Source organism: Homo sapiens, chromosome X (genome assembly GCF_000001405.40).
Source record: "Homo sapiens chromosome X, GRCh38.p14 Primary Assembly".
Lineage (NCBI taxonomy): Eukaryota > Metazoa > Chordata > Mammalia > Primates > Hominidae > Homo > Homo sapiens.
In genome coordinates, this window is record NC_000023.11 from 150,517,349 (window position 1) to 151,094,064 (window position 576,716).

Below are 576,716 nucleotides of genomic sequence, written 5' to 3' on the forward strand. Positions count from 1 at the left end.
AAGAGCTGAAGGTGGAGGCCTGTAGGCCTCCCTATGAGAGGCGCAGAAAAAACCATGATTGCTAGTGGGGAGGTGCTCCCTCTACAACCCACTCCATAATCTGCCCCCGCCCAGCTCTGAGGCCAGCCCCAGGGGAAAATGCCAGATCCCCAGGGAGGTGTGTGAGACCTCAGGGGCTCCCTCCTCCCTTACAGCAGGCTCAGGCCCCTGGGGGCCTCAGGGCCAAGGTCTGTGGGTAAGCTACTATCTCTCACTTGTCCTCTAGCCACAAAAGCCAGGGGGATCTGGCAATGGACATGAGGTTCTGAAGAAGCACATATGACTGGCTTCCTAATGCGTGGTTGTTCAGTGATTCAATAAACACGCATGGGCCAGGCATGGGGAAATAGACAAACATGATCCCCAACCTCTCCCAGAGTGAACTGGGAGGGAGGAGTGTTCATCCCTCAGGATTACACCAGAGAAACAAACCAGCAGGAGATATATATGGTTTTGGGGGGTCAACAAAGAGGAAAAACCTGGCAAGGCAAGTCCAAAATCATAGGACAGGCTGTCAGGAAGGGCAGCCTGGAACCTCTCAAGCAGGAGCTGATGCTGCAGTCCACAGGCAGAATTTCTTCTTCCTCGGGGAAATCTCAGCTTTGTTCTTAAGGCCTTTCAACTGATTGGCTGAGGTCTGCCCCTTCCCCCACATTCTCCAGGATAATCTTCCTTACTTAAAGTCAACTATTAATCACAGCTACAAAATCCCTTCACAGCTACACATAGATCAGTGTTTGATTGACGAACAGCCCCTACAGCCTAGCCAAGTTGACACATAAAACTAACCATCACAGGGGGACAAATGATGTAAACACATCAACAAATAAAACAGTAACAAGTTAAGGTCTATGGAAAAAACACAGAAGGGGCAGAGAGAAAGAAAGCAAGAAGGAGAGTCCCAGTTTGCTAGGGCTTGTGGGAAGTGGGGAGCAGTTCTCTTTAGCTAGGATATTTGGGAAAGGCATATCTGAAGGAGTGATATTTGAGCTTAGATTAAAAGATGGGAAGGAGCAAGCCATGCAAAGAGCTAGGATGTTCCAAGCAGAGACGGAACAGCAAGTGCAAATGTCAGGAGGAATAGAAGGAGGCTGGTGGGTGGGGTCCAGTGAGCAAGAGGAGGGCAGGCAGGAGAGGGGATGGGGAGGTGGGCAGGCCCAGACCACCCAGGGCCCTGGAGACTATCCTGATCCAACAAGGGAAGCCTTGAGTCACTTCAGTGTCCATGTGGAGAATGGACCTCAGACTGAATGAGGGAGGCAGTAAGGAGGGCCTCTACCTCCAGGGCTTCGCCCTGTGGACTGCGCATAGACATCTCCAACTCAGAAAGTCTGAACCAAACTTTCCATAGTTCCCCCAAGTCTGGGCATCCTCCTACTCAGTGAAAGGCAGCCATCACACCTCCCTGCCCTGCTCCCGGATGCCCCAAATCCTCTTGGTCTCCAAGTCCAGAACCTGAGACTTGTCCTTGATGTTTGTCTTTCCCTCACCCTTTCTGTATTCTGGGAAGATGGGGTTTTTTCCCCCAGATGAATCTGTAAAACTTCTGTGATCACAATAAAAATTCTGGCAGTATTATTTTCTGGAACATGACAAAGTGATTCAAAATTATTTATCTGGAAGACTACAAAACAAGAATAGCCAGGAAATTTCTAAAAAGAAAGAAGAAGGAGGAGGAGAAAGAAGGAGGAGGAAAAGGAGGAGAAGAAGAAAAGAAAAAGAACCAAGAAAGGGTTCTAGCTCTACCAAATATTAAAACATATCATGAAGCTATTTAAAACAATATGGTTGTGGATACTGAAAAAGATGTGAATAAAGTGGAAGGAAAATAAATAGAAATGCACATGGGGATTGAGACTGTGAAAAAGGCAGCATCTCACATCAGTGAGGGATGTTCAACACCTGGTGTTGGGAAAACTGGCTAGTCATTTAAACCAAACAACTGGGTCCTCTACCTCACTCCTGACATTAAGATACATTTAGATGATTCAAAGAGTAAGACAGAAAAAATAACACGTGAAAACACTATCAGAAAACAACGTGGGCCAGGTGTGGTGGGTCACGCCTGTAATCCCAGCACTTTGGGAGGCCGAGGCAGACAGATCACCTGAGGTGGGGAGTTCAAGACCAGCCTGACCAACATGGTGAAATCCTGTCTCTACTAAAAATACAAAATTAGCTGAGCGTGGTGGCGCATGCCTGTAATCCCAGCTACTCAGGAGGCCGAGGCAGGAGAATCACTTGAACCTGGGAGGCAGAGGTTGTGGTGAGCCGAGATCACGCCATTGCACTCCAGCCTGGGCAACAAGAGTGAAAATCCATCTAAAAAAAAAAAAAAAGCCAAGGTGGATATTTTTATAGTATCAGGGTAGATCAAGCTTCTCCAATCATGACATGAAACCCAGAAACCATAAAAGAAAAGAATGATAAAATTGCCCACGTAAAGTAAAAAGCTTGCACACAGAAAAACACCATACAGGTTACAAGATGAGCAGCAAAATCAGAGAAAAAACATTGCAATTCAGGACACACAGAGGCTATTGTTCCTAATATTTAAAAATAAAAGTAGTGGATTGTCTACAAAAAGATGAAGACAAGAATTTCAGAAAACCAAATACTGCATGTTTTCACTTACAAGTGGAAGCTAAACACTGAGTACACGTGTACACAAAGAATGGAACCATAGGCCAGGCACCGTGGCTCACGCCTGTAATCCCAGTACTTTGCGAGGCCGAAGCGGGCGGATCACCTGAGGTGAGGAGTTCGAGACCATCCTGGCCAACATGGTGAAACCCAGTCTCTACTAAAAATACAAAAATTAGCCGGGCGTGGTGGTGGGTGCCTGTAATCCCAGCTACTCGGGAGGCTGCGGCAGTAGAATCGCTTGAACCCTGGAGGTGGACCTTGCAGTGAGCCGAGATCGCACCACTGCACTCCAGCCTGGGCAACAGAGTGAGACTCCATCTCAAAAAAAAAAAAAAGGAATAGAACAATAGACACTGGGGCCTACTTGAGGGAGGAGGGTGAGGATCAAAAACCTGCCTATCAGGTACTATGCTTATTACCTGGGTGGTGAAATAATCTGTACACCAAACCCCAGTGACATGCAATTTACCGATGTAACAAACCTGCCCATGTACCCGCTGAACCTAAAATAAAAGTTGGAAAAAAATATAGAAATTTTCTTTGTAATAGCCAAAAACTGCAAACAGCCCAGGTGTCTATTAGTAGAATGCATAAACAAACTCGGGCATGTTCATACAATGTAAAACTACTCATCAATAAAAAGTGATACTTCTCAGCAATGAAAAGAAACTAGCTACTGATACCAGCTACAACATGGATGGATTTCAAGTGCTTTATGATGAGAGCAAGAAGCCAGACACAAAAGTGTCTATATATATATACATATATACAGTATATATATACAGTGTATATACTGTATATATACACATATACAGTATATATATACAGTGTATATACTGTATATATACACATATATACAGTATATATTGTATATATATACACAGTATATATACACATATATACAGTATATATATATACAAGTATATACTGTATATATACATATATACAGTATATATGTAAATATACATATATACATGTATATATATACACTATATATATACATATATACATGTATATATTTACTATATGATTCCATTTATATAAAGTGCCAAAACAGTCAAAAATAATCTATGTGGAAAAAATCAACAAAGGGATCCTCTGGGTGACAATGGGGTTGACCGGAAAGGGGCTAAAGGGAAGTTTCTGGGGTAATAGTAGGGTCTATATCTTGATAGGGTTATGGGCTACCCAGGTGCATGTATGTGTTTGCCAAAACTCAGAGAATGGTTTCCTTAAGAGCTGAGCATCTGCTTGTAAGTAAATTTTACCTACAATAGAAAAATCTGAAATGAATATTGAACTCTAGTTAATGATCTGCTGGAGTGCTTAGGGATGAAGTGTACTGATGCCTGCAACTTACTTTCATTAAATAAACAAAGATGGTTGATGAATGGATAGAGGGATAGGTAGAGAAATAGGTGATAAAGCAAGTAGAGTAACATCTTAATTGTAGACTCTAGGAGCAGGGTCTATGGGGATCCACTGTACCTTTCTTCACACTGTTCTAAATATTTGGAGATTTTCATAATAAAATATTGGGGGAAGATAATTTTTAAATACAGAGGTACTTTTCAAGTACAAATCCAGCAATTTGAGGTGGAAGAAAACAGCCAGAGACCAAGTTTGTATTTGGGAGAAGAAAGAGGGATGGCATTTAATTTTCCTACAACCGCTTTTCTGAAGCCAGTATAACTTAGCATGAAACCAGGGGAAGAATTCAACAGCTACTTGTGAATGGATAGAGGGATAGGTAGATAAATAGATGAAATGAAACAACCAAACAGAATAGTTCACCTATTCTGACAACATTTTACAGAAACTGACTCAACCCGTTGTTCAGCTGTTTTGCTCACCTGAATTAACCCTGTATTTTTCATATTTTCAAAATTGTTCTGTTTAAAATTGTTTCCATTTTTATCTTCTTAGTTAAATTACCTCAATAAACATTTATTCATTTGTATGTACTACATAAGAAACGGAGGCAGAGCTCTTTCAAAACAATAAGAAAAAGATGAATCACCCAATAAGGAGGAAATGAACAAATGACATGAACCATCACTTAATAGGAGAAATACAAATTGCCAACGAATCATAGAGGACCTTAAACCTCCCTCATAATGAAAAGAATGCCAGTAAGACCAATGATGCCCTGTCATGTCATTTCTATCAGATTAGTCCCCAAAGTAACAACTGATAATAGCCAATGTAGATGAAGCATGAGAACACAGGCCCTCCCTCTCCTTCACTGTTGATTGGAGGGCAAACACATGTAACTGTTGTAGGGGCAGTCTGGTAATTCTTGGGACACCTACAACTTTGGTGGTTGTGCCTCAGAGTCACCTGTGGAGCTTTTGATAATACACCTGCCCTGGGTCCTAACCTCGAAGAGAATCTATTTTTCCCTACTGCCTGTATAATTGCAGTATAATTTTAAGCTCCAGGATAGAGGTAAACTGATTTGGCTTTTGACATGATAAAAATGTGTTATAGAGAAAACTTGCATGGGCATTCGAAGATGCATGCACAAAGTTGTGGATTACAGCATCGTTTGACCTAGCCAAAAATTAGAAAATTCCCATGTCCAAAACAGGGACTGGTTAATGCCATTCAGTGGAGTATTATGCAGCTGTTAAAAAGCATGCAGGACTTACCATGTGTTGGAAGTCTGGTTTCCACTCCCCAAACTAGGCTGGAATTCTTTCCAGGCCAACCTGTACCAATTTGAGAGCCTCAAGCATCACCTTTGTATGAGTCTGTTCTCACATTGCTATAAAGAACTACCTGAGACTGGGTAATTTATGAATAAAAGAGGTTTAATTGACTCACAGTATTCCACAGGCTGTACAGGAAGCATGGCTGGGAGGCCTCAGAAAACTTACAATCACGGTGGAAGGTGAAGGGGAAGCAAGCACGTCTTATGATGGTGGAGTAGGAGAGAGAGAGCAAAGGGGGAAATGCTACACACTTTCTTTCTTTCTTTCTTTCTTTCTTTTTTTTGAGATGGAGTCTCGCTCTTGCTGCTCAGGCTGGAGTGCAATGGCCCCCGATCTCGGCTCACTGCAACCTCCGCCTCCCGGGTTCAAGCGATTCTCCTGCCTCAGCCTCCCAAGTAGCTGGGATTATGGTGGTGTGCGCCACCATGCCCGGCTAATTTTGTATTTTTAGTAGAGACGGGGTTTTGCCATGTTGGCCAGGCTGGTTTCAAACCCCTGACCTCATGTGATCTGCCTGCCTCGGCCTCCCAAAGTGCTGGGATTATAGGCATGAGCCACCACGCCTGGCCCAGTGCCACACACTTTCAAACAACCAGATATCATGAGAACTCACTATCTCGAGAACAGCAAGGGAGAAATCTGCGCCCATATTCCAATCACTTCCCACCAGGTCCCTCCTACAATATCAGGAATTACAATTCAACATGACATTTGGGTGGGGACACAAAGCCAAACCATATCAACCTTCCTGTTCACATCTAAAGGTCCAAAAGGAGTCTCAGGCTGTGACTGGATCTCCACTGATTCACCACGGAAGCTTAACCCAATCTTGGCTCCTGAATATTCCCAGATACCCTCAAAAGAAAACTCTCAGGAAAACACCACACCTCCTCATTCATCCTCCTCAGAAATGCTGAGAGAGGGCCTCAGTAACTTGACCCTCCAACAGAAAGTCTGTCCCCAGAGCAGGACAGTGAAGATAAAATCCAACAAAAGAGGCCATTAGATGAAACATTGTTACTTTGAATCCTTACTCAGCATTTATATTATCAGAATCAATTGATATTTAATTTTGAATATCATCATTTTATGAATTGTTCTTTGAACCTTAGAGTGAGGAAACCACCCTCTCATCCTTCCTCCTCAGGAATGCCAGTTAAGGGCTTCAGTAACTTGACCATCAGCCCTACTACTAACTAACTACAGTTTCCCTGTACTAGAAGAGCTATTTCAACAGCAGGACTTAGAAAAGATCCAACGAAAAAGGCAGCAGAAATGGGACTTGCTGTTTCTCCCCAAAAGAGAACTCTGAGGGGGCCTGAGATTTGGAGTTAAAGATTTGTCTTGCTCATAAGATGGAGATCAGACTGTATACAGGTATGGGTGTCCATATCCCATTGCAAAAATAACTTCCCAGGTACTGAAAATGATGAAGAATCCGCAAGGAGCAACAAGATGCAGAATTATGCCAAGGAATCTTACTGGCAGCAGGTTTGAGTCAACATCAGTGCCAGTACCAAAACTTTCCACTAGCAATCTTAGGATCACTATGGGGAAAGCTGCTAGGTTTCTGAAATTGAAGCTTTTTCTCTCCTCAGATGTCTTTCTCCCTTCCATGTTATCTACAATTTAAAGTTATCTACAGAGCTCGGATGCCTCTTGGATTGTAATGTGCTTTTTTCCATTTCATGGATTGACCATCCTTTGGCACATCACATGTGTATATTCAGATCGTAAACTCAATAATGAGATGAAACCGAGCATTATGAGTATGAAGCAGAAGATTGTTGGGGCAAAGGGATGTGGAAATCGATGTTAGTGATTTTACACTGTATCGTTAGGTGACACACAATTGCAATAAGGTAAATCTTCTGCTCCATACCAGTCATCTTTCCATTTTCAGCACCAAATGGATGTGTTTAAAGGAACGTGTCATTAAAGTTCAGTTTTGCTAAAAAAGAAAGTGGCGGGAGCCCTGCACACATACCTGAGACCCACCAAAGTGCAAGCCCCCTCCTCCTTGTTGCTTCTCCCTGCCCAGGGTTCCTGCCTTGCCCACCCCAGCACTCATTGCATTGCTTCAATGTGCTTTTCCAGTGATAAGAAGGAAAGTGGCACTATTGCTTGTTCTCCAAATCATCCCTGAGGCAAGGGTGCCTGAAGAAGCCAGGCTAGGCTCCTTGCTTGAAGAAATTGGAGGTGAAGATAACGTGGCAAGACACAAGCACACACACACACACACACACACACACAGAATGATATCTTTATAAGAGTTCTTGCCACCTGTGGTAACACAGTCTGCCCATCAGGAAGAGGGTACCCAAGGCTGTTACCAGAGGTTGTCCCTGGGTGGGGGAAGTGGGGTCCCAATTTACTGGCGTGCGTTCCTGAAATTGGGGCACTCTGCCCTTCCCCGCCCCGGCCCTGCACCCAGAAGGTTTTATTTGTCCCAGAGTTAGCTGACCTGGCCCATATCTGAAAGGAGCCCAGGCTGGGCCTTCATGGGGTTATTGATTTCGGCACAAGGCTTTCCAAATCCCAGACTGCAGGAGGCTTTTACCTACCCTGACCCCATATGCCTGGCTTCAGCTCCAGCCCACAGGCCACCTCCACAAGGACAGGCCAGGTCCGTTTCTTTCCTTCTAAAGTGGATTTTTCTCCTCTCTCCACCTCTCTTCCTCTGTAGGGCCACAGGTGGAGGCTTTCCCATTAGAAGATCTGGGAGCCTTGCCATGACTGCTGAAGCATCTGCTGGTTTTCTGTAAATTGAAATCTTCTGGCCACTGAAGATGTGAGGCACGTGGCACAAAGCCTTCTGTGGAAATGCAGCACCACACTCAATAATGTGGCCCATGGTCAGCAACAAATGAGGAAATGTGTGGCCCTTTCAAAGTGTCATGCAGAGCGCTGGCCTGCCCTGCATGCTGCCTGCCCAGAGCCCTGCCTCCTTCTGAGTGGCTGTGGCTGCAAAGCTCCTTTGGGGACAAAGGGAACAGACTTGGCACACTGGCCACTCTGGCCTGCAGACAGCAATGGGAAGACTCGGCAGAGACCCAGCTGCCCCAGGGCCTCATGGGACTTGGATGCAGTCTGTGAGTCAAGGGACAGCACAGGGCAGCTGTTAAGCACTGGAGCTCTGGCACCAGAGCCCCCGGGGTTCACATTATGGAGCCACCACTTGTTAGCTGTGGGACCTTGGGCAGGTCAGCAAACCACTTAGCCTCTCTGTGCCTCGGTTTCTCCATCTGCCAAATGGAAATAAAAATAGTATTATCTCATAGGGCTGTCGTGAGGAGTAAAAGAATACCTACATTCTTCAAAGGATTAAGCATAGAATTACCACAGGAGGTTCCGGAGTATATAGCCCAGAGAAATCAAAATAAATGTCTGCAGAGACATGTGCAGGAATGTTCACAGCAGAATGTTCATAAGAGCCAAAAGGTGGAACCCACCCAAATGTCCATCGACCGGTGGCTAAATGAACAAAATGTGGTCTATGCATATAATGGAATATTATTCAGCCATTAAAAGGAAGGAAAATCTGACACATGCTACAACTTTGATGAACCTCGAAAACGTTATGTTAATTGAAAGAAGCCAGACGTGAAAGTCCACACATTTTCAATTTAATTCATTTGAAAGTCCAGAATAGGCAAATCCATAGAGACAGAAAGGAGATAAGTGGTTACCAGCGGCTGTGGGGCTTGGAGGTACAGGGAGTGATAGCTAAAGTGTACGGGGTTTCTTTTAAAGATGACAAATATGTTCTAAGATTGTGGCGGTGGTTGCACAACTCTGTGAATAGACTAAAGACCATTCAATTGTACACTTCAAATGGGTGAATTGTATGTTATGTGACTTCTATCTCAACAAAACTGTTTCTAAAAAATGGAAAATGTTATGTTGCTTTAAATAAGCTGATCATCAAAAAAATAAAATGAAAGTCCTTTCCCATCGAATTACATTTTAAATAGAGGAATCAGTACGTGTAAAGCCTGAAGAACAGTGCTCAATAACACTAGCTGTTCTCCTCCCCTGTAACACTCACCATTATGTGTTGGGCATGTCGTGCAAGTTCACCCACGAGAGGATGTGAATGCAGAGCCCAGGCACCTGGTTCCCCAGCTCTGGGCATGGCCTGGCGCTGGCTGGGCTGCAAGGAACAAGGTATCAGATGGGAATCTTGGCTCAGAGGGAGCCCCTGGTTTGAGGGGCAGAGGCCCACAAGAGAAGGGAGGGAAATGTGGGTCAAGGGAGGTTCACCCGAGCACCTGGTTTAGAAACCTTCTCCACATTGGCTAGCATCGAAACCAACTTTTCTGTGCATAGATGACCACATTGACCTCTTTTCCCCTTGCTTCCTTCTCCAGCTTTCCAGGACCACACCGAGGTTTGTCTGACCCTGGAAGCAGAACTCCCCAAGAGAAGCTGGAGGCCAATGCCAACCCCTCTCTGCCTCACCATTTTGTTTCCCAGTGACCATGTCCACCTGGTGATGCAAGCGGGACCCTTTGCAGCGTGAGATCATCTCTTGGATAAGAAGCAAAACAGGAATTGAGTAGTTCCTCCCAACTCTGGCTGTCAGTCATATGAAACCTGCCTCCTTAAGCAACAGGTCCATTCCTTCTGGGGTCACCAAGTGCCAAGCAGGGCTGACAGCATGGCCCTTGCTCTTCATCTTCCACTCCCCTTATCTGTTTCTCAGCTTTTGCCTTCCAGACATGGCCTTCCTGGCACCTTTCCAATAGTCTGTCCCCACCATGCCCAGGGACAAGCCCCACCACCCTCATGCTGTTTTCAGCATGCTGTTTTCAAATATGAGTTCAATGCTTTCATTAGTTGCCTCTTCTTTTTCTTCTTCACTGGAATAATTTGTAATTGTAAAAACAAAATGTCCTTCCTTGGGCAAAACGTCCCTCTAAAAATTTATTAATGTGTTTTTCTCATTTGCATTTCCTTGTGGGTGATATTCTATCCACAACATTCCAGAGGCAATATCCCCTGAAATCTTCCAAAAATAACTAGAAGACTAATAACAGTTACAGGAAGAACATAACAACAAAGATAGAATCAGCTTTTGATACCTAAAATAGGATTTGTGTCCACAACCAGAAAAGAGTCTTGAAAGCTAGGCTTTATCTACAGATAAAAGATAAAAGGTTTTTCTTCTAAATTCCACTGGTTCCTGCAATGGTCAGGTTTATGTGTCACCTGGGCCAGGCTCTAGTCCCTGGTGATTTCATCAAACACCTGTCTAGGTGTTGCTGTGGAGGCATTTCATAGCTGTGGACTTGAAGTGAAGTAGAGACTCATCCTCGATGATGTGGGTGGGCCTCACACAATCAACTGAGAGGCCTAAAGAGCAAAGACTGAGGTTTCCCAGAGAAGAGGCAATTCTATCCCAAGACTGCAGTGTCAGCTCCTGCCTGAGTCTTGGGCCTGCTCGCCTGCCCTCCAGATTTCAGACTTGCCAGCCCCACAGTCACATAAACCAGTTTCTTAAAATCTGTCTATCTACCCATCTATCTCTATATTAATATCTATCTATCTAATCTCCAGTTGATTCTATTCTTTTCTTCTGGGGAACTCTGACTGATGAGATAGGATTTATTTAATGCTTCGATCTTGAGGCTGAGTTTCCAGCCTGCCTGCCTGCAAATATTGAACTTGCCTAGCTAGCAATCACATAAGCCACATCACCCAAAACCAGATAAGCTCTTTCTTGTTTTTATATATATTTAACACATATATACACACACATATATGCATACACATACACATGTGTGTATATGTGTGTGTAATATGTGTGCATGTGTGTATATATATATGTCTGTGTGTGTGTGCGTGTGTGCTTTTCTCTGGTAGAATCCTGACTGGTACATTTCCCATTATCACATCAAGAACCAAGCCTACTTATTTATATGTTAGGGTAGCAGAAACTCAGAATATGATGAAAAAGAGGTGGAAAGCACTCCCTTTCTCCCCGTCCCTCCCATGCCACTTCAGGCCAAAGGAATAGTAGCAAAAGGGAAAAGTCCCCTGAAGGCTATATGTGGATGAGGTGCACATCAGGAAAGTGGTTTCTTCCATCTGAAAACCTAGGAAGAGCCCTGCTTTTGGCTCGGTGCCATGTCCAGGACTGTGAGGATGTTAAGGCCCAGTGTATTGGTCCATTCTCACACTGCTACAAAGAAATACCTGAGACTGGGTAATTTATCAAGAAAACGGGTCTAATAGGCTCATCGTTCCGCAGGCCGTACAGGAAGCAGAAGCAGCTCCTGCTTCTGAGGAGACCTCAGGAAACTTACAATCATGACGGAAGGTGAAGGGGAAGCAGGCACATCTTACATGACTCGAGCAGGAGCAAGAGAGAGGTAGGGAGGTGCCATACACTTTTAAACAACCAGGTCTTGTGAGAACTCACTTACTATACAGTACCAAGGTGTGGGGAGGTGACAAAACACTCATGAGAACTCCACCCCCATGATCCAATCACCTGCCACCAGGCCCCACCTCCAACACTGGGTATTACAATTCAACGTGAGACTTGGATGAGGACACAGAGCCAAACCATATCACCCAGCAATGGCTGGGGAGGGGCTGCAGAACTAGGTGTGCAGAGAAGCCCCCTGGGGAAGCAGTGCAGGGAAGGGGCACAATGACATCCAGGTATGACTTTTTTAAAAAATTTTATTTATTTTCTTTTTTTTAACTTTTATTTTAAGTTCAGGGGTACATGGGCAAGTTTGTAACATAGGTAAACTTGTGTCGTGGGGGTTTGTTGTACAGATAATTTCATCACCCAGGTATTAAGCCTAGTACCCATTAGTTATTTTTCCTGATCCTCTCCCTCCTCCCACCCTCCACCCTCTGAAACACCCCAGTGTCTGTGGTTCCCCTCTATGTGTCCATGTGTTCTCATCGTTTAGCTCCCATTTATAAGTGAGAACACGCGATATTTGGTTTTCTGTTCCTGTGTTAGTTTGCTGAGGATAATGGCCTCCAGCTCCATCCATGTCCCTGCAGAGGACACAATCTCATTCTTTTTTATGGCTGCATAGTATTCCAAGGTGAGACTTTTAAAAGGATACCATGGAATTGTCAGTCAGCTTGATTCCTCCAGCAGAGTAGAGACTCCTGAGCAAGAAGAGAGCCATCATGGGACATACTGAAGCAAATTTTTTCTTTGTACAGGTGAAGAGTTTCATGGGTGAAAATGTACAATCCCACTTAGATACTTGATATATCACAGCTACCAAACTCAGAGCCTCATGAGTATATGGTCTTCTTTACTTCTCTTGCTAACACTCAAGGGGCAGTACTATGGTGTCTTTTTCACACAGGAGGAAGTTGGCACTCAGGGATGCAGATCGGCTTGCCCAAGGTCATGTCACTGATAAAGGTGGAGTAGGCTCCCATCCCCCAACTCTTAACTGCTGGGCAGTTTAGCTGTGGAATAGCCAAAGACGACACCCAGATCCTCTGCTCCCTGAGGCGTAGGCGCTACCACTCAGGATGTCTACCTCCGGGTGTTGCTCAAGAGGCAGAAGAGATACAGCTACAATGGTGACCACCACTCCCTCATTTAACGATAAAGAAACTGCAAAATGAAGATGCAGGGCCTCAGCAAGAGGACCTTTACATGATCCATGACAGGCAGAGACTGCCCCTCCAAGGGAGGGCAACTTCTCTGCCAGGATGTGCTAGATGGGGAGTCGGCAGAAGCACTGCCAAGTGGTCCACCAAACACGCTGAGCTGCTGCCAGCCCTTGGCCAGGTCAGTCTCTGCCTTGCTCCACCCTGAGATGAATGAGTAGCATCACTAGGCCTGGACCTTCAGAGGCCAGTGCAGATCCCACCACAGCCTGCCAGGCCTACTGTAGGGACAGCGTTTCCGGGATCATTAGCGTGGGGCCACCAGCTCAATTGGAAGGGGGCTATACAGAAGGCCCTCAGTAACTTTGACCTATCAGTGGGACAGCCCCAGTTGTCTGCATTCCCGTAGGAGGCTCCACAGATAGAACACACGATAAAGTGCAGCAGGGACTTTACCAAGCCCCAGCAGGCCTACTGGCTCCTTACTGTTAAATGCCCTTGCTCAAGGACATCCCAGTTGGACAGAAACTAAGCTGGTATGCACGACCAGTGTGGGTGGCTCTTTGACTCCTGTTCTAACCCTAACAGGCAATTCTGATGGTGCCTGGCACGCACCCACACAATCACAGTGCAGTGTGGGGAGCGTGCTCGTAAATGACAGTAGAGCAGAATGCTGTCAATCAAAAGGGTCGGCTGCAAACCCAGATAGTAGGCAGCACTAGAACATCAGAAACACTCCAGAAAGTCTCCAAAAATGCTTCTTTAAGAAGCAGATGTCTGATTTGCCCACAGAGTGGACTGGACCCCTCTGCGATTCTTCCAGGTCCCATTCCTGAATGCCTGGAAGATATGGTGGCCACACGCTCCAAACCACCAAAGAGATTTGTGTTCTGCTGGGATGAAGCTATGATGAGGACAAAGGCCTCAAACACTTGATGTTGTATTTTTCATTTTAATCATTGCCAACATTTTTAAGCATGTAAAATATCACCTGGAAATTCTGAGTGATTTGCCTTTGGACTAAAGTATGTTTTCCCCTGAATTTTCTCTTGATGCCAGTCCTAGTGCTTGCTGTTTTCTGTGTGCACACCAGGCACTGGGCCACGCATTTTTAATAAGTGCCTGGTAAGGGGGAGGGGGAACTTAGAATACCTTGCCCCTCTGCCAGCCTCTTGAAGATCCTCAGAGCAGTTTTTTGATCATGGAGGAGTCCCAGGCTTGGCCTTTCTTAGTTCTGGGAAAGCGAGGGGAGAATCCCACAGAGTCTGACAAAGGCTGCCTGTCTTCAAAACTCCTGATGCACAAAGCTGAGCTGGGCTAGGCTGGGCTCCAGGTCCCAAGAGAGAGGCTCATAGGTGCCAGGGACAAGCCACTCAAGGCTTGGGGAGAGGAGAGAAGTAGAGCCTGGGAACCCAGCAGGGGCAGCCCAGGGAGCATTCCGTAATCTCTCTGGAATAACCAGAAACAAGCGTGCAGCCAACTGCGGGGCCCCAAAGTCACATTTTCCAAAACAACATCTTCAAGACAGAAGTGTTTTGGCTACTTCTTGATATTTTACATCTTCTCTGGTGAACAGAGGCCCTGTGGTCCAGTAGAAAGGCTAGAGACTGGGTTTCAATCACAGTTCAGTCCCTTTCTGGCTACGTGATCCTGGGCAACTTAAGTGACTCGATCAAGGCTTTCCAACTAGGAAGGATCAATCCAACAAGGAAATGTTTGAAACCAGTGCTCTTAATCATGATCCTACATTGCCAAGCAGTGACACCAGGCTGCTGTGAATGTCCAGTATCCAACTGTGGAGAAGGAACCACTTCTTACACTACATGCCCAGGTCTGGGCTCCTCATCTGGCCAGTATTATCTCATTTAATCCCTCAACAGATCTCATTTTACAGAGGAGACACTGGAGCACAGAGATATTAGGCGAATTGGCAAGGTCACACAGCTGAGAAGGAGCAGAGCCTGGACTCAAAACTGGATCTATCTGGCTCCAGAGCCTATAAGGCAATAACGATAGAGGAGGTGAAGATACATGCTGTAGGTTTCAGCAAACATTTGTTCATTTGTTTATTCATTCACTCATCAGCAAAATGAGATTATGGAATCAAAAAAGTGTGAGTGCCTACTCTGTTCCAGGAGCAGAGAACAGGCCCCTGGAGGTCTCAAAACAGAAGAGGAAAGAAAAAAGAAGGTGATCCCACCAATATCTTGGCAGAAACAGGGAGATGGGGTTCAGAGATTTCTGTAAGACAAGAAATTGCTGGCCAGACGTCTCTCTATGGGAGCAACGCAGAGGCCTAGAGAGAAGCTGGTGATATTGGGGCACTGTTATCTTCCTGATCTCAAGTCTTCAAGAATAAGCAATAGCAGTGACAGCAAGGCCATCCTCAAACCCCTTGGAAAATAGAAACCCAATATCCCTCATAAATCTACCATTAAGGCACTCAAAAATGAAGTCTGTGGTGCTAGGATGAGGCCCCGGGGGTAGGACTTGTCTGAAATGCTCTGTGAACCAGGCTTTGCACGGAGAGCAGGATAATCAGACCTTCCTGGCCTTCTTTCCTGGCCTCATTATCCAGAGTTAACAGTTCTAACAGAGAGGGGAGCAACCCAGAGAGCTGACCCAGGTCAAAAGTAACAAGAGAAATGGAGGAAAAACAGGTAGAATCTTCTCAAGGGTAGAGTATAGCCCATTTCTTTAGGCTGAGTTGTCTAAGGTGCTCTTCTTTACCTTTCTTTTCTTTCAGTTTGATGGTAATTGACTCAGATGTTTAAAATATAGGTATTAGGGGGCCAGGTGTGGTGGTTCATGCCTGTAATCCTAGCACTTTGGGAGGCTGAGGCGGGCAGATCACCTGAGGTCAGGAGATCGAGACCAGCCTGGCCAACATGATGAAACTCTGTCTCTACTAAAAATACACACACACACACACACACACACACACACACACACACACACACACACAAAATTAGCTGGGTGTGGTGGCAGGTACCTGTAATCCCAGCTACTCGGGAGGCTGAGGCAGGAGAATGGCGTGAACCCAGGAGGCGGAGGTTGCAGTGAGCTGAGATCACACCATTGCACTCCAGCCTGGGCAACAGGGCGAGACTCCGTTTCAAAAAAAAAAAAAAATATATATATATATATATATATATATATATATATATATATATATTAGGTAGTGTGTGTGCACATATACATCTGTGTCTGTACTTGGGTCTGTGTGATTATGTGTACATGTAAAATTCTGTACTTGGGTCTGTGTGATTATGTGCACATGTAAAATTCCAGGACTTCGTATAAAACCACACACAATAGTGAGTGCCTATTTTGGACCAGGTCAGCACCAAAATGTAGTAGGTGTTGGAGTAACATTGTAGGCAAGCAAACACGGCCTCAGCCCTCATGGAGGTGATAGTCTGCTGGGGAGATAGGCATTAAACTAAACACTCCCCAGAATGAGTTTGACAGTACAAGTTTGAACAGTGCTGCAAAGTTGAAATGAGGATACTCTGATGGCATACGACAGAGGTACCTGGCCAGAAGGCAGGGGGAGGTCCGAGAAGATTTTCCTGGGGAGATGGCCATCTGAGATATAATCTAAAGGATAAGGAGGAATAATCTAGGAGATGAGAGGGACAAGTGTTTCATAACTCTTTCTGGAACAGCATGTGCAAAGGCCCTGTGGTGGGAAGGACTATGGAAAGTGTAGGTGAGTGAAAAAGGAGAAGTGTGGCTGGAGCAGATAAAGTGAGGTTAAATACGGTGCAAGGTGAGTCAGCATTAGGTCATGCATGGCCTTGAAGACCATGGTAGGAAGTTGTTTGGGTTTTATCATAAGAGCAACTGGAAGCCTCTGAAGGATTTTAAGCAAGAAGGGATTATATAATCAGATTTGCTTATAAAAAACAGCATTATCTCTATAGTATGAAAAAAACAGAGGGAGGGGGCCAAAGTTGAAGAAGAGTTCAGTTAAAGAGCTCTGGTATAGTCCTAGATAAAGACACTGGTGTCTTGGATTTGAAGGGTGGAGATGAAGAGAAGTGGATAGATTTGACAGAAATCGATGAGTGAAATGAACAATGTAGTCAAGAGTTGTGTAAGTGGATGACGAAGAAAATATATAATGGCTCCATTTGTAAAAGTGGCTAGGTGTTTGTGCCCGTTCACCCAGACAGAACCAGGTATGAGGGAGAAGATCATGAGTTTGGTTTTGGCCCTATTGCGTTTGAGGTGCCTGTGAAAAAATCACAGATAAGTTATCAGAGAAGCAGTTTGATTCATGGGCCTTGTTCCTGGAAGCATGGTTCAGACTGGAGATAGGAATATGGGAGTCATCAGCATATAGGTGGTAGTTAAATCCCAGTGATGGTGAGATTACCTAGAGAGGAAGTAAGAAGAAAATGGAGTCTAGGAAGGAGCCTTGAACTTCCAAAATCTAATGGCCCACTAGAGAAGAAAGCAGCAGAGGAGAGGGAGAAACGCGGCTGGAGAGGAAAGGAGGAAATAAGGAGAGTGCTATATTATGGAAACAAAGGGAAGGGGACATTGGATTCAAATGCTCTCCAGAGGTTAAGTAAGATGAGGACTGCAAATGTCCACTGGACTTTATGACACAAATGTAATATGAGCTATTTGAGTACTAGATTGGAGATGATTCCACACAGGATCTTGGAGCCTGTTGGTCTCTCTGCCTGGAATGCTTTTCTGTATTCTCACGTTGTTGAATTCTTGGCATTAAGACAGTTTGCCTGGCACCTCGTTGAGGCCTTTCCTGACTCCCCAATCTACGTGTTCTCCACCACATGACACCGTGTTCATCTTCATTTGGGACATTTTCCCCCAGCTCCTGGTTGTCTCCCCACTAGCATCTAAACCCCATAAGGGTGATGCTTTATGTCTGTCTTGATCCCTGATACTTCCCCAGCATGTACAACAGCTCCTGGCATATATTAGATTCGCAAACATCATGTTAGGGGTGAACCAATGCATAGGTGTAAAGATTGGGCATGACCTCCATTCCTGAGTAAGCACATGATTAATTTTCTGGGGTTCCTCCCTTGCAAAGAAACCAAAACATTCAAGAAATGATTTAAAAGACTTACAAATGCTTAAAGTAGAGATGATTATGAAAGCAAACGGCCTCTCCTTTAACTCTCTGAGGGGCTTTCATGGGGCAGAAAGTACAGACTTTGTGTGGCTCTAACATGCAGAAGTAGGACCAGCGGAGAACATTTTCCCAGGAGGACTTCCTAACGATAAGAGATTCCTGAAAATGGCAATCCCTGCTTCTGCTCCCAGACAAGTTTCAAAAGAGAAGAGAGAGCACCACAACAAAAAACAACCAGCCCACTTAGCAATTGGACAAAGGATTTGATTAAACATTGCTCCAAAGAGGATATACAAATGGCCAACAAGCACATGAAAAGATGTATAACGCTATTAGTCATTAGGGAAATGCAATTCAAAACCACAATGAGATACCATTTCACACCCATTTGGATGACTTATTTAAAAAAAAAAAAAGAAAAAGAAAAAGAAAAGCAAGTGTTGGCAAGGATGTACATGAATTAGAATGCTTGTACATTCCTGGCAGGAATGCAAAATGGTGCAGCCATTGTAGGAAAACCGTTTGGTGATTCCTCAATAAGTTTAACAGAATTAACTTATGACCTAATATTTCCACTCTTAGGTATATACCCAATAGAATCACAAACAAGTATATCAACAAAAACTTGTATATGAATGTTCATAGCAGCATTATTCACAACAGCCAAAAGGTAGAAACAACCCAAATGTTCAACAGATGAATGCATGAACAAAATGTGCTATATCCACACATAAAAAGGAATGAAGTACTAGTATGTGCTACAACGTGTATGAACCACGCAAACATTTTGCTAAGTGAAGGAAGCCAGTCACAAAAGGCCACATTTATTTGATTCCATTTATAAGAAATATCCAGAACAGACAAAGCCACAGAGAGAGTTGCCAGGGGATTAGGGGCTAAGATATAGGAAGTGACTGCTAATGGGTATGGGGTCTTCTCTTTTGGTAACAAAAATGTTCTGGGACTAGATAATGGTGATGGTTGCCCAATGTTGTGAATGTCCTAAATGCTGCTGAATTGTACACCTTAAAATGGTTATGATGGTAGATTTCGGTTATGTACACTTTACCACAATAAAACGGAGATTAAGGAGAGATGGCCTCTTGGCAGAGGAGCTGAAGAGGGGCTTCCTAGGGGCAGGGGCAGCATGAATCCTCTGTGAAGTCTTTTTCAAAGCCTGTGTTCTGTAAGAGCAGAGGCTCACCACATGTACCCTTTCTGATGGCTCCCGGTATGAAAACTTCAGGAGGCTCCCTCATCTTTCCCTTGTCCCAGTCCAGGCTTCCCAGGGTGTGAAGAGAAGGCCCAGTGTCTTGTCGTTGAGTTAGAGCCCCAGGATGTTGAGAACTCCTGCTGTGACCATAAGGAAATCAGGCTTCAGTTGGAAATGAGACCCGAGAGGACTTGAGAAAGATGATAATTTGCCCATGGCTGGAAGGAGACAGATGGTCCCCTGCTGGTGGTGAGGAGAAGGTACAGTTAGCCAAGGCTGGCCAGAAGCTGACTTCTGCCACAGGCCACGTTCTTGCTGTCCCCCCCCACCCCCACTCTGATGCCACCATATCTGACTGTGGTGTCACTGCAGGCGTCTTTGGAGGGGCAGTAGCAAGGACCTCCCTCACTGCCACAGGCCCGAGAAGCCAATTGGCAGGATGGACCTCCACCAAAGAGGTAGAGTCCCTGACCATACTAGCCACAAAGACCCTTCACTGCTCCCACCCCTAAGCCCTGGCCATGGTAACTTGTGAAATTGTGCTAGCCTATATGACCAGCTTGCTTTATGAACTTGGGCAGGTTCCTTCCTCCTCCACGCCCCCATGCATCAGTTTCCCCACTTAGAGATGAAGAGGTTTGATTAAACTCTCAAGATCTTAGTGGCAACACTTAGTTCGAGAGAATGGTTCTGTTTTGGAGTTCTGGAGCCAGACTCTATGGATTCAAATCCTTCTGCTGCCACTTACCAACTACATGATCTCAAAGCGATTTACTTCCACTGAGCCCCAATCTACTCATTGGTAAACTGGGCGTAATAATAAGATCTGCCCCAGAGGGTGGCTGCAAGGAACAAGTGAAATACTCCACTATAGGGAAAGCAGCTGGCCCAGTGCCTGCCACGTGGTCAGTTCTCAATGAGTGTTAGGTATTAGCATCTTATTAGCACACAGTCTCTCTTGGTCCTGAAATGCACCTAATGCCTACAGATCATTACAAGTGCTGCCAAACTTAAATCCTGAAGCTGTTGTAAAGGAGGGGCATCCCCCTTTCCATAAATCCTTTGAGAATAATCCAATCAAGATTGATTTCATTTTTCATGATGGCAGGACCTGGGGATTGGAGAACCCACCACACACAGCTCTCCTGAGGTCTAGGAGGGTGTAGCTGGAAAGAGAGGGCTGTTTCCTCGGCATCTGGGCACTTGGCTGGATTCTACATTCCTGGGGAGGCTGTTTCTGATACAGAACTGATTATTCTAATCAAGGCACTGCAGTGCTCAAACTGTTAAATATAAATAGGTTAGAACAGTGTGAAAGTGTGGCTGAAAGGAATTAAATGCGAGCAGACTTTCCAGAGAGGAGTCTAAAATAAGCACGTGGGTAGCATGCAGAAATAGCAATAAAAGAAACCCCAGGCTCTGAGTGATGTGGCCGCTGCAAATGAGGCTCCACATGGTCCCAAAGCAATCACTCTTCGAGACGCAATCTGGAGGCTGCCAACAAACCCAGAATGAGATCTTCTTCAGTCTAGGGAAAACCACAAATGGGTGGGACAATGAAGTGCAGTAAGGATGCCCATAAGAAGGGAACCTGTGTGCCACTAAAGGCACTCTAGGGCTCTTGGTAGTAGACAAATGAAGGTCCTTTCTGCATGGGGGCTCCAAGGATTCCTGCTGCAAGAAAGCCCGGAATAACAAGATCAGGACTCTAGAACAAATCTGGAAGTTCGAAGTTACCTTGGACTTGGCCACAGGATAGGGGCAGGAAGCTTACAGGAAACAGGGGACCAAGGCATGTGAAACAGCCGTAGGTGGCCTTGAGCAAACATGTCCTGGGGAAGTAATACTGGAGACAGTCACTCAAAATCCCTCTCCCCATCACCTCTAGTGGATGCAAGTAGGAGACTGTATCTCGTTCTCTTCTGTTATTAGGCAGGCTCTGGCAAAATTTGAGAAGCCCCAGCATGTTGGAATAGAAAGTGGCCTTTGGCATCAGATGAACTTGAATTTCCATTCTACCTCTGTTATGGGTTGAATTATGTCCCCACAAAGTTCATATGCTGAAGTCCTCATTGTCAGTACCTCAGAGGGTGACGTTATTTGGAGATGGGGTTGTTGCAGATGGAATGAGTTCTGTTAGAATAAGGTCATACTAGAATGGGTAGGTCCTACTCCAATCTGACTAGGGTCCTAACAAGAAGGGAACATTTGGGCCGGGCACGGTGGCTCACACCTGTATCCCAGCACTTTGGGAGGCCGAGGCGGGCAGATCAGCTGAGGTCAGAAGTTCAAGACCAGCCTGGCCAACATGGTGAAACCCCATCTCTACTAAAAATACAAAAATTAGCCTGGTGTGGTGGTGGGCATCTGTAGTCCCAGCTACTCAGGAGGCTGAGGCAGGAGAATCGCTTGAACCCAGGAGGCAGAGGTTGTAGTGAGCCAAGATCATGCCACTACACTCTAGCCTGGGTGACAGACTGAGACTCCATCTCAAAAAAAGAAAAAAAAGAAGGGGACATTTGGACACAGAGACGGAGACACAGGGAGAACACCATGTGAAGATGAAGGCAGAGATTAGGGTGATGCTTCTATAAGCCAAGGAACAATGCCAAAGATTGTTAGCAAACTCCCAGAAACTAAATGAGGGGCCCGGAACAGATTCTGCCTCACAACACTCAGAAGGAACCTACCCTGCTGACACCTTAATCTCAGACTTCCAGCTTCCAGAACTGTGTGTGAAACAGTCCATTTCTGTTGTTTGAGTCCCTCTTTGTGGTACTTTGTGAGGCAACTGGAGCAAACTAAGACACCCTTCCTCCATAGCTTGGCCAATTGCACAGAGTGGGCAGAGAGGCTAAGCCACTCTATCTCTTGAGGTCATGGAGAGGCCAGACCAGGGAAGGCTGATCTAGAAGCTGAGCTGGCCATGGAGGAGAGGAGGAAGGTGCTTCTCCAAGGGCACTCAGTGGCCAAGTTAGAGCCTTCCTGGGTTCTCAACTCCTTGCCTTTTCTCCTCCCCAATACCCCAGAGGACCCCAGACTTCTCTGGGAAGGAAAATGAAAGGAAATTATGGTGGTAAAGTGCTCAGCCCAGTGCCTGGTAGAGCAGACAGAGTGTAGGAGTTGGTCTCCCTTTCCTGAGTGGTGGGAAAGGCTAATGATTCCACTTAGGGGTCCACAAGGCTTGGGAATGCCCACACCCCCACTAGCCTACAAAGGAAGAAGCCAGGGCAAGGCACTCAAAGTGGCAGGTCCAGAACAGCAGGCACTTCCACTCCACACCCATGTCGGGGGTGGGGTCACACCAACTCCCCCGTCTCCATTTGGCGAGGTTGTCAGGTTTGTAACCCCAGGCAGGGGGCTGTACAGGGCCTACTTTCCTTCATTAGTCCTCATGCCTATCTCTAAGGCAGGCGTCATCATCCGTGATATAGTTTTGATATTTTTCTCCTCCAAATCTCATGTTGAAATGTAATCAATCCCCAGTGTTGAAGGTGGGACCTAGTGGAAGGTGTTTGGATCATGGAGGCGGATTCCTCATGAATGGCTAGCGCCATCCCCTTGGTGATGAATGAGTTCAGGGGAGATCTGGTTGTTTAAGTGTATGTGGCACTTCCCTGCTCTCTCTGTTGCTCCTGCTATCATCATATGATGTGCCTGCTCCCTTTTTGCCTTCTGCCATGATTGTAGGCTTCCTGAGGTCTTCACCAGAGGCAGATGCTGGCGCTGTGCTTCCTGTAAGCCTGCAGAACCTCTAGCCAATTAAACCTCTTTTCTTTATAAATTACCCAGCCTCAGGTATTTCTTTATAGCAATGCAAGAACGGACTCACACAATCCCTAAGAATTAGAATCACCCATTCAAGGGCCCAACGATCTCATCAGTGGTGAAGTCAAGCTGCAGGGGGAGGTGGGATGGGAATCTGAGTCCATCTGATGATAAAGGCCACCTTTTCCCACCCCCAACATGCTGGGTCTCCCTAACAACTGAAGAGAATGAAATGCAGGCCCTGGGGGCAGTCTGGGGGCACAGCCCAAAGTTGCCGTTTTGACACCTTATGCTATAGCTCCAAGATTCAGTGAAGTTTGCATTCTAAAACATAATACATCCATGTTTGTTTAAATATAAGAAAGTAATATTTATGTTACCTACCAGTTAAATTAACCCTCCCTGCCCTGCCGCATTTTAGAGCAAAATTGACCCTCCAGGGGAATGGGTCATAGGCTGTAAGGCTCCCAGCTGGAGACCCCTGGCATTCTACCATGCTGCCATTGAACACTGACAAGTCCTGTCACTTCCCTATTCGAAGGGAGCAGGAATTGCTTCCAGCATACTGCCCTTAGGACTTAAGCCAAGAGCATCACTGCTCACTGCCCCCCTCCCCCAGCCCTACATCTGGCACCTGTTCATCCAGCAGGCCCTACGCCTCCCTTACCAGGCCCTGTGTGTGCTCCCTACCCCTGTGAGGGCTCGGGGCCTTGCAAACCTCTGCCAGGCAGTGGTCCAGCTCCGCCACATGTTTCCAATGCCTGGCAATGAGCCCTGCCTACCTGCCTACCACCACTTGGGATGCCAGAGCCGTGCCTGGGGACCAGAGGCACTCGGTGGGATTGGCATGACTTATCTCTCCTGGCCTTATCTCTTGATAGAGGATCATCACTAACTTGCTCATTCTCAAGAGTATTTACTGTATGCCAGGTACTTGTAAGTGACAACAAGAAGTGGTCACAGGGTCGTGGGAGGAAAAGATGTTATAGTACAGGATGGTAAGTGCTGTGGCCCAGGCAAACTCAGGGGGCTATGACCACAAGGAAGGAAGCCAAGCCTAGCCAGAGGAGAGGGCACAGAGGAGGTGTCACTCCTGGAGGAAGTGATATCTATGATAAGCCTGGAAGACCCCCATGAGTCTGGGGAAGGAAGAGCATTCCAACCTAAGCCTGTGGCAGCACACACTCCTAGCATGGGCTGCCCTTTCAACGATCCAAGAAGCCACTAGCCTTTTTAGCTAAGGATCCCCAAGCACCGCCACAAGGCTGGCAGGCCTAGTATACTAGGGTTAGCACCCAAGAGCACATCAGCCCCGTTTGTCAAGGCAGGGCCCCCTTGGCCCAGGCTGAGTGATCCATGGTTGTCTCATTGGTGGGGCATTCTCCTCACCTCCATGCACATGCACATGCCCATGGCAGAGGAGGGTGGCAAATTACAGAGTGCCCAGAAAATCACTTGAGGCCACAGGCTGTGTCCCTAGAAAGTAGCTTGTGTATACGTGGGATCCTATAAAGCAAATGTTCTCTTCCCCTCGGCCACAGTGATTGTGATTTCAGAGGAATTTTAGGTTTATGGTAGAGGGAAGTGTTCTCCAGCTGGCTCAGTCAAGCCCCAAAGAGTTTACCCACAGTGGCCCCAAGAGGGCCTCCTGGGCTCCGGACTGTCTGACGTATGTGCCCATTTCATGACCGAATGGCTGAGGGTTCCAGCAGAACCCTGGGAAAAGTTTGGCAAAGGCTGGGGGCTGGATGCTGGTATCACATCATTTGCCTTCTCCAAGCTGCACCAGGAAACCCCCCAGGTCCTCCCCTGCAGAAATGTAGTGGCCTTGGGCGCTGGGTTCCAGTCCTCTGTTTAATGGGCCACTGGGGACATGTGAATGGATTTATCCTGTACTACTGGAGGTGAGGGTTGTGGGTGTGATGGGGGGATACGTTTCCCTAGGTTAGCTCTCCTGACACTGAGAGATCATAGCTGCACTGAGGGCAGAGACCTTGGCCTTTGTCTCCAGTACCCAGCTAGCTTAGCGCCTGGCACATAGTAGGTGCCCAAAAGATATTTGTCACACAAATAAATGAATGAGTATGTGGATGGATGGATGGATGGATGGATGGATGGATGGATGGATGGATGGAAGGACAGATGGATGGATGGATGGGGAGGAAATCTGGGTGATAAAGGGCAGGTTGGGAGATGACAGGAAGACTTATAGAAAGAGTGGGCTCGCATTCTGGAGGGGTCCTTGGGAGGTAGGAAGTTGTATCTGGGCAGCCCAGTGAATGATAACTGGTGCCAGGTAACTGCCAAGCGCTTCATATGCATGGGCCCATCTACCCCTCAGCATCCCACGAAATGCTCAGTAGAATCCTTTGAGGTGAGGACTCTCACTCCTCCCCAGCCACCACTATAGATGAGATAACTGAGGCTTAGAAAGCTAAGGTAACTTGTCCGGGCCCCAAGCTACTAAGTAGCAGAGCTGGAATTCAAACCTAGGCTGAGCCTCAGAGTCCCCTGAGCAGATGGGGAAGTGAGGAGGCAGGGATCCTGTCCCCAACACCTAACCAGAGCAAGTTCATTGTGATCCATTTTTCTACAGGGACTTCACCTAAAATTTCCCCTGAAAGACAGATCCGCTGCTTTTGCACTGCACTGCGCCCTGACTTGGGCCGTAACTAAGATCCTGCCTCTCCTGACACAACAAGGGACTCATAACCCCTAGGCAAGTCCCCTCTGTTTGAACCCCCAACCAGTGCCCCTCTGGGACCTGGGGAGATTCCTATGTCACTGTGTGGTTGAGAGGAGATCCAGTGCCTGGTGCAGCCCTAGCCCAGGCCTGGTGCTGAGAAAGTGCTCTGGAAACAGGCTGTATTAGGATGACCCACAAGCATTATTAATAACCAGACAGAGGGCACCGGTGTGTGTCAAACCCAGAAGGTGAGACAAGGACAGGCAGGCAAAGGAGGAGTGAAGTCAGTGGCTAAGAAAGGCCAGTGTGAGGGAGGGAGGATGGGTCAGACCTGAGCGGGCCCAGCTACTTAAAGAAGCCACAAAGGCCTGCCTCTGGTCAGCCCAGGCTCCCTGTGGCTGCTGGCCCGGGCTTTCCCCTGGGGGGAAACAGCTCAGGCTTTGTGCTACTTCGATGCTCACACACAGGCACACCCACTTCCATGGGCCCCTGCACATGGGAACCCATGCGTATTGATGGCCTTCCTCATCCACACCCCATGTCATTCTCATCCCCATGCGTACACCATTCAGACGTTGCGCCAACCAACCACTCCTCCACTCCCCTTCATTTAACAAATACCACAAAGCAGCCCTTCTGGGACAATCCCTGGGGCTACAGAAGACCCAAGACAACCCCTGTCCTCTCAGAACTGACAGTAAAAACCTCAATGACCACACAGTGGCTACACAGTGCTGTGACAGAGTGAAGCACGGAGGTTGAGGGAGCCTTGAGAAGGAGCTACCTGACTCAGCCTGGAGGCGTGGGCAGGGATGGAGCCTGGCGACACACAGCTCCGGATGAAACTTGGGAACCTAGCTTTAAGCCAAACAGCATGTGGTGTTTCCTTCCATGACAGTCACTGATCCAGGGGTGAGCAGGTGAACTAGGCAGACCCATCAAGATCTTTACTGACTCTCTCACCCAGTGAATTCCAACAAGGAGTTGTACAGCCAGAATCGCTATAGACAGTCATGTTAGGGACACAAGGGGAATCAGCCTTCAGATGAATGCCATGGATGGCAACAAAGAGAAGCAGAAAGAATCTGGGCGCTTGGAGATAGAGTTGGGCCAGCCCTATCTTTGGACTTCCTGTCTCATGAGCTAATAACTTTCCTAATTGTTTAAAATTTTGAAAGCAGGCATAGGTGCATTGCAAGCTGAGACAATGGGCCAAGAGAGGCTCCCGGGACTGGATTGTCAGACATCTTACAGGGCCTAGGTGGCGACTTTGAGATGCTGTAAAGCCAAAACCAGGAGGCTTCCACCCAGCCCATCGAGAGCAGCTCAGGGCAGACCTGGAGCACAGCTGCTGTGGCTTCAGGAACTTGGTCTGTTGTCCTGGGACTTGGGCCATGTCTCAGAGTGACTGATAGTGTCGCACAGCAGGCTCATGTCTCCCTGGCCCCTCTGGACTCCAGGGCCTGGCTCACCGAGGCCCACTCCCTTCTCCACTCCAGAATGCAGGCCCTGGCTGGTGAGGTGACGGGAGAGAGGTGTGGAGGGGGAGCGAGCGTTGGGCAAGTGGCGGAAGATGAGGCTAGAGACGGTGGAAGAGACGTGGGATCTGCAAATGTTCTGAAATGCAAGCTAGGGAGCTTGAATTTCATCCAGAAGGCAATGGGGAGGCCCAGGAAAGTTTTAAGCAGGGGCAGGACATGTTCAGATCTGCGCTTCAGAAACATCTCTCTGGCATCAGGAGATGTGATTGAAGGTTACGTTAATTAATGTATGGATTCTTCCCTATGTGCTTTCAAACTGGATTTGAGGCCAACTTCTAGGCACTAAGTTCAGAGAATAGAGAGAATGGAGTTTGAACCATGGCCTCTCCGCTCACTTGCTGTATGACCTTGCACAAAGCTTTTCCTTGTCTGGGCCTCAGTTTTCCCATCTGTAAAATGGGAATAATAACATGCCTTGTCAGAATCGTTGTGAGAATTAGAGGTTGTATAGCATGGAAAAATGAAATTGAGAAATAGAACTCTTCTTCTTTATTTATATATATCTGTTCCCTAGTTCACAGCTAAGGCCACTTTGTACTTGGAGCATCTGAATAGCCCAGCAGAACAGCACCCTCTGGAGAGGCAAATGGCCACCCTGCATCCTATCCCAAGTGTATTCCAAATGGGACACAGGGTAGTGGGCACCAACCACTAGAAGGAGAGTTGCCGAGAAAATGAAAGAGCCACTTGTCTAACAGTCAATATCCCTTTCAGAATCAAGGCATGTTCTGGGTCAACATCAATGGAGCAAGGCAGAGAGCTGAAATTCACCGTTCTATTTTCTTTTGAGTGACATGGAATGCTCTTTTTCTAAGCAAAGAAAAACAAAACAGCCCATGCCATTGTTCTGATATCAATTCAAAGTACTTTTGGTGGGAGCAGTTCCCTCCCACTCCACCCTCCAAGGTTGATTCCCTTACAATCCACAGCAGCTGGACAAGCTCCAGCTACGCTTGCCAGAGAAAATGCAGGGAGCCCTGTTACATTTGTTTTTCAGACAAACAACGAATAATTTCATAGTATAAGTATGTTCCAAAGATCGCATGGAACATACTTCTACTACAAAAGATTTGTTGTTTATCTGACATTCAAATTTAACTGGGCATCCTGTATCTTTATTGACTAAAACTGGGAAACCCTAGCTCCAGCCAAACCCTGCAGGAGTTAGACCAGCGCCTGGCCACAAATCTGGGTTACTAGGCAAATTGCAGGGGGCATAAAGCCTGCCTGAGCTCCAACCCCAGCTCTGCCCACGCCTCCAGAGGCAGCCATCTTGTGGATGGCACAGAAATTGGGAGGCAGCCAAGTACACTGCATCCTACCTGTGCTGGGCTATGGAGGCAGGTGAAGGGAGTTGATCCCTCTGCACACCCAATTCTAAAAGCATCCGGTCACGGGGGTGGGTACTTTTTGAACCACTACCCCAGACTGTCAGCCTCTGCTTCCCTCCCCCAGCCCCAGAAGCTGCCTGCAAGCTCAGCTGTGCCCAGTTTGGGAACCACTCCTGGCCAAGCAAGACAGTGCAGCAATAGCTCACACAACACTTTTGTGTGTGTGTGTGTGACCAAGTCCTGCTCTGTCGCTCAGGCTGGAGTGCAGGGGCATGATCTCGGATCACTGCAACTTCGGCCTCCCAGGTTCAAGCCATTCTCCTGCCTCAGCATCCTGAGTAGCTGGGACTACAGGCGGGAGCCACTGTGCCCTGCTACTTTTTGTATTTTTGGTAGAGATGGTGTTTTGCCATGTTGGCCAGGCTGGTCTCAAAGTCCTGGCTTCAAGCGGTCTGCACCCAACACATTTTTGTGGAGCACCTACTGCACACCAGGCTGTCTGCTTGGTGTGAGAGAGAGAGAGAGAGAGAGAGAGGGAGAGAGAGAGAGAGATGGTGGTAAGCAAAGAAGGCACTGCCCCTATCCTCCAGGAGCTCAAAAACTGCTATTTGCCAAGGACTGCTTCTGTGCCAGACACTTTACAGGAGTCCTTGTGTTCAGGCCTCATAATAATCCTAGTGCTATTATGATCATCCTGTTTTATAAATGCAGATAAAGAGGCTCAGAAACAAGCTAGGAAAAGGGAGGTAGATTTCAACTGAGGTTTCTCAGACTCAAGGAGACAGGAAGTGCTCAGAGGGTGGAACCACAACACAGTGAATGTGCTGGGGATAACCCTGGGGAAGGAGGGGTCCCTCGTGTTTGGTGGAAGGGGGCGGGAGGCTTCTTAAAGGCGGAGGCATGCACAGCTGGCTCTGCAGAGCTGGAGGCCCTCTAAGGCAGCGAGGTGTGAAGGAGTGGACTTTGGGACAAAAAGGAGGTTTGTTTTACTACGTTGTTCAAACTTATGACATCCTCCCAAAGTGGGCACTGTCGTTATTTGGCTTGAGCCCCAGCTACGCTTGGCAGCGGAAGACAACAGCTTCCTCTCGCATGGCCCTGCCCTGGAGAATTGTCACAGCTCCTCAGATGGAGACATCACAGTTAGGAAGTGTCACCCAAGAAGCAAGTCTTCACCCCCAGCCACAACTGCCAGATTTCATTCATTCATCCATTTGTTTCTTCAGCAACAAGCACTTCCTAAGCACCTGCTAGCTGCCAGGTCCTATGCTGGGCATGGGGTGAGTGTGGGGTTGATGAACCCTGTATTGATAGCGAACGGTATTGGGGCCCCCTCACTAACCATCCCTACCCCTCCCGCCACTCTTTCGGGCTCTAGGGATGCGGAACAGGGCAGACGCGGTTCTCAGAAGCTGCCCCTCCCCCAGCACAACGCGAGGGTGGGCTTTGGAGCTTATGGCTTGTCAGCAAAAGAGAGCGCATGCAGGGCCTTGGCCGGTGGCAACCTGAGGGTAGCAGGTTCCCATCCCAGAATTCCCCTGGGCAGGCCAGCTTCTGAGGGAGTGTCCTGTTCCCTCCGGACTTGGCTCGATGGGGAGCCCCAGCCGAGTTACTGGCAGTCACCACCCTCCCGGGTCCCACCCACGCAGCGGCCAACGGAAAGCTCTGGCCCTCCCAGGCTGGAGTTTGTGCCAGGCAGGCTCCAGTAGCGGGGCAGGGCCCGGGTGCTTCGCTCGGCAGCCCCCACGCCCCTTCCTCCACACCCGAGGGTTGGCAGAGGTCCCCTAAGCCCTCGGCCTGTTCCGACCGCGCGCGAGTCTCCGCACCACTCGGTGCCCTTGACCGCGGACCTCGCTGCCTCTCCATTGGCCCGGCCGGTCACGTGCGCGGCCGCCGGTCCCAGCCGGCTACAGAGCCGCTGCTGTGCCCGGTCTTGCAAATCGCCGCCGTCCAGCCGCCTGCTCTGGTGCGAGTCTTCTCCGCTTTACGACTCGGACTCAGAAAAGCCGGCCTGGGCTTCGGCCACTTCCCCAGCACCCGTGTCTGCCCTTCCAATTGCCCCTTTCCTGCCTGGCACGACCTGGCCTTGCTCACTGCACGCTTCCCTTCTAAGTGAGCCTTCTTTTTCCTTTCCCTCAGCCAGCCTTGAAGTCTCCTTCGACAGAGAGTGAGACCTGCTGTCCTCCCTGCCCTTAGTCACTGTCCACTCAGCCTAATGCCTCTGTGGAAGAGGAGGAGCCGCCATCTCTGAACTGTTAATGGAGGTGGGGAAAGAGAGCCAAGCTAGGAAACAGGTTGATAGACGGATCGGCCCAGTCAACTGTGAACACAGCTGCTGATTCATGCAATATGTGTTTACTGAGCACCTACTGGGTATCAGCAAGGTGTTAGGTGCTAGAGACGGAGCAGGGAACAAAACAGGTAAGATCCCTGCCCTTAGAGACCCACCATTCTAGAGGATAAAGCCAGACATCCCAGGTGTGGCCTTTCACAAGACCGCCCCTTAGATGCAATCAGGGGCATTCATTCATTCATTCATTCATGCAAGTGTTCTCTCACCAAGTCATTTCTGAGCTCTCCCCACCCTGGGTCCTGAATTCTGCTGGGCACTGTAAGGAGAGGAGAGAGGAGATCCATCAGCACCAGTCCTAGCCCTCAAGAAGCTCAAAGCCCAGTAGATGTGAAACCCTATAATTATACTGGAAGCTAGTAAGGGCTGTGCCTAAGGTATTACTCTGGGCACAGAGGACAATGCAGTCTGAGCATGGCTGGGTGTTCTGCAGAGAGCAAGAGCAGAGCCACTTACTGAGAAGGGTAGGAAAGCTCAAACTTGTTTTCTGACACCACGGTTGGTATCATGTCTCCAGCCTAGGCTGGTGGCTTGACTTGCTGTCCTGTGAAAACACCAGTGTGGTTGTGACTCATTAGGCTGGGCGGGTGGCAGGAGGATTGCCAATTACATTTGAATTTCAGACACACACACTCACCACACACACATCATTTTTAATGTAAGTATATTTCAAATATTACATGGGACATACTTATACAACAAAATTCATTGTTTACATGACATTCAAATGTAAGTGAGTGACCTGTATTTTTATTTTCCAATTCTGGCAACTTTTGAAGGTGAGGTGTGGGAATGGGCCGAGGTGAACTTGTCTAGGAAGAGCAGGGGCCCCAATGACTACAGTGCCCAGTCTGGTGCTCCCCTCAAATGAAAAGGTGTCCTGGAGCCCTGCAGCCTTGAACTGGAGTCCAGGCTATTGCTCGCTGACCCTGCTGCAGGGGTGGGCCTGCATGATAGAGGAGGGGAGCCTACAGCAGAGGAGGGGAGGAAGAGAGGAAGTAGGATGTGTCCTACCCAAGGAATAAAGGCGGGAGGCCCAGAGGCTTCTTGAAGTTGACTTCTAAAAGGGGCTTAGGACCTACCCACCAAGGACAATTCCCTGAGAGCTCAGGGAGGTTGGGGAGTTTGTCCCTCTCACCCAGCTTGGGAAGGTGGTGCCCGCCTGTCTGCTTCCCCATGGGGGTGGGCAGTGAAGTCCTTGAGTGCAAAGGGAGAGAGCCAGGAAGGGCGGAGTTCAAGCCTGGTTTGAGGTCAAGTAGGGGAGGGGAGCCTGAACTGGTACAGTCCTGAGAGCAACTTGGGGGCTCCCTGGGATCACGTGTGGCCCCAGGAACTGCTGTCAGAGGAGGCCAAGTTTCCTCTGGGTAGCACTCTTAGGATTTGTGCCTCATTACACATTCCTTTCTGTCTGAGGATACCTGGGGAAACCTAGCAGGCTTTCCCTACAAGCTCTGCCCTCGTGGGATTGTAGTGCAAACTGGGAAGCCAAGTCTGAAAGACAGTTGCCTGCACTTTTCCCATACTCAGCTTGACGGTATGCCAGGCGCAACAGCTGTCTAAACTCCCAAAATCACCAAAAGTGGAGAGAAGGGGTCATCGGGGCTCATCATTGGATGATATATGGTGGATGCGGGTTATATGTAAAATCAGAGCTTAATTTGGCCTAAAATAAATATGCTAACCACTGTAAATAGGAAGTAAACTTCAAACTAGCAATGCTTTTGTTTGCTTTTTTATAAGTTAGAGGTATTTGGGGAAATTATTTAAAAGGTCGAGATCTCTCCTGAAACAGGCACCCCCAAGGGTGGTTGAGCCAGTGCCTTCTTTTTAGCTCCATAAACTGACTATAGGAAGAAGAGAGCTTAGGAGGCAGCCCATGGGCAGGTCCTGGCAATGAATGAAAAAAAAAAAAAAACAAAAAAAAAAAGAGGCAGCTGCTGAATATGGTTAGGGGTGATGTGGCTGTGGCTGAAGCTCACCCTCTGCAAAGCACATCTGCAAACAAGGGGTGCAGCAGGGCAAGGAGCAAACGCAGAGGGGCTGGAGTCCAGCAACCTCGGGTTGAAATCTCTGGGTCACTTAAGAGACATGTGACTTTGGGAAGATCCCTAAACATCTGTGAACTTCTGTGTCCTCCTCTCTGAAGTGGGCATCATAATCATCCTTCCCTCGAAGGGCAGTTGTGAGGATTCATCATGATATGGGAAAATAAGATAAGTTCCATGCTCGAGAAACAGGCACTCTTGGTAGGATGGGAGTAAGTAGATGGCCCTGAGACAGCCAGGTGTGGGAGTCAAGCTTGGGGTGTTTTGTTCACACAATTGCCACTCTTCACCCTTCACTGAGGCAGATTTCTCAAAAGGAGTTTCCCGATAACAGCTCCCAGAGTTGAAACAACCAAGACCCAGCCGGCATGGGCTTAACTGTGCCCCACTTCCTATCAGCCTGTGGGAGGCCGTAGATAGAGGGTACAGGATGGATGGCATGTCGGGGAGGGTAGCAGGGTTTTCTTCGGTTAATGTTTGTCCACAGAGGTTGTGCTGGCCAGCCTGTGCTGGTTAGGCTGGGCCATGCAGAAGGGCCAGGGCTGCTACTGCAATCACTGTGCGTGGGATATGTTGACCTTGAGAAAAGAAGTGAGGGGAGCAGAAGTGGTCCAGACTTGGCCCTCCCTTGTCTAGACTTCTCCCAATAGCATTCTGGAGCTCACAGCCAGCCCTTGCTGAGCTGGTGAGAAAGAGGACGAGGATGAGGACGCAGGAAAGCAGCAAGTGTCCCAGCTCCAGCAAGACTGTGAGGAAGCATGTGGAAATGGATGTGGTCTGTCCCTCCCCTTCTGCCAGAACAAAGTATTGTACCACAAACTCCATGGCTTAAAACATCAGAAATGTTTTGTCTCATAAGTCTAGAGGCTTGGAAGTCCAAAATCATGGTGATGGCAGGGCCATGCTCTCTGAGGGCCCTAGGGGAGGATCCTTCCTTGCTGCTTCCAGCTTCTGGTAGCCCCAGGTGTTCCTTGGTCTGTGGCCACATCACTTCAACCTCTGCCTCCATCTTCACATGGCTCTCTGCTCTCTTTGTGTCTCTGTGTCCTCTCCCCTTCTTATAAGAACACACCAGGCTGGGCACAGTGGCTCACACCTGTAATCCCAGCACTTTGGGAAGCCGAGGTGGATGGATCACGAGGTCAGGAGATCGAGACCATCCTGGCTAACACAGTGAAACTCCGTGTTAAAATTAAAATGCAAAAAAATTAGCCGGGCATGGTGGCAAGCGCTTGTAGTCCCAGCTACTTGGAAGGCTGAGGCAGGAGAATTGCTTGAACCTGCGAGGCAGAGGTTGCAGTCCGCCGAGATCGTGCCACTGCACTCTGGCCTGGGCAACAGAGAGAGACTCTGTCTCAAAAACAAAACACAAACACACACACACACACACGCACATGTCTTTGGATGCAGGGCCCACCCTAAATCCAGGATGATTTCACCTCGAGATCCTTAACTCATTTCATCTGCAAAGACCCTATTTCCAAATAAGGCCACATCCTGAGGTTCTCTATGGACGTTAATTTGGGTCAGAGGGGGGTGGGGGTGGGCGTTATTCAACCCACTACACGCTCCTAACTAAATTCTGTGCCTATGCAGGCATTCCAGAAATGGCCTTTCTTAGATCCTATTAGGATATCATTGGTTGAGAAAAATGTGCTCCATAATGGCTTCCACTGTCACCAAATTCCCCTCCAAAGAGGTAACCACAGAAACACATGCCTGTACACTGTCATCTCTCTTGAACAGTGTCAGGTATGCAGTAGGTGCTCAATAGTTTCTGGATGAAGGAATACCGTGGACTCCATTTAATGATCAAACGGGTTTGCCCTTAGGCCGAGAGAAGCTGGCTGTGGGGACAAAGTCCCAGGTTTTCCCAACTTTTTACAAAAAGAGTGCAAGGCAGTTTTCAGACAAATCTGACAAGTGTAAAAGCAGCCCAAGCTCAGCTTCTCTGGTCTGCCCTCTCCACCCCCCAGGCAGTTCTAGGGCACTTCTGGAAGCACCATTGGACCCTAGAGTTCCATGAAGCCATGTGGAAACCCCTGTTGGAGGTCAGGAATCAAAGGCAAATGAGATTTTTGTGTGCTGATGATACATCACACACAACAGCAAAGCATTGACAACCATACCTAAAGTTAACCCATAAGATTAAACAACTTTGTATTCCACCCCACAAGCATGTACTGAAAGTCATCCTACACTGTGTATTCTAATAGAGAAAGCAATTGTTATCTTGCAAGCTAGGGTAGTAAAAATGATTTGAGAGTGAGAAAATAACCTTTCGATTAAAACGATTCCATTGTTTTCAGGATTCATATTTTGCCTTCCTTGATTCCCAAAAGGAAGTGCAATACTAAAGAAGGTATTTTTATAACTGGGGGGAGAATTTTAAAAGCCAAAAAAGCATTGTCTATCTCCAATTGGACCAAATTAAAGGACTGGGCTGCCAGGGTTACTGTTTTGAAACAGACTAAACTGTACTCCAGCTCACAAACTGGTCACAGTTCCCCATGATTTTCAGGACAGACTAGACTAGCGTGGCATTCTTTCACAGCTATAATCGTCTTCTGCCTCATTATTAAGGGTTGAATTTTGTTCCCCCAAAAGATGTTGAAGTCCTAACCCCAGTGTTTGTGAATGTGACCTTATTTGGAAAAAGGGTCTTTTCAGATGATCAAGTTCAGATGAAGTCACTGGGGTGAACCCTAATCCAATATGAATGGTTTCCTCATAGAAAGAGGAAATTTGAACCCAGAGATAGACACCCACATAAGGAGACCACCATGTTAGGATAGGAGTTATACTGACACAAGCCAGGGAACTACCAGAAACTAGGAGAGAGGCCGGGAACACATCTTAGCCTAGTGCCTTCCAAGGGAGCGTGGCCTTGCCAACATCGTGATTTCCAACTTCTAGTCTCCAGAAGAGGGCCAATTTCTGTGGCTTAAGCCACTCAGTGTGTGGTTCTTGTTATGGCAGCTCTAGCAAACTCATGTACTCACTTTCCAACCCAGTCCCTCCCACTCCCAATTCTACATTCTAACAGCTTGGGTGTCATTACGCTCACCATTTTGTGCTTTTGCTAGGGACGTCACATGTCCAGGTTTACAGGGACAGCCCCAGCTTATGCCTGTTGTTTCTGCATCATAGTGAATAGTGCCAGCTTTCAAAGGTCTCCTGGTTTGGACCATGTGTTCTGTGGTCACCCTAGCTTGTGTCTGTGCTAACTCCAGCTCAGGGTGATCCTCCTTTCGTATTCTACCTGGTCATTGATCAAAGCCCGTTCCAAACATCACTGTTGCTATGAAACATACCCTACCTCACCCAAGATTTCATCAGTTCATCTCCTGAACTACCGTGGCAATTTGCACATCTCCAGCCTATAGCACGTATCACTATATGCCATGTGAACTCCAATGTACCTTCTTCAGGGATGTTCCCTGGTCACTGCTCTCATAACACCCTTCATGGTCTGTAGCCCAGGCTGTGATTAGCTATTTGTGGGAGTTGGTATCCATTATGGTAATCCATTAATTGCTCCTAACTAGTGGTAGTGGGGACCATGTTTGTGTCCTGGCACACAATAAAAACTTGCCAAATTTGAATGAAGAAACATCTTCCCTGTAAAGCTGTCATTGCCTGCCTATCTTGGCTGTGTCTTAATCCTCTCTGTGTCCCCTCTAGTGCATAATCCTGTGCCTAGAACATCAGAGGTACTCAATCCTGGTTTATTGAGGTAATGTTTAGTTTAATTTAATTCAAGCATGTAACACACTAGCTGAACAATACTATGAGTCAAAAAAAGATACTATATTTACCTCCATCCCTGAAGGGATATCATGTGATATTGGGGGCTTCCTGAACAATAAATACAACTGGGACAATAGTGGGTCTCATAGTGACTCTTCCACCTGGATGGCAAAGTGATAATAGTCACTGTAGTTTGCTGTCCAATGATAGCTGCAGTATGGGTGGAGGTATAGGAAATGGGCCACTTCCACCTCTGATCCAGATGATTTCAAGGAAGAGTTGTTATAGAAATGCACAACTAATAACTCCTCACGTGTATTTAATCCTTGACAGTCTATGAAAGATTTACACTTATGTGAGCTACATTAAGTCTCACAATGCCTTTATGAACTAGCTAGGGTACAGGAAAAAAGCCCTGGGAGCTACTTTTATTTAAAAAGTCAGAGAGCATGTCTTCAAAGTCATACCTTTTTAAAAACTTTTGGTTTGTGACTTTTTTTGACCAACATCTCCCCAGCCCTCTACACCCAGTCCCTGGTAACCACCATTCTACTCTCTGCTTCTCTGAGTTCAACTTTTTTAGATTCTACATACGAGTGAGATCATGCAGTATATGGCTCTCTGTGCCTGGCTTATTTCACGTAACATGATGTTCTGCAGGTTCATGCATGTTGTTGCAAATGACAGAATTTCCTTCCTTTTTAAGGCTGAATAGTATCCCATTGTGTATGTATGTAGTTGTACCTTTTAAAGAGCAAAGTGTGCTGTCCAGGAAGGAGCTTAGTTTTACAGGTGAAAGCTGGGATTCTGGTCTCAATTCCACCACCTACCAGCACAATTACCTTGAGATACTCACAGCCTCCCTGAGACTCAGTTTCCTCATCTGCAAAAGAGGGATGGTCACCTATGTATTTGTCTTCTAAGGCTGTTTTGTGGGCCAGATAAGAAGAGGAATTTAGAGTGCTTGAAGACCTTGAAAGCACTAGATGTATTAGGAGTCACCCAAGGTGGCCTTCCCAATGAACCTGGAGAGAAAAGACAGAGAGAGAGAAGTGTGGTACTGGCATTAGCATAGACAGATCAATGGAATAGAATTGAGGGTCTGGAAATAAGCCCTCACATTTATGGTCAGATTTTGACAAAGGTGCCAAGACAATTCAATGGGAGAAAAAATAGTTTTTTCAAAAACTAGTGCTGAAACAATTGGGTATCCATGTACAGAATTATGAAGTTGGACCCCTACCTCACATCATATTAAAACATTAATTCAAAGTGGATTATAGACCTATAGGTAAGAGCTAACTAAAACTATAAAACTCCCAGAAGAAAACATAGTGGTAAATCTTCATGACTTTGGATTTAATGATGGTTTCTTAAGATATGGCACCAAAAACACAACCGATGAAATAAGAAAACAGATAAATTGGCTGGGTGCGGTGGCTCATGCCTGTAATCCCAGCACTTTGGGAGGCCGAGGTGGGAGGATCAAGAGGTCAGGAGATCGAGACCATCCTGGCTAACAAGTCAAACCCCCATCTCTACTAAAAATACAAAAAAAAAAAAAAAAGAAGCTGGGCATGGTGGCGGGCAGCTGTAGTCCCAGCTACTCAGGAGGCTGGTGTGAACCCAGGAGGCGGAGCTTGCATTGAGCCGAGATCACGCCACTGCACTCCAGCCTGGGCAACACAGCAAAACTCCGTCTCAAAAAAAGAAAGAAAGAAAGAAAGAAAGAAAACAGATAAATTGGACTTCCTCAAAATGAGAAACTTATATGTTTCAACAGACCCTAACTAAAAAGTGAAAATAGAATGCACAGAATGGGAGAAAATTTTTGCAAATTGTATATAGTTGATAATGGAGTTGTATTCAAAATAGATAAAGAATTCTCGCCGGGCACGGTGGCTCACGCCTGTAATCCCAGCACTTTGGGAGGCCAAGGTGGGTGGATCAAGAGGTCAGCAGTTCAAGACCAGCCTGACCAACATGGTGAAACCCCGTCTCTACTAAAAATACAAAAAAATTAGCTGGGTGTGGTGGTGGGCATCTGTAATCCCAGCTACTTGGGAGGCTGAGGCAGGAGAATCTCTTGAAACTGGAAGGTGGAGGTTGCAGTGAGCCGAGATTGCACCACTACACTCTAGCCTGGGCAACGAAACGAGAGCAAAACTCCGTCTCAAAAAAAAAAAAGAATTATTACAACTTAATAATAGAAAAACTAATTACCCAGTTTAAAAAAAAAAAACAGGCAAAATAGTTGAGTAGACATTTCTTCAAAGATGATATACACATAAATGACCAGTAAGCAAATAAAAATATGTTCAACTTTATTACTTATTGGGATATGCAAATCAAAACTATAATGAGGTACCATGTCACACTATAATACAAATGATGGTCAATAACAAGTGTTGGTGAGGACATGTAGACAGTGGAACCTTCATACGTTGCTGGTGGAAATGTAAAATTGTGCAGCCTCTGTGGAAAACAGTCTGGCAGTTCCTCCAAATGTTAAACATGAAGCTACGCTATGACTTAGTAATTCCACTCCTTATGATGTACCCAAGAGAAATGAAAACATATGTCTGCACAAAAAGTTATACAGAAATGTTCATAACTGCATTATTCATAAGAGCCAAAAGGTGGAAACTACCCAAATGTCCATCAACAGATGAATGAATAAACAAAAGATGGTAGGAAATATTCCAATGAAATATTATTCCACCATACTTGCTAGTTTGGAACCTATGTAACCCTACCCTGTATGTATGGAAATGGATGGAGGAGGAACCACCTACTAGACTAGTATCGCTACCAGCAATCTGGACCAGCACAGTGGCCAAACTTAGTGTCCCTTCCAAAGGTGGAAAAGTTTGGGTAAAAATAAATGACAAATGGAGAAAAGAAGGAATAATAGCCAAGGGTAAATAAATGAGTAAGCGGGTTATAAATTGTGGGAAATCCAGTATTGCACTAACAACTCAAAGGAATATCAGAGCAAGAGACGACATCGTCTCTTAGCTCAATTATTCCAGGTGCCTGAAAGGCTAAAGCTGTATGTTTGCTAAGACCAGTTTTGGAACCTGACAAGACTGAAAGAAATTCTACTAACCTGAGTGCCCTCACCCTGGGAGATATTCATACAATATGATGGACTGGACTACTTATTAATAATTGTGCATATTCGTTTTTTGTAAGGGATCCGTGGTCAAAAACCAGGGTATGGCTTGTAGTGTTATGATATCTATTGGTTTTCATCCAGGATTCCTGGCTCATGACTCCCATAGCCCTTGTAATGGTCATTGATTAAAATGTTGGGTTTGTTAGGCCTCAGGAGCAGGCCTCAGGAAACAGAATCTCTGGGACCTTCTCCTGCCCCCCTCTCACCTGCTCCAAGGCAAGACTCTAATCTTCCCTAGCCTTTCCAATTGTGTGTCTTAAGATCCTCTCCAGAGAGGGTCCTGGGGGAAGGAATGCTGACATCATGAAGCTTCCATAAAAACCAAAGGACTGGGTTCAGGGGGCTTCCAGATAGCTGAACATGTGGAGGTTCCTGAAGGGTGGTGTTCCCAGGGAGGGCATAGAAGCTCCATGTCCTTTCCCCCATACCTCACCCTATGTATCTCTTCATCTGTATCCTTTGTAATATCCTTTATAATAAACTGGTAAACATAAAAAAGAAATATTATTCAGCCATAAAAAGGAATGAAGCAGTTATTCATGCTACAAAATGGATGAACCTCAAAAACATGATGCTAAGTGAAAGAAGCCAGACATAAAAGGCCACATATTCTATGATTTCATTTATATGAAATTTTCAGAGTATGCAAATTCATAGAGAAAGTGATTGCCAAGGGATAGTGGAGAAGGAGAAATGGCGAACGACTGCTAATGGTTCTCGGTTTTCCTTGGGGATGATGCGATATTCTGGACATAGATAGCAGTGATGGTTGTAGAGCTCTGAATATACTAAAAACCATTTAATTGTACACTTTATGTGGGTGAATTTTATAGTGAGTAAATCATATCTCAAGCCATTAAACAAGAACATGCACAATGTTCTATGTTGGGGGGCAGGTGTTGGGGGATGAGGGCTTGGGGGTTTGAGGGACGGTTAGCCTAAACAGGTAGGTTTCCATGTGCAGCGCTGAGAACCCAGGCTCTTAGTCTGGGCAGTTGCCAATGCTCTCACTCCCTAGCGCTTCGGCTTCGTTCCCATGAGCCCTCATGGTATGAGGAAGGGCAGGTGGGTGGTCTCCAGCTGTCACTAGAAATACTCCTGCTGGAAATGCTACATTTTTACTTCCTAGGGGCCTGACAGGGGTAGGGGTAGGGGATTGGGGAGGTGGCTGAGACTCCATTCTGTTCACAAATAGCTACCCCCGGAGGCCCTCACCTGAAGATTAATAGGGTTAACAGGCTTCCTGGGGAGTGGGGGAGTGCACTTCCCCCATCCATTGGTCAATGACCTTTTTGAAGTGATCCCTGGAGGCTCTAACTGGAGAGGGCGTGCCTTTGTTAGACTCCATCTGAAGCATTCTGTCAAAGAACTGCACCTCAGCTGCCTACCTCCTGACGAGTGGGATCCTTAGAAGGCAGTTTCTAAGGCGATTCCATCGCGTCCTGCTCCCCTACACAGCCCCGCCTGCCTTCTCTCTGGTGTTTGCTCTCCTGAGTGGAGAGGAGGGGTCTGGGAAGATATTCTGGGAAAAGATCCCCCTCCCACCGCCTTCACAACTCTCATGGGTTTTTGGCAGTGAAACAAAGAGGGGTAGTATTTATTTTGGAAAGGACACATATTCTGGCTTCCTCATCCTTCTAGTCGCCTGGGACTTGGGCTCTTAGTTACTTCTGGCTCCCTGTGGGAGGCTTTGTTTCTGAAGCAGGACATGAGACCTCCTGTCCTGGGTGGAAGCTGACCTTGAAAGGTACAATCACGTCTGAGATGAACCACAGAGAATGTTATCAATGAGTCTGAGTTTTTGGTCCCCTAAGCTCAAGCTACTTGTGAGGGCTTAATTAATTTTTTTCAATGGTGGTAAAATAAATATGACATAAAATTTTATGATAAAATTATGATAACATGATAAAATTACCATCTTAATCATTTTTGAGCATACAGTTCAATAGTGTTAGGTACATTCACATTGTTGTGAAACCAATCTCCAGAACTCTCTTCATCCTGCAAAACTGAAACGCTATACCCACTAAACAATAACTCCTTTTTTCTCCCTTCCCCCAGCCCCTGGCCCCCATCATTCTACTGTCTGCCTCTATGAATTTGACTACTCTAGGGACCTCATATCTTACAGTATTTGCCTTTTTTTTTTTTTTTAATTTTGAGACGGAGTCACGCTCTGTCACCCAGGCTGGAGGGCAGTGGCGCAATCTTGGTGCGCTGCAACCTCCACCTCCCGGGTTCAAGCAATTCTCCGGCCTCGGCCTCCCGAGTAGCTGGGATTACAGGCGTGCGCCACCATGCCCAGCTAATTTTGTTGTTGTTATTTTAGTAGAGATGGGGTTTCATCACATTGGTCAGGCTGGTCTTGGACTCCTGACCTCAGGTGATCTGCCCTCCTCAGCTTCCCAAAGTGCTGGGATTACAGGTGTGAGCTACTGTTCCCAGCCTGTATTTGCCTTTTTGACTGGCTTATTTCATTTAACATGATGTCCCCAAGGTTTATCTATGTTGTAGCATGTGTCAGAATTTTCCTCCTTTTTAAGACTAATATTCCATTGTATGTATATGCCAAATTTTGTTTATCTATCTCTCTCCTTTGATCATCAATGAACACTTGCATTGCCTCCAGCTTTTGGCTATCCTGAATGATGCTGCTATGAACATGGGTGTACAAACATCTCTTTATGACCCTGCTTTCTATTCTGGTGGGTATATACCCAAAAGGGGAATTGCTGGATCCTATGGTAATTCTGTATTTAATATTTTGAGGAGCCATCATACTGTGTTCCACAGCAGATGCACCACTTTACATTACCACCAGCAATGCACGAGGCTTCCAATTTCTCCACATGCTCATAAATATTTGCTATTTTCTGTGGGGTTTTACTTGTATTTTTTTTTTTTTTTGACAAAGTCATGCTTTGTTGTCTAGGCTGGAGTGCAGTGGTGCCATCATGGCTCACTGCAGCCTTGACCTCTCAGTTTCAAACAGTCCTCTAGCCTCAACCTCCTGTGTAGCTAGGACTACAGGCATGTACCACCACACCTGGCTAATTTTTTGAATATTTTGTAGAGACAGGGGTTTCTTTATGTTGCCCAGGCTGGTCTTGAACTCCTGGGCCCAAGCAATTCTCCCGGCTTGGCCTCCCAAAATGCTGGGTTTACAGGTATGAGCCATCACACCTGGCTTGTGTTTTTTAAAAATAGTAGCTATCCTAATGGGTGTGAGCTGATATCTCATTGCGGTTTTGATTTGCATTTCCCTATTTTAATGGAGTTTTTTGTTGTTGACTTGTAGGGGTTCTTTTTTTTTTTTTTTTGAGACTGAGTCTCGATCTGTCGCCCAGGCTGGAGGACAGTGGCGTGATCTCAGCTCATGGCAAGCTCCGCCTCCCGGGTTCACGCCATTCTCCTGCCTCACCCTCCCGAGTAGCTGGGACTACAGGCACCCGCCACCACACCCGGCTAATTTTTTGTATTTTTAGTAGAGACGGAGTTTCACCGTGTTAGCCAGGATGGTCTCGATCTCCTGGCCTCGTGATCCGCCCGCCTCGGTCTCCCAAAGTGCTGGGATTACAGGCGTGAGCCACCACACCCAGCCGGGGTTCTTTATATATTCTGGATATTAATCCTTCATCAGATATGTGATTTGCAAATATTTTCTTACATTCTTTAGGTTGCATTTTCACTCTTTTGTTTCTTTTGACGCACAGAAGTTTTAAATTTTGATGTACTTCATTTATCTACTTTACATTTGTTGCTGTGCTTTTGGTGTCATAGCTAAAAAATGATTGCCAAATCCTGTCAAGAAGCTTTCCCCTGTGTTTTCTGCTGAAAGTTTTATAGTTTTAGCTCTTACATTTGGATCTTTCATCCATTTCCAGTTAATTTTTGTATATGGTGTATGGTTAGGGTCTAACTTCATTCTTTTGCATGTGGATATCTGGTTTTCCCAACAGCATTTGTTGAAAAGATGCCCTCTCCCCATTGAATGGTCTTGGCACCTTTGTCTGAAAATCATTTGACCATATATTTTAAGGTTTCTGTCTGGTCTCTTTATTCTATCCCATTGGTATAAATGTCTGTCTTTATGCCAGTATCACACTATTTTGATTACTATAGGTTTGTAAGGTTTTGAAATCAGGAAATGTGAGATCTCCAACTTCATTCTTCTTTTTCAAGATTGTTTTGGCTATTTGGGGCCCCTTGATTTTCATGTGAATTTTATGATGTATTTTTCTAGTCTAAAAATAAAATATCTCTGCTGTTGAGATTTTGATAGCGACTACATTGAATTTGTGGATCACTTTGGAATGTATTTACATGTTAACAATATTGAGTCTTCTAATCCCTGAACACAGCTGTCTTTCCATTTATTTGTGTCTAATTTATTTTAGCAATATTTTGCAGTTTTCATTGTAAAAGTCTTTTGCCTCCTTGATTAAGTTTATTCCTATTTTATTCATTTTAATTAATCTTAAATAACACAATTTCGTTCAGGTTCAGCAAATATTTGCTGACATTCAGTTTTGTTTTTGTTTTTGTTTTTTGAGGCAGTCTCACTCTGTCACCCAGGCTGGAGTGCGGTGGTGCAATCTCGGCTCACGGCAGCCTCTACCTCCTGGGTTCAAGCGATTCTCCTGCCTCAGCCTCCCAAGTAGCTGGGATTACAGGCACCTGCCACCACACCTGGCTAATTTTTGTATTTTTAGTGGAGACGAGGTTTCACCATGTTGGCCAGACTGGTCTCAAACCTCAAGTGGGACCTCAACTGATCCACCTGCCTTGGTCTCCTAAAGTGTTGGGATTACAGGCATGAGCCGCTGAACCCGACCTCAGGTTTTTTTAATCTTTTATTTTTTCCCTTCTCATATATTCTCTCTTGGTTTTAATCTTGGGTCTACAAATCTGTGTTTGAGAAGTAGCATACTACACACCTCAACATGAATCAGGCCCTTCAAATAAAAGATAAAGCTCTTTTTAAAAAGCCTGTTTTGAGTAAAACACACTTGACTGTATCGTGAAACATTTCCTCATAGGGCTTACTTTCTTAAAAGTTATTTAGTGTAACAACTGAGGTTTCTTTTATTTTTATCTTATTTAAGTCTTTGTAATTGGGGGTAGAAGGAGAGGATCTTGTGAGTTGGGTTTAGTTTTATTTGTGATCTGACTGGGGCAATTTTGTCATGGTGTTGCCTGTGGACTAGACTTCAAAGTCCTCGGTGAATACCCTATATGTGCCTAGTGATGAAGGAAGCAAACAGGACTGGCACTTGGAAACATTGTGATGTCATGACCATAAGCCCTTTGTGCTGGCCCCGGTGTCCAAGAAGCCCTGAGACAAAGAACCTGGGTTTCTCTCTGTATGTGTTTTCATGTCCCATTACTTGGCTCAAACTTCCATCTAGCACCTGGCAAAATAGAACCTGCTGACCAGCGGGGCCTCCTCAAGGAGGCTCCAACTTAACATTGAGCTCTGTGAGAAAGTGGAAGCAAAATACCAGTGAGAAGCAATAGCAGTCTCGTCTGCCCAGGAGCAGAGTGTACAGGTTGGCTTTCACGGTCTCCTGGAGCCCCACTGCACATGTGCCTGCAGATCACTGGCAGCTCCCAGAGAGAAGCTGGGGGAAGCTTCTGATCCCTGGGGCCCACAAGGGTAATGCTCTCTCTGTCTGGGATGTAGATCCCAGGTCTCCTGCATCCAGGTAAGCTCTCTCTGTCCTGCCCCCATTAGGCTGGGCTCTGTCTTCTCCTGCTTCGGGAATGATAGAAATGTTCTATTTCTTGATTGTGATGGTGAACAGACTGGGTAGCACATCCTTGTTATTTTCACGGCAAGCATCACCACTCTCTCCCCTTCAAGACCCCAGTCCTCTTAGAAAACAACCAACCCACCAACCAACCAAAAAGAGATAGACAATTCTGGGCAGCCTTAGGAATCTTAACTGAGGCTATGTCTTCTTGTCTTCTTCCCATGCTTAAATCTCAGCTTTTTTTTTTTTTTTTTTTTTTTTTTTGAGACAGAGTCTTGCTTTGTCACCCAGGCTGGAGTGCAGTGCAGTGATCTTGGCTCACTGCAACCTCTGCCTTCCGGGTTCAAGCGATTCTCCTGACTCAGTCTCCTGAGTAGCTGGGACTACAGGCACGTGCCACCACACCTGGCTAATTTTTGTATTTTTAGTAGAGACGGGGTTTCACCACGTTGGTTAGGCTGGTCTTGAACTCCTGACCTCGTGATCTGCTTGCCTCGGCCTCCCAAAGTGCTGGGATTAAATCTCAGCTTTATTGGGCCGGGCACGATGGCTCACGCCTGTAATCCCAGCACTTTGGGAAGCTGTGGCAGGTGGATCACCTGAGGTCAGGAGTTCAAGACCAGCCTGGCCAACATGGTGAAACCCCGTCTCTACTAAAAATACAAAAATTAGCTGGGCGTGATGGTGCACACCTGTAATCCCAGCTACTTGGGAAGCTGAGGCAGGAGACTCACTTGAACCTGGAAGGCAAAGGTTGCAGTGAGCCAAGATTGTGCCACTGCACTCCAACCTGGAAGGCAGAGTAAAACTCTGTCTCAAAACAAACAAACAAAAAAAACAAACTCAGCTTTACCGAAGTATAACTTATCTGCAGTGAAATTCGCCCATCTCATGTTTATAGTATAATGATTTGGGGGCAATTGTATATGGTTTCATGATCGTGTCAACAATCAAGACACAGAACATTTCTATCAATCACCCCCAAAACTTTCCTCTTGCCTCTTTGGAGTCAATCCCCCACCCACCTCTAGGCTGACCTCTGGCCCCAGTCAACCATAAATCTGCTTTCTATCATTATTGTTTTGCCTTTTCCAAAATGTAATATAAATGGCATCATGCAGTATATAATATTTTGTGTACAGTTTATTTCATTTAGCATGATATTTTTGAGATTCATTCAAGTTGTAGCATATATCAATAGTTCTTCCTTTTTATTGCTGAGTAATATTCCATTGGGTGCATATATCACCATTGGCTTAGCTATGGGTTTAATCAGTGGGGATTTGAGATGCTTACATTCTTTTACTATTTTTTATTATTATTATTATTATTTTGAGAGGAGTCTCACTCTGTCGCCAGGCTGGAGTGCAGTGGCACGATCTCGGCTCAGTGCAACCTCCGCCTCCCGGGTTCAAGCGATTCTCCTGCCTCAGCTTCCTGAGTAGCTGGGATTACAGGTGCACGCCACCAAGGCTGGCTATTTTTTGTATTTTTAGTAGAGACGGGGTTTCACCATGTTGGCCAGGATGGTCTCGATCTCTTGACCTTGTGATCCACCCACCTCGGCCTCCCAAAGTGCTGGGATTACAGGCGTGAACCACCGCGCCCAGCTTTTGACTATTATTTTTGAAAGGCTGCTGTGAATATTTGAATACACGTCTTTTTGTGAACGTATGTTTCCATATATCTTGGATAAATACCTAGGAATAGTATTGCTCGGCCATATGTACATTTACCTTTGTAATTCACTGCCAAACCATTTTCCAAAGGGGCTGCACTATCCTGCTGAGGCTGCTTTTTAAATACAGACTGGGGTTGGGGAGGAGGAGGTAGGCAGAGCTGCTTTGCAGTTCTCCTAGATTCAGAAGTTAGACCTGGCATTCATGTGCTTCACAACAAGCTTATGAAGGAGTTAATGAATAAAACCCATTTCACAGATGAGGAAGTAGAGGTTTGGAGAGGTGTACTTGCCCGAAGTCACACACCTAACAAATGGAAGAGCTAGGATTTAAACCCTGGAACCTTTGTGTCAGTGCACAGGGGCTTACCCCCTATCCTCTCCCATCTCTCTCCCCAGTGATCACCGTGGCAACTTGGGAATTCTGCTGCCTTGACACTCTATACATCACATTTACATCTATCCTCAAGGGGACACAACGACCCTGGGAGGTGGCATTCAACCCCTTTTTTTCAGAGGAAGCAGTTAATGATCAGAGAGGTGAAGTGACTTTCCCAAGGCCAACAGCTTGCCTATAGAATTTCTGGGACCTGAATCAGGTTTCCTAGTTCCAAGTGCTTTCTGCTAGAGCATGGTAACCCACAGCTACATTTAAAATTTTTCATTCCTAATTTTCTTTTTCTTCAGCCTTCTCTTTCCTCAGTAAGAATGCCCCTCCCTTTCCTCCACCTTCCCCTGCCTCAGGCCCAATACATTGAACCTGGTAGGATTAAGTTGAGGCAGGAGTGGGGACTGGGGAGATCAGAGCATAGAGGCCAAGGGAGAAGTAGCAGGAAACAGGCCATTTCCTCGCTCGGGCCTGCTTCTTATCTAGGAGGTGAGAGGCCAGAGGTGGAGGTAAGGGATGAAGCCAACCAAATCCAGAGTGCAGGCTCCTCCTGGTGCTGCCTAGCCTGCCTCCCCCAACTGCAGAGAACAGGATGAAGCCTCTGAAGGTAGGAGGTGCCTCCAGCCCTCCAGCCTGTGCCTTAGCAAAAGCGGGAGGACTCTGGGGGAGAGGGGCGGAAACAGGTGTAGGCTGTGCTACTCAGAAGGGTTGTGGAAGAAGCAGCCTGAGGTCGCATCTATTGCCCCCTCCTCTCTATTGTCCTGGAGCCCTGGAGAGGGAGGCCAGCCATCTTCTCACAGGCCTCCTGCATGATGGGGGGGTGTATGTGTGCAAAATGCAGGGAAGCCTGAAGATTCCTACACACACACACACACACACACACACACACACACACACACTGAAATGTGAGTGCAGCCCCAGCCTGGAAGAGGGCAGGCTCAGTCAAGAATACAGCGATGTCACCAAGGGCAAGGCGGTAACCCCTCCATAGTGTACAACCTTGTTTGTTTGTTTGTTTTGAGATGGAATCTCACTCTGTCACCCAGGCTGAAGTGTAGTGGTGCAATCTCAGCTCACTGCAACCTTCACCACCCGGGTTCAAGTAATTCTCCTGCCTCAGCCTCCCGATTAGCTGGGATTACAGGCGCCCACCACCACGCCTGGCTAATTTTTTTGTATTTTTAGTAGAGACGGGGTTTCACCATGTTGGCCAGGTTGGTTTCGAACTCCTGACCTCAAGTGATCCGCCCGCCTCGGCCTCCCAAGGTGCTGGGATCACAGGCCTGAGCCACCGCGCCCAGCCCATAGTGTACAACCTTTACAGTTTTCAAAGTGCTTCCTCATCTGTTGCCTCATTCGATCTCTGCACCTACACCGTGAGACAGGCACGGCAGGGGTTACTCTCTCCATTTCACAGGCCAAAGGCTAATCTTCTCTACTGGCCCTTTCTGGTTGAATTGCATCTTTCTAGAGGTGGGGCTGGGCTGGGGCTGGACCCTGGAAAAATCTTCAGGAATTACCTCCTTAGGATGAGACCATCCCTGCTCTGCACCTTCCCCACCTCCTAACCCCCAGCTCCTCCCAGCTCCATCGAAAAGCTTTGGCCTCATCTTGGGACACTTAACCAGGCCTATTATATGCAAGGTATCCCAGGCAGCTGCTGCCCTCCCTCCACCCATCCCCATTTTCCTCTATCCCTCTGCCCTAAGATTCACAGATACCAGGAATCCAGAGTTATTCAGCAGCCCACCAGGGAGCCTCTCTAGCATGCAAATTTACTGAGCGTGCTTTGAAATTCAGCACAAAAGTGAATGAGATTCAAAGGAGTTCATAGTCTGGGGAGGGGAGTTGGCAGAGCAGACGTGTAAGCAAATGATGACATCAGTACAACAAGAAGGGCTGGGTGGGGGAGACTTCTAATTGTGCGGGGGCCCAGGAGCAGCTGCTATTCTGCTGTCTTTCCAGGAGTTTGGCAAATCCAGGAGAGAGGACCAAGTGGAAAGGGCTGGAGGAAAGAAAAAACCCAGTGCATCAAGTTCCCTGGAACTAGGCCAGAGCTTGGGGTGAAGAGCAAAAAGAGGCACACTGGGAGAAGTGGCTAAAGAGTGGGTTGGGTTGGATTCTGGATGGCTTTGTTACTCTTCTAAGAAGTCTAGACTCTTCAATAAAGCATATATATATGCATATATAAATGATATATGAATATATGTGTATATGTGTGTGACTATGTAGAAACACACGTACACATATACACTGGTATCAGGTAAAATGCTGTTTTTAGATGCTGGAGAACTAACACATACAAGAGAAAAAAAACAGGTCATGATAAAGTCATCCTATTTACTCGAACTGCTCGCGTATAAGTATTATGCAGTACAAAGAATATTATGCTCATTTTTCTATGTGCCAGGTTGTCTTTTCTTTTTTTAATTTTTTTGACACGCAGTCTCGCTTTGTCACACAGGCTGGAGTGCAGTGGTGCCATCTCAGCTCACTGCAACCTCTCCCTCCCGGGTTCAAGCGATTCTCTTGCCTCAGCTTCCCGAGCAGCTGGTATTACAGACACCTGCCACCACGCCTGGATAATTTTTGTATTTTTAGTAGAGACGAGGTTTCACCATGTCGTCCAGGCTGGTCTCGAACTCCTGACCTCAGGTGATCCGCCTGCGTTGGCCTCCCAAAGTGCTAGGATTACAGGCGTGAGCCACCGCGCCCGGCCCAGATTGTTTGTTTTATTTGATTACACAATGAATTCTCTTCTTGAAGTTTGCCTTTCTTCTCTTTTTCCTGTCCCTTTCTTTTTACTGTATCAATAGTTGTCTGACCCAAACCTCAACAAGTAGAAGGAATTTTGGACTGAAATGTTTCCGTTCACTAAGTCTCAATTGCGTTCTTGGAAAGGTGCTGGCACAGCTGAGGGACACCCCAGCTGTTAGTTGAGTTTGTGAATTGCAGATCCTGCCCCAGAGTCAGTGAAATTTCTTTTTCCCTTATACTATCTCAACTTTACGCAGCCAACCCTGTGTACCCAATAATAGCTCAATTTAGTGGCATCCGCTAAAGTCTTGTATAGAGAAGTTTTCCCTCTGGATTTCCCCTTTACTGAAGAAAAATGGGGAGACCCAGACAAGGGTCCCGGGACTACGCTTCCCAGCCGCCTCCGCCCGGCGCCCAGTCCAACTTCCCTTACAGGGATGGCCCCTGGCATCTTGGCCCCGCCCATCCCCAGCACCATATTGCGAACTACAATTCCCAGCTGCCTCCATGCGTCGGACCCTTCAAAATGGGCTTCCCAGCAGCCTCTCGGGCGAAGAGCCCCGCCCTTCGGAGCTGCTCCCCAGGTCGACCCGGCGCACTCTTCCTGCCCCCTGCCCCGTCACGTGATGCAGTCCCGCCAACCGGCACGGGGAGGCGGGCAGCGGGCGGTGGCCGGGGGCGGGCAGGCCGTGGGGGGCGGACCCCAGAGGGGGCGGAGCAGGGCCCGGCAGCCGAGCAGCCTGGCAACGGCGGTGGCGCCCGGAGCCCGAGGTGGGTGCGCGCTCACGGCTGGCCTGGCTCGGAGCCGGGCACTGCGGGGACCCGTGGTGAGGGGATCGGGAGGAGGAAGTTGGGACTCCTTGGGCCAGCGGGTCGCGCGGGGCCTTGCCGCACCGTCAGGGTTGGGTGGGGGTTTCGTCCAAGCGCCGTCGCTGTCCCCGCGGGGCAGGGCTGAGGCCAGGGAGCAGCAGGCAGGTACCTCCGGCTTCCTCCCGTTCTCCCCGCCCAAGGTGGCCGGCCGGCGGCGGGCGAAGGTCGGGACGGGGGTAGGGGTTGGCTGGCCGTGGAGCTGGGGGCGGACGTCTCAGCCACTGCCTGGACTTTGCTTCCCCGTCCCGGGGCGGTGAGTGGGCCGGGCGTCCGCCCTGCCTCCCCGGCGACGCTCCGCGGCTGGTCCTCGCCTTGGCCCTCCGCACGGAGCGGGCGTCCGTCGCATCCCCGGTGGGCCCTGCGGAGCGGCCGCAGCCCGGCACTGGCCGCGAAGCCTCGATGGCCGCTCTCGGCCAGTGTTTCTGTGTCATACACGAGAGGTTTATCTGCTTTTGCAACAGTTGAGGGAAGATCTTAGAGGGAACGGTTAGTTCCCTGATACGCAGTCGGAAGTATGTACAGGCACGAGCAAGCGCCCGTGGCCGGGTTGCCTCCCTTAACTGTCTTTTGCTGCGCTCAGGAAGTGAAAACTAATTTTAGTATTTGCCTAAGCAAGTAAGAAGTGAATCTGCTGCAAAAATTATATTAGAGCTTTATAGACGCACGCATCGTTTGAGGCGAAGTGGGTTGCGACTGGTTTTGAAACAGATACACCAGATCTTCACAAGAATAAAATTATAGCATTTTAGAATTGACTGGCATCCTGAAGTTTACATTGTTCATTTGTTTCCTGGATGGGGGAACTGAGGCCCAGAGAGGGTAACTAATATGTCCCGGGCTTCAGGGCAACTTAATGGCAAAGCTAATATCACAAGCCAGCTCTTTGGGGGTATCTTGGTGTCTGTCTAGTCTGGATTCTTTTTACCACAGCTCAGTATTATTCCTTGTGAAATAAGCACCTTAGAGTCTTGAGACTGAGCCAGCAATTTTGCTAGACTGCAAACCATTTTGAATTTCCTTCAAAATCGGTTTACCAACCAAATAAGACAATCAGGCCTGTTACTTTGCAGACACGTTTGCCTTCATCCAACATATATATTGGGCACGATCATGTATTCACCAGATTTGATTCTGAATGGCTTTTGGCTGCTTCACAAAATCAAATCTACTTTTCAGAGATTCCACACCATGGGGGAGATTTGAACCAGTGGTGCTGCCTGCAGCACCAGTGTATAGTACCCTCCCGGGTGCTTGAGGGTGGATAACATTCACGGGGGGCTTGTAGATTCTAGTGTAGTTAGTAAATGATTGGTCTCTTTAACTTAAAGTTCTAACTACATTTATTAAGTTGTCGATGGTTTCATTCATTCATCAAACACAAGAATGCCAACGGTGGGCACTGGGAAGACAGCAAAGAGCCCCACTGCTGAGGTCCCTGCCTTATAGAGTTTATATGTGGGGAGGCACACAATAAAAAAATAAACAATGATATATTTTCTGGCAGAGATGAGCGCTATGAGAAAAAATAGAGCTCTGAAACCTTACAATGACAGTGAAACAGGCTGGCATGATTGAGAATGACTTGGGCATTACTTTGAATTTCTAGTTTTAGATTGCCAGCTGCTGCTCCAGTAAAGGAAATAAATCCAAAAGTAAATCTCTGAATCAAAGAGATTTTTTGGAGTCATCATTTCTCCAATGAGTGTCTTTTAGATGGTAAGCTCATCCCAGCCTCATTTTTACTCACATTTCCCCCCACCCCGACATGCAAACAGTAAGTGATTTCAAATACCTAGAGAGGTATTTTTCAAATCCTTTGCTGTTTTCATAGTTAGATAGCTGACTGTAGCTACAGAAAGCTCTGCTGAGGTCAATATTGGTTGTTGATTTCATGCCGGTGTCTGCTGGACTCTCAGGCTACCTTGCACAAGGGTTTCTCTTCCTGTGCAATGGTTTGTACTGTGAACCTCTTATCTGAAATGATCATCAGTCCTTGTGTGGTTTGTAAAGAAACTAGTTCATTTTGAAATAGCTCAAGAGAAAAGAAGCACTCATTCTTAGGAACAAGAGTGCTCGCTAATAAAATGGCATTAATGAGAGTTGACTGTAAAAGTTCATCTGTTTAATACCTTCTAAGTTCTCTCATATTCTGTATGTTCAATGGCTTCAAAGCAAAATTTTAAACTTTTACAGGTCTGAAAAATAATTAAAGTTACAAAAAATACTTTAATATTTTTTGTTCCAAAATGAGAGGCAGATTAACAAAATGTAGTTACTTAGAAACCACTGAAAACACATGGTTCTTGCTCTTATTGAGGGCTCCAAAATAAAGAGAAAAGTGGAGACTCTCAACGATTAATAGGTGACATTTTAAAGGGGTAACCAGAGGATTTCAAAGGCTGGAGTTTCTCATTTCTAAAGTTTATTCGATTTTGTAACAGAATAATAGATTGTTTTCATTATTCTTTAGTAATTTTCCTTTCCTGTTTTCGACCTCTTTGAAGTTCTGCTTTCATTATTTTCTAGTTTTCTAGTTCTTTATTTCCTTTTTGGCAGATGTGGGGGATAGGGACCGTCATTTGCCTAGAAGATTTTGACTCTGGATTGGGCAGCCTGCCCCAATTTGAATCCTGGACCTAATATTATCTGTGTGACTTTAGGCAAGGTACTTAACTCTGTGCTTTAGTTTCCTTATCTGTCAAATGAGAATAATAATAGTACCTTTCTCAAAGGGTTGCTGGAGGGACTGAGTGAATAATCTATGCTAAGTGCTTAGAAAAGTGTCTTGCATGTAGTAGACACTAAAGAAAAGCTGTTATTGACTTGAACGATATGGAACTCTTTTGTTTTTAAGAAAATACATTATTCTAGCTATGTCTTAATAAACTTTTGGAATCCAGTAGCTTGCTTTTCTCGACATTTCTCTGCATTTCCTTGTTGGCACGAGCTTTTGGTTCCAGGCGACGCTGGCAGCAGTGTCCTCCGTTCTTGCAGTGCTATATTCCCTTTACCATTTGGACTTAGAAATTTCTTGAGGCCAAATTTTGTTGCTACAAACAATAATAGAGCAAGAGAGGCCTTCTTCTAGTTTATCTGCCTTGAAAGTGAGAGTGTATCAGGAGACCCAGTAGGAGTTACTGAGTTAGGTCCCGTTGTCATCCTGTAGTTGGGGGAAGATTTTTCATTGGAAATCTTTGCAGTGTATTTTTCCACTGTGAGTACCACGACAGTCTCATCTTTTTCTTTTTAAGAATGTGGAGGCATCTCTTTAGATAATTGGCATTGTGTACTACTAGTGCTTTCTATTTCTACCAGAGGAACTATGGTAAATGAGCCTTTTGTTTGTGTGAGGTGGTAGAAAGCTTCCTGCATTTGGATTCCAGAAGCTGAGTTCAGGTCCCAGTTCTCTTCCTTAACTCTGTGTCACTGGACAAGTCATTTAACCTTGCTGCTAGTGGCTCTTCCATCTGTAAGATAGAGCTAATAAAACCTGCCCTGCCAAGTTTCCAGAGTTCGTCAGAGAATCAAATGTGCCTCAGAGCCCTTTGTAAAGTGTGCAGCATTATTATTATTGCATGAATGTGTTGTATAAGCAGTTGCTATTTGGAGAACTGGTATAAGAGGGCAGTTGTCCTTCCTGTTCTTGGACTGTCTTCCCTGTGGCTGTAGGTGTGGCCTCTCTGCCTCAATCTCCCTCTTCTGTCATCATTAAAATATGCAGGTATTTATATTGCCTCTTTCATAGGGGCCTGATGTCACTGGTATACCATAACAAGTTTTTGTTTTATGTATTCCTAAAATGGTAGTAGTGTATAACCAACAATCACAGGGTGACAGCAAGGCAAGCTCAGCCTCAGGGAATGTTGCCTGCCTCTCCCAAGTGTCTCAGAATGGAAGACTTTCTCTTTTCCAATCGAGACCTGACCGCAGCTCCTGAGTCCATACTAGACTGGATGCTTGTGCTTCTGGGGTTAGAATAAAAAGCGATCCAGGCTCTGGGGAAGAGATGGTTGATAGCTCCCCAGGTCTGTACCATCCTCCTTGCTGGAACAGGGCAGGCTCCTGAGTGATAGGGCAGGCGCCTGAGCGGCCTTTTCTCGTTAAAGTTGTTTCTCAGTATCTTGAAATGTCTCTGTAAGTTGCACTTTGCAATGAATTTCATGTACTTGTATTAGTTTAGTATTGCTGTTCCTTGACTGTTTGTCTTAATAGGTAACTCCTACATATTTCAGTATGTTTTTCATTTTCTATGATTGTAATAAAAAGGGCGAGGTTGGAGATATTTTTTCTGATTGTCTGAAACCTAAGATGGTCCTATACACACAGTAGACATTTAGTAAACATTATTTAACTTGAACTAGACAAAGGAGGCCAGCTTAGAATTGTTCACACATGATCATTGTAACCAATTCTGTTGCATGTCTAGAGATCATGCTCCCTGTCTGCCAGATGAAATGGAGCTCATGCTTAACCTTTCTTGCCGTGGTCAAACAGCAAATGAGAAAGTTCTTTGAATCAGTCATTGTCTTGCCACCCTTTTCTTCTCAGCTTCTTGATTTTTGAACTCTTGGCATGAGCAGTTTGAGTACAGATTAGTTTTTGCTTTGCTTGCTAGTATGTTTGGGGTGGGAAGTTGAAGGGGGAATAATTGAAAGTAAAAATAAAAGTTGTTTGTAACTCATTCATCTCTTATCCCCTTGCCTCCAAACCCTGACAGCACACAGCAATGCCCTTTCTTTAGCATGTGATAATTGTTATATTTTGATAGCATGTCCTTGAACTTTTTTGTGAGAAGGAAGCATTGTTTATTTCCCAGAGCCTTTTGCTTGGAATGTAATGGATTGCTACATCAGTTATCCTTTCCCCTTCTTGGGAGATGTAGAGGCAGAGGTGGGTTATAAGGTAGATTCTTAGCATCAGGTGGTGGTGCTTTAAATTCCCTTATATGACTTTTAAATTGCTTTATGGCCCTGAGACAACTTAGGTGGGGATTTAGGAGAATAGGTACTATGCTGGAATCCAGCAGGCCTGGAATTGGCCCAAGCTCTTTTACTGAAATAAGAAATGTACCTGCCTGCACAGCAGTGACCCTTGGCCATGACATGAAATATACCTGCGTGTCAGTACTGTTTGTGGATAACAGTAAGAAGGAAAGTTTGCACTTGGTTTCAGTGAGACCCCAGGAGGGCGCTGCGGTTAACACGGGTTATGTGACTAGGAGGATATGAGAAACCCCAGCCAGTATTCCATTTTGAGTTTCCTGGTTCTGAGGTGTTCCTTGCCCATGTCAGTGGTTCTGGATCTGGGAGAGAAAGCACAGGTCCCTACTGCCCTAACAAAGGGAGGACTGACCGTTGGTGCTGGCCCCCACCTCTTTGAATCCCTTGCTTGGAGAGAGAACTGATTTTTTCAAAGTTGAAGCTGAGTCTAACTCTGCTGGACATGTCCTTCCTTCACTATATCAACTCTAATAATCTCCCCAGAGATTCCCATTACGCCTATGGCATGAAACAGGTTTTTCTTATTGATGGGGATTGCCCTTGCTCCCCGGGAGCTGGTGAAACAGGCAGAATTTCAAGCCCCATCCTCACCCACTGAGACCCACCACCGACTCCTTAAGCTGAATGTGAATTTTAATGAGGCCCCCGGGTGATTTTGCAGTAAATTAAAGTTCGGAAATAGTCTAATAGTACCAGCTCATATCCTGGCTTCCCAGTCCTTTAAGATAGCGCTAGCCAATAGAGAATGTGTAATTTAAAATTTTCTAGTAGCCACATTGAACAAGTAAAGAAACAGGTGAAATCAATTTTAATATATTTAACACAGCATGTGCGAAATATTTCAATGTGTCATCGACATAATAATGACACGTTTTTCCTTTTTTGGTACTAAATTGTCAATCAGGTGTATATTTTACATTATAGCCCATCTCAGTTTGGATTAGCCACAGTTCAAGTGTTCAGGAGCTACAGCTGTGGAGAGATACATTTGGTCTTGATTTGCTGAGGATTTCATCAGATTCACTGTCAATGCTTAAATAGCCGCCTCAGTCATAATTTACATTAATATTAGGTGTAATCTTTGCCAAGTCCTTAGCCCAGTGCTTTTACATCAGGTCTCATATGAATCCTCACAGCATCGCTTTGAGGTAAAAACTGTTAAGATCCCCACTGAGTTTCAGAGAGGTTAGGTCTAAGCTGAAGCGTTTAGGAAGCAGTAATATCAGGATTTGAACCCAGGCAAGTCTGACTTCTGGGTTTGCAGCCTCCGCTGCAACTTCCTGCAGCTCTCATGACTACAGGGTTTTTTCTCGGTTTCAGTTTTTAGTTTTGTAAGCCATATTAAAAAGGCACCATTGGTATATGTATGAAATGCAATCTTCTTTCTTGAGGGGAACTTCAAAGAACTCGAGGAATGCCTCTTTCTTCTCTGGCTTTTCAGAGCTGGTGCAGAGTCCCTAAACAGAAGTTTCCTCATAGAGGGAATACCACGGACCAGGAGATTGCCTTTCCTGCTGCTCATTAGAATCACTTGGGGAGTTTTACATACTTGCTGCCCTGGGCATCGCCCACAGATATTCGAACTTAATTGATCTGGGCTGAGACTCTTGACATCTGCATTTTTAAAAAGTGGTCCCAGCGTGCAGCACTACCAGGAGCGCTTCTCCAACTTCATTGCCTTATGAATCACCTGGACTTCGAGTTGAAACACAGATTCTGACTCAGTGGTTCCGGGATGGGCCCGGAGAGCTTTTTCTTCTCATTTCCATCAAGCTCCCAGGTGATGCCAACAGTGTTGCTCTGTGGCTCCCACTCAGAGCAGCAAGCCACATCATAATCACCTGAGGGGTTTTTGCAAAACTACAAATTCCTGGCATCATGCCTGGAGTTTCTGATTCAGTAGGTCTGGGGTGGGGCCCAAGATCTTTACTTGAGAAGGCTCTTGCTTTCAATGTTTCACCATAAAGTATTGTGTTTACTCTAGGTTTTGTGTAGGGGCACTTCTAGTGTACATTTTTTTCGGTCATAAGTGGATGTTGAGTTTTATCAAGCCCCTTTTCTTCCTTTATGGAGATAGGTTTTTGGTTTGTGTTTTTGTAGAGAGGGCTTCTTACTGTGTTACCCAGGCTGGTCTCAAACTCCTGTCCTCAAGCAATTCTCCTGCCTCAGTCTCCCAAAGTGCTTAGGATTACAGGCGTGAGGGAGAACCTGTGTTTTCCCTCCTTGAACTTGTTAATGTGGTAGGCTATTTTAAGGGATTTTCTAGTATAACTTTGTAGCATTAACTAAGTTTGTATTGCTGGGATAAACTCAACAGGGTCATGTTCTTTCTTACTGCTGGGTTTGATTGCTAATACTTTCTTTAGGATTTTTACATCTTATATACATAAGATTTGGTATTAGTTTTCCTGTGCTGTCTTGGTCTAGTTTAGTATCATGCTTATGCTAGCCTTATAAAGTGAGTTGAGATATTCCCTTTTTCTGTTCTCTGGAAGTTTGTATAAGATTGGAGTTACTGGTTCCTTGAATGTTGCTAGAACTTGCACATGGAGCTGCCTGGGGCCTGGAAGATTATAAACTACCAGCAAATGTCTGCCAAATCTATAGCTGTGTCTGTCTTTTCATTCCTGCATCCTACTATTGTTTGTTTGTGCCCTCCTTTTTTCTTTATTAGTCTAACCAGAGGTTTGTCAGTTGTGGTTATGGCACCAACTTGATAATATAATTATGTTCATTTGTTTCCCTTTTAGGGCTTTTCCCCTGCTTTTTTGATTAATTTTTAACGAGTAAAAACTTTATATGATTTTGAAGTCACATTTATTTCAAGGTATATTCAGAAAAGTCTTGCTTTCACCCCATCTCTGACCAGGTATTCTGTTTCTTTCCCCCCCGTAGATGATCAATCTTATTAGTTTGTTCTTCTAAGTATCTTTTGCAAATTTGAGCAAGCACGTACATGTATTTTCCCCTTTTCTTGCACAAAAACATATTTCATACACTATTCAGCCTCTTGCCCTTTTCACTTAAAGAATATACCAGGAATCATTCTTCATTTTCTCCTCCTTTCTTTAGATTTATTCTGCTGTTTGGATGTTTCAAAACATAGTATTTTCATGATTATTTAGTTGTGATATTTTCTATTATGATTATTTCATTCACCTGCGAGCTGTTTAGAAGTATATTTTTACTTACAAATGTATTTTCTGGGTATTTTCAAAACTGATTTACAACTTAACTGCATTATGGTGAAAGAATATGATGTGAACACTCGTAGTTCTTTGAAATTTGTCAAGGATAGGCTTATGTGGTATTTTTGTGGCTGGCTTCTTTCACTTAGCATACTGCTTTTTATATTCATTTTTGTGTTGTTGCATGTATCAGCAGTTCCTGACTTTCTGTTGCTGAGTAGTATTCCATAGTATGGTTATAATGTAATTTATTCATTCAGTAGTTGATCATTTGAGTTGATTCAGTTTTTGGCCATTTTGAAAAAAAGCTGCCATGAACATTCACATACAAGTCTTTGTGTGGACTCATGCTTTTATTTGCTTCGTGTAAATACTTAGGTGTGGCATTGCTGGGCCATATGTTTAGTGTATGTTTAACTTTACAAGGAACTGTCAAACTGTTTTCCAAAGTGGCCATGCCATTGTGCCATTTTGCATTCCTACTGGCTTTAATTGTCTGCCTTTAAAATGTTAGCCATTTGACTGGGTGTATAATGGTATCTCATTGTATTTTTAACTTACAAATTCCTAGTGACTAGTAATAGTGAGCATGTCTTTATGTGCTTGTTGGCCATTAAGTTTATCTTCTTTGGTGAAGGATTTGCTGAAATCTTTTGCCCATTTCTTATTAAATTGGATTGTCTGTCTGAAGTTGTGAGGGTTCTTTTTATATTCTGGATACAAGTACTTCATCAGATATGTGATTTGCAAGCATGTTCTCTCAAACTGTGGTTTGTCTTTCATTTTCTTAACTGTGCCTGTGCAAGAGCAAGGAGTTTTGATTTTGATGAAGTCCTATTTACTTTTTCCCCTGTTATGGTTTGAGTTTTTGTGTTTTAAGAAATCTTTACTTAACCTAAGTTCACAAAAATTTTCCCCTGTGTTCCTTCCAGAACTTTTTTAGTCCTGCTCTTATGTTTAGATCTGTTTTGGCAGACAGATCTTTCCAACCCCTGGTGTTTATACCTGTGTGATCCCCTTCCCTTGAGTGTGAGCAGGACCTGTGACTTGCTTCTAGAATATAGACTAGAATATGGAAAAAGTGTAGGGATTCTACAGATATAATTAAGGTCACAACCAGTAGATTTTGAATTAATCAAAAGAGAAGTTATCCTGGGTAGGCCTGAATTAATCAGCACAAAACCCTTAAAAGAAGGTCTGGGTCCTCCCCGAGGTGAGATTCTCTTTGCTGACTTGTTGATGTGAGCAGCCACATTGAGGAAGGCCACATAGAAAGGAACTGCAGGTGGTCTCTAGGAACTAAAAGCTGCTTAGCAAAAAGCCAGGGCCTTCAACCATGCAGCCTAAAGGAAATGAGTTCTGCCAACACTCTGAATGAGCTTGGAAGCAGATTTTCCCCAGTTGAGCCTCCAGATGAGAATGCAGCCTGGCCATTACCTTGATTGCAACTTTGTGAGACCCTGAGCAGAGGACCCAGCTAAGCTGTGCCTGGACACCTGACCCACAGAAACTGTGAGATGATAAATGTGTGCTGTTTATGGCTGCTAAGTTTGTTATTCAGCAATATAAAACTAGTATGTCTATGTTCCATTTCAAGTTAATTTTGTATATTTTGTGAAGTAAGGGTAAAGATTCATTTATTTTTCCATATGGACATCAAACTGTTCCAGCATCATTTGTGGGAAAAGGCCCACACATTTTGGTAATTTTGTTGAAAATCAATTGACCATTGCTAGGACCTCAAAAAGAAGGGCCTAATTATAGTCTCTGTTCTGTTCCATTGATCTGTATGTCTATCCTTATACCAGTACTGCAGTGTCTTGATTACTGAGGCATTATAATAAGTCTGGGGATCAGGTAGTGGAAGTACTGCAACTTTTTTTTTTTTTTCTTTTCAAGATTGTTTTGAATATTCTTGGTCGCTTGCCTTTCCATACAAATTTTGGAATCATCTTGTCCAAGCCTGTTGGGATTTTGATAGGGATTTCATTGACTTTGTAGATCAATATTGACATCATGACAATTAGGAGTCTTTGATCCGTGAGCATGCGATATGTATCTATATATCTCTATCTATCTATCTATCTATCTATCTATCTATCTATCTGTATATTTTTGTTTTGAGATGGAGTTTCGCTTTTGTTGCCCAGGCTGGAGTGCAATGGTGTAATCTCAGCTCACTGCAACCTCCGCCTCCTGGGTTCAAGCGATTCTCCCGCCTCAACCTCCTGAGTAGCTGGGATTACAGGCACCCGCCACCACACCCAGCTAATTTTGTATTTTTAGTAGAGACGGGGTTTCTCCATGTTGGTCAGGCTGGTCTTGAACTCCTGACCTCAGGTAATCTGCCCGCCTCGTCCTCCCAAAGTGCTGGGATTACAGGCATGAGCCACCACGCCTGGCCCAAGCATGCAATATTTCTCCATGTATTTAGGTCTTTAATTTCTCTCAGCAATGTTTTGTAGCTTTCAGTGTGTGATTCTTGGACGTATTTTGTTCAGTGTTTCCCTAAGTATTTCATTTTTTTTGGTATTGCAAATGACATTTTTAAAATAAAGTTTTTTGAGACAGGGTCTTGTTCTGTTACCTAAGCTGGAGTGCAGTGGCATGATGGTGGCTCACTGTAGCCTCAACCTCCTGGGCTAAAGTGATCCTCCCTCCTCAGCCTCTCAAGTAGCTGAAGACTACAGGTGCATGCCCCCATGCCCAGCTAATTTTTTTTTTTTATGTTTTGTAGAGATAGGGTCTTGCTGTATTGCCCAGGCTGGTCTCAACTTCCTGGGCTCAAGTAGTCCTCCTGCCTCAGCCTCCCAAAGTGCTGAGATTTCAGGCATGAACTATAGCACTGGGCCAGTATTTTTATATTTCAGTGTTCATATGTTCATTGCTAACAATACAAATATAATTAATTTTTATATTGGCTTTGTGTTTTATGCAGCCTTACTAAATTTACTTATTCTAGTAGTTTTTTTGTAGTATTCTTAGGATTTTTTTTGCATACATGATTATGTTGTCTGTAAATACAGTTTTACTTCTTTTTTCCAATATGTTATGTGTTTTGAACTTGCTAGAAGCTCTAAAAGATGTTAAATACAAGTGATAAGAGTGACCGTCCTTGCCTTGTTCCCACTCTTATTGGTGAAAGAAGAAATGCTTTCTAAGTGTGATGTCAGCTGAAGGTTTTTCATAGGTGCCCTTGACAATTCCTGATTTCCTGAGGGTGTTTTTAAAAATCATGGATAGATGTTGAATTACGTTAATAGAAGCCACGTCTCAGATACAATCTTCAGGAAGATAGCACACCTCATGAATAGTCTTACTGACTATACATATCACCACATTTATACCCATTCTTAACCACCACTACCCAGCTTTTCCTCCTAGTGTCGATAACAGAATTTCCATCTGGATCTTGGGAATTCTTTGTGGAGCAGCATATACTGCTCCTTCAAAAGACATAGATCTTCTCTGCGAGATTCACATGTATCATTATTTTAGAACTGGAATTTCTTCATCCTCTCTTTCCTTGCCATTCTTTTAACACTGGTTTTGGTTCTTCTTCATCTTGCCTTTTTTATTTCTGCCTTTTTTTTTTTCAGGTTATTTCTGCCCCATCTGTGAAACCTTGTCTGCCAATAGTGCCAAGTTATAAAAATATGTACGTTCAGTCCTTTCACCTTCTTCTGTAACAAGGATACGTGGTTGTTTGTATTTGTGACTGGAAGAAGTAACTGCTCCAAGTATGAAGATAACTATTGTCCATACTCTCTAGGTCATGGCAAGTCTTTCTCCTTCTGATTCTCCCAGGATCCTAATTAAGCCATCTTTGGGGATTCCCTTTGCATACTCCTTCTCTACTATGGCAAACTGCCTGTTGGGCAAGCTGCTACTCCTACTGCTTATCTCTGCTAACCTTCAAGGTCAACCTGCTCTTGCAAGTTAGGACTAATTAAGATGTATCAAGCCCAACATTCTCAACAATCAAAAGACCCTAGGCAGCGTTCCAAAAGCCCCATGTAGAGGAAGGTCAGGAAGTTCCAAATCCAAATTATTCAATGTATTTTGGAACTCTTCTTTGGATTGACTTCAGAGACCAGGCACCTTTAAAAAAATATCCTCGCACCTTTAAAAAAAATATCCTCAAAGGCTCTAGGCCAAAATCATTTTGTATCACCTCTATTAATACATAGAATGGGCACCGGTGCTGTATGGAGCATTGGTTTTGGTTTAAAAATTAAGATATGGTTAAAGTTCATGAGATGGTACCTTATGTAGCTTTAAATTCCAAAGGCAGTTTCAAAAGAATAATTCAAAGAATACTTTGAACAGTGGCCACATTGCTGGAATTTGTGTACACCATCAAAGGGGACTACTTTGAAGAATAACTCAGCTATATATGATCTGACAGGCTTTTTAACAAATGCCTCATTACATGATAGTTGCACCTCATGGGGTGTTTTGTGCACTAGTAATAAAAACTTTCTCCTTTTAAAAGATAGTTTTAATAAAGACTAAGTGGATACAAATAAATAGTAGACAATCAAGGGTTGTGCTGTTTCAGTGACTCACAGACATGGATTTCAGGGGAAAAAGCCTATTTGTTGACTCATCTTTAAAGTGAAGTCTAGGGTTCTTCTTTGTGACCATCAGATTTTATCACGTGGATGAAATTCCGAAAAGATTTTTTTTATCCAGCTGTGCAAGCAGGAGGCATGATGTCCTCATTTTAATATGATCATCTATGAGAGAATGAGAATGACAGATATCTATCTGTTAGTGGATGAGAGGGCCGGTCAGATTGCCTAGATTTCAGTTCCACCTTTGACAGTTATTAGCAGACAAATTGTTTAACCTTCCTGTTCCTTGTGTTTGTCAGTTGTCATATGATGATAGTAATACCTAGTTGCCTTTTAAGGTTTTGGTGGGGATTAAATGACTTAATCTGTGATTAGAACAATGTCTGACAGGTAGTAGATGATCTGTAAATGAAAGCCGTGATCATTAGCATAAGCAGATACTCTGTTTTGCTTTAATTGTATCACCTCTGTTATTGTCTTTATTACTATTTAACCTTTTTTATACATATTAATTATCTTTATTGTTATCTAAACATTTGTTTGTCATCTTCCCAACTCAGTTTTTAGCTCCTTGAAGACATATCTCAAATTTTTTTGGTTGAGGGGAGGGGGAACTCTCCATTGTGGTCCAGAGTAGCTGCCCACTATATAGTTACTGATTGTGAACTCTTTGGAAACAAGATTTAAATAATGATATATGCTGAGTTAGGAGTATCTCAGAATGACTGGCTTGTTGTCATTTCATTATTTCTTCTAAAAAACCATATTATTATTTCAGTACTAGTTAATTTCATAGGTATTCATTGAATGCTTATGGATAGATTGACAAATGAAATTGTTCTGAATGTAACCATATGTTGACATGACCATTTTATAGATTGTTAATTTCTGTAGCCAACCTCCTGCCTATTATGGGTTGAATTGTGTCCCCTAAAAAGATATACTGAAGCCCTAGTCCCTATTTCCTCAGACTGGGGTCTTGTTTGTTACTGCAGTTGTAGTTAGTTAAGATGAGGTCATGCAGCACTGGAGTAGGGTGGACTCCTCATCCAGCATGACTGGGGTCCTTATGAAAGAGGAAAGCACCATGTGAAAACACAGACACACAGGGAGAAAGCCATGTGACAACAGGCAGAGAGATTGGAGTGGTGAAGCTGCAAGCCAAGGAATGCCAAGGATTGCAGCCACCACCAGAAGCTAGGGAGAGGCAAGGAAGCATTCTCCCCTAGAGGCTCCAGATGGCACATGGCCTAGCTGACACCTTGATTTTGGACTTTGGGCCTCCAGAACTGTGAGAGAATTTATTTCTGTTCTTTTAGGCCATCCAGTTTGTGGGACTTCTTTACAGCAGCCCCAGGACACCAATAGACTGCCCATCTGCTTGAATTAGAGTGTTGACAAGCTTGGGATTTCATTTCAAACGGTGGATTTGCCTATGTTTTCATCTATTATCCATCTTCTCCAGATACTTTGATTTAAATATATAAATATAAATACATATTTATATATTTAAATATAATTTATATAATTTATAATTTATATATTTAAATATATATTAAATTATATATATTTATATATAAATTATAAATTATGTAAATTATATATTATATAAATTATAAATATATATAAATTATATATATTATATAAATTATAAATATATATAAATTATATATAAATTATAAATATATAAAAATTATATAAATTATATATAAATTATAAATTTATATAATTTATATAAATTATATATAAATTATAAATATATATAAATTATATATATTATATATAATTATAAATATATATAAATTATATATATTATATATAATTATAAATATATATAAATTATATATATTATATATAATATAATATATATAAATTATATATATTATATTATATATAATTATAAATATATAAAAATTATATATATTATATATAATTATAAATATATATAAATTATATATATTATATATAAATTATAAATATATATAATTTATATATATTATATATAAATTATATATATTATACATAATTTATATATAATATATAATTTATATATAATATATATAATTTATATATAATATATAATTTATATATATTATATATAATTTATATATAATATATAATTTATATATATTATATATAATTTATATATAAATAATTTGTATATATTATTTATAAATATATAAATTATATATATTATATAAATTATATATTATATATAAATTAATATATATTAAATTAATATATATTTAATATATAAAATATATATAAAATATATATTAAATATATATATTAAATATACAAAATATATATAAATATATATCAAATATATAAAATATATATTAAATATATATTAAATATATATATATATTTGATATATATATATATAATATAAAATATATATTAAATTAAAATATATATATTAAATATATGTTAAATATATAAAAATATTTTAAAAATATATTAAATATATATATTAAATATATATTTCCCATACCTGATCTGGCAGCAAATATATTTTTATATATGGCAGCAAATATATATTTTCATATATATATATGAAAATCTGGCACAAAAATACGGTTCTTATATGCATGCTAGGAATGGGAGACGTTTCCAAAGATGCTTATAAAAGCACTGTTTATAATTGAAACCTGGAAACAGCTCAAATGATCACTGGGAGGAGAATGGAAAAACCAAGTGCAAAGCAGTGGACTGCTATGCAGCTGTGAAAATGAGTGGAACACAACTATATGCATCAACATTTATGACTCTCTCAACACTATGTGAGAAAAGCAAGTGGCAGAAGAATATATAATGATTCCATTTACATAAGACTTCAGAAACATGGAAAATCATATTATTTAGGGATGTATACATGTGGAAAATTTTAAAGATATGCAAGGGAATTATAAACCTAAAAATCAGCCCTAGGGAGGTAGGTTGGAGTACCTTTAATGACTGATGACTAACTTCTCCAAAGTCATGAAAGTTTATGAGGGTGATGCTACATTTGTTTCTTCACGGAATACTGAGTACCCAAACTGTGCTTTGTGCTGGTGCCAGAATGGAAAACATGGTCCTTGGCCTTAGGAAGTTCTAGAAATCTAAGAGACGGGACACAAAATATCAAGGCATAAGTACAGGGTAAGAAATGAAATACAATCGTCCCTTGGTATTTGCGGGAAACTGGTTCCAGGACTCCCGAGGATACCAAAATCCTTGGAGGCCCAAGTCCTTGATATAAAATGGCATAGTATTTGCATATAACCTTGCATATCCTCCTGTGTACTTTCAGTCCTCTATAGATTACTTATAATACCTAATACAATGGAAATGCTATGTAAATACAAATAAAAATTAGTATTTGAAGTATTTTTCTATTTGTATTATTTGTATTTGTATTATTTTTTGTCATACTGTTTTTTGTGTTTCTTCCCAAATATTTTTGATCCGCAGTTGGTTGAATCCCTAGATGTGGAACTCCTGGATGTGGAGGGCTGACTATATTAGAAATATGTATGGTGTACAGAGAAGTGGAGAGAGAGAGAGAGAGAGAGAGAAAGAGTGTGTGTGTGTGTATGTGTGTGTGGGGGGAGGTCAGGAAAAGCTTTCCATGTTTTGAAGTAGGTAAATGCCAACAAAGCATATGCCAACGAAGCCCCTGCTTCTGCCTTCAAATGAGAGTACCTAGAGGAATTGTTTCAAATGGCAGGTTATCTCCAACCTTTTCTCCTCTCTTCAGTTTTCTAGATACTGTGCACATCCACTCTAGAGTTCCTTTTTTCCTCCCTCCTCCACTACTGATTCTGCTCAGAAGAATCTTCATCAGTAATGCCCAATGCCTGGGCTTTTCTTTGGGGTCCTTTAGCCCAGACCTGAGAAGGTTCTTGGAAAGTAAGGAGATGTTTTGATCTGGCACCTTTGTTACTATCATAGTTATAACTATTTATACGTTTCTATTCTTCAACAATTACTGTTTTAACTTTTGCTAAATAAGTTACTGTTTACTTATAAATTTAAAATGTACTTTTTGTGAATAGTTCTCACAGGGGAAAATAGTTCAATAAAATGCAGTTTTTTTCATTGAGCAGATCAGCTGGGTTCATGAGTTTTGGAATTGGCAGATGCACGGGAACTTGATCTTGTTCCTATTTTAAAACTTTGTTTACTGGCAGGTATTTGACTGTTAAAAAATCCATTGGTGAGTTTAATGATCTGTTTAAATGTGTGCAGTATTGCTAGGTAGCCTTTGTACATTAAAAACAGATAACCTGATAGTAGTTGACTTTTCTAATAGTTTACTTACCATATCACTTTCAATTTATGAATAATTTCTAAAGTTACCCTGTTCCATGGCCACAGCTCATGCCACTAAAGCCAATCAGCTGTCTTGAAGATGTGCCATTTGTCGTGAGGGGACCAAGAAATAGGGTGAAGAGATCAGCCCAAATCCATCACTAGCCACTGGAAAAAATGATTCAAAATGCATTCTCCACTGAGTCTGAATTACATTATTTTTAGCCAAAGGTCTTTGCAACATTTAAAGAAATAGGGGTAGGTATATCATCATGTTTAAAATGAATTGTAAATATCAAAATTATACAGAGAGTGAGATTTTAAATGAAATACTATATAGCATCATATAATTTTCAAAGAGGAATCATCAAACCAAATACACTGTAGCCCTAAGATTTGAAGTGACCAAGACAAATCAAGAAGCTCTAATGCTTCTGTTACATGTGTCTATGTGGACAGTAAACCGCTTACTTGGGGGATCCTTTTTTGGAGTAAATATAGTTAGATTTGTAGCCTATTTTTAGATATCTGAGCCTGAATAGAAAGTAATGAGATGAGATCTGTATGTTAAGTATTTCACAGAAAGATTCCCTGGGCTAGGAGTCAAGTGTTTTCTTTTTTTAATGGAAGGAGGCATATTTGAAGGTAAACTACTGTAAGGCTGATTGGAGTCTTGGCAAGGTTAGATTGATCATCTTAGAAAACCTGTGTGCAGAATGGTTAGGCAATCAAGGATATGGTATATTTTGTGGACAACCAACCTAACATATTAGCACCAGTTTGGGGAATGACTTAAGAGTTCACTGGGCTGGGTGTGGTGGCTCATGCCTGTAATCCTAGCACCACAGGAGGAGGCCGATGTGGGCGGATCACTTGAGGTCAGGGGTTCAAGACCAGCCTGGCCAACGTGGCGAAATCCTGTCGCTACTAAAAATACAAAAATTATCTGGGCATGGTGGCGCACATCTGTAATCCCAGCTACTCAGGAGGCTGAGGCAGGAGAATCACTCAAACCCAGGAGGCAGAGGTTACGGTGAGCTGAGGTGGTACCACTGCACTCCAGCCTGAGCGACAGAGTGACACTCTGTCTCAAAAAAAAAAAAAAAAGCATAAAGCATCTCTGGTAGGAGGAAGGGAACTGGTATTTGAGCATCTTTGTTATGCCATCTGCTGTGCTATAATTTTACCTGTTCCTCATGACAGCACTGTGAGGGCTGGCGTCACACCCATTTTACAGACTGGAAACTGCAGTAATTAAGTGAGAGAATTGGGATCTGAGACACAAATTGGTCTGAATACAGAATCCCTTCCTTTTTTTCAACTGTATCACACTGTTTTGTAGGTGGGCGCATAGTGGCATTTTGACAAGCTCTCAATGGTGGGGTTAATAGCTTGTTTTTTAGTTTAAGAGAATATGATTATTATGTACTTCGGCTGAAGACGGTTCACATGGGAATTATTTTAACAGCTTAATGCAGGGCGTGACAGCCTGTTTTTGTAAATAAAATTTTATTGGAATATAGCCCATCATTTATTTACATATTGCTGCTTCAGTGCTACAACGCAGTACTGAGTAGTTGCAACAGAAATGTCTGGGTATCTGGCCCTTTACACGGAAAATTTGTCAGTCCCTTGTTCAAAGGAAAATGTATAAAAATGAACCAAACTTCTGCTTTTGCAGATCATAGTTTATTTTCATGTGAGTTGAGCACTTCTTCCCCCCAAATAAACAAATATATGTGTTAAATTGATGGTGTACCTGGTCTCAAAATGGCTGGAATATGAACATTTATCTTGGTTCACAGTGATTTGGTTGAGGACGTCTCAAGGTATGTTTCATTTTTTTGCATCCTAGGTGGCCTACAATCCAAGCTACTTTAATGCAAAAAATCAGAATAAATTTATAGTAAATCCTGTGTTTACTGGCACTCCAGGTACAGAACTCTGTGAATGGTTCTCATTGGGGGTGACGCTCCCCCTAGAGGCCAAATTGGAAATGGGGGCATGTTTTGGTTATGGTGTAATTCATTGAAAAATACATTATTTTATTATAAATCACTGTCCTTTTATTTCTCCTTTATATTGGAGTTAGTACAGTATATTGATTTTGTATCATGTTTAGATTGAGGATATCCATGGTTTTCATTTCAGCCTAGCAAAGGGGACTTTACAGAAATTTGTTTTATAAAAAGGGAGTTTCGGGTCTGATGGTATTGAGCACCACTGCCAAAGAGATTTGGCATCTTTTTGAAAACAGACTTCTAAGTAAGGACAACTACCTTAGAAAGACCTGGAATTCTGAACGGAGAGGCTGCTTGTTCTCTGACAAACTTTAGAAGTCAAGTTTTAAGTCTCAGTATGTTTCCATAAGCAGCATCTTTCCAGAGAAAGAGCATGATTGAACTTAACGTAAATGCCAACACAGAGTCATAAACCACATTAAAGGCTCATCAAAAGACAAAAGCTGCATACCTTTGTCACTGTTTTGTTTGTATACAGAAAAGTTCAGAAAAACCACTCAGGGCCATTGATCTCAACTCAGGTGACGATGGGAAATAGAGCTCTCCGTGGTGTTTACAGTTTGCTTGCAAAGGCCCTATGAGGCAGAGATCAAAATTATTTTCTAGTTCTGCTGCTTTTAGATTCTTAACATAAGCGTTAAAATGGCATGCATTTTTTAATGTTTTTAGTTAATGTGTGCTTCAGGTTTGTGTATTGTTGTTTTTCATATTCAACAGAAAAGGAAAAACAGTTCCTTAGTCTGGAAAAAGGGCGCGGTGAAAGAGGTTTTTGTATCTGCCTCCACAGATTCAACTGACCAATCCCAGCCCCCTGTACTGGGACGGCTGTACCTTAATTTGAAATGTTCATGGAAAAGTCTATAAGGGAAGATAGCATTACTCAAATTATTTTCAGTGCAAATCGTTTCAAAGGGGTACAAGTTAACCCTGCAGTTAACTACATAACAGTATATACACTTAAATTTGCTGCCCAGAACCACCCTGCCTGGACCATCCTGATCAGCCAAGGCCTTGTCGTACCATTTCAAACATGAGTTTGTATGAACTTGTGGCTTAAGTGAAATATTACACTGCCAACAACTGTTATGTTCCTTGGCCAATCCTTAATTGCCCAGTTCATTCACTCATTTAACAAATACCTGTTAAGTATCTTTTGGGTGCCAGGCACTGTTACAGGTGCTGTAAATAAATAAAACATAAAATTCTTGGGGCTTAGAGGCCCCAAAGGTTGGTTGGCTAGGTGAGTTGAGTTCTCTTAACTATGTTTCTTAGTCTCAAGCTGTTCTACTGAGATTGGGACCAGTCACGTGCAACCTGGTTTCCTTCCAGAGACCACTTAGAAGCACTTTTCTGTAGGTAGAAGGGACTCTGCAATGCAGGGAGACCTAGGCTAGAGTTGTCCCTGCCAGTAAGTCACTCCAGGACCTTGTCACACACCCTCTAGGCCCCCCGCATCTCCTCTGTAATAGGAGAGGGTTGGGCTTAAATCATCTCAAAGGTTATTTTGGGGGATCAAAAGTGATAGAAGTCTACCTCTGGTTAGAATGCTGTAGTTAACATATATATACGGAATCAACTTTTAATTTTTGCTTTAAAGCCAAGGTAGCCAAAAATCAACATTTTTTTGTTTGTTTTTTAAATAAAAAGGATAAAAAAACTTGATTGTTAGGGCTTTGGGATGAAATACTCTGTAACCAAAAGGGTAGCTGATTTTTGTAGACTTCACTATAGCTTCTAATTATCATCCAACTGCCTTTACACTAACATAGTCATTTTATACACGAAGATATGGATGAGCTTTCTTTGCTTGGTAAGTTAGAGACAGCCCAGGGCTTGTACACACCTGTCTAGTACATTTTCCAAAGTACTACACTGCTTTCCATTTTCCTATTAGAGTCATTATTGTCTTTTTTTTTTTTTTTTTAAGCAAAAAGCACTTTATAACTGAGTGGCTGCTAGCCATGCGCTATCCCTGTATTAGTTAACTTTTCTCCTAGTATTTCCAAGGTCAGGACTAATTTGTAGAATTGGCTAAGACATTGGCATTCACTAGCTATCCTTTTGTGCTCATAAAAATTAAAAATTTTAAAAATACTAGTAATTTGTTAACAGATACACTGTGTGGTTCCAAGCCCTGCATGAATGTATTAATTCATTTGTTTCACCTAATAATGTTGATGTAAAATGGGGGTAATAGCAACCAAAGCCCAGAGAAGTTAAATAACCTACTCAAGGTCAAATGGTGAGTTGCAGAGTTGGAATTTGAATGTAGTCAGCTGCAACATTTGTGCACACCAGCATGATGCTGTTCCAGCTTCTATAATCTTCAGGGATCAATCAAAACCATTCAACAAAGAGAGGCTCACTGATGAGATTTTAAAGTAAGCCTCATTGTGGAACTGGCACATGTTATCTGGACCTTTGGATTTCTCGGATGTATACTTGATCCAACTATTAACAGTAGTAGTAGTGTCTGGTGTTCCTCTAAAAATTAGAGCTTTAGACATAAAGACTGCATATTGTTCGGTTTCATTTATATGAAATTCCCAAAGTGGGCAAATTTATAGGGATAGCAAATTCGTGGTTGCTGGAGGATTGGGAGTGGTGGGTGACTGCTAATGGGTATGGGGTGGGGTTTCTCTTTGGGATGATAAAAGTGTTCTAAAATTGATTGTGGTGATGGGTGGCACAACTTTGGATATACTAAAAACCTTTAAATTGTACACTTGAAAAGGGTGAACTGTATGGTATGTGAGTTGTAGTAAAACAGTTAAATGAAGGGAAAATGAGGGATTTCGTCCTTTATATTCATTTTAAATTGAAATTTTTTCATGAAAATCAGAAATAGCAGGAAGACTCATCATTCTTTTATGGCCCATGAATAAACAGGGTGGTGACGTTGACTGAGTTGACTGTACAACCAGGATTTTAGATTTTTTCTACTGACTTGATAGTAAGAATTTAACTTTTTGTTTTAAAATGTTGACTTACATTAGTGAAGCATTTTAAATATTAAAGTATCTATACTAAAAGGTAGTTTTATATCTGTTACTGAAGAAAATCTGCCCCTAATATATAGTCTTGTTTTGTCAATAGAAAAATTTCAGAGCAGATACATCTGACTTGCTCCATAGTTCATCTCATCCATTCTGCTATCTCTGAGAATAATGGGTTATTTTGCTTGGACATGAACTTAAGGTTAGAAAGGTTTTTCAAAGCATATTTTACGATTTTGTCTGAATTTAATTCATTTTAGTGTTATTCATTAATCTTTTTAAAAAGTTACTTTTAATTTTGCATTGTGCTACCTGTAGGTAGTTTCAGCTCTTCTAAGTTGAGTATCTCTTTCTATAAAGACGTATTTTGCTCTAATTGTTAATTTTCAAGCATCAGTGGTAGTTGCCTAGTTCCAGTGTTCTGGGATTTGGTGAACTAGTATACATGTTTGCCCCATCATGACATTTCACAGTATTGTATATTTGCCGCATAATCATTCACCAGATAGTTGTGAGTTCCAGTGTGCGCCAGGATACAGCCACGAACCAGACAGACACAAGCCTTGGCCTTGTAGTGTTGAACTCTCACGGGGGAATCCTGACAGTCCTAACCTTGTAAGATGGCCCCTATCTGGCCATCTCCCCACCTCTTCATCCTGGTGGCTGTCTTTTTCTGTGACTTCGTCACCTTTCTTGACTATTTCTTAAGGACAGTAGCCAGTACTGTGAAGCTGTTAAATCCCACTAGATTTTGTGCCAAGGTGTGTTAACCCATTTATGCCTAGTGTTCCACTATTGGAACGCTAAGCTTGTGGGAGTTATTTACATCCTGCTGCTCAAGGTCATCACCAAGGTCTGATTTTTCACAAAAATAATTTGCAACCTCCGGCATAAATGGGTTAATGTTCTCCATTGCTGGATTTTGTTAGTGTGTCTGGTTGCTCTTAATACAGCCTGGCAAAAAGATATTTATAAATATCCACAGTCACCTTGTTGAATTGGATGTGGTTTACCTCCCGCTGACTTTATATGTATCTATCTGTGTCCTAAACTTTGATAAAATAACCAAAGCATTACTTAGTGTTCTGTTGTTGCTGTAATCTTCTTAAGTCTAAATAAATCCTTGCGTTAAAATGGTATTTGTGTATGTTCTGAATAGAATGCTTTCATTTATGCCTGAATTGTGATGAATATGCATTATTTAAATGAAGTATATACTTTCCCTAGAAAATACTGATTAAATCAAATCTTACCAATTTGATTTCAGTCAAATCCATGCCACTCTAAACTGCCATCATTTGGAGAAAACAAAATTCTTAATAGAGAAAATAGTGTGAGTTAAATTGTCCATTCTTTTTTCATTCTGCTCGGCTGCCTCTAAATTATCTTTAAAAAATAAGGAGTATGGAAATTTGAGGCCTGTTGCACAATTAATAAACATTAAGTTTTTTTAGATGGCAATTAGAGCACTACGAATTAAAATTCCTGGAATGTGTATGGCGTCTTCTGCTGAGCTCCCCCTTGTGCATTTAGCTCCCCTTGTCTGTTCTCCCCTAGTCCCCTGCACCTTTATTGGAGCTCTCACATACTGCCTGTGCTCTGGTTCATCGTTTGTATGTCTTATTACCACTGGGGCCTAGTATGGAAATAGAACCTGTAAAGTAGTACCGTTTGCTCTCAGTTGCCATATTTAAGTCTCAGATGTCACATATGTTTGAAATTGCATACAAATTCAGTTGATATTGAATGTTGTGTTTCTTGGTAGAGTTTCCAGGATGGCTTCTGCATCAACTTCTAAATATAATTCACACTCCTTGGAGAATGAGTCTATTAAGAGGGTAAGTTGAATTTTCAGATTTATCTGTCTCTTTCCTTGCATTTATTTTGATATTTGAATATTAGGTCATTTTGGGCTGGCCTATTGAATTATGAATTTTATTATTCATTCACATATAAATACATTTATACATGTGGTTTCTTTATTGTCTCACCTTGTTCTAGAAAAGCTTTTTTTTTTTTTTGGAGACAGAGTCTCGCTCCGTAGCCCAGGTTGGAGTGCAGTGGCAAGATCTCAGCTCACTGCAACCTCCGCCTCCCAGATTCAAGTGATTCTCCTGCCTCAGCCTCCCTAGTAGCTGGGATTACAGGCGTGTGCTACCACACCCGGCTAATTTTTGTATTTTTAGTAGAGACGGGGTTTCGCCATGTTGGCCAGGCTTGTCTTGAACTCCTGACCTCAGGTGATCCACTTGCCTCGGCCTCCCAAAGTGCTGGGATTTACAGGAGTGAGCTACCACGCCGGCCCAGAAAAGCTTTTAGATACAATACCTTATATGTGTTAAGTGAGTTTTACATTTGTAAATCCTTTCACATAACTTCATTTTTGAAAACCTCTGTCTCGTGAAATTACTGCTAGACCTCATGTTTAAGGTACTAGGCAATCCTCCACCTGGAAAGGTTGCTGAAGGACATACTGGAAGGCTAAGGCCTGCTGAGCAGGCTGCTACGCCTTCCTAATTATTGGCATTATTTTCTAATTATGATAAAATTGTTGCATAACCAAAACAAATACAACTTTAACAGAAAATGGTTCAAGGTATCCAGGGGGAGATTGTGTAATTAGAGGGAGATTTTGGAATGTGCATTCAAAGGAAGGGATTAATTTAAAATAAGCTTTATTCATGGCCCTTTAAGGCCCTAAGATTATCCACCAGAAAGGCTAATTTATACTCCCACCAGGTGGATAGAGATGCCTAAGCAATCAGAAGGGAGCAAAAGGTGATCTTTTCATTGGTATTTCTTGATTACTAATGAGGTTAACCTTTTTTAAAAAAGTGTGTTTATGGTCAGGTGAGGTGGCTCATGCTTGTAATCCTAGCACTTTAGGAGGCCAAGGTGGGAGGATCACTTGAGCTCAAGAGTTCGAGACTGGCCTAGGCAACATAGTGAAACCCTGTCTCTACCAAAGATACAAAAAATTAGCCGAGTGTGATGGCGTGCGCCCATAGTTCCAACTACTCAGGAGGCTGAGGTGGGAGATTGTTTGAGCCTGGGAGGCAGAGGTTGCAGTGAGCCGAGATCTCACCACTGCACTCCAGCCTGGGCGACAGAGTGAGATCCTGTCTCAAATAAGTAAATAAAAGTGTGTTTGTTATTAGTTTGCATTTCTCTTGTGAAGTGATTGTTCATGTCCTTTATTTGGCTTTTGGGGATTTTGAGGGGAGTTCTTATTGATTATGTGTTCCGTGTGTGTGTGTATATGTGTATGTGTGTGTATAATTTTTTTTTGAGACAGAGTCTAACTCTGTCCCTCAGGCTGGAGTGCAGTGGTGCAATCCTGGCTCACTGCAACCTCTGCCTCTTGGGTTCAAGTGATTCTCGTGCCTCAGCCTCCCGAGTAGCTGGGATTACAGGTGTGCACCATCACACCTGGCTAATTTTTGTATTTTTAGTAGAGTTGGGGTTTCACCATGTTGGCCATGCTGGTCTTGAACTCCTGGCCTCAAGCTATCCACCTGCCTTAGCCTCCCAAATTGCTGGGATTACAGGCATGGACCACCACACCTGGCTTGTTCCTTATATTTTGATAATCAGCTCTATAATATGTTACAAGTCTTCTTCCTGATTTATTGTTGGCCTTTTAATTGTATTTATGGTATTTTGATTTTGAAATACTGAAGTTTAAAGTTTTTATGTGATCACATATATCAATCTATATTTTCTGTTTTGGGTGCCTACAAGGACCATCCTCATCTCCAAGATTATATGTTTTTATTGTATTTAAGTATTTTTATGTTACCAGAATCAGTTCTAAACACAGGAGTAATTTCAAGAATGTAACTATAAATCCTTTGTGTAATGCTGCTCTGGTATAATGTATAGCCTATGTTAATCCCATGTTATCCTGTTTTAATCAGACATTCACTTCCCTTATTTTGTGGTTGACCTAGAACTGTGGTATTTAAAAGGTATACTGAGTATTGCATTTGCTCGTTATGCCTGTTTTTAGTTAGTGAGAGGGAGTGTTAAAGGGTGATAATTTCTTTCCTCTCTTACAATTTATATAAGGTGTGTGGTTTTGCTTCTCATTGAGGAAGGCATTCCTGGCTGAGAACAGTTTGTCTTGCCCAGCTGGTTAAAATGTTTAGCTTGCAAGTACTAGAAAATTTTTTAAATTGGCTAGGAATTTTCATTCTTGCCTCTGAATGAAAAAAAAAAACATTAAAGATTCAGCATAACACCCCTCTTTGACAGCTTATATCTCACCTGAATATACAATTCACATTTCTCTTGTTTCATAATAATTCTCTCCATTTGCATAGCCTCTGATAATTTACAGAAGTGTGCACAGTAGCTCACACCTGTAATCCCAGCACTTTGGAAGGTCAAGGCAGGCAGATCACTTGAGGCCAGGAGTTCAAGACCAGCCTGGCCAACATGGTGAAACCCCGTCTCTACTCAAAATGCAAAAATTAGCTGGGCGTGGTGGCACACACCTGTAGTCCCAGCTACTCAGGAGACCGAGGCATGAGAATCTCTTGAACCTGGGAGCTGGGAGGCAGACGTTGCAGTAAGCCAAGATTGCACCACTGTTGCCTGGCAACAGAGCAAGACTGTCTCAAAAAATAAAAGTGTGCTTGTATATATATTTTTTCACTTAATACTCACAAAACTGCTCTAACGGAAGCATGAGTAACTTCACTTATGAAATGATTGCAGTGTGATTTTGGACAACAAATAGAAAAAAATGAAATACTGCTGAAAAAAACTTTTTGCCCAAACAGATGTTAGTGATGTGCCTCAAATGTCATCAGACTAGCACCTGCAACACATCTTCGTATTAATCCACTAGGGCAGCTGAATAACCTGAAAGACAATGGGTAGCTATGGCAAATTAGGCTCTGCGAACTCGCCTGCAGGTTGTAGTGGTTAATATTACTGTGCCCACCTAGCAGAGCTGTGGAAGTGATTGAATGAGGCACATGCTTGGGAATACCTCTAAAGCCAGGAAGCCTAGAGAAATAGTAAAGTGATGTGAAGAATTTGTACAAATGGCTCCTAAGACTTTTGCCAGCTCAAAAGTTCTCTGACAGACCACTCTTACCTCTTATTAGGACAGGGATCTTAGTAAATGTGAGGAAGTAAAAAGAGAGGAAGGGTCTTAGTGAAATAGGAAACGCAATAGGTAATCAATGATTTTCGGGCATTGTAATAGGATTCTGGCTAATGGCTGTGCTGTTATTCAGTTAAGCCTCTGTGGAATTGAAGTTTTCCTTCCTACTCTTCCCAAAAGATGGCTGAATATGAAAAAAAGAAAGCTGCTACAGTGTATGTGTATCTATAGAACACACTTAATGTTTACTTTTTATCACTTTCCCGAAAGCTGTTAACTTTAAAGTGCTTGGAAATGTAGTTTAAAAATTAATATTATTGAAAAGCATGCTAGCATTATTTAATACTAGAAGTTGACACATCTAATTAATGTTGGTGCCAGATTGTAACTTTTTTGTTTGAATTTTTGTGCCAGTTTTCCCAAATGCTAAATCTCTAATGCTTTTTCTTTAAAAAACATATTTCTAGTGGCTTGTATTCCTAGTTGCTTAAAAACAGTGTGTAAATGTAACGTCATTACTTCTGATGCATCTGTTTTGTTTCTAGACGTCTCGAGATGGAGTCAATCGAGATCTCACTGAGGCTGTTCCTCGACTTCCAGGAGAAACACTAATCACTGGTAAGGACCTGCTGACATAAGATTTGCATAACTTGAGGAGAAGTCTGGCAGGATCAGGTGGCTTCAGTCCCGCTTACTCTTTAGCAGTCAGGCTTAGACAAATAGGCTACCTTTGTTTAGAAGCGTTAACACAGAACTCTCTGCATCCCTTTCTTGATTAAAGAGTTCTTTTGAGAGCTTCATGCTCACAAGGGTAGTGATATTCTTGTGTCTGTACCAAAGACTGAGAATGATTTAGGGGAAAAAAATGTGGATTATCTCTTGAAAGTCTCTCATTGGAGCCATAAGCTCTCATGGTTTAAGGTTTTAAGAGCAAAATGATTTCCAGTCAATGATGCATGCTTTAAAATGATAAACTTAAAGGCTTGAAGGCTTAATCATTCTCCTCTTTGAAATATAGGAGAACATATTGCTTTAAAATATCTTTCATTCGTCAGAAAATGGAAGTTAGTATTTAGGTAATATTTTGATGTTATTTTTCATGATAAACGTATACTAAAAGGAAGGGATCAACTTTGGAAGGGCTAGATCACTACGGCTTAAGAATATAGAAGCATCTGACAGCTTCTAAGCCAAGTGCTAATGTTCTGGGCAAATTTTATATGTGGATTAACACCCTCCTTTCAGACTTCAATGTATTTGAAGCAGATGTGATGACCATTGTTCCAGGGAACCTTTTGATTAATTCAGATCTGGGTTGTTTAGCTTAAATGGCTAAAACCTCGTGCTAATTAGATGGCGGGCCTAAGCGAGGTACCTTTGGGAATTAGCCATACACCATGAGAAATTCTCTTCTGAGTCCACAAACTTGCACACATTCTAGTCTTGAAATGGAGACCAGTGGGATGTGTTCATCCCAATTTCTGGATAAGAGCAAAGAAGATATTTTACTTTTGATCGTCTTCATATATGAAGTTTTGGTGGTAGGTATCAGCGCCTGAACCTTAACCCAGGTGGTAACTAATGGAACTAGCATAAAGTAGCTTTATTAAGTATTTTTTATTTAGAACTTGAAGAGAAAGGGATTTCAAAATCATTACGAGTCATTAACACATTCAAGGACATCCCTGAAAGATGAGAGGCATATTTCTATTATAATTAATTATTCTGATTTAGCTTCTCCTTATGTTTATTCTACCAAAGATGTACTATTCTTTCGGCCACCTGTTTTATATCACTTCAGTGTTTGAAATGAACCTAGCCAAACTCTATTCTAGACTATTAAAAAGAAAAAGGTTTGGTGCGGTGGCTCACACCTGTAATCCCAGCACTTTGAGAGGCCAAAGTAGGAGGATCACTTGAGGCCAGGAATTGGAGACCAGCCTGGGCAACACAGCAAAACTTCATCTTTACTAAAAATTAAAAAACGAGCTGGGTGCAGTGGCGCATACCCATAGTCCCAGCTACTCAGGAGGCTGAGGTGGGAGGATTGCTTGAGCCTGAGAGGTTGAGGCTGCAGTGAGCCATGATTGTGCCACTGAACTCCAGCTTGGGCAATAGAGCAAGACCCTATCTCAAAAACAAAAAAAGACAGAATAAACTGGAAAGATTTCTACTGCTGACATTTATTTATTAAAAACATGATTATGTTTCTGTGGTTAGAGATTGGTAGCCTCATCTCTCAGTCTAGTGGTTAGTCCGTGAGACTGTCCCAGGTGAGTTGCCGTCCTCTGGCTGAAGTAGCTCAAATAGTTACCTTTACAACCACCTTAGGGTAGCAGCAGCAGTATTCTCATTCACTTCTATTGTCACCTTGCCCCAGGTAGTGACAGCATTGTGGGAAAGCTCAGGGAAGCACTGTTAGTGCCTGGAGGTGGTGTGGCCCCACTAGTTCTCCCACTACCCCAACTCAACCCAGCACGGTAATGTAGAAACATTGCCAGTGCTTGCTTTCAGCCTTTTCAGTAATTTTTAAAATTGTAGTTATTCTTAGCTGAATAGTTTATATTAAATTAGTGCCATTTGTTGTGTATCTTGGTATCTATTTCCATTATTTTAGGGTACTTTTTTTATCTTAATAGACAAAGAAGTTATTTACATATGTCCTTTCAATGGCCCCATTAAGGGAAGAGTTTACATCACAAATTATCGTCTTTATTTAAGAAGTTTGGAAACGGTAAGTAGAATATAAGACCATAAAGATGACCCTAACTGTTAAAGATAATGCTAAATTGTTTCTCTTCTACTTTGCAAGATTGACTGTGGGTCAAATTAACATGGGGTATATTTGCTTCTCAACTCTTAATTTTTTGCTTATGCAAAACTCATTTAACACTAACACTTGTATATGTAAGGAACAGGGTCAATTAAAAAAAGTCTTATCCCTCATAATGGTGGGGGAGGGGTTAGTAATTGTAACCATTTGCTAGTTTGGAGAAGTTAGGTGTAGAACAGTGGTTCTTTGCCAGAAGCACATATGAAACCCACTTATGGAGCTTAACAACACAGTATCCATAAAAGTTAAAAATAAAAAAATACAGATGTCCTGGATAGACTGCATCAGAATATCCAGACCTGTGGTCCTGGCACAGTTATATTTTCTAAAATATCACAGAGGAAGATAGTGATGTGAATTTCTGGGTGAAGCCCAGCATTCTAGAACTTTTCCAGGTGTTCAATGATAAAGCACCAGGTAGCAGTGTAGAACTAGGATGACTATGGTATGGCTTACTGCCACTCTACCTTTTCAATCCCTGACCATGAAAGGTTTGTCACAGCATTTTGAGGAATGTTCCATCACTAGGACAATAACATGGAAAAGAGATGCCCCAGAAAGGGAAGAGAGAGTGAGTAGCTGCTGTGGCTGTCACTGAAGGACTTCCAGTGGATGTGGTGGGTTGTCATTGCCCAGGTCAGCCTGAAGGGGAGGTATATTTTGATAGGATGTGAATGGGGAAAGAGGTCCAGGGTTCACAGAGAGTAGCCCATCAGCAGCTTCTACACAGGTGACCTTGAGGCTGTCGGGGAAATGTAGCTTTTTTATTGCTTTTACCCCACCATTTTTTAGGACAGTTCTAATCTAGATTAGTTTGTATCTTTTAATCTTTTTTTCTTTTATGGTGTTCATTATTATGTCTGAATTCTGAAAAAATGCTGTTTATTATCCCCATTGCCTTAGCTGTGGGAGCCCACTTTTATAGCTGCCCCAACTTCTGGAATCTCCTCTGGCACAGTGCTTGTAGGGACATGTACATGGATCAGGCCACAGGGCATTTTATTTATGTGACTCTGTTCAAACTTTTAAGTAAGAGTGGAGATGAGTGAATGTTCTAGATTTCCAGAATGGGAAAGAAGATTCTGAAAATTAACAACAGCGAGCTGCATGTTCACCCTTGGCAACAATTGGCAAAAATTCTACAAATAATCATTTTAAACATGATTTTTAAGTCCTTAGAAAAGAAACCAACCATTGGGAGTGTTATTGACACATTGTCTTGATGGAACCAAGGCCATATGACAGACTCCGGTAAAGACACCTGGGCCAAATGGTGGCAGTACACTTAGGTGGAGTTACAGCCTATGGATTTCAGGCTTAATGCTAGGAAGGGTGGTCGCTAACATCTTGCTGTGTAGGGCCCTTCCTTTCCAGCATTTCTGATGCAATGCAGAGGAGCACATAGAAGACATGCATTTCCAATGTATGAAAAACCCCATACTAGCCAATGTGTGCTAGGTGATGGGATCAGGGTTTGAAATGATCTTAACTTGGTAGGATATTGGAGCAAAACTAATAATATAAAATTGATATAGATAACAATTACTCAGTTGTTATCAGTAAAGGATAGGAGGTCTGTCTTAACGGATCCAAGCTTATTTGAACCAGTAATTGGATATGACTGATTAAAAAGTTAATATTCCCCTAGGCTGAGTTAACAGAAGTATAACATAATTGCCAGACAAAATGTAACAATAGCCCCATCTGAAGTGTTGTATTCCAAGCCAGATGCCAAGTTTTAAGAGGGACATTAACAAACTGAAGAGAGTTCAGACACAGATAACCAGGTTAGTGAAGGGACTGCAGTTGGAGCAGTGATCAAAATAAATGCTGATCTTGTCTGAAGAAAAGATGACTAAAAAGGGACATGATGGACCCATCTTTGAATATTTGAAGTGCCTTTCTGTGGAGCAGGGATTCGATTTATTCTGTATAGCTCCCAAGGGTCAAATTAGGATAGATTGAAAGATTTTATGCTAATATATGTGAGAATTATCAAAAGTTGCAATTAAACATTATGGTCCCTTTTGCTGCTTGTACTCTTGGCTTTTTGACTCACCCTGTGTAGCCAGTTCCACCTTATGCTGTCACTGATGATGAACTGGGGAAGTTATTCAAACTGATGATATGACAAGGTTGTGTATGTAGTGTGACCTCAACTACGAAAAACAAAAATTATCTGTAGAAAAGAGGCTGGAAAGAAGTACACCAAAGGTTTCAGTATTTGGGCTATCTGAAGAAAGGGATTATGCATGTCTTGTCTTCTTCCTTTCACTTGTCAATATTTTTCAAAAACCCAGAATGAACATGTATTACTTTTACAATTGGAAGAATTCTCAGCAAGTTTTATTTTTGTTTGTATATGATGCCCTAGAGGATGGAGTTAGTGCTGAGTGGGTGAATAAAATGCCTGTCTGACACTGACTACTAACTTATTTCTTCTTCCACTAAGTTTTACATAAACATTTTGAGCAATTGGCCACAACATTTAGTCCAAGTATAAAAGCAAGCAGCTGACAGCAGAAAACATCATATAAAGAATGCCATTTAAATGGTTATACAGGAGTCTAAAAACATAGTCATCATAGTGTTTCTTCAATTAAAGTCCTAAGCAAGAACATTAACTGTGGATTCTGCTGCAAACTGAAAAAAATTTTGTTGCATGTTTGACAAAAAGCTGTCATCTCACTGGCGTTTTGAAGTGGACACCTGTTTGTTTCAGGTATGTAAACACTGCAGTAGGAGTGATGAGTCCAGATGTGTGTGGTCTGATTCTGGAGTCAGCTCTGCTATTTTGTAAGGAGTCAAGGGCAGATTCCCTGCCTCCTGTTGCCCAGAGAAGTAGAGAAACAGTGTCCATGTCCTGAGATTGCCACAGTGGCCTGCTTCTACCTAGCCCTCCTTGCCTGGTCTGCCCCTGCATTCTGGCCCACGCCCCGTCTCCAGCGTGTTCGTCCTTAGAGTGAGGCCGACCAGCTTATTTCTCAGTTCCAAAACTATCATCGGTTCCCTGTTGCCCACAGAGTGAAATCCATTCTCTTGGTATGGCCTAAAAGTCCTTCTGACTCCTCCAACCTTGACTCACATCACTTCTTCCCAAGTGCATTGTTCTCAAACTACGCAGAGCCTTTCCTTCTCCCATCATGCATGTGCCATTCTCACGGAACCTGGATGCCCTTTCTCCACCCCTTTCAGAAGCTGCTAGTCATCCTTCAGAACCTACCTCAAGAGCCACACCCTCTCTGGAGTCTTCCCCAGCTTCTCTTGAAGGAATCATTCCTTCTTTGTGTCCCTGCAGCCTTTTCTTCATGCCTCTGTGTTATTAACACATTGCTATGAAACCTTCCCTGGCCCTTTAGCTAAACTTTTAATATGTCTTTTCTGTGTTTAATTTTTCTCTTGAGTGCTTGTCACTGTGTCCTATGTTATATATTTCACTGATTCATCTTGTTTGTTGTCTCTCTAAGGACAAGGATGCTTGTCTGTCTATTCACTGATGTTCTTTCAGTTCTTGGGAAGGAGTCTGGCACATTGAAGATGCTAAGTCAGTGTGTGTTGAATGAATGGATTCTGTCATATTTATTTGCTGCTATGTCTGTGGTCTTATCAAATGCTGAGTCCATTTGGTCCTTCATGCCTAGCTAGTACAGTGTCCTGGTAGACAGTAATACACAGTAAAAGTGTATTGAGTGAACTTGGGAGGAAATGGGCTCCTAAGTTGTTAGTGCTGCTCAGAGGGCAAAGGCCTAGTCACTGTGGTTTGACCACAGTATGGCTCCTGCTACATTGTGGCATCTTGAATACTAACATTGCTTCTGGATTTGAGAAATCCCATAGCTACCTTTTGGCCTTGAGGGTACTAAGGAATTTGGCTTTGGGTTAATGTTGTGACTATAGTAGGGCCTACTGTAGGTAGGTGATACCCTGTAATCTGGTAGACTACCATGAGTAAGACTGCTTTCAGGATTCCTTCCAGGAGCACTTTGTGTTTAGGTGCTCTAGTGCATGAGAAAGATACCTTAACCCTCGTTCATTCAGGCATTCATGTCTTCATTCCAGAAACATTCACTGAGCACCATGGTGAATTTAATACTGTGCAAGGTGCATAATACTATACCCTGAGGCCTGCATAACCTCATAGGATATAGAGTTGAGTAATTGTGGTATAATATGACAAAGCCTACAGTGGTATGCATAGTGCTGTGAGAAGGAAGAAGACGTACAAGGGAAAAGACGATTATGCCAGTGTAGCAAGTCATAGAATGCTTTATAGAGGAGATGATACTTGAACCAACTCTTGAAGAATGGTAACAATTTTCTGGACAGGAAGGAAAAAGGAGCATATCAGGTAGAGAGTTACCGTGTCTATATGGTACTTTTCTGTATCGCATGTATAACAATATGGAAAAGCACCATTTGTTATGAAGATGGTTGAATGATCGGTTGGAGCTGGAACATTGGGGGTTGATGGAGGAGTGGGGAACAGAAGAGGATGAGGCTGGAAGAAGAGCCAGCAGCCTTAAGAGTCTCATAAGTCACAGTTAAGCAGTATGCAAGTTACACAGACAATGACATATCCAATGTGATTTCAGGAAGAGAACTCCAGCTGCAGTGTGTGTGTGATGGGTTAGGGGCGGGAGAGACTGAAGTCAGGAAGCCCAACTAGGAAGTTATTTTAGTTTCCTAGGTAAGTGATAAGGGCCTTAATACAGTCATAGTGGAGATAGAAAAGAGGGGACAGCCATGAGAGATTTGGAGGGCTTGAGTGGCCATTTGGAAGATGGAGTTGAACAAACTTTCACTTGAAAGATAGGAGCTGCTCCCATTCATCTGAATAGACATATTACAGGAGAAGGAATATGTTGTAGATAAGCCCAATGGGGAAATTAGTCTGAAGGCATGGACTTACAGCTCTACAACTACCACGTGGAAATGGCTCAGAAGCAGTTGGAAACCTGACTCTGAAGCTTCTGAAGTCATTAGCATATTGGTAGCACTAAAGACCACAGACATTCATGAGCTGGGAAGAGTATGTAACATAAAAAGATATGGGCTAAGGAGAGGACCCCGGGGGACATGGACACTTTTCCATGGTGCGGAGAGCGAGAAGAGCCAGTGGAGACAACCAAGTGGCAGCAGCCAAAGCAGTAGAAAATCTTTGGATAAAGGGCTGTGATGGAAGTCAGTAGGAGAGAGAATCTCAAGAAGGAAGGGAGCAGACCATGGTGTGAAATGTTGCAAGTTTCAGTAAGATAAAGAATGAAAAGAGGCCATGGAGTGTGTGGCCAGGAGGAGGCTCACAGGAGCCCCAGCGAGAACAGATTCCATGGAGATGTGAGTCCTTGGGTCTTTCTCGCAGTCCTCTTCCACCTTGGTCTTTCTGTAAAGATTCTGCAGCTTCCAGGCCTCAGCAAGCTGCTCTGCATTTATTCTTCTCCCCGTGGCTTTAAGCTACCCCCTTGGCTTTAGTCACTTCCATGCACATGAAATTGTATAGTAACAAAGCTCCTTAGAGTTTACCCAGCCTTTTTCCATTGACTCTTTCATCTGAGCATGACAACAGCTGACAGATAGGCAAAGCAGACGCTACCCTAGCCATGTTTTTTCCCCTAGTGCTACCTCTCTTTTGAGCCCCAGTTTCTCTTTCCTTACTGCCTGCTGGAGATCCCTTGAGTTTTCACCTGGCATCCCAGACTCATGGTCAAGCTGAAATTGTTCAACTCAATTGTCTCCCTCCCCCGAGTTCCTTCTTTTGGTGTTCTTGTTTCTCTTAATGGTGCCATTTTCTTCTCATCACCCTGGAGTCTCCTCTGTCTACCCATCCCCACTTCTCTGTAGACTTCATCACATTTGCCTCATCCTTTCTAGTCACGTTGCCCTACCCTCATCCTCGGTGTCTGTCTCCTAGGCCCTGGCAGTCTCCTTCAGCTAGGCCTCCCTGACTTCTGCATCTCTCCCTTCTATTCTATCTGCTCCCTAAGACATACCTGCAATCTTCTCATTCCCTTACTCAGAAACTCTCCTTTCCTACCTTATCGCACATTCCCTAGCCAGGTGTTCACGGTCCTCACCACTCTGCTGCCATCTTATCTTCCCAGCATTGCTCTTTCTCCCCTCCCTTGTGTATACACCCCGTGCTTTGGCTCCCATAAGCAACTTGGTCTTCCTAAACAAGCCCTCTGCCTCCTCACCTGTGGACTTCTCGTGCAGCCATTTTGTCCCCCTAGAGCATACATTCATCCCCACCCCATCTCTGCCATTTGCCCCCGACTCCTCTTAAAAATCGTTCCGAAGTATTTGCTATAGAAAGCTTATGAAAAATAACATAAATGTCTGTGGGTCCACCACCCAGCTGAAGGAATTCCATCCTTTCCTCCCTCTTCACAGCAGAGGTAATCACCATCCAAAAGTTGGTATTTCTCACTCGTGGTCATTTCACACATCCCTTTTTAAAATAGAATGGAATATAGGAAATGTGGAGGAAGCTAAAGGAATGGGGGCTTTTAAGGCTTCCAGTGGAGCAGATCCTAACCCTTGGTCAGTATAATTTGGCTCTAGGTTCAGGACTGCTGGCAGGGTGAGAAACATGTTGGATATAGAGTTTTCATTTTCTGAAGACAAGTCAGAAACAGCACATTCTTCCTGGATTAAATTCAAGGACAAATTTGTTGTTTGGCTTTTCTCTAAAAGATAGTGACACAGTGATTCAATTCTTCAGGCAGTGTATTACCCAAAGATTCTTGAATCCTTTTCAATTTGATGGCTCTTTTGTTGATTCTCTATAAAGATGGAGCATACAGTGTTAACTTTTAGTTGGTAAAAGTGCTTCTGTGAAGAACTATATAATGTGGCCTACTTTGTTTTTCTGATGAGTTGCCAGTGCAAAGGTAATATTTGGAGAATCAAGACGAGTAGGCAGTTTACATGTCTGTCAAACTCTGTCTCAAATACCTGGTTATGAAATGGCTTTCAGATGGGTGCTGGGTGTTGTGCCATCTAAGAGCTGGGTGTGGAACAAGTGCAGCAGTACTCGGGTTTCCTCATCTCTATTGGTGGCTGTCATTGGATCTGTAAGCCTTGGATACTACCAGGAAGGGAGGCAGAGTTTACCTTTCAGTGTGAGCATTTCAAAGCCAGACCTATATTCTTTTTCAGAGGGAAGGCCAGTCCACTTAATTACAAGCACAGCCAAAAAGGATTCCTGTAGTATTTTTTCCTTGAAGAAAAAAAAAAAAAAGCATTGGAAACTTTTCAAGACTGTCCTTTTCAGGTCCTTCTCTCTAGTGGATTTGGCACCTCTTTTCATTTTATGGTAGGTGAAATAATGCTAAATAGACTATAATAAAACACCCTAGTCTGTCCATAAATCGGAACATCAGTGGGAGCATAGGATCTATGCTATAGGTATTATTTTAAACTTCCAGTCTTAAATCATCTTCTTATATTGCTGCTGCAAAATGAATGCCTTCTTCACATTAAAAAACAAAACAAAACAAAACAAAACAAAAACCTAATTCCTGCCAGTACCCTTGGTTCCTTTGTCCCTTGTCCCCATGCTAATCCCCAAACTTTAGGGTCTGTAAGCTACTAAGCTCTGATGTTGAAAGTCACATAACAGGTTTAATTAATTAGTTCCACTACAAGTTCAGGCTTTCAGAAAGGGTCTCATCGCTGCTTTGGCAATTCCTTCGGTCTCAGATTGACTTCTCACTACACCTTCCACCACTACAGTGACAAACCTTTCATGCTCTTTGGCTAACCTCATCTCTTGTTCTGTTGAAAAGTCCCCTTGTCACCACCTAAGGAGGTCTACCTTCACCCATTTTTTCCTCCTTCCCTCGCATCTGAGAGGAAGGAATCAGACATCTTATTTTCCAAAGTGAATCCCATTCTTTACACCTTTCTCCTCTGGAGTCTTAGTTCCCCATTGGTTATTCTGTGTCTTACATTTTTGGTTTTCATCATTTTTGATTCTCCTTCCCCCCGCTCTGTGAATCTGCTCAACTTCCTTCCCTTCCTTCCTTCCCTCCCTTCCCTCTCTTCCCTTTCTTCCCTTCCTTCCCTCCCTTCCCTCTCTTCCCTTCCTTCCCTCCCTTCCCTGGGTTCCCTCCCTTCCCTGGGTTCCCTCCCTTCCCTCGGTTCCCTCCCTTCCCTTCCCTCCCCTCCCCCTCCCCTCCCCCTCCCCTCCCCTCCCAAAATGGACAGAGCTGTCCATTTTGAGACAGCTCTGTTGCCCAGGTTGGAGTGCAGTGGCGTGATCTCGGCTCACCGCAACCTCCACCTCTTGGGTTCCTTGGGTTCAAGAGATTCTCCCGCCTCAGCTTCCCGAGTAGCTGGGATTACAGACATGTACCACCACAGCCAGTTAATTTTTGTATTTTTAGTAGAGACATTGTTTCATTATGTTGGCCAGGCTGGTCTCGGACTCCTGACCTCAAGTAATCTGCCCACCTCCGCCTCCCAAAGTGCTGGGATTACAGGCGCGAGCCACTGCACCCAGCCTTGCCCAAGTATCTTTATTTGAAAACACCTTCTTGTATTCCTGCTACCACTGATACTATCATCCTCTTTCTTCCCCTTATTGCACAAACTTCTTTAAAAATTAGTCCACACATGCTGCTTCCACTTCCGTACTATTGACTCCTTACTTCTTGTGGTCTGGCTTCTGTTCCCTATTGAAACTACTTTACTGCTCAATTCCAGTGGCCTTGGTTGAGTTCTTGACTTTTAAATTTCTATGCAGGGATTGATTCTGTTGACTGCTCCTTCCTTTATCCTTTTCCCTATACATTCCTGGCTCTCCTCTCATTTCTGCCTCTTGCCTTCTATGCGGCTCATTTTTTCTTTCCTACCTCCTAAATATTATTTTCCCCAGAGTTCTGTCCTCACCCTCTTTTTTCTCCATTGTCAGTTGCTTTCCAATTCTCTAGCTCCAGTTCCAATCTTTCATTCTGTATTCATTGAGTATCTGAGAGTCCAGTATGTGTTAAGCACTATGCCAGGTGCTAGGATATGATGGTGAGCACCGCAAACAGTTTCTCCCTCACGAAGCTTATAGTTCTCATGGGATTGATAAACATTCTTCTGATAGTCACGCCAATATATAATAACAAGCTGTGATCAGTGTTGCGTGGGAGTAGTACAGGGGCACAACAGTTTGAGGAGCCTGGGAAATTGTCCTGAGAAAATGCTTGACCTGGGGTCTGAAGAATACATATAAGTTCCCTAGATGTGAGTCAGGGGCTGGGGAGGTGAGAAGAAGCTGAGAGAACAGCATATGAGAGGACCTGAGACCAAAGGAAGCATGAAAAATGACAGTATGGCTGAGTTGGGGGAGAATGGCAAGAGATGAGGTGAGAGAGGTAGATGGTGGCCAGATGTCCTCGGCCTTGCCCACCCTGTTCAGGATTTGGGGTTTTTATTTTTTCATTTATTCATTGGATTGATTGATTTGAGACAGGGTCTCGCTGTTGCCCAGGCTGGAGTGCAGTGGTGCAATCATAGCTCACTGCAGCCATGACCTCCTGAGCTCAAGCAGTCCTCCCACCTCAACTTCCTGAGTAGCTAGGACTATAGCTGCACACTACCATGGCCAGCTAATTTTTGTATTTTTTGTAGAGATAGGGTCTTGCTGTGTTGCCCAGGCTGGTCTCAAACTCCTTGGCTCAAGCGATCCGCCTGCCTCCGCCTCCCAAAGTGCTGGGATTGCAGGCATAAGCCACCATGCCCAGCCCTTTAATTTATTTTTTAATTGACAAAAATTGTATATATCGTGTGCAACGTGTTTTGAAATACATACACATTGTAGAATGAGTCAATCAAGCTACTTAACATAAGCATGGCCTCACATACATATTTTGTGTGGTCAGAACATTTAGAATTTACTCTCAGCAATTTTCTAGTACACAATAGTTGTTAGTTGTAGTCACTTTGTTGTACAGTAGATCTCTGGAACTTACTCCTCCTATTAACTGAAATTTTGTCTCCTTTGACCAACATCTCCCCATTGCCTTCCCCAGGATGATGATGATGATGATGATGATGATTATTATTATTATTTTTGAGATGAAGTCTCGCTCTTGTCCCCCGGCTAGAGGGCAATGGTGTGATCTCGGCTCACTGCAACCTCCGCCTCCCGTGTTCAAGCAATTCTCTTGCCTCAGCCTCCCGAGTAGCTGGGATTACAGGCACCTGCCACCACGCCCAGCTGATTTTTGTATTTTTAGTAGAGACGGGGTTTCACCATGTTGGCCAGGCTGGTCTTGAACTGACCTCAGGTGATCCACCAACCTCGGCCTCCCAAAGTGCTGGTATTACAGGCGTGAGCCACCATGCCTGGTCAGGATTTGGGTTTTTAGAGTTCAGCAATGAGAAGCTTTTGAAGCTTTTCACACCACTTTCAAAGTGGTGTGAGCCAAGGAATGATAACATCAGATGTGCTCTTCTAAAAGATCACCCTGGCTACTCTAGGGGGAATGATCGTAGATTTTGAGACCACTGCAACCACGGCAGTGGCCCAGAGAAGTTGCTGGTAGAATTGGAGTGGTTAGCAGAGTTGAGACTGATTTAAGAGGTAGACATAGGAGACTGGCTTAAGGATAGCAGAGAAGGGGATGCCAGGGGTGACTTCTAGGTTTCTAGCTTTCGTAACCAGCCACTGAGATAGGGAACTTTGGAGAATAATGTAGTTTGGAGAGAGAACTGCATTTAGTTCTGGACATTTTTAGTTCGAGGTACCCTTGAGATCTTGTCAGTTCTGTATATCCAGCCATCTCCTGGGTATCTGTACTTGGTTCATTTATCATAATCTCAAACCAAGAGTTTCTAAAATCGGCCGTGTTCATCTTTCTCTAAAACCCCCTCCTGTGTTCTTCACATCTTTTGGTGGTACCACCACTATTTATCCCAGAGATCTGGGCCCAAAGCTGATTCATCTTTGAGTCTTCCCCAGTGGCTAGTCTCTTTTGCTTTCTACCTCGGTCCTTCTCTACTTCTAGATCCTCATAGCCTCTCACTTGTACTGAAGTATCAGCTTTCATGGTTTTGAGGAGTGGTTGTAGCCCACTTCTTGCTAGTCCAGAATGCTCAGTGCTGCCAGATGAATCTTCATAAAGCACCAGTTAATCATGGCATTCCTGTTCTCCAGAAGCATCCTTTAGATCTCAGTCTCCCTGATCCTAGCCGTGTAGTACTCCCCAGGAAATTCCCATCACCGTTGCTGAAACCTGGCCTATATTTTTTTAAAATAAACTCTCCATGCTTTTCCCACATGTGCAGCTGATGTGACTCTTACTTGCTTCTCAAATGCCAATCTCCAGTTGCTCTTGATCCATCCTTTAAGGATCATTTTTAATGCAGTCATTGCCACAGAACCTTCATGCTATCTAATCATCAGATATGGTTTGCCCTCCTTTGACCTCCCCTTTCACTTTGTGTGGACTTTGCCTATGGCTCTTGGCACTAGCAACCTGGCATTGTAGTTACTTGAGTCCATGTGTCTTATCTCCCAGATAGAGCTAGGCCCTGAACTCCATGTGGGCAACTCTGCTTCTTAACTTCATGAACCCTAGGGCCCAGTAGAGTTTCTGTTACTTAGTGTATGAGACAGACAGACAGACAGAGACAGAGAGAGAGAGAGAGAAAGAAAGAATGCATTATTTTAGGTTATTTAACTCCCCTATTTTCATGTCAATTACTTTAGGTAGTTAGAAGTACAAGGCATAGACTTTTGAGTTAGAATGGGCCTTTGAAAATCCTTAAATATTTAATGATATTTAGATACTGATGACTCAGGTATCCAGAAAGTTCAGCTAATTTGCCTATTCCTGGATCTTGCAGTTTGGCCTGCTGGGTTATCTGATCTTGAATGTGTCATTCAGGGAGAATGTAGCAAGTAACCTTATTAGACGGTGGGTGCCTTTGGTCAGAAGCTGGCTGGTTCTCCTCAGCGACCTGTTTTCTTTTTTTCTGTGTAGGGCCAGGGCTCTTTGAGCTATACAGTTTCCTCTGTACAGAGACAAAGAGTAGCAAGGTGTTAGCTCACTTTTAATTCTTCCACTTTTTTCAAACATCCTTGCTTCCATGTTGATGCTAGAGTATCAGACTTATTTAGTGTCTATTCTGTGTATTTTATGTATAAATTTGACATTTAAGAATACAGTTCACAGACACTCAAATGTCAATATGGTATATCTAAGCATAATAACAGACTGATACTGTGTTTTAAATAACTGCACTGTATCGATAAGTAAATACATGAAAATATGCTGCTTATATACGTACACTGTTACTGAGTAGTATTTTTCTCTTTGGGCATTTAGGTTTCAGTCATGTCATGAGGTGTCTTACCCCGTGACATTCCTCCTTATAGGTACAAACAGTAAGATCTGTTAGATGCTTGCTAGAGCATACTGATCCACTATATTTGAAGAGCACAATTACATCTTCCAAATACTAAGATATTCTTTGCCATAATAATAATAACTTCCATTGTTTTCTAGCTACTGGCATCAGGCACGACGCCAGGTACTTTAAACTCATTTTCTGTAATCATCTCTACTTTCAGATAAATGTGACTGAGTGATAGTAACTCACCACTGTTATCAGCTAGTAAATGTCAGGATTCAGATTGAGCCAGTTTTGTCCGCCTTAAGAGCTTGTACTATTTTCTCTACATTATGATAATTATACTCGTACACTTTTTTGCTTTTTTATTTTGAAATAATTATGAGCTCATAGAACTTGCAAAAATAGAAGAGGTCCTTTGTACCTATTACTGAGTTCCCCACAATAACTATATCCCTTTATCAAAACCAGGAAGTGGATTGGCACAACTAGACTGACCATACTTGAATTTTAGCAGTATTTTTCCCGCACTCACTTTTTGTGTGCTTTTGTGCACAGTTCTGTAGCATTTGATCCCAGGTAACCACCATCAATAATCAAGACATGGAACTGTTCTGTCACCACAAAAGAACTCGCTCGTGCTGCCCGTTTAGAGTCGCGCTATCCCTCCCCTCAACCTCTGCAACCACTTCTCTGGGTTCCCTCTCTACAATTTTGTCATTTCAAGCACATTATATAAAAGGAATCATATAATACCTTACCTTTTAAGATTGGCATTTCTCAGCCAAGTGTGGTGGCCCACGCCTGTAATCCCAGCACTCTGGGAGGCTGAGGCAGGTGGATGGCTTGAGCCTCAGAAGTTCGAGACCAGCCTGGGCCACATGGTGAAACCCCATCTCTACAAAAGTACAAAAATTAGCCAGGTGCGATGGCATGTACCTGTAGTCCCAGCTACTTGGGAGGCTGAGGTGAGAGGGCTACCTGAGCCCAGGGAGGTTGAGGCTGTGTTGAGATCACACCACTGCACTTCAGCCTGGGTGATGGAGTGAGGTCCTGTCTCAAAAAAAAAAAAAAAGATTGGCGATTTTCATTCCACGTGATGCCCTTAAGATTCTTCCAGGTTCCATGTATCCATAGTTCATTCATTTTTCTTGCTGAGTGGTATTCCATGGTATGGATGCTCGCAGCCTTACACTTTTTGAATTTCTAGATAACCCATGAGCTGCATTTATATTTTATGAATAACTGCTTATTTTCTGTATTGTATTTTAATATAAAAGGCCAGGAGCAGTGGCTCACACATGTAATCCCAATACTTTGAGAGGCCAAGGCAGGAGGATTGCTTGAGCCCAGGAGTTTGAGACCAGCCTGGACAACATAGTGAGACCCCCCCACCATCTCTACAAAAAATACAAAATAATTAGTTGGGCGTGGTGGCATGCATCTGTGGTCTCAGCTACTCCCAGCTACTCAGGAGGCTGATGTGGGAGGATCACTCGAGCCCAGGAGTTTGCGACCAGCCTGGACAACATAGTAAGACTCTGTCTCTACAAAAAACTTTTAAAAAATTTGGCTGGGCATGGTGGCTCATGCTTATAATCCTAGAACTTTGGGAGGCCGAGGCAGGTGTATTACCTGAGGTCAGGGGTTTGAGACCAGCCTGGCCAACATGGCAAAACCCCGTCTCTACTAAAAATACAAAAATTAGCCAGGCATGGTGGCACATGCCTGTAATCCCAGCTACTTGGGAGGCTGAGGCAGGAGAATTGCTTGAACCCAGGAGGTGGAGGTTGCAGTGAGCTGAGATCGTGCCACTGCACTCCAGCCTGGGTGACAGAGTGAGACTCATCTAAAAAAAAAAAAAAATTAAGTGTGGCTGGTGGTGTGTGCCTGTGGTCTCAGCTACTTGGAAGGCTGAGGTGGGAGGATCCCTTGAGCCTGGGACGTCAAGGCTGCAGTGAGCCACTGTACTCCAGCCTGAGCAACAGAGCAAGAACTTATCTCTTAAAAAAAAAAAAAAAGGGGGGAAAGAAAAGAAAAACTTTGTAGCCCCAAAAGGTTTTTAAAGAACAAAAAACCAAATAACCCTTAAAAATTTTTTTTCTTTATTTTTCAAACTTATCTATCACAATATGAAAGAAAAGTTTGGATTAAAAATGGTGTAGCCCTTCATGTCTTTGTCCCTGTAAATAGATATTTCATGTTATTGTAGTCACCGTGTGTGTTGTATGCTGCTGTTTCCCACTTAAACTTACTTTTCCATGTACCATAATTATTTTAAAAACTGTATACTTGTTCCAGCGAGTTGAGTATAATTTTTTCTACCCTGTTATCTACCTCTAGCTCCATTGAACATCTTCCTTCTGTTAAGTGATAGCCATAAGTTCTTAGTAGCGAAATTATTGGATCAAAGAGTAGGACAATTTTTATGGCACTTTTAATGTGTGTTTTCAGGCATTGCCTCGAGTCTCAACCCTGCCCTATACTTACTAAACAAGTTATTGAAGCTTTGAAAAACTTAGGAAATGGGGATACTTCACCTATATCCTGGAACGGTTGTGAGGATAAAATGAGATGATGCGTGCAAAGCCCCTAATGTAGTACCTGGCACAGAAGAGAGGTATTTCCTACATGGCAGCTGCTGTGATGATCTCCTGGTGATGATTGTGCTATTACTTGACTAACATGATTCCATCATGCCAGCAGTCTTCTAGACCACTTGCACCCAGCGTTGGATAGCAAATGATGGAGAAGCCTTGCTGTGCATTAAGGCCCTTCTGCTTTGGGAAATGCACGCATGCCAGAGACAAGCACCATTTCCAGATGCTTGGTCTCTAGTGGGGGAATACATATGTGTAAATTCGTGGTAACAAGGCAGAGTGAAGCAAGTGGTTAACAGCAGTCGGAATCAAGTGCTATGGAACTTCTGAGGAAAAAGTGATGAATTCTGCCTGATCTAATTGGGAAGCAAGGCCTCATTAGAGGTGATGCTTGCTGAGCCAAGGCGAAAGTCATGGGGACAATTTTGGTAGCTGGGAAAGACAGATCATTCTAGGCAAAGGGAACACCCTGAGCAAAGCAGGTGGCTTGATCGTAGATGAAGCATCTGAAGAATGAAGAAGTTTACTTAGTTGGAGTGCAGAATATCGTGGGAGAGAATCCCACAGAAACAGGCTGGAAGTGATATCACGGACGTCCTGGAAATGTGTACCTAGGAGTTTAGTCTTTACTCCAGAGGCAGTGCACAATGGCAAATGTTTGGGGATGCATTTTGATTGCATAATTGACTGTTTTAATGCTTGCTCTGTCATGTGTGATCTGTATCATATTTTTGTTCATAAAGTGCTAAAAGGGCCAAGGTAAAATCACTCTGAAAGCATATGGTTGTTTTTATATGTTTTTTGATGTTTTAATTATACTGACAGAAATACTGACTACTGTATTTTTGTCCATTACAGGATTCTTCTCTAATACTTGATGTTCCTCTGGGTGTGATCTCGAGAATTGAAAAAATGGGAGGCGCGACAAGTAGAGGAGAAAATTCCTATGGTCTAGATATTACTTGTAAAGTAAGAGATTCGATACTTTCTTATGCAAAGAACAAGGCACGTTAGTGTTGAATGATAGTAGACAATTAATGTGGATTTGAAAAAAAAAAATCAAAATCTCATGTTCATCTAAGGCCCTGGAAATGGTTCTTCCCTTAAGAACAAGCTTTTCAAAAGTGCCTGGGAAATAGTGCCCACGTGAGGGACCCACTGCAATCACCAAATACAAGGACTCGAGGAACTGGTCAGTTTGTTAGCTTGACTGAGTGGGAAGAGAACTTTATAGATAAAATTTCTTAAACCACTTTAGTTTTTGCTCCAGCTTGCTCCTGGCGCCCCTTCATGTCATATGTTAACATGAAGGAAGGAGGAATAGAAGAGATTTTGCCCTCTGTTAACGGGATGTGTCCTTACCTCTAATAACCTTCGTAACTTTTGCTTAGGTCATTTTCAGAGGTACACTTTGCTGTGATAGTAACCATGTATTGAACATTTGTGTCCATCCAAACACATGCTAGGTGCTTTGCATTTGATCCTCAAGTGCAACCCTCTGAGATGGCGTGATGGGAGCCCGAGGCTCCAAAGAGTTGGGTAACTTTGCTAAGATAATTTCTGAAGGCTGGGACCCAAAAGGTGGGGATGTGTTCAAGCGTCTCGTGTGACTATGAACCACCAGTCCAGTGCAGGGCTTTGCAGACTTTTTCTGTGAAGGGCTCAGTAGCAAATATTTTAGGCTTTGTGGGCCACATCAGATTTCTGTTGTGTATTCTTCTCTGTGTGTTGTTTTTTCAACCCTTTTGAAGTGTTAAAAAAAAAAAAAAACAGTCTTAATTTGAAGACCTGGGCTGAAGTTTGCTGGCCCCTGGCCAATCCAAGTCGTTCATTGTATTGATAGAGAAGTGAGGCCTTTGCTGTGTGAGATTACTTGCCTTGTGTTGCCTAGGGAGCCAGCGGAAGAGCCAGAACCAAAAACTAAGTCTCCTTTTTCTAGTCTCATACACTGCGATTTCTCAAAACCAACATTGTGTGCTTATATTTGGATTATGCTGCAATATGGTGTTTTTCTTTCCGTTTATAAAAGATCAAGACTCGTTTTTTCTATCAGAAACTAAAGGATAATGCCATTATTAAATCTTAACTGAAATTCACCACTACCATCCACCTCAGCTTTTTTTTGGTGGTGTTTTAATTCGAGCTACCTTAATGCTTTATCTATTATCCCAGCTACTGTCTACCCTTTGGGGCCTAGAAACATGGGAATTTACTTTGAAGGAAGACTTTTGTATTTTGCATAAAAGGATTTATGGGAGTAGAGTGTTTAATATTAGAGTGCTCAAGGGAAAATGGGGTTGCTATATTGACAGTTTTGAGGTGACTTTCATTCTTACAGGGTTTAAAAAAACCTATTTTCTGCCTTATAATAGGAAAAACTTGTACTTAAATATCAATCCCCCCAAAATTAATGAGACAAAGCACATTTTCACCCTTGACTATTTACGAACAAAAGGCGTAGGAACAACTCACCAAGCATAATTCTGAAATGTTACATATGTATATTTTTTGGAGTTAGCATGAGCCCAAAGGTGATGGCTTAGAACAATGTTGTAGCACAACCTTTTAACTAAATTGTCTCCCCAGAAACACTGACGTCACAGAGTCATATTCCATTTTCTCAGTAACAAACCTGACATTGATATAAAGGAAATCTGCTTCGGTGAGATAAAAGACTCACTGTCCTGTCTCTCATAGGTCAACTTTCGCCTGCAGTCAATAACCATGATACAACCGCATTTCTCTCTTGAAACAAGTAGTTACAACTCCTATAAATTTGGCTATGCCAGCAATGCACATAGAGATTTCTGCTTGCCAGTAGCAACTTTCCCATGGTAGATACAAGTCCCAGAGGATGTTGTCCAGCAGCAGGAGAAAGGTAGTTCTGAATATGCAAATTCTTACCCTGCAGGCCCCATACCAACCCCTGGTGCCTGTGTGGAGTCTTTCAAACAAAAAAAAGTGAAGTAAAACCATACCACCACAAAGCCTTCTCTTTCCTTCCCCACCTCACTCCCATGTACTCGCCTTAAAGACATAGTGTGGCATTTTGAAGTCAGCAGTCATGTGTGTTGTTTCTTTAGAAATGATGCCTCAATAAATCAACTCTTCAGAGTCGTTGCAGCAGGGATATGTATTCTTCAACTCTTACTGTAGTGAGGCTTGGAACATCACCATATGACCCGGCTGTTAAAAAGGCTGAGGGTCTGACTAGGAGACTCTTAGCCCATGTGGATCTTTCCCTGATGAGTCAAACTCTGAGGAGACCAGGTGGAACTTACCAGTTAGTCTGTGCTCCTATTTCTGTTACAGATTTGGTGATCTGCCGCCTGTGAGTCATTTGCCTTTTCTACTTCAGTTTTGTTGGCAAGAAATAATATTCTGTCTTTAATTGCATCTTAATCAGATGGCAAAAAGAAGTTACTTGAATCACTTGTGCTTTGGCACATTAAAAGTAGCTGTTTGAATCACTGATAGATCAGAATAAATATTCATGTAGAGATGGTCTAATTTCTGGCCAAGCAGTGAAGAGAACGATGTTACAGAGTTACCATCTGACTTGCGGCTGTTAGGAAGAAAGTTCCTCACAGGGCCTGAGCCCTGAGAATGCTCAGCTCTCCAGTATTGCACTTGTGGCTGGTCGTAAACCCTTGTAATGCATATCATCCCATTGAAATGATTATTCCCCTTATTTAACTGTTCATTTCATCACAAACCAATAACCAATAGCCCAATTTTCTTGGGAGGTGATATGAATGGGTTGTTGGACTTTATTCTGTGACATGCTTTTTAAAAAAGCATGGAATCGTGGAGCTGGCAAGGCCTAGTAGATGTCATCTGTATACAGAGTGCTCAATCTCAAGTTCTTTATTAGTGGTCTCAGACTTTAGTTCTTCATACTTCATTTGCTGCTATTTGTGTTTGAGATGTCTTGTGAAGGCCATAGCCTGTGCTGGTCCTTCAGACTGAAGACTTGGGAAGCGTTAAGAGTGCTCTTGAGATAAGGAAGGAAAAAGCACCTTGAAAAAAAATGAAGACTGTGATATCCAAGAGGGCAACAACTAGGTCTGTACCGCTCCTGAAGTGGCTCCATGGTCCAGCACAGCACTCCTTTATCTGAAATGAAAGTTTAAAGTGCACTGCAGAGCATAGGGTTCCAATGCAGAGCCATCACTCAGTCACAGCACTGTAATTGACTTTTTTTTTTAAGATACAACCTTAAAAAACTCCAGTCTTGAAAATAAGATAGAATGTTACATCTGTATATATAATACAAATTGACATTTAAAGGAGCTTATTTGGTTTGGATTTGGTTTAAGACAAAGTTTTCCTGCTTATTGAACAGATATGTATTGGAAGCTACCTTTAAAATCTGGTTTTGACTGTTTATTTTTAGTTCCCAAAAGTGTAGTTACTACTAATATGGGCTACTTTAATGTGGCTTATATGGAACTCTGTGAAGGTAAAATTGTAGAATAAAAATATATGACTTGCATGAGGGCTTAAAATGTCAGTCATTTAGGAAGAGAGCTTCTGTATTTTAATGACATGTTTGACAATGTTGAGATTATATTTGATAGCAGGTACTCTTTAGAAAAGTTGTTTGAATAAAATAGTTTTATAATTAAAAAAAATATCAGGGCCGGATGTGGTGGCTTGACACCTGTAATCCTGGCACTTTGGGAGGCCGAGGCAGGCAGATCACCTGAGGTCAGGAGTTCGAGACCAGCCTGGCCAACATGGAGAAACCCCATCTCTACTAAAAATACAAAAAATTAGCTGGGCGTGGTGGTGCGTTCTGTAGTCCCAGCCACTCAGGAGGCTGAGGCACGAGAATCCCTTGAACCCAGGAGGTGGAGGTTGCAGTGAGCCGAGATCATGCCACTACACTCCAGCCTGGGCCACAGAGTGAGACTATGTCTCAAAAACTAAATTAAATAAAATAAATTTTAAAAAATTTAAAAATACCTCAGAACCCAGTGAAAGTAGATGGATCATCGTAGATGTTGTGCAAGGCAAGGTTTGATTTTTTTTTCCTTTTTATAAAATGAATTTTAGCTCTGTCTTCTCCTTAGTGCTAGTTGCTTTATCTTGTCTTCACATTCATGGCTATGACGGAAATATTTTCAGGTGTTCTTAAGCCAGATATACCAAATTACCATATAAAACAAAGCAATTTTGTAATAATTTAGATTAATTGCCCTTTTAGGTAAGTGAATCTTCTCCCTTAATTGAATGGAAGATTTCTTGCTAATTAACATGACTTTCTTTGAAGACTGAACTGTCATACTTCTCCTTTGCCCCCAGGACATGAGAAACCTGAGGTTCGCTTTGAAACAGGAAGGCCACAGCAGAAGAGATATGTTTGAGATCCTCACGAGATACGCGTTTCCCCTGGCTCACAGTCTGGTAAATTCCAGTGCTCTCCTCAGCGTGGGAAGGTTCTCAGTGCCTCCTCTGTGAAAACTGCCTGCAAACTGGGATCCTCTTTCTTTTAATGTCTGTGTTGTGTTTCCCAGTGTGATGTGTCTGCAGAGGTGTTTATTAAATAATTTCATCATTTCCAGAGGGAACAGGTCTCTCCCCTGTCAGTCAACTTTGGAGCTAATGAGCAATGAGTGTCAGGCTTTTGTGGCTCCAATTGTAAATGGGAACAAACTCTCTGAGCCTAAATGCCATTTGAACAAATACAGATGTGTGGTGTAGGTACTGCACCAATAGCTGAATAGGGGCAGTTTTATTTTTGAAAAGAATAACCTTTCAAATGTCATTTGATAGCATTTATTATGTAATTGTCAGGACCAATTTATTATGCATTTAATTAGTTGTAATCTATGACTTAGTCCAAAGGTGATTCAGTATATGTACCTAAAACTTTTCCTTCCTCTTCACCAAACTACTGGAGTAACCTTACTCTTACTGCATGACTGAAATAAGGCTTTCTATGAGTTTTGCTTGTAGAACAATCTTTCTTTATATCCTGCCTCGGCCTTGCCTCCTTTTTTACTGCCGTGCCTTGCTTGAATCTTCTAACCCCAGTCCTCCTCCTCAGTTTGACTTGAACTTAGATGCAAATACCTGCTAAGGGGAGAGTGAAAAAATAATTATTTACAACATATACTGTATAAATGCCTTTATCTTAAGTATAGGATGATCATATTGCAGACTAAACCGAAGGTGATGGAAGGGACCCTTAAGTAGAAGAGGCATGTGTTGAACGCAGATGAAAATGTAATGCTTGGGAACAAATGTGCTGATCTCATAATTGAATCTATTTTCAGCCTTTTCTAAGTTTCTGATTAAATATGTGATTTTTAAAAATATGTCTATATTAGAGTTTTTAATTCTATTAGGATAAAAAGAGAGTCTGATGGGAACACATCTTCTTAATTATTATGAAAGTGAGAATGTGAGTCTAATTGATGAAAGTTCAATTAGGAAATGTGTTCTGTCTTGATTTATGCATATCTGGCCCTAAATTATCAGAAATTGACAGAATGGCAGGTTTGAAGGAGCTGAAGCCCCAGTCTGTCTCCTGCAAGATCTTGCTTCATCAGACATCCCCTTTCTCTGGTATCTTCTGTTTCTTCTAGGGTATACTCCCCTAAAAAAGTCAAGTGCTGGACCAGCTTTCCCCTTATACTACTGTCCCATCTTTCACTTCATTGCCAAACTTCTGGAAAGAATATTCTAGCCTATCCTCGTCTCCAGTGCATTCATTCCTCCAACCCATTCCAGTATGGAGCTCATTACTGGCCAAATCTAGTGGCTCATTTCCATCTCATTCTGTTTGATCTCTTCCCCAGCATTCAACAATTTTGACCATCGTCTTCTTGAAAGTCTTGGTTTCTGTATTCCTGCACCATCTTGATTGTTCCTTTCCAGTCTCCACTACCTCTGTCTTTTCCTTAAATGTAAATATGTCTTCACTCTCATCCCTCTTCTCTTCTCATCTTATTAACTTTGCCTTGATGGTTTCGTTTAGTTTAAAGTCGTCACTGCTATGTAGATGACTTCTAAATCTAACCCTGATATTGTCCTTGAGTGAGTCCAATGAGTCTAACCCTCAAATTCCTTCCTCTGGGAGTCTGAGAATCATGAGCTCATCTGGCGCAGTGGCTCACGCCTGTAATCCCAGCACTTTGGGAGGCCGAGGAGGATGGATCACTTGAGGTCAGGAGTTCGAGACCATCCTGGCCAACATGGTGAAACCCTGTCCTACTAAAAATATAAAAATATTAGCTGGGTGTAGTGCTGGGCACCTGTAATCCCAGCTACTCAGGAGTCTGAGGCAGGACAATCGCTTGAACCCGGGAGGCAGAGGTTGCAGTGAGCTGAGATCGTGCCATTGTACTCCAGCCTGGGTGACAAAAGCAAAGCTCCATCTCAAAAAAAAAAAAAAAAAAAAAAAGTAGAATCACAAACTTCTTGTTGCCCTGACCTCTTTGCAGTTCATGAAACCTACCTTTCATCCTATATGTCCTGCAAGTTTGAGGATCCCCAGTTGTTTAGGTTTGATAACTTGAAGTCAGCTTTTCAGTTCCCCCCCTGCTATTCCTCCCATAGGCACATCAATTCTGAATCCTGTAAGTTCTACTTAGTAGCAACACCCAGCTATTTCCTCTCTTTTCTACTTATGCTTCCTACCTTAATCCATGCTTCCAAACTGGCTTCCTTTCTTTCAGTTTCTTCCCCTTCCAGCTAATCCTACACAATGCTGCCAGTTGTTGTTTGTTTTGTTTTTAAATATGATCATGTTACTGTATCATCCTCTACCCCCCAAAAAACAAACCCCCAGTTACTTTTCATAGCTTGTGCCCTACACTGCAGCTGCACAGGGCTGCCCTATGCTCTTCTAGCACACACAGTACTTTCTTGGTTCAGATTTTGCTGTCCCCTTTACCTGCAGTCCCCTCGTCTCTTGCTTACCCATCTTCCACACACTTAGCCTTCAACATCTTAATCTGTCCTGTGTCCTTTTCCAGGCCATATGTGTGTGCCCCCAGTGAGAGTTCATCTTACCGCTCAATTGTTAGTCTTTGCAAGTTCCTCTATCAGAGCACTTATCTCAGTGTGCCTTATGGAATAATTTTGTCATAACTACCTCCTACCTCCCCCTACCACTGCCTGATAAATTATGAGCTTATCAAGGCAGGGATCAGCCTTTATTTCTCTCTCTACTGTCAGCACAGTGACATCTGCATGGGAGTTTTGTAATGATGGCTTTCTTCTTGAACTCGGGTTAGTAGAAAGGAAGGAAAAATCACTATATGGAAACAAATGAGATGGATGTTTCTGAGTATTACAAATCTAACACCAAAACCTAGAAATCTCTGTTGCTGTTATTGGAGTCATCCACAGAGGGCTTGATTTCTCAAGTCTGTGGTACTTGGCCATATTTTTCATACCTGTGCTGAGAATCCCTGCTTCTTGTTTTAGGAAGTCAATAAAGTAAGAAACTGCCAAAAAAAAAAAAAAAAAAGTCAACTGAATTGCTCATATGAAGTTTTGGAAGGTGACATTATCTTAGGTTTTAATCACTGAAAGTCATCCTTAAAAAAAGTTTGCCAGTCACCAATACAATGCAAGATACAGATTGAAACAGATCAGCCCTTGACCCTGCTTTTGGAATAGCAGTCCCTGATATTCAAGTCCACATGTGCAACTGTTTCATCAGTCAAGTTCATTTCATGTCTTGTGTTGGGTGGTGTCAGGATGCAGTGGGGGCAGTCAAGGATTTAGTAGTGTGTAGGATGAGTGATACCTAGTCCCATTGAGGGATGTGACAGTCAAACAGTAGTGATGTGACAAATATGTTTAGCCCCAACATAAGATAGTATACATTCATTTGTGCAAGAGAAACGCAAAGGAAATCCACGGGGGACTCACAGGAAGAAGAGACCACATCTAACCAAAATTGGAAAGGCCTACATGGAATTGATAGTTGTTAGTATAGGGCCTTGAAGAATGGATTTAATTTCCAGTGAAGGACTTCTGAGGTCTGGGGCTTGAGTGATGAGGGTGGGGCACTGTCCACAGAGTAGGGAAGTCAGAAAAAGATTTTATTTGCAGAAACAGGTGGAAGAAAGGGGAAGGGGGAGGAACAATGAGTTCTGTTTTGGACACATAGCATTTCATGTATTTTGACAGAATTGACAGCAAGCCACTGAAGGCCTGCCCCTCAGTAAAGAGTCTAGAGATATAGATTTGGAATAGTGGTTCTTAAGTCATTTGAAGTTATGGGCTCCTTTGAGAATACGATGTAAATTATAGTTTCTTTTCCCCTCAAACATGCAGTCATGTACAAAACCTTACCTAAAATTTTAGAGGACTTCTGGCCCCTCTGAAGCCCCTTTGTAGGGCCCTGGTAAAGTAATCCTGGTATGTAATAGAGAAGTCCTGAACCAGAATCTTGGGAGAGGCCATCTTTTAGGGAGTGAAGATAGGAAAGGAGCCAGAAAACGGAATGGTTACAGAGGCGAGGGAAGAGCCTGGAAAGGATTAACAGGATGTCATGGGTGTCAGTGCTGGGAGAGCTGGGGAGATGGATCACAAGCTCCCTAGGGACCTGACCCTAACTGACCTGCTTAAAGTCGGGACCTCCTTTTATTATCTTTGCAACTCTAGTGCCTAGTCCAGTGCCTGGCATACGTTTTTGTTTTTTGGGGTTTTTTTTCTTTTTGAGCCTTTATAAATCTCAGAAAATGATCTCGGGGTGACGGGGACAAACACCAGTTTGCAGGTGTTTAAAGGAAGCATAGTTGGTTTAAAAAAGAGTGGCAGGCATGTTGAGGGAAGAAAGTTTTTACCTTAGAATTTGAAAAAGGAAAATGAATATATTTGTGGAAAGAAATCTTGCCTCTTTTCAAGGCAAGAGAGAGAAGGGATCTTTTCTTGAGCAGGATCCTGAAGAAGGCAGAGGGGGATGGGATCCAGCCCAGTTTGTGGGGCAGTTTGGGAAAGGAGAAGGGACCATTATTTCTGTGAGACAGGAGGGGAAGAAAAGTTTCCAAACTGTCACAGTGGGGAATGTGGGAGTGTGCCAAAAAGGGCTTTCCTAGGAGGTAACATAAGCCTGATTGCCTTGAACAATACAAAGGGCCCCTGCTTGAAAAAGATCACTTTGTTAATATTATTGGAACTGTTCAGCCAGCTGCAGATTATCTTAGTGATTTTTATTGGCATTTGAAGTCAGAAGTGAACTTGCTGTTGCATCTATGAAATGGTGTCTGGAGGCCAAGCAAGCTGGGTCCTGACTCCGGCCAGGTCATGAATACACCATGAGTGGGCTTTTTCATTTCAGACCACCCCTTTGGCTCTCTCTGGCCTCCTGTCCCATTAGTATTTTCACCACTCAGTGTTTTCAAGTCACGACTTAACACTTTGAATTGAACTTGAGCTGTTCAGCAACAGAGTTCACCCCAAACCATTAACTTCATTGTTTCTGTGTTATGTCAATCTGGTAAGATGCGCACTTTTTTTAGTAACATTTCTATTTTGGCCAAAAATAGAAATTTATTCATTTATTTTCTTTTTAAAAATCTATTTGCTTTGCTTTTCAAACACTAGAAATTGTACTGAATTCTCATAAATTGCATGAAGCTCAATACTAGTTCTAGGTAAATGATATATTTTAATAAATGTCAGTGTTTCTGATAGTATGGCGATTTTTTTAAGGCAGAAATTAAAATCATGTATAACTGAACAGAGCCTGATAGTGCTACAGAAAGATAAAGAGTTTGATTGTTGGGGTGATAAGTTCAATGGCAAAGTTGTTCTTTTGTTGATTTTCTTTATTGTTTGCTCATTTTTTACTCAGATGGGATAATCAGAGATAATACACATATTAGATGAGAGTTTTTTAAACTGTCAATCCTAACCTATTAATGAGTCATAAAATCAATTCACTAGGTTGCAGCCAGCATTTTAAAATAGAATAGAATAGAATAAGAGCATAACATAATATGGATAAGTGTGGCTACGTGAAACATTTCTCTCCGGTGTATGTGTGTATTGGGTCATGGTGTTGAAGTGCATTGCTTACCGTTAATCGTGGTCCAAAAAGTTTGAAAAACACCATTTTAGGTAATGGTAGAATATGTAGAATAAACTGCACTTTAAGTTATTGTAGGCGTGAATATAGTCACTTAAATCTGCCTTTATAGCAGTAGGCGCACATGGATTTTCTTGAATTTTAAGTGAAGGTTTAGAGTTTATGAATAAACTTGTGGGATATAGACTCACACAAAGGAAGGCTAGGGCTAGAAGAAATGAAGCCTGAGACCTGGGTGCCAGGCTCATAGCAGCCACTGATGGGGAGACCCTGTGAGGGGACACGTTTGCAGAGCCTTTCTGGTGTGTGGTAACAAGCATGTGCCATTGGAGTCCAGTGGTCTATGTCTGAATCCAGCTCAGTCACTTACCTGCTTGGTGACCTTGGAAGTCACATAATGTTTATGTGCTTCTGTGTTCTCATCTGTAATGGAGATAATAACAGTCTCTACCCCGTTGGGGTTTTGTGAGGATTAAATGTAAAGTGCTTACGACGCTGCCTGGCACGCAGTAAGTACCCAATAAATGTCAGTTCTGTTCTTAGTGTGCCGTTTTCCCAGCAGGTGTAGAGAATAAGGATGACTACCCAGCACACTTTTGCCCAAGACTATTAATAAAGTAATCGTGATAACATGTGGGGCACTTTAAGCTCTTTCAAAGAAAGATGCTATATATAGATTAGTATTCTTATTAACAAACCATTGGTTGTACCTTGAGAAAAGACTCTTTGAAAGTCAGAGCATAATATCCAGAAAGCATGTGACCTAGAAGGGTGAGATACGGGGGGCAGTGATATGTATGAAAAGAATTCTTTAGAAATGGTTTTCCATGTTTTTCTTTCCATCTTTTGACCCTGCTCAGGCTTACTGCTTTTAGGGAAACATGGCTCATTCAGGTTTTTGTTTTTGCACTTGCCGCTTTCCTTTCACATTCTGCATGAAGCTCTTTCGCATCAAAATATTTCTGTTATTCTGTGAACTGATTAGCAGTCATATAGTTGCGAAATTTTTGTTTTCGTGTGTGTGGTGGGAGATATTTGACCTTCTTATGTCAGTCAGAAAAGACACAGGTGAGGTAACTTGCTCTTGGTAACTCTAATTTCAGGAGAGAAGCAGCTGGGTTGCACAGCCTTTGCTGTGGAGACCAGCAGCCTTCTGAGGACTGCTGGTGTAGTACATTAGATTGCATGCAAAGGATGGAAGCAAGGTCTTCCAGACAGCAGCACCTTTGTGAGCAGGGCTCATCAGCATTTGCAGGTGTTTGTTACAGCCGCCTTTGGTTTTCATAGTCTTTGCTGCTTATTTCTTTTTGCCTAGCTTTGGTGAACCACATCAAGCCCTGCCGTGTGGCTTAAACACTACCATATCTACCCCATGTCCTCTCTTGCTCTACTCCAGTTGTGCTTACTTGTAAAAAGATTTTCATAAAAGTTAGTAGAGTGCGTTATGGAGGTATATATCTTTTATGATCATTTGAATGACAGGTATAAATGATCCTATGAATGGAGAATTAACATAGGATTTTTTTGTTATTGTTGTTTTTGTTTTTTGAGACGGAGTCTTGCTCTGTCACCCAGGCTGGAGTGCAGTGGCATGATCTCGGCTCACTGCAACCTTCGCCTCCCCAGTTGAAGCGCTTCTCCTGCCTCAGCCTCCTGAGTAGCTGGGACTACAGGTGCTCACCACCACGCCCGACTAATTTTTGTATTTTTAGTAGAGACGGGGTTTCACCATGTTAAGATGGTCTCAATCTCTTGACCTTGTGATCCGCCCGCCTCAGCCTCCCAAAGTGCTGGGATTACAGGTGTGAGCCACTGCGTCCAGCCAACATAGGATGTTTTATTTTGTGCCTCAGAAATGTGGAAATTTTTATAAATTGCTTTGCAATTTTAAACGAGGCTTAAATTTAGTGGACCCTTACTTTCTGGGCTGATTATGGAATTAATAGATAAAAAGAAACAACTCATTTTCAGAGGGACACTGAAATGAAGTACACACACACATGCTTTTAGCCTAGATGTGGCCTAATGACTAAAAGTTATGTCTTAGTTATCTGTTTCCTTTTTGGGCAGGACTGTTTTTTCTTGAATCAACAGTAAACTTGGCAAATTGACACACTAGTTATGCTTTTAAGTCTCCTTCCTTCCTGCCTCCTCTAAGACTTGGTCCTCTATTCTCGTTGATCTCTCTGTCTCCACCACCTTCTCCCTCTCAGCCTTGAAATGTGCTTGGTTCTTCTCCCTATTGCCTGTCCTCTGGAACTGACATTTCACCTGGTCTCCTGTAGCATTGTTGTCTATGGTCAGAAGCGTAGAATTCCCCGCTCGCATCCATTCACTCCATAACTCATTGCAATCAGTCGTCTAGCCCGCTCACTGGAGTGGAATGATTCTTCTGAAAATGACCGAAGACCCTACAAGTTAGAAAACTTGGTAGTCTGTTAGACCATATGCCTTTCAACTGCACCATCGTTTGACTGTCAACTATCCCACCCCTTCCTTGCAAAGTGGTGCTTTTAAAATATTGAGTAGATACAAGAGGATATTTATAAAATATGTATAAAATCTAAAGAATGCTGATTGATGGAACTTTCCTTTGTCTCTCCTGAGATGTAAGCTGGGTAATTTCTTCAGTTTTATCTTCTACTTCGGCTGTGCCTGATCTGAGTTTTTGTTTGCTAAAATTTCCATTGTTATGTTTTTTTAATTATAAAAGTTCTATTTGATTGTTTTTCAGATCTGTTTGGCCATTATTTATAATCTCTTCTTCTGTGCTCAGATTTCTCATCCTCTTTTTGACTTCCGAAAGCACATTAAATGTAATTTATAATATGCATCTGATGATTACAATACCCGAAGTCTTTGTGGACTTTTCTACCACAGGTGTGTGTGTTTGCTGGCTCATGGCACTTTGTTTCTGATGTGGGTGTGTCTTGTGATTATTGCCTGCAAATTCCTCTTCCTTGGAAGTTTATCTGTGGGAATACTCTGAGCATATGACTGAAGGCAATTTTACCAAGAGAGGATTTGTGTTTCTTTCTGCCAGGCATCTTGAAGCATGACTGGTTTGGGACGCTTATGAATTAAATTCTCAGGTTGGATGTTTTTGGGACCATCCAAGTTTTGTGAGTTTCGTCCACATACTACTTAAGGGCTGACTTGTGACTACAAATTTCTAGTGGGGGATGGTGGCAGGGATTTGTTTCCTCCCTTGCTTAGCACCAATAATCTAGACAGGAAGGTTCTCTTGAAGTCCCCAGGTGGTCCTTTCCCATGCATCCTTCCCCTGAGTGTAGCACTTGGGAGGTTTCCTCATTTTGGTTTGGCCAGGTCTTCAGGCCCTATCTCCTGTGCCCCAAGAGGCCATGAAAACCAGTTCTGGAAGTGGCCTGAAAGTGAAAGCCAGTGTGTTCCTCTTGCTGTCTGCATTCCTGTTTGCAGTTAGTTTTTGGCTTCTGAGTAAAAAAGTCTCTGTTATATCCAGCATTTTTAGGTGTTTTCAGCAGAAGTCCCATTATGGTATAAAGACCATCACATTTGCAGACACCTCTCCCTCTTTTTTTTGAAACCTAACTTTCCCCATAGCTTCTGAGATCTAAGTCCTCTGCCTCTCACTTCTTTTCTGGCTCCTCTGCATCCTTCTACCATCTAGACATGGGTTTTCTACAAAAGTCTGTCCTTGCTCTGAATTATGCCCTGGGCAAACTCATGTCCACGAACAGTGCCTTTCTAAGCATGGCTTCCAAATATAAAGCATGGCTTTATATTTCCCTGTAGCTGTTATAGAACTTCAAGCAACACCAAAAGATCTGTTTAAAATGACTCTCATATGCCCCAGAAACCCACTCCTCTGTGTTCCCAGTTACTCTTAATGATATCATTGTCCTCTTGTTCATTCAAATTTGAACATTCGAAATCAAGGCCATCAGAGGTTTTCATTTCTTCCTTTTCTTGTTTTCTTTTTTTTTTTTTGAGACAGGGTCTTGCTCTGTCACCCAGGGTGGAGTGCAGTGGTGTGATCACAGCTCACCGCAGCCCGCAGGTGCATGACTCTACACCTGGCTAATTTATTTTTCTTTTCTTTTAGATGGTGTCTCACTGTGTTGCCCAGGCTGACCTCAAACTCTTGACTTCAAGAAATCCTACTGCCTCTGCCCCCTAAAGTGCTGGGATTACAGGCATGAGCCACCATACCTGGCCCCTGTTTCGTAGCATGTACTAAATCCAGGGGATTCTGCCTCCCCAGCCTGACTTAATTCATATCTTCATCTCCTCTCTTCTAAACTGTTGGAACATTGTTAGGAGGTCTTTCTACCTCCATTCTGTCTCCTATCCCTTGCCCGCAAACTTCAACCAGTTCCTCCCTCTCTGTCAGTGTGAAGGCAGACCTCTGTCTCTTTCACAGTGTGGCCCACCTCTCTCCGTTGTTTGTTATCCGTCTTCACTCAGTGGAGTTGAGTGTAGACTGAGATGTTCGCCAGTGGCCATATATTCTCTGAGTTTGGCTGCCATTTGTGCCTTTTTGTTGTCGTCTTGTCCAGAGTTGTCTTATCCTTCCAGGGTAGTTCAGATACCAACAACGTCCCTCCAAGCCCCATCTGTCAAGAAGTTATCTGGGCATTCTCTGGGCCTCATAGTACTTTCTCTCTCCCACCTGTGGCACTTGCTGCTATCCTCTCTATATGCCCTCCTCATCTCTCTCCTTTGGATGACTTCCAACTCCTTAAAAACAGAGGCTGTGTCTTCCTTGCCTTTTTCTCCACTTCATACCTTGTTCATAGTAGAGCCTCAGTAAATGTTTATCGAGTGAATATACTAATGTAAACAGAGCGAATTAATCGGAATCAGTAGCAACCAAGACATCAATGAGAATATTCTGCTTTTTAGAAATAGCATTTATTCAATAAATATTTACTTTTTAATTTAAGTTGTAAATAGGTAATATATGTTCATGATTGACAATTCAGGAACTGTAAAAGGGTATACAGGAAAAAATCTCCCTCCCGGCACACTTCAGCTACCTCATTGCCCTCCTCATAGACAACCCAGGTTTCAGTTTATTGTGTCTCCACCCAGTGATAGTTTAGGCCTATACACTTAACTGATTCACATGCCTTCCCCCTTAACCCTAATGGTAGAGAGCTATATACACTGTCATGTACCTATTTCCATCCACCAATAGACATTGCCCAGTGAATGTGCTTCTCCACCCTATGATCTTCATTCCATGTACTACCTTAATTCCTCATTGCCATATATGGTAACGTAACACAGGTTTGAGGGATTAGGACATGGACATCTTTGGGAAGACATTCTTCTTCTTATTTTTTTAAACAGAGTCTTGCTCTGTTGCCCAGGCTGGAGTGCAGTGGCACAATCTCAGCTCACTGCAACCTCCGCCTCCCGGGTTCAAGCGATTTTCGTGCCTCAGCCTCCCAAGTAGCTGAGATTATAGCGTGGGCCACCACACCCGGCTAATTTTTATATTTTTAGTAGAGATGGGGTTTCGCCATGTTGGCCAGGCTGATCTTGAACCCCTGACCTCAGAGGTGATCTGCCCTCCTCAGCCTCCCAACATGCTGGGATTACAGGCATGAGGCCCAGCCCTGGCTGGGAGGTCTTTATTCTGCTTACCATAGCAACCCAGTATGTTTTCTGATCTTTTAATCTTTTTCAATCTAATAGGTGAAAATGTAGCTTCCAGTTTTATTTTGCATTTATCTTGTATGAGTAAAATTGAATATCTTTAGGTTTGAGCTATTTGTATTTGCATTTCTCCATTCTCTGTATCTTCTACCTATTTTTTGTTTGGATGTTTGGTCTTTTTCTTGTTAGTTGTACGTACTTTTTGTGTAATAGCTATAGTGATGTTTAATATGAGTGACTAATATTTTTCCTGTATGTTTTTTGACTTTATGATGGATTTTGCTATGGAGACTTGTTTTCTATTTATTTGGTAGCATTTGAGAGTCTGTGTTGAGGGGCTCTAAAACCACCCCCACGTGTGGTGATTCGATAACAGGACTCACTGGACTCATATTGTACTCACAGGTATGGCTTATTACAGCACAAGGATACAAAACAAAACCAGCAAAGAGAAAAGGCACATAGGTTGAAATTCGGGGGAAACCAGGCACAGGCTTCCAGAGTTCTTGTCCAGTGGAATCAAACAGGATGCACTTAATTCCTCCAGCAATGAGTTGTGCAGCACATATGAGATGTTGCCCACCTGGGAAGTTCATTGGAGACTTTGTGTCCACAGTGTTTATTGGGGCTGGCCATGTAAGCACCCACTGCCTAGCACAAGCAAAATTCCAGGCTTCCAGAAGAAAAGCAGGAGTTCAGTGTAAACCACATTGTTTATACAAACAGTTTGGGCACAGTGAACCAATCTTACCAGTGAGGGAATGGTGAGAACTCTGCTGAAATCCAGATTACCAAGTGTCTGGCAAGGGCCAACCATGTATGCAGGCCTTTCTAAGGAGGGCAGCCTCAGGCCTGCCATGTTAATTCTTCTGCACACTTTTCTTTTATAGCTTCTGAGCTTTCTATCCCAATTAGGAAGATCTTCCCTACTCAGACTTCTAAGGAATTATCTCAGCCAGGCGTGGTGAGTCACGCCTTGCAATCCCAGCACTTTGGGAAGTCGAGGCAGGCAGATCACCTGAGGTCAGGGATTCGAGACCAGCCTGGCCAACATGGTGAAACCCTGTCTCTACTAAAAATACAAAAATTAGCTGGGTGTGGTGGCACATGCCTATAATTCCAGCTACTCACGAGGCTGAGGCACGAGAATTGCTTGAACCTGGGAGGCAGAATTTGTAGTGAGCCGAGATTGCTCCACTGCACTCCAGCCGGGGCGACAGAATGAGTGAGACTCCATCTCCAAAAAAAAAAAAAAAAAAAAAAAAACAAATAAAATAAATTATCTCATATTCCTCTAGTAATTTGGTTTCTTCCTTAAGATTTAAGTATTTCATCTATTTGGAATTTATTTGGAGTTAAAGTATAAGATATGAATCCAACTCTTTCTTCCCCTCTTGTTGCAATATCATTTGTTGACTAGTTTGCTGATTTGAAGTACTGTCCTTATCTCACACTAAATTCCTCTGCATGTTTGATTTTATTTCTAAGAGGTTCTCGTTGCATTAATTATTCTATTCATGCACCAGGTGTGCTCTTTTAACTATTGAAGCTGTATAAGATGTTGCACTGTATGGTAGAACGAGCCTCCCCTTGTTCCTCTTCTTTTTCTTTTCCTTTCTATTGTTGCTTAAGCAATTACAGAATGCTACATTATGGCTGTGCTCAGGGATCTAGAGCTGATACCCACTTCCTGTTCCCAAGGAGTGCTGTTTTCCTGGGTAATGCAAACAAACAGATGCATATGATACAGTGGTGCACAGGATGTCACAGGAGCACAAAGGAGGGCTTCCTAGAGGATTCAGATTCTGCAAGATGAGTAGGAGCATTTGTCAGGCAGAAATTGACATGTCATACTGAAGGAACAGTCTGTGGGCATGCAAAGAGGCCGCACAGATGCAGGCTGAACTCACATGCAGTTTGGTGTCCGGGAGCACAGCGTGCATGTGGGGGTACCAACAGGAGATAGTGCTGGGGGCAGAGGAGGCTGGGTCAAAGATTGCAGAGCCTAACATTCCCCACTCAGAATGTCTGCTTTTTATCTGAAGGTGAAGGGAGCCATTTAATGGTTTTAAGCAGGAACGTGGCATGATTAAATTTCCATTTCAAAAAGATTGCTGGGCTGCAGTGTGTGCAGAGTAGGTGGAGGGGACGGGAGTGGAGGAGAGAGGAAGACCATTTCTGGGGATTTTTGCTAGTCACCCCAGTCCTTGATGATGAGGGCTTGAAGTGGGGCAATGGACAGGGACTCCAGATGATGCTTTTGAGAAAGATTCAGATGGTAAAATCAGTAGAATTTGGTGGTTGACTGAATGTAGTTATGAGGGAGGATGGGATGATAGGGAAGAATCCACCCTGGATAACCAGACCGATGGTGGGGCCAGTGGTTGAGATGGGGAACATAGGAGGGGAGTGAGGAAGAGGTGGCAAGTTCCATTTTGGTTATGTTGAGTTGAGAGTGTCTGTGAGACAGCCAGGCAGAGATACCTAGGAGACAGATGACCACATAGATCCAGAGCTCTGGCCTGGGGAGAGCTTTATTTGGTACTCCTGGATCACATCCACATCACATCACTAGCATTTTCATAGATGTGGCCAAAATTGCCAGGAGAGAGAACTACAGTGAGAAGAGGGACAATGTATGAACCCTCAGAAATCTCAGCCTTAAATGATTATGATAGTGGACAAGTTGTAAAGAATATTCTTTTTTCCAAAATAGTTTCAAATGACATTTCAAATGTACATTTGTGGTCCTTTCGTGAACAAATAAATAGGTACGTTTATATATGAAGACAATGATGACACAGGAATATCAAGCCATTTCCCCCAGAGGTACTGATTTAGTCAGTAGTAGAAATAGGATTAGGAGAACTGTTTATGCAAACAGAAGTATAATTGGTAATCTATGTGCTAGCTGCTTTTGACCTGTTATCTTTTGTCAGGTTTTTGGAATAACTGCGTCAAAACTGATATAAATGAACTTACTGTGTCAAGTCGTGTGAAATATACAGAAAGCATTATCTAGCATTAGGGCATTAGAATTATAAACTTTACCACATATCAGTACGTCCTATGGTTCTTTAAAATTTTAGGCTTTCCCCTCCAATTTTAATGAAAGCATTTTTTTCTTACATGATCAAGTCTTGTTTCTAAAGTTTAAAAGATGAAAATGAGGTAATTTTACATTACTGTACCCTTAAATGGTAGATGGAAGCTTTTTAAAAAGATGAGTGTCTTTAATTTCAGAAATCAAATTCAAAAAAAAAAAAAGCTAGCTTCAATTCCTGTTCAAACGTTGCAAAATTTAATCCAGAAAGAAGCAGTTGGGCCAGATGCCGTGGCTCACGCCTGTAAGCCAAGCACTTTGAAAGGCCAAGGTGGGTAGATTGCCTGAGCTCAGGAGTTCAAGGCCAGCCTGGGCAACATGGTGAAACCCTGTGTCTACTAAAATACAAAAAAAAATTAGCTGGGCGTGGTGATGTGTGCCTGTAGTCCCAGCTACTCTGGAGGCTGAGGCACGAGAATTGCTTGAACCCAGGAGGCGGAGGTTGCAGTGAGCCAAGATGGCACCACTGCACTCCAGCGTGGGCGATAGAGCCAGGACTCTGTCTCAAAAACAAAAAGAAGCAGTTAGTAAGTGGTTCCCTGAAGTTTTAAGTTTAGGTATTTGGAGACATAGGTCATTAAGAGTCATCTTCCTGAAAAATCACATTCATCAGTTGTGCCATTGGGTGCTGTTAACATCATTTGAAAACACTTTTAAATGTTCATAGTTTATCAATTTATTCCCCTGATTATGAGCTGGAGAGAGCCTATGACAGTGACAGACAGCTGTCCGTCCTCAAAGGAAACTCAAGAATTAACATTTATAGATTCTGTTTAAATAAACAAAAAATCCAATCTAGATGTTTTAAGGAAATCAGTGCATCTTTATATAGGTGCCATTTAAAAATAATGGCTAATTAAGTGAAAGCTAAAATCTGTTGTCATTTCAGAGACTTTACCCCCACAAGTTACAATGATAAATGTAGCTAAATTAAAATGACAAGTTATATTCCCTATGTCAGAGCTGTTTTTATCCCTGGTGTGAAATCAGAGAGTTTCATCTCAAGTTTGTCCTTTAACATTTTTCAAATGTTACATTGTGCTATTTTTAATCCGGAAACAATGCACATGATTGCTTTAAAAAAAAAAAGTCTCCATGTACAGTATCTCTTGACTAGTACGGATCTAGTGAATTGTGAATTGATGAAATGCCCAAATACTAATATAGAGCAAAATTAAGGAAGACATGACTTGCTCACTTGAGGAAGGTGAGGGTGGCCATTTGAGAGTATCTTCTGTCAGTTTCCTGATTTTGATATTGTGCTAAAAGTTATACAAGATGTTAACACCTGGAGAGGCTGGCTGAAGATTTACTTCTTGTGAATCTATAATTATTTCAAAATAATCTAAAACAAACTAAAGTAGCTCCCCAACAGCTTGACCACACAGAATCCTTAGGCTACATTCCTGAGAGTTCTGGTACATCCCACATGGCCCTTCTAGGACCAAGGAGGTAGAAAGTCACCCCCTAGAGATTCTGATTCAGTAGGGGTGAGGCAGGGCACAGGGCATGGTTTAGCCTCTGGAAAAAGCAGCCCACTTCACCCCCAATTCTGAGGCAGAGCCGTAGATAAGGACCACACCCTAGAAGAAAGCCACGTAGGACTTGCTGAAGCATCTACTGAAAGGTGATGCTCAGCAAAACATCTTCTCTGTCCTAAGACTTTGCTCAATTGGGACTGAATCGTTCTTGAATTTTCCATAGTCGATGAAATCAGTACTTGGACGTGTTCATTGAGTAAGCTTTATCATTACCCATTTAGCAAACAAGACGCGCTTGATGGTTATAGTGGAAAATACTTGAGAGCCAGCTCTCTCCATGTGATTTAGAGTTCCCAAATTAAGGGTCAAAATTGACCCAAGGTTATATTTAAGAATAATAGTTGAAAGTGTCAACACATTAATAAAGTGTTAAAGAATACATTGTCTGGAAGAGAAAGTAAATGACAGCTAAAAACCTCAAGACGTATAACCTATTCACTTCAGGTTTTAACAATTTTGAAATAGGAGCTTTAATTAGGCTTGTAACAAGTTACCACTTGTAGGGGATTTTATGCTTTTTGATAATGAGGTACAGATGAATGTGTTTTGTTATTGCTTTATTTTTGTTTTTGTAATAATCCAACTTTATGTTACTCTGAGAGCCTATATTCTCTTAATCTTTAAGAAAAAAAGAAAATATATCTGAAAAGTAGGTCCTCGTACTTTCAAGTTCAGAAAATGGTGGTATTGGCTCTTTCAGACTGCTCACTTCAATTGAGCCAAGTAGCTTATGGAAAACTTAGTTTTTAAATAAAAACACCACATAAACACTACCTAGTAATGCTTTTTGAAAAATGTTTTTCTGTGTTTGTAAGCTAATTTATTTGAATGGTGAAAATATTGGTTTAAGCACCCAGTCTTTTCTACCCTAAGCTCCAATTTAATATTAGATGTGTTGCTATGTGCTTCACGAGGAGAAATATTTGGCTGTTGTGCGATTCATAATTCTTCCTGAAATATCTGGGGTCCAAGCCTGGCTCTTAGCATCAAGAGTAAACTGGGAGTTGTTTTTGTCACCAATTCTAATAGACATGTTTCGGGTTAAAGGATACCAGTTAGTTGACTCATTCTGGATATTAGTCAGAATGTGAAGTATCATCATAGAAGTGATCTCATCAGAGAGTCCATCTGATGTGTGGTTACCATGGGGACATTGTCTCAGTCTCATACTAATGACAAAAAAAAATTGATGTTGCTTCTGTTCAGGTTCTTTTATAAAACATATTAAGGAAGTTAGGTAGATAATTTTTGTTTAGGCCATATAGCTTTGATTTTCTGATAACAATTTTATAAACTTAGAAATTTTCATGTAAGATACAGGAATACTGGAAGCAAAAAAAAGAAGGTGCTTTAACCTTAGGGATTGAAAAAATAGTAATTTAGGTTGAAAATGCTGCTTGAAAGTTAATGCTGATAGCATTACTACACATGATGATTTTTTCTGGAAGGAAAGCTTTATCTGGGCCTTCAATTTAGGAATTTTTCTCTTTGGTTTTTAAAAGCTGCCATATTCACTTGAGCTTCATGGGAAAGATGCAAATAACTAAAACAAATGAACAAAAACCATGTTGAGGTCAGGAACTTATTTCAAGAAAGCAAGTTCTAGGTTTTCTTTTAAAGTGACAGTAGAGCCTTAGGCCTCAAACCATCTACAACCATGTTAACAGTACATCACTCAAATCATTCAACATTCCTGAATGTTTACCTGTGCCAAGTACTGACCAGCGCAGTATCAGATGTTCACAGTAATGATATATTGCCAAGAGAATGCTTAGGCATGTCCCATATATTCTGTTTATGGATAAAGGAGTGCACCAAACATTTTAGTGCTATTTTCGCCCAAAGTCCCTCTGTCTTTAATTTAAACTTAACAGAAATCACTTATTTTTCCCAGTGGTACTGAATAATTATGCATTGCTGTGGATTCAGTGTCAGGTTAAAGCCTCAGTGCATCGCTTAGCTAGGTCAGCATCATTACCAGTGTGTGCTTATCATGCCAGCCATCCAGAATAAACAGCACTTGGGCCTAGCGCTGCCAGAGTTGAGACCTGCAGAGTGTGCTGCATGCCTGGGAAAGTTTGAGAAGACATTGTGGAGAGCATGTTCTTGGGCAGTTTTCACCTTAAACCTCTTGCCATTCACATGCAGAAAACTGTTGCTGCTGAAAGATGCTTTTCCAGAAATACACTGTGTTGTAGGGGAGGGAACACTGGTGTTCAAAGTGATTAGTCTGATGACAGAGGAAAATGGTTGGGGAGGGAGCTACATAGAGGAAAAGTGCCCAGACGCAGCGCCTCCAGAGAAGATGGTTGTACAGGGGCTGTGTGGGCCTTCATGTCTTCATTCGGTCAGCGAGCCTGTGTTCTGCCTCCCTCTGACCAGGCGCCATTGTAGTTACTGGGGATAAAGGATGGGAATGAAGCAAGTGTGTACTTTCATGGAGCCCATGTCCTAGGGGAGGGGATAGTACATATGTACAGTGAACAAGTACATATGTAATATGTCAAATGGTCATAAGTGATAGGGAAAATCAGATGGGAATAGGGAGTGCTGTTGTGAGGGTAACATGTTTTTTTGTAGGGTGTCGGAGAAGGTCTTACTGATTAAGATTATTGGATCAGAGATGTGAGAGAAGACAAGAAGCCATGAGGTAAACGAATTCCAGGCAGATGGAATAGTAGCCGCAAAGGCCCTGAGAGTGGCATGTGCTTGGTGCCTTTAGGGAGTGGCACAGGAGGCAGGTGTGACTTACGTGGAGCGAGTGAGTCTGAGAGCAGAGATGTGGCGGGGGAGATGGCCAGATGGCAGACAGCTGCATAAGCCATTGGAAGGACTTCCACCTTTACTCCTCGCAAAGTGGAAAGCTACGGGAGGATTTGGGGCAAGGAAAGGACTTGATCTGACCTATGACACTGTCACTCTGACTTGAGAAGTACAAAGATGAAAGCAGGGGAGCAGTTAGGTTTTTATAATCAACCAAGTAAGAGATGATGGTGGCTTGGACCTGGGTGGTAGCCACGTGGTGACAAAGATGAATCCAAGGTTTTCAGCTCAATCAGCTGGAAGTCATGTACTGAAATGGGGAGACTGTGGGAAGAGCAGGACTGGGTAGGGGGAGCCAAGAGTGTTTGGCTTTGGTTGTGTTAACTTGAGAGTTCTTCAGATGCCTCTTAGGCAGTCTGGTGGGGTGGTAGAGTGGACACTTGGATAGCCAAGTCTGGAATTCAGAGGGGATGCTGGAGAATGATAGGTCCTTACTAGTCACTAGAGTATGGATGGTATTTGAAGCTATCAAATGTATCAACAGCACGTTGAGGGTGAGTATATATAGAGAAGAGGTGAGAGGTCTGAGTCCTGCCATTTCACAGAAACCAGGGCATTGATTCAGAATTCACAGAGAACAGTTAGCTCAGAGTTTTCTTAATATCCTATCTTTTTAAAAAATAAACATGTCATTGTTCCCTTTTGAGACAGTTGCACCGTTTAACAATAATTCCTGAATTTTATTTTTCTTCCTTTCCTTCTTTCTTTTTAGTGGCTTGTACCTGATCAATTGCTAATACTGTTTAAAATTGATAGGCACTTTTTGGTCTGGTAATCTGATTTTTTTGTGGAACATCATTAAAAGAACAATTGAGAGATTTATAGCCATAGAAAATTGAGGCTTCTATTACTCAAGATAGAAGTTAGCGTAAGTCTGATCTGAGTTTTCCACTGTTTTTTTTTGTTGTTGTTGTTATAAGCCTTGGTGTGGGTTGTAATTTCATGGTCGGCAAATCTGGTGAAATTTATTTTGCGAGAAATCAAAAGATGTACTATAATAGTAGACTGTTCCTTCACGCTGAACTTTATTTATTTTTTGCCTTTTCTAGCCATTATTTGCATTTTTAAATGAAGAAAAGTTTAACGTGGATGGATGGACAGTTTACAATCCAGTGGAAGAATACAGGAGGCAGGTAAGATGTTAGATGCTATTGTCTGGTATGTGATGAACCTGAAACATGCATTATGACAGTATGTCATCAGCCATGCTTTCTGAAAATCAGCGACATCCTTGCTAAATATCTTTTCAATGGTGGTGATATTATCCACATTTTGTACAATATATCTCATTCTATCTATTACTGTATAACTTATAAGCTCATTCCATTGCCATATGCAAGCTGCATCGAAGACTGGGTCACTAAATCCTATTTCCTTCCCTATATGAAGAGCATCAATTCTGTGTTGTTTATGAAATGAATTAAATACTTAGGATTTAGAAAAGTCAAACATTTTAGAAGTTACACTTTAGGACTTGATATTGCTATGTATATGCATGTTTGGGAGCTTAACTATTACCTGCAGTTAGATTTAAATTATATTCATTTCAGTTTGCAGATTCAAATGAATTAGAACTGTTTTCCTGTAGTGATGTCTTTTTCAAGGAAGCTTTGATAAGTGTACATTATAATTGTCTTTACTGTTCTCTTATATGAATGTCACCTACATGCATGTTTATTTGCTATAATAAAGGCAAGAGGCTTGGTCTCATATTGCTGTTCAGGAACAAAAGTCTCTTGCAGTATTTTTGTTAAGGGAATTCTGTGCATAATATGTAACAAGAGCCACAGTTTGACCTCTGGTATAACCAAATCTGTAGGCAGCTAGGAGTTGTGTGATGGGATTATTCACAATTCTTGTTCTACAAAGCTCTTAAGATAATTGAAAAGTTTTGTTGAATGAGATTTGAGAATCAGATCAAACCCATTTGCTTTATATGAAAAGGTAGTGAATATAAAGTAAAATCGTAGAACCCTAGACTTGAGAAGAACCATCTAGTCACCACCTTCACCATGAAAAACCTGGATTGGTTTCCTTTTTTAGTCTTAATCAACGGTTTGCATATTCATGAACAGATTTGACGCTCTGGAATTTGGGTGCAGGAGTTTAGCTTTAGAACATATGTGACATAGTATATCCTGTTGCTTCCATAAGTCACGTTTAGACTGTTGAGTTTTCTAAGGCTTTGCACTACTCCCATTTTAATGGCCTCAGTTCTGGACTAGCTACTGAGGCGGAAGAAGGACCATGAAAACATTTTGCATGTTTTGGAGACCTCTGTAAATGATGTATTAAAATATTTTTACCTTCTTTTTGAAGTATTACTGATAACATTAAGACTTTTTTTTAGTTCAAAGCTTCTAGCTTGAAACAAAACAGTTCCTGTTTTTAAGATTGCATGCATATATGAACTGTTGAAGGTATTTTGTTCTAGACTGCCATTATATTCAATCTTTTTTTCTTATAACTTTCTGATGGGACTTATAACTGTCTAATTGGACTCAGCATCAGACTCAACATCTGTTTGGTCCGTGGTCTCTAGGGCCAGACCTAAAGAAAAGGTACAATGTCTGTCCCCAAAGCAAACACCCACATAGCTCACTTTTGTGTGTGTATCTGTGCATTTGTGAGAATGGGGAGAGAATATTCCACCACCTCTGGATCTTTTCCATACTAAATACAATTTTGTGGGGGAGATGATAGGATGGGAGGTGTCTTCTGTGTCTCCCTGTCACATTAGCAGTCTGCTTAAAATGCAAATGACTGTATTTCTCACACAAACTATAGGGCAATCATCGATTCCGAACAACTTGATTGAAAAAAAACTCATCGGAGGTGGCGAAATGAGCCTCCCCAGAGGGATCTTCCTTTACTTCCCCTCATGATTTTCTTCATGAGCTCAGCCTCTTTCCACTTTGGAGCAGACTGAAGCATTCACTCTATTTTGAGCAGGGAGAGGAAGTTGCCTGATCTCTTTTCTACCCTCAGTTAGAGCCAGATTAAGATGAAGCAGGGTATTTTTTTAGGGGATGGGAGGGGTGCATGGGCGGGGGATGAACTTGGGTTTATCTGTGTGGTACAGGTAGTAAAGAATATGTGGACACAAAATAAAGGAAGACGAATTCCTTTGAATTCAAGAGAATCTGTATTTACAAAGTATAGTTTAGAACTGTAAAAACCACCAGTGTTTTGTCTTGTGTTCTTACGTTGTCTGGATTATTGATTTGGCACCCTTATTATAAATAGGTAGACCGTCATCACCCTGTGGTCAAAGAGGCATGTGCACATATTGCTAGAAGGAAGAAAAGAGGCCCAAGGCCAAATCCAGAGATGAGGTCAAGCAATACTGACTTGAATTTCTTTTTTTCCTCACAGGGCTTGCCCAATCACCATTGGAGAATAACTTTTATTAATAAGTGCTATGAGCTCTGTGACACTTACCCTGCTCTTTTGGTGGTTCCGTATCGTGCCTCAGATGATGACCTCCGGAGAGTTGCAACTTTTAGGTCCCGAAATCGAATTCCAGTGAGTACTGCAATTAACGTTTCTCTTGAAGAGCACCTTTTAGTCCATAAGAATGGTAGTCATATAACTTAGAGAAACGGTCCTTTTGGAATTCTATCCCAAAAAATACTTACTAAGTGCTTTGTGAGTACAAAGTACCATACCAGACTGGAGAAGAAGTGTGCCGTCACCTGCCTTCTAGGAGCTTGCAACTAAGGATCAAGAATGAACGCAAGTAAAGAGCTCTCTACGAGAGAGGGGCTGCAAGTAATGGGAACCAAGTGCTGTGTGGAAGGAAGCAAGGAAAGACAGGCTCTTTGTGGCTTTTGTCTTTGTGGCACAGTACATGATACTATATGATAGGCTCTTGATAAATGTCAGATAAATCATGCTGGAAAGAACACACTGTCTTGTTATAAAATGTGTCAGCACAGACTTTGACATACACTCACCACGAGCTCACCCCCATCACCTTTGCAGGCTGCCCCAATACCATTGTCTAACTGGAGTCAAGTATAGATTATTCCAGACACTATCCATACGGTATCACTGCACCTAGTTCACAAAGCTCTCTTTTGGTCCTTAAATATTAATGGACATGTGATACTATCTAACATTGACAAAAATTGACTAAAAATTTAGGTATTCTCCCCTGCTAATTTTCAGGGTCTGTCATAAGTACCTTGGGGTTTTTTTTTTCCCCTAATAAGTAAATGTTTAAAAACAAAGGTTGAAGAAATTAAGACTTAATGTCACCTTGCCTTTTTCAAGTCTAGACATTTTTTTTCCTTAAAAGGATATTTGTGCAAAACTTTTGTATTGTCAGCCTAATATGAATTGTAATTTTTTTTAATTCACTTGTTATACACTTCTAGCCATAAAACCGCAGAAGTGATGCTGTGTTCTCAGTGCACCACCTTAGGAGACATGCTGTTGATTTGTCCCGTTATTAGTGATGTTAACTGTGATTATTCTGCTAAGGCAGTGTCTGTCATGTTTTTCCACTATAGCACTACTATTTTACCCATTAAAATTAATAAATGCTTTATGTAATGATTTTTTTAATTCACTTGCTTCTCCAGTTAGTAGTGTCTGTTCATATCTTCGCGATATAAATTGTACTTGAAAGTATGTTCTTTAGCTCATGTTGTTAGAACATGATGCTAATGAAGCTAGGGTTACAAGTTCAGTCTTCCTGTGCTCTGTTTGGACATGCTCTTCTGTACCATAGCCACAGACTACACCCCTACCCTGGCTGGCTGTCTGTCTTGCTAATGCATGCCTTGCTCACAAGGACAACTGGGCTAGGGTAGCCTGGCTCAGTTTTGTTCATGTATTCATTCAGTTCATATTTATTGAGCATCTACCGTGTCATTTGTGTATGTGGGTGAATTCTATGGGATTTGAAACAGAGAAAATTGAACAACTGTGCCCTTTCTACCATGCTTGGTTGCCATCTTGATCCAGTAGTCCCCATTATTCTGAATGAATGAGTGTCTACTGTAGAGCAGATAGAATTTCTTAACTTTTTATTTAGTCATGTTATTGATCCTTCTTACTTTATCATGGCCACCAATTTGTATTTATTTTTTCTAAAATGGCTTTTATAGGGAAGACTAAGTTCCCCATCACCTCTACATATTTATAGATTTACTATTAGGTACTATTAAGCGTGGTAATATGTTCTTTGCAGTATGCTTTCTAACCACCCGGCTGTTGGCTAAGTCTCAGAGCTTTGCTTCCACCCAGAAAACATATGTGCCTTTAATGTGAAATCATTAATATCTGATAGTTGGTTCTTTTTATAAAACCTCATGTAAAAATACAAAAGGAAGTGACATGAAAGAGATCTTATTTTGCATGTAAATAAGATATAAACTATAATAAAATATTGCTGGGTAGAGAAATAATCAATGTGCATTAAATGTTTCCATTAATGGATATGTATTCTCTTATTCTCAAACAGATTTCTCTTAATTTTATGAGTCTTTAATGTATGAGTAATGCACGTTCATTTTAAGCATTATAAAAAATACTGATAAGCAAAAAGGAGTCTGCCACCTAGTGAGAACCAGTGTTAACACTGTTGGTATATATCCTTTCAGACTTCCTTCTAAGCATATATCTACACACACACACACATATGTATATATATTTGAAAAAAGTGAAATTATTCTATAATTTGTGTCTCAGTCTATAGAAATTATTCTATAATTTGTGTCTTTATCTAGCAATATCTTGTAAACAACTTCCCATGTTGCTAAATATGATCCGCTCATATGCCAGTGTGTAGATGTACCATGATTTAATCAGTTTTCCATTGTGAGACATTCAGCTTCTGCTTAATCTTTTGCTATTGTAAGTAATGCTGTAATAAACATCTTTCAGTGGTTAGATATTTGTGTACTTAATTATCTATGGCTTCTAGATATGAATTTTAATAAGAATAATACAGTGCCATATACTGTAAAAGCACTCATGGTAGTTGACACTGTGAAATGAACATTATTTGTACCTGTTTAGCTCTGTAATAAGCATCCTTTTCAAAAAGTAGTAAGAATCCCCCCTCCTGCAAAGAAATTAAGAGGAGAAACAACTCAGAGGAGTAGCATTTCCTAACATGGCACCACAAAGAGAATAGGGGTCGGGAGGCCATTGCCTATGGCCCGACTGAAATTTACAACTTGATGAGGGTCTTTCTCAATAATAAATAATTTTTATTTTTAATAATTTCTCAAATTATTAAAATAATAAAAAATATTAAAAAATATTTTAATAATTTCTCAAATAATAAATCTTTTAAATGTGTAGCAAATTGCTCCTTTAAAGTGGTCTCATGTCTCTTGTCTCTCTTGATACCAGGGCCATAGAGGGAAAGGAAGGCAGATCTCATATGTGCTGTGCATTATAGATTGGAAGGTGGAGGTTTAGGTCCCACTGGTACCTTCTCCAAGGCTCCCAGTTCTGAGCCTTTGGACTCTTATTAGGCAGGGGCTACAATGGTGTTTTTAATTGATCTCTAGCATGGTGCAAGGACCATATTTGTTCTGAGAATGAATAAATATTACTGTATAATCTTTTCTCAATAACCTGTTGTCATTATAAACACTCATTTTTATAAACATCAATGTTTGTCATTTGCCATCATGGGGTAGGTAACTTCAGAGACATCAGGGAATTTGGTGTTATGTTGAGTGAGCCCACATGATTAAGCTTCTTTCGTTCTTTGTATCTGCATTTTGTAGTTTTTGCTAACTGACTTTCCTGGCTGCTGGGCCTGCCTCTATAAGCTAACACGAGCCAGTGTTTATTGCAGACTTTCTGGGCATTCTTCTTCAGGCCACCGAGCAACCCTATGAGATTATATTATTCTCCCCATTTTATGGAAGAGGAAAGGGAAGCCAGAGAAGCTGCGAGTGAAATGCCTGAGGTTAGAACCACGGCAGAGATGGCACTAGACCCCAAAGTCCACATTGTCGCCCACTGTGCTGCAGTTCTCCAGCTTCCCATTTTTAATAGCTTTATTGAGATCTACTTCACATACCAAACAATTTCCCATCTCAAGTGTACAATTCTGTCGTTTTTGGTATATTACATTATTAGCTACCTTTTACGTGTATTACTTTTCACATGCTATGAGCTTGGCAACCAGGGAGCAAATGTGCTAGACTTGTGTATAAAGTTAGAGAAGATAGGTTCTGAATCAGGGCTTGATGAGGTCTCCTAGGCATTGGATGTCCACACTGCACTGTGGAGACGAGCAGATCTATGCTCTTTGGGCTGTCCTGAGATCAGTTTTGCTCTGCTCAGGTTTTCTTCCTTCCTGTGTTAGATTCTAGAATTGAGACTGTTGGGAAAATGATCTGTAGACAGAGTTGGTATTATGAGAAACATATTGTACCAGAGACAATTTCCTTTACCTCTCACTTTTTGCCAAAGCTGCTTCTATATGATAACAAATCCAGTGCAAGCTACATAATTAAAATAGGATCAAGCTTTCAATTTCCTTTAAGTGATATAACTATTTTTAGGTAAGCAATTAATTTATATTGGATGTGGTGCTAATTAAGAAAAGACTGGTAATTGTACTTGTTTCTGAGTTATATTATTAAATGCATGTCTCTGGGCACACACACGCAGTGAGATTGCAAGTGAACAAGTATTCTATTTTAGCACAATCAGATTCACTTCTTGATAACCGTCAGTGCTTTACTGTTTTACAGTTTTAATTGTTTGCTTGGAGATTTGCTTTCTTGATAGCTTAAACTTTCTGACTTAACCATAGGTGCTGTCATGGATTCATCCAGAAAATAAGACGGTCATTGTGCGTTGCAGTCAGCCTCTTGTCGGTATGAGTGGGAAACGAAATAAAGATGATGAGAAATATCTCGATGTTATCAGGGAGACTAATAAACAAATTTCTAAACTCACCATTTATGATGCAAGACCCAGCGTAAATGCAGTGGCCAACAAGGTGAGTGGACTTAATGATGTGCTGGACACTTAGCTTACATATGGAGTGCAGTGTTTTCTGTGAATGTTTTTGCCATGATATAGAAACACGTGGGTTTAAATTAATAGTTAAGAAAACCAGTTCTCTTAGACAGAAAGTAGTTTTAATCACAAAACTTAAACAAAATTGAATATATCAAAATCAAATGCAAATAAACTTTAGGTAAATAGGCATGTCTAGACTGTAATGAAATTGGGTTTTGGCCAGGACCTTGGCAGGAAAAAGTTAGATTCTCTTTAAAGCCCTTTCAGCTGTGGATGATCACTCATTGTGTACACTATTGGGGCATCTGTAAGAAGCTATGGGAAGCTGTAATTATTAAAATACTAAATTTGCATGCTTACTCAAACACTCCCTCCCCCATACCCGTATATACTCACATATGTGTATTCTCATTTACATAAGATAATTCAAGAAATGAGTAGGTCCACGTATGTGAGTTTTCCAGGCACAAACATATACACAAAGTTGACCGTTTTCAAAGAAGTCTGTCTCAATTGACTTTTTGCTGTAAGCAGAATATGCTGAATGCACTTAAAATTGATTAGGGTCATCATGAACATCAGTGACTGCATAGTGTTGCCTTCAGAAGCTGCTGCAAGGTGTATGGCTGTTTGCTTGCTCTACTAAATGGCCCCAGATTGATGTGCATTTTACGTTCTATTTCTCCTTTTTGTTGTTTTTCTTTTCCTTCTCCTCCCATCATTGCTGTCACTTTCAAATGCTCACGAGGGGCCTGCCCCAAATTGCTCACTCCCATTCCAGCTTTCAGATTTATTGTTTCTCCTCTGCTGTAAGCTTAAATTTCATCATATTTAATACATTGCTTATCCTGAGGTTATTTGTCTAGCATCTTCAATTATTCAGAACATAAGACAAGAACCAGAAAGCAAAACAAGTTCTTGAGCAGCTCAGATAGGTGCAGCAGCTTCCTAATAGAATCTGTGATATCTGTCTGGACTAGGATGTGTCAGACTGCATGCATGCAGAGCTCAACTCTTCATTATTTGTGCACAGATCTTCTGTCCTACACATTTAATCCTGGGCCACCTCCCCATCCCCATGCATGCTTTTAAACCAGCTATTTGTTACTACGGTTGTTTTTTGGTCCAGAGATGATTTTGAAATTATATGTGAAGCAGTCAGTAAGTTAAATTGACAAGTAAATTAGGAATCGTAAGTGAAACACTCAGGAAATTAAATCTAACTCTAAATATCTTCTTGGATTGTCCTTAATTTTATATATCTGTGTACCTATTATCTTTCATATATATTTCAGGGTGAATATATATATATATATATATATATATAGCAATATTTTCATGTACATATTTAGCCTGAAATAGATATGATATAGCATTACAATGAAGTATTTACAAAGAATATTTTAGAATATTAAAATGCATGAAATGGATACACTAATTAAAGCTCATTCCAGCAACAGAATTCCTGAAGGCCTTTTTAACACTCAGGAAACAAGCTTCTATTTCTAGTCCTCTTAGGAGTCGAGGGAAGGAAAATATCAGGGAAAAAGCCTAAGCTTTACAGATCTCTGTCATTCTTTTAAAAAGCTCACTTGTTTCTCCCTTCCTCTGCTGTGTCTCTCCGCTAGTCGCTAATATCCATAGCAACAGGCCCGTAGACCTTTACATCATCGTCCTAGGTAATCTACATTGTTCTTTTTTGTTGAAGAAAGGAAAACCAAAAAGAATACTTCAAAAGTAACCAGAGATGTAGAATTTGAACTTTCAGGAACTCAGTGTGTGCTTGACTAATTGATTGTTGCCCTTTCTGACCTTCTGTTCTCCTTGGACCTAATTGTTCCTCCCTTACGGATATTTAGAAATTTACATCCCCAGATGCAACAAGCAACGGCACATCATTTTAAATTAAACAAAATCCAAGGATTGGTAAGATCTAGCAGCAAGCCGCTTCTATTTTTGTGGCGGTACATCGTGATGAATTAATGTGGAACTGTGCTAATGTCTGTTTTTACCAGAAACATTAGCGATGAGTAATAAAGTATATTTTTCCTTTTATTTTTTCACTTATTTTCAGTTATTTATGAAGAGAACTCTAGTTTCAAGAATCTCTTTGAAAATCACCATAACTATTTAAAAACCACATGTGTAGAGAAGCAGGAAGAGGAGAAAGTGGCCCACTTAAATAATAAATTGCTTATTTATTAGCTAATAACTTTTTTAAAACAACACTGTGAATGTTTACTGTCTACTTACCAGTGATACTATTTAGAGCACGCTCTAAAGAAATATTTCTGCCTAACTATATTTTCTTGCCTAGAGTCTTTAGAGACCAAGATCTCTGGCTTTTAACATAGGTCTCCAAGTTTGAAACCTAAATGGATGGTAGCCTTACTTCTGCAGGAAACCTTTTTCTGTGACTACCTCCAGGAAAAAACAAAAACAAAAAACAAAAAAAAACCTAAGTTTCTTTGGCCCTTCTATCCATGGCTACAAGCTTATATTCCTTCCATTGTTGTTAATAAAGAGAAAATAGGCATATTGTAGCTATGGCACATTTGTCTGGTGACTTCTCCTTTCCTCTTCAGCCCCAGGCAGATGTTTCCCTGTTCTGTTCCTACAGGCACTCTGGAGTTAGTATAATATTGTTTTCTTTGCAAGTCTCAGAACTGTTTAACTTTTTCTTAAAGGGCCAAAGGCCACGTGTTCTATGCCATTTCAAAACGTTTAAGCAGAATGCAGCCAGATTCCTAAATGAAACCATAGCATCTCTTTTTGTCAGTGTGGAAAATGGGCACTCTTCACCATGCTGTGAAGATGAACCAAAGCCTGCCCTGGCAAGTTAATACTTGTAGTTGCTGCAGTAGGCGGTAGCCATCTTGTCTCCTCTTGAAATCTTCTATTCTTTCAGAGCTCACTATGTGCAGTGCTCTCTCATTGGTGTTTGCATAGCAGAGAAATAGTCATGGTTTAGTAGAAAAAGTTCGAGCTTTGAAGCCAGACTTAGACTTAAATTCCACTTATTACCTATGTGACTTAGGGGATAGTTAACTAGCGTCTCTGAGTTTCTGTTTTCTCATTGGCAAAATGGGGACAGTAATACCTATCTTGCAGCACTGCTGAAGAGAGAAAATTATGTAAAGCAAGAGTCACAGTACCTGGGATGTCATAGGAGTTCATTAAACAGTGGCTGGCATTAGCTATTATAATAGAGTGTGGTTCCTTTAATAGTATGAGACCTAGGTAATATTATCCCCTATTTTACAGGAGAGGATGTTGAGGCTCAGAAATGTTAAGTGCCTTGTCCCAGATCACATGGCAAGGAGAAGCTGAAGCTGAGCTATCTCAGCCTGGGTCTGTCTCCAAAGCCTGTTGTTTTCCTCTAATGCATCACGTCCTACGTGAGTGCTGTTACAGTGCCAGAGGTGCCTGCTGCTGCCTCAGTCTGGCTGCCTCCCGCCTTCCCCCTGAAGAGTACTATTAGAGATACAAAACTAATGGAGAACGAGGACCTTTCACAACCTGCTTTTGCCTTTCCAGATCCGGAAGAAGAGCTATTAATTATAGAGCATTTTGAGGATGATTTTTTTCCTTAGGAATACAGATTCCCCAGGAAATTGCCAGCCTTCTGTCTTTTTTTCAACTCAAAGTATGACTAATGTTTTTGAGACTTGTTGTTGGCTAGGAAGTCAAGTCACATCAATTATTCATTTAAATTGGAGGGTTTGGGGTTATTTGGAGGACAAATAACTAGAAATATTTGTGTAAGTTTCTGATGAAATAGAAAACTCAACTGATTGTTTGTATTTCATGTTGTTTCTTAGGCAACAGGAGGAGGATATGAAAGTGATGATGCATATCATAACGCCGAACTTTTCTTCTTAGACATTCATAATATTCATGTTATGCGGGAATCTTTAAAAAAAGTGAAGGACATTGTTTATCCTAATGTAGAAGAATCTCATTGGTTGTCCAGTTTGGAGTCTACTCATTGGTTAGAACATATCAAGGCAAGTATATTTTGTGAAAATATTTGTGTATATAAAAAAGAATGTAATTGTTTAGTGGAATGGACATATTTTTAAATTCCTTAAAAAAATGGACATTGAGAGATAAACTTTGTAGTAGAGGACCACATTTAACAGTTTTATGTTGCTTTATAATTTGCTTACCTAAATTAAAGATTTCACATCATCACTCCAGAATATATTTAGAGTTTGCAAAGACATCTCTTTCCATCTTTCAGTATTAAGTCGTTCAGTCTTTCATGCAGGTTTATTTAGGAATAGCCAATTTATTATCTAACCATTACTGGATATGACCTCTTTGGACCTAGATAAGAGGTGGTTAGTTTTGTTTTTTTTGTTGTTTTTTGTTTTTTTTTGTTTTTTGAAACTAATCTCAAATGACTTATTTTAAAGAATTGGTTTTGTGTTTTATTATGTTCAATCCTTTATCCTGATAAAGGCAGCAATAATCCTCCACTTTTTAAAAAGTACTTGAAGTGATCTGAGGGAACTAACACTTTTAGAAACCATTTAGTTCTGTACACAAACAAAAAGTCAGCTTTAATGTATAGGTGAATTATTAAGATATATTCTCTAGTCAAATTTTGTTTTCCAACTTACCCTTCATCTGCAAGTGGTGGCATGCTCTTCTCAGCTAGCGAGGCTCACCCTCTTGGTGTCATCCTACATTTCTTTAGCTCCTGCACTGAGCTAATCATCAAGTACCACAGGCCCTTCCTTGGAAACATGTCTGTCACTCTCATAGTCCCCTCACCCCCACACTGGCAGCATTCAAACTAGGCCATTACTACCCCTATCTTTGCACTCTTAAAATGGTTCTGTTTTCTCTTCCTTCCCTCTCGTATCTATTCTATAAGCAGCTGACAGAACATTTTCCTAAAATATCCTGCTATTCCAAAACCTCTGGGGGCTCCCAACAGCCTAACCTGACAGCCACACCCCTGTTCATCTGGCTTCTGCAGGTTTGTAGATTAACCTGCAACTACAGAAATCCTTACTCTTCCTAATTCCATCTCACTTATGCCTGTTTCTGGGCCTTTGTCTAGGTTGTCCTCTTTCTCTAGAATGGATTCCCCCATCCTTCCACTTTCTTCAAGGACCAGATCAAATCCCACCGAATCTCAAAGGGAATGTTCCTTCCACTGACTTTGCTATACATTATGTCTCTTTTTACACATACCTATCATCTCTTCAATCATATGTGAACCTCCTTAAAGTCTTATACCATTTTCCCATTCACAAGGTCTAACATAAAAACCAAAATAAAACTTTTTATTTTACAATAGTTTTCAATTTACAGAAAAATTGTAAAAGTGCTATAGAAAGTTCCCATATACCCAACCGAGTTTTTCTTCTTATTGACGTCTTACACTGCTCATAACTATGGCATGTCACATTGTACAGTATACTAGTCACAACTAATGAGCCAATATTTATACATTATTAACTTATTATTAATAAAGTTCATACTTTATTTGGATTTCCTTAGCTTTTACCTAATGTCCTTTTTCTGTTTAAGGATCCCATCCAGGTATCACATTATATTTAGTTGTCACAATTAGGTTGTTTTTTTTTTTTTTTTTTTTAACAATTCATTGGTGAGGATGACAAATTCATAAAAAAATGAAAGGCAAAATAAAAATAAGATTTGATTGGGACCTTGGTCAAGAGAAACACCATGCATTTGGGGTAGTGATGGGCCGTCCACCTGGTGGTGTCTAGCAGGCAGGCTTTCTGCAAAGTAGAACCCAAAATAGAGACTTAACACAGAGATGTTGGTTTGGCAGTCAGCTATTGGGCAACAAACGCAAGCAAAGCCCTTTAATGTAGATTCTGAGAGAGGATGTGTGGGGAAAAGATCAGAGGACTTTGAGTGGAGCTTTGGGCCTGTTTGTATTCAGGGCAGGAGGTGAGAAGTGGAGCTCAGTGAAGGAGGCATACCAGAGAAATGGACATCAAAGGAGGATATTGGAAGGTAAAGAAAGGGTCTTAAGAAGAAAGGGTCAGTGGTACTTGAAGGAGGTTTATTAGCGAGGTCCTTTATGACCTTGGGGGTGTCTAGTGATGTGGTGGGTGTGAGTGAGAAAATAGAGGTAATGAATATCAACTGTTCTTTTAATAAGAGAGAGAGTTAAGGAAGGGGGAAGTGTTGAGGATCATATGACTATGAGAAGGGCTTTTCAAGTCATGGGAAGCTTCAGCCTGTTTTGTAGACAAAGAGAAAAGATTTACTTCAGGAATTTTTTTAAGGGAAATAATCACACAGGTCTGAAAATATGAATATACTAGAATGCTTATGATAGTGGAAAAACAGAGCCAGCATGGTGGCTCATGCCTGTAGTCCCAGTGCTTTGGGAGGTCAAAGTGGGAGGATCGCTTGAGCCCAGGAGTTTGAGACCACCCTGGGCAACGTAGTGAGACCCTGCTTCTTACAAAAAACTCAGACAAACAAACAAAAAGACAAAAAATAGTTGTAGTTGTGCACAACTGTAGTCCCAGCTACTCAGGAGGCAGAGGCAGGAAGATTGTTTGAGCCCAGGAATTTTCAGGCTGCAGTGACCTATTAATATGATTGTACCACTGCATTCCAGCCTGGGTGACAGAACAAGGCCCCATCTCTTTAAAAAAAAAGTGGAAAAGCATTGGAAAGAACCTAAATGTACAAGAAAAGTTATATATATATACATATATATATACATATATATACATATATATACGTGTGTGTGTGTATATATATATACACACACACACACACACACACACACACACACACACATACATACAGAATTTAGAAAGGTATCCACCAATATGTGAATAATTATTATTTCTGAGTAATAGGGCTATGTTTTCTCCATTTTTTTCCAGGGAATATATATTTTCTAAATAAGAAGAAAAGCTTTTTTTTAAAAGAGAGAGCACAGGTACAGGAGTTATTGGCAAGGTGGCTCAGCTGCTACTCTGAGCTAGATAGAAGGAAGAGAGACTGGGTGAGAGTAGGTCTTGTTCAATGGCTCAGATGTCTGAGGAAGTTAGGAGGTAAGGCCATCTGCAAAAGATGAAGTATGGAAGTTAGCACTTAAGGAATGTGGGAAATGTTTTAAGAGACCTCTCTAAGGTTTTATAGTTTTGTCTATAGCAAAGGGGATATGAAAGAAATGAAAGAAACTGTCATTGTTCTGTACAGAAGCCAAAGGAGTTACCAGGAGACTGGGGAGTCTAGGTGGACACTTGTAATGATATCTGACTCAGGGCTTCTCAGGCATCAGTCACATCATAGCAATTCAGACAGTGAAGCAGAGTTGTGGATAGCCTTGAGTTGGACCTTGAATACTGGTTGGAACGAGGGGAAATCCATTCCCCGCCTCTTCCAGCTTCTTGTAGGCATATCATTCCATCCTCTGCCTCTGTGGTCACATTGCCTTCCCCTCTTCTGTCTGTATGAAATCTCCCTCTGCCTCTCTCTTATCAGGATTTGTGTGATGTAATTTAGGGCCCACCTGGATAATCCGGAATAATCTGTCTTCTCAAAATCACTAAGTTGATCACATCTGCAAAGTCCCTATTACCATGTGAGGTAGTATACACAGGTTCCAGGGATTAGGACGTGGACATCTTTGGTGACCATTATTCAGCCTTCTATACTATCTTATAGCCCTGGGTCTGCTGACAGGTGGCATGGCCATCACTAACCTGTAATCTGGTGAAATGGTGTCACCATTCAATGTATGAAAGCGGGGCAAGCCTTTTGCAATGAGAAAATCACCATCCTTAGCATGCCTCTCAAATCATCATTCCAGTTCACTGACAGCCCCAGCAGGGTGGAAGAAGGACTCTGTAGTGTCTGGAGCTTGTATTTCCTCTTTGTCCTTTTCAATACAATACTCTTCCCCTATAGTCCTGCTTCTTTTAAAGTATCATATTGTTTTGGCCTTCTTGGATGGCAGCTAGCCCTCATTGAGCCTATGCTCAATGTGAGCACTTTATGGGGAGCATCTTTTAGTCCAAGACAAGCTAGTGGGGACATGGCTCATTTCTTCACAGTAGAGAGAGAGAAACCATGGTTACTCAATTGGCCCAAAGCACGAGATATCAAAAGTGGAATGAGGTTTCAGGCCCAGGTCTTCTGCCATAGAGCCAGTGCTCTTAACTACCGTGATGTATACTGCTTGATGGCTGTCATTTCTTTCATCAGTCACAAGTCCATCAGATTATTTAAGTGTTTTTAAAACTCTGGTATAGTTTTATTAGATAATTATAGCTGTTTCTGTCAGAAGTGATCGTGGGAATTAATACTTAATTGGAACACAGCTAACATTTTTGAAAATAATTGGCTGAGATTGAGTCCTTTTTATATTATAAGTGAGGGAAGTATCTCGAGTGAGAGTTGCCCTCTGTAAAAATGCATTAGAACCCCAACTTCATTAAATTGGACTCAAGTGATCTAGTATATTACCATTGCTTCTCAACAGCCCTTTCTTCAGAAGTACTTCAAATGAAAATTGTAAACAGGATTTCAAGGAGAATACTTAAAATGCTTGAAGAAATAAACGGCTCTAGTCATTTTAGGAGTAATGGATTTTGTACAACTAATTGATGTACATCCTTAGGTCCCTTAACCTTTCCTTCTTGGCACTACTTTATCCACTTATCTTTAGTTACATTGTATATGTAAAACTAATGAAGTTACATTTCTTTATTTTTATTTTTGTAGATTCAAGGGGTAAATGTACAGGTATGTCACATAGATATTGCATAGTAAGGTTTGGGCTTCTAGTTTACCCATCACCCGAATAGTGAGCATGGTATCCAGTAGGTAATTTTTCAACCCTAATACATCAGATCTTTCACTTGGTCTGCCTTTTCTGTGAATTAGTTAAAATAAGCGAATTTCCATTTCCTTGAATTGGGTAAAATGACTATAATACATGTCTGTTGCATGGCTGTTAGAATTTGGAAGCTCCGTGGAAGAAATCTTTTAAAAACCAACCCAAAATTACATAATATATACAAATTGTTGATACGCATGTGAAAAGATGGAACTCTCATACATTGTTTCTGGGAATGTGAAATGGTACAACCACTTTTGAAAATAGTTTGGCAGTTTCTTTAAAAAATTAAACATATGGCCAGGCACAGTGGCTCACACGTGTAATCCCAGCACTTTGGGAGGCCGAGGCGGGAGGATCACGAGGTCAGGAGATCGAGACCATCCTGGCTAACACGATGAAACCCCATCTCTACTAAAAAATACAAAAATTAGCTGGGCGTGGTGGCGGGTGCCTGTAGTCCCAGCTACTCGGGAGGCTGAGGCAGGAGAATGGTGTGAACCCAGGAGGCGGAGCTTGTAGTGAGCTGAGATCCCGCCACTGCACTCCAGCCTGGGCGAAAGAGCGAGACTCTGTCTCAAAAAAAAAAAAAAAAAAATTAAACATATATTCACCATTTGATCCAACCGTTTCACTCCAAGATATTTTACCCGAGAGAAATAAAAACACTGTGTCCCTTCAAAAAATGTGTATGCAAAAGTTCATGCCAGCACTATTCATAGTAACCAAATGCTAGAAACAACCAAATGTCTATCAGTTGATGAATGGATAAATAACGTGGTCTATCTATATACAATGGAAGGTTATGTGACCATGAGAAGGAATGAAGTACTGATTCGTGCTACAACACAAATGAACCTTGAAAACATGATGCTAAGTGAAAGAAGCCAATCACAAAAGGCCACCTATTGCATTATCCTATTTATGTAAAATTTCTAGTAAAGGCAAACTATAGAGACAGGAAGCAAATCAGTAGTTGCCTGGGGCTCAAGGTGGGAGAAAGATTGACCTTAGATGGCACAAGTAAACTTTTTGGGTGATGCAGGTGTTCTACAACTACATTATGGTGATAATTGCACAACTGTATAAATTTGCTAAATCTTATTGCACTCACACTCAGGATGGGTATATTCCATTGTTTATAAAGTATGTTTCTGTAAATGCATGAATCATCAAAAAATGACATCATAGCAATAACTTGTTATATACATAAATTTATTGATACTTCTAAGTCTCAAATTTTTACTAGAATACTTTCACTTTAAGTACCCTACTGATTATGAGCCAGATAAGAGTTGATATATTGCCAATTTAAAGGTCAAAAGGTGGATTTCACTGTATCAGACTTTTACAGTCTAGACGCGACCTGTTGGGTCAGTGATTTTTTTTTTAATCTGATCACAGTTATGGATTGAATTTTTGTCCTGCAAAAATTTATATGTTGAAGTCCTGACCCCCTGTACCTCAGAGCGTGACCCTATTTGAAAAGAAGGTCTTTGCAGACATGTTTAGTTGAAATGAAACTGTACTGGAGTAGTGTGGGCTCTTACTTTGTTATGACTAGTGCCCTTATAAAAAGAAATTTGGACACAGACACACACACACAGTGAGACTGCCATGTGAAGATTGGCTGCCCCAAGCCAAGGAACGACCAGAGGCTAGAAGAGTGACCTGGAAAAGATCTTTAGTGGTGAGCATGGCACTGCCAGCACTGTGATCTCAAACTTCTAGCCTCCAGAACTGTGAGACAATATATTTTTGTTGTTTAAGCCTCATAGTTTCTGGTACTTTATGACAGCCCTAGCACACTATCGCAATCACATCCATGAAAATAAGTTTGAGATGCAGTTTGGCTTTTGGTTTGTTTCAGTTTGTTTTTTAACACCTGGGCACATTCAAATGCAGTGTCTGCAGCAAAAGTAACTATCATCAGAGTGAACAGGCAACCTACAGAATGGGAGAAAATTTTTGCAATCTACCCATCTGACAAAGGGCTATATCCAGAATCTACAAAGAACTCAAACAAATTTACAAGAAAAAAACAACCCCATCAACATGTGGGCGAAGGATATGAAGAGACACTTCTCAAAAGAAGACATTTACGCAGCCAGCAGACACATGAAAAACTGCTCATCATCACTGGCCATCAGAGAAATGCAAATCAAAACCACAATGAGATACCATCTCACACCAGTTAGAATGGCGATCATTAAAAAGTCAGGAAACAACAGGTGCTGGAGAGGATGTGGAGAAATAAGAACACTTTTACACTGTTGGTGGGACTGTAAACTAGTTCAACCATTGTGGAAGACAGTGTGGCGATTCCTCAGGGATCTAGAACTAGAAATACCATTTGACCCAGCCATCCCATTACTGGGTATATACCCAAAGGATTATAAATCATGCTGCTATAAAGACACATGCACACGTATGTTTATTGCGGCACTATTCACAATAGCAAAGACTTGAAACCAACCCAAATGTCCATCAATGATAGACTGGATTAAGGAAATGTGGCACATATACACCATGGAATACTATGCAGCCATAAAACAGGATGAGTTCATGTCCTTTGTAGGGACATGGATGAAGCTGGAAACCATCATTCTCAGCAAACTGTCGCAAGGACAAAAAACCCAAACACCGCATGTTCTCACTCATAGGTGGGAATTGAACAATGAGAACATTTGGACACAGGAAGGGGAACATCACACACCAGGGCCTGTTGTGGGGTGGGGGGAGGGATAGCATTAGGAGATATACCTAATGCTAAATGACGAGTTAATGGGTGCAGCACACCAACATGGCACATGTATACATATGTAACAAACCTGCACGTTGTGTACATGCACCCTAGAACTTAAAGTATAATTTAAAAAAAAAAGAAGAAAAGAAAACAAATGCAGCGTCTGTAGAGGACGATCAACAGATCCTGCAGCTCTTAGTGTTTCCTTTTGATAAATCTTTGTTCTGGACGTTAATATTTTAAAGCATGGCTTTTTCTAAGTTTAAAAACTATCAAATGTAAGCAGTATCTTATAACTCCCTACTGACTCACGTATTTTTCTTTGTCAGCTCGTTTTGACAGGAGCCATTCAAGTAGCAGACAAAGTTTCTTCAGGGAAGAGTTCAGTGCTTGTGCATTGCAGTGACGGATGGGACAGGACTGCTCAGCTGACATCCTTGGCCATGCTGATGTTGGATAGCTTCTATAGGAGCATTGAAGGGTTCGAAATACTGGTACAAAAAGAATGGATAAGTTTTGGACATAAATTTGCATCTGTGAGTAAACAAAGCTAATTTCTAAAAATAGATCACTACCATTCAGGATTTTAAAACTAGTTGTTAAATTACATATTCAGTATTACAATGAAAATCTGAGGAGTGTAATAAAAACTTTACGCGTTTGAAAATGCATGATGCCTTGGGTAGTGAAAGTCTTTTTAAGAGATATGTTTATCCATCTGCACTGTTTGCAGTTTCACTTGAAAGCAATACAAAGAATCTTCATAGAAATGTTTACATTGAAATTTCATAAGAGAAGGAAGACAGACAATTCTTTCTCAAATAATATAGCTATTAGAGTCAAATATATTTTATAGACTTTTAGTTGAGGCTTTTTATTTCTGATATGCATTTTAAAAATCATCGAGAGATGAATAAGTTCAAAAGAGCTATTGTATAACATGATGACTGTAGTTAATATATTTTTGAACAATGTTAAAAGAATGGATGTAAAGTTTTCTTACCACAAAAATGGTAACTATGAGGTAATGTGTATGCTACACATTAAACAGACAGTCAATATATATAAATTTCTCTCTCAATTAAAAATAAATAAAAATTTTTTAAAATAACCCCCCCAAGAAAATTTTTTTAATGAAATCATCAAAAGAACATACTAAAATTCATATTCCTAGGTCTTATTTCCAGATGCCCTCTGAATATACATTTTGACCCAGCTCCCCAGTGATTCTCATGAAGGGGATCTGTAGGCTACCCTTTCAGAAACACTGCTATGTATCCTTTTAGCCTTCACCCAGGTTTCATAGTGTGAATAACATTTTCAAGTAGAAAGAATCATTGTGTTTTTTTGCTTGTTTGTTTGTTTGTTTGTTTGTTTTTGAGATGGAGTTTCGCCCTTATTGCCCAAGCTGGAGCGCAATGGCGTGATCTCGGCTCACTACAACCTCCACCTCTTGGGTTCAAGCGATTCTTCTGCCTCAGCCTCCCAAGTAGCTGGGATTACAGGCATGCACCACCATGCCCAGCTAATTTTTTGTATTTTTAGTAGAAATGGCGTTTCACCATGTTAGCCAGGCTGGTCTCAAACTCTTGACCTCGTGATCCGCCCACCTCAGCCTCCCAAAATGCTGGGATTACAGGCATGAGCCACCACACCCAGCCATAGAAAGAATCATTGTTTAGTAAATGAATACATTGTGAGATTTTTTGGTTTTGTCTTGTTTTTAAGAGAGAAAGAACATTTAATTCTAATCATCATACCTTTTGGACATGATTTTAAGTCTTGAAACTTTAGGATTGTTTTCTTCGCGACTGAAAGAACTAGGTTGAGTGTATTGCTAACATACTATGTAGGATAATCATGCCCATTCTATCCATAGCTGTTCAGGACTTGTACAAAATTCTGATTATATGAAATAATTGTAATAATCACCTAGGATGATGATTCTTTGGCAATTTTTATTGGTATTTTACAGACATTTATATACTTAATTTCCATTATTTTGAAACCTTACATTGCCTATATTGCCATGGAAGTATATATTATTTCCTCTCTGAGAAACTTGGCATTTAGAAGGCACATTGCTGAATTGTATTGTCACATTTTGTGTTATATGCTTTCTCAGTTTTGTACCCATTAATTAAAACAAATTATCTTCATCAATTTATTCAGCGAATAGGTCATGGTGATAAAAACCACACCGATGCTGACCGTTCTCCTATTTTTCTCCAGTTTATTGATTGTGTGTGGCAAATGTCAAAACAGGTAAGGAATATGAGGGATGAAAATACATTCAACTCATTGTTTAAATTAAACATTTTAATATAATGATTGGGATTTGACCCCAAAATAATACAGGGTAGAGCTAGAGATGAAGCAAGACTGGGCATGTGTGAATACTTGCAGAAGCCAGGTACATGAGCGTTCACCTTTTTATTCCTGCTACTATTGATATATCTGGGATTTTCCCTAATAAAGTTTTAAAAATTAAGTATTTAACTCTGATGTCTCTACTAGTGGAATTGACAATACCAAGTCGTCGTTTATATACATTTTACACTGACCCTTATATATAGCTGTGTCTGCTATCTCATAATAGCTTAAATAACTAAACTACACTGTACCTGCAGGAGAACCCAGAAAATCAGCCTGTTTATCTCATTTTCCTCTTTATTGCTTTATTTAACACTTAAAGTGCTCAGACCTATATAAACTGCTAAAAAAAGAACAACTGTAGTGTGTGTGCAGATTACAGCCTCTGCTGTCCTTCCTAGAGCCCTACAATGTGGCAGCATTTGTTTACTTCTACAGTGTATCTTTCTAATTTTATAAAGTTTCAGTCCCAGTTTTTCATGCTTTGTTTGCTTGTTTTTGTTTAGTTCCCTACAGCTTTTGAATTCAATGAACAATTTTTGATTATAATTTTGGATCATCTGTATAGTTGCCGATTTGGTACTTTCTTATTCAACTGTGAATCTGCTCGAGAAAGACAGGTGAGTTAAAATGCTATTTTTTTTGATACATTAGGCTTGCCAAAATGTATGTAGTCTACCATGAAATATAAAAAATATGATAGCTTGTAAGACACTGTCTTTGACCTCAAAGAGTAGGAATTACATTAAAGGTATGCATTTTGTGTTATATAAAGGAATACCTGAGGCTGGGTAACTTACAAAGAAAAGAGGTTTAATTAGCTCACAGTTCTGCAGGCTGTACAAGGAGCATAGTGCCGGCATCTGCTTAGTTTCTGGTGAGAGCCTCAGGCTGCTTCCACTCATGGCAGAAGGTGAAGGGGAGCCAGTGTGTAGAGATCATATGGTGGAAGAGGAAGCAAGAGAGAGGGGAGAGGGTGCCAGGCTCTTTGTAACAACTCAGCTGTCTTGGTAACTAATATAGAGTGACAACAAACACCTAAGAGAGAGCATTAATCTGTTCATGAGGGACCTGTCCTCATGACCCAAACACCTCCCACTAGGTCCCACCTCCAAAATTGGGGATCAGATTTCTTTTTCTTTATTTTTTTGTTTGTTTGTTGTTGTTGTTGTTGTTTGAGACAGGGTTTCACTGTCGCCCAGGCTGGAGTACAGTGGCACAATCTTGGCTCACTGCAACCTCTGCCTTCCTGGCTTAAGCAAGATTCTCCCACCTCAGCCTCCTGAGTAGGTGGGACCACAGGTGCACACCACCACAGCTAGCTAATTTTTGTAGTTTTAGTAGTGATGGGGTTTTGCCATGTTACCTGGGCTGGTCTCGAACTCCTGAGCTCAAGTGATCCACCCGCCTCACCCTCCCAAAGTGCTGGGATTGCAGGTGTGAACCACTGCGCCCAGCCTGGCGATCAGATTTCAACATGAGGTTTGGAGAGAACAAATATTCAAACTATGACAGAGGTTCCCCCAAAAGTAAAAATATAGCTACCATACGATCCAGCACTCCCACTATTGGGTACATATCTAAAGGAAATGAAATCATCATGTCAAAGAGGTTATCTGCAATCTCATGTATATTGCAGCAGTATTCACAGTAGCCAAGATATGGACTCAACCTGTGTCCATCAACAGATGAATAAAGAAAACGTAGTACCTATATACAGTAGACTACTACTCAGCCATAAAAAATGAAATCCTACCATTTGCAACAACATAAGTAAATCTGGAGGACATTATGCTAAGCGAAATAAACCAGGCACAGAAAGACAAATACCACATGATTTCCCTTATGTGTGGAATCTAAGAAAACTTGAACCTATAGTAACAGAGAGTAGAAGGGTAGTTACCAGGGGCTGGGGAAGGGGTAAGGGAAAGAGGAACATAGTGGTCAAAAGATACAAACCTTCAGTTATAAGTACTAAAGACCTAATGTGCAGTATGGTAATTATAGTTAATAATAATGTATATTTGAAATTTGCTAAAATAATAGATCTCAAGTGTTCTCACTGCAAAAAAAATTGGTAACTATATGAGGTGACAGATGTTAATTAGCTTGATTGAGGTGATTATTTCATAATGTATACATATATCAAAATATCACATCGTATACCTTAAATATATACAGTTTTTATTTGTCAGTTGTAAATAATACTGGGGGAAAAACACAATTGTTTCTGGGAAAAGAGGTGAGAGAGAGCACTTTTTTTCATAACCTTGTCAAACTATTTGACTTTTTAAACTATGTGCATATATAAAAATAAAAAGAGTAACATGCAAATAAATACAATGTGGTATATAGATTTTGGCATCAAAAAGGTACAACTGAGGTTTTAGGTGGATTCAGAGAAAGGCAAAATTATGCTGTCGTTATTCATGAAATGAAATACATATGTTTAAGACATTTCTTTTATTTTTCTTTTGAGATGGAGTTTCGCTCTTGTCACCCAGGCTGGAGTGCTGTGGCGCGATCACGGCTCACTGCAACCTCTGCCCCCCAGGTTCAAGCAATTCTCCTGCCTCAGCCTCCCAAGTAGCTGGGACTACAGGCGCCTGCCACCACTCCCAGCTAATTTTTGTATTTTTGGTAGAGACGGGGCTTCACCATGTTGGCCAGGCTGGTCTCAAACTCCTGACCTCAGGTGATCCGCCTGCCTCAGCCTCCCAAAGTGCTGCAATTACAGGCGTGAGCCACCACACCCGGCCACGAAATTTCTTTAGTCACTTATTTTGGGATGTTCTTTTTGGTTTCCAGTTTTAGCTTATTGCTCTTTTCTTATTAAAGTCATTACTAGGAAAAGTTTCAGATTCTACCTTTGGTAATTTTAATTCTTGTATTTTTATTTCCCTAGCTTTGATGTTTTTTTTTTTTCTTCCTCTCTCTAGTTTATGGTCAAAATTTTGTAAACGCCTGCAATAAAAAGCAATGAAAATGTGAATATCTTTATGAGATGGCAACACTAGGCTGAAAAGCTTAGACTTCGTGTAGTCAGTTATCCAGATGTTTTCAAAGATATGGATGTTGACATGATGTAGATTAAACATCTGGATGGTTGATTAAAATAACTGTGTCCAGATGCCTACTGTCAAGTAGACACAGATTAAGATTTCATAGTTCCAACAAATGGAAAAGTTTTAAAAGTCATTGGGATCTTAGGATAATTTTTCTTTTCACTGAATTAAAAAGAGTATACCACCCATCTGTTCATAAATGTTTTACCTAGCTGGGAATACTCTTCTTTGGTCAGTGAATTGCATTTAATGGTACAGTATCCTGCGCCCCTGTCTTCAGGCAGAAATAGTGGCTCTCAAGCTAGGCCATTACCTATGCAAATATCGATAAGTGGCTGCCAAGCACTCACTGGCCCATGAGGCTTTTTGAGCTATTATGAGGATAATGTAAATGTGTGATTCAATTTGATGCTGAACTGTATTGCTACAGGCTGCAAAATGGTTTGTGGATTTATGTGTGTTTTTACTTAGGCTCTCCACTTTCTCTCTCTGTCTCTCTGTAGAAGGTTACAGAAAGGACTGTTTCTTTATGGTCACTGATAAACAGTAATAAAGAAAAATTCAAAAACCCCTTCTATACTAAAGAAATCAATCGAGTTTTATATCCAGTTGCCAGTATGCGTCACTTGGAACTCTGGGTGAATTACTACATTAGATGGAACCCCAGGATCAAGCAACAAGTAAGTGAAGTAGCACTGTTAAAAGATAGCAATGTCAACTGCTTGCCTTAGATAATGTTATTTGGTATGGATTTTTTTTAACAGCATGAAGAAAAATATCAGACTCTAAAAACACACTTATTGTTAAACTCAACCTTAATTTAAATTTTTTTTAATTACTAAACCATGTGTTTTGATGTTAAGCTGCAATTCTTCTGCCAATGTGATATAATTGTTTACTATAATGCAAGCTGATTTAAAGCTCTAGAAAATTTGAGTTTTCATAGCCAGAGATTTCCTTTGATCACTTGAAGTAGTTATTCATTATATAGACATTGTTTGAAAATTCTTTACATTGACTAGACTTAGATGATCCTGTTAAGAAAATGTTTGCTACTCTCATTCAGGTGTATGCACTAGATCAGCTAACATCAGATTGCTTTTCACTGAGGGTATTTACTTCTAAAATAAAGATAATTACTCTGTCAATGGTAGTAAATTCAGTTGGCCATTTATCAAACAAAAATGGAAACAATGAGTTTGAAGTGAAAGACTCTACATTTTGTTAAAGACACACTTGGGCTTTCCATTCTCCCACCTCCACTCCATCCATAATCAGAAGGAAAAACAGCCTGCAGTACTTCAGTTTATTGATTTGTTCTAAGCATTATAAATATTCAGTATTTGTGATGGTTCTTTGTAAAGGTTTGCACATTTTCCTGCAGTGTGGGTGGTCGACTACCTGTTCTCACAGTTCAGTCTTGCATAAGCACCAGCTTTAATGCCAGAAATAGGCTGGCCACAGCAGGGTCCCATAGCTGTGGCCTCTCTCTCAGATTGTTCATTCCTCTCAGGCAGTTGGCTGCATGCCAGTCTGTGCCCTACCTCCTCACTGGAGAAGTGCCCATTTCAAGCTGGCACCCTCATTTCAAGGTCTGTGCTACTCACGTGAAAGGCTTTTGCAATTTGGTAATGGTTGAAATGTGTATTCTTTTGGAAAGTGACAGATTCCAGGGCTTGAGAACATTCACTTGTTTAGTTTGGAATTTGAGAAGCACATGGGAGGAATTTATTTAACAGTAGTTCTAGCATTTTGGAATATCAAGTAAAGAATAAATAATAATCCTTACAGAATTCTAACTGCTTTTACAAGAGATGTGTTCCTTATTAAAAAATGTTTTTATAGATGAGCACTGTGTTTGTCCTATAAAATAAGCCTTTTCCATATTTGTCATGGCTTGTTTTTAAAATATTGGCAATGAGAAAGTACGGACAGTTTTTGTGTAAGTCCTGTAATCTCTTCTCACCCATTTGTACTTGGAGAAATTCTTGAAATTCAAGGAATTTGGAGCAGTTCATTTCTGAATTCCTAAAGGTAATAATGATAATTGTGTGACAGGTCAAGTTTGAGGGTACATCATTAGAAGAACTTCTTAGAATGTATTTATCCCCCTTAGTCTCACAGATCTTGGCAAAATGGAACTGGCCTGGAGAGGAGTGCTCATTCTCTGGTAGGGGTTTTTACTTCGAGACAGGAATTGGCCTATATTATGATCTATTGGCATGAATTCAGAAAAGAAATAACTTATCCTTTCTATGTGGATTTTCTGAATATGAAGGATCCTACACACATCTTTATCTCCCTAGGCACTTTGTGTTTTCATCTACCAAATATTGAATGTTCTCATGCGTCAGGCACTAGGGGGATGCAGAGATTAAGAAGAAATGGTCTCCGCCCATGAGTAGCTCCCAAGCTGGTAGGGGCGGCCAGAAACATAAGCCAATGGTTATAATGCACAGGGATAAGTGTAAGAATAAAAGTATGAATTAAGTACATTAGGTTTGCTTAAAGATCTGCTTATGTAGAACATTATTTCATACAGAAATAGATTAAATCGCATAGGACTTTTAAAAGTACATAATATAAACCTAAAAGAATGTACTTAACCACTTAAAAGTTAAATTGTTATTCAGTTGTGTGAGCCAGAAGGTATTCAAACAATTACTGGCCACCTGTAGTATTCACAGCACTATGGTGGTATACTATCAATGTTGAAAGATACAAAAGAATATACAGCCTCATAATGAGCTGTTAGCCTCAAAGAAGGCAGGATTAGTGTGCTTTTAAAAGCAAAAGCCACCAACCCTTGCTGACATAAAATCTCAGCAGAGTTTATGGAAAGACCAATGCTTACATTTGAAAAGCTATCAATAAGCAGATCTGGTACTTTTATTTAATACAAGGAAATTACTCATGTCAAAAGCATAGTCATATTACAAACCTGAGTAGGAATTTTGGCTGCCAGTGACCATCATACGGTACTCTAGGAACCACTGCATTCCATGTAGCTGTTAATCAGGGTTACACTGGATGTACTGAAATTTTATATAGTGGTAACTGAAGGATGAGATTCAGGACAAATATTAGCAGGTTGACCTGTGTGGCATTTGTTTCAGTCATTTTTGATAGAAAAATTTAAAGGGATATGAATATGAAAATTGTTTGAAGCCTACAATACTTCCATAATGAGCTGATTGCCTATCTTCTTTTCCATGCCAAGCTGAGACATACTTTATAATTCATTTCCCAAGTGAGAAGTTGAGGTATAATATTTTGTCACTTGGCTTGAAGTTTTCATTTCTTGTTGTCTTTGTATTCTATCACAAATGGACTCTTCTCTTCTTTTACCTGCTCTAAGTGGTTTGTGTTTGTCTGTAGCCCAATAACTTCTATATATTTTATACCCATTACTTGACTGAATTATCTTTTTATTTCTAACAGTTTTTCTGTTTACTCTTTTCAGTTTTCTGATGATACAGTCATGCCATCTGCAAAAATTACTGTTACCCGATTTCTTTTTCTTATCTAATTGCACATGCTCATTGTAATATTCAAGCTGATTCTAAATTCTAATACTCATATTTCAAAGGGAGGTTTTAAAAATAGCCACAGTTTTGGAGGAGAATATCAAGGAAGAACCTGCCCTGCTATATAGCAAGACTTATTTGGAACAGAGTAGAGCCCAGAAACAGACCTGCGTCAATGTGGAGACTTGGAATAGTAAGAAGGTGGCAATGTAACACATCCCTATGAGTGGAATGTTCAGTAAATGGTGCTGGGACTGGAAATGAAAGTTAACATGTCAAAACAGAACTCCTCATGTTTCCCCCAAAACCTCCTCCTCCTGCCATCTTCCCCATTTCAGTTCGTGGTAGCGCCAGCCTAGTCGCCCTGGTCAGGAACCTTAGAGTCATCCTTGACACCTTTCTCTCCCACACCCCATGTCCAATCAATCTGTCAGGAGAGCTTCTTGGGCTCTGCCTTCAAAACACAGCTAGAGTCCAAGCACTTCTCACTGAGCTCCCACCACCATGCTGGTGTGTGCTGCCTGCCATCTCCCGTGTGTGGCAGCGATAACCTTCTAGCTGGACCCCCTGATGCTACCTTTACTTCTTTCTACTCTTCTCAGCATGGCAGCCAAAGCAGATCATGCCACTCGCCTGCTAGAAACTGGCCAGGTAGCTGCTCACCTCACCCAGAGTCAAGGCGCAAGTCCTTACAATGGTCTCTGAAACCTCGTGTGACTGCCACCCCACCCCTTACCTCTGTGACCTCCTGGCATCCTCACCAACAACCTTTCTCACATGCTCAGCTTCAGCCAGACTGGCCTCTGCTCTTCTTCAGGCACTCAGGTATCCACTTGACGCCCTCCTTCATCTCCCTTAAGTCTTTCCCCAAAAGTCACCTCTTCAGTGCAGCTCACTCTGACCATCCAGTTTAGAGTGGAATCCTGTTACCCTGCTCTAGTCTTCTGTAGAATTGATCACCTTCAAACATTCTGTGAAACTCCCAGGATCGTTATGTTCGTTGTTTGTCCGTCTCCCCCTGCTAGAAGATAAAGGCCATAAAAATAGGTATTTGGGCCTCCTTTGTTCACTGCTGGATCCTGAGCACCTAGAACAGTGTCTGGCCCTCAGTTGAATTTTAAGAGAAAAATGGGCAAAGGATATTAGCAAGCATCCCACAGCACTTACTGGGTGTTAGGCATTCTACCAAGCGTAATGCTATATATGCATTTTTGAAAAGCTTCCACTGCCAGGCCACACACTAAAAGTCACAGTGATCATAGGGAGAATGGGATTAAGAGGCTTCTGCAATCCTATGGGCCTTTGTAACCAGAGCACTAATGAAAGCAGCAATCGCAGTAGAAATGTGGGCACGGTTCCATGTCTGCTGCATTTGTACCTGGCTTTAGCTGATTCACGCCTTGGCTGCCTGTAGTGGGTAGAATGGTGTGTCCCCCAAAGGACAGCGACCCACAGCCTGTGAATGTGACCATATTTGGGAAAAGGATCTTTGCAGTTGTGATTAAGTTTAGGATCTCAAGATGAGATCATTCTAGATTTAGGGTGGGTGGGCCCTAAATCCAATGACAGATGTCCTCCTAAGAGAAAGGAGGGGAAGATTTGAGACCCAGACATAGAGGAGAGAAGGCCATGTGAAAACAGGCAGAGATTGCAGCGATGCTGCCATAAGCCAAGGAACACCTGGAGCCACTAGAAGCTGGAAGAGGTGAAAAAGAATTCTCCCCTAAAGCCTCCAGAGGGTGTATGGCCCTGCTGACACCCTAATTTGGGGCATCTGCCCTGCAGAACCATCAGAGAGTAAATTTCTGTTGTTTTAAAAGCCACGCAAGTTTGTGTTAAATTTTTTAGGGCAACCTCATGGCTCATGCTCCCTTCTCTAGGATACAGGTTCTAGAAAGTGTCTGCTTCTAATAGAGACCATTCTCCTGAACATTAAAAATTGGATCCAGGCCAGATACAGTGGCTCACATCTGCAATCTCTGCACTTTGGTAGGCTAAGGCAGGAGGATCACCTGAGCCCAGAAATTCGAGACCAGCCTAGGCAACATAGTGAGACCCCCTCCTCCATCTCTACAAAAAAAAAAAAAAAAATGTTTTAAGTAGCCAGGCATGGCAGTGCATGCTTGCAGTCCTAGCTACTTGGCCAGCTGAGGCAGGAGGATCGCCTGAGCCCAGGAGTTCGAGGTTACAGTGTTCAAGATTTTGCTGAGCTACGATTGCACTGCACTCCAGCCTGGCAACAAAGTGAGACCCTGTCTCTTTAAAAAAAAAACAGAAACGTAATACTAAACCGCAGCATTCTTCATCAGTGCATTGTCTTCACAGCTTCCTTGTTGGTGTGCACAGCTTCAGCAAATAGTTCAACACAGTAGAAAGCAGGATGGTTCTGGAAACCACTACATGTGGAAGGCACTTCTGTAGACGTTTGGCTTTTTTCTTTTTTTTTCTTTTCTTTCTTCTAAAAAAAAGGGTGGGGGGATACATGTGCAGAACGTGCAGGTTTGTTACATAGGTATACGTGTGCCATAGTGGTTTGCTGCACCTATTGATCCATCCTCTAAGTTCCCTCCCCTCACCCCCCACTCCCCAACAGGCCCTGGTGTGTGTGTTCCCCTCTCTGTGTCCATGTGTTCTCAATGTTCACCTCCCACTTATGAGTGAGAACATGCAGTGTTTGGTTTTCTGTTGCTGTGTTAGTTTGATGAGGATGATGGCTTCCAGCTGCATCCATGTCCCTGCAAAGGACATGATCTCATTCCTTTTTATGGCTGCATAGTATTCCATGGTGTATATGTACTGCATTTTCTTTATCCAGTCTATCACTGATGGGCATTTGGGTTGGTTCTATGTCTTTGCTATTGTAAATAGTGCTGCAGTAAACATGTGTGCATGTGTCTTTATAGTAGAATGATTTATATTCCTTTGAGTATAATGGGATTGCTGGGTCTAACGGTATGTCTGGTTCTAGATCCTTGAGGAATCGCCACACTGTCTTCCACAATGGTTGAACTAATTTACACTCCCACCAACAGTGTAAAAGTGTTCCTGTTTCTCCACAGCCTCGCCAGCATCTATCATTTCCTGACTTTTTAATAATCGCCATTCTGACTGGCATGAGATGGTATCTCACTGCGGTTTTGATTTGCATTTCTCTGATGATCAGTGATGATGAGCTTTTTTTCATATCTTTGTTGGCCGCATTGTGTGTCTTCTTTTGAGAAGTGTCTGTTCATATCCTTTGCCTACTTTCTGATGGGGTTGTTTATCTTTTATTTTTATAAATATGTTTAAGTTCCTTGTAAATTCTGAATATTAGACCTTTGTCAGATGAGTAGATTGCAAAAATTTTCTCTTATTCTATAGATTGCCTGTTCACTCTGATGCTAGTTTCTTTTGCTGTGCAGAAGCTCTTTAGTTTAATTAGATCCCATTTGTCAATTTTGGCTTTTGTTGCAATTGTTTTTGGTGTTTTTGTCATGAAGTCTTTCCCCATGCCTATGTCCTGAATGGTATTGCCTAGGTTTTCTTCTAGGGTTTTCATGGTTTTGGGTTTTACATTAAGGTCTTCATATATTGCTTAAGCTTTCTAGAAAGTGCTTGCCCCTGATCCCTTCAAAACATTAACTTTCTGGAGTACTGTTCTGTTGTATATCTTGACCTGGGTGTGATTACCTAAATGTATACGTATGTCAAGATTCACTGAGCTGAACATCTGAAGATTTTGCACTGTGTGTGGTTTATATCTCAGTACAAAACTTTTAAAACTTAACATGCTGGGAGAGTCACGTTATGCTCCAGCCTGACTTCTGCCTTTGTATCAACATCAATCCCTTGTTTACTCATCAAAGTAGTCACCATTGTAGCAAAACAGATGCTATTAACTCACTTCACTCACACAATGCCATGTGAGGGCTATGCTGTTTTGATTCCCATTTTACAGATAGGGAAATGGAGGCACACAGAAGGTGAGGGGGCAAACCCAGCATTCATACCCAAGGCGGAGCATTGCAGAGCCGCTATGGCTGTCAGCCATGTATTCAGATGGGCAATAAGCACATGAAAAGATGTTCTAGCAGAGCAATACAAACGAAAACTACCGTGACATACCATGTCACAGCCCTCAAATTGGAAAAAAGAATAATAATCGTATGCTCCCAAGTTCTAGTGAGAATGCAGAACAATGGGAACTGCCAGGTATCACCAGCAGGAGCCTCTCTGCAGGCAATTTGGCAGCATCTGGTGAGGTTGAAAAGACCATATTCTACTTCTCAGCAGTTCCACCCCTAGGAAAATTCCTTAGAGAAACACTCGCATATGTGCTTGAGGAGATGTGTACAAGGATACTCAGTACAGCATTGAACACACTACCGAGGAGCCCTGGAAATCACTGATTACCCATCAGCCTGGGAAGGGGTGGAGAAACTGGTTTATTCCTTCAATGCAACTTAACAAGGATGAAATTCAGAAAACATGTTGGGTCAAAATGTCAATTGATAAATACCAGATGGTACCAGTGATGTAAACTTTGATAAAACACAAAGTAATACTGTATTTTGTTGCTGGATACTCACAGGAAAAGTGTCACAAATCTGCACAAAAAGGAAGGTCACATGGCAACTTGAGAAGAGTTGTCCCTCAGAGTGAAAGAGGACAGTGGGTCTGGGACGGGCAACACGGGAGACTGGAGCTGTGTCTCGGCTGACACATTTTCAAAGATAGTGACACGTGTGAGGAAATGTGTACATTAGGTATTTCTTGGTGAACAAATACTTAGTACTTGGGTGTTTAGTACTCTGTGTTGTACTTTCCTGTATGTGTCAATGAGGCAGTAGTTAAGGAAAGTATGTATTATGGTAAACTTTGAGTAAAGGGCTTATTTACAAATCAGCAGTCACAGCAGATGGGTGGAACACGTGAGTTCTCATGACGTGCGTGGCATAAAGTGTAACTCAAGTCTCTGGTTCTCTCCAGCAGCCGAATCCAGTGGAGCAGCGTTACATGGAGCTCTTAGCCTTACGCGACGAATACATAAAGCGGCTTGAGGAACTGCAGCTCGCCAACTCTGCCAAGCTTTCTGATCCCCCAACTTCACCTTCCAGTCCTTCGCAAATGATGCCCCATGTGCAAACTCACTTCTGAGGGGGGACCCTGGCACCGCATTAGAGCTCGAAATAAAGGCGATAGCTGACTTTCATTTGGGGCATTTGTAAAAAGTAGATTAAAATATTTGCCTCCATGTAGAACTTGAACTAACATAATCTTAAACTCTTGAATATGTGCCTTCTAGAATACATATTACAAGAAAACTACAGGGTCCACACGGCAATCAGAAGAAAGGAGCTGAGATGAGGTTTTGGAAAACCCTGACACCTTTAAAAAGCAGTTTTTGAAAGACAAAATTTAGATTTAATTTACGTCTTGAGAAATACTATATATACAATATATATTTTGTGGGCTTAATTGAAACAACATTATTTTAAAATCAAAGGGGATATATGTTTGTGGAATGGATTTTCCTGAAGCTGCTTAACAGTTGCTTTGGATTCTCTAAGATGAATCCAAATGTGAAAGATGCATGTTACTGCCAAAACCAAATTGAGCTCAGCTTCCTAGGCATTACCCAAAAGCAAGGTGTTTAAGTAATTGCCAGCTTTTATACCATCATGAGTGGTGACTTAAGGAGAAATAGCTGTATAGATGAGTTTTTCATTATTTGGAAATTTAGGGGTAGAAAATGTTTTCCCCTAATTTTCCAGAGAAGCCTATTTTTATATTTTTAAAAAACTGACAGGGCCCAGTTAAATATGATTTGCATTTTTTAAATTTGCCAGTTTTATTTTCTAAATTCTTTCATGAGCTTGCCTAAAATTCGGAATGGTTTTCGGGTTGTGGCAAACCCCAAAGAGAGCACTGTCCAAGGATGTCGGGAGCATCCTGCTGCTTAGGGGAATGTTTTCGCAAATGTTGCTCTAGTCAGTCCAGCTCATCTGCCAAAATGTAGGGCTACCGTCTTGGATGCATGAGCTATTGCTAGAGCATCATCCTTAGAAATCAGTGCCCCAGATGTACATGTGTTGAGCGTATTCTTGAAAGTATTGTGTTTATGCATTTCAATTTCAATGGTGTTGGCTTCCCCTCCCCACCCCACGCGTGCATAAAAACTGGTTCTACAAATTTTTACTTGAAGTACCAGGCCGTTTGCTTTTTCAGGTTGTTTTGTTTTATAGTATTAAGTGAAATTTTAAATGCACAGTTCTATTTGCTATCTGAACTAATTCATTTATTAAGTATATTTGTAAAAGCTAAGGCTCGAGTTAAAACAATGAAGTGTTTTACAATGATTTGTAAAGGACTATTTATAACTAATATGGTTTTGTTTTCAATGAATTAAGAAAGATTAAATATATCTTTGTAAATTATTTTATGTCATAGTTTAATTGGTCTACCAAGTAAGACATCTCAAATACAGTAGTATAATGTATGAATTTTGTAAGTATAAGAAATTTTATTAGACATTCTCTTACTTTTTGTAAATGCTGTAAATATTTCATAAATTAACAAAGTGTCACTCCATAAAAAGAAAGCTAATACTAATAGCCTAAAAGATTTTGTGAAATTTCATGAAAACTTTTTAATGGCAATAATGACTAAAGACCTGCTGTAATAAATGTATTAACTGAAACCTAACACTGTTTTCAGGGCTGTGAGTGTGCATGTGTTGGAAATGTGCATGGTGGCCATCTGATTTCTTTGCCCGGGTCTGCTTCATGTACTTTTTATCTCACCGGCAACCTTGCAGGGCTCTCCCAAAATTTCAGCAAGATTGGGCATTTAAGTGTATTAAACAGTGCAGATTTTAAGAGTCACGACTGTCTATGAGGATGGCTTTTGCAAAAGTGAACGCGCAAAACTCCAGGCTCTGAATAGGGAACACAGCAGTTGATAGTAAGGGATGCGAAGATACTGGTTAAATAAGCCATAGTTGACGTCTCATTAGGTAAGAATTTTTAAAATTCTTCAAACAATATTGCCAGTTGGAGATTATGTCGTTTACATATGTACGTTCTAAGAATGCTGAATAGTTGTAGCAGTAAACTAAAATTGACCATTTTTTGGCAATCAGAATAGATCACGTGGAACAGAGCTTAAAGAAAAAAAATCAGAATAGGACTCTTAAATGACTAAGTGTATCTTTCATAACGATGAGTATTTGAAGTGCTTTGTGAAGTCCTTCCTCAGACATTGCCTCATTGAACCCTCACTAGGACCTTATGAGCTAGGGGGCATTCTGTTACCCCTATTTTTCGACTGAGGAGAATGCTGTTGTTGCAGGCGTTCACTGACATGCCCCACGTCCTACAGCACCACCACAAGTTTCATACTGGTGTTAGCCTGAAGTCTACATTTGAGTTCCCACTGAATGGCCTGAGCTCTGCCTTCTTCATTGAAATTGAAAGAACCTCTCTTCCTGGGACAACTCTTCAAATAATTCGGAATCATATACTTTTTAGTATAGGTTTTGTTTCTAAATATAGTCATAGCACTTTCTGACCTGTTTTTGATAATGCAGCAAAGCTTATCCTTTTGCTTTCTTGGAGGGAATAATATTCAAAAAGTCTCAGAATAAGCTGAGTAGTATCTTGTCACTTGCATAATGCAGCTCTATGGTGTCATTCAGACAACTCTTGTGGCATTTGGGTACATTAGGCAAAAGCAGGACTGTCTAAAAGGAAATTCTTAATGTGGGAATGTATTAAAGAGTGTATACAGCTGTTACTGGAGGATGCACCCACTGGTGGCCATTAAAGCAAAAGGGGACACCCGAGAGAAATGGGAAATGTATGCAGTGCGCACCCCACAAACAAGAATAATGGCATATTTGCAGAAAAGCGTTACATGGTTGAACTACATTTCAGTTGAATTTTTTAGGTTTACAGAACCACTACCAGTATGAAGCTAGAATACCAATATTTGAAGTAGTCTGACATGCCAAACTTCATTGGTAGATTTAAAGTTAAGGGGTTGTTATCAAGGTCTTCCTTCCATATTGAACATACTTGGAAGAGGAAAGGGTAGTAAAATGCAGTATTCTCACTTTCTTATGAGGCTTAGATTCAGACATGGATTAGTTCTTATTTGCAATTTCTCCTTTAAAATCGAAGGTGATAACATATTTTAAACACATAAAGTGGTTCAATGCTTAGACACGACCATTAAGCCTTAGCAGTTTGTTTCTCCGGCTTTTGAGAGCGCTGCTTATTCATTTACAGTGGTTCTGAAATTGTTTCACAGTGGCTTCCATGCAAATTATAAAAGTTGCTTACATTTTATGAACTCTGTATCACAAAGCTATATTAGAATCCTGGATGGGATGTGTGGAAACCAGGGTTCTCATCGGCACCAGCACTGACTTGTGGCCCTATTTCCTGAAGGAAAGATGTGAGTGAAGTCCTCCTAGCTCCCAGATGCTACAGATATGGAGAAGGCCTCAGCCTCCATCTGCTCAGTGAGGGTGTGGGCTGCACGTTCTCAAAGTTTCCTTACAACTGAAACACAGCCCTTCTCAGAAATGCATTTTTAATGACATTTCATGCAGAGATTCACCTTTTTAATTTTTTTAAAATTTATAACTGACACATTGTAATTGTACGTACTTATGAGGTAAAATGTGATGTTTCAATGTATGCATATAAGCCAGGCGCAGAAAAACAAACACTGTATGGCCTCACTTACATGTGGAATCTTAAAAAGTTGATCTCATAGTAATAGAGAATAGAATAGTTACCAGAGACTGAGGAGGGTAGTGGGAAAGAAGGTACCAGGAGAAGTTGGTCAATGGGTGCAAAGTTACAGTTGGAGAAGAGTAAGTTTTGGTGTTCTCAAAAATGCATTTTAATCACATGTGCATGTGAAATATTTATCACACAAGATGGCATTTGCCTCATGAGTTTCCTGTTTCTTCTGTAAGAAATCCTCACGAACTTAGTGACTTCTTAAGACACAAATGCATTATCTTAAAATTCTAGAGGCCAAAAGTCTGAAATGGGTCTCACGGTTAAAATCAAGATGTTGGCAAGGCTGTGTTCCTTCTGGTAGCTCAAGGGAAGAATTCTTCTCCTTGCTTTTTCCAGCTTCTCGTGGCCACCTGCATTCCTTGATGCCATGGCCTCTTCCTCCATCTCCAAAGCCAGCAGCAGAACATCTTCAAGTCTCTGACTCTCTTTTTGCCTCCCTCTTTGACTTTTAAGGACCTTTGTGATACATTGGGCCCATCTGTATAGCCTAGAATAATCTACCCGTCTCAGGGTCAGCTAATTGGCAACCTTAATTCCTTCTTGTCTTGTAACATATTCACGGGTTCTGGGGATTGGGCTGTGGGCAACTTGTGTGTGGGGGTGCATTATGGTGCCTACCACACCTCAGTTCCTTTAGCTTTGGATGGTCAGAGAGTATGCAAGGTGAGAAATCAGACACTGCTAGGCTTTCCTATTACAAGCTATGCAATTATAATTAGGTAAATGACTAGTTCATTTCCTTATATCTCAGACAAAATTTACACTTACAGTTGCCTTCAGTTTTATTCTCTATTTCTATTGTTGCTTCTATCCAAAGCCCCAGACCATGTACTTCAACTCCCTTGGTCTCTAAATGGAAGAAAGGGAGCTATTAATTTGGGCCATATGTGCCAAACACTGTACTATTTAGCCTCCCCATAACCTTATAAAATTGATCATAATTTTTTGGTCATTTTACAAATGAGAGAGGCTCAGAGCCAGAAGTATTTTTTATTTAAAGTAAGATCACTTCAACAAATATTTTCTATTATAACACAGACCCGTGCCAGCTGTCGAAATACAAATAAATAAAACAGTAGGCTCCTTCAAGGAGCATCTGGCTTAGTGGGAAGACAATCCAGTTAACCAGTAATTTCCAAGCAGGGTGCTGCCTGCAAGGATAGAGACAGATGGTGGACTTCTGGGCCAGTATAGGGAACTAGGGAGGAACTTCTTGGCAATATTGTCAGAACTGAGCCTTGGAAGCTAAGTAGACATGCAAGGCTGGTTTAACATATAAATCAATGTAATATACCACATTAACACAATGAAAGATAAAAACCATAAAATCATCTCAATTGATGTGGAAAACCATTTCACAAAGTTTAGCATCCTTTCTTTTATGATAAAAACTCTTGATAGTTTATATTTAAAAAGTTTATCAACATAATAAAAGCCATTTATGAAAAACCCACAGCTAACGTAGTCAATGGGGAACAATTAAAGGCTTTTCCCCTAAGATCCAGTACAAGGCAAAGAAGCTCACTCTTGCCACTTCTATTCAACGTAGTACACAGTGCCAGGTGCAGTGGCTCATGCCTGTAATCCCAACACTTTGGGAGACCGAGGCAAGGAGATCACTTGAGGCTAGGAGTTGGAGACCAACCTGGGCAATATAGCAAGATCCTGTCTCTACTTAAAAAAAAGCCAGGTATGGTGGTGTGTACCTGTAGCTCCAGCTACTCAGGAGGCTGAGGCAGGAATTTGAGGCTGAGCCCAGGAATTTGCTTGAGCCCAGGAATTTGAGGCTGCAGTGAGCTATGATTGCACCACTGCATTACAGCTTGAATGACAGAGCAATTTCAGAGACTGCACCCTGTCTCTGAAAACAAAAACAAAACATAGTATTGGAAGAACTGGCAAGAGCAATCAGACAAGAAAACTAAAAGGCATACAAATCAGAAAGTAAGTAAAATTATCTCTGTTTTTATTTTTCTTTGAGGCAGGGTCTCACTTTGTCACCTAGACTGGAGTGCAGCAGCGTAATCATAGCACACTGCAGCCTTGGCCTCCTGGGCACAAACAATCCTCCTGCCTCAGCCCCTCAAGTAGCTGGGACTACAGGCATGCACTACCAAGCCCAGCTATTTTTTTTTTGTATTTTTTGTAGAGACGGGGTTTCACTATGTTACCCATGCTGGTCTCAAACTCCTGAAGTGATCTGCCCACCTCAGCCTCACAAAGTGCTGGGATTACAGGCGTGAGCCACTGTGCCTGGCCCAAAATTATCTCTATTTGGAGATGACATGATCCTATATGTAGGAAACCCAAAAGACTCCACACACAAAAAAGCTGTTAGAACTAGTAGATGAATTCAGTGAAGTTTCAGGATAGAAAAATCAATGTACAAAAACCGGTTGCATTTCTGTACACAAATAACAACCTATCCAAAAAAGAGATCAAGGGAACAATCCCATTTACAATGGCATCAAAAAGAATAGAATGCTTAGGAATAGAATGCTTAGAAATTTTGCCAGGAGGGTGAAAGCTCTGAACACTGAAAACTGTAAAACTCTAATAATAAGAAATTGAAGAAGACACAAATAAATGGAAAGATATCCCATGCTAATGGATTGAAAGAATTAATATTATTAAAAAGGGTCATACTACCCAAGGCAATATACAGATTCAACACCATCCCTAGCATAATGGAATACTACACGCCCAGGATAAATGATCAAACCACAGCTACATGCAACACAGTTGAATCTCATAAGCATGTTAACTAAAAGATGCCAGGTACAAAAGAATATAAAGTAGCTCCCCCTTATCCATGGGGGATATGTTCCAACACCCCGAATGGATGCTTGAAACCACAGATAGTACCAAACCCTATATATACTATGTTTCTTTCCTATATACACATAACTATGATAAAGTTTAATTTATAAATTAGACACAGTAAGAAATTAACAGTAGTTAATAACAAAATAGAACAATTATAACAATATGCTGTGATAAAAATTACATAACTGTGTTCTCTCCCTTTCTCTCCCACTCTTCCCCTCTTGAAATACTGTAATATTTTCAGACCATTGTTTATCATGGGTAACTGAAACCATGGAAAGAGAAACCTCAGGTAAGGGGGGAACCACTGTATACAATATTATTCCATTCATATAAGTTCAAAAACAAACTAAATTCATGTTTTGGGATGTATGTGTGGTAAAACAGCAAAGAAAAGCAAAGAAACCATCACCATAGAAGGGAACACTATGAGCAGAAGCAAATGGTGCATTAAGTAGGATGCAGCATTTGTGGAACTCAAAGCAAGCAGGTATTCCTGAGTCGTAATGTGAACGGGCCTGGCAAAAGATGACTGAGACGCAGGCAGGGGCAAGTCATGGAGTGCCTTGGGGGTCATGGGTGGGAGATGGATTTTAGGGTGGCAAGGCTGGGGACAGAAAGGCAAGTTTGAGGCTGATGTAGTTGACCAGATGGGGAGAACTGAGCCTGGAATAGAGACAAGTAGAGATGGAGATTGAAAAAAAAATTTTTTTTTAAGTTTGTGACTGAAAAAAAGAGACAAGAAAGAAGTCAAAGATGGTACTGAAGTTGCTGGTGGCTGCAATTGGTTGGCAAGTGGTATAATTTTCAGAAATAGAGGATATCAGGAGAGGATCGAGTCTAGAGCAATGCTGAGGCCAGTTTGGGATATGCTGAATGTGAGGAGAACAGGTGTCCAAGATGTGGTTAAGTTTAGCTCTGAAGCTCACAAAAGAAGTCGGAAACACAGATTTGGGGATAAAACTATGGAAGTAGATGACATTGCCCATGCAAGTAAATGGAGAAAAGTGGCACGCCCCAACTCCAGATTGTACGGGACAGACAGAGGAAGAGGAGACTTGGGATGAGATGGAGAAGGAAGGTCAGATAAGTGCAGAAGCAAACAGTTGCATCATGGAAGGTAAAAGAAGGATAATTTCAAGGAGTGAGTGCTTAGCATGGGAGATCTGGTGAATCAAGGATAAAAAAAAATGTCCAGTCAATTTGGAAAGTAAGACGTCCCTGGAGGACATTCGCAAGAGCTCTTTCATTGAGGCAGAAGTCAAAGAACAGCGAGTTAAAAGTCACCAGCCAGGATTCTAGCTCAAGCAGCTAAGGGGTGCAAAAGGCCGGAAGCGCACCCAGTTTGAGAAACTATTATTTTGGCACCAGGGTCTGCTTTAGCACCACTAAGCTGCAAAAAGATGCGATGGCCTGTGTTCTAGGTCCTAGGGCAAGGGCCGTGTAACAGTGAAGAGAAAAGAGAAACTGAAGAGGAATAGCCCCACCTCCTGCAGTCATTTATTCAACAAGTACCTGTGAGCCCTATCAGTTTAAATGCGACTTGATTATGGCACTCTTCCCCAGTGCCCCTCCCTTCAATACTATCTTAGGTCCCAGCGCTCTATGCTCCCTCAGGGCCTTATACCTCTCCTACTATTGCACTTGCCATACTTTGTTGAAATGAATGTCTTTCTTTTTCACTGCACTCTAAGCTGCCTTGTTTTTAGCTACAATGCCCAATAGGCTGCCTGGCACATGGTAGGTGCAAAATATATATATTTATTTGAATGCATGAATTAGTGAGTGAATGCACGAAGGGTACACAAGAGTGGGATTCTCTTTCTAGAGGGTTTGCTATAATGAAAGGTGAGAGTGGGGGGAGGGGGAGGATAGCATTAGGAGATATACCTAATGCTAAATGACGAGTTAATGGGTGCAGCACACCAACATGGCATATGTATACATACGTAACAAACCTGAACGTTGTGCACATGTACCCTAAAACTTAAAGTATAATAATAATAAAATTTAAAAATAAATAAATAATAAAAAAGATTGACAGTAAAAAAAAAAAAGAAAGAAAGGCGAGAGATTGGATAATAACTGTTGAGAAATGAGACAGACAGAATGGGCTTTTGAAAGGAAGAGACTTTCTTGGGATCATACATCGGGAAGAAGCCAGTGGCGAATGAGAGATTGCATAGAGAAGAGGGAGCTGTTACCTGATTGAACAAGGCCTCAGAGTGGGGAAGAGCCCAAGGACACAGAGGGGGATTTGCTTTGCACAACAGAAAGGACTCCTCTTCCTCAGCAACTAGAGAAGAGGAGGGTGGGTGCAGATGAAGAAACACTGATGGAGGGAATAATGGTTCCTCAAAGATGTCCATGTCCTAATCTCCAGAACCTGTGAATATGTGAGGTTACATAGCAAAGGGGAATTAAGGTAGCAGATAGAATTAAGGTTGTGATACTAGCTGACCCTTATATGAGGAGATCATCTGGATTATTGAGGTGAACCCAATGTCATTACAAGGCTCTTTAAAAGTGGAAGCTGGAGGTGGAAGAGACTTCAGAGTCATAGCCATGCCATGAGAGAAAGACGACTGGCCATGCTGGCTTTGAAGATGGAGCAAGGGGCCAGGAGCCAAGGACCGCGCAGCCTCTAGAAGCTGGAAAAGACAGGGAACAGATTTTTCTCTAAAGCCTCCAGAAGGAACACAGCCCTGCCCACACCTTGAGTTTAGCCCAGTGAGACCTGGGTTGGACTTTCATCCCCAGAAATAATAAATGATTAATATAATATTAATAATAATTAGTGAGATAATAAATGTATGTTGTTGAAGCCACTAAGCTTGGGTAATCTGTTACAGCAACCATAGGGTATGAACACAAGGGGGAATTTGAGGGAGTTCATGCCTGATTACCTCGACGTTCTTACACACTCCCACTATACCCACGATAGCAGAGGCCTGTAAGGAAAACTGTTTGGCCCAGAGCAGAGGAGAGGGAAGAAGATTCAAATGTCCCTGAGAAGTGGTGCTCACTAGCAGGCTTTCCAGTATAGTTCAAATTCACTTCACCTCAGTAGTTCAAAAATCCTCAGGCACCAGTCTTGTGGTGCCCCCAGGTGCCTGGTGGAAGCAAATGCTCTATGGAGGAACACACCTTTATCGCAGCCTCTAAGAATTCTCGCAAATCATTTTTCAAAGAAATTGAACATCTCTCAGTGAAAAATAGCAGACAGAAAGCCTTCAGCGAACATCAATAGAAACAAAAAAGCAGAAAACGACTTGTAAGACTTCAGATTATTCAAATTATCAGACACAAGCAGTCATTCTGCTGCAGTTGGCTTATATAGGTTGGTCAGAGACAACTGTGAGCATCTCTTCCTAATTCTGTATTCAGTGATGTCAAGGTGGTACTTTGAAATCGGCCAAGCTGGGAAGAGTTACACCACAGAAATGAGCAAATGCTACAAATAAAGGCTTTGTCTTTCTTCAGAGAGCTGATAATTAAAAATGTACTAGAACATTGCTGGAGGCAGATTATAAAAATGAATATGAAAATTATCTTTAAAGAAATAAAATCTAGGTGATCTTGACTTTGACAATGAGTGTTTAGATATAAAGCTCAAACACAATCTTTGAAAGAAAAAATTAACAAAATGGGCCACATTAAAATTTAAAACTTCTGTGAAAAATACTTAAGAGAATGACAAGACAAGTTGCAGATTGGGAAGAAATCTTTGCAAAACACATATTCGATAAGGACTGTTATCCAAAATATAAAAAGAACCCTTCAAACTCAACAATAAACACAACACAATTTAAAAATGGCCAAAAGACTAACAGACACCTCACCAAGGAAGATCTACAGATGGCAAATAAGCATATGACAACATGCTTCACATCGTATGTCATCAGGGAAATGCAAATTAAGACAGCAATGAGATACCACTACACACCTATTAGAATGGCCAAATCCAAAGCACCAACGACATGAAATACTGGTGAGAATGTGGAGCAACAGGGCCGGGCGCGGTGGCTCACGCCTGTAATCCCAGCACTTTGGGAGGCCGAGGCGGGCGGATCACGAGGTCAGGAGATCGAGACCATCCTGGCCAACACGGTGAAACCCCGTCTCTACTAAAAATACAAAAAAATTAGCCGGGCATGCTGGCGGGTGCCTGTGGTCCCAGCTACTCGGGAGGCTGAGGCAGGAGAATGGCGTGAACCCGGGAGGTGGAGCTTGCAGTGAGCCGAGATCGCACCACTGCACTCCAGCCTGGGCGACAGAGCAAGACTCCGTCTCAAAAAAAAAAAAAAAAAAAAAAAAAAAAAGAGAATGTGGAGCAACAGAAACTCCCATTCATTGCTGGTGGGAATGCAAAATGGCACGGACACTTTGGAAGACAGTTTAGTTTCTTACAAAGCTAGACATAGCCTTACCATATGACCCAGCAACCATGCTCCTTGGCATTTATCCAAATGAATTGAAAACTTATGTCTAGGCAAATCCTTCACACAAACGTTTCCAGCAGATGCCCCATGTTTGTCACTTAGTTGCCACAAGTTGGTAGCAGTGAAAATCTTCTTCAATAGGTGAATGGGTAAACAAAACTATGGTACATTCAGACAATGAAATGTTATTCAGCACTAAAAGGAAATGAGCCTATCAAGCCATTAAAACACATGGAGGAAACTTAAGTGCATATTGCTAAGTGAAAGAAGCCAATGTGAAAAGGCTATATACTGTATGATTCCAACTATGTGACATTCTGGAAAAGGCAAAACTGTAGAGACAGTAAAAAGGCCAGTGGTTGCCAGGGGTTCAGGGAGAGGGAGGGAGGAAAAGAGGGAGGGATGAGTATGTGGAGCACCGGGGATTTTTAGAGCACTGAAACCAGAAACCATTGTTTATGATACTATAATGGTGGATACATGCCATTACCATGTATTTGTCAAAACCCATAGAATGTACAACACAAAGAATGAACCCTAATGTAAACGGTGGACTTGAGTTAATAATAATGTGTCAATATTGGGTCATCAATTGTAACTTGTGTACCACACTAATGCAAGATGTTGATAATAAGGAAACTGGGACGGGGGGTGGGGCGTACTGTGAGAGGGTATATGGGAATTCTCTATAATTTCCACTCAATTTTTCCGAAACCTAAAACTACACAAAGAAAGGTCTATTAATTTTTTTAAAGGCACCCCAGGTAATTTTGTGCAGCTGGCCCAGTGCCAAGTGTTTAGAAATGACTATTTCAGGCAATACCTACATATTGGTCAAATTGCATCCTTAAATAGATGTCATTGAAAGAATTAATCACTGATTACAGAGTTAGCTCCTTTTGGAAAGGTGTGTTGTATTGATTGATACTCTGGACATAAATAGGCTTTAAATGTAGAGATTTCTTTCTTTGGCCCTACACCTGTAGAAGCACTGCCTGGTAGGATTTCGTAGGAGGAATTCAATCATCAAGTGGGATGTGGATTGGAAATAGGAAGACATTAGATTAGCGTTTCTTTCAACCCAGTAAGTCTGTGAGTGTCCACGCCACTTATCAATGCATTCTCAGCTCCAAAGGCATCCTCCTTTAACTGCTCTGTGATAATGGAGATGGGCTTTGTAAATATTTCTTACCAGCTGGCATAATGTAAATCCTTGTCAGTAGAGGGCGCTAGAGAGAGAGAGACCAGAGGAGAAAAAAGTTTTATCTTCCAGATTCTGGGGTGCCTCATCTTTTTGCCTCCTCCAGAGCACAGCTTGCTTTCTCTGTTGCTGGGCTCCTATGCACATGCTTTCTTTTGAGCTAGGCCCATGCATGTATCATCCCAAAGAAAACCACGTCAAAGCATTTAATAATCAAACGCCCAAAGATCAAACATTAAGAAAGAATCCTAAAAGCAGTAAGAGAATAGAAACAAATAACATACAGTGGAGCCCAAATAAGTCCAGCAGCAGACTCTTCAGTGCAAACCTTACAGGCCAGGAGAGTGTGGCATAGCGTATTTAAAGTGCTAAAGGAATACAACTTTAATGCTAGAATAGAATATCCAGCGAAAATATCCTTTAAGCATGAAGGAGAAATAAAGATCTTCCCAGACAAACAAAAGCTGAGCGATTTCATGAACACCAGACCTGTCCTATAAGAAATGCTAAAGGGAGTTCTTCAATCTGAGAGAAAAGGATATTAATGAGCAATAAGGGATTATCTAAAGGTACAAAACTCACTGGTAATAGCACAAAGAAAAACACAGAATATTATAAGACTGTGTGGTGTGTAAAACACTCAAGTAGAAAGACTAAACAATGAATAAATCAAAAATAATAACTGTAACTTTTCAAGACATAGGCAATACAATAAGGCAAAGGGAAACAATAGAAAGTTTAAAAACAGGCAGATAAAGTTAAAATGTAGAGTTTTTATTAGTTCTCTTTTTGCTTGTTTGTTTATTTGTTTATGCAATCAGTGCTAAGTTCTCATCAGCTTAAAATAATGGATTATCACATAGTATTTGCAAGCCTCATGGTAACCTCAAATGTAAAAATATACAACAAATACGCAAAATGTAAAAAAAGCAAGAAATTAAATCATACCACCAGAGAAAATCACCTTCACTTAAAGGAAAGAAGGAAGGAAGACAGGAAAGAAGGAAGAAAACACCACAAAACAAACAGCAAACAAATTACAAAATGACAAGAGTAGTCCTCACTTATCGATAATAACATTGAATGCAAATGGACTAAACTCTGTAATCAAAAGACATAGAGTGACTGAATGGATGAAAAAACAAGACCCTACAAGAAACTATTGCTTACAAGAAACACACTTCACCTATAAAGATACACAAAGATTGAAAATAAAGAATGGAAAATATAGTCCATGCTCCTGCTTCTCCAATGGACTCAAAATCTCATCCAAGAAAAGCATTTATCTTTCTCATCCCTAAACACATCTGCACACCTCTCCTAAGACCTGATGGTTACTGTCTATAAATTTCAGCCTCTAATTACATCAAGTCAATTACTATGCTATTTCAGACTTAGAGAAATGGATAATCCATATATAATATCTGATGTTTTAACTTATATTTGAATGTGAATATCTCTAGCGTTTGAAAAATCTCTAACATTCAAACAAGAGTGTTAAAACTCTGCGCTGAAGGCCTTACAAAGCAGTCCAGCTTTGGAGTCCAGGTCTCCTGCTGCCCAGTCCACCCTAGGGCTGCAAAGCATCACTGCCCAAGCCCAGACTGAGTTGACGGCTGTCTGCATAGGTGGCAAAGAGACTGTGTGTTTTTCTCCCCACTTTTGGTGAGCCCCATGTGGTGGTGCTCAGGATGAAAAGGATCCCCCTAACTCCAGCTGACATCTACTTGGCAAGCAGGGCAATGGAAGGCTTCAACATTGGTTCTCAAAGATGGAGCCTCATGTACACAGTCCTTACTTGGCAGTCATATGTTATGGTCCTGGCACACAACAATGGCAACAAGAACAATGGCAACAACAACAACAACAGTGGGTCTCGGTTTTGTTTTCATTTTATTGGTCCATGCAACTCAAAACCTGTGACTAGGTGGTCTGAACTCACTGTCTCTCTTTTTGCCCTCCCAGACATTTCTGTCCCTTGGGAGTGCTCTCAGCAGAGTCCACACCACCTCCTTGCAGTCAAATCCAGGGAACACTTCTTTGTCTTACCAGATGTCCCAGCAACACTTGACACTCTGGATCACTCTTTCCATCTTAGAACTCTTGACTTTCTTGGCTCCCATGCCCCCTCTGCCCTGACTCTTTGCTTGTCTCTGCCAACCCCCCGAGCTCTTCCCGGGCCGCTCTTCTTTCACCTGCCCTGTCAGTGCCAATGATCTAGTATGTCTCCTTGGCTCACTTGTCTTCTCATTTTACATGTTTTCCCCAGGCAAATTTACACATTCTCATCAGGGCCAACTTCATGGGTGTTTGGCCTGTGCACTCACACAGGGCCCCATGCTTAGAAAGGCCCCATTCCTGATTCAATGCTTTCCTATCACCATCTGGAAATTTGTAATACTTTTGAACAAGGTACCCTGCATTTTTCATTTTGCCCTGGGCCCTACACATTACACAGCTAGCCAGTTCTGCCTCTCGAGGTTTTACACCTTTAGGCTGAAATCTGTAGCCCGGCCTTTCTCCTGGGCACCAGACCCATCTACCCCGTCACTCCTGGACATGTTACAGGCTCTTCCACTTCAAATAGCTTCTCTTTCTTTTTTTATTCTTTATTTTTATTTTTTAATCTCAGGGACTGGCATCACTTTCCACCCAGGCACCCAAGGTCAAGATTGATTCTGAAGACAATGTTCTTCCTTTGACTTCATTGACAACCTCATCTCCTGGACCTCCTCCTATTTTGGACTCTTCTCCCTCCTTTGCAGACCACTATATCTCAGCTGCTTGCTTAAATGTGGCTGCCTTAAGGGAATTTATCTGGGAGAAATTTATGTGTTTACTGAGTGGGGCAAAAAGTGTGTCTCTGAAATATGCTTGCCAGGTTGAGGCAAGTGGAGTCTCTGGAGCTTTGAGAGTATGAGGTCTCTGGACCGCAGTCTCTGTGTGAAGGTGAGCTTGACACTGCATTGTAGAGCACCTGTCATAAGACTGAGGATACAGGAATCTCAACATCAAAGAATGGTGGAGATGATGGGGGTGGTGAAGGCAAAAGCCTCCCGAGGCATCCTTTAGCCTTGCCAATAATTGAACTTGTGGCTGAGAACCTTCCAGATAACTTCTAAAGGCAAAGTTAAGTCATCTGTGGTGCTTTTTCTGTAGTTTATTGTTTTAGTCCATTTTCTGTTGCTTACAACAGAAGACCTGAAACTAGATAATTTATAAAGAAAATAAATTTTTTCTTACAATTCTGGAGGCTGAGAAGTCATAGGTCAGGGGGCCGTATCTGGTGAGAGCCTTCTTCCTGGTGGGAACGCTGTTGCATCCCAAGGCAGTGCAGGGCCTCATATGGTGAGGAAGCTAGGCGTACTTGCTCAGGCCTCTCTTCCTCTTCTTGTAAAGCCACCAATTCCACTCCCATGATAATCCACTAACCCATTCATAAGGGCAGAAGCCCTGCTCTTTTGAGCTGACACTACAAACCCTCCAAATGATGGGAACATTTCTCTGCAGTGCAGTCACATGTAATTCCATTGAGGATTAGCTTTGCTCAGTCCTAGCAAAATTATGTTTTTGAGAAATTTATTTTACAAGGGACGATCAGGTCCACTTTCATTTGCTTAATTTGTTTTCAAGAAATGAAAGTGATGATCCCAACCGTAGTTTCCAAATCGTGAAGCTGAAGGTTAAATTACAAAGAGTTCCTCTGTCCTCAAATTTTACGAAAATTAGCCAACTTTTTATTACCTCTCTTTCCTGAGTTCCTTTCCAACTGTCTACTGGACATCTCCACTTGGATACCCATAGGTACCCCCCAAGACTGCTATGCATTGTTGCACAGGTTGTGAAGTGCACAAGGGGGCCACATCTAAGGGGGACTGCTATGGTCTGAATGTCCCCAGTATTCACTTGTTGAAATTTGATCCCCATGGTGGTGGTGTTAAGAGTTGGGGCCTGCTGGGAAGTGATTAAGTCATGAGGGCTTGTCCTCATGAATGAGATTCAGTGCCCTTATAAAAGGGCTTAACAGAAGGTGTTCACCCTTTTACCTTCTGCCATGTGAGGACACAGCGTTTCTCCTCTCTGAAGAATGTAGCAACAAAGGCATCATTTTGGAAGCAGAGAGACCAGGCCCAGACCAGCGAGAGGTTTGATGTTTCACATCCCAGCCTCCAGAACTTGTGAGAAATAAATATCTATTGTTATCTATTGTTTCTAAATTACCCAGTCTGTGGTATTTTGTTGTAGCAGCACAAACAGACTAAGACAGGGATCCTTCAGAATGAGGTCCACATAGATTTCTAGGTCTATTATGGCAGTCTCTTGGCATATGGCAGCCAAAGGTTGAGCTTTAACAAAATTGGTTATACTATGACAATTTTATGACTAACAGAAGTCCAGTGTTGTTAGGAAGGGTTTTCTTTTTTCTAATATACACAAAGGCAACTTATGGGCTTGGACTTAGGGTGGGTCAAGCTCAACATGTCTAGAATGAATTCATCCTGGTCACTGACCTCTCCCACCTGCTTGTCATCTTGGATTCCTTTTATCAGTGGCTAATATCTCCTTTACCCAGTTTTCCAAGTCTGAAACCTCAGTGCCAGGCTTGGCCCACGTTGGCATCTCCTTCCCTCCTCACTTCATGTCCAACATTCCATCAGTCACTGAGTCCTGTCCAATGTTAGGGTTCATGCATCAGGTCTTCCTTGATTATGACAACAACTTCTTAACTGACCTTCTCACGGCCACTCTTGCCCCTCCAGTCCATCCTCCATCATGCAATCCTAGTGATCTTTCTGGAGTGGAAATATGATCAGTTCACCCCTTTCCAAGATCTTGCTGTGGCTCCTTGTCACCTCTAACAGGGTTTCTCAAAGTGTGGTCCTCAAACCATGTATATCAGAATCACTTGAGGTGCTTTATCAAATGTGGATTCTTAGCACCCACCCTAGCTAACTACTAAATTTTCAGATTCTCTGTGGTGAAGCTCATGAATCTGCACATTAATTGATGTCCCAAGTCATTTTCATGCGTGTAATTTTGAAAACTACTACTTTCTACATAAACATGGCATAAACATGCATAAACATGTCACAAACATGCAGCATACTCATATACATTTCCCACTTCCCCAGCAGGAACTGCAGAGTGCAGCTGGGCATTCAAAGGAGGCCTTTCCTGTTTCCTGGTGAGCATCACCACGGGCCTGAGAAGTCACTCTTCACCTTGCCTCCCACCACACAACTCCAGCTCCAGGTGGCATACAAAAACCATGTGCCTGTCCTCTTAGAGTGATTTCTAGGAATGCAGTATAGTCAGCCCAGCAACTATGACTAGACCCCCATGTGGGCAGAAGGGGGTGGTAGGGCCTGTGTGTGTTTGGAGACAATTCACCATGACTATCTCCGGTTTCAGCATGGTCAGGGTTCTCTGAGGAAATACATTTACAGCCACGTTAGTAAAGTTGGTATGAGGAGACATTCCAATCCAGGGTAGTAAATGTAAATCTCCACAAAGGACATTTGTTTACATCTGATCATTCATTCCAAGGTAACGAGTAATCTCTCTCCCTGCAGGGGAGAATGGGTAGGTCACTAGTAGCCAGAGTTTCCTGCGTTGGGGTTTTCTCTCCTGTGGTGTATCCCATTACATGTGCAGATACTATCTAGCCTCCTATTGGTCAAAGGCAGTTACAGGCCAGCCCCCATTCAAAAGGAGGGGAAATAGGTACCACCTGTTTTTGTTTTGTTTTGTTTCGTTTTGTTTGAGACGGAGTCTCGCACTGTCGCCCAGGCTGGAGTGCAGTGGCAGGATCTCAGCTCACTGCAACCTCTGCCTCCTGGGTTCAAGCGATTCTCCTACCTCAGCCTCCCAAGTAGCTGGGATTATAGGCATGTGCCACCACGCCCGGCTAATTTTTGTATTTTTAGTAGAGATGGGCTTTCGCCACGTTGGCCAGGCTGGTCTTGAACTCCTGACCTCAGGTGATCTGCCCACCTCGGCCTCCCAAAGTGCTAGGATTACAGGCGTGAGCCACCACGCCCAGCCGATACCACCTCTTAATGTAAGAGTGGCAAGGTTGCACTGCAGAACAGCATGCCACCCTGTAGAGACTGGGGTTCAGGATGCAGATCCAAGATATTGCTGTGGCTGCTGATTTTGCTGTGAATAATAAACTGTCTTTGTTTCGGATCCAGAGGCTTTATATTTTCTCTCAGAGTGTTAGAGTGTGGTGATCAACTAAATTTTCAGCTTGCTAGTAGGGTAAAATCTTAGATTATAACAGCTTCTGACCTACTACTGTGGAGTACCCTCCTTGGAGTGTGGCTGTGATTTGTGCATGGATTCCTATAGCTGAATGGGGAAGGGAGCTGAGCAGGTAGGGGATTACTTCTCTGGATCATTCATCAAGAGCAATGCTTGGGTGCTCTATTGCTGCACAAAAAATCACCCCAAAACCTAGTGGCTTAAAACCATAATTCATTAGTTTTCAAAAATCTGTGAGTCAATTGTATGATTCATCAGCTTCATGTGGTGTTGGCTAGGCCACCAGAATGACTGAAAGGCTTGAAATGGCCTCACTCACATAGCTGGCAGTTAGTGCTGGCTTCTGGCCATGCTGCCTGGGGAACTCAGCTAGGGCTATTGGCTGAGAGCTTTGGTTCTCTTCCATATGGGCCTCTCCCTGTGGCTGCTTGGGCTTCCTCAGAGTATGGCAGCTGACTTCCAAGAAGGAGTATGCACAGAAAGCAAACTGGAAGTTGCAAATCCCTTAAGGGTTAGCCTTGGAAATTATACAGCATCACCTCTGCTACATTCTATTGGTCAAAGGGGTTACAGGGCCAGTCCACATTCAAGGAGAAGGTAAACAGAATCCACCTCTTGATGTATGAGTGGTAAGATCACCTTGCAAAAGAGTGTGTGGGATGGGGGATATTATTGCAGCAGTCTTTGGAAGCACAATCTATCAAATGGACGTAGATGGGGGACTATACAATAGTATTTCTCCAAGTGCAGCAAGCCCCGCATCAGAATCATGGGAGCATTTGCTGAAAATGCAGACTGGGGCTGATTCTTGCACACTAACATTTGAGATCTGGTGAGCTGCAGAACAAAGCCCAAACTTCTTGGCCTACCACCAGTCCAGATCCTCACTTATCTTGTCTGACTTTATGCTCCAGTAACACTCGATTTCTTGGCATTCTCTTGCACATAATAAGCTATTTAACCTACAGATAGAGTTTGGATGTTTGTGCCGTCCAAATCTCATGTTGAAATGTGAGCCCTAATGTTGGAGTTGGGGCTGAGTAAGGGGTGTCTGGGTTGCAAACTGGATTGTGAACATCCTGAAGGTGGACCCCTCAGGAAAGGCTTTGTGCCCTCCCCGTGGTAATGAGTGAATCCTCGTTCTATGAGTTCATGCAAGAGCTGGTCGTTTGAAAGAGTCTGGTGCCTCCCTCACCTTTCACTTGCTCCTTCTCTCACCATTTGACATGCCTGTTTCCTCTTCGCCTTCCACCATGATTGTAAGCTTGCTGAGGCCCTTACCAGAAGCAGATGCCAGCACAATGCTTCTTGTACGGTCTGCAGAACTGTGAGCCAAAATAAACTTCTTTTCTTTATAAATTACCAGGTCTCTGGTATTCCTTTACAGCAAAGCAAAACAGATTAATATACCTACTAATCCACACCTTTGCCCATAACTGTGCCTTCTGCCTGGAATAACTTGACTCCTTTGCCTCATCAAGGATTTACTCATCTTTAAAGATTCAGTTTTATGTCACCTTTTTGGGGAAGTTTTCCTGACCTCCTCTTCTCCTATGGATTGGGGTAGGTGTTCCACATCCTGTGCAATTGTCCCCATTATAGCACTTGCCAACTTGTAATGTCATTGTTAATTTGTCTGTCCCCTTCACTGGATTGTGAACATCTTAGGCAGGGATATGTCAGATTCATCTCTGTCCTCTAAATCCTAAGTGTACTTAACTGAATTGGAAGTATGACAGTGTCACAGTGAATTCCTCTTTGGCCTAATGTTTCTTAAAGAATATGGTACTTAAAATATGCTTAAAGTTGCACTGTTTTCTTTCTGACAATTCTCAGCACAGCTAAGATGCTTGCAGCTACTTGTAACAAAATACCCAACTAAAAGTGGGTGTCTTAGTGTGCTTAGGCTGCCAAAACAAAATACCATAGACTGGGTGGCTTAAACAACAGAAATTTTCTCACAACTCTGGAGGCTGGAAAGTCCAAGATTAAGTGTCCAGCAGGGACCTAGTAAGGGCTCTGTTCCTGGCTTGCAGATGGCCACCTTCTTGCTGTGTACTCACACGGCCTTTTCTCAGTGTGTGCATGTGAGTGCATGAGATCAAGCTCTCTGGTGACCCTTCTTAAAAAGCACCAGTTCCATCAGACTAGAGCTTGGCCCTCATGACCTAATTGCCTCTCAAAGACCCCATCTCCAAATACCATCACACAGGGAATTAGGGCTTCAACATATGGACTTCAGGGGGATGAAAACATTCAGTCCATAACAGTGGGTTAACCATTTGATTTAATAATTTTAGAAAGCCAGCAACCTGCAGTCGGTGATTCTCCAGTGTGAGATAGGAGCTATTATTGTCTGGGGATCTTCCTTTCCTTCCTCCTAGCCCTCCTCACTCTGTCATCTTCTTACCCCAGGCTCACCTCCTCTTGTGCGTAAGATGGCTGTCGGGGCTTCAGGCATCATATCCTCAAAGTTCAGTTTGAAGTTATTAAGCTGGTGGGGCAGGATGGGTCTGGGATGGGCATGAGTAACTCCCTGTCTGCAGATCTGCCTTTTAACAGTGAGCAAATTGTTCCCTTTATATCTTCTTTTCCAGACCTGGGTCGCAGGCCTCCTGTCTACACCCAGAGCAATCACAGGCAAAGAGGCTTAATCACGAGCCACACACCCACTCCCAACTTAATCAGGGGTGAGGTGAGAGGGGATGAGCTGTTGGATATTCGAACCCAAACAAAATGAGCAAGGAAATAAATCTAGCCCAGAAAGCAAATGTCCTAAATGCCTCACCAAGATATTGGCTTGATGTTCATAGCAGTGATTTTTTAATCAACAGAAGTTAAATGTTACTCTTAACATAAACCATGGGCGGAAGCTCCGAGGGCGGCATCAGAACACTTGGTTGCCCTACAGATGGCAAGGGGGTGGGTTTGTGGCGGGGCGGCGGGGTGCGTATGGAGGGGGAGAGTGGAGGGAAGAATGGGGTGGGGAGGAATTGCTAAAATGCACGGAATTGCTCCTGCTTCAAGATGTCAAGACCGAGGGAGCTTGAGCTGTTCTATACCTTTTCCGGGAAGGACAACTGAGGTGGGAAATCATTTTTGATACTTGAATGTCTTCAAACTTCTTTTTACACCCCACGTCTCTGCAGTCAACCCGGTGTGACTATAGAGTGAAGCACGCTACGCATAATCCGTTTGGGGATTCCGAACCCCAGTGGCTCTGTACGCACCCAGGTCGCTGGAGCAGGAGGTCCCAGATCCCCGCTGTAAGGCTCCGTGGGCGAGCGCCCAGGTGGGGCTGGGCGAGGTGGGGGTTCCCGGCGCCGGCCCCGCGCGCCGCCCTCCCCGCCCCCGCTCCCGCCCCCCGACCCCCGCGCGCGCGGCCTTGTGGGTAACGCGGGGCCGCCAGGTGACAGCTAATGGCGGCGGCCGCCTGAGGCGGGCGGGCGGTATAGAGCGGGCGGCAGGAGGCAAGCAGCGAAACCTTCCCGGCCGCCGCTCCCGTCCCGACGGCGGCTTCCCCAAGGCGGCAGGACTCGGCGCGCCATGGACAGGCCGGCGGCGGCGGCGGCGGCGGGCTGCGAGGGCGGCGGGGGCCCGAACCCGGGGCCGGCGGGCGGCAGGAGGCCTCCTCGGGCCGCGGGGGGCGCCACCGCCGGCTCCCGGCAGCCCAGCGTGGAGACCCTGGACAGGTAAGCGGGGCCCGGGCTGCCCCGGCCTCCCGCGCCCCGACTCCCGAGGGCCCCGCGCGAGGCCAGCCCGCCCCCTCCCCGCGCGCTGCGCAGGGCCTGGCGGTGGCGGGGTGGGCGGCCCCTCTTCATCCCCTCTGGGCCCTCCTCCCCCCCACCCCCGGAAACCTCAGCGCCCCATCCGGGGACTGCTGCCCTCGGACCTGCTGCGGGCCGCGCACCTGGCTCACTTCCGCCCCGAGAGCCCCAGCTCCTGGAACCCCGGGAGGGGCTTCGCAGCTGTCAAACCACTTCCGGCGCCGCCACCTGCTGCCCTTGGCGATCGCTTGGCTGTCCCTGCCCAGGCCACCAATCCTCTTGGGAGGGAGATCCCACCCGGGCTCTCCTCTTCTAGCATCACCTTGCCTCGTGTGGTTTTAAGACCCCAATTCTGCTGTGGCTGCTTAGGGTCTTTGATGGGGGGTTGGGAGTGAGGACGGGGAGATGGGACCCCGCGGGCGTGGGAGCTGGTGCAGATCGAGGCAAAAATCTGAGATGGAAAACGTCCAAACTGCTCAGGAGGCAAGAAAACAGAACCATTTACTTTCAGTTCTTCACACTTTGAGGGAACCAGTTTATTGTTTTCATGAACACACAAGCAAGCCTACTGCTTCTGAGGCAGCTGCAGAACTAAGAGAAATCAGTTAGAAACATAAAGTGACCGTGTCGAACTGGGAGGGGCCACCGCCTCCTCCGACGACAAGAGATGGCCTATCGTGTAACCCGGAACATCCAGTTTTCCCACAACTTGGCCATTTCCCTGACACCAGAGTGCACTCAGGCAGCATGCACTGTTGGAATGTAGCTCAGTCAGTTTTACATGCCCATTCCTGCCTGTCTTGGTCATCCCATTGTGCCAAACTTTTGGGAGTTTCCAAAAGCACAGAAACAAGAAACATTCCCTTCACTTTTGTTTCTACCTCAGTGTAATTACAATATATTTTAATAAATTAATCACCCAAGTGGTTAGTGTCACTGAAAACCAGTCACAGCTAAGACAGCACTTGAAATGGTGAGGACTTCACTCATCTGCAAATATTCAACCACACACGAGGTCTGGGCGATTCAGAGAATAGCACAACACGGCTTTTGCTGCCTTACCATTTTGCTAGACTTACCATCTAGTGGAGAATACAAACCAACCAACAGTGGAAATCGAATGTGATAAATGAGATAGGTGGTAGAGGCGAACACAGAAGTACTCAGGATGGGCATGCATCAGAATCATTTAAGAAGCCAAAGGAGACCAGAATGTGTCACCCCCAAATATGCCTCATCTTCTGGTTTCCTTCAGAGATTTTGATGATCAGGGAAAGCCTGAGAAAGCTGACATTTGAGTAATGCCCCCAAAGAGGCGAGGGATCCAGCCATACAGATACCTGGGGGTGATAGTATTCTAGTCAGAGGCCTGTGCAAAGCCCCTGAGGTGAATGTGAGCCAAGTGTTCCTAGATCAGCGAGGAGACTAGGTGTCACTAGCAGGGAGGGAGCTAGGGAGAGACAAGTAAGGGATGACGTTAGAGAAGTCACAGAGCCAGATGGTGGAGAGCCTCAGAGGCCATGGGGAGCCACTGGGGACTTTGTGCAGAGGAGTGACATCATCTGTTGTAGATTTCAGTAGGCTCTCCATGGTGCTATGTGGACAATAGAGTGAAAGGGGAAGGAGCTGAAGCAGAGACTGTCAGTAGGAGGCTATTGTAGTAAGCCAAGTGAGATGGTGGTCCAGAGTGGAGCGGAGGAGGGGAGAAGTGGTCAGATACTACATGTAATTTGAAGACCTGCAGGGTAGAGCCAATGGGGTTTGCTGAAGATTGGTTGGTTGGTATGAGAGAAGAATCTGGGAGAATTCCAAAATTTTAGCTTGTGGGAAAATTGTGTTGCTGAGATGGAGAAGTCTTTCTAAGGTGGAGCAGGGTTAGAAAATAGCAGGCTCTTCGCTCTGGACATATCAATTTTGAGATGCCAATTATATGTCCCAGAATAGATGTCAAAGATATAGTTGATCTATCTGAGCCTGGAGTTCAGGGTTGTCTGGGCTGGAGATTCAAACTGGGGAGTCATGGGCTTATAGATGAGGCTTAAATTCATGAGGCAGGTGGAGTTCACAGAAGAATGATGGAGGTCTGGAAAAGGGAATTGGGCTAGGAATAGGGCTGGGTGGATTTTCAAGATGCTTACCAGGTAAGAGTGACCCGACATGGTGAGCATTCAGATGTGAGGGGGGAGTGCCGGGTGGACTCCAAGGCAAACCTCAGCTTTCTAGCGTGTGGGGGCCGGATAACTGGCTGTGCTGCGCCCTGAGTTAGGAAACACAGGAGCAGAGTAGGTTGCGGGGCTGAGCGGCTGATGCTGGTTTAGACAGGTTGAATTGGCAGGGTCTCTGGGCCAGACTAGTGGACAGGTCTTGTAGGAACATCAGCATTGAGATCAGGAGAGTCCAGGTTGGAGAAACAGAGCTGGGAGCCTCCAGCCTGTAAGTAGTTATTGACACCAGGAGTATAGAGGGCAATTGCACAGACTACAGAGAAGGGATGGGGGAGGAATCATGGCCTCCTTTCTCAGTTCTGTCAGCTCAACAAGCTCAGATTCACACTTTTCTTTGAAGAGTGACCTCTAGAATGGAACCTGGCTCTATGGGTGGGACTTGGCCATGTCCCTGGGACTATGGGGCCTTCACTTCTCTTCTGAATACTGTAATTAATAATGAGGAAGCTGTGGTCCTGTAAGAGGATGTGTCTTGCCAAAGATCATGGAGTTAGCTGGTGACAGAAGCAGGACTCATGTCCAGGCCTCCTGTCTGCTAACCCACTGTGCTTCACTGTGTGTAACTACATTGGCCAGGATGCTTCTGGTTGCAGGTGACAGAAACCACAGTTCAATCTAGCTTAAGGCAAATGAGATGCCCTGGCTCACAGAACTGCTCCAGACAGGAGGAGAGATGGCCACAGGCACAGTTGAGGTCAGGATTGCAAACAGTGTTGTCGGGACTCCCCATCTCTCTCTCCCTCTCTCTTTTATTTTCCCTCACTTTTTAATCGCTGTGAGTTCCTTAAGATGGTAGGGGTGGGGTGGGGTGGGGAGTGGCCTCCAGCAGCTCTGGATACAGATCCATGTATTTCAGGATCCAAGGGGAAAAGTCTGGGATTGGCTGGTCCTAGGTAACTCACCTACAAGTGGGAGCAGGTGGAGGAAGGGGTCAACCTTCTTCTCCGCTTTCCCCCACAGAAGCCTGTGTTGTGGGGAAGGGCAGTTCCCAAAGTAAAGAGGAAGGTCTTTATCAGAAGAAGGGGGAAGGCATGCCGGGCAGGCAGGTGGTAATAGCAGGTCACACTCATGCTCAGCAGTTGGGTTTCTGCAGTTTCTTCCTGTATTTGCAACTGGTGGGTGCTGACAGAAAAAGGCATTATGACAAGAAAAGTATGATATACGTGGGAATGAAAGTGACTTAACCTTTAAAAAGGAAACAAATCTCTCCCTTTTCTCTCCTTCTCCCCCTCAGGTCGAAATTGTGGTATATAGATTCCTGGCATGTGATAGGAATTTCTGCTCATTCAGTATTTTCAACCATACAGATAACCTCTGGTCTGTTTTGATCAGAGACTGCAATTTGGATCACTAGCACAGAACTTCAGTTTTCTTTCTTTTACTATTTGGGTCATTTTCCATATTGCCTGGGGATTCCAGGTGTTTCTGTCCTTCAGATATGTGAGTGTGGGTTTAATTAGTGATATGATTTTTTTTTTAAAGGCCTGAAACATTCTTTACAGTGAAAGCTACCTGCAAGGTAAACTTTTGTCGGTGTTTTTAGCCCTCTAGCTTGATTTCTTAGTGTTTTGCCAAATTGTGAGAGGAACCCGGCCTCTGGGGGCAATTGTTAAATCTCTTACTGCGCTAGTTGGCTTATGTGGTCTTTCAGGTCAGGTGAGTACAGCCTGACCACTTGCCAGTCGTGTGACCTTGGGCAAAACTGGACCTTAATTTTTTCATCTGTAAAATGGGTCACTGTGAGGCTGGGCAAGGCTACGTGTGTGAAAATGCTTTGATGCCTCAGAGCTCTGTGGGAGTGAAAGATGACATTTTCTTTGCATTGCTGTGTTTTCATGTAAAGCGGTTGGCTCGCATCTGTGCTGCTGGCTTCAGTGCAGTGAGTCAGTCGCTATTGGTTGTTCCATGTCCTGTTGAGGACAGCCACTTTCTCACAGGGCATGTCACCTCTGTGCCTCGATTTTCTCTCCTCAAAGACAAGTCGGCTAGTCCCTGTTCTGCCTTCTCATCACACCATGGTTGTGAGGCTCTGATATAATAAAAACCATTTGTGCTTGTAATCCCAGCACTTTGGGAGGCCAAGGCGGGTGGATCACCTGAGGTCAGGAGTTCAAGACCAGCCTGGCCAACATGGTGAAAACCCGTCTCTACTAAAAATACAAAAATTAGCCAGGCATGGTGGCATGCGCCTAAATAATCCTAGCTACTAGGGAGGCTGAGGCAGGAGAATTGCTTGAACCCAGAAGGGCAAAGTTTGCAGTGAGCCGAGATCGCGCCACTGCACTCCAGCCTGGGTGACAGAGCAAGACTCTGTCTCAAAAAAAAAAATAAATAAAAAATAAAAACCATTTGTAAGTTGTCAAAGCACTTATAGAAGTGTAAGGTATTGTTAGTACTACACAGAGAACATCATTTTTCTAGGCTGTAATTTATAAATCTCATGTTCAGCTTTACTTTTCTGAGTCACTTTGCTTCACTCAAAAGTACACTATTTTCTAGATTTAAAACTACCAACATGAAATTGATTGAATGTTTGAAAAGCCTATGCTGTAAGATAAATATTTCACATATTTCTCCCGGCTGGGTGTGGTGGCTCATGCCTGTAATCCTAGCACTTTGGGAGGCTAAGGCGGGTGGGTCACTCGAGCCCAGGAATTCGAGACTAGCCTGGGAAACATGGCAAAACCCTGTCTACACGCGCGCGCACACACACACACACACACACACACACACACACACACACACACACAAAAGCCGGGCCTGGTGGCATGTGCCTGTAGTCCCAGCTACATAGGAGGCTGAGGTGGGAGGATCACTTGAACCTGGGAGGTTGCAGTGAGCTGAGATTGCACCACTGCACTCCAGCCTGGGTGACAGAGTGAGACCCCATCTCACAAAAAAAAAAAGAAGTATTTCTTCCATATAATTTTAATAGAGTAAAATTCCATTAAATGGTAGAGAATAGTAAGCTTAACTAACACCTAGAATCTTCAACTTTGTTTGAGAAAATTGGGTGATTCATTTAAAATTAACCTGGAATCTAATCTTATTTCCTAGTTGTCAGTCGCTATTTCAGTTCTTACATAAAATGTGAAGGTAACCAAAGAGTCTAGTTAGTTCATCTAAAAAAAGAAGTGTTATCATATTCCTATTCAGTGCTAATTTTTTCACTGAGATCCTATGATATAACGTTTTGTAATCCATGCTATTTTTTTTAGTCCCACAGGATCACATGTTGAATGGTGTAAACAGCTTATAGCTGCTACAATTTCTAGTCAGATTTCAGGTTCAGTGACATCAGAAAATGTGTCCAGAGATTACAAGGTAAGCAACATTGAGTGTTTAATTCATTTTCAGTATGCTAAGTAGCCAAGAAGCTTTGCAGTTTTAATTCAAGTGAGCTGTTGGCCTTTTGATGCAACATGGCCATTTGCTCGAGAATAAGGATGAAAGGTTCTCTGTTGTTAGATCTGAAATGTAGAAGAGAAATTTTACCAGTATCCAGTACATGTAGTCATAGTTTTGTAATTGAAAGGAGAAGCTGTCTTTAGATGACAATGATTCTTTTAAAAATCAAGTTCCATTTTATAATAATAAATGCATATAGCTTCTTTGTTAGTATTGTGAGTTTCAGGAAATATCTTGATGTACAATACTTCCCTAACTTCACAATTTTTTAATTTATGTATTATCTGTGAGTATTCAGCATTAACATGTGATACTAGAATGTATAAAAACCCTTCCAGAATCTCAAAAGAGTATTGTATGGGCAGCCTCATTTTTCAGTCCTTACTGAAGTGAAAATCTCTTTTTGTTCATTTTAAAAGTTAGATTCCCTGCTTATTCTAAATTTAAGTGATAAGCTCCTTGTCAGCAGAGACTAGGGCAGTTTTACCACTGGCTTCCCAGGCACAATCCTGGAGCATAACAGTTGCTCAATAAATATTGAATCAATTAACAAATCAAAAAAATCGCTTGTTCCATCTTTGTTAAGGCTAAAGACTAACTTTGTTTTAATGTCAATAAACTATTAATAGGTATATTAAATGAAATCACATTTATATTTCAGTACTGATGTTTGCCTAAGTTGAGGTTTCTGTTTATTAGTGGTCATTTTTCCTGCTAGTAAGAGATGATTGATTTTTCACAAGTGTGTGTAAAATGCATTTGGTATCCCAGACTACCATTAGTTAATAGTCTCTCAATATCATGGTCCTTGCCAGACATCAAATCTTACAAATATCAAGAATTACAGTAAAGATCCTAATTAATTCTTAATAGGTACTCCTTGTTTAGGAGCTTTATCTTCAGTTCCTCTTTAGAGCTCATAGGGTAATAACAAGTGCAGAAACAGGCTCAGGAGGCCAATTAATTGAGATTTGGCTATGGTGCTGTCTCTTGCCTCATCCAAACTGGCAGATGCTGTTGATTATGCCTACCAAAGGAAGGCATAGCTGTGGATTAGCAGAAATTGGATAATCTGCCCAGCTAGAAGAGTGACAGTGTATTTCTTAATCATTTTTCCTGCTATGTGGTGTTCATGTTTGCCCATAAAAGAGCAGCTGGGGCTCCTGGACCTTAAAACCTGGTCGGGCAAACACACTGTCTCCAGGTGGGAGAAGCATTTGCTGCATCACTGATGCGTGAATGGCTGGTCACTGAGCAGCTGCGGATCGCATCAGTTCCAGTTGCCCTATTGCCTGCACCTTAGCTGAGAAACTGCCCGCTGAGTAGAGAGACTTAAGAACCCATTTTAGCAGAGAATAGCTCTCACACTTCGGGGTGATTTTCTTTATGGACAATTATGAGTTAACTGTAATGTTTTCATTAAGGTTGAATAGTTGTTAGTGTTGTGTGTGTCCTATAAAAGATTGAATGTCGACTGTGTGCATAGCTTTCTAACATTGCATGAATAGATCAGACTGAATCTGTACTTTAACATGAAGCAACTAAGTTTTTTCAATCTCAGTCTATTTACAAATTTTGTGTAGCTGAATTAGCTCATGTTGGAATGGTTGAACAGATGGTATTCAGAAAAAATAAGGCTTTCTTTCTTTTGGAAATTAAATTTTAAGTTCCTACATCAGATCATAGCTAAAGTCTTTGATGAATTATTGTAAGGGGGCATGTTTTATAATTGTCTTTGTTATATTTGCCCTGCAGCCAAATCTGAAAAGTTGGTGTTAAATTTATAACTCAGGGGTTGTTACACTTTCTTCAAGGAGAGTTTTTTTTTTTACATAATAAATACATAAAATATTTCTAAACCACAAGGATAATTGTACATGTTCCCTATAAAGTAGTTCTTAAAATCAGGGTAACCAAAATGGGCCTTTGGGACCCCTCTGGCATGGGAGCTATTGCATGGGGTTGACCCTGAAGAGCCAGATAAAGTTCCTTGAGGATTTAAGTTGCAGTCATCAGCTGATATTTGAAATTATCTGTTGTGTAAATGTCTTATTTGAAATACACACTTAATTTGGGGGCTAATTTATTATAGATTAAACTCAACATCAGTAATTAAATGGGAGCAGATGTTTATGTGGAGCAGAATGCTTGGCATCTTATTTGAAATGCTGATTGTCTTCTGAGTTGTAACAGGCTGTCGAGAATGGTTCTATGTCATCATCATCATCATCATCATCAACCCTCTAACACATACAGGCTCTGGGGTTTTGTAATGCTTTTTGACATGTCATCCATTTAAGCCTTAAAACAACCTAGTGAATCTGGGTGTGGTGGTCTGTAGTCTCAGCTACTTGGAAGGCTAAGATGGGAGGATCACTTGAGTCCAGGAGTTCAAGGCTGCAGTGTGCTGTGGTCACACTTGTGAAAAGCCAATGCACTCTAGCCTAGACAACATAGAGAGATCTTGCTTCTTTAAAAAAGTCCATTGAGGTAGCTATTACTACAATCATCATTTAATGGATGAGGAAACCGAGGCCTAGAGAGATGAAATGACTTGCTTAGGGTCATACAGTTAGACTTGGGATTTGAACTCAAGTCATCCTATTGAAAAGCTAGAGTGATTTTAAGATTTTGTCCCACCCCCATTCCCATCCACTGCTTTTCGATCTTTTTTTTTCTTCTTTTTCTTCTTCTTCTTTCTTTCTTTTTTTTTTTTTTATAGAGATGGGGTCTTACTACGTTTCCCAGGCTGGTCTTGAACTCCTGGGCTCGAGCGATCCTCCCATCTCGGCCTCCCAAAATGCTGGGATTAGAGGTGTGAGCCACCATACCCAGCCTCATCCACTGTTTTTCAAAATGTGACCCTTGGGTCTTCCCAAGACAGCATTCTCTGGAGCACCTGTAAAAATGCAGCTTCCCGGGCTCCATCCCAGATTTACTGAATCAGAGTGTCTGAGGGAGGGAAACAAGTGTCTCATATATTTCTTATGCATGATAAAATCTGAAAACCTAGGCTTCCTGAGTTTCTGTCTGTTGAAATTGGTGATGGGACCCTGCATTTCTGGTATATTACTAAGAATCTGAATAATTAGCAACTCAGATATTGGAGAATAATTATTTTATTATTTACTCATATCATAAATTGTCAGTCAGCCCAGGGTCAGCTCATCTAAAGTACAGTAAGAATATCGCTGGTATCACGTGACATGAGTTTAGATGGTATGTCCATGGACGTATTTTAGTAGCTATGTAATTATTTTCTTGTGTATTAGAAAAATCAGCACATCAGGCTTGTGATTTAGTAGATGTTATGGCTTAGAGCAGGCAAAGTATTAAAAAGGAATGGATTTTAAATCAATATAAAGATAAATACAAAATTAGTATGGGCAGTTGGCAGATACAGCAAGCCAAACTTGTTGAGGTGGTATGTGAAATGGCAAGTTTGGCAAGCATTGTCCCAGCTGAAAGAGTAGATAGCTATTATACTGAATTGTGTGGCAGCTAAATTAATAAATGCCTGATTTAATACCGAGTCATCCTGAAGATTGGCCTGTTAATTAAGACTATTACACAAAATGTAATAAAATATTTGTTTTGCTTGTCCCCCCTCCACTACCAACTCAATTGCTTTCATTTTTACTAGGCTAACAAATGGTAAAAAATTTCTCTTGAATTTGCCAGAAATTTTAAGAACAAAATTTGAATGTAATCTTCTGTAGATTAGATGAAATAATACAGTTACAAATGGAAACATTTTTAGGAACTATTAGTAGAAGTGACATCATTGATCACAGCTTCCATTGTTTGGAAAGTAGGACTAGGTTATGAAAAGAGAACATGATGGAGTAGTACAAACAATATTGGTTAGCTTGTGACCTTGTATAGTCTCTGAGGCTCAGTTTCCTTTTCTGGAAGGATAAAGGGGCTTGGATTAGATTATTCACCTCTAAATGCCTTTCTTGCTAGAACATTATTCAATTGTGTTCAAAAGAATTTGATCTGGGCCAGCTTTATGAAAATTAGGACACTATAGTTTTAATGTGATCATCTTCCTTCCTCTTGCTTCATCATTATCATCAGCTCTTCTCTGTTCTCCTTCCCTCACCCACACACACACAGTAGCTATATCTCTTCTCTAAACATTCTGAAGAAAAATGAGAAAATGGAGATGGCCTTATACTAAGTTTAATCATTGGATGGGATAGTACAGTAATTACATTTGGAGGGAAGTCGAAGGCAGAGTATAGGAAAGACTTCATTATGCTTGAGCTGGGTCTTGGTTAACATTTCTTAAATTGGGCCCTAGTCTATGAAAAGGGAAGCTTTAGCATGAACCTTCAAAATCTACTTCTGTAATCTATAGCCTGGCCTTGTGACTTATAAATCAGAGCTTGCAAACTCAGATGCCTTCATGGAACAGTTCACAAATCTAGGCAGACATGGAAGAGTGCTGTAGAGAACTGGAGAGTACAGAATGCCCACCTAACAGCAATTAAATTTTTTTAAAAACCATAGGCCTCCAGTTTTGTAACCACTGTAATAGATAGAAGAGTGCTATCCTATCATGGTTTTTGTGGGAAATAATTATTTCTTAAAAATGTTAAGATTTAGACTTCTGTTTCTGGAAAAAATGGAGCAAATGTATTTTCTCTTATTCTTTGTACTAAGTACAACTAAAAACCTTGGACATTATCTGCAAAATAAACATAAGAATACTCTGAAAGGTAGAAAAGGCAGACTAGCTAGGGACCTCAAGACCCAAGGAATGACATGGTTGTGAGTTTCCTGGGTTTGTTTTTGCCACGTATGTCCCAGACTCATTGCTGAAGAAACCAGTGAGTCAGAAATGCCAACAGGCGCAGATAAGAAAAGCCTACTCTGTCTAGCCAGAGGACCAGGAAAGGGGCACCTAGCAAAAAGAAAACACACTAACTACTCTACTCCAGCCAAACACCACAGAAAAAAATTATGACCCCACACCCACCCCACCAACAAAGCCAGTTGGGAGAGCCTGGTTTCCACCCTTGCCAGGCTATAATGAGGCATACCAACTCCCTGCAGTGGTGGTGGTGTCAGGGGAGACTGAGTGAAGAGTCATGACTTTCACTGTCATCTATTGGTAGGCAGGTTGCCCCTTCTACTGTGGTGTCAGTAGAGGCCGTATCAAGGGCAACAATGAGGCACCCCTTTTTCTCTCAGCCAGGGAGGTTTCTGTGGAAGCCTAGCTGGGAGCTAGAACTCTCACCCTTGCTCAGCAGTAACGAGGAGCCCTCCACTCTGCAGTGTCAGTGGAGGCTGAGTACGGAACCTGGACTCCTACCCCTACCTAGAAGTAATGAAGTAGTGCTCCTCTTCTGTTGGAGCAGTGTCAGAGAAAGCCAGCTTAAACAAAGGGTTTGAATAAGATCCAGGGTCTTAAAACATAATGCCCCAAATGTGCAGATTTTAATGAAAAATCACTTGTTATACTAAGAATGAGGAAGATCTCAAACTGAATGAAAAAAGAGAATCAAATCAACAGATGTCAAAACTGAGATGATAGAGATGTTAGATTTTAAAGAAGTCCTCATAAAATTGCTTCAATAAGCAATTGCAGGTATGCTTGAAACAAACAATGAAAAAAAAAATAGAGAAGTTTCCACAAAGAAATGTAAGAGACAAAGAAGAACCAGATGGAAATTTTAAAACTAGAAAATACAATAAATGAAATAAACTCAAAGGATAGGTTCAACACCATAATAGAGAGGACAGACAAAAAGAATCTGTGAACTTGAAAATTGAACAATAGGAATGACCCAATTTGAATAACAGAGATAAATGAACAGAGCCTCAGGGAATTGTGGGAGTATAACAAAAGATCTAACACTGATGTCGTCAAAGTCCCAAAGGAGAGAGAGGGGATGGGGCTGAAAAAGCACCTGAAGAAGTAATGGCTGGAAGCTCCCCAAATTTGGCAAAACACATAAGCCTACAGATTCAAGAAGCTGAGTGAATCCCAAATGAGAGAAATCCCTTCAAATTCACACAAAGACACATTATAGTCAAATTTCTGAAAACTGAAAACAAAGAAAAAAATATTGAAAGTAGGAAGAGAAATAACACTTTACCTATAAGGAAAATTAATTCTAATGACAGTGGATTTCTCATCAGAAACCATGAAGGTCAGAAGGAAGTGGCACAACATTTTCCAAGTGCTGAAAGAAAAAAATCAACCATGTAAAAATATGCTACAGGAATGAAGAGGAAATCAAGACATTTTCAGATGAAGGAAAACTGGAAGAGAAGTTGTCACTAGCATACCTATCCTAAAAGAATGGCTAAAGAAAGTTCTCTGAACAGAAAGGAAGCAATAAAAGGAGGAATCCTGAGACCCCAGGAAGGAAGAAAGAACACAGTAAGCAAAAAAACCTCCTAAATCTAATAAGTGAGTTTAGTGAGGTCACAGGATACAAGACAATATAGATATAAGATTAATATACAAAAGTGAGTTGCATTTCTATGTACTAGCAACACGTGGGGACCAAAATTAAAAACACAGTGCCATTGACATTAGTATTGTAACAATGAAATACTTAGGTATTGTCTTAGTCCGTTTGCTGCTGCTGTGACAGAATGCCACAGACTGGGTAATTTATAAAGAAAATAAATTTTTTACTTTCAGTTCTAGAGGCTGGGAAGTCCAAGTTTGAGGGGTGAGCATCTGGTCAGGGCCTTCCTGCTGCATCATGACATGGCAGGAGACATCACATGGCAAGATAGAGCAAACCTGCTAGCTCAGATCCGTCTTCCTATAAAGTCACCAGTCCCATCATGGAAGCCCTACCCTGATGACCATATCTAATCCCAATTACGTTCCAAAGGCCTTACCTTCAGGCAACATGAATCTGGGGATTCAGTTTCCAATACATGAAATTTAGGGGACATGTTCAAACCCCTACAGTGGCTGTACCATTTTACATTCCCTCCAACAGTACACAGAGGTTCTGATTTCTTGATGTTCTTGCCAACAGTTGTTATTTGTGATGTTTGTGGTTTTTGTTGTTGCTGTTGAGACGTAGGAGTTTTTTAATATGTTCTGGGTATTAATACCTTGCCAGAGATGTGATTTGCAAATATTTTCTTATGAAATTTTGGGGATGTATTCCAACCATAGCAAGTATAAATCTAATAAGACATGAACAGGACTCATAAGCTGAAAACTATCAAATATTGATTAAAGAAATCAAAGAAGATCTAAATTAATGGAGACACACAGTGTTGTTCATGTATTTGGATGATTCAATATAGGGAAGATGTCACTTCTCCCCTAATTGATATACACATTTAGCACAATTCCTATCAAAATCCCAGAAAGATTTTTTGTAGATACAGATTTAAAACTTATATGGAAAGGCAAAGGAACTGAAGTAGCTGAAACAATTTTGAAGAATAAAGTGGGAAGAATCAGTCTAAATGACTTCAAGACATGCTGCATAGCTACAGTAATCAAGACTATGGCAGAGGTACAGACACATAGATCAGTGGAACAGAGCAGAGAACCTAGAAGTCATCCCACAGAAATATGCTCAGCCGATTTTTTTTTTCCACCAAGACATGAAAACAATTTAATGGTTGAAAGATAGGCTTTTCAACAAATACTGCTGGAGTAATTGGACATCTATAGACAAAAAAACAAAACAAAACAAAACAAAACCTTGATCTAAGTCTCACATCTTATACAAAAATTAACTCAAAATGAATCACAAACTTAAAAATATAAAACTTTTACAGAAAAAAGAAAATCTTAAGGATCTGGGGCTAGGTAAATCATTCTTCTTAAACTTTACACCAAAAGCACAATCCATAAAAGGAAAAAATTGATCAAAATTTAAAATCTTTTGCTCTGTGAAAGACTCTGAGAAGATGAAAAGACAAGCTACAAAGTGGAAGAAAATATTTGCACACCTCATATCTGACAGATGACTAGTATTTAGAATATATAAGGAATATTTGAAACTCGACAGTAAAAACATCAAACCATCCAATTAGAAAATGAGCAAAAAACATGAGGCATCTCAACAAAGAAGATATACACATGGCAGGTAAGCACGTGAAAAGACGTTCAACATCATTTCTCAATAGGGGAATATAAATTAAAGTCACAGTGAGATATCGCTATATCCTATTGGAATGGTTAGAAATTTTTAAAAAGTGACAACACCAAATGTGGAGAACCAGATTATTCACTGATTGCTGATGGGAATATAAAATGGTACAGCCACTCTGGAAACACAGTCTGGCAGTTTCTTAAAAATGAAATGTGCACCTGCCATATGACCAAACAATTGTACTCCTGGGCATTTGTCCAAGAGAAATTAAATCTTATGTTTGCATAAAAACCTGTACCTGAATGTTTTTAACAGTTTTATTCATAATCACCGAAAACTGGAACCCACCCAGATGTTCTTCATCAGGTATATTGTTAAACAAATTGTAGTATATCCATGCTATGGACTATATTACTCAACAATAAAAAGAAATAATGATACACACAGGCAACTTGGATGAATCTTAAAGGAATTACGTGAGTAAAAAAATGGCAGTACCAAAAGGTTACATACTGTATGACTTCATTTATATGACATTCTTCAAATGGCAAAATGATAGAAATAAAGACAGATGAGTGGTTGCCAGGGGCCAAGAAGAGAGGAAAGCAGGGAGGGAGTAAGATGTGGCTATAAAAGGTCAACAGTAGAGTTCATTGTAGTGATGAAATTTTTCTGCATCTTGATTGTAATCAATGCCAATATCCTGGTTCTGATATTGTACTATAGTTTTGTAATATGCTACGACTGAGGGAATTGGGTGACTGGTACATGGAATCTGTATTATTTCTCACAACTGCATGTGGTTCTACAATGATCCCAAAATTTAAAGTTTAATTTTAAATAAGTCAAGATTTTTAGACTGCTGAATGATTCTATATTACATGTAAAAATTTGTATCATTGTATTTATAACAACTGAAAAATATAGTTATACTAAAAAAGATGTTAGAAGTTAACTATTGTGTTTCTTATGTTAGATTTATGTAACAACTGAAATATATAGTTATATTTCAGTTATATATATATAACTATTTAACAACTGAAAAATATACTAAAAAAGATGTTAGAAGTTAACTATTATGTTTCTTATAATAAATTTAGTTAACGACAAGATGATGCAGTATGCTTGCTTTCTTAAATAGATTAAGATCACTATCAACTTTTTTTGCACCTTCTCATAGGTTCTTGACATGTTTAGGAGTTGAGGGAGGGGATGTGGGGCATGTGAAAATAGTTGTGGCACAAGTTGGGGCAGCTGAGACTCATCAACTGAAAAAGGTTACTTATCCACCCCAGGTACAATTATCTTAACTGATTTAACCCTGCCAACAATCTGCAAGGGAGGTGCTCTCGACATCTCCCATTTAGAGAAGAGGAGACTAAGATTCCAAGGTGGGTGTGTGGTTCGCCTGAGGTCCTGTGGCCAGTAAGTAGGTGCTGGAGCTGGGATTTCACTCTGGAGTGTGTTCTTTTAACCACTATGCCGACTTACCTCCCTCAGCCTCAGTTTGGCAGATGTTTTCTTAAGTCTTCTAATGAGGCCTAGATACCCCGAATCCTTCGGAGTTGGGAACTGGTAGGGTCCTGGCAGTCATCCCATAGACTCCCCTCATTTTATGTGTCGAAACTGAGGCCCAGAATGCAGGCATTAGGAAGCTCTGTATCATCAGCAAGAGCTGGCTTCCAGGCCTCCTGGCTTACAACCTATTCTCCTACGGCTTCCATCAGAATCACATTTAAGAAGAAAATGAAGCTCTGTGCATGTGTCTGAAATGGCTTATTTCAGGAGAGGGACATGGTGAACCAGAGAAAACACAATAGGTATCAACTTAGAGACTTTTGGGTAAGCCTCCATTGACCTTCTCCCCTCCACCCCCATACCAGGAACACTGAGGATTTCATGGCAGTAAGTAAAGAATTATGTGAGTTTAAAAGCAGATTATCATCTCACCCCTTTGCACCCTTTTTCAAGTTAGTTTCTCGTTTTAGTGGCAAAGGCCTATTGACAAGGAGTTATAACTCCCATATATGAGGTTTGTGTTAGGCTGTTCTCACGTTGCTATAAAGAAATACCTGAGACTGGGTAATTTGTCAAGAAAAGAGGTTTACTGGGCTCACAGTTCTGCAGGTTTAACAGGAAGCATGGTGCTGGGATCTGTGTGGCTTCTGGGGAGGCCTCAGGAAGCTAACAGTCATGGTGGAAAGCAAAGGAGATGCTGACGTCTCACATGGCCAGAGTGGGAGCAAGGCAGCGGGAGGTGCCATACCCTCTTAAATAACCAGATCTCAAAAGAATTAATTCACTAGCTCAAAGACAGCGCCCAGCCATGAAAGATCCACCCCCATGACGCAAACACCTCCTACCAAGCCCCACCTCCAACACTGGGGATTAGAATCCAACATGAGATTTAGAGGGGACAACGTCCAAACTATATCAGGGTTCAATTGCACAATTTGGTTCTGCAGTGGACAATATTTTCATAAAGATTTTGTTGTGAATGTTTTTAGTTTTCAGTTTTTACTATCAATTTATAGACAAAGCATCCAAACATTAATTGTAGTTACAGAATGGAGGTTGGGAGGTAGAGAGGTGGAGGAAGGGTTAGTGGTATTGATTTCTTCAAAAAACCTGAAGGGAGTTAAGAGATATTTAACATTTGAGGGGTCAAAATAGGTTTAGGGCTGTAGTTCAAATGGTTTAATGATAGAGGCGCCATGCTGAGGCAGTATAGCAGAGTTGTTATGGGCACAAATCCAGAGCCGGACTTCCAGGGTTTAACTGCTTGCTCTGCCACCTTGAACTCAGCCAGATTACTTAAACTGTGCCTTGGTTTTCTCATCAAAACATGGGGCCAGTTATAGGTGTTTTTTTCTGTTTTTGTTGTTTTGTTTTGTTTTGTTCTGTTTTTTTGAGACAGAGTCTGGCTCTCACCCAGGCTGGAGTGCAGTGTGTGATCTCGGCTCACTGCAACCTCTGCCTCCCAAGTTCAAGTGATTTTCCTGCCTCAGCCTCCCAAGTAGGTGGGATTACAGGCTCCTGCCACCAAGCCCGGCTAATGTTTTGTATTTTTAGTAGAGACGGGTTTCACCATGTTGGTCAGGCTGGTTTCGAAATCCTGACCTCAAGTGATCCACTTGCCTCGGCCTCCCAAAGTGCTGGGATTACAGGCGTGAGCCACTGCGCCCGGCCATAATAGTTTTTATCTTATAAGGTTGTTCTGAGAATAAAATGAGTTAATACAGTGCTTAGAAGAGTATCTGAAACATAAAAATCATGAGTGTTTTTTATGATGCAGCAGCTGCTGAAGGAAAACAAAAGAACTCAAAATTAGCATTTCAATCAGCAGAGATTGGGAAGAGGGAGATAGTAGTTTGAGAGTTAATTTTCTCATCTTTTAAAATGGGAGGTTAATAGACACTTTAAAGTTGACAAATCAAGAAATGGAAGCATAACTATCACAATGGAAGCAATTCTCAGAATTAAAAATAGATCTAGTTAAGTGTGGTTATTACTGGGGAATGAAGCTCTGGGAGACTTACTGTTTTGAGTTATTACCATAAACATATACTACTTTTATTTATTATCAAATTTCTTGATGTGTAGTTAACAAATGATAAACCTCAAATATTTAAAATGTGCAATTTGATAAGCTTTGACAGAAATACACACATTTAAAGCCATCACCACAGTTGAGGTAAACATATCCATCCTCCCAAAAAAAGACACATTTAAGCTTCTCAGTCTGAATAGTCTGTGTTTAGTAACTTATGTATAGACTTTGTCTTTTAGCTATATCATCACTTAATTCAGATACCTTTTAATGACTTCAAAGATTATTTTAATGATAATACAGTGATTTTTTTGAATCTGTATCATGCGATCTTATGCATTCTGAGTGAAACCATAAAACTAGTAAGAACCTCCAGTGATTCTTTTCTGATTATTTGTTTTCATAGGACATTCAGTGGTCAGAAGATAGGATTTCAGACTTTGAAATGGGGAACAGAGATGGTTAAAATCTTCCCAGGCTATTACAACTATTTGCTTTTTAAAAATTCTGGCCATTCCCTCTGACCAGGGCTTTCTGAGTGTGTATGCTGCATGTTCAATTAGGATTCACAGGCCTCAGGCACAACAAGAATATTGTTGCTAAAATCAGTGTGCCTGCTGAATAAAGCTGGGCTTTCCCTCCTCTCCGGGAACAGCCACTTACCTCTTCCCGCGTGGAGCCCCCCTTTGGCCATGCAGCTGGTGCTGGGGCGGGGAGCGGGCACCCTCCTCTCAGTAGTGGCCACATTGGAGTCCCCAGTATGAATTGGAAATGTAATTTCAATAGAAAGCAGGTTAAGCTTTGCAGGTAACTCAGCTTTATGATACCATCAATGCAATATAGCTGAGCTGTGCTTGCTCTGGGTCCAAGGTGGGGATTTCTGTGGTTTTTTGGTTTTGTTTTCCTGGGCTGGTTTGGGCATATAACTGCCTTTTTTTTTTTTATCATTGGTTTTTGGGGAAAATGCATTCAGTATTCCAAATGGAAACTAATGAACTTTTTGAACACAGCCTGTTCACAATAACTTGTAATAGCACTTGACAGAAGGGGTTTGCGTTTAAGGTAATGTAGTTAGTCTTAGCCTAAGGGCAACATGTTTCTCCAAATCATAGACTTCCCTGAAAATTATAGGACAAATGTGTTAGGATTGATCTGATATTGAATGAAACTTAGAGGGCAAATGTGTTATGATTGATCTTGTTGGTTTTACTTAGAGGATTATGATGTTTCTTAGGGAATAGGCTGTTGAACTTAATGGCATCTTTCACAGGTCAATAGTAACATGTCCATGATGATGATATTCTGTATTTTAACTAACAGGTTTTCAGGAGGCCTGATCTAAGGGTAAGGATATTTGGCTTTCAGCGGATGGGCCTCCTACTTGTGTGTGTCTGTGCTTTATCGAACACTTAGTCTATTTAGTGTTCTTTACCTTCTCACTGGTTTTTATGAATCACTCAGATCAATTTGCTCTGCTGTGTTATAGCTTTCAGTGTTCACTAGAAACGCTTTATTTGTTACAATGTTTTCATGTGCAATAAAAGCCAATGTGTGTGAGGGCGGGATGCTAAAATTGTTACCAGTGTGCAATACTGACTTTTGTTGTACTACATGAATTATGACCAAATGGATATTCATGACTGGGGTTATAAGGCTGGGGCTACTGAGGTCTCTTTTAATCTTGTTTATTGTGTAATTCATGCTACAGAATTTAGCAACTAAAAAAAAAAAGGTTAGTTGGCTGTCCTATCTAAGTAAGATTTCAAGTCATGTTTGTGTTTGCATGTTGAATCCAAAAAAGCAGAAGTGCTAATCTTGAAGCTAAATTTAGCAAAATCAATCCCAGTTACTATTTTTTAAAATACAGATATAGTGGGTTACAGCTTATATTTTCCTCATGATTTTCCTTCCCTTTATTTCAGAACATTCATAAAGCAAGACAAAGATTGGTAATGTGCATGCATTTAACAGACATTGAAAATTAACCTATTTCTATTCAAGGAAAACAATGTGGATTTTGATAGTATAATAACTTCAGTTTAAAAGTTTTAATCTTATTGAAGCCAATGAAGTAGTACAAAAATAAGCAAGCTAAGTCTTGTTATTCTAGCTGGTTTTCCTTTGTTTAGTCTTGTTTTCATCATGTTTTCTTTTGCTTGTGGGAATCATTTTCTTTCATTGATTCACACTGTTAAATATTAGTGCTTGGCTTTACACTTGCATGAACTTTGAAATGTTGTATTTTTTGTTCATTGAGTTTTCTGTTTCTAAAAACTTAATTACTCGATTTTCTTTATATTTAAAAAATGGAAATTTCAAAAAACTGGCTGCACTGAAAAATTACACTGCCTTGAAGTATGCTAAACTATACCAACTGTGTACTAAATTCAATCTGATGATAAAATATAAAAGTACATTAAGGAGTTATTGTACTTTATTGACAAAAATGGAAGGTGGGAAATAGTAAATTCTTTTAAAGCTTTACTAGTTCTTCACTGGTTGCCTTTGTAAAAACGATAATCATTGCAACCAAAGTTTCATGAAGCAAAAATATATATAGGCTAAATTTTAATATTTTTAGCCTCGGAGACTTGATAGAATTTTAAAAAGAGATTACAATCTTGTCATCTTCAGTATTCATATTCTTTTTTACCAGCTGCTGAATAAAAAGCCCAATTTTTAAAGTTTCAAAAAATAATAGATTCTATAAAGAAATTAAGAACAGTATACCTTTAAAGGGATTGGAAAAAATTAAAGATGTGTGGCCTTTTAGCTGTTTCTTGGAAGTGCGTTGATAGAGTAATTAGAAATATTTAATATGATATTGAGTTATAAATCACAGAATTTAATTAGCAATAAGCAATAAGAAACAGACATGTATATATATGTGTGTATACACACACACACACACACACACACACATACACATATATATATAATCTCCAGCATGTGATATATGCATGTGTGCAGTGGAATTGATCCCTGAGCAATGTAATATGAATACTTACTGTGTTTAAAATACATGTCTATAAACTGCCTTTGTATTTTGGCTTGACTTTGCCCTTTACCAGTTTTCTGTGGTATGCTTTATTTTCTGTGAGCACATTATGTGCCTGTTATTTTGTTTCTTTGCTATATGCTGTCTATTGCTTGGTTTTGAAAAGACAGTACATTCTTTGAAATCCATGATGTTTGTTTGCTTTTCATTTTTCTACCCCAACACAAACACAGAATAGATACTCCATTTTAGGCTGTGGATGCTATAGATGGCCTACATGTTATTTCCTTAACTCCAAGGGGGAAAATGTTGTGATTTGCAAAGTCATGAAAGGTGTGTCGACTTTTACATGCTTACTGTCTCCTTAAAAAAGAAATTCTGTCCTTTCACCTGTCTGTTTGCACGTGTTTCTCTTTCTCCTCTTTGCCTTTTCTTGTCCATGCACCTGGTGCTGTGCAGGAGATTCAGGAAGAACACAATGGCTACCCTTCTGAAGCTGAAGCTGATCAGGTGGCAAGTTCTACGTGTTCATCTGTTTGTAGCTACAGATCGTGTATTTAGAAGCCATTTCATTCTAGACTTCTAGATAATAAGCAAAGCTTTCCAGATGCCTCTACCACAATAGTAGTGCCCTCCTGTCCAAATTTGGTAGATTCCATATGACATTATTTGCAAAAATTGGTTTATCCAACATTTTGTCAACTAGAAATTTGTTTGTCTGTGTTTCTTGGTTTGCCCAGATAGGGTTATTGATGGGGTTAATGACCCTCCATCACGGTAGGATTCTGCAGTGCCTTTACATAGACATAGAGGGGACAGATACATATGCTAAGGGTGCTCCTTGAGGGTGCACACTTTGCTTTCTTCAAATATGCATGATCTATGCCCAACACAGTACCTGGTACCATGTAGATATTTGTGGAATTGGTACATATATTAATCAGAATACAAAATTATTCATAGAGTATTCTTGAGTGCTTACTCTGCTCAGTACCTCTAGACCCTCTCTGGAGTCTTTTAAAGCTGCAGTACTTTCCCCAATGCTTATGTGAAACAAAGAGAAGAGCAGCTCCAGGGATGTGTGGCATGCCCCAGGTGCTCAGCTGCACCATTGTCCACCATCATCCAGCCCCACTCTCCTTTGGTGACCCTGGAAGCAACTTGAAGAGCCCAGTTTGAAAGCCACTGCTTTTGGCATGCAACCATTATATAAACTATCCACCTGGCGGCTTGGATTCAGGCTGAGGAGAAAAGTAGCGGAGAGGCCAGGGTTGTTGGGTGGGCTGGAGCCCTCAGGAACAAATTCAGGGAGCTGGCAGACTTCGGCTAGACCTTCAGGGTCACTGGAACAAAGTTGGGATGAGGTCATCAGAGGGAATTCCCCAGCTGGGCAACACTTTGAGCCATGGCACCAAGAGGAATGGGTGTGTTTATGAAATCAAATTTAGTTCATAAGAATATTCCATCCTTTGATTGTGCTGAACATGGGTTGGATAAATCAAGGGTCAAATCATGTCCTGTGCAACCTTGTAGTTGCAGTAAAAGCTTAATGTAGCACAAGTGTGAGTCCCTTCTCCTAACAGCAGCTTCATAAAGGGAATCTACTATACTCACCAAAGCAAACAAAAAAACCTCCAAGCTTTTAAAACTCTTCTCTTGAGTTTCTATGCTAAAGCTAAATGTGTTTCTTTTACAAAAGGAATCTCCTACGGGGAAATCTGAAGCAATTGGGTCACTTCTTTGTTTTATTCCAGTAGTTGTTCTTTTTTGCCATTTAAAAGGCATGTCCCAGATTTATCAATTAGAGGTTTGCCTTACTATGTCTCACTGACATATAAATGCACAGAAGTTTCAAGCCAAACTTGACATGACTATGGGAAGAGAAGAGAAATGCTTGATTTTCAACTTCTATCTTGAGAGCATTGTGTATTCTTAAAATGGTCCTAATCACCTCTGTCTCCTATATGCAACATTTTATTAGCTAGTCCTGGATTGAGGACTTTAAAATGTTTGATGTGGCTTGCTCTAAATAGAGAGAGTCATACCTTTCCTAAGCTCCTCCAGATTCAGTTGATTAAAGCAGCTTGCTTTAGTAATTATATTTCAAAATAATCTATTTTCACTTATTTTTAACATATAAGAAACTTAAGTCTGTATAATACATGATAATATTTAGCCATTAAAATAGGCTTTAACAACGTAACATTTGAAGTAATTTAAAACTCTGATATTGATTAAAATAGCTTTCTCACTTCATGAGATGCTATACAGTTAGTCACTAGTTCAGGCAATAAAGCAGAGTTTCAAATTAAGGCTTCTAAGATTGGAGATCTTTTAGTGTTTCTAAAACCAGACATTTATAAGTATACCTGTTAGTTTATGCTTTATTGCATAAAATATATTTCCAAAACAGATGTGAGTATAAAAATGAATCCATTAATCGTTCTCCACACCTACCCTTAATGTGTTTACTTCCAAAAAATTTTGGCAGAAAATGTCTTTAAAAACCAGTCTGGGCTAAAAATTTGAATTGAATTAACTGTTTGGAGGTAACGATGATTCCTAATCTATATTATTTTAACCATGCATCTTTGGATAAGGAGGAGGATGGACCATGTCATTTTGTGGTCTCCCAGTAGAACTAACATAGCCCTGACCAACATTTAACATTGAATTTGTTATTTATAGTTTGGCTTTCTTCCCTGTATAAAATGTGATGAAACTACTATGTGTAGTATTTCTAAATTGACCTTTAGGTCCTTTAATAAAACATAGTGAAATATTCTTGTAACTATGAAAATAATTACTATTTTGAATTTTCAATAATTTAGAATTATAAAAGACATCCATTTAAAAATATTTTGCTTTACAAAATTATGCTGAAAGCGTAGTATTATTCGACCTATTTTCCACTGAACACTAGTGGCCTCCGATGTTAACAGGTGGAAAAAGCAGTCCCGATCAAATAGGTATGAGGAATGCATTATACTGTGGCGCCCTCTTGCGGATTCGGTGTGCATTGACACACTAAAGATGTCTCACTAAAAAAAGCAAATGAGGCCGGGCGCGGTGGCTCACGCCTGTAATCCCAGCACTTTGGGAGGCTGAGGTGGGCGGATCACCAGGTCAAGAGATGGAGACCATCCTGGCCAACAATGTGAAACCCCTGTCTCTACTAAAAGTACAAAAATTAGCCGGGCGTGGTGGTGTGCGCCTGTAGTCCCAGCTACTCGGGAGGCTGAGGCAGGAGAATTGCTTGAACCCGGGAGGCAGAGGTTGCAGAGAGCTGAGATTGTGCCACTGCACTCTAGCCTGGCGACAGAGCGAGACTCCATCTCAAAAAAAAAAAAAAAAAAAAAAAAAGGAGAAGAAAAAAAGCAGCTGAACTTGTTTTGCTTAACCCAGCATTTCCCAAACTTTTATTTATTTATTTATTTTTTAAGACCTATTCACATCTCTTGGGAAAGTAATGCTCTATGAAATACAGCTTTGGAATTGCTGGGGGTTCTGATCACCTTATTCTTATTCATGACACATTATGTCAGAGATGCCAAGGAGAAAGTGACTGGTTTCCTTGGCAGCGTCTCACAGGGTGGCGGTACCTTGGAATAGACCCCGAGTTCAGGCTTTGGTCCCTAGCTTTGTAGTTCAAGAACACCATTTTCTCACCTCCCCTCAATTATCTGGCACTATCCAACCAAGCTCACAAGGGAGTGGCTACTGGGCTGCAGTGCCAATCTGCTAATTTAAAAACGTGGGCGTGTATTTTTCTGGCCATCTAAGGTATCCTTTTCCTAGCATCATTGTAGCCAGGAAACCTAGTAAATCATTAGCAATTTGCTTGGTGAGTATGAAATTACTGCAAAGTAAATTGTCTTGAGACATGCCTGACGAAAACACCCTGCTCCGCAGCAGGGATTGGAATACTGTTGCCTGCCAGATGAGAGCACACTCTCTCATGGCCTGGATTGGGTGAACACTGACAACTTCACTCTTCATGTCCCTGGTCATACGCTTTGTGCATGCATGTCCGTGTGCACGAGCACACACAGACACACACACACACACATAGCTGGGCTGCAGTAGCAAAGCCTAGGCCTTTCCTTAGTTGTGTACTGTACCGAGACTGTTCTCCGGTTATTTTCATTAGACTTCTGGCCTTCCCAAACTTTCTCTTAGGCTGGGTCATTTCTCCAGTTAGCTAAGCACCTATAGCTCATGTTGGTTTCATTTGTATTAGTTTCATGCTCAGAAGGTAACCTTTTTCTGGCCTTATTTGCAAATTCTAGAGACACCTTTTAATAGCTATCTGTGTAGTGATTACAGTATCTTTCTGTCATGTCAAGCCATTTCTGTATTAATGCTTCCTAACTGTGAAATTTAAATATGTTGTAACAATTTGCTAGAATATGCAGCATGGTGTCTTGTGATGCTAAGCTTTTAAGTTGTCTTTGAAGGGGTTGGGTGCTTATTTTGCACGCTTCTGTAGCCTTATAGTGACATCACAGAACACCGAAATTCTTCACAGGTATACGGAAAGTGAGATTTACTCCCGTTTGGTGTCCTTTTTTTTTTTTTTTTTTTTTTTTTTTTTTTTTTTGCCAGGCTCTAAGGGATGGAAATAAGCTGGCACAGATGGAAGAGGCTCCACTTTTCCCAGGAGAATCAATTAAAGCCATTGGTAAGTTTAGTGTGTACACTTCGCTTTTTGAGATCCATAAAATGAAATGGCACTTAATTTGCAAGTGGAGGTGATGTATGTGCTGGAGATCCGCCAGACCAACTTAATTAGGGGACAAATGGACTAGATCTATTCATCCTCATTAGTGTCATCATGACCTAAGAGATAGAAGACTGCAGAGGATCCCGTTAAGTTCCAATTGAGTATTTGATGGCGTTCCCAACAGAAGAGGGGCCTGACTTTTCCTGGTGAACTGAAAGCTGATTAGACACTCAGTGTAATGTCAGTTCACTGCTTTGTTGGAATCCTTCAGTATAAGGAAAATATAGGAGACCTATATCATGTTTTAATAACAGTTTTGAGAACTCAGCAAAGAAATTTTAGTGGTTTATCAGATCCCAAAAAGTACAATTTTGGTGCATGGCAAGGGCTTGTGTTGCCATCCTGGCTTTTAAAGGTGATGGCATGAGGCCTCCCATATCCCTCCATGGTGTACTGCCAGGCCTTTCAGGGAGTAGTTGATTGTGCCATGGGTGGATGGGAGGGGCAGCTGGATGCGATCCGTTCATCTCATCACTTGGTTGGGTTGGACAGTCTGGTTTTCTAGACTGTTTCCTTCTTCCATCATGGCTTTCTCCCAAAGAGGCGCACTCAGTCTCAGAGTATAGTCATCTTGTGCCAAGAATATTTGAGTAGCGGGGCTCTCCCACCAGATCCTCCAATCAATTATTGCTGCTGAATATCCTAGTCTGTGTCTGTGGACCATGCTTATCTTGTCCTTGGTTTTGAAATTCTTTATTTCCTTGGGTTCTAGGACTTCATTCTATCCTGGCAGTCCTCTGGACTCTTTGTTCCTTCTCTGGGCGTTCTTCTAGCTCTGCCCTCATACTGTTTTCTTAATGATCTGTTTAAAATGCAGAGGTAATTATGTCATGCCCCTGCTTCTTCTTCAGACAGTAAACAACACAGGCGTAAAATGTAAAATGTGAAGAGGTTGTTTTTCACTTTAGTTTTATAATTTGTCAGTGAGTCAAAGTGAGCTCAGAAAAGATTAGAGCTCATGTAGGTGATTGACAACTTTGCACATCAGATACATATTTTGAATGAGCAGGGAGCGTTATAAAAGCTTGGATTGCAAGCTCACAGTTGTTGTAGTAAGAAGAGAAGGCTTCAGTGGATTTAGCTGCGGTCCTGGTGCTCTTTCTCTCCCATTTTCTTTTCCTTTCACTCTGGAAACAGAGCTCAGAGAGAGAGAAACTCCTGCCTGGCCCCACTCCAATACGAATTATTGGAAATATCTTAGAGTTAGATCTTAAGGACATCTGCAAATCCTTAAGTGATGTAAATATGCTTTATGCTCCTCTGGTGGCTTGCAAAGGGTAAGTAAATTGACCCTCTACTTTTTAATAAAATATATTCCTGGAGGCAAACTATTTAAATAGGTCATTGTGAAGTAAAATACTCCGTCTAAAGTATTACTTCAGTTTGTCATTGTCAGAATGTGAAGAGTTTTGACACGGTGTACACCTGAGAAACCATCATTCACAGTCAAGGTAACAAACATATCCATCACCTCCCAGTTTTCGTTTCCTTATTCCCCTTTATAATCCCTACTTCCTCTGCCTTCTCCGCCATCCCCAAGCACTATAGGCTAGCTTATGTTTTATGGAAATATAATCATAGAGTATGTTCTTTTTTTGTCTAGCTTCTTCAAATCAAATAATTATTTTGATATCCATATTGTGGCATGAGTTAACAGTCATTCTTTTTTATTGCTGGATAGAATTCCATTATATGGCTACATGACAGTTTGCTTATCCATTCATCTGTTGGTGGATATTTGGGTTGTTTCTACTGTTCGGCTGTTACAAATAAAGCTGCTGTGAACACTAATGTACAAGTCTGTATGAGCATACCTTTTCTTTTCTCCTGAGTAAATACCTAATAGATAAGTGGCTAGATCATATGATAGCTATACAGTTTCTTTAAAAAACTGCTAATGTGTTTTCTAAGTGGTCGTACCAGTATACATTTCTAGTAGCCGTATATGAGCATTCCAGTTTTTCCCTTCCAATTTGAATGCCTTTTATTTCTTTTTCTTACCCTATTACTCTTGATTGAACCTCCAGTATAATGTTAAAGAGAAGAAGTGAGAGTGGACATTCTTGTCTTCTTTCTGATCTTGGGAAAGCTTTCAGTCTTTCACCATGAAATATAATGTTAGCTGCAGGTTTTTACTATAGGTGCCCTTTATCATGTTGAGGGAGTTCCTTTCTATTCCTAGTTTGCTGTGAGTTTTCATCAGGAATTGATGTTAGATTTTCTCAAATGCTCTTTCTGCATTGATTGATGTAACCATGATTTTTCTTCTTTAACCTATAGTATCCTGGGTTACGTCAATTAATTTTTGATTGTTAAATCAACCTTGCATTCCCAGGATAAACTCAGCTTGCTTATTATGTAGTATCCATTTTATAAATTTTTGGATTTGGTTTATTAAAAGTTTGTTTAGAAGTTTTACGTCAATATTCATTTATGAAAGATATTGGTCTGTAATTTTCTTGTAATTGCTTTGTCAGGTTTTGGTATCAGAGTAAAGCTGGCTTCATAGAATGAATTGAGAATTATTCTCTTCCTTAGTTTTCCGGGATAGCTTATTTCTTACTTAAATATCTGGTAGAGTTTACCAGTGAAGCTGCTTGGACTTTGCGTTTCTTTTGTGCGAAGGTTTTTAACTACAAATTTAATTTATTTAGTAGTTATATGACTGTTTAGACTGTGGTTTTCTTTTGGGTAAGCTTTGGTAGTTTATGTCTTTCCAGGATTTTGTCCATTTAATCCAAGTTGTCAAATGATTGTCATAAAGTCATTTGTCATATTTCCTTACTCTTTAATATCTGTAGAATTTGCAGTGACATCTTTCTCATTTCTGATATTATTAATGTGCATGTCTTCTCTTTTTTGTTTTTCTCATCTGGCTAGAGGTTTATTGATTTTATTGATCTTCTCCAAGAGTCAGCTTTTGGTTTTATTATTTTCTTTGTTTTCTGTTTCATTGATTTCCACTCTGATCTTTATTATTTCCTTTCTTCTGCTTACTTTGGGTTTAATTCACTCTTTTTGTAGCTTTTGAGGTGGAAACTGTGGTCATTTATTTGAGATTTTTGTTATTTTCTAGTATAGGCATTTAGATTTTCCTCCCACTGCTACTTTAGCAGCATTTCATCAATTATGACCTTGTGTTTTTATTTGCATTCAGATCAAAATGCTTTTGAATTCCCCTTTTGATTTCTTCTTTGACCCTTGAGTTATTTAGGAGTGTGTCGTTTAATTTCCATATATTTGTGAATTTCCCAAATTTTCTTCGATTATTGAGTTCTACCTTCATTCCTTTGTGTTAAGAAAACATGCTTTTTATAACTTGAATATTTTTATGTTCATCAAGGCTCATATTATGTCCCAGAATATGCCCTGTCTTGGTAAATGTTCTACATGCAGTTGAAAAGAATGTGTTTTCTGCTGTTGTTGAGTAGACTGTTCTATAAATGTCAATTAGATTTTGTCGATCTGTATTCTTAGCCATTTTCTGTCTATTTCTACCAATTGTAGAGAGAGAGGTTTTGAAATCTCTGACCATAATGGTGGATGTGTCAGTTTCTCCTTGCAGTTCTATTAGTTTTGCTTTATGTATTTTGAAGCTGTTATTAGATACATACATGTTTAGGATTCTTACATCCTCCTGACGAATTGACCTCGTTATTATCATGAAATGACCTTCTTTATTCTTGGTAATATTCTTTGCTCTGAAATCTACTTTGTCTGATATTATTATAGACATTATAGCTTTTAAAAAATTTTACTAACATGATATACCTATTTTCATCCTTTGAATTTCAAACTATTTGTGTCTTTATATTTAAGGTGAGTTTCTTTTAGGCCACATATAGTTGGTTCTTTCTTTTGTCTCCAAACTGACAATCTCTGCCTTCTAATTGGGGTGTTTAGATCATTTACATTTTATATAATCAGTAATATAATTAGGTTTAAATCCACTATCTTGATAATTGGTTTTTATTAGTCTCATTTATTCTTTGTTCTTTTTTCCCTCTTTTTATGGTTGAATTGAGTACTTTTGTTTTAAACTTTTTTTATTTTATTATTATTATTATACTTTAAGTTTTAGGGTACATGTGCACAATGTGCAGGTTAGTTACATATGTATACATGTGCCATGCTGGTGTGCTGCACCCATTAACTCGTCATTTAGCATTAGGTATATCTCCTAATGCTATCCCTCCCCCTTCCCCCCACCCCACAACAGTCCCCAGAGTGTGATGTTCCCCTTCCTGTGTCCATGTGTTCTCATTGTTCAATTCCCATCTATGAGTGAGAACATACGGTGTTTGGTTTTTTGTCCTTGTGATAGTTTACTGAGAATGATGATTTCCAATTTCATCCATGTCCCTACAAAGGACATGAACTCATCCTTTTTTTATGGCTGCATAGTATTCCATGGTGTATATGTGCCACATTTTCTTGATCCAGTCTATCATTGTTGGACATTTGGGTTGGTTCCAAATCTTTGCTATTGTGAATAGTGCCGCAATAAACATAACGTGTGCATGTGTCTTTATAGCAGCATGATTTATAGTCCTTTGGGTATGTACCCAGTAATGGGATGGCTGGGTCAAATGGTATTTCTAGTTCTAGATCCCTGAGGAATCGCCACACTGACTTCCACAATGGTTGAACTAGTTTACAGTCCCACCAACAGTGTAAAAGTGTTCCTATTTCTCCACATCCTCTCCAGCACCTGTTGTTTCCTGACTTTTTAATGATTGCCATTCTAACTGGTGTGAGATGGTATCTCATTGTGGTTTTGATTTGCATTTCTCTGATGGCCCTATTTTAGGTACATGTGCATATAGGTAAACTTGTGTCATGGTAATTTGTTGTACAGATTATTTTATTACCCAGATACTAGGCCTAGAACCTAGTAGATATTTTTTCTGATCCTCTCCCTCCTCCCAACCTTCACCTTCAAGTAGGCCCCAATGTCTGTTGTTCCCTTCTTTGCGTCTGTGTCTGTGTTCTCATCATTTAGCTCCCACTTATAAGTGAGAACCTACAGTATTTGGTTTTCTGTTCCTGTGTTAGTTTGCTAAGGATGATGGCCTCCAGCTCTATCCATGTTCCTGCAGAGGACATGATCTCGTCCTTTTTTATGGCTGCAAAATTCCGTGGTGTATATATACCATATTTTATTTATCCAATCTGGCATTGATGGGCATTTAGATTGATTCCATGACTTTGCTATTGTGAATAGTGCTGCAGCAGACATACACGTGAGTGTGTCTTTATGGTAGAATAATTTATATTCCTTTGGGCATATACCTAGTAATGGGATTGCTGGGTCAAATGGTAGTTCTATTTTTAGCTCCTTGAGGAATCACCACACTGCTTTCCACAACGGTTGAACTAATTTACACTCCTACCAACAGTGTGTAAGCATTCCCTTTTCTCTGCAACCTCATCATCTCTTATTTTTTTTTTTTACTTTTTAATATGATAATAGCCATTCTGATTGGTGTGAGATGGTATCTCATTGTGGTTTTGATTTTCATTTCTCTAATGTTCAGTGATACTGAGCTTTTTTTTCATATGCTTATTGGCTGCATGTATGTCTTCTTTTGAAAAGTATCTATTCTTGTCCTTTGCCCACTTTTTAATGGGGTTGTTTGTGTTTTTTCTTGTAAATTTGTTAAATTCCTTATAGATGCTGGATATTAGACCTTTGTCAGATGCATAGTTTGCAAATATTTTCTCCCATTCTGTAGGCTGTTTACTTTGTTGATAGTTTCTTTTGCTGTGCGGAAGCTCTTTAGTTTCATTAGATTCCATTTGTCAACTTTTGCTTTTATTGTGATTGCTTTTGGCATCTTTATCATGAAATCTTTGCCAGTTCCTATGTCCAGAATGGTACTGCCTAGGTTGTCTTCCAGGGTTTTTACAGATTTGGGTTATACATTTAGGTCTCTAATCCATCTTGAATTGATTTTTGTATATGGTGTAAGGAAGGGATCCAGTTTCAGTCATCTGCATATAGCTAGCTAATTATCCCAGCACCATTTGTTGAATAAGGAATTCTTTCCCTATTGCTTGCTTTTGTTGAAGATCAGAGGGTTGTAGGTGTGCACCCTTATTTCTGGGCGCTCTATTCTGTTCCACTTGTCTATGTGTGTCTGTTTTTGTACCAGTACCATGCTGTTTTGGTTACTGTGGGCCTGTAGTATAGTTTGAAGTCTGGTAACATGATGCCTCCAGCTTTGTTCTTTTTGCTTAGGATTGCCTTGGCTATTCTTTTTGGTTCCATATGAATTTTTAAATAGTTTTTTTCTAGTTCTGGGAATGTCATTGGTAGTTTGATAGGAATGGCATTGAATCTATAAATTGCTTTGGGCAGTATGGCCATTTTCACGATATTGATTGTTCCTATCCATGAGCATGGAATGTGTTTCCATTTGTTTATGTCATCTCTAATTTCTTCGAGCAGTATTTTGTAATTCTCATTGTACAGATCTTTCACCTCCCTGGGTAGCCATATTCCTAGGTATTTTATTCTTTTTGTGGCTATTGTGAATGGGATTGCATTCCTGATTTGGCTGTTGGCCTGGCTGTTGTTAGTGTATAGGAATGCTAGTGATTTTTGTATGCTGATTTTGTATCCTGAAACTTTATCAAAGTTGTTTATCAGCTGAAGGAGCTTTTGGGTCGAGACTATGGGGTTTTTACTTTTTAGAATTCTATTTTATGTCCTGTGATTGCATATTAGCTATAATTGTTTGTTTTGTTATGTAACTAGTTATTTTACATCTTTATGTCTACCTTCAAATGATTGTATGCTGCTTCATGTACAGGATAAGAACCTTATAGTAGTATACTCCCATTTGTCCCCTCCTACCCTTTATGCTGTTGTTGTCATCCATTTTACTTTTACATATGTTATAAACCCCACAATATATTGTTTTTGTTTTTGTTTAAACAGTTATCTTTTAAGGATAATGATAATAATGCCTTAGTCTCCTACAGAAGCACTTGCCAATCCACTCCCTGCCAACTTCTCTGGCCTCATATTCGACTGTCCTCACTGCACCCATTGATCCAGGCATACTAACCTCTAACAACTTATCACTGTGCCCTTCCTCCCTTCCTTCTCTTACTCCCCCTACCCACTTTCCTATTGAGTTAAGTTGATCCTTTTCTGAACTTCCATTGTAATACTTTGTGTCCACATTGTTATTTTAGCTTTTGTCAACCTCTAGTGCAGGGATCCCCAACCCATGGGCCGTGGATCAGCACTGGTCCATGGCCTGTTAGGAACGGGGCTGCACAGCAGGAGGTGAGCAGCGGGCTAGTGAGCATTATCGCCTGAGCTCCGTCTCCTGTCGGATCAGCGGTGGCATTAGATTCTCACAGGAGCGTGAACCCTGTTGTGAATTGCGCATGTGAGGAATCTAGGTTGTATGTTCCTTATGAGGGTCTAATGCCTGATAATCTGAGGTGAAACAGTTTCATCCTGAAACCATCCCCCTACCTCTGCCCTGGTCCATGGAACAGTTGTCTTCCATGAAACCAGTCCCTGGTGCCGAAAAGGTTGGGGACCTCTGCTCTAGTATAATGGCGATTTTTCTGTGTGGTATCTCTCACAGGTCATGGGCTGCTCATGGACAGGAACTTCTTCCAATTATACCCAGAATCCCAGCAATAGAAGGCTCTCAGTACATAAGGAGTATAGAAAAGTTCAATGGAAGTATTCTGAGAATTTGGTTCAATGACGTTAATGCCTTTTGTTGTCTCACTTGGACTCATATATAGCTATGTATATTCTTGTCATTCCAGTGGAATGGCACTTTGGGAAAACATGAAGATGTGGTATCTTTGTGATAGAAGTGAGCTTCTTAACACTAATGGGAATTAAATATGTCACGCACTTAATAGATATTGACAAAAAATTAAAACTGATAAGGGGATAAGGAATTTGAAATAAGTCTTTTTCCATTTCATTGATGTGGTTCTAGGTTTTGTCTTCTGTAAAAAGAGTTTCCTTTGGAGATGCATTAGGAGACAATCTTTAGTTTTCATTAGTTTTAAGTAGCAGTAATTCATGAAACAGTAGCCCAGGGTTTTCAGAGTTTAATTAATGTTTTGAATATGATTAATTTATCACCCAGGGAAAATGTTAACTACCTAGGAAAAATGACAGAATATAACTTCTTATGAGGCCCTTTACTTAAAACCTCATTAAGTAGCAAATCAGAATTTTGTTTTAAAAAATTGAAATTTATTAGAAGACTATGCATCTCTCTATATTGAAAGTCATAATTGATATAATCCTATAAAATACAAAATTCCTGGAAAACTGGAATCACAAATATATATTTGGAAAACTCGTGTTAAGTTTTATGGAAGCACAAGTCTATGGCAGTAGTTGCTACTTTGGCCTTTTTCTTTCAGTGAAAGATGTCATGTATATCTGCCCATTTATGGGAGCAGTGAGTGGAACCCTGACAGTGACGGACTTTAAGCTGTACTTCAAAAATGTCGAGAGGGTGAGTTTTTTAAAGTGTGTTTTATTTTAAAAGAAACACTTTTAAAAGAACACTAAAAGAAGAAAGTAAAAAGTCCCCTGAAATCCCATTACCCTGAGATAACCACAGGTTGGATTTTGAGATGCACACATTTGCAAACAGATGTTTGTATCTTGAAAACAAAGGCTGTTAAAGTACCGCTTAAACCTGGAGGGGAAATTCCATTGTTGTCTCAATATATATTTCACAAGGAATGCTGTCAATCAGACTTCAATTTAGCTGGGACAAAGAGGAAATGCGAAGTAAACAAACATGTTTTGTAACCCAGCAAAGACTTAAAATATGAAAACTGTTGACTGACACTAATAGGCATTGATCTTAATTTTTGAACCTAGGACCCGCATTTTATCCTTGATGTTCCCCTTGGAGTGATCAGCAGAGTGGAGAAGATTGGAGCACAGAGCCATGGAGACAATTCCTGTGGTATAGAGATAGTGTGCAAGGTATAATAGAAACGCCAAGTGAAAACTAAAAGAGGGCAATCAGCTCTGAACTTTTTCTCCCTCAGTCTCTTCATGGTCTTTGGACAGTAGAATAATTTGTACTGCTAGTAACTCAAATGTTTTCGGGATAGCAACCTCTTCAAATCTCATATCGAATTTAAACTATTATGTAACCCTTTGAAGTAAACCTTTTCCATCGAAGTCCAATTGTCCCTTGGTATCGGTGGGGGATTGATTCCAGGACCTCTGCCTCAGATACCCAAATCCATGGATGTCCAAGTCCTTTATGTCAAATGATGTAGTATTTGCATATAACCTAAGAACATTCTCCCATATACTTTAAATCATCTGTATATTGCTTATAATAACTAATACAGTGTAAACACTATGTAAATAGTTGTTATACTGTATTGTTTAGGGAATAATGACAAGAAAAAATGTCTGTGCATGTTCAGCACAAATGCAACCATCCTTTTAAAAAATATTTTCCATCTGCAGTTGTTCGAATCCTCCAATGTGGAACCCATGGATAGGAAGGGCTGACTGTATTTCTAATTAACGTGGACCTATAACCTAAGTGATTGTTTGTCACATCTCAGAGAAGTCAAGTGAAAAGCAGAGACCAATACATTTCCCCAGTTTGTTGTTTTAAGACTACGTTCAGAACAATGTGGATGGTCAGAGACTTCCTAAAGGGACAGCAGTGGCCCATAAATTCTGTGATTAAAAATGAGATTAAGTTTCTTGGCTATCTTGGAATTTTTATGTTGAGCTGGGCTTATTTGTTTATTTTGTACCCTTCTTCTAATAATTTAAGTAGAAATGTGTGTGATAACTTTAATCACGAAGTCATGTAGGACCCACTCCTAATTGATGTATTTTATTCCCAGTGACTTGACTTTGGTAATGTTTACCAAAAACCCTACCTGAAGTACCAGAAAAGAGATCCTGCCTGCAGGATCATCAGCGCCCCTTCCAAATTTTGGGTTAGGATTCCTTACAATCTATTTATTTTGATTCAATCTCTGAAGATAGCTCCCTCTGGTTGGTCCTAGACTGCGTTCAAAACCATTTTTTTTTTTTCCAAAGAACCCTTTACTCTTCCAGATCATGAATCTGTTGGCTTACTAAACTCACTTTAGTCACTCCCTGACAACTGTCCTTCTCAGGCAGGGTTCCCCATATGGAACAATGGCAAGCAGAGGGGTGACTTGATCGGTTCTGCAATTTTGAAACATGTCGTCCCCTTTCTCATGACGCTTGAGTATCTTCCCATTATCCTTAGACTAAAAGAAAAACTCTCCTTACAAGACTGCTCTGCCTGACCCACTTTCCTCTGCAGCTTGGTCTCGAACTGCCCTCCTCTCATTCTGGCCATCCCAGTCACATGGGCTTTCCTTTGGTGGTTCATACTTGACACACCCACCCACACACACACACACACACACACACACATCCCAGAATCTTTGCATGTGCTCTTTCCTTAGCTTGTAAGCAATCTTAAATAGCAAGTCAGCTCAGTCAGCCACCAAGGTGTATGTGTGTAGCCATGTAGCTTAGAGGGAGGGCATGTCAGGAAATTATGTTGCTTAGGCAGGCATCCTGGGGCTCTTTTACTAAGATATTTTTATGGCTGGGGTGAGCATTTGCTAACAACTGCTTTAAATGTTCTCTAACCTAGATTACTAAGGTAATGCTCCCAGCCTTCTCAGATCATGCCTAAGAGCTTTACAAGGTGTGGGGTTTATTTTTTAACAGGTGATATACAATTCAAAAGATACAAAAGCTGTGTATAGTAAAAAATCAGTCTCCTTCCACCCACCACCCTGCCACCCTGTTCCACTCATTTCAGGCACCCACTGTGGCCGATTTCTAATGTAACCCTCCACAGATAGCCTATGCACATGAGAATGTATGTATAGTCCTTCTTTGAAAACATAAGTGGGGCCAGGCGCAGTGGCTCATGCCTGTAATCCCAGCACTTTGGAAGGCCGAGGCAGTTGGATTACGTGAGGTCAGGAGTTTGAGACCAGCCTGACCAACATAGTGAAACCTTGTCTCTACTAAAAATGCAAAAATTAGCCGGTAGTGGTGGTGGGTGCCTGTAATCCCAGCTACTCGGGAGGCTGAGGCAGGAGAATTGCTTGAACCAGGGAGGCGGAGGTTGCAATGAGTGGAGACTGTGCCGTTGGAGCAGGATAAAGTATAAAAGGAGAAATGAATTAAAAAAAAATAATTTCCTTATTTATGGCACGGTATCTGGCTTATAGGTGCCTGATGTATGTTGAATAACCGAGTTTTGCTAATTGTTTAACAGGATATGAGGAACTTGCGGCTTGCTTATAAACAGGAAGAACAGAGTAAACTAGGGATATTTGAAAACCTCAACAAACATGCATTTCCTCTTTCTAACGGACAGGTAAATACACCAGAGTAAACCTTTTCTGCATGCATTTGTGGGGGTCCAAATATCCTATGTTTAATTATTCCTTTTTCCAGAGGTTTTTTTTTTTCCTCTCTTTTTTCCTCTGTTGGTGACTAATATTAGAATATTTGAAATTTGTCAGTTCTGGGTAATGCTTAAGAAAAGCTGCTACTTTGTTGCTGTAAAATTTACAGACTAAAATAGGAATCTTAATACACTCAGCTCATATTAGAATGAAAAGCTTTAATATTGGGTATATGATATAAAAAGAAATAGTAACATATGTGTTTTGTGGTTTTTGTGTCCAGGCACTATTTGCATTCAGCTATAAAGAAAAATTTCCAATTAATGGCTGGAAAGTTTATGATCCAGTATCTGAATATAAGAGACAGGTAAAGTATATTGCTTATCAAACTGAAAATAATAGGTTGAGCATCTTTTTCTCTTCTAAAAGGTTAGAAATGATGTGGTGGAGAAGAAACTTTTTCGAACAAGTTATGCACAGGTTTAACTGCTAGCTTATAGGTTCTCCATCTTTCCTTGATTCTCTCTTCTCCCTGTGCCAAACCTTAGACTTTGTCATGTTTGTTCATCCTGTTTCCAGAGGGTGAGTGGGACTCAAGGACAAGGACGGGTTTAAAAACCAAATTTGCCAGATGGTTTTTATTAGATGTTCTGGTAAAGAATTGATGAGTAAGGATCCAAACCACTGACTACAGTTAGATTCGAAGCATGTGGTGTGACTACATCTGTCTGATCCAGTGTTCCCGGGTCTGGGAACTCTTCAGTGCATTGTCAGCTTCAAATTATTCCACTAAGATCTTATTTTCATGACGTTTGTTTCATGACGTTGTCTCTACCTTATATTTGGTATAATGTTTTACGTTACTTATTTTAGACATTCGTAAGAGGTATCTGTGTTTCTAAAGGACTTTTGAGTATATTCTCAAAAATAACAGAGCTCATTATTTATAGAAAATAGGACAAGAAATATATAGAAATGTGATTCTAGCGTATAATTTTCATGTTTTAGTATGGTTTGGATATTCTTATGCTTCTTTAGATTTTTAGAAATGTCTAGGAAATGGGTTTTACCGAATAAATATATATATTGACTTTTAAGTTACAATAAACAATAAATTATAAACGGATTTTAGTTGCAAATAAGAAATGGATGTACTTCATGCTTAGTACTTTTTCAAAGTGTAAAGTCATGCATTTCACCCTCTTCTTCTTTCTCCAACACCTTACAGGGCTTGCCAAATGAGAGTTGGAAAATATCCAAAATAAACAGTAATTATGAGTTCTGTGACACCTACCCTGCCATCATTGTTGTGCCAACTAGTGTAAAAGATGATGACCTTTCAAAAGTGGCAGCTTTTCGAGCAAAAGGCAGAGTCCCTGTAAGTAATAAACATTGTCATTTATATAGGAATATATATTGCGTTAGATCTAATATGGAGAGATTTAAGACAAAAAAGAAACTAGTGAACAAAAATGGAAAGCAGAAAAATAAGCTTATAAACCTGAACATACCTTTGATTCTCAACAAATACCTAATTATATAAACAATCTGTTTGCTATGACTCCCTCTTTTACGATTTCCTATAACTAAGTATAAGGGGAACTTCAGTCATACCCTCAAAAAGTAGTAGAGAATGACAAAGGAGTAGCAACAACAAGTTATCATGCTATTGTATTACCAGTTGGCATTGCTGGTTTCACTGAATCATCCTAGAGAAAATGCTTCTTTCTTAGATACTGAGCATGATGCCATAGCTGCGTGGGAGGGACATCATTACAGAAGTAGTAGCAGACAGCTGGGAGTAATGGTTTGAGCCCAGAGTTTGCATCTGTTGTAATCCTGAGTCACTTGGCCACTGGAGGAAAATGAGAGGTGGGGTGGCAGAGTGTCAGATTTTATAAGAGACTGTATATTCACTTTGTCCTTACCCTGCCACGTATATTATTGTTGAGATACAAAGATGTTTTTAAAATTAGGAGACAAGGTAAAATTAGTCAATCAAATTGGAATGGGGCTAGATTTTAGTAATAGTTTGATTTAGGATTTGTTTTTCTTAGAATCATAGAATATTGGGGATGGAAGGGGATTTTTAGAGCTCATGTAGTCAGAATTGTTTCATCCTGACCAAAACATTGAGTCTGATGGCCACTACAATGCTGTGATTGGCCTGCCCACTCTCACTTTTGAAGAAAATATGTATAAGAGACCGTGCTTGAGAAGGGAACTTGTTTTTCCTACCAGGTAATTAGAGCATACATTCTTTAGGAACTGTACTAATATTTATTGCTTAAAAACACTAGGTGTTGTCATGGATTCATCCGGAAAGTCAAGCAACGATTACCCGTTGCAGCCAGCCACTTGTGGGTCCCAATGATAAGCGCTGCAAAGAGGATGAAAAATACTTGCAAACAATAATGGATGCTAACGCACAGTCACACAAGCTTATCATCTTTGATGCTCGACAAAACAGTGTCGCTGATACCAACAAGGTATATTCTTAATAGCACTGCAGAAACACTGGATATTTTCATGTCCTGTCTGTAAATCATTATGCAGTTGGAATAACTCATTGATTTCCTCACCACCTGAAGTTAGAATCATTTGGAGTCCCATAGCTATTCCTCCCTGGTGTATGCTCCTTGGGCTGTGTTTGGTGTCTCACATGGGTTGGGATCTTGTCTGTTTCATTGCTTCTCTACAATATCCTGTCTGCTAAATCAATTAAGTAAAGACCTAGAAAGACAATTATCATCTAAAGGATTTAGCATTTTAATGAAATGATCGTGAGGTCCTTGGAAGTCCGTTTAAGGAATATAGTGGTTAGTTGATTAATTCATGTCTGGTCTGAATTTCTTTTAGAATGGAATCAGCCATGTGAAATGTGTAAATGTACAAAGTTTCCATAAATCTCATGGAGCACCTGTGTAGTGTACCTCGGGTGGCAGTGAGACATGGTTAAAAACACCTCCGTTCCCATGACTTTCATGATATCACACCCTGAGTTTCTCTCGCTCTTCAGCCTGGCCTTCTCCATCTCCTTCACTGATTTCTCTTCCCAGTCTTCAAATGGCATTGCTCCTCGAACTTGGTCTGGGGTCCTCTTTGCTCTACACAGACTCCTGGGGCCATCTCTGATGACACGGCTTTAAACACTGTCTGTATGCTGAGTTCAACTTGAGCTTGACACTGCAGTTTCTCTCCTGTCCTGATCCCTCCTAAGGTTGAGACTGGATTTCTATCCCATTGTATGGTTGACATCTCTGCTTGGCTGTTTCCCAGACCACAAACCCTCCGTATATTCCAACTGGCCTGAGAGGCACGATGGCAAGTTGGTGAGACCCCTTGGCTTTGGAATCAGTTACACCTGGGTTTTCCTCCAGGTTCTGCCACTTGGTGCTCTAGAATCCTGAGCCGGTTACTTAACCTCTCTCTGTGCCTCAGGTTCCTCTTCTGTAAAACAGGAGATAATATCAGTGTCTCATGTCATGGGTTGTGTGAGGATTAAAATTCAGTGAGAAGAATGCATGTAAATGACTTAGCACAGTGGTGAGTGCATCCTCAGGGCACAGTACATGATGCTGATAAGCTCGCCACCCCTGTGGTCAAGGGTGTTGCCCAGGTGTCTGACTTGAGGGTGAATAGTGGTGTCTGTTACTGAGATGGGGAAGACTGGGAGAGGAACAGGGCAGGGAGGAAGATGGGGAAGTATTAGTTTTCTGAGGCTGTCATACAAATTACTACCAATTTGTTGGCTTACAGCACCAGAAATGTATTGATCACAATTCTGGAGGCCAATTCTGCTCCCTCTAAAGGTTCAAGGGGAGAATCTGTTCCTTGCCTCTTCCAGCATGGGGTGGCTGCCCCAGCCTTCCTGGGCTTGCAGCCACATCACTCCAATCTCTTCTTCCGTCATCACATGACCCTCTCTTGCTCTGGGTTTCTGCGTCTCCTCCTTTCTCTTCTAATGACACTTGTGATGACATTTAGGTTCCACCTGAAATAATCCTGGATCCTTAAACACATCTGCAAAGACCCTCTTTTCAATTAATCTTGGAATCCTTAAACACATCTGCAAATCTCAGGATCCTTAAACATCTGCAAAGACCTTCTCTTCAAATAAGGTCACATTCACCATTGCCAGGGATTCGATGTGGATGTCTTTGGCGGGGCCACTTTTCAGCCTACCATAGGGAGGCATCCCTCAGTGAGGCCCCCTTGCTCCCCACATCTGGATCATTAGCTGTGTCAGTCTTTCTACATCTCTGCCTCCCACCTGTCACCACCATATCCCAAGGAATTACAAAATGTGAGAAAAGCCATATTGGTGGAGGCCATCTTCAGACTAGCCAACAGGGTGAGGGCAGTTCATTGTGTTTTATCCCATGCAGGAGAGATAGAGACAGGACACTAAATTGTATATCTAGAATAATTTTAACTATGGCAGTATATGTGTCTAGGAAACAGTATTTTCTAGGTCTCCACTGGTTCTTTATATATAAGATTATGTCATATGCAAGTCGAGATAATGTGACTTCTTCCTTTACAATCTGGCTGCCTTTCATATCTTCTTCTTGCATTGGTATTGCATTGGTTGATTTTTATATGTTGAACCACTGTCGTGGATTGAAAAATGTCTCCCAAAAGTTTGTCCAACTGGAACCTCAGAATGTGACCTTATTTAGAAATAGGATCTTTGCAGATGTATTAATTATGATGAAGCCATCTTGGAGTAGGGTTGGCCCTAAATCCAGTGCCTAGTGTCCGTATAAGAAAGCCATGTAGAGACACAGGCACACACAGAAGGAAGATGGCGATGTGGCAATAGAGGCAGAGATTTAAATGATGCAGCTAGAAGCTGAGGAGTGCCAAGGACTTCCAGCAACCACCAGAAGCTAAGAGAGAGACATGGAACAGATTCTTCCCTATACCCTCCTAAAGGAACCAACTCTGCCAGCACCCTGATCTCGGACTTTCAGCCTCCAGAACTGTGAGAGAATAAATTTTATGTTGTTTTAAGTCCCCCAGTTTGTGATAGCACCCTTAGGAAGCTAATAAAACCTCCTTACATTCCTGGGATAAATCCCACCCGTTCATGGTATGTGATCAGTCCCCTTCATATACTCTTGGATTGGGTTTGCTAGTATTTTGTTGAGGATATTTGCATGTATTTTCATAAGGGATGTTAATCTGTGGTTTTCTCTTCTTGTGATGTCTTTGTCTAGCTTTGGTATCAGGATACAGCTAGCCTCATGGAATGAACTAGGAAGTATGCCCTCCTCTTCTAGTTTTTGGATGACCCATCATCTCTTACCTCACCTACAGCAGGAACCTTGAAATTGGACTTCTGCCTCACACCCTGCAATCTCATCTCCACATTATGACCAGAGTGATCTTCTTTTTTAAAAAAAACTTATTGTTACTATTTCAATTGATAAATGAATTGTATATATTTATGGTGTACAACGTGGTATTTTGATTGTGTACACATTGTGGAATGGCTAAATCAAGCTAATTAACACACCATTTTTTGTGGTGAGAACACTTAAAATCTACTCTCAGCAGTTTTCAGATACAGACTACATTGTTATTGACTGTAGTCACCATGTTGTACAGAGTGATCTTCTCAGTGGACAACTCTGTGCACATCCCTCAGAGCCGCAAGGCAGTGATATCCAGGTTCCTGAACAGGGTCTCCAAAGCCCTCCACCCACGGGTCCTTTCCTTCCTGTCTCGCCACATCTTCCAGGTCCATGTCTCAGCTATGTGAGGTTCTTTTCAGTTCCTTAAGCACATCCCACTGTTAGCTCAGAGATATGTTGCAGTCCTAACTCCAAGTACCTATAAATGTGGCCTTATTTCACAATAGGGTCTTTGTAAATGTAATTAAGTTAGGATGTGGTCATATTGAATTGGGGGGTGGGGGTTAAGCCAAATGACTGTGTCCTTAGAAGAAGAGGAGAAGAGACAGACACAGACAAAGGAAAGAAGGTCAGGTGGAAATGGAGGCAGAGATCAGAATGATGTGTGTATAAGCCAAGAACACCTGGGACTATCGGAACCTGGGGCAGCCAAGGAAGGATCCTCCCCTAGAGTGTTCGGAGGAAGCATGGCACTGCCGATACCTTGAATTCAGACTTCCAGCCTCCAGAACTAGGAGAGAATAAACTTCTGTTGTTTTAAGCCACTGAGTTTGTGGTTCTTTTTCCAGCAGCCCTAGGAAACTCATACAAGGATATAGGAGGTTTATTTGCAGATGAGTTTGTTGCTTCTTTAGTGGTCTGTATCTCATAGCACTAGAAAGAATAGAAAAGTTAATTCCAGATAATGTGATGTATTTGTTTTGTTTTTCGTAGACAAAGGGTGGAGGATATGAAAGTGAAAGTGCTTACCCAAATGCAGAACTTGTGTTCTTGGAGATCCACAACATTCATGTCATGCGAGAGTCACTACGCAAATTAAAAGAGATTGTGTACCCTTCGATCGATGAGGCGCGGTGGCTCTCCAATGTGGATGGGACGCATTGGCTGGAATATATAAGGGTAAAGAGATCCAGCACTTTATATGCTTTCCAGTTAAGACTTCTTTGTGCCTGTGCCATAAATACGTATATCTCCAAGTGCCTCTTGGCTGTGTGCATGAACTTTCTTATTCAATAGTTTCCATGGACAGCATCAGACTGGGGTCTTTGTGGAGGGCTTTTGTGACATAGTGAAAAGGGAAAAATGCTTGCCTTAGGTCAGGCTTTTAAAGAACTTCGTGGCCCTTTAATAAGGAACCATATTTACTCCTGTAGTTTTTCTCCAGTATAAGATTTTTTCTTTTCTTTTTATTTTTTTAATGTGATGCTAATATTTCCTAGTGATTCTCAGCTGATTGCCTGCCATTCTTGCTTGGTTTATTGACCAGAACTTCCAAAGCTCTCCCCAGAATTATTTTACATTGTTTTACATTTAATTGAAATTCAATGTAGCCTGGTCTAATGTGCCTTTTTTTTCTGAAGATGCTGCTTGCTGGGGCAGTAAGAATTGCTGATAAAATAGAATCTGGGAAAACATCTGTGGTGGTGCATTGCAGCGACGGTTGGGACCGAACAGCCCAGCTCACATCTCTGGCTATGCTAATGTTGGACAGTTACTACAGGACCATTAAAGGATTTGAAACTCTCGTAGAAAAGGAGTGGATAAGCTTTGGACACAGGTTTGCACTGGTAAGTTCAGACAGTGAGGTTTATGCTGGACTGTTTTGCGGTATCATATGGATGTAAACGTCATGTGTGACACACGTAAGCGCATATATACACACACACGTGCAGGCTTTCTCTTCTGTATCATATCAGACCTGAATTGCCATAATAAAATACATGGACCTCAGGCATTGTATGTTCCTCATAGGGCGTTTTTATTTTAGTGTATTTATGCCTTTTTAAAAAATTGAGGTAAAATTCATATAACATAGAATTAACCATTTAAAATGCTCAATTCGGTGTCCTTTAGTAAATTCACAGTATTATGTAACCATCACCTCTAGTTTGAAAACATACTCTGGCCAGGCGCGGTGGCTCAGGCCTGTAATCCCAGCTCTTTGGGAGGCCCAGACAGGCAGATCACCTGAGGTCAGGAGTTCGAGACCAGCCTGGCCAACATGGTGAAACCCCGTCTCTACTAAAAATACAAAAATTAGCCAGATGTGTTAGCGGGCGCCTGTAGTCCCAGCTACTGAGTAGGCTGAGGCAGGATAATTGCTTGAACCTGGGAGGCAGAGGTTGCAGTGAGCCGAGGTCATGCCACTGCACTCCAGCCTGGGCAACAGAGCAAAACTCCGTCTCAAAAAACAAAACAAAACAAAAACCGTACTCTTCACCTCAAAAGGAAATGCTGTACACATTAAACAGTCATTCCTCACTTCCCCCAGCCCCTGACAACCACTAATATTTCTGTCTTCATATACATTTGCCTTTTCTAGGTACTTCATATAAGTGGAATCCTACAGTATTTGTCCTCCCATGACTGAGTTACTTCACTAAGCATAATATTTTCAAGGTTCATCCATGTTGTGACAAATATCAAATTTTCATGATTTTTTATAGCTGAATAGTATTCCCTTGTGTGTATATACCACATGTTGTTTATCTGCTCATCTGCTGATGGATGCTTGGATTGTTCCCACCTTTGCTATTGTGAAGAATACTGCGTGAATGTTAGTATATAAGTTTTTGCCATAACAAGGTACCACAGACTGCATGGTTGAAACAACAGAAATTAATTTTCTCATAATTCTGGAGGCTGGAAGTCCAAAATCAGGGTCCCAGCAGGATTGATTTCTCTTGAGGTCTCCCTTCTTTCCTTGCATATGGCCACCCTCTGGCTACCTCTTCACAAGGTCTTTCTTCCCTTTGGGAGCTACTGGACACCCCTGCTGTCTCTCTGGGTGGCCAAATGTCCTCATCTCATAAGGATACCAGTGAGATTGGCTTAGGGCTGACTTCAATGCCCTCATTTGAACTTCATCACCTCTTTAAAGGCCCCATCTCCAAATATGGACACATTGCTGAGCTACCGAATGTTCAGGCCTCAATTTTGGGGATCACAAGTCACCCTATAACAACTTGCTTACAATCTAGGGGGTTATATACCTAGGAGTGAAATTGTGAGGTCATCTGATGGGGCATTCTTGGGCTGCCATTTGTGTTTTAGTCCAACTGGCAGCTACTTCTGGTCTGTCTAGGCCATTGAGCTGTTAGGGATCTTTCTGAACTGTGCATTGAATGGGAATACTCCTGAAGTCCCCATTAGACTTGCTATGGAAAGCAGGAAGATGGGTAGTGCAAGGATTTCATTGGCTTTGGTGTGAGTGTGCCAAGCTTCCAGCTGTCCCTGCACTCCTGGGGTGGAGCGCCTGCAAGAGGACCTCCCAGAGAGAAGGGACAAGTCCGCAGTCTCTGAGCTGCATGCCCTTTGGGAGCTACTGGCAGATCCCTGGGCATGTGCCTTCCCCTCTCTTGCCTTGATTCCCTCCTCTCTGAAATGGGGGCATTGTGTGGGAGAAATGAGTTTATATGTGTCAAATGTTTAGGGCAGTGTTTGGCCCATGCTAAGTGCCAGGGAAGTTTTAAACAACATCACCAATTCCTTTGTTTCTTACCCCCTCAGCAAAGGCTGGTCTCGGTAAGGAAGAGAGAGTGTGTGGAATCTTTCCAGATGTTTGGGCCACCTCAGAAGACTCAGAGGCCACTGCCTTCTACCTTCCTCCCCAAACTGTATGTCCTAGGGGAGAGAAAGCTTGAATGGGTGCTTTGCCAGAGGGGTAGTGGTGAAGGCTGTCTAGCGAGGTGCCAGCGATGGCAGCATGTACTGGGACTGAGCAGAGGTACATGCATCAGGGTGTGCCTACAGCGCCCTGCTCCCATCCCTACTTGCTAATCCTGGGGCTCACTGCACCATGGCCACAGTGAAGCCAATAGGACTATCAGATTCCTAATGGCCTCAATTTACTAAGCCACCACTATGTGTTTGGCACTGTTAATGTGCAGCATCTTGTTTAATCCTGATAGTACTCTCATTCACAGATGGGGAAATTGAGGTTTCAAGAGTGTGTGTTATCTGCCTAAAGTCACACAGCTAGTTAGGGTGGAGCCAGCCTTTAAACAGTGATTTCAAGCCTGCAACCACCCACCCTCTGGATCTGTGTACTCTACTTTACCTGGAGTTCTGTGATTGAGCCATCAGGGCTTCCAGCTGAGGCTGATCCTGCCCTTGCCTGCTTGCCTCCATCATGGAACTTTCCAATTGTTCTTCCCTTTATCCTGCCTCCATTCCCCCCTCTTCCCTAGATCATTCCCATTGGTGTGGAGACATTCTGTTATATCCTAAAACAAAAACCCTCTTGACCCCACAGCCCTCCTCAGCTGTCACCCTGATTCTCTGCTCTTCTTTACAACAATGTCCTCAAAACTGTTGTCTGTACTCACTATCACTATTTCTCTCCTTCCAGACTGTCTTGAAAGCACTTCAGCCAGGGTTCCTTCTCACAATGCCCGCCCCCCCACAATCTGGTCGTGTCACCGTCATCACTTGTTTTATTTGGCCTGAGCATTCGATGCTGTTGATTCTTCCTTTCTTCCAAACACTTTCTTCATTCGGCTTCTAGGTTTCTTTGACCTTTTGAATTTCCTCCAACTTTCAGGTCTTCCCTCATCTTCCCAACCTCTTAATGTTGGGGTGTTCCAGGGATGAGTCCTTGGATCATTTTTCTTCTCTTTGTGGTTAACCTGTTAGTGATCTCAGCCAGTCCCATAACTTTGAATATATGGATAGCGAATCTGTGATCTCATCTCCATTGCCCCTGATGCTCCTGTAACTCAGGCCTTATCAACCCCCTTAGGCAGTCTCCTAGGTGGCTGTCCTAGTCTGTTTGTGTTTTTACAATGGAATACCTGAGGCTGGGTAATTTAGAAAGAAAAGAAATTTATTTGGCTCACGATTCTGCAGGCTGTACAAGAAGCATGGTGCCGGCATCTGCTTCTGGTGAGGGCCTCAGGCTGCTTCCACTCATGGTGGAAGGTAAAGGGGAGCCAGTGTGTAGAGATCACATGGTGAGAGAGGAAGCAAGAGAGAGGGGAGAGGGTGCCAGGCCCTTTGTAACAACCAGCTGTCTCGGGAACTAATAGAGAACTCACTCACACACTCCCCCATCCAAGGAGGGATTAATTTATTTATGAGGGATCCACCCCCATGACCCAACACCTCCCATTAGGCTCCACCTCCAACATTGGGGATCAAATTTCAACACGAGGTTTAGGAGGACAAACATCCCAACAATAGCAGTAGCCTTTCTGCAACCTAGCTCTGTCTAATCCATCGTCCCCATTGGAGCCAGATGGAGCATTCCAAACAACAGATTGGATGCTGCCACTCCACAGTGTGAGTCCCTCAGCACCTTCCTGTAGCACACAGGTTTATGAACAAACTCCTCAGTGTGCACTCAAAGCCCTTGGTGATCTGGCCCTAGCTACATCTCCAGCCTCACCTCTCATCTTCTTTCCCTTGCCCCGTCTAAGCCTCAGCTGTGCCCAGCTACTTGTGGCTTCCTTAGTGTTCCCCACCACATTGCCACTGGTTATCAATTCCTGGCTACCTGGGAAGCAGGCATCTCCCTGTCCTTCAAGGTTTATCTCAAATGAAATGTCCTTTATGACTATGACTCACATGACTGTCCCTCCCTGTTCCTTCCCCTACCCCATCCTAGGATGGTTCACTCATTCCCTTGTGCTCCCACCATACCCACTGCATACTTGGAAGCCCTTGGAACACTTTATTGCCCTTGTGATTTATACATCTTTGTCCCTTGACTAGACCACAAATGAATTATTCATCAAGCACAAGTACAGTGTCTCATTTGCTCTGGTCTCCTAGGGGCCTAGCCAAGGACCGGGCCTCTACCAGACACCATGACAATGTCTGACATTCCGAGGGCCAGGCATGATGCCTTGCACACGCCATAGGAGTTCCATGGCTATCTGTTGAAAGAATGATCCTAAATTGTGAACTGTCAGTGTAAAACAGTTCCCTAGGTGCCTTAAATACTGAACAGCAGGTCCTACAAGAGATTTTATAGTGGGGCAATGCATGGAGCTACTATGGAGAACAGAATGGCGGATACTCAGAAAATTAAACGTGGAACTACCACATGATCTGACAATTCCGCTGATGGGTATATACCCCAAAGAAGGGAAAGCAGGGGCCCAAACAGATATTTGTACATTGGTGTCCATAGTAGCTTTATTCACAATAGCCCAAAGGTGGAAGCAACCCCAGTGTCCATCAGCAGACGAATGGAAAAACAAAATGTGGTCTATATATACAGTCATGTGGTGTGTGATGATGAGGATACATTCTGAGAAATGCATCATTAGGTGATTTTGTAATTGTGTGGACATCATAGAATGTACCTTACAGAAACCTAGATGGATAACCTGCTAACATCTAGGCTATATGGTACAGCCTATTACTCCTAGGCTACAAACCTGTGTGGCATGTGACTATACTGAATACCGTAGGCAACTGTAATACCATGGTAAGTATTTCTGTATCTAAACGTAGAAAAGGTACAGTAAAAATATGGTATTATAGCCTTATGGGACCACCATTGGATATGCAGTCATCATTGACTGAAACGTCGTTATGTGGCACAGTTAAGTGGCACTGTAAGACTAACATACAGTGCAATGTTAGTCTTAAAAAGGGAAATTCTGGCATGTGCTATAACATGGATGAACCTTGAAAACATGCTCAGCAGGCCAGGCGCGGTGGCTCACGCCTGTAATCCCAGCACTTTGGGAGGCCGAGGCGGGCGGATCACGAGGTCAGGAGATCGAGACCATCTTGGCTAACACGGTGAAACCCCGTCTCTACTAAAAATACAAAAAAATTAGCCAGGCGTGGTGGCGGGCACCTGTAGTCCCAGCTACTCGGGAGGCTGAGGCAGGAGAATGGTGTGAACCTGGGAGGCAGAGCTTGCAGTGAGCCGAGATTGCGTCACTGCACTCCAGCCTGGGCGACAGAGTGAGACTCCATCTCAAAAAAAAAAAAAAAAAAAAAGAAAGAAAGAAAGAAATCATGCTCAGCAAAATAAGCTAGCCACAAAAGGACAAATATTTATGTTTCCACTTATATGAAGAAACTAGAATAATCAAATTCATAGGGACAAAAAGTGAAATGGTCATTGCCAGGGGCTAGGAGGTGGGGAATGGGGAGTTAGTGATTAATGGGTATAGAGTTTCTGTTTGGAAAGATTAACAAGTTCTAGAAATGGTGATGGTTGCATAATAACATGAGTGTGCTTGATGCCACTGAACTGGACACTTAAAAATGGTTAAGATGAGATTGGATGTAGTGGTTCATGCTTGTAATTCCCAGCACTTTGGGAGGCTGAGGTGGGAGGATCTCTTGAGGTCAGGGGTTCAAGACCAGCCTGGGCAGTATAGTGAGACCCCATCTCTACAAAATAAAGAATTAGCTGAGCATGATGGCTCACACCTATAGTCCCAGCCACTCTGGAGTTTGAGGTGGGAGAATCACTTGAGCCCAGGAGTTAGAGGCTGCAGCAGGCTATGCTCGTGTCACTGCACTCCAGCCTGGGTGACAGAGCGAGGCCCTGTCTCTAAAAAATAAAAATAAAAATAATGGTTCAAGTGATAAATTATATGTCATGTGTATTTCACCACAATTAAAATTTTTTTTATAAAGAAGGTAATACACTGTTACTCTGAGATGTTAATATTGATTTTGTCATTTATTTGTTTTCATGTCTTTCCAGGTGGCAATTTCATAGAGTATTTTTGCTCTTTCTAAGTGATTGCTTTGTATTTTCTTAATGAGTTTTTTTCCCCACATCCTTTTGCTCATAGCAAATTATTTGAAGCTTCTCTTAGAATCCTCACCCTTCAGCTATCTTTTTACTTGTGGCATTTTCAGTGTTTTGGCAATCCTATTTGTGTATTTGAGAATACTATCTTTTACCTTTTGGTATGAATCTATTGATATCTTACAAAGTATCAAAAGATATGAAATACAATACTGGACTGCCTTAAGCAAGGACCCCACCTTTACCATTTCAAGATTGAGTTGTTGGGGTTCTCTGAGTCATGAAGAATTGGTTAAAAGTTGTAGATTGCTAATCATTATTTTGATTCTCAGACTTCCTGACATTTCTGAAAAATGGAAAAAATGTTTTTATACTTGTAGAGAAAATGGCATTCATAATGTGCTTTATGAACTGCTAATTGGCATCCTACGTTGACACTGTACACTTAGTGTGGTGGCTGGTCTTGACCCTACCATTTTAACTGAAAAGTTTGCTAGCTAGTTGCTTGTACTTTCTTGATATCAGCTATATTAAAGAGAAATTATAAAACAACATGTAAAAATACTGTAAACTGAAATTTTGTTTTCTAAAAGTAATGGAAGTCATTTCGATTTGATAGACATTTTTGAGTGCCTGTTATGTGCCAGGAATTCTATTAGGCCTGATGAGATGTGATTCTTACCACTGGACAACTTACAGTGACTTTCAAGAGGACTATAACATACGTTAAAACGTTTAACCTTCTGTTTCTGTTCAGCGAGTGGGCCATGGTAATGACAACCATGCGGATGCTGACCGATCTCCCATATTTCTGCAGTTTGTTGATTGTGTTTGGCAAATGACAAGGCAGGTGAGAGATTTCAAGTATATTTCTATATAGTCTTTGCTTTAAATATATCTTAAAGATTAAACTATTATTGCTGTTTCATTCAAGATGAATTTGTGTAAAATATGACCCCATTATTTAACACAATTTGATTCTAATTCGCTTAGAAATATAAGCAGAACATTAGAAACAACCAATTTCACACCAAAAGTTACTTGTCTTTGCAAATGGTTTTTATCAATCATCTTGTCCACTAGGTCCAAACCAAGGCCCTACTCCTCTATAGATTCTGCTGCTTTTGCTCCCCTTCAAAAGGTTAAGGAAGTACAGTCTCCTGCTGAGCAGTTCATCTAAGATTTGGCCAGATGTTAGAAATGAGGATGGGAATGAACTGCTAGTACATGGGATTAGACCAGGCAATCCAGGAATCTCCACACTCTGCCCCAGTCCAGAGCCTCTCCCACCCAAGGTCACTGAGGGAAATGAGTGTCCAAGAACCAATGGCATAGAGGAAGCTGCATAGCATTTTGCTATTAGCTGGTGCATCGTTCCCAAACCCCAATGCACAGGGCCCTGGTAAAGAAGGGAGCCATCTAGGGATCCCCTTCCCTTGAGCTGGTCAGGCCCTTTGGCTTCAGTTCAAAGTAGGCCATAAGGCCATAGTTCCTGCACTGTTTTGTTGTCGTTGTTTTCCCCCTCATCTCCAACATCTAAACCTGAGTTTGGTCTCCTATCCTTGTGATAAGAGACAGTGCCAGGGCAATGGACCTGGAACCAGAGAGAGAGGCAAAAGAGAGTAGTTTCCCCAGTGCCTGCTGCGCAACCTGGCTGAGGGTGGGGCTATGGGGTACAGAACAAGTTAGGGGGCTGAGATCCAGGGTCTGAGCCTTCTCTTGCTAGTCATTCACCAGGAGCTCTGGCCTTGGCTGCTTCAGTCACGGGGAAGGGAAGCAGCCAGGACACTGCCGGTGATCTGCGGGGATGCTACCAATAGCCCTGCTGCTCTTGATTGATCCTCCCGCAGCCTTATCACCATCAGCCCAGGGCCTTTTCAGAGGACATCTGCCTCCCTACTGCAGAAAGTCTGTGAAATACTAGGCCTGTTTCCCCACTGAGAGCTACTGTTACTGATGGCAGTGTGTGTTGGGGCAGAAGGAAGGTTGATAGTCATGATGCTGCCTGTGCTGTCCGGCTCCCCAGCAGCTCTGCCCTGAGGAGGACCTGGAGAACTCAGAAGATGGCTCTCCACCTTGAGTGCACACAGCCAGCCCCTGGGAACCTTCTTCCTGTGAGCCTGGAGACAGGCTTAGGTGTGTGTAAAAGTTCCCCAGGTGATTCAGATGTGCAAATGAGTTTGACAACCAGTGATCTAGCTTAGTGCTCCAAATGTGGTCCTGAGAACTTGTTAGAGACACCAAACTTCAGCCTCACTGATGACCTTCCAGTGCTCTGGGTGTGGGGCCCAGCCCTCTGGTTCCACAAGCCCTTCTGGGGGCTGATGGATGCTCAACTTGGAGACCATTGCTGTAGACTAACATTGCTCAAACCTTAATGAGCACACAAGTCCCCTGGGACTCTTATTGAAATGCAGATTCTGATTCAGTGGGGCTGAGGCAGAGCCTGAGATGCCACATTTCTGATAAGCTCTCAGGTGATGCCATCGGGTCACAGATCACATTTTCAGTGGCAAGGGAGCACAGAGACATACCTCTAGAAATAAGGAACAAAGGGGAGGGAGTCTGAATAGCCAAAGTAGATTTCATGGAGTCCTCAGGCCCTCACTTAGAAATTAACACTGACTTTTACACCCAGCTTCAACAAACTGATTGGGGTCTCACATGATCTGATGGCCAGGTCACAGGTGATTAAAGATAGCCTGTTAGAGAGCTGGCCTGGGTAAGAGGGGCTGGTCCCAGAGGTAGGTGTGCTGATGGTGCATGTGAAAGGTAGCAGCAAACACACTCCAGAAGCATGAAGACTGGCCTGAAGCCTTACTGTTTTATAGAGCCAGGCACTGTTGCTATTTGTGTTGATGCTGAGCCAATAAGAAAGTTAAATGATTGTCATGTTCAGGTTAGGACAAGAAAGTATGAAACACATTTTAGAAAAATTGCATAAAAAGGTTGAACACAAAAAATAATTGCAGTGCTTCTAAAGGGATGAGCACCATTTCGGTGGATGTGAAATAGCTTATTCCTCCCAAATGTGGATTTTTAAACATCTTCAAACTGACCTCCATTCTTTATACTGCTTAGTGCCTGTTTTCATGTCTAAGCCATGTCATTTTTGTGCTTTTATTGGATTTTAAGAAAAGGGGTTTGAATTAGAAGATTTCAGATGCTTCTCACAGCTCTAAGATTCTGTCTGTGAAATGTGTGTATAATTAATTTCTTTTAAAATTACATTGTTAATGCATTAGCACAGACATCCATGACTAGTCTTTATCAGTTCATTAAGAAATGAATGAGATATATAGCAGGTATAAGATGCAGTCATAGGAAAGATTATTTTTAGGTTGCCTACTGTTAAGTAAGCTATGCAGTGTAAAATTGTCAGAAATATCAGAATAAAATGAACTAGTCTGTATGTGAACAAAGAAACTAAGGGAAAAATAATTGAGGGACTCTTTAGAGTCCCAAAGACACTCAATAATATCCATAGTTTAATACAATCCTTACTCCTCTGGGTAGGTTTAATAGTCATTGATATTTTTGTTCCTCAAGAGGTGCAGAATTGGGGCCAGGTGTGGTGGCTCACACCTATAATCTCAGCGACTCAGGAGGCTGAGGTAGAAGGATCGCTTGAGGCCAGGAATTCAAGACCAGCCTGGGCAACATAGTGAGACACCCCATCTCTTCAAAAAAAAAATTAAAAAATTAGCCAGGCATGGTGGTGTGCACCTGTAGTCCCAGTTACTCGGGCGGCTGAGGCAGGAGGATTGCTTGAGTCCAGGAGTTCAAGGTTACAGTGAACTATGATTGTACCAGTGCACTCCAGCCTGGGTGACAGAGTGAGACCCTGTCTCTAAAACAATAAAAAAGGAGGTGCAGAATTTTATTATAGATTACTGTGCTATGTATTTTCGGAAATCGTACTTTTAGGTAAAAGGTACAGTTTCCAGGAGAAGAGGCCAAAACAAACTATGAATTGCAGCGACCTAATCTTTCGTTTATATTACTCCACCTGCTACTGTTTCCTCCAATGAGCTGTTTTTTGAGTTGAGCTTAATGCCATGACACCCCCTGAGTATAAATGGCAGTCTTGACCCAACATGAGTAGGTGGAGCCTTTGTTTTCCAGTTTTCATGGGTGCCAATGGGCTTGGACTGAGCCCTGCCCACTTTGACCTCCCATATCTGGTACCCAGTGACCAGAATAAGGCTTGTTGTCACTGACTCTAGAACACACCTTTCCAAGCTCCCAAATCTACAATGCAGGCTCAGGGGCTAGGAATGAAGACTCATTGTCATAGTCTGTTTGGGCTGCTGTAACAAAATATCATAAATGAGGTGGTTTATAAACAACAGAAATTCTTTCTCACAGTTCTGGAGGTTGGGAAATCCAACATCAAGGCCCCAGCAGATTCAGTGTCTGGTGAGGGCTTGCTTCCTGGTTCATAGATTAGCTGTCTTTTCATTGTAACCTGACATCATGGAAGCAACAAGAGAGCTCTCTTGGGCTTCTTTGAGAAGAGCACTAATCCCATTCACTAGAGCTCTACCCTCATGACCTGATCACTTCCCAAAGGCCCCACTTCCTCATACTACACCTTGGGGATTAGAATTTCAACATAGAAATTTTGGGGGGATACAGATATTCAGTTCATAGCACTTATATGGCTTGAAAATATGTCAATAATTTGCTATCTTTTAGTAAACATTTGTTTTTAAAAGTTTGAGAATTATAAAATATAGGACAAAACCCTGGATCTTTCATTCCTATCCTTGATTTAATAAAGCTTTAGTACACAAAAATGTCATATATTTGCTTACAATTCACAAATTCTGTGGTGCCAATAATTTATGAATAGGGCATAACTAAGCAGCATAGAGAAGTCCTGGGAAAATTGGACATAGTGTGCCTGGCCTGTTAAAAGATAGCTATTTGAGCCGGGCACGGTAGCTCATGCCTGTAATCCCAGCACTTTAGGAGGCCGAGATGGGAGGATCACTTGAGATCAGGAGCTCAAGACCAGCCTAGGTAACATAGGGAGACCTTGTCTTTACAAAAAAAAAACAAAAAACAAAAAACAAAAAAAAACTAGCTGGGTTGTGGCAGTAGTCCCAGCTACTTGGCAGGCTGAAGTGGGAGGGATCACTTGAGCCTGGGACGTTGAGGCTGCAGTGAACCACAGTCGCACCACTGCACTCCAGCCTGGGCAACAAAGTGGGACCCTATCTAAATAAATAAATGCATGAATGAGAGAGAGAGAAATAGAGAAAGATAGCCGTTTGAAATGTGAGGCCACTGTCAGAGTTGCGAGGGGCAATCTTAAAGGCTCCAAGAAAGGATGAACCAGTAGATATTGTTAGCATTTCAGCCAGAGACATCACATCATTGATTTAGTTCATCTAAGAACAAGGGTGCCAGTAAGAACCACCAGAATTAGTTTCCAGAGGTTTCTGAAGCAGTAATATTCTGATGGGATTCCTTAGAGGAGAGTTGTGTGTTTCTGAGAGCAATCCTTAAGATGGAGAGAGAAGCAAATCTTAATCCACGGTATCTGAGCATAATTCCTTAAGTCAGCTAATATAATAGCCTGGTGAAGAAAACAGTTTCAGGTGGAGTTTGGACAGTCCTGGATTGACCATTGTTCTAATTGAAAAGCCTGGTGCTAGTCTAGTAGTAAAGCTAAACTAAAAAATAAACTTCTCTACCAGTGATCCTGATGTGATCATTCTGGAGATGTGAAGATTTGTCATGATAGTGTGCACACAGCACTCTGATTGAAGAATAGGTTTTTAAGTAAACCAACTTAAATACAAGCATGCTGGGTAGTACTATTTGGCTTTGCTTCATTGAGTAGGTGATGAATATTTTACTGTGTTTTTACATTAGAGTTCTGGCGCATGGTAGGCACTCAGCACATGCCTGCTGTTAGGGTAATTATTATCACTTCCAGATCATCTCATGGCCACAACACACCAGCTACTGGCTAGAACCTGCTGGCAATAGTAATAGTCTTCACTGGAATTCTGCAAAATCCCATCAAGAATTACCTAAAACAATCAAGACGATCTGTGGTTTTGCTCCCTCACTCTGCCAATATGGTGAATTACAGTAATTGATTTGTTTTGTAACATAGATTTTCATATGTTAAGCCAGGCTTACATTCGTAAAGTAAACCCCACTTGGTCATGTTGTGTTACCTTTTTAAAATGTATTGCCAGGTTCAGCTTGCTCATTTACACTGGTAAGAAGTCAGGCGTGCTGTAATCCCAGCACTTTGGGAGGCTGAGGCGAGTGGATCACGAGGTCAGGAGTTGGAGACCAGCCTGGCCAACATGGTGAAACCCCGTCTCTACTAAAAATACAAAAATTAGTCGGGCGTGGTGGTGCGCACCTGTAATCCCAGCTACTCAGGAGGCTGAGGCAGGAGAATCACTTGAACCCTGGTGGTGGAGGTTGCAGTGAGCCGAGATGGCGCCATGGTGCTATTGCACTCCAGCCTGGGGGACAGAGAGAGACTCCGTCTCAAAAAAAAAAAATTCAGGGGTGTATGGTCATGGAGTTGTCTTTGTAGGAAGGTTCTTAACTAGGAGTTGTTTATTTAATAGATGCAGAGCTATTCGGATTTTCTATTCTTCTTGAGTCACTTTGGGTACATGTTATGACTGGATGTACTGCTCCCCTTACCCCCGACCTGGGATGTGGCTGCAGCGGGGAAGCTGGCACAATAGAGGGCTCCCCTCATTTGTTTCCCTTCTCTCAGGGTCACAGTCCAGTACTGCCTGTTGCCAGTGTCTGAAAACAGTCATTTCTTATATTGTATCCAGCTTGCTAGATGTTTCTGACAGAAGGGTGAGTCTGGGCTCTGTCCTGCCGCCATGGTGAGAAGTGGAAGCTACATAAGCTTTTCTGGGCATTGAGTACAACAAATTTAGTTGCTGCTGGTTGTTTCTCAGCCAGATCTATAAGTTTGGACCTAAAACTGTAGGTAGTTGAACTTTACATGGGCTCAGTCTTCCTTTAAATCTTTGACTATATTCCAAGTTGTAGTTTCGCTGTCTTTCATAAAAAAGTAATATTACTTTTAGAAATTGGACTCTATGACTAAACCTTATTTTTCTCTTCATTTAAGTTTCCTTCAGCATTCGAGTTTAATGAGCTATTCTTGATTACAATTTTGGATCACCTTTATAGCTGTCTTTTTGGGACCTTTTTGTGCAACTGTGAACAGCAGCGATTCAAAGAGGTGAGTATGCTGCATCCTTGTCTGTTGCTTTCCCTGTGGCTCAGGCACCTCTCCTCGGAAGTGCTACTGTAGGAGGGCTGAGGGGAGGGAGGACTGCGCTCTGGTGCTATTGCTGACTGTAAATGCCCTCCCAGGGTTCTGGCCAGCCCCACCGCATGTGTCTAACACAAGCCCCTTCCTTTCTAGGCATGGGGGGCTGGGACCCAGCGAGCCCGTGGCTCTCTCAGGAGTAGATGAGTGCTAGACCCTGGACCTCCTGACTCCGAGTTCATGTAGTCTCCGCTGCACCAACTCCAAAACCGTGGGATTCTGCTTTTCATCCTCTGTGGTGTTGGCCAGATCATACTTGAAGGCCTTGGAAATGGAGTCTGCTGATTAGCCAAAAAGCCCACTTTAGGTAGCAAGCTAACACTTTTTTACATCAAAGTAGTAAAGAAGCAGTTACCAAACTTCTCAGAGTTACATCTCATTTCTTTCTTTTTCCCTCAGTGTGGGATAAAAGAGAAACGTGGTCAAAAGTGAGAAGGCATTGGAAAAAGGCAGCTTAAGGAGTATATGATCCTGTTAATAGACAAGGACCAATGCCTGTGAGCCAAGTATGTTAGGACAGTATAGAATTCAGGAGAAAGCAGTCTGTCAGTAACGCCCGCCTCCCCCTCTCTCAGCAGCCTCCCCACAGTTGACAGTGCCCTCATTCTGTGACCCCACCTGGTCCTGCCTCTTTCCTGCCTCCTCGGCCTCCCCTGCTCAGTCTCCTCTGACTGGCTGCCATTTTAACCAGTCTCTAAAGTTGGAGTCACCTGGGCCCAGTCCCAGGTCCTCTTCTCCCCTCAACTCTTGTTCCGTCTTTCTAAGTGACTTTGTCTCGCCTCAGGGACCTAAATGCCTTTTCCTGCTCCTCCCCTGCTCTTTTGCATCTCAGTACACAGCACCACTGGCCATCCAGATGCCGAGGCCAAATACACGGGAGCCACCTTCCACTCCTCCCTCACCCTCACCCTAGCTACCACATCCAGTCCCCTGGTGAATGCTGCTGGCCTTGTCCCAAAGTATATTCTTTTTCTTTCTTTTTTTTTTTTTTTTTTTTTTTTTGACGGCGTTTTGTTCTTGTTGCCCAGGATGTAGTGCAGTGGCGCCATCTCAGCTCACTGCAAGCTCCGCCTACCACATTCAAGTGATTCTCCTGCCGCAGCCTCCCGAGTAGCTGGGATTATAGGCACCCGCCACCACGCCCGGCTAATTTTTTGTATGTTTAGTAGAGACAGGGTTTCGCCATGTTGGGCAGGCTGGTCTCAAACTCCTGACCTCAGGTGATCTGCCCGTCTCAGCCTCCCAAAGTGCTAGGATTATTGGCCCAAAGTATATTCTTAATCTGCCAGTTCTTAACTGCCTTACAGCTATAAGCCTAGCTCAAGCCCCTACTGTCTCACACTCCTACTGTCTCACATCTGGACTAAGGCAGAAACCCAGGAATGGGCTTCCCTGATTCTCTTTCTGACCTTCAGTAGTCCATTCTAAACATAGCAACCACAGCGAGCATTCAGTAACTGAAATGTGATCATGTGCCTCTCCCCTGCTTCCCACTGCAGTTAGAGTAAAATCCACACTCCTGCGGGCCCAGTGTGATGGGGACTTGCTAACCTCCTAATAAAAAGAAAAACATTTTTAAAAGAGTGAGTTTTGTGTTACGTGAATTATATCTCAAAGCTATTTAAAACAAATAAAATCAGAAGCAGAAGAATGAAGTTCATATATAGAATTTTAACCATGGCTTTATCTTGTTTTTTTTTTTTTTTTTTTTTTTTGAGAGGGGGAGTGCAAAATTCATTCTTAAAAAAATGAGCTCTCTTGACACATAATTTACATACCATAAAATTCACCCATCTAAAATGTACAATTTCATGGTTCTAGCATATTCACATATTGTGCAGCCATCATCAATATTTAATTTCATAAAATCTCTTTATTTCTATTTTTTGTAGCGATTGGGGTCTTGCTGTGTTGCCCAGGCTGGTCTCAAACTCCTGGCCTCAAGTGATGTTCCCGCCTCGGCCTCCCAAAGTGCTGGGATTATAGGTGTAAGCCACTGTGCCTGGCCTAAGTTTATAAAATTTCTGTCACCCCCAAAAGAAATGGCATACTTGGTAGCAATCACTTCCCATTTCCCCCACCCCTATCCCCTAGCAACCATCAATCTGCTTTCTGTCTCTACGGATTTGCCAATTCTGGACATTTCATAGAAATGGAATTATACAATAGGTGAACTTATATGACTGTCTTCCTTTGCTTAGCGTAATGTTTTCAAGGTTCATCTATGCACCAATACATCCTTTTTATGGCTGAGCAATATTCCGTTATATGGATAGACCACATTTTGTTTATCCATTCATTGGTTGATAGAAATTTGGATTGTTTCCACATTTTGGTTTTTAGGAATAATGCTACTATAACTATTCATGTACAGGTTTTTATGTGGACATACGCCTTCATTCATTTATACCTACGAGTGGAATTGCCGGGTCATGTGGCAATTATGTTTAACCTATTGAGGAACTGCCAGATTGTTTTCCAAAGCAGTTGCACACACGAGCAATGTCTGAGGCTTCCAATTTCTCCACATTTCACCAACGCTTACTATTTTCCTTTTTAAAAAAATTATAGCCATCCTAGTGAGTGGGAAGTGGTATGTTGTGGTTTTAGATTTGCATTTCCCCAACGACTAATGATGTTGAGCATATTTCCATGTGCTTATTGGCCATTTGCATATCTTCTGTGGAGAATGTGTATTCAGCTCCTTAGTTCATTTTAAAATTGTGGTGTTTGTCCTTTTTATTATGGAGTTGTAAGAGTTCCTTATACATTCTTTATATATTCAAGTCCCTTATAAGATACATGATTTGCAAAAATTTTCTCCCACTCTAGGGGTTGTTTTTTTTTACTTTCTTCATGGTGTTCTTTGAAGCACAAAAGTTTTTAATTTTGATGAACTGCAATTTATCTATTTTTTCTCTTGCTGCTTACACTTTTGGTATCATATCTAAGAAACCATTGCTTAACCCAAAGTCATGAAGATTTGCTCCTGTTTTCTTCTAAGAGCTTTATACTTTTAGGTCTTACATTTAGGTCTGTGATCTGTTCTGAGGTAACGTTTGTATACGGTGTGAATTAAGGATCCAACTTCATTCTTTTGTGTGTTGGCTATCTAGCTGTCCCAGCACCATTTGTTGGAAAGATTTTCTTTCCCTCATTCAATTTTCTTGCCAACCTTGTTGAAGATCAGTTGACCGTAAATGTCAGAGAGTTCATTTCTGTGCTTTCTATTCTGTTCCATTGATCTGCATGTCTGTCCTTACGCCAGCACTGCTGGCATTGATTACTGTAGCTTTGTGGTAAGTTTTGAAAATGGGAAGTATGAGTCCTCCTACTTTGTTCTTTTTCAGGATTATTTTAGCTATTCCAGATCCTTTGAATTTTTGTTGGTGTTTCTCTTATAAATAAATAAATGTATACAAATTGAAATGGTCCTAATTGAATGTTCCTGTATTTAGATAGCTCATGGGAAGTCAGCAGCAGAGTGGGAGAAAATGCTGTTGGCCTTGCCGTTTTCTCATTTGACTTTGTCATTGTGCTTGATCCATTGTTTAACGTTTACCTGCCTCACCATGCCTGCACATTTGGGTGTTTTTGTTCAGATGAGCAATGCAAGTAGGTACAGTGTTTCTGAATAGTGTACTACAAAATTAGGGGAAGAAGAGATAACTTAGTGATATATTTACTTGTCTTTATAGAGCTTCTCCAGCCTGCACCACAGCACATTGTCCTCCAGATAGCTATGATTTTCCAGCACAAGGAACCTTAACTGTAAAATCTATTCTCATTTCTCAATATTAAGAGTCACAGCCAGGTGAGGTGGCTCATGCCTGTAATCCCAGCACTCTGGGAGGCCGAGGTGGGAGGATCACTTGAGGTCAAGAGTTCGAAACCAGCCTGGGCAACACAGTGAATCCCCATCTCCGCCAAAAAATACAAAAATTAGCCGGGCATGGTGGCGTGCGCCTGTAGTCCCCAGCTACTCGGGAGGCTGAGGCAGGAAAATTGCTTGAACCCGGGAGGCAGACATTGCAGTGAGCTGAGATCATGCCACTGCACTCCAGCCTGGGTGACAGAGTGAGACTCCATCTCAAAAAAAAAAAAAAAAAAAGGAGTCACAAAAGCTCTATTTTCTTTTAGAGGCAGGGTCTTGCTCTATTGCCCAGGCTGGAGTACAGCGGCACAATCATAGCTCACTACAGCCTCAAACTCCTGGCCTCAAGCAATTCTGCCACCTCAGCCTCCTGAGGAGCTGGGACTATACTTGGCTAATCTTTAAATTTATTTTTTTTGTAGAGACAAAGTCTCACTGTGTTGCCCAGGCTAGTCTCAAACTCCTGCCTCAAGCAGTCCTCGCAATGTGGCCTCCCAAAGTGCTGGCCTTATAGGCTTGAGCTACTGTGCCCAGCCTACAAAAGCAAACCTTACACCAGAATTCAAAATTATATTTGTTATTGGTGGGTCCTATCATCCTGTGGTTGTTAGAAAGTTCTCACTCTGCCTTTCCATAGACACAGTTGTCGGATGCTACCTAACTTCAGCAATATGTTTTTCCAGGACAGCAAGCAGTGTGTTTTCATTTCATCCCACCATGAGGCCATGAGTGGGAAGAAGGTGGGGCTGGGACCTAGTAGACATTCATGAATTTTTCAGCGTTTGAATTCACTTCATTATTCAAGTCCTTTTCTCGGTGTAATACTAATTCTTGATGATATGAAGAAAAGTTTATTTCCAATGTTCTTTTTTGTTTTTCAGGATGTATATACAAAGACGATATCTTTATGGTCGTATATCAATAGCCAGCTAGACGAGTTTTCTAATCCCTTCTTTGTGAATTATGAAAACCACGTGTTATATCCTGTTGCTAGTCTGAGTCATTTGGAATTGTGGGTAAATTATTATGTACGATGGAATCCACGGATGAGACCTCAGGTATCTTTTTGTTTTTCTTTTCATGAATGAGAGAGTTTGCCTTTTTTTCCAAGTAAAGATGGTGGTATGAAAATGTGTTAATGGTAGATATTAACATACCATACTGACCGTCTTCTGCCCTCTCCTGTCAGGGTTCAATCCTTTGCATTCATGTTCCAGGAGGTTCCACCCATACGCCAACTCTGATGATGTTTGCTGGGTTACAGTTAAAAAGTCTTAGCACTTCTGTCTCGTACTGATGAGGTACATAAAATGCTATGTGCTCCAGTGCTTGGCCCTTCTTCTTATAAACTACTTTACCTGCAGATATGGGGGTTGGGGTGGCAGCCCTTTTCCCTGTTTCCACGTAGAGGTGGTAGAAAGGCGTGTGGAAGATGCATCAGGGCTACAGTGTATAGACCCTGTTAGTCCAGCAGTAGGAGGGCAGGTGCTTGAATCACAGAACAGGTGCCCCTTTGAAGAAGGGGGAGAGTTTGCCCCTCCCCACCACACTTTTTCACTGTAATATTTTCTGAGATTGAACAAAATTAGAGAATGGTGCACTACAGGGGCCAGTCCGCCAAGCCTGTGTCCTCTCTTTGTGTTCAGTGGCTGAGCTCTGGCTGCGGGTTCCTGAAGGGCTCCCCACATCCTCCACTGTGTCGTGGTTTGGATTCAGTCCTGCCCCGCACCCCCAGTCTCCACATGGGTGGCCAGGGCATGGTTGGTTCTGGGTGGTGAAGAAGACAGATAGAGGCAGCCTGTACCTCCATGGACAGATAACTGTCTGCTGAGACTTTTTTCTTTTTTATTTATTTATTTTTTGAGACGGAGTCTTGCTCGTCACCCAGGCTGGAGTGCAGTGGCATGAGCTTGGCTCACTGCAACCCCTGCCTCCCAGGCTCAAGTGATTCTCCTGCTCTGGCCTCCCAAGTAGCTGGGATTACAGGTGTACAGCACCATGCCTGGCTAATTTTTGTATTTTTAGTAGAGACGGGATTTCACCATGTTGGCCTGGCTGGTCTCAAACTCCTGACCTCAAGTGATCCGCCCGCCTCGGCCTCCCAAAGTGCTGGGATTATGGGTGTGCACCACTGCGCCAGGCCTGAGATTTTTCTTTTGACTTGAATACTCTCAGAGTTTAACTGCAGTCCATCAGGAGCGTGTACCCAGGGCATTGTTTAATAGCATTGCTCTGTCAGCCAATGATACAGAAATCTGCCTTCCTCTCCATCCTCCTGCTCCCTCATCCCTCTCACCTAGGGTCTTCATGATCTCTAGATCGTCTCCACACTCCACTAGCCATGGGGCAGTCTGAACTGCTCATGTTCCTTTTCAGCTGCCTGGCCCTGGAACCTCAAGGATACGTCACTATAGTACCCCGGCCTGCCAGCTGGAAAGCTCCCTCACTGGTGGCCTTAGCTCCATGCTCCATCTGCTGGGTGCGCCCCGCTGCCCCAGGCCGCTGCTTGGCCACTCCTCACTGGATCCTTTGCCCTCTACCACAGACCAGGCTAGTCATCACTTGCCTCTTCTTTCCTAGATGGCTTTCTATTTTGTTCCACAAAGCTTCCACTGCAAATGCTTTTCTCCTCTGGACCCTCTGAGTTGGCCCTGCCACCCTTACGACCTCAGGAGTGTTTTCCAGAACACTGTGATGGGTGCTCATTCAGCCTAGTACTTGTACGCTGGGCCTGGGGAGTTGGGAAGGAGTCCTGGCTGCAGGGGTGCTCCTGCATCCTAGGGTGCCCTTAGCCACATCTCCCCTGTACACGCCCTGCCCCTGCTTGAAGCAGATCCCCCGTGTGAATGAGCCGCCCTTTGTGTCTTCACATGTATGAAAACAACTAGTGTTTGATCACCTCTTTCAGCTCTTCCCAGAGTCTTCCTTGGATAGGAGAGACTTGCATCTGTGTCCCTCTCCCACTAGCCAGGGAGCTGCTGGGACTTGTGCTGCCCTGGAGCCTTTCCCGTTGAGCGCCCTCTTCCCTGCTCACCTAGTGCTCTGGCGGCCCTATGTTGATTGCCCAAACTAGCGTACTTTGAGAAAGAGAGTGGAGGCGCTGCTAATAATCAGTCTGTAGAATTCCCCAAGACACTCGATACTGCACCGGCCTGTTTGCCTGCCTGCTGCCCCTACACACCACAGGCTTTGAAACCACAGGGCCCTCAGGATCTAGCATGGTGTTTGGCAACTAACGGAGACTCGACAGATGTGACTGAATGAACGCATGAGTGAATGAAGAGGTGCGCCCCTCTGCTGCAGGCCAGTTCCCCCTGCACATCTGCTCTCTCCAGCCCCTTGAACCTGCATTTATTCCTTCTCCCTGTGGTGGCTCTTGCCCCTCAGCCTACAGAGGACTCACACCTGCCCACCCTAAACCTGTCCTGTCCCCACTGGCCTCTCCCTCAGGTCTCCCCTCCACACCCAGTCCTCTGGGATATTGGGACAGCTTTCTACCTACTCTCCCCGCCTCAGTCTGCCTTGTGTCCACGCTCCACCTTCCTCCAGAGAGGCCTTTTGCTCCTGCCTAACAGCCCAGACATCACCTTCTGTGGCTGCCCGATGGCTCCAGCTCCCCACGCCCTCTGCCACTTGGCCACCACCTGAGCTCCTGGCATCAACTTAGCTTCCTTCTTCCTCTTTTTAAAAAAATTTACATTTCTGGCCGGGCACAGTAACTTACGCCTGTAATCCTAGCACTTTGGGAGGCCGAGGTGGGCAGATCACGAGGCAGAAGTTTGAGACCAGCCTGACCAACATGGCAAAACCCTGTCTCTACTAAAAATACAAAAATTAGCCAGGTGTGGTGGTGCACGCCTATAATCCCAGCTACTCAGGAGGCCGAGGCAGAAGAATCGCTTGAACCTGGGAGGCGGAGGTTGTAGTGAGCTGAGATGAGATTGCACCACTGCATTCCAGCCTGGGCGACAGAGTGAGACTCCGTCTCAAAAAAAAAAAAAAAAATTACATTTATCTCTCCCTTTAGACTTTGTGCTCTGCAAGACATGTCCCTGCTTGTTATTAATTGATCTTTAAGTTATTAATCTAATAACTGCTTGTCACTAGATTGAATCCTTCCCCAGATGAGAACTGAGTTTGAAGGCGAGCTGTCTTTGAAATGGTCCATGTGCCCAGGAACTATGAGTGAGCGTGAGAGGTTGCTGGTCCCATTAGCATCTTCTTTCCTGGCTTTCAGCCCAAGAAGTCTATGTGCAGGGTGACCTGCTGCCCTGTCACTGGAGTCCAGGTCCAGCACTGTCCTCCTTTCTGACTTCAGGTGCATTATTTGAGATGCTAAACACAGGGGCCCATCAAGCACTTCTTTCCAGTCAGTGGTCAACTTGGGAACCAAAGCCTACATCCCCCTTCCAGCACCTTCCTCTTCACTGATGTGTATTTCTACTTAGGCATCTTGCTGAGTTATTCTGTCCTGGGTGGCTTCTATTTCATCTATTTTGGCAACAGGGAAGATGGGCTACAGAGTGTCAGAAGTCACTATGTTACTGAAATCACATAGGGTTACCAGGTGATATTCTTGGTGACTCAAAGGCCCGGGTGGTTGGTGGAGTGTCATGAACATTAGCAGAAAATCCAACAGAACCATGCCTGATCTGGAGTGCCTTTGGCTAAACAGAGCCTCTCGATTACTGCAGGAGACCCCCGTACCCCTGCCACGCTCCCCCTTGTGCAGCAGGTTGCAGAGGTGAAGAAATGCTGAACCAGCAGAGAGGGTTAGAGTGGTGTCCCACAGGGGTGCACCCAGGCTCAGATTCTTGCCCGCCGCGTGAGGCAGGTAACAGACCTTTCCTAAAACCTACAAACTGCGCGACAGATCTGTTCCCAGATGTGGTCAGGTTCTCACTCATGTAGGCGAAGCCACCTGCAACATCATGATGATGATGGAAACCACAGCGACAGCGCCTATAACCTGCAGTCCTCTTGTGTGCCAGTGGGTTCTGTACACACATGATCCCAGTTAACGCTCCCAGCAATTCCACGACGTAGAGAATGAGGGAAGGGTCAGAGAAGCAGTGACTTGGTTGAAATCTTGCTGCCCAGTGCGTGTAGTTGTGGAAGGATGCCCCCGACAGGGCCAGATCCCGTCTCTGGCAGTGACTCACCGCCTGATCTGCAGCAGGGTCCTGAGCCTCACGGGGACCTCACAGGGGGTTGCTGAGCAGGAAGTGAATCCATTCCAAGTGCACTGTGCTCGGAGGGTAGTAGGTGTGTGGTCCTGCTTTTTGCATTCTCCCTCCATTGTGCTACACAGAAGAGAGAACCAAAAAAGAGTACATGGGCCGCAGCTTGTTATCCTGTATGCAACAGGCATGTGTCGGACACCTCCTAGGTGTGGGAATGGGGGTGGGGGAGTGCATTGAAGACAGGCAGAGATCAGTGGCTGGTGTGGGTGTCCAGTGACAGGGCCTGAGGAGCCAGGTGAGGCAGAGAGAAGGAGGAAGAGAGGGGAGGGGAGGGAGTGCAGGGGGGTAAACGACAGGGCAGATGCAAGCCTGTTGGGCCTCTTTTCTCTGAGAAGGCAGTGGCTCGATTGGCTGCCGAGAAAGGGGTTCTTTGGGCATCCATCAGAGGATGGCTGGGTGTGGAAGGCCCAGGGGCGTCCTATTTCCTTTGGGACTGTCTTGCCTTATGTCTTGTGATGCTAGTACCCATGCGGCAAACATGACTGGCCCTTAGATGGGAATTTTCTCTAACACAATCCTCTGTTTAAGCCTCCGAGTTTTCTATTCCTTCAGGCATGCCCTTGATTTGTTGCAAATGAAAATATGTGAGTAGGCCAGGCGCGGTGGCTCACGCCTGTAATCCCAGCAGTTTGGGAGGCCAAGGCGGGCAGATCACTTGAGATCAGGAGTTCGAGACTAGCCTGGCCAACATAGTGAAACCTCATCTCTATTAAAAATACAAAAATTAGCCAGACACAGTGGTGGCGGGCGCCTGTAATCCCAGCTGCTCAGGAGGCTGAGGCAGGAGAATCGCTTGAATTCGGGAGGCGGAGGTTGCAGTGAGCTGAGATCGTGCCGCTGCACTCCAGCCTGGGGGAGAGAGTGAGACTGCATTCCGCCTCAAAAAAAAAAAAAAAAAGAAAAAGAAAAGAAATAGGTGAGAAAAGATGCAAACAGCTGGTGAAGAGATGATAGTGGTGCGTTTGAGCAGTGCTGGGTCTGCCCTGGGTGTGTGTCAGTGGTGTATTTCCCTGCGTGTCTTGCTTCTTGCTGAGGTCACATGCCTGTAGATGGATAATGGGAACTTGATTGCAAGGCGTCCCTTGTCTGATCAGAATTAAATGATCCTACAGACAGGAAAACGCATGCCAGATGGGTCCTAAGGGTAAGAGAGGAGCTGGTGCCACCTCCCAGAGGCCTGTGGGATCTGCCTTTGCCATCACACTCCACTCCTGTCCCCTCTGTTCTTCCTGTGGCCTGCCCAAGGGGGTCATTTCTTCTCAGCCCACTGGGTGCTGGTTACTGAGCACCTTGTTATTAGAGGGACCTGGCTGCCCCCTTGCGGTCTCGCTCTCATCCTCCTTCCGTCTCCCCCTTCCCTCCAGGAGGGCTGATCACCATTGGCACACACGGTGGAACAGCTCAGTCTTTGAGGGAGTGGGGGAAGGACCTGGTGAAAGATGAGCCAGAGGGCCAGGCTGGGGCCAGACTGCAGAGGGCCTCGAGGCCCCTCTCAGGGCAGGGGGAAGAAGTCCCTGGAAGGTGTTAAGTGGCCAGTCACATGGCCTGGCTGAGGCTTAGGAGCCAGCCCTGTGGCTGCTGTTTACACATGGGATCAGAGACAAGGGAAGGCTAGGGAGCTCCCCAGACCCCACCCTGTTTCTCCCTCAGCCCAGTCGGTGACCCCTCACTCTGGTCAGCCTTGCCCCCAGCCAAAGAGCTCCAGGTGAGAAAAGCTGGGTCTCGGATGTCTGGCCTCCTAGTAGCTGCTGGGGACAGCTTGTTAGGCGAGTGGGTTGGGTGCTATGACTATAAAATAGCAGGACTGGATGTCCCATATGCCCCGGGAAAACCTTTCTTGTTTATATTCACCCCTGCCCCACAGTTGATGGGTTTAAAAGAGAAAAGCTAATTAAAGGTGAGGCCTTGCGGTGATGCTGAGCAAGGAGGGAGGGGTTGGTCCTTGGGGAGGCTCCCCACCCCCCTGCCGGCACTGCCCGCTCCGGGGGGCTTCTGGCAGATCCTGCTCCGGTTGATGAAAACACAGCTTCAAGTTGTAAAAAGTGCTGATTTAACAGAAGGATTTTCAGTCAGCAGAGCTATTTATAAAAATGCAAAAATACAGAGATAATGGAGATGCTGGAAAGGGGTCTGCGTGGAAACATTTCTGACGCACAGTCTTTAGGACACTGCTCGTGCCGAGTCTGCACACGGCGCCCTCGGTTGATCCATGGTGCGCAGTGTCCCCGTGCCTGCTTGTCTTCTGAGAAACTGTGGGAGCCTCCCCATGGTGCCTTTTCATCCCGGCTCAGCGGCTCGGCCCCCGGAGCTGCAGGGCGGCCTCAGTGGCAGCCAAAGCTCATGGGATGGGGTCCCATTGTCCACCTGACGCGAGATCGGTCAACGCCTCAGGAGACTTTGGCCGCTCCAGGAGTCTGGATGGTGAAAAGCTCCTGAAGCCAACAGCATCTCCATGTGGAAACGCTGTGGTAGGAGGATGGCCTGATAATGCAGCTTTGTCTCTGCTCCCTCCAGATGCCCATTCACCAGAATCTCAAGGAGCTGCTGGCCGTCAGGGCGGAGCTGCAGAAGCGTGTGGAGGGCCTACAGCGGGAGGTGGCCACGCGCGCCGTCTCATCCTCATCTGAGCGGGGCTCCTCGCCCTCCCACTCCGCCACCTCCGTCCACACCTCGGTCTGATGGGCGAGGTCAGCCTGCTGCTCCACTGTCTCCCGGTGGCTCAGGAAAGGGACCTGGCGATCACTGTTATGGCTGTAGCTTGTGATCTTGTCTTTTAGGATTAGGCCCAGGGACCATTTGTGTGGCTAGGTGACAGCTCCCACTGTTGGCAACCGTTACCCTCCTGTCAGCGGTTTCACAGGGGAGCCGTCTGTCACGCCCACCCTGTGAAGCAACTTCTGGCATTCAGGCAGCTTGGGAGAAACTAAGTGAACGGAATGCAGTACTGAGGTTCAAGAAAGCTGTACGCCATTTCTTTCCAACTTAAATCCTTCAGTAACAACAAACACCACTCACTTCAAGATGCATTGCCAGCCCCGTGGCTTCCCTCAGCTCTTGGCCACAACTTGAAAACTGTCTTGAATGAAGTACTTGGGGAGAAGACAGGCCACTGCCCTCTGTTCCACAGTTTTCTTCATGCACGGGGTCCTCCTGTTAACAATTACTGTTGTGTACATATAAGGTATTTTTAGAGAAGAGAAACAGGCCTTTATTTTCCTATGTCCTTTTTTACGTTTAGAATAGTCACCCGAGGGGGGATCAGCTCAACTGTACTGTGGGAGAAATTCTTTTCCAACAAACCTCATGCTCGTTTTTCTGTGGTGCAATTTCAAGGGCAACGTGTTCTGTCCTCACCTCACTCTGGTACTCGCCTCTTGGGGCGGCTCAGCCCATTCATGGGGATGGCACCAAGCGGCCATGCTCAGTCTTCCAGCCCCGCTGAGGGTAAACCGAGGCCTCTGGCAGCTGTGCACAGGTGCTGGCCTCTGGCTCCTTCAAGGAGCACTGCCTGTCACTCGCTCCTGGGCTGTCTAGCCATGTCTCCCACCCCCACTTTACCGCAGCCAGCTGCTGGGATCAAAGCAAGTCTGTTCTTATGTTATTTGCCTGTATGAAATCATTTCTCATTTTATCACAATTCCTTCAACTCAGCTTACTCGCGTGGCTGCCTGTTCATATTTGAAAGCAGCCACCGTGCTGTGGCTTTGGTTTGGAAAAGCATAGCACGCACTTCCCTTGGTTTTCCCTTCCCAGAGCCGACCGCAGCTGGTCAGCCCTCTCTTCCCGCTCCTGAACCTTTACTTACTGACTTTGAGCTCTGTGACTCCGTCGGTTCTCGCAGGAATTAACTAACTTACCAATTGGTTCAATCCACTTGAGCGCCATAGCTCTGAGCTCCTCTGTGTGACATGCCACAGATGACTATTGCACACCTGGGTCCTGCCCCAGCAGGCCATGCCCCTCCCATGTGCCGTGCCTGTTGCTGCAGCTGCCCCCCCACCCCGCCACTGGCTGCAGGAATTCAGCCTTTAGAGGCAGAGGCAGCTGCAGCGGCCCCTGAGGTCAAACCCCAGTGTGACTGCATAGCAGTGTTAGCTGGTTGGTTTCAAACTACTGGATTCCAGGCAAAGGCCTACAGATTGACCTTATTATTTTTGAAAATATGTTAAGGGTTTTTTCGTAGAGAGAGAAAGAATGGATTTTTTTTTAACTGGGAACCTCCTGATTCTTACGGAAAATTATCCTTCTATAAGAAGATACCAGAGAGATTTATTCAAGGTAATTTGATAACCTAAAATCAATTCTCCATTTTTTATCATATGTGGGATTTGTTGCTAAGTCGTGTTCAACAATAGCTTTTATGTTCCTAACATATCTGAAAGCTTATTTATGAATGGATATACTGGATTATTGATATACTGATTTTTTTTTTAATGGGGACATTTGCCATTTTCTTCCCAGAAATATGTAATCCCCTGGCTGACTAGGACTGTTAAACATAGTGTGGACTGGATGATGCCTTCGACAAACCAGAGAAGCCAAGTTGGGGGGAGCTGGTGCCTGGAGTGGGCCCTGTGCACCTCACCTGGCGGAGGCTGGGGGGGGCTCTGTCAGCAGGACCCTAGAGGAGACTCTCATTCGATTTTAAAGAAGCACAACGGGTCATTTTCCTTTGTATGTTCCTAGCGCAGAACTGTTTCTAAAACAACTTGAAGTATAGTTTTGTTATCTAAGCAATTTTTGTTTTAAGTAAGTAAGTGTACTAGAATGCGAAGCCGTTATGGTTCAGGTTTTTAAAAACTGGTACAGTATTGTATTTGTCTCATCTGTTGCACTGTATTTCAATCATCTGTAATTAAAATGATCATATGTTTGCTCCCTGGTCTTTTTTAAGTAAGTAAGTAAGTATCTTAGTAGATTTTTCCTTTGAGGAAAATCGGTAATAAAATAACATGGATTGAATGTTTACTGTGCGTCAAGCACAGTTAATATATGATGATGTAAAGTAACTAACTTTATGTGATTTAATTCATTCAGTAAATTGTAAATGTATCATGAGTCTTAAGTAAGTAAGTAAGTAAGTAAGTAAGTATTTTGGCTGAAACAGGAAATACTGATTGATTGATTGATTGATTGATTGATGATTGTAAAGTCAGAAACGCCCTCAGCTCTAACCTTGAGAAAACGTGGACGACTTGGGGAAAGGTCTGGAGACACCTGAGAGGAGCCAGTCAGGGTGATGAGTCCTTCGCATGCAAGTGCAGTGCTCTCTAAGGCCTCAGACTGCCCCCACCCCAAAGGAAGGGGCGTTCACCTTTTCAGGGCCACGAAGGCCTGGATGAAATCACACCACCCCCTGTGCCCTCTGTGTGTTGTCGGTCTTCTTGTTAAGGGTGTGGGGTCCCTGTCCCTCTCCACACACGTTACTACTGAGTGAGCCAGAGAGCCCGGTATTCACTGGGCACAGAGGATGCCCAGGGGACTGCTTGCCAGCCAGCCTTCCCCAGCAGTGAGACCATAGCAGCTAGCCATGCAGAACTCCTGCACGAGACAGGCATATGGTGGTCTCGGGTTTGAGAGGACCTGATGCTATTATTTCACTAGAAGCCGAGGTTGGCAAAACAAAATGAAAAAACAAACAACCGACCTCCATGTTAAAACCCAGGGTCCACTGCATCTTGTTTGTTTTCATGCTGAAATGCCCTGAACTGAACTGTCGTCTTCTCAATTTGAAGCCAACATGCGAGCTGATGAGAAGGACATACTTCATCCCAAACGGGCCACTCTCCATGAGGCTGCAACAAGTGACGAGGTGCAGGGCTCCTTTCTCACCCAGCTTTCTGGTTGAAAAACAACTGCGCGTTAACTGGAACCTCCACTGGTTACCAGCCTGCTTGGAAGGCGGCAGAGCAGTCGACTTGGGATTTGTGAGCCTGGGACTTTTTGCTGCTTCCAGGCCCCGGACTGCGCAACCCATGTAGCCCGGGAGCGGCCCCGCAGCACTCTGCTCCTGCCTCTGCCCTCTCTAACCCCAGGACATTGGTCGCTCCACATCCCCTGGCCTTAGCTGCTTGTACGGTGAGGAGTCACCCTTGGAAGTCCTGACACTGAGCCAGTCACTGAGGGGTAAATGCAAGAATTCTAAGCTTCTCGAGAAATACCTTCAGCTGGGGGCGGGGCGGGGGGAGGGGGAGGAGGGCAGCTCTGCATCATAAATTACTTACTTTAGGGAAAAGTGGCAACACTTGACCAAGGGCGTGCCTTAACACCATCAGAAGACAAGAATCTGCTCGGTGCCATTTTATTTAATGCAAACACTAGACAGTTTACAAGTCACACCTGGACACAAGCACGTGAACAGATGTACAGGGAATTCTGGAATTTTGAGATCAGTCCCCATTTCTTCCTCAGGGCCCTGGCACTGAACCCCAGCCCCTGTCCCAGAGCCTCCCCTCTGGGTCCCACCCCAGAAGCCACGCACACCTCCTTCCGCCCAGCTTTATCTTTCCTTGAGCTGTGACTTCACCCAGCATGTGCTCAGAGTTGTTACAAATTTTCTCTGCCAAATTAAGCTGATAGAGATTGGCCACTTTCAACCAGTCCTTTCAGTCCACTGTGTCTCCCCTCTCGCTTGGGACAGGCCCATGCTGGCCAGTGCAACCTTCAGATAGACACATGGTGACCAGAGCCCGCCAGGCTTCTGCAGGTGGCAGTGTCGAGCAAGTGTAAGATGTCTGTGGGAAGGAGAAGCTCCTGAAATGAACGTTCTGCAAACAGAAGGCTGAGGGGTCTTCCAGGCATGTCCAGTCACTAGGAGCTGCCACCGGTGGGCTTGAGTGCCAGGCTCTAGGCTTTGTGCAGAAAGCACCCGGGGCGGGGGGCGGTAAGGGAGAGCAAAATGGGTCTCTCTCAACTGCAGTCAGTGCTCCTGGGAACACGGTCTCACAGACAGCACATATTCTACGTCACAGCTCTAGGGTTTCAAGGACTTAGCCATCCGACAGGCCTCACCATAAAGGTAAAGTGGACAACCCCTGAGGTCACGCTGTCCAGGTGGCGACAGGCCACGCATGCCAAAATCCTCCATAGCCACCTCCGGCCCAGCACCAGCCAGAGGGTGGGGCCATCGGTTCTCGACATACTTGGTATCAGGGAGGGACAAGCCTGACAAAGTTCACAATCTGGCCAATGAGTGTGGGAGGCCCTGGAAACAGGCCAATCCTGCAAGCCACCCCACCCTTACTAACTTCCTGAAGCATGGGAAGCTTCTCGAGACCAGGCCAAGGTTTCTTTCCTTCATGGCACCACGCAGAGGCATTTCTGCAGTGCTGCAGGTCCCCCTTCAGCCACACAGTCCAGGTCTGTCAGGGATTAAAGGGCCGAGCAGGAAAAGGGGTGGTAAGGAGCTCAAGGGCACGCACTGGGAATGGCCTCACAAGGCAGCCTTGAGACGCACAGGGCTACAACTGACCACCCTCCACCACAGGCATGTTTGCAAAACGAACACGAGGCATGCGTTAGACAGATGCATGTGGGGGCTGCAGATTCCAGTGGTTTCCTTAAGAAACTGGAGTTGGCTCATCCCACTCAGCAGACAATCCCGCTCAGTGGACAGCCTATGAAACGCATGGGGCCATCATGCAGACCAAAGAGGCCCGTGAGTTTTGTAAGATCCTGCCTGTCTGGTGACTCATATCTGCTTTCAGAAGTGCTTTCTGACACAGCAAACTGACTATCAGTAGACAGGGGCCCTAGACCCTAGCATGTGGTTCTGTCCCGTGAGCCTCTGACAACAGAGCTCACCGGGACAGAACCATATGTGGGCCAAAGGAACATTCCAGGAAACCAGCTCTGCTCCAGCCCAAACCAGGCAGCTCCACGCCAGGTGAGGGGCGAGTCATGGGGTTCCTGTGTTTGCCACGGTGAGCATGGCTCCCCACGCACTCTCCCTCAGAGCAGACAAGTAGGCTGACCACAGAGCTACAAAGTCACCTGCGTTTCACTAAACCAAGCGAATGTCTCTTTCCCCTCTCCTCCCCCGCCGCCCCCAATTACATTTTTAAGCAAACAAGCAGGATTCTGGCTTTGATGCTCGTTCTTGACATCGGTCACTCTTGCTACCAAAACAGGGACACAGGGTGGAGGGTGAGCACCTCTCCCCAACACAGGATAAAACTCATCTCCGGTGCAGAAATGATTGCTAAAGACCTTTCTCATGTCAACCCGAAGGCCACACCCAGCCCCCTATGGAATCAGATGGGAAACAGGCCTACGAATTGCTTCATACTTATCCGGAAGATTCCTAAGCTCTCAAGGCAGGACTATCACGAGATGCATGTTTGTACTTAAATCACTGAAAGCCTCCGCTTGGACCGGCTCTCCGGAAGCCCAGCAACATAAAACCTGGGATGGGGAAGACTGAAGTGAAACCATCATCCTGGGTGCTGCGTGTGTGTGGTGTTACTTGGTGCTGACCGGTTCGCTCCTTGCAGGGGCTCCAAGTGGGTGCAGGCTGAGCCCCCCACCTGCAGCTCCTTGAGGCCACTGTCAGGGGCTGTCTATTGGCAGAAACCTGCCACAATGAGCCACTCCAGTGTGCAGGGGTCACAGTCCCTTGAGTTCAAACTCTTGTCCCCTAAGCATAAATGTCATCAGGCCTCAGCATCATCTTGGCCCCCGCATCCTGTGCTCAGTAAAGCTGGAGGCAGGCTGGCTTTGGGAGTTGGTGGCTCAGCAGCTCCCGAGGCTGGTGCTGGCTTTCTATCAGAGCTGGCTCTTGAATTTCGGCACCAAGTCTCAGCACGCTTGGGGCAGGGCAGAGAAACCAAACTCACAAACACCCAGAGCTCATCCGGGAAACTCAGACCAACAAGGAGCCGATGGCACAGAGCAGCACAGCAGCTGCGGGTCCAAATGAAGGGGTGGGGGGAGCCGGGTGACAAGCGGTGGCACCATTGTGCATGCCTGCAGCTGGACAGGGCCCTCAGATCCGGGCTGGTTCGGGCGGCGGCGGCGGCTCTGCAGACTGCGTGTGCAACGTGGAGTATTTCACTAGGGGAAAAAGAGGCCGTCAGAAGGAATTCTGCTCTGTCTTGCACAGAAGAAGCAAATACAGCAGCAAGCCCGTGCTGGGAACAGAACTGGGTTTCCCTTTGTATCCCCTGGGGGGCCGCTTAGCAACCTTCCCTCCTGAGCCTGGGAGCAGTTTTGGGCCGGTCAAGGGGAGAGAAAGAGAAAGCTGGACAGGCTCTGGAAACAGCTCAGCCTCCATCTCCTCACCTAAAAAATGAGCGTGTTCCTGCCAGCGCTGCTGGAAGGGTTATTTTAAACAAAGGGCTCAACCTAGCACCTGCCCACACAGATGCTGGCCTCGTGGTGGCTAACCGTGGCAAAGCTCATGACAGTGGATGCGACAGCGGAATCCATTTTTCCACATCTGAACCCAGGCCTATTTTAGTTCATTTGGTGCAGCACTGCCACCCGTCTTCAGCAGCATTGTAGGGCACCTGGCTCCCAGTACACACCACACAGGCTGAGCCCCTCCTGGTCTCCCAGGCCCAGTCCCCACGGCTGCTGCACTGTAGTTCCACTGGCAACACTCGCCTGAGCTGTCCTAGTCTCCCTGCCTGCGCCACCAGGCCTCGGCTGCTCCCCGACCCCAGCAAGCCTTTCCGGACCTCCTCATTGGCATCCCGTGGGCACAGGTCATATCTGCCTCGAGCAGTTGGGCACTCTAGGCCTGTGGCCTGAACTTATGCGACCTCAAATTGCCAACAGCTCCTGAATCCAGAAAGTGCTTGATGACCACAGAAGGGGGAGGGAGGGGCACAGGTGTTGACAATAGGGTCTGGGTTTTACCCAAGTTCCCTCTTGCCTGTGGCAATTTGCAAAGGGAAAAGTTCTAGGTCTAGGTGAAAAGCTTCCCCATGGCTCTGTTCAGGATGTAATTGTATTCGCTGATGGGGAGCAGAGGTGCCTGGGGCTCTGGCTCGGACGGACGAATCAAGGGCAGGGGCCGAGCAGCCGCAATGCCCAGAAGTCACAGGCATGGCAGCAGATGGCCCTGGCTGTCACCCCAGCATCTTTGGGCTCCTGAAACTGGGAGGCAGGCTCATCAGGGCAGGCTTTTGCTCTGGCCGGACATTCTAGAAGCAGACGCCTCTGTGCTTCCCTGCTTCTCTAGCACAGTTCTGCTCAGTGCTGGGACCAACTAGGAAAGCGTCAGCAAGGGACAGTGAGTACAAAGTTCTCACCTTGGGGTTCCTCACATACCACGGCTTCCAGGTTCTCTCCCTTCACGTAGTCTGCGTTGAGACCCTCTGCAAAGGGAAAAGGGCAGAGTTAGTGATGCGCACAGGACCTAAGGGTCCCCAATCGTGACTGAGAACTCCTGACCAAGTCCTCTGCAGCTAAAAAAGCAGCACAGCTCCCCTGGGGAACTCAAAACCCTGCACCCTGAGCCACCTGAACATCCTTATCCGGATGAAGACTGTTCGTCCCAGAATTCACTGCCCAGGAGTTCTCATCATCGTCCTCAGAAATAACAACGACATGCAGCGAAGGCTTCCGGCACTCCATCCTCATAGGGCAGCTGCCACCGCGTCAAGACGGCAGCTCCGCCCAGTGGAGGGGGCGCCCGATGGCAGGGCTCAGCACCATCCACAGGTCCGTGTGCGTGTGCGGCCCGGGGGCCAGGGAGCCAATCGCTATGAGTGATTGATGGATGCAGGGCAGGGAGGGGCGGATGGCTGAGTGGGGCTCAGCATGTAGATGCAGCAAAGCCTCCTGCCAACATGCAGCCTCCCAGCAACACCCGCGCGGAGGCCAACTGCTCCTCCCAGCAGCAGGAATAACCGCTGTGTCCACCTGAGCTTGGAGGGGCCAGCCCACCAGCAGCTGCTTCAGTCTAGTTAGTTATCTAGGCTTTCTCTACACCTGTTACAAGAGGGATTCGGGGACTGTACCAAGCATTCCCTCCCGCCAGCAAGGGCCAGTGTTCAAGTTCTTAGAGTGGACCCCACCCCTGCTGCTGCTTGCAGAGAGTCAAGAGTCTGTGTCTCATCCCTGCGTAGCACAGGGACTGGAACCCTTCAGCCCCGGGTCTGTGGGAAAACTGGGGCATGGTTCCAACCGACCGACCGACCGACCAGGCACCAGTGCAAGTCAAGCCATCGTCCTGGGCTACAGGCTCCTTGCCTAAACAAGAATGCCCACCACCTGCCTGCCCCGGTGGCTGCTGGGCTTGAGGTGGGAGCCAAATGGGCCTGTGGCAAATGCGGGCGTTGCTCTTTGGCAGGTGTGGCCGGCCCCACGCAGAGCGGGGCAGGTGATGAGTGCAGTGGAAGCTGCCCCAGGTGCACCTTCCCAGCTGACAGGTGGGGGCCAGGAGACACACCCTGAGCCTCGTGATCACTGCTAGCTGCCAACCCAGTGGGCGCTGGATCGTCTCCTTCCTGTGGGTGGCCCTCTATGTGCTCCCCAGGCATGACCACCAGTGGGCACCTGAGTCCTCACCATGGCACCTCAACTCTCCCCCCACCCCTGCCACATCCAGCCTGGGGACAGAGTGTCTGGCAGGTGGCATCCTCTCACACGCATCAGGGTAAGCTAAAGATGGTCCTGGTTACAGCCACGTCGGTGAGTGCCAGGGAAGCAGGAGGGAGAAGAGCGGCAAGGAAGCGCCAGAGCAGGGGGCGAATGAGGAAGCATCAAGGCTGAAGCAAAAGGAAAGTGAGGAAGGCAAAGCAGCGTTACCTTGACCTGCTGCTGCATCTGAAGGCAAGACACAAAGCTTAGAATCCCTGGAGTAAGAGCGCTCCTGACAGCAAACATGCGGGCTTTCCACACTGAGGGCAAAGGCAAGGGAAGCCAAGGGTCCCCAGCATGGGCCTTTTGGCAGCAGCAGAGGCCGAGAGCACCTGAGGGCCACAGTGGTGGGGGCAGGCCTTCCTCGCAGCCACCTCCTGCTGTCTCCCCAGAGCTTGGTGTTCTGCACCCCGGTCCCCTCTACCGCCATCTCCATGTGGCAGTGGCTGAGACTCAGGGGAAAGAGTGGGGACAGGAGGCCCAACCCCCAGCTTCTCAGTGTTTTCAGCCACCCCACAAACGTCTGCGGGACTCCTCCTGATTCTGGCCCGGGCCAGGTGCCAGGGACATGATGTACACGCAGCCCCGCCACGGAATGGACGGTCCAGAGACTCCTGATCACGGAGGGGGCAAGGCGAGCTGGGAGTCGCACACTCAGAAACCAACCGGCCCAATCCCGCCCCATGAGCACCAGGTGAGGTCAGCAGGGGGCGCTGTAGGACCACAGGCTGGGAGAGGCTGCTCCAGGCCTGCAGGGCGAGAGGAGCTAGGTCAGGACGGGGGACAGCAGAGGCCCGGGATGGGGATGGAAGAGCACCTGGCGCCCTCGGGAAGTGAAAGGCCTCTGGGAAGCCTATGGAGGGGAAAGGATGTGGTTGGGACCAAACCATGAAGGGCTTCCACTGCCAAACTCAGGCTCAGCCAGGACCTTGAGGGCAGCAGGAAGCATAAGGGGGATCCAGGCATTTTAAAACAGGTCCCGCTGGAGGAGCGTGAGGTGTGGAGGAGACTGCACAGGCAAAAAGGTCTATGGAACCTTTTGGACGGGAGATGAGGAGAAGACCTTGGCTCTGGACTGGCAGGGGCCATGGCAATGGTGATAGGGAGGTGTGGCTCAAGAGGAGACCTACACAGGTGGCACAAATCCCAGGACTGGGGAATGCACGGACATGAGGTGGGGGGACAGGAGGACTCCCAGCCTCTAGCTTGGGGAGACAGCCACACAGGAAGGCGCCATGGGAGAAGGAAGGTTGGAGGGGAGGGGAAGGGCACTGAAATCCAAGATGGACACACTGGGCCGACGGGGTTCCTGGGAGCTGCCCCGCTTTGCCTGCTGATCCAATTCGCAAAACCTCACACTGGCCCGTTTTAGGAAATAAGCATGAAAATAATGTATTTTCCTTTCATTTTAATGTCCCACAGAGACAGATACAATCAAGATGTTCACTTTGTGCTTTGGAAATCAACCTATTTTTCTCTCTCTGTTCCTACTGACACCTGAGCAGCCTCAAGCCAGCCTCTGACTTTTTAATTCCAGAGCAGAAGGAAGTCGAGATACCCTTGATGGGGAAACTGAGGGCCCAGCAGGAGAGGGCCCAAGCCGGCCACCCTGTCTGCTCAGCCCAAGAACTCTCCCCATCCATGGCCCTGCCCTTGCCAGGCCGAGTTACAGGGCTGGCTTTTCACCCATGTGCAGAGCCCGGAAGAGAGGCAATGGCAGGTAGCTGGCAAGCGCACGATGCCCGGGACACTGCTCTTACGAGGAACTACAGACCTGTAGTTTAAATAGTTTCTTTTACCCAGCATGCTTTTTAAAGTCTCAAAGCCATCCTTTGGCCTGGCCATCTCACCCAGTTTTGTAATGGGCATGGATGTGAAAACTGTGGACTGTCGCATCTCACCATTAGGCTGACGATGCTATAGTGAAGAATGCCCCGCCCCATGCCAAAAAAGATCTGCGTGTGTCCTCATCCCTGGAACCTGTGAACATGGCCTTATTCAGGAACAGGGTCTTTGCAGGTGTAATTAAGTTAAGGATGTTAAGATGAGGTCATTCTGGATTTAGGATATAAACCGAGATTGGAATGATATGGCCACAAGCCAAGGAACATCCGGAGTCCCCTGGAACTGGGAGAGAATCAACTTCTGTTGTTTTGAGCCACTCAGTTTGTGACTCTCTGTTCTGGCAGCCCCAGTGAACTCATACAGCTTTGGCAAACCTCACCAGTGAGACCTTTTGGCTCCCAGGGCATTAGCCTTTTCGTTCAAAGAGCTCACAACTACTTTGTTGCTACGAACCAAACCTCCTTGCCACCCCAGCCACCTAGAAGGGGAAATCATCAGAAAATCAGGCCAAAATGTATCTGACATGGTGCTTCCAGCCAAATAAGCTCTCCAGCAAAGGTCCACACAGGAGAAGCCCTCTAGCCAGCCACCAGGACCTCCCCTGCCACTGTGGCCTCCATTTTGAGGACATCTTTGGGTGTAGGATTTTTTTTAATAATAAATATTCGTTCAATGACATTTTAGTTACCAACTAGTTTAGTCAGTCATACAGGAAAGATTTTTCTGTCAGTCAGTTCTAACTTTGTCCTACAGATCTGGTTTAATCTAAATCTGGGCTTTTATCTTTTCCCAAGAGGCCACCTTGAGAACCTGGATGCTTATCCAAAATCTTCACTCCTCTCCTGGCAAGCGGGATGCTCTGAGTTGTTCTCCCAAAGTGTCCCTGGCCAGGTCCTTGCTCCCTCTCCTCTAAAACAGGGAGGGGAGACGAGTATGGAGAGCTCCCAGCCCAAAGAGCAGTTTCAAATGAGGATCCCTGGCCGTGGGGAAGGCCATGTGGATTGAGCTGTGTCCCAGAATCCCCATCTCGTTCCAATCCACCTGCCGGAGGGAGAGCCCACGGAGGACAGCCTTGGGGCCTCTTGAACAGAAAACCCCTGTATTAGGCGGCTTCTACTTTTTTGCCAAATGCAATAAGAACACGGTCAGAGATGAAGGGCTGTGACTATGTACCTGGTTGCCCTGGGCTCCTTGTTCCAGGCACAGCCCAGGAGGCTGATGCAAAACTTCCCCCGCCGCGCTAAATGCAACTCGACCCTCTCGCCCAATGTCTCCTTCTAAATATCAGTGTCCAGGCAATTAGAAGGTTGGATTCCCATCTTTTTCACCAGTTAGAGGATTCCTTGATTTTTGATTTGAGGGAAAAGGGTAACTCTAAAAACAATCCATTCCCCAGCCCTGGACTCTGTCTGACCCATTCCCTGCTCATGCCACTCTACAGTCAAGCTTCCGGATCCACGGTGGGTCCGTGGGATCTCAAGCAGGGTGGCCATGAACAGTTTCGCAGGCTGCGCACTGACATGTCAACGTGCTCCTGCAGTACTGCTGTGCCTGCTGTGTGTGTCGCCCTGGTCAAGAATGTTCTACAAGAGTGAAGCAAACAAATATGATGGTCAGATTAATAAACAGTTGGAGACTTCCGTAAAGCATCTTGGGACCCAGGTTAGTTTTCTGGGAAGCTCAGCTCAGGCTAGACTTAAGGGCGGAGGGCCACAGCAAGGGTAGGGAAAGACCCACGTGGGTTGCTTCTAAGCTTCCCATTGCATCAAAGGGGCCGGGGAAGGAGTGGAAAGAGACAAGCTACAGCTGAGTCACATTCTGTCACTTGAACTGAAAATTGCCAGCCTTGAACTGGAGACACGCTCCACTCAGCAAACAGTGACAGAGCATCCATCTGTGCTTACAAAAGGGACAAGCAAGGTCTTGTTCCCTCAACAGCATCCCCACAGGGCTGCCTGATGTGGGGCGCCGATGGGTGAAGACAGGATTCCATTTGTAACTATTCCATTAATCTATGACTTCCAGACTCACAGCTACAGCATGAGATGAAAACTGTCTTTTAAAAACCTAGTAAAGGGTGGTGGGTCGGGGGGGAACCACACCATTCTTTCTCTCACATTCCTACTTCTTTGGAGCAATTAATGATTCCATACAGTTTGTGGCTCGTAGGGGGAAGAGCACCAGGCAGTGACTTCTCACGATGTGACGGGGGCACTGCCAGAGCAATAAGGGCCGTGCTTTGCAAACCCCCAGGAACTGCTGCCCTCTGCTCCTGAGGGAGCCAGCAGCATGGGAGGGAGCTGGTGACGCAGGGCCTCCAAAGGCCCTCATCCGCTTGGCTGAGGTCTGAAGCTATGGGTGCAGTCCAGGGTCCCTCCCATTCTACGTGAAGGAAACATCACAGTGGTCACTGAGCTCTGTCCCCACAGAAATACCCCTGGGAGCTGGGGCCCTGGAAGGTGAAGGTCATCAGGGCCAGCCCCACGCGCTCTTGCAGGGTGGTTTACACTTTAATTCAGCCCAGATCTGTCCCCAGGGATTTCCAAAACTGTTGCCTCCACCCCCGTCCCAGGAAGTCTGCTTGGGAGTGGGTCTCAGGCAGGCTGTGGAGGGATCTGGATCTGTCCTGGCCCCTTTCCCTCCAAAGACCTTGCCAGCTGGTTCCTAGCCACGAGTGGGTGGCTGCACTTACGCTGAATGCTGAAGCAGAACTTCTTCTGCTGGTAGGAGATGTAGCTGGAGACGGCACCGATGAGGGCCATGGCCAGGGCGCTGGCCACCCCGGCAATGGTGCCAGGCTCTGCCACCATGCCTGCGTGAAGAAGGGGGAGAAATGAGGACAGGTGAGGTCAGAGACAAAGCACCGCAGGGAGCAGCCTGGGAGCCTGCTTCTCCTCTAGCACCAAACTACTAGACGCCCCCAACCCCCAAGCCAGCAGGAGAGGGCCATGCCACACAGATCTACGGCATTACAAAGACATGGTGCCCCTTGGATTTGCCTAGGACTTCTCGTTTTCTGTAAGGGCTTCACTTTTGAGGAGCTTGAAAGGGAGACACGGAAATGGTGCAGAGCTCTCTGTGACTGACGCCCTGCAGGCTTCCCACTGGGCTACTTCCCCCGGCACCCCAATCTTCATGCTTCCTTCCTTCAAATGGCTACACCCCTCTATTGGCCTCATGATTATCTATTGGAAACGTTCAGGGGAAGGCCAACTCTGAGACCAGAGTGGGTCAGCACTATGTCTCCTTGTAGCTGCTGTGAAATATCTGAGATGGGCCTCAATCAATTTAGAAAGTTTATTTTGCCAAGGTTAAGGACACACCCATGACACAGCCTCAGGAGGTCCTGACGACACGCGCCAAGGTGGCGGGGGCACAGCTGATTTTATACATTTCGGGAGACATGAGACATCAATCAATATGTGTAAGACGTACATTGGTTTGGTCCAGAAAGGTGGGACAACTCAAAGCAGGGGTAGAGGTGGGGTGCTTCCAGGTCATAGGGAGATAAGAGAAAGAGACAAAAGGTTGCATTCTTTTGAGTCCTTGATCAGCCTTTCACTGAATACACAATTTTGTCTGGCTCAGTGAACCTGCATTTTTACATAAGCAATTGGGCAGAGGAAGCAACCAGAGATGCATTTGTATCAGGGGAGCAGAGGGACGGCTCTCTCTCCCTCTGTAAAGATCAGCTATCAGTTTGTATTGCCAGGGTGAAATTCACAGAACTGTTTTAGGGTAAAGATATTGAGGCCCATAAGAAATTTCTTTGTAGGCAAATTGTGAGGGAGGCGTGCAGCTTTTTCCATCTTTGCAGCTATCTTATTTAGGAGTAGAATGGGAGGCACGTTTGCCTGATGCAGTTTCTAGCTTGACTTTTCCCTTGGCTTAGTGATTTTGGGGTCCTGAGATTCATTTTCCTTTCACATGGCCAACAGGAGCCTCAGGATTCAGAAACCCACCAGATCCAGGGTCGTCATTGCTGCCGTACCGGCCATCACCTGAAGAAAAGACAAAAGCACTTAGTGCCAGCGACCAGCCAGCTCAGGCTCGAGCTCGGGCCTCCGCGAGACGGATGGCAGTGCTGGCCCTTCCAATCCCACCTATGCGACAAGACCCCCACCAGTGGATCACCCGTAGGCTTCTACTGGACTGCAATGAGGCCTGCTTTCTTATGCCTACCACCTGCAAAGCCCAGGCCACCAGGTGGAACTTTTTATTATTAAAATGGCAGCCACCTTGCCCTGAGCATGCCTCACATGCCGGGCTCTTTAGACACAGTATTCTATTTCACCTCTTTGCTACCAGTGGTGCAGCTGCACTAGCGGCCTCACCATAAGTGGGGGGTGGGGTGGGGTGCTGTGCCGGGACAGCCCGACTTTGAGTGCCACCACCACGGGTCTCTGACGTAGCCACTGCCTCAACTATAGCTGAAGTTGCTCTTGGAACATAAACAAATGTAGGCTCACAATCCCTTATCCACTATTTTGAAATTCAAAAGGATCTGAAGTATCACAGAAATGGAGAACAGATGAATGCTGGCAGGGGCTGGTGAGAGTTGGGAGGGAGGGAGTTGGCTATGATTATAAATGAGCAACAGTCAGGAGCCTTGTGGTGACAGACTGTTCTGTATATTGACTATGGTGGTGGTCACACAAATCACACACGATAGTACTGCAGAGAGTTAAATTCACACACGCACACACACACGCACGCACCCCTTCCACAGACAGCTACTCCCTGACAAGCCACTGGTGCCATTTCAGTACCTTAATTAGCGTTGAGTTCACCGTTCATGCCACCCTCTTCTCAGGGCCGAACACTCATTAATGGAGGGAGACTGTGTTCCCAGAGCCCGGGGTTCTCAGGGGAAACCGCCCTGGGATATTGAAGGCAAATGAGCTCCAACATTTCCTTCACCAATCAAAGAGTCAGGAGGAATGGAGGTTCATGGGTTGTAAAAATGTACCACTCTGGCAGGGTGGGGGGGTATTGATAGTTGGGGAGGCTGTGCACATGTGGGGGTGGGGGAAACATGAGAACTCTCTGTACCTTCCTCTCTATTTTTCTGTGAAACTGAAACTGCTCTAAAAAATAAAGCCTATTAAAAGAAAAAGATTCATGTTGGTGTGCTGCACCCATTAACTCATCATTTACATTAGGGACATGTACCCTACAACTTAAAGTATAATAAAAAAAAAAAAATATATATATATATATATATATATAAATAAAAGATTCCTGGGGAAAAATGAGGTTTGTTATGTTCCCACCTAAGGCTGAATCCTTGAGCTCTATGCAGTGTATAAAGATCCCTGATTGGATATGAATGGTTATTAACAAAGAGCACCAGCATTAAAAACAAAACAAAAAAAAAACAAAAAAATACACACATACAATCATTGCTGTTGGAGAAAGCATAACCAACAGGAAGATGGGGGTCACTGTGTGCAGCCAGATCAACAGAGAGGTCCCCTCCGCTATGCTGGAGGTGGCTGTCGTGATGGCATCCTCTGCTAATGTATTCATGTCACTAGACTTCCATTTTTCTGGACTCTGAGTAATTCAACCTATTCTTTCACCTCAAGGCAGAAGGAAACTGAGTGTTCTCAGGTCTCCTTTCCCTTAGGAGTACTTGGCCACAAGGATTCCCAGCAACTTAAATATCACAAGACTGCGGAGCAACAGGCTGTGAGAAGAAACATAAACAGGTCGAACCCCTTCCTAATTTCCCCCCAGGGACAAATGGACAGAAGGGCTGACTCTCCCAGACTTTCAAAAAGACTCAAAGCTCAATAGTTCACAGCTCCAGCAATTCCTATCTGACCATTTGTGATTGTTGGAGGTCCTGTCCTAAAAAGATGACAAAAATGTGCTTCTCTTCCTCCTCAAAAAAAGTGATCCCATCCTGTGGGCAAGTCTTCTCAGATGGGCATGTGAACTGAAACTACTGTGAGGCTAAGAAACATCTGGAAGAAAAAACAGCCAGTCATCTTAGATCCTTCTGTCCTTTCTCACTGCATGAACCTGAAGTCAGCCACACAGGCCACTGGAGTTAACCAAGCCGAGGTCATCGCTTTGAGCCACGCTGGGCTACCGAGCTTCGCTTACTTCCTCTAGGCACAGGCTGAACCCCGTTACTTTACAAAATGCACACTGTGCAAAAGATGGTATTGGTGATGAGTCATGGGCATAAAATAAAATTACCCAACCCAATACCATCCGTGAAGATCAGTTCCCAGTAAAACTAAAGTGGATGAAGGCGTAAAAGCACTATAGAAAAATTTAGGGGTAAGGAATTTCTATTAGCTTGGGGTAAAAAATGACTTTCTAAATATGATCCTAAAGCCAGAAACTGAAAATGGAAAAGATCAGATCAAAAGTGAAAACTTCAGTACTAAAAGTGCAAGCAACAAAAGAAAAACTAAATTGGGCTTTGTCAAAATTAAAAACTTGTGTGCTTCAAAGGACATCATCAAGAAAGTAGAATGACAACCCACAGAATAGGAGAACATATTTGCAAAATATGTATCTGATAAGGAGCTAGTATTGAGAATATATAAAGGACCCCTTCAGCTCAATAATAAAAAGGCAAATCATTCAATCTAAAAATGGGCAAAGGACATGAATAGATGTTTCTCCAAAGAGACATACAAATGGCCAATAAACACATGAAAAGATGCTCAACACTGTTGGTCATTGGGGAAATGCAAACCAAAACCATAATGAGACACCATCTCATATCCACTAGGATAACTATAATCCAAAAAAAGAAAAAGGAAAGAAGACAAGGGGAAGGGAGAGAGGGAGAGAAAGGAAGAAGTGTTGGTAAGGATGTGAAGAAATTGGAACCCCTAAACATTGCTAGCAGGCATGTAAAATGGTGCAGCTGCTATGGAAAACAGTTTGATTGCTCCTTAAGAAGTTAAACATGGAGTTACAACATGACTAACAATTCCATTTCTAGATATATACCCGAGGTAACTGAAAACATATGTCCACATAAAAATGTGCACACACATGTTCATCGCAGTATTCATAAAAGCTATAAACAACCCAAAGGTTCATCAACTGATGAATGAATGAATAAAATGTTTATGGAATATATAAGGGCTTCCTAATCTCTAATGTAAAAGGAGTCCTTAAAATATATGAGAAAATATGCAGAAATATGCAGAAATGAGAAAATATGCAGACCCCAGTAAAAAAAAAAAGCGGGCAAAGAACACAAACAGGCAATTCACAAAATATTTTAAGAGTGTCTAATAAGACATTGAAAAAGTGTTTCACTTCCTTTTAGATTCAAAGAAATGCATATTTAAACAGGATAGCATTTTGCTCTGAACAAATCTGCAAAGATAACAAAACTATAATGCCCAGTGGAGGTGATAATTTGAGAAAACAGGCACCTGTTTACTTACTAGTGGTGGAAATGGAGGTTGGCACAACCTTAATGGAATATCATTCAGCAGTACCACTCAAAGTGTCGCATCTTTAAAAGTGTCTGCTTTCTGTACCCAGCCATTTGACTTCTGGGAAGTTATCTGACTAGGGTTGTGCACATTTGGCTAAGACAATGTTCATCACAGCACTGTGCAGAGCAGCAAAAAGCTGAGGGGAATCTCTGTACAAAAATAGGGTCCTGGTGAAATAAATTATGGTATATCATAATATAATGTAACCACTGACACGGTATTTTAGAAGACCCTTTAATGACAGAGAATGATATTCAGTGTATTATTGAATGAAAAAAATGGTTTCAGGATAGCATGATCCCATTTTTATTTTTTTAAAAATCACAAATATTTACAAATATATACTTGTGCATAGAAAAAGTACTCCGAGCACGCAGTCAGAAATATTACTAGTGATTCTTCCTGGATCATGAAACAACAAACAAGTCTTTTTCATGTAATTTGTAAGAAGTTTTAACTCTGCAAGCCCCATGCAAATCTATCCACCCCTCTTTCCCACAGCTGGAGAGAGAGCTCAAAGAGGCAATTTCACAGGTCACTGGCGGACTCTTCAGTTTCAGTATGTTTTGTATTCCCACCTGCCTTCTGAGTTCACAATTATATGCCAAAGAGACTACAGTAGCTTTCTAGTAGACCAGAAGTCTCCCTGCACAGTGTATCACATGCTGCAATTTGCTTTGAGTATAGATACCTATGCATATAAGTAGCTGTATGGACTGCCATAACTCTAGGGACTGCTGCCGTTGCTATAGCCACACCATAGCAATAGGGACCGTCACTGTAGCAATAGTGACCACTGCCATAGCAGGTCTCATAGCTATAGGAACCTCTCTAGCTATAGCAACCACCATAGCTACAGAGGCCCTGTAGAAAGGAGGCATGACCTCACTGAGAAAGTTGTGAATAAGCCCTGCGATCAAAGGAAGCGTCAGACCCTCAGCATCTCACAGACAAAAGACAATGCTATACGCATACATGGCAGCCTTGATTCCTACGTAGCCATACATCTGGGGGAGGCGGGGATGCACCACACGGAGCTGCCCTTCTCTGACAGCAGCACAACCTGGGCTCACCGTGAGTGCCTGACCCACCTGGTTGCCAAGGGCATGGAGAGTAACGTAATGGTAGGAAGATTATAACTGCTGGGGGAGATGTTCAAGTATTTAAAGACATCTATAAGTGTTCTAGACTCTTCTAATAGACATAGCTAGGGCTTTTAGATATTTTAGAAATGTATTTTCATTATCTAAAAAAATGGCCAAAGTGCAAAATAAAAACAACTTTTAAAAAAATGAATAAACAAAGAGAAGAAAATCTTGCATCAAATACCCCATAGTTACCAAGTCAAACTGAACTGAAAAATCTACCAAAACATGGCTGCCTATGCTAGCCACTGGGGAGGGCACTCCTCACTGTTCCAGGAAGTCTCCAAGGCCCAGATTTTATCCATCCCCCACCACAGGGATGGGAATGCCCTCCCTCTAGGTAATATAATGGGTATCCCCTTCCAATCTGATACAGACCCTTAAAACTCTCCTTGTCTTATGTCAAGCTCCTGAGATACCAGCAAGGTGGTCATCTAGGACAAAAGCCATGTTCACGCCGTGTTCCCAGGTACGTGTTTGGGGAAGGGGAGTCTAAGGGAGCAAGTGGGTCTCTTCACATCACAGAACACCAGAGCTGGGGAGCTATTCCTCACATCTGAAACATCCTATTTCTTTACATGTTATGAAAGCTGAAATGAATGTGGAAATAGGTCCAAAGAAGAGAACTCTCAGGTATCTCTTCTTAGAACTAATCCCATCACAAAGACCCCACCTTCAAGACCTCACGTCACCCAAAGGCCCTACCCTCCAAATAACATCCTATTGGGGGTTAGGGTTTCAACACATGAATTTTCAGGAGACACAAACATTTAGTCCATAACAGAAAGGGATCATGAGAGGGCCCAGATACTTGAAGACAATGACTGTAAACACAGTGAAAATGGAAGAGAAATGTTTTCTTCAAAAACCCAAGAGGGTAAATGGATAGATAAAATGTGGTCTAGCCACACAATGGAATATTCAGCCATAAAAAGGAAGGAAATGCTGGTGCGTGCTACAACACAGATGAACTTTGACACTGTGCTGAACGATGAGAACACATGGACACAGGGAGGGGAATATCACACACCGGGGCCTGTCGGGGGGTAGGGGGGTAGGGGGCTTGGGGAGGGATAGCATTAGGAGAAACACCTAATGTACGTGACAGGTTGATGGGTGCAGCAAACCACCATGGCACGTGTATAACTATGTAACAAACCTGCACGTTCTGCACATGTATCCCAGAACTTAAAGTATATCTCTCTCTCTATATATATAAAACCGGGATCAACAGGCTACATTTGGAGGGAACTAATACTCAAAGTTACAGTCAACCAACTGATCATAGTCAGTACCGTCCCCTTTAACCCTGTGAACTACAAGTGAGGGCGTTCACGCTTCACACTTGGGGACATCTCCAGATAGCCTCTGTATGCAACCCAGACACATGGGTAAGAGAATGCCTGTATGTCTTTAGAAGGAGGGTTTTTAGTCTTGGCTCAGTGTTTAAGAACTGCATGCTTTGGCCTTTAAAAAAATGCCCTCTTGGTGTAAAAATGTGCCCAATTTGATTCGAACATTTTCAAAATAATTTTTTTCTGATTAAGAAAAATGAGGCAGTGTTTCAGCCCTGTGAACCCACAGTAGTTATGAACAAGCAGTGTATAGCTGAGTGAGCCCAGCATATGGGCTGCTAAACGCAGGAGGTGGTGATCCAAAAAAAGGAATCAGTACAGTGAAATGCTGGGTGCTGCAAAGCAAGTTCCACCTTTAGACCCGGAAGGAGAAGCTCAGGTAGTGCTCCTCTCCTTCTGGTGTTCTCTGCAGTGCATGGAGGGTTCGCACTTGGAGCAGACACAAGGCTCACCGTGAAGACATCCATTTCGTACCACCCAAGGCTCCAAGTGGCACCCTTGAAAGAGCTGTCACGAAAACTCTAGCTTTGAGCAGACTCAGAAGTTTGGGAAAGGTCTGCAGATAACGAAGGAGAGGGTAAAACACCTAGCCCGAGCAACGGAGTAGACACTGCTTAGGGGATCCTTAAGGAGCACAGAAGGAAGACTCTCCTTCTGGGGATAGGGAGAAAGGAAAGCAGCAAATGGCCTCTTTCCCCAGCCAGCAGTGCCCTTGCCCCCATTTGGTTCCTTGTGTTAATTTATCAAGAGTCTTCTGACCAACAGGCCAGTGAGGGTGATCCGGGAGTGCTAATAACACCCCTCCCCGCTTCTCCTCCCCTCCGGGTTCTTTACCAACTGAGAACAGATGTAAGGAGCCAGAGAAAGATCAAAGGTAAGGCATCTGCTTGATGAAGAGGCTAAAGTACAGCAGCACCCTCAAGAGCAGGGCTTCTGTGTACTAGTTAGAGGACATGACCTGAGGCCACACAGAAGCTACGTGTTACTTCTCTCCCTTTTCCCTTCTCACAAAAATCATCCCAGAGCTCATGTGGGGGAAAGCTGGGCTTATAGAGCAGACACAGGGTTCACCTACTATGAGAGTGCACACTTCCCCAGCTAGCGATGTGGTGGGCCCTGGCTCTCGCACTCCTTTGAGGTTCCAGGAGAAAGCAGCAGGTCATGCCATGATCCCACCAGTAATGTGGCCCAGAGGATCAGCAGGCTCACCCTGGCTTCGCCAATCAAAAGTATCACTCTAGCCTTCACAGGGAGGTGTGACAGAGAAGGCAGAGAGCAAAGCTGGGTGTTTGCTCCACAGTCCTCATGCCAGCAAACCTGCATGGAGGTGTCAGGGATACACAGGAAGCCCAGTCTAGCAGAAGCAAAAAAGATAAACACCACCCGCTGTGGTTCAGAATGACATGTGCTATCCTGTACCAGCGGAGTGACAGAAGCTCTAGGAGAGCCCAGGGGCAGGAGATGGAAGCTGTGCTGCAGGGCGGAGAGTGGGCAGGGAGACAGGACCACAGATGGGGGCAGCCTCCTGAGAGGAGGGGATCTCCAGCATGGGTAACTTAGCACTTGCTTGAGGATGACTGGGAATTTACATGGTGGAAGGCAAGCAGTTTAGACCGAGGAATGTCATCTGCAGGCACTGGCATATGTACCTACTGGCCTTTCTCCATGTTTGAAGATCACAGGAACCTGGCGGTCTAGGGCAGAAAGAACATGTCAGCAGACTAAGGGGCTTGAACTTATCTCGTAAGCAGTGGGGAACCACTAAAGAGGCTTTTGTTGTTGTTCCTGCTTCTTTAATTTTTTTCACCAACATCTAATTAAGAAAAATTTCAAACATACAAAAAAGTTTAAAACTTCTTGCAGTGAACACCCAAATTCCCAGCACGCAGACCTGTAATTAACATTTTGCATCATTCACTTTATCACGTCTGCCATCCCTCTTGTCAATCGATCTTATTTTTGTAACACATGTCAAAGTTACAGACATCAGTATCCTTCAACCTATGGTTACCTAGCATTTTACATTTGCTTACGATTCCTTTTTTAAGGTAAAACTTACATACAGTGAAACACATAAATCTTCCACGTACCAGTGGATAACTTTTGACAGATGCACACAACTATGAAACCGAGACCCCTATCAAGACACAGAGCATAACCATCATGCCAGAAAGTGACACCCAGTTGATCTTATTCACACACCTAACCCCCGCAGCCACAGATCTCATTTCTATCATTATAGCTTAGTTTTGGCTGTAGTGGAACTTCATATAATTGGGCTCAAATAATACGTACTCTTTTTTCATTAGCCTCTTTTACTCAGCATATTGTTTTTGACATTTATCCATGCTGTCGTATCAGTAACTCATCCCATTGCAATAAACATATAAATGTATCACAGTTTGTCGATCAATTCTCCTATTGATACCTGGGTGTTTCCAAGTTTTGTTTGTGTTTTCTGCTATCGTAGATCAAGCAATGAGCATTCTTTTATAAGTCTTTTGTTTTGTTGTTGGAAGCGGGCAGAACATAGCTCTCATTTCTCTTGAATAGGGAATGAAATTGCTGGGTCGCTAGGTAGGTCTATGTTCAGCTTTAGAAGAAACTTGACATCCCTACCAATGATGTATGAGAACTGCAGTCACTCCACATCTTCATCAACATTTGATACTACCTTTTAAATTTTAGTTATTCTGGAGGATGTGTTGTGGTATCTCATGGTGGTTTGATTTGTATTTCCCCAAAGAATAATGATTTTGGTTTTTTTTTTTAAAAAATTTTAGGTTCAGGGGTACATGTGCAGGTTTGTTATACAGGTAAATTGTGTGTCATGGGGATTTGTTGTACAGATTATTTCATCGCCTAGGTATTAAGCCTAGTATTCATTAGTTATTTTTCCCGATCCTTTCCCTCCTCCCACCCTCCACCCCTTGATAGGCCCCAGAGTGTGTTGTTCCCCTCTATGCGTCTATGTGTTCTCATCATTTAGCTCCCACTTATAAGTGAGAACATGTGGTATCTGGTTTTCTGTTCCTGAGTTAGTTTGCTTAGGATAATGGCCTCCAGCTCCATCTAAGTTGTTGCAAAGGACGTGATCTCATTTTTTAAGGCTGTGTAGTATTTCCTGGTATATATGTACCACATTTTCTTCATCTAGTCCTCTGTTGATGGGCACTTAGGTTGATTCCGTGTCTTTGCTACTGTGAATAGTGCTGCACTGAACATACACATGCATGTGTCTTTATGATAGAGCAATTTGTGTTTGGGTATATACTAAATAATGGCATTGCTGGCTCAAATGGTAATTCTGTTTTAAGTTCTTTGAGAAATCACCAAACTTTTTTCAACGCTGGCTGAACTAATTTACATTCCCATCAGCAGTGCATAAATGTTCCCCTTTCTCCACAACCTCGTCAGCATTTATTTTTTGACTTTTTGATAACAGCCATTCTGACTGGTGTGAGAAGGTATCTCATTGTGGTTTTGATTTGCATTTCTCTAATGATTAGTGATGTTAAGCTTTTTTTCATATGCTTGTTGGCCGCATGTATGTCTTCTTTTGAGAAAAGTCTGTTCATGTCTTTTGCCCGCTTTTTAATGGGATGGTTTGTTTTTTGCTAGTAAATTTGTTTAAGTTCCTTATAGATTCTGGATATTAGACCTTTGTTGGATGCATAGTTTGCAAATATTTTCTCACATTCTATAGGTTGTCTGTTTACTCTGTTGATAGTTTCTTTTGCTGTGCAGAAGCTCTTTAGTTTGATGAGGTCCCATGTGTGGATTTTTGTTTTTGTTGCAATTGTTTTTGGTGTCTTTGTCATGAAGACTTTGCCTTCTGACAAAGGTCCTATGTCCAGAATAGTATTGCCTAGCTTGTCTTCAGGGTTTTCATAGATTTGGGTTTTACATTTAAGTCTTTAATCCATCTTGAGTTGATTTTTGCATATGGCAAAAAGGTAGGGGTCCAGCTTCAATCTTCTGCATATGGCCAGCCAGTTATCCCAGCACCATTTATTGAATAAAGAGTCCTAACCAACCCAAATGTCCATCAATGATAGACTGGATTAAGAAAATGTGACACACATACACCATGAAATACTATGCAGCCATAAAAAAGGATGAGTTCATGTCCTTTGCAGGGACATGGATAAAGTTGGAAACCATCATTCTGAGCAAACTATCACAAAGGCAGAAAACCAAACACCGCATGTTCTCACTCATAGGTGGGAACTGAACAATGAGAACACTTGGACACAGGGTGGGGAACATCACACACTGGGACCTGTCGTGGGATTGGGGGAGGGGGGAGGGATAGCACTAGGAGATATACCTAATGTAAATGACGAGTTAATGGGTACAGCAAACCAACATGGCACATGTATACATATGAAACAAACCCGCACGTTGTGTACATGTACCCTAGAACTTAAAGTATATATATATATATATATATATATATATATATATATAAAAGGAGTCCTTTCCCCACTGCTTGTTTTGTCAATTTTGTTGAAGATCAGATGGCTGCAGGTCTGAGGCATTTTTTGTATGTTCTCTATTCTGTTCCACTGGTCTATGTGTCTGTTCTTGTACCAGTACCATGCTGTTTTGGTTACTGTAGCAGGACACAATACAAAAAGAAAACTTCAGGCTGATATCATTGATGAACATAGATGCAAAAATCCTCAACAAAATACCAGCAAATTGAATCCAGCAGCATATCAAAAAGCTAATCCAACACGATCAAGTAGACTTTATCCCTAGGATGCAAGATTGGTTCAACACACATAAATTATTTTGAACATCATGTAACTTCTTTTGTGATGTGTCTGTTCAAATCCTATGCTCATTTTTTAATTGGATTGTTTGTCTTTTCATTGTTACACAGTATTTTTTAAACAGAGGAATGACAGGGTCACATTCATGTTCTTGATGGTTCTCTCTTGCGGCTGCAAGGAGGACAAGCTGGAGCAAAGATACCAGTTAAGCGGTTAAGGTCAACACTCTTAACCGCTTAGCTGGTCATCCCAAGGGAGGGTGAAGATGGCCTGGGCTTGAGGGGAGATAAAGAGAAAGAATAATCTAGATTCAAAAGATACCAGGGAAGAGACTTCTGGCATGAGACAGTAAGGAGATCAACAAATCCTCTCCTCAAAAAGCAACTATAAACCTGGACAAAAAGTTAGTCATTTCAGGAAAGTCATTTGATTTCAGTAAAAACAGCTTGAGTCCACGGCATTTTTACCCCAGGCTGCTCTCATTTTTCCCTTCCCTAAGTCTGTCGGCAGACTGTTCAACCGGAGCAAAAACCAGCAATAGTGTATGACTGCTAGGTCATATGGCAAGTCTATGTTGAACTTTACAATAAACTGTCAAGCTCTCTTCCAAGGTGGCCGTACCATTTTGCATTCTCACAAACAATGAATGAGCGTTCTTGTTGCTCTGCATCCTCATCAGCAATTGATATTATCAGCTTTTTGGATTTTAGACATTCTAACAGGTGCATAGTGGTATCTTGTTTTCATTTGTATTTCCCTAGTGAGAAATGACGTTGAATATCTTATTTTCCTATTTTATATTCTTCTTTGGTGAAGTCTCTTCATATTTTTTACCCATTTTAAAATTGGGGTTGAGTTCTTATTGTTGACTTTTATGAATTCTTTTTTTCTTTTTTTTTTTTTTTTGAGACAGAGTCTTGCTCTGTCACCCAGGCTGGAGTGCAGTGGTGTGATCTCAGCTCACTGCAACTTCCACCTCCCAGGTTCAAGCGATTCTCCTGCCTCAGCCTCCCGAGTAGCTGGGACTACAGGCACGTGCTACCATGCCCAGCTAATTTTTTGTATTTTTAGTAGAGACAGGGTTTCACCGTGTTAGCCAGGATGGTCTCGATCCCCTGACCTCGTGATCCACCCGCGTCGGCCTCCAGAAGTGCTGGGATTACAGGCGTGAGCCACCACGCCCGGCCTATGAATTCTTTATATCATCTGAATACAAGTCCTTTATCAGGTATATGATTTTGCAAATATTTTCTCCAAATCTGTGGCTTGTCTTTTTCTTTTCTTCATAGTGTTGTTCATAGAACAAAAGTATAAAGTATTATGTGTATGTCTACACAGAAACCTGTATGTAATGTTTAAAAATGTTTATAGCTGGGCGCAACGGCTCCCACGTGTATCCCAGCATATTGGGAGGCCAAGGCAGAAGAATCACCTGAGCCCAGGAGCTCGAGACCACCCTGGGCAACATAGCAAGACCCCATCCCTACAAAAATTTTAAAAGTTAGTCAAGTATGGTGGTGCGTATCTATGGTCCCAGATACTCAGGAGGCTGAGGTGGGAGGATTGCTTGAGCTCAGGAGGTCAATGCTTCAGTGAACTGTGTTTGCATTACTGCACTCCAGGCTAGGCAACAGAGTGAGATCCTATCTCAAAAAAAAGTTTTATTTATAGCAGTTTTATTCATATTCACTCCAGACTGGAAGCAACCAAGATGTCCTTCAGCAGGTGAATGGATAAACAAAGTGGTACATCCATACAATGGGATATTGTTCAATGCTAAAAAGAACAAACTACCAAGCTATGAAAAAACATGAAAAAACTTTAAATGCATATTGCTAAGTGAAAGAAGCTAGTCTGAAAAGCCTATATACTGTATGGCTCCAATTCTATGGCATCCTGGATAAGGTAAAACCACAGAGAAGTAAACAAATCAGTGGTTGCGCTAATAGAAACTAGACTAGGGTTGAGGGAAGGGGGAGTGGCTGACTATCAAGGGCATGTACAGAAGTCCTTGCATGGTGAAGAAACTGTTCTGTATGGTACTTGGGTGGTGGACATGTGACTCTATGCATTTGCCAAAACCCACAGAACTATATGTTACAAAGAGTGAACTTTAATGCCTACAAGCAGAAGAACAAAACATCAACCAGGTGGGTGGGGGACTCCCAGGATGGAATGCAGACTATGACAAATGAATCTAACTCCATTATAAATGGGTGGCATTACTGTACTGAATGGATGAGGAAGGTAAAGGAACCGACCTAAGTAACTTTGAAAAACAGTATTTTGACTGGGAACTGTAAGGTAAAGACAAAAGAAACTGAACATAAACACTGGACTCTAGTTGGTAAAGTTGTTTCTCCTGGGGGTATGAGTTAGCAATTCTGATGCTCTATACGTGTATACCTGAATTGAGTAAGACAGTAAATGAATGACGGGTAGTAGGAGCTAGGTGTCTCACTGTCAGAGAGGAAAGTTATAGGTAAGTGAGAAAGGAAGATCGAAATAATCCTTCTGGCACTGGATTACAGTTGGAGATATAAGTATGAAGTCATGTTTAGGTTATATACCTGCTGACGGTTAAAAGAAATTATTTTGGATATGTGTATATATATGGTGTTATGTACTGAACATTTGTATCCCGTCTCTCAAGGTCATATGTTGAAGTCCTAACCTCCAATGTGATGATATTAGGAGGTGGGGTCTTTGGGAGTTAATTAGGTAATGAAGGTCGACCCCTCATGATAGGATTAGAACCCTTATAAGAAGAGACACCAGAGCTTTCTCCCCACTCTGTCCTCTCCACCAATCAGGGACACAACAAGAAGATAGCCATCTCCAAAAGAGGATGCAGATCCTCACTGGATACTGTATCTATCCATGACTTGGTCTTGGACTTCCCAGCCTCTAGAACTGTGAGAAACAAATGTCTGTTGCTTAATTATCACCCAGTCTGTGGTAATTTGTTATAGCAGCCTGAAGTAAGACACATGGGTTAGTATATATACATATATTTCCTATTTCCTATCTCTGTCTGCTTAGACAGTCTAGAAGTAGCGATATACCACTAAGCAATGAATACTCAGATCTTGGTTTCTAATACCATTCTCTTTCCCAGTGAAAGAGAATGACATACAGAATTGGACACCAAGGAAATAAATCCAAGAGGCAGCAGTGTTCAGAAAGAAGCAGTGAATGAGACTCATGAATGAGACCAGTCAATGAGTGAGAAAGGGCCCAGGAGGAAAGAATGTTAAGGAGAAGGTGATCATCAAAGTCAAATGCTACAGAGGCCACACAGGACAGAGGGCTGTGACCATCAGGAAGCCATTGGGAACCACAGTGGGAGTAGGGGCTTGCATACTCTAGGGTATACATGGCAGGGGGGCCATGAGGAGTTGAAACATTGGCCTCAAATTTCTCAAAGTGCTATGGAAAGCAGTCTGTTGGCAGAAATGGGGGACAATCAGAGTCCTGCCCAGGCTGGGCAGGAAGGAAATAAGGGCGGAGGAGGAGGGCTTATAGGCCATCACCTTCTTAGAGAAAGGCAATAGGACCTGTTGACAAAAGACTGTCATCGTTACCTATAGGCAAAATGTGGGGCTTCTACAGGGTAAGAGGTCTTCCTGAGAAAAAAAATCCATAACAAATAATGTATTGTTTCAAAAATACACTCCAAAATGTAGCTGAATCTATGTGCCTAAGACCCAAGCCTGAAAAATGCATTAATTAGGATTCTTTTCATGCTGAAGATCATAATTTATTGAAATGTGATGTTTTACCTTTGCTCACAGCATTAGCATATTTTTGTGTAAAGGACAGTGTCTGAGAATTCCATGGTGTGCTTATCATAACCATGTTTCAGTTTCACACTTGTCCTTTTTTCCACGACCCCCTTTATCTTCTTTTCCTGACACCTATAATGGCAGAGGGTATAACTTAAGCTAACAATTGATTATTCTTTACAAGAGAAGTTCAAATATGAGCCTAATTAAAGAATTCCTGAACACTTCTTCCTTGCTAAAACATGCACTTTTAATAAGGAAAAGCCCCTGACATGCCATTCAGACTTTCATTCATGTGTGTGCTTACACGTGTGCCTACTGCTCTCATTTCACCATCTGGAAATACCACTTATCACCCAGAAGTAATTGGCTAATTTGCTGGATTTGCCCTTTAAATGTTCCATGTTATCCTGACACCTGTAGGTTTCATTTAGAGGCTTTTTGTGCTTTTTAGTAGAGATGACTCTGTCTGGAAAGGTGTTTCGAAGGATAAATTTAACCATGGTATCCTTTAATCGGAAGAGAACACTATTCCCATACGAAAGGCACACCGTTCTTGCAAGAAAAGAGCAAACACTAGTAACCACAGCCAAGACTGTGGGGAGTGTATCAGAGTTACAACCAGATACACCCATAACTTGTCACACTTATAACCGGGTGTAACAGCAATTTGCCATTGCAACAGGTTACAACCAGGGTTACCACAATTTACCATCATAACATGTTGCTATCACAACAGATTATAATCACAAGTTACAATCACGACAGGTTACAACCACAAGTTACAATCACTAGCCTGCCTTGCCACATCAACAAATCTGGCTAATATTCCCTCCAGACTTGATGTATACTATGATAAAAGGTTGAAATCTTTGGTAGTTTGGGGAATTAACACTATCTGGCCTTGGGGAGGACATGACTATTCTGGGGTAACATGAGGGAACTTCTTTGTGGCGATGGAACAGTTCTGCCTGCTAATTATGGTAATGGTTACTCAAATCTACACACATAACATTTTATAGACCTACCCATACTCGCTCACACACGCATATCTGAATGCATGCAAAATCTGATGAAATCTGAACAAGGTCTGTAGCTGACTTAACAGTACTGTACTAATGTTGACTTCCTGGTTTTGACAATGACTATGGTTATATAAGGAGAAGCTAGGTGAAGTATACACATGAACTCTCTTGAACTATTTTTACAACTTCTTGTGAGAACCATTTCAAAATAAAAAGGTATTTTAAAAGATATCTGACTTGCTATGGGTCTCTTAAAAAAAATGCTCGTCATGATGACTTTGCTCCTCCCATCCCAAGAGTGAGTGAGTCTCTTGAGGTTGAGAGGGCTGCTTTCAGAGTCCACTGGCCCCCAGTTATTATCATTGGTGGTGTTGCCTTGGCAAATAGGCTTCAGCCAGCATGAAACGTTAACCTATCAGCACTGCTGCTTAAGGAACATCAGGGGAAATGTGGGGCTTTTCCAAGATGGCTTATAAATCCCCCCCTTGAACTGCATGGCTCACATCATTCCAAATGAACCCCAACTGGCAGGCTGGGATGTCTGGGAACTACCACTCATTTCCCAGAGGCTCAATTAATCTGGTTGCTGCATAATCACCTTTTTCACCAGAATAAGGGTTGTGTTGGCACAAATCAATGCTCCTACCTTTACCCTTGTCAGGTTTGTATTCTCCACCCCCTACTATGTCTTCAAGATCCTTGTCTGAAAAACCTGGAGAAAATAAAACATACATTTCAACAACAAGAAAAAAAAATCAGCAACAAGAAACTTGTGCTAATGTTGCCCAAAATTCAGAAAATGATTCCCAGTTCCACTTAAGAATGCCCTTCATGAAATTCTAAGAGGTCCCCCCAGACCCCCTCCCACTGGTGTACATGTCCCGCATAATGTCCCACCACTCTGAGTGTGAGTGGAACCATGGATAGGATGGCTATATCACTCCCGTGATTAGGTTAGATTACATGCCAAAGGTGAAGGGATTTTGCAGAGGTGATTAAGGTACCAAATCAATTTGACTTTGCATTCATCAAAAAGGAGATTATCCTAGATGGGCATGACTTAATCAGGTGACATCCTCAAAAGCAGGTTCAGGCCTTCTCTGAGCTCAGACATGAGAAGCAACAGAGTCGGTCGGTCTCTCCTCCTTTCTCCCCCTACCAACCCGTCTGTTGGTCATTCTCCTGCTAGTCTTGAAGCAGCAAGCAGTCATTATTCCTATAGCTGCAAGGGAATGTACTGTCAACAAGCAATTGAGCTTGGAAGGGAACCCAACTTCAGACGAGACCCCAGCCCTCACCAACACCTTGACTGCAGCTATATGAGCTCCTGAGCAGAAAACTCAGCTTAGCTGTTCCTCAACTCCGGACCAAAGGAAACAGTGGGATAATAAATGGGTGTTGCCTTAACTCAGAGTTTCTGATTTTTGTTATGCAGCAAGGAAACTGACACAAGGAAGCAGAAAATTTATGAACGGGTAAAAGGTCCACTGAAAGGACAAGATAGTCCCACGGAACCAAGTGTGGAAAGTTCACTGATAAGAGTTTCACACTCCACACTACGCTTAACCTGTAACAAACAACCGCTTTTGTTGGGGCCAAGTTTTGGTGTCCTATCCGAGAAGATTATCCACAAGGATCTGAAAAGTCTGTGAAAATATTCCTCCCTTTCCCCACTGCCTATGGGTGTGAGGCCAGATTTCCTTCATATACTTCAACCAAAACAACATCTCACGATGGAATAAAGTGCCTGTGAGAAGCCAGCTGCTTCCATCCAGCCAGACATGAGAGAAATCTGCAAAAATGTAACAGCGTGCCGCTCTCCTCAATACAAGTTTTTGTCTTGCCAAGCATAGTTATTTCTCATAAAAATGTTATTTATGTTAAATGTATGGGTTTAATGTTGTTCATTTTAGATTGATTAATAAAGTCTTTCAGTTTTAAATTCTAAGATGATGAGTATTGATAAACGTGACCCACATAAGCAAAATCTCTCTTGAGATCTCAATGATTTCAGGAGTCCCCAGACCAAAAAAGTTTGAGTACCACCATTATAGGGTTCTCCAGTGGCTTGAAGTGCCTCCAGCTCTGCCAGGCCCAAGCTGGCTCTGGCTCTGTGGGATGATGTAATTAATGAGACAGAACCAGACCAGGTGGGACTCACCTCCTCCTCCAGCAATTGGTTTCCTGCGGCCATCATCTCGATCATTTCGATCATCCAGGGCATCAGCCAAGTCAAAATCATTTCCTTCATGGGGTCCCAAAATAAAAGAAATACTCAATTAGTTCATCTATGGGTAGCTCATTTGGATCCTGTCTCAGAGGGAGCCCCATGGGATCCTTGCCTTACTACTCTCCTCAGAGCGGCCACCTTACCTAAAGTATTTGCTGGAGCTCTGGTGGTTACTGGCCTCTTGGTCGTGGTGGTTACATGGTTCCATCTCTCTAAAAGGGGAAGGGAGGACAGCAAAGGGAGCACATTTAGGAACAAAATGCAGCAGCCATTCATGGCTCAGGGAAGTCACATCATGAATATTCTTGTCTTGGTCCTTGAGGCTCCTATAGGACCTCTGCAGAATCACTTTGAGACGGATGACAAAGAGATATAAAAGGCTTAAATGAGGTGGGTTCTGTTCACTTTTCTTCAGGGGATGGGGGTTATGAGGCAGACATAGTCCCACATGTGGCCAGGTAAGTGGCAAAGCTGGGACTTGAGCCCAGATCTGCGGGAGATGACCACATGGACCGAGGAGTTCTAGAGCTTGAGCTCCAAGCCTTGGTTCCACCACTGTCAACCTGGCACTTGAACTATAGCTAATCCTGCCCAGGGATGGACAGATTGAGGATGCATTCCCAGTGGACTGTGGTAGTATCTTATACACGGAAAGTGCTTACAACACACACATATATAATTTTATATAACTGTGGTTACTATTATAAACATCAGGTCTCTGGGCTCAACCAGATTCCTTTCAAATATGGACTTCTTTCACACCAATTACACAGATGGCATTCATGAATTTTCCAAATGATTCTTCTCTTGAACTTCAGAAGACTGTGCTGTAACTGTTCCCACTATTGAAGTTAATAGAGGGAAAAGACAGAGACAGTGCTGTATACAGCAAGCACCTGGGAGAGAAACAGCGATGTATCTGGGGAAAAAACCTAAATGAGTTTTACAGAGCAATAATGTGATATCCAAACTGCCTAGGGACATTTAAAATGTATTGCCTATCATTTTTCGATAGACCTTTGGTGTTGTCTGTGGATCAAAGAAATGTAGGTCTGAATCTTCTGCAAAGAAAATACAAAAACAATACAGTAAGTCAAGTCATAACCCAACAGTTCTCAGATGGAATGAAGAGGGATATTATAAAATGATAAAAGGATCAATCCACCAGGAAGACGTAACAATCCTGAATGTGTGTGCACCTAACAATAGAGTGTCTAGACACATTAAGTAAAACCTGATAGAGCTAAAAGGAGAAATAAGCAAATGCACATTTATAGTTGGGGACTTCAACACTCCACTCTCAGCAATTGGTAGAACTACTAGACAGAAAATCTACAAGGATATTGAAGGAGTGAACAATAATCAACCAATGGGATTTAATTGGCACAACAGGACACACCAGCCAATTACAGCAGAGTAAACAATTGTTTAAGCACTCACAGAATATTCACCTGAGATCATATTCTGAACCAGGAAATAAACTTCAACAAATTTAAAAGTATTGAAATTATGCAGAGAGGTATCATTGATTATACTTAATTCAAATTAGAAACAGAGAAGAAACAACAGAAAACAAGAAAATCTCTAAACATTTGGATATTAAACAACATATTTCTAAATAAAACAAGGGTCAAAGAAAAAGTTTCAAAGGAAATTTTAAAAAATACATAGAACTGTGTGAAAATGAAAACACAACATAGCAAAATATGTGGGATCTAAAGCAGTGCAGAGAGAAGTTTATAGCACTCAATGCATAAGTTAGACATGAAGAAGAGCCTCAAATCAATAATCTAAGTTACTAATTCAAGATGCTAGAAAAAGAAGCTAGCTAGATACTAGAAAAACAAAACCAAAGCAAGCAGATGGAAAAAATAAACACAAGAGCAGAGATCCATGAAACTGAAAATAAGAATGCAATACTAAAAAAAAATCAATAAAACCAAAAGTTTATTTATACAGTAAAAAGGGATAAACCGCTAGCCTTACTAACAAACATAAAAGTTAAAAAAGATGATATGCCAATAAAAGGACTGAAATGGGACACTGTAGATCTTGTAACCATTAAAAGAATAATAATGGAATAATATGAACATTTTTTAGCTCACATATTTGACAACTTGGAAGAAATGGACCAATTTCTCAAAAACCACCAACTATCAAAATACAACCTAATCCTGTGTTCATGGATTAGAAGACACTAAATTGTTAAAATGGCAATGCATACTATCTAAAGCAATCTACAGATTCAATGGAATCCCTACCAAAATCCCAATGACATTTGTTGCAGAAATAGACAAATTCATCCTAAAATTCACATGGAATTTCAAGGAATCTCAAACAGCCAAAACAATCTAGAAAAAGAACATAGAAGAGTCACACTTCCTGATTTTAAAACTTACTACAAAACTACAAATATCACAACACGTGTGGTACTGACATCAAGAACAGACATACAAACCAATGAAATATAATAGGAAGCCCAGAAATAGGCCGGGTGCAGTGGCTCACGCCTGTTATCTCAACACTTTGGGAGGCTGAGGCAGGTGGACTGCTTGAGCCCAGGAGTTCAAGGCCAGCCTGGCAACATTGTGAAATCCCATCTCTACAAAAAATACAAAAAATTAGCCAGGTGTGGTGGCGTGCACCTGTGGTTCCAGCTACTTGAGAGGCTGAGATAGAAAGATTGCTTGAGCCCAGGTGGAGGCTGCAGTGAGCCGTGACCACACCACTGTACTCCAGCATAGGCGACAGAATGAGACCCCGTCAAAAAAAAAGAAGAAGAAGAAGGAGAAGAAGGAGAAGGAGAAGAAGGAGGAGAAGGAGGACAGAACACAGGAAGGGAGGGAGGGAGGGAGGAAAGGAAGGAAGGAAGGGAGGGAGGGAGGGAGGAAAGGAAGGAAGGAAGGAAGGGAGGGAGGGAGGGAGGGAGGGAGGAAAGGAAGGAAGGAAGGAAGGAAGGAAGGAAGGAAGGAAGGGAGGGAGGGAGGGAGGGAGGGTGGGAGAACAAAGGGAGGGAAGAAGGGAAGGAAGGGAAAGGGGAGAAAGGAAAGGAAAAGGGAAAGGAAAGGAGGAAGGAAGGAAGAAAGCAAGCCCAGATATAAACCCTTGCATATACGGTCACTAGATTCTCAACAGTATGTCAAGACCATTCGATCGGGGAAAGGACAGTCTTTTCAACAAATGGTGCTGGGAAAATTGGATAGCCACATGCAAAGGAATGACTTCGGACCCTGACCTATACTACATACAAAAATTAACTCAAAATAGATAGAAGATTCTTAGACATGGTGGCATGAAAAAAAGAAATAGTTCAAAGACCTAAATATAAAAGCTAAAACTATAAAACTCTCAGGAGAAAATATTATGAAAAAGTTTCATGATACTGGATTTGATGATGATTTCCTGGATATGATACAAAAGCACAGGCAACATCAACAACAAAAACAAAATAAATAAATTGATCTTCATCAAAATTTAAAACTTTTTTTGAGACAGGGTCTCACTCTGTCACCCAGGCTGGCTGGAGTGCAGTGGCACAATCATGCCACTCAGTGCAACCTCCGCCTTCCAGACTCAAGTGATCCTCTTATCTTAGCCTTCTGAGTAGCTGGGACTACAGGCGTGCACCACCATGCCCAGCTAATTTTTGCATTTTTTGTACAGACAGGGTTGCCCCATGTTGGCAAAGCTGGTCTCAAACTCCTGGACTTAAGCCATCCACTTGCCTTGGCATCCCAAAGTGCTGGGATTATAGGCATGTGCACCATGCTCAGCCTAAAATTAAAAACTTTTGTGCATCAAAGGACAATATCAAGAGAGTAAAAAGATAACTCACAAGAATGGGAGAAAATATTTACAAATCTTACATCCAATAAGGGATTAATATCCATACTATATAAAGAACTTATACAAGTCAACAACAACAAAAACCCTGATTTTAAGGCTAGGCACAGTGGCTCATGCTTGTAATCCCAGAACTTTGGGAGGCTGAGGCAGGTGGATTACTTGAGTCCAGAAGTTCAAGACCAGCCTGGACAACATGGTGAAACCCTGTCTCTACCAAAAAAAAAAAAACAACAACAAAACACAAAAATTAGACAGGTGTGGTGGCACACCTGTAGTCCCACCTCCTCAGGAGGCTGAAGTAGGAGGACTGCTTGAGCCCGGAGATGGAGGTTGCAGTAAGCTGAGATCATACCACTGCACTCCAGACTGGGTGACAAAGCAAGACCCTGTCTCAAAAAAAAAAAAAGGAAAAAAACCAAAAAAGTGGTTTTAAAATGGGCAAAGGACTTGAATAGACATATCTTCAAAGAAGATATACAAATGACCAATAAGCACATGAAAAGCTGCTCAGTGTCACTAGTCATTAGGGATATGCAAATAAAAACTGCAATGAGATACCAGTTTGCACCCATTGGGATGGCTATTATTAAAAGAAAAATGAAAAATTACAGGTATTGGTGAGGACATGAAGAAATTGGAACCCTGGTATATTGCTGGTGGGAATGTAAAATGGTGCAGCTGCTGTGGAAAACAGTTTGGTACTTCCTCAAAATGTGAAACAGAGTTACCATATGATCCAGCAATTCCACTTCTAGGTCCATACCCATATGAATTGAAAGCAGAGACTCTAACAGAAATCTGTACACCAATGCTCCTAACAGCATTATGCACAACAGCCAAAAGGTGGAAACAACACAAATGGCCATCAACATATAAATGGATAAGCAAAATATGGTATATACATATAATGCAATATTATTCAGGCTTAAAAGAAAGAAACTCTGGTACATGCTGCAACATGGATAAACCTGGAAAACATTACATTAAGTGAAATAAACCAGACACAAAAGAACAAATATTGTGCAATTCTGCTTATAAGAGGTACCTAGAATGGGCAAATTCTTAGAGACAGAAAGTATAGCAGAGGTTACCAGGGGCTAGGAGTAAGGAGAAATGAGGAGTTACTGTTGTAGGGGTATAGGGTTTCTAGCTGGGCTGATGAAAAACTGTTGGAAATGATCATGGTAACAGCTGCATAACATTGTGAATACCGATGATCCTCCATATCCATAGGTTCCACATCCAGAATCATGTGTTTGACCAACCATGGATCAAAATATTCAAAGAACAAAAAACAAAAAATAATACAACTATAAAAATAATATAAATTTTTAAAATACAGTATAATAACTATTTACATAGCATTATATTGTATTAGGTATTATAAGTAATCTGGAAATGATTTAAGCTATATGGGAGGATATGTGTAGGTTACATGCAAATACTATGCCATTTCATATCAGAGAATTGAACATCAAAGGATTTTGGTATTTGCAGGGGGTCCCAGAACCAATGCCCAGCAAATACTAAAGGAGGGACAAATGTCTACTAAGTACCACTGAATAATACAGTTAAAAATGGTTAAAACAGTAGATTTTATATGTATACTTACCACAATAATAAAAAACTCAGCTGGGTGCAGTGGCCCACACCTGTAATCCCAGCACTTTGGGAGGCCGAGGTGGGTGGATCACCTGAGTCAGGAGTTCGAGATCAGCCTGACCAGCATGGAGAAACCCTGTCTCTACTAAAAATATAAAATAAGCCGGGTGTGGTGGTGCATGCCTATAATCCCGGCTACTCGGGAGGCTGAGACAGGAGATTTGCTTGAACCTGGGAGGCGGAGGTTACAGTGAGCCGAGACCACGCCATTGCACTCCAGCTTGGGCAACAAAAGTGAAACTTCGTCTCAAAAAAAAAAACAAAAAAACCCCAAAAAAACAAAACCTCAACCTCCAGGACTTGGTGATTTACCTGGAGAGTTCTACCAAACATTTAAAAAGGAATTATCACCAATTGTATACAATCTCTTCCAGAAAGGAGACAAGAGGAAATACTTCCCCACTCATTTTGTAAGGCCAGTATTACCCTGGTAACAAACACAGATAAAGACCTGTATTAGTTCGTTTTCACACTGATATAAAGATACTGCCTGAGACAGGGTAATTTATAAAGAAAAGAGGTTTAATTGACTTACAGTTCCTCATGGCTGGGGAGGCCTCAAAAAACTTACGATCATAGTGGAAGGCAAAAGGGAGATTGGCATCTTCTTCACTTCACAAGGTGGCAGGAGAGAGAGAGGAGCAAAGCGGGAACTGCCAAACACTTTAAAAATCATCAGCTCTTGTGAGAACTCACTCACTATCGTGAGAACAGCATGGGGAACCATCCCTATGATCCAATCACCTTCCACCAGGTCCCTCCCTAGATGCCTGGGGATTACAATTCGAGATGAGATTTGGATGGGGACACAGAGCCAAACCAGATCAAGACCTTATTAAAGAAAAAAAAAACATATAGACTAATGTCTCTCATCAATTTACATGCCAAATCTTCAACAAAATATTAGCAAACAGAATAGAATGTATAAAGAGAATTAAACAGCATGAAAAATGGAATTTATTCCAGTCAGGCAAGTTGGATCAATACTTGAAAATCAACGTAATCTACCCTGTCAACAGGCCAAAGAAGACAAATCACATATCAATGGACATGAAAAAATCTAACACTCATTTATGGAAAAAAAATACTTTCAGCAAATTAGAAATAAAGGGGAACTATCTCAACTTCATAAAGAACATCTAGAAAACACCTATAGCTATCGTCAGACTTAATGGTGAAAGACTGAATGCTCTTTCTTTAAGGTCTGAAACACCAAGGACATCACTCTTACCACTCTTATTTAATATGGTACTGAAATGTCTAGCATTGCAATATGAAAAAATATATACAGATTGGAAAGGAAGAACTATATATGTTTCTATTTGCAGATGACATGATCATGTACATAGAAAATTCCAAGAAATCTACAAAAAATTTCTAGAATAAGTGAGTTCAGCAAGGTCTCAGGATACAAGTTCAACAATATTGATCACATATCATAGCAGTGAACATATCAAACCCAAAATTAGCCATTCACAATTGCTCCAAAGAAAATATTTAGGATGGGACGGTGGCTCACGCCTATAATGCCAGCACTTTGAGAGGCCAAAGTGGGCAGATCACCTGAGCTCAGGAGTTTGAGACCAGCCTGGGCAACATGGTGAAATCCCATCTTTACTAAAAATACAAAAGTTAGCCAGGTATGGTGGTATGTGCCTGTAGTCCCAGCTACTTGGGAGGCTGAGGTGGGAGAATCTTGCTTGAGTCAGGGAGGTGGAGGCTGCAGTGAGCCAAGATCACACCACTGCACTCCAGTCTGGGCAGCAGAGCGAGACTCAGGCTCAAAAAAAAGAAAAGACAATTTTTTTTTTTTTTTTGAGACAGAGTCTCGCTCTGTCGCCCAGGCTGGAGTGCAGTGGCGTGATCTTGGCTCACTGCAAGCTCTGCCTCCCAGGTTCACGCCATTCTCCTGCCTCAGCCTCCTGAGTCGCTGGGACTACAGGCACCTGCCACCACGCCCAGCTAATTTTTTGTATTTTTAGTAGAGACGGGGTTTCACCGTGTTAGCCAGGATGGTGTCGATCTCCTGACCTCGTGATCTGCCCGCCTTGGCCTCCCAAAGTGCTGGGATTACAGGCGGGAGCCACCGTGCCCAGCCTTTTTTTTTTTTTTTTTTTTTTTTTTTTTTTCTGAGACAGAGTCTCACTTTGTCGCCCAGGCTGGAGTGCAATAGCGAGATCTCAGCTCACTGCAAACTCCACCTCCCGGGTTCAAGCAATTCTCCTGCCTCAGCCTCCTGAGTAACTGGGATTACAGATGCGTGCCACTACACCCCGCTAATTTTTGTATTTTTATTAAAGACAGAGTTTCACCATGTTGGTCAGGCTGGTCTCGAACTCCTGACCTCGTGATCTGCCCGCCTCGGCCTCCCAAAGTGCTGGGATTACGGGCGTGAGCCACCATGCCCGGCTAGAAAAGAAAATATTTAAACATACATTTAAACATGTACCGGATCCTCTATACCAAAATTTACAGTGTTCTCAAGAAAAGACATCAAAGAAGACATAAATCAATTGAGAGACATACCGTATTCATGGATTAGAAGACTCCACAAAGTAAAAATGTCAACTGTCCCAAAATGGATCTATGTTTAATACACATCCTATCATAATCCCAGTAAGTTTTTTTCTAGACTAGGCAAAGACAAACTTAATCTAAAATTATATGAAAAGGCACAGGCCCTAGAAGAACCTTAAAAGAACTTGACAAAGCAGAATAAAGTGGAACAAATCACTCTAACCAATATTAAAGCTGAATTTATAGTTATAGTAATCAGGACTGTGGCAGAGGGACAGACAGACAGATCAATCAAACAGAATGAAGAGCCCAAAAAGACCCCAAATACACTCAAGTGATTCTTGATAAAGGTACAAAAGCAATTTGATAAAGCATAGTCTTTTGAACAAACGGTGCTGGAGTAATTGGGCATCAATAGGTAAAAACAATGAATCTCAACCTAATCCTCACACCTTATTAAAAATGAGCTCAAAATGGATGATCATCTTTACTTAAATATAAAGTTATGAAACTTCAAAAGAAAACATAAAAAAAATCTTTGGGACTGAGAGCTTGGTAAAGAGTTCACACAATTGACAACAAAGCCACGTTTCATAAAAAGAAAAATTGATACATCCACCTTGTGAAAATTAAAACATTTCCTCTGTAAAAGACCTGTTTAAGAAGATGAAAATATTCCATTTTCAACAATGGACAAGTCATCCAGACAGAAAAATCAATAAGGAAACAGCGGGCCAGGACAACACTCTAGACCAAATGGACCTAACAGACATACACAAAACATTCTATCCAACAGCAGCAGAATTCACATTCTTTTCAAGCACACATGGAACATTCTCCAGGATAGGTCACATGTTAGGTCACAGAAAAGGTCTTAATAAATTTAACAAGATTGAAATCATATCAAGTGTCTTTTCCACCCACAATGGTACAAAACTAGAAGTTTGAACAGAGAATTGGAAAATTCACAAATGTGTGGAAATTGAACAACATTCTCCTGAACAACCAACGGGTCAAAGAAGAAATCAAAAGGGAAATCAAAAAAATTTTTGAGACAAATAAAAATAGAAACACAACATACCAAAACTTATGAGATGCAGCAAAAGCAGTCCTGAGAGAGAACTTTATAGCAATAAATGCCAACCTAAACAAAAAACAAAGATCTCTCCAGGCACGGTGGCTCATGCCTATAATCCCAGCACTTTGGGAGACCATGGTGGGCAGATCACGAGGTCAGGAGTTCGAGAACAGCCTGGCCAAGAGACCAGCCTGGCCAACATGGTGAAACCCCATCTCTAGTAGAAACAGATGAAATAAGTAACAGAAGAACAATAAAGTCTATAAAAACAAAAGATGGTTTTTGAAAAGATCAACAAAATTGACAAACCTTTAGCAAGATTGACAAAGAAAAAGAGAGAGGACTCATTACTGAAATGAGAAATGAAAGAGAGGATATCACTAATGACTTAATAGAAATAAAAAAGGATTTTAAGGGAATATCATTGACAAAAGTATGCCAATAAATTGGGCAGCCTAGATGAAATGGACAAACTCCTGGAAAGATATAAACTACTGAAGCTGACCCAAGAAGAAATAGAAAATCTGGCCAGGCGTGGTGGCTCATGCCTGTAATCCCAGCACTTTGGGAGGCCGAGGCAGGAGGATCACCTGAGCACATGAGTTCGATACCAGCCTAGGCAACATGGTGAGACCCTGTCTCTATTAAATTAAATAAAACAAAATAAAAATAAAACTAAAACTCTACTAAAAATACAAAAATTAGCCAAGTGTGGTGGCAGATGCCTGTAATCCCAGGAGGCGGAGGTTGCAGTGACCTGAGATGGCGCCATTGCACTCCAGCCTGGGCAACAGAGCGAGACTCCGACTCAAAACAAACAAACAAACAAACAAACACAAAGATCTCAAATAAACAACCCAGCTTTACAACTCAAAGAAAATTAGAAAAAAAACCAAAACTGAACTCATAGAAGCATAGAGCAGAATACTGGTGGCCAGGGGCTGGGGTGGGGAGTAGGGAGATGCTAGTCAAAGGGTGCAAAGTTTCAGTTAGACAGGAGGAATAAGTTCTGGAGATTTATTATAGAGCAGGGTGACTATAGTTAATAATAATATATTATATACTCAAAAATTGCCAAGAGAGTAGATCTTGAATGTTCTCACCACAAAAATATGTTGGTAATGTCTTAACAAACTAAACCTATAACAACCACACAACCCAGCACTCACACAACTTAGCATTTATCCCACAGAAATGAAGAGTCATATTCACATAAGAACGTGTATGTAAGTGCTTATAATAGTCAAAAACTGGGAGCAACCCAGATGACCTCCAAAAAGCGAATGGTTAAACAAACTATGGTACGTCCACACCATGAAATACTGTTCAGTGAGGAAAAGCAACAAATTATTGATATATACGGTGACTCGGAAGGATCTCAAGGGAATTATGTTGAGTGAGAAAAGCCAGTCCCAAAACAGTATATACTCTGTGATTCCATTTTTGAAATTGCCAAATGCTACAGATGGAGAACAAATTAATGGTTGTCAGGGGTTAGAGACAGGCAAGGAGTGGGTGGCAAGAGGGAGTGTCTGTGTTTATAAAAGGGCAACAAGAGGGATCTTTGTGGTGATGAAATAGTTCTGTCTAGACTGTCATGGTAGATACACATACCCACACAAGTGATAAAACTGCATAGAAGTAAACACACACACACACTCAGTAGAAGTAAAACTGAGGAAATCTGAATAAGATCACCAGACTATATCAATGTCAATATCTTGGTTGTGATCTTATACTATAGTTTTGCAGGATGTTACCACTGGGGGAAACTGGGTATGGGGTGCATAGGATCTCTCTGTATTATTTCTTACAACTTCATGTGAATTTACAATTACCTCAAAATTAAAAGTCAAATTACCACGATTTGAGCATCAAGGTAATTTCGTGTTTTTTGAGACTGGGTTTCACTCTGTCACCCAGGCTGCAGTGCAGTGGCACGATCATAGCTCACCACAGTGTAGAACTCCCAGGCTCAAGTGATTCTCCCACCTCAGCCTGCTGAGCAGCTGGGACTACAGGCATGCACCACTACGCCCAGCTAATTTTTTCATCTTCTGTAGAGACGGGGTCTTGCTAAGTTGTCCAGGCTTATCAAGGTAATTTCTGATGCAAAAAAAGGTCTGACATGCAAATGGCTGGTCTGCAGAGACTCAGGAATATCTATTAATTGACACTAAAAATAAAACAACAAATCATGTAGACCTGACTTCGGAAAAATGGCAGTAGAAGGCCGGGCGTGAAGGCTCAAGCCTGTAATCCCAGCACTTTGGGAGGCCGAGGTGGGCAGATCACCTGATGTCAGGAGTTCAAGACCAGCCTGGCCAACATGGTGAAAACCCGTCTCTACTAAAAACACAAAAATTAGCCGGGCGTGGTGGTGGGAGCCTGTAATCCCAGCTACTTGGGAGGCTGAGGCAGGAGAATCGCTTGAACCCTGGAGGCAGAGGTTGCTATGAGCTGAGACCATGCCATTGCACTCCAGCCTGGGCAACAAGAGCAAAACTGCACCTCAAAAAAAAAAATGACACCGGATAAGAACATCTAGGAATGAGATGGTATACACAGGCAACTTTCCAGAGAACTAAAGCTTGTTCCTTCCTATGGCCAATGGTTTGTGTAACACTGATAACCTTCCAGATAGCAAATCTTTACAGAGCAATAGTAAATCTTTACAGAGCAAATAATACAGTTCTGTCACTTTGACATGAGTATACAGAATACCACCTTTCTTGGGGCCCTGAAGTTACAACTTTTCTGTTATTGCACTGTGCTTACCTCTTAAAGAGAAGTCCCTTTTTCAGCTTTCTAGATTTTTTAATCTAATCTTCCATTCAGTAGGAGAGCTGCCAAGCAGACCAGCAGGCACTATATATCAAAGCTTGTACTTTTGATTTTGAGGTATTCCAACAACTCTTTGGGGCAGGTTGACCTGTTCATGAATAGAGGATTTTCCAGGGTTTCTTTGGCCAAAGCACACCAATTGACCCTAAACTCGTCTTTTGGGTCATCAGTACCTTCTCTATGCAGACACTTCTCATGGCAACATGTTGTAGAAGAAAAGGCCCCCAAGGTAAAGCCAGGATCCCTGCACTTCAGGCCAGTTGTGCTGCTGGCTTGCAGCGCGACCTTGGACAAGTCCCTCTCATCCAAACAATGAGGGGAAAGGCCTCTCTAGTTCTCCAGTTCTAATCTAGAGTTCTTCCTCATTAGTAAAGATCACTTTAATTTTTAAGGTTTATTATAAAGGTAATACTTGCTCAATATAAAAAATACCCAGTGGTGTAGATTATAAGAAAAAAAGGCAGCCTCAAATCTATCCCAAGAGGGGGCTGCTCTGTACCTTTTCAGATCTGCCTGCAGGCCTGTGTGTGTGTGCTCACATCCACTTATATTTGATAGAAATTGATTCATACTACATACATCCTGTTCTGTGACTTGCCTTTTTCATGTCAGTTCCAGAGCTCTACCTTATTTTTTGCAATGGCTTCAGAGTATGAATGGTTTAGAATCTGTATATTTCACTAGTGGGATTTAAGGGTGTTTAATTTTTGGCTGGTACAAAACACAAGAAATCACAAACATCATTTAAAATGTACCACTGCACACATGCATACGTATACCTACAGGGAAAATGCTTTGAAGTAGAACTGCTCATTCAAATATTTTACTAAACTGCCCTCTCAAAAGGCTGCATTAATTTATATTACTTTCTACAGAAGTAAAACTGAAAAGGTGTAGCTTCATACAACAAAAGACATCTAAAGCAACCTTCCTGCCTGCTGTAGCACCACAATACATGATTGCTGTACACTGATATCGAAAACATCACTGACCTGAATGAAAACATACTGATGCCACATGGCTGTGTAAGGTCATCTCCACAAATGGTTGTTCTCAAAGAGTGTTTCAAGGACCCCTGGGCTCCATAGATTATGAAAAACTATTTTCATAATCATGCTTTTATGGGGTTGGCACTTGCACTGTGGTGCAAAACCAACAATGAGTAAACCTGCTGGCCCTTAGCATGAACCGAGGCAGTGGCACCAAATGGTACTAGGAGTCATCAGATTCTTCACCACTATACAATGGCAGTTGAAAGAGAATGCCAGTCTTACTTAAGCATGTCCTAGATAAACATGGTAGACAGAATTCTAAGATGGCTGGCAAAATTCCCACCCCCAAGGTATACACCCTGCATAATCCTCACTCATGAGCATGGGAGGGACCCATGAATAGGCTGGATATAACTGCTGTGATCAGATTATGACATAGCAGAGGTAAATGGATTTTGCAGATGCACTTAAGATGTCTTTGACGGGACTCTGAATTACTCAAAAGGGAGATTATTCTGGGTGATTCTAACATAACCAGGTACAGCCTTGAAAAGAGGGGTTTTACGCCTTCCCTGAGAAGACACTACAGGCAGCAGAAATTTTTGTACACTTGCCAATAGTAAAGAAGGAAGCAGCCGCGAGTTCCGTGATTATCCTGAATTATCTGGGTGGGGCCAGCAAAATCATAAGAGTCCTTATAAGGGAAAGGAAGAGCAGGAGAGTCAGAGAAGGAGATATGATGATGGAAGCAAAGGTAAGAGTCAGAGAGAGATTTGAAGCAAAGGTAAGAGTCAGAGAGAGATCTGAAGATGCCACACTGCTGACTTTGAAGATGAAGGAAGTAACCACAAGCCAAGAAATGCAGGTGGCCTCTATAAGCAGGAAAAGGCAAGGAAATAAATTCTCCCCTAGAGTCTCCAAAAGGAATGGAGCCTGGCTAGCACCTTGATTTTAGCCCAGGAAGACCCAATTTTGGATTTCTGACCTCAATGATTATAAAATAACAAGTTTATGTTGTTTAAGCAATCAAGTTCATGGTAACTCATTACAAAAGCAATATGAAGTAATATAATATCAAACTTCAGACAAGACCCCTAGCCCCAGATGACATCTGAATTGCAACCTTGTATAAGACACTGAGCAGAGGACCCAGCTACGTAGGACCCATACTCCTGACCCAGGGAAATTATAAGAGTGAATGAATACTACTTTAACTTGCTAATTTTATGGTAACATGTTATAAAGCAATACAAAATAAATATCAAAAAGCAGAAAAATAATTTTATTAGAGCTCAACCATGAGACTGGTGGTGATATTAGCAAACATGAGTTTTGAGTATTGGATAAGGAAAAGTGTCATCATTCAGAAACAACACAACTCACTCAGGGCATCAGTATTTTCCAAACAACCTGTACAGGATGTTACAAAATGGTGAATGGACAAAAGATCCATTCATAAGATAAAATAGTCCAATGGGGTTCAATAGTAATGAATGGGGAAAGGTCACTGATGTTACTTAACCTTAAACAATAACTTGCCAATTTTGATGTCTAAATGTGCATTTGAACATTAATAAAAACAAGAGAAAGTGGGAGTGGTTATATTAATATCAGATAAATGAGATGTCATAGCTAGGAAAATATTTTAGACAAAAAGTAACACAACACAATGATAAAAGAATCAATCCACTAGGAAGACATAATGATCCTAAATTTGGATGTATCAAAAAACAGAGACTCAAAATATATGAAACAAAAGTTGATAGAGCTAAAGGGAGAAACAAATCCATAATTATCGTTGGGGAAATTCCATACCCTATTGCCATCATTAATTGGATTAGTGGACAAAAAATTCACCAAAGATGTACAACTGACCAATACAATAACTATCGAAATCGAAGTGACATATAGAGAACATTCCACCCAACAACAGCAGAATTTGCATTCCGCTCAAAGGCACTGGGAACATTCTCCTGGATAGACCTTCTGATATGCCACAAAACAAGCCTTAATAGATTTAAAAGAATTAAAAGCAAAGAAAGTGTGCTCTCCAATCATAATTGGAAATCAATGACAGAAATAAATTAGGGAAATTCACAAATATGTGGAAACTAAACAACACACACCAAAATAACCAATAGGTCAAATAAGAAATCAGAAGGGAAATTTTAACTTTGAGAAGAATGTAAACAAAAACACAATCCACAAAAACTTATGAGATACAGCAACAGCCATGTTTAGAAGCAAATTTACTACTGTAAAGGCCTATAGTAAAAAAGGAGAAAGATTTGTAATCAGTAGCCTAACCTTTCACCTCAGAAACCAGAAAATGGAAACCAAACACAGAGCAAGCAGAGTGAAGGAAGAAAAAAAGATGAGAATAGAAGAAAAATATATGAAAGTAGAAAAAAATGAAATAAATAACAGAAGAACAATAAAGTCTATAAAAGCAAAAGATGGTTTTTGAAAAGATCAACAAAATTGGCAAACCTTTAGCAAGACTGACAAAGAAAAGGAGAGAAGACTCATTACTGAAATGAGAAATGAAAGAGAGGATATCACTAATGACTTAATAGAAATAAAAAGGATTTTAAGGGAATATCATTGACAAAAGTATGCCAATAAATTGGGCAGCCTAGATGAAATGGACAAACTCCTAGAAAGATACAAACTATTGAAGCTGACTCAAGAAGAAATAGAAAATCTGGCCAGGCGTGGTGGCTCATGCCTGTAATCCCAGCACTTTGGGAGGCTGAGGCAGGAGGATCACCTGAGCGCAGGAGTTGGATACCAGCCTAGGCAACATGGTGAGACCCTGTCTCTATTAAATTAAACAAAATAAAAATAAAAATGAAACTCACCAATAAAAACACAATAACCCAATTTAAAATGGACAAAGGATTTGAATAGACATTTCTCCAAAAAACATAAACAATATTCAATAAAGCACATGAAAAGATATTTGATTTCATTAGCATTAGGGAAATGCACATCAAAACCACAATAAGACAATAAGACACAACTTCACGCCCACGAAGATGACTGCAATAAAAGAGACTTAAGACTCTACTTTCAGGGATCATTTCTGTAGTTTGTTATTAGAGAAGATTCTCTGAAGGTGTAGAGCATCAAAAATAAAATAAAATTTTAAAAAGGAAATAGAAAATCTGAATAGACCTATAATAGATAGAATTAATAATACAAAAAACTTCCCCAAAAGAAAAGCCCAGAGTCAAATGCCTTCACTGATAAATTCTATAAAATATTTAAATAATTAACAGCAATTCTTCAGTAACTCTTCCAGAAAATAAGAGGAGACAACACTACCTAAATAATCCAATGAAATCAGTAGTGCACTGATATGAAAACCAGACAAAGACATCACAAGAAAAACTACAAACCTATTTCTGTTAGTAATATAGATGCAAAAATCCTCAACAAAATATAAGGATACCAAGTGCAACAAAAACAGTTATATTCCAAATGATTTTTTTAAGGCTCAAAAACAATTCAACGGGCAGATAGTCTTTTTAACAAATGGTCCTAGAACAATTAGACATTCACAGGCAAGCAAGCGAAGTTTCAGGAAAAAAAACATAGGAGAAAATCTATAAAACCTAGGTATAGGCAAAGAGTTCTTAGACTTGGCATCAAAAGCATGATCCAGGCCAAGTGCAGTGGCTCATGCCTGTAATCCTAGCACTTTGGGAGGCTAAGGTGGGTAGATGGCTTGAGCCCAGAGTTCAAGACCAGCCTAGGCAACATAGTGAGACCCTATCTCTGCAAAAAATACAAAAATTAGCCAAGTGTGGTGGTGTGCAACTATAGTCCCAGCTACTTGGGAAGCTGAGGTGGGAGGATCACTTGAGCCCGGGAGGTCAAGGCTGCAGTGAACCACGATCATGCCACTGCACTGCAGCCTGGGCAACAGAGTGAGACCCTGTCTTGGACACACACAAAAAAAAGTATGATCAATAAAAGGAAAAATTGACAAACTGAACATCATCAAAATCTAAAACTTCTGCAAAGGACTCTGTTAAGAGGATAAAAAGACAAGCTACAGAATGGAAGAAAATATTTGCAAACCATATATCTGACTAAGGACAAATGTCTACAATATTTAAGGAACTCTCAAACTCAATAGTAAGAAAAACAAAAAATCTAATTAGAAAATGGACCAAAAACATGAACAGACATTCCACTGAAAAGGATATACAGATGGCAAACAAATACATGAAAAGGTGTTCAATATCATTAGCCAGAGAAATGCAAACTAAACCACAATAAGATATTACCACACACTTATAAAATGGCTAAAATGGAAATAGTGATAGCACCAAATACTGGTGAAGATACAGAGAAAATGGCACTGACACAATGAATTAGGGATTGCAAAATATTACAGTCTTCATGGAAAACTGATCATTTCTTACAAAACTAAACATGTAACTACCATGTGATCCAGTCACTGCACTCTTGGGCATTTATTCATAAAGAAAGAAAAATTTATGTTCACACAAAAATACTATACATGACAGTTTACAGCAGCCTTGTTCATAATAGCCAAAAACTGGGGTCAATACATCAAGTAAACAAACTGTGGTACATCCATCCCATGGAATACTCCTTGGCAATAAGAATGAATGAGCAATTAATACACCCAACAATATGAATGGATGCCAACTGAATTATACATGAAAAAGGCCAATTCCAAAGGGTTATCTACTTTATAATTACATTTACATAACATTTTTGAAATACAACTTTTTTTTTTGCCTCCCCCCAAAACTGAATGCCATGAAATGACAACATTTTACAAATGGAAAACAGATCAGTGGTTGCCAGGGGTTAGGAAAGGGATGGGGAAGGGGAAATAGAACTGTAGGAAGGTGGGTGTGGTTATAAAATGTAATCATGGGATACTTATGGTGACGGAACTGTTTGTATCTGACTGTGATGATAGATACACAAACCTACACACGTGATAAAATTGCAGAGAAGACACACACACATGTGAGTGTAAACAAAACTAGGAAATTTGAATAAATGCATAGATTATATCTATGTCAATATATGGCTATGATAGTAGAGTACAATTTTCAAGATGTTGCTATTAGGGGAAACTGGGTGAAGGGTACAAGGGGTCCTTCTCTATTATTTCTTACAACTACACACGAATCTATGATTATCTAAAAATGAAAGTTTAAATTTTAAAAAGTAGGTAAACAGAAAGTTGAGAATCAAGGGTCATTTTGTCAAAAAAGTTTTGACACTTAAATGGCTGAACTTCAGCAGCGCAGGGAAACCTAGAAAATAAGTGAACATGGTTTTAAGCTACTAAGTTTATGATAGCATGTTCAGCAGCACTGGAAAACTAACATGAGGAAGTTAAAAATGTTTTAATTGTATGAGAGCACGACCTTTTAATATTTTCTAACAAAACAGGAAGTACATTTCAAGCATTTATGTGGCACATGGAAATACAAAAGTTGACATAAAAAAACTGCTTTATGTGATTATTTCCATTCTGAGCAGTATGAGCCATTCCTCTCAAAGAAGATTTTTTCCTTGAAAAAGTGAATTGAAGAGTAATTAATCAATATTTAAAGATTTTTTAAAACCAACTATGGTTTTGCCAACTTTAATATCTGTTAGATGTTTTCTTGAAAATGAATGAGCCTGTCAATTTAAAGAAACCCACTCATGGTATTTGTTGCCAATGATAAGATTTCAAGGAAAAGTTAGAACTTCAAAAACATCTTTTTCTACCACTGTGAGTTTAACAGTTTCCCCAATGCATATTTTTTTCAAATGAGATGGGTGATGATATGAACAAATATGACTTTCAGTTTTACACAATGACACATGGCATTACTTGGAAGCTCGAAAAACCTCAAGGCACTAATATTTTCCAAATGACCAACATGCAATGTTACAAAACCATGAATGGGTAAAAGATCCATTGAAAGGACAAGACAGTCCCACGGAACCAAGTGTGCAAAGTTCACTGACAGAGTTTCACACTCCACACTACGCTTAACCTGTAAGAAACAACCGCTTTTGTTGGGGCCAAGTTTTGGTGTCCTATCCGAGAAGATTATCCACAAGGATCTGAAAAGTCTGTGAAAATATTCCTCCCTTTCCCCACTGCCTATGGGTGTGAGGCCAGATTTCCTTCATATACTTCAACCAAAACAACATCTCACGATGGAATAAAGTGCCTGTGAGAAGCCAGCTGCTTCCATCCAGCCAGACATGAGAGAAATCTGCAAAAATGTAACAGCGTGCCGCTCTCCTCAATATAAGTTTTTGTCTTACCAAGCATAGTTATTTCTCATAAAAATGTTATTTATGTTAAATGTATGGGTTTAGTGTTGTTCATTTTAGATTAATAAAGTCTTTCAGTTTTAAATTCTAAGATGATGAGCATTGGTAAACGTGACCCACATAAACAAAAATCTCTTGAGATCTCAATGATTTGGGGAGTCCTGAGACAAAAAAGGTTTGAGAACTACTGTTACAGGGTTCTCCAGTGGCTTGAAGTGCCTCCACCTCTGCCAAGCCCAGACTGACTCTGGCTCTGTGGGATGTTGATGTTGTAATTAATGAGACAGAATCCTGTAGTAGTTTCAACCAGCAAAGACTTACCTCTTCCTCCTATACCCGGTTTCCTGCGGCCATCATCTTGATCATCCAAAGCATCAGCCAAGTCCAATCCACTACCTTCAGTGGGCCCCAAAACATAAAGGAAACAGCCAACTGATTAACAACTGGGTATAAGATTCCAAAATAAGCAAAATGCCCATGGGTTCAACTGATCAATACCAACAATGGGTTAAGACAAAGAGACTTATATTGGAATCCAATTCTGTGTACAGACATTGATAATGAAAATATCTGCAGGATAGAAAAAGTTACTACTTTCTGACTTTGCAGTATACCACCAGTTTTTCAATTAATTTATATTCCTAGGTATTTTCTGCTTAGGCTAGCAGTCGGACCATTTTAACAGTATACTCACTGACTGTAGGTATTAACCCAAAATTCAAAACCAGGTACACAGAGTCCATAAAGAGGACAACCAAAAGGGAGAGGTCATGTGGTCATGAAGCACCCCTTTGAATGTGGAAATGTGAAGAAATGAGGGCAAATCATAAAGCAGCAGTGACTTTCTTGCATCATCAGTGTCTCTTCGGAAGAAAGGTAGCTCTCTACCGCACAGAACGTATTATCATGCCCCCGACTACTGGTAACAAGTTGCTGGATGGGAGCAATGACTGGGATCCCAGCCACACCGTCACATTTTTCTTTACATCAGTGAAGATGTCTAAATCGTAAAGTGGCCCATCTGAAGAAAGGGTCAAGTGACAACAGGAAAGAGTTGTTAAGAAGAACCAAGTCCCAAAATCCTTTACTGAAAGATGACACTGTAAAATAAATGCCATTCCAAAATGTTCCATCTGCCTAAAGAAAATGCTTGATCGGCTTCATAAAACCTAAACAATTACATTTTCCCTGATTTTAGAAAATGAAACGGCTAAAAAGGGGAAGAAGTCCAAATGCATTTTCCTCTTGAAATTTTCCCAGGCAGGACTTTTCATAAAACACACAGAAGGCATAGTGATCAGCCAGGTATGCACTCTATTATAAAGTTAAACTCAGTGTTCACATGGATGCCTTGATTGTTTCTGCACACATGGGGCTTAAAACTGTAGGTAGTTCACTTGCATGCTACCCCAGAGGGAACTCCAGAGGGCCCTTCCTCACTGCCCTCCTTAAGGCAGCCACATTACCTGGAGGTTTTGCCGGAGCTCTGGTGGTTCCTGGCCTATTGGTTGTGGTGGTGGTGGTGTGGTCCCATGGCTCTAAAAGGGAGAGGGAGGACAGCAAGGGGAGCACGTTTAGTAACAAAACACAGCAGCTACTTTATGACTTGGGGAAGTCACATTGTGAGTAGAATATCCTTGTCTTGGTCCTTGAGGCCCCTCTAGCTAGGAGCTCCAGAGAATCACACTGAAAAGGATGACAAAATGATATAGGTTTAAATGAGAAGAGTTCTGCTCACTTTTCTTTGGAGGCTGAGGGTGGTGAGGTGGACATGGTCTCACATGTGACCTGGTGATTAGTGAACCTGGGCTTGCACCCAGATCTGCTGGAGATGGCACGTGGTCCAGGGAGTTCCACAGCCTGAGCATGATCCTTGAGGGCTCCAAGCCTTGGTTCCACAACTATCAACCTGGCACTTTAAACATAGATAATCCTGCTCAGGGATAGACTGAGGTTACATTCCTAGTGGAATATGGGAGTATTTCATAAACTGAAAGTGGTTACAAGACATGCACACAATATTTTATATAAGTGTAGAACACTTTTACACCATTGGTGGGACTGTAAACTAGTTCAACCCTTGTGGAAGTCAGTGTGGCGATTCCTCAGGGATCTAGAACTAGAAATACCATTTGACCCAGCCATCCCATTACTGGGTATATACCCAAAGGACTATAAATCATGCTGCTATAAAGACACATGCACACGTATGTTTATTGCGGCACTATTCACAATAGCAAAGACTTGGAACCAACCCAAATGTCCAACAATGATAGACTGGAATAAGAAAATGTGGCACATATACACCATGGAATACTATACAGCCATAGAAAAGGGTGAGTTCATGTCCTCTGTAGGGACATGGATGAAATTGGAAACCATCATCCTCAGTAAACTATCGCAAGAACAAAAAACCAAACACCGCATATTCTCACTCATAGGTGGGAATTGAACAATGAGAACACATGGACACAGGAAGGGGAACATCACACTCTGGGGACTGTTGTGGGGTGGGGGGAGGGGGGAGGGATAGCTTTAGGAGATATACCTAATGCTAAATGACGAGTTAATGGGTGCAGCACACCAGCATGGCACATGTATACATATGTAACTAACCTGCACATTGTGCACATGTACCCTAAAACTTAAAGTATAATAATAATAAAATAAAAATAAATAAATAAATAAATAAATAAATAAAAATAAAAGTGGTGACCCCAAGAGGCTTGCAGCACACTTCTGGGTCCCTTAAGTTGTATTATATAAGTAATTTAATAAAGACAATGAGCTAATTGACGATTTAAAAAAAATTATCCACATAAAGTTAACATATTAAGATCCTCAAAAGCAAATAACAATTAGCAAATAAAAAAAAATAAGTGTGGTTACTACTGGAAATATTAGGTCTTTTGAGCTCAACCACATTCCTTAAAAATTGTAGATAACTTTCACAAGAATTATACAATGTGCATGAAGTTTTTCCAATAGTTTCTTTTCATAAACATCAAGACTATGTTGCACATATTCTCACTATTGAAAATATCAGAGAAAAAGATTTAAGGAATGGGAAAGGCAAAGGTGAAACAGGTTTAGCTTTGAATACAGCGAGTACCCAATAATTATTGACTATTCAGAAAACAAACAGCAAAAATAGAAATAAGTTGAGGTCAGGTGTAGTGTCATGTGCCTGTAGTCCTAGCTACTTGGGAATATCAGGGAGGAGAATTGCTTAAGCCCATAAGTTTGAGGCTATAATGCACTATGATCATGCCTGTGAATAGCCACTGCACTCCAGCCTGGGCAACAAAGCAAGACCCCATCTCTAAAAAACATAAGTTGAAAGTAAAAGAATGGAAGAAGATATACTATGCAAACAACAACCATAAGAGAGCTGGAGCAGCTATACTAATATCAGATAAGATTTACATTATAACAAAAATTGTTAATGGAGTCAAAGAGTGACAATTTATAATTATTTATAATGATGAAAGGATCAATCCAAGAGGAAGACATAATAATTTTAAATATATATGCACCTAACAACACAGCCCCAAAATACATGAAGCAAAAAATTGCAAAATTGAAGAGAACAGATGATTTAACAAAAATAGTTGGAAATTTCAATATCTTCTTTTCAATCACAGAAGAAACAAGTAGGCAGATATATATATATATATATATATGACTTGAACAACTTTATAAACCAACTAGACCTAACAGACACCTATAGAACATACCACCCAATAGCAAAATACACATTCTACTCAAGTGCATGTGAAACATTCTTCAAGGTAGACCATATGTAGGTTACAAAATAAATCTCAATAAACTTAAAAAGACTGAAGCCATACAAATTATGCTCTTCAGCACAAACAAATTATGTTCTTCAGCACAACAGAATGAAAGTAGAGATCAGTTTCAGAAGGGTATTTGGAAAATTCACAATTATACGGAATTAAAGAGCACACTCCTAAACAACCAATAGGTCAAAAAAAACCACAAGGGAAATTATGAAATACTTTGAGATCAATGAAAATGAAAACACAACATACCAAAACTTATGTGTTACACTGAAAGCAGTGCTTAGAGGGAAATTTATAGCTGTAAATGCCTACATTAAAAAAAGAGAAAGATCTCAAATCGATAACCTAAACTTTCACTTTAATAAACTAGAAAAAGAAGGCTTTGCAGACACTGCCATCGTCAACCCCGGTCCAGTCCACTGTGTTCTTTGACACCGTCGCTGTCTAAGGTGAGTCCTTGGGCCAGGTCTCCTTCAAACTGTTTGCAGACAAGTTCCAAAGACAGCAGGAAACTTTTATGCTCTGAGCACTGGAGAGAAAGGATTTGGTTATAAGGGTTCTTACTTTCCTAGAATTATTCCAGGGTTTATGTGCTAGGGTGGGGACTTCACATGCCATAATAGTAATGGTGGCAAATCTAACTACCAGGAGAAACTTGATGATGAGAACTTCAACCTGAAGCATACAAGTCCTGGCATCTTGCCCACAGCAAATGGTAGACCGAATACAAATGGTTCCCAGTTTTTCATCTCCACTGCCAAGACTGAGTGGTTGAATGGCAGGTATGTGGTCTTTGGCAAGGTCAAAGAGGCCATGAATGCCACAGAAGCCATGGAGCACTTTGGGTCCAGGAATGGCAAGACCAGCAAGAAGATCACCATTGCCAAATATGGACAACTCTAATAAATTTGACCTGTTTTATCTTAACCACCAGACTATTTCCTCTGTAGCTCAAGAGAGCACCCCTCAATTCCATTTGCTCTCAATATCCTATAATCTTTGTGCACTCACTGAAGCTCTTTGGGTTCCATATTTTCCTTATTCCCTTCCATGTCTAGCTGGATTGCAGAGTTAAGTTCATTATTATAAAATAAAACCTACATAACAATTTTAAAGAGTAACTAGAAAAAGAAGAGCAAACTAAACCTAAAGCAGGCAGAGGAAGAAAACACCAAAGATTATAGCGGAAATAAAATGAAAGAGAGAAGAGAAAAATAAAGAACAAAAGAGGAAAGATCTCTTAAGATCAACAAAATTGATAAACTGTAGAAGACTTACCAAGATAAAGAGAGAGAAGACCCAAATCGCTAATTTCAGGAATGAGAGGACATTACTACCAACCTTAGAGAAATAAAAAATTATAAAGGAATATCTTGAACAATTATAATCCAAATAAATTCAATAACCTAGATGAAACAGATAACTTCCTATTAAAACACAACTACCTAAACTGACTTGAGAAGAAATAGAAAATCTGACTAGACTTATAGCAAGAGATTGAGTCAGTAACCAAAAACTTCCCACAAATAAAATTCTGGAACCAGAAGTCTTAATTGCTGAATTCTACCAAACATTTAAAAAAGAACCAACACCAATTAATCTCAAACTCTTCAAATAAGTAAATAAACAAACAAACCAAGAGAAGAGAACACTTCCTAACTCATTCTATCAGGCCAGTAGTATGTTAATACCGAAGTCAGACAAATACACATAAAAACTACAGAATACAGTTATGAATATAGGGGCAAAAATCCTCTTATGAATGTAGAGGCAAAAATCCTCAATAAAATACTAGCAAACCAAATCCAGCACCATATTAGGACTGACCATGACCAAGAGGGGTTTATCTCAGGAATGTAAGAGTAGTTCAACACAGTAAAATCAATCAATGTACTATCCCATATTAATAGAATGGAAGGAGAAAAAAAAAAAAAAGATTACCTCCATAGATGCAGAAAAGGCATTTAACGAAAGTCAACCACCATTTCATGATAAAAACACTCAATGAATTAGGAATAGAAGAGAATTTCCCATTTTGTTCTGCTTACTTCATCAGAGTCTACTCTCTATGTGCTTTTTAATGATAATTAGGCTTACTCTATTGGATTTTTAAAAGCATTTAGATGGTTTATTTTGGCCTCATCTGTTAACTTCCTAGAAATAAAAGAGAATTTCCTCAACCTGATAAAGGGCATCTGTGAAAAATCTGCAATTGACAGCATACTTACAGGTGAAAGACTAAAAGCTTTTTTCCTAGAATCAGCAACAAGACAAGGATGTCCACTCTTACCACTCTTATTCAACATTGTAATGGAAGTTCTAACTAGAGCAATTAGTCAAGAAAAAGAAAGAAACTCTTTGAGATTAGAAAGGAAGAAGTTCAACTATCTCTATTCACAGATGCTATGATTTTATATATAGAAAACCCTAAAGAATCCACATCAATAAAAAAAACTATTAAAACTAATGAGTTCAGCAAAGTTGCAAGATATAAGATCAACATGAAAATCAGCTGTATTTCTATACACTAGCAATGATCAATACAAGGAGCAAAAGAAGAAAATAATTTCATTTATAATAGCAATAAAAAGAATAAAACTGTTAGAAATAAATTTAACCAAGGAAGTATAAAGACATGTACACTAAAAGTTACAACACACTGTTAAAAAATTAAAGACCTAAATTAATGGAATGAAATCCTACGTCCATAGATTACAAGACTCAATACTGTTAAAATGGCAATATTTCCCAAATTAATCTGCAGATCCTGTGCAATCCCCATCAAAATACCAACTGCCTTTTGTGCAGAAATGGACAAGCTAATCCTAATATCCACATGGAATTGCATGGGACCCTAAATAGCCAAATCGATCTTTAAAAAAAGAGCAAAATAGCAGTCACACCTCTCAATTTCAAAACTTACTACAAAGCTACAGTAACCAAAATAGTGTGGAACTAGCTTAAGAATACACATATAGATCAATGTTATAGGATTGAGAGTCTAGAAGTAAACCTTCATATTTATGGTCAATTGATTTTCAACAGGATGCCAACACCATTCAATGGAGAAAGGACAGTCTTCTCAACAAATGGTGCTCAGACAGCTGGATAACCATATGTTAACAAAACTGGACCACTACTTCTCACCATATACAAAAATTAACTCAAATGGACCAAACATCTAAATATATGAACTAAAACCACTCTTAGAAGAAAACATATGGGTAAATCCTCATGACCTTTGATTTGGCAATGGATACTTAGCAATGACATGCAAAGCATGGGCAACAAAAGAAAAAACACATAAATTACACATTAATCAAAATTTAAAATTTTTGTGCATCTAAGGACATTATCAAGAAAGTGAAAAGACAATCTACAAAATAGGAGAAAATTTGCAAATCATACATATGATAAATGTATAAAGAGATCATTAGTCATTAGTCTTTAGGGAAACGCAAATGAAAACCACAGTGAGGTCCCACCTCACAGACACTAGGATGGCTTTCATTTAAAAAAAATAAATAAACAAGTTGGCAAGGATGCAGATAAATTGGAACCCTCATACATTACTGATGGGAATGTAAAATGCTTCAGCCACTGTGGAAAACAATTTGGCAATTCCTCAAAAAGTTAAACAGAATGACCATAGTAACCAGAAATTCTACTCCTAGGTATATATCGAAAAGAATTTAAAACAGGTATTCAAATAAGTACGTGTATATAGCATGTTCATAGTAACATTATTCATAAGCTAAGAGGTGGAAACAACCAAATGTCCATCAACTGATGAGTGGATAAACAAAATTGTGGTATGTCTACACAATGGAGTATTACTTAGCCATAAAAAGGAATGAAGTACTTATACATGCTACAACATGGAAGTGCCTCCAAAACATTATGCTACACAAAAGAAGCCAGGCACAAAAGGCTACATGCTGTCCAGTTCCATTTATATAAAATATCCAGGATAAATTCACAGATACAGAAAGTAGGTTGGTGGTTATTTGGGGTTGGGAGGATAAAAGAATAGAGAGAAACTGCTTGATAGGTAAGGGATTTTTGCTGTGAAGTGATGGAAATGTTTTGGAACTGGATAAAGGAGGTGGTTGTACAACATTAAGAATATCCTAAAATGCCACTTAATTGCTCACTTTTAAATGAAGGGTAAAAGATACAAAGTAGCAGATATGTAAGATGAACAAGTCTAGTGATCTAATGTAAAACATGAGGACTATAGCTAATAACATTGTACTGTATTCGGAATTTTTGCTAAATGAAATATTGCTCTTCTTGTCCAACAAAAAAAATGGGTAATTATGTGAAATGATGGATATATTAACTTGCTTCACTAGAGTAACTATTTACCAAGTTGTATATGTGTCTCATAATATCATGTTATATACCTCAAATATACACAATAAATTTTAAAAATAAAATGGTTAATTTTACATTGTATGATTTTACCTCAATAAATTATTTTTTTAAAGAAGGATGTCTGATATGGTTTGGCTGTGTTCTCTCCCAAATCTCATCTTGAATTGTAGTTCTCATAATCCCCACGTGTCATGGGAGGGACCCAGTGGGAGGTAATTGAATCATGGGGGAGGTTACCCTCATGCTGTTCTTGTGATAGTGAGTTCTCACAAGATTGGATGGTTTTATAAGGAGCTTTTCTCCCCCTTCACTCTGCACTTCTTCTTGCTGCTTCCATATGAAGGACATGTTTGCTTCTCCTTCGACCATGATTGTAAGTTTCCTGAGGCCTCCACAGCCATGCTGAACTATGAGTCAATTAACTCTCTCCTTTATAAATTACCCAGTTTCAGGTATGTCTTTATTAGCAGCATGAGAATGGACTAACACAATGTCTTAGTCTTTTTTCTGCTGCTTATAACAGAATACCTGAAACTGGGTTGGTTGGTTGGTTATTTATTTAGTTATGTATTTATTTATTGTTGAGGCGGAATCTCACTCTGTCGCTCAGGCTGGAGTGCAGTGGTGCAATCTTGGCTCACTGCAACCTCTGTCTCCCAGGTTCAAGTGATTCTCCTGCCTCAGCCTCCCAAGTAGCTGGGATTACAGACATGTGCCACCACGCCCAGCTAATTTTTGTATTTTTAGTAGAGACGGGGTTTCACCATGTTGGCCAGGCTGGTCTCAAACTCCTGACCCCAAGTGATCCACCTGCCTCACCCTCCCCAAGTGCTGGAATTACAGGTGTGAGCCACCACGCCCAGCTGAAACTGGGTAATTTATAAAAAAGAGGAATTTATTTCTTACAGTCATAGAGGATGAGAAGTCCAAGGTTGAGGTGCTGCATTTTGTGAGTGAGGGCCTTCTTGCAGGTGGGGACTCTCTGCAGAGCCTCAAGGTGGCACAGGACATCAAATGCCAAGTGGGGCTGGTTGCTAGCTCAGGTCTCTCTTTCCCTTCTTATAAAGCCACTAGTCCCACTCCCATGATAACCTACTAATCCATTCACCTATTAATCCATGAATGGGTTAATTCATTCATGAGGGCAGAACCCTCATGACCCAATCACCTCTTACTCAGGAGGCTGAGGTGGGAGGACCACTTGAGCCTAGGAGTTCAAGTCTAGCCTAGGCAACATAGCGAGACCCTGTCTCATTTGTAGAAAAAAAAGAAGAAGAAGAAGAAGAGGAGGAGGAGGAAGAGGAAGAGGAGGAGGAGGAGGAGGAAGAAGAAGAGGAGGAGGAAGAGGAGGAGGAAGAGGAAGAAGAAGAAAGAAGAAGGAAGAAGGAAGAAGGAAGAAGGAAGGAGGAGGAGGAGGAGGAGAAGAAGGAAGGAGGAGGAGGAGGAGGAGGAGGAGAAGGAGGAGGAGGAAGAAGAAGAGGAGGAGGAAGAGGAGGAGGAAGAGGAAGAAGAAGAAAGAAGAAGGAGGAGGAGGAGGAAGAAGGAAGGAGGAGGAGGAGGAGGAGAAAGGAAGAAGAAGAAGAAGAGGAGGAGGAGGAGGAGGAGGAGAAGAAGAAGAAGAAAGAAGGAAGAAGGAAGAAGGAAGAAGAAGAAGAAGAAGAAAGAAGAAGAAGAAGAAGAAAGAAGAAGAAAAGAAGAAGAAAAGAGAAGAAGAAGAAAGAAGAAAGAAGAAGAAGAAAGAAGAAAGAAGAAGAAGAAAGAAGAAAGAAGAAGAAGAAAGAAGAAGAAGAAGGAAGGAAGAAGAAAGAAGAAGAAAGAAGGAAGAAGGAAGAAGAAGAAAGAAGGAGGAGGAGGAGGAGGAGAAGGAGGAGAAGAAGAAGGAGGAGAAGAAGAAGGAGAAGAAGGAGGAGAAGAAGGAGGAGAAGAAGAAGAAGAAGAAGAAGAAGAGGAAGAGGAAGAAGAAGAAGAGGAAGAGGAAGAGGAAGAGGAAGAAGAAGAAGAAGAAGAAGAAACCTTGCCTGTCAATACTGCCACATTGGGAATTAAATTTCAACATGAATTTTGGAGGGGAAAAACTTCCAAACCATAGCAAGGGGGTTGTTGCAGTTAGCTGTTTTAGTAAAAACTGTATTTGGAAGTTGAGAATATGGGAAGTCTTTCCCTTAAAATGATAATGTTTGCACACTACTCCTTAGGAAGATTTTGGGTACCCTAACTCATACCTCACTGTGAAGACCACACACCCCAGTGAATGGATATTTATGGTAAGAGAACCACATGTGATAACCTGTAGTCATTATGCATGCGTATCTATGTATATATTTAATCTATCTCATCATCAGTTTAGAGATAATTTTGTCTCTAATTTCCATTTGACTTTGTACCAGTAAAATGCAAGAGTATAACTTGTCTAAATGAGTTTGTTTATGTATAATTATATTATGATATAGATAGGTAAAAAAGAGAAATTACTGAAACCATTATTTGAGCAAGTTCCAGAAAAGCAATTGCCACTTATGTAAATATTAGCTTAAAATTTGCATGACTCAAACAACTCTTGTGTAAAAGTATTTGTTTATCTGTCTTAAAGAAAATTAACTGACCATAAATATAAAGGTTTATTTTCAGACTCTCAATTCTATTCCATTGACCTATGCGATGCCAGTACCACACAGTCTTAATTACGGTACCACATAGTTCCACACAGTCTTGATTACTTGTGCAGTTCTGCCCTGCAATTCCAGTTCTGGAAACGTCTCGTTTCTCTGAAGATCTGCAGGTGCCATTCAAGAGACAGCAGTCCCTACATGCATGTGGAATCAGTTGTTGTGTCAGAGCCCAAGCTTGTATTGATGTAGAACAAGAGCTTCAATTTATGCACATTTTTAGAAACTATTAACTACAGATTTTTGTGTTGTAAGTCTTTAAATGGGATTTCTTATTCGTAATTGAGATGAGAAGAGTCTACTTATCAAGGACTAAGAATAGTAGGTCAACTTCATCAAAACACTTAGCTCCTAAAATAAAGAGACCCATTTCTGTGAAGCCTTTCTCAAAATGACAAACTCAGAAAAAATTCTTAGCTGCTCAGCAAATGCTTCCAGCAATATGGCACTCTGACCAGGAGTGATTCTCTGTAATATCGTGCTGTACCGAAACAGTAAAAACAGGGTGGGTTCCCCCAGGTGTGGCTTAATAATGGTAACTGCTTGGTCTGAATGTATATGTCCCCCGCACCCAGCCCCAAATTCATGTTGAAACTTAACCCCCATACTGATGGTATTCAAAGGTGAGGACTTTGGGGAGGTGATTAGGTCACAAAGGGCACCGTTCTCACAAATGGGATTAGTGCCCTGATAAAAGAGGCTTGAGGCAGCCCTTTTGCCCCTTCTGCCATGTGAGAACACAGCTAGAAGGCACCATTTATGAAGCACAGAGCAGCCCTCACCAGACACTGAATATGCCAGCACCTTGATCTTGGACTTCCCAGCCTCCAGAGCTGTGAGCAATATATTTCTGTTATTTATAAAGTATCTAGTCAAAGGCATTTTGTTATGGCAGCACAAATGGACTAATACAGGGCCCATGGTATTCCCAGGGAATGGGGACATTCATAAGAAGCTTTATTTGGCAGAATCAGAAGTGTGTTCCCCCATGAGATGATTACACACACAGAGAGAAAGGAAGAGATGGTGAGAGTGGTGGAGGACTCTGAAAGCAACATGGATGAGCCTTGAAAACATTACACTAAGTGAAAGCAGCCAAACATAAAGTCCACATATTGAATGATTCCATTGATATGAAATATTCAGAATAGGGAAGTCCATGGAGACAGAAAGAGATTAGTGGTTGCTTGGGGGTGAGGGGTGGAAACAAGAAGAATTGGGGGATTGGGAAGTGATAGGTAAAGGATACAATGTTTCTTTTTGAAGTAATAAAAGTGTTCTAAAACAGACTGTAGTGATGGTTGTGCAACCTTGTGAATATACTAGTAAGATCCTGTGTGATCTGTCCCCTGACAACTTCTCTGTCTTTTCTCCAACATTCTCCAAACTCCAGCCACACAGGCTGCCTTCCGGGCCACAGAGTAAGCCTGGCTCTTCTCTGCCTCAGAACTCTTACAGCTGATCTCTTGGCCTCGAAGTCTCCTTCCTCACTTCCTTGCACATTACCTCTCCTCAGAGATGCCTTCACCACTTAATTTTAAAGTAGCTGCCCCTAATCTTGGGCGCTTGCTATCCCATCACCCCCTTGAATTTGGTTGAGAGTACTCAGCAATATCTGAAAATATTTTAGGTACTGTATGTCTCCTTCCAGAGAAAACAATTCATAAGGGCAGTGACCTCTTCCACATTGTTAGGCCTAGCACCTAGCAGCAAGCCGGCACTCAAAAAACATTGGTGAATAAATAAATAAAGGTCATTTACGATACAATCTCTGGCCTAGGTGGTTCAGGGGTTTTTAAAACAAGCAGAGGAATGCACAACGTGCAGAGAAGAACATTCTCTGCAAGATAAGTATCTGGACCAAGGTGAGGTGGAGAGGCCTATCTCTTTGAAACCTCAGTTACGAGAAACATAAGCTAAGATAGAAAAAAGGGTGGCAGCATGATGTGGTCTTGTGGGCTGTCATTCAAACACATACATCACATACAGGTGGTTCTAGGGGTTCCCAGAGACACTGGCTGATGGGTGCTGATGAGGAAGATCAGATGGGTCAGCACAAGACTCAAAAAGGGATTTTATATATTAAAAAGTCCCTGTCGATTGGAGGTATGATATGCTGAGATTTTAAAAGTTCCCATCAAGAAGTTGACAAATTTATTGAAAGTCTATTTATATTTATCAAGTTTGTTTTGGTCCTGTTTGTTTTGGAGATGTTAAATGATTTCATTAAAACCATCATTGCTAATAAATTAAGTGTATTTATTTTCCTGGGGATCTAAGAGGACACCTGCATGCAGAGGACAGCATGAATATCCAGGAAAGACCTGAGAATGCCCAAACCGCTCACCTCACACTGTACACAAAAATTAACTTCTAAGAGACTTATACTTCCAGGTTTATGATCAATTTGGAGTTAATTTTTGTGTATGGTGTGAGGTAACGGTCCAACTTCATTCTTTTGCATGTAGATATCCTATGGTCCTAAGCACTGTTTGTTGAAGATTGACTGTTCTTTTCACTTTGAATAGGTCTTGGCGTCTTTGTCAAAAATCAACTGACCATAGATCTAAGGGTTTATTTCTAGACTCTCAGTTCTATTCCATTGATCTCTAGCCAGTAGCCCACTATCTTGATTATTGTAGGTCTATAGTCAGTGCTACAATTGATAAGTTCTCCATCATTTTCTTGTTTTTCAAGATTGTTTGGCTATTCTGAGTCCTTTGAATTTCCATATGAATTTTAAGGTCAGCTTATCCACTTCTGCAAAAAATCCATCTGGGATTTTGTCAGGAATTGTGTTGAGTTTGTCACCCGATTTAGGTCTGCTTGACTCTTACACCACAGGCCCAGCCACAGTCAGTCCTTCCAATCAAGTCAGTCAAAGAACAACAGTAAGGCTAATGCTTACTGAGCACTCACCTTGTTCCAAGGACTGTGCTGAGTGCTTCACATGGCTCCTCCCATGTCATCCTTACAGTGATCCTAGGAGGTAGGGCTTCTTATTATCTTCATGTAAGAGATAAGGAAACTGAGGTGCAGACAAGTCAGGTGACTTACCCAAGGTGACAGTTCAGAAGTGGCAGAGGTAGAGTTTAGACCCAAGAAGTCTGACTCCAAAGCCCTTGACTTTCTCAACTCAATATATAATACAAAGAGATCTTAATAAACCCATTTTTAAAAGGCAAGCAATCTGGCAGAAAAATGGGGGAAGAATGTGAACAATTTACCAAAGAGGCAAATGCAAATGGCCAGTAAATATATGATGCTCCATTTGACTACAATCAGGGGAATGCATAATAAGCAATGAGATATTATTTTGTCCATCATATTGGTAAAATATTTTTATTGATAAAATTCAGTGTTGGCGTGGGTCTGGGAAAACAGGTACTATTATAACAACATCAGTGACAGTGCATAATGGCAAATCCACTTTGGAAAACAATTTGGCAGCGTTTTTTATAATATAAAAAACACATATCTTTGGTCCTAGCAGTCACAATGCACTTAGGCACAAAGGACATGGACAAGAATGTCCACTGTAGCCCTATTTGTAATTGCATAAAAAGGAAATAAACCACGTGTCTGCCAGTAAGGAAATGGCAATACAGGTCATGGCCAAATCCACACTACTGGAACGCTGGCTCCACAAGGCACAGGTTTATGTGTGATTTGTCCATGGCTGTAGCCCCAAAGCCTAAAACAGTAACTGATACACAGCTGGCACTCAGACATTTACTGAATGCATACTATGGCATACCGTGCAGTGCTTAAAACGAATAAGGGATGTGTGTATATATATATGCGCACATATATGTATGTGTATATATATTATATATCTATAAATATATATTTCCTTATTTGGAAAAAGGATCTCTGCAGATGTAATTAAGTGAAAGATCTCAAGATGAGATCATCCTGGATTATCCAGGTGGGCCTTAAACCCACTAACAAGCATCTTTGTAAGAGAAAGGAGAGAGACACAGAAAGGGGAACACCACGTGACAACAGAGGCAGAGATTGGAGTGATGCAACCACAAACCAAGGAACACCTAGAGCCACCAGAAGTGGGGAAAGTCAAGGAAAGATTCTTCCCTAGAGCCTTCAGAGAGAATGTGGCCCAACCAACACCTTGATATAGAACTTCTAGCATCCAGAACAGTGACAGAATAAAGTTCTGTTGTTTTAAGCCATCTAGTTTGTGGTACATTCCTAAGGCAGCTGGAAAAAACCAACATAGACATGTTCTCTAAGGATTTCAATACACATTAAATGAAAGAGCCTCACACCTGTTAACATTAAAAAAACAAAAAAAAAGACCAAACAATTTCTATCTGTAGATGCACCTAACAGCATTGAAAACTAATTGGGATCAACATGCCCCAAACTGACTACAGTAGTTCTCATGTCAGTTAGAAGGGAGAAGGGTCAAGGGAAACCTTGGCTTTACTTTATAAGTAGTTATCATTTTTTAAAAGAATGGTTTAAGGAGGCCAGGCGTGGTGGCTCACACCTGTAATCCCAGCACTTTGGGAGGCTGAGGCGGGCGGATTGCCTGAGCTCAGGAGTTTGAGACCAGCCTGGGCAACACGGTGAAATCCCCTCTACTAACATACAAAAAACTAGCTGGGCGTGGCGGTACGCACCTGTAGTCCCAGCTACTTGGGAGGCTGAGGCAGGAGAATTGCTTGAACCTAGGAGGGGGAGGTTGCAGTGAGCTGAGATTGCGCCACTACACTCCAGCCTGGGTGACAGAGCGAGACTCTGTCTCCAAAATAAATAAATAAACAAATAAATAAAGTTAAAAAATGAAAAAAAAAAGGAAAATTGATAACAAAGCTTAGCATTTGAGAAACTACACAGACTCCATTTTAAGAAAAGCCATGACTAGGTGTGGTGGCTAATGCTCATAATCTCAGTATTTTGGGAGGGCAAAATGGGAGAATCACTTAAGGCCACGAGTTCAAGACCAGCTTGGACAAAACAGTGAGATTCTGTCTCCACAAAAAAATTTAAAAATTAGCCAGGTGTGGTAGCACACACCTATAGTTCCAGCTACTTGGAAGGCTGGGATGGAAGGATCACTTGAGCCTAGGAGTTTATGGCTACAGTAAAGCTAAGATGGTGCGTGCCACTGTACTCCAGCTTGGGCAATAGAGTAAGATCCTGTGTCAAGAAAAAAAAAAAGCCATTATAAAATCAATCTAAAAGGAGAAACAAATCTTTTATTCACTTCAAAGTGCCTTTTTTTCTGAGTTAAGGAAGACAGCCCTTGGAGGCCACTGCTGATATGTCACACCAGTAGGGGCTATGACTTGAGCTACAGAAACTGATATATCAGTTATCACACATTGTTAGGTATTCTTAACAAAGGATTTAAATATTCAAATTTTATTTTAAATAATACAACCATTTCTTTTCTTTTCTTTTCTTTTCTTTTTTGAGACGGAGATCTTGCTTCATCACCCAGGCTGGAGTGCAATGGTGTGATCTTGGCTCACTGCAACCTCCACCCCCCGGGTTCAAGCAATTCTCCTGCCTCAGCCTCCCGAGTAGCTGGTATTATAGGCATGCAATACCACACCCGGCTAATTTTTGTATTTTTAGTAGAGACAGGGTTTCACCATGTTGGCCAGGCTGGTCTCGAACTTCTGACCTCAAGTGATCCTCCCACCTTGGCCTCCCAAATTGCTGGGATTACAGGCGTGAGCTACCGTGTCCGGGCACTATCCATATTTCATCTGATCAAGTAAAATATATCATTTTTCTTGCGCATATATTCTGAGTGGATGATACACATTAATCACTACTGTTTGTTTTTAATAGTTTATTTGATTTACTACTCACGCTTTACTGAGGAAGTTTCTTTCACTGCATCCTCCAGGTTAAAATCATCAAAGTCCCCAGATCCTAAAAATTAAAAAAAAAAATTAAACTATCTTTGCATAAAACAAAGTAATAATGAAATATCCTCTAGAAATGGTCATTTCCCTTTAGAAAGTGAAGGAATAACAAAAGGTATTCCATGCAAATAGAAACCCAAAGTGAGTGGTGGTAGCTATACTTACATCAGACAAAATAGAGGCCAGTATTGTTAGCAAACTACTATAGGAACAGAAAATCAAGTACCACATATTCTCACTTATAAGTGGGACTAAATGATGAGAACACATGAACACATAGAGGGGAACAACACACACTGGGGCCTATTGGAGAGTGGAGGGTGGGAGGAGGGAGAGGGTCAGGAAAAATAACCAATGGGTGCTAGGCTTATTACCTAGGTGAGGAAGTAATCTGTACAACAAACCCCCATGATACAAGTTTACCTTTATAACAAACCTGCACATGTATCCCTGAACTGAACATAAAAGTAAAAAAAAGAAAAATAGACTTTTAAAGTCAAAAACTGTAAAAAGAGACAAAGAAGGTCATTATATGCTAAAGGGGTCAATTCATTAAGAAAGTATAACAATTGTAAATATATGCACACCCAACATTGAAGCACCTAAATATATAGAGCAAATATTAATAAATCTAAAGAGAGAGAGAGACTGCAATGCAATAATAGTAGAACACTTCAATACCTTACTTTCAACATTGAACAGATCATCTAGACAGAAAATCAATAAGGAAATATTGGACTTGAACTACACTTTAGACCAAATGAACCTAACAGATATTTACAGAACATTCCAACCAACAGCAACAAAATACACACTCTTCTCAAGTGCACACGAAACATTCTCCAGGATAGATCATATGTTAGGCCACAAAACAAGTCTTTACAAATTTAAGAAGACTGAAATCATATCAAGTATCTTTTCTGACCAAAATAGCCAGAAACTAGAAATAAACAACAGAAGAAATCTTGGAACACTCACAAATATGTGGAAATTAAACAATCAACAGGTCAAAGAAGAAATTAAAAGGAAAATTTAAAAATATCTTGAGACGGCCAGGTGCAGTGGCTCACGCCTGTTATCCTAGCACTGTGGGAGGCCAGGCCAAGGTGGGTAGATCACTTGAGGTCAGGAGTTTGGTACCAGCCTGGCCAACATGGTGAAACTCTGTCTCTATCAAAAACTACAAAAATTAGCTGGGTGTGGTGGTGCATGCCTGTAATCCCAGCTATTCATCTCAATAGATGCAGAAAAAATCATTTGATTCATTCAATAGTGAAGAGTTAAAAGCTTTTCCTTTAAGATCAGGAACAAGACAACAATGCCCACTCTCACTACTCCTATTCAACAGAATAAGTTATATCCAGAGCAGTTAGGCAAGAACAAGAAATAAAAGGCCTCTCTGTAGGAAAGGAAGAAGGTAAATTGTCTCTCTTTGCAAATGACATGATCTTATGTGTAGAAAAGCCTAAAGACTCCACCAGGGCCGGGCGTGGTGGCTCACGCCTGTAATCCCAGCACTTTGGGAGGCCGAGGCGGGCAGATCACGAGGGCAGGAGATCGAGACCATCCTGGCTAACACGGTGAAAACCCGTCTCTACTAAAAATACAAAAACAAAAAATTAGCTGGGCATGGTGGCGGGTGCCTGTAGTTCCAGCTGCTCAGGAGGCTAAGGCAGGAGAATGGCATGAACCCAGGAGGCAGTGCTTGCAGTAAGCCGAGATCGCGCCACTGCACTCCAGCCTGGGCGACAGAGCGAGACTCTGTCTCAAAAAAAAAAAAAAAAGACTCCACCAGAAAACTATGAGAACTGATAAACAAATTTAGTAAAGTAGCAGGTTACAAAATCAACATACAAAAATCAATAGCATTTCTATATTTGAACAATGAACTGTCTGAAAAAAAGAAACAATCCCATTTATAATAACATCAAAAAAGAAAATACTGAGTAGCAAACTTAACCAAGGAGGTAAAAGACCCGTACCTCCTAACCTGTACCTTGAAAACCATAAAACAATGATGAAAAATGAAAAACACAAATGAAAATATATCCCATGTTCATGTATTAGAAGAATATTGTTAAAATGTCTATACTGACCAAAGTGATCTACAGATACGATGTAATTTTTATCAAAATTCCAATGTCATTTTTCACAGAAATGGAAAAAAATCCTAAAATTTGTATGGAACCAGAAATGACCCCCAATAGCCAAAGCAATCTTGAGCAAAATGCACAAAGCTGGAGGCATCACACTTCTTGATTTCAAAATATATTATAAAGCTATTGTAATCAAAACAGCATGGTACTGGCATAAAAACAGACACATGAACTAATGGAACAGGATAGAAAGCACCAAAATAAACTCAAATATTTACAGTTAATTGATCTCCAACAAGGACAGTCTCTTCAGTAAATGATGTAGAGAAACTGGATATGCACATGTGGAAGAATGAAACTGGACCCCTATCTCATACCATATACAAAAATTAACTCAAAATGAATAAAAGACTTAAATGCAAGACCTGAAACTGCAAAGCTACTAGAAAAAAACACAGGGAAAAAGTTGCACAACGTTAGTCTGGGCAACCATTTCCTAGATAAGACTCCAAAAGCACAGGCAACAAAAGTGAAAGTAGACAAATGAGACTGAATAAAACTAAAAAGTTTCTGCACAGCAAAGGAAACAGAGTAAAAAGACAACCCATGGATTAGGAGAAAATATTTGCAAACCATACATCTGAAAAGGGGTTAATATCCAAAATATATAAGGAACTCAACTCAATAGCAAGAAAACAAATAACCCAGTTAAAAATGGGCAAAGGCAAAGGAGCTTCTCAAAAGAAGAGATATGAATGGTCAACGGGTATATGAAAAAATGCTCAATATCTCTAATCATCAGGGAAACACAAATTAAAACCAAAATGTGGGCTGGGCACAGTGGCTCATGCTTGTAATCCCAGCACTTTGGGAGGCCAAGGCAGGCAGTTCACGAGGTCAAGAGATTGAGACCATCCTGGCCAACATGGTGAAACCCCGTCTCTACTAAAAATACAAAAATTAGCTGGGCGCGGTAGCATGTGCCTGTAGTCCCAGCTACTCGGGAGGCTGAGGCAGGAGAATCTCTCGAACCAGAGATGCAGAGGTTGCAGTGAGCTGAGATCGCGCCACTGCACTCCAGCCTGGTGATAGAGCAAGACACCATCTCCAAACAAAACAAAACAAAAACAAAAACAAACAAAAATGTGATGTCATCTTACATCTGTTAGAATGGCTATTATGAAGAAGACAAATGATATTTGTTGGTGAGGATATGGAGAAAAGGGAACACTTGCACAAGTTGTTAGGAATGTAAATTAGTATAGCCATTTTGGAGAATGGTATGGAGGTTCCTCAAAAAAACAAAAAATGAAATTATCATATAATTCAGAAATCAGTCCCAGTTCTGTGTGTGTATTAATATCCAAAGGAATTGAAATCACGATTTTAAAGAGATATCTGTACTCCCATGTTCATTTTGGTTTTACTTACACTATCAAAGGTATGGAAGCAACCTAAGTGTCCATTAACAAATGAATGGATAAAGAAAATGTGGTACATATATAAATGGAGTACTATACATCCTTTAAAAAGAAGGAAATTCTGTCACTCATGACAATGTGGATGGAACTGAAGGACATTATGCTAAGTGAAATAAGCCATGCACAGAAATACAAATATTGTATGATCTCACTTAGATGTGGAATCTAAAAAAGTTGATCTGACAGAAATAGTAGAAAGGTAGCTAACCAGAGGCTGAGGGGAGGGAGAAGTATGGGGAAAGGGAAAGTGTTGATTAAAGAACACAAAGTTTCAGTTAGACAGGAGGAATTAAGTTTTAGCAACCTATTGCACTGCATGGTGACCACAATTAATAATAATGTATTGTATATTTTAAAATTGCTAATAGACTTTTACAATTCTCACTACAACAAAATAAGTTTGTGAGATAATGGATATGTTAATTAGCTTGAATGAATCTTACTACACACATTGTACCCTATAAATACATACAAAGATTATTTGTCAATTAAAAATAAATGTTAAAAATTATTTTTATTAGCCCGGCATGGTGGTGCACGCCTGTAGTCCCAATTACTTGGAAGGCTGAGGAAGGAGGATCGCTGGAGGCTAGGAGTTTGAGGTTACAGTGAGTGTGTATTGCTCTCTAGCATGGGCGACAGAGTGAGGCCCTGTCTGTAAAAAGCAACGATAACAAAACAAAGATTTTAAAATTTAACTGTCTTTGTATGAAACAAAATAATACTGAAATTCTCTCCTGAAATGGTCATGGCCCTTTAGACAGTGTCATGAATGTAACTCCACAAAAGGGAAATCTGTCAAAGCCACTCAAAGATATACTGAGCTGATAGCCTTCCTCAAACAACCTATCTATCCCCACCAAAAATAAAAATTAAAAAATAAAAACAAAACAAAACCCCAAGCTTCAGTCCACTAGAATGTTGAAGGCTCAGGTGTTTCGAACATGAAGTACTATCTCACAGAAAACCTTCTCCATAGAGAAGTAAGAGGGGTCATTGGAGCCCACAGCTCCACTGATGAGGGGCCAAGTTCTTCCACCCCACCCCAGGTCTCACAAAGGCTACTCTATACTTTGTCAATCCAGGGTACCTTCTCTCCGATCCCCAGTACCCCACCTAGACTAGAGGCTCTGGCTAATCACACATAACTGAAAAAGCTCTGGGGAAAAGTTTTTCACAATAGAATTTGTCCTCACAAGTGGACCCATCTGCCCAACCTAGCGTCCTACTGAACTTGATAGCTACTGTTTCCTCTAGATGGGCACGTAGTTTGTCATAAGGGTGTATAGCTTATCAGTTCTCAAGCAAACCATTATGCATGCATACTGGAATTGACCTAAGTAAATGGATAGGGGATGGTGGGAGCCAGGTTTCTCACTATCAGAGAGAGAGGTTACAGATAAGAGGGGCAGGCTAAAATGACCCATACAAAAATGGATTAGAGTAGGAGACTTTAAGCTAAGTATGAAATCATATTTAGCTTAATTTTTTTTTTCCGAGATGGAGTTTCGCTCTTGTTGCCGAGGCTGGAGTGCAATAGCGCAATCTCAGCTCACCAGGTTCAAGCGATTTTCCTGCCTCAGCCCCCCAAGTAGCTGGGATTACAGGCGTCTGCCACCACGCCCAGCTAATTTTGTATTTTTGGTAGAGATGGGGTTTTTCCATGTTGGTCAGGCTGGTCTCGAACTCCCAACCTCAGGTGATCTGCCCGCCTCAGCCTCCCGAAGTGCTGGGATTACAGGTGTGAGCCACTGCACCCGGCCTAGCTTAATATTAACATAGTCATGTGTTGCTTAGCAACAGGGATACGTTCTGAGATGTGTTTGTTACACTTTTACCATTTTGTTATGCAAACATCATAGGGTGTCCTTACACAAATCTAGATGGTGTAGCCTACTACACACCTAGGCTGTATGGTAGAGCCTATTTCTCCTAGCCTACAAACCTGTACAGCATGTGACTGTACTGAATACTGTAGGCAACTATAACACCATGGTATTTGTGTATCTAAACACAGAAAAGGCACAGTAAAAATAAAGTATTATAATCTTATGAGCCCAACATTGTATATGTGGCCTGTCAACCAAAATATCACCATGTGGCACGTGACTATAAACAGATAGCTATATACAGAAATATTTATAGCCATGAGTATATATATGGGTTAGTATAAAGACATATATTCCCTTGCTCTGTCAACTGGACGGGGCTGGAAGCAACAACACTCCGTAGCAATGAGCACATCTAGCACCCAGGTCTTCGTCTCTAATCCTACTCTCCAAAAAGGGAACCAGGGGTCCTTGGCTGATTTGACTGGGACAGAAAATATGTAAGATGAGCTTGAATCTTGAAGCATCTTGAGGTGCCAGAAAGTAAGAAAGTATTATTATTTTTTTTTTTTTTGAGACGGAGCTTTGTTCTTGTCAGCCAGGCTAGAGTGCAATGGCACAATCTTGGCTCACTGCAACCTCCGCCACCCAGATTCAAGCAATTCTCCTGTCTCAGCCTCCTGAGTAGCTGGGATTACAGGCACCCGCCACCACACTTGGCTAATTTTTGTATTTTTAGTAGAGACAGGGTTTCACTATGTTGGCCAGGCTGGTCTCGAACTCCTGACCTCTAGTGCCGCCCACCTTGGCCTCCCAAAGTGCTGGGATTACAGGCGTGAGCCACTGCACCCGGCCTGGAAGTATTTTTAAAAATCACATCAATTGGTATCTGTCAAAGGGGCACAGGAACCAACTGAAAGAGCTCCCAGTGGCTATGGCTGGAATAAATTTTTAAAGACTTTTTTCAGGACGGATATTAGCTGGAACAATTTGAAGAACAAAATAAAGTAGTATTGGGTTATAACCCCAAGTATAACATAAGTATCTACGAGTCCATGCTGAATGAATAAGTGATTACATAAATAAACAAAAGAGAGAGAATAGACAAATCTCTCATACAGAATAATTCAAATTCATTTCTGTAGCTATCTGTCTCTCATGGAGGTGAAGCACAATTCACCACTCCCTACGTATTAGCCACACATAGTAACTTCCTTCCCAAGATTACAGTATGATAAAGGGGAAATAGAAAAACTTTACTCTTTACAGAGGAGAAACCTGACAAACACTACCTGAGCCGGGTGACCAAGGTCAACATGTACAATGATGAGTCCTGTTGACAGTATGTTCCCTTGATATAATGTGACAGGATGTGATGTGCATGGCACTTTGCCTCTGTGGTCTTTCTTTCAAAACCCCGTAACTCCAGTCTAATCATGACAAAAACATCAAATAACTCCTGACTGGGGGGTGCTGTACAAAATAGCTGACCAATCTTCAAAATCACCAAGGTCATTAAAACCAGAGTTTGAGAAACCGGCATAGCCTGAGAAGCTTAAGAAGACGTAAGGACTGACAGTCACATGGATTAGATTGGATCCTGGATTGGATTCTGGAACAGAAGAGGGCTTTACATAAAAACTGAGGAAATCTGAATAAAGTATAGACTTTAGTTAATAATAGTATATCTATATTGGTTCATTAACTGTGACAAATGCATCATGCTAATATAAAATGTTAATAGGGAAAACTGGATATGAAGCATATGGGAACTCTGTCCTAGCTTTGCAATTTTTCTGTATATCTAACTGTTCAAAAATAAAACTTATTTTAAAAAATCAATTTCTTATAGCAAAACCAATTAGGGGCAACTGCTAAATGAAGAGATCCAGGATATATAACCTCAAAACCCATTTAAGGGGAAAAAATAAAAGGACAATAGCAACAACCAAAACTCAGTCAACCCAACAAAAGTCACCAGAGGTTAAAAAAAAAAAAAAAAAGAACTATGATAAATAGAAAACAAACTTTTTGGGTTTTTTTGTAGAGATGGGGTCTCACTATGTTGCCTAGGCTGGTCTCCAACTCCTAGTCTCAAGCAATCCTCCGGCCTTGGCCTTCCAAAGTGTTGGGACTACAGGCATGAGCCACCATGCCCAGCGGAAAACATGAACTTTAACATAGGAATACGTATAATCATATCAGTAAAAAAAAAAAAAAAAAAATGGGGGGGGGGGTGTAAATAGGCTAAATCTCCCATTACAAGACAAATGAGATTAAAAGATATCTAACTATAGGCTATTGATAAAATGTACATTTAAAACAAAATGGCAAAAAAATGTAGAGAATGAACAAATATATACCAGGCAAACACTAACAGGAAGGAAACAGATATGATATTAATATAAGATAAAATTCAAGACCCAAAGCTCAAAGTAGGAAAAGAGCAATATTTTATGGAAATAAAGCATATAATATACCAGTAAATAAAAGTTATGGCACTTAATAACCTAGCTTCCAAAATTCTAAGGTAGACTTTTGCTTCTTGCTATGAGAATAACTGGGATCAGACCCGCCTTTCCACTGTAAATCATAAAATGAACAAAACCCATGAGGCAAAATCAGCACTGAACAAGAAAGTAGTGAGAGCCTGCAATCCTTGAGATTAGGGAAATTGTAACAGCTAAATCCAACAGGTGATCTAGGATTGGATCCTGAACCTATAAAGGCCATTACTGGGACAATCAGCAAAGTTAAATTAGGTCTGTAGACCAGCTAGATGATAATACTGATCACTGTCAATTTCTGGTCTTGATGGAAATACTGTAGTCAGGAAGAGAGTATCCTTGTTTTTAGAAACTGCATACTGAAGTATCAAGAGGTAATAGGTATAGGCTTGGTACAGTAGCTCATGCCTGTAATCCCAGCACTTTGGAAGGCTGAAGCGGGAGAATTGCTTGAGCCCAGGAGTTCAAGACCAGCCTGGGTAACATAGGGAGACTCCATCTCAACAACCACAACAACAACAACAAAAATTTAAAAATTAGCCTGGGGTTGGGGGACCAGGTATGGTATCTCATGCCTATAACCCCAGCACTTTGAGAGGCTGAGGTGGGAGGACTCCTTGAGCCCAGGAGTTCAAGACCAGCCAAGGCCACATAGTGAGACCTCATCTCTACTAAGAATAAAAAAAAAACTAGCTGGGTGTGGTGGTGCATGCCTGTAGTCCCAGCTACTTGGGAGGCTAAGGTGGGAGGATCACTTGAGCCCAGGAGGTTGAAGCTTCAGTGAGCTATGATCATACTACTGCACTCAAGCCTGGGCAACAGAGTAAGACTCCGTCTCAAAGAAAAAAAAAATTAGCTGGGCATGGAGGCACATGCTTGTACGCCCAGCTACTCTGGAGGCTGAGGCTGGGGGGATCACTTGAGTCTGAGAGGTTGAGGCTGCACTGAGCCTTGACAATGCCATTGCACTCCATCCTGGGTGCCAGAGGGAGACCCTACCTCAAAAAGAAAAAAGAAAAAAGAAAGAAAGAAAGAAAAAGAAAGAAAAAAAAGAAAAAAGAAAGAAAAAAAGGTAATGGATCTAATGTTTGCAACTAATTCTGAAATGGTTCAGGAAATTCATACACACACACATGCACGTGGGGTGGGGAGAACACATACATATACAGAAAATGTGATAAATCTGGAAAATTTAGGTGAACAACATATATAAACTTTTTTTTTTTTTTGAGACAGGGTCTGGCTCTGTCACCCAGGTTGGATTGCAGTGGTGCAATCATGGCTCCTGCAGCCTCAACCTCCTGGGTTCAAGTGATCTTCCCACCTCAGCCTCCCAAGTAGCTAGGAACACAGGCACATGCCACCATGCCTAACTTTTTTGTATTTTTTGTAGAGATGGGGTCTCACTATGTTGCCCAAGCTGGTCTCAAACTTCTGAGCTCAAGCAATCTGCCTGCCTCAGCCTCCCAAAGTGCTGGGATTACAGGCATGAGCCACTGCACCCAGTCAAGAACTCTTTGTATTAATAATAGACATTATTGGGACAATTGTTAAAACTTGGATGGGGTCTGAGGATTTAGTGGTAATAAGGTATCAGTGTTAGTGTCCTGATTCTGATGGTTGCATTGTAGATATGTAAGAAGATGTCCTTATTTGTAGGAAATGCACTCTAATATATTGGGGGTGGGGGTGATAAGGCATTAGGTAACCAATTTACTCTCAAGTGGCTTGGTGGGGGAAAAAAAAGTTCCTTGCACTGTACTTGCCAATTTTCTGAAAGTTTATAATTATTTCAACATTAAAAAATTAAAATATGCAAATACTTCAACCCAGCAATTCAATTTCTAGGTACCTGTTACAGACAAATACTAGAAACACGTACCCAAAGAAGTATGGACAAGGATGCTTACAACAGGAAAAAGAAATGGAAACAGTCCAAGTGTTCAGCAAAGATGACTGGTGAAATGAAATATGGCTCTTCCATACAATTAATGATTGTGTAGCTGTTAAAAAGAATGGGATAAGCCTATAATAGTGGCATGCAAGAGATCTCCACAATACACTAATAAATAAAGCAAAGTGCAGAGAAGTATTTTTCCATTTGCGTGTCTGTATCCATATCTATATCCATAAACATCTTCTGGAAGTTTACACAGGGAAACTGGTAACAGTAGTTATGTTTAGGGAATGAGAGTAACGGTCAGGGGAAGGGAGAGGGAGCATTTTACATTAATTTAAACTCTTTTCTGCCTTTTTGTTTTCAATCCATGTACGTGTATTTCTCCTAAAAGTTCTACATCAATCCCTCCAAAGCCATAAGCCTACCATCTCAATGGGTCTTCCTTCAAATCTCTATCTCTGCTTCCTCACCCAAGAATTGCAAAAGTAGGTTCTCTGAAATGACATCTTACACAATAAGACGTTTTTAGCCTCAGCCATTCCCCCTACTGCTTGCTCATATATCCTGCTACATGTCATCGGGTAAATATGTTAAGAGGAACATAACACAATGTTGTGCTATGTACCCATCCCTTGTTGACCTTGGATTCAACAGACTCAAACTATCTGTGGATAAAACCATTCAGTTTCAATCTAGATCCTGAGCTATTAAGATGTCTTCAAAGCCCACAAGCAAGCACAGTTGCTAAAATCAAGTTCAGAAGAAATATTCTCAGGAGATACAATGCACCTCAAAAGGTGCAAAATAGGGTCATGTTCTATACCCCTTCTATGCAAGCTATTAACTAAACTCAGTTTTGGATGCAGGCAGACCACAGTCCTCTGTGTTAGTGACACAGACTAACCCTCTGGCACCAACACGCATTAGAAAACAGCTGATTCACCATAGGCTCAATTCACAACCCGCAGTCCCTGTATCTGGGCAGCCAGTATTCAAGTATTCAGCAGAAAATTACTTCCACCGCAGAGGGCCACCAAGAATTCCTTTTAATGTAAAAAGCACCTAATGAGCTGATAATACTTCTCTGAAAATGTCCTTTGGCAATGTTGCCCATGGACTTGTGCATGTCCTTGAGAAGATTAATTTCATAAGAAAAGTGCTGTTTCCACCCACAGACACTCCAACAGCCAGTGTCTGTCCTGGAGTAGATTTTGTCCCTTTGGGAAGGAACACAAGCTTGACCTCATGTTGCAATTTGACCCAACAGGACTGGCATCTAAAGCTAAGGCTAAGGGTGCACTTCAATAAAGGCTGTAAAACAAGGCACAGCTGCCCTTGTTAGAGAATTCCACCCTGAACTGGCTGTGATCCAGCACCTGCCAATGCCTGATTGAAACGTCTGATCCTTGAGAGAGATCATTTGATGGGCCCCTTAAGTAGCCTTTCATTTGGATTTCATTAATTATTCATTCCCTCCTCTGTTGTTGCTATCCACTCCACTCAGTTCATCCTGAAAGTACAGCCATTCCAGTTAAGTGTTTTTGTGTGTCCTCTCTCTAGACTCGCCCCACTTAACATGGTAGCCACTAGCCACATGTGGCCGTTTAAATTAAAATTAGCATTCGATAATTTTTTTAAATTCTGCTTCTTTATTGCACTAACCATATTTCAATGCTTGATAGCCACATGCAGCAGGTAACTACTGTGTTTGACAGCACAGACAGAGAACATTTCCATCATCACAGAAAGTTCCATAGGACAGTGCTGCTCTAGACAGTGAGCTGCCTTAAGCAGGGACTGGCGCTTGGTAATCTCCATGCCAACACCACACACAGACCTGGCAGCAAGAAAGCATTTCCTAAAGGTGTGTTCATTTTGATTACCAAAACTCTGTCACCAGTAGATAGTACCTGATATTACTTTGTGACAAAATCCATTTGGATTTCATGCCAAGAGCAAGCATCTCTGCAGAGGAACGTGTCTGCTGCCTGCTGCTGGATTAATAACTGCAGAGGCAGCTGGGACCCCTGGCTGCCAAAGATTTCAGACGCAAAGTAGGGATTCTAGCAGGGAGATTGGCACCTCTCAAGTGGCCAGTTACATTTATTTCCCCTGCTCTCTAAGGATGGTTTCTATTCTACCTTCTTCCTTTGTACATGTAAGCAGTTTACAATTTGGGGGGAAGATGGGCCAGTATAAATCCTAAGTGAGTGAATACTCACCTAAACTGCATCGGTTTTTAAATTTTAAAATCCTGACCCTTTTCTGGGCTGGGCACAGTGGCTCACGCCTGTAATCCCAGCACTTTGGGAGGCCGAGGCGGGCAGATCATGAGGTCAGGAGTTATAAGACCAGCCTGGCCAACATAGTGAAACCCCGTCTCTACTAAAAATACAAAAAAATTAGCTAGGCATGGTGGCGGGCGCCTGTAGTCCCAGCTACTTGGGAGGCTGAGGCAGGAGAATCGCTTGAACCCAGGAGGCAGAGGTTGCAGTGAGCCAAGATCATGCCACTGCACTCCAGCCTGGGCAATGCAGTGAGACTCTGTCTCAAAATAATAATAATAATAATAAAATAAATAATAAAATCCTGACCCTTTTCTGTAGATGAATAAGAAAGCATACCAGGGACATCTTAGTCTGGTAAATCATAGATGCATCATCTCAGGATTTTCCATTTCTCTGCCTTAATGGAGGCTAAGTACTCACACTATCCCTACGTTTGTCCAGGAAAGCCAGGACGCCACTCACCTGCCTGTCATCTGGGCTTACTGCCTGCACCTACACCACAAATTCAAGGGAATAGAGCTATTTATCAAAAAGGAAACCAACTTGGTCAATGGTGAGACCATTAACAAAAGCAAACAAGGCCCACTATAACATGGACCAGAATCAAAGTTGGACCTGAGGGATTGAATCGTGACCCAGCAAATGTGACAGTGGCACAAGCCTCTAGATCACTTGGGTTCAAGGAATAACACTCAAATCAGTCCCAGTAGATTGAGTCTGCTAATGGACGGGTGGGGAGCATAGCTTGATTCAACTTGAAATGAGCCATTTAATAAGAATGTTTCACCATCATATGATAAAGACCTCACCTGATGCAGCTGCTTGCAAAGACTTGCCTTTCCCCTGCCCTCTGGCAAGGGGGTGATTAATCAAAGGAAAGCCTGCAGGTCAGAAAAACAGCTTCACACCTCCCTGTCTACCATGGAAACATTCCTGGACACTGCTTGTGGGAAATCTATGCGACAAACTCACTGGTATGTATGGCCAATTCTACAAATGTCTCTTTGGTGAAAACAACTTCTCTCCCTTAACACAAACAAGTAGGTATCCCTCTCCCACCTTGTGCTAGAGAGGGTGGGGGCAAACCAAAAATGCTAGTTGTTAGTCCCCAGTTTCCCTGAATGTTTGCACCATTTTAACTCTTGTTACCTCAGTCTAGATTTGAACACATTTGTCTTGATGAATTTATGCTTTCACACCTCAAAGCATGCTGAGTAATTAATATCCTCTGGACTTGCTAAGCACTGCAGCATTGCAAGTGAACATGAAAATGGCTTTCCTCTTATTCTGATTACTAAATGGATTTAGCTATTGCCACCTGAGCTCCAAATAATTTCATGAATAAATTTAAATCACTCCCAGAGAGGACAACAATGACATGAAGCATTTCAGTCCACAACAGCCACAGCCACCAATCCACCTGCAGTGGCCATAAGAGGTCTGACCCGGTCACTGACAGGGCACCCGGTCACTGACAGGGTGACTCTTCCAGTCACCCACTATGGAAAGGAAAACATGATAAATAAGGGGTCACTGAGATGCAAGCGCCATGTCTAAAAGTCTTAAAGTGCTTTTACTTATTCCCGGGAAGTATCTAAGCGTCCGTATGTAGCAGGTTGCTTAATTTAAATGCAGGGGAAGGATTTTTTTTCTTTTTTAACAAATTGTATAAGTCACTTCGTTGATGAGTTTGTAATTGAAAGGCCAATTTCAATCTTCCTTTTCACACAGAAACGTAAATGTCTACAACGGTTGTTCACAAGGAAATCCCAAATGTGCCTCAGATGCCTGCAAGGATAACCTTTTCCAAGAAGTCAGAGCTGAGAGCTAGGGAACTACTTAGCAAAAGAAAAATGGAGTGGGTGCCAGGGGCTAGGGAGTGAAGGGAATGAAGACTGACTGCTAGAGGCTAAAGGGCATGGGGTTTCTTTTTCAGGTTGTGAAATGTTTTCTAGAACTAGATAGTGGTGATAGTTGCACAACATAATGAGTATATTAAACACAGAGTCGTGGGCTTTAAAATGGTGAATTTTATGTTTTGTGAATGATGCCTCAGTTTTTTAAAAATGGTGTTAGTGTGTCTCCATATACTGTCCCTGGCATTCCACTCTGTGGGGGAGTGCCCTGGGACCTCAGAGATCAGATGTCCTTTTTATGGGTGGGAGCCCAAGAGCCACAGTGGTTAATCATTAGGTAGCAGACATAGAAACTGCCCCAAAGCCAGAAGATGCAAGGTCTCGTCCCAGACTGCCACTCACTGACTGGGGGTCCTAGAGCAATCACTTGATCCCATAGGAGTGACCTGTTCCCCATGTGTAAAATGAAAGTGTCATACCTGATTACTCCTCCTCCCATGGTATAAGGTGGATGGCATGATAGAAATAAAACTAGCAAAGACAAATAAGGTGCTGTCATGATGTGTCACAAGGCTTAGGGTCCCATGATAACCCTATGACAAGTGGCACATTGCTCTCAGGGCCACAGTGTCTGTGAAGCAGTGCAAGATACTAAGTGCTTTGTTAGCTGGGCGCAGTGGCTCACGCCTGTAATCCTAGCACTTTGGGAGACTGAGGCAGGCAGATTACCTGAGCTCAGGAGTTCGAGACCAGCCTGGGCAACATGGCGAAACCCCGTCTCTACTAAAAATACAAAAAATGAGCCAGGCATGGTGGCATATGCCCGTAATCCCAGCTACTTGGGAGGCTAAGGCAGGAGAATCGCTTGAACCCGGAAGGCGGAGGTTGCAGTGAGCCAAGATTGTGCCACTGCACTCCAGCCTAGGCGACAGTGCGAGACTCTATCTCAAAAAAGAAAAAATAATAAAAATAACTTAAAAATAAAAATAAAAGATACTACATGTTTGTCAAAGGTGACACTGCTGGTGTCACACACACAATTGGGGCCAAGGTTTCCAAACTCTGGTCAAAGGCTGTTCCAGGGCAACACATGAGGATATCGGCACTGGTGACCAGCTTTGGAGCCAAACAGGCAGGATGCAGACACCAGCTCTGCCACTTAGCAGGAGAGACACCTTGCGCAAGGGACTTAACAGCGCTATACCTCAGTTTCCTCATCTATAAAATGGAGATAACAAGAGACCCTACTGCAGTGAGTTAATGTGAGGATTAAATAATCATTATATATAAAGCATTTAGCACAATATGTGACATAGGAATCCCTCAAATGTTAGCTAATATTATTATTAAATTTGGTATTAAGTAGAATCCACTAGTAAGTAGAAGGCCTTCAATAAATATGCATGAGTAAATGGCTTATAAGAGAATCATTAAAATGTTCAAAAGCTTAATGGATGAAGAGAGAAAAAAGCCACACTCTAATCTAAACTCACCCAGTGCTTGATAAGCCTTTAGATTCTACTGATACGACATAAGTTTGGGAAACTGAGGCACAAGAATGTAAGTGATTTGGACAAGGCCACCCCAAATCAGTCTGTTGACTAATAACAAATGCACATGGTATTTCCTTCCCCTGAAGGCAGCATAAACACCAATGGATCCTGTGTACTTTCTTAAGTCAGGTAAGAATCTATGTCTAGTTGGTGTTGCATGTATGAACATTTCCAAATCAGAGCCAGGCAGAGTGGAACAGGACCTCAGAAATCATCAAGATTTTCAGCCTTGCCATCTGGCCAGGCCAATGCAGAGGGAGAAAGGCGCTGAGCACGAGGCACCTCCTACCCTGTATCCCCAACCCAGACCTTTGTCCTCAATTCCAATCCTGCAGGTCCTGCTACCCAGGGGAGATTTCCATAGCACCTCCAAGGAAGCATGTCCTGAATTGGACTCTGTCTTCCCTTGTGCTAGTAATCCTGGTCCAGCTATCCTTGTGCTAGTAATACCCAGTCTTAACTACTGTTGTGTTGTAGTAAGTTTTGAAATGGGGAAGTGTGAGTCTACCAACTTTGTGCCTGTTTTTCAAGCTTGTTTGGCTATTTTGGGTCCCTTGGATTTCTGTATGAATTTTAGGATCAGCTTGTCAATTTCTGCAAAAAGACAGCTGGGATTCTGATAGGGATTGTGTTGAATCTGTAGTTCAATTTGGGAAGTATCATTCCATCTATTTTTAAACATGCTCAAATCTCTCCCATTTTAACTAGAAAACCCTCTTTTGACTGTACATCCCCATCTTGATACTGCTTTCTCTCCCACCCCTTCATAACCAAACTCATAAAATGACTATCTATCCTTGCTGTATCTGCTTGCTCCCTCTCAAATCACTCCTCAGTATCTCACAGCCAGCTCCCACTCAGAATCCACAAAACTAAATGCCAAGCCCTGGCTCTCCAACCTAGACCCTTTTCCTGAGTTCCCTGTTTGTTTCACTGAATGGCACAGCCACCCACTGCATTGTCCAAGCCAGAAAGCTGTACACTGTCCCGACATCTTCTCCTTCATTCTCCATAGCCACCCTGTCACCAAGAACTGTCAATTCCACCCCCAGCACATGCACAAAGCCCACCACTTTTCCACTGCCACTACCAAGCCAGGCAGCGATCATCTTTCCCCTGGACAGCCACAAGCACCATCCTCCTGCTCCTTCCAGGTCTATGCTCCATCCAATCCATTCTCCACACAGCAGGCAGGGAGTCCTCCTTTTTCCTTTTTAAACAAACTTCAAGGCACATCACTTCCCTGCTCAAAACTCCCAAAGGCCTCCTCACTACACTGAATATAAGCTCCATATGCCTAACTATGGCCTGCAGGCCCCCCCCCCCTTGTACTATACCTCTCACAGTATTACATAAATTATATTATTTGTTTTCAAATAATGTGTGTCCACTGTGAAAATCTTAGAAAATGCAGAAAAGAAGAAATAAAATAACGGCAAGTGGTTAACAATATGGGTGAACCTTGAAAACATTATGCTAAGTGTAATAAGTCAATCACAAGAAGGCAAATACTATATTCCCATTTTATGAGGTCCCTAGAGTAGTCAAATTCACAGAGATAGATGGTAGAATGATGACTGCCAGGGGCTGGGGAGAGTGGGAGATGGGAAATTGCTTAATGATTAGAGGTTCAGTTTTGCAAGATAAAAAAGTTATGGAGATTGGTTGTACAACAATGTGAACACCCTTAACACCACTAACAATACACTTAGAAATCATCTAAGATGGTAAGTATTATGTGGGTTCTTTTTCCACAATTTAAAAAAAAAAAAAAAAACAGCAAGTGATGCTTTTTAAAAATCAAAATTCAGAAAGACAAAGCCAATTATCTCAAGGCATGTTAACTTTGGACAGAATCTGAAATATCATCTAATTGACCATCCCTAAAATGCAGCAAAGTAATCTCCAGTGTATAATAGAGGTTCTCAGCCAGGGAGGATGAGCTGACCAACCTCAGAAACCTCCTCCCCCTCAGAATTCACTGGGCTGGGGACCCAGGCATGTGCTTTGGAAGTACATTCATTCGTTGGAAGAGTCACGTTTTTGGAAAGTTTTTTGTGTTGACCCCAAAACTGGCCAGTAGATTACCCTGGCACTACAAAGAATAAGTTTGTCCCCTGCTGTCGTATGCTCCTTTAGACATGTGGATCCCGTGCTAAGGGTCACTGGCTACCCGCACCAGGAGATCCTGTCTCCCCACCACAACCTCCACTTCAACCACTTCCTCCCTTTGACTTGTGCAACTTTTCTCCATGAACTTGTCCATGTGCGTCATACTGCCGGGAAACAGCTTGCTCAAATTCCCTTCCCAAATATACCTAATGGCAGACTGTGGCCTCTATCAACAATCACACTCAAATTCAACACCTGTGTACACAGTTAGGCGATGAAGCCCCAACAGCCGTTGGCACTTCTGTGGTGCTTTGTAAACACTGACTAAGCAATCTGGTGAGCAGCGTCAAAAACAGAATGAGGCCAGGCACGGTGGCTCATGACTGTAATCTCAGCACATTGGGAGGCCAAGGCAGGATGATTGCTTGAGCCCAGGAGTTTGAGACCAGCCTGAGCAACATAGTGAGACCCTGTCCCTATAAAATTTTTAAAAAATTAAAAATTAGCTGGGTATGGTAGTACATGCCTGTAGTCCCAGCTACTTGGGAGGCTGAGGCAGGAGGATTACTTGAGCCAGCCAGGGTGACAGGGTGAGACTCCATCTCTACAAAAAGTTTTTTAAAATTAGCCAAGTGTGGTGGCATACACCTGTAGTCCCAGCTACTCAGCAGGCTGAGGTGGGAGGATTGCTTGAGCCCAGGAGGTTGAGGCTGCAGTGAGCCATGACCGCACCACTGCGCTCCAGCCTGGGAGACAGAGGTAGACTCTGTCTCAAATTGAAACTATACAAAACAAAACACAGAATGAGCTAGCCCTTGTATATCAGTACATCCTGCTCCATAACCTTCTGAAGCCAGCTTGTCATGGAAGCAGGCAATCAGTCTGGCTCATTCCACACCACAAATCTTCCAAGTGAGTAAGAACCCACTGATTCCTGCATCTGTAGAAAATGGGAGATAGGATGTATGACAACTTCAAGGAACATTACTAGGCCCACATCTGCTTGATCTGGCCAACTAAATCCCTAAGCCAGTTCTATATAATATAAATTAAATAAGCATTTAATACTACGCAAAATAAAATTACAGCTATTCAGCTGACCTTTCCCCTTTTCCACTCTGTATTTGTGCCTGTTTACAAGCCCAGTGGGGAAGGTATGCCAAGAATAGAGATGTTCTGAGGACACAACAAGCCAATTAAAACAACAAAACAAAACAAAAAACTAGAAATGACAAATATCCTGCAAGTCTAGATTGTTGAACATGCCTGATCAGGTTGGAGAGGGAAGCAGGAGGAGCCCAAAGAAAGTCTCCTGTATGTCCTAAAGTGGAATCTAGCTTGCCTACTTTCTAAGCCACATTCCAGCCCACATGTGTCCCTTAAGACATGAACCAAGCCAGGCTTGGCAGCAGGCACCTCACCATTAAGGCCAGCTCAGCAGTGGCCATGCTCACCACTCAGAGCCCAGCAACTTAGTAGACCACGTTTATCCCCCAGTTTCACAGAACACATGCCCCTGACAGGGATCCCAAATTTCCCATCCCTACCTAGAACATGTAGGCACCAGCGGACGTGCACATAGAAACAAATATTACACCAGAGGGCTACCCATGTTGCAACAAAGTGATTCTCACAGAGATAAATGTTGCAACAAAGTGATAGAAACACAGTACAACAAAGTGATACTCCATAGAAACAAATGTTGCAACAAAGGATGATCTTATTTGTGTGAAGGACTAATATTTCCTATTCCATTTTATCTCATTCAATATGCTAGTTGCAACTCAACTACTTGCACAGGCCACTGATGGGTTGAGCCCCAGGTGCAACAACATTGTACAGATGCTGCCTAAGAAGTGAGGTGTTTCTTGTATCACAGCCAATCCAGGACTGAAGAAACTCTCTAACCAGGAGTACTTTTTTTTCTTTCTTTTTTTTTTGTTTTTTGAGATGAAGTCTCGCTCTGTCACCCAGACAGAAGTGCAGTGGCACGATCTCAGCTCACCGCAACCTCTGCCTCCCGGGTTCAAGTGATTCTCCTGCCTCAGCCTCCCAAGAAGCTGGGATTACAGGCACGTGCCACGGCACGCGGCTAATTTTTTGTATTTTTAGTAGAGACAGGGTTTCACCATGTTGGCCAGGCTAGTCTTGAACTCCTGACCTCAGGTAATCTGCCTGCCTCGGCCTCCCAAAGTGCTAGGATTATAGGTGTGAGCCACCGCACCCAGCCTACCATGAGTATTTTCTAACCAAATGTGAAAGCCCTCCCCTCCAAGTCAAGACATCTGAATCCTTCACTTGATTCTGTGCCTTCGAACTTGGGCAAATTGCTCCCATCTTCTTCCTCCCTTTTCCCATTCTGTAGAAGGAAGGGATGGGATTAGATAATATAGGACAACATCCACTTATTGAGGACCTAGCAAGGAGCAGCTGCCATGTCAGACACATGGCATCAACACTTCAGTGGTTTGTGAGCTGGCATGGTGCCGATGAGCAGCCTCTTTCACCAATGAGGAGCTGAGGCTCAGATAGATGCAGCAGCACGGGGTCATGCAGCTGGACAGGTCTGATTCCCCCACACATGCCTGCCCCTAAGGTGCTCTAAAAGTAAAGTGCTATGATGAGACAGCTGTATTTTCTATTGGTGCTATAACAAATTCCCACATAGTGGCTCAAAACAGGACAATTTTATGACCTTGCAGTTCCAGAGATCAGAAGTCTAAAATGGGTGGCCCTGGGTTAAAACCGGGGCACCAGCAGGCTGTGTTCCTTCTGAAGCTTCCAATCCATTTCCTTGCCTTTGCCAGCTTCTGGAGGTCACCTGCATTCCTTACTTAGCTCATGGCTCTTTCTCCATTTTCAAAGTATATCACTCCAAACCCTGCTTCTATAATCACATCTACCTCCCTCTTTGACATATCAGGCCCCCTTTGATCACATTGGGCCCACTTGGATAATCCAGGACAATTTCCCATCTTAAGATCCATAACTTAGCCCTATTTGAAAGTCCCGTTTGCCATGTAACGTCACATATTCACAGGTCCCAGAGATTAGGATGTGGACCTCTGAGCAGGGAGGGAACATTAGTCTACTGACCACAACAGCCAATAACCATCATCTGTTTTACTGTTTCAAGCATTTAAATTGTTCACTACTGCTTGGATGAAAGAACTCTTCTCCACATCATTACTCCAGAGTGAAAATCCACTTTATGCTGGGTAGTTAAGGAAGGTGTGCCAGGGTGGTGAACTTACACTAAAAGGGGCCAACTCTGGAGTTGCAGAAGTGCATTTGGCCAAAACAACATTTTTAGAAGTTCGCTCTGTTGTGTGGAGACTTGTTTGTAGGAGGCCAGTTGGGGAGCTGTGGTTGTTTTCCAAACCTGTAAGGACAATGGCTGAGCACAGGATGACAGCTCCCCATCACACCCTGGACCTCTGGACTTCACTTGGTTGCTAAACTTCAGCAGGCTCTATCCCACCTCAGGGCCCTCAGGGGTCCCTCTGCCCGGAAGACTCCTCCCATCTCTTCCCTTCACTAAATTCTGCTTGGGCACCTCAGACTCCTTTTTGAACAGCTTTGTTGAAAGTGTGAAATTCAGTGATTTCTAGTATATTCACAATGTTGTGTAACCATCACCTATCATTTTCCACATTTCCATCACCCCAAAGGGAAAACCCGGACTCATTAAACAGTCCATCCTCCTCATCATCCCTCCCCCAGCCCCCAGCAACCACTAATCTCCTTTCTGTCTCTATAGATTTGCCTGCTCTGGTCACCTCAGATGAATGGAATCATCCAGTACATGCTCTTTCATGACTGGCTTCTTTCACTCAGCATGTCTTCAAGCTTCATCCATGTTGGAGCATAGATCCGAATTTCCTTCCTTCTTATGGCTGAAAAAAGTCCACTGAATGAGTAGACTATATTTTGTTCATCCATTCATCAGTTGATGGTCATTTGGGGTTTTCTTTCACTTTTTGCTATAATTATAAGTAGTGCTCTGTGAACATGTACAGCCGGGTTTTCAGTTTTCTTGGGTCTATATGTAGGAGTGGAATGACTACTTTGACAGTAAAATACAATAAGCAATCACCACGGAAGTTTCTGAAATCCATTCATGCTGCACGATCCTGCTGCTTATCACTGACCCCTCTTGACTCCCAGTCCTCAGGGAGGTATACAGGGGACTACTACCCCACCATTCACAGCCACTTTAGGCCGTGTCACCCAGACTTGCACCTTCAGACAGACACAAGAACACACGTAAGTGCACCTAGACATACTCCAGCAAGTGAAATGATACGTGTATAGGATGAAGCCAAGAAATGGAAAAGTTTTACCCACACATATTTGGAAATTATTTAGGAAGAAGAGCTCTGAACACTGTAACCTGCTCTGACATCCATGCTGTGTGGTGGTGGGGCAGCAAAGAGCACACATGCTAAAATCAGATCATCTGGGTGACAGTCCTGCCTCAAACCCCCCACCCACCCACTTCACTGCTGGGCACCTCAGTTTCCTTGCCTGTAAAATGAAGATGATAAAACAGTCCCTGCTGCATCGGGCTCTTGTGAGGACTCAGTGAGCTGGCACAGGTAAAGCATAGTGTTCGATAAGCGTGCACAGTCCTCCCCTTCCCCTAGGAGCTTCCAGCAGTCAAGGCCAGTCAGTTCTCCTAGTTTACAGCTCTGCCAAAATAGACCTAGCAAGAAGGGGTCTTCTCAAGGTCACTCAGCTGGTTGGCACAGGTCTGCGACTATAATCTCTTTAATGATAAAAAAGCACAACGAAACTCCCTTGGGAAGACGAACTTCAGAAGTGATAAGCCTTTTCTACAGCACAAGCAGCAATGCAAGCCCCATTTAGCTGAAACAATCCAGTGCACCATGTTCAAACCATTCAAGAGTAATAACAAATCTGTGTTCAGTCCCCCATTTGGCAATCACTGCTATTACCATGAAGGTCCAATCCCAGAGACATACCTGAGAAGGATATGCCTGAGAGATGTTCCAGTATGATATGACAAAAAAGGAGGAGAAAAATCCAAGTAGCAGAGAATGGCTAATGAGCTATGAAGTTACAGTCAGATAGGCAAGATGTACCTCCTTTGGGAGCCCTTCTCTGATGTGTCCCCTCCACACCATCAAAACACCAGGTGTAATATCATCAGCTTGGCTCTTGCAACCCCCACATAACAGGAGCCCATGGGGCAGTGAGGAGACCAGTCCTCTTTCTTGTCCTAGTCCTGAGCCCAGAGCCTGGGCCCAGAGAATGCATACTTCAACTTTCGCTCTACTCGTAAAACAAGCGGCCCACCAAGTGCTTTTCCCAATAGCAAGCCACTCTTGAAATAATTTAATCTGAAATTATCCTGTCTGTTTTACCTGCCTACTCTGTCTGCCTCCACTTTGGGTCATTTAATTATTGCTACCCATAACAAGATGCAAAACTGCTTAGGAATTCCCTGGGTGCTGGTTGGCTGGGGACTTGTTGGCAGCTAACCCACAAAGTCTTTCCTTAGCATAGGCAAAGAATGATGCCTTATACTTTTTGTTATGGGCTGAATTGTGCCCCCTCCCAATTCATACATTGAAATCCTAACTCCTATTAATTTAGAATATGACCATATTTGGAGAGAGGGTCTTAACAGAGGTAATCAAGTTAAAATGAAGTCATTAGGGTGGGCTCTAATTCGTTATGACTGCTATCTTGGGCATTTGAACACAGACGCACACAGAGAGAGAAGACAATGTGAAGAGACACAGAGAGAAGATGGATACTGATAAGCTCAGAAGAGCGGCCTGGAACAGATTCTGTCTCACAACCCTCAGAAGGAACCAACCCTGCCAACACCTTGACCTCAGATTTCCAGCCTCCAGAATCATGAGATTATACATACCTGCTGCAGAGGCCCCCGATTATGTGGCATTTCATGACAGTAGCTCTAGGAAACTAACATAGCCTTCATGGCTCCCTGTGGCTGCCTGCTGCCCCCCCTCCCCCCGGTGGTTCACTGCAGCTGGTACAATAAGGGAGGAAAGGGGACCCATGGAAACAGACAGATGGCCTAAAGAAGACATCTGCCTCTCTGCCAGGAACCTGAGCAATCGTGAGGAAGTGACTTTGCTGCTCTGTGCTCTCCATATGTAAGATGGAAGTAACACCTGCTGCCATGCACAATCACTACTGACTGGTGCATGACTGGTTATTGCTGTGGTTTGTACTGTGTCTCCCAGAAGGAAATGTTCAAATCTGAACACCTGGTACCTGTGAATGTGACTTTATTTGGAAATAGGGTCACTACAGATGTAATGAGTTAAGGTGAGGTCATACTGGAGTGGAGTGGGTCCCATATCCAGTGTGGCTGGTTGTATTAGTCCATTCTTGCCTTGCTATAAAGAACTACCTGAGACTACATAATTTATGAAGAAAAGAGGTTAAATTGATTCACAGTTCCATAGGCTATGCAGGAAGCATGGCTGGGGAGGCCTCAGGAAACTTACAGTCATGGTGGTAGGTAAAGGGGAAGCAGGCACATCTTCACATGGTGGAGCAGGAGAGAGACTGTGAGGGGGGAAGTGCCACACACTTTTAAACCATGAGATCTCGTGATAACTCACTCACTATCATGAGAACAATGAGGGGGAAATCCGTCCCCATGATCAAATCACCTCTTACCAGGTCCCTCCTCCAATGCTGAGGATCACAATGAGACATGAGATTTGACTGAGGACACAAATCCAAACCATATCACTGGTGTCCTTATAAGAAGAGCAAAAGATAGAGGCACACAAGGGAGAACTCCATGTGAACATGGAGGCAGAGATTGAAGTGATGTAGCTGCAGGCCAAGGAACACCAAGGATCGCTACCAGCAGCTAACGGGGGCAAGAAAGGACCCTCCCATACAGCTATCAGAGGGATTGTGCCCTGCTAACACCTTGATCTCTGAATTCTAGGCTCCAGAACTGTGGGAGAATGCATCTTTGTTGTTTTGAATCACATCATTTGTGGTACATTGTAATGGCAGCCCCAGGAAACTCATACAGTCACTTAAATCCAAATTCATGGGCCTGGCACACAAGTCCCTCCCCAGTCTGGCCCTGACCTGCCACTTTTAAATTCTTCCCTATCATTCCCCACTGCACACATTCTGTATGCCCTGGCTGTGGTGATTCCCTGAAGGACAAACCTTGCCCACACTTTGGCATCTGCCATTTCCTGGGTCTGAAGCGTCCTTCTTTGTATTTTATGCCCAAGGATAGTTATTGCCTAAATTGAACATCATATCCTCTAGGAAGCCTCAGCCCACCCCACCAGACAGAGGACAATTTCCTCCTGTGTATCACACCACATTCCTGTGGTGGTTCTTGGCAAACAGAATATTCTAACTTCCATTCATGGCTAACTTCTCTACAGAACGGAGGTCTGAGAGGCTTGAGGCCACAGCACCTAAGGCAAGGCCAGGTGTACCACATGCCGACTGGGCACTCAGCATGCTTGTTACATGAAGTCACCTGGCCCAGCATTTTTCAGTAACACCAAAATGTTCCAGAGGAGGCTTTCCTCATCTGAGAGGAAAAGAAATGAATGATGGACATACAAAATGACATGAATGAATCTCAGAATAATTATGCTGAGTGACAGAAGCCAGGCTAAAATAATAATAATAATAATAATAATAATAATAAAGACTACACGCTGTGTGATCCCATTTCTATAAAACTCTAGAAAACAAACTATAGTGAGAGAAAACAGATCAGACATCAATGTAAAGACACAGAAAACATGAAAATGCAAGGAAGTATGACACGCCAAAGGAATACCATAATTCTCCAAAAAGAAACCCCAATAAAAAAGAAATTCATGAAATCCCAGAAAAAGAATTCAAATCATTGATTCTAAAGAAGTTCAGTGAGATACAAAAGAATTCCAAAAATCAAAACAAAGAAATCAGTAAGACAATTCAGGATATAAATGAGAAATTTACCACAGAGACAGATATAAAAATGAACTAAACAGAAATTCTGGAAGTGAAGAATTCATTGAAAGAATGACAAAATACATTCAAAAGCTTCAACAATAGACTAGCTCAAACAGAAGAAAGAATCTCAGAACTGGAAGACAGGTCTTTTGAGATAACCCAGTTGGACAAAAATAAAGAAAAAAGATAAAAAAAAGAATGAGCAAAGCCTTCATAATATATGGGAAATCATAAAGTGACCAAATTTACAAATTATCATTATCTCAGAAGGCGAAGAGAGAATGTAAGGGGTTGAAAAACTAATAAAATAATAGATGAAAACTTCCCATGCCTAGCAGGGAATATAGACATCCAGATCCAGGAGGTCCAGTGATCCCCAAACAAATATGATGCAAAAAGGTCTTTTCAATGGCACATTATAATCAGAATGTCTGAGGTCAAATTTAAAGAGCAACCCATAAAAACAGCAAGAGAAAAGCATCTAATCACCTATAAAGGAACCCCCATCAGACTAACAGCAGTAAAATTACAGGCCAGGAGAGAATGGCACGATATGTTCAAAATGCTGAAAGAAAAAAAAAAATCTGCCATCCAAGGATACTATCCATCAAAATCATTCTTCATAAAATGAAGGAGAAATAAAGTCCTTCCCAGAGAAGCAAAAGCAGAGGGTATTCATCGACACGAGACTGGTCTAATAAGAAATGCTCAAGGGAGTCCTAAACCTGAAAGTGAAAGGACAACATTTACAATCATGAAAACGTACAAAAGTAGAAAACTCAATGGTAAAGCAAACACACAAATGAGAAAGACAAAGGACTCAAATGGTACCACTACAGATAGCCACCAAACCACAATGGCAAACAATAAGAGAAGAAAAGGACAAACAACATACAAAACAACTAGAAAGCAATTAAAAATCTGACAGAGATGAAACCTCAGATATCAATAATAACCTTGAATGTAAATAGATTAAATTCTCCACTTTAAAAAATATAGACTGGCTGATGGATTAAAAAACATGATCCAACTATGTGCTGCCTATAAGAAGTGCACTTTACCTGTAAAGATACATATAGACTGAAAGTAAAGGGGTGGAAAAAGATATTCCATGCAAATGGAATCCAAAAGTAAGCAGAAGTAGCTATAGTTACATGAGGTAAACTTATATCAGTTAAATGGACTTTAAGGCAAAAATAATTTTAAAAAGACAAAGAAGGTCATTGTATAATGATAAAGGGATTAATTCAGCAAGAAGAAATAACAATTCTAAATATATATGCATATAACACTGGAGCACCCAGATTCAAAAAGCAAATATTACTACCTCTAAAGAGAGGGACAGACAGAGAGAGACTCAAATACGATAATGGTGGAGGACTTCAACACTCCACTCTCAGTGTTAGATCATCTAGACAGAAAATCAACAAAATAAAAATTGGATTTAAACTGGACTTTAGATCAGATGGACCTAATAGACATTTACAGAAGACTTTATCTAACAACAGCAGAATGCACATTCTTCTCATCAGCATGTGGAACATTCTGCAAGGCAGACCACAAAACAAGTCAGTGAATCTTTTTAAAATTAAATCATATCAAATATCTTCTCAGACCACAATGGAATAAAACTAGAAATCAATAACAAGAAGAACTTTGGAAACTATGCCAATGCCTGCAAATTAAACAATATGCTCCTGACTAACCAATGGGTCAATGAAGAAGTTAAGAGAGAAATCAAAAAACTCTTGAAACAAATGAAAATTGAAACACAACATACCAAAACCTGTGGAATACAGCAAAAGCAGTATTAAAAGGGACATTTATGGCAATAAACACCTACATCAAAAAGTAGAAAGATTTCAAATAATTAGTCTAACAATACACCTCAAGGAACTAGAAAAGAATAATCCAAACCCAAAATTAGTAGAAGGAAAGAAAGAAAGATCAGAGCAGAACTAAATGAAACAGAGATTAAAATACAAAGAATCAATGAAACAAAAAGTTGGTTCCTTAAAAAGAAACAAAATTGATAAACCAATTTTGCTAGGCTAACCAAAATAGCTAGGCTAACCAAGAAGAAGAGAGAAGACCCAAGTAAACAAAATCAGAACTGAAAAAGGGGACATTACAATTGATGCCACAGAAATACAAAAGATTATCAGAGACTATTATGAACAACTATACACTAACAAACTGGAAAACCTAGAGGAAATGGATAAATTTCTAGAAACTACAACCTACCAAGATTGAATCAGGAAGAAATAGAAAATCTGGACAGACCAATAACGAGTAATGAGAGTAAATCAATAATAAAAAGTCTCAGCCAGGTGCGGTGGCTCACGCCTGTAATCCCAGCACTTTGGGAGGCCGAGGCAGGTGGATCATGAGGTCAGGAGTTTGAGACCAGCCTGGCCAAGATGGTGAAACCCCGTCTCTACTAAAAATATAAAAATTAGCCAGGCATGGTGGCACGCAGCTATAATCCCAACTACTCGGGAGGCTGAGGCAGGGGAATCGCTTGAACCCGAGAGGGGGAGATTGCAGTGAGCCGAGATCGCGCCATTGCACTCCAGCCCAGGCAACAACAGCGAAACTCTGTCTCTTTTTTTTTTTTTTTGAGATGGACTTTTGCTCTTGTTGCCCGGGCTGGAATGCAGTGACGTGATCTCAGCTCACTACAATCTCCGCCTTCCAGGTTTAGGCTATTCTCCTGCCTCAGCCTCCCAAGTAGCTGGGATTACAGGCACCTGCCACCACGCCCAGCTAATTTTTTGTATTTTTAGTACAGACGGGGTTTCACCATGTTGGCCAGGCTGGTCTTGAACTCCTGACCTCAGGTGATCCACCTGCCTCAGCCTCCCAAAGTGCTGGGATTACAGGTGTAAGCCACCGCGCCCGGCAGCAAAACTCTGTCTTAAATAATAATAATAAAATAATAAAAAGTCTCCCAACAGAGAAAAGCCCAGGACAGGATAGATTCACTACAGAATTCTAAAAGACATATAAAAAAGAACTAACAGTAATCCTCCACAAACTATTCCAAAAAATTGAGGAGAAGGAAATTCTCCCTAACTTATTCTATGAGGCCAGCACTACCCTGATACCAAAATCAGTAAAGGACACAATACAAAAAGAAAACTACAGGCCAATATCCCTGATGAACAAAGATACAAAATCCTCAACAAAATAATAGCAAACTGAATTAAATAGCACATCAAAAAAATAATACACCACGATCAAGTGGAATTTATACCAGGGACACAAGGATTGTTTAACACACACAAGTCAATAAATGTGATACATCAACAAAATGAAGAACAAAAACCACACGATCATTTCAATAGACATAGAAAAAGCATTTATTAAATGCAATATCCCTTCATGGGTAAAAACTCAAACTAGGCATAGAAGAAACATACGTTCAAAATACTAACAGCCATATTGACAAACCCACAGCTAACATCATATTGAACGAGGAAAGGCTGAAAGCATTTCCTCTAAGAACTGGAACAAGACAAAGGTGGCCACTTTTACCACTTCTATTCAACATAGTACTGGAAGTTCTAGTCAGAAAAATCAGGCTACAGAAAGAAATAAAAGGCATCTATATTGGAAAAGAGAAAGCCAAATTGTTCCTCTTTGCAGATGACATATCTTACATTTAGAAACACTGAAAAACTTTACCAAAACAACTTTTAAAGCTGATATATTCAGTAAAGTCTCAAGATACAAAAATCAACACACAAAAATCAGTAGCATTTCTATACACAAATAATGAAACAACCAAAAAAGAAATCAAGAAGGTAATTCTATTTGCAATAGTTACCAAAAAAAGTAAAATAAATTTAACCAAGGAGGTGAAAGATCTCTAAAAGAAAAACTACAAAACACTGATGAAAGAAACTGAAGAGTACACAAACAAATGGAAAGACATTCCATGCTCATGGACTGAAAAAATGAATATCATTGGCCAGGCGCGGTGGCTCATGCCTGTAATCCCAGCACTTTGGGAGGCGGGTGGATCACGAGGTCAGGAGATCAAGACCATCCTGGCCAACACGGTGAAACCCTGTCTCTACTATAAAACACAAAAAATTAGCCGGGTGTGGTGGCAGGCACCTGTAGTCCCAGCTACTCGGGAGGCTGAGGGAGGAGAATGGCGTGAACCCAGGAGGCGGAGATTGCAGTGAGCCGAGACCGCACCACTGCATTCCAGCCTGGGTGACAGAGTGAGACTCTGTCTCAAAAAAAAAAAAAAAAAAGAGTATCATTAAGATGACCATACTGCCTAAAGCAATATACAGATTCAATGTAATTGCTATCAAAATACCAATGCCATTTTTCACAGAAATAGAAAAAACAATCCGAAAATTTGTATGAAACCAACAAGGAGCCCAAATAGCCAAAGCAATCCTGAGCAAAAAGAATAAAGCTGGAGATATTACACTATCTGACTTCAAAATATATTACAAGGCTATGGTAACCAAAACAGCATGGTATTGGTGTAAAAACAGACACGTAGACCAATGGAACAGAATAGATACACAGAAATAAATCCACATATTTACAGCCAGCTGATTTTTGATGAAGGCACCAAGAACATGGACTGGGGAAAGGATAGTCTCTTTAATAAATGGTGCTGGGTAATAAAAAATGATAAAGGGGATATCACCACTGATCTCACAGAAATACAAACTACCATCAGAGAATACTATAAACACCTAGCTGGGCGCAGTGGCTCACGCCTGTAATCCCAGCACTTTGGGAGGCTGAGGCAGGCGAATCACAAGGTCAGGAGTTCGAGACCAGCCTGGCCAACATGGTGAAACCCCGTCTCTACTAAAAAAAAATACAAAAAATTAGCTGGGCGTAGTGGCGGGCGCCTGTAATCTCAGCTACTCGGGAGGCTGAGGCAGGAGAATAGCTTGAACCTGGGATGCAGAGGTTTCAGTGAGCTGAGATCACTCCACTGTACTCCAGCCTGGGCAACAGAGCGAGACTCTTTCTCAAAAAAAAAAAAAGAGAGAGAGAGAGAGAGAGTACTATAAACACCTCTACGCAAATAAACTAGAAAATCTAGAAGAAATGGATAAATTCCTGGACACATACACCCTCCTAAGACTAAACCAGGAAGAAGCTGAATCCCAATAACAAGTTTTGAAATTGAGCAATAATGGTAGTTGTCCATAGATGAGGTCTATTTTCTTATTTCCTGAGAACTTATTATGTTTATATTTAAAAGCAATAAAACTATCTTTAAAAGCACTGTGATATAATACAAAGGTAATAGCATCCAATACCCCTGTGGTAGGCAGAATTTCTCAAGGACATTCCCATTCTAACCCCCAGAGCCTGTGACTCTTGTCACTTTATGTGGCAAAAGTGACTGCCAGATGTGATTAAGGATCCTGAGATGGAGAGATTACTCTGGATTACCTGGGTGGGCCCAAGGTAATCACAAGGGTCCCTATAAGTAAAACAGGGATGAGGGAGGGCCAGAGTCAGTGTCATCAGAGTAATGTGGGTCCAAGCCAAGGAACGCAGGCAGTCTCCAGGTCTCCAGACACTGGAAAATGCAAGGAATGGATTCACTCTCAGAGCCTCCAAAAGGAGCACAGCCATGCTGACACCTTGAGTTTAGCCAGTGAGACCCTTGTCAGCCTTTTAACCTCCAGAATGCAAGCGAATATATGGGTGTTGCTTTAAGCCTGTATGTGATTTGTTATAGCAGCCCTAGGAGACTGCTGGTCCCTTTCTTCTATGTATGTGTTAATCTGTTCTGTCAACAAGCCTTTGCTGAGCTCTACTATATGCCAGCCACCATCCTGGGCCTGGGGAATAGCATGAACATTACATCCCCTGCCCCAGAGAAATGGACACAGCAGTTGTCATCTATTTAAAAGAAACCAGGTGCGAAAGAAAGAAGGAAAGAAAGAGAAAGAGAGAGAGAGAGAGAGACAGAGAGAGAAAGAAAGAAAGAAAAAGAAAGAAAGAAAAGAAAAGAAAAAGAAATCCACCAACCAGGTGCCCAACTTTGTTCTTAACAGATTTGCAGTATCCATTTGGAATTCATTCTATATCCTGTTCTGCTAAACCTTTAACGTCACATTTTCAACAATCACTTATTCTTAAAAGAGTGACCCTACTTACAATTACGTATATTCTAATTGGGCAATATGACAGACAAAGGCCTTAATTATGGCCCACAATTCACACCTTAGTATGTTATTATGCCTTTGCTACAAGTTGGCATTTATGAACATTACACCATGGTTCTGTTCTTATTGTTCTTGCAGGGCATTTGTGTGAGGTAAGGTGACAAACAATGGCAGTCCAACCACCAGAGCCTTTTATTTACCTGAGGAAAACATCTTTTGGTCACTGGAACCCAAACCATAGGGAGGGGCTTCCAGTAGGGATCAACTCTGTCCACAAGGAACTTAATTTGCTATTCTTGTAAATTATTGCACTAGTCATGTAAAGGTAGGATGATCACACTCCTATTTTCAGATGAGAAGACTAAAGCACAAAGCAATCAAAGGCAGCAACTCAAGGAACAAGAATTCATTTGCCATCTGTTCCACTTTCCATGTGGATCTTGTAGCAATGGCTCCAAGAGGAGCAGCCACATAAACTTCCAGGCTGGCTCATGATTGGGGCATGAGCAGCCTTTCTTTTGGTGTTTTTTTGTTTGTTTGTTTGCTTGTTTGTTTGTATGTATGATTCTACTTGCTGCAGTGAAATCTGCCTGTATCACTGTACTGGGTTGAATAGTGTCCTCCCAAATTCATACCCAACCAAAATCTATGAATGTGATCTTATTTGGATGAATGATCTTTGCAGATATAGTCAAGTTAAGCTGAGGTTATAATGGATAAGTGGGCCCTAATCCAACAAGAGGTGTTCTTATAAGAAGACACAAACTTGGAAACAGACTCAGGAGAGAATTCCATGTGAAGATGGAGACACAGAGATTAGAGTGATGCAGCTGCAAGCTGAGGGATGCCAGGGACTGATGGCCACCACCAGCAGCAGGGAGAGACAAGATTCTTCTACTTAGAGCCTTCAGGGAGAGAATGGCCCTCCCAACACCTTGATCTCAGACTTCTAGCCTCCAGAGTTGGGAGACAATACATTTCTGTTGTTTTCAGCCACCCAGTTTGTGATACTTTGTTACAGCAGCCCTAGGAAAGCTGTACAAGCACACATTACCTAAGTATTCTAGAATAATCAAGAGTAAGGAGTAGAGTAGGTAAGTTAATCTGACAGGCTTCCTGGAAGCTAGGAGCTTGAGAGAAGGTTCTTAAAGGAGGAAGAACACAGCTTGGGAAGGAGGATGGCAGGTAACAAATGACATCTTCATCTGACCAAACTAAAGATTCCCTCCCAGGCCAGAAGATAACAAGGCATCCACACGTGCACAAAGCACCGTGCATGACACTGCAGATATGCAACCTTTATCACAGCTGCTTAGCACGAGATACTTTTCACATCTACCATGAAGGCAAAAATTCAAAAGATGAATGGATTTGGGAAGGATGTGGAAATATGGAAGCCCATGGGCCCTATTGGTGGGAGTATGAACCAGCAGTCATCCTAGAAGCCACCTGGCAGCACTTGGGGTGTGCCCCATGATGTGATATTCTGCTCCTGGGCACATGGAGAAGGATGCTTGCTGCTGCACTGACTGTGGAACAGGGAACTGGAGACACTTTGGGTGTCACACCCTAGGACAATTGGAAGCAACAAAGCAGATATAGCAACACGAAGAGATCTTGAAAACACGGTTCTGAGTGCAGACAGTAGGAAACAGATCAGCACAATACTATTCATAAAAAGCACACATGCACTCTACATATTTCACAAGGATATGTGCATATTTAATGACATATAAAGAACAGGTGCTTCACAACCATGTGAATGTACTTAATACCATGGAATTGTAGACTTAAAAACTTAAGATAGCAAATTTACCTGCCTGGGCAACATGAAACCCCATCCCTGTAAAAAATATAAAAATTAGCTGGATGTGGTGGTGCACACCTGTGGTCCCAGCTACTGGAAAAGCAGAGGCAGGAGAATCGCTTGAGCCCAGGAGGCAGAGGCTGCATTTGGTCAAGATCATGCTACTGTACTTCCAGCCTGGGAGACAGAGCGAGACCCTGTCTCAAAAAAAAAAAAAAAATTAAATTTTACATATGTGTATTTCACCACAGGAGAAAATTGGGAGGAAAAAAAGAGTGGTGCTTAATGAGGAGAGGGGGGGAAAGTATAGATGGAGGATAAAGGGGAATATAATGTAATACAAGCCAAAGTAAGGCCAGGCATGGTGGTACATGCCTATAATCGTAACACTTTGGGAGGCCCAGGAGGGAGGATCTCTTGAGGCCAAGAGTTTGAGACCGGCCTGGGCAACATAGTGAGATTCCATCTCTATAAAAATTTAAAAATTAGCCAGGCATGGCAGGGTGGGGGTATGCCTGTAATTCTAGCTACTCGAGAGGCTCAGACAGGAGGACTGCTTGAGCCCAGGAGTTCAAGGCTGCAGTGAGCTATGACTGATTGACTGACAAATTAGATAGACTACACAGATGGATAAATAGATAGATAAATAAATAATGTTTAAAATAAGAGAGGGGTCTTGCACACCTTCCATGGTGACCTGAGATGTGAGATGAACTCCACTTTCTGCATCAGAGAGCCAAGAGGGTTAGACTAGGATGCCAAACAGGGCCTGGCCCATCACAGTGACTGCACAGGAGGCCTTCAGGAAGTGGTGACTCTCCCCATCCCCAGCAACAACACACTTTTCCATGGACCTACTTGGAAATGGAATCATTGAGTCACCTTAAACTCCATCAGATGCAATAGCAACAGGAAAAAGAAGATGAAAACTAAACTGAAGTTTGGGTAGTGGTATTTTTAAAAACCTAATTTAGGGGGCCAGGTGTGGTGGCTCCCACCTGTCATCCCAACACTTTGGGAGGCCGAGATGGGAGGATTGCTTGAGCCCAGAAGTTCGAGACCAGCCTGGCCAACGTAGTGAAAACCCATCTCTACAATAAATACAAAAATTGGCTGGGCGTGGTGATGCACTCCTGTAGTCCGTGCTACTCTGGAGGCTGAAGTGGGAGAATCGCTTAAGCCCAGGGGTGGTGGAGGCTGTGGTGAGCCGTGATTGTGCCACTGCACTCCAGCCTGGGCAACAGAGTGAGACCCTGTCTCAAAAAACAAAACAAAATAAAAAACCAATTTTAGGAATCCTTCAACTATCAGCCTGCAGAGAACCCAAAGACATGGGGAACTGTGCTCTTGGAATTCTTGACCATTCAGCCCAGCAATTCTCAGATGCAAAATGCCCAGGTAGGGGATGGGATCCTGGAACAACAACAAAAAAAAACACACCAGGAAAAAACTAAGGAATTCTGAATAAAACATGGACTTTAATAACAGTGTATCAATACTGATTTATTGATTGTGATAAATGTACTATACTAATTTGCAATGTCAATAATAAGAGAGGGATAAAGAGGTCAGATAATGGGTACAAAAACGCTGGGTGCAGTGGCTCATGCCTGTAATCTCAATACTTTGGGAGGCCAAGGCAGAAGGATTGCTTGAGGACAGGAGTTCAAGAACAGCCTAAGCAAAATAACAAGACCCTGTCTCTATTAAAAAAAAAAATTAAACTTTAAAATGAGTGCAAAAATATAGTTAGAAAGATTAAGTTCTACTATTATATAACACAGTAGAGTGACTCTAGTTAACAAGAATTTATTGTATATTTCAAAATAGCTAGATGAGAAGAATTATAATGTGCTCAACACAAAGAAATGATAAATGTATGAGGTGGTGGCTATTCTAATTACCTTGATTTGATCATTACACATGATATACATGTATCAGAGTATCACAGGTACCCCTACAATATGTACAATGATACATCAATTTTTATACAGGTTTTTGAACAGGGGAAACTGGGTGTGTAGCACATGAGAAGACTCTGCTATTTTCACAATTTTTCTATAAATCCAAAATGTTCTAAAATTTAAAAATCAAAAGAAAAAAAAAACAGGTAGCTCCTGGGACCTATTTCATCCTACTCATCAGCCTGTTTTTTTTGTTTTCTAGTTTTTCCAAATGTGCAAAAACTTTCCTAATTACTGTATGTTTACTGAAGACATTCCTTTTTTACTTTTATTTTTTAATTGACAAATAATAGTTGTACATGGCTGGAGGTGGTGGCTCACACCTGTAATTCCAGCACTTTGGGAGGATGGGGCAGGCAGATCACTCGAGTCCAGGAGTTCAAGACTAGCTTGGGCTACGTGGCAAAACCCTGTCTGTACCAAAAATACAAAAATTAGCCAGGTGTGGGGGGACACGCCTGTAGTTTCAGCTACTTGGGAGGCTGAGGCAGGAGGATCACTTGAGCTTGGGAAGCAAAGGTTGTAGTGAGCTGAGATCTCCCCTACTGCGCTCCAGCTTGGGCAACAGACTGAGACCTTGTCTCAAAATAATTAACTGTAGTACATATTCATGAGGCATATAGTGATGTACTGATACATATAATAACATAATGTGGGCCAGGTGCGGTGGCTCACGCCTGTAATCCCAGCACTTTGGGAGGCCAAGGAGGGCGGATCACCTGAGGTCAGGAGTTCGAGACCAGCCTGGCCAACATGGTGAAACCCTGTCTCTAATAAAACTACATGGCTGGGCACGGTGGCTCACGCCTTTAATCCCAGCACTTTGGGAGGCCGAGACGGGGGGATCACAAGGTCAGGAGATCAAGACCATCCTGGCTAACACGGTGAAACCCCGTCTCTACTAAAAATACAAAAAACTAGCTGGGCGTGGTGGCATGTGCCTATAATCCCAGCTACTCGGGAGGCTGAGGCAGGAGAATCGCTTGAACCCGGGAGGTGGAGGTTGTAGTGAGCCGAGATCGTGCCACTGCACTCCAGCCTGGGCGACAGAGTGAGACTCTGTCTCAAAAAAAAAAAAAAAAAAAAAAAAAAAAAACCTACAAAAATTAGCTGGGCGTGGTAGCACATGCCTGTAATCCCAGCTACTTGGGAGGCTGAGGCAGGAAAACAGCTTGAGCCAGGGAGGCGGAGCTTGCAGTCAGCAGAGATTGTGCCATTGCACTCCAGCCTAGGCGACAGAGTGAGACTCCATCTCAAAAATAATAATAATAATAATAATAATAATAATAATAATAATAATATATTGTATGGTGCCCACATTAGTGTAATTAGCGTATCCATCATTTCAAACATTTATCATTTCTTCATGTTGGTAACATTCAATATCCTCCTTCTGGCTATTTAAAACCATATATTCTTGGCTGGGTACAGTGGCTCACGCCTATAATCCCAACAGTTTGAGAGGCCAAGGCGGGCAGATCACTTGAGATCAGGAGCTCGAGACCAGCCTGGCCAACATGGTGAAACCCCACCTCTACTAAAACTACAAAAATTAGCTGGGCATGGTGGCACATGCCTGTAATCCCAGCTACTCGGGAGGTTGAAGCAGAAGAATCGCTTAGCCTGGGAGGCAGAGGTTGCAGTGAGCCAAGATCTCTGTACTCCAGCCTGGGTGACACAGTGAGACTCTTGTCACACACATACACAAGAAACATATATTCTTGTTAACTGTAGTCATCCTAATAGTATAGAACACTAGACTTATTCTTCCTATCTAGCTGTAATTTTGTATCCTTTACAAAATCTCTTCCTAACTGCCCCCTTCCCCCTAGCCTTCCCAGCCTCTAGTATCCTCGAATCCACTTTTTACTTCTATGAGATTAACTTTATTTAGCTTCCATATATGAGTGAGAACATGTGGTGTTTCACTTTCTGTTGCTATCAGCCTGGGTTTTAAGAGGACAGAGGCTCAGGGATGTAGGTGGTTTCCTGTGAAGACTCCAATCCTTTGAATAGAATCCATGGAAGCATACTTGTGATGGCCTCGTGGCAGAAGATGATTAAAACTGAGTTACACACATGAGGATCAATAAACAAAGATGACTATGATGCTGGATCAGATTTCTGTGATGTTCTCTTTTGCAATCTGCCAAATTCTCTGCTCTTCAATAGTTTCTCTCATGGTCAAGGCAAGTGAATGAGACTTTCCTGGATAATAAGTTTAGTATTTTCTGAAAATGAGCTTGTCCCGATGATGGTCCCTGTGAAATGCCTCTCCTTGTGAGTCTGTTCTCTCATCACTAGTAGGAATGTCTAGGTTCTGTATCCAGCCTAAGAACCTCCAAAGGAACCTCCTGGAAATCTCACCTTGTAAGTTAACTTCTCAGCATCTAACTCCCATGTGTGCAGGGAGACCTGTACAAACCATTGCCATCTGAGGAAATGGCACCACTGCTCCTCAAGCCAGAAACTTGGGCATTACCCATGACAACTCCTTCCCCTCACCACCCACATCCGACCCATCAATGAGGCCAGTCAATTCGACCTAACAAATCCCTCTTGCATCCAGTCATTTCCTTCAGGCCCACTGCCATCACCCTGGTCCCTCCACTAAGCACTTTGGACATACCTTACTCTAGTTCATTTCCACTTTGTTTCTATCTCATATTTGTATGTAATTCTAATGTTTTCGGTATGTGTGTGATTGTGTCTTCTCCAGATTTCTTCTGGATCTTCCCAAGGTGCTCTACTGATCTGACAGAAAACACCCTTCAGAGTGCCCTGAGTGGCTGCCAGTCCACAGCTAGCCAGTCAGGAGAGGACGGCATGTGCTTGTGTCACTGTTGCCAGCCAAGGCGTCTGCTCAGGCCCTCTCTTTGCCTTCCTCAATAAAGAGCTATTTTACAACCTTTGTACTAAAGAGAGAAGAAAATAATCAGACTCCCTCTTTGAGAAGTGTTCTTTGAAAATGACTATCCATATAAGCAAGTAGTTTTAAAAAAAAACTCTTTCAAACATGTTTGTATCTTTGGCCTTTTGGAGGAAGATGGGGAGGGGAGACTGGGGAGGGAAGACTGGGGAGGGAATAGCTGACTGGCAAGGTTGTTCTCATCCCCACTGCTGGTGAGGCATTTGATTTCATAAGTATTAATCAGAATCACTCTTGATTATAGCAAAAACAACCTTTGCTATAATTTTAATGCAATTAACTAGAATATATGGTAATTCTGAGCAATCTTGCTCTTGAGATTAAAGAACAGCCTGCCAGGAAACATACGAATAAAGCTTTAAGATCAAAATTTGCATAATTAGGTTTCTTCCCTGCTCTGCCCACCCCAACCCCACCCTCTCTGGCTATGCTAAATTCTGCTTAAAGGAGATATTAAAAGTCAGCAAGCCTACTGCCTGGGCTTCCCTCCCAGGCTGGCATGTTCCTCTGTGAAAGCATGTTTATGTTCCGTGCAACACAGCTCTGATGGACTAACAGACAGCCAAAGACAGGCGGACGAATTACAGAGTGCACAGATTTTAAGCCATACTTCCAGAGGCTGGAGTAAACAAGTCACAATGCCTTCATGGTACTAAACTGCCAGGAAGCAGTCCGTACAAAAATGAGCCGGGCATTGTGGCATGTGCCTGTAATCCCAGCTTCTCAGGAGGCTGAAGCAGAAGAATTGCTTAGCCAGTGAGGCAGAGGTTGCAAATTTGTCATCCTGCTCTGTGGAGGTATCATACTAATCAATGCATCAAACCCCAGAACTACAGGTTTCATATTCAATGTTTTAATGCCTGGTCACAAAGGATGTCCTCATCACATATTCCTCCCTCCTCCCAGGCTCAGGAACTGCTGCCACCAGAAAGGCTCCACCTCCTACACCCCTCCTTTAACAGGGGCTGGGACAGCCAGAGCCACTGTCTCACCCCACTGCACTGCACCCCCCCATCCTAGCAGCCCCAGAATCCCTAACTCTCTTGGGAGAGTCCGCCTTGCTCCAGGAGGGAAGAAAAGGCAGCAAGCAGTTATTTTCCTGTATAAGGGACAAGCAGAACTGTGCACATACACTCCTGAGAAGAGGGGGAATGCGAGGAGTGACGGGAGCACTCGCACCCATCTGGCACGCTGGCTGAGGGCTGAGCATCTACAGGAACTAGCGAAACAATCCCTATGCCTCCCACACACAAAAGGATTTTTAACATTTAAAATTGTGGGAAATGTCGACAGTCCCATTTCCTTTTAAATAACTTATTCTTGGATGTGCAGTAAGGCTTGGGCCAAAAGGTTAATATTCCTTTATCAGAAGGCTTAGAAGACACAGAAATCATTTTTGCTATTTGCTGCTTTGAAAATGCAGAAAGGAGGAAAATGACAAGACAGGGGAACAGTTGGTCCTTTTTTTTACCTTCAACCTCAAGCTGTAACCCCACACCAGAGATTACTCACATAACTAAAAACAGGCTCTGACCTCTTGCTCAAGCACTCATATTTATATCCTCTATCTCTCAAAACCCCTGGAAAATATCAGAAAAGCAGCCTACAAGCAAATACATTCATGAAAGCACTAGAAACACGAGGCAGGTAGGGAGGGCATCCACAGATTCAGACTGAAGGTTGATAAGATTGGAATGACAGAAAAATCAAAGCTGGAGGAGCCGAACACCAGCAAATATTGGATATGGTGCAGAGGAACTGGAACTCATATACTGCTGGTAGGAGTAGAAAATGGTACAACCACTTTGGAAAACTCTAACTGTTTCTTAGAAAAAGTTAAACATCTTCACACCCCATGAGTCAGCAATCTCACTCCTAGGTTCCATCCAAGAGAAATGAAAACATATCCCCAAAAAGCCTTGGACACAAATATTCGCAGCAGCTTGATTTGTAATAGCTCTAAAGTGAAAATAACCCAAGTGTCCATCAATAGGAGAATAGATAAATAGAATAGATGCACATAATGGAAAACTGTTCAGCAGTGAAAAGGAATGCTGACACATACAGTACGGCTGAATCTTGAAAACATTATGCTGCATGAAAGAGCTAGAAACAAAAAAGGAAATAATCTATAGTTTCAATTCTATGAAATTCTAGAAGAGATAAAATTAACCTATGGTATAAAAATCAGATCAGGCTGGGCACAACGGCTCACCTGTCATCCCAGCACTTCAGGAGGCTGAGATAAGAGAATCACTTGAGCCCAGGAGTTCAAGACAAGCCTGGGCAATGTAGGGAGACCCTGTCTCTACAAAAAAGTTAAAAATCAGCCAGTCATGGTGGTACATGCCTATGGTCCCAGCTACTTGGGAGTCTGAGGTGGAAGGATTGCTGGAGCCCGGGAGGTCAAGGCTGCAGTGAGCTGTGATTGTGCCACTGTACTCTAGCCTGGGTGACAGAGTGAGACCCTGTCTCAAACAAAAACAAACAAAAAAACACTCATAAACAGATCAGTGGTTGCTGGGGGCAAGGTGGGGAAGTGCTATGAGGGAACATTCTGGGGGTGACAGAAAATGTTCTGTCTTGATATGCACTCATTGAAACTGACTGAACTTAAAGATCTTAATATGTTAGCATTTTACTGTATGTGAATTATACCTCATTAAAAAAATGTTTAGGAAACATACCAGAACTGAGCAACAAAATTTTAAAACACTACCAAAGATGACTACTGAAGATCTTAATATCAGAAAGTTTTCCTGTGTGTAAATTATACCTCAATATGTTAAAAAAAAAAAAAAACTTAAGAACTATACTAGATACGAGTGGAAAAATATTTAAAACACTACTGAAGGCTACTCTGGGCACACTGCCTATAAGGCAGCCCTGCTCTGCAAGGAGCAGTTAAAAAAAAAAAAATCCCCCACTACTGAAGAACACAAAAGAAGACTTGAGCAAATGAAAAGACACACTAGGTTGAGGATAAGGGGACCCAATATCAAAAAGACATCAATTCTCCCTCTGTTAATTTCTAAATAGGACAGTGTTTAAAATGCAAATAGGAACAAGGAAAGGTATGGGAAGGAGCAAAGCTCAGCAAACAGTAGAGGATGGGCCAGTGGCCTGAGCAGGCCTGGCACCAAGAAGCAGTCCCTGTTCAGTTGGCCCCAACCTGGTCACTCACCACCTACAGCTCCAGCATGCAGCCTTCCCCCTCCACCTGTGTCCACTCCCATCCTCCCAGCCAGCTCTCCATTGAGGAATATCACCGAGCATTACCAGACACTGGGAAAAAACCAGCAGCCTCTACTCATTTATCCAACAGCTGGTTACCGACGAGCATGAACAGGTGCCCAGCTCTCATTTCAGCCCTGAGAAACATCCTCGAATGAGGTGGCTGCAGCTGACGACCTCACAGAGCAGAGTTCTAGTGGGAGAGGTACATCCATGTAGTGGAATATAATCCAGCCACAAAAAGGAACAAAGACGCATTGATCCATGCTACAACCTGGATAAGCCTTGAAAACATGATGCTAAGTGAAACGAGTCAGTTGCAAAAAGCCACATACGGTATGAGTCCACTTACAAGAAATGTCCAGAATAGGCAAATCCATACAGACTAGAAGTAAATTCGTGGTTGCCCAGGGTTGTGAGGTGGGACAAATATGGAGTGACTGCTTAATAGATACAGGGTCTCTTTTTGCAGTGATGAAAGTGTTTCAGAGCTGGTGAGAGACGCACAGCCTTGTGAACGCACTAAATGCCATTGAATTGCACACTTTAAAATGGTCAATTGTATGGGATGTGAATTATATCTCAATTTTTTTAAAGCCATAAAAAATGAAAAGTCCATTTCAGGATCCTACATTCACAGGGAAGGTAGCATAAAGATGATTCTAGTGAGACACTGCAGGGAATCGGGTTGGAGTCTACCATCTAAAACTGAGGCTGGTCTGCATAACAGGAAGGGAGAAGAGGAATGAGAAGGAGCCAAGCACCCAGAGCATGAGATGGGGAAGAGATGAGTCACATGCCTGGCTCACTATAAATACACCTGGCCTCCAACCAGGGCCTGAGCCTGACTACCCAAACATGAAACAGGATGTACCTTCCAGGGACCAGGGTGCCCTGCTTGAACACAAGTTCTGAACCTGCTGCTGTGATTCAAGTTTCTGCAAATTCAATCCTATTTCCAATGACCTAAGGAGCTTTCATTTCAAAGGAAATCCTGCAGTGAATGCTTTTCATAGGGTTATAGAACCAGGAAGTTAGCATGGGACCATTTAGTCACCATAAACCAAAGACCTATGGAGTACCAGGTACTAGAGGAGACAGAAAGATTAGAAAACCAGAGTTCTTGGCCTCGGTCTAGTGGCAGAGACATTTAAACAAATGGGGCTATGAGAGCCTCACACGTGAGGTGCTACCTGATGCCAGCAGCAGCCACTAGCTCTGCCTGCAGGCTTTTAGGGAGTAGGTAGCATTGGAGCTAGGCTCAGAGACGTGAGCAGCCATTCTCTGGGAGCAGAGGGAGATGGCCTTCAGGCAGAGGAAACCTCCTGAGTCAGGTCTTAGTGGTTTAGTAGCCCATCATTCTCAGAATAGGAAGATGCTAGTGAGGAAGAAGGAATTGGGAGAGTGGGAACAGAGTGTGTGGCAAGGAACAGCCACAGGAAAAGAGGAAGGCAGGTGAGAAAGGCCAGTGGGAAGAGTTCAGAGGGGCTGCAGGAGTAAGAGGGTTCTGAGATGACCTACATGTGTCCCCTAGCCTACAGGCTAGAAGGATGGCACCATCCACCAAATGGGGGGCGGGGGCGGGGGCGGGGGAAGTATCGCAGGAGAGGGAGCCTTCAGGAGAAATGCCACACCCAGGTTTGCACCTGGCAGGCTTGAGGCCTCATTCTTCTGACTCCTCTACTGGCTTTGATGTCACTGGGCAACCTTCCTTGAAACACTTTGTCCTAAACCTCTGCAACATTTTCCTCCTCTGAATCTTGTCCTATCTCACTCATCACTCCTACTTGGTGGCCTTCACTGATCTGGCTCTGTCTAGCTCTTCAATTTCGGTGTTCCCCAGAAAGACAGAAATCTTTCATGTTCCCCCATTCTCCCAGACTGATTCCACCTGTTCCTATGATTTTAGTTTTTATTTTAGCTCCCCTCCACAAACTAGGTCCCCACACTCAGAGTGGCTCCCAAGCTCTGAACCCAGGCCTTCCTGCCAGGCATCTCTCTCTATCTGATCAATTACATTGAGATCTGTTTAAATACTTCAGTGTTTACTGCCACCTCTTTCCTCCCTTGGCCTCCCCTTTTCTGAGTACAACCCTCTTGCTTGGCTGTTTTATACTATTAAGTAGATGTCTCCAGGAGGGTTGCTGAGTGACATGTAATTCCTAAAGCATTATATTATTTAATTGAAATTTTTATTGAGATAATTACAGATTCACAGACAGGTATAAGAAATAATACAAAGAGATCCCTTGTACACTTAGCTCAGTTTACTTTACACAAATATCACACTATGCAAAATTATAGTGCACTATCACAATCAGGATGCTGACATTGATATAACCACACATCGTATTCAGAATTTCCCCAGTTTTACTTGCACTCATTTGTGCGTGTTCATTAAGTTCTATACAACTTTTCACATGAGTGAGTCATGTAACCACCACCATAGTCAAGATAAAGAACAAGTTTAATCCCCATAAGGATCCCCTGTACTGCCCTTTTATAAGAGTACCTACCTCTCTCCCACCTCCTCTTTCCCCCACACCTGTCCCTAACCCCTGAAAACCACTACTCTGTTCTCCATCTCTATAATAGTGTTACTCCAAGAATGTCACATTAGAATCATGCAGTATGTGTTTGATATGGTTTGGCTGTGTCCCCACCCAAATCTCATCTTGAATTCCCATGTGATGTGGGAGGGACCTGGTGGGAGGTAACTGAATCATTGGGGCAGGTCTTTTCTGTGCTGTTCTCATGATGGTGAGTAAGTCTCACAAGATCTGACAGTTTTATGAGAAAGAGTTTCCCTGCACAAGCTCTCTCTTTGCCTGCCACCATCCATGTAAGATGTGACTTGCTCCTCCTTGCCTTCTGCCCTGATGTGAGGCCTCTCCAGCCACGTGGAATTGTAAGTCCATTAAACCTCTTTCTTTTGTAAATTGCCCAGTCTCAGGTATGTCTTTATCAGCAGCATGAAAACAGACTAATACAGAATTCTTCTAAGACTGCCTTTGTTCATGTCGCATGATGCATTTGAGATCCATCCAGGTTGTTGTGGTGTCAATAGTTTGTTCTTTTTTATTACTGAGTTGTATTCCATGGTATGAGACATGTGGGCTGATTCCAGTGTTTGGCAATTAGGAATAAAGCTGTTATGAACATGTGTGTACAGGAAGCCTTACATTTTTCAGAATGCTTTTGTGTTGCCTCTCCATGAGAATGACAACTTAGATCACACACTTTTGCCCTCTAAGTTAGTAGAGGCATTACCCCAATTTCTTCTGGCATCAAATATTGTCACGAAGAAGGGTGAAGTGAACCTGAGTTCTTTTCTTCTAATAGGTGATTTGCTCCTTCTGCCTAGTTTCTTTTAAAAATGTTCACCAAAAGAGATCACCTCACTAACTTAATCAAGGAAAAAAAGGGCTGACATAAATTAGGAATGAGAAAATAGTAACTACTAATACAAAACAAATCAAAATAATGGTAAGACAAAGCTTTATACAGCTCCATTCTCATGAATGGGAAAAATCTAGCTTTATTTATTGATTACCTCTTTCATTTATTTGACAAATATCTACCAACACCTAGCATGTGCCTTATCCTGTTCTAGGTCCTGGGAATATAACAGTGAACAAAACAGATTTTTTAAATCCTGCCTTTATGAAACTTATATTCAACTAGATGAAATGGTTATCATCATAGAAATACACACATTTTCAAAATTTAGTCAGGAAGAAAGACAAAAATCTAAACAGAGAAAATGCCACGGGGAAGAACAGGAAAGTTGTCTTTGAATTACCTCTTTAAAAGAATCAACCTAGGCTCAGTCCACAAAAGAATTATGTCAGTCCTCAAAAGACAGATAATTTCTCTCCTGTTCCAATTTTCCAGAGCAGAGAAATAAGAAAAACTGCCCATTTCTTTTAGTAACAGCTGGAAAAGGTAGTACAGAAAAACTATACTACAGTCTAATCTCACTTTTAAATACTGATATAAAAATCATATCTAGGTCAGGCATGGTGGCTCATGCCTATATTCCCAGTACTTTGGGAGGCCAATGCAGGAGGACTGCTTGAGCCCAAGTGATCGAAACCAGCATGGACAACATAGCGAGACCCTGTCTCTTAATAAAAAAAAAAAAAAAAGAAAGAAAGAAACAAAAAAGTCATAAATATACAGAAAAACTATTGATAGAATTTACTACATTAACAGGTTAAATAGAAGCAGAGAGACCTTGGGAGACACCAAAGGACCACTTGATAAAATTTGGCATCCAATTCTGATTTTTTAAAAAGACAAATCCTTAGTAAAAATAGGAGTCAGGATTTATCCTTAATGTGATAAAAATACATATCACAAACTAAAGTCAAGAACAAGCAAAGAGACTATTAGCACCACTATTATTTAATAGCCAGTAGAATCAGATAAGAGAACCAGATAAGTGATTATAAAGGGAAAAATATTGGAAGAGGAAAGTCATCACTATTTGCAGATAATATGGTTATATACCTGGAAATGCCAACAGAATCAAGAGCAAAACTAGGAAAGGCCAGGCATGGTGGCTCATACCTGTAAGCCCAGCACTTTGAAAGACTGAGGCAGGAGGATTGCTTGAGGCCAGGAGTTTAAGACCAGCTTGGGCATAACAAGAGCCCGTTTCTACATAAAATTTAAAAATTAGCCAGGTGTGGTGGCATGTGCCTGTAGTCCCAGCTACTCAGGAGGCTACGGCAGAAGAACTGCTTGAGGCCAGGAGTTTGAGGCTGCAGTGAGCTGTGATCGCACCACTGCATTCCAGCCTGGGCAACAGTGAGTCCACGTCTCAAAAAAAGAAAACAACACTAAAAATACACAAAACAATAAAACTAGGAGAAATAAAAATAAAAAGATTGTTAGGTAAAGTGGCTAACGAAGAATGCTAGGCACTCCAGGCTGGGTAACAGAGTAAGACCTTATCTCAAACACATACACACACACACACACACACACACACACACACACACACACACACACCAGTAGCTTTCTCAGACACCAACAATCCTCACTTAGAGAACATAGTAGGGGGCCAGGTGCAGTGGCTCACGCTTGTAATCCCAGCACTTTGGGAGGCTGAGGCAGGCAGATCACCTGAGGTCAAGAGTTCAAGACCAGCCTGGCCAACATGGTGAAACCCTGTCTCTACTAAAAATACAAAAATTAGCTGGGCATGGTGGCACATGCCTGTAATCCCAGCTACTCAGGAGGCTGAGACAGGATAATCACTTGAACCCGGGAGGCGGAGGCTGCAGTGAGCCAAGATCATACCACTGCACTCCAGCCTGGGCAACAAGGGCAAAACTCTGTCTAAAAAAAAAAAAAGGGAAAGAAAACACCATGGGGGAAAAATGTCCCATTCACAACAGGAATATATACTACAGAGCACTTGAGAATAAGTCTGACAAGCAATGTGAAAAATAAACTTGAAAAAAGTCATAAAACACAAAGACAACAGAACTAAATATAGAGAGACCTTGAATTTGAATAGGAAAACTTAATACTACTAAAAAAAAAAAAGAAGGAAAGAAAAGAAAAAAAAAAGGAAAAAAATGTTGATTTTCCTAAGACTCTCACCTAGTCAATGCAAGTGCAATCGGAATCCCAACGGACTTTTTTTAAAAACTTGACTCTAAAGTATATGTGAATAAAATGCATGGGAAGATAAATTTCAAAACAAGAGTAATTTTTTAAAGGCCTGCCCCTATCAGATTCTAAAATTTCTGCAATTTATTAATCAAAGCAACATTTAAATACATTTTTTAAATTGCAGTACACATATGACCCAGCTCATCATTAACTGTTTACATTCAATGCTTGACCCCAATATCAATTCAAAGGTCATTGGGGTCCATTATTTGGATATCACTAATGTAGACATTTCCTGCTACCAACTCTAAATAAGCAGTTCTATGCCACATTGCTACCATTGCCTGCTCTCTATCAAGCTAATTTAAGGACTTTCTTATATACATTCTCCCAAATAACAACTCTACAGCAAGGAGTGAGGTCACCCCTTCCTTCCAATTCCACTCATCAGAGAGGTCACTGGTATCAATGATTTGGGACCTGCTACTTCAATAATCAACCTAAAAAATACAGGTACCCTGGTGGCCGTAGAGAAACCTTCCAGTAGACAAGAGGGGAAGATGACAGAAGTCACACTCCAGTTTGACTGAGAATTGAAGGCAGATGAGGTAGAAAGGTAGGGAGTGGAGACCTAAAGGAGAAAGGAGATAAGATACTAGCTTATTAAAAGGGAGGCAGAGGAAAGAGAGATGTTGAAGGATGAAGGAAAACTTTAGCTTTTTAGGTGAGTGGAAAGAATTAAGAAAAGGGAGAAGGTGGCAATTGAAAACATAGAGCAGAAGTGTTGAATTTGACCAATAAGGTCCCTGCTCTCAAGTAGGAAGATGCATTTATAAAGGAATGATATACCATGAAGTACCTGGCAACAGATAAATCTAACAAGAAACATGAAGGACTCACCGTGATTCAGGGTATGGCCAGGGCCTCCTGGTTCCAGGTTTAGTGCCCTTTGCCTTAAACAGAATTTTACTCCAGAACACATGATCTAATGAGCACATAAAAGGATGCCCAAGCCAGGTGTGGTGGCTCACACTTGTAATCCCAGCACTTTGGGGGCCAAGGCAGAAGGATCAATTGAGCCTAGGAGTTCAAGACCAGCCTGGGCAACATGGCGAAACCCTGTCTCTACAAAAACTAAAAAAAAAAAAAAAAAAAAAAAAAAAAGCTCGGCATGGTGGTACACACCTGTAGCCCCAGCTAATCAGGAGGCTAAGGTGGGAAGATTGGTTGAGCCTGGGAGGCAGAGGCTGCAGTGAGCCTTGTTGGTGCCACTGCACTCCAGCCTGGGTGACAGAGCAACACCCTGTCTCCAAAAAAAAAAAAAAAAAAAAAAAGACACCCAACTTCATTAGTCACTAGGGAAATGCAAATCAAACCCAAACCCATCATGAGTTACCACTTCACACTTACCAGGATGACTAAAATAAAAATGAAACAGAAAATAACAAGTGTTGGCAAGGACATAGAGAAACTGGAACCTTCCTACACTGCTGGTGGGATTGTAAAATGACACAGCAACTTTGTAAAATAGTCTGACAGTTCCTTACAAAGTTAAACATAGCATTACCATATGACTTCACAACTCCACCCAAGAGAATTAAAAACATAAGTCCACACAAACACCTGTACATAACTGTTCACAGCAGCACCATTCATAGCAGCTGCAAAGCAGAAACAACCTGAATGTTCATCAGCTGGGGAACAGATAAACACCATGTGGTCTACCCATAAAATGGAATACTATTTGACCATAAAAAGGAATGAATATCTGATCCATGCTACAACGTGGATGGACCTTGACAATATCACGCTAAGTAAAAGAAGCCAGACACAAAAGGCCAGATATTATATCATTCCATTTATATGAATGCCCAGAATAGGGAAATCCATAGAGGCTGAAAGCAGATTAGTAGCTGCTGAGGGCCAGGGGGAAGGTGGGAAATGGGAGGGGCTGGTAAGGGGTTTCTTTTTAGGGTAATAAAATGTTCTAAAATTAGATAATGAGAGTGATGGTTGCACAGTTTTGAATACACTAGAAACCACCGAGCTGTGTATTTTAACAGGTAAATCGTATGGTGTGTGAAAGAAAATGGAACTGTTTTAACATGTGGGAGGAGAAAGGAAATTAATCCTCTACACAAAAAAGCCTTCTGTAGTTTAGAGGCAGTGGATATAAAGGACGCATCTGTGACTTGGGGCAAGTCTCTTTGTGACTTTCTACCACTATTTTCTCTTCTAAAAAGAAGATTGGGGCCTTCCAAGAAACCCACCCTCACTCTCTAGTTACCTCTCTGAATTTCCTGTCTCCTAGGTTCTGTCATGGTTGTTCTTAGAATCTTGTCAGTACTTCAATGTACTTCAATGCTTGAGGGCTGCAGTCACCTGGCTGTTGACCTGCTTCCTGAGGCTGTCCTCTCCTGACTTCCAGTACCCTTCCTCCTAGCGAGAGGGAGCTAGAGCGAGTGAGAGGGAGCTGCCTGGCTGTGGCTGGGTTCTCTCTTCACCCCAAGTCATCCTGCCCTTGGTCCCTTGACCTCCTTCCTCCTCTCCAGTGTCCTTCATGCTCTCATTTCACTTCATCCCACACTGGACAAGAAACTGTCCCGCCTTGGAAATCCCACTCTGTGGCCTTGGCTCTATCTTCCCACTCGTGGCCCAACCTATACCCCAGCAGGCCTGCAGAGCCTGCCAGGCCACCCTCAGGAATCCTTTCTGGTCCTCCTCAAACCTTCAATGGGCTCTACCTCCTTTGCCACCTGGCACAGTCCCAGCTAGGTCATCGCAGAGATTGTAGCCAGAGCCAGCAATACCTGTCACAATGCTCTGCCCCTGCCCTGCCAATCCTCAACTTTGAAAAGAGAACCCACTCTCCCAACCCCACTGGACCAGGAGCTCCTTGAAACACAGTCAGTGCCCGCATCACCATTGGTCCAGCACCAAGCAAGATGCCTGGTGCATACACAGCACTCAATTAACAGTTCTTGGAGGGAACTGACCAGGAATGGTGATCTCGCCACCAGCCAGCCTTGCTGTATTCTGGGGTGGTGCCACATTGCAGGAGAAAGTCTTGTATCACTGTCCTGATTAGCACCGGCACAGGTGCCAGCTCAGGGTGTTTGAGTCAAGCCAGGCCCTTGGGGTACCTTGGCAATCCACATTTCCTTAATTGGCTCCCTTTGTACCTGACAGTACTCTTTCCAATTTTTTTTTTTTTTTTTTTTGAGACGGCGTCTCGCTCTGTTGCCCAGGCTGGAGTGCAATGGCATGATCTCAGCTCACTGCAACCTCCGCCTCCCGGGTTCAAGCGATTCTCCTGCCTCAGCCTCCTGAGTAGCTGGGACTACAGGCGCCCGCCAACACGCCCAGCTAATTTTTATACTTTTAATAGAGACGGGGTTTCACCATGTTGGCCAGGATGGTCTCGATCTCTTGACCTTGTGATCCGCCCGCCTCGGTCTCCCAAAGTGCTGGGATTACAGGCGTGAGCCACCGCGCCCGGACTACTCTTTCCAATCTTAACTCTCTACCTGGCTCCTCATATACTCAGCACAAGACCTTGTTTCCTCCTCCAGGGAAAAGACCAAGGCCATTAGGCAGGATGGCTCCACGTGCCCTTCAGCCATCCCATGTGTACGTGTAATAAGAGTGACAAGAGTTAACATTAACTGAGCACCAAGGTTTAGACTCTCTCTCTCCTGCCTCTCCCTCCCACCCTGTAACTAGAAATAATGTTCATCCAAATATTATGTACAAAGATATTTAATGAAATGTCATTTATAACAGCAAAGACCTAGAGTCAACCTAAATATTCATCAAAAATTATATTCAGGCTGGACGCAGTGGCTCACGCCTGTAATCCTAGCACTTTGGGAGGCCAAGGGAGGCTGATCACTTGAGGTCAGGAGTTCGAGACCAGCCTGGCCAACATGGTGAAACCCCATCTCTACTAAAAATACTAAAAATTAGCCAGAAATCACTTGAACCCGGGAGGCGGAAGTTGCAGTCAGCCAAGACTATGGCACTGCACTCCAGACTGGGCAACAAGAGCCAGACTCCACCTCAAAAAATAAAAAAAAATTATATTCAAAACATGTTTTAACTATAATACATAAGATACTCTCACAATATAATTTGTGCTTCTAGTAATGGCAAAATAGATTATTTGGACCAATCTTCCCATTACAAACAACTAAAATGGTTGATTCTAAAATATCATTTTAAAACATTTAGAAGTGTTGAAGAACTGACAAGTTGGTAAAAAAAACAACCATGAGAGGCCGGGCATGGTGGCTCATGCCTGTAATCCTAGCACTTTGGGAGGCTGAGGTGGGCGGATCACCTGAGGTCAGGAGTTCGAGACCAGCCTGACCAACATGGCGAAACCCGTCCCTACTAAAAATACAAAATTAGCTGGGCGTGGTGGTGCATGCCTGTAATCCCAGCTACTCGGGAGGCTGAGGCAGGAAAATCACTTGAAGCCGGGAGAATCGCTTGAAGCCGGGAGGCGGAGGTTGCAGTGAACCAAGATCACGCCATTGCACTCCAGCCTGGGCAACAAGAGCAAAACTCCATCTCAAAAACAAAAACAAAAACAAAACAAACAAACAAAAAAAACCATGACAACCCATAAAAGACAGTGGAAAATCCAGGGAGGTAGGAGTCCATGCACATGCAGCCACAGGCTCTGAGGACATCTGCCAATCTGGACAAATTTTGACTTTGGTTTTGACAATCTTCCAAGGCAGGCAAAGGGGGCTGAAGAGCAGGCCCATGACCATTAAAGGAATGTAACAGAAAATTCTTCTCATATTAAGCTGGGACCCCAACGTGTTACACCCTTGGGGCAAGGGCGACTCAGAAACAAATATGCCCCTCCCAAATTCCACCCCCAGAGGATTGCAAGAAAGGCTGCCTTGATGATGGCAAAACAAAGCGAAAATGGTAGAAACTTTAAGGTAGTCCCAGACTAATCACACAAGGCACCTGACAAAAACCAAACATAAATTCTTCTCTGGAAGAAGGCAAATTTACCCTAGACTTCAAAGATTCCCCAGATATATATTTCAGTTACAATAAGCAGTACACAGCCAAAAAAATAAATAAATAAGTAAACCACCAAGCACACGAGGAAATAAAGAATCATGAGTGAGTATTAGTAGAAAAAGAATAAACAGGAAAATGAGCCAAAGACAACCAGGCAATTCATAAAAGAGGAAACCAAACTGGAAGATAAACATAGGAAAAGATGTTCAACCTCATTAGTAACCAGAAAGATGCAAACGAAACCATTACAATATTATAAAAAGCCCCAGTAGGCTAAATATCATAGTCAAGTCTGACAATACCAAGCGCTGGTGAGGCTGGCACAACAACTTTTTTACACTGCTGGTAGGAATATAAATTGGTACAACCATTTTGGAAGACAGTTTAGTACCACCTCATAAAACTCAAGTTCCAAATACTGCATAACTCAGGAAATTCACTTCTAGGTATAACCCTAGAGAAGCAATTTTCAAACTTTTTGGCCTGAAAGATTTTAAATATACTCAAAATTATTGAGGACCTCAAAGAGCTTTTATTTGTATCAGTGACTGCTATTGATATTTATCATATTAGAAATTAAAACAGGCATTTTTAAACCATATGACACAAGCACACACTCCATTAGCCATCAGGGTGATGATACTGCATGTCACATAGCCTCTAAAAAACGCCACTGCATACTCGTGAGAGGAGAATGGGAAAGGCAGTTAACATCCTAGGATTAATATATAAGTAGTTGGGCTGGGCACAATGTCTGACACCTGTAATCCCTGCAGTTTGGGAAGCTGAGGTGGGTGGATTGCTTGAGCTTGGGGTTCAAGACTAGCCTGGGTAACATGGTGTAACCCCATCTCTACCAAAAATACAAAAAATTAGCCAGGCATGCTGGCATGCACCTGTGGTCCCAGTGACTGGGGAGGCTGAGGGGGGAGGATCAATCACTTGAGCCCGGGAAGTGGAGGTTGCAGTGAGCTGAGAATGCACCACTGCACTCCAGCCTGGGCAGCAGAGTGAGATCCCATCTCAATCAACCAATTAATCAATCAATAAATGTAGGTGGACCTTGTAGACCCCCTGAAGAAGTCTCATAGGCCCCCACAAGGGTCCTCAGAGCACAGTGTGAGAACCTCTGCCCTAGAGAAACTTTTGCACATCTGCCTAAGAATGCTCCTGGCAGCACTACTTAAAATGGCCCCAAACTGGAAATTATCCAAATGTTCATTAATAAGAGAATGAATTAAAAAACAACTTGTGATATAGTCAAACAGTGGAATAACATATAGCAACGAAAACAAATGAACTACAGTGACACACAACAGATCGACAATAATGTTGGGGGAAAGACAAAACAGATTACACATGGTGTGATCCCATTTCTACAAGGTTAGAAGACAGGTAAAACAAAACTATATGATTTATGGCTGCATACATAGGTGGCAGAGTATAAAGTAAAGGGAGAAAATGACCGCACAAAAGTCGGTAGTGTCTACCTCTACAGGGAGGGAGGGGGCTGTGACTGGGAGGGGCACACAGGGGTCTGTACAAGTGTTGTCAACATTCTATTTCTCGACCTGGTCGGTGGTGACACAGGTTTTCATTTTATACATTTTTGTTAAACTTTACATATATGGCTGAGACAGGAATATTGCTTGAGGCCAGGAATTCAGACAAGCCTGGGAAACACAGTGAGACTCCACTTCTACAAAAAAACAACAACAACAAAAAAACAACAACAACAACAACAAAAACTTTACATATAGGCTTTTCATGTTTTTCTATATCTGTTATATTTCACAATACAGGTGAAAACTATATACAGTTTGATGCCAATAATGTGAAATACATATTTCAGCATGGAAAAAATTATTGGCATACTGTATTCTAACATGCTAACAGTGGTTATCCCTAGGTAACGAGGTTTGTGTCTTCTCTACACTTCTCCACATTTCCCACGTTTACTACGAAGAGTATGTATTACTCTTGTAATTGTGTACACATTTGGTATGTCAGACTTTATTACAATTTTTAGTCTACCGGAGGGTATATAATGTTATCTTATTATAGTTTAATTTGCATCTCTCCGATTACTAATGAGGCTGATCATCTTTTTATATGTTTATTGTGCAATTTGATTTCTACCTATATGAATTGCCTGGTCAAATTTTTGGCTCATTTTGCTGTTTATTCTTTTTCACTGGTTCGCAGAAAATCATTAAATGCATTAAAAAAGACAAGGTCACCATCTAAAATGGAAACTAATAAGGGTGAACATAAAAGAGATGAGACGAGCCATCTGTGGAAATCTATGCAGAAAATAACTAACTACACAGATTGGTGATGCATATGGTCTCACTAGGGTGACCTGAAAGCTCATCAAGGAGTCTAAGGTATGTTCCTAGAGTTGCCTGAGCTTAGAACTTGCCCTGTAGAGAAGAAAAAAATAGAACTGTCTGAGCTGATACCAATGCACAAGACTGGCTGAGACCTGACTTATTCCAACATGTCTGTCCTGGGCAATGTGACGATGGCAGAAAACTTTAGTGACTCGTGAACAATACTGAAAACAGAGCGATATTTCAAAGAATATATAGTCATGTGGCCACATAGCAATATATTTCAGCCAAATGATGGGCTGCATATACGATGGTGGTACCATAAGATTGTAACTGGGACCCTAGTTATTCTTATCACTTAGTGACATGGTAGCCATCATAACATGGTAGCACAACACATTACCTTTTCTATGTTTAGATGCATGAATGCTTGCCTTTGTATTACAACTGCCTACAGTATTCAGTACAGTCACATTGCTGTACAGGTTTGTAGCCTAGGGGCATGTAGTAGGCTATACCATCTATGCTTACGTAAGTACACTCCATGACGTTCACACAATGAGATCACATGACATTTCTCAGAACATCTCTCCATTGTTAAGCAAGGCATGGCTGTATCCGTCTTTACAGTCGTGGTTCTCAACAAGGGGTGATTCGCCACCCCCCACCCCCTAGGGGACACTCGGCAATGTCTGGAGTTATTTTTGGTTGACAAGACTAGGGAGGGGTGTACTACCCGCATCTAGTGGGCAGAAGCCAAGGATGCTGCTAAACATCCTCCAACACACAGGACACCCACCCGCCTTATCCCTTGCAGAACAATTATCTGGTCCAAAGGTCAGCAGTGCCATGGTTGAAAAACTCTGCTCAATAGTCTATCTAGGAGAGTGCTCAGGCCAAGCACCATGGCTCATGCTTGTAATCCCAACACTTTGAGAGGCTGAGGCGGGAGGATCACTTGAGCCCAGGAGTTTGAGATTCTGTCTCTACAAATAAATTAAAAAATTAGTTGGGTATGGTATCACATGTTTGTGGTCCCAGCTATGTGGGAGGCTGACGTGGGAAGATCCCCTGAGCCCAGGGCTTGAGGCAGCATTGAGCCATGATGGTGCCACCGCACTCTAACTTAGGTGACAGAGTGAGACTCTGTCAAAAAAAAAAAAAAACAATGAAGGCCAGGTGTGGTGGCTCACGCCTGTGATCCCACCACTTTGGGAGGCCAAGGTGGGTGGATCAACTGAGGTCAGGAGTTGGAGATCAGCCTGGCCAATATGGTGAAACCGTGTCTCTACTATTAATACAAAAATTAGCCAGGCATGGTGGCGCATGCCTGTAATCGCAGCTACTCAGGAGGCTGAGGCAGGAGAATTGCTTGAGCCCGGGAGGCGGAGGTTGCAGCGAGCTGAGAGTGCGCCACTGCACTTCAGCCTGGGTGACAAGAGCAAAACTCCGTCTCCAGAAATAAATAAATAAATAAATAAATAAATAAATAAATAAAATAAAAAAATAAAGCTCAACCCCCAGGGACTCTTCTTCCAGGTGAAGAAGGGCAAATCCCCAGGCTGCCCCACCTTGAGGGTTAATCCAAACTCCTTGAGACCTACACTCAGCAAGCTCCTCCAAGGCTACACAGTAGGCACTGTGCTGTCAGAAGGAGGCCTCCCTCACGGAGAAAGCCTGTACAAATAAGATCACTTGGAGCCCACAGAACATCAGTGCTGAAGGGCTCTCAGAATCAGCTGATCCATCCCCCGCTCAGAGAGAGAGAACCCGACCGCTGAGGACAGCAGCATGGCGTCACAGGAAGGAACAGAAAATGAAGAGGCACACACGGAGCTAGGCTACTAACTGGACACTAACAAATATACCTCATGGTGATTATTTCATAAAGAACTAGAGAGGTGAGAGAAGTCGCCATCACAATAGAGCTACAAGTAGTTACTCCCAGCTAGGAGAACTGGGATACGCTCCAGGGAGGGAGCAATATTTCAGCAGGACCCAGAAATGTGAGATTTGTGCGGCAGTTTTAAATGATGGCTAAGAATTCTTTGACACTCTTCCCTTAAGAGGTAGGATATATGTTCTCACTTTGAATCCAGACTACCCTCAACTGACTCATAACCTATGGAATTCAATGAAAGTCACGCTGGTAACTTCTGGGGCCAAGTCATAAAAGACCATGATCTAGGCATATATCCCAAAGAACTGAAAACAGTTGTTCAAACAAAGACTTGTGCACAAATGTCCACAGCAGCACTACTCACAATAGCCAAAGGGTGGAAACAACCCAAATGTCCATCAGCTGATGGCTGGACAAGCAAAACATGGTCTACCCGTACAATAGAATACTATTCAACCATAAGAAGAAATGGAGTACTGATCCACGCTACAACAGGCAGGAACTCAGAAAATATCATGCTAAGTGAAATAAGCCAGTCACAAAAGGACAAATACTACCTGATTCCGTTGCTATGAAATGTCCAGAATGGGCAAATCCAGATAGGAAGCAGATGAGCCAGTGCCAGGGGTTAGGGGAGGGGGAATGATGATGATCACACAAAAAAAGTATTTAATGCCACTGAACTGTGTGCCTTAAAATGGTTAAAATGGTAAATGTTATGTGTATTTTACCACAATTTTTAAAAGGTTTCTAAGCCCATCTGTTTTCTACCTTGTCTACTGGAATGTTCATGCTTAGAACCTGAAGGGGCTATGTAAGAAGTTCAAATACAGTTGCCTTGCTATAAGGAAGCTCAAACCAGAGAGGCCACATTTGGGTGTTCCAGTGGACAGCCCCAGCTAAGCCCATCCTTTATGACATGTGAGTAAAAAAAAACCTCCAGATGATTCTAGCCCCCAGCCATTTGAGTCCTCCTAGCTGAGGTCCTAGATACAGTAGAGCAGAGACAGCCATCCTTGCTGCATTATCCTAATTCCCAACCTATGGAGTCTAAGAGCATAGTAAACAGTTGTTTCAAGCCACTAATGTGTGGAGGTTCATTATGCAGCAATAGGCGACAGCAACGGCCTTCAACCTGGGAGAAAGGGGGCAAGTGTCCTCTTGGCAGATAGCACTACAGCAATAATGGAATCCTTGTGTGTCTTTTAAGATACATGTGACTATGTATAGTTGCTTCCAGGTCTGTCTGGACTTTAATCTCCTTGAGGGCAGGTGCATGTTTTACCCTGCTCTGTTTCACCCACAGTGCCCCCACACGGGTCCTGGCTGCTCATTCAGGATAAGGCCTGCTGCCTGCCATCTGCCCTTCAGATCCACTCTCTGTGTCCCAGGCCACTGACCGGTATGAGCTTCATCAAAGGGCTTCTTTGTCCTCTGGCCTCCCTGGGGTTAGCCCATGGGTTTCCTTAGTATCTCAAGTGCCATTCACATCTCAGTTTTTTTTCCCCCACATTGCCCTTAGGCTGAAAGAAATACCCAATATAGTTCCACCATCCCAGGCTAGTTGAAGCAGCAATAAAAAAAAAAAAACAAAAGTAGAAGGTCAAAATGAGCCCCGGCTGTGCCTGGGCACTATTTTGGTGGAAATAAATTCCACACTGCAGTAATACTTCCTGTGGAGAGTATCACCTCTAATTTAGAAAATAATCCCAAATACAACCACCTAACAATGACAGCTAGATGTTTTCTAGCTTCTCCTCTACACAGATGTTCACTGAACAGGGGTGTCATATCTATAGGATTCAACTACAGCAGTTTTCAAAGATATTTCTGCTGTAAAGCAGCAGAACGTTCTGACATCTTGTGAGAAGCCCGAGGTAGAAAACTAATAAAAACAAAGCTCAAAACTGGTTGAAGTGGAGTTGTTCTGCCTATGGAGTAGCCATTCTTTCATTCTTTTACTTTCTTAATAAACTTGCTAGCCGGGCGCGGTGGCTCACGCCTGTAATCCCAGCACTTTGGGAGGCCGAGGCGGGCGGATCACAAGGTCAGGAGATCGAGACCATCCTGGCTAACACGGTGAAACCCCGTCTCTACTAAAAATACAAAAAAATTAGCTGGGCGTGGAGGTGGGCGCCTGTAGTCCCAGCTACTCGGGAGGCTGAGGCAGGAGAATGGCATGAACCCGGGAGGCGGAGTTTGCAGTGAGCCGAGATCGCACCACTGCACTCCAGACTGGGCGAGAGCGAGACTCCGTCTCAAAATAAATAAATAAATAAATAAATAAATAAATAAACTTGCTTTCAGGCTGGGCACAGTGGCTCACGCCTGTAATCCCAGCACTTTGTGAGGCCATGACAGGTGGATCACCTGAGGTCAGGAGTTCAAGACCAGCCTGGCCAACATGGTGAAACCCCGTCTCTACTGAAAATACAAAAATTAGCTGGGCGAGGTGGCAGGCGCCTGTAATCCCGGCTCCTCAGGAGGCTGAGGCAGGAGAATCATTTGAACCCGGGAGGCGGAGGTTGCAGTGAGTCGAGATTGCGCCATTGCACTCCAGCCTGGGTGACAAGAGCAAAACTCTGTCTCAAAAAATAATAATATAAATAAAATAAAAATAAACTTGCTTTCAAAAAACAAACCAACAAACAAAAAACAACACTGGTTGAAGTGGGAGTGGGGGATTCAGGTGCACCCATTCCTGTCTGGTCCTCTCCCCACACCCCCGCCCCCACCTTGAGAGAGAGGGAATGGACACAATTAGCTGAAGCCACAGCACTGGTAAGGGCAGCCAGGAGAAAGGCAGGCTGGCAGCACACTCCTCCTCGTCCTCAGCGAAGGGGCAAGTGCGGCCTGCACAAATCAGAAACCCTCTGTCTGCTGGCCCCAGGCTGCATCCTGCTTCAAGTGCGGCCATCAGGACTGGAGGAGAAGGGTGGGAAAGGCCTCTGGAGACAGCCAGTGGCCCCCACTGCAGGTGGCCTGCAACATGGGCCATGCTCCAAAGCAGAAGTGCAGGCTCCCATCCCCTTGTAAAGCAGTTTGGAATCAAATGCAAGCGCCAGAAATCCAGCTACCTTCCTGGGCCCTCAGATATGCTTCTAAACATTCATTGCTGCACCAAAAACATCATTACAACCCAATTTTCTGCACATTTATTTTAAAATGCTGAACTTAGAGCATTCTAGGGATTGATTTTAAAATGGTAAAACTGAAACAATGTAAGGAAATATCACATACTAGTTTTCCAAACAAGGAAGAGGATGCTAGTATCTAACTCTTAGCTTCTTACTAGCATCCTGTTTTGGCTATAACAAAATATACTGTATTCAACAGTTTAAAACAATACCCATTTATTATCTCACAGTTCTAGAGATAAAAGTCCAACCCAGGTCTCATTGGGCTAAACTCAAGGTGTGGGCAGGGCTGTGTTCCTTCTGGAGGCTTTAGAGAAAAATCTGTTCCCTGTCTTTTCCAGCTTCTAGAGGCTGTGTGGTCCTTGGTTCCTGGCCCCTTGCTCCATCTTCAAAGCCAGCAATGGCCAGGCGAGTCCTTCCCATATGACATGGCTCTAATCCCCGACTCTTCTACCTCCCTCTTCTGTATTTAAAGGACCCGGGTGATTACATTGGGTCCACCTGGATAATCCAGGATAATAATATTTTAAGGTCAGCAGATTGGCGGCCTGAATTCCATCGGCTACCTTACTGAATTTCCCTTGCCATGGAGCCTAACATATTCACAGGTTCCAGAGATCAGGACGTGGATGTCTTTGGGGGCTCATTATTATTCTTTCTACCACAGCCTCCCACCCCACTCCATGTGGAACATGTGCCTACATGAAAGATTTTCCAGCCCGTTCTTGATAGGTGTCTACGATGACGTTAAGCTTTTGCATGCAAACCAACATTCACCAGTCATGGACCTAGCCTCAGGGAGGGTCCAGTCTGGATTGGGGGACAGGAACCCCTTGAGCCAGTCCTCCCAGGCACCCAAGAGCAGAAGAGGAATAACATGCAAAGTACAAAACCTAAGAGTGAGCCAGGCGTGGTGGCTCACTTTGGGAGCTGGGTAATCCCAGCACTTTGGGAGGCTGAGGCAGGTGGATCACCTGAGGTCGAGAGTTGGAGACCAGCCTGACCAACATGGAGAAACCCCATCTCTACTAAAAATACAAAAAATTAGCCGGGTGTGGTGGCACATGCCTGTAGTTCCAGCTACTCGGGAGGCTGAGGCAGGAGAATTGCTTGAACCCAGGAGGCAGAGGTTGCAGTGAGCCAAGATCGCGCCATTGCACTCCAGCCTGGGCAACAAGACTGAAACTCCATCTCGAAGGAAAAAAATAATAAAAATAAATAAATAAATAAACCCACCTAAGAGTGAACACACAGCAGAAAAAGCAAAACACCAGGTGGGGAAAAGAACAGAACAGGAGGCCGGGCACGGTGGCTCACGCCTGTAATCCCAGCACTTTGGGAGGCCGAGGCAGGCGGATCACGAGGTCAGGAGATTGAGACCATCCTGGCTAACACGGTGAAACCTCGCCTCTACTACAAATACAAAAAATTAGCCAGGTGTGGTGACAGGCACCTGTAGTCCCAGCTACTAGGGAGGCTGAGGCAGGAGAATGGCGTGAACCCGGGAGGCGGAGCTTGCAGTGAGCCGAGATCGCGCCACTGCACTCCAACCTGGGCGACAGAGCGAGACTCTGTCTCAAAAAAAAAAAAAAAAAAAAAAAAAAGAACAGAACAGGAAAGTCGACGTATCTGGAAGGTATCTCTCCTAAACTCACAAGAATGAAACCCAGCTCCTCCCAACACTCCCTTCTGAGCAGACAAAATGGGCCTAATCAGCATCATCTCCACTGAAGGCAACTTCAGGCCCTTCCTCAATGCCTACTGATGCTGACTCCTGGATGGTTTCTGTGCACGTGTTTAAAAACAAACACAAGCTGGGCGCGGTGGTTCACGCCTGTAATCCCAGCACTTTGGGAGGCCAAGGCAGGTGGAACACCCGAGGTCAGGAGTTTGAGACCAGCCTGGCCAACATGGCGAAACCCCGTCTCTACTAAAAATACAAAAAAATTAGCCGGGTGTGATGGCGGACTCCTGTAATCCCAGCTACTCAGTAGGCTGAGGCAGGAGAATCGCTTGAACCTGGGAGGTGGAGGTTGCAGTGAGATCGCACTATTGCACTCCCATCTCAAAAAAAAACAAAGAAACAAACAACACATTTGAGATACCCTGTGTCCAAAATAATGGAAGGGATAGGGATGTGACCTATGACAGCAAGGAAAAGGCTGAAAACCAGTCAAAGCAGGTAAGACTAACAGGCAGAGTCCCCAGACTTTCTGTCAGACGAGCGCAGCAACTGACTAGTGCCCATAAGGGCAACCCTGGAGCCATCTAGGAAAGGGAAGTTCTCCCTCTCCCTATCATGCCACTGTTCCAGGGACCACTCCTGAACTCGGGCAGGCAGGGTTAAGCATCTCTGGGCCAACTCTGCAGATGCTTTGTGGCCCATCTGGCTCAGCCCAATACCCCAAGTCAGCCCATGAGGCTTCTGCTTGGATCCCAGCCTGGCATCTCAGCACTGCCAGCACACGGGGCCCACTCTGCTCTTACGCCCCCCGAACCAAGTTCAAGGACCTTGAAAACAACCCCAATCCAGGGGTAACATGTTGCCACTTCTCACACTTATTCTGCTTGGACTATACAGTGAATTTTTTTTAATGGCAATGTAATTCCTATACAATTCACCCTTTTAAAGTGTACAAGTCAGTACATAGTGAATTTTTAAATGAAGATGCAGTTCCCATACAACTCAGCCCTTTTTTTTGTTTTGAGACAGAGTCTCGCTCTGTCGCCCAGACTGGAGTGCAGTGGCATGATCTAAGCTTACTGCAGCCTCTGCCTCCCGGATTCAAGAGATTCTCATGCTTTAGCCTCCCGAGTAGCTGGGACTACAAGCGTGTACCACCATGCCCAGCTAATTTTTGTATTTTTAGTAGAGACGGGGTTTCACCATGTTGGCCAGGCTGGTATCAAACTCCTGACCTCAGCTGATCCACCCGCCTCAGCCTCCCAACGAGCTGGGTTTACAGGCATGAGCCACTGCGCCTGGCCACAATTCAGCCTTTTTAAAGTGTACAATTCATGGTTTTTAGTACATTCACATATTTTGCAATCATAAACTCTATCTAGTTCCAGAACATTGTCATCATCCCAAACAGAAACCCCTTGCCCATTAAGCAGACACTCCCCATCCCCCTTCATCCCAGCTGCTGGCAACCACTAATCTACTTTCTGTCTCTATGGATTTGCCAACTCTGGACATTTTGTATAAATGATGCCTTTCAAGGTTTGCATCACATATTTTTAAAATGTGGCTTGGAATGTCTTGCTCACTTGGAGCCAGGTGCCGTGCTAAATGCTTTATACGTTTCTACTCATTTAATCCTAATAACCACCCCATGAGGTAGATAGTGTTGTTATCCCTATTTCACAGATGAGGAAACCGTAGCACCGAGCAGTTAGGCAAATGGGACAGAGTCATAGCAGCACTGGGCAGGTACGCTTTAAAGCCTACACTCCATGTGTAAGCTGGACCTCTCTTTAAGGGAGCAGGCACTTGGTGGCTTGCCAACATGCTCATCAAGTTTATTCTTTTATTCTTTTGTTTTGTGTGTGTGTGTGTGTGTGTGTGTGTGTGTTTTAAGACAGGGTCTCACTCTGTCACCCAGGCTGAAGTGCAGTGGTGCGATCTTGGCTCATTGCAACCTCTGCCTCCCAGGCTCAAGCAATCCTCCCACCTCAGCCTCCCGAGTAGCTGGGACTACAGGCGCATGCCACCACGCCTGGCTAATTTTTGTATTTTTTGTAGAGATGGGGCTCTTGTTATGTTACCCAGGCTGGTCTCGAACTCCTGAGCTCAAGTAATCTGGCCACCTCAGCCTCCCAAAGTGCTGAGATTACAGGCATGAGCCACTGCGCCCGGCCCCCTCATCATGCTTATTCTTGACCACTTCTCACATTCCTATTACCTGCATGATCCCTGAAGGTATCTGTGTTCATGCCTTCTGCTCTGGTTATGCAGGTAAACCTGAGTTCAAATCCAATTCAGCTAAGTGTTAAGTTCCTAAACCTCTCTGGGCCCCATATTTTTCATCTGAGAAGTGGGTTACCAAACAGTTACCTGTAAGACTCTATGTAAAAGGGCCACTATGGACATCAGGAGGTGATATGGGTCACAGTGCCAACAGGTCGGGGTAATGTGGCGAGGCAGAGGGCCTGGCATATAGGTGTTCCAGAAATGAAGCTCCTGTTAAGATTACTACCCATCCACATCACTGACAGTCTTCTCCTTGCTGCTCAAAAGAACAGCTTCCCATTTCTGGAGGCACATACAGGCAGCATACCTGTCCTCAGAGGACTTTTTGGAACTAGTAAAATACACAGCAGACTGAAAAGCCCTCTGTAATTAGAACAAAGATAACTTGTTAACCGCCCTTTAAACTCCTGGGAGCCTAAAGCCAGCCTCTACTTGCTACTTGCTAGAGCCTGGAAGGATTTCTCAGATTATGCAGAGTTGCTTCTGTGTGCTTTCTGAGGTCTGCCAGGGTTACTCAGCCACATCCCACTACTGAGGACCAGGACCAAGAATAAAGTGGCTCTCAGCAGGCCTACCCAAAATGCCACTCCAGGGCCCAAGAAGAGCCAACTGGTGCCTAACTGAGGCACTTGCTTTGTGTTTGTCATTTTGACGCAGCAGCTCTGAGACTACCAGGATCCCAGAGAAGACCACCAATGCAAAAATCGTATTATCTTATTTTGGACAAAAGATCCAGAAAACTGTTGGCTGGGCACGGTGGCTCACACCTGTAATCCCAGCACTTTGGGAGGCCGAGGCAGGTGGATCATGAGGTCACGGGATAGAGACCATCCTGGCTAACATGGTGAAACTCTGTCTGTACTAAAAATACAAAAAGTTAGCCGGTGTGGTGGCTGGCGCCTGTAGTCCCAGCTACTCAGGAGGTTGACGCAGGAGAATGGCGTGAACCCAGGAGGTGGAGCTTGTAGTGAGCCGAGATCGCGCCACTGCACTCTAGTCTGGGCGACATAGCAAGACTCTGTTTCCAAAAAAAAAAAAAAAAAAAAGATCCAGAAAACTGGGCCCTTATCTTGAAACCAAAGCTGCTTCTGGTTTCAGTTAATTAATTTAAACAATAAGCTGGGCGTGGTGGCTCACGCCTGTAATCCCAGAACTTTGGGAGGCCGAGGCGGGCGGATCACGAGGTCAGGAGTTCGAGACCAGCCTGGCCAACACAGTGAAACCCCATCTCTACTAAAAATACAAAAATTAGCCGGGCATGGTGGCGCATGCCTGTAGTCCCAGCTACTTGGGAGCCTGAGGCAGGAGAATTGCTTGAACCCAGGAGGCGAAGGTTGCGGTGAGCCGAGATCAGGCCACTGCACTCCAGCCTGAGCAACAGAGCTAGACTCCGTCTCAAAAAAATTAATTAATTAATTAAAAATAATTTAAACAATAAAAGATAACTGGGTAGCAGTCTTATCTGGGTTGAATCCTGGCTCTATGTCTTCTGAGCTATATGACCAGGGCCCCCTCATCTGAAAGCCAGTGATAATATCTAGCCTGCAAAATTGTCGAGGCAATTTAAAGCAATATATGTGAAGTGCCTGGCACACAGGAAGAACTCAGGAGATGGTAGCTGGTAGCAAGGCTGTAGATCTAAGCCTGGTCCCCTCAAAACACCTTTGTGATTGTCAGGCATCATATGGATGATCAAACAAGTTCGGGGAACTCATTTTCCCATGGTCCCTAAGTAGTCGAAGTGGGGTACCTCCAGGTGCAAGGGCATATGCCTAGGGCTTAAAGGCAGTGACTGCGCAGTCAGACAAGCCTTGCATCAAATCATAATTCTGGCAATCGCTGTGTGACCTAAGGCAAGTTACTTCACCTCTCTGTGCCTCTGTTTCCTCATCTATAAAACAGATGTACTGTTTCTGTCTCCTCTACCACCTCTTAAATCAACAATTGTAACGTGCAAATCTGAGACCCAATCATTTCTATTCCCCACCTTCTCAACGGGCACACCATGTTGAAGACTTTCAGAAGACAGCTTTGAAGGGAGTATCATTTTTCTAACTTTTTTTGTGCTTCTACTTTCAAGATTTCCATGTCATTAGATGCAAGTCAATCAAATGATCATACATTTTCCTACAAATGCATTGTAAACAAAATAAAAATTTTATCCCAAAGGGAAAATGAAAAAGAAAATTCAACAACTCTTTACCCCTGTAACTTCCTTTATTTTTCTCCATAGCACTGACAATATATATAGATTTCAATGTTGGGCTTGTTTTCTGCCCGGACCAGGATGTAAGCTCCATGAAGACAGTCTCAATTTTGTTCACTACCGCATCATCAGTTCCTAGAACAGAGCCTGGCACCTCTGCAGAATGTTAAATGGCTCTTCGTGAATCAACTCCAGGTGGGTTGCCCACATGAAAAACATTTCTGCATCTTTTGCAAAAGTGGCTTGGCTAGTACCATCCACTGTTTTCCAGTGTTCCTTTATGTGACATAAATCTTACTAGAACTCAGTACTAGGACAAAGTGTGTGTGTGTGTGTGTGTGTGTGTGTGTTTCCTGAGCTCACATATTTTCCACCAGCTGGGTTCGCTTCTATTGTCAGGAAGCTTGGAGCATAATTCACGTTCAATTACAGTGTTTCCCTTAATCCCTTTTTCTGATGGGGACATAGGATATAAATAAGTGTAAGAAGATTCTGTTGGTACATGTTTAAGACCCTATTTTTAACCACAGACTGCATTTATTCTACTAAGATGCTTCTCAAACTTGAATGTGCCAGAGAATCACCCGCGGATCTAGTTGAAATGCAGAATCAGACTCAGTAGGTCGGGGGCGGGGCGTGAGATGCTGCAGTTCTTACAAGCTCCCAGGTGATGCCTATGCGGCTGGGCCCTGGACCACATTTTGAGTAGCAGAGGGTCTAAGAAACGTGCTTCCTTGATTCAGCGGGATTTCTCTCTCCTGCTCCTTGGCAAAACATGACCAAAGTCTCAAAAACTGAAGCGGACGGCAGAAGCACCTAGAGAGCTGGTTAGACCTACGCCTCGCTGACCCCCCCCCCCCCCCCCCACAGCCCATGCCCGCTGTGATCCCGATGAAAGGGGCTAGGAATCCACCTAGGAAGTTCCCCAGGTGCTTCTGCTGTCGGTGGCCTCGCAGCAAATTTCGAAAATGACTGCTCTCTTCAAGGTTTTCTCAAAGGTAAACTCTTGGGGACAGCTGTTGTCACCAGTGGTACACCTGCTCGTTCAGGATTTTAGGGGGCCCATCCCGCTGTTTCCAGCCCAGCGTCAGGAGGGGACCCACCCCTCCTCTCCGGCTACTCCGACCGCGGCGGAGTCAACCCCCACGGGCCCGGGGCTCGGACCCCCGCCGCTCCGCCTCGCACAGCCGGGCCGGCCGGTGGCAGCCACCGCAGGCCCGAGAGGCGGGGACCGTGCCGCTCATGCGCAGAGCGACCCCTGGGCCCACAAGGCGGGGTCCCCGCGCGGTCCCCGCGCGCCCCCCGCCCGCCTTACCTCGCTGGACCAGGGTGGCCAAGGAGAAAGCGAGGCAGACAAGGAACGCCGAGCGCCAGGCCACCATGGCTGGGAGCAGGCGGAGGGCCCCGGAGGAGCACAGTTAGCGCGAGAGCGCCCGAAGGGGAGGCCGAGGAGGAGCGGGAGGAGGAGCCCCGCCGCCTCTGCAGGGTCCCGCCCAAAGCCCGCGCGCGCGCGCGGCGCGGCCCCGGGAAGATGGAGGTCGGGCGCGCTAGAGAGCCGGCGCCTGAGGGCGCCTGGGCTGGGGTTAGGCCGGGGGGCGGGGCGAGGCTGCAGTATCGGGGGCGGGGCCGCGTTCTGGAGGCGGGGCTCCGGGCGAGGGGCGTGGCCTGCGGGCACCCGGTGGGTGGGGAGGCCTGGGTTGGGTTGGGCTGGGTCCAGCGGCAGCGCGCGGTCCGCAGACCCTGTCCCACCTCGGTCCTCGAGACCGAAGTCTCGGAGGTGGCCCCGCGGACCTGGAGCAGTGAGTCACCAGTGCCGGGGAGCGGGAGGCGGCAGCGCCGGTGGGCGCCGATTTCCTCCCGGGTGACCTTGAGAAGGGCTCTTCCCCTTCTGGCCTTGGTGTTCTCCCGGTGAAGGGTTGTTCCCTTGGGGCCCCTCCAGACACCGTCCAGCACGGAGCCCCGCACTCTGTCCCCACCCGCTGTTCCCTGCAGGAGTGAAACCCTGGCCGGAGACTGAAGAAAAGGACCGTTTTCGTGACTGGCTGCGGTCAACAAGCAGTGACACGTCTCGAGAAAACGAGGCCGGGGGCGCCCGGGTGGGCGACAGGGGAGGATGGGGGCGTCCCGGAGCCGAAGCGCCGCGGGCTCGGGAGACTGGGGGTAGGGACTGGGTCAGCTCTCCCGAGGCTTTGATGAATGCGCTGAAAGTGCAAGTTCATATCTGCAGAGTCGATCTCAAAAACGTGCTTAATGACCGACAAACGCGCTGCAGTCCTTTCCCATGAACCCCCGCAAACGGAGTCCGTCTCCCAGACCCGAAGAAATCAGATTCCGATACGATACTGTGCCGACCAGCAAAATGCCCGCTGCAGCAGTTGATGGGAACGCTCCCTAGAAGAGCCCCAGCTGCAACCGGCTCTCGAAGACAAAGAGGAAGCGCTACTGCTCTCCGGAGTGGTAGCGTGAGCCTGTCCCTGCCATTATGCGGCACCGGCTGCCCAGGGCCACATCCTCCTTAGAGGGCGGCTACTACCACCTCCCCTCAATATCCATTCGGCAGCTTTCCTGTGCCCCCAACCCAGCCCTCGCTGCCATAGGCACCCCCCTCAGTGGCTCCCACCAACCCCTAAGGAACAGTGGGGTGTGGGGTCTCCCTGAGATGGAGCCGAAATCTCCCGTGTGGCTTACATCCATTGCCCTGAATCTTAGGGCTGCAGAAACAAAACAGCATATGAGGAGTGGATCTTCCCAGGCTCAGGGCATTAATTACTCTATGAATGGAACATTATTCCATTCTAGCTGTAGAATTAACAGAAATAGCTGGTAGTTATTGAACACACACTATACACATGGCATATTCCAGGCATTTTACCCTTAATTTTTATTCCTCACAATGCCTTATGTATCATCACCTATTAACGAGGGAAAAGCAGCAAAATGGAGGTTCCTTGAGGTTGGGGAGTTAGCCAGGTCTAGTCTCATGTGTCAAAGGGGGAGGGTACCACTAGGAACCCCAGCTGGTGAATGGCTAAGAATGTGTGCTGTAGAGCCAGACCGGGTACAAATCCTGGCTAAACCCAACAAGGTTGTGCTAAGGATTAAATGAGGTGGTGAAAAGTGGACAGCCTGCACACAGTGACAGAGGGCAGGGACCATTACTGGTTAATCTAGTAACGGCTAAGGAAATAGTGGCCACTGTGAGGTCAGGAGGTTACTGTCTATTCCAGGCTGTGGACATGCCCCCACCTTTGCTACTAAGTGCCCTGAGCCATTCCATAGGCCCTGGTGGTACCATCTGTACCTGGAGGGCAGTAGATTTTCTGGTCTTTAGGAGTCTTCCAGGATCTGATGGGTAAACCCTGATGCATACACACTCATCTACACTGAGGAGGTGAGAAGCATGTAACCTCTTAAGTTTGAGGCCATGTCAATCAATATGCAGTGGACAGTCACACTCAACTGGAACTCTAGCTGCTAAAGGTGCTACAATGCCATATGCAATAAGACTGTCTTCTAGCTCAAGAATAGTTCTCAAACTACACCCCGTGGGCTAAATCCTACTCCCACCTGTTTGTTCAGCCTTCCAGCTAAAAGTAGTGGTTGCATTTTTAAATGGTTGAAAAAAATCAAAAGAATGTTATGACATGAGAAAGTGATACAACATTCAAATTTCAGGGTTCATGAAGTTTATGAGAACACAGCCACGCCCATTGATTTTTGTATTCCCTATGGTGGCTTTTGTGCTGCCACAGTGGAGTTGAACAGTTGTGATAGAGACCATGGGGCACACAAAGCCTAAAATATTTACTGTCTAACCCTTACAGAAAAAGTTTACTGACCTCCGTTCTAGCAGATTGAACCATGGCAAGGATGAACATTAGCAGGTGATGATATGGGACCTTAAGAGTGTGCTCCTCTAAAGCGCAAAATGAACATAGATGACCTGCTCTGACACAGGAATAAGAACCAAAAGAAAAGGACAATGTTTATCATTGTGGCCAAAAGATACTCACAAATAGTTCCTTAATCAAAATATTGCAAATGTCCGAGATGGATTATCCTACCAGATACCTCTCCCTTTGTAAAATAGCTTATCTTGGGCCTGGTTTGTCTCTCAGTCTCTTGTAAGTTAGGTTAATGTGAGTTAGAGAGGGCTGATTTGCCTGCCAGACTGAAGACCTGCTGGGAACTTAGTGAGCCTCTCAGTCAGGTACTGCTATCCTGCTGAATTGCAATTAAACATGCAGTTGATTTACATACAGGAAATTGTACACTTAAAAACTATGATCTGGGAGCACCTCCCCAACTTAGTTTGGAAGTGTATTTCCCAGGAGAAAAAAAATTATTATTAAAAAAATTTTTTCAAAGCCATTATCTGTGCTCCCCGCCCCCACACATCATCTATACTCCCCACTGCCAATGCACATGGGTTCAGGGACCCACTCTTGCCCAAGCCTGCCTCGTCTACACACCACTCCCTTGTTCCCACCCTCTTGCTACACCTAGTTCCTCCCTGAACTTCTCATACCCTGAAAACTGCCATCAATTGGAAAACCATTTGGCCTGACAAGATTCTCTCCTAAAAATGTCCACCTTTCCCAAGCTGTGGCCAGTGTGGCATGGATAAACAGCCACCAGGGTGGCCTGGGAAAACAGGAGAGGCACACATATAGGGCTGGGTGGGTTTACACCAATCTCAGGTAAATAGGATTATGTGGGCCAGCTAGGTATCCATGGGTCATGGGTTTGCATACAGGAAATTGTGCACTTAAAAACCATGATCTGGGAGCACCTCCCCAACTTAGTTTGGAAGTGTATTTCCCAGGAGAAAAAAAATATTATTATTAAAAAAAAATTTTTCAAAGCCATTATCCGTGCTCCCCGCCCCCACACATGGTATATACTTTGGGGACAAAGACTATACTTTCAGGAATTGTTTCTGTAGTACATTACTAGAGAATGTCCTCTGAATGTGCAGAGCACAGAAAAATACAAAATAATAATAAATTCCAAATCAGCTATCTGAGTACCTGGGTGGCCTCCCTCACCCATGATCAAAATCAGCTGTGGAAGGGCCTTGCCACCACCCCCACCACTGCTGAAGATGCCCATCAGGAGAGCACCACTGTCCATGCTGACAGCACCCCTTCCTGAATACCCACCCCGCCATTGATCCTTAGGGACCAGAGCCGAGAGGGAGTCCACATGGGAATGAGGGCAGGGACCAAAGGCTTTGCCCCAACTCAAGGTCACCTTCTGTGCCCTGGGACCCAAAGCAGCTCTGCTGGTGCTCAGGGCTTCGTCTACCCTCCCACAGCCTTGGAGCTTAATCCCTCTAACCAAACCTGTTGGAGGGCCCTGGCTGGGTACAAAGGGACAGCACACCCTCCCTTCCCACCTCACTCCCCACTGTGCGGGGCAATTAAGAGACAAAGACTCACTTGCATCTCAATGGGCATGCAAACAGCCCTGGCTGGCTGGGGGGAGGGGCGCATGGGGCTCTACAGCAATTTTCCCAAATGCCTGACTTCACAGTCAAGTTTCACCAGTCCCAGGAGAAATACAAAAAAATGAGGTTGTCGTGGCAAGTTTCCCCCCATAAAGCTAGAGTATTGACCTTTATCTTGAAATCATGAACTTGTTTTGGTATACAAAAGTCCTTTTATTTCATGAAAAGATGGTAGTGTTTTGTTTAATATGCTTACTTTGCAAAATAAGAAGTTGGCAACCCTACCCGTCCCCAAACTGAAAAAAGAAAAGAAATCTACTCATTGGTGAAGTTCACAAGTCTGGGAACCGCTGGCTATCCCAATAATATTCAGCCCACCGAGGCCCAGATACATAGGAATTTTTGGAACACACCCCATATGTAAACAGAAGCCCTGAAAATGCATTCTAAAACAATGTTTCCTCTGATATTTTTTGAGTCGTAAGCACATTATCCCTTAGTCTCCTCCGCCTCTCCACAGCCTTCTTATTCTCTCCTCTCTTGGATTTTACAGTATGGCAAGGACAGGCAGGGCTTTGAATGCCATGCTAATGAGCAAAGATTTGGTTCTGAAAACAGAGGAGGAGCCACTGAACGCTTTTAAGCATGAAGCAGCAGCGACAGGGAACTGGTCTACAGGAGTGCTACTGGCATCATGTAGGGAGAGAGGCTGGGGACTGTGGGGCTGGAGAGAGGAGTTTGGATTCCTGGTGTGGACGTGGTGGAGGTAGCAATTGCCATAGAAAAGAGGGCCTGGGTATGTAGGCCTGGCCCAATTCTCAGGGCTGGGAAGAAAAGGAAGTCCAAGGGCGGAGACAGATGATAGGCAATTATTACTCTGTGTGATGCAGGTGGTTAAAGAGTTGAGCACACAGTGTGATGGGAACACGGAGGTGCAGCCCCTCTCCCAGTGCATGGTCAGTGTAGAGCTGACTCAAAGAAATAATGGTTTGGCCTGCAGACGGCAGGGTGTTCTGAGAGAACCGCTGAAATGAGAGGAAGGGCAACACGTCGAATCGAATTGGCTGGAACCAGGTCACACAGGACTTGCAGACCGGGTGAAGATCGGACTGTACTCAAAGGCAACCATGAACCCCCAGGAGTGTTAAGTGGGGATGGGGTGGTACTGCCGGGTGATAAGATCAGATTGACGTTCCATGATTTCATTTATCCATGGAGTCTCAGGACTCTGTTGTACAGAACCCAGAAAATGCTGCTCTAGGTGACAGGAGCCATTAGAGTGAAAAGCTGGGGAGAGTGGAGAAGAGACAGAGGTGGGGAAGGAGAGGGAGGAGGCAGTGCAGAAGTCCCGGGAATGCTTTGGCTGGGCTCAGGAGGAAGGGCGAGGTGGCGTGGAGACTCTCCTGCTCTGCCTGCTTGTCCCAGAAACAGCCCAGTGTGGTGGGTCAGGAGCAGCGGCTTCACAGACAGCAGGGTCATCTTCCATTGCCATGTTTCTGCAGAGCAGCACCCCCTACCACCACCACCACCACCAATCACTCCTGTCTTACATGCAGCAGAGTTGCTCACTCCCAAAGGGGACCCTCTGTAATGTAATGCAACAAATTTCAATGAGATAGGAATCATCTCATCTTTTTTGATTCCTGTTAGGATTCCCATTGGTGGTTTGAGGAATTTTCTTAACACACCAACGACCACACGATAGTGATGATATTGGCAATTATGGCCATGGTGACTATGATCCCAAAAGAAAAGAAGACGATGCCAAAGGCCGGTGGGTCACGACTTCGTTTTAAGGCTCATTATCACGGGAAGGCGTCCTCTTCCTTGGAAATCTAAATGCAGAACACCCAGCCATCTTCAGGAAGCCTGTGTGTGCCAAGTCAGGCAGGGCAAAACCTTATACCTGCATGTTTTCCTAATGTGAGAGACTGCTCTGTAAATTTCTTTCTAGTGCTCAGTCGAGTTAATATGGAATTTGCATAAGCACTTGGCAAGAAATAACGTATGTCTCTGTAATATTTCCGAGGCAGTATTTTCTCCTCCAAACCCTGACCTCTGTAGGAACGGGACTTAACATTTGCCTCCCAAATGCAGAGTAGGGCTGTATTTAACTTACCCAGTGAAGTCTCCCCTAAGCACTCAGGGGACTCAAACCACAGAAACCAACATTTGGTCTCTTTGAATTAAGTCTTTTCATATAATTGAAGCAGCCCAAGAAACCTCCCAGAAAATGTTTCGGAACACAAATGTGGAATGGGGCATCCAATTAACAGCAATAACATTTTGTTCAAAAATAACTTTTGCAGACATATTGCGATGTCCAAAACAGAACTGCCCATTGCTGGCCTCCAAACCACTCTGCTCCTCCCACAAGTGTTCTCCTATCTTAGTAAATGGCACCACCAATCTCCCAGTTGCTAGGGCCTAAACCTTGGAGGCAGAAGTTCCCCCCTCCCCTGGTCTCACTCACTCCATTACCAAATCCTGAGAACTGTGTCTCCTAAAGTCTTGAATGTGTACACTCATCCCTGCCCTGAATAACTGCACAACAGCCTCCTCCAGCCCGTTTTTTTTACCCAGCAACCACGGGAAGCTTCTTAAAAAGTAAATCAGATCATGTTGTTCCCTTGCTTAAAACCCTCTAGTCTCATGTCCCAGGCCTTCCATCTCACTCACAGTAAATCCAAATTTCTGTTCATGGTCTACACAGCCCCACATGATCTGATCAGGCCCCTGCCTCCCTATTTAATTCTTCAACTCATTCCAGCTTCCCTTCTACACTGCCTCCCGCCCCACAACCGTCACCTCCCTGACCCCACCACTCCACCTGTCTGGAATAACTTCCCTTCCTTCCTTCACCTGGCCGTTCCCAGTTTATCCCTCATGCCATAAAAGAACATACTGTTCCCAGCCTAGGAAAGGCTCAGGACCCATGCCTTCTACCCTCACAGACCCTATGCTGAGTCCACCTTAACACTGAGCTTTGAATCCAGATGTGAGTTCAACTTGCTTTGCAATTTGCTGTCTCCTCACACTGGTCCTGTTTCTCAACCCTAGCAGCATGACAGAATCTTTGAGGAAGCTTTTTTTTTTTTTTTTTTCATTTAAATTGAGGTAAAATTCATATAATATAAAATTAACCTTTAAATGTGTACAATTTAGTGGCATTTACTACATTTGCAATATTGTGCAACTATCACCTCCATCTAGTTCTAGAACATTCCCATCACCCCAAAAGGAAATCCCAGACGCATTAAGCAGTCACTCCCCATTAGCCCTCCCCCAGCCCCGGGCAACCACTAATCTTTCTGTCTTTATGGATTTTGCCTATTGTGGACATTTTGTATAAATGGAACCATACACTATGTGGCCTTTTGTGTCTGGCTTCTTTTGCTGAGCGTAATGTTTTTGAGGCTCGTTCATGTTCTACTATGTATCAGAATTTCATGTCTTTTATGGCTGAATACTATTCAATTGTATAATAATACCACATTTTGTTGATCCATTCATCAGTAGACAGATATTTGGGTTGTTTCCAATTTGGGGCTATTGTGAGCAATGCTGCTATGAACACGGATGTACATACAAGCTTTTTGGTGGACATGTGTTTTTATTTCTCTCGGGTATACACATGAATTGCTGGGTATCAGGGAAGCTTTGAAAACCACGTTTGCCAGGGCTCTACTCTCCAAGTTTTCAATGTACTTGGCCTGAGGTAGGATAAGGCATTCCTATCCATCTAAAAGCTGAGACCATGGCTGGGCAAACTAAGGCCAGTGGGCCAAGTCCCGCCCACTGCCTGTTTTCATGTGACCCCTAAACAAAGAACGGTTGAGAAAAATAAAAACGAAGAATATTTTGTGACACATGAAAATGATGTGACATTTACTTTTTAGTATTTAAGTTGAGAGGCCAAGGTGGGAGGATCACTTGAGCCCAAGAATTCCACACCAGCCTAGGCAACATAGCAAGATCTCATCTCTACAAAAAATAAAAAGTTAGCCAGGCATGGTGGTGTGCACCTGTAGCCCCAGCTACTTGGGAGGCTGAGGCAGGAGAATGACTTGAGCCCCGGAGGTCAAGACTGCAGGGAGCCACGATCACGCCACTACACTCCAGGCTGGACAGCAGAGTGAGACCCTGTAACCAAAAAACAAAAAAACAAAACAAAAAAGTTTCAGTATCCGTAGAGTGTTATTGGCACGCAGTCACACCCACTTGTTTACATACTGTCTATAACTGCTTGTGTGCTACCAGGTCAGAGTCGAGGAGAGGCAACAGATTGTATGGCCCTCAAAGCTGAATATTCACTATCTGGTCCTTTACAGAAAAAGTTTGCTGGCCCCTACCTTTGTCCACTCTCAGTCCTCTTGTTACTAGATCTTTCAGCAGTGGTGGGCATGGTTGATCACTCTCTACTGCCTGAAATACTTTCTTCAACTTGACTGCTGGAAACCCACTCTTTTCCAGGGCTGCCTCTCTGGAGCTTGGGGAAGTACTACTGGGGGTGGATCTGTGGGTTCCAGTGTTCAGCAGCTAAGGCACTTTCCCTCTCTCATTTGGATGTCAGTGGGACAGGGGAGGTATTAGTAGATCACTTCGTGGCTGTGGGCAAGTCACTCTTCTTCCCTGGGGCTTGTTTTTTTTTAAATTCTGTAAACTGAGTTGGTTGGATAAGACTATCTCTAAGGTTTCAAGCTCTCTGATGATCACAGTATCGAGCACTGCCACCTGCATTACCTTGTCAAATCCTCCCGGCAACCCACGGAGGATGGCACCATTTCTATCATTACTGCAATCTTACAGATGCAGTAATATTCAGAGAAGGAAACTGACTTTAGCCAGGTCACCTGGCAAGTCAGCGGCCAACCCCGGGCTCAAACTAATGTCCAGCCAACCCCACTCTCTCTAATAGAAAGACAGATGTGCCAGGCACCTGCTGTTTAAGCCAACAAGACCTCAGAGAACTTGTGGGGCTGGGGAGGGCACACTGGCAGGTGATGGCTGGGTCTGCTTTGTGTCATGGATGTAGGCAGCAGTGAGTGAGACCCGAGAAGCCCTGGGCAATGTGCCCAACACTGTGATAAACACTTGACAAATCTCATACTTAATAATTTCAATACTTCGGCCAGGCATAGTGGCTCACGCCTGTAATCTCAGTATTTTGGGCGGCTGAGGTGGGTGGATCATCTGAGATCAGGAGTTCGAGACCAGCCTGACCAACATGGCGAAACCCTGTCTCTACTAATAATACAAAAATTAGCCAGGCATGGTGGTGGGCGCCTGTAATCCCAATTACTCAGGAGGCTGAGGCAGGAGAATCGCTTGAATCCAGGAGGCGGAGGTTGCAGTGAGCCTAGATCGCGCCATTGCACTCCAGCCTGGGTGACAGAGTGAGACGCTGTCTCAAAAATAATAATAATAATAATTGCAATACTTCATGAGGGCGTATATTAGTTTCCTATGGTTGCTGCAACAAATTACCACAAATGTGGAGGCTTAAAACAACAGAAATTTATTCTCTCACAGTTTTGGAGGCTGAAAGTCCAAAATCAAAGTGTCACCAGGACCATGCTTCCTCTAGGGTAGAATCCTTCCTTGCCTCCTCCAGCTTCTGCTGTCAGGCAGTCCTTGGCATGTCCACCCTTGTAGCTGCATCACTCCAATCTCTGCCTCTGTCTTCACTTGGCCTTCTTATAAAGTCACCAGGACCCATGCTAAATCGAGTATGATCTCATTTCAAGATTTTTAATTACATCAGCAAAGATCCTGTCTCCAAATAAGGTCACATTCTGAGGTTCCTGATGGACATGAATTTTAGGGGACACTATTCAACCCACTCCAGGGGGCAATACTATTCCCAGTCTACAGATGAAAAAGCTGAGGCCCACTCTCATGCCATGAGACCAGTGTCCCCCTTAACTAGTTCTTTAGTGACTTTGGAACCAATGCCTAGTACTGGATCATTTCAACCCCTTACTTCTCATAAGACAGAAAAAAAAAAAAAAGAGGATGTACAAAAAACCCACATTAACCTTATCTTACACTGTATACAAAATGGAATTCAAAATAGATCAAAGACCTGAACTTAAGAGCTAAAACCATAAAACTCTTAGAATAAAATATTGAGGAAAATCTTTATGACATTGGATTTAACAACAAGCTTATAGATATGACACTAAAAAAGTACAAGCAAGAAAGGAAAAAAAAATAGATAAATTAGATTTCATCAAAATTGAAAATTTTTGTACATCAAAGATACTGTTGTTAGGTGTGGTGGCTTGTACCTATAATCCCAGCTACTTAAGAGGCTGAGGCAGGAGGGTTGCTTGAGGCCAGAAGTTCAAGATGAGCCTGGACAACATAGCGAGACTCCATTCCTAAAAATAATTTAAAAAATTAGTTGAGTGTTGCAGTGTGCACCTGTAGTCTCAGTGTATTATGCTGTTCTTGTATTACTATAAAGGAATACCTGAGACTGGGTAATTTATAAAGACAAGAACTTTAATTGGTTCATGGCTCTGCAGGCTGTACAAGCATGGCACCGACATCTGCTTGGCTTCTTCTGAGGGCCTCAGGAAGCTTACAGTCATGGCATAAGGCAGAGCAGGAGCAGGCATCTCACAGGATGAGAAGGAGGTGAGGGGGAGGTACCAGACTTTTCAACAACCAGATTTTGTGTGAACTGAGCAAGAGCTCACTTATCACCAAGGGGATAGTGCTAAGTCATCTATGAGGATCTGTCCCCACGATCAAATCACCTTCCACCAGGACCCACCTTCAACATTGGGCGTCACATTTCAGTATGAGATTTGGAAGGAACAAACATCTAAAGCATATCACCTAGCTACTCAGGAGGCTGAGATAGGAGGATAGCCTGAGCCCAGGAGTTCAAGGCTGTAGTGAGCCATGATTGCACCACTGCAATCCAGCCTGGGCAACAAAGCGAGACCCTGTTTTTATTTTTTATCTCTAAAAAATAAAAATTAAATTAAATTTAATTTAATTTAAAAGGGTGCTATCAAGGATGTTATCAACAGAGTGAAAAGGCAACAAACTACAGAATGGGAGAAAATATTTGCAAATCATATATTTGATAAGGGATTAATATGAAGAACTTCTATAACTCAACAATGAAAAATTCCAATTAAAAAATGGACAGGCTGGGCACAGTGGCTCATGCCTGTAATCTCAGCACTTTGGGAGGCCAAAGTGGGAGGATTACTTGAGGCCAGGAGTTCAAGACCAGCCTGGGCAACATAGTGAGACCCTGTCTCCACAAAAAAATTTAAAAAGGGACAAAGGACTGGAATAGACATTTCTTCCAAGAAGACATATAAATGGCCAACAAGCACATGAAAAGATGGTCAACATAACTAATCATGAGGGAAGTGCAAATCAAAACCACAGTCAGATACTACTTCACACCTACTGGAATGGCTATGATTTTTTTTTCTTTTATCATTTTTTTGAGACAGAGTCTTGCTGTTCTCACCCAGGCTAGAGTGTAGTGGCACAATCTCGGCTCACTGCAACGTCTGCCTCCCAGGTTCAAGGGGTTCTCCTGCCTCAGCCTCCCAAGTAGCTGGGATTATAGGAGCCCACTACCACGCCCAGCTTTTTTTTTTTTTTAAGTAGAAATGGAGTTTCACCATGTTGGTCAGGCTGGTCTCGAACCCCTGACCTCAGGGAATCCAAACCCCCTTGGCCTCCCAAAGTTCTGGGATTACAAGCGTGAGCCACCATGCCCGGCCGTGGGATGGCTATAATTTTAAAAGAAATGGAAAATAACAAGAGTTGGCAAGAATGTGGAGGAGTTTGAACCCTCATGCATTTCTGGTGGGAATGTAAAGTGGTACAGCTGCTATAGAAAACAACATGGTGGTTTATCAAAGAATTAAACAATTACTAGCAATGCCTCTTCTGTGTATATAACCAAAATAATTGAAAGCAGGGCATGTTCATAGCAGCATTATTTACAATAGCCAAAAGGTGAAAACAACTCCAGTATCCATTGACAGGTGAATGGATAAACAAAATGTGGTATATACACACAATAAAATATTATTCAGCCATGAAAAGGAAAGAAATTTTGATATATGCTACAACATAAATGAACCCTGAAAACATGCTTAGTGAAATAAGCCAGACACTTAAGGACAAGTATTGTATGATTCCACTTATACGAGATACTCAGAATGGGCAAATTCTTAGAGACAGAAAGTAGAATAAAGGTTATTGTGAGATGGGAGGAAGGGGGAAGAACTTATTATTTAATGAGTATAAGGTTTATGTTGGGGATGATAATAAAAGTTTTGGATAAAGATAGTGGTTATGAGTATACAACATTGAGGATTTAATTAATGCCACTGAACTGTATACTTACGGATGATTAAAATGATAAATATTATGCTATGTATATTTTACCACATTAAAAAAAAAACTGTTAAAAAATGTTACCTCCTAAGGCATGCATTTTAGAAAAGAAAATGGAAGGCTGCCCTCCCCAGATTCAGGGCAGTCGGGTAGAATCTTCGTTTTCACCACTTGCTTGGCCCATAGCACATCTCCTGTGCCTCGCCCTGCCTCTGGTGAATGCCTCTGGAATGCACTGGAAGGACTTTGGGGGCCAGCCTCACTGGTGACAGGCTCCCTGAAACCTCTCTTCACAGTCTCCCTTGAATCTGGCTTTCACACTTTTCTTTATGCATAGGCAGAGTCCTAAAGAGAAAGAGATTCCCGCACACCTGTCCATCTCCGTTTATTTCTTCTCATTCATTCACTCATATATTTATTTATTTATTGAGACAGGATCTTGCTGTGGTCCAGGCTGGACTGCAGTGGTGTGGTCATGGCCCACTGCAGCCTTGACCTCCTGGGCTCAATTGATTTTCCTACCTCAGCCTCCAGGGTAGCTGGGACTAGAGGCACACGCCACCAAGCCCAGCTATGTTGCCCAGGCTGGTCTCAAACTATTGGGCTCAAGTGATCCTCCTGCCTCGCCGTCCCCAAGTGCTGGGATTACAGGCATGAGCTACCATGTCCAGCCTATTTATTATTATTATTATTATTATTATTATTATTATTATTATTATTATTATTTTTAGAGACAGGGTCTTGCTCTGTCATCCAGGCTGGAGTGCAGTGGCATGATCATAGCTCACTGCAGCCTCAAACTCCTAGGCTCAAGCTATCCTTGTGTCTAAGCCTCCTGAGTAGCTGGTAGTAAGGCGCGTGCCACCACGCCTGGCTCTTCTAGCTCTATCGTCCTCTATATCCAGCCCATTTCTGATCTCAGGTCTCCACTTCCTGACACTTCTTTTTGGCCCCCGTCCAGATATAACAAGACCTTGAGGGTGACATTTGCCATCTTGTACGTTCGTGCACTCTGTGGCTGGTCTCTGTTAGAGCCCCAGAATTGCTCACTTGCGTGTCTGTCATCAGAAGGCAGATTGATTTCCCCTGCTGGCTCAGTGGTACCTCGCCCTTTAGAGTGTCCATCACCTTGATCCTTTCCTTTTTTGATATAATATCCCCTATCTCCCCATTGCCTACAGGATCAGGCAACATGCCTTGGCCTGGCATTCAATGCCGAGCTTTTCCTACCTCAGTACATCTGGCCTAATAGGTGACCTCACTGTTTTCTGAGTGGGCTTCATGCCTTTCTGCCTTCTTGCCTTTGCTATGTGGTTTCCATTGCCTGTTGCACTGTCTCTTAAGCCTTTGCATTCTGGCACCCAAATGCGAATGTCCCCTGAGCCCTGGATCAAGATGCACCTCTTTCTTGAAGCCTTTGGAGGACAAATGTAGTAAGGAATCATCTGTGATCTCCTTGTGTGAGCATTTCTATTTTCTATTATTTTTCAAATATACCTTGATGTTGAATTTATCTCAAGAGGAAGATTCTGGAAGTCAGGGACACATCGTACCTTGCGTTTCTCTCTGGGAGCCATGCATATGATTGGTGCAAAATAAACATTGTCCAAGTTGGCTTCGTGGAGAGGAGAATATTTGGTGCTCCTGGCACAGGGATCTCTCTTTCCTCTGTCACCTCCACTCTTTCCATCAGAGTCCAGCATGCCGGGTGGCCCTGGGCCCAGAGTAAGGGGGAGTGAGCAGTGCCCTGTCCCTCACCCCCTGTCCTCATCACCTGTGGGGATTTTCCTTTAGAAACTCTGACTTTTCAATTTTTCCAAGACTATCTTTCTGCAGTGAAAGATTGGGAGAGAACTAAGTGAAAGTATTCCACTTGGGGATCTGCTCACTGTCTGCTTACTGTGTCTTTTTGGGCCCTCCCTGCTTCATTGCCGCCACCACCTCCACCTGGCTCCTGCTGTCTCCATCTCGAATGGGAATTACTGGACCCTTGTCCAGCTGCTCCCTGGTCCCACTGCCTTCATTGCTGCACCCACCAACCCAGGCTCCACATGGCAATCAGAATGGTCATCCTAAAATAGATTTCTTCTTTTCACGCCCCAGCTCATAAATGGCAACTCATCTTCAAAATAAAACCAAGCTACTGAGTGTTGGCATCCAGGCACCCCAAGTCTCAGCCTTTGGCATGCCTCCTACACCTCTGATACTGCATTTATGGTACAAACTTGTTCATTTCCAAAATGCAGCGGGTGCATTGATGTCTCTAACACTCAATCTGGGCAATTCTCCCCTCCTGGACACCTCCCCCGCCCCTATCTCTGACCACTCACAACAAATCCTGAAAGATTTGTCTCCTCTCCAAAGCCTTGTCTCCCCAGGTCTCTCTCACTTTTGGACCCAGCCCCAGTATGAAACCAGTAAATACTCTCTAAAGTGAAGCAATTAGTTCACAATGAGATCCCACTTCACAGCCACCAGGGAGGCTGTAATCAAAAAGGCAGATACTAACCAGCATTGGTGAGGATGTGGAAAATCATACAGTGCTGATAGGAGTGTAAAATGGTGCAACTACCATGGAAAACAATTTGGGAGTTCTTCAACAAGTTAACTATAGAGTTACCATATGACTCAGCAATTCCACGGCTAAGTATATACCCAAGAGAATTGAAAGCACATGTTCAGGCCGGGGGCAGTGGCTCACGCCTGTAATCCTAGCACTTTTTTTTTCTTTTTTTTGAGACAGAGTCTTGCTCTGTTGCCCAAGCTGGAGTGCAGTGGCGCCATCTCAGCTCACTGCAACCTCGGCCTCCGGGGTTCAAGCGATTCTCCAGCCTCAGCCTCATGAGTAGCTGGGATTACAGCGTGCACCACAACGCCCAGCTAATTTTTTGTATTTTTAGTAGAGAGGGGGTTTTGCCATTTTGGCCAGACTGGTCTTGAACTTCTGACCTCAAGTGGTCTGCCCACCTTGGCCTCCCAAACTGCTGGGATTACAGGTGTGAGTCACCACACTCGGCCTAATCCTAGCATTTTGAGAGGCCAAGGCAGGTGGATTGCTTGAGCCTAGGAGTTCAAGACCAGCCTGGGTAACATGGCAACATCCTGTCTCTACAAAACATATGAAAAATTAGCTGAGTGTGGTGGTGTGCGCCTGTGGTCCTAGCTACTTGGGAGGCTGAGGTAGGAGGATCACCTGAGCCTGGGAGGTTGAGGCTACAGTGAGGGGTGACAAAGTAAAACCCTGTCTAAAAAAAAAAAAGGAAAGAAAGAAAGAAAAAAGCAAGCACATATCCACACAATGACTTGTACATGAATGTTCACAGCAACTTTATTCTTAATAGCCAAAGTGGAAATAACTCAAATATCCATCAATGGATGAATAATCAAAATATGGTCTACTCATAAAATGCAATATTATTCAACCGTAAAAAAATAAAGTATGGATACATGCTATAAAATCAATTAACATTGAAAACATGATGCTAAGTGAAAGAAGCCAGACAGAAAAGACCACATATTATATGATTCTGTTTATACAAAATGTCCGGAATAGACAAATCCATAGAGACAGAAAGTAGATAAGTGGTTGCCTAGGGCTAGCGGGAGGAGGTTGGTAGTTGATGGCAAAGAGGAGCAGGATTTCTTTGGCGAGTGAAGAAAATGTTTTGGAATTAGATGGTGATGGTTGTACAACCTTGTAAATATACTGAAAACCACTGAATTGTATATTTTAAAAGAGTGAATGGCCGGGTATGGTGGCACACACCTGTAATCCCAGCACTTTGGGAGGCCAAGGCAGGAGACCTGCTTGAGGCTAAGGAGTTCAAGACCAGCCTGGGCAACATAGTGAGACCTCCATCTGTACAAAAAAAAAATTAAAAGTTTGCCAGGCATGGTGGCTCATGCCTGTAGTCCCAGCTACTTAGGAAACTGAGGTGGGAGGATTGCTTGAGCCCAGGAGTTTGAGGCTACAGTGAGCCATGATTACACTACTGCAGTGCACCCTGGGCAACAGAGTGAGATCGTGTCTCAAAAAAAAAAAAAATATATATATATATATATATATGTGAATGAATTATATGATATGTGAATTATATCTCAATAAAGCTCAGTACCAGACACTGAGCAAGTATTTTACAGGCATTAGCTCCTCAATTCTCATAAAACCCTATGAGATAGTGTTATGGACTGAATGCTTGTGTCCCCCCACCAAATTCCTATGTTGAAACCCTAACCCCCACCAGGCGTGGTGGCTCACGTCTGTAATCCGAGCACTTTGGGAGGCTGAGTCGGGCAGGTCACGAGGTCAAGAGTTTGAGACCAGCCTGACCAACATGGTGAAACCCTGTCTCTTCTAAAAATACAAAAATTAACTGGGCGTGGTGGCGCAAGCCTATAATCCCAGCTACTCAGGAGGCTGAGGCAGGAGAATCACTTGAACCCAGGAGGCAGATGTTGCAGTGAGCCAAGATCACACCACTGCACTCCAACCTGGGCAACAGAGTGAGACTCCATCTAAAAAAAAACAAAAAAACTAAAAACAAAACAAAACAAAAAACCCCTAACTCCCAATGTGATGGTATTAGGAGGTGGGGCCTCTGAGAGGAAATTAGTTCATGAAGGTGGGGCTCCCTTGATGGGACTGGTGCCCTTATAAGAATAAAAAACACTAGTGTTCTCTCTCTCTTGCTGACATGTGAGGATACAGCAAGAAGATGGCCATCTGCAAGCCAGAAAGAGACCTCTCACCAGAAACCGAATCTGCCACCACCCTGATCTTGGACTTCCCGGCCTCCAAAACTGTGTGAGATCGCTGTTGTTTAAGCAACCCAATCTATGATATCTTATTATAGCAGCCTTAGTGGACTAAGACAGATCGGTGCTATTTTAATATCTATTTTACAGCTGGGGAAACTGAGGCACAGTTAAGTAGCTTGCTCAAGGTCACTCAGCTGGTGAGTGGCAGCACCAGGATGTGAACCCAGGAAGCCTGGCTTACATACCCCTGTTCTTAACTGCCTCTCTGGTAGACAGATGTGTGCTACAGGGCTTACAGTCAGAAAAGGGAGAATGGGTTCCTCATTCACTCTGCTTCAGAAAAAGGGTTCAAGGAGTCCCCAACTCCCAACAGCTGTGTTGTCCTGGGGAGTCCTGGCAGAATGTGTCTAAGGAGCTATTCGCCAGGTCTCTACCATATCTATAAGCAGGCAAAGCTCCCCAGATCCTTTATACAATGGCCAGGTCAGTGGGAAGGGGGTCTTCTGCCTTTATCCAGAGGATCTTTACAGGGTGGGTTTTTGCGTCCTCCACCCTGCCTTAGCCTTGAAATCAAGGCTGGTAGACCAAGCCAACCCAACAGGGCTGCTTATTGTTCTGGGGCTCCATTCAAGAGGACCAGTAGAGAGCCAGGATGAGTATCCCTGACCTTTAGCTTTCCTGATGCCAGGGCAGGACCTCTGCTTCTATGTATTACAGGACCTTGCATTTGTGGACCCAAGGCATAGGGAAGGGGGTTCCTGAAGCCAGTATTGGGGCCTGGTATTGCTTATTGCTAATGACAGACTACGGGCACGCAGTCATTCATTCAGTATATAGAAGGTGTCATCCAGCCATAGATGTAGAGAGCATGGACTCTGGAGCCAGCCAGGCTGTTTAAAGTTGGGCAAGTCACCTTGCCTCTCTGGTCCTCAGTGTCCTGATCTACAAAATGGGCAAAATAATGGCACTTACATCTTAAGGCTTTTGTGTAGAGGAAACACATTGATACACATGGAAAGTGCACAGAACAGTGCCTGGCACATAGTAAGCTCTCAACAAGCGATATCCTTTCGTATTGTTTTGTTTTAACTGTTATTATGTTGGCTAAGTAGGTGGGAAGAGAAGGAGGCACAATAAGAGACATCTGGGTTATTACTATGGTTTCAGGACTTTTACTCTCCAAAACCCGTGTTGAAATATAATCCCCAGTGTGGCAGCATTGAGAGGTGGGGCCTTTAAGAGATGATTGTGTCATGAGGGCTCTGCCCTCATGAGTGGACTAATCCATTCATGGTTTAATGGATTAATGGGTTATCACAGGAGTGGAACTGGTGGCTTTATAAGAAAAGGAAGAGAGACCTGAGTGAGCATGCTCAGCCCCCTCGACATGTGATGTCCTTTGCCACCTCAGTACTCTGCAGAATCCCCGCCGGCAAGAAGTCCCTGACCAGATGCAGCCCCTCAACCTTGGACGTTTCAGCCTCCACAACTGTAAGAAATAAATTCCTTTTCCTTATAAATTACCCAGTTTGGGGTATTCTGTTATAAACAACAGAAAACGGGCTAAGAGAGTTAGAGATGCTTCCTGAATCACAACAGAAAGTTCTGTACATCTTTTATCCCTATACCCTCTGAGGAGCTTATTCTGCTCTAGACGGACAGAGGTGATATCCCACTCATCTCCTGGTCAGCTCACAGTGCCTGGATGCATGTCATGTTCTGGGTACCAGTAGCCTCTCTGAGAGACATTAACAGGCTGGATTTGCTTCAGGAGCCAGTGATCAGGATGTTAAAGGGAAGTTAGAATTTTCTTTTCTTTTCTTTTCTTTCTTTTTCTTTTTTTTTTTTTTTTTGAGATAGAGTCTCTCTCTGTCACCCAGGCCGGACTGCAGTGGTGTGATCTTGGCTCACTGCAACCTCTGCCACCCAGGTTCAAGCGATTTTCCTGCCTCAGCCTCCCGAGTAACTGGGACTACAGGCATGCACCACCACGTCCAGTTAATTTTTGCGTTTTTAGTAGAGATGTGGTTTCATCATGTTGGCCAGGCTGGTCTTGAACTCCTGACCTCTAGCAATCTGCCCGCCTTGGCCTCCCAAAGTGCTAGGATTACAGGTGTGAGCCACTGCACCTGACCTATGGAAGTCGGAATTTTCATACAATGAATAATCTTGGTGAGTGTTTGGACCGGAGAAAAAGATGACTGTAAGGGGTAAAAAGGAAAGGAGTGATGAGGGAGACTCCTGGAGGGAGCTCCTGGGGAATTTGATCTGTATTCTGTGGCCTCAGCTTATGAAAATAAGGATAAAGGGGAAAAGCTACAGGGTGATGGACTCTGGAACTTTCTTGTTTTAAAAGAGACAGAGTCTCACCCTGTCACCCAGGCTGGAGTGTAGTGGTATGATCATAGCTCACTGTAGACACAAACTTTCGGACTCAGGTAATCCTCCTGCCTTAGCCCCCCAAGTAGCTAGAACGATAGATACATGCCACCCCACCCAGCTAATTTTTTTAATTTTTATTTTTGTAGAGATGAGTCTTACTATGTTGCCCAGGCTGGTCTCTAACTGCTGGCCTCAAGTGATCCTCCCCGCCTTGGCCTTCCAAAGTGCTGGGATTAGAGGCATGAGCCACCATGCCTGCCTGGCTGGATTCGGGAACTTCCTAAGGGGCAGAACAACCTCAAGATGGAGGAGCTGCCTCTGTAGGAAGGGAGTTCCCATTCTTCAAGATATCCAGCCTAGTCTCCCTTTGAGGTCCTTTTCAACCTAGAGGCCCCATGACTCTCCTCCCGCATGAGGGTTGAGCCAGGATAATATGGAAAGTCTGGGTTCCAAAACTGCTAGAGAAAAGCAAAAAGAGGTTTGGCAGGTCCTTTGGTTAGCCCCACATTTGAGACACACCTCTGAGGCTCTGCCACGTCCCACCCATGGCTGAACGGAATCATACACAGATTTTTCTGCCCACCTTTCCACACTCACCCTGTGATCCAGAGCTCAGAGAGTGAGACTGAGAGAGCTCATGCCAGGAGCTTTTAGTTGTCAAGAAAAGGAGTCATCGTGTCTTTAGAAACAGGATGAATGCGGAAAGCATACACACTGAAACGATTTCTAAGATTCTATATAGATCAAGGCCAGGGTCTAGCTGCTGAATTGGGGCCTAGCCTATCCTTTCCAGACAACACAATTCTAAAGTGCATTTCTCTCTTTTTTTTTAAAATTTATTATTATTATACTTTAAGTTTTAGGGTACATGTGTAAAGTGCATTTCTCAACACACCCCTTCATCTCTTGAAAATGAAATGCTGCCGGCCGCGGTGGCTCACGCCTGTAATGCCAGCACTTTGGGAGGCTGAGGTGGGCGGATCACGAGGTCAGGAGTTCGAGACCAGTCTGACGAACACAGGGAAACCCCTTCTCTGCTAAAAATACAAAACAAAATTAGCCGGGTTTGGTGGCGGGCACCTGTAATTCCAGCTACTCAAGAGGCTGAGGCAAGAGAATCACTTGAACCCAGGAGGCGGAGGTTGCAGTGAGCTGAGATAGCGCCACTGTACTCAAGCCTGGGCAATAGAGCGAGACTCTGTCTCAAAGAAAAAAAAAAAGAAAAGAAACAAGAAAAAGAAAATGAAATGTAATCCATGTCCTTGCAGGTTCTTCATCAGATCTGCATTGAGAGCTACATGAGAGGCTTTCCAAGCACAGCACAATAGAGCAGGGGCCTCCCTCAGTGTAATCTGCTTCAGCCCCCATGTTTAAAGAGGAAGGGACTGAGGCCCAGAAATGGGGAACAACTTGTCCAAGGTCACACAGGAAGGCAGTGGCAACATAAACCAGGCCTTGTGCCTTCACATGGGCTCAGTGCCATTGCAGCATTGCAGGCAGTGTGACTTACCCTGCTGTGGCTTTTCAGTGGCCCCCTGGGGGCCACACCTGCCACCCTGTTCTCCCTGCTAAAAGGTCTTTTCCTTTGTACCAGGTACTTCTGTCAAGTCCAAATCAAGCAGAATGGGTTCCAACCAGCAGCAGGGTTTTCACTTGTAAGCAAACCACAGAAGGGATCAGCCACCAACCCAACAGATGAACAACTTGACTTGCTTTCCAATGGAGCCCAGCATTTGAAGCTGTGATAATTGTCAGTTTAAATGTTAGTAAGTGAATGCTTGTAATTTACAAGTGAAGCTGCTTCTCTTATCAAGGGTCCCATTTCCTGTGGGCTGTTTGGAAGTATAAACTGTTATCAGAGGATTTGTGCTTATTTGAGGCTTGGCTTGCCCATCTGGTCAGAGAGAGAAAGTCTGGAGAGTATGCTGAGTCTAATTCTGCTGTACCCCATGACGAGCCTGTCCTGTTCAACATTCCACTTGCGGTCCATGAATCAAGCGCTATTCATGGGCACAGAACAGAATGAACCAACCTAAACCATTTCGCTTGCTTGACATTCTCTAAATCCCACTCCCCCCTTTAAACGCACAAGCTCAGGGCCTGTTTCAAAGGGCAAATATTGTGAAAATGAAGAAATTATTACAGATTATACTTGGAAAGAGTTCAAATGTTGTTGAAATACCGTGATCTGTAGGTGGCATGTCTTCAAAGAGATTCATTTGAATAGATCAGGCTGAGGAACAGTCAATAGCAAAATAGTTATTTGTGTATCAAGTATGGACAAATTCTCACATACCAGGAGGCTGCGAGACAGCACTTTCACAAGCTGATTTTAGATTTTGGCCCAACAGCTCTAAAGGCAAAGGCTTTCTAGGCTAAAGGGATGATTAGAAAGATAATAGACAAAGTCAACTCCAGATGTACCAGTTGACCACCCCTCTGCCAACTGAAACCCTACTCTTGGGTTGATTTCACAGCTCAGGAGGGGAGCTCAAACTCAAACTTGTCAATTTTGTGACTCAATAACAGACCCACTTTGGGGTGGGAGAAAAATGGAAGTATGAGCTAAAAAGGAGATTCTTTCAATTGCCTTTGCCCTTCTGTTTTCTAGGCTGTCTATGTCCTCCAACAGCTCAGAGACTCAGAGTTGATGCGCTGGATTCTACTGCAAGTTGCGTCTTGATAAACATAGTTACTATGTGAGCCAGCAAATTCCATTTCTAGATATATACCCAAGAGAAATAAAAACTCATGTTCACAGGAATGCTTGTACACAAATGATCATAGCAGCATCATTCATAATAGCCAAAGTGGGAGCAAACCAAATGTCCATCAAGCAATGGATGGATAAACAAAATGTGATCCAGTCATACAATGGAATATTATTCAGCCATTAAAAGAAATGAAATACTGATCTGTGCTCAAACATGGATGGACCTTGAAAACATTAGGCTAAATGGAAAATGCCAGACACAGAAGATAGGACACATAATCAGACACATGTTGTATGATTCCATTTATATGAAATGTACAGAATGGGCAAATCCACAGAGACAGAAAGCAGATGAATGGTTTCCAGGGGCTGGGGGGAGAGGGATGAAGAATGACTCCTTAATGGGTGCAGGGTTTCTTGTAGGGTGAAGAAAATATTCTAAAATTGATTTTATAATGGTGATTGCCCAACTCTGTGAATGTACTAGAAACCACAGGTAGTACATTTTAAAATGGTTAAGTGGTAAATGTCTTTTTTAAACATTTTATTATCACTATATATATCATAAAAGTTATTATTTTGACCACTATTAAGTATGCAATTCATTGACATTAAGTACATTTACAATATTGTGCAACTGTCACCACCATCCATCTCCAGAACTTTCTCATCATCCTAAACTGCAACTCCATACCCATTAAATACTTGCTATTACTCCCTCCCTTCCCCCAGCCCCTGGAGATTTGTTTTGTTTTGTTTTGTTTTGAGATGGCATCTCAGTCTGTCACCCAGGTTGGAGTGCAGCAGTGCAACCTCAGCTCACTGCAACCTCTGCCTCCAGGGTTCAAGCAATTCTCCTGCCTCAGCCTCCCGAGTAGCTGGGATTACAGGTATGCGCCATCACACCCAGCTAATTTTTGTATTTTTAGTAGAGATGGGTTTTTGCCATGTTGGCCAGGCTGGTCTCGAACTCCTGACCTCAGGCAAGCTGCCCGCCTTGGCCTCCCAAAAAAAAAAAGTGCTGGGATTACAGGCGTGAGTCACCGCCCCCAGACCCCACTGGAGATTTCTAATCTATTTGCTCTCAATGATTTTGACTATTCTAGGTACTTTATATAAGTGGAATCAAACAATATTTGGCCTTTTGTGTCCGGTTTATTTCACTTAGCATAATGTTTTCAAAGTTCATTTGTCGGCCAAGTGTGGTGGGTCACGCCTGTAACCCCAGCACTTTAGGAGGCTGAGGCAAGTGGATCACTTGAGCTCAGGAGTTTGAGACCAGACTGGGCAATATGGCGAAATCTCATCTCTACAAAAACAAACAAATGGACAAAAAATTACCCGGATATGATGGCATGCACCTGTAGTCCCACCTACTTGGGAGGCTGAGATGGGGGGATTGCTTCAACCTGGGACGTCAAGGCTACAGTGAGCAGAGATGGCACCACTGTACTCCAGCATGGGTGACAGAGCAAGACCCTGTCTTTTTTTTTCTTTTTTTAAGAGGGAGTCTCACTCTGTTGCCAGGCTGAAGTGCAGTGGCATGATCTCGGCTCACTGCAACCTCCGCCTCCCGGGTTCAAGCGATTCTCCTGCCTCAGCCTCCCGAGTAGCTGTGACTACAAGTGCACACCACCACACCCAGCTAATTTTTGTATTTTTAGTAGAGATGGGGTTTCACCATGTTGGCCAGGATGCTCTCGATCTCTTGACTTCGAGACCTGCCCGCCTCAGCCTCCCACCGTGCTGGGATTACAGGCGTGAGCCACCACACCTGACTCCAAGACCCTGTCTTAAAAACAAAATAAAATAAAAACAAAAACAAAAAACAAAGTTCATTCATGTTGTAGAATGGATTAAAATGTTAAATTTTATATTATGTGAGTTTTATCTCAATTTTAAAATGATTGGCTGGGCACAATGGCTCACGCCTGTAATCACAGCACTTTGAGAGGCTGAGGTGGGCAGATTGCTTAAGCTCAGGAGTTCAAGGCCAGCCTGGGCAACATAGTTAGACCTCATCTCTACAACAACAACAACAAAATACAAAAATTAGCCAGGCATGGTGGTGCCACCGTACTCCAGCCTGGGTGACAGAGACCCAGTCTCAAAAAAAAAAAAATATACACACACACACACACACACACACACACACACACACATATATGCACATACACGTCTATATACATACATATATATATATATATATATATATATATATATATATATATATATATATATATATATATATTGCATCCAGGCTGGGGCTTATGCCTGTAATCCCGGAACTTTGAGAGGTCCAAGCAAGAGGATCACTTGAGCTCAGGAGTTCAACACCAGCCTGGGCAACGTAGCAAGACCCTACCTCTACAAAAAATTAGCTGGGCAGGGTGACACACACCTATAGTCCTAGCTACTCGGGAGACTGAGGGTGGAGGATTGCTTAAGCCTGGGAGGTAGAAGCTGCAGTGAGTAATGATGGCACCACTGCACTCCAGCCTTGGCAACAAAGCAAGACCTTGTCTCAAAAATACATATATATACTGCACCCTGATGTGAGGTTTCCCTGTGTGTTAGGAACAGACACCTCTTAAATAAGCTTGGTGTCAGGGCATAGGGCCCAAACAACTCCCACGGCCCCCTTGGGCTGTATGTAGCCATACATACATGAATTCCTTCGTGAATGCATTTGAAACCTCTGTGCAGTTGCTGGGGTCACAGATGCATACACCACCCAGTCCCAACCCTGAGGGAATGGCATAGGTCAGGCAGGCCTTCAAAGTGAATAACAGATACACAGAAGTGCAAGGACAGACAAGGAAAGAATTGCTTTTGGAGGGGGTGGTGAGGGAAATTGTCCTAGAGGAAGTGGCCCTTGGGAAGCTGCACAGAGAGAAGAATGAACATGAGTTCTGGTGTCAGAGATATTTAAACTCACATTCTTTCTTGGTACTAGTTTCCTTTGGCCATTGTAACAAACTGCTACAAACGTAGTGGCCTAGGATAACACACATTAATTCTCTTCCAGTTCTGAAAGTTAGAAGCCCAGAATTGGTCTCACTGGGCTAAAATCAATGCACGGGCAGGGCTGCAGGCCGCCTAGAGACTCTAGGAGAGAATCTGTTTCTGTGCCTTTTCCAACTTCTAGAGGTTGGCTGCATTCCTTGGCTCATGGCCCCTTCCTTGCAGCACTCCAAGCTCTTGCTTCTATTCTCACATCTTCTCTTTTGTGTCTAATCTCTCTGTGCCCCACTTTTATAAGGGACACTTGTGATTGCATTTAGAGTTGACCTGGATAATCCAAGATACTCTCCCCATCTCAAGACCCTTAACTCAATCACATCTGACAGTTACTTTTGGCATATAAGGTAACACTTACAGGTTCTGGGGCTTAGGACATGGACATCTTTGGGGATCAGTATTGAGCCGACCACAGACTTGATCACTTACTCACTAGGTGGCTGTGAACAAATCTCCTTCCATCTCAGTGCTTTAGTTTTCATATCTGGAGGAAAACAGGACTAGCCTTTCCTACTTTGTAGGGCTGTTGAGATGACTAAAGGAAATACTGTATGTGCTTTAGCCAGCCTGACGCCCAGCAGGCACAAACTATCTCCTCACTGCTCTTGAATAAGTGAAGCCTTGAAAGCTGAGTGCATTTGGAGGATTTCAGAAGAGAATGTAGGCATTCCAGGCTGAGAGACTGCCATCAACGAAGGCACAAAAGGCCGGGCGCAGTGGCTCATGCTTGTTATCCCAGCACTTTGGGAGGCAAAGGCAGGAGGATTGCCTAAGCCCAGGAGTTTGAGACCAGCCTAGGCAACATGGCAAGACCCCATTCTGTATTTAAAACAAACAAAGGCACCAAGGTAGCATGGTTTGTTTCAGGAGACAAAAGTAATCCAGAGAGGAGGGAGTAAAAGCTGTAGGTAGAGAAAGGAGGTATTGTTGAAGATGGGGCTGACCCATCTACAGGGCCTGATCAAGTGGGGACCATAGAACTTGATCCTGCTGTCAGCCATGGGGAGCCACTGAAGGGCTTATCAGGGTGTGATGTAGGGAGACATGGGCATTGGGAAGTTCATTCTGGGGCAGTGAGGGGTCAGGAGGGTTGTCAGGGGGACCAGTTGGCAGGCTGGCATGCCACTATGCCCTTGGAAGAAATTTAGGCATTGAGACAGGGCATTCCTTGGGGTAGCAGATGTGGTTCACTCTGCTGCGTCTGTAATGGGCTCTACCATACATATGAAGGCTGGAAAGTGCCATGATACATCAGTAAGCAAAAGCAGGTGACCTATTAACAAGAAGCAGTAATCAGGGAATATGGTGCTGACCTGAGGTCCAGGTGTCCACAAGACCAGTGGTTGGTGGCTGCTGTTGATCTCAGGAGCGGTGCTCCCTGTTTACCTTAGCACAATGGGAACTGGTGTCATTGTAATTCAGACCAGCAGTAAAAGAGCCTCTTGAGGGATCCTGAAGCCTTTCTCATTGCCATTTGGGGCAGAAGGTTTGGGTTGGTCAATGTAGATTCCAAACCCACAGGCAGACAGTTTCCCCTCTACTCCTGTGAGAAGTTGAATAATGGCCTGCAAAGATGGCCATGTCCTGATTCTCAGAGCTTGTGAATGCGATCTTATATGGCAAAAAAGACTTTGCAGATGGGATTTAGTTAAGGATCTTGACACGGGGAGATTATCTTGGATTATCTGGATGGGCCCTAAATAAAATCACAAGTGTTCTCATAAGAGAGAGACAGAGGGGGCCAGGCTCGGTGGCTCATGCCTGTAATCCCAGCACTTTGAGGCAGAGGTGGGTGGATCACAAGGTCAGGAGTTCCAGACCAGCCTGGCCAACATGGTGAAACCCCATCTCTATTAAAAATACAAAAATTAGCCAGGCTTGGTGGTGCACGCCTGTAATCCCAGCTACTCAGGAGGCTGAGGAAGGAGAATTGCTTGAATTCGGGAGGCGGAGGTTGCAGTGAGCCGAGATCGTGCCACTGCACTCCAGCCTGGGCAACAGAGTGAGACTCCGTCCCCCCGCCCCCCCCCAAAAAGGAGAGAGAGAGAGAGAGAGAGAGAGAGACAGAGGGACATTGCACACAGAGGAGAAGGGCCATGTGACCACTGAAGCATGATGCTCTGCTGCTGGCTTTGCAGATGGAGGAAGGGCCCATGAGCCAAGGAATGCCAAGAATGCAGCCGTAGATGCTGAAAAAACCAGGAAAATGGATTATACTCTAGAGCCTCCTGAGGGTGGGCAGCCCAGCATACACCTTGGTTTGGAGCCAGTGAAACTGATTTGGATTCTGACTTCCAGAAACGTAAGAGAATAAATATGTGTTTTTTTAAGCCACCAAGTTGTTAGTAATCTGTTATAACAACTGTAGGGAACAAATAAAACATTCCTGATGTGATCGGCTTCAAAAAGGCACTGCAATCAGAGGTATGCACTCAGGAACAGGGCATTTGGTGTCCATTTGCTCCTTGCTAAAGACAGTTTCCACTGGTCTGACTGAGCTGTGTTATGTGCAATGCCCTGCCTGCTCTGGAACTTGCTGGAATGTTCCATGGAATAATAGGAGGCATGCAGAGGGCCACACTGTTCAGTCCTGGCAGACCAGTTTGCCCAGTATAGAGGATCCTGCTCCCTTAGCCTAGAGCTGTGGGCAGAGCTTGCCTCTGCCTGGGCATCTGAAAGGGCAGAACATGGTTAAAAGGGGTATATGTTCATTATCTTAACAAATCTACTCTGCAGGGTCTACTCCAAGAAATGATTGAAACTTCCGGATTTAGTGATTTAATTCAAGTACTTATCTGTTCTTCAGTTATTTTCAAACAAGTCCTGCTAATTTAGAGGAACCTCGGAGTGTTGGGTGAAAAATTTAAGTGAGACCTCAAGGGAAGTGGAATCACAAGAAATAAAAAGAATTCCAGGGGAACCCCTTAGCTCTCACCTCTTTCATGTCTGGACCATCTACAGGCTCTGAGAGCTACTAGTGGATCAGAAAGTGAGGAGGGAAGAAACAAAGGCCTATGGGCCTTAGGCATTCTGCCTTGTGGCCAGGAAGACATACATTTTCCCATCTGCTTTGTGATCTCACCTTGGCAGAGGCCTTGCTGGCTCTTCCCCAGGTAGCTTTTGGCTTGCCCAGCAATCATCAGGCCTTTATGAGTTTCTACTCTGTGCCCTCAACTGTGCTTGGCTTAAAGTCTGAGCTATACAGTCATCTTTCTGTATCCACGGAGGATTGGTTCTGGGACCCCCCTGCAGATGCCAGCACCCAACGATACTCAATTCCCATGTATAAAATGGTGGGTTTTTTTGTTTTTGTTTTTTGCAAAGTATTGCTCTGTTGTTCAGGCTGGAGTGCCGTGGTGCGATCTCGGCTCACTACAAGCTCTGCCTCCTGGGCTCAAGCGATCCTCCCACTTCAGCCTCCTGAGTAGCTGGGACTTCAGGTGCATGCCACCACACCTGGCTGATTTCTGTAGAGACGGAGTTTCACCATGTTGCCTAGGCTGGTCTCCAACTCCTGGGCTCAAACAATCTGCCCACCCCAGCCTCCCAAACTGTTGGAATTATAGGTGTGAGCCACCATCCCCAGCCCGGTGTAATATTTGTGTGTAGCCAATGAACATTCTCCTTTATACTTTAAATTATGTCTAGATATAATAACTAATGCAATATAAATGCTATGCAAAAAGCTGTCAGACTGTATTGTTTTTTAAATTTGTAGTATTTTTACTGCTGTGTTGTTATTTTTCATTGTTTTTTTTTTCCCCAAATATTTTCTTTTCTTTTCTTTTCTTTTCTTTTTTTTTTGAGGTGGAGTTTTGTTCTTGTTGCCTAGGCTGGAATGCAATGGCTCGATTTCGGCTCACTGCAACCTCCACCTCCTGGGTTCAAGCGATTCTCTTGCCTCAGCCTCCTGAGGAGCTGGGATTACAGGTGTCTGCCACCACACCTGGCTAATTTTTTGTATTTTTAGTAGAGACGGGGTTTCACCAGGTTAGCCAGGCTGGTCTCGAACTCCTGACCTCAGGTGATCCACCCGCCTCGGCCTCCCAAAGTGCTGGGATTACAGGCATGAGCCACTGCTCCCAGCCTCCCCAAGTATTTTCAAACTGAGGTTGGTTGAATCCAAAGATGCAGAATCCAAGGATATGAAGGGCTGACTGTATTTGCTTATGAGTTTACCAAACAGTCACCAAGGGCCGTACTCCCTCTAAAGTTTCTAGGGAAGGATCTGTTCCAGGCCTCTCTCCTAGCTTCTGGTGGCTTCTGGCAATTCCTGGCATTCCTTAACTTGTAGATGCATCACTTCAATCTCTGTCTTTGTCTTCACATGGCCTTCTCCTCATGTGTCTCTGTCCTTGTGTCTTTACATGGCTTTAAAGTTTTCTTTTTTGATAGAGAGAGTCTTGCTATGTTGCCCAGGCTGATCTTCAATTCCTGGGCTCAAGCAATCCTCCTGCCTTGGCCTCCCAAAGCATTGGGATTACAGGCATGAGCCACTCGGCTACATGGCTTTTTCACAAGGACATCAGACATTGGATTTAGGGCCTACCCTACTCCATTATGACCTTACCTTAACTTGATTATATCTGTAAAGACTCTATTTCCAAATAAGGGCACATTGACAGGCACCAGGGGTTAGGACATTACCATATCTTTTTAGGGGATTTGATTCAACCCAGAACACCTTCCAGTCTTGGCAATATCTTGCAGCTTTGGAGCAAAGCCGACGGTCCCTCCCATCCAGGGTCAATTGTATTTCTTTTCCTTCTCTTAGCTAGGACATCAGGATGAGAAGCAGACATCTTCAGGGCTGGGTGCAGTGGCTCGTACCTGTAATCCCAGCACTTTGGGAGGCCGAGGCAGGAGGATGGCTTGGCCCCAGGAGTTCAAGACCAGCCTGGGCAACATAGTCAGACCCTATGTCTACAAAAAATTTTGAAGAATTAGCCAGGCATGGCATCACGTGCCTGTAGTCTCAGCTACTCAGGAGGCTGAGGTGGGAGGATTGCTTGAGCCCAGGAGTTTGGGGCTGCCATGAGCTGTGACTGAGCCACTACACTCCAGCCTGGGTGACAGAGCAAGATCCTAACTTTAGAAAAAAGATAATAATAAAATGAAATCAAATTGGCTGTGGTAATGGTTGCACAACTCTGTGAATGTACTCAAAACCATTGAATTACTTACTTTAAATTGGTGAATGGTATGGAATGTGAATTATATCTCAATAAAGGTGTCCAAAAATATGTCATGGATTCGTGCTATTCTTACATATATACTCATATAATATATAGTTCCTATTCTACTAAACTTATATGAGGGCCTCACCCTCAGCTATCTTGTTATTACATGGTTGTTTTGTTTAATTACGTTGGGTTAGTTCCACCCATAGTTTTGAATGATCACTGGAATTCAACTGATATGCAACAAGTAAACCTAAGTCTCCAAGTAAACCTAAGTTTCCTAAATAACCTGTACTTTGTTCTTTAGGATAATTGGTATTTACCCATAGTCTGTTTTGTTCTATAATGCTAAGACTGGCCTTTAGCTTAACGGATGTATCAGTTTCCTATTGTTGCTGTAGCTAATTACCACAAACTTAGTGACTTCAAACAACACAAATGTATTGCCCTACAATTCTGGCTATCAGATTTTTTTCTTTTAGACTCCAGCCTGTCTCCCAGGCTGGAGTGCAGTGATGCAATCCCGGCTCACTGCACCCTCCGCCTCCCAGGTTCACGCCATTCTCCTGCCTCAGCCTCCCCAGGCAGCTGGGATTGCAGGCGCCTGCTACCATGTCCAGCTAATTTTGTATTTTTAGTAGAGATGGGGTTTCACCATCTCGGCCAGGCTGGTCTTGAACTCCTGACCTCGTGATCCACCGGCCTCGCCTCCCAAAGTGCTGGGATTACAGGCGTGAGTCAACACGCCCGGCCCAGAAAACTTAAAATGAGGGTGTCAGCAAGGCTGCATTCCTGCTGGAGGCCTAGGGGACAATCTATTTCCTTGCCTTTTTGTAGCTTTCAGAGGCCACCTGCCTTCCTTGGCTCATGGCTCTTTCTTCCATCTTCGAAGCCAGCAGCACATTTTCTTTTCTTTTTTTTGAGACGGAGTCTCGCTCTGTCTCCCAGGCTGGAGTGCAGTGGCATGATCTTGGCTCACTGCAAGCTCCACCTCCCGGGTTCATGCCATTCTCCTGCCTCAGCCTCCCGAGTAGCTGAGACTACAGGCGCCCACCACCACGCCCGGCTAATTTTTTGTATTTTTAGTACAGACAGGGTTTCACTGTGTTAGCCAGAATGGTCTTGATCTCCTGACCTCGTGATCTGCCCGCCTCGGCTTCCCAAAGTGCTGGGATTGCAGGCATGAGCCACCGCGCCCGGCCTAGCACAACATTTTCAAATCTCCAACTCTGACCCCCCGCCCACCTCTTCAAAGGACCCTTGTGATGACATTGGGCCCACCTGGAAAGTCCAAAATAATCTCATCTTGAGATCATTAACTTAATCACATCTACCCCTTTTAGCATGTAAGGTCACATATTCACAGGTTTCAGGAATAAGGACAAGGCCATCTTGGGGGGCTGTTATCCAGCCTACCACAGTGCAGTTCCTTTTTATTTATTTATTTTATTTTTATTTTTATTTTTTTGAGACCAAGTTTCGCTCTTGTTGCCCAGGCTGGAGTGCAATGGTACATTCTCAGTTCGCTGCAACCTCCACCTGGCGGGTTCAAGTGATTCTCCTGCCTCAACCTCCTGAGTAGCTGGGACTACAGGCACCCGCCACCACACCTGGCTAATGTTTTGTATTTTTAGTAGAGACGGGGTTTCACCACGTTGGCCAGGATGGTCTCGAACTCCTGACATCAGGTGATCCACCCATCTCGGCCTCCCAAAGTGCTGGGATTAGAGGCGTGAGCCACCGCGCCCAGCCACAGTTCCTTTTTAGAGATAATATTTAATACAGAGTCTCTCAGAAGACTACCAGTGAGAGCTAAAAGAGAAGGAAGAGGTCCGGGCACCTATAATCTCAGCACTTTGGGAGGCCAAGGTGGGAGGATGGCTTGAGTCCAGGAGTTTGAAACCATGCAGCCTGGGCAGCATGGCGAAACCCCATCTATACAATAAATACAAAAATTAACCAGGCATGGTGGCACGCGCCTGTAGTCCTAACTACTCAGGAGGCTGAGGTGGAAGGGTCATTTGAACCCGGGAGGTTGAGACTGCAGTGAGCCATGATTGCGCCACTGCACTCCATCTTAGGCGACGGAAATGAAATCCTCTCTCAAAAAAGTACAAATAAAAAAAAGAAAGAAGAGACTTCACAACCTAGTTATTCTATGTCTTCTGTAGAGGATCCTCCCATTTGGAGATACCACAAGGAAAAATCTGCTTTCCTGTGTGATGTAGCCTCTCCACCACTTCCAGTCCCAGGGCACTGCTTTGCACGACCAACATGCTTGGTAACCATGGGCCCAAGGCTGACTGGGTCCCTGCCTCAGGAGAGGATGAAGGGCAGTCTAAAAGGGTCCCAGTGGATGGACTGTTTCAAGGCCATCACTAAAGAATCTTTTTAATTAACAATTCCACTCTTCTTGGGGGCTAATTTAAATCTCTCCTACCATGATGGAAGGCCATGTCATTTGCTCTTGTTTGCGTCTCAGGGCAAACAAGAAATGTACAATAGCTTCTGAACAGAACATCCATATCCTGGAAAAGCACCATTAATTTACTCTGAGGCCTTTGCAGTAGGTGAAATCATCTCAGTTCCTTTATTTTTCTTCACAGGGCCTTCTTTCACAGAAACTACCCACACTGCAGCAAATGTTACTCCTGTTCTTCTAAAAGACCCGGAAATTCTCCTATGTCCAATCCTTCACTGCTGACAGATACTCATTGAGTGATCTGCTGTGAACTCACCGTCTTTCCTTCTTGCCCCACTGGTCTGGCTTTCTGTCCCCGGCTGATTTTTGCTTGTTTCATTGTAGGCAGGCATTGTGGCAGAATAGAAGGAACGTGAAATTTGGAATCAGAAAACATGGATTGGAATTCAGCTGTGAACCTGCTGGCTGTGTGATCTTTGGCCAGCCACCTCCCCTCCAGAACCTAGGTTTCTTCATTTGAAAGGGGGAGAAGTGGTTAAAAATCCCTGTGTTGGCTGGGTGCAGTGGCTCACACCTGTAATCCCAGCACTTTGGGAGGCCAAGGTGGGTGGATCACTTGAGGCTAGGAGTTCGAGACTAGCCTGGCCAACACAGCGAAACCCCATCTCTACTAAAAAACAGAAAAATTCAGCTGGGTGTGGTGGCACACACCTGTAATCTCAGCTATTCCGGAGGCTGAGGCATGAAAATCGCTTGAACCTGGGATGCAGAGGTTGCAGTGAGCTGAGATCATGTCACTGCACTCCAGCCTGGGCAACAGAGTGAGACTCTGTTTCAAAAAAAAAAAAAAATCCCTGTGCTCAGTCAAGTTTGATGGCTCATGCCTGTAATCCCAGCACTTTGGGAGGCTGAGGCCAGAGGATCACTTTGGGACCAGCCTGGGCAGCATAGTGAGATGCTGCTTCTACAGAAACATAAAATAGCCAGGCATGGTGGTGTGTGCCTGTAGTGCTAGCTACTTGGGAGGCTGTTGTTGGAGGGTTGTTTGATCCCAGGAGTTTGAGGCTGCAGTGAGCCATAATTGTGTCACTGCACTACAGTCTAGGTGACAGAGCAAGACACTGTCTCAAAAAAAAAAAAAAAAAAAATTGCCCATGCTCAGTCTCTCCCTCCAAAGGTGTGGGGGTGGGGCAGGAGGCTCCTCAGGACCTGCTAATGAAATGTTGCTTTTCCCAAATCTCTTGATGAAGTTGTAGCAAAAGGAGCTCCGACTGAACTTCCTCTTCAGAAGCCCTTGGGGAATTGAGACATTGAGCCCAACAGAATGTAAATCAAAGAAGCCATCCTTGCCATTAACTCAAAATGGATCCAAGACTTAAATACGACAGCTACAACTTTCAAAACTATAAAATTCTTAGAAGAAAACATAGGGGTAAATCTTTGTGACCTTGGCAATGGTTTCCTTCATATGGGAACAAAAATACGAGCAACCAAAGAAAAAAATAAATAAATTGAACTTCATCAAAATTAAAAACATTTCTGGCTGGGTGCAGTGGCTCACACCTGTAATCCCAGCATTTTGGGAGGCTGAGAGGAGTAGCTCACTTGAGGTCAGAAGTTCAAGACCAGCCTGGCCATTATGGTGAAACCCTGTCTCTACTAAAAGTACAAAAATTAGCCGGATGTGATGGCGCACACCTGTAACCCCAGCTACTCGGGTGGCTGAGGCAGGAGAATCACTTGAACCTAGGAGGCGGAGGCTGCAGGGAGCCGAGATTGCACCACTGCACTCCAGCCTGGGTGACAGAGCAAGACTCTGTCTCAAAAAAAAAAAAAAAAAATTAAAAACATTTCTGCTTCAAAGAATATGTCTTGTGGAGAATACTTCTTTGCAGTTATATTGTCTTTATAACCCTGAATAAAAAATTGCATGTGCAGAGTTCTGGCATAAGGATAGACATATAGGTCAATGGATGTCTATTCGATGGAGTAGAATTGAGATTCCAGAAACAAAACCTCACAGCTATGGTCAATTGCTTTTCCACAAGTGTGCCACAACAATTCAATGGGAGAAGGAATAGTCTTTTCAGCAAATGGTACTGGGAAAATTGGACATTCACATGCAAAAGAATGAATTCGGACCTCCTCCTTCACATCATATACAAACATTAACTCAAGGTGGATCACAGACCTTAATGTAAGAGCTAAAACGCTAAAATTGTTAGAAGAAAATGTAGGTGTCAATCTCCATGACCTTGAATTAGGCAATGGTTTCTTAGATATGACACCAAAAGCACAAGTGACTGTGATGGTTAATTGTATGCGTCAACTTGACTGGGCTAAACAATGCCCAGATATCTGGTCAAACATTATTTCTGGCTGTACCTATGAGAATGTTTCCAGAAGAGATTAGCATATGATTTGGTAGACTCAGTAAAGAAAAGCCTCCCTCCCCGCTGTGCGTAGGCATCAGCCAGTCTGTGGAGGGCCCTAAGAGAACAAAAAGGCAGAAGAAAGGTGAATTTGCTCTCCCTGCTTGAGCTGGGACATCCATCTTCGCCTGTCTTCAGACATCAGTGCTCCTCGTTCCTGGCCCTTCAGACTTACACTGAATTACATCATTGACTTTCCTGGTTCTCCAGCCTACACAGACAGCAGCTCAAGGAGATTCTTGGCTGATTCTTCCATATTATGTGTGTGTGTGTGTGTTGCTGTGCTCATATAAGTATGGTTGTGGTGTGGTTGCTATTCTCAGCTGGACGAGAGAAGACTCTTGAGGTGGGCTAGTATCTGTCTTAAATTCCTTAAGGGCTATAAAAGAGAGAAGGAATTCAACTTTCTCTCCAAGTCAGAGCCATAAAAATGGGAACAAAAGAAGGTTGTTACAGGGAAACAGGCTTCAGCTCAAGGTAGCAGGGAATTTCCTACAGGGCTTTACCAGGAGGCAAGGGGCTGCCTCAAGAGGTGGTGAGGAGAGGAGAGGTGTCCAAGCAGAGCCTGGACGAGCCCTTGGTGGTGTCATGCTGCGTGTAGCAGTCTGGGCCAGACAGCCTCCAAGCCTCCAACCTTGAGAAGCTCGGGTTTTGTGGATTACACAGCGAGTCAGGTGATGACTCTGCAGGGAGGCTGCCAGCATTCTCTGTGATGCTCTTGTGAACTGGAGAAAGGCCAATTTGCTTCAGCAAGGAGAAAGGAAGAGGCCGACAGTAAATTCCTGTGATGGCAGGCACCCTTTAGGAAATGGACTGTGTAAGCAGGTGGGGGAGCCTCTCCTCCTGGGCTGTGAAAGAAAACAGGGCTCCCTCTAGCTCCTCCTGAAAATTGGACAGGCAGCTCTCCTTCTCTCTCTCTCCTTTTGGGATGGCAGCTCCACGAGAGACCAGCCTGGGGGATATGTTAAAGGCATAAGAAAGGGTAGGTCTCTGTGGGCACAAGAACTTGAGGCTTTCCCGAGGTGGGAGGACAAGGTTAGGCTGTGGCTGGGTGGGACTGGCTCACACCGAGTGGAGGGCTACCCCTTTCACATCCCACCTGGAAATGCTCCTGCAAAGATGGAGTGAGAGCCTCTCCCTTTTCTGCCCACCTTCCTCTCAATATGGAGGAACCCACCTCCCCGCAAAATGCTGCTCTACAGTCCTTTGGCAATTTTCCTTTTGAAAAGCTGACCAATAAAGTCCACATATCATATACTTCCATTCAAATGAAAGTCCAGACTAGGAAAATCTACACAGACAGAAAGTAGGTTACTGGCTGCTTAGGGTCAGGGGGAGAGAGATGTAGGAGGAAAATAGTTTAAAGGGTATGAGGTTTCTTTGGGGAGTGACAAAAATATCTAAAATTGGCTGGTGATGGTTGCACAGCTCCGTTAATACACTACAAACCATTAAATTGTACACCTCAAATGGGTGACTCTGTGCTATGTGAATTATATTTCAATAAAGCTGTTTAAATGAAAGAAAGCTGATTGTTGGACAGTCCTTCCTTAGCTGCCCCACCTCGCTTTATTTCCAAGGAGCCCTGGAAGAACGTGTGCCGTGGATCCTTCTGCACCTGGCCTGTACCAGGGCCACTCTTGGGAATGTTGTTGCTCGTGCTGGGCGCCACTCTGTGGGGCTGGGCACCTCGTTGTGATTGCAGATGGTTGGCCAATGCACCGTGTGTGTGCAGCAATGAGAACTATGTGGAAGGCATTTAATACAGTGACTCACAGGGTCATGCTTGGAAAATTAATTCAAATTGGCTTGCATCAAGCCAAGGAAAACTGTCTGAAGAGGCTGTAAACAGAAGGTAATGGATTGAGCTGAAGCAGGGCTAGAGGGAAGGCACAGGGGGAGACAGCTGGCAGGAGGGGGTTGGTGTGGGGACCTGGTTGGGGGTGGGGCACAGAGGCTGAAGTCCGGGAACTCCATCTCCTGCCAGTTCCTCTCCCCACTCTGGAGTCCCCGGTACCTGGCCTGCTTCCCCTGGTCACACTGATCCTTGTCACTCCTGGGCATCCCGGGCATTTAGATATTTCTGTTTGCACTTTCTCTCTGTCCCGACTGGGAGCTCCCTGAGGGCAGGAAGGCGGTATCTGTAGACAAAGGAGAGCTATGAGTTCCCCGAGTGTCTGCCCCGCGAGTCCCTGGTGGGCTGCCAAGGGGCCCCAGCTTTTTAAACCCACACCTCACCAGTAAAAATATGAATGCAAACTTTACCTCCAGTGGTTTGCGCTGGGAAAATACAGCTCTCCTTATGGGTTTTCTAAAGAGATGTTATAATTTTTTTTAACAGATTTATTGAGGTATAATGTAGATACCACAAATTGCAAGTGTATAACTCAGTAATGTTTAGAAAATTTATAGAGTTGTGCAATCATCACCACCATCTCTGCTCAGAACATTTCCATCCCTAAATATGTCTTTTAAACTATGCCTTACCCCATATTCTGATGCACACAGGGACGTAAGATGTCCCCTTTCTTCCCCTCCCCAGTTCTGGAAAGTGAAAAGCTCAGTGACCTGGGGTCCTGCCATCTGTGTAGACACCAGCTGGACCCAGTTGTTGGGCTCTAGACTTGCAGGTAGCAGAGCTCTCAGCTTTTGCCCTGCCCTCCTGGCATTGTAAGAGCATCTCTCCCTGCACAGCTGGGAGCTAGGGTAAGGAGGCTTCCAGACGCTTCCTGGGCAGAGTCTTTGGGTCTGGGATTCCTTTCCCAGGCATTCAAACGCCTCTCACCCCAACCCCCAGCAGACACATTTACGATCCCCACAGCTGGTGGTGCGACCACAGCCAAGCAAGACCAGTCTTGGGCAGACAGAACAGAATGTGAACATCCATAGGAAACCCAACTCCTTCAGAGAGGGGCGAGAGGCCTTGCACATTTGTCATGACCCCCTGGCTCAATGCCTCTCCCGGCTGAGTGAATTCAAACAAACTTTTCCTGAGTGCCAACTAGGGGTCAGGGTTCAGGTGAGGAGGCCCTGCAAGGGATGGGGACATGACAAGACATGGTTCAGGCCTTGGGGAGCTCCACATTCTCCAGAGTGGAAGAAACAAGGTGCATTAGTTTCCTGCCACTGCTGTAAGGAATTGCTACAAGTTTAGTGGTTTCAAGACAATGCAAATTTATTACTTTCTTTGGTTTGTTTTTTGAGACAGGGTCTCATTCTGTCTTTCAGGCTAAAGTGCACTGGAGCCATCACAGCTCACTGCAGCCTCGACCTCCCAAGCTCAAGCAATCCTCCCACCTCAGCCTCCCAAGTAGCTGGGACCATACCTAGGTGCATGCCACCACGCCTAGCTAATTATTTTGTTATTTTTGTAGGGCCAGGGCCTTGCTATGTTGTCCAGGCTGGTCCCAAACTCCTGGGCTCAAGCAGTCCTCCTACTTCGGCCTTCCAAAGTTTTGGGATTACAGGTGTGAGTCACTGTGCCTGGCCACCAATTTATTATCTTACAGTTCTAGAAGTCAGGAGTTTCGGATGGGTGTCACTGGACTAAAGTTAAGACAGGGCTGCATTCCTTTTGGAGGCTCTAGGAGAGAATGTGTTTTCTTGCCTTTTATGCCTTCTAGAGGCTGCCTACATCCCTTGGCTTGTGGCCACATCACTTCTCCTTCTGCTTCCATCATCACATCTTCTTCTCTGATTCTCACCTTCCTGCCTCCCTCTTATAAGGACCATTTGTGATTACAGGGGGCTGGCTCAAATAATCCAGGATAATTCTCTCATCTTAAAATCCTTAACTTAATCACATCTGCTAGGTCTCTTTTGCCATTTAAGGTAACACACTCACAGGTTCTAGGAATTAGGACATGGACATCTTTGGGGGCCATTATTCTCTTCACCATGTAAGGCCTGAGTTGGGCAGCCCTGTGGGTGCCACCCAAGTGGGGCAGGTGAGAACGCTCCAGGCAGTGGGGCCTGGCCTTGTGACAGCCTCCACGATAAAGGAGCTTTGGCACTAAGGATGGCTTTCATTTCTAGAAAGTAAAGTTTGAGGAATAAGTTGAGGGATCAAGGATAATATGCAGTTAGAAGGACAACCAAAGTGTGACCGTAAGTCAGTGTGCCTGGGGTTCGTTCATCTAAAGCCAAAAGTAGCCTTGCAAATGTTACCTAAACATGAGATTGTGCTGGCGCACACCTGCATTCCCAGCTACTTGGGAGGCTGAAGCAGGAGAATGGCTTGAACCCAGGAGTTTGAAGCTATACTATATTATGATGGCACCTGTGAATAGACAGTGTACTCCAGCCTGGACAGCCAGGTGTGACTTCAGCTCTAAAATTAATAATAATAATAATAATAATAATTACATATGTGGCCCACATTATAAATAGATAAATAAAACATACAAGTCTATTTCTTGTATGTTTTACAAGAAAGGAAAAGAAAGGAAGTGGTGCAGGAGACCTGAGTTCATACTTTTTAAAAACAAGCTTTAATTTTGAAATGATTTTAAACTTATAGAAAAGTTGTGAGACTAGTACAAAGAACTCATTACTGACTGGGTGTGGTAGCTTATGCCTGCCATTCCAGCACTTTGGCAGGCTGAGGTGGGAGGATCACTTGAGGCCAGGAGTTTGAGACCAGCCTAGGCAACATAATGAGACCACATCTCTACTAAAAATAAAATAAAATAAAAATTAGCCAGCTGTGGTGCCATGTGCCTGTAGCCCCAGCTACTCAGGAGGCTGAGGTGGGAGGATGGCTTGAGCCCAGGAGATAGAGGCTGCAGTGAGTTATGATTGCGCCGCTGCATCCCAGCCTGTGGCAGTGTGAGACACTGTCTCAAAACAAAGCAAAACAAAACAAAACAAAAGGACTCTTTACCTCTTTAACCTTTCTGTGGATTCCCAATTGTTAACATTTTACCATATGTGTCTTATGGTTCTCTCTCTCCTGCTCTGTCTCTCTCACTATTATTTTTACCAAATCATTTGAAAGTAAGTTGCTGACCTGACGCTCCATTACCCCTAAATAGTTGAGTGTGTGTTTTCTAAAATTAAAGACACTGTCCTACAAAACCATAGTACACCAATGAGAATCAGGAAATTAGCATTTGACATTACCTAATCCATAGATTTTACTTAAATTTCCCTGATTGTCCAAATAATTAATGCTCTTTGTAGTGAAAACAACAAACAAACAAACAAAAATCTTTGCCATCATCATCAACATCATCATCATCATCAACAACAACTTTATTTTTCCTGGTTTTCTTTCTCGTCCAGGATCCAATCCCAGACCATATGTTGCATGTAGTTGTGTTGTCTCTTTGGTCTACTGCAATCTGGAATAGTTACTCAGTCTTTCCTTGTTCCTTATGACCTTGACATTTTTGAAGAGTACAGGCCAAGTATTATATAGAATGTCCCTCAGTTTGGATTTGCTTGATATTCCCTCTGGAATACCTTGGGAGTGATGTGTTCTCAGTACACCCTATCAGGTGGCATATAATATGGATTAATGTAATATGGAGTAATGATACGGAATAACGATAATGCTATCATTACTGATAACATTAACTTTGATCACTTGATTAAAGTGTTATTTGTCAGATCTTTCCACTGTAACGTGAATTAGCAGGGCTTTTGTACTTATTAATTTATAAACAATTAATAAGTATCGGGGGAGGTATCTTGCGATTGTATAAATTTCTGTTCCTCATTAAACTTTCACCCACTAGTTTTAGCATCTATTGATACTTCCTGCCTGAATTAGTTGTTATCATTATGGTTGCCAAATTATGATTTTCTCATGCTATCGTTCCTTCTACATTTATTAGCTGGCGTTCTGCTCTAGGAAGGGCCTTCCCTTCTCTCCCATTTGTTTGCCTGTTTGTTTATATCGGCATGGGCTCATGAACTCCTATTCCATGGTTTATATACAATTCGTTGTTTATTTTGATGCTCATATCGTCCCAGACTTGGTCAGTGGCAGCCCCTTTTCTCATGGTCCCATCATTCTTTGAACACATCCTGACTTTCTTGGCAGCACCGGATGTTTCAGGTTCATCTTGAAACTTCACTGTCCCAGGGAATCAACCATTCCTCTTAAGAAACCTGGTTCCTTTCAGTGGACAATATTATTCAGAAACTAAGATCTGGGTGCTGGGTATGCTCATTGCCACCAGGGTGTCATTGCTTCTAGGCCCTCTCAGCGGACAGAACTAGGAAACAGATGGATGTATAATCATGCACATGCACACACGCTACTATAGATTGACTCTGTATGTCCCTTTCCCAAATTCCTGTGCTGAAATTGCCACACACAAGGTGATGGTATTATGAGGTGGGGCCTTGGGGAGGTGATTAGGTCATGAGGATGGGGCCCTCATGAATGGGATTAATGCCTACATAAGAAGAGGCCCCCCGGACAGGTGCCGTGGCTCACACCTGTAATCCCAGCACTTTGGGAGGCCGAGGTGGGTGGATCACGAGGTTAGGAGTTCGAGACCAGCCTGGCAAACTTCGTGAAACGCCATCTCCACTAAAAATACAAAAATTAGCCGGGCATGGTGGTGTGTGCCTGTAATCCCAGCTACTCAGGGGGCTGAGACAGGGGAATTGCTTGAACCTGGGAGGCAGAGGTTGCAGTGAGCCAAGATCATGCCACTGCACTCCAGCCTGGGTGACAGAGCGAGACTCTGTCTCAAAAAAAAAAAAAAAAAAAAAAAAAAAAGAAAAGAAAAAAAAAAAGAAGAGGCCTCAGAGAGCTCCCTTACCCCTTCTGTAATGTGACGACACAGGGGAAAAACAGCTATCTATCTAAAACCGGGAATTCACACCAATTCTTGCCATTTGAATCCAACAATCAGAGTTGATTCTTGCATGCCACTCTTCCATATTTACACTTCCCTCCCCACCCGTGCCAAGAAACCTGATTCTTATAATCCTCAACATATTTTTTTTTTGCTCAATTTCCCCATATGGCCACTAATCTCCTTGTCACAAAGGCCATCTCAGCTATTGCCCTATTGCACCTGCCAGCTGTACCTGCTGAAGCACCCTGTCCTGGCACTGCCAAAGGCTGGCTGTGCCAGTTGAGTTTGCCTGAACCCGACACCACCCTGCTCCATAACCTTGGCCTGCTCCCTCTGTCTAGCCCAGGCAAAGGGAGTGGCAAGGAGAAATTTGTGCCTTTTCTGAGCAATGAGCAGAGCACTGTGTGTGTGGCCATAGTGTCAGGAAAGGGTCGCAAGTGACATGAGATGAGGAGAGAGCCCTGGGCTTTGTTTCCACGCTACCCCCCGCCCCCGGGAGAGTGAGGAGTTTGGACTGGGTCAGTGCTTCTCAGACTGTGGCTCACAGACACCCAGAGGCTGCTGCTGACTACAGGGGAGGCTTGGGCAGATCCTGGAGAAGTAAGGAATCTGGATCAGTACCGGGCCCTGTGGGGACTGGAGCTATGAAGACTGTGAACTGGAGTGAGCAGATCAAATTCGCATTTGATTTAGCGGCTCTAGTGATCAAGTGAGTGTTCAATGGGGAGGTGGGAGCAGACAGAGGAGGGAAAAGACTGGAGGCAGAGACTCGTTAGGAGGAGGCTGTTGCGGGAGGCCAGGGAGGGGGAATGGGTGTAGGAACTATGGCAGGGGCAGAAGAGGAAACAAGCCACAGGATGGCCAAGGTCAGGGAACACCTCTCCATGCTGTGGCACTTAGAGACCAGCTGTCTGAAGTCAGGTTGGAGAGGCCTCAGGCAGAGACTGAGAGAGACTGGGAGAGAGCTGCTGGGGGAGGGGGAAGGCAGAGGGAGCTGAAGGGAGGGGTTTTTTGATGTGGAGGTGACAGTGGGATCTCAAAGAGAAGCCTCTGCACCGGGTAGATAAAGGTCCAGAATTCAGAAGAGGCACTGTACGGGGGAAAACTCATCAAGGTCAGAAGCAGGGAGCTCTCCAAGTGGCAGAGAATGTGGGGCCCCTGGAGGAGACCTGGGTATTAGACAGTTGAGGTGGTGGGAGTGTGGGGCAGAAAAAGGAGGGCCAGGGCAGGAGGCAAAGGGAAGAGGGGGAAGGAAGGAGGGGAGACAAGCAAGAGCATGTCCTGAACAGCGGCTCACCCTGGCAGAGTAGGATCCACGGCTGGTCCTGGCCAGTGACCTGCTGGGATTGCTGGATTGACTGTTGGCTGTAAGCTCCAGCAAATGCTGGAATCACCTGGGAGATCATCCAGCATCTCCAACCTCCCCTACCTGAAGGAAGCCTGAGCTGGTCACCTGCTCATCCATATGGGCCCTATTCAACCCTATGGATGTCTCTAACAGTCTTTAAACACCCTCTCCTCCAGGCAGGCAGCCATGATTTGCAGGAAGCTCTGAGGATTCAGATGTTCCTGAAGGGTCGCATGTAATTCCCATCTCAAACTTTCCTTTCTACCGTTGACAATTTCAACAGGATTACCCACTTTCGTATCACTGGACCCCAGTGGTGCGTGTCCCAATTTTCCTAAAGGGAGCACCCTACAGTGGCCCAGAATCAGTTACTGATGATGCCGCTCTATCTTAACTCCTACCTAGGCAGTGAAGAGAAGATGAGGCCATTCCTGGAAGCAATGTAACAGTGTATGTCGACAGCAACAAGAATAGTCATGTCACCCATGAGCATATGTGACACTCTGTGGCAGGCCCTGACCCAGCCTGGTATGCCTTGGTGTCTTGGCTACTCTTCCAACCCGGTTCCCTCCTCTGTCTAGAGCCTGGAGCTGGCCCCTAACTGCTCTGCCTCCGCCATCCTGTGAAGGCCCAGAACTCTAGTAGAGGTCTGCTTGCCTGCTTGGAGTGCTCATGACAGCTATGGCTGGAGCCTGAGCAGAGGGCTGGCCCCGAGAGCCTGGTCCTCTTTCTGGCTCCTGCATGGCACTATCCTCCAGGCTCCTCATCAGAAGCACCCAAAGCACCATAGGCTTCTTAACCTAGCACATCTGGAGTGAGGCAGGGGACCCAGCACAACAGAGATCACAGGCCAGCCTTGGAAGCAACAGGCTGCCTCGGGTCCTGTTGGATTCATCTGGCTGGCTTCTTCATAAGTGTGTGCTTTATAGACCATTAGCAGTCAGTGATTATTTGTTGCTGACTTTGAAAGCTGTGTCATAACCCACTTAGCTTACTTGGGCAGTCAATTCGTTGATCTGTACAGCGTAGGGGTGGAGCTCAGGGTGTTCCCAGGCCCTGAGGAGAGCTGCAGGGGAGGGCCCAGCAGACAGGGCCAACTCTCACTGCGCCCGTCCTGAAGCCGGTGGTAATTATTGTCAATTTGATTCAACGCACATTTCCCAGCAGGCCCCCAGTGAGAGCCCCTGGACAGGTGCCACGGGGATACAAGGTGAAGCAGCAGCTCTGGCCCTGACCTTGGTTTGCTGTGGTTGCTCTGGTCTTGTATGCAACCTGGAGGCATGCTCACTATTCCAGTTATGCTTCTCTCCACAGTCACTATGGCTGCCCTTGCTGGACTACCTGGCTGTCCTGATAAGCTGGGAAGCAGGCAGATGCAGTGGCCTGGGTGAAGAATATGGTGTTCACAAAGCCATGAGGAAGAAAGGTCGGTCCCCTAGGTTAAAAGGGGAACAGGATGGAGTTAGTTTTTTGTTTTTGTTTTTAAACAAAACACCTAGAGAGTGTTTCAAAAATACACACTCCTTTGACCAAGCCTTTAAATCTCACTGCCAGGTGACAGGAAATACAGGAGCTAGGCACATGTGTCTCTCTAGCAGCAGGGGAACACCTTTCATTCATTCATTCAGTCAGTCAGATACTCTTAAGTATTGACTGAGCATTTACTAAGCACTCAGATGCCAAGAATACATACAACCTTGAACAAGAAAACACAGCCTCAGGCTGGGCGCAGTGGCTCATGCCTGTAATCCCAGCACTTTAGGAGGCCAAGGTGGGCAGATCACGAGGTCAGGAGTTCGAGACCAGCCTGACCAACATGGTGAAACCTCATCTCTACTAAAATTACAAAAATTAGCCTGGCATAGTGGCTGGTGCCTGTAATCCCAGCTACTCAGGAGGCTGAGGCAGGAGAACCACTTGAACCCTGGAGGCAGAGGTTGCAGTGAGCCGAGATTGCACGACTGCACTCCAGCCTGGCAACAGAGCGAGACTCCGTCTCAAAAAAACAAAAACAAAACAAAACAACACAACAACAACAAAAAACAGCCTCTGCCCCGGCAGAACTCACAGTCTAGTGGGAAAGATCTACAAGCAGAGAATGATAATATGGCCCAAGAGCTGCTGGGACAGAGGCACTCAGTGGGCATATAGCGGCAGGTCCCTCTTGGCCAAGGCTGACCCTGGGCAGCAGTAATCCCTACCTGCTCTATAAAGAGGGAGGCAGACATGCAAATCAATGAGCTCAGTGGTTGGCAAACTTGAGTGTGCATCAACATCCCATGGAGGGCTCGTTCAAATGCAGATTCCTGGGTGTCAGACCAGAGTTTCTGATTCAATAGGTCTGGGATGGGGCCAGACCATTCATGTTTCTTACAAGTCCCCATGTGATGCTGATGCTGCTGGTCCGGGAACCACACCTCATCAGCTCCCCAGACTGTCAGGCCCTGGGACAGAAATCTGCACCAGAAGGGAAGCACCCCAAGGGGAAGGAGGACAGCAGGCTTGGGGAAGTAATGGGCTCAGCTGGGAAAGACTTGCACCTATAGAAAAGCAGCTGTATTAGCTCCCTATCACTGGTTGAACAAACTGCTACAAACTTCGTGGCTTTAAGCCACACACATACATTACCTTATAGCTCTGGAGGTCAGAAGTCTGAATGGGTTTCACCGGGCTAAAGTCAAGGCATTAGTCAGCAGGGCTGTGTTTCTTCTGGAGGCTCCAGGGAAGAATCTGTTCCTTTGTCTTTCCAGCTTGTAGAGGCCACTTGCAGTCTTCGGTTCACGGCTGCATTTCTGAACTCTGCTTGCCTGGTGTCACCACATCTTCTCTCTGACCCTCCTGCCTCCCTCTTCCCTATTTAAGTCCATTGTGACTAGTGTGGTCCCACCTGGATAAGACAGGACACTCTCCTCTTGTCAAGATCCTTAATCACATCTGCACAGACCTTTTTGTCATATAAGATCACATATATATTCATGGGTTCTGGGGATTGGGACACGGACATCTTTTAGGAGACAGTATTCAGCTGTCCACAGCAACTGAGGTTAGGACCAAAGAGTAATAGCAGCTAATCTCAATGTGGCATCTAGTACGGGGCAGGCGCTGCCCTGAGGGTGTCACATCCACCCTCCCTGATTTTCACTGCAGCCCCCCGTAGTAGATCTTAGGGGCACCCCAGTTTTATGGCCAAGGAACCAAACTTAGAGAGTTGAAGTGCCATGCCCAAGGTCATATTGCTAGTAAGTGATGGAGCTGGGCCAGTCTCTCTGGCCCCAGAGCCCATGTTTTTGGCCGTTGGTCTGGACTCTACTGCTTCGGTAGTGCAGCTCAGGTTGGTAAGAAACTTCAATCTTCAAGACAAGTCCTTCTGGGCTTTCTTCTCTCCCTACTTCCCACCCTGCCTTCATCCAGACCCCACTCTCTGTATGCAGCACTTGGCTCCTTGCCCCTCAGTCTCCTTTCTGCCAGGGGACCCACTACTGACCATTTTATTGCCCTCAGTTCTTGTAGCCCAGAGGCCTTCACCTCTGCCCAGCTTCCAGATATCCCTCAGCAGGAAGGAGAAAAGACTCTCTGAAACCAGCAAGGGCTTCTGGGAGACTGGTGCCTGTTCTTTCGCTTCAGGGAAAGGGGCAGAGTTGTGAGGATGGGGACTTCTGCTTCACTTCCACCTCCCCAGTCAACTCTAGCTGGTGATGTCTTGATGGGGGAAGGATGGTTAGCTAGTCTGCTTGGCCTGTTTGTTTTCTGGTTGGAGCTTTAGGAGTTTTAGGAGCTTTCTTATTCAAGGAGCTTCCTGGTTGGAGCTGGCAGCCTCCTACCCCTGCCTCCTACCCCTGTATGACCTTGGAGATGTTACCTAGCTTCTCTGTGCCTCAGGTTCCCCATCTGTAAAATGGGGATGATAATAGAAATCACCAAAGAAATAACACCTGCAGGCCCGGCATGGTGGCTCATGCCTGTAATCCCAACACTTTGCAAGGCCAAGGTGGGTGGATCATCTGAGATCAGGAGTTCGAGACCAGCCTGGCCAACTTGTTGAAATCCCATCTCTACTAAAAATACAAAAATTAGCTGTGCATGGTAGCAGATGCCTGTAATCCCAGCTGCTGGGGAGACTGAGGCAAGAGAATTGCTTGAACCGGGGAGGCAGAGGTTGCAGTGAGCCAGGATCGCGCCACTGTAGTCCAGCCTGGGCAATGAATGAGAATCTGTCTTAAAAAAAATAAATTAAATTAAATTACAAAAGAAAACCACTTGCTAACTGTTCAGTACATTAATGAGTACATAGTGAGGAACAGGTAACTGGGAACCATTGTTCTGATTATTACTCGACCAGTAGCCTCTGCCACGGCTGCTAGGCTGCACAGGAGGCTGGCTCCATAGACCTCTTAGAAGCTTCTGGCTGTCGTAGCTTTGGACCCTGCCACAGTAATCCCCTTTTTCCTGGAAGGGAACTGAGAAAAGAGCTCAAGGCCCCACTTTTACCTCCATAACCCCCAAAGCTGTCTGGCTTTCACCTAAGCTCCCTTCTTTCCCTTCCTCCAGTTCAAAGCTGGCAGGCTTCATGGAGCTAAAGGGAAGAGCCCCTGGGGTACACAAGCCAGTGTGTGTGTGTGTGTGTGTGTGTGTGTGTGTGTGTGTGTGTGTGTGTGTGTTCAGGGTGACCAGGAATTGGCCAGTGGGGAGATGCTGGCCCACCTGGAGCCCAGGCTGGTTTTGAACGCCTGTGCTCAAGTGATCCTCCCACCTTGGCTTCACAAAGTGCTCATATTACAGGCATGAACCACCACATCCAGCCTGCCTCTCTCCATCCCAAGCAACGCTGGACAACCCATGGAGGAATGGGGTGGGGAGGGGAGTGAGTCCCTTACCTCATCCCTCTTGACTATGGTCCATCTCAGCTACACTGATGATGAGAGAATTTCAGGGATCTGAATTTTCTCCATTAGGCTCAGTTCTCTGACCTGAGACTTTAGCACCTATTAACTGGCAAATGCCCCTGGGAAGGGTAATCAATCCATTCTTTATACTCACCTGTGATCTTGAAACCTGAGTGGGAGGTAGGGGGCAGGGCCAGAAGCTCTGTTACAGGAAATCCAGATCCCCCCGCCCGGGGGAGAGTCATCTTTGGGTTTCTCATGTGTTAAAAGCAGATGCTGTCCTCTCGGAAGCCCCCTGGTCCCAGGATAGTATTCCTGGATCATGAAAGAGGGACTACATTCGGGCATTCATGCCCCCGACATGGCATGTATCGGATTAACTCACTAGGTGCTCCTCAAGGGCAGAGTCTGGTCCTTGTTCTTGTAGCTACTGTGACAAATTGCCACAAACTTAGTGCCGAAAAATGACAGAAATTTATTCTCTCCTAGTTCTGGGGACAGAAGTCCAAAATCAAGGTGTTGGGAGGACCTCATTTCCTCTGGAGCCTTTAGAACTGACTCCTTCCTGCCTCTCCCAGCTTTGGTGGCTCCATGCATTTCTTGGCTTGTGGCCACATCACTCCAATCTCTGCCTCCATCTTCACATGGTCCTCTCCTCTGTGTGTGTGTATGTCTCATCAAATCTCCCTGTTTATGGGGATACATATGATAGCATCTAGGGCCCACTTAGATAATCCAAGACAATCTCCCCATATCAAGGTCTTTAATTTAACCACATCCACAGTGACCTTTTTGTTACATACACTAGCATTCACAGGATTCAGGGATTAGAAGCCATTATTAGCCACCCCACAGCCCTCAAGTACCTAGCCTGGGACCCAGCTCACACGAGGTATTCCAGAAGATGTTTGTAGGCTAGCCGAATGAATTGTAGTTTGGACTCTAAACTCTAAACCCAGTAGCCTCCATGTGGATTCTAGGCCACCAAGAAAGGGTTTGTTTTGGAGTTAGTTGTGTACTTGTTCCTGTACTGGGGAAAGAAGATGTTACGATCAGTTGTGGACTGCAGGGGTAGAGACAGATAAGTCCAAGGTCAAGAGTACTGGGCTAGCTGGGTCCCTTAGTGCAAGTCCATTGCCCTCTCTGGACCTCAGTTTCTCTAAAATCAGATTCATAATCCCTGCCCTGCCTGCCTCCAGATACTAGAGCAATGACAGCGTGAAGGAGGGATGTCTAATATTGCACACATGCCAAGCATTATTAGAAATATTACTATAGAGCTTAAAAGGAGGAAGGGGCCAGGTGCAGTGGCTCATGCCTGTAATCCTAGCACTTTGGGAGACCAAGGTGGGTGGATCACTTGAACCCAGGAGTTTGAGACCAGCCTGGGCAACACGGTGATACCCCATCTCTACCAAAAAAGATATAAAAATTAGCTGGGCATGGTGGTGTGCACCTGTAGTCCCAGCTACTCGGGAGACTGAGGTGGGAGGATCTCTCGAGCCCAGGAGGTAGAGGTTACAGTGAACCTAGATCATGTCTCTGCACTCCAGTTTGGTGACAGAGTGAGACCCTGTCTCAAAAAAAAAAAAAAAAAAAAAAAAAAAAACCAGAGGAAAGAGGGTAACGTTCAACTCAGAGAATCCCATCTCTAATAGTGGAATTTAGGTTTGTAGGAGAACTGCAGGAGCCTTTCAAGCCCTGTGGACTCCTCTAGCTGTCAGTATAGTGGCCCTAGCACTTCAGGCATGGCCCTTCAGAGCTCTCCTGCCGCCCTGAGTAGAGGGGCTAGAGTCGGGGGCTTCCTTGGATACACAGCCACAGCTCTGACCTGTTGCTGGCCTTCCCTCTGCTTCCCTACAACATGTGAGGCGAAGCACAGAAAGCCATGCCACTCCGTCTTGGCACAGAGATGAGGAGGGGCTGCCCACGGACTCCTGGGCCAGGGGTCCTTCCTCAGGGGCTGAGCACACCTGAGGCGCCGTGGCCCTGGAGAAGAAGAAATGCAGCGGTAAAGTCAGATAGTTTGGCAAGTGACACGAGATTGGCTCTTTGGCACCTCCTGGAATTCCTGGGTTTTTCTTTTTCTTTCTCTTTCTTTCTTTCTTTCTTTCTTTCTTTCTTTCTTTCTTTCTTTCTTTCTTTCTTTCTTTCTTTCTTTCTTTCTTTCTTTCTTTCTCTCTCTTTTTTTTTTTTTTTTGAGATGGGGTCTCCCTCTGTCACCCAGACTGGAGTGCAGTGGTGTGATCACAGCTCAGCGCAGCCTCAAGCTCCTAGCCTCAGGTGATCCTGTCACCTCACCCTCCCGAGTAGCTGCGACTACAGGCATGCATCACCATGTCCGGCAATTTTTTTTTCATTTTTTTTTTTTTTTTTGTAGAAACAGGGTTTCCCCATGTTGCCCAGGCTGGTCTCCTGAGCTCAAGCAATCCTCCACCTCAACCTCCAAAAATCCTGGGATCACAGGCATGAGCTACCGCGCCCAGCCCCAGAATTCTTGTTTTCTTTATTGTTCCCACCTTGCTCTCTCCTACGGAGAACCAGATGGCCTGAGAAGTCCAGGCTGGCCTACCCACCCTTGGGTTGAGCTCTGGCTTCTGGCCCTCCCAGGACCTGTTCCTGTTTGCCCTTAGAGGTCCTCATCCTCCAGCCTGCTCCTGGGACCTCTCTGTGAGTTTCAATACCTGTGTCCTTTCTGCAAACCAGGGAAGAACAGAGCACAGCGGTGCTGGTGCACAGTTGTGCTGTGTGAACTTCACAGACATCAGGCAGTGTTTCGCCTGCTAGCCCCCTCTCACTGGGGACAGAATGGAGCATGCCTGCAGCAGCATGAGTGATGCTAAAAGCACTGGGCAGAGACAGGTCACTCAGTCCTTAAGAGCCAAATGGATAGCAGACACTGTCAGGCTTCCCTTTCCACCTGTTTCCAGCAGTTTTCCCATGGAGGGAGCATTGTCTCAGGAATGGCTTGGCTTTACTGGTGCCAGGGGCTATTCCCCAGTTGCCTTTGGGTCCTGCAGGTTTCCTTTGTGTGCAATCATCAGAAGCAAGTGGGGTTGATGTGAGGAGGGAGCACTGACTTCAGGGTTTCCAAAGTGCCAAGCCCCCAGAGCTCATTTGGTTCAAGGTCCCAGAAGCAGCCAGGGAGAAGAGATGGGAACCCCCGAGGGCAGGCAGGCTGGAAAAGATGCTGAAGAGTGAGCAGGCAGGGATATGTTAGGATAGAAAAGGCTCCTGTGGAGTGGCTGGGGCCAAGGCTTCTAGTCTCCACTCTACCACTGGCCAGCCTGCGACCTTGGGTAAGTCACTTCCCCTCTGCTGGCCCTCACTTTCCCCATCTGAGCACGAAGGGTTAGGACATGACTTATTTGTTCATTCACTTTTGGGCCAAATAGGCACTAAGCGCCTGCTGTATTTCAGGTCTATTTCAGGCACTGGGGATGCAGAAAGAAACTGGACCACGCCCCGGGCCCCTAAGAGCAGGATGGAAGGGCAGAGGATAGAGGGGAGCAGAGGAAAGCAAGCCTGGCCTTGTGGGGACAGGAGACAAGGTTGCAGGAGCGGCACTAAGACTGGAGCTGGACTCTGAAGGCAGAGTAAGAGTGTAGAATGGCCAAGGACAAAAGGAAACGAATGCTGGCTTTTTTATTTTTTTTATTTTTTTTTTTTAGTGGTAAAATACACATAACAAGAAATTTAGCATTTCAAAGTGTAAAATTCAATGATATTTAGTACAGTTACAATGTTGTGCAATCATCACCTCTATCTAGTTCCAGAACTTTTCCATTATCCCAAAAAGAGACCCTGTACCCATGAAGCAGTCACTTCCCATTCTCACTATCCCAGTCCCTGGCACCCATTCATCTACTTTCCATCTCTATGGATTTCCCATTCTGTACATTTCGTAGAAATGGAATCAGACCATATTTGTCCTTTTGTGTGGCTTCTTTCACTTAGTGTAATGTTTCCAAGGCCTATCCATGTTGTAGCATGAGTTGGTACTTCATTCTTCTTCTTCTCTTTTTTTGAGACAGGGCCTCCCTCTGTTGCCTAAGCTGGAGTGCAGTGGCATGATCATAGCTCATTGCAGCCTCAAACTCTTGGGCTACAGTGATCCTCCCACCTCAGCCTCCGGAGTAGCTGGGACTACAGGCACATACCACGATGCCCAGCTAATTTTATTTATTTATTATTTTTAAAAATGTTTTTGTAAGGCCAGGCTCAGTGACTCACACCTATAATCCTAGCACTTTGGCAGGTCAAGGCGGGTGGATCACCTGAGGTCAGGAGTTCGAGTCCAGCCTGGCTAACATGGTGAAACGCCATCTCTACTAAAAATACAAAGAAAATTAGCCGGGCGTGGTGGCACGTGCCTGTAATCCCAGCTACTCAAGAGGCTGAGGCAGGAGAAGTGCTTGAACCTGGGAGGCAGAGGTTGCGGTGAGCCGAGATCGTGCCACTGTACTCCAGCCTGGGCAACAACAGCAAAACTCCATCTCAAAAAAATAAAAATGTTTTTGTAGAGATGGGGTCTTACTAGGTTGCTCAGGGTGATCTCAAGCTCCTGGACTCGAGTGATCCTCCTGTCTTGGCCTCCCAAAGCTCTGGGTTTCAAGCAGCCACTGCACCTGGGCTTCATTCCTCTTATGGCTGAATAATGTTCCACTGTATGGCTAGACTACCTTTTGCTTATTCATTCACCTGTTGATAGACATTTCCATTGTTTCCACCTTTTGGTTATTGTGAATAATGCTGAATGAAATTTGTGTGCAGTTCCTGTTTTGATATACAACTCCTGAGTCCCTGTTTTCAGTTCTTTTGGGTATATACTCTGGAATGGAATTGCTGGGTCATATGGTAATTCTATGTTCAACCTTTTGAGGAATCGAACTGTTTTCCATAGCAGCTGCGCCATTTTACATTCCCACCGGCAGTGTCTGAGGGTTCCTATGTTCCCGTATCCTCCCCATCATTTGGTATTTGGATGTCAACTCGTGAAGGATAGGTTAAGGAGGATGAGTCTGAATGAGACCAGGAGAAGCAGCAGCCAGGGAGAGAGAAGGAAAATCTGGAAGCCAAGGAGACAGCAAGTGGTGAGCAGTATGAGCTGCTAGCAGGATGACTGGTCAGAGGGCTAGGTCTAGGGCAGGGGGCAGGGGCAGGGCCTGGCCAGGCACTTGAGGCTTGGGGGAAGATGAGGGCATGGCAAGGTGTGGACATGTAGCCAGCTGGGAGTGGGTAGAGTTGGTGTGTAGCAGTAGCTGGGGTGGTGAGGTGGGGAGGGCACATGTGTGGGAACCTGGGGTTCAAGATGGGGCTTTTGGCAGGGCTGGAGGACTTGCTGGCAGGAGAAGGGCAATACCCTCCTCTCTGGCTGGGGCTGGAGCATATGCCAAAGGCCAGAGGTCCAGCTGAGCTGACAGCTTTTTGAAAGAGAGACTGCCCCCAGGAAACCTGGTAAAAGCAGCACTGGGAGAGGCAGACCCAGGGCTTGGGGAAACTCAGGAATGCTGGAGAGGTGCCAGCACCCTCCTCACTGTGGAAATGAGGGGTTGGTTCATAGCAGCGCCCTGTGCGCAGGGCCTCTGAAAACCCCAGGGCTCAGCTCAGTGCCTGGCTAATTGTGAGGACTCAATAAATGCATTTGGATGAAGGAATGAAAGCCTGTGAGGAACATGTGAGGTCATACATGAGATCCTGTGAGCTCAGGGACAGGTGGTGGTGGCAGCTGCTGAGGCCATGGACAGCCAGGGCAGCCCAAGAGACGAGAGGCTGGCAGGCCAAAGGGCTTAAGGGTCACTCCCGGCTATGTCCTTCTGCCCCTTTTCCTTGGCCCATTCCTCAATATTTGAGGCAAAGGGCTCGGAAAGACCCACAGTGAGGGTAAAGTTTCGAAGCAGCCCTTTGACAGTGGCCAAGCACTGAGGCCTGAGCCCAGCTGGCAGGGCCTATGCCTGACTCCACTCTGTGGCCCCAAGGCCAGTGGGGCTTGGTGCAGTTGGGTGCCCAGTGGCCCAGTGAGTAGTGGAAGGTCTGATTGGCATGGTAGGCAACCCATGGCACTGGGGTCTCTGAATGCCTTGCCAATCTCCCCAGCCTGGCTGATGGTTTGCTGAAAACAGGAGAGGCTGGACTTCCAGAACTGAAAGGTAAGAGGGAGAATGCAAGGTGGGGTGGAAAGGCTGGGTGCTACGGCTCATGCCTGTATTCCCAGTGCTTTGGGAAGCTGAGATGGGAGGATCACTTGAGGCTAAGAGTTGGAGACCAGCCTGGGCAACATAGTGAGACCTCATCTCTCAGAAAAAAAAAAAAAATTAGCCAGGTGCGGTGGTGTGTGCCTGTAGTCCCAGCTACTTGGGAGGCTGAGCCAGGAGGATCACTGGAGCCTAGGAGTTCAAGGCTGCAGTGAACTGTGATCGCACCACTGCACTCCAGCCTGGGTGACACAGTGAGACCCTGTCTCTAAACAAATAAATAAACGAAAAAGTGAAGCTAGTCTCAGAAAACACAAAAACAGACAAGATGGGGCGGTAGGGGTAGGGGTAAAGTGGGGGCTGATAGTGTCAGGGCCATCCCCCTGTACTGCTTCTTTTTCAAAAAGCATATCACCCTTTCCAAAGCCCTTCCCATGTCCTCTCCTCATTCACAGGAGCCCCCAGGGCCCCAGCTTCCCGCTCCCCATGCACTGAGCCATCCCCCACTACCTGCTGTGGCTGGGGCACCAGAGGCTCTTCCGCTTCACCCAGCTGCCTCCCTGCAGGGTCCCTCTTGGAGGAGCCACCTTCAGTCATTCGTTCTCCAAGCCTATTGCCCATTCCCTCCCCTGCGTCCTCTTCCCCTCCCTTTCAGTTTCCCTTCCCCCTCCATACCACTTTCACCTCTGTCCCCCCTCCTTCTCTGTTTTCTTGCACCACCTCCCCACCTCCCTTCCCTCCTTTCTCTCCAACCTCCAACTCCCCTCTCTATTTCCCTTCCTCCCCAGCCAGTCTCCTCTCTTGGAGGGGGCCCTGTCGCCTTGCGGAGCTGCATAGCATAGGGGTTGCTGCCCCTGGCTTTAGCTTCTCCACTATCCTTCCCCATTCTTCACTGCCAGCCCAGAAAATATGCTATCTCCCTTGCCAGATGGAGGAGGAGGCCAGGATCAAGTCCCCTTCCCCTCCTGCTCTCCTGCCCTCCTGCCTGGGGGGTGGGGAGAGGCATTGGGTCCCAAATGCGGGGCCAGTGGGCATGAGGAGGAAGCCCTTGTCCTTGCCCCAGGAAGCCTACTGCCAGTGTGAGTGACAGAGACAAGCAGGGATAGAATCTGCCGGGGTGTTGGGGCGGATCTGTCTAGGCCTCCCCATCCACCACTCCACGTTCCCTTCCTATACACACCCAATGGCCCCCAGTGCTGCTCAGAATGCCCAAAAAGGAAGGAATGAGGGATGGCAGGGCTGCATGTCACATGGATGCATTCTAGGCACTGCGTGGCTTCTTTCTGCTGGACAAGCTGTGATAAAGGTCGTGCTGGTGGGAAATATTATGGGGTGACTGTCAAGGGCGCCCCTCCACCATTTCAAAGCAAGTCCTCAAGCTGTGGAGGGGCGCACATGTGTCCCTTAGGAGAACTAGGGTGGGGAATGTGAAGAGAAAACAGCATTGATATCAGGCAGTCTGGCCTCGGCCAACATTTATTTATTTATTTATTTATTTATTTTTCTACAGATGGAGTCTCCCTATGTTGCCCAGGCTGGTCTCAAACTCCTGGGCTCAAGGAATCCTCCCACCTCAGCCTCCCAAAGTGTGGGATTACAGGTGTGAGCCACCACACAGGACCTCAGCCACCACTTAAGTGGGTGACCTTGGTCAAGTAACTGACGCCCTTTGGGTCTCATTTTTGACCTCCGTCAAATATTTTGGCCTTTGTGGCCCCAGAGGTGCCTTTTAGCACCGGCATTCAGTGATTACGAGTGACTTTCCTATCTTCCTCAGTCTTCCTGGTGCTGCTTGGCCAGCTGACAAGCAGCCATACTTTCTATTTCTTCAGAGCCTCAGCAACATGCTGGCATTCCCTGCGTACCCTAGAGTGGTTCTCCAAGTGAGCCTCTGGGCCACTAACATCAGTGTCACTGGGAGCTTATCTGTGACACAGATCCCTGGGCCTCCACTCCGGATTTGCTGACTCAGCAACTCTGGGGGTGGCACCCAGTAATCTGGGTTTTAGCAAGCCTCTGGGGTGATTCCAGTGCACAGGGACATCTGAGAACTGCTTTTACTGAACTGTATGTGTTACTGCAGGGAGCAGGGGAGCAGTTAAGCCTAAAGTTTGGGCAATAGACCCATTCCTGGGAGTTGACATTCAGTTAGAGGTTGCACGCATGCACAACACACACACACACACACACACACACACACACACACACACACACACGGTAGCACTTACTCTGTTTGCACAATAGTCCCTGACCCATCCACCCTTCTGTTGTCAGCCTTGAATTAGATTTGTTATTGTATTTTATTTGTTTTAATTATATGGAACACTTCGTGAACTTGTGCAGGGGCCATGCTAATCTTATCTATATAGTTCCAACTTTAGTATATGTGTTGCTGAAATGAGCACTCAAATTAGGTTTGATTACAGCAAAATTAAGGATTCCTTTCCATGAAGGACAGCACAGATAGAATTAACAGACAGACAACAGATGGGGAGAAGATATTTGCTGTTTAAAAGCAACAGGAGATTAATGGATAAAATATGCAAGAACATTCTGCAAAACAACAAGAAAAAGACCCAACAGGAAAATGAGCAAAGCATATGCATAGGCAATTCTTAGGAGAAGAAACTGAAAAGGCTGGCAAGTAAGTATGTGAAGAGATGCTGGGATCCCAGATTCATTAGTAATCGGAGAAATGGAAATGACAACAATGACATAGGATACACACATGTCAGATTGGCAAAAATCAGCTGTATGATGCCAAGTGTTGGCTAGAATAAGCAGAAGGAGGAACCATTGTGTGCCGCTGCTGGGAGTCCTGCTAGATGGATGCAGGCGCTTTGGAGAGCCACCTAGTAGCATTTAGCCAAATCTTGTCTGTGCCCACACTGTCCCAGTAAGCCCATTCTTGGGTATAACCTCAAGAAATTCTCCTGCAGGCCCACAAAGGGACTGAGTATCTTGTGGCTGCTGTAACAAAATATCACAAACTCAATGGCTCAAAACAACAGAAATGTATTCTCTGATACTTCTGGAGTCAAGAGGTCCAAAATCAGTATCCTTTGGCCGAACCCCAGATGTCAGCAGGGCTATGCTCTCTCAGGAGGTTCTGGGGGGTCTCCACTCCTTGCTTCTTCCAGCTTCTGGTGGCTGCCAGCCTTCCCTGGTCTGCGGCTGCATCGCTTTGATGTTCAAGGCCAGCATCTTCGAATCTCTCCGCTCCCTCTTCACTCTGCCTTCTCTGTGTGAGTGTCAAATCTACCTCTGCTTCTCTTTTATAAGGATATAAGAGTAGTGGGCTGAATAATGTCCCCCCAAATTCACATTCACTTAGAACCTCAGAAAGTGACCTTATTTGGAAATAGGGTCTTTGAAGATGTAATTTGTTAAGATGAGGTCATACTGGAGTAGGAGGGGCCCTTAATCCAATTTCTGCTGTCCTTATAAGAGGACAAAAGGACAGAGAGACAGGGAAGACCATGTGAAGACGAGGCAGAGGTTGGAGTGATGCTGCCACAAACCAAGGAACACCTGAGTCCACTAGAATCCGGAAGAGGCAAGGAGGGGATTCGGAGGCACTGTGGCCCTCCTGACACCTTGATTTCAGACTTCTGGCCTCCAGAACAGTGAGAGAGTAGATTTCTATTGTCTTAAGCCACCAAATTTGTGGTACAGTACTTTGTTACAGCAACCACAGAAAACCAATACAACATGTGACTTCCTTTCCAGCCCACCCTGATAACCCAGGATAATCTCCCCATCTCAAAATCCTCAACACGATCACATCCGCAAAGACCCTTTTTCCATATAAGGCAACATTCACAGACTCCAAGCATTAGGACCTGATACCTTTGGGGTCCATCTTGAGCCTGCTATAGGGACCCATGCAAGGATGTTTATTGTACAGAGCCTGTGCTAGGACAGAATTGGAGGCAATCCAGGTGTCCACCACTGGGGAAAAATAGAAGCAAATGAGTGGTTACAAGCAACTCAGGAACACACAGCAGCATGGACAGTTAACACACACAGGGCTCAGTGGAAAAGCACCCAGTAAGAGACTGAACACACTCTCCAGGCCACTACCACTTATGTTTACTGAAAACACACACACACACACACACACACACACACACACACACACCCCTCTACACAGTTTGACAGAGCACACACTTGAGTGGTTGCCACTGAGGGGAGGAGCATTAGAGTGGAAAACAGTAATTAAAAAGACTGGAGAGATGGATAGATTGATTCAGCCAGAGAAGAATCTCACAGACCAATGATGGTGAGATCATGAATTGAGAAGCAACATTACCTGAAAGCCAAACAAACAAACAAACAAACAAACAAATGGAAAGAAAAAGTCTGTGAGAGGTCCTTTCTGGGGAAAGCTGGCCACCTCTGCAAGTGCCTGGTGTGTTTTGCATAAAGACACATGGTCCCCCAGCCTGGGCAACACAGCAGGTAACAACTTGTCTCTACAAAAAAAAAAAAAAAAAATTAATTATCTGGGCATAGACCGGGCGTGGTGGCTCACACCTGTAATCCCAGCACTTTGGGAGGGTGACGCAGGTGGATCACCTGAGGTCAGGAGTTCGAGACCAGCCTGGTCAAGATCGCGAAACCTCATTTCTACTCAAAATTAGCTGGGCGTGGTGGAGCGCGACTATAGTCCCAGCTACTCCAGAGGCTGAGACAGGAGAATTGCTTGAACCTGGGAGGCGGAGGTTGCAGTGAGCAGAGATCGTGCCATTGCACTCCAGCCTAGGCGACAGAGCAAGACTCCGTCTCGGGGAAAAAAAAAAAAAAAATCCGGGCATGGCAATACATGCCTGAAGTCCCAGCTACCCAGGAGGCTGAGGTGGGAGGATCTCTTGAACCTGGGAGGTCGAGGCTACAGTGAGCCATGATGGTGCCACTGCACTCCAGTGTGGGCGACAGAGCCACGCCTGTCTCAAAAAATAAATAAACAAATATAAATAAATAAATAATAAATAAATTAAAAAGACACATTGTTCCTTCAGTTGGAGCAGCAGTGGGTGGCAGCTAGGGACCTTCATCCTTCCCTACTGTTTGGGGAGGGTGGAACCATGTGGCCTGCAGAATGGAGAGAGGACATCCTCCCTAGCAACACCAAGGAACAAAGGAAGCCACACTAATGCCATTTGCTGTTGCCTGCCAGTTGTGTTCCATCTGCTGCACTGAGTGTTCCCTCCCAGCAGCCTTGAGCAGCCAGCTGGCATTGTTGGCTCATCCACTGGTCTTAGTTAGGCTTCCCATTATTTGATTCATTCTTGGAACACACCCTGGCCTTCCTCTTTCCGGATGCAATACTTCTCTCAGTGCCACTTGGTCAAGTAGCAGGGATGAGGCCAGTGGCCCTGGAAATAGGCATCTAAACGGTCGCGAATTCGGAATCAGCTTGGTAAACGGTCAGTCATTTTTAACCCCTGGAGAGGGTTTGGATCTTGTTTGTTTAATGCCCCATTGGGTTCCTCATAGTTCCTTGTAAAGTTCCCTTTGAAAATGCCGTCCTACCATGTACGGTGGCTCACGTCTGTAATTCCAGCACTTTGGGAGGCCAAGGCGGGAGGATTATTTGAGGTCAGGAGTTCAAGACCAGCCTGGCCAACATAGTGAAACCCCATCTCCACTAAAAATACAAAAATTAGCCAGGCATGGTGGCACACGCCTGTAATCCCAGCTACCCGGAAGGCTGAGGCACGAGAATGGTTTGAACCCGGGAGGTGGAGGTTGCAGTGAGCCGAGATCACGCCACTGCACTCCAGCCTGGGCGACAGAGTGAGACTCCATCAAAAAAAGAAAGGAAGGAAGGAAGGAAGGAAGGAAGGAAGGAAGGAAGGAAGGAGAAAATGCCATCCTATCTTGACTATGCTTGGGAAGGAAAGAGAACCTGACTTTTAATGTCTTGTCTGTTAGTACCAAGGCCAGAGGGAAAAGGGGAGTAATATTTTATTATAACCTTTTCTTTATCCTCCACAAAGGCCTTTTAGCAGAACTGACCTTAAATGTTTTAAAATCTAACAACAACAAGAAAAATGTGATGTGGCATTCACCTGTGCTCTTATCTGGGCTCTTCTTGATCCACTTAGGGATTCATATTTCCGGGTTCACCGACAGCTGGTTAACTTTGCTATTCATTCCTGCCCACCTCCTCACACCCACTGTTGCAGTCATACCCACGAGACTCAATTTGCAAATACAGGTGAGGAATCAGGCAGTAATTTTTCATCTCCGAAGATGCCTTAACAGCCTGCTCCAGGTCTGTGCTCTTCATGAGCAAATACTTCATTTGAGCCTCGCCATATTTGACACAGCTGGCAGTCCCTGTTCAAAACTGGAACTAGTGCTAAAAACAAAATTCATATAGAGACAGCAACGTATTCTTAGTTGTTTGCTTGGGAGACAGGGATTTGGCCAAACCAGGCAAGGGAAGATGAGAGAGCAGGCAGGAGTAACTTGCCTTGTTTTCCTCCCCATAAGTGTTCCTTGCTGCCTGCTAAGGGAGGCCTTCAGCCAATCACTCAGCCCCTAGAGGCTCAAGTTATTCATCTGTACAATGAGGTTGAAACTAGACAAGTGTTTTCACACTCTGTTGGTGGAAGGTCCTGGGAGGTGCTTCAGGAGCCACCATTGAGGGGATTTAGCAGGTGGGGATCTGGACCTCCTTTTTCAATCATCACTCCTCTGTTTGCATCTGTTGTTTCTATAGGCAATGATTTCATTTGAAAAGTAATTGATTTCGGTGCTAAGAAAATCATTAGAGACTGAGCATGGTGGTTCATGCCTGTAATCCCAACACTTTGGGAGGCCGAGGAGGATTGCTTGAGCCCAGGAGTTTGAGACCAGCCTGGGTAGCATACTGGGACCCTGTCTTTACTAAAAACAAAACAAAATTAGCTGGGCACGGTGGTGCCCAACTGTGGTCCCAGCTACTTGGGAGGCTGAGGTGGGAGGATTGCTTCAGCCTGGGAGGTCGAGGCTGCAGTGAGCCATGATTGCATCACTGTACTTCAGCCTGGGCAACAGAGGGAGAGCCTGTCTCAAAAACAAACAAACAAACAAACAAAGGAAAAAGCCCATACCTTGGACTAGATGAACTCTAAGGACTCTGTGTTAGTTTCCTGGGCTGCCATAACAAAGTACTACAAACTAGGGGGCTTTGAACAACAGGAATATTTAGCCTTTCACGGTTCTGGAGGCCGGAAGTCTAAAATCAGTATCTCTGGGTTGAAACCAAGGTGCTGGCAGGGCCCTGTTTCCTCTGGAAGCTCAAAGGGAGAATCCATTCCTTGTCTCTTCCAGCTTCTGGCAACTTCCTGCATTTCTTGGCTTAAGGATGCATCACTCTGATCTTTAAGACCAGCATCTTCAAATCTGTCTCTGCTCCAGCTTCACATCACCTTCTCATCTGTGCATCAAATCTTTCTCTGCCTCCCTCATAAGGATATACGTGGTTGCATGTAGGACCTACCCAGATAATCCAGAATAGTGTCCCCATCTCAAAATCCTAAACATGATCACATGTACATAAACCTCATTTTATTTATTTATTTATTTTTGCCATTTAAATTAACATTATTGTGGGTAATAAGAGAGAGAGGAAACAAAACAAGTAAGTTAACACTTACAGGTTTTGGTGATTAGAATGTGGATCTCTACTGGGGGACCAGTTTGTAGCCTACCACAGGCCCTTTCAAAAATCAGGTTCTAAGATCCCCTTTCCCCCAAATAATTCCTATCTCAGTAGCTTTCTATACATTCTTATGTCTTAAAGAACCTAAAAGAAGACCGGGTACGGTAGCTCACGCTTATAATCCCAGCACTTTGGGAGGTCAAGGTGGGTGGATCATGAGGTCAGGAGTTCAAGACCAGCCTGGCCAACATGGTGAAACCCCTGTCTCCACTAAAAACAAAAAAATTAGCTGGGCGTGGTGGCAGGTGCTGGTAATCCCAGGTACTCGGGAGGCTGAGGCAGAGAATTGCTCAAACCTGGGAGGCGGAGGTCGCAGTGAGCCGAGATCACACCACTGCACTCCAGCCTGGACAACAGAGTGAGACTCTGTCTAAAAACAAACAAACAAACAAAAAAACCAAAAAACAAACAAACAAACAAAAAACTAAAAAACAAAACCGAAAAGTACAGCATTACTTTTTATTTAACTCAGGAATAGGGAACCCAAACTTGACTCCTTCATCATGAAAGACTGTAGATTTGAGAGCTGTGCCTGAGCTGAGATGTTTTTATTTCTGCTAAAGTGTAGTGGAGGCTGGGCACAGCAGTTCATCCCTGTAATCCCAGCACTTTGGGTGACTGAGGCGAACAGATCACTTGAGGCCAGAAGTTTGAGACCAGCCTGGCCAACATGGCAAAAACCTGTCTCTACTAAAAATACAAAAGTTAGCCGGGCATGGTGGTACGCACCTGTAATCCCAGCTACTTGGGAAGCTGAGGCACGAGAATTGCTTGAACCTAGGTGGAGGTTGCAGTGAGCGGAGATCGCACCACCACACTCCACTCTGGGCAACAGAGCGAGACCCTGTCTCAACAACAACAACAACAACAAGTCTAGTGAAAATCATGAGTTGGTTTTCGTTTCGCTTTGGTTGGCTTTGCTGCCAGAAGATAGCGTGCACCATGCATAACCACAGGGCAATATAAAGAGAAACACCAAATGCTGGCCCCAGGGCACAAGTTAGGACCACAGGTTTTGGTACCTGCTTCCCAGCTTAAGCTCTTTCCTTTTCCCTGTGACCTGGCAACATCCTGTCCACCCCCTGATAGTGGGGATGACATATGTGAGGACTCCCAGATCCTCAGAATTACCTCACAGGTACCTGTACCTTCTAGGATCTATTTGAAAAATGTTTTGTTGCATAGGTTTTTTTCTCCCTTTATACTGTATTTTTTCTGGTCATAAAAGTAATTCCTGATTCGTATCAAATAGTATAAAGAAGTAGAATTTTTTAAGATACTCTACCTCCAAAAAAAAAAAAAAAAAGAAAAGAAAGAAAAAAGAAATAGAATAAAAGATCACCTGTTGGGCCAGGCGCAGTGGCTCATGCCTGTAATCCCAGCACTTTGCAAGGCCGAGGCGGGTGGATCACGAGGTCAGGAGTTTGAGACCAGCCTGGCCAACATAGTGAAACCCCGTCTCTACTAAAAATACAAAAAATTGGCTGGGCGTGGTGGCAGGTGCCTCTAGTCCCACCTACTCAGGAGGCTAAGGCAGAAGAATCGCTTGAACCTGGGAGGTGGAGGTTGCAGTGAGCCGAGATCGAGCACTCCAGCCTGGGCAACAGAGCGAGACTCCGTCTAAAAAAAAAAGATTGCCCGTTATTTCACCTTTCTAGGACAATCACATTTATTGAATGCTTCCATATGTGCCTGGACCTTGATACAGTGCACTCCATACTTTTTCCCTACAATTGTCACAATAATCCTATGAAGTGGGTATTATCAGACCCATTTTATCAGTGAGGAAACTGAGATACAGAGAGGGTCAGCAACCAGCCCAAGGGTGCTCAGCTAGGAACAGACAGAGTTGAGGCATAAACCCAGGTCTCTCTGACTCCAAAGCCTGTGTGTTTTTATTTATTTTTTATTTATTTTTGTTTTTTTGACAGGGTCTCTGCCCTGTTGCCCAGGCTGGAGTGCAATGGCGTAATCATGCCTCACTGCAGCTTTGACCTGTTGGGCTCAAATAATCCTCCCACCTCAGCCTCCTGAGTAGCTGGAACTACAGCTACAGCATGCACCACCACACCCAGCTAATTTTTTCATCTTTGGCAGAGGCAGGATCTCACTACGTTGCCCAGGCTGGGAGCCTGTGCTTTTGACCTCTGCACCCACCACATGCCCGCAGTACAATTTTGTATTCAAAGCTCTCAAGACAACATGACAGCAAGACTATATGCCCACCAGGACATACCCCCACCAGGATGTATCCTCACCTGGACTCAGTTATATTCCAGCCTGCTCAAAGTCTCATTCTGCAAGGCTGTTGTACCATTCTGAGTTTCTGGAGGTGAAGTGCAGCTGGTGGGGTACTCATATGGATACAAATTGATCAAGAGGTTTGGGAAGCCAGGTGCTGTGGTTCACACCCATAATCCCAGAACTTTGGGAGGTTGAGGTGGGAGGATCGCTTGAGCCTAGGAGTTGGAGACCAGCCTGGACAACAAAGTGAGACCCCATCTCTCCAAAACAAAACAAAAATAGAGGCTTGGGTAAAACAAGATCCGTCAGCAGGGCCTGAGAAGTCTGTCCCCACCCTCGCCATTTGGAGGGAGGGGCAGAGTGGTATATTCCAAAGGCCAGTTCATACACTCAGATCAACCGGAATGGCACCAACTCTATGGAGTGGCTTTGCTGGGGTAGGGGACAGGTGAGATGGTGGGAGATCACTTACACTTCTCTCAGGCTTAAGTGAACTATCTCGCCATCTACATCCACTTTCTTTATTTCCTTTCCTAGAGAATGATGTGCCTCCTTTTCCCCTGATGCTGTATAAACATAGCTCACAACCAACACAGCTCACAACTAACACACCAGCATGCTTGCCAATCAAACGCTGTGTTGCTGTGCTGGCTCATTTCAATCTAAGGCAGGCATTGGCATCCAGGAGTTTGGAGTTTGCTCCAAAGTTTTCTAGTTTTCATTTTGGTGAAAGAGGCGGGCAGTGTGGTGCAGTGGACAGAGCCCTGGGCCATGAGGCAGGAGCCCCGGGTTCTAGGCCCAGCTCTGCCACTAACATTCATGTGACCTTGAGCCAGCTCCTGGCCCTCCCTGGGACTCAGTTCCCCATCTAGAAAAGGAAAAGTTTACATTAGATGCTAATGGTCCTTCCACTTGGAAAGTTGTATGATTCATAGAGTCTCAACACTCTGGCAAGTTAAGAGCTGATTTGAAAACCAACCATAAATATTTAAATTAAGTAGCAACATATGCTGAGCTTATCACATAATCAGGTGTCACATTAGTGGAGCAAGATCTAAAGGAGAGAGGGCAATGCCTGATTTGGTACTCACTTCCCTCCAGATCCCCCAATCAAGTGTTCCAGAAGCCGGATTTCTGTCGAATCCTTAGCTTATCATCATCATTAGCATCACCCAGTTCCTTTTTTTTTTTTTTTGAGATGGAGTCTCGCTCTGTCACCAGGCCAGAGTGCAGTGGTGCAATCTCGGCTCCCTACAACCTCCACCTCCCGGGTTCAAGCAATTCTGGTGCCTCAGCCTCCTGAGTAGCTGGGACTACAGGCGCGTGCCACCACGCCTAGCTAATTTTTGTATTTTTAATAGAGATGGGGCTTCACCAAGTTGGCCAGGATGGTTTCGATCTCCTGACCTCGTGATCTGCCCACCTCGCCCTCCCAAAGTGCTGGAATTACAGGCGTGAACCACCGCGCCCGGGCCAGCATCACCCAATTCTTAGGATTAAAGGCAGAAAGCTGGAGGGAGACACTTCCCAGAGGCCACCGCAGCAGTGGCAGCAGCAACAGCAAGGCCACTGTGGATCTTTCTTTCTCTCTCTTCACCCTTTTTTTCCCTCAGAGCTTTCAGGTTGCTGCACTTATTACCAAATGATGCTGCCCTTCATCCCTGAACACCGGCAAGCTAATTTAATTCTGTTCCAATTTTACTGGGAGCTCCTAGTAAGGAACAAACCCTGCAGGGCAATGGGTGGTCTAGAGAGCTCTGGGAGGTGGTTCCCACCCTGGGGGTGCACCAGGTGTGGTGGAAGAGCCCGGCAGGTACCAAACCACCTGGAACGCCCAGCCCACCCTCAGCTCTGGGCTCTTGCAGAGCTGCCAATCAAGCGCTGTGTTGCTGAGCTGGCTCATTTCAATCTAAGGCAGGCATTGGCATCAAGGAGGCCTCAGGAGGAAGGTGCTGATTGAGATTGAAGAGTAAGCAGAATCTCCATAGAGATAAAGGAGAAAGGGCATTCTGGTCCTCAGGAATAGTGTGAGCAAAGTGCTTGGAGACAGAGAAGTGCTGAGAGGGATCATGAAATGTGTGTGCAGTTGGTGGGTGGGGGAGGTTGGTGGCAGGAACCTGGCTGGAACTGAATCTTGGAGGTTTTTTTTTTTTTTTTTTTTCTGAGACAATGTCTCACTCTACTCTGTTGCCCTGGCTGGAGTGCAGTGGTGCAATTATAGCTCACTGCAGCCTTAATCTTCCAGGCTCAAGTGATCCTCCTGCCTCAGCCTCCAAGGAGCCAGGACTATAAGCACGTACCACCGCACTTAGCTAATTATTTTATTTTTTGTGGAGATGGGGTTTTGCCATGTTGCCCAGGCTGGCCTTGAACTCCTGGGCTCAAGCAATCATCTCACCTTAGCCTCCTAATGCTGGGATTACAGGCATGAGCCACTGTGCCCTGCCTTGAAGGGTCTTTCTGTGGCTTTCTCTCAAGGTAATGAAGAGTCATGAAGGGTTTTATTTTATTTTTTGAGATGGAGTTTCACTCTTGTTGCCCATGCTGGAGTGCAATGGTGTGATCTCAGCTCACTGCAACCTCTGCCTCCTGGGTTCAAGTGATTCTCTTGCCTCAGCCTCCCAAGTAGCTGAGACTACAAGCGCCGGCCACCACACCTGGCTAATTTTTGTATTTTTAGTAGAGACAGGGTTTCACCATGTTGGCCAGGCTGGTCTCGAACTCCTGACCTCAGGTGATCCACCCGCCTCAGCCTCCCAAAGTGCTGGGATTACAGGCGTGAGTCACTGTGCCGGGCCAGAATTTTAAACAAGACAGAAAAATGTGTATTTATAAAAATTCAGCCAGGTGTGAAGGCTCATCTCTGTAATCTCAGCGCTTTGGGAGGCCAAGGTGGGTGGATTGCTTGAAGCCAGGCGATTTGAGGCCAAACTGAGCAGCAAAGGGATACCCTGTTACTACAAAAAAATTAAAAATAATAAAAATGTTTAAAAAGTAAAAAGTTCCCTCCAGATGATAGGAGACGGCTGAGCAGGGAGACGAGTTAAGGGAGAGACAGATAGACGATCTCTGCTTGGTAGTGAGAGGTGGGGAGGAGCAGCTGGATTCGGACATGTTTAGGATTTGCTGGTAGCCTGGATACGGGAAGTGAGGGCGAGGGAAGAGCCAGGCGGGACGCTGGGGGGATGGTGGTGCCATTCTCTAAGCACGGATATGGGGGCCGGGGCCGAGGTTGGGGAATTTAGTTTGGGACACACTGAGGTGAGGTAGTGGCAGGTCACGTAATTGATGACTTCAGCAATTGCCCTCAGGCCCTTTCACCTTTGCTGCCCTTTTCTCTGGCTGTCTGCAGGCAGAAGAGTCCTGAATGGTCACTGACACCGGACTGTACAGAACGGGAAACAGATGCCCTCTGTGCATCTAACCCTCTCCTTGTTTGTTTGCTCACTGAAAACAACCAGGCAGTAAAGCCTGTTACAAAGACTGAGAGGGGAGGATCACTGGAACTCAGGAGCTCGAGGCTGCTGTGAGCTATGATTGCACCACTGCACTCCTGCCTGAGCAAAAGAGTGAGATCCTGTCTCAAAAGAATAAAAATAAAAAGACAGAGAGGCAGAGTTCCAGTTTTCTCACAGATGGCCTGGTATACTTGGACAAAACAGTTGCCTCCTCTGGGTTGCAGTTTTTCCAAAATATGCCAAAACATCCCACGTGATCATTAGGGGGTGCAAGTCAGACAGCAGATACGCAAGCACCAGGCAAACTGTTAAGGAACAAAATGCAAGGTGGCATCATTACCATTCACATCATGTTCTCCGCTTTGAATTGGGCCATTTGCTGTTTCTGTTTACAGTTCCTTACTCTTATCATTTTATCTGATTGTACTTTTCTCTGATAACCAGTGAATCATGCAGACCAGGTAAAAACATAACCAAAAGTAAATGGAAAGTTGAGATGATAGTCTAGACAAATCATGTTTAAAAGAAAGGTTTTTACTTGAAACATCTTGAGGCAGGCTGATCTGAGAGGCACAGTGAATCTGACACCAAGCTGTCCAGAATCACTAGAAAAGATGATTACCAAACAAAGGGGATCTGTTTATGAATACAAACATACCTTTTCAAATTAGCTAGGTGTGGTGGCACGCCCCTGTAGTCCCAGATACTGAGGTAGGAAGATCACTTGGGCCCAGGAGTTTGAGATTGCGGTGAGCTGCGATCACGCTACTACACTTTCAGCCTGGGTGAGAGAGTGAGACCTCATCTCAAAAAATCCAAAAACCCCGAAACAAAAACAAACCATACCTTTTCCAGTTCACTACAAGACCTTAGAATCGCAGCGTCTTCATCCATTCATTCAGCAACTATTCACTGGGCATATACAATGGACTTTCTTCAAGGCATCTGGGAAACATTAGGAGGAAAACCAAACCAAAACAAAACAAAATTTCTGCCCTCTTTTAAGGAGCTTATGCTCCAGTGGCTATTAGTACAAGAAAGAGCCCTGGAGATGATCCAGTATCTAGTAAGACTCGCTGACTGTACAGAACGGGAAACTGAGGACCAGTGAAGCTCAGGAATTTGCCAAAGCCTCTTGAAGCTGTAGAAGAGCAGAGAGCAGAGCCACATCCTATAGCTCCTGGGTTACTAGTCCCTCTACTGTACCTTTCTTGGTTTGGTTTTGGCAACACAGCTGTTTGCCCGATACTTCATGGAGCAATATCACCTGTCCAGCCAGAAGGCAAGGATGCGGGTGACACTCACCTGTCCACTTCCCAAATGCAGGTCCGTTCTGCTGGAGACAAAACTCTCCCACACAGCAAACACTCACTCAGCTTGTACTTTGTGCCAGGCCTTGGGCGGGGCACTGTGGAGGTGGAGCCATTGAGAGGTGAACGGAACTCAGTCCTTGCTCTGGAGGAGCTGCTGCCGGACCCTGGCAGCGCGATGGCCCAAGTGCCCCTCACCGCTTCTGGCACAGACCAAGATACACAGGACCGGCACCCCACCAGGTGTTGCAGCATAAATATTTGTTGAAGTAGGGCTAGCGTGGGTGTGGGTGTGTGTGTTCAGATGCACCCAGCCATGATGCCTTGATTCTACAGCTCAGGTCACAGACAGATGCAATTCCCAGCAAAGGCAACTCTCTTGGTTGTAGAAAAACACAGTTCAAAGCCTGTGCTACCGAGGTTTGGATTTTCCTTCAGTGACTGCTCTTCTGCACTGTCTGAAGAATTAAGAGTGAAATCAAAGGTGACTCTGTTAGAACAGTGAACCCTTCTTGGGCACTTATTTTTGTGCCAAGCATTGCTCTAAATACTTCATGTGTATTAATTTGTTTAATCCCCAGCATTTATAAGGTAGGTACTATTACAAGGCTCATTGTGAAAATGGAGAAACTAGCCAGGCGCGGTGGCTCATGCCTGTAATCCCAGCACTTTGGGAGGCTGAGATGGGTGGATCACTTGAGGTCAGGAGTTCGAGACCAGCCTGGCCAACATGGTGAAACCCTGTCTCTACTAAAAATACAAAAATTAGCCGGGCGTGGTGGCACACACCTGTAGTACCAGCTACTCGGGAGGCTGAGGCAGGAGAATAGCTGGAACCCGGGAGGTGGAGGTTGCAGTGAGCCAAGATCATGCCACTGCACTCCAGCCTGGTCGACAGAGCGAGACTCCATCTCAAAATAATAATAGTAATAATAATAATAAGAAGAAGAAGAAGAAGAAGAAGATACTGGGGTGGAGATAGGTGAAGTCACTTGCCAAAGTCACATAGCTGGTAAGTGACAGGATGCGGAGCCAGCTCCTGCTTTTCCTCGCCACGCCCGCCTGACCTACAGGCAGTGCTCTTCGGACTTCAGTGCTCTCTTTGCAAGTCAAAGCCCTGGCCAGCACTGCATATCGGTCACAGGATTCTAGTGCTTAGAAATAAAGAGGAGGGTGTTCCCGGAACCCACCTCCCTCCAGGTCCCCAGCTGGGCCCTGTGGCAGCCAAAGGGGAGTGCCCTTGGGCCTCCCTCTAGGAAGGAGGTGGATATGCAGCGAATCCACTGCTTGACTGAATTAAGTCCTCTCTTTTCCTCATTCCCCCTCCCCTCAGCCAGGTCCTCTTCCTTGCTTGGCTGAAACAGCCCACAGAGTGCTTGCTTCCTTCTGAGAGGGTGTGCCCTCCACACCTAGCACCCAAGAACACAGGCTTTCCTTTACTTGCTCAGGTCTTCATTCAGCAGATGTTTCCTGGTGTCTCCTGGGCCCCAGGCCCTGTGCTAGTTGCAAGGAAGCCCACGTGAGACAGTCAAGTAATCACCCAGACAGTGGCTGTGGCTGTGAGAAGCACCACAAAGGACCAGACGGAGAAAGGAAAATGCGGACCAGAAGTCGGGGAGTCTCCCAGGGAAGGTGTTGGGGACTGGGCTGAGGTCTGGAGGGTGGGTGGTACTTGTTTAGGCATGAGAGAGGAGGGAGAGGGCCTGAGGCAGTGGAAACAGCGGGTATGCGCCCCCGATGAGGGAAAGGAGAGAAGGCGGAGTTGGTATTAAGAGTGAAAAAGAGGCCAGGCCCGGTGGCTCACTCCTGTAATCCCAGCACTTTGGGAGGCCGAGGTGGGCAGACCACGAGGTCAAGAGATCAAGGCCATCCTGGCCAACATGGTGAAACCCCGTCTCTACTAAAAATACAAAAATTAGCCGGGCATGGTGGCGCGCGCCTGTAATTCCAGCTAATCCGGAGGCTGAGGTGGGAGAATCATTTGAACCCAGGAGGTGGAGGTTGCAGTGAGCCGAGATCGTGCCACTGCACTCCAGCCTGGAGACAGAGTGAGACTCAGTCTCAAAAAAAAAAAAAAAAAAAAAAGAGTGAAAAAGAGGCCACGCGCAGAGGCTCACGCCTGTAATCCCAGCACTTTGGGAGGCCGAGGTGGGTGGATCACCTGAGGTCAGCAGTTGGAGACCAGCCTGGCCAACATGGCGAAACCCCGTCTTTACAAAAAATACAAAAATTAGCTGGGCATGGTGGCGCCTGCCTGAGCTTCCCAGCTACTTGGGAAGCTTAGGCAGGAGAATCGCTTGAACCCAGGAGGCAGAGGTTGCAGTGAGCCGAGATGGCACCACTGCACTGCAGCCTGGTCGACACAGCAAGACTCTGTCTCTAAAACAAAAACAAAATAAAGCAAAAAAAAAGGGCCAGGCACGGTGGCTTACGCCTGTAATCCCAGCACTTTGGGAGGCAGAGGTGGGCGGATTACGAGGTCAGGAGTTCGAGACCAGCCTGAACAACATGGTGAAACCCCATCTCTACTTTAAAAAAGTACAAAAATTACCCGGGCATGGTGGCGTGCACCTGTAATCCTAGCTACTCCGGAGGCTAAGGCAGGAGAATGGCTTGAACCCGGGAGGTGGAGGTTGCAGTGAGCCGAGATCAGGCCACTGCACTCCAGCCTGGGAGGCAGAGCGAGACTCTGTCTCAAAAAAAAAAAAAAAAGTGAACAAGAGGCTACAGAGACAGGAAGGGCCGTGTCTGGGGTCCTTACTGCAATGAGAGGAGAAGCCATTGGAAAACTAACATGATGCTCAGAATTACAATATGAAGAAAGGTCACGCTTGCTATTGGTCGGAGGGTGGCTGGGAGGTAGGTGGGGCACAAATTCAGTTACTTTTTCCCACCCTTACTACCAATATCCCAAATCTAAGCCCACACCAGCTTTGACCTGCAACCTCTCCTAAAGGATCTCTCTGCCTCTGGCCCATCCCCTACAGCAGCAGGGAGGGCTTTCTCAAATAGAGTCTGGACTGGGTCATATCCTTGCTCAAAATCCCGTCATGGGCCTAGCGCGGTGGCTCATGCCTGTAATCCCAGCACTTCGGGAGGCCGAGGTGGGCAGATCACGAGGTCAGGAGATCGAGACCATCCTGGCTAACACGGTGAAACCCCGTCTCTACTAAAAATACAAAAAATTAGCCGGGCATGGTGATGGGCGCCTATAGTCCCAGCTACTCGGGAGGCTGAGGCAGGAGAATGGCATGAACCTGGGAGGTGGAGCTTGCAGCGAGCCGAGAACTCGCCACTGCACTCCAGCCTGGACGACAGAGCAAGACTCCATCTCAAAAAAAAAAAGAAAAGAAAAGAAAAAGAAAATGTGGTACATATACATAATGGAATACTATGCAGCCACAGAAAAGAATGAGATCATGTCCTTTGCGGGGACATAGATGGAGCTGGAGGCCCTTGTCCTTAGCAAACTAACACAAGAACCAAAAAACAAATTCCACAGGTTCTCACATGTAAGTGGGAGCTAAATGATGAGAACACATGGACACAAAGCGGAAAACAGCACACACTGGGGCCTACTGAAGGGTGGAGAGCAGGAGGAGGGAGAGAAACAGGAAAAATAAGTAATGGGTACTAGGCTTAATTCCTCAGTGATGAAATAATCTGTACAACAAACCCTCATGACCCAAGTTTACCTATGTAACAAATCTGCACATGTACCCCTGAACTTCAAAGTTAAAAAAAAGAAGAGTCTTAAATTCAGCTGATTAAAAAAAAAAAAATGCCGGGCCTACCTGTGGTCCCAGCTATGCAGGAGGCTGAGGCAGGAGGATCTCTTGAGCCTGGAAGTTGGAGGCTGCAGTGAACTATGATCATACCACTGCACTGCAGGCTGGGCAACACAGCGATATCCTGTCTCTTTATTATTATTATTTTGAGATGGAGTTTCGCTCTTGTTGCCCAGGCTGGAGTGCAATGACGCGATCTCCGCTCACTACAACCTCCATCTCCCGGGTTCAAGTGATTCTCCTACCTCAGCCTCCCGAGTAGCTGGGATTATAGGCATGCACCACCATGCCTGGCTAATTTTTGTATTTTTAGTAGGGACAGTTTCTCCATGTTGGTCAGGCTGGTCTTGAACTCCCAACCTCAGGTGATCCGCCCTCCTCGGCCTCCCAAAGTGCTGGGATTACAGGCATGAGCCACGGCGCCTGGCCACCTCCTTATTATTTTTATTTGTTGATGTATTTATTTATTTTTGAGATGGAGTCTTGCTCTGTCACCCAGGCTGGAGTGCAGTGATGTGATCTCGGCTCACTGCGACCTGTGCCTCCCAGGTTCAAGTGATTCTCATGCCTCAGCCTCCTGAGTACTTGGGATTATAGGCGCACGCCACCACACCCAACTAATTTTTGTATTTTTGGTAGAGACAGGGTTTTACCATGTTGGCCAGGCTGGTCTCCAACTCCTGACCTCAAGTGATCCACCCACCTCTGCCGCCCAAAGTGCTGGGATTACAGGCATGAACCACCGCGCCCAGCCTGAGATCCTGTCTCTCTCAAAGAAAAATCCTGTCATGGCTTCCCATTGCCTGCTGGTGAGAAGCAGTGGATGACAACCTCTGCCATGAACAGCCTTGGTCTGTCCAGGCTGTGCCCCACCTCTATGTCCCCAGAGCAGCTCTCACTGCACCCCTCCCCTGACATCCCAGCCTTCGGGTCCTCCCACCAGTTCACAGTAAACCTGCCCACAGCCTGGGGTAATTGGCTCGTTTATTGCCCATGGAAAACTCACTAACTCTCTGCATCCATTTCAAAATTACCTCTTTTGTTCATAAAGCCTTCCAGACCCTATGCCACCCACAATCAGACATAAAGCCTTCCTCTCAGCCTTTGCTGGCTCTGCCTGCTTGTCCCTCTATTTGGCATTGGCATTTATTTTATGCACACTCCATTGCAGGTGTGTCTGCCCTCCCTCCATTGCAAGTTTCTTGAGGGTGGGGAGTCTCCCTTGGGAATCTATGGAAGTCCTCTTGCCTTGGGGCCTACTTAGAACATGGTAAAGGAGTGGTCAAGGTCAATGGAAAACGCATTCGCTTGTTCAACAAATTGTAATGGAATGCCTGTTCTGCGCCACATAGAGGGACACAGTGGAAAACAGCAGACTGAGGTCCTTGGCCTCATGGTGCTCACTGTCTCCTGGGAAGCCAGTGTGAAGCTGCTGTACCACAGTGGGCATGAATTGGATGTGGAAAAACTAAGCAAGGAAAAGAGAGGCAGGCAATGTGGAGCTGGGGATTTTGATTCGCAATAGGTTGCTCAGGGAAGGTGACACATTTGAGCAAAGATGGAAGGGAGGTGAGGGCAGGATCCTGGCAGATGTGTGGGAGAGTGTCCCAGGTAGAGGGCAGAGCAAGCAGCAAGGTAGCAAGGTCCTGAGGTGGCTGTTCCTGAGCGAGGTTGACAACAGGGTGAGGAGAGATAGAATCACGTGTGTTTGCTGAGGGGGTTGGGGGGAGAGCAACCTGTGCAAACCCATTGGGAAGACGGGGGCTTCCCCTGAGGAGGTGGGGAGCCCCCAAAGTGTCCTGAGCCCTGCCTCTATGTCCCCAGAGTGCCTCGGGCCCCAGGGCAAGGCATCTGCATTTCATCCGATAGCTGTGCCCCGGGTCCACTCCGGACTTCCTTCATAACAAGGTCTGATTTAGCAGGACCGGTCTGACTACTGTGTCCAGGGCAGAGTGAAATTGGGGAAGAGGGACTGACACTCATAGTCACGACAAATGCCATACTTTTTAGAGTCACACATAAAGGACCTTTGCAAGGCCACCTTTCAGACTTGTTTGCTGTTTGTGGGGTTTATTTTGGTGGCGGGGGAGGGGGGAGGTGGGTGGCGGCAGAACTGGCGTGTTGCCTTGGGGGTACCTTTGTGAAGCCCCACCAGCAATGTCAAGAATGTTGATGCAGCCGGGCGCTGGGCGCGGTGTCTCACACCTGTAATCCCAGCACTTTGGGAGGCCGAGGCGGGTGGATCACCTGAGGTCAGGAGTTCGAGACCAGCCTGGCCAACATGGTGAAACCCCGACTCTACTAAAAATACAAAATCCCAGTGTGGTGGTGGGTGCCTGTAATCCCAGCTACTCAGGAGGCTGAGGCAGGAGAATTGCTTGAACCTGGGAGGTGGAGGTTGCAGTGAGCCAAGATCGCACCACTGCACTCTATCCTGGGTGACAGAGCCAGACTCCATCTCAAAAAAAAAAAAAAAAAAAGAATGCTGATGCTGTAAGAGACCCCAGAGAGCAGCTCCTGCTCCCCTTTTAATGATAAGAATCAGGCCCAGGTGGGGTGCAGTGGCTCACGCCTGTAATCCCAGCACTTTGGGAGGCCGAGGTGGTGGATCACCTGAGGTCAGGAGTTCCAGACCAGCCTGACCAACAAGGTGAAACCCCATCCCTACTAAAAATACAAAAATTATCAGGGTGTGGTGGCGGATGCCTGTAATCCCAGCTACTCGGGAGGCTGAGGCAGGAGAATCGCTTGAACCCAGGAGGCGGAGGTTACAGTGAATGAGATCATGCCATTGCACTCCAGCCTAGGAGACAGAGTGAGACTCCTTCTCCAAAAAAGAAAAAAAAAAAAAAAAAAAAAAAAGGAATCAGGCCCAGAAAGAGGGAATGAGGAATGAGCAGCATTTTAAAAACGGCAACTGTTGTGGATCACAAGGTTAGGAGTTTGAGACCAGCCTGACAAACATGGTAAAATCCCATCTCTACTAAAAAAACAAAAACAAACAAACAAAAAAATTAGCCAGGCGTGGTGGCGGGCGCCTGTAATCTCAGCTACTCAGGAGGCTGAGGCAGAATTGCTTGAACCCGGGAGGTGGAGGTTGCAGTGAGCCAAGATCGCGACACTGCACTCCAGCCTGGGCGACAGCGTGAGACTCCATCTCAAAAAAAAAAAAAGAATTAAAAATGGCAACTGCAGGCCAGGCATGGTGGTTCACGCCTGTAATCCCAGCACTTTGGGAGGCCGAGGTGGGCAGATCACCTGAGGTCCAGAGACTAGCCTGACCAACATGGAGAAACCCCATCTCTCTGAAAAATACGAAATTAACTGGGTGTGGTGGCAGGCGCCTGTAGTCCCAGCTACCCAGGAGGCTGAGGCAGGAGAATCGCTTGAACCCAGGAAGCAAGAGGTTGAGGTGAGCCAAGATCACACCATTGCACTCCAGCCTGGGCAACAAGAGTGAAACTCCGTCTCAAAAAAAAAAAAAAAAAGGCTGGGTGCGGTGGCTCATGCCTGTAATCCCACCACTTGGGGAGGCCGAGGCAGGCGGATCACTTGAGGTCAGGAGTTTGAGACCAGCCTGGCCAATGTGGAGAAACCCTGCCTCTACTGAAAATATAAAAATTAGCCAAGTGTGGTGGCACATGTCTGTAATCTCAGCTACTTGGGAGGCTGAGACAGGAGAATCGCTTGAACCCGGGAGGCGGAGGTTACGGTGAGCAAAGCTTGCTGCCATTGCACTCCAGCCTGGGCAACAAGAGCAAGACTCTGTCTCAAAAATAAATAAATAATAATAAAAATGATTTTTAAAATGGCAACTGCAATCCCATTTAGAGAGTGGCTCCTCCTCTCCCCACTGCAGGAATCCTTTCAGTTCAGGTAAAGAGAAACAGCTTGTACCTTTACATTACACATTACACGGGGTAGACACAGAAGGGCCTCAGTCACTAGCCAGACGGAAACTTGGTGTGGGTGGAGGGTGGGGACTACAGTCTGCTGCGTGTGCAGGCCTTCTGGATGGGATGGGGCTTGGAGGTGAGAATCTAGAATGGGTAACCCAGCAGCATGGTGAAGACTTCAAGGCGGGACAAGGCAGGGCTGTTCGGTAATGTGGTGGCTGGTGGGAGCTATCCCATTGGAGAGTCCCCTCTCTTCTGCTCCCTTCCCCTCCTCTGAAGGAGACCGGTGCCTAGAAGGTCAAGGGCCCTTCAGTTTCATCTCCATCTTCCCCACAGGACCCGGCCGGCCTGGCACGTCACTGGCCCTTGATGGGCTTTTGTAGATTAGGATTGTATTCCCACAAGGCGCCGGCGTGGAGAGTAAAAAGTAGGAAATCCTTTGGTCACTGACCCACTTCCCGCTTTTCATTCAATATGAAAGGAACCCAGAGCAGGGACGCGGTGGCGCTGGTGCTGCTGAAGAGGCCTGTGTCGTGCTGAACAGCCCTGGCTTCTGCGCTCCTTTCTCTTCCTTGTCCCAGCCCTGGGCAAGAGCAGTGCTGTGGGAGGGAGCCGCCCCGGTGGCTCCTTTCCCACCGTCCCCGGCAGCCTCCGGGGTCTGGTGGGGAGGGGGTGAGGGAATTCGGGAGGGGCAACGGGCGCAGCCATCTGGTGAAATGCAGACGCCCGGTCCCGGTCCCGGTCGGGCGCCGTGGCTCACGTCTGTAATCCCAACACTTTAGGAGGCCGAGGTGGGTGGATCACCTGAGGTCAGGAGTTCGAGACCAGCCTGGCCAACATGGTGAAACTCCGTCTCTACTAAAAATACAAAAATTAGGCCGGGCGCGGTGGCTCAAGCCTGTAATCCCAGCACTTTGAGAGGCCAAGGCGGGCAGATCACGAGGCCAGGAGTTCAAGACCAGCCTGGCCAACATGGTGAAACCCCGTCTCTACTAAAAATACAAAAATTAGCCGGGCGCGGTGGCTACCCGGGAGGCTGAGGCAGGAGAATTGCTTGAATTCAGGAGGCGGAGGTTGCAGTGAGCCGAGATCGCACCACTGCACTCCAGCCTGGGCGACAGAGCAAGACTCCGTCTCAAAAAAAAAAAAAAAATTAGCGGGCCGTGGTGGCGGGCGCCTGTAATCCCATCTACTCGGGAGGCTGAGGCTGGAGAATCGCTTGAACCCAGGAGGCAGAGGCTGCAGTGAGCCAAGATAGCGCCCTTGAACTCCAGCTTAGACGACAGAAGCGAAACTCCGTCTCAAAGAAAGAAAGAAAGAGGCCGGTCGCGGTGGCTCACGTCGGTAATCCCAGCACTTTGGGAGGCCGAGGCGGGCGGATCACGAGGTCAGGAGATTGAGACCATCCTGGCTAACACGGCGAAACCCCGTCTCTAATAAAAATACAAAAAATTAGCCAGGCGTGGTGGCCGGCTTCTGTAGTCTCAGCTAGTCGGGAGGCTGAGGCAGGAGAATGGCGTGAACCCGGGAGGGGGAGCTTGCAGTGAGCCGAGATTGGGCCACTGCACTCCAGCCTGGGTGACAGAGCGAGACTCCGTCTCAAAAAAGAAAGAAAGAGAGAGACAGAGAGAAGGAAAGAAAGAAAGAAAGAGAGAGAGAAAGAAAGAGAGAGACAGAGAGAAGGAAAGAAAGAAAGAGAGAAAGAAAGAAAGAAAGAAGGAAGGAAGGAAGGAAGGAAGGAAGGAAGGAAAGAAAGAAAGAAAGAAAGAAAGAAAGAAAGAAAGAAAGAAAGAAAGAAAGAAAGAAAGAAAGAAAGAAAGAAAATGCAGACACCCACGTCGCTTGGGGCCCGAGGCGCCGTCGAGGCTCTAGGTACCCGCGGCCTGAACTGTGCGATGTGGGCAGGAGAGGTGGTGGAGGCCAGCTTCAGCCACCGGGTTCCCCGCGGGTCTCTCTCGGCTTCTGTTTGGAACCAGAAAACCTCTTCTCAAGGGTGCTGGCTGCTCTCGCCAGCTCACCAAAGGCCGCGGCACCCACAGTGGAGCTAAGCTATCGAGAGCTACCAAGTGTGGCACCTAGTAAAGGCCAAGAGACCAGAGTTCCCGCCCTGGCTCAGCCACTGACCCATGTGGGGACTTCAGCAAATCTCCAGGCGTTGGGCCCTCTGTGCCACGAGGAGGCTGGGTTGGAGGGCCTGGAAGAGTCTTCCCAGTGGTGCAGCTCTGCAGATCCATTCTAATAGAGAACCACCTCTGAGAAGGTTTTCCCCTCTATGGGAAAAACAAGTAGAGTTGGAATGCAATTCCCACCAAAGAGCAGACGGTGAGGGGAGGGGACCCGGGGCTGGTAACAGGGAGGGGTGAGGGGAGGCACCTCGTGGTGAAGTAGTTCACAGGAGGCTAAGCGGTGTGCGGCAGGGGCCCTGAGAAGGCCTGGAAGCCAGTCAAGACTCCCTATCCCTGAAGATCTGCACTTATAAGGACTCCATATTTACAAAGGTTCCTAGGTGCCATATTGAAAGATCTTGTTTCATTGTAGGGTCTTCACAGCAAGTTCCCTTAATACTTATATATAAGATTTTATTTTATTTTTTTGGCTTTGTTGTTGCTGTTGTTGTTTTGTTTTGCTTGTTTGTTTTTGGATACAGGGTCTCACTCCAGGTTGGAGTGCAGTGGCACGATCTCGGCTCACTGCAACCTCTGCCTCCCGGGTTCAAGCAATTCTCGTGCTTCAGCCTCCCCACCTCGGCCTCCCAAAGTGCTGAGATTACAGGCATGAGCCACCTCGTCCAGCCTATTTCTTTGTTTTGAGACAAGGTCTCGCTATATTGACCAGGCTGGTCTGGAACTCCTTGCCTCAAGTGATCCTCCCGCTTCAGCCTCCCAAACTGCTGGGATTACAGATGTAAGCCACTGCATCTGGTTCATATATATATATATATTTGAGATGAGATCTCACCTTGTTGCCCAGGCTGGTCTCGAGCTCCTGGGCTCAACCAGTCTTCCCACTTCAGCCTCTCAGCCTCTCAAGTAGCTGGGACTACAAGTGGGTGCCACTACACCTGGCTTCCCTTAATATATTTTGTTCAACAATCCCATTCCACCCCTACCCCCCAAATCCACTCTGTCTACACTTCCATTGATTTTTTTAGATGGGGGTCTCACTATGTTGCCCAGGCTGGTCTCAAACTCCTAGCCTCAGGTGATCCTCCTGCCTTGGCCTCCCAAAGTGCTGGGTTTACAGGCGTGATTCCTTTTTTTTTTTTTTTTTTTTTCCCCTGAGACAGAGTCTCACTCTGTCACCCAAGCTGGAGTTCAGTGGTACGATCTTGGCTCACTGCAACCTGTGCATCCTGGGTTCAAGCAATTCTCTGCCTCAGCCTCCTGAGTAGCCGGGATTACAGGTGCCCATCACCACGCCCAGCTAATTTTTGTATTTTTAGTAGAGATGGGGTTTCGCCATGTTGGCCAGGCTGGTCTCGAACTCCTGACCTCAGGTGATCCACCCACCTTGGCCTCCCCAAGTGCTGAGATTACAGGCGTGAGCCACCACATTTGGCCTACAGGCATGATTCTTTTTTTTTTTCTTTTTCTTTTTTTTGAGACGGAGTCTCACACTGTCACCCAGGCTGGAGTGCAGTGGCGCCATCTCTGCTCACTGCAACCTCAGCCTCTCAGGTTCAAGCGATTCTCCCCCCTGAGCCTCCTGAGTAGCTGGGATTACAGGCAGGTGCCACCACACCAGGCTAATTTTTGTATTTTTAGTAGAGATGGGATTTCACCTTGTTGGCCAGGCTGGTCTTGAACTCCTGACCTCAGGTGATCTGCCCACCATGGCCTCCCAAAGTGCTGGGATTACAGGCGTGAGCCACCGCACCCGGCCAGGCATGATTCTTAAAAGGAGGCTGGGTTGGCCCAAGGTACTCAAATGAAGACTTTGGGAACTGTGGGAGGGTGGGTGGAGTGTGTAGGCAGTGGGCCAGGGGACCAGGGTTTCATTTTTGTTGAACGATGAGGATTCCCCTTAGTCTTTTAGGGGCCTTGAACTGACAGGAACTGAAAACCTCTTTAAATAGCATTTGCCACACTTCATCCCATTTCTTATTTAATGTTTTCGTAACTTCTCTAGGCAGCCAAGCAGCTTAAGGGATTCTGGTTTGAGGTTCTCCTGTGTGGATGGGCTTTGCCTGTTTCCAGGTAGGGCCCGGGCAGAGGCCTAGAGTATCCTTCATTCCCTCAAGCCCTTGCACGCTGACCTGGGTGCTGCTGCTGGAGGTATCCTCAAGCTAACGGGCATTGAGCTTTGCTGCAGAGAAGGCAGCCTGCCTTGGGCTCCCTGAGTCTAGGGTGTGCCCAGGCATCCCTGGCTTTCTGTCACCTTTTCTTTCTTTTTTTCACCTTCCAAACTAGTCTTTAGGCCTCTCCTGGTTGGCCTTTGACTGGTGACAAGCAGACCGTCTTCACTCAGTCTCCCTCACCACCAAGACTGGCAGTGGTCTGGGTGGATGAGGCGGGTGGAATCACCTTTGATAGAGGACACTGAGGCTCGGAGCCCTCAGGTGACATGTGAAAAGGCATACCAGGAAATCAGTGACAGAGCCCAAAGCCTCTATCTTGTCCCTTCCTTCCAGCCTTACTCCCCACTCCATCTCATCTCCCTTCTGTTACTGATTAGTAGACATGCAATACATATACATGAAAGTTTCTGCTAAGGCAGGAGCCCACTGGGCCACAGGCCTTGCTCAGGCATGTCGCCGCACACGGGCAGGTGTTAAGGAGAAAATCTGGCTGTGAGGAGCCTCCATTGGTAGGTGGGTGGCTGGGGGGATGGGGAGGAGCAGGGAGCCATCTTTGGATCTCTGTCACTCAGTGATGTCATAGTCATGTTCTGTGAGTTCATGTTCTGACGATGACCAGTTTGTAGTTCAGCTTCAGGCCAAGTGCTTCAGCTCCATATAAGAGGTAGCTTTCTTGAGAGCAGAGATCGAAATATTTCCTATGCAAAGGATGGAAATACTTCCTGCGCGTAAGCGCAATCCTTTCATCATTCGAAGTATGTGGGGAGAAATAGATGGTCAATGGGCAGGGTTGGGGCAGTGGGGCAGGGAAGCATGGATCTTGAGGGTGGCAACTGGGGGCCAGTTTGGGTTGGGAGATGCTCTTATTTCTCTGGTTTGCCCTTGAAGCTGCTGCCTCTGGGAATGCCCTGGGTGTGCCCATACGTGAGTACGTGTATACATGTGCTGCTTGTGAGTTGGCATGGGCTTGTGTGACCCTTGTCATCCATCCAAGGGCCCACCACCCTGGTTCCCCCACCAAGGTGCCTGCCAACTGTGCCGTGTCACTTGCCACTGTGGGCAGTTGCTGGGCAGTAGCTGGACCCCAACTTGAATCTCTGGTCTAGAAAGGCCTGGCAACCTTGAGAGGCTAGGGTGCTCTGGCAGAGGCGAGGTATTGGTCAGATCACTTGTGGAAACCCTGCTCCCCTCTAGGCCTTGTGGAGACAGGGGAAGAGGGAGTGGCTTGGGCAGGTCAGGCCCTGGGAAACTGCTTGTAGAAGGAGCAGGGAGGGGCTGTCTGTCTGGAGAAAAGGCCTGGCCTGCCATGAACTATCTGAAGGGTGAGGGATTACCCTGTGTGGAGATGTTGACCTTAAGGCTCAGAGGTGGCTGGAGATGGAAGGAACTGCCATGAAGGAAGATGGTAAGCTCCCTATGAGTGGAGGTATGCAAGCAGAAGGCAGGCAACCACTAAGCTGGTTCTAACAGGACAGAGGGATGGATGAGGTGGCCTTAAGATCTCTGAACTCCTGAGTCTGTAGTGGGGACCTGGGTTAGTGACACAATACCTGCCTGCTCTTGTCAAAAGCAGCACTATCTCTGCCTTTTTTTTTTTTTTTTCGGAGTCTTGCTCTGTTGCCCAGGCTGGAGTGCAGTAGCATGATCTTGGCTCACTGCAACCTCCACCTCCCAGGTTAAAGCGATTCTCCTGCCTCAGCCTCCTACAGGCATGCATCACCACACCTGGCTAATTTTTTTGTATTTTTAGTAGAGACGGGGCTTCATCAGATTGGCCAGGCTGGTCTTGAACTCCTGATCTCGTGATCCGCCTGCCTCAGCCTCCCAAAGTACTGGAATTACAGGCATGAGCCACCGCGCTTGGCCTCTATCTTTGCCTTTTGATCTGGATTGGAACCTTGATGATGGGAGCCAACAGCACCAGCTTCAGGGGCTCAGGCTTGGCTGGGAGGCTCAGAGGAGTTGGTAAGAGGGGGCGTAGGGGTGAAGAAGCAGGTGCCCTGTGAAGCCAGATCCTTTGCACACCTCAAACTCAGCCACGGTTTCTGGAAGCAGCATTTGGAAAATTCATGTTCTGGTGGGGCTTATTTCTGAATATAGGACTCATAAATAGCTGGATCTCTTGGCCTTTCAAAGAAAAGAAAAACCAAACTCATGACATCTCTTCCTTTGCATTATTTTCTCCAACTGTCAATCTTTAAACTGCTCTTTTTCTCACCCTTTCATTCTTTCCAGGCAAGGGCCCTCAGATACTTTCTTTCCAAATAGGGCTGATACTTGCATTTGAAGTGGAGTATTTCTTCCTTGCGTGGGACTGTCCTATGCAATGTAGGATATTTAGTATCCCCGGCCGTTCCTTCCTCTTATTGAATTCCAGCAACACCTGCCAGTCATCCAGGCACCGGCCCCACGAATTTCAGAACATCCCTTACAGAAGTGACACTGCGGCTCCTATACTTTGAAAAACATTGCCTGAATCCCCAAAGAAGTGACTAGCTCAAGGCCATACCACCAGCCAATGGCAAAGTGGAGATCAAGTCAAATCCCATTCATTCATTCATTCACTCATTCATTCCCGAAGCTTTAATTCTTTGCTCTAGGGTGTGTCAGGAGAGCAGAGGGAATGAGGGCCTTGAACCGAGACAGTGAAGAGGGTAAGAAGAAAAGTGTTATTCTTTGCCCACAAAACTACAATTTCTCACAAATTCTCTGCTCTTGCCAAATTTTGTTTTCCTCTTTTAGCCCGTCGGTTCCGCAATTTCGGGCGCAAATAAAGACCTTCTGGCATTTAGTGGAAAGAGCCTAGTTGAGCACGATCCGCAGAAGCGGAATCAGGTGGCTTTCGGATAGGCAGCGAGATCCGAGGACTAAATCCCGAGGTCTTGGCGAGCAAGCAGCTGCCCTCCGCCAGGCATCGAGGAGCGAGCTGCCGCCGCGTTTCTGTCGCGGCGCCGCGGCCGAACCGGGTAGAGGTGGTCTACCATCGGCCCTTCGTGGTGGGCCCAGGGGTGTTTCCCCGGGCAGGGGAGCTGACTGCAGGCCAGGGGCGCCAAGGCCGCGGTGCGGTGGGAGCAGAGGGCAGCGCAGCGGGGCTGGACTTCATCTTCCCACGCCAGAGGCCGAGGCCTCCGGGAATCGCAGGGCCACCTCTTCAAAGCCCTTGGCGATCCCAGTTCTGTTCCCCGAGGGGGCTGGCGAGGTGGGCGGGGCGGGCAGGCGAGACTAGGTCTTTCCCTGTTTGGCCTCCGTAGCCGGCGCCGGCGGGTCGTTCTGTTTGAATGAATGATCCCAGCAGCCGCGCCCAATGGGCGTCCACGCCTGCTTAATATGCATGAGGCCCGCAGCCAATGGCCAGGCGAGGAGGCTGTTTTAAACGGCAGAGCCCGCTGGCCAATCAGGCGGCTCTCGTGGAGGCAGCTAGCGCGAGGCTGGGGAGCGCTGAGCCGCGCGTCGTGCCCTGCGCTGCCCAGACTAGCGAACAATACAGGTACGTCTCGCACCGCCCGCTCCCGCCGCCGCCGCCGCCGCCGCCGCCGCCGCCGCCGCCGCCGCCGCCGCCGCCGCAGCGCCCGCACAACTTTCCGGCCCGCGCCGCCGTGAGCGCGCCCTGCCGCCGCCTCCCCCTGCCTCTACTCCCCATTCCCTTCCCGCCCCCTCCGCCTTCCCTCCTGCTAGGCGGCCGGGAAGGAAGAAGCAATTCAGGTGTTTCAACTTTTCCAACGCGTTCCCCGAGCTCCCCGCTTTCGGGGGTCGGCCCCCTCGGCGGACGCCCGCCCGTGGCGGCCCCAGGGGCCGCAGCCGGGAACCCAGGGCCCCCGAGGCCAGATGTTTGGGCAGCTGCGGCTGCGGCGGCTGGGCGAGCAGAGGGGCGGCTGCGGGCTGTGGGCGCTGGGCGGCGGCAGCGGGAAGGGGGCCGGGAGTTCCCCGGCCCGCGACGGACTCCGCTGGGGAACGGGCGGCCGGTGCCCGCCGGGGGCTGCGCGGCTGGTGCCCGCCGGGGGCCGCCGCACGGGCAAACTTCGCTCCCGGGCTTGGCCCGGCGCCGCGCGGGCCCGCAGGCTACGCCGCTGGCTCTGCGTTAACATGGCCGTCGCGGAGCGCCCGGTGGCCCGGGGGGGCGCGGGCCGGCCGCCCCCCTCTCGCCTCCCGCCCGCCCGGCGCCGCCGCCGCCGCTAACATGGCTGGCGCGGCGCTGGCCTCCGGCGAGGGCAGGGGAGGCGGGCGGAGCGGTCGGCGGGGCGCCCGGCGGGCTCCGGCCTCGGCCCCGGCGCCCGCGGCCCGGGGCGGGCGGCTCGGAGGGCCGGGGGCGCCGCTGCGGGCCCTGGAGCGGCCGAGCGTCATGGCTGCACGGGCGCCTTTGTTATCCCGAGGAGTGCGCCCCGCGCCGGGGGGCGGGGAGGTCCGGCCCGGGCCCCCGAGCCCCCGGGCGGCCCGGGCGGGGCGGGGCGGGGCGGGGTGGGGGCCGACGGGCGGGCGGCGGCGGCGGGGCCCGGGCCGCTTTGTTCGCCGCTGTCGCCGCCGCCCGCGCCGGCCGCGCGCGGATCAGCCATTTTAGCGAGTGGGACTCCGAGGCGCGGCGGACGCCGCCACCAGTGCCGCGGCTGCCGCCGGCCCGGCCGCACACCCCCCGCGCACCGCCACCGCCGCCGCCCCCGGCCCCGCGCGTCCCCCGGGGATGACAGCGGCGGATTTCAGGGGCACTTTCTTTCATCAGGAGGCTTTTGACAAAATGGAAGGTGAATTACGGGTGTCCCGGTGACCCGGCACGGGGGCCGAGGCGGGCTGCCTGCTGCCGGCCGGGACTCCCCCGCTCCCGGTCCCGCCCCGCCCGGGCCGCCGCTGCGGGTCTCTGTTGGGCAGCCTCCTGGGCGGCTGCTGCCAAGGGGAGCTCTTTAGTTTTACATGATGACCTTGGGTGTGGGAAAAGGAAAAGATGGCGGGAAGCTGGGGGGTGGGACAGGGACGATGACATGCCGCAGCTGCATTTTTATTTGGAAACTTTGGAGAAAGTGTTCTCGGCTGGACCTGCATTCTGGGTTACAGATGAGCACGACTAGCCCTTTTTATACACCCTCCCCCTTTAGATAGTGACGAAGTGATGAATTGAACTAATAGTACGGGGGTACCTGCTCACTTTCCAGATCTCCCGTGTTGTAAAGCCGTTTTTTTAGTAAGCCAAAACACATCAACAATAGTGACAATTTCAGATGTCCCCTACGTATAGTTCTCCTGCTTTGGTCTTGTGTTCAGCAGTGGTAAGAGTTGTTGTTTTTAATTGTGTTAACAGTTAGCAGATGACCAGATAGTCTTAAGTCATAGATTTCAAGCTTCTATCACCCCCACCAAATGTGTCCTCTCTCTACCCTTCCCACTTTGTGATTGTAGTTTCCAAAACATAGCAGTTCTGTAAACGTAACACTGAGTACCCTACTTGGGTCGGCTCCATTTGGAGCACTTGATCGCTTTTGAGAAGTAACTCGCAAACCAGCGCGCTTCGTGCTGGTCAAAAGTTAAATGACAAGCGACAATGAAGCTGATTTCTTTCCTACTCTGCCTTCTGCCACTGGTGTCCGGCATTGGGGGAAGGGGACTTCCTAACAGCAAGTGTAGTTTTAGTTTTGCTCTGCCTTTGGTACGTCTTGTACTTCTTGTCAATTCCTCCTTGCTTTTCCTCATTGTATTTCTTTGTTTCTCTTTTATCACAGTCAGGATGGCTAAAGGTGACCCCAAGAAACCAAAGGGCAAGATGTCCGCTTATGCCTTCTTTGTGCAGACATGCAGAGAAGAACATAAGAAGAAAAACCCAGAGGTCCCTGTCAATTTTGCGGAATTTTCCAAGAAGTGCTCTGAGAGGTGGAAGGTATTTTTCTTTGGTACCCTTCAAACTAGTCTTAGTTGGGTTTCTTACTTTGGGGTTACTTACCTTCAGATTTTCTCCCAGATAGCTGCTTGCTTCCTCTTTTACTTTTACTTAGAATCATTTTTGCTTGTCTTAAGAATTTTGTGTGTGTGCTTTTATTTTTTTAAGGCCCTGCACAGGTTTCAGGCCTTTACCTACCCCCTTTTGCAAGTGGTTCTAGCAACTGCTAGTTTAATCACAAGAAACTGAATAGGTATGTGTTCACTGCATCGAGGGATTTAACGAGTCCTGTTCTTTGCAGACGATGTCCGGGAAAGAGAAATCTAAATTTGATGAAATGGCAAAGGCAGATAAAGTGCGCTATGATCGGGAAATGAAGGATTATGGACCAGCTAAGGGAGGCAAGAAGAAGAAGGATCCTAATGCTCCCAAAAGGCCACCGTAAGTGACTATAGGATTCAAGATAACAATTAATACCTTTTCTTCTGCTTGGAGGATTTGGTTTTTTGGTCGTCCTGTATTTCATTTCAAAATGAAATATTTTTTAAAAGATACTTAAAAGATGGCAATACCTCTGCAAACCATTCTGTACTTGGGCTTTACGATGCAGTGCCAGCGTTGTCTGTGGTTAAGGCTGAAGTGTTTGTGGGCTGTGCTTGCACATTCACAGTGGTTGTCTGTTGGCCTTTCCATTGTGAAGGAGGCACTCTAGTTTTGGTTGTCAGGGTCCTTGAAGTATGTTCTTTATGCCTTTCCTAGTAATTGAAAGACTGGGACAGCACCATATATATATGCGCGTATATATACGCATATGTATTATATATGCATACACACACACAGAGCACCATATATATATGCGCGTATATATACGCATATATTTTATATATGCATACACACACACACGCATACATATTTGAGATGGAGTTTCGCTCTTGACCAGGCTGGAGTGCAAGGTGTGATCTTGGCTCACTGCAACCTCCACCTCCTGGGTTCAAGTGATTCTCCTGCCTCAGCCTCCTGAGTAGCTGGGATTACAGACATGCACCACCATGCCCGGCTAATTTTTTTTATATTTTTAGTAGAGACGGGGTTTCTCCATGTTGGTCAGGCTGGTCTGAAACTCCCAACCTCAGGTGATCCGCCTGCCTCGGCCTCCCAAAGTGCTGGAATTACAGGCGTGAGCCGCGCACCACATATTTTTCTAACCTTATATATTTTAGAACCTACAACTTTGTAGCATTGTATATGGTATCATAGATTACTTCACTTTAGGGAGAAGTCATAGTGGTAGGAGGGAGATGCTTCTCAGGAATGTGGGATTTCAACTTTAACTCAAATTTTTTGTGGTTTCTCATGTAATGTATGTAATTCTTCCAAGGTCTGGATTCTTCCTGTTCTGTTCAGAATTCCGCCCCAAGATCAAATCCACAAACCCCGGCATCTCTATTGGAGACGTGGCAAAAAAGCTGGGTGAGATGTGGAATAATTTAAATGACAGTGAAAAGCAGCCTTACATCACTAAGGCGGCAAAGCTGAAGGAGAAGTATGAGAAGGTAAGGTGGGGCTGGAAGCCTGGACTGGTGAACAGGCAGTGGTTCTGCTATCAGTAGGTTGCAGGGCATGTGGCAGCTTTGCTGGGCTGAGTACTTAGCATAGCGCTCAAGGGCCCATCCCCCTGCAAGGTAGCTACGGGTGCTGGTGTTCATGCTTTTTTTTGACAGGTCTTTGTTTTGGGGACAACTTCAGGCTTGAAAAATTTTCCTTACTCTTTAAGGAAAAAAAAATGTTAACAGAGGATTTGATAGTCCTACTAATGTGACTTGAAGGACACTTGAACACCCACTAACTTTTAAATTCGAATGGCTAAGAACCAAATTCATATATGGAAACACTTCAGATATATATGATAGCAGCACTGTCTTACTTGATTTCAATTCCTGTCCTCTTACCTGAGATGAGGACTGCATGTTTCTACTTTGTGTTAAAACAGCCGCATACTCATTTGAAATGTGTCCCTGTTCCTCTAGGATGTTGCTGACTATAAGTCGAAAGGAAAGTTTGATGGTGCAAAGGGTCCTGCTAAAGTTGCCCGGAAAAAGGTGGAAGAGGAAGATGAAGAAGAGGAGGAGGAAGAAGAGGAGGAGGAGGAGGAGGAGGATGAATAAAGAAACTGTTTATCTGTCTCCTTGTGAATACTTAGAGTAGGGGAGCGCCGTAATTGACACATCTCTTATTTGAGAAGTGTCTGTTGCCCTCATTAGGTTTAATTACAAAATTTGATCACGATCATATTGTAGTCTCTCAAAGTGCTCTAGAAATTGTCAGTGGTTTACATGAAGTGGCCATGGGTGTCTGGAGCACCCTGAAACTGTATCAAAGTTGTACATATTTCCAAACATTTTTAAAATGAAAAGGCACTCTCGTGTTCTCCTCACTCTGTGCACTTTGCTGTTGGTGTGACAAGGCATTTAAAGATGTTTCTGGCATTTTCTTTTTATTTGTAAGGTGGTGGTAACTATGGTTATTGGCTAGAAATCCTGAGTTTTCAACTGTATATATCTATAGTTTGTAAAAAGAACAAAACAACCGAGACAAACCCTTGATGCTCCTTGCTCGGCGTTGAGGCTGTGGGGAAGATGCCTTTTGGGAGAGGCTGTAGCTCAGGGCGTGCACTGTGAGGCTGGACCTGTTGACTCTGCAGGGGGCATCCATTTAGCTTCAGGTTGTCTTGTTTCTGTATATAGTGACATAGCATTCTGCTGCCATCTTAGCTGTGGACAAAGGGGGGTCAGCTGGCATGAGAATATTTTTTTTTTTTAAGTGCGGTAGTTTTTAAACTGTTTGTTTTTAAACAAACTATAGAACTCTTCATTGTCAGCAAAGCAAAGAGTCACTGCATCAATGAAAGTTCAAGAACCTCCTGTACTTAAACACGATTCGCAACGTTCTGTTATTTTTTTTGTATGTTTAGAATGCTGAAATGTTTTTGAAGTTAAATAAACAGTATTACATTTTTAAAACTCTTCTCTATTATAACAGTCAATTTCTGACTCACAGCAGTGAACAAACCCCCACTCCATTGTATTTGGAGACTGGCCTCCCTATAAATGTGGTAGCTTCTTTTATTACTCAGTGGCCAGCTCACTTAGGGCTGAGATGAAGGAGAGGGCTACTTGAAGCTACTGTGTGATTTTGTTTGTGTCTGAGTGGCATTCAGATGAAGTCTGGAGGAGTTAGGAGAACGACATAGGCAAGGTTCAGCAGCCTTCCAAGGTATAGGAAGGTGGGTGATTAGGACTGAGGCTATCTAGGTTTAACTTTTGTCCCACCTCCACCCCCTATTTTGTGGGGCCAAATGCATTGCTAAACAGCAATTTCAGAGTGTATGGTGTGTCAAAAATTAAGGCCTTATTGTTTTTCTCTTTCACCCCTACCCCCCGTGCTCCTGGCACATATCACATTATTTGTGGTGCCCAACATTTGGGGTCTTGAGCCTGCTGCTGGTCTCCTGGATGCCAGTGAGGGTATGTGGGATGGGGTGGTGGGGTAGGGGACGGTATCCTTTTTTTGCTCCTACTTGGAAACACCAAACACCCCAAGGAAGATGATAGGCTCCATCTTGGGCCACCTGAGCTATAGGGCAGGCTAATGGAATCAACCATTTCTGAGCACTAAATGTATCATGAAAAGTTGAATGGCCTGCTCATAAGTTTAGCTCATTCACTGGAAATGTAGATTGATGTTCAATGTTAAACTGGAAGGAGCTTGGTTTGTGTGTCAGTGGTTATATTAGTGGGTAGTGTAACATTTTATCCAGGTTGGGGTGAGGGGAGATGGCCACAGTAGCAAGTGGTGACACTAAATACCATTTTGAAGGCTGATGTGTATATACATCATTACTGTCCGTAGCAATGAAGGATACAGTACTGTGTTGTGGGTGAGTGTTGCTATTGCCCAGCATTAATATTTGGGTGTGTATGTTTGAGGCTATGAAACACGCAGGAGTGTTTTTGTGCTATTAATTTTAAGAGAAAGCAGCTTTTTCTTAAAATTCACTGTTGAGAAACTTGCATGTCTGGAGGCGGTGTCCTCTCCGCCCTGTCGGGTCCTGGATGAGTACGAGTTATGGTCACGGTCACAGCCTGATCTCTTATGTGTTCATAGCCATTCGCTCTCCCATCAGAACTGTTTGTCCTGAATGTGTTCCTCTAGTTCTAGAAAATGACCACTAATTTAAAAAACTCGGTTGTGAGGTTTGCCCAGAGGCACTTGTTCCAGAATTTCCCCTCCTGCTTCAGCCATGTCCTTGTCACTTGGCATTCTAAGCTAAAGCTTTAGCTTCCCAATTCGTGATGTGCTAGGCCAAGATTCGGGAGCTGTTGCCAGCCTCGTCAAATATGGAAGAGAAACAACCTGCGGTCAAAAGGGAGTGATTTGTTAAGTGGTGCGCGTCTATCTCATAACTAGATGTACCAACCAGGGAAGGGCCAAGGATGGAAAGGGGTAACTTTTGTGCTTCCAAAGTAGCTAAGCAGAAGTGGGGGAGCAGTTTAGCCAGATGATCTTTGATTAGGCAAACATTGAGTTTTAAAGAGGCTGTCAAGTTGAGGCCACTTGGTCCATTAGCTGGGGCAGCAAGATCACTACTCAACGTTTTCACACTGTGGCAAGATTGCTCTTCTAGTGGAATAATGCCCTAGTTTCTCTGAGATGATGTAAGTGGCATGATGTTACCTAAGGCTTAGGCTTAGCTTGATTTCTGGGCCCACTGTCTGTGTTCTTAAGATGCCAACCTGTTGCTTTTTTTTTTTTTTTCCCCCATTTAAAAGGATAGTACCTACTCCCTCTAACCACCTCACCCCATTCTTGAATGACATTTTATCCTTCGGAAAGAACAAGGCTGTGATGTAGTGACTATTGTCTGTGTCTCCTGTGTGTGTCTGTTCTTGTCACAAATGTATTTGGGGACGTTGGATGCATTCATTTTCTGTAATAAAGTTTCTTAATCACTCTTCCCAAAAAGTAATCAGTGGGCTGTCTGCGATCTGTCTGAGATACTGAACCTCTGTACTTTTGGTTGATTATCATCAAGGTTTTAGAAGTGCAAACTTTGTGGTAACCATAGATCTGAACTACTAACATTTAGTGGAATGATACCATCAAAATGACTTAAGTGTTAAGGACTCCAAAGCCCCAAGATCAACCTCCTGGCCCGAGGCATAAGGGGGAGTTGGCTCTGAAGCCCTGGACCAGGATAAATAGGCAATTTGCAGGATGCTAACGAGCTACTATTTGATAAAGTGGTTGGGTACTTGTAATCAGCCAGCCCTGCCCACAGGGCTCCTCGAGGCCAAGGGTCTGGGCTTAGTTGGCTGACTCAGCCATGCCCAACAAGGAGTTCTGGAGGAGAGCCACAGGGACCGCTTGCTGTTCTTGGCTCCCAGCTCAGTTTTCTGTGGAGCCCAAGGCTACCTGGTAAGGAAAGGCCATTGAGCCAGCTTGGCGGCCCCAAGCTTCCCTTACTGCTTCAACCAGAGCAGCCTCCCACCCTGTTTTATATGTTGGGCATCCTACGATTTCAGCTTTCAAAAGAAGCTGGGATACCATATCAATAAAAGGAAAAAGACACACATGATCATCTCAATAGACACAAAAACCTTGACAAACACTTTCATGATAAAAACAAGGGTAGAAGGGAACTTCCTCAACCTGATATAGGACGTTTAGGAAAACCCATGGGTTTATTCATGATTGTACTAGAAGTTCTAGCCAGGGCAATTAGGCAAAAGAAAAAGAAAACATCCAGACTGAAATTGAGAAGACAAAGCTATGTCTATTTGTAGATGATATGACCTTGTATACAGATAACCGTAAGGAATCTCCAAATAAAACTGCTAGAAAAATGAATTGATCATCTGCAGTATACAAGATTAACATACAAAAACTAGTATTTCTATATACCAGCCATGAACAATCTGAAACTAAGAAAACATTCTCTTAAATATCTACAATAACATCAAAAAGAATAAAATATTTAGGAATGAACAATATAAGTGCAAAACTTACATGGGGAAAAGTACAAAACATTAAAGACCTAAGGAAATAGACATTCCACGTTCATGAATGGGAAGGTTTAATATTGTTAAGATGGCAATACTCCTGAAATTGATCTAGAACGCAATCTCTATTAGAATCCCAGCTGGCTTCCTCTAGTAGAAATCAGGCTGATTCTAAATGTCATATAGAAATTCAAGAGATGCAGGAGATACCCAGATCAATCTTGAAAACAGTTGGAGGATTCACATTTCTTGATTTCAAAACTACTTTATTAAAACTTTTTTTTTTTTTTTGAGACAGAGTCTTGCTCTGTTGTCCAGGCTATTGTGCAGTGGCACAATCACAGCTCATTGCAGCTTCAACCTCCCAGGCTCAAGGCATCCTTCCACCTCATCCTCCCAGGTAACTGGGACTACAAGTAGCACCACCGCACCTGGCTAATTTAATTTCTTTTAGAGGCAGGGTCTCACTGTGTTGCCCAGGCTGGTCACAAACTCCTGGACTCGATCCTCCTGCCTCGACCTCCCAAAGTGTAGGGATTACAGCACACCTGTAAGCCACTGCACCTGGCCTGATTTGAAAACTTACAACAAAGCCAGGTGCAGTGGCTCATGCCCGTAATCCCAGCACTTTGGGAGGCCGAGGCAGGTGGGTCACTTAAGGTCAAGTGTTCAAGACCAGCCTGGCCAACATGATGAAACCCCATCTCTACTAAAAATACAAAAAAAAAAAAAAAATTCCAGGCATGGTGGTGCATGCCTGTAGTTTCAGCTACTCTGGCCGGAGGTTGAGGCAGGAGAATCGCTTGAACCCAGGAGGCGGAGGTTGCAGTGAGCCAAGACTGTGGCCACTGCACTCTAACCTGGGCAACAGAGTGACTGAGACTCCGTCTCAAAAAAACAAAAACAAACAAAAAACCCAAAAACTTAAAGCTACAATAATCAAGACGGTGTAGTACCAGCATAAGGACAGACATATAGGCCAATACAATTGTGAGTCCAGAAATGAACCCAGACATTTGTGGCCAACTGATTTTTCAATGGGGATAAAAATAACATTCAATGGGGGAAATAATTTTCAACAAATGATGTTGGGACAACTGGATATCCATGTGCAAAGGAATGAATTTTGACCCTTCCCTCACAGCACATTCAAAAATCAATTCAAAATAGATGAAAGACCCAAATGTAAGAGCTACAACTATAAAATTCTTAGTAGGAAACATAAGTGTGAATTTCATGACCTTGGATTTGGCAATAGTTTCTTAGGACACCAAAAGCATGTGCAACTAAAGAAAACAATAGATAAGTTGAACTTCATTAAAATTAAAACAAACAAAACATTTGTGCTTCAAACAGTACCACCAGGAAAGTGAAAAGACAACCTACAGAATGGGGGAAAATATTTGCACAACGTATATCCTATAGGGATCTAGTATTCAAAATATATAAAGGACTATTACAACTCAGCAATAAAAAGACAACCCAATTTAAAAAATGAGCAAAAGATCTTAACAGACATTTCTCCAAAGAAGATGTATAAATGGCCAATAAACACATGAAAAATCCTCAGCATCATTAGTCATCAAGAAATTTAAATCAAGACTATAATAGGATACTACTTAACACCCACTAGGATGGTTATAATAATGATAAAAAAGGGAGCTCTTTCCTTTCGCTGCTGCGACTACAGCCATGAGTATGCTCAGGCTTCAGAAGAGGCTCGCCTCTAGTGTCCTTCGCTGTGGCAAGAAGAAGGTGTGGTTGGACCCCAATAAGACCAATGAAATCGCCAATGCCAATTCCCATCAGCAGATCTGGAAGCTGATCAAAGATGGGCTGATCATCCGCAAGCCTGTGACGGTCCATTCCCGGGCTCGATGCCAGAAAAACACCTTGGCCCACTGGAAGGGCAGGCACATAGGCATAGATAAGTGAAAGGGTACAGCCAATGCCCGAATGCCAGAGAAGGTCACGTGGATGAAGAGAATGAGGATTCTGCACCTGCTGCTCAGAAGATACTGTGAATCTAAGAAGATTGATCGCCACATGTATCACAGCCTGTACCTGAAGGTGCAGGGGAATGTGTTCACAAACAAGCCGATTCTCATGGAACACAGCCACAAGCTGAAGGCAGACAAGGCTCACAAGAAGCTCCTGGCTGACCAGGCTGAGGCCCGCAGGCCTAAGACCAAGGAAGCACGGAAGCGCAGTGAAGAGCGCCTCCAGGCCAAGAAGGAGGAGATCATCAAGACTTTGTTCAAGGAGGAAGACACCAAGAAATAAAAGCTCGCCTTTTGTCTGTACATACTGGCCTCCGTGAATACATAGATCAGCCATTAAAATAAAACAAGCCTTTATCTGCTTGCCAAAAAAAAAAAAAAAAGATAAAAAAGGAAAATAACTAGTATTGGTGAGGACGTAGAGAAATTACAGTCCTGGTACATTGCAGGTGGGAATGTAAAATGGTGCAGTCGCTATGGGAAACAGCTTGGAGATTTCTCAATAAGTTAAACATAGAATTACCATATGGCTCATCAGTTCCACTCCTAGGTATACAGCCAAAATAATTGAAAACAGGTATTCAAACAAATACTTGTACATGAATATTCATGTACATAATTTTTTTTTTTCTCTGTCACCCAGGCTGGAGTGTAATGGCACGATCTTGGCTCACCGCAACCTCCGCCTTCCGGGTTCAAGCGAATCTCCTGCCTCAGCCTCCCGAGTAGCTGAGATTACAAGCACGCACCACCACATCCGGCTAATTTTGTATTTTAAGTAGAGACAGGGTTTCACCATGTTGGTCAGGCTGGTCTTGAACTCCTGACCTCAGGTGATCCGCCCGCCTTGACCTCCCAAAGCGCTGGGATTACAGGCATGAGCCACCATGTCTGGCCTCATGTACATAATTTTTTTTTTTTTTGTGGACAGAGTCTCGCTCTGTCGCCCAGGCTGAAGTGCAGTGGCGCGATCTCAGCTCACTGCAACCTCTGCCTCCCGGGTTCACGCCATTCTCCTGCCTCAGCCTCCCGAGTAGCTGGGACTACAGGTGCCTGCCACCATGCCAGGCTAATTTTTTGTATTTTTAGTAGAGACGGGGTTTCACCATGTTAGCCAGGATGGTCTCAATCTCCTGACCTCATGATCCGCCTGCCTCGGCCTCCCAAAGTGCTGGGATTACAGTTGTGAGCCACCGTGCCTGGCTCATGTACATAATTCTTAATAGCCAAAAAGTGGAAACAACCCAAATGTCCATCAAGTGATGAGTGGATAAAATGTGTTATATCCATATGAAGAAATATTGTTCAGCCATAAAAAGGAATGAAGTACTGATACATGTTACAACATAGATGAACTTTGAAATAATTATGCTAAATAAGCCAGTCACAAAAAATTACATATTGCATGATTCCATTTATATGAAATGTCCATAACAGGTAAATCTATACAGAAAGAAAATAGGCCGGGTGCAGTGGCTCATGCCTGTAATCCCAGCACTTTGGGAGGCAGAGGCAGGCGGATCATGAGGTCAAGAGATCGAGACCATCCTGGCCAACATAGTGAAACCCCGTCTCTACTAAAAATACAAAACTTAGCCGGATGTGGTGGCGTGCACTTGTAGTCCCAGCTACTCGGGAGGCTGAGGCAAGAGAATCGCTCGAACCCGGGAGACAGAGGTTGCAGTGAGCCGAGATTGAGCCACTGCACTCCAGCCTGGTGACAGAGCGAGACTCTGTCTCAAAAAAAAAAAATAGATTAGGGGTTACCTAGGGCTTGGAGTTATTTGGGGGAAATGGAGACTCACTGCTAATAGGTACAGAGGTTTTTGGTGGATAATAAAAATGTTCCATAATTAGTGGTAATGGTTTACAACTCTGAAGTTTCTAAATATTTTACATTTTTAAATTTAATTTTTTTTTGTTTTTGAGATGGAGTCTTGCTCTGTCACCCAGGCTGGAGTTCAGTGGCGTGATCTTGGCTCACTGCAACCCCCACCTCCTGGGTTCAAGCAGATTCTCCTGCCTCAGCCTCTCAAGTAGCTGGGACTACAGGCATGCACCACCATGCCTGGCTAAGTTTTGTATTTTTAGCAGAGACCGGGTTTCACCATGTTAGTCATGCTGGTCTTGAATTCCTGACCTCAAGTGATCCGACCGCCTCGGCCTCCCAAAGTGCTAGGATTACAGGCATGAGCCACCACACCCAGCCTTATTTATTTATTTATTTAGAGACAGTCTCACTCTCTCTCCCAGGCTGGAGTGCAGTGGTGTGATCTTGGCTCACTGCAACCTCTGCCTGCCGAGTTCAAGTGATTCTGCTGCCTCAGCCTCCCATGTGGCTGGGATTACAGGCGCCCGCCACCATGACGAGCTAATTTTTGTATTTTTAGTAGTGACGGGGTTTCACCATATTGGCCAGGCTGGTCTCAAACTCCTGACCTCAAGTGATCCACCTGCCTTGGCCTCCCTGAGTGCTGAGATTACAGGCGTGAGCCACCGAGTCTGGCCTAAAAAATGTACACTTTAAATGGGTGAATTTTATGGAATGTGAATTATACGTGTTGGCTTGTAAAAAAAAATGATGGAGATGGAGACGTGACTCTAGCGTGAAGGGGGTGGGGAGAGTAGATCTAGAGTGGAGACACCACTTTTAGGAGGTATGATCATGAAAGGGAGGGAAGAGAGAGAGAGAGAGGGAGGGGAAGCACGGTACGGAGTGAGGAGCAGAAGCAGGTTGGCTTGTTTGCTTGTTCTTGTTTTTGCGTTTGTTTCTGAGAAAGGATCTTGCTGTCACTCAGGCTGGAGTACAGTGGCACAATCACAGGTTACTGCAGCCTCAGCCTCCTGGGCTGAGGAGATCCTCCCACCTCAGCCTCCTGAGTAGCTGGGACTACAGGCACGAACCATCATGCCTGGCTAATTTTGTTACTTTTTTGTAGAGATGGGGTCTTACTATGTTTCCTAGGCTGGTCTTGAACTCCTGGGCTCAAATGGTCCTCCTGTCTTGGCCTCCCAAAGTGCTGGGGTTACTGGCCTGTTTTTGTTTCAAGATAGCCGAGACTTTAGAAGTTGTGATCAGTGAGGACATTACCTGTACGTTACCAGACCAGGCCTCTTCCTTGAGCTCCAGGCCCAGAGATCCAATTGCCTCTTTGAGATACCACCTGGATGGCCCATTGGCACCTCTAACTCCACATGTTTAAACCTAAGCTCATCATCTTCATCTTTTCCCAAATGTTTTCTTCACCCAGCCTGGCTCTTCCTTTTCTCACCCTTCATAGTCAGTTCCCAAATCCTGCCAATTGTGTTTCCTAAAATATCATGCATCTACCCCTCTCATTCATGCTGTCAGTGTAGGTGAATCCCTCATCTGTAAATTCTCCCATGCTTTCTTTCTTTTTCTTTCTTTCTTTCTTTTTTTTTTTTTTTTTTTTTTTGAGACGGAGTCTTGCTCTGTCATCCAGGCTGGAGCACAGTGACACGATACTGGCTCACTGCAGCCTCTGCCTCCTGGGTTCCGGCGATTCTCCTGCCTCAGCCTCCTGGGTAGCTGGGATTACAGGCACCTGCCACCATGCCTGGCTAATTTTTGTATTTTTAGTAGAGACAGGGTTTCACCATGTTGGCTAGGCTGGTCTGAAACTACTGAGCTCGGGTGATCCGCCCGCCTCAGCCTCCCAAAGTGCTGGAATTACAGGCGTGAGCCATTGCACCCCGCCAGGCTCCCATGCTTTCTTATTTATTTATTATTTTTTTTCATTAGTTCTTCTTCTTCTTCTTCTTTTTTCCCCCTGTCTTATGCTTTCTTAGGGATAGACTAGAACTTGCATTTTCAGGCTTTTACCCTCCGTGGGAATTTCTGGCTTAAATGCATGCCCTGGTGACATCTGTTATGGTGCCATCTTACCAGGATGTCACAACTGGAGATGTACTGTAGCTCAGGTCCTTACTGTCTTTTGTCTGGATGAATATAAGAGCTTCCCAAATGATTTCCCTGTTTTCCCCTTTCCCTAGTCTATTCCCAGAACTAGTATAGCTACTGACAGTTGGTGCTCAAGAAATATTTATTGAATAAGTGATTAAATGAGTGAATAAATAGGGACAGATCAGGGGAAAGTTCAGCAGTTGTAGACCATGCAGGGCATTATAGGCCATCTTAAGAATTTTGAACTTTCCTATGATCAATGGAAAGCATTTATTTAAGAATTTTCATATGGGGGGATGTGAGGAGTGGTGGATAGTGATGTGATCAGTTATGTATTGTAGTTAAATTCCTCTGGTAGCTGTGAGGGGAACTGATTAGAAGACATGGGGAGGGGCAAAAGTGGAAGCAGGCTCTCAGGATAAGCCTACTGCTACAAAGAACAATCCTCATTCTAAGTGACTTAAAGCAATAAAAGATTTACTTCTCAGTGACGTTACAGTCCAATAGGAAATTTGGCAGGCAGCCTTTTACATTGTGATTTAGGGATCCCAGATTCTTCCATTTTGTTGTGCCACCATCTTCAACCCATGTCCTTCATGCCACTGTAGAATGGGTTTTAGGGCTAGCCCCAGAAATGTCATTATATCACTCTTGCCCACATCCCATGGTCCCCAGCTGAATTGCAAGAGCAGTTTGGAGATGTGGTCATTCTGTGTGCTTAGGGAGAGAATGAAATGGATTTGTGAACACATAGCATTGTTTCTGCCATTCAGGGAGATGGGATTGAGGTGTTTGTGGGAGTCTAGATGAGAGATGCTGGGGGCTCGTATAAGAATGGCAACGTTGAGGATATAGAAAAGTAGACGGATTCAAGAGATACTAGGCTTATTCATCCCACATAACTGCAACTTACCCACCCCTCACCCCTGGCTTCTGGTAGCCACCATTCTATTATTCTACGTATTTAAAAAAAAATACTCCACCTATAAGTGGGATCATGCAGTATTTGCCTTTCTGTTCCCGGCTTATTTCACTTAACATAATGCCCTTAACAATTTCATTCATATTGTTGCAAAGGACAGAATTTTCTTTTTTTAAAGACTGGATAATATTCCATTGTGTATAATTACCACATTTTTTTTTTGAGATGGAATCTCTCTCTCTGTCACCCAGGCTGGAGTGTAGTGACGTGATCTCGGCTCACTGCAACCTCCACCTCCCGGGTTCAAGCTATTCTCCTGCCTCAGTCTCCCAAGTAACTGGGATTACAAGTGTGCACAGCCATACCTGGCTAATTTTTGTATTTTTAGTAGAGACGGGGTTTCACCATGTTGGCCAGGCTGGTCTTGAACTCCTGACCTCAAGTGATCCGCCTGCCTTGGCCTCCCAAAGTGCTGGGATTACAGGCGTGAGCCACCGCACCAGCACATTTTCTTTATCCATTCATTGATCAAGGGACACTTAGGCTGATTCCATATCTTGGTTATTGTGAATACTGCTGCAATGAACATGAGAGTGCAGGCATCCCTACCAGGTACCGACTATTTCCTTTGGGTATATGCCTAGAAGTGGGATTGCTGGGTTATGTGATAGTTGTATTTTTAATTTTTTGAGGAAGAGCCATGCTGTTTTCCATCCATCATGGCTGTGCCAATTTACATTCCCATCAACAATGTACAAGAGTTCCCTTTCTCCACTCTTGCCAGTACTTCTTTTTTTTTTTTTTTTTTTTGGAAAATAGTGATCCAAAGAATTTCGAGGTGATATCTCATTGTGGTTGCAAAGGTTCCCTTTTCTCCACACTCTCACCAATACTTGTTATCTCTTGTCTTTTTGATAATAGCTATCCTAACAGGTGTGAGGTGATAGGTTGCATTGTGTAGGATGAATATGTCTAGAGAGCAGCTAATGTACAGTAAAGGACTATAGTTAATAATATTGTATTATTTACTGGAATTTTGTCAAGAGAGTAGATTTTAGGTGTTCTTACCAGGAAAAAAAGTTAACTATGTGAGATGATGGATACATTAATTGGCTTGAGTGTTTTAACTAAGTATATGTATATAAGTATATACATTTAACTAAGTATATGTGTATCAGAACATCATGTTGTGTACCTTAAATATATACAATAATTATACAATTTTTAAAAAGTTATTCACACTGAAAAAAAAAAGGGCAAGAGAGCATTTAGGAAATAAGGATTGCTGGAACTTGGTGGGGGATTGGATGTGGGGGATGAGGAAGAAGGAGAAGTTAAAAGTGAGTCCAGGCCGGGCATGGTGGCTAACGCCTGTAATCCCAGCACTTTGGGAGGCCGAGGTGGGTGGATCACCTGAGGTCGGGAGTTTGAGACCAGCCTGACCAACATAGAGAAACCCCCATCTCTAGTAAAAATACAAAATTAGCTGGGCGTGGTGGTGGGCACCTGTAATCCCAGCTACTCGGGAGGCTGAGGCAGGAGAATCGCTTGAACCTGGGAGGCGGAAGTTGTGGTGAGCCGAGATCGAGCCATTGCACTCCAGCCTGGGCAACAAGAGCAAAACTCCGTCACAAAAAAAAAAAAAAAAAAAAAAGGAGTCTAGTTTTCTCTCCTGGGGCACTGGAGGGATTGTGGAGTCTTTCAAAAAGATAAAGCCCTGGAAGGGCACTGTGGCTCACACCTGTAATCCCAGCACTTCGGAAGGCCGAAGGGGGAGGATTGCTTGAGCACAGGAGTTTGAGACCAGCCTGTAGCAAGACCCCATCTCTACAAAAAATACAAAAAACAAAACAAACAAAAATAGTTGGGCATGGTGGCATGCGCCTGTGGCCCCAACTACTTTGGAGGCTGGGGTGAGAGGATGACTTGAGCCCAGGAGATCAAGACTGCAGTGAGCTGTGATCCCACCACTGTGCTCGAGCCTGGGTGGCAGAGTGAGACCCTGTCTCAAACAAAACAAAACAAAACAAACGGAAAAAGAAAAAAGAGCCAAGAGGAGAAGCATTGAGGGGGGATCATCTCCAGGCTGTGCAGTGTTCAGAAAGAGTAGCAGGTCCAAGTTCACACTTCTCCGGAGGGAAAGGTTTGTAACTTGGAATCACAGACCATTTGTGCTGTCAGTCTAAGCAGATCTCCCTTTCCCTCTTAAGACTTGATTTGAATGTGCATTTTCAGGCTATTTCCCACAAGTTTCCCTCTAGGGAAATCTCCTGCTTCTACATCCTGGTGCGATCCGTCTGCTATGGTACAGTCTTATGAGGGTGTCAGAGCTAGAAATTTCCCTGGAGGGAAATTAAATCCTTTGGGCTAGAAGGGGGATTTCCCCTTCCACACTCACACTTTTGTTTCTAAACTGGGAGCATTTGTGGAAAACCTCAAAAAACCTTTCTGTTTTTGGTCTCAGGCCCCAGTTGGTTTTGTCAATCCACGTAGGAAATATGAGATGCACATTTTTCTAGGCTGTGTATTTTGTTCCAGGCCTGTGGTGGGTTTTTGTTTGAAAAGTCTTTTGGAAGCATGTCAGCGGCGATACTGTGGCAATGTTGAACACAAAATTTGACAGTTCCCATTGCAAGATGTGTAGAACATATGATGCTTTTGTCCTCTGTCCAAACCCTCACTAGTTTACATGAAAAAGGGCTGATATTTCAGTGATGAAACATTAGCAGAAGGCTGAAATATGTCACTTAAAAATACTGGGCTAGCCATGATTTTTTTTTTCTTTTTTTTTTTTTGAGACGGAGTCTCGCTCTGTTGCCCAGGTTGGAGTGCAGTGGTGGGATTTCGGCTCACTGCAAGCTCTGCCTCCCGGGTTAATGCCATTCTCCTGCCTCAGCCTCCCGAGTAGATGGGACTACAGGTGCCCGCCACCACACCCAGCTAATTTTTTGTTTTTTTTATTAGAGATGGGGTTTCACTGTGTTAGCCAGGATGGTTTCGATCTCCTGAACTTGTGATCTGCCTGCCTTAGCCTCCCAAAGTGCTGGGATTACAGGCGTGAGCCACTGCGCCCCGCCAGCCATTATTTTTTTTTTAATCCTCTTTTGCTGTAGCTGCTTTTAACTTCTATATCAAGAACTCTCTTCTGCATATATTTAATTTATTAAATAAAAGAAGCTGATTGAGGAGCATAATCCCCAAAGTTTCTACCTCAATTTAGACATTGAAGATCATCCTAAGACTAAGAGGCCTCATGGGATTGTAGAATAAACATCAAGTAGTGCAGTGCCTATAAAGCAGGAAGAGCAAGAATATGGATTCCCCTTCCTCATGCTGCTCGTACCCCAAACTCCCAACTCCAGGAATGAGAAGGTCTGGGTTTTAGAGAGGTTAAGTGACTTGTCTAAGGTTACACAGATAGCTGGGAGTAGAGCTAGGATTCAAACTGATACCCATTGACTCCAAAGCCTGTGAACTATGTCTATAGAGTACATACTATGTGCCAAGCCTCCCACTGGAAGCTGAGGATATGGAAATCGTGGCACTGTGTCATGATCCTGGCCTTCGAGTAATTCATAGACTGCTGCAGTGAAACAGACAATTAAAACGCAGTGTGATAATTGTGCTGATAGAAGTCAGCCAAGGCTGGGTGCGGTGGCTCACACCTGTAATCCCAGCAGTTTGGGAGGCTGAGGTGGGCGGATCATGAGGTCAGGAGTTCAAGGCTAGCCTGGCCAACATGGTGAAACCCCGTCTCTATGAAAAATACAAAAATCAGCCAGGCATGGTGGCAGGCACCTGTAATCCCAGCTACTCAGGAGACTGAGGCAGGAGAATCACTTGAACCTGGGAGGCAGAGGTTGCAGTGAGCCGAGATTATGTCATTGCACTCCAGCCTGGTCAACAAGAGCGAAACTCCATCTCAAAAAAAAAAGTCAGCCAAGGCTCCTAGATAGTAACTAGATAGTAAGGAAGTGGAACAATTTATGCAGTGCCCCATTAGGGAAGTCTTCCTGGAGGAGGAGATGCCTGAGCTATTTGTTAAAGGTAGAAGGGTTAGCCAAATGAAGAACAATGGGAAGAGCACATGCAAAGACACAGGAGAAACACAGTGTGTACTGGGAAAGTCCAAGTAGTTTCCTTTCTTGGGAACTGTATTAGTTATTTATTGCTGCGTGACAAATTACCCCACATTTTAGTGACTTAAAATAATATTTATTATCTTACAGCTGTGTGTGTGTCAGGAATCCACTGCTTAGCTGGATCCTTTGGTTTGAGGTCTGTAATCAAGGTATTGGCCAGGGTTGCTGTCATCTCAAAGCTTGACTGGAGGAGGATTGCTTCCAAGTTCACTCACATGATTCTAGGCAGTGTTCAGTTTCTTTCTTTCCTTCTTTTTTCTTTCTTTCTTTTTTTCTTTCTTTCTCTTTCTTTCTTTCTCTCTCTCTCTCCTTCCTTCCTTCCATCTGTTTTGCTTGCTTTTTCTTTTTTTTTCTTTTTTTTGAGACAGAATCTTGCTCTGTCGCCCAGGCTGGAGTGCAGTGGCGCGATCTCAGCTCACTGCAAGCTCTGCCTCTCGGGTTCACGCCATTCTCCTGCCTCAGCCTCCCAAGTAGCTGGGACTACAGGTGCCCGCCACCACGCCAGGCTAATTTTTTTTTTTTTTTTGTATTTTTTTGTATTTTGTATTTTTAGTAGAGACGGGGTTTCACTGTGTTAGCCAGGAGAGTCTATCTCCTGACCTCGTGATCTGCCTGCCTCAGCCTCCCAAAATGCAGGGATTGCAGGCGTGAGCCAGTGTGCCTGGCCTTCTTTCTTTCTTTTGTTTCTTTGTCTTTTTTCTTTCTTGCTTCCTTTCTTTTTTTTTTTTTTTGAGACAGAATCTCACTCTGTCACCCAGGCTGGAGTGCAATGGCATGATCTCGGCTCACTGCAACCTCTACCTCCCCAGTTCAAGCGATTCTCCTGCCTCAGCCTCCGAGTATCTGGGATTACAGGCGTGCACAACCTCGCCCAGCTAATCTTTGTATTTTTAGTAGAGACGGGGGTTTCACCATGTTGTTCAGGCTGGTCTCGACCGCCTGATCTCAGGTGATCTGCCAGCCTTGGCCTCCCACAGTGCTGGGATAACAGGTGTGAGCCACCACACCCAGTCTCTCTCTCTCACTTTTTTTTTTTTTTTTTTGCAACAGGGTCTTTCTCTGTTGTCCAGCTTGGAGTGCAGTGGTGCAATCACGGCTCGCTGCAGCCTCAACCTCCTGGGCTCAAGGGATCCTCCTGCCTCAGCCTCCCGAGGAGCTGGGACCCCAGGCCCAGGTCACTACAACTGGCTAATTTATTTTTTATTTTTGTAGAGACAAGGTCTTGCCATGTTGCCCAGGCTGGTCTTGAACTCCTGGGCTCAAATAATCCACTTACTTTGGCCTCCTCAAATGCTGGAATTATAGGGGTGAGCCACCATGCCTGGCCCAGTTTCTTTTTATTTTCTTCTTCTTTATTGTTATTTTTTTCATTGTTGATTATTTTATTTTTCATTTTAGATTCAGGGAGTAGATGTACAGATGCAGTGTTCAGTTTCTTGCTGTTGATTGGATGCTGTCCTCAGTTCCTTGTCACTTGGGTCCCTCTGTAGGGCATCTCACAACATGGCAGTTTGATTCATCCAGAAGGATCAAGTGAGAAGATCCAGAGAGTGTGTGTGAGCAAGATGGAAGTCACAGTCTCTTTGGAACCTAATCTCAGAAGTGAAATCTGAGCACCTTTGCCGTATTCTATTCATTAGAAGCAAGTTACTAGGTCCAGTCCTCACTCAAGGAGAGAATACTACATAAAGGCATAAACATCAGAAGGTGGGGATCATTGGAAGCCATGTCAAAAGCTGCCACCTGGCCTGCAATGATTCACATTCCTTCCACAAGCAAAATACATTCACTTATCCAAAGATCTCTAAAACTCTCATCCCATTACAGCATTGGCTTCAAGTCCAGAATCTCATTATCTAAACCAGGTCCAGGTGTGGATGAAGCGCCTTGGCTATAGTTCCTTAATTACAACACTTGGAGTGCAGTCCTTCTCCATCTACAGACAATTTATTTCTGCCTATTTCCCAATATACAATGGTCGTATAGGGTGGGATAACCACTATAGACATTCCTGTTCAAAAAGCAGGGAAAACGGGAGGCACGAAAGAGTCATTGATCCATAGCAATTCTGAAATTCAGCCAGGTAAATAATGGGAGTTCCTTGCTTATGTTTCAAGGCCTAGAAATAATTCTCCATGCTTTTATTCAGGTTGTATCGATTTGTTTTTGTTTTTGTTTTTCAGACGAAGTCTTGCTGTGTCGCCCAGGCTGGAGTGCAGTGATGTGATCTCGAGTCACTGCAACCTCTGCCCCCTGGGTTTAAGTGATTCTCCTGTCTCAGCCTCCCAGGTAGCTGGGACTACAGGCACGCACCACTGCACCTGGCTAATTTTTGTATTTTTAGTAGAGAGGGGGTTTTACCATGTTGGCCATGCTGGTCTCAAATTCCTGACCTCGTGATCCACCAGCCTCGGCCTCCCAAAGTGCTGGGATTACAGACGTGAGCCACTGTGCCCAGTGATTGTATCAAATTTTAAAACCACATATTAAACATTCTTCAGGGAACATCCTTGTTCATATATCTTTGTGCGCTTGTAAGTGCTTTTAGAAGGTAAATTTACAACAGCGAACACTTTTTTGAACACTAATTATATGCCACACCTGGTTGTAAGTGCTTTACATACATAACCTTATTTAATCCTCCCTACTTTATGTTTTATTGAGTCTCAAGCACACAGAATTGAATTACTTATAATTTTTGGTTGATGAAACACTCAACATTAGGCTATAAATGAACAACTTACGTATGTATGTATTTTTAGTAATGTAATTGGCACTCATGACCCTACCACACCAAATGGAAAGCTATGATCTTGACAATAACCTACATGACATTCCCCCACCAGTCTATCTTCCTGTTTGCCTCTACTCAAGGGAAGCATCATCCTAAATTCTTTATTATTCTCTTGCTTTCTTTTCATATAATATTATCAAATGTTTTGTGTACACATATTTGTATACTTTCCAAAGTACAACATTTTACAATTTTTGTTGCGTTAACTTTATTAAAAGGCACCATTCCATATACAATCTTTGAATTTTTTAAAAATTAATGTATTATTAATATTATTTTTGACTGGCAAGTCATAATTGTATACATTTATAGGATACAATGTTATATTTTGATATAGTTTACAATGTGGCATGATTAAATCAAGCCAGTTAATATACACATCATCTCCATCACTTCGCTTATTTATCTTTTTTATTTTTTATTTTATTTTATTATTATTATTTTTGAGATAGAGTCTCGCTCTGTCACCCAGGCTGGAGTGCAGTGTGTGATCTCGGCTCATTGCAACCTCGGCCTCCCGGGTTTAAGCGATTCTTCTGCCTCAGCCTCCCTAGGAGCTGGGACTATAGGTGTGTACCACTATGCTCAGCTAATTTTTGTATTTTTAGTAGAGACGGGGTTTCACCATATTGGCCAGGCTGGTCTTGAACTCCTGACCTTGTGATCCACCCCCCCCCCCCTCAGACTCCCAAAGTGCTGGGATTACAGGCGTGAGCCACTGCGCCCGGCCTATCTTTTATTTTTTAAGAGACAGGGTCTGGCTGGGTGCAGTGGTCCACTCCTGTAATCCCATACTTTGGGAGGCCAAGGCGGGTGGATTGCTTGAGACCAGGAGGTCGAGACCAGCCTAGCCAACATGGGGAAACTCTGTTTCTACTAAAAATATAAAAATTAGGCAGGCATGGTGGCACGCACCTGTAATCCCAGCTTCTTGGCAGGCTGAGGCATGAGAATTGCTTGAACCCAGGAGGCGTAGGTTGCAATGAGCCAAGATCATGCCACTGCATTCCAGCCTGGGTGTCAGAGTGAGGCTCTGTCTCCAGGCTGGGGTGCAGTGTTGCAATCATAGCTCACTGCAGCCTCAAACTCCTGGTTTCAAGCCATCCTCCCACCTTGGACTCCCAAAGTACTGGGATTACAGGCGTGAGCTACTACACCTAGCCACCTATTATTTTTTATGATGAGACATTTGAAATTTACTATCTTAGTTATTTTTAAGTGTAAAATGCTCTATTATTGACTATAGTCACCCTGTGATGCAATAGATCTCAAAATCCATTTCCCCTGTCTGTCTGAAACTTTGTACCCTTTGATTACCTCCATTCCCTCCCTCCCTTCCCATTCCTCCCACCACTGGCAACAACCCTTCTACTCTCTGCCTCTATGAGATCAACTTTATTAGACTTCACATATAATTGATATCATGTGGTATTTGTCTTTTTTGTAACTCCCTTATTTCATTTAGCATAATGTCCTCCAGATTCATCCATGTTGTTGCAAATGACAGGATTTCCCCTGTTTTTTAAGACTGAATAATAATATTCCAACGTGTGTGTGTGTGTCTGTATATATATATGCAACCTTTTAAAGTTTATTTTTTCACATAAAATTACATCACAAAGATTTATTCATGTTGTAGGAATTGATTTAGTTCATTCATTTTGACTGCTGTATAATATTCCATTGTGCATATATACCATAGATTATTTATTTTCTGATGAGCATTTGAGTTGCCTAAAGCTGAAGGGTGCTGAAGTTGGGGAGAAAATGGAAAGTGACAACTAATGGGTACAGGTTTTTCTTGGGGAGGTGACTAAAATGTTCTAAAATCAGATAGTGGTGATAGTTGCACAACTCTGTATACCAAAAACCATCAAATTATGCACTTAAAATGGGTGAATTTTATAGTATGTGTATTATATCTCAATAAAACTGTTATAAACTCTTTGGCAATGAATTTTAAAATATAGAAGCTGAAGTATGATTTCTTAGTAAAATATAAAATACTTATATGGACCCAAGAAAAACTAGAAAACTTGAGGACAGAAATAATTATTAGCAGATTAGAAAGGAAATTAAAGGTCTACCATTAAAAAAACCAGGGTGGCCAATAAGCACATGAAAATCTGCTCATTAGCTGATAGGAAAATGTATTTTAAAACTCCAATAGGTATCACTAGAGACTCACCAGAATGGCTAAAATAAAAAAGACAGACAACACCAAATGTTGGTGAGGATGTAGAGCAAGTGGGGCACTCTCTCTCATACAATGCTGGTGAGGGTATAAAATTGTAGATTCATTTTGAAAAACTGCTTGGTAGTGTTTATTAAAACTCAACATTTACATTTCCTATAATGTAGCAATTGCATTCCTAGGTGTTTATGTCCAAGAGAAATTGGGTACACACTCACAAGACATGAACAAGACTGTCATAATGGGCACATTTATAATAGCCCAAAACTACAAACAATACAAATGCTAATCAATGATATAAAGTGTAAATAAATTGTGGTATATTCATACAGTGGAAAACAGTGCAACAGTGAAAGATTATGTGATACAGGTATATGCAATAACATGGGTGAATCTTGCAGACACAATGTTGAATTAAAAAAGCTAGACACAAAGAGTACATGGCTGGGCGTGGTGGCTCAGACCTGTAATCCCAGCACTTTGGGAGGCTGAGGAGGATGGACTGCTTGAGGCCAGGAGTTTGAGACCAGCTTGAGGATGTGGTGAAACCCCATCTCTAAAAAAGTACAAAATATTAGCCAGGTGTGGTGGAATGGGCCTGTAGTCTAAGCTACTCAGGAGGCTGAGGTGGGAGGATCAACTGAGCCTGGGAGGTCAAGGCTGTAGTGGGCCATGACCGTTCCAGTGCACTGCAGCCTGGACAACAAAGTGAGAAACTGTCTCAAAAAATAAAAAAGAGTACATACTGGCCCATGTATGGTGGCTCATGCCTGTAATTCCAGCAGTTTTGGAGGCGAAGGTGGGAGGATCACTTCAGCTGAGGAGTTTGAGACCAGCCTGGGCAACATAGCGTGACCTTGTCTCTACAAAAAAGAAAAAAAAACTTGCTGAACATTGTGGCATGCACCTGTTGTCCCAGCTACTTGGGAGGCTGAGGCAGGAGGATCATTTGAGCCTGGGAGGTTGAGGCTGCAATGAACCATGAACACACAACTGCACTCCAGCCTAGGAGACAGAGTGAGACCCATCTCAAAAAATTCAATAAAAGTTAAAAAAAGAGTACGTATGATTCCATTTATACGAAGCTCAAAACAGACAAAAAATATTGATAGCAATAGTGGCTATTCCTGGGAGTGGTGTCCTGACTGGGAAAAGGAATGAGGAAATCTTTTGGAGTGCTTGAACCATTTTTTGTCTTTATCTGAACAGAGGCTACATGGGCGTATGCATATATAAAATGCACCTAGGTGTACAGTTAAGATTAGTAAACTTTATGCACCTTGCTTGATATGGTTTGGCTCTGTGTCCCCACCCAAATCTCATCTCAAATTGTAATCCCCACCTATCAAGGGAGGGACCTGGTGGGAGATGATTGGATCATGGAGGCGGTTCCTCCCGTGCTGTTCTCATGATAGTGAGTCAGTTCTAGCGTGATCTGATGGTTTAAAAGTGTGGCACTTCCCCCGCCCTCCTGCTGTCTCCTGCCACCGTGTAATAGGTGCCTTGCTTCCCCTTCTGCCATGATTGTAAGTTTTCTGAGGTCTCCTCAGCCATGCAGAACTGTGAGTCAATTAAACCTCCTTTCTTTATAAATTACCCAATCTCATATTTTATAGCACTGTGAGAATGGACTAATACATTGCTATATGTACATTATCCCTTAATAAAATGTTATGCATTTTATCGAAAAGGATGTACATGTTCTATACTTTAATTTCTGATAATGGTAGACTAGATAATTTGGACCAACCCTCCCGTTTTAAAAAAACTGGGGGAAAATCACCTTAAAAACATCAGTGAGCTAACTAGATAGCTACAAAAGTATAACAAACCAAGATCTGAGAGAAAAAGGGAATCCTGAAAGGTGAGCCTGGCAGTGGAAGTGCCTTTGCCCTGAGTGGTTTGGGGTTTGCTGACCCGAGAAGAAGCAGCTGAGGGGCTGATCTTCACTTGTGGCTGCCTCCAGGGGTTAGGACAAAGAGTCACAGTCCAGAGTCCACCAAGCGCATGCATGGATACTTGACATGTGACAAATGTGTCACTGTGCTCAGACAAATCTTTAACAGTGCTAGGACAATTAAAGAGTCATATAAAAAAATAAAATTAAAGCCCTGCCTGGCATCACACACAAAAACAAATTGCAGGTGGGTTATATATTAAGGCAAGACTAAAGGTAAAACAAGAACACATTTAGAAGGTAATATTGGGATAATATCTTCCTAAAATAAGGTAGGGAAAGACTTTGTAATCAAGACACACAAACAAGTACTAACCATGGAAGACTGGTAAATTACACTACATCAACATTAAGAACTTCTGTTCATGAAAAGACATCATTAAGAGAGTGATAGGCAACCTTGAGTGGGAGAAATTTTAACGTATAACTGCAAAGAGCTTGCATCCAGAATATATAAAGAATGCCTAAGAATTAATAAGAGAAAGACAACCCTGTAGAAAAATGGGCAAAAGGTTTGAACAATTACTTCACAAAAGAGGATACCTAATGGCCAATAAGCATATGAAAATGTGTCCAATCTCATTAGTAATGACAAATATGAAACTTAATCACAACGAGATACCATCAGCTACCCATCAGAAGGACCAAAATTAACAAGTTTGACATTTCTAAGCATTGATGAAGACAAGGAGCAAAGAGAGCTTGCAGGCTGCTCTTTGTAAATTCGTGGGAATTTACATTGGTATGACTACTTTGAAACACAGCCTAGCATTACTTAGCAAGTTAAGTGTGCACCTTACAGAGGGGTAGGCATGTGACGTCCAGGAGACATCTTCACAGCAGCACTGTTTGTTACAGGCCCAAACTGGAAAGAATCCAGATGTCTGTCGAAAAGAGAATAAATAAGTCATTTGTAGTGTGTTCATACAGTGGAAATGAATAACTTCAGCTACCCACACCAACATGGATGAATCTCACAAGCATCATGTTAAGTGAAAGAAGCTGATGATTCTGTTCATACAAAATTCATAAACAGGCAAAATTAAACTCTGTTGTTTAGAGATGTACACAGAGATGGCTCAACTATAAAGAAAGGCAAGTAATGGTTACTCTAAAAGTCACAGTAGTGTTCACTCCTGGTAGGGGATGAGGGAGATTATTACCATGGGAGGTGTTATGAGCTGTGTCATATCCCCCCCAAATTTATATGTTGAAGTCCTAATCCCCAGTACCTCAGAATATGAATGTATTTGGAGAGAGAGCCTTTAAAGAATTGATTAAATTAAAATGAGGTCATTAGGGTAGACCCTATTCCAATATGACTGGTGTCCTTATGAAAGAAAAGGAGATTAGGACACACACACTAAGAGAGAAGACCAAGAGAAGACACATGGAGAAGACACCATCTACAAACCAAGGAGAAAGGCCCCAGGAGGAACCAACCCTGCCCACGCCTTAATCTTGGACTTCAAGTCTCCAGAATTGGGAGATGATGCATTTTTGTTGTTGAAGCCCCCCAGCCTGTAATACTTTGTTATGGAAGTACGAGAAAACTAATACCATTTGGAAAAGCTTCTGGATGCTTCCAATTTTGTATTTCTTGAATAGGGTGGCATTTGCTTTAGCATAAATTGTTAAATTGTACATTTCAGCTTTATTCACTTTTCTGTACAAGTGTTATATTTCACAATAAAAAAGCAAACTAAAAAAGTATGGTTTGGTCTGGGCAGGGAAAAAAGATTTTACTTTCATTGAGTCCTTCACCAATCCTGTAAGAATGACTTGGCAAGGACTCTTTTGTCTTAGTAAACAGCTTTATTGAGATATAATTTGCATATCATTCGATTCAACCATTTAAACTTTACAACTGAATAGTTTTTGGTGTATGAAGAGTTGTGCAATCATCACTGTAGTCAATTTTGGAACATTTTCATCATCTCAAAAAGAAACCCTGGCCAGGCGCGGTGGCTCACGCCTGTAATCTCAGCACTTTGGGAGGCTGAGGCAGGTGGATCACTCAAGGTCAGGAGTTCAAGACTAGACTGGCTGACATGGTGAAACCCTGTCTCTACTAAAAATACCAAAAAAATTAGCTGGGCATGATGGTGCAGGCCTGTAATCCCAGCTACTCAGGAGGCTGAGGCAGGAGAATCACTTGAACTCGGGAGGCGGATGTTGCACTGAGCTGAGATTGTGCCACTGCACTCCAGCTTGGGTGACAGAGAGAGACTCCATCTCAAAAAAAAAAAAAAAAGAAAAAGAAACCCTGTATCTTTTAGCTGTCATTTAGCTGTCATTCACCTAAACCCCCATTTACCCCAGCTCCTGGCAACCAAAAATTGACTTATTTCTCTATCGATCTGCCTATTCTGGACATTTCATATAAATGGTATCATACAGTGTGTGGTCTTTTCTGTCTGGCTTCTTTCACATAGCATCGTGTTTTCAAGGTTCATCCATGTTATAGCATGTATCTGTACTTCATTCCTTTTTATGATTGTGGATTTACCATATCATGTTTCTGTTCATCAGTTGGTGGACATTTGGGCTATTTCCACTTTGGGGCTTGTCCATTTTCATGCTGCTATGAAGAAATACTCAAGACTCGGTAATTTATAAATAAAAGAGGTTTAATTGACTCATAGTTCTGCATGGCTGGGGAGGCCTCAGGAAACTTACAATCATGGTGGAAGGCACCTCTTCACAGGGCCGCAGGAGAGAGAATGAGTACAAGCAGGGGAAATGCCAGATGCTTATAAAAACTATCATATTTTGTGAGGCTCACTCACTATTACAAAAACATCATGGGGAAAACTGCCCCTATCATTCAATTACCTCCACCTGGTTCCACCCTTGACACACAAGGATTATTACAATTCAAAGCAAGATTTGAGTGGGGACACAGAGCCAAACCATATCATTCTGAGCCTGGCCCCTCCCAAATCTTATGTTCTCACATTTCAAAACACAATCATGCCCTTCCAACAGTCCCACAAAGTCTTAACTCGTTCCAGCATTAACCCAAAAGTCCAAGTCCAAAGTCTCATCTGAGACAAGGCAAGTCCCTTCCACGTGGGAGCCTGTAAAATCAAAAGCAAGTTAGTTACTTCCTAGATACAATGGGGTACACATGTTAGGTAGATACACTCACTCCAAGTGGGAGAAATTGGCCAAAACAGAGGGGCTACTGGCTCCATGCAAGTCTGAAATCCAATAGGGCAGTCAAGTTCCAAAATGGTCTCCTTTGACTCTATGTCTCATATCCAGGTCATGCTGAGGCAAGAGGAGGGCTCTCACCCCCTTGGGCAGCTCCACCCCTGTGGCTTTGCAGGGTACAGTGCCCCTCTCCCAGCTGCATTCACGTCTGACATTGAGTGTCTGTGGCTTTTCTAGGCACACAGTGCAAGTTGTTGGTGGATCTACCATTCTGGGGTCTAAAGGATGGTGGCCCTCTTTTCACAGCTTCACTACGCAGTGCCCCAGTGGGGACTCTGTGTGGGTGCGCCAACCCCACATTTCCCTTCCACACTGCCCAAGCAGAGGTTCTCCATGAGGGCTCTGCCCCTGCAGCAGACTTCTGCCTGGACATCCAGGCATTTCCATATGTGCTGTGAAATCTAGGCAGAGGTTCCCAAACCTCAATTCTTTTCTCCTGCACACCTGCAGGACCAACACCACATGGAAACTTCCAAGGCTTTGGACTTGCACCCTCTGAAGCAACGGCCTGAGCTGTACCTTGACCCCTTTTAGCCAAGGCTGGAGCAGCTGGGGTGCAGGGCACCAAGTCTCAAGGCTGTAAACAGCAGGGGGCCCCTGGGCCCAGCCCAGGAAATCATTTTTCCATCCTAGGCCTCCAGGCCTGTGATGGTAGGGGCTGCTGCGAAGGTCTCTGACATGCCCTGGAGACATTTTCCCCACTGTCTTGGCGATTAGCATGTGGCTCCTTGTTACTTATGCAAATTTCTGCAGCCAGCATGAATTTCTCTCCAGAAAATGGGTTTTCCTTTTCTACTGTGTTGTCAGGCTGCAACTTTTTCAAACTTTTATGCTCTATCACCTCTTGAATGCTTTGCTTCTTAGAAATTTCTTCTGCTAAATAACCTAAATCATCTCTCTCAAGTTCAAAGTTTCACAGAACTCTAGGGTAGGGGCAAAAAGCTGCCAGTCTCTTTGCAAAAGCATAGTAAGAGTGACCTTTACTCCAGTTCTCAATAAGTTTCTCATCTCCATCCAAGACACCTCAGCTTGGACTTAATTGTCCTTATCACTATCAGCATTTTGGTCAAAGCCATTCAACAAGTCCCTAGGAAGTTCCAAACTTTCCCACATTTTCTTGCCTTCTGAGCCCTCTAAACTGTTCCAATCTCTGCCTGTTATCCAGTTCCAAAGTCACTTCCACATTTTTGGGTATTTTTATAGCAGCACTCCACTTCTGGTACCAATTTACTGTATTAGTCCATTCTCATGCTGCTATGAAGAAATACCCGAGGCTGGGTAATTTATAAAGAAAAGAGGTTTAATTGGCTCACAGTTCTGCATGGCTGGGGGGCCTCAGGAAACTTACAATAGGGCCATATGAGAGACAATGAGTGCAAGCAGGGGAAATGCCAGATGCTTATAAAACTACCAGATCTCATGAGACTCACTGTCATGAGAACAGCATGGGGGAAACCACTCCCATCATTCACTTAACCTCCACCTGGTCCCACCCTTGATACGTGGGGATTATTACAATTCAAAGTGAGATTTGGTTGGGGACACACAGCCAAACCATATCAGGGCTATTATGAATAGTGCTGCTATGAGCATTCGTGTACAAGTTTTTGTGTAGACAAATGTTTTCAATTGTCTTGGATATATACCCAAGGTTACAATTGCTGGGTCATATGGTAATTCTGTGTTTAACTTATTGAAGAACCACCAAACTGTTTTCCACAAAGGCTGTGTAATTTTATATTCCCATCAGCAATGCATGATGGTTACAATTTCTCCACATTCTTGCCAACACTTGTTATTTTTTAAATCCTACTGGGTGTTAGGTGATATCTCACTGTGGCTTTAATTTGCATGTTCCTAATGACTAATGATGTTGAGGTTTTTTTTTTTTTTTTTTTTGAGACAGGGTCTCACTCTGTTGCCCAGACTGGAGTGCACTGCAGCCTCAACATCCTGGGCTCAAGTGATCATCCTGCCGCAGCCTCTTGAGTAGCTGGGACTACAGGTACATGTCACCATTTAGGAAGCTGAGGCAGGAGAATAACTTTTTACAATTTTTTAAACAAAAAATTTAAAAAAAGTGATCCTTCTAATTCTGTGTGTGTGTGTGTGTGTGTGTGTGTGTAGATAGGGTCTCTATTGCCTAGGCTGGTCTCAAACTCCTGGGCTCAAGTGATCCTCCTGCCTTAGCCTCCCAAAGTGCTGGGCTCATAGGCTTAAGCCACTATACCTGGCCCCCTGAGCATCTTTTTATGCACTTGTTGGCTAGGACTGTTGACTCCATTTTACTGGTAAGGAAATCAAGGCTCAGAGAAGATAAGTGACTTGTTCCACATTACACAGTCCAACACTCCTTTTTCCTTCTAATACACCTCGGCTACCTCCCTGGAAGGCAGGAGCCTCTCAGCAGATAAGCATGAAACTCAGCCCTAGTTCTTGATTCCAGCCACCAGGCCCCTTGGGAACCCGCTTTGTCCCTACCCTGGGCCTATTGGTTTGTCTGGGTCAGTTTCTTTGCTGCTACCAAACCCCTGAAATCTTACTGGGTCCTCTGGCATCGCCTCACAGTGTTTGTCCTCTGTTTGTTCCATCTGAGGCCTTCTTGATACCCATGACTTTTCTACAGAGGCGATCTTGGCTTTACCCAAATCTGATACTCAGATACCCAGGTTAGCAAACAGATAGAGAATCCCAGAATGTCAGGACTGACAGGGTCCTGTGAGAGTATCCAGTCCAAACCTTTAACATTCAGAGGTGAAAACTGAGGTTCAGAGAAGGCCAGGAACTTCCTGAAGTCTCACAGAATGTTAGTGGTGGAGTTGGGGGCAGGGCAGAGCTCATCCTGCTGTCTACACAATGGAGAAAACAGAAGAACATTCTTCCCTTTACACTCTTCTCATGCAAGGAAGCATGTGGCAAAGGCTGTCTTCAAGAGGAAGGGCAAATGTTTGCTGGCTGCTGCTCAGGCAAGAAGGAGGCCAGAGCCACGCTCCCATACACACTGGTGGGGTGTTGATGGGCAAACAGGCTGCAGCCGCTGAAAAAAGCTGGATTTGACACCCCCCCCCAGCTACCGCCCCACTCCCACGTTGTAGGTGTCCTGATTGAGGAGTGCAAGGTCTTCTGCCCTGGTGACAGGTTAACCACAGTCACTTGAGAAAGGTAAAGATAAATGGATCTCTCCTCCAAACGCTTTGACCTCTGCAAGCCAGCTGCAAAGCATGCTTAGACTCAATGGAGTTGCTAGGGGGAGGGAAGAAATGATAGGTCTTTTCTTTTTCAGTTTTACAAGCTTTGACCTTCAGCCAGTCCACTTGTTTCCTCGAAGTCAATCTCTCACTATGGCCAGCAGGAGGGGAAAGCCAGTATCTGCTGGCCCCCTCCCAGTGATGTTGTTCATATTCTACTTAGAGGACTGGGCCTGTTGGGGCTAAAAGCTGCAAGTCCTTGTCCCAAAAGGTCACCCCTGCTTCTAGAATGTCATTGGTGCAAGAAGGTCTAGGGAAACCACCTGTTTCAGTCCCAGTGGTGTAGTGGTGTTGAGAAAGCACTCTGGGCTAGGAGACGGAAGCCTGGGTTCTGCCCTCAATTTCTCCGCAAACTCACTCCATCACTATGGGCGTCTTCCTTTCTTTTCTTTCTTTCTCTCTTTCTTTCTTTCTCTCTTTCTTTCTTTCTTTCTTTCTTTCTTTTTCTTTCTTTCTTTCTTCCTTCCTTTCTTTCTTTTCTCTCTATTTCTTTCTTTCTTTTGTTTTCTTTCTCTTTTCTTTCTTTTTTTTTTTTTTTTAACAAAGTCTCGCTCTGTTGCCCATGTTAGAGTGCAGTGGCGTGATCTCAGCTCACTGCAACCTCTACCTCCCGGGTTTAAGCGATTCTCGGCACATATTTTTCTAAGCCTCAGTTTCCACATTTATAAAATGGAGTTAAGAATAACAGTCTTCATACCTTTTTCATGGGAGCCTTGTGAAGATAATATCAGATCGTGCATCTCACTGTACTTTTAAAGTTCTTTTTTTTTTTCCTTTTTTCTTTTCATCAGCCTACATGGAAAAAGTAGTTTTAAAGTTCTGAATGGGCAGATAACCAGGTAATATCCTGATATAAAAAGAACCATTAATAGCAATAGGAGACGGGCGCGGTGGCTCATGCCTGTAATCCCAGCACTTTGGGAGGCCAAGGCAGATGGATCACCTGAGGTCGGCAGTTCAAGACCAGCCTGACCAATATGGAGAAACCCTGTCTCTACTAAAAATACAAAATTAGCTGGGCACGGTGGCGTGTGCCTGTAATCCCAGCTACTTGGGAGGCTGAGGCAGGAGAATTGCTTGAACCTGGGAGGCGGAGGTTGCGGTGAGCCGAGATTGTGCCATTGCACCCCAGCCTGGGCAACAAGAGCGAAACTCCGTCTCAAAAACAAACAAACAAACGCAAAAGGAAAAAGATCAAGTGCAGAAATAAAATTGGGAAAAACTTATATTAAAGAAAGTTAACAAAAATAAGGAATACAGATGATTATTAAATAAATGAAAAAAACCTAATATTCAAAGAAATACAAATTAAAACAAAAAGATATTTTCACTTATCAAGGCAGCAAAAGTTAAGAAGAATGATGATACTCAATGTTGAGAAGGAAGCGCAACATTAAATTATGATAGTGTGTTTGGGGGGCAGTTTAACAACTTGTATAAAATTTTCAAAAAGTGTATATACGGCTGGGCATGGTGGCTCATGCCTGTAATCCCAGCTCTTTGGGAGGCCAAGGCAGGTGGATCACCTGAGGTCAGGAATTGGAGACCAGCCTGGCCAACATGGTGAAACCCTGTCTCTACTAAAAATACAAAAATTAGCTGGGTGTGGTGGCACACGCCTGTAATCCCAGATGCTTGGGAGGCTTAGGTAGCAGAATCGCTTGAATCTGGGAGGTGGAGATTGCAGTGAGCCGAGATTGCACTATTGCACTCCAGCCTGGGTGACAGAGTGAGACTGTCTAAAAAAAAAAAAGAAAAGAAAAAAAAGAAAAAAGTGTATATATTTTACTCTTGGAGTGTACCTTAAGAAAACCACTCATATATGTGCAAAAATATAAGTGCATACCATCATATTTTTCTTTTAAAAAAATTTTAAAATTCAGATGGTAATTTTTATTAAAAGCAAACTTCCATAGTGCTTTCAAAAATATATCAATTCAGGCCAGGCACAGTGGCTCATGCCTGTAATCCCAGCATTTTGGGAGGCAGAGGCAGGTGGATCACCCGTGGTCAGGAGTTCGAGACCAGCCTGGCTAACATGGTGAAACCCCATAGCTGCTAAAAATACAAAAAATCAAGCTGGTGTAGTGGCGTGTGCCTATAATCCCAGCTACTTGGGAGCCTGAGGCAGAAGGATCGTGTGGACCCGGATGGCAGAGGTTGCAGTGAGGCGATATCATGCCATTGCACTCCAGCCTGGGTGACAGAGTGAGACTCCGTCTCAAAATATATATATATACCAATTCAAAAATACATTTATATTAATGTTAAAAATTTTCTTTCTAATTTATCTTCTGACTACTTATTCAAGTAAAACATTTACAGGTTTTCCATTTTATATTTCCTTACTGTGGAGTGTAGAAATATACAAATTACATATTAAGTATATTTAAGTGGCAGAAATGGACACTTTTATAGAGAATAAATACATTTGCTCTATATCCTATATATGTAAAACCTATAATTGCAAAGTAAAAGTCTACACAGTTATAAGACTACACATCTTTAAACCTGTTACACCTACCTGCTTTTTATGTTGTTTTAATACTTTTTGTGTATATGGAATACTTCATAATACATTAAAAAAAAGAAAATCAGGCCAGGCACTGTGGCTCATACCTGTAATCCCAGTACTTTGGGAGGCTGAGGTGGGGGGATTGCTTGAGCTCAGGAGTTTGAGACCAGCCTGGGCAACATGGTGAAACCCTGTCTCTACCAAAAATACAAAAAACTAGCTGGGCATGGTGGCACACACCTGTAGTCCCAGCTACCCAGGAGGCCGATGTGGGAGGATGACCCGAGTCCAGGAGGTTGATGCTGCAGTAAGCTGTGGGCATGCCACTGCACTGCAGCCTGGGTGAAAAGTGAGCTCCTGTCTCAAAAACAAATAAATAAGAAAAAAGACAAAAAAAGAAGGCAAATGTATTATAAACTGGAAAAACTATTGAATAAGGATGATTATCATGGCCTTGCTTATAGCAGTAAATAATTCTAAAAATTGTATGTGCAGTAGATTGTTATAATGTCTCCAATAAATTATACCACCCCACGTTGGTCTTATTTTTGCAATGTAACACTGCTGCTCCTTCTTCTTTGACTCTGGATTGGCCTTGTGACTTGCTTTGGCCAATGGAATGTATCAGAAGTGATATTGTGTGACTTCCAAGATTAGGCCTTAAGAAACCTTGCAGTCTCAATTTTTACCCTCTTGGAATCTCCAGACGATTATGCTGTGAAGAGACCCAGTACTGGAAGATGAGAAGTGTTCAGTAAAGGATTAATTTATTAGGCTTGAGTTGCACAAAACCTACATACTCTAAAGAAAGGGCTGGCCTTTGGCTCTGGGGAAGACAACCTCTGAGACTTTGGAATAGCCTGCTTGATATAAATCCTCTGCCTGAGAGTGTTTATATATGCCTGACGCTTTGGGCTGTGCTGTATCAGTTTGACCTCTGGGGGGTTGGAGTCTGAGTAACCGAGGTCTGTAACATGGGCATTGCATGCCTATAAGACCAATCCCCAACAAAAACCCTGGACACTAAGGTTCAAGTGAGCTTTCCTGTTTGGTAATACTTTGCATGTGTTCTCACACATTGCTGCTGGGAGAATTAAGCATGTCTCCATGAGATTCCACTGTGAGGAGATGCCTGGAAGCTTGTGACTGGTGGTTTCTCTTGGACTTTGTCCCATGGGCCTTTTTCATTTGCTGATTTTGATCAGTATCCTTGCACTATGATAAACCCTAACCATGAATATAACAGCTTTTCTGGGTCCTGTGAGTCTTTCTAGTGAATCATCAAGCCTGAGGGTAATCTTGCAGACCGCTGACACAGAGGCATGTAGAGAACTGAGGAGCCCTAGCTCACAAGCCAGCACTGACTGGCAGACATGTGAATGAGAACATCTGGGGCCCTCGAGGCCCACTCAAGCTGTAGGATGTCAGCAGCTGTGGGATGTCAGCAGCTGTGTGAGTGAGCCCAGCAAAGCCCAGCAGGACAGCCAGTCAACCTGCAAAATCATGACACAGAATATATCATTATTCTTTTAAGGCATTGGGGTGTGAAGTGGTTTGTTAGCACAAATAGGTACCTGAAACAGTAAGTGATCAAAAACAGACAATTGGTTAAAGAAATTATTGGATATCTATACGTTGAAATACTAAGATGCCACCAAAAATGCTGATGTAGATTCTACACATATTAACAAGGAATTATGTTCATATATATTTCAAGTAACAAAATGTTATAAATAAATATTTATAAATAATCCCATTTTAGAAGATTTTAATATATAATGTATTTATATTTATATCTAAATGTGTGATTAGCATGAGCCATATTCAATCATTTTTGACTTCCCAAAACAGCTATTTCCTGTGATTTAACTAGTACATATTGATATACTGAAAATGTTAACTGTGGCTCTGTTTGGTTGGTGAGTAATAAGCACTTTTGTTGTTGATGTTCATCTGCATTCTCTAAATCTTGTACATCAAATATGTATTTCTTCTTGTTTTTTTTGAGACGGAGTCTCGCTCTGTTGCTCAGGCTGGAGTGCAGTGGTGCGATCTCGGCTCACTGCAACATCCGCCTTCCGGGTTCAAGCGATTCTCCTGCCTCAGCTTCCTGAGTAGCTGGGACTATAGGCACGCGCCACCACGCCCAGCTAATTTTTTTGTATTTTTAGTAGAGACGGGGTTCCACCACGTTGGCCAGGATGGTCTTGATCTCCTGACCTCGTGATCCACCTGCCTCGGCCTCCCAAAGTGCTGGGATTACAGATGTGAGCTAGTGCGCCTGGCCAAATATGTATTTCTTCTTGTAGTATTAAGAAAAAAAGAAGGCCAGGTGAGGTGGCCCATACCTGTAATCCCAGCACTGTGGGAGGCCGAGGCAGGAGGATCACTTGAACCCAGAAGTTCAAGACCAGCCTATGTCCTCACAGCAAGACCTGTCTCTACAATTTTTTTTTTTTTTTGAGATGGAGTTTTGCTCTTGTTGCCCAGGCTGGAGTGCAATGGTGTGATCTTGGCTCACCGCAACCTTAGCCTCCCAGGTTCAAGTGATTCTGCTGCCTCAGCCACCCAAGAAGCTGGGATTATAGGCATGTGCCACCATGCCCGGCTAATTGTTGTATTTTTAGTAGAGACGGGATTTCTCCATGTTGATCAGACTGGTCTAAAACTCCTGACCTCAGGTGATCCCCCGGCCTCAGCCTACAAAAGTGCTGGGATTACAGGCATAAGCCACTGTGCCCAGCCGGCTTTGCTTTTTATACACTGACTGCATTGTCGGCGTTGACAATATATATATTTTTAAATTAGCCAGGTGTGGCCGGGCTCAGTGGCTCATGCCTGTAATCCCAGCACTTTGGGAGGCTGAGGTGGGTGGATCACCTGAGGTCAAGAGTTCAAGACCAGCCTGACCAACGTGGTGAAACCCCGTCTCTACTAAAAATACAAAAATTAACTGGGCATGGTAGTGTGTGCCTGTAGTTCCAGCTACTCGGGAGGCTGAGGCAGGAGAATCGCTTGAACCCAGGAGGCAGAGGTTGCAGTGAGCCACGATAATACCACTGCACTCCAGCCTGGGCGACAAGAACGAAACTCTGTCTTAAAAAAAAAGATTAGCCAGATATGGTGGCATGTGCCTGTAGTCCCCGCTACTTGGGAGGCTGAGGAAAGGGGATCACTTGAGTTGAGGAGTCCGAGCCTGCAGTGAGCTGTGATCGCTTCTTTCTTGTTGTCTTTGTGCGGGTGTTTGTGGAAGAGATTAGAAGTTGAATTGGTGGACTGGGTAATGCAGATGCGGGTGAACATCATCCAATCTGTTGAGGGCCTGAATAGAACAAAAAGGCAGAAGGAGGAGGAATTTCCTCTCTGCCTGACTGCTTGAGCTGAGACATTGATTTTTTCCTGCCCTGGGACTGAGACTTACATCATTGGTGTTCCTGGTTCTCAGGCCTTTGGACTTGGATGGGAATTTATACCACTGGCTTTCTGGGTCTCCAGCAGGCATATGGCAGATGTTAGAACTTCTCTGCCTTCATAATCCTGTGAGTCAATTTTGTATAATAAATGTCATTATATATACATACACATATACATATATAAAATGAGATTTATTATAGAAATATAATCAATACTATATATATACATATATGTATATATTTATGTGTATGTATATGTACAGTCATGCACCACAGAATGATGTTTTGGTCAATGATAGATTGCACATGGAATAGTGGTCCCTTAAGATTATAATACTGTTTTTCTAACTATACCTTTTCTATGTTTAGATATGTTTAGGTACACAAATACTCACCACTATGTTATAGTTGCCTACAGTACTCAGTACAGAAACATGCTGTACAGGTCTGTAGCCTAGGAGCAATGGGCTATACCATACACCCTAGGCGTGTGGCAAGCTATATCATTTAGGTTTGTGTTAAGTGCACCCTAGGATGTTTTGCAACAACAAAATCACCTAATGATGCATTTCTCAGCACATATCTCTGTTGCTAAGTGATGCCTGACTGTATGTATGTATGTATATATATATACACACACATATAGATATGTATTTGTATGTATACATATTCTATTCCATTTCTACGGAGAACCCTGTCTAATATTCTTGGAATCACAAATCAGCCTCAACCTTTGCCCTCTCCCCGAGAATCTTCTTTCTTCCACTCAAGTATGCAGCTCATGGCAACCAGCTTTTTCTAAATGAAATACCTCCTTTAAAGGAATATAAATCTTTATTGACTGCATGCTATATTTCAGGAATGGGGCTTGGTGTTTTGATGTATATATGATATGGTATTTTATTGAATTATTCAAACAACCCTGTGAATGTGGTATTATTATCCCCATTTTATTGATGCCTGACGAGGCCTACCAAGGGAACATGAATGCCCAAAGTAACATACTAGGAAGTGGCAGAGCTGGGGTTTGAATCCTGGTCTGTCTGATGAAACCCCTATGGTATACAGCTGCTTTTATTCCATTGATTGACACCTGGCCTCATTTCACAATGGATTTGAGGCTGCTTACAATAAAACACAATTTAATAAAAGAGGAAAAGAGAATCAGGCCTAAAGAAAATAGAAACAGCAGTGGAAAATCAAGACCAGGTAAAGAACTGTATGAATATGAAGAACATCAGAGCTACAGTTAAGAGTAAGGATTGTTGTTGGCTCTGAATTTCCAGGCTGCCAAAGCAAAATGGGAAAGCCAATTAGTTTTACAATTTTCATTACCAGAAGCAAGTGATTTAGCAGAAGCTAACAATAAATTCTAAAAGCCATCTTTGAAAGCTGTTAATGATACTGTCAATTCTTTTTTTTTTTTTTTTGTCAAATGATCCTTTATTGAAATATTTTCCTTTGTGCTTAACTGGCTGGGCATTCCATGGCACCACTGTTGATGTCATCTATGATGTCATGAGGGTGGTGGCCATTAACATTACAGCCCACAAACTGGGCAGTCCCCAGGATCTCTTTAATGGTTCCAGAGAGTTCTTCTTAATACTTGGTATCTTCCATGTGCCACTAAACCTAGTTTTGGATCGGAAGTCAATATTGAGGAAAAAGTATATCTGTACCGATGTCTTCTGTATCTGTTTATCTGTCTATACGTGTATGTGTGTCTCTATATGTATCTCTATCTGGTCTGTGTCTCTGCTGGCATCTGTATCTGTAGCTATGTATTTATCTGGATCTGTATCTGTGTCTACATCTGCATTGGTGTCTCTATATGCATCTACATCTGTGTCTCTATCTGTATCTGTGTCTCTAGATGTTCTCTTTCTCCGTATGTGTGTGTTTTTCTGTCTCTACATGTATCTGGTTGGTGTCTCCATCTGCATCTGTATCTGTGTTTCTGCATGTATCTATATTTGTGTCTCTCTCTGTATCTGGTCTGTGTCTCTACCGGTATCTGTATCTGTACCTGCTTCTGTGTCTCTCTGTAGATTTCTGTCTGTGTCTCTACCTCTAGCTCTATCTGCACCTGTTTATATATTTGTATCTGTATCTGTCTCTACCTTGTAGTTACCTGCACCCATATGTGTATCTGTCTCTATCAGTAGTGTATCTGTGTCTCTGTTTCTCTGCCTATACCTGTATCTGTGTCTCTCTGTAGATATAGATCTGTGTCTCTGGCTGCATCTGTCTCTACCTTTATCTGTATCTGTGTCTCTTCCTGTATCTAAGTCTGTGTCTATGTCTCTACCTGTGTTTATATCTGTATCTGTTTCCATTTGTATCTGTGAGCCTATTTGTATCTATATCCGTGTCTGTATCTTTAACTATATATGATTATATACTTGTACCTGTATTTGTTTTTAATTTTTTTCTCTTTTTTTCTGCTACTACTTCTGAGGCAATTATACTTATATTTATGTCTCTACTGTATCTACATCTGTATCTGTGTCTTATTTGCATTTGGTGTCTGTCTATGTGTATCTATCTGATTATGAATCTCTGCCTTTACCTGTACCTGCATCTGTATCTGTATTTTTGTCTCCCCTTGAATAACTATCTGTATATGTATCTATACCTTTATCTGCATGTGTCTCTAATCTATCTGTATCTGTATCTTTATGCATCTGTCTGTGTCTCTTCCTTATGTTTGTTTGTACATATATCTGTGTCTTTACTTAATCCTGTATTTGTGCCTCTACTTGTATTTGTTTCTCTGTGTCTATCGGTATCTGTGTTTCTACCTGTGTCTATTCCTGTATCTGTGTCTATATCTCTGTTTGTACCTATATCTGTGTCTACACCTGTATCTGTGTCTGTATATGTATCTGTATCTGTGTCCTTACCTGTATTTGTATCTGTACACATATGTGTGTCTTTATCTGTATCTATGTCTCTACCTATACATGCGTCTGCATTTCTACTTGTATTTGTGTCTCTTTCTGTATGTATATGTCTCTCTTTCTCCATTTCTGTCTCTGCCTGTATCTGTGTTTCTATCTGTACCTGTATCTGCATCTTTACCTGTATCTGTGTCTCCACAGTTATCTGCGTCTGTATCTGTGTCTTGACTTGCATCTGTACCTCTACCTGTATCTCTTCTGTACCTGTGTCTATATCTGTGTCTGCACCTCTATCCATATTTCTTTCTGTACATATATTTGTGTCTCTATATCTGCATCCATGTTTTTACCTGTATCTGTCCTTGTATCTGTGTCTGTATCAGTTTATGTGTCTGTGTCTGTTGTATCTGTGTCCCTATCTACATCTGTATCTGTGTCTCTATTTGTATCTCTGTCTATACCTGTATCTGTATCTCTACCTTTATCTGTATTGTATCTGTGTCTTTCCATTTGTCTGTATCTGTTTCTGAATCTATGTTTCTGTCTCTATCTATGCCTGCATCTATGCCTCTCTCTATATTTGTATCTGTGCCTGTATGTGTATCAGCTTCTGTCTCTACCTGTATCTTTTCTGAACTGTGTCTATATAATTTCCTGTATTAGTGTTTCTACCTTTATCTGTATCTCTCTCTGTACCTTTATCTGTGTCTCTATATCAGAATCTGCATTGCTACCTTTATCTCTGTCTCTATCTCTTTCTGGATCTTTGTGTGTACACGTATGTTTATCTGTATCTGTCTACCTCTATCAATATCTCTTCCTGTAGGTGTATTTGTATTTGTGTCTCCAGTTATATCTGTATCTGTGTCTCTACCTATATCTATATCTGTGTTTCTCTTTGTGTCTGTGTCTCTAACTGTATCTGTATCTGTGTCTCTACTTGTATGTATATCTCTATATGTAAGTTCTGTACCCGAATCTGTATTTCTATCTGTATCTATATCAGTGTATCTAATTTTATCTGTTTCTGTGTTGTACCTGTCTCCATTTGTATCTGGACTGTGTCTCTCCCTGCATATGTATCTATGTCTCTGTTTCTATCTTTACCTCTGTCTCTATCTGTATCAGTATCTGTGCCTCTATTGTATTTATATCTGTGTCTGTGTCTCTATCTTTATCTCTATCTGGTCTGTGTCTTCACCTGTATCTGAATTGGTATTTGTGTCTCTACTTATACCCCTGTTTCTGTATCTGTGTCTTCATCTGTGTCTGCATGTGTATTTCTCCCATCCGAGTACTAGCCAGGTCCAACCCTGCTCAGCTTCTGAGATCAGAGAAGATCAGGTGCATTCAGGATGGTATGGTCATAGTGTAGACTGTCTGTATATTTCTACCTGTATCTCCACCTGTGCTTCTACCTCAGTCTCTACCTGTGTCTCTACCTGTATCTATGTCTCAATATGGATCTCTGTCTGTATCTGCATCTATGTCTCCATCTGTATCGAATCTGATCTATCCCTGTATGTATATTTGTCTCTATGTCTTCTTGTATCTATGTCTCTATCTGTGTCTCTACCTGTATCTGTGTCTGCATTAGTGTCTCTACCTGTATCTCTCTGCTCCTATGTCTGCGTCTCTGTATCTCTATCTTTGGCTCCACCTGTGTTTATGTCTGTGTCTGTGTCTATCTATATTCATGTTTTTACCAGTATCTGTATGTTTGTCTAACTGTATCTATAGCAGTACTTGTGTCTCTATCTGTATCTGTATCTCTACCTGCGTCTGTATCTATGCCTGTATCTGTGTCTTAATATGTATATCTTTCTGTACCTGTATCTGTGTCACCATCTGTATCTATATCTGATTTGTTCCTATATGTGTATTTGTATCTTTGTCTCTACCTGTATTTCTATTTTTATCTGTATCCATGTCTCTACCTGTACCTGTTTCTGCATTTGTGTCTCAACCTGTATCTCTCTCTTCCTGTATCTTTGTCTCTATCTGTATCTCTGTGGCTGTACTTATGTCTATATTCTATCTGTGTCTATCTGTATTTAGGCCTCTTCCTGTATCTGTATCTATGTCTCATCCTATATCTCTATCTGTGCCTGTATCCGTGTATATTTATATCTGTGTCTCTACCTGTTTCTACATCTGTGTTTCTATCTCTATCTGTGCCTCTCTGCCTGTGTCTATGTCTCTATCTGTATCTGTGTATTTGTCTCTACCTGTTTCTGTATCTGTGACTCTTCCTGTACCTCTGTCTGCACTTGTATCTCTACTATGGCTCTACATATATCTTTATCTGTGCACCTACACCTGTATCTGTATCTGTGTCTCTTATTATTTTTGTTTTCAACACGTATCTCTATCTCTATCTGTATTGCTGTCTCTACCTCTATCTCATTTGTATCTGTGTATCTACTTGTACCTCTTTCTGTGCCTATATCTGTGTTTCTATTTGTATCTGTGCCTCTCTCTGTATCTGTATCTGTTTCTCTATATTTATCTGTATATGCATCTCTACTTGTATCTGTCTGCATCCATTACTGTGACTAGACTTCTATCTCTGTTTGTGTATTTGTGTCTCTACTTAACGTCTCTCTCTGTATCTGCATCTTATCTTTATCTGTATACGCATCTGTATCTGTGTTTCTGCTTGCATCTCTATCTGTATCTACATTTCTGTGTGTCTTGTCTGTGTCTCTTCCTATATCTACACCTGTATCTGTGTCTTATCAGTACCTGTATCTGTGTGTCTCTACCTCTTTCTATACTTGTTTGGTAAAAAGACTAGGAGGATGTTCAGAAAAATATTAGTAGTGGCTATTTCTTTAGTCTTGCTCTGTAGCCAGGCTGGAGTGCAGTGGTGTGATCTTGGCTCACTGCAACTTCCATCTCCTGGGTTCCAGCGATTCTCCTGCCTCAGCCTCCCAAGTAGCTGAGACTATAGGCATGCACCACCACACCCAGCTAATTTTTGTATTCTTAGTAGAGATGAGGTTTCACCATGTTGGCCAGGATGGTCTCGACCTCTTGACCTTGTGATCCGCCCGCCTCAGCCTCCCAAAATGCTGGGATGACAGGCGTGAGCCACCGCGCCTGGCCGTAATAGTGGTTATTTCTGGATTCCAGGATTATGGATGATTTTTCATTTCATTCTTATACCTTCTATCTCACCAAGTTTTCTACATCAAAAAATTACTTAAATTTTTATTTTGTTACTATTTTGAAACACTTTTTTTGTTTAGTTAGTTTAAAGACAAAAAAGAGGTAGGCCTGCAGATTTGATAGACAGGCCAGCAAATACAGTTGGGAAGGAGTGGGATAGTCTTAAGCTTGTGTTCCTAGGAGCCCCCGAAGTTCAGTGTGAGGTGCTTTAGGCCTTCAAACTACCCTCACTCAATTCCAATGGGACAGGCTCTGAGTTCATCTTCTGCCACCATGTAACATTTTGTTTAGAGAAAGGGCTTTATGGCTAAAAAAAAAGTTTGGAAAGTGCTGCAGTAGGGAATGCCATCGGGGAAATGAGCTTAGACCAAATTTTGGGATCATGTCCCAGATGTCAGTGAATATAATCGGACTGGCAGCATTTAGTGCTCACCACTCCACACAGGCTGGTTGCAAAAAGTCTTTACTCAAGTCTCTATTTACTTAAGATTTTTCACTGGCTGAGCTAGCTGAACCCAGCTCAGAGGGACTCAATCCCTCTGGCTGAAAGAGACTTTGGTTCTACACATTACGAAGCTTCAGCCTAGGACAATAATGCTGTTAAAATGTATCCTACTGATGGCTGGGCGCAGTGGCTCATGCCTGTAATCTCAGCACTTTGGGAGGCTGAGGTGGGCGGATTACCTGAGGTCAGGAGTTTAAGACCAGCCTGGCCAACATGGTGAAACCCCATCTCTACTGAAAATATAAAAATTAGCCGGGTGTGGTAACACATGCCTGTAATCTCAGCTACTACTTGGGAGGCTGCAGTGGGAGAATTGCTTGAAGTAGGGAGGCGGAGGTTGCAGTGAGCCGAGACTGCGGCTGAGATTGCGCCACTACACTCCAGGCTGGGTGACAGAGCGAGACTCCATTTAAAAAAAAAAAAAAAAAAAAAAAGAAAGAAAAAAGAAAAAAAGTATCCTACTGAGAATCCATTGGTATCATTGTGTTTATACTTTGTCTCAGTAAAACTATCTCTGTCAAACTCCATCCGTTTCTCCCTAGGTGAGCTCCATTGTGGCTACAAATAGGTCCCAAGAATGTTATGGGGACATATGGACAGAGGGACAAACAAGCAGAGAGGAAAGATGATGTGGAGACATAGGGAGAATGAATGCCAACTCTGTGCCAAGGAACACTTAAGGCTGCCAGAGGGTAGAAGAGAGGGCTGGAACAGGTTCTCCCTCACAGCTCAGCTCTCAGAAGGAACTCAATCTCCCAACACCTTGATCTTGAATTTGTAGCCTCCAGAACTGTTAGACAATACATTTCTGTTGTTTAAGCTGCCTGGTCCTTGGCATTTTTGTTATGGCACTCCAGGCAAACTAATACAGGACCCAAGCATCTCTGCTGGGGAGAGCAGATCATAGGCTACGATCACTACGAGCACTGTCTAGACCAGCACAGTCCAGTAGAAATATAATGCGAGCCACATGTGTAATTTTAAATTTCTTACTAGCTAGATTTAAAAGTAAAACAAAAAACAAAAACTGGAAAAGGGTGGAATTAATTTTAGCAATATATTTTATTTAACTCATTATTTGCAACATGTAATCATTTCAAGACATAATATAAAATTATTTTTAGTCTTTGAAATCCAGTGTGTTTTTTTTTTTCTACATCTCAATTGGGACTAACCCAGTTTTAAATGCTCTATGAACACAAGGGGCTTGTGGCTCCTGGATTGGCCAGCATGAGTTTGCAGCCTAGGTCCCTGCAGTGGACCTGTGCATGGAGTGCCCTCAGACTTACTTCACCGGCAGCCAGTCAACACCAAATCGAAATGAGACTGGACCTGACTTATAAATATGCAGATCAGTATTAGAAAGACACATTTTCTTGAGTAGTAATTCCCAGGCAAACAGCTCTTCAACCTACACTGACTTGAGGCAGATCCCTGATATCCCCGCTTCCACCTGGCATTTAGCTCTCCCAAGCCATTGGATACCTCGGATATATATGCCCACCTTGGTGTGTGCCTCAAATGCTGTTCAGACTATGGCTGCTGATGGCTTCTGTGAAGGAGAATCCTGCAACATGCTCCATGTTTGTTGAGGGCTCCAGTATCCTTCATTTCTCAGTATGAACACTTGATTCTGTCCTCAATGCTCTCCCTCACCACCTACCTGCCATGGTGCTTTCCTGGCTCCCTTCAGTAAAACATACCTGCTGGGCACTGCTCAACCTTCCAGCACTGCCTTCCTTCCCACCTACAATTTCAGCTTCCTTTCTGGTTTTACTTTTTGGATTTCAGGGAGCTCAACTCACAGCGTTTCTCTTCCTCACTGGAGCCTGCAAGCAGTTGAGACCTAAAACAAAGAAGAAAGGCACAGATAGACTCTCCTTACCTCCTCCCTTACCTGTAGGCTTCCTGTCTGGCCAAGGGCAGTGTAGAGAAAGTGGGAAATGGAAGAAGGAGCTGGCCTACCAATGCCTAGTTTCTCCTTTCAAACGTACCCACCACCTCACTTACTTATTATTGTTTGTGGTGAAACATTTGAAATTTACTCTTAGTTATTTTGAAGCATACAATGCACTATTATGGGCTATAGCCACCCTGCTGTGCAATTGATTTAATCATTCCACATTGCATACATATGTCAAAACACCACTTTGAACCCCATAAATGTATACAATTAGGATTTGTCAATTTAAGAATCATATTAGTGAAAAAAATTAAAAAGTTACAAACTTGTCTATCATATAAGGCAACTTCTCCTCTCTGAGGAGGAGGAAGTGGGTGTTCTCCTTGCCCCAACATGACTCAATCACTGAAGCTCTTGAAATGACACCAGAAAATTGCTGTTGCTATGTAGTACTCTATCCTGGACCTATGTGCAAGAATCAGACAACAGTCTTAGAAACCTATGTGTCATCTCAGGGGTGCCAAGGTACATGACAAATGGAAACTTGTTTGTCAGCAGTTGCTCTGTCCTGCTGATATGGTGGTAGAGGGGCATATGTCTATCAATGTGGTGGGCTAATGTGGGGATGGAGTGGCAGAGACCCTGCACCCCTCAGTTCTAGTAGGAGGCACTGGCTGTTCCTCCTCTATGTGGCTCCACTCTAGGCATTCTTTCCACTTTCAACAGTTATTATTTGAGTGTGTAGGTGCCAGGCACTGTGCTGGGTACTCAGGGTTGGCAATGAATGAGAAGATGTTAACTTATTCAATCAACACTATTAATTGGAAGCCTACTATGTGCCAGGCACTGTTCAGGGCTGGTGCATGGTGGTCAATATGACAGATGGAGTTCCTGCCCTGCAGTGGGTAATGTGGGAGGAAAATAAACAAGTAAGTAAACAGATGTACCAGATGATGTCAAAGTGAGTAATGGATACTAAGGAAATGAGGCAGAATAATGTGATAGAATGAGGAGGAAGTCGCTATTTTAGAGTGGGAAGTCAAGAGAGCCCTTTCTAGAAAGGTGGCATTTGAATTGAACTCTGAATGATCAGAGGGAATGATCAGAGGGAGGCAGAGAGTGGATGACTAATTCGAGTGTTCAACGTAAATGCAGCAGCAGGTGAAGAGGCCCGGAGATGGGAACTAACTTGATATGTTTAGGGAAGGGAAATATAGTAGTAGACAATGAATTGAACTGTGAATAACCAGAGGGAGGCAGAGAGTGGATGACTAATGCGAGTGTTAAACGTAAATACAGCAGCAGGTGAAGAGGCCCCGAGATGGGAACTAGCCTGGTATGTTTAGGGAAGAGAAAGATAGTAGTAAGAAATGAGGCTGCAGGGAAGGCAGAGGCCTGGCCATGCTTGGCATTGGAGGCCATGTTTAGGGGCCATGGAAGACCTGAGTATACACTGAATAAATGGCAGCTAATGTAGAATTTCTGCATCTCAGTCCACAAATTTTGGGCTACCAGGAAGGTCTCATTAAAATAATTCTTTAAATCAATTTATATTCAACTCACAATACCAGGATGGCAGAAAATTCTATTTCAGTCACTAATGGGGCTTCATCCCAAGATCATGCCAAAGTCTAGAGGTGTTCTCAAAGTCCAAAAGCCAGTGGTGGCTCTTGTAACTTTGGTCTATAGTGGTTCCAGCTGGGATGTCTTTTGTTCAAACTCTCAAGGTCCCCTGATTCCAGCCTATGCTTGATAATCTTTGCCTAGTCTGGGGACCTACTTAGTCTGCCCACATCTCCAGCTGCCATGGGAACTTGGAAACACTCTGAAAACTGCATGAAGGGCTACAAAGTTTGCCTATGAACACTGCTGCGAATTTCACTACTATTTCTCATTGAATTAGTTTTCTAAGGCTGCTGTAACAAAGCACTGCGAACTAAATGGCTTAAACAGCAGAAATTAATTTCCTCACAGTTATGGAGGCTGCAAGTCCAAGACCAAGGTGTGGGCAGGGTTGGGGTTCTTTCTGAGAGCTGTGAGAGAGAATCTGTTTCAGGCCCCTCCCCTAGCTTCTGGGGGTTTGTTGACAATCTTTGGCATTCCTTGGTTTGTAGAATCATCATCTAATCTTTAATCCTCTGCCTTCATCTTCACATGGTGCTCTCCCTGTGTGTGTCTCTGTGTCCAAATTTCCTTCTTCTTCTTCTTTTTTGTTTTGAGACAGTCTTACACTATTGTCCAGTCTGGAGTGCAGATGCACAATCTTGGCTCACTGCAACTCTGCCTTCCGGGCTCAAGAGATCTTCCACCTGTTTCCTGAGTAGCTGGGATTACAGGTGTGTGCCACCACACCTGGCTAATTTTTGTATGTTTTGTAGAGATAGGATTTTGCCATGGTGCCCAGGCTGGTCTCAGACTCCTGAGCTCAAGTGATCCTCCTGCCTTGACCTCCCAAAGTGCTGGGATTACAAGCATGAGCCACTGCACCCAGCCCCAATTTCCATTGTTTATAAGGATATATCAATCATGTTGGATTAGAGGCCACTCTAATGACATCATCTTAACTAATTACAACAACCCTATTTCCAAAGCAGCACATCACATTCTGATGTACTGGGGGTCAGGATTTCATATGAATGGGGGTGGACACAATCCAACCCATTAACAATCATCTTATTTCTTCATTTCACTGCCCAGCTTGCTCCTGACCCCAGCCTTCAGGCTGACTCTGCTCTAGGCTTTCACGTGGGCCTGGTACAACTTGTTGAGAAGGTCAAAGTCATTATTTGGGGGAAAGTAGCTCCAGGGTAACCCCAAGGACAGGTCTGTGGGGCAAAAGTCTAGTGGAGGGCAGGTCTCTGTGAAGAGGTGCTCAATTATGGAGAAGTAGTGGCTCCTAGATCTGAAGCTGGAATTTGGGAGGATGGTGTGTCAGTCAGATTGGGCTAGGTAATGCTGCAGTAACAAGCAACCCTCAAATCTCAGTGCTAACTCAATAAGGCTTACTTCTCACTTTATTCTATGTATCCATTGCAAGTCATCTATCACCTGACTCAGGGCCCAGGCTGAGGGAGGTGCCATCCTCACCATACCTAATACATTTGTAGTGAAAAGAGAAAGACACACACACATGAGTGACACATCAGGAGCCTGGATTACTGCCCTGAGCAACTGGCAGCTATGAGAGGGCCACACTCTACAAGTGTCAGGGACAGCTATGCCAGATTGGCACAGAGAACTCTGAGGGTGAATGGGCCTTGTGCTAGGCAGTGGTGTCTGGGATAGCCTGCCTCTATCACCAGCTGCCTTCATGAGAGTGGTGCATGTCCGGCCCCAGCAAAGGAGAGAGAAAGGAGAAAGAGGAGGAGGAGAAGGAAGAGGAAAAGAAGAGAAAGGAGAAAGAGGAGGAGGAGAAGGAAGAGGAAAAGAAGAGAAAGAAGAAGAGGAGAAGGAGGAAGAAGAGGAAGGGGAGGAGTAAGACGATGACAATGGCAAATTTGAGCAAGCTGTCTAAACCTCTGTATGTGAGGAGAGAAAGTCATGCAGTACCACTCCTGGGGCTCAAGAGGAGGGAGAATCATCCCCTCTTGCCCTTTTCTGCCTTCTGCCATGTGAGAATGCAGCAAGAAGGCCCTCATCACATGCTGGTGCCTTTATCTTAGTCTTCCCAGCCTCCAGAACTATGAGAAATAAATTTCTGTTCTTCATAAATTACCCAGTCTTGTGTGTTCTGTTATAGCAGCACAAAATTGACTAAGCCAAGGACTCCACTCCCTGCCATCCCTGACCGCAGCTCTGGGACAGGATACTGCTCACTAACTCTTGGACAGTCATTCCAATACTCCCTCTAAAATATATGTCTTGAATTGGTCCACTTCTCTCCTTCCCCATGGCTGCTGCCCTAGTTCAAGTCACCATCATCTGTCACCCTTACTATGGCAGTAGCTTATTTCTGGTGTCCTGGCTCCAATCCTGCCCTTTATAATCCATTCTCTATATAGCAGCCAGAGTGAGCCTTTTGAAAATGTAACTTCAACTCATGTCACTCCTCTGCTTAAAATCATGCAATAGTATCTCTTTGTACTTAGAATAAAAGCAAACCTCCTTCCCGTGACCCACAAGGTCCTATAGGATCTGGCTGCTGCCCACCCCCAGCCTAATTTCCTGCCACTTTCCTTCACTTGCACGTACTCCAGTCACACTTTCCTGCCTCAGGGCCTTTGCACATATTCTTCCCTCTGCCTGGAATATCCTTCCCCTACTCTCCTCATGCCTGGCTTCTCATCCATTTGCATTTGGCTAAAATGTCCCTTCCTTTGAGAGATGGCTCCTTATTACCCTCTCTCAGTAGATGCCTCCTTCTCTCCATCCTCTGTCAGGGTACCCCATTCATTTCCCTCATGACACTTGGCACAGTTTTTGAATAAGTATTTCTTTGTTAATTTTTGTTCTCCCTTTAGACTATAAATTTCATGAGGGCAGAAACTATGCCTGCTTTATCCATCATTGTATCTCACAGCCTAGCACAGCTCTTGGCACATAGTAAGCCTTTAGCATATATTTGCTGAATGAGCAAATGAATGATTAAATAAATGAATGTATTTGTTTGAGTTTAGTTTCTAAGGATTTGTTTATTTCCTGGCACTGAAAAACAAGGTAGGAAGGTGAGAAGCATGTTGGAAAACTGAAACTGAATTCTAGTTCAAGATGGCCATTCCTGGAAGGTCAGATACATAAAACAGAGAATTATTTGGAGATCAGGGTGGAACTCAAGAAATATACCAAATATACTGGAACTCAAGAAATATACCAAACACACTGGAATATACCAAAGACAGTCCTAATCTTAGAAGGGCCGCAGGCCTTTTGGAGTATTTTTTGCTACTTCTGGTAATACTCATTGTCCATTGATGGCAAGTTCTGGGGCCATGAAGATGGTGCCAACACAGGCGTGACATGTTTGAGGCTGACTAGAGATGGCACTATATAAAAGGAAATGTATCTGGCTGTCCATAAGAATGTGATGACTTCGTGGAGAGACACAAAGTACTGAAAGTCTCTCTTGGCCAGATAGAAGTGTAGTGTATGCAGTCAGTGCTAGGATTATTAGCTCTAGCTTTCAGAAAAAGTAACTGAGGCTCAATTAAGTCCATTGTCCAAAGTCATTCTACTACTATGTAGAAGGCAGGCAGGCTGATCTTCCCCACTGGTCATTGTCCTGTGTTAGACTCTCAGTAGGTGGTGGGGGAAGGATTGGAGCCTAGAGCTTGTATCTGAGCAGCACTATCATTGGCAATGCAGATATAAATGTACCTGCTTTGTGATAAACTGTGGGAGGGTCTTAATCTCTGGCTGTGGTGAGTGGAGGTATTTACCTTGATAAAGGCCCCCAGATAATTCTGAGACACTCTCCGCCTTTCTAAGAGCACTTCCTCCAACCACCTGACCCCTTGAGAACCACTGCATTAGAAGGCACATGGGAAACAAGTTCTTAAGAAACTGACTTTCATTTAATGAGTTCATTACAAAGGCTGCCGAACATATTCCCAACTAGAGGTCAGTTACACCTACATTTCTCAAAGTCGCACAATCACTGACACTCGGGGTCATCAAGGTGACAGTGAGGCTTGCAAAATATGCAAATACCTTCTGAGTGATCAAAGGAAGAAGTTCTCTTTGGTGGAGTATTGGTGTTCTCTGTGCTTGGTATATTTCAGTTTTCTGGATTGAGCTCATCAAGGTCTGGGAATTCACAGTAATTCTGTTCGGCAGACACTTGCATTAACCAGAATATACAATCCTATTTCCCTGGCCACTGCAAAGGTTTTATTGCAAATACAGTCCCTGAATTTCCCAAAGCTTTTTCACATATGAGCAACTTGGTTAGGACTCTATGCTTCAGTTTTACCAAGAGCTTGTTTGCTTTGAAAGGACTGCCACAAAAAATAAAAAATAAATAAAAGCAAAAATTTCTGTTGACTGTAAAACTGCTCAGTGAATGATTTTTACGTACACGTATGGACCAAGGAAGCAGGCTCTGGGCCCCTCTGCCTCCAACCACATTCCCAAAGTTCTCACGCTTGTAAAAGAAAAAAAACATGTTTGTTTCCCTTTGATTTTTATGGGACTGTAAAATAAATTAAATGAAAAAGCCTATAGCCTTAAACTACCCAAAAGTGGAAAATGGAAAATTCACAAGCCAAACTCCTGTGCATTGATTCCTGGAGGCTCTTCAGAATAACTCCAGTGGTCACATTTCGCTTTCACATTCAGCTTAAGTGGCACCTCCTCTAGGAAGTCTTTGAGCATCCCTGTTTCCTTATTAATTATACAGTTCATTCATCCATCTATCCATTCATTCAATAAGTACTTATTGTGGATCTACTATATAATATCAGGCACTGATGAAGGTGTTTTGTAAATAGGCAGATAATAAGGACAAAAACACACAAAATTCCCATCCCTCATGGAGCTGACGTTCTAGTTGGGGGATACTGACCATATAAACAAGATAAAGAAGTAGGGTCTATAGTACATTAGAAAGCGGTAAATGCTATGGATAAAAGTCACGCATGGAGAAGGCCAGCAGTGCCAGATGGTGAAAGTGGTGCTGTAATTTTGGACTTGAAGGAGGTGAGGGAGTGTGCTGTGTAGCTGTCTGGGAGATGTGTATTTTAGGCAGGGGAATGGCATGTGCAAGGGCCCTGAGGAGAACAGTGTGTATGAGGAACAGTAAAAAGATCTGTGGGCCTGCAATGGTGTGAGTGAAAGTAGAGCTGTAGGGAATGAGATCACATGATGATCTCCTCCACTGCAGCATAAACATGTTCCTCTTGCAGTGCGATCACACCTTATCATCATTATTGTTACAGTTCTTAGTTGGGTTTTCTGGGAAACAGATACTGAGGCGGAGTTGTGTGTGCTTTCGGGATCAATGCCTGGACAAGGGAAGGACAGGAAGCCCAGTGGGCAGAAGGAGCAGTTGAGCTGCAGTGAAGTCACAACAAGGATTTGGTCAACCCCAAGGGGAACTTTGGGGCTGGAATGGCTCTTCAGAGTCATTCAGAGCTGTGGAGAGGGGCTGGGCCATTATACCCCTCCTCTTCCCACATCAACCAGTCACTGGATGGAGCTGTCCCTTGAAGGGGATGTGACCTGGAGCTAGGCTACTCTTTTCAGCTGTGAACAATTCCTGCAAAAGCTGACACCAGAACAAGCTGACACTTGAGAATCAGCATTACCAGCAGTTAGAGAAATAGTGCTATTTCTCAGAATGGTGAGAAAGTAAATGTTTGTTGTTTAAACCACTTAGCCTATGGTATTTTTTTATGGCAGCCCTAGCAAACTCATACACCAGGCCTCCCAACTTGCAGGCTCATGCTCTCCCCTCAGCATGAATCACTATGGCTTGATATCCCTCAGAGAGATGCAAATCCCCTCATTGGAGGTTAGCTTGGTGTAGGGCCAAGAGCACTAACTTTGCAGTCAGAAAACCTAAGGACTTTCTCCTCCTCTACTTAACTGTGTGGCCTTGAATCAGTCACTTAATCTCACTGAGCTTCTATGTCCCCATCTGTTAATTGGAAGGAATGAAGAATGCTGTCTTCCTAAGGGCCCATTTGGTGTCTGGGAACTGCATTGGCACTTTCAAGGACCTGATAAGAATGTTGGAGAATCCAAGAAGACAGCGCCCTTTGTCATCATAATTCCAAACACTTGACCAGAGGATTAAGTTGTGTCAAGGGGGCCTGGCATGTAATTGGTGGTCCACATGCCTAATACATTTTTGGGGAAAAAGAGAAAAGCATGCACGAGTGACACATCAGGGGCCTGGATTACTTCCCTCAGCAACTGACAGCTATTTGAAGGCCACACCCTATAGGTGCCAGGGACAGCTATGCCAGGTTGGCACACAGAAACCTGAGGGTGAACGGGCTTTGTGTTAGCTGGTGGTGTCTGGGATAGCCTGCCTCTATCACTGGCTGCCTTCATGAGAGTGGTGCATGTCTCCTCTCTCTTCCTCTCTCGACAAGGGAGAGAAGAGGAGGAGGAAGAGGAGGAGGAGGAGGAAGAGGAGAAGATGGCAATGATAACAGCAACAAGCATGAGTAAGCCGCCTAAGCCTCTGAAGATGAGAAGCCGTAGTCATGTAGTGCCACTTCTGGGGCTCAAGAGGAGTGGGGATCATTAACCCTCTGAACCAGACAGAATGGGCAGGGATGCTGTATAATAATCATGATACTACTACTAAGATTATCCATTATTAGGGAGAGGAGACAGTACATCAAAAGCCATGGATTTTTCCCCTCAGGTTTGCAGGGCCAAAATCTTGCTCTCCCCAGTTCACCCTGAAGTTTGAGGTTCTGAATGGGAGTGAGATGGGGCAGTGACTCACTCTCCCTAAACTCTCAACTGACTGGCAGTTAGACTGTAAGCCAGCAGATCCATCTCTCTGTGGAGGAGATTGCTATACATCTCTCTATGGGAATACTAGATCTTGTTGGTTAGGGTTTTCCCTTCCCATTCAGGACATCTGAAAAATCAAATTATTCAGCACAAGTTTCTCAGGAACCAAGGGAGTTTGGCTGGTCTTGAAGGGTATATTGCTTCTGGCTAGAGGCCAATCTTAATAAATTCTCCCAGTTCCATAGCAAAGCTCTGAGAATTCACCTTGCTAGACATCAGAATCGGGGAGTCTCTTCTTCATAGCTACTGCTGAATTAGCATGAACACAATTTAACTAACTAGTGGACATATGCTTTGTTATTGGCTCAACACCCACTCCTTTGGGGAATCACCTCTCTTCAATCTATCATCTACTGGACGTCTGACCTTGGGCAAATTACTTAACCTCATCATGCTTTGGTTTCTCCATCCTTAAAGTGAGGCTAGTACAGTAGCCTCTCATTATCCATGAAGGATCTGTTCTAAGACCTCCAGTGGATATACCAGAAACTGCAGATCGTACTGAACCCTGTATATACCATGTTTTTTTTCCTATATATACATACTGATGGTAAAGTTTAATTTATAAATTAGGCACAGCAAGAGATTAAAAATAATAACTAATAATAAAATAGAACAATTATAACAATAAAAGTTATGTGAATGTTCTCTCTCCCTCTCTCTTTCAAAATATCTCCATACTTTCGGACTGTGGTTGACCATGGATAACTGAAACTGCTGAAAGCAAAACCAGAGATAAGTGGTGACCACTGCACTAGTGCCTACTTTATAGGGTTACCATGAGAAATAAGGGAGTTAATACATTAAGTGCTTGGAACTTACTAAGCACTCAATAGATATTAGTAGTAGTAGTATCATAATCATTGTATAGTATCCCTGCCCATTCCATGTGGTTCACAGGGTTTAATGATCTCCACTCCCTTCAGCCATAGGGGTAATATTGCATGACTCAGTCCTGGCCAAAAAGAGTACTTCATCTCAGGCAAAAGCAACATAAAAGTAAAACTCACATAGTCCCATATTTCTTGGAGGCTTTGTTCGTTTCTTTTTATTCTTTTTTCTCTAAACTTCTCTTCTCGCTTCATTTCATTAATTTGATCTTCAATCACTGATACCCTTTCTTCCACTTGATCGAATCAGCTACTGAAGCTTGTGCATGCGTCACATAGTTTTTGTGCCATGGTTTTCAGCTCCATCAGGTCATTTAAGGTCTTCTCTATGCTATTATTCTAGTTAGCCATTCATCCAATCTTTTTTCAAGGTTTTTAGCTTCTTTGCAATGGGTTCGAACATCCTCCTTTAGCTTGGAGAAGTTTGTTATTACTGATCTTCTGAAGCCTACTTCTGTCAACTCGTCAAAGTCATTCTCCATCCAGCTTTGTTCCGTTGCTGGTGAGGAGCTGCGATCCTTTGGAGGAGAAGAGGCACTCTGATTTTTAGAATTTTCAGCTTTTCTGCTCTGGTTTCTCCCCATCTTTGTGGTTTTATCTACCTTTGGTCTTTGATTATGGTGACCTACAGATGGGGTTTTGGTGTGGATGTCCTTTTTGTTGATGTTGATGCTATTCCTTTCTGTTTGTTAGTTTTCTTTCTAACAGTCATGACCCTCAGCTGCAGTCTGCTGGAGTTTGCTCCAGACCCTGTTTGCCTGGGTATCACCAGTGGAGGCTGCAGAACAGCAAATATTGCAGAACAGCAAATATTGCTGCCTGATCCTTCCTCTGGAAGCTTCGTCTCAGGGGGGCACCTGGCTGTATGAGATGTCAGTCAGCCCCTACTGGGAGGTGTCTCCCAGTTGGGCTACTCGAGGGTCAGGGACCCACTTGAGGAGGCAGTCCGTCTGTTCTCAGATCTCAAACTTTGTGCAGGGAGAACCACTACTCACTTCAAATCTGTCAGACAGGGAGGTTTAAGTCTGTAGAAGTTTCTGCTGCCTTTTGTTCAGTTATGCCCTGCTCCCAGAGGTGGAGTCTACAGAGGCAGGCAGGCCTCCTTGAGCTGTGGTGGGTTCCACCCAGTTCGAGCTTCCCAGCCACTTTGTTTACCTACTCAAGCCTCAGCAATGGCAGATGCCCCTCCCCCAGCCTCACTGCTGTCTCACAGTTCGATCTCAGACTGCTGTGCTAGCAGTGAGTGAGGCTCCGTGGGTGTGGGACCCTCTGAGCCAGGTGTGGGATATAATCTCCTGATGTGCTGTTTGCTAAGACCGTTGGAAAAGTGCAGTATTAGGGTGGGAGTGTCCCGATTTTCCGGGTACCATCTGTCCCAGCTTCCCTTGGCTAGGAAAGGGAATTTCCCGACCCCTTGAGCTTACTGGGTGAGGCAATGCCCCACCCTACTTTGGCTCACACTCCGTGGGCTGCACCCACTTTCCAACAAGTCCCAGTGAGATGAACCTGGTACCTCAGTTGGAAATGCAGAAATCACCCGTCTTCTGCGTCACTCAGGCTGGGAGCTGTGGACTGGAGCTGCTCTTATTCGGCCATCTTGGGATCGCCCCCCCAAGAAAATCTCTTTTTTTCTAATAAATGCTTTTAATGCTATAAATTTACCTCTAAGAACTGCTTTCACTGCATCCCACAGATTTTGATACGTTTTCATTTAGTTCAAAATATTTAAAAATTTCTCTGAGACTTTGACCCATGTGTTATTTATAAGTATGTTGTTTAATCTAAAAAATATTTGGCAGTTTTGTAGCTAGCTTTCTTTTTTTTGATTTCCAGTTTAATTCCACTGTGGTATATGAACATACTTATATGATTTCTACTCTTTTAAAATTCTAAGGTGAGTTTTATAGCCCAGAATGTGGTCTATCTTGGTAAATTTACCATGTGAACTTGAGAAGAATGTGCATTTTGTGGTTGTTGGATAGAGTATTTTATAACTATCGGTTGTATCAAGTTGATTGAGAGTGCTGTTCAGGTCATCTATACTCCTGCTGATTTTCTACCTGTTGGATTTATCAATTACTGACAGACAGGTATTGATGCCTCCAACTATTGTTATGGTTTTGTCTACTTATCTTTTCAGCTCGATCAGTTTTGGCCCTATAAAATAACTGCTCTTATTTGCAGATGGCATGATTGTTTATGTTGACAATCTCAGAGAATCAATTTAAAAAGCCACAACTCGGCCGGGCGCGGTGGCTCACGCCTGTAATCCCAGCACTTTGGGAGGCCGAGGCAGGTGGATCACGAGGTAAGGAGATGGAGACCATCCTGGCTAACACAGTGAAACTTCGTCTCTACTAAAAATACAAAAAATTAGCCGGGCGAGGAGGCAGGCGCCTTTAGTCCCAGCTATTCCGGAGGCTGAGGCAGGAGAATGGCGTGAACCCCGGGGGGCGGAGCCTGCAGTGAGCCGAGATGGCGCCACTGCACTCCAGCCTGGGCAACAGCGAGACTCCGTCTCAAAAAAAAAAAAAAAAAAAAAAAAAAAGCCACAACTCTTGGATCACGAGGTCAGCAGATCGAGACCATCCTGGCTAACGCGGTGAAACCCCGTCTCTACTAAAAATACAAGAAAAATTAGCCGGGCGTGGTGGCGGGCGCCTGTAGTCCCAGCTACTCAGGAGGCTGAGGCAGGAGAATGGCGTGAACCCGGGAGGGGGAGCTTGCAGTGAGCCGAGACTGCGCCGCTGCACTCCAGCCTGGGCGACAGAGCGAGACTCCGTCTCAAAAAAAAAAAAAAAAAGCCACAACTCTTACAATTGGGAGGTGAATTCAACACTGTCTTAGGATACAAGATCAAAATACAAAAATAAATTGATTTTAATATACTAGCAATGAACATGTGGCAACTGAAAATAAAAAATACAATACCATTTTAAATTGCTCAAAAAATGAAATATTTGGATGCCCTCAAAGGAGCTTGCAGTGTGCTTATATAGCGTTCTGTGCTGTGGCCCAGCATGAAAACATGAGCCTGACTCATCAGTTCCTCTAAGGAACTTGAGCTGGAAAACGTCTGAAGGATGAGGTAGCAAGCAGTGAGAGCAGAAGTTGAAAGTCCCTGAGGTCAAGAGAGGTCAGAGGAGCCATGAGATGTAATGTACCTATGGCAAGTTCTGAGGAGGCTGAAGCTATCAGGAAGCATGAACCATGAGAGTCCAAAAGCCATGAAGTAGATGAGAAGTGGAGAGTAGAGGGTGAAGAAGTCAGTTTGTCACAAAATCTACGGGCAACGGATGCAGAGCAGCTGGCCCACATTGGTGGTCCCAGCGAAGATCCATAGAGTCTTTGGTTCTCATTTATGTGCATTGCAGTAGTCATAACAATTTAGATAAATAATGGAAATCCAATTCAAACTAACTTAAGCACAAAAAAAATTTATCAGCTCATTAAACTGAGAAGTCCATTGGTTGAGTTGACTTTAGGGGCTCAATATTGCCAGGGCTTTGCTTCTCCTTTCTTTTGTTGGGTCTATTTTCTTGTCACATTTCTACTTTATTCTGTAAATAATTTATTTCTTTTGTAGACATCTAGTAACAACTTAAAGTTGATTAACAATTATTAAAGTTAATTGTTAATTAACTTTAAGTCGATGTTATTGATTGTGGTGCTATCAGAGAGAGATCTCCAAGGATGCACTTCTCTAGAAAGACTCTCATTGGCCCAGCTTCAGTCATGTGTTCACCCCTAGACCAATTACTCTGGCTGGGGGAATGGATTATCCCTATTAGCCAGTCTGGGATATGACTGACCACTCCCCTCAGGGCCACATAGATTGAGAGGACTAATTCCTTAATGGAGAAACAAGGTGTTGTCAGAAGAAGGAGGAAGGGATATAAGCTGGCCAAACCCCACATGTCTAATTCATCTAGTCTCTCCTCCCCTTACTTGGGGAAGCTGAAAAGAATCTCTTCCTGGAAACCAGAAGACCTTCCCTAGAGTAAGTGCTCCTTGTCATTTCTGTCAGGTTTTGGCTCTCTAAGTGTTTTGGAAGTTCTGTGTGACATGTTAAGGGGAAATGACAAAGAGATTTGAGTCTGTACCAACTTGAACTTAAAAGAGGCAGGTACATTCCTGGAGTTCAGGAAATTCGTGAAGTTTGTCAATTGATTCTGAACATAGAAGGGGGGGTGGTATTAGTTTTTAACTCCTTACACCCCAACAGTCGCCCCCTACCACCAACTCAACCCCATTCTGCTGCCTGTTTCTGCCATTGCCCACTCTCAGGTTTGAAACATGCTGCCATCTCCCATCCAGAACCTAAGCTCCTCTTGAAAAGGTCACTGATTTTTCAATTCTCTATCTTACTTGACAGTGCTCTGGAACCTCCTCCTGGGCAACTCCTCTGGGGGTGGGGCTTCCACTCAGCCTACTAGGTTTGGGGCTGAGGGCATAGAGCTCCTGAAACCTCTCACCCAGGGATCTGGTTCAGATTCTATGGGCATAAAGGGATATGGTAGGCTTCCTGGCAGAGCTGAGCACTGTCAGCATTGTGCTTGGGGTGGCAGAACAATGTGCTGGGGCATGGAATTGGCCCCAGCAAGTGCAACTTGCTAGCAACAAGTGAGAAGGAGAGGGGCACAAGCAGGCAAAGGGATGAAGAGCTGGCAGGAGAGTCACCGGAGCCTCGAGAGACCCAGAGTGTCACTGTGAGCTTGCTTGGTTTTCTGAGTCTCCATCTCTCTAAGTCCTTTAGCCATAACACCATTTGGGGTGCCGATATAGTTTGGATTTGTGTCTTTGCTCAAATCTCATGTTGAATTGTAATCCCCAGTGTTGGAGGAGGAGCCTGGTGGGAGATTATTGGATCATGGAGGTGAATTTCCCCCTTGCTGTTCCTGTGATAGTGAGTTCTCATGAGATCTGCTTGTTTAAAAGTGTGTAGTACCTCCCTCTTCTGTCTCTTCCTCCTGTTCCAGCCATGGAGAACATGCCTGATTCCCCTTCACCTTCTGCCATGATTTTAAGTTTCTTGAGGCCTCCCCAGCCATGCTTCCTGTACAGCCTGCGGAACCATAAGCCAATTAAACCTCTTTTCTTTATAAATTACCCAGTCCCAGGTAGTTCTTGATAGCAATGCAAGAATGGACTAATACAGTTGCCTTACCTCCTTTTTGTAATGATGCAAGATACAAATGAATAAACAATCAATATAGGTTGAAAATTTACACTCACTATACTCAGATAGGTGAAAATGTTCTGCCTTCCTAACTTCCCATAATTCCATCTTGTTTTGAAGCTTCCATTCCCATTGATATAGGAGAGAAAAACATGAACTTGTTAATCAAAGGAAACCAACCCTTTTTCAGTATAAGCTGTTTTCTTTCAGGTACTTTAGTTTAGCTAAGTCCTCAGTCTTTTTTTTTTTTTTTTTTCTGAGATAGGGTCTCACTCTGTCACCCAGGCTGGAATGCAGTGGCACAATCAGGTTTCACTGAAGCCTCAACCTCTCAGGCTTAAGTGATCCTTCCACCTCAACCTCCTGAGTAGCTCGAACAACAGGCATGCACCACTGCACCCAGCTAATTTTTAAATTTTTTGCAGAGATGGCATCCCACTCTGTTGCCCAGGCTGGTCTCAAACTTCTAGGCTCAAGGGATCCTTCTGTCTTGGCCTTCCAAAGTGCTGGGATTACAGGAATAAGCCACTGAACCTGGCCAATGCTCAGTCCTTTAGGCTTTCTTTCCCAAACTCTTCTGTCATCCAAAATGGCATCTGGGCATGGGGAGATGCTCTTATATTCTCAGAGAGAAGGGGCCCCAGATTCACATGCAGTCCCTGTGTTACCCTCAGGTCCTTGCTGGTCACTGTAGCCATGTCCTTTGTCCTACCTGGTCACTGCGTGGCCTGTGGAATCTGCCGCTGAAATATGCTCTAGTGAAACCTGGGGGGGTGGATCACCAGGCCCTGATCAGGCAACTGCCACCCCACTCAGCCCCAACTCGGGTCTTACTGGTGCTAAAGATCTTCCCCAAGCACCAATGCATGGGCAGTCCTAGAGCAACATGATTTCAGGATGGATAATACAACCATTCAAAACCATGTATCACTGAATTTAAGAAGCACCATTATTTTAGATACCCCTAAGAAAGTAAAAATGTTACCAACTAAACAGTGAAACATCATTAATTGTGAGATGCATTCTAGTTTCACAGATGAAAAAAATACGCATCTCAGAATTGTTAAAATATGGCATTTTACTAGTGGTTAAGAGCTCAGATACTAGAGCCAGGCTGCTTGAGTTTATGTCCCTGCTTTTCTATGTACAAGCTGTGAGGCTGTGACTCAGTCATTTGCCATCACTGTGCCCTAGTGTCCAAACTGCATAGTGGGGCTTGACCTACTTCCTAGAGTTGTTGTGGGGACTGAGTATATGTGCAAAACATTTCAAAACAGTGTCTGGCACATAGAAACTGCTATATGTGTTTGCTATTTTTAGTTTTTAGAAATATATTGTCCATTAATACACAAATAAAAGGCCTTTGCCACCAACCCAACCAACTTGTTGCCACTCCTCTCACCAGGTAAGCAAAGCTCTTGCCAGCCTTCCACAAACTTCCTGGCAGCCCTTGCCGAGAATAGATTCCTTGCTACTGCATTGCAAATTTGGGGCTATTAGGCAGCAGGGGGACTATAGCCAGTTATTCCAGTCAGATCTCTCATCAGGGTCATCCTCAGACACTTTAGGAAAGACAAGCCCCTTCCCCAACCCAAATCCCCATCCCTTTACTGCTATAAGCAGTCTCACTCCGATTCCTCTCAACTACTCCCACCCTCAAGCTCTTCTCAAAGGCTTTTTAGAACTCCACTGCAAACAAATGTTAGTACCTTCTCGATCTCTTCCCAGAATACTTTCTTCATCGTCTTGCAGCTTTAACTGGAAATGTCTCCCTCCTCTAGGGTGCAACCTTCTCCACTACATCCCATCTTGAGGAGGGACAGCTGTGAATTTTCCTGGCATGCTGCTGGATCTAGAATCAAGCATGTTTCTTCTACTATCAAAGCTGACCTTCTATGAACCTCCAACTATCAAAGTGTTCAGCTTTGATATTTTCTTAAAAATAAATGGATTTTAAATTGTGAAATTAGTACACAAAGATATCCTGCTTATAAAATTTTCATCCTTTACAGATAAAGCCACCCCCTCCAACTTGGCCCTATCCCTAGCTGCTTTTGGAGGAGTCCCAGTTATCCAATTGGTACACCTCTCTCCTGACCTTTTCTTCTGCAATAACCTATGTGCACACACACAAATGGCATCTTAGTATAAACATCATTCAACAACCTTCCTTATTCACCTGTCGGTCCTGGAAATCTTTCCATTTGGATACATATAATTCTACTTCTTCTTTTAAATTGTTGCTCATTTTGGAAATACTACAAGGTTTGTTTAACTATTTCTCCAACATGAACATTTACATTATTTTCATTTTTCCCTATTATAAACAATGCAGGATAAATAGCTTTCCATGTGTTGGCTGGCACACAAGGGAGAATTTTTTTTTATTCTTAATTTTTAAGAAGAATAATGACTTTGTTTTTATAAAGCAGATAATGCATACTATAAAAATTGAAGCAATTTAAGAATTACAATGAATAAACAAATAAATCACCAAGGATTTTGTCACCCAGAAAAGAAACAAATACAGTCAACATCTGGTGAACAACAACCCAGCTGCTATGGTTTGAATGTTTGTGTCCCCTCCAAAATTTATGTTGAAACTCAATCCTCAGTGCAGCAGTATTGGGAAGTGGGGCCTTTGGGAGGTGATTGAGTCAATGAGGGCTGTCATGAATGGGGTTAAGTGCCTCTATGAAAGAACTTAGACAAAGGGAGTTCATCCCTTTTTGCCCATCTGCCCTCTACCACATGAGGCCATAGCAAGAAGGCCCTCACCAGACACCAAATGCCAGCACCTTGATGTTGGGCTTCCCAGCTTCCAGAACTGTGGTAAATAAATTTATGGTTTTTATAAATTACTCAGTCTCAGATATTCTGCTGTAGCAGCACAAAACAGACTAAGACACCAACCGTCTCTTTATATACATGTAAAGGTAGAAAGCATCAAGCTATCAATGAATAATTTTATAACAAGGGGATCATGTCAGTCATGCTAATTTTTTAACAAAAAGTGTCAGATTTGGCTTTACTTGAATTTAAGATATACAAAAAGGAACTAGTTAGAAAATAAAGAAACTACTGAACTTGATGTAAATGTTTCTTCCCCATAAGGTCTACTAGTTTTGTAAGGCCCTGGGGTTAAAAAAAATCATAAATCCTGTAATCCCAGCACTTTGGGAGGCCGAGACGGGCGGATCATCTGGGATTGGGAGTTCCAGACCAGCTCGACCAACATGGAGAAACCCCATCTCTACTAAAAATACAAAAAATAGCTGGGCGTGGTGGTGCATGCCTGTAATCCCAGCTACTCAGGAAGCTGAGGCAGGAGCATCACTTGAACCTGGGAGGCTGAGGTTGCGGTGAGCCGAGATAGTGCCATTGCACTCCAGCCTGGGCGACAGAGCGAGACTCCGTCTCAAAACAAACAAACGAACAAACAAACAACATTAAAAAATTATGCAATTGGAGAAATTATTTTCTTTTTCTCTTCCCCCCCTTTTTACCTCCCCTCCCCCACCTTTCCCTTTCCTTTCCTTTTTCTTGGAAAATCTATGTAGACACTGTCAATGGACTACCCACAATGGAAGAAGACGTTTATTTTCTTGTTCTCCCACATCCCAATTTTCATTGGTTATATTCGCCTTACTTTGGCAATGGTTATAATGCATTATATTTTGCAATGATGTGATTTCCCCAGAGAGTCATTTAGTGAAGGTTCTATAGTTAGTCTTAGTGTTGTTATATTTTAATGGATTCAAGACTCACAGCTATTTCTGAGTTCTGGTATATCCCTTGGTTGGCAGGATTTTTCTTATTGGGTAGTACTTTTTTTTTTAGAAGAAGCAATGAATGGTTAATCCCCTGAGTATTTCCTGTTTGTGAATAGCAATTATCCTTGAATAATAAATTGGCTAGGTGTGCGTAATATTTTGGGGTCATACTTTCCCTCAGAACTTTGTGGACACTAGTCCACTGTCTTCTGGCACTGATAGTTTCTATGGAAAAATACAAGAAAAGTCCGGTTTTTATTCCTTTGACAATTTGCTGTTTCTGTTTGAATATCTGAAGAACTCTTGTTTATACTTCAAGTTAAATAATTTAACCAGGACACATCTCCAGTTAATGATTCTATATTCATTTTTTATCATGATATGTGGTATGCTTTTACAATTTGCTGATTTAATTCTTGCTTTATTTTGAGAAAATTTATTCACAATATGCTTCTGAATTTTTTTTGTTGTTGAGTTCTCTTTGAGCTTTTGTTTTATTAAATCCATTCATCCACTCAGTCAACAAATATTTATTAAGGGACTACCAAGTGCCAGGCTGCCTTAGTCCATTTGCATTCGTATAAAGGGATACCTGAGGCTGGGTAATTGATAAAGAAGAGAGGTTTATTTGGCTCACAGTTCTGTGGGCTGTACAAGAAGCATGGCACCAGCATCTGCTTCTCATAAGGGCTTCAGGAAGTTTCCACTCATGGTGGGATGGGAAAGGGAACAAGCATCACAAAGTGAGAGGAAGGAAGCTGCACATGTGTGGGCAAAAGAAAGAAAGAGAGACAGGAAGAAGAAGAAGGAGGAGGAGGAAGAAGAAGAAGGAGAAGAAGAAGAAGAAAAAGAGGAAAAGGAGGAAGAGGAAGAGGAAGAGGAGGAGATGGAGGAAGGTACGAGACTCTTTTTAACAACCAGATCTTGTGGGAACTAAGAGTGAGAACACATTCATTATCACGAGGATGGCACCAAACTGGGCATGAGGGATTCACCTCCATGATCCAAACACCTCCCACTAGGCCCCACTTCCAACACTGGGGATCACATTTTAACATGAGATGTGGAGAGGACAAATATCCAATCATAGCACAAGCATTGTACCAGACAAAAACCCCTGCCTTCCTGCAGCTGACACTCTAGTGGGATGAAGGAAACAAGCAATAAACAAAACAAACATGTACAGTAGATAGTGTATTGGATGGTGATAAGTGCTACACAAAGCAGGGAATATACAGAGCTAGAATTCTCAGTAGGTGGTCAGGGAAGAGATTGTGCAGAAGGTGACATTTAGGAAAGACTCCAGCTCAGATCTGTCCCCTGAATTCCAGACACCATATCCAGCGGCCTACTTGATTATCTCCAATTGGATGTTTAACAAGAACCTCAAACTTAACTGATATACAGTGCAACTCCCATCTTCCCCAATATGTTCCACTTGCCATTGTTTTCATTTCAGTTAATGGCAACTCCATGTTCTTCCAGTTGTTTGGGCCAAGAAAGTTGAAGTCATTGATGACTCCTCTCTCTATCTTATACTCCACATCCAATCCATCAGCAACTTTGGTTTGTCTGGTGTCTGTTGTGACTTCTCTGTACCTCTACTGTCAACTACCCTGGTCCAAGCCATTATCACCTCTCATTACTGCCATGGCCTCCTGATTGGTCTTGCTTCTAAGCATCCTTTTTCTTGAGCTTCCTGGAGATTTAGAGACAGGAAACCATGGGAATTGGTCAAAGAAAGCACCACTTCATTTATAAGATTCTGGTAAACTAGTCTGGCATGTGCAAACTTAGGACCTTGTTCTTCTCTGCTAAGTCTAAATCCACATCTTAAGAGCATCTCCCAATTGAACAGGATTACAGAGGGATAGGAATTTCTTTGCCCTATATGATGCGGTATGCTTGTTAACTAGTTAAGAGGAGGGGCTATGCAGTTAGATGGACCTGTGTTGAGTCCTGGCTCTGCCACTTAGCTGCTGTGTGACCTGGGACAGTTATATAACTTCATTGGTTTTCACCTTAATCAGGGATAAAATGAGGACATAAATGCATGTAGAGTAATTAGCAAAGTTCCTGGCACAGAGTGAATACCTAACCAATGAGTATGTTCATTCATCTGTTCATTTGACACACGCGTATTGCGCATCTGCTCTGTGCTGAGCACTGTGCTTGGCACCAGAGATCCAGTGTTGATCAGAACTGATGTTATCCTCACTGGGACAGATTGTAAAACTCCAGCAGGGAAAAGAGGTGATTGATGAAGAATTACCCATGGGACAAGTGCTGTGAAAGGGAAGACCAGGAAACATTTGTCCTTGGGACCTAAGTTAGTCTTGGAGTCAGGGTCAAGGAGAGACCTCTCAGGCAATGACATTTAATCTGAGAGGAGAAAGAGAAATACGAATTAGCCAGTTAACAGGGATGGGTGTGGGGTGAGGATTCTAGGAAGTGAGAACAGCATGTGCAAAGGCCTGGAGGCAAAGGAGAGCATGGAGTGTCCTGGGGCTAAAAGGAGTCCAGCATGGTTGATCTGGAGAAGGTACTACCACTCTCACTCCAGAGAGGGGAGAGAGTGGTGGATGAAGAGGACCTTACATAGAATTTAGCTAAGGGGAGTCCCTGAAGGGTTTTACGCAGGAGAGTGGCAGGATCAGATTTGCATTAGTTAACATTATATTTGTATTATTACTTCATGGTCACACAGCATACTTGGAGTTTTCTAGCTTACTTTCTGAAACCCAAATATTTCCTAGCTTCACTAGGCAGACAGGATGGAACCACATTCCCACTTATGCTGAGATTTCCATGACAGTTTATGCCCCACGCCTTTGCAGAAACGTAGCCCCTTCAACCATTCTCTAGCAATTTCTTGGAATCATGGAGGAGGCTTCATATATCCTGATATCACTGTCTCCTGGGGAGCAACTAACATAAGCAACCAACTTCCTTTCCACGTATGTGAGCCTCAGCAGCTTGTGTGTACAAATGAAGAAGTCTCACTGTTATCAACGATACAGGCTCCAGTCCCCAGCTGCCCCTGTTCTAAATGTCCCCCCCCAACAATATTTCTGGAAGACCCCCAAGGGAATATCCCTCACATGTGCCACAAACCAGCCCCACCCAGTGGCATCTGATTTATGCTTTCTCTTTGTGGCTCTGGTTCCCATATGGGGCCATCTACTGCCCACAGGGCCCCTGGGAAGGCCTTGATGCCACTGTTCCTAGTGATGCCCATCATGAAAATGCCACCGCCCATGCAAAAAGTGCCTTTTTCCTGGTGCTCCCAAAGCCACTAATCCTTGGAGTGCCAGAATGAAAAGGGATTCTGTACATGGGTAGGAACTATGGCCTTCTCCCTGACTCAGAGGTACCCTTTATTCCCTGGAGCCAAAACAGCTCAGCTTATGCTCATGGGCTCATGAACTCTCTTAAGAAAACCCTTCCACCAGCTTCTACCATCACCTCTGTGGCTCAGGGGCTCAGGCCCAGTTTAAGAGGCTGCCCTTCCACCTGCTTCCTCTCTCTTCCCAGTCAGCAGCTCTTTCCGCACCCACTTATAAAACAAAATCTCCCATTGTCATCAACGGATAAAAACCAACCTGTGGGTGGTGATAGAGAGATGCTATTCTTTTTGTTGTTGGTGGTGGTTTTTTTGAGACAGTGTCTTGCTCTGTTGCCCAGGCTGGTATGCAATAGTGCAGTCATGGCTCACTGCATCCTCCAATTCCCGGGTTCAAGTGATCCTCCCACCTCAGCCTCCCAAGTAGCTGGGACTACAGGTGTGCACCACCATGCCTGGCTAAATTTTTAATTTTTTTTTTGTAGAGACTGGGTCTCAGTATGTTGCCCAGGCTGGACTCGAATTCCTGACCTCAAGTAATCCTCTTGCCTCAGATTCCCAATGTGCTGGGATGACAGGTGTGAAACACCACACCTGGCCAGATGTCATTCTTTACAGTACTAGATTCTGTGGTCTTGTTCATTCTGCTCCCAGTATCCATATTTAGACAATGAAAGCTGGACCCCCTCACTCAATAGATACTAAGCCTACCACTTGGGCTTAATGGTGTGGTAGAAATAGCATGGGCTGTGGAGTCAGAAAGAGGAGTCTAAATCCAAGCTGTGATTTTTTTTTTAAATATATGTATTAGAGAAAATTGGATAACATCTCTGAATTTCAAGTTCCTGATTTGCAAGATAGCCACACCCACCTGTCAGAACTGCCAGGAAGCTTTCATGAGGTATCCTACAACCTTGTTGAAATTGTTCACTAATTCTGATAGTTTTATAGTGGACTCCTTAGGATTTTCTTTATACATTATTATGTAATCTGCCAATGGAGATAGTTTCACTTCTTACTTTCAAATCTGGATCCCTTTCTTTCCTTCTTTCTTTCTTTGTTTCTTTCTTTGTTTCTTTCTTTCTTTCTTTCTTTCTTCCTTTCTTTCTTTCTTTCTTTCTTTCTTTCTTTCTTTCTTTCTTTTTCTTTCTTTCTTTCTTTCTTTTTTTGCTTAACTGCCCTGTCGAGAACTTCCAGTACAATGTTGAATACAAGTGGGTCTTAGGAGGAAAGCTTTCAGTCTTTCACCATTAAGGGTGTTGTCAGCTGTGGATTTTTCATAGATACCTTTTATTAGGGTAAGGATGTTTCCTTCTATTTCTAAATTGCTGAGTGTTTTATCACGAAAGGGTGTTGGATTTTGTTAAATGCTTTTTCTGTACCTATTGAGATGATTGTGTGGTTTATATCCTTTATTCTATTGATTCAGTCTATAACATTATGTGATTTTTCAGATGTTAACTTGACTTTGCATTCCTGGGATAAATACATCTTGGTCACGGCCTATAATTCTTTATATATGTTGCTGGATTCAGTTTGCTAGCATTTTGTTGAGAATTTTTGCATCTGCATTTATATGAGATATTGGTCTATGATTTTTTCTTGTGATGTCTTGTTTACAATACATTGAGTTTAAAAACATGCTGCTAAAACAACATGTGTAATGTGATTCCATTTTTGTCAAGAAAGGAAAGTGTGTATGTGTGTGTGTGTCTGTGTGTCTGTGTGTGTGTTCGGCATGTGCATATTTTGGAACTTCAGTGCCAAAATTGATTAATCACCATTTGTGGTTTATGGCTGTAAAGACATGGTTCTATCAGAGAAGCAGAACCACTATAAGTGATGTAGAATAAAAGGTTTATTATAGGAATTAGACCTTGTGCAATTTGTACAAAAAATATATACAGCATCTTCTACCAGAGATAATGACCATTCAAAACTCGTGTTTAGCATTCCCTTAGTTAAAAAAAAATTATAGGCCAGGTGTGGTGGCTCAAACCTGTAATCCCAGCACTTTGGGAGGCTGAGGTGGGAAGATTGTTTGAGGCCAGGAGTTTGAGATCAGCTTGGGTAACATCGTGAGAGCTCATCTCTATAATTTTATTTTATAAAAAAATAAAAATATGGTTTTATCTGTACATGTTCCCCAAAATTATATTGTTTAGTTTTAGTTGTTTTTAACTTAATAAAAATGTTACACTATATACAATTTTTTTGGCACTTTTTTCACTTAATATATATTGCTAAGATTCATCCATATTGTTGTGTGTGGCTATAGCTAATTTAAAAATAGCTGTATAGTAATAATCCATTGAGTAAATGTAGCTATGATATATATTCCTGTTCCTGTCTATGGACGTTTAGATCGTAGTTCCAGATTTTTGCTATTATGAATGGTGTTGCTATGAATATTATTGTATATGTCTTCTGATACAAAGGTACATATGCACACAATCATTGAGAAGTGGGATTGCTTGTCAAAGGCTATGTGAAATGTTAAGCTTTACAAAATGATGTTGAACTAATTTTCAAAGTGATGTACCAATTTGTATTCCTATCAGAAATACAGAAGAGCTCTTGTTGAACTGCATCTTCTCCTACACTTGGTATTATCAGTTTTCCTAATTTTTGTCAATTTGAATGGATATAAAATAATATCTAATGTTTTCTTGATTTGCATTTCCCTGATCAATAATAAAGTAGATATTGTTTTCAAATATCTATGTTGATGATATGTATTTTTTTCTGTGAAATGCCTGTTCACATCCTTTGCCTATTTTCATTGCAATGCTTATCTATTTCTTAATGATTTCTGGTTCTTTGCCTTAGATATTTTGTTGTTTGTATGTGTGGCAAAAATCTTTTCCCAGTCTGGAACTTCTCTTTTCATTTTTAGTATAGTGTCTTTTGAGGAACAAAATTTCTTGATTTATCAATCTTTTCTTAGTGCATTTTGAGTTTTGTTTAAGAAAGTCTTCCCTACCCCCAAAGTCAGAAAGCTATTTTCTACTAAAAGTTTTTAAGTTTTGTTTTTGATATTTAAGCATTTGATCCATCTAGAGTTAGTTGATTATTGTGTATAGATGGAGTAAAACATCTGGAAGCATATAGATACCCAACATCTCACAGTGGTGACCTCTGGAGGGTGGGAAAGGTGAGGAAAACTTTCCATTTTTTATTTTTTATTTTTATTTTATTTTTATTTTTTATTTTTTTGGAGACGGAGTTTCACTTTTGTCCCCCAGGCTGGAGAGCAATTGTGCGATCTTGGCTCACTGCAACCTCCGCCTTCTGGGTTCAAGCAATTCTCCTGCCTCAGCCTCCCGAGTAGCTGGGATTACAGGCACATGCCATCATGCCCGGCTGATTTTTGTATTTTTAGTAGAGACAGGGTTTCCCCATGTTGGCCAGGCTGGTCTCGGACTCCTGACCTCAAGTGATCCACCCGCCTCGGCCTCCCAAAGTGCTAGGATTATAGGCGTGAGCCACCACATCCAGCTATTTCTATTTTTTTAGGGACAGTTTCTCACTCTGCCACCCAGGCTGGAGTGTAGTGCTGCCATCATGTCTCATTGTAGCCTCAACCTCCTGGGCTAAAGTAGATCCTCCTGCCTCAGCCTCTCCAGCGGCTGGGACTACAGGTGTGCACCACCATGCCTGGCTACTTTTCATTTCTTTTGAAGGAATGGAGTCTCACTATGTTGCCCAGGCTGGTCTTGAACTCCTGGCCTCAAGCAATCCTCCTGCTCTGTCCTCCCAAAGTGTTGAGATTACAGGTGTGAGCCACCACATCGAGACTCCATTTTTTAAAAATGTATTTTTAATCAAAGTGATATATGCATGCAATTAAAAACATAGCACTTTCAATATAAGTGGACTGACATTGAAAAACAGCAGGTCTCACTCTCCTCCCCGTTCCCGAGCATCACTCTCCAGAGATAACAATGTTCAAACCATAGCTGTTTCTGCAGATATCAACCCCATATGTTTAAAAGAATATTCCTGTGCTGTTTTAGATAGCATTTATTAAGATCCTACTATATAAAATGAGGAGTTATCTCTCTCATGATGCTACTGCCCCATAATCCCTCTTCCTCTTGCATCAAATATAGTTCTATCCTGATCTTTGGTGAAATAAATATTCAGTGTTTAAATTATTATGACTATGTAGATACTATTCACAGGTGAGCCACACAGTGAACTACAATGACCTTTTCTTTCATATTACAGCAGGTCATTGAATAACATCCTTTCATTCAATGATGTTTCGTTGTAATGTTACAGAAAAATAATTGGTCCCTGGCTGAGGTCACAATCTGTGTGGGTTTGGCATGTTCTCCCCATGTCTTCGTGGATTTTCTCCAGGTACTCTGGTTATCTTTAACATCCCCAAATGTGCTTGTTAGGGTCATTGGCAATTCTAAATTGTCCCAGTCTGAGTGAGTGTGGGTGCGGGTGTGAGTGCCCCCTGCAAAGGGGTGGTGTCCTGTCCAGGGTCAGTTCCTACCTTGTGTCCTGTGCTGCCAGGATAGGCTCCAGCCATCCACAACCCTGAACTGGAATAATTGAGTAAATAATTATTCCATTTGCTTTAATTAATTTTTCTTAAATACATGAATAGCTCACATTTATTTCAATGTTTAATATTAGAAGTGTTTTGAGTCTTTATTTAGAAGTTTGGTGATGTTTTTGTGACCAGAAATATGGCATAGGAACTTAACTCTTGTTTATATCAATTAGCCTGTGGGAAAATTGGTTTTGTTATATGTCATTTCACTTAAGGTCACAGTTACCAAGAACCTGTCAATGACATTAAGTGAAGACTTACTGCCCAATAAACTTTTTGGTTTTTCCTGGGGTCAATATTTGCTTCATTTAATTCATTTGCTTTTGCTTTCTCTGCACCTGTGATGAAGTTTTTCTTCTATACTTTCTAAGCAGAGATGTAAAATTTTTTCCAATATAGCCAAGCACATTAAGTTAGGTTGCTTATTTTTTACTCTTGGAGGATGCCTTCCTTTAACAACTTCTCCATTTTCCTGCTTCAGTTTACACTTGTCATCCTGGGCATTTCCTTCTCCCTCTTTCTTTCCTATTTTCCTAGATCCCATGTTATGTTCTTTATGTCTTAATTTTTTTTAACTTTGGAAAGGAGAACTTTATTTCTTTTTCTTATTTATTTATTTAATTATACTTTAAGTTCTAGGGTACATGTGCACAACGTGCAGGTTTGTTACATAGGTATACATGTGCCATGTTGGTTTGCTGCACCCATCAACTCGTCATTTACATTAGATATTTCTCCTAATGCTATCCCTTCCCCAGTCCCCCAGCCCCTGACAGGCCCCAGTGTGTGATGTTCCCCACCTTGTGTCCATGTGTTCTCATTGTTCAATTCCCACCTATGAGTGAGAACATGCGATGTTTGGTTTTCTGTCCTTGTGATAGTTTGCTGAGAATGATGGTTTCCAGCTTCATCCATGTCCCTACAAAGGACATGAACTCATCCTTTTTTATGGCTGCATAGTATTCCATGGTGTATATATCTTAATTCCTTATTTTGGTGGAGGACATCTTCCAGTAGCTTCTGGACAAAGGGTGCATGAGAGTTACACATTTCAAGGGATTGTATATGTTTGCATCAGGGCATTGTATATGCTTTATTATTCCTTTGCATGTGATCGACACATTGCTGGATATAGAATTCTAAGTTGGAAATAATTTTCTTTCTTTCTTTTTTTTTTTTAGATGGAGTCCAGCTCTGTTGCCCAGGCTGGAGTGCAGTGGCGCAATCTTGGCTCACTGCAAGCTTTGCCTCCCGGGTTCCAGAGATTCTCCTGCCTCAGCCTCCTGAGTACCTGGGATTACGGGCGCCCACTACCACACCCAGCTAATTTTTGTATTTTTAGTAGAGACGGGGTTTCACTGTGTTGGCCAGGCTGGTCTCGAACTCCTGACCTCATGATCCTCCTACCTTGGCCTCCCAAAGTGCTGGGATTACAAGCGTGAGCCCCTGCACCTGACCAACTTTCTTTCAAAAATTTTAAGATATGCTTCTATTGTCTTCTAGTCTCCATTGTTGCAGTTGCTAAGTCTAATACCATCCTATCAATCTTTTGACTTACTTTTTCTTTTCCTTTCTTGAAGCCTCTAGGATCTCATTATCATAGTTTTCTGAACTTTCATGATGCAGCATCTTCCTGTGGGTCTTTTCTCACTTGTTTTGATGTGCACTGCACTTGGTGAGCCTCTTTCAATCTCATATCCTTCATGAAGTCTCATATCTTTCAGTTTTGAGAAATTTCATTAAATTGTTTAAAAAATTATCTCCTCTATTTAGTCTGTATTTTTGTTCCTTAGAACTCCTATTAGTTGAATTTTGAACTTCTTAGATTGATACTCTAGTTTAAAAAATATTTTCTTTCCCATTTTCATTTTCTCTGCCTCCGTTTCTGGGAGATTTTCTCAACTTTATTTTCAATCTTTTTCTTGAAGTATAAATTTCAGTGATCATTATTTTAGAAATTACCAATAACTCTTTCTTTTCCTCTCTTTTTCCATAACTTCTTCTTTAATTGCCATAATATCTTGCCATATCTCTCTGAGACTATTAATATGTGCATGAGGTATGGTTTTTCTGCTTTCACTGGAATCTGTGGGGGTGTATCTGGTGAGACAGACTAGAGGAAGCTTGTCAACTGGTAGTCCTAGCATTCAGAGTTCTGGGAACTGGACGAGGGGGAGTTTTACCAATTAGTGGGTAGATTTGCTTAATCCCTCTGCACAGTGCCTGGCGTACCCCCTTTTGGCAGAGAATAAATCTCCTTTCTCCTTACTGGAGGTGTAATACCTGACTGGCTGTGATAGATATGGGGAACTGTTCCTTAAAAGACTTTTAATTGACTCTTTTGTTTTCAGCCCCATCTTTTACTTTGCCTTCCTTCATGCCTGGCATCTCCAGTTCTGAAGGCTTTCTGGGTTCTGTGGAAATGAACTTGTTTCTCACCTCTGATGACTTCCTCTGGCTAGCTAAGTTAGCTACCATTCCTCTCTCCACTTTCCAACCTCCAAAAATAGACAGTACCATTGGGGCTTTTTTCTTTTATTCTTTTGCCACTGTGAGCTTATAATATTTAAAAAAATCTCTGCATAGTCAATTTGAGTGAGATTTCTGGAGGAAACAATAACAAACTCATCTGCTCAATCTGCTATGCTTATCCAGAATTATTAACTAATTCTTTTTATTTTCCTTAGGACCTCTATTACAAAGAATTGGATTAGTTATAACCCTTGATATATAATGTGTTATCACCACTGGTTTTTGCATGCCCTTTATTTGTTCACTTTAATTACTCAATTGCTATAAGGAACACCTATAATCCTTATATCCAACTTGAAGACTAAGGCATTACCTGTATCTGACATCTGAATTTGTGCTTATACTCCATCCTTCTCTCTCCCACAATTCCAAGACAACCACTTTCTTTCATGTTTATATTTATAAATCAAATGATTTAAACTCTAGATATAGGCTGGGCATAGTGGTTCACACTGGTAATCCCAGCACTTTGGGAGGCCGAGGGGGGCGGATCACGAAGTCAGGAGTTTGAGACCAGCCTGGCCAACATAGTGAAACCCCATCTTTACTAAAAATACAAAAATTAGCAGGGCATGGTGGCATGTGCCTGTAATCCCAGCTACTTGGGAGGCTGAGGCAGGAGAATCACTTGAACCCAGGAGGCAGAGGTGCAGTGAGCCGAGATCCTGCCACTGCATTCCAGCCTGGTGACAGAGCAAGGCTCCCTCTGAAAAAAAAAAAAATTAGCCAGGTGTGGTGGTGTGGGCTTGTAGTCTCAGCTACTTGGGAGGCTGAAGTGGGAAGATTGCTTGAGCTCAAGAGGTTGAGGCTGCAGTGAGCCGAGATCACACCACTGCACTCCAGCCTGGGCAACAGAGCAAGACGTTGTTTCAAAAAACATATGTATACATGTATTTACTTATGTATATAATTTTATTATATAAGTATATATATTGCTGTGCAATAGGTTATAATTTTTACTTCTTTTTGAACTTTATAGAAAGAGGGTCTTACTATAAATACAGTCTTCATGGGCATGCTTTTTTTCACTTAACATGTTACAAAGATTTTTTTCACGTTATAGGTTGAGATTGTAGTACACTCATTTCACTGCTGAACATCTACCGCAATTTGTTTTTCCATTCTCTGGTTGATTGTGACTTAGGTTGTTCTTGTTTCTGCCATTGCAAACAGTGCTGCTGTGAACATTCCCATACATGTCTCCTATTGTGCCTAGAGATACAATTGCTGCATTAGAGGGCATACAAACATTCAACTTCACAATATTATGCCAAACTGTTTTGTTTTGGCTAAGTGGTAGTACTTATTTTCACTTCTATCAGGGAAGTATGAGATTCTGTTGTCACTCATCCTCTCCAACACTTGTCAGACTTCTTAATTTTTTGCCAGTTGAATGGGTGTAAATGGCATCTCACTGTAGTTTTAATTTTTCATTTCCCTGACTGCTAATGAGGTTGAGCATCTGCTCATATGGGTGTTGGCAATATGCACTAGCTCTTCTATAAACTGTCTGTTCGTGTCTTCTGCCTATTTTCCTGTTGAGTTGTTTGTTTTCTTCTTATTATTGATTTGTAGTTTTTTATATACTAATCCTTTGTCAATCATATGCATTGCCAAATATCTTCTCCTATTTTGTGGCTTGTCTTTTCATTTTCTTTTTCTTTCTCTCTCTTCTTTTTTTTGAGATAGAGTTTCGCTCTTGTTGCCCAGGCTGTAGTGCAGTGGTGCAATCTTGGCTCACTGCAACCACCCCCGCCTGGGTTCAAGTGATTCCTATGCCTCAACCTCCCGAGTAGCTGGGATTACAGGTGCATGCCACCGTGCCCCGCTAATTTTGTATTTTTAGTAGAGACAGGGTTTCACCATGTTAACCAGGCTGGTCTCAAACTCCTGACCTCAAGTGGTCCACTCACCTGGCCTCCCAAAATGCTGGGATTACAGGTGTGAGCCACCATGCCTGGCCTATCTTTTCATTTTCTTTAAGTTGATTTTTGATGAATAAAATTCTGCTTTTTTATGTTGTAAACTTTTCTTTTATAGTCAGCACTTTCGTAACTAAGTTAAGAAATCTGTGCTGATCATTTGCCTGTTTGCTCTCAGATTCACTCTCTGTCCTCCTTCTGCTTTACTCTGAATCACTAGGGGCTGGCATCCTTTAGTTTAGATGCTCATGGCCTGCCAGTTAGGTTTGGCCAATGGGATGAACTGGCATGATATCAAAGAGCAAGAGGAGGGAAAAACCAGGATATTTTCTCCCCTTCTCTCTGCTTCTAATAGCATCTCTGGCAGTGGCCATATATCTTCCATAGTTCCAGCTCCTTCTAGGCCACCATGTTTCTGCTCCTGCTGAGTGGTATCTTGATGCATATCAAATACTTTCCCACTCCAAGAGAAAAATATATTCATCTGCAGTTCAATCTAAAAGTTTAAAGATTTTTGATATTCAAATTCTTTTTCTTTTTTCTTTTTCTGAGACAGAGTCTCACTCTGTCGCCCAGGCTGGAGTGCAGTGGTGTGATCTCGGCTCACTGCACCCTCTGCCTCCCGGGTTCAAGCAATTCTCCTGCCTCAGCCTCCCGAGTAGCTAGGATTACAGGTACCGGCCACCACACCCAGCTAATTTTTTTCTATTTTTAATGGAGACGAGGTTTCACCATTTTGACCAGGCTGGTTTTGAACTCCTGACCTCGTGATCCACCCACCTCGGCCTCCCAAAGTGCTGGGATTACAGTCTTGAGCCACTGAGCCCGACCCCTCAAATTTTTTTTTCTTATTTTATGTATTTTTATTTTTTTACAGATGGGTTGTCGTCATTTTGTTTCCCAGGCCGGTCTCAAACTCCTAGACTCAAGTGATCATCCCACCTCAGCCTTCCAAGTAGCTGGGATTAAAGTTGCGAGCTGCACCCAGCTTTGGTATTCAAATTTTAAATCCATATGAAGTTAATTGTGTACAATGTAAGGTAGTGCTCAAATTTAATCTTTTCTTGTGGATAATCTTTTTGTTTTCAGCTCCAGTAATTGAATAATTCTTTTTCTCCTACTGCTCTATCATGCATCCTCTCTCATATGGCAAATACCCATAAACTTTGTGTCTAAATCAGTTACTGGTCTCTTTTTTTCTGTTCCATTGGATTATTTACATCTATTTGTCCATGCACTAATTCCATTCGAGTTTTTTATTTTTAACTGATGAGTAATAATTATATTTAAAGGGTACACAGTGATAATTTGATACATGTATACATTGTGAAATGATCAAGTCAGAGTAACTAGCATATCCATTACTTCAAATATTTATCATATCATGTAGTCAGAACATTTAAAATCCTCTTTTGGCTATTTTGAAATATACACTATATTATCATTCATTATAGTTACCTTGCTGCACAATAGAACACCAGAGCATATTTTTCTTAACTGTAACTTTGTACCCATTGACCAACAGCTCCCATTTCCCCATCCACACTTTTCCCTCTTTTTTTTTCTTAAGGCTGAATAGTATTCCATTGTGTATATATGCCACATTTTCTTTATGCTTTCATTCATTGATGGGCATAGGTTGATTCTATATCTTGGCTATTGTGAATAATGCTGCAACGAACATGAGAGTGCAGACATCCCTTCAGCATACCGATTTCATTTCTTTTGGATAAATTCCCAGTAATGGGACTGCTGGATCATACGGTCGTTCTATTTTTAGTTTTTTTTTTTTGTGGAAACTCCATGCTGTTTTCCAAAATGGCTGTGCTAATTTACATTCTCATTGACAGTGTATGAGGGTTCTCTTTTCTCTACACCCTTGCCAACATTTGTTATTTTTGTCTTTTTGATCACAGCCAATCTAACAGGTGTGAGGGGATATTTCACTGTAGTTTTAATCTACATTTCTTTGATGATTAGAGATGTTGAGCATTGTTTCAAAATATCTGTTGGCTATTTTGTGTGGTTTTTCTTTTTTTGAGTAATTTCTATTCAAGCCCTTTACCCATTTTTAGATTGGGTTATTTCTTGTTATTGAGTAGTTTGAGTTCCTTGTATATTTTGGATATTAGCCCCTTGATGTGTGATTTGCAAATATTTTGTCCCAATCTGTGGGTTGTTTCTTCATTCTATTTAAATTGTTTCATTTGCTGTGTAGAAGCTTTTTAGTTTGATGCAATCCCATTTGTCTATTTTTGCTTTAGTTACTTTTGTTTTTAGGTTCACATCTAATACATTTCTGCCCAGATTGATGTCATGGAGCCTCACCCTATGTTTTTTTCTAGTAGTTTTATAGTTGAAAGTCTTATGTTTAAGTTTTTAATCCATTTTGAGTTGATTTTGTACAAGTGGTGAAATAAGAGTTCATTTTCATTCTTCTGCATGTGGATATCCAGCTTCCCCAACCCCATTTATTGAAGAGACTGTCCTTCCCCCAATGTGCGTTCTTGGCACATTTGCATAAAGCAATTAATTGTAGATGTATGGGTTTATTTCTGGGCTCTCTATACGATTCAATTGGTCTACGTGTCTGTTTTTATGCCAGTACCATGCTGTTTTGACTACTATATCTTTGTAGTATACATATATATATTATTTATTTATTTATTTGAGACAGAGTTTTGTTCTTGTTGCCCAGGCTGGAGTGCAATGGCGCAATCTCAGCTCACTGCAACCTCTGCCTCCGGGGTTCAAGTGAGTCTCCTGTCTCAGCCTCCCCAGTAGCTGGGAATACAGGCATGCGCCACCACGACCAGCTAATTTTGTGTTTTTAGTAGAGATGGGGTTTCTACATGTTGGTCAGGCTGTTCTCGAACTCCTGACCTCAAGTGATCCACCTGCCTCAGCCTCCCAAAGTGCTGGGATTACAGGCGTGAGCCACCACACCTGGCCTGTAGTATATTTTAAAGTCAGGTTGTGTAATGCCTTCAGCTTTGTTCTTTTTGCTTAAGACTGCCTTGGCTATTCAAGTTTTTGTTGTTGTTGTTCCATATTAATTTCAAAATAGTTTTTTCTATTTCTGTGGACAGTGGCATTGGAATTTTGAGAGGGATTGCGGTGAATCTATAAATTACTTTGGACACTATGGATATTTTAACAATATTAATTCTGCCAGTCCATGAATACAAGATACCTTTCTGTTTATTTGTGTCATCTTTAATACCTTTCATCTATATTTTATAGTTTTCAGTATAAAGATCTTTCACTTCCTTGGTTATATTTACTCCTAAGTATTTGGCTATAGTGAGACTCGATACCTTATAGAGAATGTCTTCCCATCTTATCCTTTTTTTTTTTTTTTTTTAGACAGGGTCTTGTTCTGTCACCCAGGCTGGAGTGCAGTGGCATTATCACTGGTCACTGCAGCCTTGACTTCTTTCCCACATCAGCATCCCTAGTAGCTGGGACCATAGGCACATGCCACCATGCCTGGCTAATTTTTTGTATTTTTTGTAGCAACAAGGTCTTGCCATGTTGCCCTGGCTGATAAACTCCTGGGCTAAATTGATCCTCCCACCTTGGCCTCCCAAAGTGTTAGAATTGCAAGTGTGAACCACTGTGCCCAGCTCTTATTCTTTTTATTCAGAAATGTATAATTTTTTTTTGTGCGATTTGCTCTTTCATATACATTTTAGAGCCAGTTTTCAGGCTCCATGGAAAATGTAGAATTTCGATTAGCATTGTCATTGGATCTGTAGATCAATTTTGGAAGAATTGAAATCGTTATAATATTGTGTATTTCTAGCCATGAACATGGGCTATGTATTAAGTTATTTAGATTTTCATAATGTCTTTCAAAATAAAGTTTCATAAATTTCTGCATATAAATTGTGTGTATCTCTTGTTAGAGTTATTCCTCAGTATTTTATGGTTTTATTTCTATTATAAATGGTGTTTTTTTAATTTAAGAAAACATTTTCTAATTGTTTCTTGCTTACGTGTGAAAATGTAATTGTTTTCTATGTCATAATTTTATATTCTGTCACTTTGCTAAACTCTTTTTTTCCCCTCACAATTTTCTGTACTCTGGGGTTTTCTATGTAGGCAATTATATCATCTGCAAATAATGACAGTTTTGTTATTCTTTTCCTATCCTTTCCATTATAGTTCTTTTTTAAAAAGTCTTGTTTTCCTGGCTAGGAACTTAATCAAATACAACGTTGAATAGATGTGGTAAGTTCGGCATTACTGTCTTGCTTCTGATTTAAAGGAGATGCTTCTAACTTTCCCATATTTGGAACGATATTTGCTTTAGACATTTTTGTAAGTGCCTTTATTACATTAAGAAAGTTTCCTTTTGTTTGTAGTTTATTACGGCTTTTATTTATTTATTTATTTATTTATTTTTGAGACGGAGTCTCGCTCTTGTTGCCCATGCTGGAGTACAGTGGCGTGATCTCAGCTCACTGTAACCTCCGCCTCTTGGGTTCAAGCGATTCTCCTGCCTCAGCCTCCCAAGTAACTGGGATTACAGGTGCCCACCACCATGCCTGGCTAATTTTGTATTTTTAGTAGAGACCGGTTTCGCCATGTTGGTCAGGCTGGAGTCGAACTCCCGACCTCAGGTTATCTGCTCGCCTTGGCCTCGCAAAGTGCTGGGACTACAGGCATGAACCACCGTGGCTGGCCTATTACAGCTTTTAAAAAATATGAATGGGTGTTGAATTATATCAATACTTTTTCTGTATCTATTAAGATGATCATAAGATTTTTCTTTTTTGACCTATTAATATGTTGAATAACAATTTAGGTAGATTTTCTAATATTAAAACCTCCCTATATTCCTGAAACTTAAATTAGTTAAGGTATATTGTCTTCCTTATAAACTGCTAGACTTCATTTTTGTAGTATTTTGTTTAATTTTTTTTGTCATAAAATAGGCTTAACATTTTTATTCTTATGTCATTGTATGATTATGGCAACAAGGTTATACTAGCTTCATAAGAGTTTTTTGGAGAATATTTTCTCTTTTTCTGTGTCTTGCAACAGTTTGAATAAGAGTAGAATAATTTGTTTCTTGTTAGGCTGGTACAATGTTCCTGTAAAATCATCTGGGTCTACTGTTTTCTTCATAGGAGGATTTTAAAACCCACTGCCTCTCAACCTACAGAATGGGAGAAAATTTTTGCAATCTACTCATCTGACAAAGGGCTAATATCCAGAATCTACAACGAACTTAAACAAATTTACAAGAAAAAAACAACCCCATCAACAAGTGGGCGAAGGATATGAACAGGCACTTCTCAAAAGAAGACATTTATGCAGCCAACAGACACATGAAAAAATGCTCATCATCACTGCCCATCAGAGAAATGCAAATCAAAACCACAATGAAATACCATCTCACACTAGTTAGAATGGCGATCATTAAAAAGTCAGGAAACAACAGGTGCTGGACAGGATGTGGAGAAATAGGAACACTTTTACACTGTTGGTGGGACTGTAAACTAGTTCAACCCTTGTGGAAGTCAGTGTGGTGATTCCTCAGGGATCTAGAACTAGAAATACCATTTGACCCAGCCATCCCATTACTGGGTATATACCCAAAGGATTATAAATCATGCTGCTATAAAGACACATGCACACGTGTGTTTATTGTGGCACTATTCACAATAGCAAAGACTTGGAACCAACCCAAATGTCCAACAATGATAGACTGGATTAAGAAAATGTGGCACATATACACCATGGAATACTATGCAGCCATAAAAAATGAGTTCACGTCCTTTGTAGGGACATGGATGAAGCTGGAAACCATCATTCTCAGCAAACTATCACAAGGACAGAAAACCAAACATCGCATGTTCTCACTCATAGGTGGGAATTGAACAATGAGAACACATGGACACAGGAAGGGGAACATCACACACCGGTGTCTGTTGTGGGGTGGGGGGAGGGGGGAGGGATAGCATTAGGAGATATACCTAATGTTAAATGACGAGTTAATGGGTGCAGCACACCAACGTGGCACATGTATACATATGTAACAAACCTGCACATTGTGCACATGTACCCTAAAACTTAAAGTATAATAAAAAAAAATAATAAAACCACTGCCTCAGTTTATTTAGTAGTTATAGCATTATGTCAAACTGAATGTTTGGTCCTGATTTGTCACTTTTTGTTGTTGTTGTTGATGTTGTTGTTGTTGAGATGGAGTTTCGCTCTTGTTGCCCAGGCGGGAGTGCAATGGCACGATCTCAGCTCACTGCAACCTCTGCCTCCCGGGCTCAAGCGATTCTCCTGCCTCAGCCTCCAGAGTAGCTAGGGTTACAGGTGTGCACCACTACGCCCAACTAATTTTTGTATTTTTTAAGAAGAGACAGGGCTTCACTATGTTGGCCATGCTGGTCTCATACTCCTGAACTCAGGTGATCCACCTGCTTCGGCCTCCCAAAGTGCTGGGATTACAGGTGTGAGCCACCATGCCTGGCCAACTTTTTGATTTTTTAATTTTCTTTTACTTTGCAGGATCCTGAATTTCCCCCTCTTGTTTTTCCCTCTGATCCATGCAAGTTCTGAGGGTGTCCCTCCCTTCCTTCTTTGAAACCCTTCAGACTGTCTAAGTCTCGTGTGTTCTTATTTATTTATTTAGTATTAGATATTATAAGTAACTGTGTGTTCTCTAAAATCACTTTCCATAATCAGTAGTGTTCTGACCCCCTAGGATACACATAATAGATCCATCCAGCATCCCATCAGCTGGAGCATTGTATAATAACTCAGGAAGTTCCAAGATTTCAACCTCATTATGTACAGGCCATTAGGTAAGTCAAGAGTTTGATTAGTCAATCTTGTAAACTCTTAACACTAGTCCTAGGAACTTGAGCCAACATATTAAACATTGCAAACTAGATGAATACATTCATGGCAATGAATTTAGTCTTTGCTGGGGTCTTGTAACTCTTTTGGAATATGAGCTATATCCTCCCTGAACAGGAATTGTACCTCTCCCTCTGGGCTATATTGGAATTCAACTCTTGTTATGGGCCTGGAGGCAGTGAGAGGTGGTTAGGAGAGACCTCAGTTTGTGAGTTTACTGCCCGATATGTGATCTTGAAAGGCTTTAATGCTGGGACAGAAGAGAGGGGTTGCCTCTCCGTGACCTCTCAAAAGTCTCCTTTCCATTTTTCTTCTTTTTATTTGTACAGCAATGTTCTAAGTATCCTTATTCACAATAACCAAATAGTAGAAAAACCCCAGTGTCTGTTGATGAATGAACAAAATGTAATATATTATGTACAATGGAATATTTTTCAGCCTTAAAAAGGAATGGAAATTTGACACATACTACGATGTGGATGAACCTTGACAACATTGTGATAAATGAAATATGCCAAATACAATAGGGCAAATATTATGCGATTACACCTATATGAGGCACCTAGAATAGTTAAATTCACAGAGGTACAAAGTAGAATGATGGTTGGCAGGGACTAAGAGGAGGGAGAGATGGAAAGTTATTGTTTAATGAATACAGAGTTTTCAGTTTGGGATGATGAAAAAGCTGTGGAGATGAATTGTGGTGATGATTGCACAACAATTTGAATGTACTATGCCACTGAATTAAACATTTAAAAATGGTTAAAGGCATGAATTTCAGGTTACGTATATTTTACCACAATAAAAATGACTTTGACAGGCCAGGTGCAGTAGCTCACGCCTGTAATCCCAGCACTTTGGGAGGCCAAGGTGGGCAGATCACCTGAGGTCAGGTGTTCGAGACCAGCCTGGCCAACATGGCGAAACCCCGTCTCTTCTAAAAAATACAAAAATTATCTGGGCATGGTGGTGCAAACCTGTAATCCCAGCTACTTGGGAGGCTGAGACCCGAGAATTGCTTGAACCCAGGAGGTGGAGGTTGCGGTGAGCCGAGATCTTGCCACTGCACTACAGCCTGGGCAACAGAACGAGACTCTGTCTCCCACCCCAAAAAAAATGATTTTGATAAATATTTATTATGGAATCATTTTTGTTTGGGTACCCTCACCTCTTACAAAATATCTATACTTCTAATGTGGCTTCTCAATGTCCTTTAAAATGTTCATTTTAAATAAAGCACCATAGAATAGTCTCTTTGCCTATCAATCGGAGGAGAAAGGCAATGAATCAAAAGATATTGTTTTGAAAAATGAACATACATGCAATGCACCTGCTCTATGGGCTGTACTATACTAAATAAGTATATTTAATAGAGAAAATAAAATATTTAACAATAAACACCGTGCTTCTGGATATGAGAGCTGGTGAGGTGTGATGGAGGTTTTGGAATGAAAGGACTGCATAACCGAATACAGTGCGGTAGATGTAAAACGCCAGGAGGCGTTCATGTTGAGTCTGATATGAAGTGGCCAATAAGGCAATGTCTTAGCCACCCGCACATGCAAACTGCGAGATCAAAGACTAATATGATCAAATGGGATTACTCCAGTGACACGAATGTATGCTGATATTGTGAACTGCAGATTATGGAGCATCTACTCCTTTTCCGACTCCTTGGGGTGTAGGATATGCACAAGGTCCATTCCATTTTTCAGAGTCCCAGCTCTTCCTATTGGTGCCCTTATCTTAACCTAAGAGACTCAAGGGCTGAACATTTAATTGGTGCTGCAATTCTGCAACCATTGCAATGAGACGTTGAGCTTGGCCTACAGTCACATCTGCCCTTGCTTGAGGAGGTAGGAAATGCTCTAAGATGCCGTGGAAGCCTTCTGCTGCTCTACATGTGTTCTTTTTTCCCCCACATACCATCATTCCCAATCTAGTTGTGTTCTCAACTGCATGTTCATAGTTTTAAAGTCTTTTTTCCCCTATGATTTCTAGAGCCTTAATATGGATCTAAGTGCTACTGCAATCTTTACAATCACTGTTGTTACTATGTCAACCGAGTGCCATAGTCACTTTATCTCCTATCACATTGCCCTCCACTTGTACTTCATCCCAGTTTTGGGATGGTGATCATGTGAGTAATCATGATATTACTGAATGCCATGGATTACCATGGACTGTATCATCTTGGAAGAAGACTATTCCCTGTACTGCCCCAAAACATGTTAAAGCTAAACCCAGAATCCCATTAGGAGAATTTGTTTCCTGGGGCTATTTCTGATACCAATGATTGTACTAGACAGGTCTCAATAGGAAACATATGGGACAAGAGAGAAAGAGGATAATTTAAAAAGTGCAAAAACCTGGGACTTAGTAACAGCTGACTTGTTACCACTCCTAGGCCTGAAGGGATTAGTAGAGAGAGTGTGTCCCAGGACCCAGTTGTATACAGAGTTTATAAAGTCACTTGTGTTGAGAGGGGTAGTGACTTTCATTCAGCCAAGGGACAAGTCAGCTCAGGGGTGACCTTGCAAGAACGGAGTCAGGGGAATAAATACCGTGACCTGATTCTCTGTCCTTCCTCCAATTCGCTGCTGGGGTATCTAATTGGCTAAACCCAATTGGGAAATAGAGGTCAAGGGAGCAACACTGATGAAGTTCATGCAAGTCAGCCTTTTGAGGTGGTCAGCAGGTTACAGAAGGGTGAAGGGTGGATCTGGGAGGGAATGTATGGACAGTAAACCATAGATACCCAGCTCAGGTACTTTTTGGGTTCTTTAACATCTGAAAATGGCTACACCTTTCATTCACAAAACTGGTTTGAGTGGATATAGAATTTAGCATGCAATAATTTCCCCTTAGAAATATACAAACATTGCTTCATTGTTTTCTGGCATTTAATACTATAAATGAAAAGTCTGACTCTGATCTGATTATCTTTCCCTGTGGATAATTTTTATTTTCTTTTGGAAGCAAGTAGGACTTTCTCTTCATCGTTGGGATTCACTAATTTCCCCAAGATAGTTAACATGTGAGGTTATATTTTGTTTTTCCCGCTCAGCACTCAGTGGGCTCTTTCAACATGGAGACTCAAATCTTTAACTCTTTTCTCCCAATTCTAATTTCCTTGTCATTTTGCTCAGCTCTCTGTATCACTCCTTTTAATTAATAAATTTAGTCTCAGCACCATCCAATTTGCTAGTCAGTATCTCATTTGTACTTTTTTTGGGTCAATCCTGTTGGATATTTCTAAGGAGTTTCTTGTTTTCTAATATTGTTTTATTTTTCACAGTGGACTGCAGGAGAATATCTGCATATTCTCTCAAATCCTCCTCAGATCTCATATCTCTCAAATCTAATTCCCCAATTAGATTTTAGAAAGTTCTTTCCTGTTTGCTAGATTGACTCTGTTTCACTGGTTTGAACTCATTTCTCAGATTGATTTTCTGGGTTTTTTGTTTGTTTTCGTTTTTTGCTTCTGATTCTCCCTATATATTTGGTGACTGTCTGTTGTTTGTTTCTTTGTTTTTGGTGTGACAGCTTGTGTTGTGTTTGATTGGCTCTCCCACTCCAGCCCAAGCTTAGATGACAAAGAACCACCTTCCTTAAATTTTTTTTTTATTAAGAGTTGGCTTTAACAAGAAAAAAAAAACACTATTAGCTACCATGATTTCTGTTCCACTCCACAGTGATCTTCAGTGGGGGAAAAATTAAGTAGAGTTGGGTTTCTTGTCTGTTCTGAAACACTTTTTAGATTGTGTCCCTCTAAACCAGAGAAAATTATTGAGACCAGTTGGGTCATGAATAAAAAAGAAATAATAAAAACAAAAGATTGTGCATTGGATTCAAGAAGTTAGAGAGAAACAATAATATCAATAACAATGAAAACCCCGAAGAAGATAAAGAGAAGCAATTATTAAAGACAAAATAATAAATCACTGAAGTAGAAGACAATTGAAAAATAAATTTCAGTTAACAGGGTAGTTCTTATGGTAAAATAAAAAGTAAAAAAAAGACAAGAAAAATTAAGATATATATGAAAAAAGAAAAATAAATTGAGGAGCTGGGTCTTTGAAAAGATAAAATTGGCTAAACTTGGGTAAATAATATTGGGAAAAAAGAATCATACAAGTACACATAACTCAATGCCAAATGATATCTCTAGTCCAGATACAGATGTTTAAAAAAAATTATGCAGGCTGGGTGCAGTGGCTCACACCTGTAATCTCAACACTTTGGGAGGTCGAGGCAGGCGGATCACCAGGTCAGGATACCAAGACCAGCCTGGCCAACATGGTGAAGCCTCGTCTCTACTAAAAATACAAAAATTAGCCAGGCGTGGTGGCGGGCGCCTGTAATCCCAGCTACTCGGGAGGCTGAGGCAGGAGAATCGATTGAACCCGGGAGGCAGAGCTTGCAGTGAGCCTAGATCGCACCACTGCACTCCGGCCTGGGTGACAGAGCAAGACTCCATCTCAAAAAACAACAAATACATATATATATATGTGTGTATATATATATGTATATATATGTATATATGTATATATATGTATATATGTATATATGTATATATGTGTATATATGTATATATGTATATATGTATATGTGTATATATGTATATATGTATATATGTATATGTGTATATATGTATATATGTGTATATGTATATGTGTATATATGTATATATGTGTATATATGTATATGTGTATATATGTATATATGTGTATATGTGTATATGTGTATATATGTGTATATATGTGTATATATGTATATATATGTGTATATATGTATATACAGTGTATATATGTATATATGTATATATGTGTATATATGTGTATATATGTATATATGTATATATGTGTATATATGTATATATGTGTATATATATGTGTGTATATATATGTGTATATATATGTGTGTATATATATGTGTATATATATATAAAATATTTTGTAAATTCTATGCTAAATTTAGAAACTCTGGGATATCATGCATGGTTTCATAGGAAAACATAAATGATCAAAGCTGACACAATGATAAATAGGGAGTTCCATGGATGAATAATATTAAAAGAAATCAAAAGCATTAAAGCATAGTGTTTTCCAAATAATCGTCCTTGGACTACCTGCGTCAGAATCTCATGGATTGCTTTTCTTTTTCTTTTTTCTTTTCTTTTCTTTCTTTCTTTCTCTTTTTTTTTTTTTTGTTTGTTTGTTTGAGGCGGGATCTTGCTCTGTCGGCCATGCTGGAGTGCAGTGACATGATCACAGCTCACTGCAACCTCCGCCTCCCAGGCTCTGGCAAACCTCCCACCTCAGCCTTCCAAGTAGCTGGGACTACAGGGATGTGCCACCATGCCCAGATAATTTTTTTTATGTTTTCTTTTTATTTTGTAGAGACAAGGTCTTGCTATGTTACCCAGGCTGATCTCAAAATCCCGGGCTCAAGTGATCATTGTGACTCAGCCTCCCAAAGTGCTGGGATTACAAGGGTGAGCCACCGCACCAGGACTATTGAGTGCTCCTAAAATGAAGATTCCTGAAGTTTTAGTGTTTAATGGCACTATAGGGTGACTATTTTTTTTTAATTAAAAAGTGAACTTTAATGTCGAAAATGCAAACTTGGGGAGGGCAGAAAAATCACACACAAGGCTGTCACTTCACACTTGGAGGGTTGCACAGCAGCCAGGCAGGGGTGCTCCTCACTTCCCAGACGGGGCAGCAGCTGGGCAGAGGCACTCCTCACTTCCCAGATGGTGCGGCGGGCAGAGGGGCTCCTCACATCCCAGATGGTGCAGCGGCCGGGCAGTGGCGCTCCTCACTTCCCAGACAGTGGGCAATCGGACAGAAGGGCTCCTCACTTCCCAGAAGGTGCCGAGGCTGGGCAGAGGCGCTCCTTACTTTCCAGACAGTTGGGCGGCCAGGCAGAGGAGCTCTCAGAGGAGTGAGACGGAGTTTCACTCTTGTCCAGGCTGGAGTGCAATGGCATGATCTTGGCTCACTGCAACCTCTGCCTCCCAGGTTCAAGCGATTCTCCTGCCTCAGCCTCCCGAGTAGCTGGGATTACAGGCATGCGCCATCACACCCGGCTAATTTTTTGTATTTTTAGTAGAGACGGAGTTTCTCCATGTTGGTCAGGCTGGTCTCGAACTCCCGACCTCAGGTGATTTGCCCGCCTCGGCCTCCCAAAGTGCTGGGATTACAGGCGTGAGCCACCGCGCCAAGCCAGGGTGACTATAATTAACAACAGTTCATTGGATATTTTCAAATAGCTAGAAGAATGGATTTTGAATGTTCCGAAAACAAAGAAATGGTAAGTGTTTGGGGTGATGGATATGTTAATTACCCCGATTGGCTCATTATACATTGTATAAATATACTGAGATATCACACTGTACCCCATAAGTATGCACAATTATTACATGTCAATTGAAAATAATAAAAGCAAAAAATGCAATAAGATAAAAATGGAAGATTCTTGGGGTTTGACTTGGACTATTTAGATCAGAGTATTTAGCATAATTTGGATTTGAAAGCCTGAGAATGATAGCCAAAAAGAAAAGAATAAAAAATGCTAAATAAAATGCTAGCAAATAGAATTCAGCACAATATCAAAAGAATGATGAAACACAATTAATAAGGATTATTCCATATGCAGCTATCCAAATGCCCACTTAACATCTCCTTCTGGATAGCTAACGGGCATCCCAAATTTAACACATTCCAAACCAAATTCCTGATCTTCCTTTCAAAACCTGCTCTTCCTGCAATCCTCATTTCAGTCTATGACAACTCCATTCTACTATCTGTGACTCCTCTGTTTCTCTCATGCCTCATAGCCCATCTGTCAATGCATCTTGTGGGCTTTTACTTTCAAAATATATCCATATGTAGTCATGTGCTATATAATGACGATGTTTTTGGTCACCAAGGGACCACATATATGACTGTGGTCCCATAGATTATAATATGGCATTTTTACTGTGCCCTTTCTATGTTTAGCTATGTTTAGATACACAAATAATTAACCTTGTGTTACAGTTGTCTACAGTATACAGTATAGCCACATGCTGTACAGGTGTGTGGCCTCAGAGAAATAGGCTATACCATACAGACGAGATGTGTGGTAGGATAGGCGTGTATCCCATCTACGTGTGGGTAAGTGCACTCCATGAAGTCTGTACAATGACAAAATTGCCTAACAATGCATTTCTCAGAATGTATCCAGGTTGTTAAGTGACATATGATTGTATGTCCATAAGCTACCTCCACTGCTAGTTCTGTGGTCCAAGCCAAGTTCCCCCATCAGCTCTCACAGAGATGAGTGCAACAGATTCCTAAATGGTATCCCTACTTCCACTTGTGCCCTTCCCCAACCTATTTCCTACACAACAGCCAGAGTGATTTTTTTTCACACATAATCAGCTTGTCACTCCCTCACTTAAAACTCTCCAAAGGCTTCCCAGTCACAAAAGTCATCTGGCCATTCCTCAAACATGCCAAATGTATGCTTGTCTTTTGTATGGACATTCTATGTTTATTTCTGTTTATTGCCTCTCTCCACCATTAACGTGTGAGCTCCATGAGAGCAGAGACTTGGTTTGTCTTTTTTGCTGTTGTATCCCCAGAGCCTGGAACAGTGCCTGGCACACAGCAGATGCATAATAAATGTTTTATGAATGAAGGAATACCCCAAAACAAGGGTGATTCAACATTAGAAAATTCACTGTTTTAATTAATCACATTGGCCAGTAGTTCAAAGGTGACTGAGCACATAATTTTAATGGACACCAAAGAGATGCTTGATAAACTAGCAACCATTCCTAGTAGAGGACTTTGATGAACTTCCTGATTTTAAAAAATCAATTTCAAATGAAAAGCCCAGATCATAGCTGATTGTGAAACCCTAGAGACATTCTCATTAAACTCGGACAGAACATGAAGACCTTTATCCTATGAGTGTATAGCCCCAACTTAATTTTTCTTCTTGTACTTGTATTGGGACGGAGCATCAGATGCTGGGATAAGTTCCTCACACATGTTGTTTTATTTTTTTATTTTTATTTTTATTTTTATTTTGAGGTGGAGTCTCGCTCTGTCGCCCAGGCTGGAGTGCAGTGGCGCGATCTCAGCTCACTGCAAGCTCCGCCTCCGGGTTCACACCATTCTCCCGCCTCAGCCTCCCGAGTAGCTGGGACTACAGGGGCTCACCACCACGCCCGGCTAATTTTTTGTATTTTTAGTAGAGACGGGGTTTGACAGTGTTAGCCAGGATGGTCTCAATCTCCTGACCTCGTGATCCGCCCGCTTCGGCCTTCCAAAGTGCTGGGATTACAGGCGTGAGCCACCGCACCCGGCGCACATGCTGTTTTATTAATCATCATGCCAATCCTATGAGGGCAGCGGTATCCTCTACTGACAGTCAATATAATGGTGCCTCTGCAAAGTTAATCCCTTTCCCAAAGTCAGTGAGTACAGGAGGCAACTAGGATGCAGACCCAGGGCTGGTGGAGGGCAAGGGTCTGGCTCACTTGAGCCCCAGAATAAGAATGAGCATCAGAATGATGAACTCTAAATGGCCCACAGGCATAAAAGTAGTTCATTCTCACTAATTAACGGAGAAATGTAAATGAAAGCTATAATGCCTATCAAATGTCAAGTCTTATTTATTTATTTATTTATGATATTTTAAGTTCTGGGATACATGTGCAGAACATGCAGGTTTGTTACATAGGTATACATGTGCCATGGAGGTTTGCTGCACCCATCAACCTGTCATTTAGGTTTTAAGCCCCGTATGCGTTATGTATCAAATGGCAAGTCTTTTTAAACGGGTACGAATGACCACACTATTCGTGAGAGTACAAATTGGTGGGCACTGTCTTTCAGCACGGGAGAGTGAAAATGGTTTAGTCTTTCTGGAAGGTAATTGTCAGCTCATAGCTTAAGCTGTGGGACTGTTCATTTGCCTTGACCCAGCAATTCTGCTTCTAGTAATTTATCCTCAGAGAATAATTTAGGATGTGGGCAAAGATTTAGTTACAGGGATATTCAGTGCAGGGTTCTTGTACACTATGAATTCAATTTTTGATATATCTATATCTCTTTACATATACATTCATATCTATCTACACACACACACACACACACACAGAGAGAGAGAGAGAGAGAGAGAGAGAGAGCGAGCCTGGACAGGAGTATACTAAAATATTAACAATGATTTTTTCTGGATAATCAGATTACATGTGATTTTTTGTTTCCTTCTGAACAATTTGCTCTATTTTCAGAAGATTTATCATGATAATACATTATCGCTATAATTAGAGAACACCATAAAATTATTTTTGTTTTGGAAATAAGGTGGGTGCCTTCTTCTCACATGCCTGACATTTGAGGTGGGATCGATCACTGTATTTCATTCAACAAATAGGTTCTGTACCAGGGATGGAAATATATCAGTGAATGACAGACCCCAAGACCCTGCTCTCAAAATGTCTTTTATATTTACCCACATTTTACTGTTCGTGATGCTTACCATTCCTTTGTGCAGATCTAAGTTTCCATCTGGTGTAATTTTCCTTCTGCTTGAATGGCTACCTGTAACATTTCTTATAGTGAAGTTCTGTCGGTGACAGATTGTCTCAGCTTTTTCTTTCATCTGAAAATGCCCTTATTTTATCTTCATTTTTTGAAGGATTTTGTCCTAGATAAAGAATTCTAGGTTGACTATTTTTTCTTTTCTTTTCTTCTTCTTTTTTTTTTTTTTGAGATGGAGTCTCACTGTCACCCAGGCTGGAGTGCAGTGGTGTGATCTCGGCTCACTGCAACCTCTACCTCCCGGGTTCAAGTGATTCTCCTGCCTCAGCCTCCTGAGTGGCTGAGACTACAGGCGTGTGCCACCACACCAGGCTAATTTTTGTATTTTTAGTAGAGACGGGGTTTCTCCATGTTGGCCAGGCTGCTCTCGAACTCCTGACCTCATGTGATCCACCCACCTCGGCCTCCCAAAGTGCTGGGATTATAGGTGTGAGCCACCGTGCCTGGCCTAGGTTGACTTGGTTGACTATTTTTTAATTTCAGCAAGCTAAAGACATGTTTCCATTTTCTTCTGATTTGCATTGTTTCTGATGGGAAATCAGTAGAAATTTTCTTTGTTCCTTTTCATGTAATGTGTCATTTTTTTCTCCTGTTTTTCAGATTTATCCTTTATTACTGATTTTCAGCCTTTTGATTATGTGCCTTGGTGTGATTCAATTTTTAAAATTCTGCTTAGCACTTGTTGAGATCCATGCCTGTCTAGGTGCAGTCAGGGCTCTTTGTGTTGACGTATTTGGGTTAAAATTATTTAAAAAAATTGTAAGATACCTAGGAGAATGTTTCCCATTTTACTTCTGAGTAAACAGAGGCCTAGAAAAGCAGCAATCTAACCAGGGTCCCATAGGATAGTAGTAGGAGAGCCAAGTCTCAAACACGTCCTTGCCTGTGAAATGAGTGTCATAGCCTCAGCCAACATTTCCTATTTAGGGGTCTGTGACAGTGTTTTATGGGTTTGATAAACTTGAAGATGGTGATAACTCCTGGTTTAATTTCAATTAAAATTAACAACATTAAAAATTATTTAAATATTTCCCCCTTTAAAACCAGACCAGTTTGAAAGTATCTCAATAAGTGTTGAGTGAAAATGCGGGTTTTACTGTAGATGTGGTTAATATCAGTTTATAATTCAGCTAAATACTTCTATTCCCCATGGTCATTTTGACTCATTATACAGTTTAAATTGATTTTATTCTTCTGTAAAGAAAATATTGACTATTTATATTCGTAAAGGGCTACTACTTCAAGACATAGACATAAGGACCACATGATATTCAAATACAAGCAAATGAGGAGGATAAAATGATAATGATTTTGCAATTTCACCTCATGATGATTTTTAGCAGATATATAAGTTACATTCATCTCACAAAAATTCCTATAAAACACACTAAGAAATTTCTATTACTTCAAAAACAATGTTAAGAAGAGAAAATATAGTGGCAGGGACCAAAATGATTTGGTCTTTCATTTATTTGGAATAGACATGAGCAAGCTGTTTTTGGAGAAAAGTGTTTATAACTACAGCAGCCTTAAATGTTGTCTCTTAGCTAATCATGTAGACACAAGATCTGTAGATTTCAAATAATAACTACATGATTTTTAAAGTTTAAATACAAGAATCCAAAACATTAGGCCACAAAAGTAATTTTTGTCCTGCAGTATTTGATCCTGTAATAAGTGTGTTTTTGTTTATTTTTAATTACAAAAATATTTCTTTGGTAGAGTCAGGGTTTTGCTATGTTGACCAGGCTGGTCTTGAACTCCTAGCCTCAAGTGATCCTCCTACCTCGGCCTTCCAAAGTCCAGGGATTATTGGCATGAGGGATTTTTGGTGTGAGTGTTTATGAGTGATGTGTGTGTGTGTGTGTGTATGAGTGTGTTGGTGTATATGTGTAAGTGTGTGTAAACGTATATATGTGTGACTGTGTGCATGTGTATTTAAGCCTGTGTACGTGTCTGTGTTTCTGTGAGTTTGCCTGTGTATGTGTGAAACAGCCCAAGCTCTGGGGAAGAAAATCTAGATTCATATGACAGTGGAACAAGAAAATTCAAAACCACACAAACTTATTAAATTTGATGAAATAGATTCCTGATATCCTGAATGGAGCTGACAAGAGCCATGTCATCTCTTTCTGTGCTCATTTGGTGGTAGTCATGTAGCAGTAAGGATGCATGCACATGTGCACGTGTGTGTGTGTGTGTGTGTGTGTGTGTGTGTGTGTATGTGTGGATGTGTTGAAGGGGGGCCAGTGGGAAGCACTCAACAAAGTGGATCAACCTGTCAGCCCAGGTTCAGCCAACTGGGTGCCCCCTGGGATGAGGGCAGCTGTGGGTGCCAGCAGGTGAATCCATGCTGCCAGCGCAGAGTGGAAATCTCCCCAGCTCTTTGGTTGGTTCTCCCTTCTTGTCTCCCTCCCTCATTCTATCCATCCCCCATCGCCCACCTAGGACACACACACCAAAGTGGGCTCAAGCCTCTGTCTTTAATAAGCTCAGAAGACAGTAAATCATGGTAATGAGAAAAACAAGGAGCACATCTGCTCCCAATGAAGCATTGCATATGGGTTGATCAATTGCTCTAGAAATTGTCCTTTGGACATTATTCACGATGAAGCTGTCCTGTTAGAGTACAGTTTCCCATACATAATTGGATGATGTGTCAGACTGGTTGTGGGTCCTTCTAGTGGGACCATCATGATGTTTTCAGTTTAGGCCATTTTAAGGAATTTGGAGTCGCGTTACCAAAGTGCTTTTAATTTTTTTTTAACCTTAGAGTCCATTTTCACTGAAAAACAATTTTAGCAATGGTGGTGAATTTCCAGGAGCACCTTCTGGCTAAAAGACATGCTTTTGACCCCTGAATTGTTTTTAGAGTCTCCGATCAACATTAACCTCTCTACCACCATGAATTCACATTTGTTTGTGGCAAGGACTGGAGACAATTTCTGATTAAAAGCATTCACAGGCCCGTCTGTGAGCCCCTTGAGAGTACGCTCCTCTAAACCAGCTCTGACTCTCCCAGAGCCACAAGGGTAGGGAGTTATAAGTATATATAACCTTTTAGGGCTTCCAAGGACTGCTGATGCAATCAGCACATGGTCATTCATTCACTCATTTGACGCTGGTTTAGACACTTGAGATACACCAGTGATGCAAAGAAATATCTCTGCCCTCTGAGGTTTATGGGACAGCAGATAGAGAGAGACATATAATATTAATAGCATCATAAATAAGGAAATAGTATGTACATATGTTAGCAGGTGCTATGAAAAAAAGAAGAGCAGGATGCGGGGGATGTTACGAGCATTAAATGGAGTGGTCAGGGAAGGCCTCAGTGAGAAAATGTCATTTGAGCAGCCTTGAAGGATGAAGCTGACATCAAAGGGAGGTGCATTCCAGCAGAGGAGATAGGCAGAGCAAAGCCCCGAAGCGGGCATGCGCCTGCAGGTTTGCGGAACAGCAAAGAGGCCTGTGTGGCTGATTGGGAGAGAGCAAAGGGAGGAGAGTAGGGTGAGTGGATAGAAAGGTGATAGCATCAGATGACATACAGGGCCTCGCAGGCCATGGCAAGGACTTAGGCTTTGACTCTGTTGGAGATGGGAGCCCGTGCAAGCTTTTGAGCAGAGGAGGGGTGGGTCCTCACGTGTGTTTGAATGGAATCACTCTGGCTGCTATACTGGGAATAGATTGTAAAGCTGCAAGGGTGGAAGCTAGCTAATGTAGTAATTCAGGTGAGAAATGATGATGACTTGTCCCATTCGCTGGGTTGAGCTGCTGAATTGAGAAACCTGCCTCTAAGATAATGGCAGGAATTTAGCAGGGTAGGTTTTAAAGCTGTAAGTGGACAATGTTTTTTTGCTACTGAGGGTTCAATTTGGCTTCCAACTCCCCTGGAGCTGGCCGTGTATATTAAGCGTGAGCGCGGGGTCTAGTCCTTCAGGTTCTTATAAAGGCAGACCCTAAGGAGAGGCTGCTGCTCCCAGAGTGAGGCTAAACATGAAAAATCCTTCACAGCTGTGGGGGAATCTGGGTCCAAGGACGTGGGGGTCTGTTTGGGGAGCAGGGGTCGGATTCCTGGCCTGGAAGACAGGTGGGAAGGAAGGCTTACTGCTCTTTGACTGCCTAGCTGCCTTCAGAAGCTGCCTGTTATTAATGGCAGTCTCTGGAAGACTTCAGGACACACAGAAGGAGAATGGAGAAGGCTCTCTCATCTTTCTTTCCTGGCGTGCTCTGAACAGAAATGTGAGAAGATTGCAGCCTCTTACCCCCGCCCCCATGGAGGAGCTCAGGAAAGGGGGTCTGTAGGTACACCTGGGCAGGAGGCTTTCTGGAGGGGGAGGAAGCAGCGTACCTCGGAAGCTTGGGGGTGAGAGTGGCAGCAAACTCCAGGGAAAGGGCTAGTTGGAGGGCCTTTGCAAGCCTTAAGTCCATCGTGCAGTTCCAGGGACATCCAGAATTGTGTATAGGGTCAGTATTCAGGAGACCGGGCTTCTGGTCCTGGCTGCACCGCCGTGGCCTTGAGCAAGGCCCTGTCCCCCTCTGGGTGCCATCCCTCAGTAAGGAGAGGCCAGGTGACTTCTGGGGCCTTCCAGCCAGGACACGAGGGACTGCGGCTTAGCCAGAAGCCAGTTTCTCCCGCTGCGCTGAGCCAGCTCCGCAGAGGACGCCGACGCAGGAAAGCACGCAGAGTCCGGACTTTAATAATGCACGCGGCGGCTCGCTCAGAATACAAATGCGGCGGGCGGCAGCGCAGGGGCGCCCGCCACCCTGTGGTCAGCCTAAGCACTGCAGGCTGCGCTGCGGTCTTGGAATTTATTTCACGTGGGGCGGGGCGCGTGGGGAGTGAAGGTTGGAGGGCGTCAGGAGAGGGAGGTGGGTATAGGGAGGCGGTGAAGAGCGAGGCTCCAAGAGAGCGCAGCAGCTCCCGCAGCTCCCCTCTCCTGGCTGCAATCGGTTTCTCGTCCACAGCCCCTTTCTGACCATCTCTTGGGGATCTTTCTACACATAGAGTCACAGTTTGACTTTCCCTTTCCCAGTCTCAGCTATGTGGACTGTTCAATGGGAGCAATAGCACTCACTTCACAGGGTGATTGGGCGGTCATTATTGCCCTTGAGCCTGAGCAAGCCCCGTGTTTCAGGGGCCCCATGCTTTCCAGTGCCTTCTAAGCAGGAAGCTCCCCACCAGCTCCTGGAACCTCTGGACCGACCAGAAGGTAACCCCAAGCCCAGACTACGGACCTGCATGAAACCTGGTACTGGTTTCCCTTCTCTGGGCTCCCTTCAGTCCTCTATTTTCCACCTGACCCCCTGCAGTCAGATATCCTGAGAAGCTCCAGGACTCCCACCTATGGGAATCATCCCAGGGCGCCATGCTTGGCCTCTGCTGAGGGTGTTTTTGGGAAAAAAGATTGCTCCCACTGGCCAGCAAGGTATTTCTTTCATAGGAGCGAGACAGATTAGGTCATCAGGCTGGTACCGACACACGGATTTTGGTAACTCAAATAGTCTATATAGACAGGGGCCCAGTACACCTTAGGGGTGCCCTGTGGCAAACAAATATGTGAGGTGCTGCTGCCTGTGCTGTTTATTGATAAGGAATGTCGGAGCATTAATCCCCTCATTCCACAAATCTGGAGCACCTTTTCTGTGCCAGGCACATTGCTGGGTTCTGGGCCCTGCCTCTAGACTCAAAGAACCTCTGTCTTCTGAGACCTTTTGACCGCTCTGGCCTATGGCTCCTCTTCAATTTCTGAAAGCTGTCTTCTGCAGGCTTCCAGGACACCACCCTCTCTTGGCTTTCCCATGACCTCTCTCTCCACTGTAGGATTGTCTGTCCCTCAGGTGGGTCTCTGTTCTGGACTCCTTCCCTTGTTTCTTCCCACACTGCCTTACCACCAAGCTTGTCCACACCCAGGACTTGAATTGCCACTGTGTGCAGCCTGAACTGATACCCCTACCTCTAGCTGTGCCCTTTCTCATGAGCTCTAGAACCATATACTCCACTGCTATGGGGGCATTGCCACATGGATGTCCCATAACCAACACCCACTCACTGTGTTCAAATTTGACCTCATGATCTCCCCCTCCCCCACAGGTTTCATGGCCACTCAGATCTAGTGCAAACTCCTTTCCATGACCTACAAAGGCACTAGTGCCCCAGACCCTGCTTGCTACCTCATTCTCCAACTTCCCATTGACATCAGTCTTTTGGTCCTCACAGAGCCACACACTCTTTGTCCATGCTATGCCCTCTGCCCCTCTTATGGGTTTATCAGCCCCTCCTGCCTCATTGTCCACCCAATTCATACCAGCCCCCACCATGTACCACTTTAACCCCTGTCTTCTAACACCTTCAGTGCACCCCTACCCTGGCGGTCCTGCTGCTGCATGGGCCTTGAGGACTCTAGCCATCCACTGTCTTCTGGAGTAGAACTCCTTTTCTACTAAGCTTGTTTTAGTGTTTCTCAACAAAATGCTACTGGCATTTTGGGTGGGAGAATTCCCCATTGTAAGGTCTTTGGAGGACTTATAACATGTCTGGCCCTTACCCTCTATATGCCAGCAGCACATTCCGCAACACCAGTAACTGTGACATTCATGAAACCTACATGCCCCTTTCCGAATACTGCCTGGGGAAATCTCCTTCTCTGGGCTCCCAGTAGATTGTACCTCTACTGATTGAGAATCACTCTAGTCTTTCCTGTTTGAAGACCTTTCTTTTGGGGAAGTGTGGATGCAAAATAAGAGCTGAGTAGCTTTGCTTTTTGTCTGTCACTTATTAACTTTGTGCCGTCTGCTTCAAGCTGGGGGTCAGGTAATGATAGAGGATGCCAGCCATTTAGAAATGGGAAAACAATTGGGAAAACAGAGGGTGCAAGTGACACAGGGGTTTATGCCAGGGAAAGGGCATAAATCAGTGGTTCCAGGGCAGCAGAGCAGCTCATGGTGGGAGTATGAAGGTACCAGGTCCAGCTCCCAAGTAAAGGGGATTCTGCTCTTGCCTCCTGGAGGAGCCCACCTGAGGCTATCTCCCTTGGTCCTGGATCTGCCTCAGGGACCACAGGGCCCAGCCATACCATTTGGCATCCTAGAGCTCTTGGCTCAGAGGGGGAAGAGGGAGCTGAGAAAAACATCTTTGCCTTATATTTGCTAGACCAGAGGTTCTCAACTCTCATGAGTATGGGTCTGAATTTCAGTTCAGAAATATTAATGTGCAAGAAATATATATGTTTCTTCTAAAACAAACTAATTACTGATGCCATATCTTATTCTTCCAGGATGTCAGAAAGCTTAACCTCAGGACTCCTCCAGGGTTGTGCCACAAATCAGAGACCTTGGACCTATGACCCCATCAACCCAGATGCCTCAAGTAGTCACTCACCCCATTCCCCTACCAAATTTTCTCAGCCACCTTGGAGTGCTCCAGAATCACCTGAGATGTGTGTTCAGTCTCTTGTTCTGCCCTCAGGTCAGACTCAGTCAGTGTCATTTGACCCTTACTATACCAACAAACAGCATTGACTGCACTTTATATGTACTAGCCATATTGCTGAGCATGCTGCATACACCTTCTCAGGTGGAGGCTGCCAAGAGTTGGGCTAACTGTTCTGGCTCTACGGTTAGACTACCTGTATTTGAATTGGATCACTGCCACTGACTGGTTGGGTGACCTTGGGTGAACCACTTATTCCACACTTCGGTGTCCAAATTGATAGAATGTCCCAACTTCATAGAGTTGTCATGAGGATCACAGATTCAAATACCTGCGAAGGGCTTGACATAGAGTAAGTACCACAAAGTATTTTGTACTATTATTAGTTATCCCCATGATACCATGAGCTAGGTATTTATTACAATGTTCATTTTATAGATGAGGGAATTTTGGCCTACAGAAATCAAGTAACTTGCCCAGGATCGTAGACAGAAGTGACAGAACAAAACCTCAAACCAAGGTGGTCACATTCTAGTGGTTAATGTCATTGAGCCTATGGCTACTGATATGGTTTGGCTCTGTGTCCCCATGCAAATCTCACCTTGAATTGTAATAATCCCCACGTGTCAGGGGCAGGACCAGGTGGAGGTAAATGAATCATGGGGGTGGTTACCCCCATGCTGTTCTCGTGTTAGTGAGTTCTCATGAAATCTGATGGTTTTATAAGGGGCTTTTCCCCTTTGTTGAGCATTCACATGAGATGCAAATATCTTCACAGTTTTTGACCACTCAGAGAGGTCCATCCACATAGCAAGTGTGCAAAAGAGGGGCCTACTTACCATGGAGAAGAACTCACAGGCTCAGAGAAGTGGCTTACCCAAAGTTATATGGTCACATGGCTCATCAGTGGGAGAGGTGAGATTTCCACTATGGCTAATTCCAAATCCCTCGCAAAAGTGTGTAGATATGAAAGGGTGAAGAAGGCTTTGGAAGCATTGAATTGACTCAGATTACTAACTCAGGGTAAAAACAAATGATGGCTCATGTTTCCGTTGAAATGACAAGCAGATGAGCAGCATTTTAGAATGAACTTGTTTGATGAGGATCATCAATGGTGAAATGTCAGTCTTCATCTTACTTGAGTTTTGAGCAGCGCTTGATACGGTTGCTCACTCCTTTTTCCTTTGAAACACCCTTCAATGGCTTCCAGAACACTCCTCTCTCCTGGTTTTTCCTGGTACTTTACAGATTATTTCTCTTCAGTATCCTTTGCTGGCTCCTCCTCATCAGCCTGTAACTTTTCCTCTTTTTTTTTTTTTTACATTTTTTATTGTGCTAAAATATATAAAACATAAAATTTGCCATTGTAACCATTTTAAATATATAGTTCAGTGACATTAATTACAATCACAGTGTTGTGCAACCATTACCACTGTTCATCTCCAGAACATTTTCATGATCCTAAACTGAAACCCTATACCCTTTAAGCAATAACTCTCCATCTCCTCCCCCCTCTGATAAAAGTGCTTATTAATTCCCATTCTACTTTCTATGTCTATCGATTTGCCAATTCTGAAGACCTCATATGAATGGGATCATATAATAATATGTGATCATTTGTGACTGGCTTATTTCACTTAACATCATGTTTTTCATGTGTATCCATGTTGCAGTGTGGATCGTTACTCGACCTTTTGTTTCTGAATAATGTATGTATATCCACATTTTTCTTATTCATTCATCTGTTGATATATACTTGAGTTGTTTCTATCTTTTGGCTACTGTGTATAATGCAGCAATGAGCATTGGTATACAAATACCTATTTGAATCCCTGTTTCCAATTCTTCTGGGTGTAAACCTTGTCCTCTTAATTTTGAAAGACTCCAGCAACCAGTCTTTGTGCTCTTCCCTTACTATGTTCTATGTGATCCCACCTAATCTCCTGAGTTTAAATACAACCCAATGCTGCTGTGTCCCAAATGCCTATCTTCAGTCCAGAAGTCTCCCCTGAACTCCAGACTTCTGTCTGCAGCTACCTCTTTGACTCCATCACTGGGTTGTCTGGTAGCGTCTCAAAGAACAGATCCACGCCAAACACTTTCTTGGTATTTTTCCCAAACATGCTACTGCTGTATGTTTAGTAAATGGCAACTCTGTTCTTCCATTTGATCAAGCCCCCAGACCTTGAAGTCTTTGCCTCTTTCCTCACTTATTACAGCCAACCCATTGACTTGTCAATCCATTGACCAATCCAACACAGTTTGTTGACTTTAATAATTTCACAGTATATCCAGATTCTGACCACTTCTCACAACCTCCATGACCACCACCCTGGTACCAGCCACCATCAGTCCTAGCCTGGGTTACTCTACTAATCTGCTAAATGGTCTCCTTGCTTCTGCCCTTGCATCTCTCACTCCATCATCTATTCCTACCCCAGCAACCAGAAGGGTCCTTTCAGAGCATAAGCCAGATTATGGAAAGTCCTTCAACGACGTAATCAAAGTTCCTACAATGGCCTACCTGATATGGCTCACTGTCTCCTTTGTGACAGATCTCTCTTCACTTCCCTCTTATTCACCACACTCTAGCCATACCAGCTTCCTTGGTTTCCTTCTAACACGCTGGACACACTGTTGCCTCATGTGATCTCATTTGCTGATCGCTCTGGCTCGAACACTCTTTGTCTAATCATATGCCAGTCTTTGCTCAAATGTCACCTTCTTAGAAAGTCCTTCTTTGACCCACTCGATTTAAAACTGTGCTCCTGCTCCCTTTCCAGTTTCTCCGTAGCACTTATCATCTGGCATACTCTATCTTTTACTTACTTACCGTTTGTCTTCTCCAACCAGAGCACCAGCTCTGTAAGAAGAGAGGCTTTTGCTTGTTCTGTTCTGTGATGTATCCTTAGTTCTAGAATAGCTTGGCACAGAGTAGGCACTCAATAAATATTTGTTGGATAAACACATGAATAAAAAAAAAAGTGTCATTTCAAACACAATCAACTGGGTACCACATCCTGTCTCAAACCAAAACTCTTTTTTCATAGTGCACTTCTATGCCGACTTTTTTGAAATCTGATGCCTCACTCCACACTCCCTCATCCCAGCATGGTTAAGGTCTCCATGTCCAAGCCCATATCTTCCCTGTGCTTTTCTCTGTATAAGCTTCATCAATATGTATGTATATGAGTCATTTTTTCCCAATCAAAACTGCCAACAATCTTGTCTGCACTTGCTGTCTCCTTTTTCTTACTTCCCACACATTCCTCACCTCACTCTGATCTGACTTCCTTTTCTATCATGTCACTAAAACAGTTTCTGTTAAGGTTCCAAGGCTCTCTGTGTCACCAAATCCCTTGGTCACTTTTGATCCTTATCTTTCTTCGCTCACATGCCTTCTTTTTGAAACCCGCTCTGTCCTTGACTTCCAGTCCCCAGCACTCTTCTGGTTTGTCTTCTATTGCTCCAACTGCTCCTTTGCAGGGTCTTCTTTTAGTCAACCTCTAAACAAAGAGTTTCTTAAGTTACAGCCTAAGACCTTCTCCTCTTCCTAGTGTTTACTCTAAATTTTCAGTCTCAGCCATCTATGGCTTCAGTCATCCCTGTACATAGACAACTTTCAAGCCTATACCTCCAGCCCAGACCTCTCCTGTGAGCTCCAGACCCATAAACTTATGGTTTGATGAACACATGTCCTCTTGGATATCACAAAAGCCCTTCAAACTTAACATGCTCAAAATCAAACTCATGATCTTCCTCCCTACTCTTTCTCCTTATATTCCTTCAGTGTTCCCTATATCAATGAATAGTACCACATTCATCCAATTGCAGAGCCAGAAATCCAAGTGTCATTCTTGCTGTCTCCATCTCCACCATATCGAATTCATCACCTAATTCTGACAATTTTACTTCCAAAATAGTGTATTTCAAGTTCACCAATTTCTCTCAATATCCACTATAACCACCCCAAGTCTAGCCACCATTATCTCTGGCCTCAACAACAGTAGCCTCCTAATTGACCTCTCCCTTTCCACTGTAGCATGCTCCAAGAACTCCCCATGCTACAGCCAAAGTGATCTTTTGAAAATGTGAATCAGATGATTTCAAATTACTGCTTAAAATTCTCTATGACTTCCCACAGTTCTTAGGAATCAGGCAGAAATCTTTTGTGTGGCATCTAGCTCTGGCATGTTGGCATCTAGCTCTGGCTCCTGTGTATACCTCCAGCCATACTTCTCACCTTGCACTTCTGTGTTGGCCCTCTTCTAGTTTACCAATAAATCCAATCCTGTTTGATCTTGCTATAGGGCTTTTGCAGACATTGTTCCCTTTGTTTGAAATGCTTTCCTTCTCATCTTTGCCTAGTTAACTTCTCCCCCCCTTTTTTTTCTTTGAGACGGAGTTTCGCTCTTTTTCCCCAGGCTGGAGTGCAGTGGTGCAATCTCGGCTCACTGCAACCTTCACTTCCCGGGTTCAAGCGATTCTCCTGCCTCAGCCTCCCGAGTAGCTGGGATTACAGGCATGTGCCACCACATACAGCTAATTTTTGTATTATTAGTAGAGACGAGGTTTCACCATTTTGGCCAGGCTAGTCTCGAACTCCTGACTTCAGGTAATCAACCTGCCTCGGCCTCCCAAAGTGCTGGGATAACAGGCGTGAGTCACGGTGCCCCGCCCTTCTCCTCATTCTTGATGTTCAGTGCAATCATAACTTTCTAAGGAAAGCCTTTCCTGACCTCCCTGATTCAGACAGATTCTCCCATCCTACTCCTTAATAGCACCATGTACTTATCTCTCCTTCGGAGCACTTTTCTCAGTTGCAATTCTCCATTTATTCATGGGATAATATAATTGATATCTATCTTTCCCATCAGACTAGAAGTCTATTATAACAGGTTCTTTTTATTTTTCTTCAGAGACAGGGTCTGTCTCTGTCACCAGGCTGGAGTGCAGTGGCATGATCATAGCTCACTGTAGCCCTGAGCTTCTGGCCTCAAGCAAGCCTCCCACTCAGTCTCTCAAGTAGCTGGAACTACAAGCGTGTATCACCAAACCCGGCTAACTTTTAAATTTTTTGTAGAGACAAGGTCTCCCTATGTTGCCTAGGCTGGTCTCAAACTCCTGGCTTCAAGCGATCTTCCCACCTTGGCCTCCCAAAGTGCTGGGACTATAGGTGTGTGCCACTGTGCCCAGCTGAGAAGGGGTTCTGATCTGTCTTTCCTTACCATTGTATTCCAGCATCCAATACAGTGCCTGGCACAGAGTGGGAGTTAAACAAATGTTTGTTGAATGAATTAATGACAAAGAGACTATTGGTGACCTTAATGAGAGCAACTTAAGAGGTGAGATAGGTAAAGGTAAGGGGCTGTGGTCAGAAAATGTGATGACTACATGAGGAATTTCAGAGGATCAGTACATTTGGGTCATGACTATGGAAGGGGTAGATTAGGAGTGGGGAGGGAAGTTTACTGAAATGAGATGGCTGGCACATGAAGCAGGGCCCACTACTCCTTGAAAGTCTTCATGGCCATATATGGTGACAGGCAGATGCAGGGGTATGAAGAGGGCTCCAGTGTTTCTTTGCTTTCCTCTCTTCCAAATTCAGGTCTCCTCAACAGTGGCCTTAGGCTCATTACTAGGCCCTTGGTTGTGGGTCCACAGAAGTGATAGCCACATAGAGGCAGCAGTTTCTCATAGACTGTCCCACAACTCCTCTTTGTCATTGACTTAAACAGCTAAACGTGCTTAACTTTCCATGTTTTCCTGCAAGCCCTGACTTGTCCACCACACCAGTGCTTTAGGGGGAGTCATTAGTAACTCTTGATCTGATCTTTCAATGCTCTCTTCTGGACCTTCACTTCCCAGCTCTTCCCACCCTTTTGCAAAGTCGGATTTCCCAGAATCCCCACAGTGGCTCTGCTTTCCTGACTGAACTATGACTGGTACAGTTATGGCTAGGTTCCTCTTGGACACCAAAGTCACCCAAAAGGATAGTCCAGCTTTGGAGTAGGAGGAAGACAGTAAACTAAATCTCCAGTGACTGAGGCGCCATGACTAGGAGGTCATTAGATGATGGCAACCAGGAGGGAAATAGAGTGGTGGAACCAACTAGATAGACTGAGTGGCTAAAAATTAGGGGGTTTTACATGCAGGTGGCAGAACAGTGGCCTGAGCAAAGCACTATAGAATGAGGAGAATGCTTACCCTTCTCCTACTCTTAGGTGAGGGGCTCCCAAGATACGCGGGTGAAAGCCAGGGCTCAGAATGAGAAGGTAGAGAAAGACTCCAGTTAAGAAAGCCAGACTAGAGTTTGATTTTATAGACTAGGGGTGGTTGAACAGTGCAGTGGCTGAACACCACTGTGCTGTTCATGTGTATGTGAAACAGCCACATACACAAGTGAGCTTGAGAGAATTGTTTGCCTCCTCTGTGCCTCAATGTCCCCATCAGTGCAATGAGACCATGATAGTACCTACCTTATAGGACTACTGAGGAAATTAAAGGAGTTAATGCATGCAAAGTGCAAAGAACAATACTCCCTTAAAGTAGTGCTTAACAAGTAATACATACTCACTGAAGTTTTTTTTTTTTTTTCATTTGGCCCTTATCAAAACTCTGAGGTGTCAGCAAGGTAGGGATTATTGCCCCCAGTTGAAGAATGTGATACCCTGAGAGGTTATGGAGTTTTCCAAGAATCACACTTAGGAATAGAGTTCAGACAAGTCCCTGGTCTCCTAACTTGCTGGCCAACACATTTTCTACCACTGCTCCCTGCATTAGGAGTTCTGAGAAATGGTGAGTGAACAGGTCAGATGATGAGTAGTGTTGCATAAGCCAGGAAATTCTTCTCATCAAATCATGCCTTCACAGAGCCCTCAGTTATAGCCACCCCACCTAACAGTCACCCAGTCTTTACCATCAGCCCCTTCAAGCTGGGGTTCATCCTTTAATTGTCTCTGATTCCAGGTCCCTCCGCTGTTGGTCCTCAGAGCTGGTGGAAGATTGAATCTGCCCTTACCTGACCTAGTACATCCTACTGAGTTCCTGTTGAGCTTAATGTTCAGACAAACTAGTGATCTGATTAGCCCCAGTGTCTCCTGCTCTGGTTAGCCCCCTGCTGCTCTAATAGAGGAGGAGGGAGATTAAATGAGCAATGATGGTGAGGTGGTGGAGCTGCTGAAGTGTGTTTATAGATGGATTTTTAATATAAAAAATAATGACAATTGGCACTGGCAATTAATATATAATGAAGGCCCAGTAGCTGGAGCTGCTGATAAGAGGATAATAAATTGAAGTGTGAGAAACCCCCAAACCAATAGAGTAAATATCTGGAAATATTCATACAACCAGTAACTATGCGCTTTCCTTTGCCATTGGTTAGGGTGATCCAAGAGGGGAGCAGACAAGCAGATAGCAGGAATTACCCTAATATCATGAAGGGCAGGGCAGAGTGGGATCCTTTTAGCAGGTGAAAGCAGGGTTCTTGGAAAATTAGCAAACAGTGGTGGCAAAAGCATCAGAGAAAGGAGCCTGACTCACAGGCCTGGGTAGTGAAGGCTAGGAGGATGAGCAGGGCTCAGGGAGGTTACTGCTATGATGACAATATTCCAGGGAAGAAAATCTGAAAAAAAAATCATTCCAATGGGTTCAGGAATCTGAAATATCATCTCGCTGTAGCTCTGACTGCATTTTAAAAAATAACAGTTTTATTGAGAAATAATTCACACACCGCAAAATTCACTCTTCCAAAGGGTACAATCCAGTGGTTTCTAAAGTACATTCACAGTTGTGCAACCATCACCACTATCAATTTTGGAACATTTTCTTTTTTTTAACCACTTTATTGAGGTATATTGCATTAAAAGTTGTGCATATTTAATGTGTACATCTCAAGGAGTTTGGGGATAAGTATACGCCTGTGAAACCATCACCATTATCAAGGCCATAAATATTTCCATCACCTCCCACTGTTTCCTCCTGCCCTCTTTATTATTGTTTTTGGGTGTGTGTTAACAACACTTCATAAGATCTAGTCTCTTACAGCATAGTATAGTAGACCTTCAGAACTTATTTATCTTGCATAACTAAAACATTGTACCATTTGACCATCACTTCCCTATTTCTCTCTTCCCCCTTGTCTTTATCTGCCTGACTTATTTTACTTAACAAAATGCCCTCCAGGTTCATCCATGTTGTTGCAAATGTCAGGATTTCCTTCTTTTTTTAAAGGCTGAATAATATTCCACTGTACGTATGTACTAGACTTCCTTTATCCATTCATCCATCCATAGACATTTAGGTTGTTTCCATATCTTGGCTATTGTGAATAATGCTGCAGTGAACACAGGGGCACCAATATCTCTACAACATACTGATTTTCACTCTCTTGTTTGCGGTATTTTGTTTTGTTTTGTAGTTAGTTAGAGATGGGGTCTTGGTCTGTCACCCAAGCTAAAGTGCAGAGGTCCAATCATAGCTCACTGCAGCCTCAAACTCCTGGACTCAAGAGATCCTCCTGCCTCGGCCTCCCAAGTATGCAGCTTTGATTTGCATTTCCTTGACAATTAATGATGTTGAGCACCTTTTTAATACCCGTTGGCCATTTATATGTCTTCTTTTGAGAAATGTATATTCAAGTCTTTTGACTATTTTTAAATCAGTTTATTTGCTTTTTTGCTCTTCAGTTGTATGAGTTCCTTGTGTATTTTGGATATTTATCCCTTATCAGTTATATGGCTTGCAAATATTTTCTCCTATTCCATAAGTTGCCTTTTCATTTTGTTGATTGCTTTCTTTGTTGTGCAGAAGATTTTCAGTCTGATGCAATCCCATTAGTTTATTTTTGAAATATCAGCCACCC

At 43.4% G+C, this 576,716-nt stretch overlaps 4 protein-coding genes, 1 long non-coding RNA gene and 8 pseudogenes across 51 annotated transcripts, besides 24 other annotated features; 9 read left to right on the forward strand and 4 right to left on the reverse strand.

Moving 5' to 3' along the window:
* The first annotated feature begins 45,304 nt into the window (after positions 1 to 45,304).
* On the forward strand, positions 45,305 to 155,795 carry MTM1 (myotubularin 1). Of its 15 annotated transcripts, none has more exons than XM_047442132.1 (17): positions 45,305 to 45,672; positions 73,592 to 73,693; positions 75,257 to 75,329; positions 79,150 to 79,222; positions 81,244 to 81,338; positions 84,115 to 84,159; positions 97,241 to 97,351; positions 101,690 to 101,791; positions 121,595 to 121,678; positions 123,921 to 124,070; positions 128,335 to 128,523; positions 132,368 to 132,553; positions 140,473 to 140,679; positions 142,316 to 142,408; positions 143,023 to 143,136; positions 146,085 to 146,261; positions 154,080 to 155,795. In XM_047442132.1, the coding sequence occupies exons 2-17, from the start codon at positions 73,683 to 73,685 to the stop codon at positions 154,245 to 154,247; spliced, it is 1,878 nt and encodes a 625-aa protein (XP_047298088.1). In that variant the 5' UTR covers positions 45,305 to 45,672; positions 73,592 to 73,682; the 3' UTR covers positions 154,248 to 155,795. The 15 variants fall into 15 exon arrangements, with proteins under 15 accessions (XP_047298088.1, XP_011529474.1, XP_047298089.1 ...); XM_047442133.1 differs by lacking the exon at positions 45,305 to 45,672 and adding an exon at positions 51,273 to 51,370; XM_011531172.2 differs by lacking the exon at positions 73,592 to 73,693.
* Positions 47,946 to 48,868: an enhancer, noted in NCBI's record as "H3K27ac-H3K4me1 hESC enhancer chrX:149733744-149734666 (GRCh37/hg19 assembly coordinates)". NCBI's record gives its function as "activates a minimal SCP1, AML or CMV promoter by ChIP-STARR-seq in primed H9 embryonic stem cells {active_cell/tissue: H9 hESC(primed)}" and the evidence as "EXISTENCE:reporter gene assay evidence [ECO:0000049][PMID:30033119]".
* Positions 48,869 to 49,790: an enhancer, noted in NCBI's record as "OCT4-NANOG-H3K27ac-H3K4me1 hESC enhancer chrX:149734667-149735588 (GRCh37/hg19 assembly coordinates)". NCBI's record gives its function as "activates a minimal SCP1, AML or CMV promoter by ChIP-STARR-seq in naive H9 embryonic stem cells {active_cell/tissue: H9 hESC(naive)}" and the evidence as "EXISTENCE:reporter gene assay evidence [ECO:0000049][PMID:30033119]".
* Positions 51,075 to 51,754: a silencer, noted in NCBI's record as "silent region_21050". NCBI's record gives its function as "represses an Ori minimal core promoter by ATAC-STARR-seq in GM12878 lymphoblastoid cells {active_cell/tissue: GM12878}" and the evidence as "EXISTENCE:reporter gene assay evidence [ECO:0000049][PMID:35858748]".
* Positions 56,695 to 56,744: an enhancer, noted in NCBI's record as "active region_30021". NCBI's record gives its function as "activates an Ori minimal core promoter by ATAC-STARR-seq in GM12878 lymphoblastoid cells {active_cell/tissue: GM12878}" and the evidence as "EXISTENCE:reporter gene assay evidence [ECO:0000049][PMID:35858748]".
* Positions 57,764 to 57,863: an enhancer, noted in NCBI's record as "active region_30022". NCBI's record gives its function as "activates an Ori minimal core promoter by ATAC-STARR-seq in GM12878 lymphoblastoid cells {active_cell/tissue: GM12878}" and the evidence as "EXISTENCE:reporter gene assay evidence [ECO:0000049][PMID:35858748]".
* On the forward strand, positions 175,614 to 247,760 carry MTMR1 (myotubularin related protein 1). Of its 21 annotated transcripts, XM_005274765.4 has the most exons (18): positions 176,048 to 176,328; positions 181,847 to 181,952; positions 194,994 to 195,017; positions 195,596 to 195,622; positions 197,131 to 197,181; positions 201,277 to 201,352; positions 209,867 to 209,961; positions 210,336 to 210,443; positions 212,761 to 212,862; positions 213,177 to 213,260; positions 214,122 to 214,271; positions 215,194 to 215,382; positions 219,247 to 219,432; positions 219,894 to 220,100; positions 227,013 to 227,105; positions 233,382 to 233,495; positions 238,341 to 238,517; positions 245,217 to 247,760. In XM_005274765.4, the coding sequence occupies exons 1-18, from the start codon at positions 176,183 to 176,185 to the stop codon at positions 245,379 to 245,381; spliced, it is 2,100 nt and encodes a 699-aa protein (XP_005274822.1). In that variant the 5' UTR covers positions 176,048 to 176,182; the 3' UTR covers positions 245,382 to 247,760. The 21 variants fall into 21 exon arrangements, 19 of the variants coding, with proteins under 19 accessions (NP_001340921.1, NP_001340920.1, NP_001340923.1 ...); NM_001353992.1 differs by lacking the exons at positions 176,048 to 176,328; positions 195,596 to 195,622 and adding an exon at positions 175,614 to 175,721 and having other exon boundaries at positions 245,217 to 247,755; NR_148676.3 differs by lacking the exons at positions 194,994 to 195,017; positions 195,596 to 195,622; positions 197,131 to 197,181 and adding an exon at positions 233,682 to 233,892 and having other exon boundaries at positions 245,217 to 245,389; positions 247,164 to 247,711.
* Positions 175,979 to 176,048: a silencer, noted in NCBI's record as "silent region_21051". NCBI's record gives its function as "represses an Ori minimal core promoter by ATAC-STARR-seq in GM12878 lymphoblastoid cells {active_cell/tissue: GM12878}" and the evidence as "EXISTENCE:reporter gene assay evidence [ECO:0000049][PMID:35858748]".
* Positions 176,359 to 176,498: a silencer, noted in NCBI's record as "silent region_21052". NCBI's record gives its function as "represses an Ori minimal core promoter by ATAC-STARR-seq in GM12878 lymphoblastoid cells {active_cell/tissue: GM12878}" and the evidence as "EXISTENCE:reporter gene assay evidence [ECO:0000049][PMID:35858748]".
* Positions 177,392 to 177,491: an enhancer, noted in NCBI's record as "active region_30023". NCBI's record gives its function as "activates an Ori minimal core promoter by ATAC-STARR-seq in GM12878 lymphoblastoid cells {active_cell/tissue: GM12878}" and the evidence as "EXISTENCE:reporter gene assay evidence [ECO:0000049][PMID:35858748]".
* Positions 177,512 to 177,591: an enhancer, noted in NCBI's record as "active region_30024". NCBI's record gives its function as "activates an Ori minimal core promoter by ATAC-STARR-seq in GM12878 lymphoblastoid cells {active_cell/tissue: GM12878}" and the evidence as "EXISTENCE:reporter gene assay evidence [ECO:0000049][PMID:35858748]".
* Positions 202,529 to 202,696, forward strand: CYP2C64P (cytochrome P450 family 2 subfamily C member 64, pseudogene; annotated as a pseudogene).
* Positions 248,988 to 381,320, reverse strand: CD99L2 (CD99 molecule like 2). 8 transcript variants are annotated; one of them, XM_047442562.1, is made up of 14 exons: positions 381,174 to 381,320; positions 313,883 to 313,945; positions 312,167 to 312,256; positions 310,958 to 311,020; positions 298,931 to 299,107; positions 298,659 to 298,730; positions 297,514 to 297,588; positions 278,070 to 278,138; positions 277,858 to 277,941; positions 276,343 to 276,408; positions 260,096 to 260,134; positions 258,826 to 258,945; positions 252,956 to 253,021; positions 248,988 to 251,753 (listed from the first exon to the last, which is right to left on the reverse strand). In XM_047442562.1, the coding sequence occupies exons 5-14, from the start codon at positions 299,058 to 299,060 to the stop codon at positions 251,686 to 251,688; spliced, it is 789 nt and encodes a 262-aa protein (XP_047298518.1). In that variant the 5' UTR covers positions 299,061 to 299,107; positions 310,958 to 311,020; positions 312,167 to 312,256; positions 313,883 to 313,945; positions 381,174 to 381,320; the 3' UTR covers positions 248,988 to 251,685. The 8 variants fall into 8 exon arrangements, with proteins under 8 accessions (XP_047298518.1, XP_047298516.1, NP_001229543.1 ...); XM_047442560.1 differs by lacking the exon at positions 312,167 to 312,256; NM_001242614.2 differs by lacking the exons at positions 298,931 to 299,107; positions 310,958 to 311,020; positions 312,167 to 312,256 and adding an exon at positions 254,457 to 254,474 and having other exon boundaries at positions 297,514 to 297,600.
* Positions 250,340 to 250,449: a silencer, noted in NCBI's record as "silent region_21053". NCBI's record gives its function as "represses an Ori minimal core promoter by ATAC-STARR-seq in GM12878 lymphoblastoid cells {active_cell/tissue: GM12878}" and the evidence as "EXISTENCE:reporter gene assay evidence [ECO:0000049][PMID:35858748]".
* Positions 254,518 to 255,065: an enhancer, noted in NCBI's record as "H3K4me1 hESC enhancer chrX:149940339-149940886 (GRCh37/hg19 assembly coordinates)". NCBI's record gives its function as "activates a minimal SCP1, AML or CMV promoter by ChIP-STARR-seq in naive H9 embryonic stem cells {active_cell/tissue: H9 hESC(naive)}" and the evidence as "EXISTENCE:reporter gene assay evidence [ECO:0000049][PMID:30033119]".
* Positions 255,066 to 255,611: an enhancer, noted in NCBI's record as "H3K4me1 hESC enhancer chrX:149940887-149941432 (GRCh37/hg19 assembly coordinates)". NCBI's record gives its function as "activates a minimal SCP1, AML or CMV promoter by ChIP-STARR-seq in naive H9 embryonic stem cells {active_cell/tissue: H9 hESC(naive)}" and the evidence as "EXISTENCE:reporter gene assay evidence [ECO:0000049][PMID:30033119]".
* Positions 260,224 to 260,855: an enhancer, noted in NCBI's record as "H3K27ac-H3K4me1 hESC enhancer chrX:149946045-149946676 (GRCh37/hg19 assembly coordinates)". NCBI's record gives its function as "activates a minimal SCP1, AML or CMV promoter by ChIP-STARR-seq in primed H9 embryonic stem cells {active_cell/tissue: H9 hESC(primed)}" and the evidence as "EXISTENCE:reporter gene assay evidence [ECO:0000049][PMID:30033119]".
* Positions 293,926 to 294,036, forward strand: LOC124905294 (uncharacterized; annotated as a pseudogene).
* On the forward strand, positions 301,405 to 301,898 carry PPIAP91 (peptidylprolyl isomerase A pseudogene 91; annotated as a pseudogene).
* Positions 363,351 to 363,450: an enhancer, noted in NCBI's record as "active region_30025". NCBI's record gives its function as "activates an Ori minimal core promoter by ATAC-STARR-seq in GM12878 lymphoblastoid cells {active_cell/tissue: GM12878}" and the evidence as "EXISTENCE:reporter gene assay evidence [ECO:0000049][PMID:35858748]".
* Positions 372,961 to 373,461: an enhancer, noted in NCBI's record as "H3K4me1 hESC enhancer chrX:150058782-150059282 (GRCh37/hg19 assembly coordinates)". NCBI's record gives its function as "activates a minimal SCP1, AML or CMV promoter by ChIP-STARR-seq in naive H9 embryonic stem cells {active_cell/tissue: H9 hESC(naive)}" and the evidence as "EXISTENCE:reporter gene assay evidence [ECO:0000049][PMID:30033119]".
* Positions 373,462 to 373,962: an enhancer, noted in NCBI's record as "H3K4me1 hESC enhancer chrX:150059283-150059783 (GRCh37/hg19 assembly coordinates)". NCBI's record gives its function as "activates a minimal SCP1, AML or CMV promoter by ChIP-STARR-seq in naive H9 embryonic stem cells {active_cell/tissue: H9 hESC(naive)}" and the evidence as "EXISTENCE:reporter gene assay evidence [ECO:0000049][PMID:30033119]".
* Positions 380,995 to 381,604: a silencer, noted in NCBI's record as "silent region_21054". NCBI's record gives its function as "represses an Ori minimal core promoter by ATAC-STARR-seq in GM12878 lymphoblastoid cells {active_cell/tissue: GM12878}" and the evidence as "EXISTENCE:reporter gene assay evidence [ECO:0000049][PMID:35858748]".
* Positions 384,481 to 385,167: an enhancer, noted in NCBI's record as "OCT4-NANOG-H3K27ac hESC enhancer chrX:150070302-150070988 (GRCh37/hg19 assembly coordinates)". NCBI's record gives its function as "activates a minimal SCP1, AML or CMV promoter by ChIP-STARR-seq in primed H9 embryonic stem cells {active_cell/tissue: H9 hESC(primed)}" and the evidence as "EXISTENCE:reporter gene assay evidence [ECO:0000049][PMID:30033119]".
* Positions 384,773 to 384,887, forward strand: LOC124905297 (uncharacterized; annotated as a pseudogene).
* Positions 385,168 to 385,852: an enhancer, noted in NCBI's record as "OCT4-NANOG-H3K27ac hESC enhancer chrX:150070989-150071673 (GRCh37/hg19 assembly coordinates)". NCBI's record gives its function as "activates a minimal SCP1, AML or CMV promoter by ChIP-STARR-seq in naive and primed H9 embryonic stem cells {active_cell/tissue: H9 hESC(naive and primed)}" and the evidence as "EXISTENCE:reporter gene assay evidence [ECO:0000049][PMID:30033119]".
* Positions 385,853 to 386,538: an enhancer, noted in NCBI's record as "NANOG-H3K27ac-H3K4me1 hESC enhancer chrX:150071674-150072359 (GRCh37/hg19 assembly coordinates)". NCBI's record gives its function as "activates a minimal SCP1, AML or CMV promoter by ChIP-STARR-seq in naive and primed H9 embryonic stem cells {active_cell/tissue: H9 hESC(naive and primed)}" and the evidence as "EXISTENCE:reporter gene assay evidence [ECO:0000049][PMID:30033119]".
* LINC02927 (long intergenic non-protein coding RNA 2927) lies at positions 399,854 to 403,590 on the forward strand. Its single transcript, NR_186570.1, has 3 exons — positions 399,854 to 399,935; positions 402,421 to 402,588; positions 403,438 to 403,590. It is a non-coding gene; the product is annotated as a long intergenic non-protein coding RNA 2927 (long non-coding RNA).
* Positions 407,939 to 408,773: an enhancer, noted in NCBI's record as "H3K27ac hESC enhancer chrX:150093760-150094594 (GRCh37/hg19 assembly coordinates)". NCBI's record gives its function as "activates a minimal SCP1, AML or CMV promoter by ChIP-STARR-seq in naive H9 embryonic stem cells {active_cell/tissue: H9 hESC(naive)}" and the evidence as "EXISTENCE:reporter gene assay evidence [ECO:0000049][PMID:30033119]".
* RNU6-383P (RNA, U6 small nuclear 383, pseudogene) lies at positions 438,204 to 438,297 on the reverse strand (annotated as a pseudogene).
* Positions 450,205 to 450,722: an enhancer, noted in NCBI's record as "H3K4me1 hESC enhancer chrX:150136026-150136543 (GRCh37/hg19 assembly coordinates)". NCBI's record gives its function as "activates a minimal SCP1, AML or CMV promoter by ChIP-STARR-seq in primed H9 embryonic stem cells {active_cell/tissue: H9 hESC(primed)}" and the evidence as "EXISTENCE:reporter gene assay evidence [ECO:0000049][PMID:30033119]".
* On the forward strand, positions 463,159 to 473,423 carry HMGB3 (high mobility group box 3). Of its 6 annotated transcripts, NM_001440774.1 has the most exons (6): positions 465,987 to 466,243; positions 467,683 to 467,796; positions 468,247 to 468,401; positions 468,703 to 468,842; positions 469,780 to 469,954; positions 470,429 to 473,423. In NM_001440774.1, the coding sequence occupies exons 3-6, from the start codon at positions 468,252 to 468,254 to the stop codon at positions 470,564 to 470,566; spliced, it is 603 nt and encodes a 200-aa protein (NP_001427703.1). In that variant the 5' UTR covers positions 465,987 to 466,243; positions 467,683 to 467,796; positions 468,247 to 468,251; the 3' UTR covers positions 470,567 to 473,423. The 6 variants fall into 6 exon arrangements, with proteins under 6 accessions (NP_001288160.1, NP_001427703.1, NP_001288157.1 ...); NM_001301231.2 differs by lacking the exons at positions 465,987 to 466,243; positions 467,683 to 467,796 and adding an exon at positions 463,159 to 463,296; NM_001301228.2 differs by lacking the exon at positions 467,683 to 467,796.
* Positions 465,001 to 465,696: an enhancer, noted in NCBI's record as "H3K27ac hESC enhancer chrX:150150822-150151517 (GRCh37/hg19 assembly coordinates)". NCBI's record gives its function as "activates a minimal SCP1, AML or CMV promoter by ChIP-STARR-seq in primed H9 embryonic stem cells {active_cell/tissue: H9 hESC(primed)}" and the evidence as "EXISTENCE:reporter gene assay evidence [ECO:0000049][PMID:30033119]".
* Positions 465,818 to 466,017: a silencer, noted in NCBI's record as "silent region_21055". NCBI's record gives its function as "represses an Ori minimal core promoter by ATAC-STARR-seq in GM12878 lymphoblastoid cells {active_cell/tissue: GM12878}" and the evidence as "EXISTENCE:reporter gene assay evidence [ECO:0000049][PMID:35858748]".
* RPL19P21 (ribosomal protein L19 pseudogene 21) lies at positions 476,117 to 476,827 on the forward strand (annotated as a pseudogene).
* Positions 506,215 to 506,383, reverse strand: RPL12P50 (ribosomal protein L12 pseudogene 50; annotated as a pseudogene).
* RNA5SP525 (RNA, 5S ribosomal pseudogene 525) lies at positions 508,947 to 509,058 on the reverse strand (annotated as a pseudogene).

What these genes read in the sequence shown, in the direction of transcription:
- MTMR1 (XM_005274765.4), top strand. Translation starts at nt 176,183, where the DNA reads ATGGACAGGCCGGCGGCGGCGGCGGCGGCGGGCTGCGAGGGCGGCGGG. An exon ending in ATAAAGCAAGACAAAGATTG is followed by an intron (nt 195,623 to 197,130) that starts GTAATGTGCATG and finishes GGTGCTGTGCAG; the next exon opens with GAGATTCAGGAAGAACACAA. An exon ending in TTGGACACAGGTTTGCACTG is followed by an intron (nt 220,101 to 227,012) that starts GTAAGTTCAGAC and finishes GTTTCTGTTCAG; the next exon opens with CGAGTGGGCCATGGTAATGA.
- MTM1 (XM_047442132.1), top strand. An exon ending in TGGAAGAATACAGGAGGCAG is followed by an intron (nt 121,679 to 123,920) that starts GTAAGATGTTAG and finishes TTTTCCTCACAG; the next exon opens with GGCTTGCCCAATCACCATTG. An exon ending in GGTCCCGAAATCGAATTCCA is followed by an intron (nt 124,071 to 128,334) that starts GTGAGTACTGCA and finishes ACTTAACCATAG; the next exon opens with GTGCTGTCATGGATTCATCC.
- CD99L2 (NM_001242614.2), bottom strand. Translation starts at nt 381,240, where the DNA reads ATGGTGGCCTGGCGCTCGGCGTTCCTTGTCTGCCTCGCTTTCTCCTTG. An exon ending in GGCCACCCTGGTCCAGCGAG is followed by an intron (nt 313,946 to 381,173) that starts GTAAGGCGGGCG and finishes TTTAATTTTTAG; the next exon opens with GATCTGGGGACTTTGATGAT. An exon ending in ACCGGGTATAGGAGGAAGAG is followed by an intron (nt 278,139 to 297,513) that starts GTAAGTCTTTGC and finishes TTCCCCTTTTAG; the next exon opens with AGAGATGGAACCATGTAACC.
- HMGB3 (NM_001440773.1), top strand. Translation starts at nt 467,217, where the DNA reads ATGACAGCGGCGGATTTCAGGGGCACTTTCTTTCATCAGGAGGCTTTT. An exon ending in GGCTTTTGACAAAATGGAAG is followed by an intron (nt 467,278 to 468,246) that starts GTGAATTACGGG and finishes CTTTTATCACAG; the next exon opens with TCAGGATGGCTAAAGGTGAC. An exon ending in AGTGCTCTGAGAGGTGGAAG is followed by an intron (nt 468,402 to 468,702) that starts GTATTTTTCTTT and finishes TGTTCTTTGCAG; the next exon opens with ACGATGTCCGGGAAAGAGAA.